Source organism: Triturus cristatus, chromosome 2_1 (assembly GCF_964204655.1).
Source record: "Triturus cristatus chromosome 2_1, aTriCri1.1, whole genome shotgun sequence".
Classification (NCBI taxonomy): domain Eukaryota; kingdom Metazoa; phylum Chordata; class Amphibia; order Caudata; family Salamandridae; genus Triturus; species Triturus cristatus.
This window is the reverse complement of record NC_140581.1, coordinates 84,966,609-85,543,324: the sequence shown is the minus strand read 5'-3', so window position 1 is coordinate 85,543,324 and position 576,716 is coordinate 84,966,609. Positions and strand designations below refer to the sequence as shown.

Below are 576,716 nucleotides of genomic sequence, written 5' to 3'. Positions count from 1 at the left end.
ATTGCATACGTACATGGGTACTGACTGGATTATTACAGTACTGCAAGGAGAGTTCATGGTGAATTTATAAGTGGTTGGGTTTTGGAGGAGTGATTGGATAAGTACATGATGCAGGATGGGTGATTGGATGAGTGCCTGGGTAGTGACAAAGGGATTTCTGGAGTGCCTCTGTACTACCTGGGTAATTGGAGGAGTGAATCAGTTGTGTGTAGGTGGTTAGAGGTCTGCATGGGAAGTGCTCAGGGGATTGTAGCAGTGCATGTGTTAGTGCCTGGGCCATTGCATAAGTACATGGCGCTGGCTGGGTGATTGGAGGAGTGCATGGGTAGTGACAGGGCAATAGCTTAACTGTATTGGTAGTGGTCAGGGGATTGTAGAAGTGCATGAGTTAGTGCCTGGGTCATTGCATGAGTGCATGGATAGTGGGATGATTAGAGTGCTGCAAAGATAGTGTATGGTGAATATATAAGTGCTTGGGTTTTGGCGGAGTGATTGGATATGTACATGGGTACTGAATGTCTGATGAGAGTACTGCAAGGAGAGGGCATGGTGAATTTGTAAGTGCTTGGGTTTTGGCAGAGTGATTGGATAAGTACATGATGCTGGATGGGTGATTGGAGGAGTGCATGGGTAGTGACAAGGAGATGGCTGGTCTGCATGATTAGTGCTCAGGTAATTGTAGCAGTGCATGGGTTAGTGCCTGGGTCATTGCATACGTACATGGGTACTGACTGGATGATTACAGTACTGCAAGGAGAGTTCATGGTGAATTTATAAGTGCTTGGGTTTTGGCGCAGTGATTGGATAAGTACATGATGGAGGATGGGTGATTGGAGGAGGGCCTGGGTAGTGACAGAGGGACTTTTGGAGTGCATGGGTACTACCTGGGTAATTGGAGGAGTGAATCAGTAGTGTGTAGGTGGTTAGAGGTCTGCATGGGAAGTGCTCAGGGGATTGTAGCAGTGCATGTGTTAGTGCCTGGGCCATTGCATAAGTACATGGCGCTGGCTGGGTGATTGAAGGAGTGCATGGGTAGTGACAAGGCAATAGCTTGACTGTATTGGTAGTGCTCAGGGGATTGAAGAAGTGCATGAGTTAGTGCCTGGGTCATTGCATGAGTGCATGGATAGTGGCAGGGTGATTAGAGTGCTGCAAAGATAGTGTATGGTGAATATATAAGTGCTTGGGTTTTCGCGGAGTGATTGGATATGTACATGGGTACTGAATGTCTGATGAGAGTACTGCAAGGAGAGAGCATGGTGAATTTGTAAGTTCTTGGGTTTTGGCAGAGTGTTGGATAAGTACATGGTGCTGACTGGGTGATTGGAGGAGTGCATACTCATTAACAAGGAGATGGGTAGACTGAATGGGTAGTGCTCAGGGAATTGTAGCAGTGCATGTGTCAGTGCATGGGTCATTGCATGAGTACATGGGTACTGACTGGATGATTAGAGTACTGCAGCAAGAGTGCATGGTGAGTTTATAAGTGCTTGGGTTTTGGTGGAGTGATTGGATAAGTACATGATGCTGGTTGGGTGATTGGAGGAGTGCATGGGTAGCGACAAGGAGATGGCTGGTCTGCATGATTAGTGCTCAGGTAATTGTAGCAGTGCATGTGTTAATGCCTGAGCCATTGCATAAGTACATGGGTACTGACTGGATGATTACAGTACTGCAAGGAAAGTGCATGATGAATTTATAAGTGCTTGTGTTTTGGCGCAGTGATTAGGTAAGGACATGGAACTGGCTGGGTGATAGGACTGGATGATTAGAGTACTGCAGCGAGAGTGCATGGTGAGTTTATAAGTGCTTGGGTTTTGGTGTAGTGATTGGATAAGTACATGATGCTGGATGGGTGATAGGAGGAGTGCATGGGTAGTGACAAGGAGATGGCTGGACTGCATCAGTAGTGCTCAGGGAATTGTAGCGGTGCATGTGTTAGTGCCTGGGTCATTGCATTCGTACATGGGTACTGAATGGATGATTAGAGTACTGCAAGGAGAGTGCATGGTGAATTTATAAGTGCTTGTGTTTTGGCGCAGTGATTAGATGAGTACATGGAAATGGCTGGGTGATTGGAGGAGTACATGGATAGTTGCAAGGAGATGGCTGGACTGCATCAGTAGTGCTCAGGGGATTGTAGCCGTGCATGTGTTAGTGTCTGGGTCATTGCATGAGTACATGGGTAGTGACTGGATGATTAGAGCACTGTAAGGAGAGTGCATGGTGAATATATGAATGCTTGTGTTTTGGCGCAGTGATTAGGTAAGCACATGGAACTGGTTGGGTGATTGGAGGAGTGCATGGGTAGTGACAAGGAGATGGTAGTGCTCAAGGGTCTGCAGCAGTGCATGTGTTAGTGGATGGGTCATTGTATGAGTACATGGGTACTGACTGGATGATTACAGAACTGCAAGGAGAGTGCATGGTGAGTATATAAGTGCTTGGGTTTTGGTGGAGTGATTGGATTAGTACATGATGCTGGATGGGTGATAAGAGGAGTGCATGGGTAGTGACAAGGAGATGGCTGGACTGCATCAGTAGTGCTCAGGGAATTGTAGCAGTGCATGTGTTAGTGCCTGGGTCATTGCATTCGTACATGGGTAGTGAATAGATGATTAGAGTACTGCAAGGAGAAGGCATGGTGAATTTATAAGTGCTTGGGTTTTGGTGGAGTGATTGGATAAGTACTTGATGCTGGATGGGTAATTGGAGGAGTGCATGGGTAGTGACAAGGCGATGGCTGGTCTGCATGATTAGTGCTCAGATAATTGTAGCAGTGCATGGGTTAGTGCCTGGGTCATTGCATACGTACATGGGTACTGACTGGATTATTACAGTACTGCAAGGAGAGTTCATGGTGAATTTATAAGTGGTTGGGTTTTGGAGGAGTGATTGGATAAGTACATGATGCAGGATGGGTGATTGGATGAGTGCCTGGGTAGTGACAAAGGGATTTCTGGAGTGCCTCGGTACTACCTGGGTAATTGGAGGAGTGAATCAGTTGTGTGTAGGTGGTTAGAGGTCTGCATGGGAAGTGCTCAGGGGATTGTAGCAGTGCATGTGTTAGTGCCTGGGCCATTGCATAAGTACATGGCGCTGGCTGGGTGATTGGAGGAGTGCATGGGTAGTGACAGGGCAATAGCTTAACTGTATTGGTAGTGGTCAGGGGATTGTAGAAGTGCATGAGTTAGTGCCTGGGTCATTGCATGAGTGCATGGATAGTGGGATGATTAGAGTGCTGCAAAGATAGTGTATGGTGAATATATAAGTGCTTGGGTTTTGGCGGAGTGATTGGATATGTACATGGGTACTGAATGTCTGATGAGAGTACTGCAAGGAGAGGGCATGGTGAATTTGTAAGTGCTTGGGTTTTGGCAGAGTGATTGGATAAGTACATGATGCTGGATGGGTGATTGGAGGAGTGCATGGGTAGTGACAAGGAGATGGCTGGTCTGCATGATTAGTGCTCAGGTAATTGTAGCAGTGCATGGGTTAGTGCCTGGGTCATTGCATACGTACATGGGTACTGACTGGATGATTACAGTACTGCAAGGAGAGTTCATGGTGAATTTATAAGTGCTTGGGTTTTGGCGCAGTGATTGGATAAGTACATGATGGAGGATGGGTGATTGGAGGAGGGCCTGGGTAGTGACAGAGGGACTTTTGGAGTGCATGGGTACTACCTGGGTAATTGGAGGAGTGAATCAGTAGTGTGTAGGTGGTTAGAGGTCTGCATGGGAAGTGCTCAGGGGATTGTAGCAGTGCATATGTTAGTGCCTGGGCCATTGCATAAGTACATGGCGCTGGCTGGGTGATTGAAGGAGTGCATGGGTAGTGACAAGGCAATAGCTTGACTGTATTGGTAGTGCTCAGGGGATTGAAGAAGTGCATGAGTTAGTGCCTGGGTCATTGCATGAGTGCATGGATAGTGGCAGGGTGATTAGAGTGCTGCAAAGATAGTGTATGGTGAATATATAAGTGCTTGGGTTTTCGCGGAGTGATTGGATATGTACATGGGTACTGAATGTCTGATGAGAGTACTGCAAGGAGAGAGCATGGTGAATTTGTAAGTTCTTGGGTTTTGGCAGAGTGTTGGATAAGTACATGGTGCTGACTGGGTGATTGGAGGAGTGCATACTCATTAACAAGGAGATGGGTAGACTGAATGGGTAGTGCTCAGGGAATTGTAGCAGTGCATGTGTCAGTGCATGGGTCATTGCATGAGTACATGGGTACTGACTGGATGATTAGAGTACTGCAGCAAGAGTGCATGGTGAGTTTATAAGTGCTTGGGTTTTGGTGGAGTGATTGGATAAGTACATGATGCTGGTTGGGTGATTGGAGGAGTGCATGGGTAGCGACAAGGAAATGGCTGGTCTGCATGATTAGTGCTCAGGTAATTGTAGCAGTGCATGTGTTAATGCCTGAGCCATTGCATAAGTACATGGGTACTGACTGGATGATTACAGTACTGCAAGGAAAGTGCATGATGAATTTATAAGTGCTTGTGTTTTGGCGCACTGATTAGGTAAGGACATGGAACTGGCTGGGTGATAGGACTGGATGATTAGAGTACTGCAGCGAGAGTGCATGGTGAGTTTATAAGTGCTTGGGTTTTGGTGTAGTGATTGGATAAGTACATGATGCTGGATGGGTGATAGGAGGAGTGCATGGGTAGTGACAAGGAGATGGCTGGACTGCATCAGTAGTGCTCAGGGAATTGTAGCGGTGCATGTGTTAGTGCCTGGGTCATTGCATTCGTACATGGGTACTGAATGGATGATTAGAGTACTGCAAGGAGAGTGCATGGTGAATTTATAAGTGCTTGTGTTTTGGCGCAGTGATTAGATGAGTACATGGAAATGGCTGGGTGATTGGAGGAGTACATGGATAGTTGCAAGGAGATGGCTGGACTGCATCAGTAGTGCTCAGGGGATTGTAGCCGTGCATGTGTTAGTGTCTGGGTCATTGCATGAGTACATGGGTAGTGACTGGATGATTAGAGCACTGTAAGGAGAGTGCATGGTGAATATATGAATGCTTGTGTTTTGGCGCAGTGATTAGGTAAGCACATGGAACTGGTTGGGTGATTGGAGGAGTGCATGGGTAGTGACAAGGAGATGGTAGTGCTCAAGGGTCTGCAGCAGTGCATGTGTTAGTGGATGGGTCATTGTATGAGTACATGGGTACTGACTGGATGATTACAGAACTGCAAGGAGAGTGCATGGTGAGTATATAAGTGCTTGGGTTTTGGTGGAGTGATTGGATTAGTACATGATGCTGGATGGGTGATAAGAGGAGTGCATGGGTAGTGACAAGGAGATGGCTGGACTGCATCAGTAGTGCTCAGGGAATTGTAGCAGTGCATGTGTTAGTGCCTGGGTCATTGCATTCGTACATGGGTAGTGAATAGATGATTAGAGTACTGCAAGGAGAAGGCATGGTGAATTTATAAGTGCTTGGGTTTTGGTGGAGTGATTGGATAAGTACTTGATGCTGGATGGGTAATTGGAGGAGTGCATGGGTAGTGACAAGGCGATGGCTGGTCTGCATGATTAGTGCTCAGATAATTGTAGCAGTGCATGGGTTAGTGCCTGGGTCATTGCATACGTACATGGGTACTGACTGGATTATTACAGTACTGCAAGGAGAGTTCATGGTGAATTTATAAGTGGTTGGGTTTTGGAGGAGTGATTGGATAAGTACATGATGCAGGATGGGTGATTGGATGAGTGCCTGGGTAGTGACAAAGGGATTTCTGGAGTGCCTCGGTACTACCTGGGTAATTGGAGGAGTGAATCAGTTGTGTGTAGGTGGTTAGAGGTCTGCATGGGAAGTGCTCAGGGGATTGTAGCAGTGCATGTGTTAGTGCCTGGGCCATTGCATAAGTACATGGCGCTGGCTGGGTGATTGGAGGAGTGCATGGGTAGTGACAGGGCAATAGCTTAACTGTATTGGTAGTGGTCAGGGGATTGTAGAAGTGCATGAGTTAGTGCCTGGGTCATTGCATGAGTGCATGGATAGTGGGATGATTAGAGTGCTGCAAAGATAGTGTATGGTGAATATATAAGTGCTTGGGTTTTGGCGGAGTGATTGGATATGTACATGGGTACTGAATGTCTGATGAGAGTACTGCAAGGAGAGGGCATGGTGAATTTGTAAGTGCTTGGGTTTTGGCAGAGTGATTGGATAAGTACATGGTGCTGACTGGGTGATTGGAGGAGTGCAAACTCATTAACAAGGAGATGGGTGGACTGAATGGGTAGTGCTCAGGGAATTGTAGCAGTGCACGGGTGATTGCATGAGTAGATGGGTACTGACTGGATGATTAGAGTACTGCAGCAAGAGTGCATGGTGAGTTTATAAGTGCTTGGGTTTTGGTGGAGTGATTGGATAAGTACATGATGCTGGTTGGGTGATTGGAGGTGTGCATGGGTAGCGACAAGGAAATGGCTGGTCTGCATGATTAGTGCTCAGGTAATTGTAGCAGTGCATGTGTTAATGCCTGACTCATTGCATAAGCACATGGGTACTGACTGGATCATTAAAGTACTGCAAGGAGAGTGCATAGTGAATTTATAAGTGCTTGTGTTTTGGCGAAGTGATTAGGTAAGGACATGGAACTGGCTGGGTGATAGGACTGGATGATTATAGTACTGCAGCGAGAGTGCATGGTGAGTTTATAAGTGCTTGGGTTTTGGTGGAGTGATTGGATAAGTACATGATGCTGGATGGGTGATAGGAGGAGTGCATGGGTAGTGACAAGGAGATGGCTGGACTTCATCAGTAGTGCTCAGGGAATTGTAGCAGTACATGTGTTAGTGCCTGGGTCATTGCATTCGTACATGGGTACTGAATGGATGATTAGAGTACTGCAAGGAGAAGGCATGGTGAATTTATAAGTGCTTGTGTTTTGGTGCAGTGATTAGATAAGTACATGGAAATGGCTGGGTGATTGGAGGAGTACATGGATAGTTGCAAGGAGATGGCTGGACTGCCTCAGTAGTGCTCAGGGGATTGTAGCGGTGCATGTGTTAGTGCCTGGGTCATTGCATTCGTACATGGGTACTGAATGGATGATTAGAGTCCTGCAAGTAGAGTGCATGGTGAATTTATAAGTGCTTGTGTTTTGGGGCAGTGATTAGATAAGTACACGGAAATGGCTGGGTGATTGGAGGAGTACATGGATAGTTGCAAGGAGATGGCTGGACTGCCTCAGTAGTGCTCAGGGGATTGTAGCGGTGCATGTGTTAGTGCCTGGGTCATTGCATTCGTACATGGGTACTGAATGGATGATTAGAGTCCTGCAAGTAGAGTGCATTGTGAATTTATAAGTGCTTGTGTTTTGGGGCAGTGATTAGATAAGTACACGGAAATGGCTGGGTGATTGGAGGAGTACATGGATAGTTGCAAGGAGATGGCTGGACTGCATCAGTAGTGCTCAGGGGATTGTAGCAGTGCATGTGTTAGTGTCTGGGTCATTGCATGAGTACATGGGTAGTGACTGGATGATTAGAGTACTGCAAGGAGAGTGCATGGTGAATATATGAATGCTTGTGTTTTGGCGCAGTGATTAGGTAAGCCCATGGAACTGGTTGGGTGATTGGAGGAGTGCATGGGTAGTGACAAGGAGATGGCTGGACTGAATCAGTAGTGCTCAGGGGATTGCAGCAGTGCATGTGTTAGTGGATGGGTAATTGTATGAGTACATGGGTACTGACTGGATGATTACAGAACTGCAAGGAGAGTGCATGGTGAGTTTATAAGTGCTTGTGTTTTGGCGAAGTGATTAGGTAAGGACATGGAACTGGCTGGGTGATAGGACTGGATGATTAGAGTACTGCAGCGAGAGTGTATGGTGAGTTTATAAGTGCTTGGGTTTTGGTGGAGTGATTGGATAAGTACATGATGCTGGATGGGTAATAGGAGGAGTGCATGGGTACTGACAAGGAGATGGCTGGACTGCGTCAGAAGTGCTCAGGGAATTGTAGCAGTGCATGTGTTAGTGCCTGGGTCATTGCATTCGTACATGGGTACTGAATGGATGATTAGAGTACTGCAAGGAGAAGGCATGGGGAATTTATAAGTGCTTGTGTTTTGGCGCAGTGATTAGATAAGTACATGGAAATGGCTGGGTGATTGTAGGAGTACATGGATAGTTGCAAGGAGATGGCTGGACTGCATCAGTAGTGCTCAGGGGATTGTAGCAGTGCATTTGTTAGTGTCTGGGTCATTGCATGAGTACATGGGTAGTGACTGGATGATTAGAGCACTGCAAGGAGAGTGCATGGTGAATATATGAATGCTTGTGTTTTGGCGCAGTGATTAGGTAAGCACATGGAACTGGTTGGGTGATTGGAGGAGTGTATGGGTAGTGACAAGGAGATGGCTGGACTGAATCAGTAGTGCTCGAGGGATTACAGCAGTGCATGTGTTAGTGCATGGGTCATTGTATGAGTACATGGGTACTGACTGGATGATTACAGAACTGCAAGGAGAGTGCATGGTGAGTTTATAAGTGCTTGGGTTTTGGTGGAGTGATTGGATAAGTACATGATGCTGGATGGGTGATTGGAGGAGTGCATTGGTAGTGACAAGGAGATGGCTGGTCTGCACGGTTAGTGCTCAGGGAATTGTAGCAGTGCATGTGTTAGTGCCTGGGTCATTGCATGAGTACATGGGTAGTGACTCGATGATTAGAGTACTGCAAGTAGAGTGCATGGTGAATTTATAAGTGCTTTTGTTTTGGCACAGTGATTAGATAAGGACATGGAACTGGCTGGGTGATTGGAGGAGTGCATGGGTAATGACAAAGAGGTGGCTGGACTGCATCAGTAGTGCTCAGGGGATTGTAGCAGTGCATGTATTAGTTCCTGGGTCATTGCATTCGTACATGGGTACTGAATGGATGATTATAGTACTGCAAGGAGAGTGCATGGTGAATTTATAAGTGCATGTGTTTTGACAGAGTGATTGGATAAGTGCAAGGTGCTGACTGGGTGATTGGAGGAGTACATGGGTAGTGACAAGGAGATGGCTGGACTGAATGGCTAGTGTTCAGGGAATTGTAGCAGAGCATGTGTTAGTGCATGGGTCATTGCATGAGTACATGGGTACTGACTGGATGATTAGAGGACTGCAAGGAGAGTGCATGGTGAGTTTATAAGTGCTTGGGTTTTGGTGGAGTGATTGGATAAGTACATGATGCTGGATGGGTGATAGGAGGAGTGCATGGGTAGTGACAAGGAGATGGCTGGACTGCATCAGTAGTGCTCAGGGAATTGTAGCAGTGCATGTGTTAGTGCCTGGGTCATTGCATTCGTACATGGGTACTGAATGGATGATTAGAGTACTGCAAGGAGAGTGAATGGTGAATTTATAAGTGCTTGTGTTTTGGCAGAATGATTGGATATGTACATGGTGCTGACTGGGTGATTGGAGGAGTGCATGGGTAGTGACAGGGCAATAGCTTAACTGTATTGGTAGTGGTCAGGGGATTGTAGAAGTGCATGAGTTAGTGCCTGGGTCATTGCATGAGTGCATGGATAGTGGGATGATTAGAGTGCTGCAAAGATAGTGTATGGTGAATATATAAGTGCTTGGGTTTTGGCGGAGTGATTGGATATGTACATGGGTACTGAATGTCTGATGAGAGTACTGCAAGGAGAGGGCATGGTGAATTTGTAAGTGCTTGGGTTTTGGCAGAGTGATTGGATAAGTACATGGTGCTGACTGGGTGATTGGAGGAGTGCATACTCATTAACAAGGAGATGGGTGGACTGAATGGGTAGTGCTCAGGGAATTGTAGCAGTGCACGGGTCATTGCATGAGTAGATGGGTACTGACTGGATGATTAGAGTACTGCAGCAAGAGTGCATGGTGAGTTTATAAGTGCTTGGGTTTTGGTGGAGTGATTGGATAAGTACATGATGCTGGTTGGGTGATTGGAGGTGTGCATGGGTAGCGACAAGGAAATGGCTGGTCTGCATGATTAGTGCTCAGGTAATTGTAGCAGTGCATGTGTTAATGCCTGACTCATTGCATAAGCACATGGGTACTGACTGGATCATTACAGTACTGCAAGGAGAGTGCATAGTGAATTTATAAGTGCTTGTGTTTTGGCGAAGTGATTAGGTAAGGACATGGAACTGGCTGGGTGATAGGACTGGATGATTATAGTACTGCAGCGAGAGTGCATGGTGAGTTTATAAGTGCTTGGGTTTTGGTGGAGTGATTGGATAAGTACATGATGCTGGATGGGTGATAGGAGGAGTGCATGGGTAGTGACAAGGAGATGGCTGGACTTCATCAGTAGTGCTCAGGGAATTGTAGCAGTACATGTGTTAGTGCCTGGGTCATTGCATTCGTACATGGGTACTGAATGGATGATTAGAGTACTGCAAGGAGAAGGCATGGTGAATTTATAAGTGCTTGTGTTTTGGTGCAGTGATTAGATAAGTACATGGAAATGGCTGGGTGATTGGAGGAGTACATGGATAGTTGCAAGGAGATGGCTGGACTGCCTCAGTAGTGCTCAGGGGATTGTAGCGGTGCATGTGTTAGTGCCTGGGTCATTGCATTCGTACATGGGTACTGAATGGATGATTAGAGTCCTGCAAGTAGAGTGCATGGTGAATTTATAAGTGCTTGTGTTTTGGGGCAGTGATTAGATAAGTACACGGAAATGGCTGGGTGATTGGAGGAGTACATGGATAGTTGCAAGGAGATGGCTGGACTGCCTCAGTAGTGCTCAGGGGATTGTAGCGGTGCATGTGTTAGTGCCTGGGTCATTGCATTCGTACATGGGTACTGAATGGATGATTAGAGTCCTGCAAGTAGAGTGCATTGTGAATTTATAAGTGCTTGTGTTTTGGGGCAGTGATTAGATAAGTACACGGAAATGGCTGGGTGATTGGAGGAGTACATGGATAGTTGCAAGGAGATGGCTGGACTGCATCAGTAGTGCTCAGGGGATTGTAGCAGTGCATGTGTTAGTGTCTGGGTCATTGCATGAGTACATGGGTAGTGACTGGATGATTAGAGTACTGCAAGGAGAGTGCATGGTGAATATATGAATGCTTGTGTTTTGGCGCAGTGATTAGGTAAGCCCATGGAACTGGTTGGGTGATTGGAGGAGTGCATGGGTAGTGACAAGGAGATGGCTGGACTGAATCAGTAGTGCTCAGGGGATTGCAGCAGTGCATGTGTTAGTGGATGGGTCATTGTATGAGTACATGGGTACTGACTGGATGATTAGAGTACTGCAAGGAGAGTGCATGGTGTATTTATAAGTGCTTGGTTTTTGGTGGAGTGATTGGATAAGTACATGATGCTGGATGGGTGATAGGAGGAGTGCATGGGTAGTGACAAGGAGATGGCTGGACTGCATCAGTAGTGCTCAGGGAATTGTAGCAGTGCATGTGTTAGTGCCTGGGTCGTTGCATTCGTACAAGGGTACTGAATGGATGATTAGAGTACTGTAAGGAGAGTGCATGGTGAATTTATAAGTGCTTGTGTTTTGGCGCAGTGATTAGATAAGTACATGGAAATGGCTGGGTGATTGGAGGAGTACATGGATATTTGCAAGGAGATGGCTGGACTGCATGATTAGTGCTCAGGTAATTGTAGCAGTGCATGTGTTAATGCCTGAGTCATTGCATAAGTACATGGGTACTGACTGGATGATTACAGTACTGCAAGGAGAGTGCATGGTGAATTTATAAGTGCTTGTGTTTTGGTGCAGTGATTAGGTAAGGACATGGAACTAGGTGGGTGATAGGACTGGATGATTAGAGTACTGCAGCGAGAGTGCATGGTGAGTTTATAAGTGCTTGGGTTTTGGTGGAGTGATTGGATAAGTACATGATGCTGGATGGGTGATAGGAGGAGTGCATGGGTAGTGACAAGGAGATGGCTGGACTGCATCAGTAGTGCTCAGGGAATTGTAGCAGTGCATGTGTTAGTGCCTGGGTCATTGCATTCTTACATGGGTACTGAATGGATGATTAGAGTACTGCAAGGAGAGTGCATGTTGAATTTATCAGTGCTTGTGTTTTGGCGCAGTGATTAGATAAGTACATGGAAATGGCTGGGTGATTGGAGGAGTACATGGATAGTTGCAAGGAGATGGCTGGACTGCATCAGTAGTGCTCAGGGGATTGTAGCAGTGCATGTGTTAGTGTCTGGGTCATTGCATGAGTACATGGGTAGTGACTGGATGATTAGAGCACTGCAAGGAGAGTGCATGGTGAATATATGAATGCTTGTGTTTTGGCGCAGTGATTAGGTAAGCACATGGAACTGGTTGGGTGATTGGAGGAGTGTATGGGTAGTGACAAGGAGATGGCTGGACTGAATCAGTAGTGCTCGAGGGATTACAGCAGTGCATGTGTTAGTGCATGGGTCATTGTATGAGTACATGGGTACTGACTGGATGATTACAGAACTGCAAGGAGAGTGCATGGTGAGTTTATAAGTGCTTGGGTTTTGGTGGAGTGATTGGATAAGTACATGATGCTGGATGGGTGATTGGAGGAGTGCATTGGTAGTGACAAGGAGATGGCTGGTCTGCATGGTTAGTGCTCAGGGAATTGTAGCAGTGCATGTGTTAGTGCCTGGGTCATTGCATGAGTACATGGGTAGTGACTCGATGATTAGAGTACTGCAAGTAGAGTGCATGGTGAATTTATAAGTGCTTTTGTTTTGGCACAGTGATTAGATAAGGACATGGAACTGGCTGGGTGATTGGAGGAGTGCATGGGTAATGACAAAGAGGTGGCTGGACTGCATCAGTAGTGCTCAGGGGATTGTAGCAGTGCATGTATTAGTTCCTGGGTCATTGCATTCGTACATGGGTACTGAATGGATGATTATAGTACTGCAAGGAGAGTGCATGGTGAATTTATAAGTGCATGTGTTTTGACAGAGTGATTGGATAAGTACATGGTGCTGACTGGGTGATTGGAGGAGTACATGGGTAGTGACAAGGAGATGGCTGGACTGAATGGCTAGTGTTCAGGGAATTGTAGCAGAGCATGTGTTAGTGCATGGGTCATTGCATGAGTACATGGGTACTGACTGGATGATTAGAGGACTGCAAGGAGAGTGCATGGTGAGTTTATAAGTGCTTGGGTTTTGGTGGAGTGATTGGATAAGTACATGATGCTGGATGGGTGATAGGAGGAGTGCATGGGTAGTGACAAGGAGATGGCTGGACTGCATCAGTAGTGCTCAGGGAATTGTAGCAGTGCATGTGTTAGTGCCTGGGTCATTGCATTCGTACATGGGTACTGAATGGATGATTAGAGTACTGCAAGGAGAGTGCATGGTGAATTTATAAGTGCTTGTGTTTTGGCAGAATGATTGGATATGTACATGGTGCTGACTGGGTGATTGGAGGAGTACATGGGTAGTGACAAGGAGATGGCTGGACTGAATGGCTAGTGTTCAGGGAATTGTAGCAGAGCATGTGTTAGTGCATGGGTCGTTGCATGAGTACATGGGTACTGATAGGATGATTAGAGTACTGCAAGGAGAGTGCATGGTGTATTTATAAGTGCTTGGGTTTTGGTGGAGTGATTGGATAAGTACATGATGCTGGATGGGTGATAGGAGGAGTGCATGGGTAGTGACAAGGAGATGGCTGGACTGCATCAGTAGTGCTCAGGGAATTGTAGCAGTGCATGTGTTAGTGCCTGGGTCGTTGCATTCGTACAAGGGTACTGAATGGATGATTAGAGTACTGTAAGGAGAGTGCATGGTGAATTTATAAGTGCTTGTGTTTTGGTGCAGTGATTAGATAAGTACATGGAAATGGCTGGGTGATTGGAGGAGTACATGGATATTTGCAAGGAGATGGCTGGACTGCATGATTAGTGCTCAGGTAATTGTAGCAGTGCATGTGTTAATGCCTGAGTCATTGCATAAGTACATGGGTACTGACTGGATGATTACAGTACTGCAAGGAGAGTGCATGGTGAATTTATAAGTGCTTGTGTTTTGGTGCAGTGATTAGGTAAGGACATGGAACTAGGTGGGTGATAGGACTGGATGATTAGAGTACTGCAGCGAGAGTGCATGGTGAGTTTATAAGTGCTTGGGTTTTGGTGGAGTGATTGGATAAGTACATGATGCTGGATGGGTGATAGGAGGAGTGCATGGGTAGTGACAAGGAGATGGCTGGACTGCATCAGTAGTGCTCAGGGAATTGTAGCGGTGCATGTGTTAGTGCCTGGGTCATTGCATTCGTACATGGGTACTGAATGGATGATTAGAGTCCTGCAAGTAGAGTGCATGGTGAATTTATAAGTGCTTGTGTTTTGGTGCAGTGATTAGATAAGTACATGGAAATGGCTGGGTGATTGGAGGAGTACATGGATAGTTGCAAGGAGATGGCTGGACTGCATCAGTAGTGCTCAGGGGATTGTAGCAGTGCATGTGTTAGTGTCTGGGTTATTGCACGAGTACATTGGTAGTGACCGGATGATTAGAGCACTGTAAGGAGAGTGCATGGTGAATATATGAATGCTTGTGTTTTGGCGCAGTGATTAGGTAAGCACATGGAACTGGTTGGGTGATTGGAGGAGTGCATGGGTAGTGACAAGGAGATGGCTGGACTGAATCAGTAGTGCTCAAGGGATTGCAGCAGTGCATGTGTTAGTGCATGGGTCATTGTATGAGTACATGGGTACTGACTGCATGATTACAGAACTGCAAGGAGAGTGCATGGTGAGTTTATAAGTGCTTGGGTTTTGGTGGAGTGATTGGATAAGTACATGATGCTGGATGGGTGATTGGAGGAGTGCATGGGTAGTGACAAGGCGATGGCTGGTCTGCATGATTATTGCTCAGATAATTGTAGCAGTGCATGGGTTAGTGCCTGGGTCATTGCATACGTACATGGGTACTGACTGGATTATTACAGTCCTGCAAGGAGAGTTCATGGTGAATTTATAAGTGCTTGGGTTTTGGAGGAGTGATTGGATAAGTACATGATGCAGGATGGGTGATTGGATGAGTGCCTGGGTAGTGACAAAGGGATTTCTGGAGTGCATGGGTACTACCTGGGTAATTGGAGGAGTGAATCAGTTGTGTGTAGGTGGTTAGAGGTCTGCATGGGAAGTGCTCAGGGGATTGTAGCAGTGCATGTGTTAGTGCCTGGGCCATTGCATAAGTACATGGCACTGGCTAGGTGATTGGAGGAGTGCATGGGTAGTGACAGGGCAATAGCTTGACTATATTGGTAGTGCTCAGGGGATTGTAGAAGTGCATGAGTTAGTGCCTGGGTCATTGCATGAGTGCATGGATAGTGGGATGATTAGAGTGCTGAAAAGATAGTGTATGGTGAATATATAAGTGCTTGGGTTTTGGCGGAGTGATTGGATATGTACATGGGTACTGAATTTTCTGATGAGAGTACTGCAAGGAGAGGGCATGGTGAATTTGTAAGTGCTTGGGTTTTGGCAGAGTGATTGGATAAGTACATGGTGCTGACTGGGTGATTGGAGGAGTGCATACTCATTAACAAGGAGATGGGTGGACTGAATGGGTAGTGCTGAGGGAATTGTAGCAGTGCATGTGTCAGTGCATAGGTCATTGCATGAGTACATGGGTACTGACTGGATGGTTAGAGTACTGCAGCAAGAGTGCATGGTGAGTTTATAAGTGCTTGGGTTTTGGTGGAGTGATTAGATAAGTATATGATGCTGGTTGGGTGATTGGAGGAGTGCATGGGTAGCGACAAGGAAATGGCTGGTCTGCATGATTAGTGCTCAGGTAATTGTAGCAGTGCATGTGTTAATGCCTGACTCATTGCATAAGCACATGGGTACTGACTGGATCATTACAGTACTGCAAGGAGAGTGCATAGTGAATTTATAAGTGCTTGTGTTTTGGCGAAGTGATTAGGTAAGGACATGGAACTGGCTGGGTGATAGGACTGGATGATTAGAGTACTGCAGCGAGAGTGCATGGTGAGTTAATAAGTGCTTGGGTTTTGGTGGAGTGATTGGATAAGTACATGATGCTGGAAGGGTGATAGGAGGAGTGCATGGGTAGTGACAAGGAGATGGCTGGACTGAATCAGTAGTGCTCAAGGGATTGCAGCAGTGCATGTGTTAGTGCATGGGTCATTGTATGAGTACATGGGTACTGACTGGATGATTACAGAACTGCAAGGAGAGTGCATGGTGAGTTTATAAGTGCTTGGGGTTTGGTGGAGTGATTGGATAAGTACATGATGCTGGATGGGTGATTGGAGGAGTGCATGGGTAGTGACAAGGAGATGGCTGGTCTGCATGATTAGTGCTCAGGGAATTGTATCAGTGCATGTGTTAGTGCCTGGGTCATTGCATGAGTACATGGGTAGTGACTCGATGATTAGAGTACTGCAAGTAGAGTGCATGGTGAATTTATAAGTGCTTTTGTTTTGGCACAGTGATTAGATAAGGACATATAATTGGCTGGGTGATTGGAGGAGTGCATGGGTAATGACAAAGAGTTGGCTGGACTGCATCAGTAGTGCTCAACGGATTGTAGCAGTGCATGTATTAGTTCTTGGGTCATTGCATTCGTACATGGGTACTGAATGGATGATTAGAGTACTGCAAGGAGAGTGCATGGTGAATTTATTAGTGCTTGTGTTTTGACAGAGTGATTGGATAAGTACATGGTGCTGACTGGGTGATTGGAGGAGTACATGGGTAGTGACAAGGAGATGGCTGGACTGAATGGCTAGTGTTCACGGAATTGTAGCAGAGCATGTGTTAGTGCATGGGTCATTGCATGTCATTGCATGAGTACATGGGTACTCACTGGATGATTAGAGTACTGCAAGGAGAGTGCATGGTGAGTTTATAAGTGCTTGGGTTTTGGTGGAGTGATTGGATAAGTACATGATGGAGGATGGGTGATTGGAGGAGTGCATGGGTAGTGACAAGGAGATGGCTGGACTGCATCAGTAGTGCTCAGGGAATTGTAGCAGTGCATGTGTTAGTGCCTAGGTCATTGCATTCGTACATGGGTACTGAATGGATGATTAGAGTACTGCAAGGAGAGTGCATGGTGAATTTATAAGTGCTTGTGTTTTGGCAGAGTGATTGGATATGTACATGGTGCTGACTGGGTGATTGGAGGAGTACATGGGGAGTGACAAGGAGATGGCTGGACTGAATGGCTAGTGTTCAGGGAATTGTAGCAGAGCATGTGTTTGTGCATGGGTCATTGCATGAGTACATGGGCACTGACAGGATGATTAGAGTACTGCAAGGAGAGTGCATGGTGTGTTTATAAGTGCTTGGGTTTTGGTGGAGTGATTGGATAAGTACATGATGCTGGATGGGTGATAGGAGGAGTGCATGGGTAGTGACAAGGAGATGGCTGGACTGCATCAGTAGTGCTCAGGGAATTGTAGCAGTGCATGTGTTAGTGCCTGGGTCATTGCATTCGTACAAGGGTACTGAATGGATGATTAGAGTACTGCAAGGAGAGTGCATGGTGAATTTATAAGTGCTTGTGTTTTGGCGCAGTGATTAGATAAGTACATGGAAATGGCTGGGTGATTGGAGGAGTACATGGATATTTGCAAGGAGATGGCTGGACTGCATCAGTTAGGCTCAGGGGATTGTAGCAGTGCATGTGTTAGTGTCTGGGTCATTGCACGAGTACATGGGTAGTGACTGGATGATTAGAGCACTGCAAGGAGAGTGCATGGTGAATATATGAATGCTTGTGTTTTGGCGCAGTGATTAGGCAAGCACATGGAACTGGTTGGGTGATTGGAGGAGTGCATGGGTAGTGACAAGGAGATGGCTGGACTGAATCAGTAGTGCTCAAGGGATTGCAGCAGTGCATGTGTTAGTGCATGGGTCATTGTATGAGTACATGGGTACTGACTGGATGATAACAGAACTGCAAGGAGAGTGCATGGTGAGTTTATAAGTGCTTGGGTTTTGGTGGAGTGATTGGATAAGTACATGATGCTGGATGGGTGATTGGAGGAGTGCATGGGTAGTGACAAGGAGATGGCTGGTCTGCATGATTAGTGCTCAGAGAACTGTAGCAGTGCATGTGTTAGTGCCTGGGTCATTGCAGGAGTACATGGGTAGTGACTCGATGATTAGAGTACTGTAAGTAGAGTGCATGGTGAATTTATAAGTGCTTTTGTTTTGGCACAGTGATTAGATAAGGACATGGAACTGGCTGGGTGATTGGAGGAGTGCATGGGTAATGACAAAGAGTTGGCTTGCCTGCATCAGTAGTGCTCAGGGGATTGTAGCAGTGCATGTATTAGTTCATGGGTCATTGCATTTGTGCATGGGTACTGAATGGATGATTAGAGTACTGCAAGGAGAGTGCATGGTGAATTTATAAGTGCTTGTGTTTTGGCAGAGTGATTGGATAAGTACATGGTGCTGAATGGGTGATTGGAGGAGTACATGGGTAGTGACAAGGAGATGGCTGACTGAATGGCTAGTGTTCAGGGAATTGTAGCAGAGCATGTGTTAGTGCATGGGTCATTGCATGAGTACATGGGTACTGACTGGATGATTAGAGTACTGCAAGTAGAGTGCATGGTGAGTTTATAAGTGCTTGGGTTTTGGTGGAGTGATTGGATAAGTACATGATGCTGGATGGGTGATTGGAGGCGTGCATGGGTAGTGCCAAGGAGATGGCTGGTCTGCATGATTAGTGCTCAGGTAATTGTAGCAGTGCATGGGTTAGTGCCAGGATCATTGCATAGGTATATGGGTACTGACTGGACGATTACAGTACTGCAAGTAGGGTGCATGGTGAATTTATAAGTGCTTGTGTTTTGACGCAGTGATTAGATAAGGACATGGAAATGGCTGGGTGATAGGAGGAGTGCATGGGTAGTGACAAGGAGATGGCTGGACTGCATCAGTAGTTCTCAGGGAATTGTATCAGTGCATGTGTTAGTGCCTGAGTCATTGCATGAGTACATGGTAGTGACTCGATGATTAGAATGCTGCAAGGACAGTGCATGGTGATTTTATAAATGCTTGGGTTTTGGCAGAGTAATTGGTTAAGTACGGGGAACAACCTTTACAACGCGGTTAGTACAACGCGTGCCGTTACATCGCATTCGTTACAACGGACGCGATGTAACCACGCTATGCCATTACAACGCAAGTCTTTACATCGACTTGCGCTAGATGGCGTGCTAACATTAGAAATAGTGTAGTTTACTATCCCAACACCTTCCCTACTGTTAAGTGGACTGGAGTTGGAATAGTAAATTACACTTTTCTAATGTTAGCACGCCATCTAGTGCAAGTCGAGGTAAAGACTTGCGTTGTAATGGCATAGCGTGGTTACATCCGTTCGTTGTAACGAATGCGATGTAACGGCACGCGTTGTAAACACTCGCGTTGTAACATCATACATCCGATAAGTACATGGTGCTGACTGGGTGATTGGAGGAGTGCATACGCAGTGACAAGGAGATGGCTGGACTGAATGGGTAGTGCTCAGGGAATTGCAGCAGTGCATGTGTTAGTGCCTGGGTCATTGCATAAGTACATGGGTACTGACTGGATGATTACAGTACTGCAAGGAGATTGCATGGTAAATTTATGAGTGCTTGTGTTTTGGGGCAGAGATTAGATGTGTACATGGAACTGACTGGGTGATTGGAGGAGTGAATGGGTAGTGACAAGGAGTTGGCTTGACTGCATCAGTAGTGCTCAGGGGATTGTAGCAGTGCATGTGTTAGTGTCTGGGTCATTGCATGAGTGCATGGGTAGTGACTGGATGATTAGAGCACTGCAAGGAGAGTGCATGGTGAATTTATAAATGCTTGTGTTTTGGCGCAGTGATTAGATAAGGACATGGAACTGGCTGGGGGATTGTAGGAGTGCATGGGTAGTGACAATGAGATGGCTGGACTGCAACAGGAGTGCTCAGGGGATTGTAGCAGTGCATGTGGTAGTGCCTGGGTCAATACATGAGTGCATGGGTATTGAGTGGATGATTAGAGTATTGCATGGAGAGTGCATGGTGAATTTATAAGTGCTTGTGTTTTCGCGCAGTGATTAGATAACGACATGGAACTGGCTGGGTGATTGGAGGAGAGCATGGGTAGTGACAAGGTGTATGCTGGACTGCATCAGTAGTGCTCATGGGATTGTAGCAGTGCATGTGTTAGTGCTTGGGCCATTGTATAAGTACCCGGTACTGACCTGATGATTAGAGTACTGCAAGGAGTGGACCGCGGTTCATTTCTTGAAGCCATTAGAAGCTTTAAACTTATGCAGTGAATACATTTGATTACAAATGGGATGGTTAGACACGTAAGTGGCTACATAATAAAGGAAAACTTATGTCAACATTCAACAAACATTCAGACTCTCTTTTTATCATGAACTGGCCATGCAATTGTACCTTGCCAGCTAAATTGTAGGGGCTACTGTGCAATTCAACTAGGGGACTGGATAAAAGTCCAGTAATGCAACAAGAGACAGCTGAGTAGGCAAGCAATCGAGCCTTTATTGAAAAAGTCCCAAATACTTCAGACCCTTACCATGGGAAGTAGTGGTTTGGGTTCCATAACGAGAGTTTAAAATCTCCTGTGACCAATTAGTACACTGAAAGAGGTCCTGACAGGATAGATGGCCCATTCCTCCCCAAAGTGGTACTTATTAGAGCTGAAGACAACTAAAGGCTGCGATCCGCCTCAAATTAACAATGTATGTCAGATTTGGAAATCGATAAGGATATTGTAAATTGTCATCAGGGTTGACTGGGCTGGGTTGGCAGATCATTGTAGGGGCCAGTTTTTTGGCTGTTTGTGGGCTTGTTTTATGGTCTTTTCGACTGTATTTTACTGTAGATTTCCCTGACATTAAAACAAACATTACCTGTAGCACGCTCATATCCATACTTTGCAAAACAGTTATACAGAGCACCTTTACAAGTTCAAAACTGCCCCAATTTGCAAACATGGGACTCTTTTTAGGTCGAGCCTAGACCGCGCCTGCACTGTCGCAAGACCAGTAGTAAATAGAATATCGAGGGTAATTTCTCCTTCCGCTTGCCATTGGTTAACTCTGGCATTGCTCTTCTTATCTCACTTACTGTTGGCTGTTGATCCGATACGTCACTTTTATTTTTGTAGGAAGCATCAGCGACCAACTACAGTTTCCCTACACTGCGAGTGTTTATAAATTATTTTGGGGACTACTTCTATTTAGGTTGAGCATCACACACACACATTGTATGTGTGGGTTTGCTGCTGGAACGCCCTGGTTTCACCAGTCGAAGTGGCTCAGGAGCAGCGCTTGCTGAGGAGCGGGTTCTCAGTGCCGGAGCAGCTCTTGCTGCGGATCGGGTTCTCAGCGTCGTGGCTAGCTTGTGAAGGTGGGGCTCAGGCTCCGAGCTCATTATGGCTGTCTGCTTGTTTTGAGATGTACACTTCCTGTTTCACGGACACTAGTCAGGGACTTTGGCTGAGCAGTTCTCAAGGTAATTGGGGGGGGTTTTGAGAGTGAGAAGGAAAAGCAGCATGCATATACTCAGTGCGCTCGATGTTTTAACCTAAGTGTATATATTTCACATTTAACTTTTCGCTTCCTAAAATATCAGTCAGCTAACTTACAAATAACATTTTCCCTTTTAACTTCAAATTCTTTCTCGTCAGCTTGCCCAAGTGTCGGCATGTCTGCCTGCATCAAGGGACTTTCAACTGGCGTTGTTTCGGTACGCAACTACTCTTTGTTTTTTCAGTGAGATTCCTGCAAATGCTTCTGCCGGTACATCGGCAGAGAAGATCTCACACTTATCGTGTCTTTTCGTGTGTGTTATTTATTCTGCAGACGCTCATTCCCGCTCCTTCCGTGTGCTGCCCTCAGACCCTGCTTGTTTCTCCCTCCATCGGGGTTCTCACATTCCAGTCAATGGCCAAAAGCATCTCCAGTGTTCTGTGTCCCTCCAGCAGTGGCTCACGGCCACCCCCGCAAAAGGTAAATGAAACGGAGCTAGAGGGAGTGTGCGATCAGTCACTATCCTGGGCTCCACTGTTTACCTCGCCGCAATGTAAGGCTGCCCGGGGGGGGGGTTGCGCAGCAGCCCGCCCCTTTGAGGGTGGCCGCCTTAGTGCCACAGGAAGGCACAGGGGTGGGAGGTCATGTCCCTGGGATGGACCAAGGGAGACCCCAGCAGATAGCTGCTTCCGGCGGGGAGGAGCCAGGGGGGGGTACATATTCTGTCTCCGCCCCCTCCTCGCCCTCTTGTCCGCTCGTTCGCCTTGCGCCAGACACGCCGTCTCGGGAGGTCGCCTATTGTCGCCCCCCCCCCTGGACACGATTTCAACTGGTTGGCTCGTTGTCGTTTTCTGTCGATCGTCGTTTTGCGGTGAGTTTTGCGTTCCTCGGTGACCTGATGTTGCCACTGGCCACGGCGTTCATATCTAGGCCCGGGTGCTTGGCCTCCAGTTTTGTATCAGCGGGGGGACAAATTGAGCGGGAGTCGGGGCCCGGAGACTGTCGGGTGCGCAGGCTCCTGGCATGGATCAGGACATGAACCGGTCAGAATGAGGCTGATGGGCAGAGAGAAAGAGCAGCTTTCCCGGGCAGCCCGGTTGGTGGTAACTAGCGCCGTTGCCTTGGGTTGCAGGCCCGGGCCTGTGTCCCTTCGTCGGCATTATAGAAGAATGTCGGATTTGAGCAGGTGAATCTTTGTACACTTAGTGCCAGAATCGGGCAATGGCAGTCGTGACTAGGTGAGCGGTGGATCCTTCGTGATCCCCCAGTATGTGCCTTCACATAAATGAAAAAGGAAAGCACATAAATTAATTCGTATGCCCAGCAGGTGGCAGGCAAATGCTACAGGTGAATTAAGTTGTTTCATGACAGCGGAGATACGTTTATAACGATCCCTGTTATACCAGTTTCTTGTGTGCTGATTTTCTTTGCTGTATACATTTCAATATGCTTCCTGGCCTACCATAGTACAGCTAGACACAGCAGGGAACGTTAAAGTGAGATGGATTTGTTGGCATGGAAGCACATAGAGCTTCACGAAGCAGCATCTCAGCTGAGGTTTTGCCGCAAATAGTGTCAAAGGAAGCTGTTCTTGGTGTATTTTAATTAAGGGATTTCGATTTGCGGGGTAGACGTCGCTGATTTTGGGCCCTAGGGGGCATATGTATGCCTCGGGTGGAGAGCCCTGTTGGCCTGATTGTTCATGCCCCTCGTGCCTCTGGTTGATCTGCATGTTTTCCTCAGGTGTGGGGGCAGATACTGGTGCTTGTTCAAACTCCTGGGGGCAGGTAGTTTACACAAACTCCTGGGAGCAGGTAGAGACAGTGGAAGTTTGATGGGCGGTGCAGCTCAGTCGGGGTCCCAGGCCGGGCAAAGGAGCGGGCGGAACTTCTCGTATCACCGACTCCCGAATGACCGGCAAGGGCGTAGCTACTGCTCCCCCTTTCGGTGCCTCTCGTTTTTGGGTATTAGACTCTGTAAAGCAGAGTTGGAGTGAAGTTGCCGGGGCCCTAGCTCCTTAAGCGCATTCTGAGCTGGTGGGGCGTTTGTGGTGCCATGGTCACCATCATCCATGCGGGCTTGGGCCGGCTCCACCCCCCCCCCCACCCACTCCCTGTTTACTGACTGGGGCCGGCATCGCTGTATGGGCGATAGGCAGACGTTTCCGCTACGCCTACGGGGTGCGAGATAACCGTGTCATGGGGGCCTCGCCTTGTAGCTCACAGGGGGAAGGGATCGGCGGTAAGGCACAACACTTTAGCTCTTTGTCCTCGGTGCCCCCTCACTCCTGTCATCAGCCACTGGTTTTGTATACGTGTCCCGGTTATTAGGCAGCATCCCCTGAACCTTTTAATGCGTCGATGTGGTGTACTCGGTGGGTGCGCGGCCAGGGCACAGCTCCTCTGATGGTTGCTGAGGTACCAATACTCAGGCAGAAGCCAACACATTATAGCGAGTGTTCCGCCAGGAGAGAAGCGCGCCCAGCGCTCTCGGTCGGGTATAAGCGGTACTTGAGGTCTGGTGGTACGCTGGTGTGGTAGGTTCTTCATAACAGTTGAGCGCTCCCGTGGCCTTAGGCAGCTACAAGGGCAATTTGCTTCCAAGCGCTCAAGACAGAGGCAGAGTGATGCGGGCCTTGAGCAGCTGCTCACATCGGATGGCGGACGCTCAGCATTGTTGATGTCGGCACGGGCGCAGGGCAGCGCATGTGGCCCTTTCGGTGCAGAACATCCCCTCCGGGTGGGGGCTTTGTTGCAAGCGTAGCGGCGCACTCTGCTTCAGCGCATGTGGCCCCTTTCGGTGTAGAACATCCTCTCCGGGTGGGGCATTGTTGCAAGCGTCGCGGCGCACTCTGCTTCAGCGCATGTGGCCCTTTCGGTGCAGAACATCCTCTCCAGGTGGGGCATTGTTGTAAGCGTCGCGGCGCACTCTGCTTCTTCGGCGGCTCCATGTGCGGGCTGTAAATTAAGGGGTATCATGTACTTTAATGAGGCTTGCGACACTGAAGCTGAGCATGCAACTGGTTCTCCCCCTTTGAGCTCTCGCAGGGCTAACCTGACTTCAGGTTAAGCGAGCGTTGTAAGGCCAGAGTTACTCTCTGGGATTGCCCTTCCCGGTTATACCTTAGGAGCCACAGGGTCGTGGTGTACCCGGAACTTGCAGTGGAAGCGTCACAAAATTATTACAAGCCATAGTTACTGCGTATGTAGCGAAGGCAGTTCCTTGCGCATCCTTGTTACATGTGTCCATTGAATTATTAGGCAATAGTGTTACTAGTCCCGTGGCGCTATATTGGTTTGGCTGCTACGCATTGGTGCACAGGTTTTGAAATTTGCATGATGTCGTTTGTGATTCATGCACACCAAGGTAAATTGTATAACAAGGAATGTGGTTCCAAGGTGCGTGCATGTCCTTGTGGCTTTGGCCTTAGTAACTGAGGGCCTTCAGCGGCGCTGTGGGGGCCTGCTTTCTTGTGAGGACGGTTTTGTATCACGGTGCTCTCCCGGTCAATCAAATCTCGGGGACTTATGGGCCTGGGGGCCTTAAGCAGGGGTTATGTTATCCTCGGCGGGAAGTTTGGAGATCTAGCGCAGACGCCACATCTTGCCTAGCAAGCGCGATTTTGGTGTGGGAAACCAGGGTTTGAGCGGCGTGTCGTGTCTTGTGATATTGGTGAATCCTTAATCTCCCCGTGCCTGAATATGTAATGTAGATGCTGTCCTCCAGGGCAGCCGCCGACTCTGGGGCAGGAAACCAGGTTTCGAGGTCGCGTCCTGGGATCATGGGCATGCTATGAGTATGTAATGTAAATACGGTGCTCAATGTGCAGCTGCTCACTTTGGTACAGGTAACATGAATGCCAACAGTGTGGAGCGTCCTGTGTTCCTTGGGCAAATTACGTTATCTCCCTGGGCCAGAATTTGTTATGTAAAGGTGGTACTCAATTTTCCACGGGATTTGCAGCTGTGCTTGATCTTGAGCGCCACCTGCGGCTTGATTCAAAACTTATTTAGGGAGTTTGTGTTGTAGTTGGATGGCGCATATGTTTTACGACCATAGACGATGGCATTGATCTGATTACTCACATTTAAGGGGATGTCCATGGTTCTTTGCGTGGCTATCTAATGTTGTCACTACACAAAGACACCCGTTGCTTAGGCCGCATGCTCTTATTGTTTGACTTTTGTCACACTGGAGCTTGCCTGGAGCCTTCGATAGCGGAGAATTTGGAGTAGAACTGGACAGACCACTGCCTCCAGGGGGCCTGTTCAGGTCACTTGATGGCATTGCTTCACTGTTCCAGAGCTAGCATTGCCGATAAAGTAGTAGCATGAGCTGTTCTACAGGGAAGGCAAGTCTCTATCAAGCACGAAGCCAACCTCATCCGGGATGGCTTAAAGCCAAGTAACTGGTATTCAATACAGCCAATTAGGATGTTAAAGTACAAAGGGGAGGATGATTGTTCTTGCAGGTCTCGTCGGCCGATGATTTTGGGACCGCGTTAGCGCGCTGTTTTACGCAGGCTCAGTGGTAATCCTTGGGCCTCTGGTGGAACACGCTACCACAAGACAAAGGGTCTAATGCGGCTATTGTCCCCAAGGTATCACATTCGCTGAATGTTCATGCACTGCCTCTAGCATGCATTTCACATGTTCTCCTCGGTAGAAGTTGACTTGCTCATACGCTTGTATCTGGATATCGATATGTCACTTATCTTCAATGTTGGGTTGCTCGCAATAAAGTGTCAGTCTTAGTACTTAAATACCCCATAGTTCATCCTTTGTCCCAACAGGGACAAAAGTTACGGGCAGGCTCTGTTTGCAAAGAATAGTTATTTTGTACCCGCATGGGTTTGGTTCGCAGTTCAGTGAGGTCAATTTCGTCTCCAACGTGGAGATGGTGCGCCGTATTTCGTTGTCAAAGGGCCCCTGTTTTCTGCATTTCGGCACCTGGGTCACGAGCATGTGACCTGTCAGGCGGTTGCGGAGGTTGATTAGTGCAATTGTCCCCAGTTGCGGTAGAGCTTGCTATCCATCGACGGGAGACATTTAAGGAATGTTCAACACGTTAGGCATTGTTCTGGGGTGGCCCCTTCAGCGGTGTCTTGGTGAGGGACTGTGGCATGCGCCGTGAGAAGTCTTTTTCGTATTTTGCATTGAGCGAAGATTTCGCTGCTTGGCTGACAAGGCCTTTGGCCACCAGGCGTTATGCAGGTGGCCCTTATCAATGTCTTATGGAGGTATGTCTTACTGATGACAAATGGTAAAATGGTTGTCGGTTTTGGCCGGGACTCAGCAAGTATGGTTTCATCTTTCACATAAAACTTGTGCATTATCGGCCTAGAAGCCAAGTATACTTCACAGGGATCTGGTCACACATAAGTGGGCCAAGATCACACAAAGCACAGGATGAGTGATTGGTGTCAGACAGATATGGCGAGTCATGAGATAGATCCCAGAGGTAGCGTATACATATCTCAGTCTAGATCAGTGATATTATCATGGTTTATCCTTGTCCCAATGTAGACGAAAGTTACGGACAGGCTCTGTTTTTGCATGGAATAATTAATTTGTTTTCGCATGTGCCTCTCGCGGTACGAGGTCAATTTGGTCTCCAACGCGGGGACTGTGCGCTACTATTCAGTTGCCAAAGGGCTCCCGCTTTCCGCTTCCGGGACCATGTTCACGTGCAGGCGACCTGCCTGGCGGCTGCAGAAGTTGATTAGGTGATGGTTCCATTTGCGGTACAGCTTGCTAATCATCAAAGGGAGACATTTAACGAATGTGCAACACGTTGGGGTGACAGTCCCACCAGTTCAGACTGGAAGCATTTTCAATATACTATGCAGGAAAGAGGTACCATGTACACTGGGTGGGTATTTCCCTGCAGCCAAGGGCCGGTATCAGGTAGCCTCAGTATGACATATCCACCCGTGCTTTAACCAGGGCAGCAGGCGGGTGGTGGTAGTTGCCAGCTAACAAGTGTGCTGTGGCGCGAAAAGTGTGGCAAACACCGCGTCAGTGCCAAATGACGACAGGGTATTTTCTACCTACGGCGAGTTGTTTGCTCCACGGCTGAAGCGGGCGCTGCTCATGCAGCTAGGAAATGATTAGCAGCAGGAAGGTATTAAACCATGGTGAGCAATTGGTTTTGGGTTCGTGCTCAACAGGAGCAAGGGATTTGCATTCTGTCCCATCAGGGTACGGGGACCGTCTATAGCACCAGGTACTGTAATGCTGCCATCTTCACCCTGGGCTGGGGGGTCAATGCCTTCCAACTTTACAGCCAGATTCTGAGCAGGCAAAGGCATACTTGCGATGGTGCAATGGGCACTCAGCAGTCGAGTTAGATGGGTCATCATACCCCGGTATGACGCAGTGATGAAACCTAGGTTGTGGCTACACACGACCAGGCACTCGAGGGCAGCTGTGGCGGGGGTGTGCCAGTGCCAAGAGGGTGCGGGTTGCCTGAGTAGGGCTGCTGGCCTTGGAGGGGCTTGGGTTTGGCCTCGGGGTACTAGGGCGGAGCCTGGTTGCTCACTTAGTAGCACGCCCTTGAGTTAGACGAAACAGGTACCTTTGATGCGAGCATCAGTCCCGGGTAACTTCTCCCGACCTCCAGCACTGGCTGGCAGCTATGCAGGTGGCCTTCCAACAGGGCCATGGTCCATATGATTAAGGAAAGCACCGGGGTAACACTTTGGGCTACAAATCTGCAGGAGAACAATTTGGCTTTCCCAGTATTCAAATAGAGAAGCATGTTACACGTTGTTCTCCTCTGTGGTCACTCTGTCCTGTCTCTCCCAGGTATAATAGCAGAATTTTGGGAGGGCAAGGCTTCACATTTGGCGGTGACTGATGGAATACGATGGGCGTACTCCAACGGAGTGAAAGAGGAAGGAAGGCAGGCTGGTCAACCCTCACCTCCTCCCGCATGGGCACTGCCAGGCAGGAGTGGGCGGAGCCTGGTTGCTCACTTAGTAGCCCGTCCTTGAGTTCGACGAAACAGGTACCATGGATGCGAGTATCGGTACCGGGTAACGTATCCTGCCCTTCAGCACTGGCTGGCAGCTATGCAGGTTGTGGAAGTGGCCTTCCTCGGGGGCGATATGGTCCACATGATTGAGGGAAACCCCGGGGTAATGCTTTTGGGCTACCAATTAGCAGGAGAACAGTTGGCTTACCCAGTATCCAAGATAGTGAAGAATTTACACGTTGGTCCTCCTTTGTGGTCACTCAGTCCTGTCTCTCCCTGGTATACTAGCAAAAGTTTGGGAGGGCAAGGCTTCTCATTTGGTGGTGACTGATGGAATGCGAGGGACATACTCCAACTGAGTGAAGGAGGAGGTAAGGCGGGCTTGTCAACTCTTACCCCTCCCGCATAGGCTCTGCCAGGCAGGAGTGTCTTGTCAAGGGGATTGTTCTTCAGCCATTCAAAGGCTACATTGGACCAACGCCTAGTTATAGGTTTACGGTCATTTCAGTCAAAATCCACGGGGGAGTTAGAAAGGATGAGGGCACCTGTCCTGAGGGGCATGCCGCCCGCCGGTTCGGTTGGGCGTAGATTGTCTTGGCTGGACCTGGGAGAAGCCCGGTATCAGTTGCTGTAGGTAAATAGGTCTACCTGGAGCCATGCGCAGTTGCGCAGAGCAAAGAGGTTGGGGCTTCATCAGGCATGGTCTTATACACGCAAAGTCCACAGGGTGCCGGGAGGGAGATGGGGTGCACCTCTCTAGTTTAGGCACGGTTCTTTTCCTACTGGACCTAGGGGAAGCTTTGGCTGCAGCAGGTTGTAAGGAAATAGGTCTACCTTGGTGGGGGGCCCTGGTAGTGACGGTGGCCACTCCCAAGGCTGTGGAGGAGTTACAGGGCGATCCAGGGTCTGCACATACCAAGGGGTATAGCATGCAGCAGCACCGTGTGGTGCTAAGCCAGGATACCCAGGGATGTTTAGCGTGTCCACTGGAAGACCGACGGCGCCCCGCTATCCGACAGGCGGTTGTGGGTCTGAGCAACCGGGGGCTGCCATGTATGCTCCGCCCACCCATCACGGGGGGGCGTGTGTAGCAAGTGGACTGGTGGTCCACAGGTGGGAGGGGGGGACCCTCCCAACATTAGGTATACACCAATTGGCGTTGCCATGGTGACTCTAGGCTTATCAGACGGGCAGGCGGCATAGGGGCTGGCCTGCCCTGGGATCGCCCGTAAGATAACCCACCATGTTTGCATATTGCTTATGCTAATAAACCTGCAGCAATATTTCTCCACTTACATTCAGTGTTGTGTGTTTTTATTTATGTACTTATGTGTGTTGTGATAACTGTTGCCGATATTGGCACTATGTAAGGCTGCCCGGGGGGGGGGTTGCGCAGCGGCCCGCCCCTTTGAGGGTGGCCGCCTTAGTGCCACAGGAAGGCACAGGGGTGGGAGGTCGTGTCCTTGGGATGGACCAAGGGAGACCCCAGCAGATAGCTGCTTCCGGCGGGGAGGAGCCAGGGGGGGTACATATTCTGTCTCCGCCCCCTCCTCGCCCTCTTGTCCGCTCGTTCGCCTTGCCCGCCCATCCGCTTACCCGGCGTCCGGAGGGACAATGGGGGGGCCAGGTTTTCTAACAATTCTCACTTTGTGTTGCAGGAGGAGTTACAGGGCGATCCAGGGTCTGCACATACCAAGGGGTATAGCATGCAGCAGCACCGTGTGGTGCTAAGCCAGGATACCCAGGGATGTTTAGCGTGTCCACTGGAAGACCGACGGCGCCCCGCTATCCGACAGGCGGTTGTGGGTCTGAGCAACCGGGGGCTGCCATGTATGCTCCGCCCACCCATCACGGGGGGGCGTGTGTAGCAAGTGGACTGGTGGTCCACAGGTGGGAGGGGGGGACCCTCCCAACATTAGGTATACACCAATTGGCGTTGCCATGGTGACTCTAGGCTTATCAGACGGGCAGGCGGCATAGGGGCTGGCCTGCCCTGGGATCGCCCGTAAGATAACCCACCATGTTTGCATATTGCTTATGCTAATAAACCTGCAGCAATATTTCTCCACTTACATTCAGTGTCGTGTGTTTTTATTTATGTACTTATGTGTGTTGTGATAACTGTTGCCGATATTGGCACTATTTAATTTCCTCTCAAGACACAGCCTCCCGAGGCTCCCCCTCCCATCCGCTTCATTGCCAGCAGTGACCGAGGAAGATTTTATGAGCTATGCAGACCCTCTGGGGGGAGAAGTGGAGGGGGAGTCACAGAAGCCAGAACTTCTTGGGAAAGTCCTCTAAGGACTTTACCTTCCGTCGCACTTGGGCTGTTAGTAAAGGGAGGGGTTAGGCGCCCACCCTGCACGAGCCCCCATCTCCTTTGATTCCTAATCTCCTGGCTTTGATTCCCCTCACTCAGTGACTGCAGGATCAATGACTTTTGAGCCTCTTCCACAGAGGAGGTGGCCAGCTACTAGGCCTGGGCGATAAATTTCATTCCGCTCGTGGAATTTGCGATACTTTGACATTTTCGTGTTCCGCGGAGAGCGCGAAAATGTCAACACATTCGAAATCTGCCGCAAAACGGAAATATTTTTCTTGTTCACGCTTTAAAAATGCAATTCTCGCGCGCGCGCGTGCGGTCACGACTTACTGGGTCCCTGCGTTCGCCGACGAGTTTTCCTATCCATTCGTGTGCGCCACGAGATGTTGGATTGTTGGTAGCCGGTCGCGCTATCCTGTGAGAGTTTGCGAACGCGAACACGTCATTCGACCCGGAACAGGAAATAAGCATCGCGAGCAAGATGGCCGCGCCCATTAGTGACCGCATGGGCAAGTTGGAGATATATTTCCCCGCGAGCACACAAAAACACATCGCGAATGGGCGGGAGAAGCAATCTCCGCATCTTCGCGAAAGTTCCGTGTGCTCGCTGAGATTTTGAGCAATTTCGGGATAATTTCCGAAAGTCAATTTCGCAAATTCCGCCCACCCCTACCAGCTACACTGAATGACGGACTATCCCCGCTATTGTCTCTCTCCCTGGCTGACTAATTGATGTCCACTTGTGACTGACTGCACCACAAAAGAAAACACAAGAAAGACTCGCTGTGACCCCAGGGGTGTGGGTGGCCGGTAACACGGATTCAAAAGTAGACAAGGTCAAACATACAGTGCAGACGTGGCGGAGGATTTACGGCTGCTTTATGGTGACGTGCTCTGCATCGTAATTGAGTTGCCCTTCCTCAACTTTCCTATCCAACAATGTGCATCTTTCCCGTCCACAACCCACTGGAGTGCTCCCACAGCATCGCTCAATACTTATAAGGTCCCAAAGGCGAGACCGATTGCATTGCAAATGCTTGTTTACCTTTCTAATTCTAATGGGAGCCTTTTTTATTTTGGTTCCCAGGCCCATTTTCTGTCCCAGTCCGACCATAGTTGTCATAGAAGTGGCAAAAGGTTTGTACTAGTTTATAAGGGTAGAAGAAGAGGGTAACTGTACCAGGAAACTACTTGAGATAATGAGAGATTTACTAAGAGATGGAGTCCTCACTGAGTTTTCGAAACTGATCATCCCTGCTGGAAGATTCAAGACATCTGTGAGAATGAAGTGACTGATGCTTTGGGGATGAAGAGAAATACGATTCCCGATCATTCACCCATTCCATTTCTGGTTCCTTCTCTAGTCGAGCTCCAACATTCTCTCCAAATAACTCGACATTCTGAGCACAGAGAGCATTATTAGAGCGATTAACACTGACTGCCATGATTATCTTAGAACAGATTTTGCTTTGGCGTTAACCCCAGCCATATCAAGACCAAGATTTCAATCCTCAGTTTTTAGCTAATTGTGTCTGCCGTCCCTTCCGCCGGACTGACACAGAAGGCGAGGGTATCTGGATCTTCTTTGCCAGAGAGCATATGACCTGCTCAGCTTTGGATCTGCTTTGCCAGAGAGCATATGACCTGCTCAGCTTTGGATCTGCTTTGCCAGAGAGCATTTGACCGGCTCAGCGTTGGATCTGCTTTGCCAGAGAGCATATGACCTGCTCAGCTTTGGATCTGCTTTGCCAGAGAGCATATGACCTGCTCAGCTCTGGATCTGCTTTGCCAGAGAGCATATGACCTGCTCAGCTTTGGATCTGCTTTGCCAGAGAGCATATGACCTGCTCAGCTCTGGATCTGCTTTGCCAGAGAGCATATGACCTGCTCAGCTCTGGATCTGCTTTGCCAGAGAGCATATGACCTGCTCAGCTTTGGATCTGCTTTGCCAGAGAGCATATGACCTGCTCAGCTATGGATCTGCTTTGCCAGAGAGCATATGACCTGCTCAGCTCTTCTGCTTTGCCAGAGAGCATTTGACCTGCTCAGCTTTGGATCTGCTTTGCCAGAGAGCATATGACCTGCTCAGCTCTGGATCTGCTTTGCCAGAGAGCATATGACCTGCTCAGCTTTGGATCTGCTTTGCCAGAGAGCATATGACCTGCTCAGCTTTGGATCTGCTTCATCAGGGAAATACACTGCAGCCCCACTTCTACAGGGGCGCAGTGGCACCAAGAGCCCTGGGACACCAATCACAGTCTGGGGTGCTACAGTGGAGGAGGTCAGGCCCTCAGCTTTCTCTCACTGAAGTGCACAATCCCCCCCATTCTGAAATGTAACTCTAGCTGTGCTCTTGCCCTCCCACAGGTGCTGATGAAGGAGGGCCACAAAGGAGTAAAGCCACCGCTCCTTCTTTCTGCACCACAAGTTTTAGATTTTAGTCTGGGGGCTCCATAGTTATCCTACATCACAATTTTAGGTATTGCGTACAAGACAGCTTTTAGCTGTATGTAAGCACAAGCCTATTGTCAACCACAGTCCTTTAAGTGGGATGAAAAAGGTGGAGGGGGGTCTCTAAATGGGGCATGGCCTAAGTAAGGGCCTGACTTAAAACATGTGAGCTACAATCCTGGGGTTTACACAGCATGCTGTCTGACCACTATTTGGGTGCCTATTTGTGAGTTGTCTGCAATTGCATCCAGACATACAACACAACAAACATGCTCCCAAAACACATCAGGCCTATTGGCTTTGTGAGTGCTTGTTAATAGTATGATATAAATGAGTAACATCAATGATTTTGGTGTCAATTATTAGAACATGGAATTACAAATGGCACATATGTGGCCATCACTCTGTGCACACTAGAGAGAGGCCACATTGCGCATGTTATCTGAACACTATTATGCCCCAATGACTCACACAGTCTCCAGTCTCAGCTCCAGATGTCTCAATTGTACTCCATTATGAACAGCCTCCCACTACCAGAACTCACCCAGGCACCCGAATGTTACTCAGCTCATATGTACTATACACGTATTAGACAACCCAATACATCAACCTTTTAGAAATGAGACTTGGAGGCTCTGCCAATACTTAGTAAAATCAATTCCTGTACAATATTGCACTACAGTAAAGAATGTGCACTCATATTAACACATTCAAAGCCTTCACTTAAGCAAAATATACAATGCATACACAGTAACAGATTGATAAAACCATTTGGCAAAGCCAGTGGGCCCCAAAATGCGAAATTTATTGGCTTTACCAATGTTTGTCACATAGACTGCTGAATCTGCTTCAATATCAAGTAACACTAATTTCATTTAACCTGACAGCAAACAAAGTTCTGCTATTTCAGCCCCAACAATATAGTTGTTTGTCTCTTAAAAAAAACAAAACCAGGAGCATAGTTAAACAAAGAATGTGGATGGTCAAGTCTGCAGTGCTAGTTATTTTACTCTGCTGTAACCACTGAGGTAACATCACACATCCGAGTTCTTTAATGTGAGCAGTTAAGTGATATTATTCTTATCACTCATAAAGGTAACATCTTTTGTCAAATAAAGATGTCCCATAAACTAATTTGAAGTAAATATTTTAACAAAATCTTCTTTCCCTCAAATATTTGCCAACAACCTTTTTTAAGAAATGAATGATAAAAATAACCGAAATGCCTCAACATTTAACTAAATAGAAATACAACATAACAAACTAAATCATAGTTAAATCAATAAAAAGCACTAGAATGCAAAAACAAATCGAAATCAATGCTAGGCGTGACCTCTGTAAAAGAGCAGAACATCCCATCAGTGATGAAACTCAAATGCAAGGGTTCCTTCATGCAACTCAGAGCTACCAAAGCCTAAATGTTGATTCACAATGCTTACTTCTGTCACACTTTGTTTTCTATCTACTCCTCCCAAGCACTGAACTTCCTTCATTGTCACTGTATGTTTGTGCTCATAGAGTAGTAGAGAGCTGGCATTTTGTATTCTAATATCTGATTTGTTGTCAAGCAGTATCGTTATTGTCTGTCTCTCTCCTTCACAAACAAATCTTTAGCAAATCTTCCTTTGTGTCCCATCCCCGCGACATCCAATGAATGTATTTTCGAGAGTAACATTTCAAGTTTAATATACCGAATTTATTGAATTCCACAAGGTGCTCCTTTGACTTACTCCAAATTCCCAAAACTTCGTTATGTAACATATCCAGGGCTTGATATAAGGGTTTTACTGTTCTACTCTTAAACACAAATGCAATTCTTTCACAAATGTATATATAGCTTCTGCTGTTGCTTCGTGGTTCCTCTACCCTCTACCTGGTATGACTGTTTGAGCGGGATATCATTTTAATACAGTCGGATGTATAGGTCACTTCCTGCAATTGAGTGTATATTCAGCAAGTACCCTTTAGTTTTGGTGAAAGGGGAGTATAGTTTAGCAACATGCCAGTGGCATTGAGCTGAAGACCAGCCTCTCGTGAGAGCTTACGAACATGGCTAATAGAGATGTTATAGGGACTTTGAATGTGGGATTAGGAATCAATTCAATCACTCTGCGCTGCAGCATTCTCAGGGTGTGGAGGGGTCAGTGACATATCCACATCTACAGTGAGAGAAATGACCATAGATTAAGTTGATGACTGACGAATGGGTTTTCCCCTGATGAAGAGTACTGGTAAACACACCCAAGCATGGAGTTGGACGCATGGAAGACTTGTCAAGAATTAACAACTATGTACCAGGACTGAAGTAACAAGTTTATTTTGTTTTCACGATGCATGCTAGGTAATGAATATGTATAGAAGTGGAGAAGCAAAGAGAAGTGTTATGTTATGTGTCAAAAAAAGATGGTGGTCCAGATGTGATGAGCTCGAGCTGAATGTACTGTGGTAGAAATATAGGAACAGCTGACGGCGTTTCCACATATCTGCTCAAGGCTGCACCAAGTACCTGACTGGCGTCTGGCACATCTGTCAAGACATGCTTCATCAACATTTAAATTCGGATTCCACTTAACACGCAGCATTAAAGCATGAACCCATAACACACCTTCAGCCTTAAAACCCCAAATATTCCAAATAAACCTCATAGACAAAATTACAAACCAGAATGCAGACTACTAGAAAAACTGAACAGAAAGAATAAAAGAAAAGGAATAACAAAATCAAGGCAAAACATAATCCCTCAAGTACTAGGGAGCATACATGTGTCTTTTAACTCTTTCGCACCCCAGCATGGAACCTGTCGTGCCATCCATTCCTGAGACAGAAGAATCCTCATATTCATTTCTTGAAGTGATCCCAGGAGACCAAATGTCTCCTACCTGTCCTGAGAGCGTGGGTTCCTCCAAAAATCTGTTTATATTGTAACTGTCAAAACTTCTATCAACCAAGCCTGTACCATCATAAACAATGCTCTTTTTAGGTCTCGCCTAGCATTGCAGCGCATGCGCTGCACGCTCGGCGAGACATATAGTTAGAGAGGAGATTTCAGAAGGGGGCTCGAAGCCCCGCCCCTCATTTTCATTGGATGGCGTCATCATTTATGGTAAATGATGGCCTCCGATTGAAAATGAGGCTTCTTTGCCACAACCCTTTCTCCTTTTCGTCTGGCCCATCCGGACTGGAACGTTTACTTCACGGCTGTCGTGAAGCAATTTCTTATCTAAAGGAGGCGTGTTATATAAACAAGCCATGAAGCAAAGGATCCAGTCTGGTTGGACTGTCCCAAAAGGAGACAGGACGGTAGCAAAGAAGCACTGATGGGAGAGTTGTTTTTAAACTGTATTTATTGTAAGTGACTTTCCGCTTCCTTGAGAGCAGGGTGAGGAGTGAAAGGATTTTCAACCAGATGGAAATGTCATAGTCGGAGTGGGGGTGTGTGTGGGGGGAGTGGATGTTCCACAGGGTTGAGACCGGGTGTCCATTCGTGCATGGTGAGGTGCTGTGAGACGGTGCCCCGTGGGGCCCCTCCGTGGGGCCACAGCTGCTCATAGAGCGTGAGTTTTTGTGGGTCTCCTGCACTCTTTCCCCTCCCACCTGCATGGGGGTCGAGACCCATGCACATCTGACCAGGTTGCCCCTCACCCGATCGGAATCTAAAGGCCCCCACAGTTGCTCCAACTAGACTTTCAGTGCTGAGAAGTATCCGAGAGCTGCAGGCAGCACTTCATGAACCTTCTATGAAAGCATTGCTTTCCCTGAGTATGCGCTGCCTCGGGTCCTTGATTGCTGCCGCCCACACGAGGACACTTTGTTTGTTTGGTTGGGAGACCTGTGGAGTATGTGCACCCCATCTCACTGCGACCTTTAACTTCTTGAAGCTGATTTGTGATAGGGTTTTTATTGTCTGTCGCTTCAAACTTCCTGCGGCTTCCGTCCTCGTGCGGCCCCACAGCATCCTCTGGATAATTGAGCCCGGAGATGTTAACCAGACAGATGGTGCATGGCTTCGCCCATCAGGGGCTCTGCTTGCTAGTAGTTGTGGGGGTGCATTATAACCTCTGCCCCCACCCCATGATGGCATAGGCTTTAGGTGGATGACGTGCCACCACTGAGGGTCCACCCGCCCCAGAAGCGCATCGCCCCCTTCGGGGTATCTTCGAAGGGTTGTGGGGGCTCAACCAAAAGTTCAGATGGGTCCTCATTGCTGGGGGCGCAGGGGCGAGCACTCTATTTTCCAATAATAATAATAATATAAAACACAAGTGCAGGACCCAAATTTTCCTTAGGTGCCGGTGAACTGCACACCTGACGCCAAGGCTGCCTAGTGTTGCCCACCTCATGCCTCGTACTTCACCCACCCGACACCTCTTGTCTCCTTATCTCATGAATACTAGGGTAGCATCTCTTGGTTCTGCCTCATACCTCTTTCTTGCACCCCCTACACTTTCTGTCTCCTTATCTCATGAATACCAGGGTAGCATCTCTTGATTCCATCTCATGCCTCTTTCTTCCACTACCCTACACTTCCTTTCTCCTCACCTCGTAAATACCAGGACTGCCAAGCCTTGATTCCGCCTCACACCTCTTTCTTGCACCCCCTACACTTTGTCTCCTTATCTCATGAATACCAGGGTAGCATCGCTTGATTCTGCCTCATACCTCTTTCTTCCACCACCCTACATTTCCTTTCTCCTCACCTCATGAATACCAGGACTGCCAAGCCTTGATTCCACCTCATGCCTCTTTCTTGCACGACCTACACTTCCTTTCTTCTCACCTCGTAAATACCAGGGCTGCCAAGCCTTGATTCCACCTCATACCTCTTTCTTCCACCACCCTACACTTCCCTTCTCCTCACCTCATAAATATCAAGGCTGCCAAGCCTTGATTCCGCCTCGTACCTCTTTCTTGCACCCCCTACACTTCCTTTCTCCTCACTGCATAAATACCATGGCTGCCAAGGCTTGATTCCACCTAATACCTTTTTCTTCCACCTCTGTACCCTTCCTTTCTCCTCACCTTGTAAATACCAAGGCTGCCAAGCCTGGATTCTGCCTCATACCTCTTTCTTCCACCACTGTACACTTCCTTTCCCCTCACCTTGTGGATACCAGGTCTGCCAAGCCTTGATTCCGCCTCATACCTCTTTCTTCTACCACTGACATTTCCTGGCTCTTTATCTCAGTCTTGCAGGTTCTTTTTTCATCCCTGCTTGTCTCCCTTGTTCGTGGTTTTCGTATCATTTTCTTTCTTCTGCTGTCTCGCTTTCTGCCTTCCTGTCTCTGGATTTCAGAGGGGCTCTATCCGGGGCACCTAGTGCCTCATCGCCGCCCTCACACCCCCCTCGGACTCCTTTCCCCACAGCCTGCTCCACCACCGTTATGGGGTAGCTCAGCTTCTGTATAAAGCTCTTGGCGAGTGAAGATCGTTTGTTTGTCATGTTTTGTCTGTTGCGGACTGAAGCCTCGTTGGGAACTGTCTGCCTTTGCTTTAGTAGAGTTGGCATGTCAGAACCCAGTTGTGAGTGGCTGTTGTTCTGGCGGCAAGGTTGGCCCTTTACTCTTTGCTTCTAGGCGCTACTAGTAATTTGCCCTCTGGGAGCTGGCAGAGGCTGGCATAGGGCACAGAATCACCACACCCCTTCTCCTCGCCAGCGAGATGAAATTCCATTTAACTGAGCAGTGGCTGCAGCTTTTATTTACAGCGCATAGATGCGTCAAAAGCTGTACAACGCAGCGCTGCTCTGGTGGCTTTGAAATTACTGCAAAAGGCATTGACCACTATACAAAAAAAACACAAGTCGGCACATCTATTGAAAAAAATTACTTTTTATTATAACAACTGTCGTGTGAGTTCCTGGAGGCGGTTCAGGGGATATTGTCCACTCTGCCCAACTTTTCATCGTGCGATTAGGGTTTGTGCAGCGCGCTTCTGCCGTTCCTAGGCACAGGGGCACTTTTAGGGTCTGAGTGCCAGGCAGCAGTGTAGCAAGGAAAATGCCTACCTATGACTACTGTTGGGGTAGTAAATATAGCAATTATCTGGGCTCCTGCTGCACCAGTGGTAGCCACGCCCCTGGTGCCAGACGTTGAGCATGGATGAGTTCAGTCAGTGGATGATAATTTGTCAGACACTTTGTTTAATAACAATAGTTCGTCAAGGGTAACATATACACCAAAACGTGTTGATCCAATGGGAATTTTCACTCAATACAAGGCACAAGATGGCTACCAACACTTCCTGTTTGAAGTGTTGGCAGCCAATTAGAGCCAAGCTCGTGCTTGTGTGGTTAGATCCCGCCCAGATATATAACGTTTTTATTTTTTTAACTTCTCAGGAACCACTGAACGGATTTACACCATTTAAAAAAAAGTCTCTTTCTGAACCAAGGCTACCATTTTGCAAAATTTGGTGTAATTCCGTTCAGCAGTTCGGGCTGTAGCTTTGTCTAAAGTTTCCTATGGAAATTAACATGGGAAAAACACGACGCACCTTTTTTCTCGGCCCCCGCTTGACGAATTACCCCAAAGCTTTCAAGACAGGAGCGGGACACTAGTTTTGAAAATTTCGCGAAGAGTCGTCAACCGGCGCCAAAGATATTGAGAAAATAAAAAACGCTTCCCCTATGGAAACTAGGTCCTAACTATAACTACCTACTGGCGACCAGTAGGTAATATATATAAATATATATATATATATATATATATATAAATATATATATATATATATATATATATCATATGCAAATTAAGGTGCAGCTGCTTGGGGAACCTAAATACTTTTGCAAAGTACTGGTGCTTTTTCCAGCTTTTGAATTGCACTAATAATCAGTACGTGCAATCCACTATTTTTCTCATTTGGGACATCACTTGACAAGTATCACAATCCATACTCTAATAAATGTTCTGTAATTGAACTTTTCGAATTTTCAAGTCGGAGAAGTGAATGTCATCAGTTTTAAAATAATCAGGACTCCAATGTACGTAATGCATTCACAGCGTTCTTCCCCAAAGTCCAGAGTACACATTTGTATCATTGATTATTCTGAAAAGAACAGTACCTTTCTGTGCCTCATGTGGAATAAATTCCTTGTAGGGCTCAATGGCAACGTTGAGTTCAGATCATCAAGCACTCATCATCATGCGTTTATTTCTTCCATCAGCATTTGTGTACCTGTTTTCCAGATGTTAGTCTTCCGCTCTCGATATACAAGTGTCAAGTACGCCTGCAAACCCTGGCTGTTTTCCCAAACTCTTAACAAAACAGTCAGTAGGCATATGTATATAAAACATTTGTAGCGTGAAAATCTAGTCATGGATGCCATTTTTCCCTGCATCGGTTGACTTAGAAGGGGGAATTCTACATACACATTCCTTATAGTCTGGAGGGGTAGAATTTATTAAATCCTTTTCAGCTTTAGTTGGATCCAGGCTAAGGTGCCCTATATGGAAGATATCCCCCTCCCCAATATGTGATTAGTATTGAGGACGGTTTTCTTCAACAACTTAAAAATAGGTCTTGGAATCCTATGCAGTGCATGTAAGGCCTATGGCAATTGAAAATAGTCTCCGGGCAAGTTAAAAAGTTAAGGGGCTAGGTTAATGAAACAGAGAGATCATGTTCAAATAATAATTTATCACTAGGAGCACTATTAAATAAATGTAAAGTTCCTTTAGGCTTGGAGTTATATAACAGTAGATTATCTAGTCCAATGTCTTTGTCTGTACAATGAAATCTAGCGGGGCTATTCAACAAGGTTATTTGTACTTGTGAGTAATTTACACATTTAATTTGCTCATACACTTTTGAGTAACTCTACCACTTTTAGCTATTCACAAAATCTGACTGTAAAGTTACTCAAAAGTGTAGACTTAAACTTACCCAAATGTATAACTATAAATTACCACTGCTGAAAAAAAAACCTGTAGTAAGTCCAGCACCACATGTGGCCAGAGAAATAATGGATCTAAGGACTTAAATTATTAATGCATAGTATATATATTACTTATTTTCTACATTAGTTGGAAAATTGCTTTTTAATTTAAACATTTTCGAAAAATAAGTTGTATTTAATTTAATGAATTTCAATTACTTAAAGATTTTATTCAGAATTAATTAAATAGTGCAGTAGCATGTTGTATTTTTTCTACATTTAAAATAAGTACATACATTTAATGAACGTGAATATTTAACATAAAACTATTTTTACAAACTTTTTCCTGGTGTTGAATGAATTATTCTAACTCTCGTTCAATAAACATTGAGGAAAGTGCATACATGGGGAAGGCCAGATTTACTAACCTAATTCCAGAACAACTCAACTTTCTTACATTATGGTGCTGGGGGCAGCATGAATATTCTAACTTCAGTCTAACAAACAAACATTGGGAAATGTCAATACAAACTATTAACATTAAATATATGAAAATAATTTAATTTGTTTTTAAACATAATTAATAATAATTAATAGCCAGTCAGTCAGTCAATCAAAGAAAGCTTTATTATTCAATATTTATTAATGTATATCTAAAATAAAAAATATCCAATGATCCACCCAATCCCCCCAAAAATCCAACAATAAAAAAAATATTTGAATTAATTAGTTTGTTTAAATACTTAAAAATACTTTTAACAACAACATTAATAATAAAATTAAACATAATGCAATACAATAAAACAACTTGATTAAAACAATACTATAGAAAAAACATTTTAAACTTTAATAATGTTTTAAAACAGTGAACCATAATAAGCTTACCTTCAATATTTTAGTCCTCAGTATTAATGTGGTCATTATATTTCAACGACAATATTGAGATCAAGTTTGTGATCAGATTATATTTTGAAGCCGGTATTTAGGTAGAATATTGATGGGAGGAAATTATGGATAGTAGCGTGCTTTAAAGAGGAAAAAATCAGATGAGGATTGTGATATCACTCTTCCACACCAAGGGATTGCCTTGCCGTGGGAAGGATTGTAAGAAGTCTGGAAGGTTGGGTCATTTTAGTGATGTGTGTTGAGGTAGTAAGAGATCAGTGGTTAGGCAAGAGAAGAGGTAGCAAAGGAGGAAGGTTAAAATAACATATGAACAAGAATGGATAACCTAGTGCTAATGGTGGAAACAGAGCATCTAGTGGATGCAAAAGTAGGGCGACAAGTCAAGTAAAGCACATTTGTGTTAAAGAGTGATTGGATGAGAAGGTGGATAATTTAATGATTGATTTGGAAACTGGAGTGCCCATCATATCTAGTGAGTTAATGAAGAAACTATGTGGGAAAAGGAACTTACAGTTGCGGAACATAATGTGGTTATGGGGCAGGAATACCATTGAGTTGATAGGATTCTTTGAGTAAAAACTAGAATTAAAAGAAAGAAGGGAAGGTATAGGAGACAAAGAATCTCAGATATCGTAGGCCTCATTCATTATGCAGAATGCAAGATGATCATAACACCGGAAATACATTTCAGGTATCATCAATGAGGGAAAAATAGGCAAGTGAATATAAAACATTGTTTGAAGGCAGGCTGGGAAAAATAAATGGGGTAGTGTATAAGATCAAAGTAAAGGAAGAAGACATTACCATTAAATATATGCTACATAATCTACTGGTGAAGAAGACGTGTGTGATCATCAAGTAAATGTCTGCCTTGTGGTGAGGGCATCAATGAGCCAGTTAATACCACTTGTGGTTATTAGCCATAATGTTATACAGAAAAGCTCTGCCTGTGTGTGGACTTCAGGAACCTGAATAAATCCATTTGGGATGAATCACATACATTACCACAGGACTGGTGCAGGAGAAAAAATGTTTTCCAAGGTTGCTTTGACATCAGCATACCATCAGGTGGAGCTGCCAAGTCATCAGTATATTTTACAGCTTTCAGTATTCCTCATGTTATGTTTCCATTTAAGATAATGCCACTTGTTTGGCAATGTGGCATCTGTATTCCAAAGGAAAATGGCTCATCCATTCAAAGGCATTTAAGGAAGACATTCTTTTGTGAGAAAAGGAGTAACAAGAGCAAAATGACACTGTTAAGGTAATTTTTTGATGTCTAGCAGAAGCTGGGGTGATTTTGAGAAAGGACAATTTGTGTTTGCACCAAAGGAATTGGAATATTTGGGACACAAGATCTCTAAAGAAGGGGTTAAACCAAAACTCAACTATCCAAAGAGCAATCACACTGCACAACAAAGAAGAGTTGTCATCATTCTTGGGTTTTCTCACTCTTTAGAAAATGTTATCATCTTGATTGCATTTTTTAGGTAAATGGTAAAAATGGGACATTCATCGATGGGCCGTTGTTCCTCTGTCATGGAGAGACTGCTCTGTAATGGAGGCTGGCAGATTTATGGCCACAATATATAGGATTTGGCATGACGCTGTTATCTACCATGATGGAGTGTGGTTCAGCAGCCAATCCTCAAACCACCGTTGTTGGCCCCCCCTCATCTACTCTTTACAGTATAGCTTTGTCAACATTGGCATTGCATGCACCCATCTCATATTCAGAGTTGCCTGCCATCAACAGTGGCTTGGAAAGAACCTTGAGATGGAAGATGTTAATATAGGACAGGGTTACTGACAGGGGACATGTTTATCAACAAACACCTGATCAAAATCAACCCATCAACATCGCCTATAACTCAAACTTCATATGCCATTTACTACTCACCACACAAAGCATCAGCAGCAGACCTACATACACTATTATTTTTGCACTGTTTGGAAGAAGACAATCAGGATTTTCTGAAAATGAGTTAACTGTTAGGTGATGAGATAATTAGGGTTGTGCCACAATTGTTTGGAGCCCTGGTCTAGAGAACTATGATGAGAACAATGATGAACCAGAGAAGGCAAAAGTGGGACAGAAAAGTGTATAAGGTGAATGCTGTTTCCAACACCAGCCACTCATAGAAGGGCATCTGTGAGTGATAGAATGACCTGTGTGGGAGAGTCCATTTCCTCACTTTCAGAACACCCCATTAAATTGGTAATTGCCCCCACAACGTCTTGTGGCACCGCACCACTAAATGTGGCAACCCCTGTCCTGGCTTATGTGCTAATAACAGCCATAACATCTCCTGTGCAGCCAGGACCCACTTCACCTGTGGCTAACCAGTCAAAGTCACGCTGCAATTTAGATAGAGGAAGGGCAGAACTGGCTGTAGGGAAGAAGGCTCAGGGAGCAGCCTACATTGTTAACACCTTGTATAGGAACCAGATGGGTGCAGCTATGTGGCAGGTGAAACATGTGGACCAGATTATAGAACTTTTAAGGGCCGATAACGATTTACTGATGTTCAAGAATGATTACCAGAGAGCCTGCATGGTTTAGTCACAACTGATTCAGTACTTAGTTGGTAAGGTACTAATGTTCAAATGTGATAGTTACAACTAGATATTCATAAGCGACACTGGTCGTCTCTTTCGTATTATCTTCACATTTGTGCTTGCCCCAGGTTTCACTTGTCATGACTGGTTTATGAGGAACCCCTTGGGAGAATCCTGAGTCTTGGTATTACTTGGTATTACTTGAAGAAAGTAGATTTACCCGTCACCTATGTGCAAACACACACTCATGTATCGGAGGTTGAGATAGAATGTGAGGCAACACTCTCCCCACCCATGTTTGTTAAGTTTGCGTGACTCCCATTGGGCTTTCAACCTTCCCCTGCTGAGTAATAGCACACCCTCACTAGCCTGAGGCCACAACACTGCCCTGGGGCTGTGGCATGTAAAGTAGTGAAATCCTTCTCCCTCGGGATAATGCAGGCTCCACTGTCATCTTCTCTCAGACCTTATGCCTCAGCTGTACTTCCTCCTGCATCATGCTCCTCCTCTCAGCCCCATGACTCTGCTCCCCTCCATCCTGCACCACGTTCCTTTTCCTGTCTCCAACACCTTCACTGTACTTCTTCTCACCTTGCTCCATCTCTTCCAGATGGCAAAGACCAATCTCCTCACTCTGGTCTGCCTCCGGTGTATTCTCACATCCTGCCTCACATCCATTACACCCTTTTTCTCCATTTGGACATGGCTGAGATCAATCATTTCCGGTGGGATGGGTGATTAGAACCCTAAACTGTGGTACCTTCTTTGGCCGCCATGTTGGGTGTATAACAGAGCTCCCGATTACAATACCTTCTCACCAGGAATAGCCAGTCGGTGACAGGTTGGAAACGAAAATAGTTGAAGACCTAAAAACCAACGTAATATCCTAGGATTACAATTCCTTTTTGAGCCAGAGATTCGGTAAAGGAGCATGAGCAATCCGTAAAAGGAAGGGTCGAACCAGGGGATAGTATTCAGGGATGTGGAATATTTTTAAAAATGTACTTGTCCAAGGGACAATATGAATCAGAAATCTACTTGCCCTGCAAAGAAACCAACTTGCCCAGCCTATTGCTTAATTCAATTAGATCAGCTTCCAAAAAAAGTGCCTATTATTTGTAGTGGAGACTATGGCACTATTAACTTTAAACTGTGACGCTTTTATCTTTTGATTGGATAAGACAGTATCTGTTATGAATTTACTTGATGTGTATGTACTGGAAAAAAGCTATATTACAATATACATTTTGCACTAGGTATTAGCAAATAAAAACAGTAACAAAAGACCCAAGCTGATCTCTACAAAACATCTGGGATCCAGCCCTAAGTCAGAGATGGACATAAAGGTAATTCTTCAGTATGCCTCAACCAGAGCTATTTTTTCTTCAGTAGAGCAAAGGATGTTTTTTCTAATTCATCATTGAAGGACAGGAGTCAGAAGTCCTTTCTTCTTAGGAGAAAGTTCTGCAGATTTCAGTCAAATTAACATCAAAGGATTATCTCACATGATGTGAAAGATTTTCATTTGGGTGACTGTGACATTGCAACACAATGGTAATAAAGAGAACTCTTGGGCCTGGGCACAAGGTTGAGTAAGCCACCATGGAGGGAGGCTCAGATTTAACCATAAGGTACGGCAGTCTTACCAGAAGTCCCAAAGACAGGCAGTGTACCATTAAACTTGGTGAGGATCTTCAACAAAGCCCGATTCGTATTACTGATTCACAAAAAGGATTTCCAAGTCTTCCCATAGGAAACAGCTGATTGAAAGTCTTGGAAGGCTTCAGTAGATTCCAGAACCATTTACCTTACCTCTGTTAGCTAAGTAAAATGTACACAATAACAGGTTGTGCAGCAATGAAAGTCTGAAATGACTAAACCCATGCATGTAGCTGGTATCAGGGCCAAGGATGTCAAAATCCTTCTCTTATGAATCTTGTCAGTCCTGGCAGGATTTTAATATCCCATTATACAAACTGCAAGGAATCTGGTCTATGAAAATGCATTGGTATGCTTGTGATGAACTGCTGAATAAATCCTGTTATAACTATGGACAACATATCGGAAGAAATGCCAGCGCTTTCAAAACAGCTGTGGTTGCAGTTGTGCGGTTTCGTCAGCAATAGTTACCACAGTGCAGTGGCATAATTAGACTTCTGCAGCAATTTTAACACAAAAATTCCACATGAGTGAAAGCTGCAAAATTAGTGTGGATGGACTACTCAATATCATTTTAGTAAGCTCCTAGCAGGAGTGGTCTGCATTTACCAAAACATTTATTCTCCAGTGAGGGCAGTCTGCCTGGTACGAAAATACAGATTACTTTCTCCAGGTCCACTGTAACCTCATCAGACGTAAGGCAGAGAACATTAGACATTTTTTCCTGATCTACTTTCAAAGGAAACAAACAGGGATCATGTCTGCAAGGTGATCTGACCCAAACACCACTTGCGTGCCTGCAGGTTAGCAAGAAATTGACCCAGAGTATGGGATTTCTAGTATCAGATACACTATGGTTTAGGCAGGAGCCCAGGAAGAAGCATGAAGAAGGTGGGTGGTCGGAGAAGTCTGCTCTAAGCAAAAAAAGATTAAATGATCCTGTGTCCTCAAAACATTCCTCAGCTGTTGAGTGGGGGGTGATTGAGAGGATGCTGTGGCATGTTGTGGCCCTGGATTTGGGGTTGGGAGAGGAGAGACCAGCCATACATGGGCTTGTGAATCGGTTTTACATTGAGCTTTGCATGTCAGGAGACCGGGTTACTCAGAGAGAATTTTGATACCTTATTGTATATACAAGACACCACTGGCAGCTTTACAAAGAATGGTGTGGTGGAGGGTAGGAAAATAATATGAGGAGAAGTAGAGATGGGGAGAGTGGGAGTTTTAGGGCATTTACAGGAAAATAAATGACCCAGGAAAGTATCTAGGTTGGAGGTAACGGTATTTGCCACATACAGTAGTCCTCATGTTTGTATAAGGAGATTACACCAGTTTCCAACATCCAAAAACTGACTGCATCCTCAGCTTTTCAAACTGTGGCAGTGTCTTCCTGAGGACAGTAGCTAAAGAACAAGTACAAGAGACCACAGATTTTGATGTAGAGCCTGTGCACTAAAGTAGGGAGGGTAAATACAAGTGATTGGGTACCCCCAGTACATCATATGATCCAGGCACGCCCTGACACTCAATCATGTGACACTCATGTCATTAAATGTATGACAAAACCAAAGACACTTTAAGACATTCACTTCACAATTAGTCAAGAGAGGCAGTTTTGAGGGGATCTATAGATCGGTAAGGGATTACATAGAGAACCCTGGGAAGCCAATCAGGACTGAGGGGTTACACAGGTGGAGGAGTGTGGCTCAATGGTTAGAGCGGCAGACCCTGAAGCAGAGTTCTGGCCAGAGACCAGGGTTCGATTCCCGCCTCGGCGGGGCTCGGGCTCAATTTCCTCAGACCAGTCTATTCTCGCCTCGGTGCCTATTCTAATCATGGGCCCCACGCTGCAACTCTGGGCAATAGCTTGCTTAGCCTCCACACCGGCCCCAACAGCGCTAAGGATGCCTGGCTTCACCCTGGGGGTGCCCAGGAGTGGACACTTCACAGGGAAATCCAGGATGGGTTCCACAGCGGTATGAGTATCAGCGCCAGGAAACCGCAAAAGGCGACACCGCAAGGTGGCCGTCTGGTGACAGTGCGCTCTATACGTACCTTGACATTTACATTTTACATTTACAAGCCAGGGATGGCTTGATGGAGTTACACCGGGAGCCTGTGGTAGAGTGATATTTATAAAGAGAGCCGGTAGTGGCCCAGGGATTCTCGGCTAGAAATGGCTTAAGTGTCCCTAGGAAGCCGTTGATGGCTTTATGGTTACATGGGGTGTTAGGCTGGTGGCTGGAGAAGAGTGAGGAATGATTGAGAGGTTAGCCATAGAGTTAGAGAAGGGAGGGGCGCTTAACAGGGAACTAATAAATAGCTGTAGGCTTTGGATAAGAAGAAAGAAAGAGAAGAGTTGGAAGTTGAAGTCCTGAAGGCATGGTGAAAGGGTTACACTAGGAACTAGAGATGGGAGAAAGGTTGGGGTTGATTGAGTGCAAGAGGCTGGAAAGAGTCAGATGTGGATAGAGATGGTTCAAGAATTTGCTATGGTGCATGGGAAGATAGGTGTGTTAGAAGTGGATAGATATAGTGGAGGTATCAGGCAGGGAACGGGCTAGTTTTGGTGCCTTTGATGTTTTTTTTACCAAAGCTGGTAGCCTCTTAAAGAACACTACGTAAATGCATCAATTTTGTTTTCTGTCTACTATCTTACTAAATTCGTGTACTGAGCATTGAAATTTATTTATTTATTTATTTTTATTTGCGTGTTTATACCGCGCTGGAATCGACTCCCAAAGGAGTATCTCCGCGCCCTTTAGCACCATCAATAATCAAACAAATACTAGCCGTGTACATTTATAACATTAAGATGGTATCTTATTCTTGAAAAAGAAAGGTTTTTAATTGTTTCCTAAAAGGAAGATGTTCTCTATACAATCTGATAGCTATGGGGAGGCTGTTCCACAACATGAGACCTTCCACAGATAAAGCTCTGGACCATTGTCTTGCTTTCCTAGCTCTGGGGACACATAGCAAAGCCCGATCACCAGATCTAAGGGAGCGTGTGGGAACATATGGAATGAACTTGTTGGCCAGGTAGGCCGGGCCTCTCCCAGTCAGGCATTTGTGTATGATACAACATATTTTAAACTTCACCCTCTGTTTCACTGGTAACCAGTGCAGTTTAACCAGCAGAGGTTTGGAGGGTGTTCGAGGGGGTGCATTTAGTGCAAGGCGGGCAGCAGTGTTCTGTACCACCTGCAGTCTTGAAATGACTCCTTCGTTTGCCGATAGTAACAGGCCGTTACAATAATCTAGTCTGCTCAACACTAACGCTTGCACCAAGGTCTTTCTTGTGGTGTCTGGAAGTAAAGGAAACACTTTACGAAGCAGCCCAATGATGTGAAAGCATGAGCCCACCACTTGATTACCATGTTGTTTTAAGGAAAGCTCCTGGTCCAGCCTAACACCCAAGTCCTTCACTACCAGTTTAGGCTCAGGGACTGGCCCAAGATCTTGGGGCCACCAGTCCGGGGTCCACAGGAGTTTAGCCTCGCCAAATAGCATCACCTCTGTTTTAGCAACATTACATTGCAAGTAGTTGGACACCATCCAATGTGCCACTGCTTTCATTCCCTGGGCAAAAGAGTTCCTAATCTCTGTAGTGAGAGTTTTAAATGGAAAGAGGAGTTGGGTATCATCCGCGTAAAACACCGGGATGAACCCATGGGATCTCATGATGTTAGCCAAGGGGGCCACATAGATGTTAAAAAGCATAGGGCTCAAACAAGAGCCCTGTGGCACCCCTTTAGAGATCCTCAGCTCCTCTGACCGAAATGTACCCAAGATGACACGTTGGGTACGATCTGTTAGAAAACTCCTCAGCCAGGCCAGCGCCTTGTCTCCAAGGCCAATGTTGACTAGCCTGGAGGTCAGAATGTTATGCGACACAGTGTCAAACGCCGCAGACAGATCCAACAGCACCAGTATAACGGAATAACCCCTATCCTGGAGCATATGTAGATTGTCTGTGACGGACAGCAAGGTGGTCTCAGTGCTGTGTCTAGGCCTAAACCCTGACTGGGAAGAGTCCAGCCCCCCTGCTTTTTCGATGTAAGTCGACAGGTGGCGGTTTACAAATTTCTCAATTAATTTGCCCAAAAAGGGAAGAAGAGAGATAGGTCTCAAATTAGACAATTCTGTCCAAGGGATGGCATTGTTTTTCCTCAGAGGTCTTACCAGCGCCCGTTTCCAGTCTAGGGGAACCTCCCCTGTACTCAGGGACAGATTAACTAATTGCAGAATTCTCTGGCCTAGATCGTTAGCCAGTATAGGCATAATACGTGCAGGGATGGTATCTAAGGGACAACCACTCTTTATTTGCCTAATTAATGAAATTACCTCCTCTATACATATGGGAGGGAATTCAGTGAGGCACAGGGTGGAGTGGGAATGGGCTCCAGCAGTCAGTGGAGGGATGTTTTCTATTAAGGCAGTTCTGTTGGAATGCATTATTTTGTCATAGATCCCATGTTGGTTCTTCCTTTATCAATCGTCTTCAAACCTTAAAATAAAAAAAAAACATACCCCCAAATGTATTTCTATATGTCTAACATTTGAATATTGCAGTTAAGATATACTATCCTTTTTAGGTCACACCTGACGTTAGCAGCGCGCATGCGCTCCTCTCGGATGCAAGGACTTCTTTTAATCAATACGATTCCAGAACCTCGCTTTCTGCTCCGCCTGTGTTTTGCATTGGTGGGCGTCATTTTGAATCACCAATTATGCAAAACTGGGTGTTATGATTGTCCAGGAGGCTTTTTAGTCCCTCCTTCTTACCACCCTGTCCACTTTTGGCCCCCTCCACCGGGACTGGATCTTTTACTTGCGGCGGGAGACAGTGTCTCTTAATTAGCTGCTAAGCATTTTTTTCTTTTCTTTGTGAGCCACTCTCACGGCAGGCACAACGTGTTTTTTTTTTATTAACGGAGCATTGCGCTTTAATGCACTTTAAATTTTAAATGCAGTACTGGGCTGTACAGAGCCCTCAATGTTGTGCGTGCCCGACATGAACGGATATCTGTTTGTTGTGTAGTGTGCAGTACTGGGCTGTACAGAGCCCTCATTGGTGTGCGTGCGCTACATGAACGGATATAATAGGCTCTTGCTCTACAAGGTCTGCTGGCTGTTTGTTTAGCAAATTCATGCAGCGCAAACTGAACTCAAGAGTAGTAGAGACCTTTACAAGACACCCAGTTACATTACACAAGAGCACATTCACACAGGAACACATTGCCTTTTAGAAGGCACGGGAGATTAACTAATTTGCCCAGAATCACACATTGGTAATCCAACGCCGTGACTCGAACAACACCAGCTTCCACCCGCGATCATCATGCGTGATTAATCAATTAATCGCACACGATCATCATGCATGATTAATCAATTAATCTCCCCATGGTCTCCGTTTACTAAAAACGGGGTGCTAAGGAACATTCACATAAGCTATAAGAAGGGACCACCCTGTTAAATCTGTTTCGTGTTCTATCTACTCGACGTTTTTTGTTTCTAATATTCGGCCTCTTTCTGCTCTCCCATGTGCCCCCTTCAAGATCCTCCTCTCCTTCCGCATTCTGCCAGCACCCTCCTATCCAATAGTCGTCCACCACCATGTCCACCACCACATGCACCACCATCTCCACCACCACGTCCACCACCACGTGCCCCACCACCACCATGTCCACCACGTCCACCACCACATCCACCACAACCACCACCACCATGTCCACCACCACATCCACCATGTCCATCACCACCACCACGTACATGTCCACCACGTCCACCACCACCACATCCACCACCACCACGTCCACCACCACCACCACATCCACGACAACATCCACCACCAACATTTCCACCACCACCACCATGTCCACCACCACCACGTCCACCACCACCACCACATCCACCACCACCATTTCCACCAACACCACCACCACATCCACATCCACCCCCAACACCACCACCATGTCCATCACCACCACGTCCACCACCACCACGTCCACCACCACGTCCACCACCACTACCATCACGTCCACCACCACATCCACCACCACCAAGTCTACCACCACTACGTTCAACACGTCCACCACCATGTCTACCACCAACACGTCCACCACCACCATGTCCACCACCACCACCACATCTACCACCACCAAATCCACCACCACCACCATGTCCACCACCACCACATCCATCACAACCACATCCACCACCACATCCACCACCCCGACCACCACCACCATGTTCACCACCACCACGTCCACCACCACCACCATGTCCACCACCACCACCACCACATCCAGCACCACCAACCACCACATCCACCACCATGTCCACCACCACATCCACCACCACATCCACCACCACCATGTCCACCACCACAAAGTCCACCACCACCATGCCCACCACCATGTCCCCCACCACCACATCCACCACCACCACGTCCACCACCACCACATCTACCACCACCACATCCACCATCACCAAGTCCACCACTACCATGTCCACCACTACCATGTCCACCACCACGTCCACCACCACGTCCACCACCATGTCCACCACCACCACGTCCACCACCACCACATCCACCACCACCACGTCCACCACCACCACGCCCACCACCACGGCCCCCTCCACCACATCAACCACCACCACGTCCACCACCACCACATCCACCACCACCACCACATCCACCACCACCACATCCACCATCACCAAGTCCACCACTATCACATCCACCACCACGTCCACCACCACGTCCACCACCACCACCACATCCACCACCACCATGTCTACCACCACCACCACAACCACGTCCACCACCACATCCACCACCACCAACACATCCACCACCACCAACACGTCCACCATATCCAACATGTCCACCACGTCCACCATCACCACCACCATATCCACCATCACCACCACCACATCCGCCACCACCACCACGTCCACCACCACCACCACCACGTCCACCACCCGTAACAGGTAAAGTGTCACTGGAGGGCAGGGGTAATAGGAGTGTCAACCCCAGCTGTACATGGGACATTTAAGGATGCACTGGGTGCGAGAAGATGGGAATAGGGGCTAGAACTTCATTAAGTTAAAGCCACTTGCTTTGCTAAGCAATACTATTAGCAAAGCAAATTGCTTTACCTTAATCAATGGCGAGACCTATTGCATTTTCAATGCTTGTTAAAAAAGCAGTCAAATACACGATTGCCAAACATTCCATTCTGGTTAGCCAGGCCTTAATAAAGTGTAAAAGTATTCACAGTGTGATTAACAGCAGTGGTGGGAGAGGGAGGTTTAAGGAATAAATGGAGTCCCTTCCCTTTTGACACCTACTAGGAGCCAATATATAAATGACCAAAGGTGTTAGTGATGGCTCGTTACAGAGTAGCTTACTGATACTCATTTTTTCAACATGAAACAAAGCACTTTTATCAGCATGTGCCTGGCGCCCCCCCCAGTTTGAAGACCTCTGTACTAGAGTTAAATTCTTTTAACAGGACCTTCTGCTTGTATTTACCTAATTTGTGTGCGATATGTTTTAAGCACAATAGCTTCAGTGCTGTCTGCCAGGGGGTTAAAGCCTGTGTGCTCTGTGGTGATTTTTTAACGTCAACCCCAGTGCAGGGTGTAGGTGTTAGCGCACATTAAAAGCAGCACTGGGAAGAGAAGCTAAGTCAAAGGACAGACTGTTAGACATACGGAAGTGTTCACAGCCTGACAGCAAGGCACTTCTAAGCCTTAGTGATGTGAAAGAACACCTAGGCCTCGTTAATATATATTCACTACAAGCAAGAGACTGAGTTGGACACTTCAGACCCATCATGCTCCCTCCACAACTAAAGCAAGTTCTCCAGTGGCGTTTTAAAGAAACTCCTTTTTATGTGCTGCGTTAACGCATTGTTGAGCATTTTACAGTGCTTTATCTGAGGTATGTCTGAGATATAATTAATGCCCAGGCGTTTTCCCTCTGATTGCACACAATAAATCATGTTTCTTAAGATGTATCCTAGTTGCCAAATTAGCAATAAAACGAGGGAACTAAATTTCTAATGCTGCCCACTTAACTACAATGTGTGATTTTGGGAAAATGTTCTATTCTACTGGGACTCTATTCCCTTACCTGTCATAACTGCTTGCACTTGGCTAGAGCCTAAAGGCTAATGCCTATGTGTTATGACAAACAGCTTGGAATTTACATAAGGGTTTGTAACTACTTGAGAACACAACACCACCATTTTTAAAACATTATTTAAATGGTTTTCTTACTGAGACCTAAAGTTTTCCAGCTTATGTCCTTGTGAGGATTGGGAGGTACCTATATTGACAGCAGCTATTTGTTGCTGTCCTGCCTCCGGAAAGGCATGCTCAGCACTGCAATGGAACTCCTACAACGCCCCTCAATGTGTTGAATACATGGCATTATTGGAAAACTGTCTACAAGCAAACCTTCAAAAGTATGCGCTGTCTTTTCATGTTTTCTTAAGCATATCTTTTGTTCATAGATGCTGCTAAAGTGAGAAATACAGCCGAACAAATAGTTTTCATAAAGCCCCTGATTTTCTGCTTATTACACTCACTGTACATAAAACGCAGGCAAGCAGGAAGCACAAGAGGGTAATGGGAAGTATAGCGTTTGCCTCCGACATCAGCTCAGATGTGACGGTCACAGAAAGTAAAAGATAACGGAAACGCCCACTATGAGGAGAGTTGTGTGAATTCCAAGAGGCCCAGGGAGCAAAATACCAGAGATATGCCCGACTGGCAAGCTTTGATGATTCTACAAGACACAGAGGGCGCAAGGGCAAGAGACAAGGCCCAAGGAAATGCATGAGGAGGAGCAAAGCTAAAGTAATCGAGCGGGAAACCGAGGGACAGAACTGAGAGGGCCTCCATTCCTCTCCTCCCCGCTCTCCAGTCTTTTACTTGGCAGTCCGATGAGAGCTGTGCTATCCTGCACCATGACGTGTGATTTAAAGTATGCAGTAAAAGCCGCTCAACTTTCATTTCAACAATCTCAATTTCACAAATAACAGCAGCCTCAAGCCCATCCAAAAAGTGACTAAAGTCAGTGGCTTTCAGCGAATAAGAGGCCTTTAGTTATTTTAGTTAATTAAAGCATCTTCTTCGGATTGCTTGATTACCTGTTAGCCGGTGGAAGTAGCAGTTCTGTCCCTATTTTAACTATTATCAAGTCTGTTTGTCCTTCGAACAAAACAGACATTTGAGCCTCTTGCCCTGGTAATAAATCTAGATGTCTCGGGCATCGGGCGATACAAATTCCTCATCCCTGAGTATTGTAAAGCCTCCACGGCCCATTGAATGGCCAAGTACCCTTTTTAATGGTAGCATATTGTGTTTCATGGGGCAACTGCTTAGGGCTAATATAAACCACAGGATGGAGGTCCCCAAAAGCATCAGGTCTGGACCAAACAACAATCCACACCCAGAGGCGTCAGTTTGCGTTACAAACTTTGTTGTGAAGTCAGGACAAAAAAAGGTCAGGATTGCAACATAAGGTTTCTTTCAAGTATGCCAAGCTGTACTCCTGGACTGATGTCCAGGCTTTCAAAGCAGGTGGCAGTTTATTTTGTAGAAGATCCAGAAGAGGACTAGCAATGTCAGAAAAGTGGGGTATAAACCTATGGTAGGACCCTACCAAATGCAGAAAGGCCCGGAGTTCTTTTTATATGTTAGGCCTGGGAATGGTTTCAATGGCTTCTACTTTGTCAACATGAGGGTGGGTTACTCTGTCTTTAATTTGCTATCCAAGCTACCAAAGGACTTTGTGGCTAATTTTTAGATTCATTCTTTGACTTGTGGCATTTAGTAGGTATCGAACTTAGATATACTGTTAAGTTGTCTAAAGTCAATACAAACTCAACGACCCATTAGGTTTTGGCACCAAAATAATAGGAGAATACCAGGCGCTAATTGACAGCTTTATGATCTTATCTTGCAACATAGCTGTTTATTTTTTCTCTATCGCTTCCCTTCTGGCTACAGGGATTCTATATGGACGAAGCTATACTATTTTGTTCTCTTCAGTAACAATATCATGATGGATATGAATGGTCTAACCAGGTTTCCCTTGGAACAAGTCTTCGTGCCTGTGAAGAAGAGTTCCCAATTGGTTCTCTTGTGTCTGTGTAAGTTGTGAACGCTTTTTGATACATTATACGCCTTGAACAGATGTAGTATGTGCAAACAAAATATGTAAAGGATGAGAGTCTGCAATTAAGAACACCAGGTCTGGTACGCCACACTATCGATAACTGGGAAAGTTATTTTTAGAACCGCAAAAGGGCCATAACAGGATCAGAATCTTGTCTCCTGGTTTAAACTCTCCTAACTTAGTTCCCTTGTCATATGTTGCCTTCTATTTAGTTTCAGTCCTCTCTAAATTCACTCTGACCTGTTCCCACAAAGACCCAATACTAGCATTCAATTGGGCTGCATATTCAAGATGTTTCCCCTCATCTTCCTACTGTTCAGCTGCCATATCAAAAGGGTTGAGAGTTGTCTGCCGAACATCAACTTGAATGGGGAAAACCCTGTTGAGCTTTGCACATGTGATCGAACAGCAAAAAGGACCAGGGGAAGTTTTCAATGACAGTTCTTTACAGTTTTTGACACCACCGTTCTCAATAAAGTTTTTATTGTTTGGTTATACCTTTCCATTTGTGGATGATAAACATAGGTGCAAATTTGTTGGAGTCCTAAAACCCCAGGACTTGGGACATCATCTTTTACATAATGGAGTTTCTCTGGGTAGTCGATATCTCTTTAGGGAACCCAACTCGGAGAAAAAAAATCAATCATGGCTTGAGCTACTGTTGTGGTGGTCATATCAGAAAGAGGTACTGAGTCCGGATACCTGGTAGCATAGTCTAGGACAACCAGAAAATGTTGATGACCTTTGGATGAGGGTATCAATGGGCCCACTAGGTCTATCCTCACTCCAGTAAAGGGTATATCAACCACAGGAAGGGATCTTGAAGGAGCTCTCAGTTCTCCTGAAGGATTCACTAGCTAACAACAATCACAGGATGCACAAAACTGTATGATATCTCCATAAACCCCTGGCCAATATAACTTACTCTGTTTTCTCTCTGCCAAAGTGACGCCCACCCATCTGGCTATGGGTAAGCCACAGCACCTGCTAATGGAACGGAAGAGGCACCACTAGCTATGTTTTCCTTTCATCTCCAATGTTGGTAACACAATACAATAACCCCTTATGAATGCAAAAATTAGGGCCTACGTGGTCCCTTCCTTCCGTTCTGGCTTGGTTCCAGGCCTGAGTGAGATTTGGATCTTCTCTGTGTGAAGCCCTGAAGCTAAGTTGGGGTTGCCCAACCTATTTTGCTGGGGAAGATATAGAAGGAACGTCACCATAACATATCGTTCTAAACTCTTATCTCTCATGTCATTTTTCAGACCTAGATTTATTTTGCTTTGGCCTACTTTCCTTTATCTCTACACCACAGAAAAGTGCCTCCCTCAACCAACTCCCTTCAGGTGTAACAACCTGGACTCCTATAAAAAATTAGTCAAATCAGGGGTGGCCAGTCCCTACAATAAGATCCTCAATCAATTTAGAAACAACTCCTGCATCTAGTTTTTTGGTTTTCCCAGCCCACGACACGGTTATCTGAATTGAAGGATACACTATTTTATCACCATGAACACACATGAAGACTACCTTTTTTTGTGTCTGTAGCCTCATTGGCTCATACTACTGTATGGCGACATCCAGAATCCACTAAGGCTTTTACTAGGTGACCATTTAGGAAGATATCTCTGAGACAGATACAGGTGGGAGATCCCATACAGAAAACGTGTCTCTTCAAGTATCCTACTTCCATCGGCATGGGTCGGGTATGTTTTTGCGGACAGTTCCGGGCTATGTGACCCTACTAACAGCAATGGAAACACTGTGGTCCCTATATGGCCTCCTTGCCTACAACTCTTGAGGAGGGAAACAAGATGGACTTGGATTCAGGTTTTGTTAAGTGGCTCAGGTTTTCCCCTTCAATTCCCTTGAGCTCCACTGGTTACTCTTCCTACCCCTGGTTTGAAACCTGGATAGTCGCACGCCAAATCAATTGCAGTTATGACCATAACATTAGGGGGTTGTTTAATCAAGGTGTGTGCAACTCCCTTATAGAGCCTCCAGGAATTGTTTCAGATATATACTCGCCACAACTTCCCCTTTCGCTAATGTTTCTGGTTTAATCATCTATTACCGTAGTCTTGTATTCTAAAATACAAGGCTCTTGGGGCTATCGTTGTGTCCCCATTTCTCTTTCCTAAATGTTTCCTGATAATACTCAGGGTCATATCCAAGCCTCTCAAGGATAGCCCTTTTTATCTCTTCGTAGGAGGTAACTCCTGCAGGATTAGCGGCCTGATAGGCCATTTGCAACTTGCCTGACAGAAGTGGTGCAATATATTGTCCTAATCTCTCTGGTGGCCAAGCAGTAATTGAGGCAACTGACTCAAAATATATGAAGAAAACAAATCTGTGTTTTCGCACATTTGGTACTTCTGAAGCACCATGCTAGGTACTGTGGGGTGAACCTTGGCATGGGCTGTGGTGTCAGTCAGTTTAAGGATTGCCACATCCTGACCTTGCTGATTACTGGTAATTAAATCCGTTTGTGTCGTGCGGGTCTTTTCTAAATGCTCCCTATCTTGATGTGCTACCTGATCTGTTGCTCTATTGTCAGATAAAGATGTTTGATCATCTCATTCATCATGATCTGTTGAGTCATGACTAACTCCTGCGCTGGAAAAAATACCACCTCTGACTCCACTATAGGGTTTAGTCACGACTCGTTCAACATTTAGTTGGTAAGGTAAGCCTTTATTAAAGTACTATTCAGCTGTTATAGTTGCAACTAGGAATTGATAATCCACACTGGTCGTCTCTTCCGTATCGCCTTCACACCTGTGCTTGCCCCTGGTTTCCCTTGCTGCCACTGGTTTATGAGGGGACCTGTAGTAAACTACTTCTGTACTATTCCCCATTGTACTGCTCTGTTGGAATGTACCATTACATCATAGAATGCCTGAGTGCCTCTCTGTGCTTAGATTGTCAGTTGGTCATCTCAGGCTGAGCTGCTAGGAGCCTGCTCCTGGTGGGGCTGTCTTTGTACCATCTATCTTCTCCTTCCCTCCTATTCTGGAACCAAGCTACAATAAAGGAGTATTCTACTTGTACAGCTGGACAATGTATCATCCTTTTACCACGGGGCCCTTGAGGGAACAGCAGTGAAAAAAAATCCTGAGTCTTAAAATACTTGAGGAAAGAAGTAATGTTACCCGTGCAAGAACACACATGTGTATCTGAGGCAGAGATACAAGGTGAGGGATCAATCTCCCCGCTGTCCCTTCCACCTGTGTTTGTTAAGTTTGTGTGCTTCCCAATAGGCTTTTACCTATGTTGCTTTCATCTCCCCCCCACAGAGAGTAATAGCAAACCCTGACTTGCCAGAGGCCTCGACCATTTCCTTGGATCATGGCAAGTATGGAAGAGAAGTCCTTCTCCCTAAAATCCTGCAGGCTCCATTGTCTTCTTCTCTCGGTCCTGAAGCCTTAGTTGTATTTCCTCCCGTGTCACCCTCCTCTTCTCAGTCCTGATGTCTCTGCTCCCCTCCGTCCTACGCCACATTCCTTTTCCCATATCAAAAGTTTCCACTGTGCTTCTTCCCGTCTCGCTCTTGCTTCATCTCTGTCTCCAGTGTCTCCTCACGTCCATTACAACCCTTTTCTCCTGTTAGACACGGCTGTGTCCAATCATCTCCAGTAGGATGGGTGATTAGAACGCTAACCTGTGGTTCCTGTTTACCTTCTTTGACCGCCATGTTGGAGGTATAACAGAGCTCCTGTCCTCAATTTACTTTCTGAGGTGGTGCTGGATTTTCTCAGAGCATTGTCGGCAGCTGTTTCTAATTTAGTGGCCGCTTTCCATGGTCAAGCACCATCTGCTAAATTGTTCCCAGAAACAGCTCAAACTGGCAGCTCCACTGAAAGAGGAACACTGTTGTGCATGGAGTCACTTCTCTAACCTTCTTTTGACACTCAGGCTGTTTTAAAGGTTAATGAATGTCATCTCAGTATGTAGAAGCTTAGCTAAACCATTTCCCCCAGTTTTGTGTGCAATCCTACATTTTGTAGCACACAAAAGCCCAGCAAGGGAGAAGGATATGTTAACAACATGTACAAACACTGGTCGAAATGTAAACCATGCAGAGAAGCCACAACATTAGGAAGTAGTCAAAATGAAGGATTATGAGGCATAATGAAAAATAAATAATGGCAATGAAATAAATATAGGGAAACTCCACAGTTTTAATAACATTGTCAGTGTTACATTTTGTTAAAAACTGCACCTCCTAGTACATTAGCAACACAAATGGTAGTCTTCATCCTCACTTTGGGCCTGTCCTCATGTTTTACACTAATACTATGCTTCTATGTAGTTATGAAATTTTATCGGAAAAAGTACGAAAATTGCTTTTACATGACTGATGCAGATGCCACGTATACATATGTGAAATATGTAAAAAAACAGTGCGAGCATACATTTAAAAAAAAAGTTTCCTGCTTCTCAGTCTTACCGGATGCTGGGACTGATCATTGGGCCCCTGCTGCGGTCCTGGATTTTCACTCGGCTTTGACTTATCGACTTACTGCACGCTCCTTTCTGCTGGTCTTCCCTTGCTCCTACACCCGCTTCTGTTCCAGTTAATGCAATGGCCCTGCTGAAGACTAGCACACAGAAGAGTGGGCATTCTCCTCCCCGCTCTACGATGGCAGCAACCGATACAGCCAGACCGGTCTTCTTGGTGGATGATGGCCAGCTCTCCAGTCTGAAGAACACAGCAACGAGAGGAGCCTCTTCCCAAGTTGGGGCGACCAATTTTGAAACTATTAGTCAGGTAAAGCTATCGAACTACTTAACCCAGGGGGGACTGCGGATCCACCACTAGAGGCTCAGATGGTAGATGCACTACTGGGGGCAATTCTCCCTGGTCAGGAAGGGATACCAGAACCAAACTGCAGCACTCTTCTTAAAACTTCATAGCACTCAGTCTCAGCTGCCAAGGCAGGCGACGAGCACTTTGTGCCACAAAAGGGAGCGCTATCTGATATGAACATTCAATCCACGCTGAATATGACTGGTGGGACCATCAACTCTCGCGTATGCTTGGCGAGAAAACCCACTACATACACTAATGATCAGCTTGTGATCCCTCAGCCATATCAAGGGCCATTAGATATATCTCAGGTAACATTGAGTTGACCGCTCTTGTGACTACTTCCACCTCTGCTGAGCCCCCACTTTCACTGACCCTTCAAGCATTACAAGCTCAAAGAGCAGAAGCGCAGGAACATTATGCGCAGGCTAGGGCGGACAGCCTTTCAATCCAGCAGTCTCTTGCAGAAGTAAAATGCAAGGTCGCATCACTTACATCAGACATCACAGAGCTTCAGCAGCGGGTAGTAGACACAGAAGAATATGCCTCCAGATCAGCTAAAACTACAGAAGCACACGAGGCCCAGCTCACGTTTTTGTGTGGAAAAGTTGAGGATTTGGAAAATCATCTAACGCCGTTACAACCTAAGGCTTTTTGGGGTTCCAGAGGGCAAGGAGGGAACTGACTCTTGTGTATTTGTGGTATAGCTGCTTCAAAAGACTTTTCCAAAACTGGCAGTCTGGGATTGGGACTGCCAAGTACAATGAGCTCATAGACTACCAGCAGTTTCAAACAAACCAGATAAGCGATACCCTCAGCCAATTCTCATCTTCTTTGGGAAATTCCTTTTGAGGCAGGCAATATCCATTAAAGCTTGACCTACCTCTCCCATACAAGTTGACTCTATTTTTGTCAGATCAGATCTTTGCAAGAATACTATAGGTAGGCGCTGGAACTTATTGACCCACTAAAAATGGCTGGGGCACATGTCTTTTTGCAGGAGCCTGCCCGCCTAAAGGTCATTAAAGATGGATACTCTCAGTTGTTCTATATGGAGTGGGAGGCTCAGCAGGCTTTTGCTTGGTGGCCGCAGGAGGCTCCTAAATAAATAAATTAATTGCCAATGCTCTTTATAAGGGCCTCAGTGGTCATCATTGGTCTTGGTAAAAGGCATCTTTGTATAGACTTGTAACTTTTCAAACTGCTCTTCTTTCTCTTATCTGCTCTTTTCTTCTAATGGTTTTCTTTTGTATTGGCAGCTTGAAATCTCGGGCATGAAATATGTATGCACTACTATTTAAGGGCCTAATGCTGATGATCATGACGTATTTCACTCTCTAATGTTAGAACTATTGGACTGGCAAGGGGTGCTAGTAATCATGGGGGATTTCAATTGTGTCATGAATTATTCTATTGACTCCACCGGCTGACGAACGACTTCAAAAATGTCGAAAGTACGGTAATCCAATCTTGAATTAGGTCTGTTACATAGCCTAAAAGATGCATGGAGAGTTTTATATCCAACTGTGCCGGGATATACAGATTACTCTATCCTTCATAAACAGTATTCCAGGATCGATATGGCCTGGGTTGATGACTGTATACTCCAGGCTGCTGTGATGGAAATCTGCCCTAAGATAACATCTGATCACAATCCCATGTTTTTATCCTTTCAATCACAGCCGGTAATTGAACCTAGATGCCCATTCTCATTTCTACACACTCAGAAATTACTGATGAAATTCATACAATTTAATACTAATACTACCCTCCCCCCCCCCAACCCCCCACCCGGGCATCACTTGGGATTTAATGAAGGTTTTTATAAGGAGCATTACTCAACAATTTATTCTGCAACAAATAGGGAAGCTTCTACTAGGGCTGCTTGTTCAGCTTTAACCAACTTAGAATGCTGTCGTGCTATAGCTATTAGACAAAATGGCCCAAATGAGGCGCAGTTATACATTTCTTTAATAGAAGCAATATCATCTCTAGGGGGGAATTTAAGGAAAAAGTAGCTGCTTGATATAATAGCATTTCTCTCTTCAGTATGAATGTGGGGAACAGGTTGAGAGGGTGTTGGCATATCAACTGACCAACAATAAATCTAAGTTAAGGCTATCAGAGGCACGGATAATACAGACTCATACTTGATACTTGAGCAATTTTCTCAATTTGATCAAAGTCTCTATGCACAAACAGACTCAATAGACACGGAAAATCTTTCTATATATCTGAAGAAGGCTGAGTTACCATCTCTACAAGAAGAAGAGTCTGTCCTTGTATGCCAAGATACCTACTGGATGACATTTTAGACTCTCTGACCTCTTTACCTTCTGGCAAGGCCATGGGTGATGACTCAATACCAATTGAGTTCTACAAGCTTTTTAAGGATATCATAGTACCAGTACTGGTCGAGGTTATACAAGAAATAGGTGTCGTTGGAATAGTACCCCCATCCTGGGACATAACAAATATTGTATTCTTCTTAAAAAAGGGCTAGCCACCCCAGTATTGCAGCTCGTTTAACCCAATATCTCTCATTAATACAGATGCTAAAATCTATGCAAAAGTCTTGGCTAATCGAATGGCTCCTTTGATGCCAGCACTAGTTTCTAGACAACAACATGGGTTTATTTTAGTAGGGATACTTCGGCCCATACTATCACTGCCATAATGGCTTTTGACTTAGCAAAGCAATCTGCTAGTAATTTGTGTATGATACTCCTAGATGCCGAAAAGGCCTTCGACCGAGTGGTCTGGAGGTGCTTCTGGCCAAATCTTTTATCATTTGGAAAGGGCAGACGATTCTGCACGCTGATACGTGCCTTATATCACAAGCTACAGGCTAGACTGCTTTATGATAGCTCCCAGTCTACACCATTTTGGATATATAGAGGCACTCATCAGGGATGCCCTCGTTCACCGCTATTATTTGCATTATATATTGAACCTTTTTGACGTGCATTACTTAATAACACAAATATACCACCTCTGCGATCAGGACTTTATGGAGATGACATTGCCATTTTTACACCTGATCCTGCCCCTTCTCTTGAATTTATCATACGCATAGCGAATACATTTGGCTCTTTTTCCGGAATGCAAGCTAAAGACACAAGTGCTCCTCAATTTTAAACCTGATAGGCCTATTTTTGGGGTATGCTCTACTGTCACCTATTTAGGGATTCGTATCTCATCTCAGATTGAACATATATCCAGACTAAACTATGATTTTTTGCTTCAAAATGTCATAAAAAATCGGAGAAGCTGGCATAAATTACCAATCAGTGTAATCGGTAGATGCAATATTATGAAAATGACAATACTACCAACATTTCTCTACCTATTCCATTCTATCACTCTACAAATTACTAACTCTTTTTTTTTTTTAAATGGAGGGTGCATTGTGTAGCTTTATATGGGGTGCAATAAAAAAAATTAAATTCCCATATAATCAAGGCGGTCTGCACCATCCTGACTTTAAATTATATTATTGGGATGCGTTTATGGGCCGATTGCATAGTTTTCTCTCAACTGAGGGCCAAGATTTCAGTCATCACTTTGTTCTCGGCCTAGACAGCAGATGGTTTCTTTATAGGATTAATTATCCGAATTACTACAAGAGAGTTTGGTTTAAGACTATTAGAGAATTAGTTACTATTTGGTGTGAAATCTTGGCCAAATACTCTGTGCCAACATTTCACTATAGATTTCTCCTTTGGTAAAATGCGTTCCTTCCAGAGATTTTCCATGATAGCATCTCAAAGACATGGGCAAAACATGGGGTTAACCGATTGGGACATCTTGCTGACTATAATGGCTTTTGAACATTTCAAAGTTTACAAGCTTCTTTTTCAAAAACCTGCAACGTAGGGATTTTTTTCTGAGAAAACAGGGGGTAAAGACTGTGGATACATCTGATATAGTGACATGTCTGCATGATATATCTTGGAAACATGAAATTCGTACAGCATATCAGTATTTTTACCAGTGCAGAGATGATCCATATCAGAAGCTTGCTTCAAAATGAAATAAAGTGTTGGGGGTAGATATCACCTGCATAGAGGTTAGTAATGCATTTTCAACCCTGGAGGAATCGTTTGCTCAATTAACTTACATTTACAACATTTTCGGACGATATGTATGTTATACTACAATTAGGAAAAAATTGCTAGTTGGAGACAGCAAGAGAGAAGACATGGGAGTAACAGGGTCAGCTGTCCAAAGTGTGGTCTGTTTGCCACAAATATTGTGCATTTGTTTGTCACCTGCCCTCTGCTGGAGACATTTTGGCAGTAAATTAGACATATCTCTAAGGTTCGTCTTGGATTGGACTTTTCTCTTACTCCACAGGAGATCATGCTGGGCCATAAGATAGAACTTGGGTCTTCACGGCGATCCCTCTTTTCTATCATTTTGGTTGCTGCACGGCTTGCCAAAGCAAAGGCATGGGTCTCTCTTCAACCCAGCAGGATTGCAGAATGATGGGCTATCGTGATGGAAATTCTTGAAAGAGAGAAGGCACTGACTAGAGTCAGAGGCGCACGCCCATTGGTGAAATTTAATTCTATCTGGGGTCGACTGACACAAGATCACGATAATACTGTTTGATTTCTCTTTGATTTTATCTTATTCATCTACTCACTCATATTTGTTTATTTTATTTGTAACTTTCAGCTTTTTGATATGAAATACCAGCCCTGTGTTGGAAATGCCACACTGTAATTCTTCTATGTTTCACAAATGTCTCCTTTGCATTCATAAAAATAATTCAATAAAAAAAAGAAAAAAGAAATGTTGCATATGACCTCATCAGGAGCATGTTCTAGACTTGAGGAAACAGAACATTCTTCAGTTATCTTAGATGTAACTTAGTTACAATGGCATCACTTCATGACTGAGAGGAAGTGTATCAATATTACTCTCAAACATGTCCTACCAATGTTTACAAAACTTGCACTGCAGTTTTCTTCATCACCAGTGTCTGTGTAAGTCTCACAAATAGCCACGGATGACTTGCTAGAGCTCCAGCAGATGACATGATTAAGCAAACATAATTATATGTTTGTGACTAACTCTTTCATTTCCAACTCAGGGGTCTCACACATAACAGTTACTATCAGTGTGTCATTGCAATCCAGTGTGTGATGCAGGGCTGCATCAGCATGAGGCATCCCTGGTGGACATGTAGCCATTCCTCAGACGTCCCTTTCTCCATTGGGCCATCGGAGAGGCTTGGCTTAGGCGGTGACGAAGTAGTCACCGCCAAAGCCAAACCGAAGATCAACCAGCAGTTAAATCGGACAGTTGAACTTCATGTTGGCAGTTGCAACAGAGTATACATATGGGCAACATACAGATCATGCCCTAAATGCTTTACTTTTTCCTAGAAAAAAATATCAAATTGTGCAACAGATACAAATTCACATATCATGCACAGCTTTATATGTTACATTTAGAATATATACTACTGTACTTTCATAAAAATTGTCTTTAAAGAAACTGATTTTAATATAATTGTCGTAAATAATCTGAAAGTTAGTGGATTAGTAGCATATATTCTAAAAGCTGGTATGCTCATTCTGGATTTTTTACATCAGGCGAAGAGGTTTTTTTAAGGAGATCACTCCTGAATTCATTGCCTTCCTCTTCTTCATTGTCATCCTTCTGATGCATCTTACCAACACTACCTTGTGTTTCCCACTGGTCATCATCATTAGGGAAGAAGGGGATGTTTCTCTGCAGAGCAATATTGTGAAGCATGCTCTATAATACAACAATCTTGCGGACCTTCCCAGGAGAGTTGATAAGTGCTCCTCCAGTCTTGTCCAGGCACTGTAATCAGGCCTTCAGGAGCCCTTAAGCCCTCTCTGTAGTATCCTTTGGCACATGGGCCTCACTGAAGCGGACCTCTTCTTGTATTGTTGGGTTTCTAAGTAGTATTGCAAGTCATGTGTCGCTTGGATAACTGTGTTCCCTGAAAAATAGACTCACAAAGGCAAACATAAGTGAAATAAGCACCTCGAGACCCTCACAGGTGATGCAGCTAGGCTCTAATAATCCTGATTAATTGATTGATTTAAATATTGTCTGGAAGCCCCCAACTTTACAAAATAGTACCACTACAACAGTAATTGTAAATGCAAGATCTTCCATCTGTTGGTATGGAGCTGCTTCTTAGCACTAGCAAATCATGGGTGGAGCCTAGAAATCTTGCATGCACTGGTGGTGCAGACAACTACTAGTCAAACCACCTGCACATTGATGGAGTGGAAATGCTTCCTATTGAGGTACACTTGCTCATGGTCATGAGGAGGCACCAATGCAATCTGGGTTTCATCTATGACACCAAAAACATGGCATGCATCCCAAACCACAGAACTCAGTCTTGCTATTGGGATTTTAGTATTATCTGTTGGATATTGGATGTAGTCATGCATAGCATTCACGACCTGGCTGAGGACAGCCGAAAACATTGTCTGCAACATCCCATTGGAGTCTCCAACTGTGTACTGGAAGGAGCCTGTATCACAGAAATGTAACACTACAATAATCTTTACAATACGTGGGATGGCAGTCTGAATTCTTAGGTCTAGAAACTGTTCTGAATGAAAAAGAAGTGTTACAAATTTGATAGTGTCACAGTTCAGCCTGTATTTTTCAATGATGGCCTTTTCCTGCATGGTTTCCAGATTAGGACATGATGTGTATACCCTTGCAATCTATTGATGCTGAATTTGCCTTTTCCAGTGAGCTTGTGGATGGAAATATCTGCAACATAGCAGAGCAATGTGTCAGTATTGTATGCTTACACATGTGTGAGACTCAAATGAATGAATGAATGAAATGAGTAAATGAATGAAAGTCTTTCATTCATTCATTCATTCATACGTGTGAGACTCATTTCACTATTTGTTTTTATCTTTTCCCATATTAACTGTAATGCCTATATTAAATGTTCACATTTTATATAAAAATGTTTGTACCTTATCTTCATTATTTTTGGTAGAAAATGTATACATATAACTAGATATTGCCAATAGTACTATTTTCTCAAGTGACAAAACATTTCAATCTAGAAATAAATAATTTCAGAGCCCATAACATTTTTTCCAGAAAATGTCCTAAAATATTTTATATCTTTAGACAATATTTTTAATTTATGTATATATGCTTTTACATTTTTCAAAATATTATTTGGTGAGAAGACTGTCAAGGTTGGCATACATTACACCGCAGATAATGTATTTCTATAGTTTGTATTGCAGATGTTCTAGTGCTTATTGTCCAAAGCAATGTCATAGATTACGGATGCTTTCATTGAAAATGCACAACCAATCTGCAATTTTGTCAGACGTACCCTGTGCTGGCAATATAGTTATATGGCGGCGGACCAAATATGGCAGATTCCTGATTTACCCCACATGGACTACAGACTACTGATGGCAGTCTGTATCTATCCTTTCCGATGTCCACCATACTGAATTGGTTAAAATTGTCCATGATTAATGTGATCAATATTAAAGTGTGTACGCGTACATTGACGTAATTTGCATCACGTTGGCATATGCATTTTTAAGGGCCATTTTGTCACTTGTCTCAAAGCTTTCACATGTAGCAGGCCTCACCTGTTGCTGCTCATTTTCCACTGCTGTGTCCCACAATGGCTGAAGAAGCAGGTGTCTCTGTACCCATCTTCATTGATTGTACTTGTAGATGGGCCCCTGACCAACTACAGCCAGCTGTATTGTCTAGCAGAAAGCCAGGTAGGCACCAGACATGAAATGCAATTGCATTAGAATGTAATTTTGTTTTCAAGGATTGTCAGTGACTTCACAAACTCTAAGTAATGTTTTAATACTCCCATCAGCCAAACTTCAATTTGGATTAAACCTATTATGTGGAAATGCGGCATTTAAACCAAAGTTAGTGTTAAACGAAACTTGATGTTGACTTTTTTCCATACAATATATATGCTAACTTGATCAGTCAAAAATTATATTTAGAAATGTGAGAAACATAACTCTTTGGGCAAGCACCCATCTTGTAGTAGTACAAGCAATGAATAACCAAATGTGCATTATTTATATTTTTCCAAATATATATCTAGAACATTATTAAGGTTATGTATTAACATTTTAGAAATCTATTAAATCAAGAAGTTGTTCTTAATGTCAAAGCTTGCTTAGCCATATAAACATTTACATGCTGAGACAAAAACGTTCACCTGCAATATACATTGTGTAAGTGAATCAGAGTATAATATTTTTAAGGGCATGAGGGCAAATCCAGTTGGTATGGGGAAGCTGTTCGGTCATCCTGACCAAGAACTAGAATAGTGACACAAATATGAGAATCCACAATGTAGCTAAGAATTTCATGTTTAGTGTTAATGGTGTTTTAATGACATATCTATTTTAGGACATGGCACTATTGGAGTCAAGCAGTAGGCTGGGTGTGAGAGTTAACTATCAAATTGTTACGTCTATGGTGAAAGTGCCTTGAAAGATAAAATCACACTGCATTGACTTAAGCAATGGCTTTACAGTTTTTCATTGGAAGACTGTGTACTCACTGGCATTTCGAAAAGAGTTAACCTAAACATAGAGCACAGAAGCCTTGAGTTACCTTTAAACAGAATGCCTCTCCTTCACATGCAGAAGCAGGGGATCTTTACGCGTCACAACATCTGCTGCAGGAAGCAATGGGAGGCCCCTCCCCATTGGATGCACCTCATGGCACTTTAAAGAACTGTGAGGTCTTCCGAGCAAATAAAAACAGGTTCAATGGTCGCTGAGCCACATGGTGCAGTGCATTCTTGCAGTAGCCTACCCTGACCTGGATGAGGATTTGAAGGCATAGAGAAGCAACAAGGAGGCATGTGTAATGACCTTAAAACTATACATGTTGTTCTTTTTAGTTTTATGGTTGAAATATAATGTCACAAATGTAAGGCCCTTGTTTACAGCCTGGGGTAGAGTTTTGTTGAAGGTGTAAACTCTATAATCCACATAAGCCCTCAACTCCCCATTCTTCTTGGATACAAAGAAGAGTGGAGAAGACACAGGTTATGTGGAGTGGCATATAAAACATATCTTTAGTAGTTCCTCCAGATATTTGCGTACATATTGAGTTTCAGGTTCTGTCAAAGGTTAAACTTTACTGCAGGGCAGCGCTGCTCCCTGGAGGAGATCTATGCGGCAATCAAAGGCTCTGTGTGGGAGACGTTGTGTGGCTTTCACGGGGTCAAAACATCTTAAAATGACTGGTATTCCTTGGGTAGTTTAAGGTCTTTGGTTCCTTTACCAAGGCACAATGCAGAGGTATTCCTACCTCTGGAGCCTCTTTGTAGCAGGGGTAGTAGTGCAGAATGCTGAGTCCAAGTTTATGGTGCGGTGTACCCAATAGATTTTTTGGGATTATGGTATTATGGCCAAGGTACTCCAAAAATTACCCAAAAGGTGGGAGTGTCTATTGGATCAAAGACAAGTCTTTCAGCATGCCCATTATTGCACAATAAGGTTAGAGCCTTTGTCTGAAAAAAAATTAGTCCAGAAGGCAACTCTGATCCATCTACTGCTCGCACAGGCTAAAGTTTTTCTTTGGGAACTTTTGTGAGCCTGAGCATGGCGGCTAGGGTCAGATCAAAGAAATTACCGGTGGCCCCCAAGTCAATAAGCATGGATATTATGTGCCTCCCAGGGATGAGGAATTTGTATTGCCCGACGCCCGAGACATCTAGATTTATTACCAGGGCAAGAGGTTCAAATGTCTGTTTTGTCCAAAGGACAAGCAGACTTGATAATAGTTAAAATAGGGACATAACTGCTACTTCCACCGGCTAACAGCTAATCAAGAAATCCGAAGCAGATGCCTTCATTAACTGCAATGACTAAAGGCCTGTTATCCGCCGAAAGCCACTGACTGCAGTCACTATTTGGATGGGCTCGAGGCTGCTGTTATTTGTGAAATTGAGATTGTTGAAATGAAAAGTTGAGCGGCTTTTACTGCATACTTTAAATCACACGTCATGGAGCCGGATAGCACAGCTCCCATCGGACTGCCAAGACTGGAGAGCAGGGTGGAGAGGAATGGAGGCCCTCTCAGTTCTGCCCCTCGGTTTTCCACTCGATTACTTTAGCTTTGCTCCTCCTCATGCATTTCCTTGGGCCTTGTCTCTTGCCCTTGCGCCCTCTGTGTCTTGTAGAATCATCAAAGCTTGCCAGTCAGGCATATCTCTGGTATTTTGCTCCCTGGGCCTCTTGGAATCCACACAACTCTGCTCATAGTGGGCATCTCTGTTATCTTTTACTTTTTGTGACCGTCACATCTCAGCTGATGTCGGAGGCAAACGCTATACTTCCCATTACCCTCTAGTGCTTCCTGCTTGCCTGTGTTTTATGTACAGTGAGTGTAATAAGTAGAAAATAAGGGGCTTTGTGAAAACTATTTGTTTGGCAGTACTTCTCACTTTAGCAGCATCTATGAACAAAAGGTATGCTAAAGAAAACATTAAAAGACAGCGCATACTTTTGAAGGTTTGCCTGTAGACAGTTTTCCGATAGTACATTTTCCATTAATGCCATGTATTCAACACATTGAGGGGCTTTGTAGGAGTTTCATTACAGTGCTGAGCATGCCTTTGCAGAGGCAGGACAGCAACAAATAGCTGCTGTCAATTTAGGCGCCTCCCAATCCTCACAAGGACTTAAGCTAGAAAACTTTAGGTCTCAGTAAGAAAACCATTTAAATAATGTTTTAAAAATGGTGGTGTTGTTTTCTCAAGTAGTTACATATTCTTATGTAAATGCCAAGCTGTTTGTCATAACACATAGGCATTAGCCTTTAGGCTCTAGCCAAGTGCAAGCAGTTTTGACATGTAAGGGAATAGAGTCCCAGTAGAATAGAACATTTGCCCAAGATCACACATTGTAGTTAAGTGGACAGCACTAGAAATGTAGTTCCCTCATTTGATCGCTAATCCGGCAACTAGGATACATCTTAAGAAACTTGATGTATTGTGTGCAATCAGAGGGCAAACGCCTAGGCATTAATTATATCTCATACATACCTCAAATGGAGCACTGTAAAATGCACAACAATGCGTTAACGTAGCACATAAAAGGAGTTTCTTTAAAATGGCACTGGAGAACTTGCTTTAGTTGTGGAGGGATCATGATGGGTCTGAAGTGTCCAACTCAGTCTCTTGCTTGTAGTGGATATATTAACGAGGCCTAGGTGTTCTTTCACATCACTAATGCTTAGAAGTGCCTTGCTGTCAGGCTGTGAACACTTCCGTATGTCTAACAGTCTGTCCTTTGACTTAGCTTCTCTTCCCAGTGCTTTTAATGTGCTCTAACACCAACACCCTGCACTGGGGTTGACCTTAAAAAATCACCACAGAGCACACAGGCTTTAACCCCCTGGCAGACAGCACTGAAGCTATTGTGCTTAAAACATATCACACACAAATTAGGTAAATACAAGCAGAAGGTCCTGTTAAAAGAATGTAACTCTAGTACAGAGGTCTTCAAACTGGCGGGCACCAGGCACATGCTGATAAAAGTGCTTTGTTTCATGTTGAAAAAATGAGTATCAGTAAGCTACTCTGTAACGAGCCATCACTAACACCTTTGGTCATTTATATATTGGCTCCTAGTAGGTGTCAAAAGGGAAGGGACTCCATATATTCCTTAAACCTCCCTCTCCCACCACTGCTGATAATCACACTGTGAATACTTTTACACTTTATTAAGGCCTGGCTAACCAGAATGGAATGTTTGGCAATCGTGTATTTGACTGCTTTTTTAACAAGCATTGAAAATGCAATAGGTCTCGCCATTGATTAAGTTAAAGCCATTTGCTTTGCTAATAGTATTGTATAGCAAAGCAAATGTCTTTAACTTAATGAAGTTCTAGACCCTATTCCTGTCTTCTCGCACCCAATGCATCCTTAAATGTCCCATGTACAGCCGGGGTTGACACTCCTATTACCCCTGCCCTCCAGTGACACTTTACCTGTTACGGGTGGTGGACCTAGTGGTGGTGGTGGACGTGGTGGTGGTGCGGGATGTGGTGGTGGTGATGGTGGACATGGTGGTGGTGATGGTGGACATGGTGGTGGTGGACACGTTGGATGTGTTGGTGGTGGTGGATGTGTTGGTGGTGGTGGATGTGGTGGTGGACGTGGTGGTGGTGGGCATGGTGGTGGTGGTGGATGTGGTGGTGGTGGACATGGTAGTTGTGGATGTGGTGGTGGTGGTGGACATGGTGGTGGATGTGGTGGTGGATGTGGTAGTGGTGGACTTGGTGATTGTGGATGTGGTGGTGGTGGATGTGGTGGTGGGCATGGTGGTGGTGGGCGTGGTGGTGGTGGATGTGGTGGTGGTGGACGTGGTGGTGGACATGGTGGTGGACGTGGTGGTGGTGCTGGACATGGTGGTGGTGGACGTGGTGGTGGTGGATGTGGTGGTGGTGGTGGACATGATGGTGGACGTGGTGGTGGTGCTGGATGTGGTGGAGGTGATGGACGTGGTGGTGGTGGTGGACGTGGTGGTGGACATGGTGGTGGTGGACGTGATGGTGGTGGTGGACGTGGTGTAGTGGACGTGGAGATGGTGGTAGAGGTGGTGGTGGACGTGGTGGTGGTGGACATGGTGGATGTGGTGGTGATGGACATGGTGGTGGTGGACATGGTGGACATGGTGGTGGTGGTGGTGGACGTGTTTTTGATGGACATGGTGGTGGATGTGTTGGTGGATGTGGTGGTTGTGGACATGGTGGTGGTGGACGTGGTGGTGGACGTGATGGTGGTGGTGGATGTGGTGGTGGTGGTGGAGGTGGTGGTGACGGATGTGGTGGTGGTAGACATGGTGGTGGACATGGTGGTGGTGGATGTGGAGGTGTTGGACGTGGATGTGGTGGTGGTGGTGTTGGTGGTGGTGGTGTTGGTGGATGTGGTGGTGGTGGTGTTGGTGGATGTGGTGATGGTGGTGGAGGTGGTGGTGGATGTGGTGGTGGTGGACATGGTAGACGTGGTGGTGGTGGTGGACGTGGTGGTGGTGGATGTGGTGGTGGTGGACATGGTGGTGGTGGACGTGTTGGTGGTGGACATGGTGTTGGATGTGTTGGACGTGGTGGTGGTGGTGGACATGGTGGTGGTCGTGGTGGTGGATGTGATGGTGGTGGTGGACGTGGTGGTGGGAGAGGTGGTGGTGGAGGTGGTGGTAGTGGTGGACGTGGTGGTGGTGGTGGTGGATGTGGTGGTGGTGGACATGGATGTGGTGGTGGTGTTGGTGGTGGTGGATGTGGTGGTGGTGTTGGTGGACATGGTGGTGGTGGACGTGGTGGTGGACGTGGTGGTGGTGGACGTGTTGGTGGTGGACGTGTTGGTGGTGGATGTGGTGGTGGACATGGTGGTGGATGTGGTGCTGGTGGATGTGGTGGACATGGATGTAGTGGTGGTGGACGTGGTAGTGGACATGGTGGATGTGGTGGTGCTGGTGGACATGGTGGTAGTGGTGGTGGACGTGGTGGTGGACGTGGTGGACATCGTGGTGGTGGTGGACGTGGTGGTTGACGTGGTGGTGGACGTGGTGGTGGAGGTGGTGGACATCGTGGTGGTGGTGGTGCACGTGGTGGTGGACATGGTGGTGGACGACTATTGGGTAGGAGGGTGCTGCCAGAATGCGGAAGGAGAAGAGGATCTTGAAGCGGGCACATGGGAGAGCAGAAAGAGGCCGAATATTAGAAACAAAAAACGTTGAGTAGATAGAACACGAAACAGATTTAACGGGGTGGTCCCTTCTTATAGCTTATGTGAATGTTCCTTAACACCCCGTTTTTAGTAAGCGGGGACCATGGGGAGATTAATTGATTAATCATGCATGATGATCGCGTGCGATTAATTGATTAATCACGCATGATGAAGTTCTAGACCCTATTCCTGTCTTCTCGCACCCAATGCATCCTTAAATGTCCCATGTACAGCCGGGGTTGACACTCCTATTACCCCTGCCCTCCAGTGACACTTTACCTGTTACGGGTGGTGGACCTAGTGGTGGTGGTGGACGTGGTGGTGGTGCGGGATGTGGTGGTGGTGATGGTGGACATGGTGGTGGTGATGGTGGACATGGTGGTGGTGGACAAGTTGGATGTGTTGGTGGTGGTGGATGTGTTGGTGGTGGTGGATGTGGTGGTGGACGTGGTGGTGGTGGGCATGGTGGTGGTGGTGGATGTGGTGGTGGTGGACATGGTAGTTGTGGATGTGGTGGTGGTGGTGGACATGGTGGTGGATGTGGTGGTGGATGTGGTAGTGGTGGACTTGGTGATTGTGGATGTGGTGGTGGTGGATGTGGTGGTGGTGGACATGGTGGTGGTGGATGTGGTGGTGGTGGACATGGTGGTGGGCATGGTGGTGGTGGGCGTGGTGGTGGTGGATGTGGTGGTGGTGGACATGGTGGTGGACATGGTGGTGGATGTGGTGGTGGTGCTGGACATGGTGGTGGTGGATGTGGTGGTGGTGGTGGACATGATGGTGGACGTGGTGGTGGTGCTGGATGTGGTGGAGGTGATGGACGTGGTGGTGGTGGTGGACGTGGTGGTGGACATGGTGGTGGTGGATGTGATGGTGGTGGTGGACGTGGTGTAGTGGACGTGGAGATGGTGGTAGAGGTGGTGGTGGACGTGGTGGTGGTGGACATGGTGGATGTGGTGGTGATGGACATGGTGGTGGTGGACATGGTGGACATGGTGGTGGTGGTGGTGGACGTGTTTTTGATGGACATGGTGGTGGATGTGTTGGTGGATGTGGTGGTTGTGGACATGGTGGTGGTGGACGTGGTGGTGGACGTGATGGTGGTGGTGGATGTGGTGGTGGCGGATGTGGTGGTGGTAGACATGGTGGTGGATGTGGTGGTGGTGGACGTGGAGGTGTTGGACGTGGATGTGGTGGTGGTGGTGTTGGTGGTGGTGGTGGTGGTGGTGTTGGTGGACGTGGTGGTGGTGGTGTTGGTGGATGTGGTGATGGTGGTGGAGGTGGTGGTGGATGTGGTGGTGGTGGACATGGTAGACGTGGTGGTGGTGGTGGACGTGGTGGTGGTGGACGTGGTGGTGGTGGACATGGTGGTGGTGGACGTGTTGGTGGTGGACATGGTGATGGATGTGTTGGACGTGGTGGTGGTGGTCGACATGGTGGTGGTCGTGGTGGTGGATGTGATGGTGGTGGTGGACGTGGTGGTGGTAGAGGTGGTGGTGGAGGTGGTGGTAGTGGTGGACGTGGTGGTGGTGGTGGTGGATGTGGTGGTGGTGGAAATGGATGTGGTGGTGGTGGTGGATGTGGTGGTGGTGTTGGTGGACATGGTGGTGGTGGACGTGGTGGTGGACGTGGTGGTGGTGGTGGTGGACGTGTTGGTGGTGGACGTGTTGGTGGTGGATGTGGTGGTGGACATGGTGGTGGATGTGGTGGTGGTGGATGTGGTGGACATGGATGTAGTGGTGGTGGACGTGGTAGTGGACATGGTGGATGTGGTGGTGCTGGTGGACATGGTGGTAGTGGTGGTGGACGTGGTGGTGGACATGGTGGACATCGTGGTGGTGGTGGACGTGGTGGTTGATGTGGTGGTGGACGTGGTGGTGGAGGTGGTGGACATCGTGGTGGTGGTGGTGCACGTGGTGGTGGACATGGTGGTGGACGACTATTGGGTAGGAGGGTGCTGCCAGAATGCGGAAGGAGAAGAGGATCTTGAAGCGGGCACATGGGAGAGCAGAAAGAGGCTGAAAATTAGAAACAAAAAACGTTGAGTAGATAGAACACGAAACAGATTTAACGGGGTGGTCCCTTCTTATAGCTTATGTGAATGTTCCTTAACACCCCGTTTTTAGTAAGCGGGGACCATGAGGAGATTAATTGATTAATCATGCATGATGATCGCGTGCGATTAATTGATTAATCACGCATGATGATTACGGGTGGAAGCTGGTGTTGTTCGAGTCACGGTGTTGGCTTACCAATGTGTGATTCTGGGCAAATTCGTTAATCTCCCGTGCCTTCTAAAAGGCAATGTGTTCCTGTGTGAATGTGCTCTTGTGTAATGTAACTGGGTGTCTTGTAGAGGTCTCTACTACTCTTGAGTTCAGTTTGCGCTGCATGAATTTGCTAAACAAACAACCAGCAGACCTTGTAGAGCAAGAGCCTATTATATCTGTTCATGTAGCGCACGCACAGCAATGAGGGCTCTGTACAGCCCAGTACTGCACACTACACAACAAACAAATATCCGTTCATGTCAGGCACGCACAGCATTGAGGGCCCTGTACAGCCCAGTACTGCATTTAAAATTTAAAGTGCATTAAAGCACAATACTCCGTCAATAAAAAAAAACAGGTTGTGCCTGCAGTGAGAGTGGCTCACAAAGAAAAGAAAAAAATGCTTAGCGGATAATTAAGAGACACAGTCTCCTGCCACAAGTAAAAGATCCAGTCCCGGTGGGTGGGGCCAAAAGTGGAAAGGTTGGTAACTATGAGGTACTAAAAAGCCTCCTGGACAATCGTAACACCCGGTTCTGCATAATTGGTGACGCAAAATGACGCACACCAATGCAAAACACAGGTGGAGCAGAAAGCGAGCTTCTGGAATGGTATTGATTCCAAGAAGTTCTCGCATGGCAAGAGGAGTGTATGCGCGCTGCTAACGCCAGGCGTGACCTAAAATGGATAGTATATCTTAACTGTAATATTCATATGTTAGACATACAGAAATATTTAAACATTGCAAATTTAGTAGAATAATTGCTAAAAACTCTTGGGGGTATATTTTTTTTTTGTTTAAAGTTTGAAGACAATTGATAAAGGAAGAACCAACATTTCAATGCTCAGTACAGGAATTTAGTAAGATAGTAGCCAGAAAGCAAAATGGATGCATTTACGTAGTGTTCTTTACAGAGCCTACCAGCTTTGGTAAAAAAAAACATCGAAGGCACCAAAACTAGCCGGTGCCCTGCCTGACACCTCCACTATATCTATCCACTTCTAACACACCTATCTTCTCATACACCATAGCAAATTCTTGAATCATCTCTATCCACATCTGACTTTTTCCTGTCTTTTGCACTCAATCAACCCAACCTTTCTCCCATCTCTAGTTCCTAGTGTAACCCTTTCACCATGCCTTCAGGACTTCAACTTCCAACTCTTCGCTTTCTTTTTTCTTATCCAAAGTCTACTGCTATTTATTAGTTCCCTGTTAAGCGCCCCTCCCTTCTCTAACTCTATGGCTAACCTCTCAATCATTCCTCACTCTTCTCCAGCCTAACATCCCATGTAACCACAAGGTTACACTGGACCTGGAGAAAGTTATCTGTATTTTCGTACCGGGCAGACTACCCTCACTGGAGAATAAAGGTTTTGGTAAATGCAGACCACTCCTGCTAGGAGCTTACTAAAAATGACATTGAGTAGCCCATGCACACTAATTTTGCAGCTCTCCCTCATGTGGAATTTTTTGTTAAAGTTGCTGCAGAAGTCTAATTATGCCACTGCACTGTGGTAACTATTGCTGGCGAAACCTCACAACTGCAGCCACAGCTGTTTTGAAAGCGCTGGCATTTCTTCCGATATGTTGTCCATAGTTATAACAGGATTTATTCAGCAGTTCATCACAAGCATACCAATGCATTTTCATAGACCTGATTCCTTGCAGTTTGTATAATGGGATATCAAAATCCTGCCAGGACTGACAAGATTCATAAGAGAAGGATTTTTACATCCTTGGCCCTGATACCAGCTACATGCATGGGTTTAGTCATTTCAGACATTCATTGCTGCACAACCTGTTATTGTGTACATTTTACTTAGCTAACAGAGGTAAGGTAAATGGTTCTGGAATCTACTGAAGCCTTCCAATCAGCTGTTTCCTATGGGAAGACTTGGAAATCCTTTTTGTGAATCAGTAATACGAATTGGGCTTTGTTGAAGATCCTCACCAAGTTTAATGGTACACTGCCTGTCTTTGGGACTGCTGCTAAGTCTGCCGTACCTTATGGATAAACGTGAGCCTCCCTCCTTGGCGGCTTGCTCAACCTTGGGCCCAGGCCCAAGAGTTCTCTTTATTACCATTGTGTTCTAATGTCACAGTCACCAAAATGAAAATCTTTTACATCATGTGAGATGATCCTTTGATTTTAATTTGACTGAAATCTGCAGAACTTTCTCCTAAGAAGAAAGGACTTCTGACTCCTGTCCTTCAACGATGAATTAGAAAAACCATCCTTTGCTCTACTGAAGAAAAAATAGCTCTGGTTGAGGCATACTGAAGAATGACATTTATGTCCATCTCTGACTTAGGGCTGGATCCCATATGTTTTGTAGAGATCAGCTTGGGTCTTTTGTTACTGTTTATTTGCCAATACCTAGTGCAAAATGTATATTGTAATATAGCTTTTTTTCCAGTACATACACATCAAGTGAATTTATAACAGATACTGTTTTATCCAATCAAAAGTTAAAAGCGTCCCAGTTTAAAGTTAATAGTGCCATAGCCTCCACTACAAATAATAGGCACTTTCTTTGGAAGCTGATCTAATTGAATTAAGCAACAGGCAGGGCAAGTTGGTTTCTTTGCAGGGCAAGTAGATTTCTGTAGCATGTTGTCCCTTGGACAAATACATTTTAAAAAATATTCCACATCCCTGGCCTCCTGAGAACTGTGGCACGTGCTGGTACCGCCCAAGACCTTTGACTTGCCAGGACTCACTTTTGACCTGTAGGCTGGCTCTCATCGTTGCTTTGTTCGGGTGGGAGGTTTGTTTGAGCCTTCATTTCACCACTGCTGAGTTGGCGAAGTGGCGAGCGCAAGGTAAGTGGTTTTATATTTTTTTTAATTCATTTTACCTATCCTGTCGCCTGTTGACTGTCTACAGTATTTGTTCTGCACTAACATAATGCAGAACTGGACACAGCTCACCATCTATTGACTTCAGAACTGAACACATTTCAGCTGTCTACAAAACTGAATACATGTGTGCCTTACCAGTGATTTGTACACCGTGGAGTGGTACAAATCTTCCTTTTCTGCTCGTTACATATCCCTTCTTCAGCCCAATATTCCTGTTGCTTTCCCCATGTCCTCACCATTTTATTTATAAATGTTGAATGTGTGTAATATGAGGGTCACATGTCAGGGTAGGCAAGGTTGCACTGCTGTTGTCTGACTTGTAACCAGAGTGGAACTAGATTAGTTGTCTGAAACTGGTGCCATAAGGTAGCCATCCAGTCACTGCCTCCAACCAAAAACTCCCTCTAAGAACCCCCTTTCACACCCTACTATCCAACACTCCACAGACAAGTGCAATGCTATCAACAGCTTCTTCAGTGAAGAATAACAGATGATCCAACAGTACCTAGTATGCTTCCCTTCTTACACTCACCCTTCTGCATTACATCCTGCAATGGTCTACCTTCAAACTCCTGACTCTCACACATTTCTTTGAGATACTCAGATCCCTCAACATGCCTCCTTTGAGTATGTCATCTCACCCATGTCCTTCATAAAAGTCCTCTGAGAAGTTCGCAGAACAAGCAGTTACAATGGATTTTCCTCTCCACCAACATATATATCGGGGCCTTAAGTTCATAGGTGGCTTGTTTGTCTTATGGCTGTAATTGTAACCCATTACAGTAACTGTTATGTACAGCATTGGTCCTTCACCATTGCTGACTGAGATGTACCCATTCAGTGTGAATGAGGGAATCTTTCACTGCTGGTGTTCTTTTTTTAACTCTTTTTATTAGCACATAAACAATGAGCAATACAAAACAGAGACGTTAATTTCATATTGCCATTCCCTTTGTTACACTGTTTTTTTTTTTTTTTTTTTTGTTTTTTTAAAAAACCTTTATTTGTGCATAGTAAAAGAACAAATACGGGCCTACAACCATCAGGCCGGCCACAATACGGTTGAGCACAGAGACAAACAGTACATCCCCTGTGCGTCAAGGTCAAGATTAGCAATGATTCAGGATTCATACACTGGAGGGATCCTTGACACCAGGGGAAGGAGAAGTGAAGGTTAATTTTAAGGTTTTCCAAAAAAAAAAAAAATTTATCGAGAAAGAAATCAGTAAAGGATAGAAACAAGGAGATTCGAGTCCGCGAGTCGGCTTCATACACTGGAGAGCAGCAGCATCATTAAAACAGCCATAGAAAATCTCATACAGTAAGGCGATGCAGTTAGATAACAGGATCATCACAGTAGTAAATACGCACCCCCTAAAAGCCGCCCCCACTCAATCCACCCCACACCCGGACCCCGAATCGAAACAAGTATAGCGCAGAGACATGAAAGAAAGAGGCCCATAGAACTAAAAAGAAACAGTAAATTACCCCCCCACCCTACACCAATGCGGAGGCTATGGCCTGCCCCCCCCCAAGCATAGTGCCTGTCGCCCAATGAACCCGAAATATAGACGAGAGAGAAAGTAGGAATAGAGTAAAGAAACTAAGAGAAGAAAGAAGAAAGGAGGCGGGGAGGAGCCCACGTATCCTCGGAGCGCCCGACACCACCGGCCAACCAAGCCTCCACACACTGAAACCCCACTACACCCAAAGGCGGTCGTGTGAGGATAGCATGTAACAACAAGGAAATGAAGGCAGACAGATCGCGACGAGTGCGCACAACATATGCAAACAATTCCAGTCCCAGTCCAGCCCGTCCGTGAAACTATGATGATAAAAAGTAATCTAGCCCTGGCCCGATCGCGGGCTTACGATTAGACCCGCCCCCTCGTGAATGCCCCGCATCCCGAACAGACAAAGACAATATGGCCGCTTGGAAGAAGATGGAGAAGTAGAGTCACAAAATGGCCGCCGATCATCTATTGAGGTCCCCTTGCACACCATATAAAATCCAGACCTGGCTTGTAAAGTACATGAGTTCCACATAAAAGGAGCCGTAGGCCACCGTGAACGGTTCCTCGAGGTCGTCAGGTGTAGTTCAGCTGGAAGGTCCTGCGGGCACGGTGAGGCAGGCAACAACAAAGCAGGCAGCAATGACCGGGGAAACAAAGTATCCGCCATTGAGCAGGAGAGCGATTGATCCTGAGCGCCGGGAAAGCCAAACGCAGACACCAGTGGAGCACCGCTACACCCAGTCGTTACTTCCCCGCAGGAGGACCACAGCACTGGCAGACTCACGTCTTGTTGATCACAAACGGGGCGCTCACGACCCGCAGCAGACAGTGTAGAGTCGAACCGCTCACTCAGCGTTTGCAAGCCGACACACAATTGCAGACGAAAGTCCCGCAGGGCAGCCAGAACGGAGCCGTATGTCAGCGGAAGCTGCGCCCCCACAGCGGCAGCAATCCGGGACGGCACTGGGGAGCTGGAGTCTGGTAGAGGGAGGGCGAAGCGGGCAGCGGGCGAGACCGGAGCATCACCCCCCAGCAGCGAGCAGGCAATCAGCGCCATGTTTTACCGCTGAACGGTACCGTGGCCAGGGGGGGGATCGTGACAAGGAGGCAATTCCCAACAGGTCTGCGCCGCAACAGGTGAAAGCCAACAGTCGCTTCCCCTCCCTCGGGCTCTCTTGCAGCCGACTAGACCATAGAAGAAGGGGGTCCGCAGCCTTCCACAGCGTGGTCCACAGAGCGGGGTAAGAGACCCGTCACGCCGGGGCTTACCCTCTAGCTCCAGCCCGTCAGGTGCAGGGTGCAGGAGGTGTCCGGGCGCCTCTCCCCCGGCTCCCCCGGCGACCGTCCGTGGCGTGAGGCGGGATCGGGACCTCGGGGCTCAGATTTGCACCAGCGGGTCCGGTGACTGCGACGCTTCCGGGGGGCCGGCCGAGGCCACAGTAGAGCAGGGGTCCAGTGCGGGGAACAAAGGCACCAAGAACTCCGGCATCCGGGCGGGCTAAGACTTCGGGAAAGCGGCGGCGCAGTCAGCGCGTCGTCGCACGCGTTGGACCTCGAAAATCGGCAAGGATAGGAATCAGGATGATAGTCCGAGGCCAAGGGCCGACGGAGCCGGGCGCTCAAGCGACTGCTCCGGTCGCCATCTTGGCTCCTCCTCCCTTTGTTACACTGTTGGTTGGAGTTCCGTTATACATTGATATTTCTTCTGACAAACATCCTGGGCTAGCTACTACAATTGGTGTGATCTCTCTAAAGGCCCCCGCTGCTGATGTTCTTAGTGCGGTGAGCTGCGTGTGACGTTAGCGCAACGCGGATGTGAATACTGCTTAGCGAAGACTGCTCGTGATTAGATTCACGGCGCTTGAAAAACGGGACACAGAGTTGTTTTTCAATAAAGGAGGACCGTGAAACAACAAGTCTTTTCAAAGTTCCTCCATGAAGTCCAATTTTTTCGCCATCAATCATAAGCAACTTAACTGCTGAACACCGGCCAATATGATATCTTTCCTACTAAATTTCAGATGACATAAGAGCTATTGTGGTCCTGAGGAGAACACTTTAAACAGAGGGTTCGAAACGCGTCGACCCTGCGTTCTGTTATACCTAACAAACTTGGCTAAAGTAATGATTGCTTTCGTGCACTAATTAATTGGCTTTTGATTTAATGAACCTTGGGTGGATTGTATTATGTGCACTTGAAAGACGTTTTCTGTCAAAAAATGTTTTCATTTGTTTGGGTGCAATTTCCTGGTTTTTCTCATTGATTGCTTAGTTTCTTTTTACCAGGTTGATAGATAGAAGTATGGTGATGATGTATGTATGATTGTGTTTGGGGTGAATCAGGTATGAAAGTGGCCTTTAGGAGTGTTTAACTGAGTATGTTTAGTCTGTTTTAGGATGATTGAATTTCATAAAATATGAATGTTTTTTATCATTATTATTGTCGCATCAAGTGTTCAATTTCTTTAATATATTTTTCATGAATTACAAAAAACAAAAGAAAGGGTTAAATAAAGCCAAATTAATTGAAAGAAACATAAGAGTGTCATAGATTTGACTTCTATGCACCATTTATGTGATTATTGTTGACACGTTATCAGTACTGGCACCTTTGTTGTTTTGTGATGTTCTTAGTGCGCCATTTCATATGGGATTCTCCCACTGCCCTGTCAAGCACCACGCATTGCAAATTGGTATCACGCATTTTAAGTGTTGGTGTCCGCATCACCGCAGGAAAAGGTCACACATAATTACCTAGCTCCTGCTATGCAGTCCATGATGACTCACAATTCCCTGTAGCTCGTGTTTGCTATGTTACCCCAGGCAAAATTAATTAGCCGAACCAGCATGTAAATTGCTTGTTTACTTAATTGCCTCTGGCTTTGCATTACAAAGCTGCACCTGAGCCCAGCCCTGAGCTCGTCACAGCATATGGGCATACATCCTGGACTGTCTCAGGCCTCCCGAGTGCCGTGATTAGTGGCTGTAAAGCATTGGGATTGATGGATGCCAAAGTGTTTGGACATTTGTTTTAAACTTCTCGCTGGGTTACACAACACACAAAGAAACAATCTGATGTCGGATCTGGTTACATTTTTGCATTGACCCAGGGGTCTTGGCTAAAGCGCTAATCGGTCTGACTGAGACAAATCTGGCCAGTTCTCCATCTCTTATCAAACGAGTCCTGATAATTATGCATTTTGCTTAACAGCAGGCACTTTAAACCTTGTGCTATTTTATGATCAGTCAAACATTTAACTAGACTGCACACAGATTTATCCAACAAGTGCAGTAACCACCAAGGCCTTCACAGTGAGAGGTCTCGTAGTTGGTGTGATATTTATTGCTCCTATTAAACTCTGAGTCAGAATTTATTGGATGCAATAACGAGTTTTGGTGAGCAACATGCACACTTTGGTGTTTACTGCACCAAAACCTGCATGTGCTGTGCAGGTAAACAACGGACATGTTTCCCCCCAATAAATAATGGCAGGTTTGACCTACTGTCACGGGGAACACGGGGAACAACCCCGCGTTGAGGGAGACTGGTGGGCACACCACGACATGACAAAGCCTGTGATTTGTACTCCCCAGGACGATCCGTGGGCTGCATCCGACACCGGACCTTCCCAGGAGGACGCCTGTTGCTTTAACTGGGAAACCCTCCCAGTTACTACCGCCCTCTGTGCTGACCTAGGCAGCCCGCAGCCAATAAATATCCTGGAGACAAGGTGCCGGGTGTGTGACGACACCGGAGGAAGTCGAGAGAGTGAGAGCCAAGGTGGAAGAGCGCGACGGCCAGACGACGGGAGAACGGAGGAACCAGCAAGGAGCAGAAACGATTCAGAGGAAGGAAAGCCGGAGCAAGGAGGTCTCCGCAACTACGCTCCGCCGAGCCACGCTCAAGGGAGAGTGTGGCTATCCCAGGTACGGGATCGTTTCTCGGGCTGGGTCGGGAGGCGGGAGAAGGGAGGGCGGCTCTAGACGCCACCACTCGCCGCCGTGTACATAGTGTGTAAATCCCCCCTCCTCACAAAACACCCCCCCCCACACGAGACGTGGACTGGGTCACTGTTGCACTGGTGTGTGTATTCCCTCACTTCCCCTCCTTCACGATTGTGCCCGAACGAGGCCTGAGACTAACGATAGTCTTCTCTTTTCCTTTTGGGCACCGGAGCTCCTCCAGCCAGCTGTAAACCCCGCCCCCCCCCCGACGAGCAAGACTTGGACCTCGGAGATCAGACGACCGTCCCGCCAGGAAACCGGACTTGCTTAACTCCTACATACCTACCCTGTATACGACAATAAAACTCATTCTATACAGCAGCCCACGTTCTAGCGTCCTCCTTCGAACCCGCTTACACCTACCGATAATTATCACAAAACCTATAATTGCAACGTAAGCGGTAACAGCTGTCAACACACATATCACCATTAACCAGGCTGCTTGTATGGAGGTCCCAAGTATGTTACTGATCTTCCATTCCAGGGATTTTGCAGCTGGTTCAAGGCCCTTTTAGAGTGTCTTGTGGCTAAAACTAGGTATTTTCTAATATTAATAAGCATTCTTTAAGAGCTCTGTGGCTTGGTTGTGATTGTGCAAAAGTGTCACTCAAAGTATAACATTTCTGGTACTATAATATCACTTACATATGCTAAAAGCATGCAAATGTCACACTTAACCATGCTTGGTGTTTGGCTGGAAACAGATCTAAAAAATAGTCTATAGGTACTATTATGACATTTTCTGCAGACTAAAAATGAAACATTACAATATATCAGTATACTACTCTCTGAAGTGTTGCAGCCGCAGAGAAATTATCCCTAGCTGGGTCTGGGTGCCCAAAGCAGCATGAGCGTGTGAGAACAGTTGCCCTCACTCACCCGAAGGTAACATGCTTCATCAGAGGTGGTGCTCCTTACCAGGCTGGTGCTTTGATGCCTGGCAGGCCTCGTGAGAGGGCGCTTTATCGGACAAATTTTAATTGGAGCCGTAGGTGCACCATGGAGTAAAAGGTGGACAACCCCATAAAAAAAGTTAGAAAATTGGTGAATGCTATGGAGTTAAATCAGCTACCAACCAGTTGTCACCAAACTACTTAATAAGGAATCACTGGGTGGTGTTGAATTAAAAAGGATGGCATGGAAACGTAGGATATGATCGTCCAGGTCCCTGCCAGTGAGCAGTGAATCGGTCATTCATTGATCAGCTCTTCCGCTATGGTCTGAAGCGGGCTATTGGCATTTCGTCAGGACCAGGTAACATGTTCTGTGACCTAATCTTCTCGTTAGAGTGAGAGGTACTAAAAGGTTTTATTCTCTATCCCCCTACTCAAGTTACAAAAGGTAAGGTGTCTTACCCTTAAATAGGAGGACGCCCTGTTATAGGCCACCCTCCTGAGATATCAGGACAGACCCCCCATGATTATGCTAGGGCCTTTTTGGACACAAGAAGTCACTCGTCTCCTCCGTGCATGCTCTTGTGCACCAACCCTCTGCCTTGACATCTGCAGGGACACTTTAAAGCTACACATACCTGTTAAGTGCCTCAAAGAGAAACTTGCGTTTTTGCAATCCATGCGATATCTGTGCAGCATCCGTTAATGGAGCATTGTAAATCTTTTTATGATTAAAAATGACTGAACATTTTCTTTCTCCTGTGATTTTTTCATCACACTTTTCCCACGCCTCTTGTTTCTGTTTTGCTCCCTTCTGGCCATCTCTTTCCTTCTCTCATCTGTCTTTGTTGCCTTCTCTCACTGTCTTTCCCTTCTGACTATTTCACTCCATTTAATTCCACTCTTCTGTTGTTCCTTTTACTTGTATCTTTTACATTCCTTTCATATTCTTGAGGTCCTCCTTTCCTTATTCAATTTAATTCCCATTTTCTGTATTTCTCTCACATCTCGGCAGTGGTATTGGCACAATTTTCAGAGTTGGGGTGCTGACATCACTGATGTCATTGGGATTATGAAAAATCCAAGCATCTCGCAAAGAACAAGTGGAGCAAGTGACCTATGTCCATTCAGCAGGAAAGTGGCATGGGTTCACTATGTATCTAGTGTTCCATTTTGAAGCACACTTGAGATATATTACTAAAGTATGACATGGTAGCACACTGTCATTTACAGACATCACAAAATCTATGGAAAGGGACACTAAATTTGCACAGGAATGCAGGTTTATTTATATACATATATGTATATAGCACACAAATGAAGAGTGAAAATTGGGTGTTGGCGATCATTTGTGAATCACAAAGCATAGTGTCTGTTTTTTTTTTATCCTATTAAAATCATTATTTCCAGCACACTTCAGCATTACAAAAAATGTGGTTTACTTGTGCTTTCCTAACTGATGATGAGTTCATGTGCATGTATTTAAATTTTGTTGTGTGTTAAAAAAAATCCATCCTTCAGCCTTTCTTTTCACACTCCTTGTACTCTAGGAAGATAATCACCTAGCAAACCTTAGAAAAACTTCTCAGTTTGCAGTCAAAGAAAGTAAGCACCTGATTTCTTTACCTCTGTCTTTGAAAACACACAAATGTGACAAGATAAAAACAAAATATAAATCATCCTTATTGCACATTCATCTTCTGAACTCCGGCATGGTTATTTTCGGGGTGCGTCAACACAACCTGCATCCCTACTTCAAGCACCTATGCCTCTTACTCTTCTTCTCCACGGTAAATACAGAGTAAACAGCAAGAGAGAATACTCACATTTTTTAGAAGCAACCAATGAAGACAACAGGATGACAGCCAATCCAAGCCTGTGCTGCTCCAAGATGCAACTGATGGCAAACATCTCTACCATACATGGTCCGACATAGCACGTCAGTGCAAATTGCCTTATCCATGACAGTTCCTAGAATCTTACACACGGTCACGCATGTTAGTGTTACAATTCATTGAAACAATTGAAATAAAGCAGCCTCCTACCTGTGGATACTTGTACAGCCCCAAGAGTTGAGCCATTGTGTTGGTGATTGGCAGGGATAAGTCACCGATTAAACCAGCCACAATGCAGTTGCTCTGACAGTTGTAATTTGGAAACATTTTTGTTTGCTGTGACAGGATGGTCAGAGTGCTCTGAAGAGCGTTAATGTCATTTGCACAAGACCCAAAAATATGATAACCCAAGGTGAGATTTGGTAAGAGTTCAGGGTTTTTGTTGATCAGCTCTACTGTATAGATGAACGCCAGGCTATGCAGAACATAGTCAAACACAGGCCTAAATAAGCAGGAAGCACATAAGAAAATGATAGATTTTTTTAATCAGCAAACCAATTTGAAGAAACAACCACAAAAATAAGTGCAATGGTACAAAGAAATAAAAGAAAAAATAAAAGTACATTACAGTTGATTGTACTGTTTGTGTGCCATTCCTAATTTGATCTTTTCATCAGTATTACCACCTCACCCCTTTTTCTCATCACAGTACTTATGATGGTGAGATTAAATCTGCAAACAACGTAGATTCTATCAGTGAGAAATACAAAGTAACATTAAGGATATTTAACATACTAGTTACTTCTTTCCATTTCATGCACCTCTCCTATGCCATCAATTCTCCTACAGGTCTACATCTAACTAACTATCCAATTGTTAACTGTCTGCTAGAGCAGATCAAAAACTTCACTGATCAGTTTTAGGTTAGTATTGTTAGGTCTAACATTTTACTCTTAGCAGCCTGTGAGTCTTCTGGCCATAGCATACTTACCTCCTTCTGCTCTTTCTGTTTTTAGAGGCTCCCTTAGGACCTCTTTGTATGATGCGTCCAGGGACCAGGGTAACCATTGTAGCGCTACCACTTAAGAAGTGGATATATTTCTGCATATGTGATCAGTAGAGTAGAAGGGAAAATCAAGAGCCCATCCATAGCTTTACATAGTAGTTGGGTGCATTCCATAATCTGATAGACTTTTAGACTGGCAGCGCTAAAGTTCCCTAAGAAGTCACAACAAATCCTACAGCAGTAGGAGCACTATAGATAAAGTCTCGACTAACCCAATAAGCAATCTTTGTCTGGATGTCACCTTGGTGTCCACTGACCCTTTTTATATAACACTGTCAAGTTCACAAGGACAGCCTTCAGTTTGCTTTTAAAGTAAACAATTTAAAAGCCCCAGTGAAATGACAATGGCTCAAGCAAAGTATTAGGCCATCTATATAAACAAGGTCTGCCCAAGGGGAGAAGGTTTGAGAAGAGGAGTCTTGATGTGCACCCTGAAGATGAGTGTGATGTCTGCCCTCAAGCATGTCCTTTCGATGTACACTGTGAGGTGGATGGATGTAACCAAATATTGTAAATGCTGCAGTTACTGTGGACAGAGTGTTAGTGTTTGCTATGTTTGGATGTTGTGCTCTAATAATAAACCTCTGCTGCTCCCTGCAACTGCGGAGTGATAAGCCTCCTTCCATTGGCATCGAGCCGTCTTTGAACCCCAACCACCACATACCCCTGGCCACCAATAGTGTTGCTGTAGTATTTTTTTATTTATTTATAAGGTTTCATATAGCACGAACATGACATGTGAGGGTATCTGAGTGATTTACAAATAATTGGAAATAAGGAAAACAGGAAAGCAAACAGCAACATAATCAAGAGAGGTATGAACTGAGTGAGTTCACGAGTTGTGAGGGTATCTGAGTGCTTTAGAAATACTAGGAAATAAGAAAAACAGGAAAGCAAACAGCAACATAAGCAGGAGAGGTATCAACTGTATGAGTTCACGAGCTGTGGGGGGTGACATCTCCTGGACAAATACAGCAAAATCCAGGAAAGCATACAACATAATCAGGAGAGACATCAGCTATGTAAGTTCACAAATTGTGTAAGATTCCATCACTAGTACGAGTCAAAGAAACTATAGATTTGGCCCAGCAGTCTAGTGGTAGTCACGAGTGTAGGTCTTGAGTCATATTGTATGACCTAGGCAGGAATTGGTTCATAAGTAGTAATTTAACTTCTTTTTTGAATGATGCAGTTGAGGGAATCAATCTGAATTAAGATGGAAGGGAGTTACAAATGTTCGGGGAAATACCCTAGAAGGCTCTGTTGCAAGTTTTCTTGTTATGGAATTTCTGTGTACGTGAAACTAGCTGCCACACCAGCGTGGGCAGAAGCTAGCCCCTCATGTGCTACTGTGATTAATTCTGGTCTGTGATCTGAACTTGGACTTACTATATCCCCCTCTCTGGGAAGATGAGCAAACAGAATGTTTTGCACACTCAGTAGTAGGAGTATTGTGCTGGATATGATTTTAGTAAGGGAGTGCCATAGCACGAAGCTGTGACAGCCATCATGATGTCTGCATTGTTTGTGAATGAGTTATTGCAGCTAGCACAGTAGTGCTGCCTTTACGGCTTTATCAGCCAATGAATTCCCTGCAATGTGTATTCCTACACTTTGGTGGCTCAGTGTGTGGATAACGAGCTGAGGGCAAACTTGCTTTAAGACTTGCCACCTTTTCCTAAAGCAACTTGTGCTTGACAGTATAACCATCAGAGTCTCAGAATCCATTCTGGCGCCAATAGTGTAAGTACTCATTGCAAGAAGAGACACAATATATGTATGTGCTATTTAATGCCACAGCCAACGGTGACCCTATCCTAGGGTTATGGAGTGAAGCAGAAGTTGGACCATTGTTTAGAAAGGTGATAAGTCTCTCCCTTGCAATTATAGGGCAATCAGTCTAATTGCCTCGATTCAGAAGGTTTTTAGTAGGGCACTCTTGCACAAAATTCAGACAAGGGCTAATGTAATCCTATCTCCATATCAAGCAGGTTTTAGAGGGAAAACAAGGACCGTTGATCAGGTGTTCCGCTTCTTTTTACTTTGTTGGAAAACAGTGATAATTGGGAAGGGTAGCTTGTACGTTGCTTTTATAGATCTTAAGATGACATGTGACCTTGTTCCTTGGCAGAATCTGTGGCAAACCCTTAGGGCAATAGATATGCTGGAGGAAATTGGAAATATGTTGATCCGTCTGAATGATGGAAACTTGCCAGGGTACTTTGGGGCTCTCAAGGCCAGCTCAGTGACTCAATCCTTGTTAACAGGGGCGTGCGCCAAGGTTGTGTCTGGGCTCGAATGCTTTTCTCCCTATTTATTAACAATTTAGTACAATTCCTCACAGCAAATCCGACTGATGCACCTATCCTGGGATGGGGGGGGGGTGATAATTAGTAACTCTCCTCTTTGCAGATGACTTATTACTGGAGTCTAAAACACTAGGTGGGTTACAGCGGCTTCTCAATAATTTTGTAGAATTCTGTGATGTCAAGGGTTTAGTTAGAAATACAACTTAAACCAAGTTAATGGCTCTGAACCCACAAAAATCTCGCCAGGGCTGTCCCTACCTTGGAGGCACGCTGCTTGGGAGAGTTTTTTTTTTTTTTTAAAGCTTTATTTAAATTTGAAAAAGCAAACAATACAAAGATATCGGCTGTGCGTTCAACAGATATCAAGTAAGTAGATACACCTTGACACTTCCGGTACTCAGATAAAAAAATACCACATCAGCAAGACATCAGACATCAGGACCCCATTTACCAATCCATCATCAGCATCTGTCCGACCTGAAACAGGAGAAGCTCGGACCAAGGATCTACCCCCAGGGTTCCAAAGCCACCCCCCTCCCCTGTTCACACCTCGGCCATGTGCAAAATCCGTGCAATCAACATCACCTGACCCCAAGCACCGAGGACCCCTGTGTCACATCCATCTCATGACCCCTCCACCTGCGTAACGCTGGTGCCGCATAGCTTACCTCACTCCCGTGGGAACTATTCCGGAACTCGAGGGTGGTGGGGGAGAGCCAGGCAAGCCTGCAATATATGTTCTATAAGGGCCCCAGATGTCCTTAGGTCGCGCCACTGTGGGGAGGAGACTAGAGTAGATCTCGGTAGTCGTGCTACAGAAAGCCATGGCAGTGAGCCATGTCCGGGCCGTGGGAGCCGTTTTACCCCCCCAGCGCCTGGCAATTTCTCGCTTGGCTAGTAGTAGACCCAGAGAGGCCAGTCTACGGACATTCTTAGGGAAATTTACCGTGTAACCCAACAATGCGACCTCAGGAGCGGGAACCAGTGTAAGCCCTAACATCTCTTCCAGGACCTCGTAAACCTGTGTCCAGAACGATTGCAGTCTCGGACACGTCCAGGACATGTGTGCAAAATCAGCATGTGGTGCAGAGCATTTCCAGCATGTGTGTGGCCGCGCGGGATCAATGGAATGGAGTCTATCAGGGGTCATATACCAACGGCAAAGGAATTTATAGTGAAGGAGCTTATGACGACTGTTCAGTGATACCGTGTTGGTGACTTTGCAGCATGCGGTCCATTGTTCGTCCGTGATAGGCCTGCCCAAGTCCGTCTCCCACTCCTCCCGCGCCCGGTCATCCGCACATGGGACCAGAGCTGCACATGCCTTGTACAGCTTAGAGACAATACGGGCCCCTGTATCTTTATCAATAAGGATGGTGAGGGGTTCAAAGGAAGCCGGCTCAAGGGGGAATCCCTTAATTTCCGCTCTCGCTGCGCAATAGAGCCGGCGAAGAACGAACCTGTCCATGAACGTAGCCTCACTGAATCGCGCCTCCTCTGATGCCGAGAATATGTGCCCTCCAGGGTATAAATCCCCAATCTTGGTGAGGTCAAATTTGGTTAAAGTTCGCTGCACAAGAGCCTCACCCGTGCCCGGGAGTAACCCAGGGTTGGGTATCGGGAGAGAAGAAGAATATAGCAGAGGGTGAGCTAAGTAGCGAGAAAGTCTGTTCCAGGCCCAGCTGGTAGTGGATACCGTTTGAATATCCACTGGGCTTCTGGGGACACCTTTGGGCAATACCGCAGACAAGCGCCCCGGGAGAACAAAGTCCGCCTCTGGGCGAAGGAACGGGATCCGAGCGTCAGGATGGTACCAGGCATAGGCATGTGCACATTGAGCGACAAGGTAGTATAAATACAGATCAGGTACTCCAAGGCCACCTCTATCCTGTGGGAGCGTAAGAGTCTTCCAGCGGATCCGGGGGTGCTTCCCGCCCCAGACCAGTCTAATCAGGAGGGACCGCAGGGTGGAAAAGAAGGCCCGGGTGAGAGGAACAGGGATGTTATTAAAAAGATACAAAAATTTGGGGAGCACTACCATTTTTAGAATGGCTATTCTAGCTGACATAGAGAGCGGGAGCCACAGCCACCCATCCACCTGCGTTTCCAGCTACGCAATCGCGCTGCCATAATTGAGGCGGATAATTTCGTCCGTGCTCAAATGTATTTGTATGCCCAAGTAACGTACCGAGTCAGAGCACCATTCCAACGGGAACTCACACTGACAGGGGGAGGTGCTGCTAGTCAATGGGAAGATGATGGACTTATGCCAGTTTATGCCCAGTCCCGAGTGGCTACTGAAACGAAGGATCTCACTGATCAAGGGGGCAAGGTTGGCCTGCGGCTCTCTAACATACAGTATAGTGTCATCTGCATAGAGAGAGGCAAGCAAGGGGCCCGTCCGGAACTGGAGACCCCTGTGGAGGTGCCGCTCCTGGAAATGCCGAATCAGGGGGTCCATAGCCAAAATGAACAAGAGCGGTGAAAGCGGACAACCCTGCCGTGTTCCGCGCGTTAGAGAGAATGGGCGAGATAGCGTGCCGTTGACACGCAAACGGGCCGTAGGGCGACTATAGAGGAGTCGAGTAGTAGCTAGGAAGTTCGCTGGCATGCCCATGCGTTCCATGACGGAAAGAAAGAAAGACCATTCTAAGGAGTCAAACGCTTTTTCGGTATCGAGGAGGATCGCCGCAGCAGGTGTGGTCGGGTTAATTCTGTGCAGAACAGTGAATAGCGTCCGCAAATTCAGTGACGTCGAGCGACGGGGGACAAAGCCAGATTGTGCAGGCGATATAATAAATTCCATCAATTGGGAAAGTCTGTTGGCCACTATTTTGGCCAAGATCTTATAGTCGGTGTTTAAGAGGGAGAGGGGCCTATACGACCCACACAACGACGGGTCCTTGTTTGGTTTCGGGAGCAGCACTATGACTGCCTCACAAAGAGTAGACGGGAGGGACCCTCGCTCCAAAGCCTCCGCGTAGACCTCTATGAGCTTGGGCGCCAGCAGATCAGAGAAGGCCTTGTAAAAATCCCCGGAGAGGCCATCGAGGCCCGGGGCTGAAGAGCCCCGAAGCACTTTAATTGCCCCCCGCACTTCTGCCACCGTTATGGGCTCCGCCATGAAGGCTGCTTGGTAGAGTTAGCGGCTTCGATTATCTAGGCCTAAGCTGTCGGACAACCTGTCATGAAAACCCTAGATTTCAAAGAGGGTTTTGAAACACAAGCAGCTTTTTGGGGTCTTGGGGAAAGCACATTGATTATCCCACACTAAGCAGACTGGGCCTGCCTTGCAAGTATATGGTGCCAAAGTGGTGCGTTATGTGATGTATGGAGCAGTACTGTGGGGCCGGGAGCATATAGAGGAGCTTAGTAGCTCAGACAACAACTTCCTTAGGAGCTTAGGAATATTACCCCAGAGTACCCCTTTGCATCCCCTTATGTTAGACATGGGTAATAATTCTTTCATCTTTGAAGCAAAACTCCGCCCCTTGCTGTTCTAGTTAAGGATTAAGCTAACCGCTGAACTATTGCCGTATGCCTGTGCCCTGGAGGATGTAAAATGCAGGGACACTGCTAATAAAATCAGCCTGCTAAGAGGAGTTAGGAACTTGCTCATAGCCATTGGGTTTTGCGATATTTGGGAAGCCAATGATCATCTTTGCTCCCCCGAAAATGTGAAGTAAAGGATGCCTACTGGGTGTGGGTAATCAGGGTAAAACTAGCAGTAGGGCATGAGGGAAGCTTACTCTAGCCTTTATAACCCATAAACTGGATCGTTCCCTGGAAGGCTATTTAGATCTCATAGAACATCCTAGGGGCAGGAAACTATATATACAGTTTAGGTTTGGCGCCTTGCCCCTGCCCGACGTCACTGGAAAATGGAACAGCGGCTCTGAGCCCACATACAGTTGCCCTGGTTGTAAGAACCATCAAGAGACTCTAGCCCATGTAATGTTTGCTTGTCCACTGTATGTGTCGCCAAGGAAAAACTGGCTTACCCTGATTTGCAAGCAGTTAGGAACTGACAAATACAAGACTGCATTGAGAATCCTGACGTCTGATGCCAGGCCATTGTTTGCGTGTGTCGTGGCACATTTTCTGGGACAAATGTGGGTAATTAGAAGTGGGGCCCAGAGGGTGAATGCTAATTGATTTTATATCATGATTTTAATTGGTCCCAAGACCTTTTGTATCCAAGGAAGATTACTTACACAGCTTTATTAAATGCATTCTGCCCGGGCACTATTTGTATATAATACTATTGACCACCAACAAGCAACACTGCTGGGTGGCATTGAGGAGTGATTGTTGATAGGGGTAAAACCAAATGTATTTATTGTAAATATCTTATTGCATGAATGTATGTTTTATGTATGGCCACTACTTTAACCAACACTGTTGGCCACCTTTTATTGATTTTATTAGGCTTGCGATCAATGTGTGTGTTTTACGGTACTATTTAATGTCGTAATTTGTACATTGTAGCGCAACTTTTATGACATGATGTCGAAATAAAGTAAATGCAAATACAATAATACAAACTGACCACTATCGGTGTGGGAAATTCATGATCCGTATTCTCTAGTGCCAGAATTAGAGCTTTCAGTTCAGCCAGCTGTGCAGTGCAATCACCTAGTGGCTGCATAAATGTTTTGAGAGGCTGGAAAATGTCATTCTTCATTTTACCCCTTACCGCAGCACAAGCGGCAGAGTATCAATGTTTTTTTCCAACTGCTGGCTGGGCAGAAGCATTAGCGTAGACTATAAAGTCGTACTGATCTTGAGGCATAATTTCATTGGGCACAGGGTATTCTTCTTGCGTTTGTAATGTGGAGTTGAAGACATTGTTTGCGTCACTTGCTGTTAGTTAAATGGTGCACTGTATCTATCCCGTGTTTGCGATGCTGACTTTTGTAACAGCCTCTAAGGCTGGGATGGAAGTCACAATAGTTATGTGTTTCCCCTGAGCCAATGATCTGCAGAGTCCCAAATATGGGTGGCACATTTAAGTGCAATACCAGCCACTTCTTCTTGAATTGAGGTTTTTATTGTGGAAGTTCTTACTTTTTTAATGGTGATGTCAGCAGAGCGTTGTGAGTCCTTTTGTGGTTTCATGTACTCCTCTGACCTGCGCTTTGATTGTCCTCCTCTCTCCAAATGTTTTTGGATGATTCCTGGAAGGAACAGAAAGGAAGTGTATCCGCATTTTGATCCCTATCAGACTGTTTTATAGTTTCACGCCTACACAAGTTATAGCACTTTTCAGAGGACTCCTGTGGAGGAGATCCACTCTGTGATTTATCTTTTTCCAGGGCAGGGGCTACCCCGTATTTATTTTGAAATGGTTTAGCACATCAGGCAAACCAGAAATGGATAGTGTACCATTTGGTCCCCCCAGCATGCTTCCTCCCAGGCTGACCGGGCTTCCCAGAATGTCTTCTTATGAAGGCTTCTTGGAGGACGCACCTATTAAAGCCTTTTTGGCATTGCTGCATATTTTTGTATACCATGGGTTACTTTCAACTTTTTGGTCTTTGGTGATGTTTTCTTTAGAGGGTGCCTGGTCAGGATCGATTTCAAGGCTAGTGCCAGTTTAGTATGTACATCTGTGGTGTGAGCCTGTAGAGAGACTTGGAGGAGTCTTCAGAGAACACCTCAGCAAAGGTTTTATCTATTTCTGTAAGGGTTCCTTGGTTATTTAGTGCAGCAGGCCCTTTAACGGACCTGCGGTTATTCAGAAGTGTTGGGGCTGAAGGTAGAGAAGGAACTATAGTAAGGGATTTAGTGCCATGGAACCGTAATTTAAGACACTAGGGGTAATGATCACTGTTCTCTCTGGAGGCTATGTTGAAATCATGCAGCATGCCACACGTAGATTATGATATAATCTATTTTTGATAAGACTGGCCCTTCCTATATGTGGGAGCTCCCTGTTTATCGGATGTAGACCTGCCATTGCAGGCTCTCAACCCATTTGCTAGAATAAAGCTTACAACCTGCAATGCTGGACTGAACTGGGAACTAGCTGCTTTGTATTAAGGGACAGAATGACCCAACTCTCATCTTCCTCTTCTAAAACCTTGTCATAGCTATATATGGGTTCGAAATTTATATTGAGGCCGCCCCCTATCACTAACTGGTCGTTTGGAACTATTAAGATCAATTGGAACGGGTAGTGATGGAAATTCGATCGCCCCTCTCTTGTAATGTGCAGCTGTGTCTGTAATCAAAACTGTACAACAAATTTTCTTTCAATATGGTGCTGTATGGTACAAATGCATCATACTACCCAGAATGCATAACACACTTTAGCCGAAGGCCTCAGTGTTAACATGAAAGACAGGTACCATAGCACTCTTTACCATAATGAACATGAAGTGCTTCCACCTTTTCTTAGTAATCAGTAAATTCAATAATTCAAAAACCAGAGCAAAGTGTTGTTTTTCATAGAAGATTGTATTTTCAATCGAGGAAAACAGCCAGTCAGGAAAAACAGACAACACGTGTTTCATCACACCAGTGACTGTTTCACGGCAAAAGCAGTGGTACAGTGCCGCTGGTCCTGTGTGGCGATCAAGTAGAAAGGTCACGATGAAATATAGGCTAATAAGATCAAGAGTTTCGAAGAGACCTTTGCAATATATGTGTAATTTATCCTCCCTTCTGGAGTAATATTCAGAGTATAAGGAAGCAACTTTAAAGCGTGGTGTCATGTATGTTAGACGAGAAGTCGCTGTAGGTGGGGGACATCAGTAACGTTCTATTGTGCTTTCTCTCTTCAAGAACGTTGAGAGTTTAAACGAGCCTTGACACCAAGAACGTCCTACTGTTATTCATCCTTTCAAAAACAGTGAGATTAAAGACGAGCCATGATAAGCCCCCTCGGGTGGCCAGCAGTCCAGAATGCCTGCAATACACGTTTTATAGGTATGTGCAACTCCCCTTGGGAAGAGTCATTTTTAAACCCAGAACATCCCGTCTACTTTGCTGCTGAGCCCCAGCCTCCTCCCACGAGGGTTCGAGGCTGCTATCCGCTCCGTGGCTCCCCGCTGTGTGACTGGTATCTTATCGTGCGCCCTCAAATGGTAATTGCTTTTTATCATGCTCCCTTGTAATTGCTTGCATTTTACCGTGCCCCCTCGTAGTTGTCCTGTATTTTTATCCGCTGCGTGACCAGTAGTTTTATCGTGTCCCCTCGTACTGTCACTGTATCTTATTGTGCCGCCTTGTAACTGCTTGTTATTTTATCGTGCCCCTTGTAACTGTCTTGTTTTTTTCTCATCTTGCCCCCATGTAATTATTTTGTAGATAATTATTCTGTGCCCCTTATCCCGCTTCCCTCTTCCAGCCGTTGCTGCCCCTACAGCCCCTCCCCCTGCCCACACACGTTCCCGCCTCCCAGCTGACCGTCCCTCCCCCTCCCCTACTTAATGGCGGCCGCTATGCGGTCGCGCGCAGCGGGCATGCCGCTGGTGCGCTAAAGGCACGCCTAAGACAACCTCATCTGCGCCCGTCCGCGACCCGAACGCGACCTGCGCCTGAAGCCCTGAATCTATGACCTTCTATTGCTATGACTAAGCTGCCCACCTCGCACTCAACACCGGAAGACTGAGAGACTGCCAACAGGCCTCACCTAACACAACTCAGGGCCAATTCTCCTCCCTCCACTGCCGCCAGACCCTCACCACCTCCCTGACCCCCAATACCACCAACGTCAGCACCGATGACACCCTAAGATGCATACTCCTCAACGTGTGCTCCGTACACAAACGCCATGGAAATCTGGAACCTACTCGCCTCTCTCTCGCCCGACATCGCATTCTTCACGGAGACCTGGACCAACACCTCCTCCGCCCCTTCATCATTATTGCCATCCCGGACAGATACAAGATCCAGAGAAAGGACCGCCCTAACCACCCGAGAGGAGGCATTGCCATCACCCACAAGAGCACCCTCCGCCTCACCACCTCCAGCGAAACCTTCTCCCCTGCCAAACACCTGCACTCCCAGATCCAGACCAGCCCCAACACCACACTCCGAGGAACCCTCGTCTACAGAACCCCCGTACCCACGGACACCCTTCGCCACCACCATCACCAACTTCATCGCACCCCAGTCCATCGCATTAATGAACTACATACTCATAGGAGACCTGAACTTCCACCTCGACAACCCCAACAACCCCAATTCCACCATCCTTTGTGACAACCTTGCTAACATCGGTCTTAAACAACTCGTCACCACGCCTACCCACAGAGCAGGACACACCCTCGACCCCATCTTCGCTGCAGGAAACAGCGTTCACTTCAGCCACACAACGCAACCACCATGGACCGACTACCACTGCGTACACTTCACTGTTGACAAACCGAAACTGGAGCAAGGTTACCGACGAGCAACTTAACTCCACCCTCACCCGAGACAACTGCACCTGGGCTTCTGGCGCAAACATCGCAGCCAGAGAACTCCACACTTGGATATCCAACTGCGCAGATGAGATCGCACCGCTACGCAACCCCGACTAACAACGCCCCAGGAAAGCCGCCTGGTTTACCGTCGATCTCCAAGAAGCCAGACGCACCTGCAGACGCCTGAAGAAGAAGTGGAGAAACACCAAGACAACTGAAAACTACTCCACCTACAAGAACGCCATGACGGACTACCACAACAAAATCAGAACCACCAAGAGGAACTTCATCCACAACAAAATCCTCACCAACTCGAAAGAACTCTTCAGTGTCATTCTGAAATTCACCAACCCACGAAGCGAAGCCACAGACATCACCCCATCCCAAGACCTCTGCGACAAGCTTGGAACCTACTTCCACCTCAAGATCAGAACCCTCTACGACAACTTCGTCGACCATCCACCAGACGCCACAGCCGGTCCCCTGCCCTCGAAGGCACCAGCCAGCCCACCATCTACAGCTGGACACCAATCACGACTGAATATACACTGCCTCAACCATGAAAGGCATCCACTCAGGGGCCCACACTGACACCTGCCCTCCTCACATCTACCACAGAGCCGCGACCGCCATCGCACCCAAACTCCAACACACCATCAATACCACCTTCAAAACAGGCACCTCCCCGACGACTGGAAGCACACTGAAGTCATGCCCCTGCTCAATAAGCCCACAGCTGACGCCACCGACCTCAAGAACTACCGGCCCATCTCGCTCCACCTTTTCGCAGCCAAAGTTGCAAAGAAAACAGTCAACAGGGAATTAACCGGTTCATCGAAGAGAACGCCGTCCTCGACCTGTCCCAATCCAGACTCCGAAGCAACAACAGAACCGAGACCGCCCTACTCGACGCCACAGATGACTTCTGCACCCTCCTGGACCAAGGCCACTCCGCAGCCCTCAGCCTACTCGACCTGTCAGCGGCCTTTGACACCGTCTCCCACCTTACACTAGTCGCCAGACTTCACGATGCCGGCATACAAGGAACTGCCCTGGACTGGATCCGATCTTTCCTCACTGGAAGAAGCCGAAGAATCAGACTGCCACCCTTCCTCTCCAATCCCACGAAAACCACTTGCGGAGTCCCACGGGGGTCATCTCTGAGCCCGACCCTCTTCAACATCTACATGGCCTCCCTCGCAGCCATCGTCTGACAACACAGTCTCAACATCATATCCTATGCCGACGACACCCAGCTCATCCTCTCCCTCACACGAGACCGCACTACCACCAAACTCAACTTCCAGAAAGGAATGCAAGATGTTGCAGTCTGGATAACCAACAGCTGCCTGAGCTCAACGCTGAGAAGACAGAAGGCCTCATCCTTGGAACCACCCCTTCAGCATGGGACAACACCTGGTGGCCAACCACCCTCGGAAGCCCACCTACCCCCTCAGACAATGCCCAAAAACCTCGGCATCGTACCCGACTCGTCACTCACCATAAACCGACAGATCAATGCTGTCACCTCCAGCTGCCTCAACACCCTCTGCATCCTTCGCAAGACCTTCAAATGGATCCCCCCCGGATTCAAGGAAGACAGTCACCCACGCACTCATCACCAGCAGACTGGACTACGGAAACGCCCTCTACACTGGCATCAACAAGTCCCTACTCCACAAAATCCAGACTATACAGAACACTACCGCCAGACTCGTCCTCGGCATCCCGCGACACGAACACATCAGCCAACACCTACGCAGACTCCACTGGCTCCCAGTGGAGAAAAGGGTTGCATTCAAAATCCTCAATCATGCCTACAAATGCATACATGACAATGGACCGAAATACCTCAATGACAGAATCAACTTCCACGTACCCAAAAGAAACCTCCGATCTGCCAACCTCGCACTGGCCTAAACCTCATGCATCCACAGGGCCAGAGCAGGCAGAAGATCCTTCTCTTACACTGCAACCAAGACCTGGAATGAGCTATCGGCAGACATCAAATGCGTCCCCTCCCTGAACACCTTTAGGAAGACTCTCAAGACCTGGCTCTTTGGCTAAACAGATCTGCAGACCCTCCCCCCCCCTTCAGCGCCTTGAGACCCTCACGGGTGAGTAGCACGCTTAGAATGCCCCTGATTGATTGATTGATATGTCCAAGTTCGAAATGCGGAGGTTTAAGTATATTTTTATCCAAATCAATAACCCCCCAGAGGCCCTTCCAAGGGTAGAAGGTAAGGCATTAGCATGATAGGTGGTATAACCTATTTTGTGGTAAGATTCTGTGACCCAGGTTTCTTGGAACATTCAGATATCAAAGTTTTCTAGGTATTGCATCCAGTCTGGGTCTATCAGATTGGGATTGATGCCTGCAATATTCCAAGAGATGATACTCAATGGGCCAACAGACATAATCGAAGCGCCAGAACAAGACAAATCCACTTGGGATGTGATTGGGGGGCAAGGAGGCATTGTGGAAGGATCCAGGTCACCTGGCCACAAAGATTGGCCAGGTCTTATCGACACTAGGTTGTCTGGAAAGATGACGCCATTCAGGTTATATCCCCTCTTTGTGGTTTTACAGGTGGAGGCTACTGGAGTGGGCAGGAATAATAAAAAATAATCAAGTGGGACAATTGATAAAGGAGCAGGGTAGCCCTTAAGTCTAGCCCTGCCACCCAAAATATTCAGACGGTTAGCAGGCTCTGGGTTCCTACAATTTACTACTATACCATCCCTTTCAATAAGTTTGCGAGAGGAGTCTACCCATTCCACTCCTCACCATGAGAATTTCTTCATATTCGTCGATGGAAAAAGCAATGCTTCTAGTAAGCCAGTGGCATACTTTGTTTTTTAGGACCCAAAATGAGTCCTCCCTATTATCTCTAGCTGGGAGCACCCCCACCAGTTCTGCGACATAAGGACAACAAGCCAGTGGGAGAGATAGAGTCTCCTGCAATAAAAAGGGCCAGGAAGGGAGGGCTGAGCTTGCGATATCCTGATTATTCGGCTGGTTTTTGTCACTACTGGTAACCAGTTGCTGGGTTATTTGTGGAATGATGCTATTGTTCCCCTTGCCACCTAATTTACCATGTGGTTTTTCAGAAGTGGTTTTCTTTGCCAATACAGATCTAGTATATTGAATTCAGGCTTGAGTTGGTTGCTAAATGGGTTAACTGTGTAAAGTCGGGGGTTCCCTCGCCATTCGGGCCTTCTGCCGGAAAGGGAGAGGGAGAAGGAAGAGAGGGAGGAAAAGCAGATAGAGAAGGTAAGGTGGAAGGTTCTGAACAGGTATGGCATCCCTAACCAATTTCTCGAGAACCACTAATCTAGCCAAAATAGATGCAGTAGCAGCAGTAAACACATCTTTAACTTGGCCCATTATCCCCCCAAGCACACGGTTATAGTCTTTAAGAGTCATGCCAGCTAGTTCGGGTGGGGGTGCTGGATTCTGCATCATGGAATTAGCCAAGCTCCTGTTAGATTTCTAACCCTGGTTGTTTTGGCTAGCTCGGACAGGGTAGGGACTTCCTTTCCTTTCCACTTAGCCTCTGGCTCACTCAGAGCTATACTAGCGGTGAGATCAGATGCATCCTCAGGCGATGCTGCAGAATCAGGGTCTGGGCCACACCCAACTGGGCAGAATTGTGCCCAAGACTACAGGATCAGTTTGATGAACTAACACCCTGAATGTCTCGATGTGTAGAATTTATGCAGTCAGTAATAAAACTGGGTTTTCCCCCATGTCCAAGGACAGTTGCCTTTCGGCCAGCTCTATCTATAAATAAAGGTTTCCCCCACAAAGCGGTACAGTTGTGGTCAAATCAAAATTCAATAGTCTCAGTCAGATTCAAAATACAGTTTTAGATAAAAACACTTGTTTTAAAAACCTTAAAAACAACAATCAAAATCACTTAATTTAATCCCCACAAGAAGTGCGTGGTAACAGCTGCGTGACCAAATGCGGTTGTGCAGCTTAAATAGCCCTCGCTGGGTTTGTTGTTATTGTTCACATACTAAACTGTGTTATACATCTATATAATCTAACTAGAGCTGTGTAAAGTGTATCCCACTGTGCTGCTGTTAGTGCTGCTTTTTATGGATATGGTGTGTAGCCGGCTAAGACTGGACATGTTGCCCTTTATTGCTGAGGGGATCCTGTCTGACGTTTGCTAGTGGATGTGGTACGGCGCCTTTGCATGTTCCTGAAATTCAAGTGCAATTTCTAAATCTTCCTAAGCTCTATAACTGTTAAGAATTGCTGCTTGAATATACATGTGAAAAGTTCCGGAGTTGGCATATAGTGCCAGAAATGTTACCCCTGAATAGAATACCTCTGTTTTATACGCTGTGTGGGCCTCTACTATAAACATCCCACCCAGCTAGAGCGAGCTCATGATATTGTAACATCTGTTTACTACATGTCTGCAGTTTTGTGGTATAACCACTGGTACTGGATTAGCCATTTTAATGAATAGAATTCAGTAAAGGAAAACTACAGAGGGGTAATCCTTTGAAAGGTTCAAGTTTGAACAACATACAGACAGAAATAGGGTACTTCTATTTTACCTGAGAAGGATTTGTCCCTAACACCACAGGCCTTTCTGTTAAGATAGTGACTAAGGTAGGCCTGGGGGGTGGACTTCGCTCTATTCGCTGAGTTTTCCGCACTCATCAGAACATGCGGAGTTCTGAAAAACTCTGCTCTTTGAAGCAGAGTTTTTTCCTCACTCACCAACATTTTGGCGAGCACAAGCATGGAAACTCCAACACTAGACCACATCCCATCAATGAGAAACCATCCGTTCGCATTGCGAAAGCTGCCGTTGGAGTAGCAAATCTACCCTGCTCCGTCGCTCTTACCTGTGCTGGCCGCGCCTACTCAGGAGACCCATTAAATAAGTACCTGACCTATAAAGTTGGTGGCACCATGTTGTATGGTTGATACTTAGTCAGTAAAACTGTGCATTTATGCAACATAAATGTCAAAAGTATGGGGAATATGTCCACTCATACCATCAAAACATGTTGACCTAGTTTTTGGCTAGCTCACAGTGTGCAGTCTGGACTCCTAAACCTCACAGGGTACATGATGGTGTATGCAACCTCAGAACATGACAACCCTAATTCCCCCACGCAAATTGAGGAAACAAATCGGCCCTTTTGTTGTTAACTCGGGCATGCCCAAAGGGAGACCCAAGGAAAACACAAATTGGTATTTTAAACATTTATTGAAGCGATTGGATTCTGGCATAAAATACTTGCGCTGTAATGCTTAGTAGAAGGGAACAAAGCATTGTAACCCGCATTACAAAAATGATTAATAATTCAACGATGATGATTATTGCAAAGATTATATGAATACATAACATTGTAATCTTATCTAGCACTTTCTTTCCTAGAAATCATAGTGTGAATACGGTTCTGCCAAATACCTTGGAGTGGTCTAATTTCCCATTTCGATACCCGTAAGAGAGTATTGGAAGTGAATCCTCAAGTATGTCCTCCCAGCTAAAAGCTCAACACAAAAAAATGCTAAAAGATGAAATGGTCACCACTATTATTTTTCAGTTTGGACCCAAAAAGAGAGGGGCATCAAAAGATATTTGAAAGGTTGTCTCACCCTTAAGGTATCAAGGCACACTTCATCATTTGACAACCTCTCACACTGGGGTAGGAACAGTGCCACCGTAGCAAACTCAACTGAGGAGGAATAATGCCCTGGGAGTTCTTATAAATCTAGTTTCCGTCTCAGGCAAAACTAATGAAAAAATCCTAGGGGTATACTCAAACGTTTCCTTTATTGATGAGTGCCTCTGGTGTCATTTGCAAACACTAGAAATTGTAGTTCAGTGAAACACAATGATTTACCTGGCCATCTTGAATCCATATGTTACCAACATGTGTCGACCTATAAAACAACCTAAAAAGGTTTAAGGTCTTCTTCAGGGGTCTCCCTAGCTGTGGCAGCCAATCATACCATGCAAAGACAAGGGAATTAAGAAAATCCTACCAGTCCCTCATTTTGATTGTTTTGAACGTAAAGCAACAACACAGAAAATAAGAGGGGCAAGCATAAGTATGAGTGACCCCATTCATTTTCTAACTTCTTCCACTACCAAATTAATAAAAGTGCCAATTATGTATCTAAAAAGGCTTTTGTGCACCAGGTGAAAATAAAATGCAGAAAGTTAATCCAATTAATACAACCATATTAGAAAAATAATTAGACAATCACAAGAAGCAGCATTTTTTGGAAAACACGCGTACTCTGCACTTACCCGAGTCATCTTAAACTACAGGCGTCTTGTCTGAGTATGGGGGTGTGTCTCCTTTGTAGTCACACAGTGATAAGTAAAATTATTCGCAAATGATAGAGAACAACCAATAACAGCACAGCATTCTTTTGGAGGAGCATGCACATTCAATGCCTGACCAGGATATAAATCCTATGCATTCTAGTCACTCTAATTTTGTTTATGCAGGGACCCTTATATGCGCTCTTAATTTAAATCGTGTTCTATGGACCAAACATAAGGGGAGGCCTGTTGAGTGTCCAAGAGTCCTACTCAATGGCGAGACAGGTAATGGGTACCTTTGTACAGCCACTAATAGCAAGGGTATACTCAAAACCCCATTGACAACTTAATTTCCTCCCAACAGTTGCTCGAAGCGAGTAGTGCACTTATAGAGATACCAGCCAATTCTTCCTCAGGGCACCATAATAGCTCCATATGCCGTTTTTATATACACTGGGCAATGAAGTTGTTAACAACATTACAAATACATACTCTGTAACATCACGCACACAAATCACATTATTTGTCCAACTGTTTAACATGGTGCAATGTGCTGTAAACCATGCTGTTTACAGAAATGCAACAATGGTGCATGCATACATTGAAACATAACTCAAGTAGACGAGATTGGTTATCCAGACTGTGTAATGTATCACACTCAAGTTACATGATTTTTCAACAGATCTCCAATTTTGCAATGTGCTGTGACCCGTACAGTTTTGTTTAGAACAAGCATAATACCCACTCAGCGTTGTGCCCACACAAAAATCGTGTCTAGATGCACCAGCAAACATGTGGGGACATTCACACATTAATCTTCGGAAAAAGCCCTGGGGGATGAAAAAAACCTATCTGTAGATGTGACCAAGATAAGTGGAGGCTGTGCCTAATCTGTGTAGTCGCTGGTTGCTAACTCCCCATTTACCTGTGTCCGTGTTTCATGCGGAAGCCAGTCCGGTGTAGCAAGGCCGCCGTTCCTCTCAGGATAGTGATGAGATCCACCTGGGCTAAAATTCAGGTACAGCGCGGCCACAACCATCCATGGAAATGCTCTTCTGCCGGACAAAGGCTTGGGGCAGTTTATATAATGAAAACTAGACCCATTCACACTGTGCCTGAGCTCTGATCTGGCTGTCATTGTGTTCCACTTCAGAGGTCTCCACGAACAGACAACAACATGCAAGGGCAGTTTGCTCAGTGTACTTGGCCCTTGGACAAAATGGATTATGGTACGATAATGTGCCTATGAAGAAATGTATTTGTGAGCACAACACTTTCTGAGTACACTATTGCATGCACGCAAAATGTGCTAAAAGTAATTGTCTTAAAATATGTTAACTTTAAATGTGAATATGTCAGTCAAATACTCTTTTTTCTGTTTTGCGAGACCTTTAGGGATATAAGGAAAAGACACTTGTTACCACTATTGAAAGAGGCTGGCTTCATACAGGTTAGGCCGGCACTGATCTATCTCCAGCACCTGGGGTCTACTCGTATCATGTTTTTTGTGGCTAGCTTTTTAGTGGCAGCCACTAGGATTAAAAAGCAAGCCCCCCTCAATGAAATGTTTTAAGTCTTAAGTAGATTTTAGTAACAATTAATTTGTTTTGTATTGTCTAGGGTTTGCTCTGATCCATGTAAAATTGAAATTGTGTGTTTTTTTATGATGTATGTCGTGACTATGTACTGTCTTTTTAATGTCTTTTATGATTTTAACGAATCGAATAAAGAGTATTTGATGTGAATATGTCAAAATTGGAGTGTTTGTGCACGGGCCCTATTATCCTTACGGCACGGTTCCAACCAGATTCTCTTACAAAAATCTCCCTGCTCGAGCACGGCCCTTGATTTGCTGCTGAGGCACAACTATCCAAGAAAATCACTTCATCATCCTTTGAGACGAGAGTCTTTGCCCTGATTCTCTTCCATCCCGGTGCCTGGCAGCATGCCCCTAACTCTCATAGCCTGGAAGCCATTGTAGGTTGGGAAGATTGGACTAATGTTCATGGCATCGCACTTCATCGTGCCACCATTTTGAATTGGTTGGACAGTCTGTTTTTCACATTTAGGGGCATATATATCAAGCCCTTTTCCCGTTCGCAAGCGGCCCGATTCTCAGAATCGGCCCGTTTGCGAACGGGAAAAAGCCTTTTGGGATGTATCATCCCAAAAGGCCCTCGCAATATAGGGAATCGCAAAATTTGCGATTCCTCATTTCGCGGATGCATTTAAGGAATCTCAATTTGTGATTCTTTAAATGCAATGCAGGAAGCACCCAAGTTGTGTGATTTTGGCTTAAGAAATCGCAAATTACCACCAACTTCAAGTTGGTGATATTTTGTGATTTCTTTGAAAAATGCACTTTTTGCATTTTTCAAAGTGCCATGTGGCGTACATACATGCCCTTATATTGATGGGGAAATAGGCACACCAACATTCTTATTAGGTTGTACAGTCCGTGCTAGTAGACGTTTGCCATTTGCAGGACATTCTTAGTAAGATTACATGTTGGAGTCTCTAGACTCCCCTGTGTGTCCAGTTTTCAGAAATGTCTGGGTTTCGTAGGTTTTTCTGGCTGGCAACTAAGCCCAGACACAAATACATAAGCTGCCCACATCCTTAAAACTTTGTTAAACGCATTGGAGCATTACTCGTGAAACAACTCGAAGAATTGTCATGGGTCATAATATTTTGCAGTACGGCGAAAACCGTTGACATGTCCAATAGATTTTAATTATTTTATGATTTTATTTATTTTTTATCTTTATTACATGATTAATAAAAATCTTTGCAGTGGAAAACTACATTCAAAAACACCTGTGCAACAACGCATAAAGCAGCTTAGTTCATTAAAGTGAGATTAATTTAAAACCATTTAAGATTTGCAATAGATTTTTACTATTATAGGAAAGCAAAAAGTATAAAATCACATATACTGTGAGAGGATTAAAATACAATGAAAGGACCTAAAATTTCTAATTAACAGTTGTTAGACTAAATCTATTTCCTACGCACTATACCCTAAAATTCATGACAGATCGAACAGTGAAGGGTAGTATAAATGAGAAGTTTTTTTTTTTGTTTTTTTTTAAATGGGACAATGCTTAACTGTTAAAGATTGTGCAACTGGTTCTACATTTTGAATCAAGTCTTCTATAATCGGTTCATCAGCTAGCAGTTTGATTTATCATGATTTTTGCTATACTCATAAAACGTACCATTCTACATGCTAACTGAATGTCTCTTCCTTCAAGACAGACGTTTAATGCATGTCTACGTGTTCAAATCCGTCTTTGGTTCCAGAGTGGTTTTAATAATAGTCTTCGCTCTTTGTCTAGACCCCTGCAGCCGCACAGTAAGTGCAGAACGTCCTCTTTAGGGTCGCCGCAAATTCTACAGTTCGTTGTTTATCTGGACGTTTCCATGGTGGGAGGTGTTGATTTACCGGTAAGACTCCCATCCTCAATTGCAGGTAAGATTCTTTCACAGGCCTTGAGAACCCTGTTACCAAGTAAGCTTGTGGCAAAGACCTTGTATAACGAACCACCCGTGAGCCCTACTGGTCAGTGTAGCTTTGTCTTCTTCCAGAGATAATATCTTTACTGTTTTATTTACAAGTTGCTTAAAAGTTTTGTGAGCCTCATTAATTTCCCTTCTTGTCTCAGAAGCTTCTTGTGGCGCTTATAAGATGTTGCAGGGCAACTGGGGTTCGGCTAATCAGTATTAAATCGTCCGCATACAATAAGTTCGACAGTGTTAGGCCCTCTAGATTGAGGGCATAATGGTTGCAGTTATCAAGCTCTACTGAGAGATCAGACTAGAAGAGATTAAACAGGATCGGGGCGAGAACGCAACCCTGCTTCAACCCCTTAGTGGTCGATATTTTCCTTGATAGCCAATTGCCTGTCCCCAGCTTTATTTGAATCCATGTCTCGGAGTGAAGTAGAATTAACTGATTCAAAAGTTTCGGATCACTTTCCCAGCCGGATATTTTGGCCCAGAGTTTCCCCCTGTCTATGCTGTTGAAGGCGGACGTACAGTCGATAAAACAAACGAATAATGGCTTTTTGATTTTTATTGTGGTGTCTATTAGAAGTGAAGGAGCGAGGATGTTTGTCATTGTCCCTGTGCATTTTTGGAAACCTGTCTGATTAATGGGATTTAAGCCTTTCATTGATGCCCATTTGGTAATTTCATCCAATATAAGACCCGCTAAGTATTTGGCATCTATATCAATTATTGCAACGAGCCTATAGTTCTTTGCTTGGCTCCTTCTGCCTTTTTTTATAAATCGGGGAAATGATTGATCCCTTCCAGGAATCGGGAATTTTTTCTACTTCCAAGATGTTTTTAAAGAGAGGCCGTAGCTGCTCTGCCCAGTCATTCGGACCCTGATTCTATAGAATGAGTGGTATACCATTGGGCCCAGGGTCTCCCTCTTTTCTGTCTTTCACAATTCTGTTCTTAATCTGTCTTATTGTGCATGGAAAGTAGATATCCTCAGCTGGATATTTTTGGGCTTGCAGACATCGTTGGGAAGCCATAACATCTTGGTTAATTTTGTTGGCTTATTTGTTAAAGTGATGCAACAAGTACTTTACCCAGGCTTCCTCTGTTATATAAAAGTTGATTTCATGAGCCATTGGGTTGTCTATATGATTCACTGTGTGCAGGGCCGGACTGGCAATGCCGGGCACCGGGCAATCCCCCGGTAGGCTGCCAGGGGTGGGGGCCGTTTTTTGGGCCGGGGGGCCGGTTTTGTTGCTGGGGCCGATTTTTTTGTACGTTCAGCACAGTAGTCACTTACTCACTGTGGCTGCGTCTCACTCGCTCCTCGATCCATGCGGGGCAAAAAAAGCACAACTATCATCAATCTCTGGATTCTCTTAATTTCTCCCTATCATCTGTTCTGTATAAATAATGCATTGGAGCAGAGCAGCAGCATTTACTATGGGGCGTGTCGCGCGCGCACAGCGCACGGATGTCTCCACCAACGCGTCTGCGCGGTCTCTTCAGGTCACGCACATTAGGGTGGGCGGCTGGTGGTGACATGCGCTTTAGGGCTCGCGCAATAAAAAGTGCGCGTGGCCCGCATTTCCACCAGAACTAAGCCAGAGACTGAGACGACGAATGGCCATCTCTCGGCACCCCATACTTTAATTATTTCTAGCTAATTTACTTATTTCTAGCCCCTGCTGTCTGCCGCCCGCCGCCGCAGGTGAGTCACTGACTGATGTCTTTTCCGACTGTTTTGTATTTTTGCAAATTGCATTGCAATCATATTATTCATCATGGCACCGCACTGTGGGTCGGGCCGGGGTGATTAAACAAAAGGTAAAGGCCACCTCCCCCCGCCCCCCAATGCCCAGGTCCAGGGCCTTGGCCTATATCTTTTGTTTAATCCCCGGCCTGGTTCTGCGCAGACAGGCAGCACAGCGCACTCTAGCGCCCTGACCCCCGAGTGTGGAATGTATTATTTGTGAGCCTGCTTGCTGTTGGTGATCAGGGGCCAGGCAAGGTGGTGGCTGGCTGCCTGGCTTGAGTACCATCTCGGCTCGGGTCGAGTCTGGCCGCAGTGCCTGGGCCTGGCCGGCCCTGACTTCCCGAGCCGAGCCCGAGACACACAGGGAGACGAGCACAGAATGATTAAGATAGAAGCCACTCAGAGAGTCCGGCTAAAACTGGTTGCCTAAGTTGCCCAGTTGTTCCCTTCTTCCAAGATGAGTGTTCTTCCGTGTGATCATCTAGTTTAATGTTATGTGGATTGCCTTAGGTACTTCGAAATGCAAACCCTGTAAAAACCGTGATTAAGTTAAGGAGGGAGAAAGCATGAGAGGATTGTAACTAAATCCAACGCATGTATGACCAGGACTTGTTTTCTTCCATTGCTTGCAGGCTTTAATTCAAAGTGATATGACGAATTGCTTCTCCTACAGTGCCATACATTCCTTTATCTGTACTATAGGAACTTGTCGATCTGACGGTGCAGCCAAACACGGAAGAGCATGATTTGGAGGCAGAATGCTAAACTGTCATGAGTCAGGGACCCCCCCCCCCCCCCCCCCCCCCCTGACATCAAACCGAAGATAAACACCGGCCTTCTACGAGTTCAAGGCGTGACATAAGTTACTTAACAAAAATGTACTTCTGGGCGGAAGTTCTCAGATCCCCATGCACTAGTAGACTCCTGCCCCTCTTTTGCTGGCCCTTTGGTTCCTCCTTCCACGGGCCTCCCGCCGCCCCAGCAGTGCAGCACTGACCTCAAAACCTGATGAGCACAGTCAGGTCAGATTCTGTGAAAAAATGGGTCTTCTTTTCGTCAGGTTGTTGTCTGTTCGTGTGTGTCCTGCTCTGAGCAGGGCCAGGCCAGCTGAAATGTTCCGAGCCAGCAGGCAGGAGGATACGTGTCATGTGCTCCCTTTGGTGGCGTTGATCTTAGGGACTCTTGGGGGCTGTAACTGGGGCGAAGGTTGGGGTCAGCAAGTCTGTTTAAAATATTAAAATATATTTTAGCAGACAACAGGGTTTTCTAGTGTTTTTTTTTTTTTTTTTCTACTTGAGTGAGTCCTTTTGTTTTGTTTCCCACTAGCCAATGGTGTTGCCACTAGCACTTGCCGCTTAGGCTAACGTGTACATTTCTAGGAGCCCTCGGCGCATTCCCTTGACGCTGGCTCAGTTGGTTTGTGACCCATATATTTTTTAATTGTCCGGATTTCAGTCCGGATTTCACAAGAAAGGAGTTTGCGCTGTTAAAATGCGCACTTGTGTGTTCAGCGGATGGTTCACTTCTAAAAGATGCAATCGGGCCACAGTGACGGTAGCTGCAGTGTGCAATCTGACAGAAGTTTTCGAAACAGACTTGCTGTTTTATAATACCCAATTCATACCAATATGATGTTTCTATTTCAATGTCTAAGGAACAGATTATCCAGCTGAATAGTATTCGTGTTTTTTGGCCTCAGAAAGCTGAAAAGGCTGGGTCTGCCTTGCATCGATTCCAATCTGTAACAAATTAGCTGCACAGAGTTCTCTACAGAAGGCGCAGTGTGAGGCAAATAACATCACCAATCCTCTGATGACATCACAGAGTTGATCTCTGATCCCAGTCCAAGCCCTTCAACAGCCTCCTACTTGCTCCTAAGGGCCCAGGGGCAGCAAGGGCAAGATGTGGAAGCTAGAACTGCTACCTCACACGGTGTGAGCGTGTGTCACACTATTGGCTCCCTTCACATGGTCACCCGGGGAAGAGCTGTTATCATAGTGCTAGACAAGGTGAGCTGGAAACCCTTGCACAGAGCAGCCTTCCAGCTCGTGTGTGGAGGCTCTGCATTGCTGACGTCTATAAAGGGGGTTGCAACCTCCCTAGGAAATTAGTGGTAGCCTCTGAAGCTTTTGCTAGAGTTTTAGGGGAGAGAGAGGTGTGGCTCTCAGGCTAGTCGCTAGCCAAACAAGCCTTGTTTATGTCCCCCCCTCCCCCTCTCTCTTATAGTGAAAGATTTTTTAAGTCGTCAGGTATGGGGCACTTCACACACTAATAGGCCCTTTAAAACCCTCCTTAGTTTCTATTTCTGCTCCTGCCTCCTTCATTAGCCCTGGTGCAGGGGTAGAAACCAACAAGGGCAGTGCCACCACGAGTACCCAAGGGCAAGCCAAGGGTGGGAGCTGCTACTCCCGGCCACCCCTAACTGAGTTTCATTCTTATCAGCCTCTCTGAGATAAGGTACCGTATTTATATTAATTCACCTAAAAACGTATGGTGGAGATCAACAAGCAATGACACCATTCAAATCACTGTGTTTGTGCTAAAATACCAAGCTCACAACAGCAAATCTCCCAGTGGCTGCTATGCAGCAAATGAACTTGAGTTCTGAAGTGTTTAATTACCAGCACTAAATTTAAGATTTAATAATACTGTGCTTTCAAAGTTAATTGGCAGAAATCTAAATTGACTTGAACCTTAAGCATATATTCTGCATGCGAATTTCATAAAGTTATTTGGTTGGCTCATCTGACAAAAATGAAATTGAAGATGTGAAAGGAGATGTATTATAAACAACAACAGTTAAGGCTCTCTGCTAAAATAAAGGCAGGAAGGCGTGGAATTGCAAGTGAACATTGTCAGGGCCTTTCTCGCACAGCCTTTGGGTACTAAGGCATTGCAGCACACAGAGCATAGAAGGGAAACAATTGGGAGCCAGACGAGGAACAAATTGTGCTGCAGTGATAAGGCACCGTGACTTAAGAATGATGGGTGGTTCTGGAGTACAATGGCACATGGATATGATTTTTAAAACATGGCATGTGGTTTAATAGACTTAATATTTAAACTGAGAATGTTGCCAATTTTGCACATATTCTTTCCAGCTGCCAATTCGTTGCTATCTCTGAATAATTGTAATACTGATCTGTTGAGAATGGAACCAGATTTAACATACCACACTAAATGCTCCCCACTGCGACCCCCCCCACACACAAGATCACTGAATTGTACTGATAAAGCAGGAGATAATTGTATATTATGGTTACAAGGCCAGTGTTGTGTCTAAAACCCAGTGACGCCATTAAATCCAGGAAATGCTGGGGAAGAGGAAAAGGAAAGGGTGGAATAATGGAAATTTGGGGGAGAAAGTAGGGGGAGATAACAAGAAAGACGTCCTGTTCACTCATAAGCTTGATAAAGGATCCATTTTGCCCTTTAGGAGCAGGTCCATGTACACCGTTGCACAGTAACCCAGGTCGTAGATATTTTGGGCAAGAGAGTTCTCAAAATGCATTTGTGAGAAAATTCACGCAGGGGCCCCACTGCTTCTCAAACTATTGCGGCTGGTGGTTTACTGTAGCTGGGATATTTTCCATGATCAGGTTGTGGTACAGGTTGAGAAGCCAGTCGATATCTTCCGGCATGTCGCCCATACTCCAATGACCTTCACTGTTTGCATGTGAATTACAGATGCGCATGTTGTAGGCGTTGAAACAGCTGGGAGGAAAAGGAGAAGCTACAGAAAAAGTCCCAGCGCCATTAGCACATGTAAAATGTTTTTTAGATACATATTGTTCATATTGACTGCTGAGACATGGTTAGATAAGTCCCTGTCGGCCTCAGATTCCTCCAAATTAAAATCCAGTTGGATCTGCTTTATTACATCAAAAAAGTCCATTTTTGTTGGCTCTTAGGGCTCAGTGCACTTTACCGCCCCTAACCAGTGCTAAAGTGCTTGCGCTCTTTTCTTTCAAACGTGGTAAAATTGGCTTACACCGAATTGGCAATTTTAATTTACTTGTAAGTCCCTAGAAATATGGTTCTACATGTAGCCAGGGACTGTACATTAAATGCTGCTAGTGGGCCTGCACACGTATTGTGCCAACACACTTAAGTAGGCTATTTAAAGATGTGTCATGTCAAGGCCAGGGCTTTTGTGTTCATTTTTCATGCTTTCTGGCCAGGGTGCCATTTGAGACATTTCCATGCCTTCTGGCAGCCTGGGTGCTTATGTGTGACATTTCCATGCTTTCTGGCCTGGGTGCTTAATTATGTGTGCTATTTCCATAGGTTTTGGCCTCAGTGACCTGGAGCTGGAGGCTCATGTGTGACATTTCCATGCTTACTGGCCTTGGTGGTTCTGTGTGACATTTGCATGCTTACTGGGTTAGTGTGACCAGGCCTGGGTCAGTGCCTAGGTGCTTATGCTTTAAAAGTTAATACAATCTAATATGTAATGAAAAATGTGTTGAAAAATGCTTTGTTTTGGCCTGTCTCCCAAATTTTCTTGGGGGGGATAAGTTCAATCCCTCAAACTCCCCCTAGTAGTGGTTGCTCACTGCGCTTGCTTGCTACACACCATGTGGGGGCTGGTTTCACTTTTACTTTGTTCTCTCTGATTCACTACTTTTGTCTATTTTTAGCGCGCTCTGAAAGAATGTTTATTGGTACATATGACTGGGTGGGTAACCTGGTGCTCTTTAAGGTCATCATCTACTATTTACTGTTCTTTGAAAGTTGATACAATTGAATATGTAATGAAAAATGTGCTGTAAAATTCACCATTTTGGTCTGTCGTTTTCCAAAATTTTCGTTGGGGGAGAACCCCCCCAAATCCCCCTAGTAGCTGTCGGGATCACTCGCTGTGCTAGCTCGCTACGCGCCGGATGGGGGCTGGTCTGGCAAAATTTGCCAGGGCTGCTTTCAGTTCCCAGTCCGGCCCTGACTGTGTGTCAAAATCTGGCACTGTTGTTAGCTTCAGCATCATATAATAATTTGGCCCAAATCTTCTCTGCATTTTCCTGTTTTGTTTGCCAAATGATTTTGTTCTTACTGCACTTTAGTTTCCTCAATTCTATATGTGTACCGATGTCGGGGGCCTTTTGAGGAAGTCTGCAAATAGTTCTGTTAATGTCCCTTTTTATTTGCCTTAATTTGCAAGTTTCGGTTGTTGAAAAATACATTCTTTGATTGTTTGTGTGCCCAATAGATAATTATAGATAATTCTTGTTGGTCCTTAAATCTGCTAGTTTCTTTTGTTGGTTTTGATTTAGAGTTGACTAGGCTGAACTTTTTCAAGAAATTCTCCCAGACATTTATGCCATTGCCGTTCTGCAATTTGTTTCCTTCCCAGCAAATTTTTGCCTTTGACAAAAGTTTTTCCGGATTACTCGTTTTGCATTTAATTCTCTTCCAGTTCGATGTTACTATTGAGATTTGAGCTTCGTTTGGGAAGGTGAATGCTATTGCCTGGGCCAAAAGGATAAGTTCATGTGGCAGATGATCACTGCAATCTAACGTTCCAATCTTAAAATCACTAACTGATTTAAAAAGTGATAGAGATAGGAAAGTGTAGCGTGTAGCCTATTGCTGTGCTTACCACAGTTATTGTAAGTTGCTGCTTGGGGGCGATCGCCAAGAAATCAACCGTTTAATGCTATCAAGCCCAAACTTGTTAAGTCCATCAATAAGTCTTTGGATACCTTGGTTTGTTTCCCCCACTTGCTTTCTTCCTGAGGTGGGACCAGTGCTTAATTTGTGCCGGTGCTTGCCGGTGCTTAGCATCAGCACTTAATTATCAGGGCCGGGGCTACACGCATTTAGTGCACGTCAGTAATGGATTTATAATTAGTGGCACAGAGTGTGTGCTGTGCTGTGCTGCTGCTCTACCGTAAGTGCTGCGTTGTTACGTGCTGGTTGTGCTTGTTGATAAGAGAGACTGGTGATGTTGAAGATCACTTCTACTTCTTTGTGACTCCGATTCTGCCTTCACGACGTTCAAGTTAGTTTAAAGTCCTTTTCACTTCTTCTACAAGAGTTAACTAGCAGCCGCGCCGGTGATCAGTGTTGCCTGCCCAGTGGGTGGGACACTGAGTTGGGCAGGGCTTTGTCTGGTCTTCTGCGGGGGTTGGGGCTGTGCGCGTCAGCAGGCAGCATGCGCAGATCTTTTTCAGATTGCATGCAAATGCGCACGCATTTGCTGCTTTTTGCCATGCTCCTGCATGCCATAACCGCACGGCCACACCTCACCACCGCACCGGCGAGTATCGTGGTTCAACGGCCGCCGCTCAAAGTAGCGCGACCTGGACAGTGACGACATTGGCCGCATTGAGGTGGACTCAGAGACTAGAGCTAAGCACCAGGTGAGGGCGGCAGGGCCTAATAGGCCTAATCATCTTGAGTTCAAAAAATAAAGCTGCGCAGCAGCATGAGCAGCACCAGGTGAGGCAGGGGCTGGCAGGCGCCGCGGCCTAATCAGTTAGTGTTATGAAGCTGCGCGGCAGCCTAATAATGGCCCGAGTCCCCCCCTCAGTGAGTCATGTCCCACCGTCCCACTCCCAGACTCCCACAGTCCCGCTCAGTTACTGTAACATTCCTCAATTCATACAAAGTACTATTGGCTGCCCTGTTATCGTGACAGGAAAAGCATGTGTTCAAACGGATTAAGGAGCGAGAATGGCACAGAAGAGATGTAGAAATGGACCGAGTGCCACGCGGGAGAATGGAGATATGCCTCCGCCTACTCTGCTATGCTAATAGCTGTGAATAAAATGTCCTGGAATGAGCAAGTTCAGTGGGATATGCATGAATGAGATCGCTGGAATGGAATGTGAAGCAGAATCCATGTTGTTTAAATGGTAAACCCCATTTCTGTAAAAAGATCCCATCTCGATTATCCAGTTTTTGTAGGCACAGCTAGTATGCAAAAATTCTTGCATGCACTTAACTTTAGGTCTTGCTTCTCCAGGTAGCAGTAAACAAAGGAGACCTGAGAATGTTGTTTTATGGTGTGTTCTGCAAGAGCTCTCTATCTCAGTATCATTATGTTGTTAATGACCCCCTGCTGGGTGTTTTTATATCTCATGCAAATATTCACCATCCCCAAGACCACTTGTATTCCACAAATAACTGACTGTCTGGACTTTTCTGCCAAGTTGAGCAAAATCAATGGGGCCATTTTGAATACCTAGATCAAAATTAAAAAACTGTTCAAAGCATACTAAAAAAAAAGTCATGAGTCCACCACGCTAGAGGCTTACATGAAGCGAAAGCTGGTAGCATCGATACCATGGACTGGCGGGGCACCGCGCATGTACATGGTGAGGTGCAGTATATTTCGATTCATACATAGGGTGCTGGAAGATGAGGCGAGAGGAGATGAACAAATCATGATAGTCAGTAAGGACATTGAAATGATAGCGAGTGCTGGGAGGCTGAAGCAGGTTCCTGGATGTGGTCACAGTTGCTTCGAGTACTCATTCTATGGCTCTTTGAATCGTGTTTTCTCTTTGATTGAAGTGATCACCAAATTGATAAGAGGGAACTATGCCTGGTTACATTTTTTGCTGGGAGGAGGTATCCATGAGGTCATATTGGCCCAAGTCTTTGGTTGTGGTTCCATCATTGTAGGTGTCGTATTAGAGGAACAGGTGCGTGAGACTCACATTCTAGCTTATCTCGTTGTGAATTGGTAATGCTTTGGAACTAACACCTGCATACCCATGGCACGCACCACTAGCGTAGAATCTGAGGGGGCAAGACGTGCATGCTCAAAGCAACCTGCCGATGTGCAAGCGCAAATTACCTCTATGGATTACACATACACAAAGTGCCCTCTTTTTCCCGATCTACACTAACCTTGGTGTAGATCTGGGAACAGGCGTTGTGAAACTGTCCCATATAAGACTGATTAATTGAAGAAGACATTGCAGATTCAATCGGAGATCTCAAGAAGATGAAGGTCAAGTGATGGTGCTCATTTTAACAGTATTTATTGTATCCTCTGCTTACCTAGGCAGTTTCGACTGTGGCAATAACAAATGAATGATGTTTAAGGGGGTGGAGTGGAGGATTGTGAATGTATAAGAGGTGTAGAAAGTTTAAGAATGTGATCTTATTGATCAGTTTGTGGTAGTTCTTATTTTTTTAGATGTGGTGGGTTAAAGATGTTTCACTTCTTCAAATGTAAAGGGGTGACCTTTTCCAAAGAGATGTGTGGTGACAATTATAGCATTCTAATTGAAGGATTATGAGATGTGGTTTCTGGCCTGGGCTGGGTGCCTTTGTGTGATGTTTCCATGCTTTCTGGCCTGGGCTGGGTGCCTTTGTGTGGCATTTCCATGCTTCCTTGTCTGAGTACAGTGTGAGATTTCCATGCTTTCTGGTCTGAGTACAGTGTGAGATTTCCATGCTTTCTGGTCTGAGTACAGTGTGAGATTTCCATGCTTTCTGGCCTAGGTGCTTGTGTGGCGTTTCCATGCTTTCTGGCCTGAGTGCTTATGTCAGGTCAAGAGATCATTTACGATTTACTATGTTTTGAAAGGTAACACAGCTAAATATGTAATGGCAAATGTGTTGTACACCATTTTAGTCTTTCTTTTTACAAAATGTTCTTGAGCGGAGAATTCGCCACCCCTCCCGCCCCCAACACCTCTAGCAGTCGTTAAGCTGGCTTGGTACGCACTGTATGGGGACTAGTCCAACAAAACTATTCTGAATGTCTAATAATTTCACATATAGCTACAGGGGAGTAAGTTATAGTAACAAGCCCAATTGGTAATCATCTTTTTTCAATTGTTTCTCTAAAAGCAATCACTTCAACAGAATACTCTACTATTTATGAACCCCAACCCCATTCGGCCACTGGAAATAACAGTGACTGACGCATTCAAGTGTATTGCATGATTTTATTCAGTTTATCTGTTTAGAGTGTTTTCACAAAATGTGGGATTAATTTGTCACCTAGGCTATGTAAAAATGTATCTTTGAACTCATAGACTGTTAAAAATGGCATACCCCAGTTTTGTCCTTTCCCCAAATCAGCACATAGAGCACTGAAATTGCCCCTTTTCAATGCTTTAGTGATTTTAGCTAATTAGTTCCAAAATTGTACTTTAAATGCACTTTTCATTTAATTTTTTTCAAAATTTTCAGAGGGCAGGAAACCACCTATCAAAACCTTATTATGAGGAAGGCTCCCTTGCTGAAATTCAGATCGGGTATTACATCTGACTTTTAGCAATGCCAGTTGAGGAAGTGGGGGGAGCCAGTGGAGGAAGTGGGTGGAGCCAGAGAAAAGAAGGGGTGGCCTCCGACAAACATTTGAGCACCTGCACTTCATATTTTACAAATTAAGCACTAGGTGGGACCCCCCATTCGAGCAGTTGATCCTCTGCTGACTGGACGTTATCGGCACTGCCTGAAAGAAACATATTGAAGTCTCCTGAGACAATGTAGTTCAATACCGCCTCTTCAGTAATGAGCCTTGTCAATTCTGACACCAGAGATTTTGCGCCAATTTATTTCCCACTTGAGTGTCTATAGGTGTTAACCAGTATTAGCTGTTTGTATTTTCTGTGGCCTGCTATCTCCATCTGTATTACATTAATTCCGTTGTTTGATATGTTTTTTATCATCAGTTCTTTGGCTGTCTTTATGGTTTGTGTTGAGGCGTACATGGTAAGGCCTCATTTCAGGTGACTAAACTTCGAGCTTCTGCTGGCTGGAAGGTGATACAACTTGTAGCCTTGTAGGTGGAATGGTTCTTCCAACCTGGTTTCTTGGAGTAAAATTAAGTCAAACTGCTATTGATGTGCTGGAAGTACATCAATAGATCTTTATTCATGGTTTTCGATCCTAGGCTGTTTATGTTCTAGGAGCAAAACTTTAGCTGTGGAACCTTCTTTTCTTGTTCCGTGGTCTGTCATGGGCCTATGGCTCCAGTATTAATAGCTTTTGCTACCCAGGTCCAGTCTTTTTCTGTATCGTGCTCACATTTGTCCCAGAGACTTGGGGTGTCACTGACCATGGCATCTACAGAAACACTTCGAGCCCCTTTTAGCATGGATTTTGTGTGCCCATCAGACCTTATTCTTCTTGACAAATTTTCATTGTGTTCTCGGTGATGTCGAAGTAATGTCTCTGGGTAGACAACATTGTGATGGAGTTTTATACGGATCCCCAATGCTTCTAATTGGTGATCCTCCTTTAAAATTTTCTCCACTATTTCCCCTGCGGTCCAAGTAGTTTTTGTTATTTCTTGTTCCGACAGCTGTTTAAATATTTCAAATTCTACGGATTCGAGGTCTTGACTGACTATGCCGGCTAGGTTAGTGATGGAGGTTAGCAATCGTAGAATGTTGCTTCTGTTTAAAATATCCCCCCGATTTGAACTCTGGAATACACAGAATTTTTTGGGAGTCATTCCGCCAGAAGATGTTTCGAGATGTTTAGATTTTTAACTCTGTTTCCCTCCTCTGCAATTTTTGGGGTGGTTGGGGATCATTACCTGCCTGGTTTACTATTTCCACTTTAAGGTTAATATCGGCTACTTCTGCCGGCGTTTTTAATACTTTTACAGCAGCAGGGTCCTGAGTTTTGTTCTTCCTTGTTTTTGCCTTTTCCATGCTATCTGCAGCTTGGACTGTTGTGCTTTTGATTGGTAAGGTTTTGTTTTCAGTCGATACTTTCTTTCCGGCATCTTCGTTAAAATCAGTTTTCTCCACTTTTTCCTTTTCCACATTGCTTGAGGCAGATTCTATCGGACGCTTGGCCTGTGGGGTATCACTTTCACGTGAAGTTGTCTTACTTTCAAACAAGGGTATCATTCCTGCGTCTTCGGATCCCCTTGGGCAAGGTTCATTAATGATCATCAGCTTCTCTTGCAGGGTTGGTAGGTCATTGATTTCTCTTTGTTCTGTTTGAATCCCCATTGGGATTTTACTCGCAGATTGGAAGACTTTTTGGAGGGGGTTTTATTCCTCCCTTTTCTCCTTAATTTGCGTCGTTGTTTCAATTATTGCCTTTTGTAAAATAGTGTGTCTCCTTCTTCTGGGTTACTTAACTTCTTAGCGGGGCTGCCCAGGTGCTGCTCTTCTTGTTGAGATTTATCAGGTAGCCCTATTTGGTCAGGCCCCATGGGTTTACACCCCTTGAAGCTGCCTTGATCCCAAGGTTTTTCTTGTTGTGCTGATCCATGAGTGACTCCTTGTCCAATTTTCGAATCTTTTCTTTCCTCAGAGGGCAATTCATTCACATTATTCGTTCCTTATTTAATTTAAAATGGTCCGATGCCGCTTCTGTTGTATTGTTATGAAGTTCCCTTTCTAATGTATTACCTTCTCTATTTCCATCTGCATTAAAGATACTACTATTCTTGGTGTTATCTGCTTTCTTTATATCTGTTAGGAGATCTCCATTTACTATCGGTAATGTGGCAAGTTTGTCGATAATTGCATAACAAGCACAGCTTGGAGATCTTATTGCTGTTTCGGATTGGACTCTCCTAATCAGATTATATATTGTTCCGAGAGTTTGTTGTCAATACTTGTAACATGCGTGGCTAAGCTATTGAGAAGAGTTAACTAAATATCCATCTTATCAGAGTGATATCCCAAAGCATTTTTTGAAAGTTGCGTGGTAATTAATAGGGATACCCATAGTTTGTTCTCTTCTGTTGGTAAATTCTCAGTCTCTTCCTTTGTTACATTCCCTGTGTCCTGCTGTGTCATGTCACCTTTTCCCAAGGTATATTTGGTGACCAGTTTTTCCCATTCTTCCGTTGTGAGAAAGGATATGTTACTTCCTGGGAGACTAGGAATCTCTTCTTATTCAACACCGAACTTCTCTGTTCTGCTGTCAGAAGTCATAGACATGAAAATTGACTGGTGTCTTTCCGAGGCTCGGGCAATAGGAACTTTGGTCGTTAGGTCTTTTTCCTGATCCCGGCAATGCTGTGTTCTCGTATCCGGCCTAGTGTGGTCAGGTGGTAGTTCGTCTGGACTATTTTGTGGTCCCTTGCTTTCCAGTTTTTGTTGATAATTCAACTATGGTGGGAGTATCCTCTTTCCTTTCTAAAAGTGTATCAAAGATGGGAACTAATGTTTTTACATCTTGGCTTGTCTCCTCTGCGTCTTTCATTACATGTTGAGGAGTTCGGATTTTAATGGTTGGTTCCAATGGAAATCTCGATCCCTCAGGGAAATTGGTAATGAATACGTTTCCTGAGGTTTGCCTAGCTTCCTTATTCCCTTTTTCAAAACTCTTGGCAGTAGGGTCGTCCTTACAATCGTTGCTGTCGTTGACTTGCTTTCGATCTTGATCTTGATCTTGGTTGGGGTTTCCTCCTTCGCCTCCGTCAATTTTTAATTCCAGATACTGCTGCCTTCCATTATCGTTTCACTGTGTGAGCTTGGTTGATAGACCTGTTGTGGCTGTTCTCCCTATTCCTTTTTGAGCAGATTTTCCTGGGTATAGTGGGGAGGGGAGTCCCCTTTGTGTTTTTTTGGCGAAATTTAGCACTGCCCCGCGTCTTTTACAAAAGAGAATTTTGAATACATTTTGGGTTGGTAGCAAATGTTTGGTGCTTTTGCAAGTGGTGACGCTGCTCCTTCTATTTCACTGTCTAATTCCACCAACATGTCATGATCCATGTTGGTCATCGAATCTGTTGCAGCCATATTTTCCTGGCCGCTAGTGGGTACGTTGGTGGGTACTTTCGATCTTGTTTTTCTTTTTCCGACTATTGATAATACTTGTAATGCTCCAGCTTTCTTTCCTTGACCTCATATCTGTCTAGCTATAAATGTATCTGTATTTTAGTGATGTTGCATCTGGATCAAACTATTTTAGAGTTTTACGTTTTTTGGTAGGAGACTTTTGATGTCTCAGCAAAGTTAGGGCAAAGTTAGGGTTTAGCTGGTCAGTAACACCCAACTTGACTTAAATTGGAAAGCAAATAGTGGTTTTAGTTCAACCCGCAAGCTGATGTGATCTTTAGCTGTCAAGAGCACAAGGGTCAAAAGGAAGGCACCTTTATCCTGTGTGTCCTGGGAATAGTGCTCTATTTTCGGGGGGGTCGTGGGTCGAAGGACGGGGTTAATGACCAAAGTCTTAGTCAAAGTCGAATCAAAATCGAGTTCTGGCCAAGTCCGAAGTTGAAGTGTAACAGTGTAGCAGTGTAACAGCCCCTGTAAGGTGCACAGCGAGCATGGGCAGGCAACTCAAGAGTTCTTTTATTTGCCAACCATGAACTACCCTCCTGCCCACCCTGAACAAACTTCTCTTGAGCTTCTCTTGAGCGAGCAGGGCTCACAGATAGTCCACAAGCCGCACCCGACCTAGTCGGACTACCTCCATGGGCTCCCTGGGCTCACACTCCGCAACCACCCCTAATGGTGGACGCGCTCGCTAGACACCACTTTGTGTGGTTGTCGCCAGTTAATGTTATTTGGCGGCACTGGGCAATGCTGGACGGATGCTTCTTGGAGGACAGGTCGAGTCAGAGTCGAGTCAGATTTTGGAAGGCGAAGACCGGGTTTTGCTCCATGCAGCCGGCCGGCGTTGCTACCAGCTATGACTTGGTGTAGCTCACCGCCTTCACCACCTCACTTCACCGCTCACCTCACTGCTCCGCCTGCTCCTCACATCCCCGGCACGGCTCCCAGGATGGCACACCCTGATGCGTCTACGCTTGGGCTCGAACTCGGCTTTGTGCACCGTGCACAGCGTGGCCCGATCAGCCTGCCGGCCCGCTCCGCTTCAATCTGCTCCCTTGCTGTCTGGTTTGCCTAACTTCCTGTAAACACCTGACTTCCGCCACTTTGGGTTTCCGCTACCTCTTCTTGCCGTTTTCCCTCAAGACCTCATGTCAGAGGTTCCCCACAATTCGATCGCCTTATGATGTAAACTATTTGTTTATTTTGGAAAATTCTGAGCAATCATCAAAAAATGCCACTTCATGAATTCCAAATTTTTCCTACTTGAATATTTCATACTATTTCACCACAAACCGCAAGGAGGTAGAAACAACAAAAAATTGGAAAAACCAACCCACACTTCGCAAAATGCATACACTGTGGTAAAAAATGATTTTTGTATTACTCTCCCTGCTCCTGAAAGCTAGGAATAGCATGATCTTACCCAATAAATGTTGTGTACTTTTGCCATTTTCTCTGTTTCCTTCAGCAAAATCTCCAAATCCTGGTGACCTTTAGAATCACCAACTTGTGGTGAAAAAAGGACAACCATTTGGCTTTGATAGCTTTTGTAGGAATGGCGTTATGAAGGCTTAAGTGTAAAGTACTGAGCACATTAAAAAAACTGTTTTAGTTTTGCACAAAAGTTTGGTTTTGAGCAAATACTTTTTGCACTATTTTATTCTGCACAAGCAACAGAAATGATGGCCTGTTTTTTCTGTCCTAAAAAGCCTATGGCTTCTCCCAGTGGCTAATTTGTAGAGAAAGAAGTGCCCGGGCTCTTCTCAGGAAGCAGGCTTGACCAGCCCATTTCTACTTTTGGTCTGCCTAACACAGAACCAACTAGTAACCGTGAATCCCTACAAGGGGGGAGAGGATGTGGCGTAATGGCCAGAGATGCTGACTTTGGAGCTGAGCTACCAGGTTTGAGTCACGGCGTGGGCTCAACATCCTGTGATTCTGTGTGAATCACTTAATCTCCCTATGCCTACCAACAATTAATGTGTCATTAACTGGTGCCTAAGCGCCGGTGTTGATGATTAAATGCCGGTGCTGAACACTGCCTTGCCGTTTATATACAAGATCATGCATCACTCCTTTAAACCTGCTACTGTGTATAGCACTCTTTTGAACGTCATTCAGTACCAGTGACAATTCTACCACAAAGGGATTGACATATAATGGGGTTCAGCATTTCCTTATTAGCAATGCTGAGATCCTGGGACACATTCTTGATTAACCCTTGGAAGATCAAATGGGCGGTCCATAGATGGGATGGTGTAGATCCTTTGGGGTGCTGGGACATTTACCTAGAGAAGTTTGAAGTGAAGATAAACGATCACCCCTCCTTGAGAATGCAGTGGATGGCCCTGCACGGGTTTCAATTTATGAAGCCCCTGCCCAATAGCGGCCAGCATGACTCGCCGGTGGTGAGGTGAGCGCTGCCACGGGTGCGAGGTAGTTTTAGACAAAAGAAACCAAAAAAATGACAAACTTACCTTACCGCCGTTGCCACCGGCGCATCTCGGCCCCTTGTTCCTGCTCTCTCCTCGTGCTGTAGGACAGGAAGCCAGGAACAACAGCAAGGCTCCCCTGACCAATCACAACGCTGCAGTGCAGCGTTGTGATTGGTTTTGAGCGTCCAGGTGGGACGCTCCACCAGGGAATGGGAGCCTGGGCTTGTTCTCCATGCAGGCTGTAATGCAGCCAGCATGAAGAAGGGGTAAAGTGCGCATGACTGGTTTGGGTGGACCAGTGGGAAAACCACTCCTCTCCTACCCAGTTCCGCATGAACAGAGCAGCCCGCAAATTTAAGCAAACGAAGGAAACATAAAATGATAATAACTATGTTATCATCATTTTATGTTTTCTTTCCTCACAATGCTCAAAGCAGTGAGGCAACGCTCCACTGCCATAGCGGAGGAGCCGCCCCTGCTGCTGGTGTAATGGAACTTGAGGGCCCCCCCTTACAAAGTATAGGGAGGGGCTCCCCCCCCCGGACACACTGAGAAGCTCTCAGTCCAGGGTACTGTGCTGGAGAGGTCCCCTGGAGCTCAGCTTCCCCTGCACAGTGAGGGCTGCAGGGGCCTTAGTAACGCCACTGGCCCCTGCCCTCACCCACCCGCTCTTGATATTTTAGACTGTGCGGGGACCTGGTGCCCACGGGAACTGAACTGCCCTGCGAAGATGTTTGTGGGGTCACTATGAGATATCCCAGCCCTTGGTGGGGTATACCTGTGTCACATGGGAGACACAGATTTGTTAGGATAGGCTGAGTTGGGGTGCACTTGTACACACCACACACACACATGCAGTTTGGGGATGGTGGTCTTGCTTTAGTATTTTTGTCTTGTATTGTTCACATTGTAGTGTATCAGCACTTGGTACAAGTGCTTGGTTTTTGGTATACAGATGTTTTGACTGTGTGTTGTCGGCGAGTGCTGCCTAGTCTACTGGTCGGACACTTCCATCCTCCCAGGATATAGAGCTTTGAAGTGAGGATGAGCATCCTAGTGCGTGATAGCAACTAACATTCATTCTGAACCAATATGATTGGACAGTGTCTGACTTCCTTCCTCCGCTGTGAAGTCTAGTTACTGTCTACCAGCTTTGGTCCTGTTCCATATGTCTTGAAAACAGAAATGCAATAAAGATATTCACAAAAAAAGCTTGGAAGATCAAGCAATCATTCCTGGTGCCAGGGATACATTTGAAAATACTTACGTGACACACGTCCAGGGACGGTTGAGCCTTGTGAAGTCACAAGTATATTCTACAGCAAATATAGAGGCCTGCATGATGCCTCCAAGTATGATGTCCCCAGCTTTATACATGCCTCTCTCTTTGGCGTGCCCCAGGGCACACCTGGATGTTGTCCGTGAATCCTCACAAGAAGCGCATTGAAGCGCCACCAAGAATAGAGACAAACTCAAACACATGATGCTTCACTGGAGAGAGGTTGTGTTCCTTACACAGCTTGCAGGGCCTCTGCAAAGGGCTGGAATGCAATGCTTCCTTCAGCGCTTGTCCTGTCTGGCCTTACTCAGGGTCTCCCAGCTGCCCACAAGTTGTCAACCTGAATATATGAAAGCAAATGTCAGATGTGGACCATAGGATAAGGACTACTCTCTTGCTGCAGTTAAAGGGGGTCCTCTGAACACCACAAGATTTTTTTTATTTACTTCCTTATTGATATATTTGCTGATTTATATCGTGGGAGCCATCACCACAGGTGCTAAGGGAGCTTTTCAAAATAAATAATGTACAGGAACAATACAAAATGACGTGTTATATAGAGGCGTAAAGGCAACCAGAACAAGCATTGGCATAGCCAATAGGTCTCGCTTTTGGGACTTTATAAGTATTTAGTTATGCAGCACAATATCCTTGGTTAAACAACAACTGTTGCATGGGAAAACACTTATAAGGTCCCAAAGGCGAGACCTATTGGCTTTGCCAATGCTTAGGAAAGGAGAGCTGAGGAGGCTGCGTGGGCTGGACAAAGGTACAGAGGAGAGGTGAAGATTGACGCCCATACATGAACAGCTTCATAAAAGTAGGTAGAGACCCGTATCAGAGTGGGGGTGTTTGAGGGAGAGATGAAGGGGTAGATTTGTGAGGGAATGGGGCAGTTCTGGATGAGAGCGCTCTTTCACTCTTCCAGGTTATTAGGATTGCAAGGAATGTGCAGAGCAGAGTGCAGCTGCGGGGTTACGTGGGGGACATAAGAGCAGTGCTTAAAGAGTACTAAAGAAATGGAATTCGGGACACGCGCTTTAGATTAAAACAGCTGAAGCTAAAGCGTGGGTGCTGCAATTGCTTGAAAAGTAAAGAAAAATAAATTGTGCATTTTGTTTCTATTTCTTTACTTTTGAAGCAGACGAGACACCCGCGCTTTAGCTTTGGATGTTTAAAGCTAAAGAACGTGTGCCGCAACTGAAACTAAAGTAAACAAATAGGAAAAAAATGGCAACCGCACACTTTTTCTATTTGTTTACTTTTGTTACAATGATATTTTTGTCTATTCCTTTACTTTTGAAGCAATAGCGGCACCCGCGCTTTAGCTTAAGATGCTTAAACTAAAGCACGGGTGCCGCTATTGTAAACATTAGTAAATAAACAGACAAAAAAATGCATGTGCCTGCTTCGGTGATCGCAAGATCGCAATTAACAGCAAATAAAAGCGTGGCCGCCATTGAGGCATGCCGCGCTGGTTCAATTTTTTTTAAAAAGTTGTCGAAGAGCCTATCCTGCTTACAACAGTAGGCACGAGAAAGGCAAATAAAAGAAAGGCGCGGCCATGTCACGCTGGCTCAATTAACAAGCAAGAAGTGGGTTAAGGGAGGGGGTGGCAAATGGTGAGCACTTTTGCGGCCGCTTTGATGTTCTCAGTGGCCGCGCGGCTCACTGAGAACATCAAAGCGGCCGCGAAAGTGATCAGGCAGGGTGACAAAAGGTGCGCGCACCCGGCGCACATGCACTGTATTTGGAGGCCTGAATAGCCACTAGTCTGCACTTCCAAATCCCGCTTACTAAAGCTCTCGCCAGAGCAGCGCCAAAGCGCTGGCTCAGGCGAGACCTAAAAAGGAATGCTTATTGCAGATGCAATTTAATATTGCCGAAAAAGAGCAAGGATATGCCTAAAGAATGATCAAGACCCCGATTTTCTTTATTTTTTATTGGCCGGTCAATTGAAAGAAAAAAGAATGGAAGTCTGCTAAAATGTTTTTGTGGAAGGCTAGAAGCAAAACGTGTTGCCCTCTATAAATATAAATATCAACATAAGAACAGTGGAATTTGTGGCATCAGCGCTGCACGTGAGAGGGGGAGCGAGAAGCACAAGAAGGAGTTCAACAATGAGCTCGGGGTAGGGGTAGAATTATAGTCAGTCAGTGGGTAGCCATATGGAAGAGAGCAAAAACAGAGCACGTGCATTGGGTATTTGGCAGGGAAGAAGGAGCGAAACACACAGAGGCTGGAAAACACATATACTCTGATGGAGGGTTAACCAAAAAGAAAGCAGTAGCACCCGAAAAGTGAGCAGTGGAAGGGCACAAGAGAGTCAGGCAACAGAATGGTAAAGAGGCTATGCTGCAGGGGACGGACAAACATGAGGTAAACAAGGAAAGCCATTGTATAAGAAGTAAGCAAATTAGAGTGATAATAAAGCCAACCGATGGTAAGCAATGGGAGGGATGTAAGCGCTTTAACGAACTGGTAAACCCAGAATAGTTCTTTTGCAACCAGACAGCTTGCGCTCTCTGGTAGACTCTACCTAAAAATGTGCTCTCTTTTTTTTTATAGTATTTTTATTATTTTCAATGGCAGAGGCAAACAGAGTACAAGGATGGAAAAAAAAAAAAAAAATGAAAGAAATACATTTTAAACAATGACAATCCATAGCACAATTATTAATACATTAGATTAAATCCAATTTTCAATAGGCGACCAAAGTTTCCTAGCAAATGTCTTCTTTCTGTGTCCTTTCAAATTATACACAGCTTTATCCATTCTGTAAACATTTAACAATTTTCCCAGCCATTGTTCGAATGATGGTGGATCAGAATCTAGCCATCTTGAAGTAATACATAAACGATAGACAGACATTCCAATGAAAAGAAAATGTTCCTGATCAACGGTTAAGCTCTCAGATGAAGTATATAAACCAAGAATAATCACAGATGGACATAGTTTAATACTAACATTGAGCAAATTGGTCAAAAACTGTTCTATCCTGTTTATGAATACAGTTAATTCAGCGCAGCTAAAAAACATATGACAAGAATCAGCTGCTAAAGTTCCACAGCGGCTACAATTAATACCTTTCGTAGCTTTCCATTTAGCCAACTTTGCCGGTGTATAATAGAGATCTAGAGATGCCATGTAATGTTGACTTTTAAGAGAGCTGTTAATTAATGTTTTATTGCTAATCTCAAATGCCCTTACAAGATCAATTCCGTCTGTGCAAAGTATTTTTTCCCATTTCTGGGTTTGGAAATCAAGATCATCGTGCAACATGTTGACCATTGATTGGTAGATTGTGCCGATAGGGCTATTTCTCCTGACATTTTCCATGACTATATTAGTCTCCATTACATTAGTATGTAAGAGGTGTTTTTTTTCCAAGAAACTGCGAATTTGTAAATATTTAAAGAATTCGTTTCTGAGTAAGCCGAATATATTTTGGAGATTAGAAAAAGACATTAAAGCCCCATTTTGGTACAGTTGCCCGATTGAATGAATCTGTCCCAAACGGAATCGGTTCATAGGAATGTCTTGAGAAATGCCAGATAAAGAAAGATTACAGCAAATTGGTGTATAGAAATTATATTTTAAAGTTAACCCTAAAGTTTTGTTAATTTGTCTCCACACCAAAAAAGCAGAGAGAAGAACCTTAAATCTTGTTTTTTTGTAATAGCTTGGCTCCATGAATATCAATAAGCATTGGCGCACATGAGCACCCATAAGCATCTCAAAAATAGATGGTGACATAAAAGTTTCGTTAATGTGATCATGAAATAATAAAACCTTTATATTTTTGAGAGTTATAGCCCAGTAGTACATTCTAAAGTTCGGGAATCCTAACCCACCGCGTTCTGGCGGTAGAGTGCACCATTTTAGGGATCTTCTTGAACGACGATAGCCCCATAAAAACCTGGACAGCATCCTATCTATTTTATTAAAAAGAGACATAGAGAAAAATAATGGAATAGTGCGAAAAAAGTAGAGAAATTTTGGAAAAATCAACATCTTGATAACATTAGTCCGTCCAATTAAAGATAAATGTAAATTATTTATCCTTTCTAAAGTTCTATTGGTGGATGTGAGTAAAGGATCCAGATTTAATCCAATAATGTCATCTATTTTAGATGATATGGTTACACCAAGGTATGTGGCAGTATCATTTAAAACAATATCAGTGGGCAGACTGGTTTTAGAATGTATAATTTGGGTTTTTGAAATATTTAGTTTGTATCCAGATAATTTGCCAAATTCACTGGCAATTTCTATTATTTTGAGTAAGGCAGAGGAGGAATCGGAAGTGACAATGGCCACGTCGTCTGCATATGCTAAGACCTTATGGTCTACCTCATGGAGCCGTACAGGTGGAATACCGGGCTCTGTAATTAATCTGTTCAAATAGGGTTCCAGATAGAGTGCAAATAAAAGTGGAGAGCAGGGGCACCCTTGTCTGGTCCCCCTAGTAATTGAAAATGGGCTAGATATATCCGTGCCTAATCTTATTACACCCTTTGCATTAGAATAAAGTGACTGAATAGCTTTAATGAATTGTGGTGGAAAACACTTCCATTTTAGTACGGACCAAAGGAACCCCCAGTCTACTCTGTCAAACGCTTTTTCAGCATCAAGTAAGATAACTCCGACTGGGGATTCCTTTGCTTGGGCCCAATCCAACATTGTAATAACACGTTTAACGTGATCTGTGGTGTCCCTGTGTTTGATAAACCCATGCTGGATATTAGAAACCAGGTCCGGCATAACTTCGTTTAGTCTATTTGCAAGAATTTTGGAAAAAATTTTGCTATCAGCTGTAATCAGGGAGATAGGACGATACGAGCCTAATTCCTTTGGGTCCTTATTCTTTTTGACAAACACAACTATAGTAGCTGTAGACCAAGAATCCGGAGCTTTCTCTTGGAAAGCTGCATTAAAAATTTTAAGCAGCTCTGGTTTTAACAAAAGTCTAAATGTCCGATAAAACTCCAGAGGAATCTGATCGGGCCCCATAGCTTTACCAGCTGCAAGACTCATAATGGCTCTTTCAATCTCCTCCCAACTTATTGGTCTAGAAAATAAATCTATATCTTCTGTACACAGAGAAAGCTGGTTGATGTTTTGTAAATACTCTTTGGGATCAAGGGTCTTGTCGATTTCATTGTTAAAGTCGTTATACAGCGTCTTGTAGAAGCCCTGAAATGCCTCTAATATTCCCTCCCTGCTTTCGTGAAGGGCCCCATTTGTATCTTTGACACAATGTATTTCATTAAAAGAAGATTTTTGTCGTAAACGCTGAGCTAAAATTTTACCCGTGCGTTCGCTATGTTCATAGCGTTCAGTTTTATATTGTTTAAATTTTGCAGCTACTTCTTCAGCAATATGTGTGCGAAGACCTGAGCGTTCAATAATTAAGCGTGTTTGTACATCCTCTATATTAGCATTATTTTTGCATGCGACAGATAATTCCATCTCCACCCGCCTTATCTTATTTAGCCTGTCCCTAAAAACTACTTGATTTTTTTTCCTCTTATAATTTGCAAAACTGATTGTCTCGCCGCGTATAATGGATTTAAAAGAGTCCCAAACTATTTGCGGAGAGGCAGTATCGTTATTTATCAAAAAATAATCTTTAATGATATTAGCCATAAATTGAAGGTATTCTTCGTCTAGTAATAAATTTCTTTGGAATGACCAGGATCTGATAGAATTTGGACGGTCGGTGGGAAATTGCATCTCTGCAATTATAGGATTATGATCTGAGATAACTTGTGGTAGTATCTCGATGCGAATTTTCTCCAGAAAAAATGATGATACAAAAAAATAATCTAAACGAACAAATTTTTGATGAGGAGTAGAGAAAAAAGTATATCCGGGGTCATTGTGATGAAATTTATTCCAAACATCAGTTAATCCATTGGTTAGAACCAGGTCTCTAAGTGCTTTGTAAGTTTTGACCTTTCTGCCCATATATCTCTTCTCTGATTTAATATCCCAGTCGGCTGACATGTGTATATTTAAGTCTCCACAAACTATGGTCGGTTGTGCCCAAGTGGATAGTTCTGCGTTCATAGTATTGAATAATTCAGCATCATCCAAATTGGGACCATAGATACAACATAAAGTAAATTTGCAACTACCAATTTTAAGCTCAGCCACTCCCCATCTACCCCATTTATCAGAAAGAGTTTTTACACATTTCCCTATTCCCTTTCGCATGCAAATTGCAACACCTCTTTTGATACCCATTTGCTTAGACATAATCAAGACTTCTAGTCCCAGATTATTCAAGAGACAGCGTTTATCCCATGAAATATGAGTTTCCTGTAAACATAGGAAGTCGATATTCAACCCTTGAAGCATTGTTCGAAGCATGGCAATCTTCTTTAGATCATTAAGACCATTAATATTAATGGAACATATTTTCACCTTTTTATACATTTCCAAAATAAAGAAAACAGATTGTTGATCGTCATCAAACGTATTTGTTCTTCAATGTTGCCATTTAAATGTCTTATAGTCATCCCTGTATTGAACACCTCTGCCTTACACCCCCACCACCAACCCTTACCCTTACCCACCCCAACCCCTGATCCCAGAACCCCTCCCCCCACCCTCCCCAAAGTATGAGGCACAGGAACTATCAGTTCCTGAAATGAATGGATGCCGTGTCCCCGACCCGTGGCGTCCCTAAGAAAAGAAAAGAAAAAAAAAAGCAAAAAGAAGGAGGACAAGTATAAAGATGGAGAAGCGTAAAGAGCCTGCAGTCAAGTAATTATTATACAGTGCAATGCTATTATTACCCCCCCAATTCTGTATCTATCATACTACATATCCAAAAATCGTTTTATTTGTTCAGAGAGATTCCAGATACTCCTTAGCTTTGATTGTAGAAATAAAATATTTTGTCTGCCCCTTATATATAGTCTTTAATTTTGCAGGGCCTTGAAGAAATACTGCCACTTCTTTCTTCTGAAAGTCAGGAATTAGTTGCTTCAATTGCCATCGTTGAGCCACAGTAGCTTGACAATAGTCTGGTCGAACAAAGAACTGAAACCCTGGACCATCCGCTTTCTTGTCAGGTCTAGCATTTGCAAATATTACTTCACGAGCAAGGAAGTTATTAAATGACACCAAAATGGCCCTAGGAAAATTTTCTTGACCTTGTCCTTGGCGTGGTTTCCTTATTGTAAAAGGAAATCTGTGTGCTCGTTGTATCTCCCGGGCCCAGTCCCAATCAGTGAAGTCAGGAAAAGCATCTTTTAATAGGTTAATAATAAACTTCCTCGGGTCCCCTCCTTCTTTATTTTCAGGGATCCCCAGAAAACGCAAATTGTTTCTACGGGCCTGATTTTCCAAACTGGCTAATTTATCGGATAAGTCATCCTTTTGAGCTCTGAAATCTCCTGCTTCCTGTCTTTGAGCCATACATTCTTCTTCTAATACAGATATCCTGGCCTCAGCCTCAGTGACCCTGTCAGCAGTCTCTGAGCATAGTTTAATTGCACGTCGTACTGCATTTTTGACTTTAGCACATGTCATTTGCGTGCGTTGGTTCTCGGCCTTGCTCTCTGCTCTATGACACATCATAGTATCAAAAATTGTTTTCAGCGTGATCTCTTCGTTATTTGCATGCTGTAGCCCAGAATCGGATGTAGCGGTATGGCTAGGCCCTGGAATATTATCAGTAGCAGAGGCGGTAATTATCAAGTTGGGAGATAAGGAATTAGAAGTCGCCTCTTGACTTGTTGTACGAGAAGATCCCTTCTTCCTCAGCTTCTTTTTTATAATGGTTCCCACATTAGTGTTGTCAGGACTCATACTAATCTCACCCTCAGAAGATAAGCTTTCTCCACTAAAGTCTGCCCAATCTTTATTAGGACCAGTTGCTTCGTCGGATGAGAATTCTGATAATGAATAGAAATTTTCAGGGAGCTCTTGATTATATTGGTGCCCACTGGTTTCTTTTACAGTTGATGCTTCATTAGGTAATAATACCAATGATGAAAGAGAGCATGCACTATCGGTGATAACTCGATCCGAAACTGCAAGTCCCATAACCCCCTTCTTCAACGAGTCGGTCGGAATTGGAACGGATGTCAGCATAGAGGGATTATTATAATCATTCTGATTATCACCAATAGTGGGTACCTGATTGGCAGACTGACCTATAGTTATATCAGTGCTTTGGTTATCTTTATCGTTTATTTTCTTTTTTGCGGCATGCTTTACGAATAGGTCTGGCACAGTTTGTAAATTAGAGCTTTTTATGCCGATTGTTTCATTGGTTTTAACAGCAGCCCCCTTATTAGAATTCTTACCCTGTTTGATGGAGAATTTGCCAGGGAGCAATGACGTCGCCTCTGCCATTTCAGTTTCCTCGTTTTCTTGCTCCATGTTACCCGAGTCGAGTCCAAGACCAGTGTTTCTATTACTACGTGTGGCTATGGAAGATGGAGGTGGAGGTGGCGTCTTCTTCTTCTTTCGTGAACCACCTCTGCCAGGGAAAACACTACTCTGTGGCCAACACAAGCAGAGTATACCACGCCACAGCGGAGTCCGCCGATTAAGTTCAAAAAAATTTAGAAACATTCGTGAGCTCAGCTGGGGACTAGATATTTTGTAACAGGATATAATCACTGTGTACTGAAGTGCAACAATGATTCTCCGTTTTGGTGCTGAAAAGTTTGTCTCGCCAGGTCTGTGTCTTTTGAGGCATACACACGCCGAGTTCCGAGCTCCAAGCTCCAAGCTCCAGGCTCCGGATCCCAATAGTCTCAAAGACGGAGGCACTTCTCTCTCCGCTACTAAATCTGCTAGAACGCGGCCAACGCCTCTCTGCCTCCTTACCGGCGCGTTACTCCGGATTCGAGCCTGCGGTCAGACAGAGAAAAGTACCTCGGGTTCCGCACAACGCTGCCGGGCTCCGTCTCCTGCCTCTCTGCTCTCTCCTAGGGGCCAGCCCGGGCGGCTTCCGCGGCCGCGGTAGTAACGGCGGCTTAGCCGATGCTGAGCAGCGTGATCGCTGACCTCGGAACACAGGTGAAGCGAGCTCGTAATTACCAGCACGAGAACCACATAGCCGGTTCTCAATCAACTGAGCGCATAGGATTTCTGGGTTTCTCCTTCTCTAGCTGTAAAGCAGTAGGACGCCAGGAGCCAGGGAGCTAGCTGCCTACACAGCCTTCCCCACGGCAGCCATCTTGCCTCTGTGCTCTCAATGGGAAATCTAATATGACTATAAACATACAGACACCAAGACCTTGACCAACCTCTGGTAATTCGCCTGTTGCTTTTTCTCTAGACCTGCACAGCAACCAGACATCCGTTCCCCTTATGTCCTTGCGCTTTCAGTACTGTTACGGTGAAGCTCGTCAAGCACGGTAGAAGGATGATACTTTAAAAACAGAAGTGGTTCATGCCTGCCCCTAGGACCAGATGCTGCCAAACAAATGCATGCTGCTCGACTTGAATTTTAAAGAGATGTGCCTGCTTTGTTTTGCTACTTGCGGTAAAATAAACCTTTTAGGAGGAGCAAATAAAGCGGACAACAACTTACACGTGAAAAATGTGAAAAGCAAATACAGTTAAAATGAATTACGCTTGCTAGTCCCCACGTACTTGGTGAAGCCGATGACGTCAAACTAAAGAATAAATAACTTCATAATGCCCTGCACCCTCTTCTTCTCGAGAAACAGGCTTTCATTAATGACGAGGTGGAAACCCTGTAACATTGCGAAGTACAACAACAAGATGGCAAGGAAAAAGGGCAAGTACAGGCTGTGAAGGAAAACTATGATGCAAACAAACCAAGCATTGGCATAGCCAATAGGTCTCGCCTTTGGGACCTTATAAGTGTTTAACCATGCAACAGTTGCATAACTAAATACTTATAAGGTCCCAAAAGCGAGATCTATTGGTCATGCAAAGCGAAAGTGAAAGTAATTGCGGTAAAGCGTGCGCGCTCGCGCACATGCACTGTAGCTCTAGGCTGGCCTGGTAGCACTTTTTGGAGCCCTCTCAATAAGTCTCGCCAGACCAGCGCATGCGCTGGGTTAGGCGAGACCTAAAAACTAAGAATGGTCTAGGTATTTACAGTAATGACATCATAGTAAATCAAGTTTAGCATCATGAGAAGTCCAAGGAAACGAGCACAGTTTACGATGGAAGTGGCATCGGAACAGTGGGTGTCTCAAGTCATTTTAAGTCTTTCTAAGGAGGGGCTTGTTCGTACCCCTGGTGTGATGAACTCCCAAGTCTAGGTGGCGCTCGCAGGGAAGGATTGTGGAAGAGCTCCTTGTGTTTTTAAGACTGCCCCCTCCAGGGGAAGACTGATAGGGAGCTTGAGGTTCCAGAACAGAGAGCTCTGTGCACACAGCCGGGAAGTTAGTGATCGTGCACTTCGTTTTTTGGCCAGGAGATGTGTGGAAATGTGGATTTTCCTGATCAGTTATGTCCCCTATCTTGGACCCCAACGGTTCTATGTGCATGTCACAAGTACATGTATGTTCCCTCCAGTTCCAGTTTTGATGACGCAAACACATGTGCGCCCACCATCAACATGTCCTCTGTCAGATCCGCCATCAATGGGCTGGATATTCGATTCCTAAGTATGAAAGGCCACCGACTTTATATGGCTAAGTTACTCCATTTTTACAGTTCAGGCAGAGTAGGCCCGATTCTGTCCTCAAAGCCTTTCCCTGCTCTCTGTCTCTGACAGCACCAGTTTGAGCCCGCATCTGTATCCATGAACTTTGTCCTACTTCCTGTGCAGCTAACGGTGCCTGCCTCGGCCAGTTTCGCCTGCCTGCCAAGAAGCTGTATTTCACCTTCGAATTATCTACTTTGCTCTTCAGCCGATGCATTCCTGTCTAGTAGTTTGGGTAAACATTTCCTTTAGCTCTCAAGCGAAGGGCTCGGCCTTTCCGTCCTCATGCAAGTAATTCATAGCCCTGTTGCCATGGAAAGTTTTCTGCCCCTCGCATCTCATATAGACACTTAGACGCTTGAACACGCACTCACAGTCAGTATAGAATAGATTCTGTCCGAGAGTCCTTCCTTGTGGATAACATAGTTCTTTAAACATAGGATGTTAGATATGATTTGGGATTAGGTTGACTTGACCCCCCAGACTTTTTGTCTCCACATGTAGAGCTAAATGTCAAGCCCCCTTCACCCCCTAGTTGCACGTCAATTACACGTCATGCTGCTGCGCGCGCATCTATGTCAAGTATTATCTTATAGATCCACCTATGTATGATAATCATAGCCAATCATGTTTCTTTTTGCTCCTTATTACGCCCAGTTTCGGTTACGTATTTACTGTATCTTTCCTCTTATCAATTGTTACGCCTCCTATATTGGTTTCATTGTAAATGTATGTCCTATAAAAGCAATTTCCTGTCAATAAAGTATCGTACTTCACTTCCTGAACCCCCGTGGTGACGGAACCTGAAGGCCGCGACTCGAGTCGGCCATTTTTGGAATAAAGCCCATTCAGAAACCTCTTATACCACGGATTCTGCCTCTTATTATTCTGAGCTATTTTATTTTAGATTCCGTATGAAATTCAGTCCAGGTAAAAGAATATTTACCACATAATGGCGCCCGAACAGGGACACTTTCTCATCTCACGCGCCGGCGGTGCGTTGCAGGCCCGGTCTCCTGCCACAGCTGGACGGACCATAACGCGTACCAGCAGGATTTTCCTGTAGCTCCCTCCGGTCAAGCGGGGGCGACTGAGGCTGCGATCAACCCAGACGAGGCGGTGAGAAGTGCGAAGTATCCCGACCAGAGCCTAGCTGAGAGAGCAAGATCCGAGGTATACAGAGGCCCACCAGGTTTTCGAAGTCCCGATGTCCAGAGGGTCCGATGTCCGTAGTCATCGAGTCCAGTCCATTCTCCGAGGCCTTCCGTTTCAAGGAGCTACCCGGTGAGTACCATCGCCGGGGAGGCGTGTTGACGCGCACATAGGTTGTGCCGGTCAAGACGGATTTGGGTACACAAATCCGGTCTGCACTGTTTAGCAGTGTATATGTACTGTTTAGCAGTATATCAAGTATTCCGAAGTATCTAGCTGTTGTCGAGAATTCTGCTTGGTGATTAGTTATGCAGACTGTCATCATTGTTGGTCATTTTTTAATAATGTTTTATGTTCAATATTTAATGTGTTAAAATGTCCTGCATATTGTGGTATGAGTGATTGTTCATTATTGTGTTTTTTCGTATTAAGTGTGTTCAAGACCAGGTATCAGATCAGTTGTCAATATGCCGCTCTTTTCGAAGTTAAGACAGATTACTACTAGAAAAGGGGTGCTTGAAGAAGCAGTTCCTATTCCTCCTAGGGACACTCCAGGGCATTTTATGTATCACAAGCATGGCTTAGATGCCATATTATTTCTTGATTTATGGGTAGATTATACCAAGGGATTGCCAGAAAGTCAAAGGTGGCCCGCAGCGGGAACCTGGGATGCAGAGTGCATCATGAAAGTCGAGGAAGAGTTATGGAAAAGAAAAGTCAGACAGTCACAGAAAGACGCTGTTGAGTTATGGCGTAAAGAATCTCATAGACGTACAGAAAAAGCACGTAGACAAGAAGAGAGGAGTAAAGAAAGTTCAAATAAAGTTCAAGAAAATCTATTAATTGAGGAAGGTATCCGAGTGAAATCAGAACAAGTAGATAGACAAAGAAATGCCCTTATGAATGGTATGTATCCCCTTCTAGCCGAAGGACTACCTAAGGCTGCTCCAGAGATGCCAAAAGACTTGCCACCCCCATTATTTCCAATTAAGGTACATCCTAAAGGGCATCCCAGAACCGCAGAAGATGTTTTTCTTTCTTCATATCTAGATGACGCAGCTCCCGAGTATGCTAACCCCGCACCACATAGACCGTCTGGCGGAGGGGTTCAACGTCAGGATCAGGTATCTGTCCCCGTGCAACAGCAAGTCCCGACACAAGCTTCGGCAAGCACATCTGTTTCCGCATCTGTCTCCGCAATCGATTCTACAGTGGTGTCCACATCTATAGTTGCTGTGTCACGTTCGACGAATCCATTCACACCCGACGCCCCAGATGGGGCCACGGGAGGTGCTAGCAATACTTCTACGCCACCTAGAATAAATAAACTTGTTTTTCAAGAGTCAGCGCATTCACGTACACCCAAATTCGTAAGTGAACGTGCGCTTAAGGAACTTCTTATAGATTGTAGATATGACCCGGTGGTCGGTAAAGAGGACGAAATGGTCCTGGCATCATTACGCATCAGACGAGCCGCAGGGTATTTAGCGAAGTTACCAGGAATGACTACGCATCTAGATAAGATATATCATTTTGTTCAAACAGGGCGAGATCCAGAATGTATTAATAGAGCTATGGAATTCCAGAAAGTAGAGATACAGGGGGAACTGTTACGTTTCCTCATAAACTGTGTGATCAGAAATCAAGACCGACCGGGGGTAGACCCGAATGCAATGCTTATTCTTACAAGATGGAGCCAGAATATATCAGAAGGGAGACACGATAAGCAAAACTGTATAATAGCCATGTGCCGAAAAATCCGTAAAGAAATAGAACGTATTCATGAAGAAAGATTGGAAACAGACGAGTTCGGGCAAGATGAAGTGTCCGAATCAGGGGATTCCGTAAGACAGTCAGAGACCATAGCCTATGTAGGTAGAGGAAGATCCTGTAATAATACTAGATGCTTTTCTGATCCCATACACTCTGCATGTCCAAATAATAGCAGAACGTATCCGACGCCTATAATAAATCTGAAGTCTCCTGAACATTTGTTTCAAGCCGCAGATAAAATACTCCGAGAACGAAGGGGTTACCACCTCCTCGATTCCATGGATGAGCAAAAATTAGCCAGATCAGCCGTCCACTGGATTGACAGTCCTGAAAAATACGGTGATGAGACCGTAGCACACACGTTTTTTAACCTCAGTCCAGATGAACAACGTTTAGCTGGAATCTATATGATTCAGCAACTCCTTATATTATATAAGAGCCAACATGCTGATCCTGGTCCTTTACCTGATATATTAACGGAACTACTCGCGAACAGATGGAGAGGTTCTAGTAACAAGTTAATTAAAGAAATATTAGTGTCACGTAAACAATACGTCCTTTTTGTAAGTCCGGATTCTTTCTCGCTGCCCAGCAAGGAAAGAACGCCGTATTATATGGATAAACAAAATCCCTTACGAGAAGTGCACCCAATAAAAGGCGAAGACAATCAGTTTCACCGTGTATTTGTATACACACCCATAACAAAAATTGAATTGTTAGAAATGAAGAAAGTAGTACCCAGTCATGACAAAGACCCAGCGGGTTTTCACCGAGAAATTAAGGACATGTTACTGATGGGAGAGTATACCTATCCTGATATTATGACGATATTAAAGGTACTAATGCCTGCTGGCATTTATGAAAAACTGAAAGAAAAAGAGTGGGAAGTGGGAGACCAAAAGATAGATTGGACAGCATTAGAAGCAGAAGAAAGGGCCCGAACTGCAGGTTCAGGGCTCGGGGATAAAGTTAAAGCATTACCTGGTTTACTAGTACAAGTACTGCCACGTTTATTAACTACGAAAAAGGAAGATTGGGGTGCAATCTCAGCCTGTAAACAAAAGCATGATGAAGACACAAGTGATTATTATGCCCGATTTGAAAAATGTTTTGGTATAAATAGTGGTATAAAAGCAAGTAGTGAGTCGTATCCACATTTATTTGTGACAAAATTAGTAGAAAATGCAATGCCTCCAGTGAAGAATAGAATATTGAAATTCGAGAGTACCTGGCAAAGTAACACTCCGTCACAAATGCTACAAATGTTACAGTATCATCACAATAGAATTAGAGATGAACAAGAACACGAACAAAGACGTATGAAGGATACAAAAATGAAAATGCTAGTTTCTCAGACAGTACCAGCGGATGGTCACAAAAAGGGTGTGACGCATTCCGGAGGATCAGCAGTTCCTGTAAAAGGAACGTGCAATTACTGTAAACAACTAGGCCATTATGTACACGATTGTCAAGTCCTGAAGCGTAATATAGCTATAGGTATTGCAAAAGAAAGACCACGACCATTGAGACAGGATCAGAATGAACAAGGAGCTACGCAGCATGGACAGTCCATGCCAGCTCAGCAACAGTCTATGCCAGCCTCACAACAACCCATACAGTTTGTGCCAGCTGCACCACCGTTGCCTGCTACTGCCACACAAACCACAACACGACAAATGTATCAGACTGCACAGTATGAATATCCTGAGTATCAGCGTTACGCATGAACTAGCCTAGAGAGGGAAGTTGACTTACCCCTTATTGAGATTCCTGTAGATCAAGAAGGACCTTATGTACATAGTGAATTATTAGGTCAAGACAGGAAATTCTTACTCGATACAGGGGCAAGTCGAACAACAATAAAGCGTAGTGAAGTTCCAGGGGCACCCCTCTCAGGCTCTCAAAATGTTTCCCTTGGTTTTTCAGGAAAGCCTATTGTTAATGAGGTATCACAGCCACTTCCACTTACGATTGGTCCCTTGACACGAACTACTGATTTATTACTTACCAAATCCTGTCCAGAAAACTTGTTAGGTATCAAGACATTAAAAGCCCTAGGGGCTATTATCTGTTGTTCTCCGGAAGGAGTAAGATTGTTTTTACGTGATTTTAAAGGTCATTATGTATCCAGAGACATGGATCGCCGATTACAGACTTTACCAGCACATCTATGGGCACAAGGCCCTACTGATGTTGGTTGCATGAACATTACACCATATCGAGTCACATTGAAAGCAGGAGTGGTACTACCACGAATGCGACAATACAAGTTACCGCAAGATGCTGTAGTGGCTTTGCTGAAAATCATTGATGAGCTAATTGCCGAAGGAGTAGTTGTAGAAACAGACTCCAATGTATGTAATTCACCGATAATTCCGATTCTTAAACGAACTGATCCTACTGCTCCGCCAGTATATCGATTGGTTATTGATTTGCGTGAACTAAACAAGTGCATTGTGCCACAATTTCCTGTGGTCCCCGATATCTCATCATTATTGACAGCAATTGATTCCGAAGCAACATTCTTTACTGTAATTGATCTCAAGAATGCCTTTTTCAGCGTCCCCATAGATCCGGAAAGCCAATATTTGTTCGGATTCAGTTTAAATGGGCGCAGTTTTAAATTCTCACGCGCTCCCCAAGGATTCACAGAAAGCCCCAGCATCTACAGCCAAGCACTGAAACGAGAACTTGACAGTATCCACATGCCAGTCAATACTGCACTGCTTCAATACGTCGATGATCTGCTGATCACCGCCCGAAGCGAACCCGAATGTGAAAAGGCTTCTCTGACAGTTTTACATTTTCTAGCCGACAAGGGGCACAAGGTGTCTCCTTCTAAGCTGCAATTCTGTGTCCAGCGAGTTATTTATCTTGGTCACTCGCTGTCCAAGGAGGGAAGGCAGCTTACACCAGATCGCATCCAGTTAATTGCTAACATGTCAATACCCCAGACACAAAAGGAGGTGCGGGCTTTCATAGGCCTCACTTCATATTGTAGGCAGTGGATCCCTCAATATGCATTCCTAGCAAAACCACTCATTCAGTTGACAACACAGGAGGCAGCCACATCGACTGTCCTCCCTTGGACTCAGGAACATACACAAGCTTTCGAAAGCTTAAAGAAAGCTTTATGTCAAGCACCTGTTTTAGCGACACCATGTTACAGCAAACATTTTACACTTTTTGTTACAGAACGCGAAGGTACTGCCTTGTCAGTACTCACTCAGGAACAAGCAGGATCACGCAAGCCATGTGCTTATTTTTCCAGTACATTAGATCCCGTAGCTCAGGCTTTGCCTGCGTGCCTGAAATCAGTGGCAGCAACAGCTTTAGCAATCAGACAAAGCGATGCCATAGTGTTAGGACATCCATTGACAGTACAAGTACCACATGCAGTAGAAGTTCTTGTGAACCGAACGCAAACACAACACTTGACCATAGCAAGACTTACCGGTTATGAACTGACATTGTTTCAGCCACACATAGAGATCCGACGTTGTAATACATTGAATCCTGCTACACTCTTACCTGTAATTGGAACAGACCCACTAGCTCATGATTGTGTTGAAGTTATTGAAATAAAGACGAAACCTAGACAAGACTTAACAGACGTTCCATTGTTAGATCCAGACCTGACTTTGTATGTAGATGGATCATGCATGAGAACAAGTACAGGAGATTTAGTGGCCGCGTATGCAGTTACAACAGACACTGAAGTTATTGAAACAAACTGTATAGATACTTTGTCAGCCCAAGCAGCAGAACTTATTGCTCTAACACAAGCCTGTATTCAAGCCACAAATAAGAAAGTTAACATATACACTGATTCACGTTATGCATTTGGAGTCGTACATGACTTCGGGGTGCTTTGGCGAGAGAGGGGTTATTTAACTTCTCATGGGACCCATATTCAGCATGGGTCTCTCATTCATGCTTTGTTAGACGCAATCCATCTGCCCACTGCTATATCGATTATGAAATGTAAAGCACACACGAAGGTTACTGATATCATTTCTCAAGGCAATGATTTAGCTGACAGAACAGCTAAACAGACTGCTCAGACTCGCACATCCGACATGACAAAGCCAATAGTTCAGACACCAACACAGTGTATGACAATTAAGGATCCCGCACTTGACATAATTGACATACAGTCACATGCCACAGCAGAAGAAATAAAGAAATGGACTGAACTAGGAGGGATCCAGACAGATCAGGGATGGATGACGAAGGAGAAATCTGTATGGTTTCTTCCTGACTCTATGGTCCAAGCCATTATAGCTACAATTCACAGTCCGGCGCATTTAGGAGAGAAAGCTATGCTAGATAGCATTCAACACATTTGGTTCAATAAACATTTACGAGCAGCAGCTAAACAAAAAGTCCGTACCTGTATGATATGTTGTCAGTTCAACCCAGGAAAAAGTGTTCCCGTAGAGCAGGGTGGATTTCAGACTCCTGATCATCCTTTTGAAGTCCTCCAGATGGATTATATCCAGATGGAACGATGTCGAGGATTCAAATATGTTCTTGTAGTTGTCTGCGCTCTCTCCCGATGGACTGAGGCGTACCCAGTATCAGATTACACTGCCCCGACCACTGCCAAGCAGCTAGTTCGAGAATTCTTCCCACGGTACGGTTTACCACGTGTTGTATATTCAGATAACGGCCAGCCTTTCTCATCCGAATTAATGAAACATGTCTCACTTTTGTTGGGATATCAGTGGAAGTTCCATTGTGTCCGACACCCCGAGGCAGCAGGTCTCGTGGAACGACATAATCAAATTTTGAAAATCAGATTGTCTAAAATATGTAAGGAGAAAGGTGTTGACTGGATAGTAGCCTTACCAGTTGCACTATTTTACATAAGAATGGTAGCACACTCTCGAACAGGGCTATCCCCGTATGAGGTGATCTTCGGCAGACCACCAAATATGTGGGGGACGCCTATACCACGTAAAATAACTGATGTTGATTGTAATATGCTGACAGATTACTTGGCTTCCTTGATGTCTGCACTACAATCTTGTCGTTCACAGGTAGCTGCAGCCTTTCCTGACAACACTGAGGTGAAACCCCATGACGTAATCCCGGGTGATTATGTCTTCGTGAGGAACTTTGACAGAAAGACTCAACTGGAGCCCAGGTGGAAGACACCCAAGCTAGTCCTGTTGACCACAAGAACAGCCGTGAAGATCGAGGGCCGCAAGGGCTGGATTCATTCAAGCCACATCAAGAAATTTCATGGACTATCCTCGGATATAGACACTGTGCCCTGCACTCCCTCACAGACTGATTCAAAACTTCCCTTTGTTGAACCGAATGACTCTAAGAACTACAAATTAAAGCTTAGGCCCAAACAGTCGAGCAATTTGATTGTTTAAGTCCTCTCCAAGGTGAAGCGGTTGAATTGTCTCTGACATGTATCCCTTGGACCTGAGTAGAGAAAATACCCGGAAAATGTTGAAACGACAGGCGTATTGTAAATCACTGCGTAGCTACTGTATGGGGACATTATTAATTCTGTTTTTATTGAGTCTTTTAATAATTATTACGAGTATGTTGTTGCACATATATTACCCTATTTCTAGACATGTTTATAATGTTACTACTGAACATTCTTTTAGTGACTTACCTCCGCATGAATTATCTTATAGACTTGCGCTGCGCAATAACACTTTCATTAGTATGTTACATCATTCCCATCAGAGTAGTAATGCCACCAATTGTTGGGTGTGTGGCCGACTCCCTCCCTATCAGAATAACAAAGGAGTTCTGCCTTTCTTCCCCCACCCATTCACACATAATGGCTCCTGTGGAGCATGGTTTAGTTTACTAAATTCCATAGACTCAGACACAGCAGTTTATCAACAACATTGGATATGGGGAAATCTGAATCTAGTTTTATTCAAAGTCTGTTACCCAGATAAGGAGGGTCACCCCAGTAGAACAGGAACTGATCTAGAAAATGAAGTGTATGGATTAGGTAATTTTACACCTAATCTTATGATTCTGAATGTCAAATCCGAAGTTGAACTAATTCTGCCCACTATGTCAGTATTTCCAGTTAAGGGTGAATTATGTGTAAGAAAAGTTGGTTCCATACATATGGGCCATAGCAAATGCGTTACTACAGTAGAATATAGTGATCAGGGTAAATCTTCATTTAGAGCTTCTCGCCATTCCTACTTTATATGTGGTCAGACCGCATATATGCGTCTGCCTCTAGATTGGGACGGTACCTGTTACATAGCATTCCTTTTGCCACCTGTTTTCCTAGCTCCTCCTGATTATTATCGAAATGTTCATTTAGTACACAATAGAGAGCGAAGAGATCTCCCAGTTGTCGATTATACTGAGACGGCATGGGACAAGTATGTAGATTTCAATAAAGGTATCTTTCCCTATATAGGTACCATATCAAATAGTAAGCTGATACGTAGACTAACCAAGACTCTTGAAGCTGTAGTGAATGAGACTATAGCCGCCCTAGGCAATCTGACAGAGGAGCAATCGGTGATGAGAATTGTTGTTCTTCAGAATCGTCTTGTCCTTGACGTCATCCTGGCCGATAGGGGCGGAGCTTGTAGGGTCATCGGATCCAGCTGCTGCATATTCATACCAGAAAATTCGCCATCTGTATATAAAGCTATAACACGCCTTCATAAGATTGTGAGCCAGATACACGAGAATCCAGGCACTTGGACGTGGTCCGGGTGGTTTTGGAGTGTGATATCAGCCTGGGGATGGAGTGTTCTGTCCTTCCTAGGTATTGGCCTTCTTATACTATTCAGTTGCTGCTTATGCCTGCAATGTGGACCAGCGATTTGTGGTCTGTGTGCCACATCGTGTATTCCATATCAAGGTTTTCGTTCAAAATCCCGGAAGAAGAAAGAAGAAGAAATGATGCTCCATGAGCAAATCGATGGATTAATGAAGATCGATATCTCTTGAAGGGCAAGTAGGGGACAAGGAGGGAATGTGGAAATGTGGATTTTCCTGATCAGTTATGTCCCCTATCTTGGACCCCAACGGTTCTATGTGCATGTCACAAGTACATGTATGTTCCCTCCAGTTCCAGTTTTGATGACGCAAACACATGTGCGCCCACCATCAACATGTCCTCTGTCAGATCCGCCATCAATGGGCTGGATATTCGATTCCTAAGTATGAAAGGCCACCGACTTTATATGGCTAAGTTACTCCATTTTTACAGTTCAGGCAGAGTAGGCCCGATTCTGTCCTCAAAGCCTTTCCCTGCTCTCTGTCTCTGACAGCACCAGTTTGAGCCCGCATCTGTATCCATGAACTTTGTCCTACTTCCTGTGCAGCTAACGGTGCCTGCCTCGGCCAGTTTCGCCTGCCTGCCAAGAAGCTGTATTTCACCTTCGAATTATCTACTTTGCTCTTCAGCCGATGCATTCCTGTCTAGTAGTTTGGGTAAACATTTCCTTTAGCTCTCAAGCGAAGGGCTCGGCCTTTCCGTCCTCATGCAAGTAATTCATAGCCCTGTTGCCATGGAAAGTTTTCTGCCCCTCGCATCTCATATAGACACTTAGACGCTTGAACACGCACTCACAGTCAGTATAGAATAGATTCTGTCCGAGAGTCCTTCCTTGTGGATAACATAGTTCTTTAAACATAGGATGTTAGATATGATTTGGGATTAGGTTGACTTGACCCCCCAGACTTTTTGTCTCCACATGTAGAGCTAAATGTCAAGCCCCCTTCACCCCCTAGTTGCACGTCAATTACACGTCATGCTGCTGCGCGCGCATCTATGTCAAGTATTATCTTATAGATCCACCTATGTATGATAATCATAGCCAATCATGTTTCTTTTTGCTCCTTATTACGCCCAGTTTCGGTTACGTATTTACTGTATCTTTCCTCTTATCAATTGTTACGCCTCCTATATTGGTTTCATTGTAAATGTATGTCCTATAAAAGCAATTTCCTGTCAATAAAGTATCGTACTTCACTTCCTGAACCCCCGTGGTGACGGAACCTGAAGGCCGCGACTCGAGTCGGCCATTTTTGGAATAAAGCCCATTCAGAAACCTCTTATACCACGGATTCTGCCTCTTATTATTCTGAGCTATTTTATTTTAGATTCCGTATGAAATTCAGTCCAGGTAAAAGAATATTTACCACAGATGGAGTAAAATTTTATACAGACAGTATTCTCAGAGGACGAGTTAGGCCCTTACCTGCAGAAGTCCAACGTGTGGATTGAGCCTGTCTGTCTCCTAGGAGATTCTGAACAAGAGAAGAAGCTCCCCAGTCCCAGCCCCCAGGCCAGCAGACCTAGGGCTGGTGATTGGCTATTCAGCTCCCAGGCAACTCTGAGCCCTCCCCTCACACCTGCCCAGGCCCCTTGAGGCTTTGCTGGGTGCACCCCGAATCATTCTCCTCCATCTTGCGAGTTGCAGACTACCTGTGCCCCAGATTGCAATGAGCAGAGTCCAGGAAGTGGTAAGGAGGCAGACTAGTGCTGTCTCTTTCCTAAAAGAGTTACAAAACGATTTTCCCTATCTGTGATTACTGTCTTTGCCTGTGGTTGTAACAGTTTAAAATTGTAGTTTTAACATGCCTGTGATTGCATATTTAATTACCTGTTTCGTGTTCAAACTTGTGGTTTTACCTCCCCATGATTGCCTCCATTTTCCGTGTTGAATTGTGGGATTTGCAGTCTGTCGTTTTTCCCTCTCATTTCCGGTGACTATCAGTTTTCCCTCCAAATTTCCCCTTGTCTCTGTGCTAAGACCTGTATGTTAAACACTGCACCCCCAGCCACCATTTTGTGTTAACAAGTCAGTGAAACCAGGCCATCCCCCCCCCCCCCCCCCAGCAACAGGGATATTCTACATCGGCGTGTGCTCTTAGTCAGCAGTGATCTTCTGTGTTCTGTTTAAACTGTATTTAATAGGGACTGTGCACTTAGTTTTTTGGCCAGGAGAGGGAGTAACGTTTTATACAAACACTATTTTCAGAGGACAAGTTAGGCCCTTACCTGCAGAAGTCCAAAGTGTAGACTGAGCCTGTCGGTCTCCAAGGAGATTCTGAACATGAGAAACAGCTCCCAACTCCCTGGCCAGCAAACCTTGTCTGATGTTGCTAGGACCTTCTATAGTCTGCTAGTGATAGGTATATGTATACACTGATTGGTGGTGTTATCTGATGTTTCTATTGGATTAGGGTTAGTGTCCTCATTGGTTGTGTATTTGAGGGTTCTGATTGGTTTCTGGGTCTGTGATTCAATCAATGTAGGGTTGGGACTGCGGCTAGGGTTAGGATTTCTATTGGAAGTAGGGACTAGGGCTTCCTGTGTTATTGGTTGTTGGGACTAGGGTGAGACTAGGGTTAGGCCTTTAATTTGAAGTAGCGATTTGGGATTCCGGTGTGATTGGTTGCTGGACTAGGTGTGGTACTAAGAGTAGGGTTAGGCTTTCTATTGGAAATAGGGACTCGGGCTTCCTGTGCCATTGCTTGCTTGGACTTGGGTTGGGACTACTGGTAGGGCTAGGGCCTCTATTGGATGTAGAGATCAGGGTTTTTGAAAGTTATTGGGGGATTGGACTAGGGCTGGGATTGGCTGTAAGGTCCTGGTCTCCTATTGTTTCTAGATTTTAGGGCTAGTGTTGTGATTGGATAGGGTTATGGGCTAGGGTTCCCATTGGCTGAAGGGGTCACCTGATTAATAGGGCTATAAAAAACCGAGGCTTAGGGCGTCTCAGCCCGGGCATTGAGGCTAAGGGTGGAGAGGACAAGGGTGAGTGCCTGTTCAAGACCGGTCGGGATCTGAGCCAAAAATGCTGCCCATTCTCCCACTCATAAATACCCACCCTATGTATGTGTCCCTCTGTATATAGAAAGAATTTCACAAAAAATACCGCAATGGGAAAATGTTAGAAAAATGTTGGGAAAAGAAAACTTGAAAAAATATATATCCAAAAACTATCAGATAGTACCTGTGAACAGTGTAGAGTTTAAAGACGAGAACCCTCACTCACCGGAATGGTGACATGCTTCATCACTGGGTCCCCTCTTGTACACAGTGTCCGCAAGGTACTCTGTGTAAGCTACAACTCTCCCACAGGAGAGGAGCACGAGGTGTTCTATACTCCAATGTGAGTGTGTGAATAAGGGGCAGAGTGCAAAAATAATAGCTAATGTGAATTTAAAATCATCTTAATGTGGAGAAAAATTATTTATTGGCTCTCCCTAATGGATGGTTTAAAATAAGTAGTGTGACGATAAGAATACAACATTTCTTATCTGACTAGGTCAGGTCAACATGTTTCTGCCTATTGAAACAAATTCATGGCATTCTTTAGGACCATTGTCTTGTCGCTCTGCTTAAAATATGTAACAGAAAACCATACTCAGAATCTGTAGGTCTCCTAAATGACCAGCATCATTGGGTCTTCATTCTGTAATGCATGAATATAACAATCTTCAATGTCTCACAATGTCTTTCCCAACATCTATCACCAAGTGTATATACTTTTAGTGCCAAAAAAACAACCAAGTGGCACACAAGTGAATATAAAATGAAGAATATTATCCTCACCATTAAGCAGTAAATTACCTGCCAATACCCTTCAATGGTCTTTGCGAACGGGTGTCTAAAATATGTAAAAAGAGGCAAGTACACACAAATAAGCATATCATATAGAGTTACAAAGGACACTCATCGTGTTCATAGGGATATGCTCAAACCACCTTTTAAAGCATTCTCATATAAATTCACAATGTTTCATCGCCCATATAGATATTGTGACAAGTGGAATTAATCGATGGTTCAACACACTCATCGGTCATAACTGTTTAAGGCTATCCTAGCCCGCATGAATACTGCCTCTCAAAGCAGTTCAAAACATACATATCTGTTAGCAATAAGGGCGCTAGAAACGAGTGTTTACTGCCACAGCGCACTCTTTTATCATGGCCACTCGCTGTCAGATATGCAAGTATAATCTCAAATAACGAATAAACAAGCGGGTCACAAAGAAAAAGGCGGGTCACCAAAAAGAACCAGCACGAAGGAAACCAGCTTACCTACTCACTCCGTACGTATCTCCCGAATGGAGCAGACGCTAATCAATCGGGCGTTTCTTTAAATTCCCATTGACTTCGCTCTGTGCACGAACGTGCCCCGGAAGTGGAAGAAAAACTTCCGGTTCGCGGTAAACTAAAAAGGTTCCGAGTTGGAATCCTAAATAGAAGGGGCACCACCATTGTTGATTATTTGTAAAATATAACTTTATTTAACCCCTTGGCTGCGGCAGGAATTCCGCCGCAGCGCTGGGGGTGGGTTTGGGGGCAGTGCGGTGGCGCTGTGCTCATGACGGAGCCCCTCCATCATGAGTCACGGTTGAGCTGTGCTCATGACGGAGTGGTTCCGTCATGACTCCACCCACTGCGCTAATCGCCCGCACAGGCGGGGAATTAGCGCCGCGTGGGCGGAGCGGCCGCCAACGGCCGCAGCATGACGGAACCACTCCGTCATGAGCACACGCCGCCCGTGGCTCATGACGGCGGGGTTCCGTCATGAGCACGGAAAGGGTTTAACTAGTAGGCCCATAAATAGTGAACAAGGAGCTGCAGCTGTAAAAACAGATATATAACTCGCTAATATCTGTTCGTCCCACCAGTAAAATGAATTCTGGGACATCTAGTTTGTATGTCTAACAGCTATATCGTTGTAACCCGGGTGACCAGATGCACAAAGTATAACCTGTATAAAGGGATCACGGGTCTCTTGAAACTTGTTTCAAAGCATACGTGTAACTAAGCGTGTTGGGCATCACAACATAGTATTGTATGAACTTTAAAAATCTGAAAACCTAGATAACTAAAGAAAAGGGGGGGGGCCCATTATCTCCCAGGTGTAAATCTTCACGATCAAGACAGCAATGAACCTGGTCCAAAACGCTAAAAGCTTGGAAATTGCTTATAACGTGTAGAAATGGTGTGGAGATGATATCTTAAGACTCCCTCTGTATATAAGCATTCATTTTCACTATAGATTTATACCTATCTTTGTGTATTGCTTTGTATAAACATGTAGGTTAATTGTGTTGTTATATAGAACAAAACAAAAAAAACAACAACAAAAAAGTCATCTTTGGTCTACATGTACTTGCTTCCATTGTGCATCTATGTACCTCCATGTACTTGGATCTGTGTGTCTGTTACTTTTCTCCTGAAAAAGCATATCCAATGCACTACCTTATTTCTCATCCTGTACCTCTGTCAATATGTTTAATCTGCATAAACCTACCTCCTTTATGCATCTATATACTTTCAATGTACTTATGGATCTATAGATTTATCACTTTCTTCTAATTTAGCATTTCCAATGCACTACCCTATTTCTCAGCCTATACCTCTCTCAATATATCTTCTAGCCCAACTTTCTGACTCATCTCAAACTTCTTTCTACTACTCTTTCCAATGCACTAACCTATCTCTCACCCTATACATCTATCTAATTTCCTCTACACCCACTCTCCCATTTATCCCTTACACCATACCACTACTATGTTCACCAAAATAACCCTTTCTTGACTCTCTCCTACTCTACCCCTCCTTGCCTCATCTGACACCGCTTTTACTATACCGTTCCCCCAAAACAAACCTATCAAAACTCTTCCCTCTGACTCTTCCCCTCCAAAAACCCTTTGTACTCATCCAAAAGCCTCCTCCTACTGCTATGACCTAAAAAAAAACCCCACAAAAACCTTCATTCTTCTATCCCTCCACTATCCTTTTCAATCAAAATAACAGACTAATGTTCACTTCTCTAATTCCATATTCCACTATACTAATTCACAACTAATCCTTTATGGGTTCCAGAGTAGCGTGCTACTCACCAACAAATCATTTCAACATCTTATCAGGGTTACAAACGCTATATAAATGCGAACCTTTTTCCCTTTTTTACCCCTCCACAACCCTTCACAATGCAAATAACTGACTAACATATCCACCACTCAAACTACTTTATATTTCACTATACTAATTTTCAACACTAATCCTTTATGGGTTCCGGAGTAGCCTGCTACTCGCCAGAGAAGCGCTTGAACACCCCATAAGGGGTAACAGGCGCCATATGAATGCAAACCTTTCTTTCTCTTCTATCCCTCCGCTATCCTTCTCACTCCAAATAACTGACTAATATCCACCACTCAAATTACTTTCATAATTCACCATACTAATTCACCACTAATCGTTTATGGGTTTCCGGAGTAGCATGCTACTCACCAAAAAAAGCGCTTCAACACCCCATCAGGGGTAAGAAGCGGTATACCTTTTGTTCCTCTTCTATCCTTCTGCTATCCTTCCGAATCCAAACAACTGAGTAACATTTCCACCACTTAACATTTACTTGCATGTTTCACTATACTAATTCAACACTAATCCTCTATGGGTCCCAGAGCAGCGTGCTACGTGCCGAAAAGCACTTCGACGCCTCCTCAGGAGTAGTAAGCGCTGTACAAATGCAATTACAATACAATACAATACAATAACTTCTAGCTTCAGTGTGCGGCCTCTGTAGTGAGGACAGTGCAGAGGATGTGCGGTCAGAACATTCTGTTCATGAGTCGAGCATTGCTGCAGAATAAGGTGCTATCTACCGTTCCCTTTTTCCATCTCACTCTTTCACTCTTTCCTACATGATAACACATTTTATCTCTCTTACTCTCCCTCTATGATTTGCTCTCTGACTCTCCCTTTTCATTCTTTCTCTAGCACGTTTTCTTTCTATCCTTTCTCCTCTTTTTATTATCTTTTTTATCTCTTTCAGTTTTTTTCTTTCTTGTGTTCTGTTTCTCTTTTCATCTCAATTTATCTCTCTTTTGCCACCTCCCTCTCTCTCTCACTCTGAGTCTCTCTCTTTGTGGTGCACTCCATTTCCCTCTCACATGCCATACGAGATTGAGATCAAAGATAGCTGGCACATTCATCAGAGCTCCCATGAAAAGATTCCTTGCTTTTTTTATATGATAACGTGCATTTAAAATTATCTAACTGAAAATTGTGGGTGACAGTAACTTCAATCAGGTAAAAATATTTTGGTAGTTAACAATAGAGTGAAAAGTGAGGCTACATTGAAGGTATACCTCCCCAAATGCATGCATGCACTAAACACACAGGGGCCGATTCACAGAACTAATCTGAGATAAAATCCTAAACTTACTACTTTTGGTATTCACAGAAAGCATTTAGTAGTAGTAAAGTTAGGACTCCTAACTTTACTATAACTAAACTGAGACAACATCCTAACTTTACTGCTTTTGGTATTTACAGAAGGCATTTAGTAGTAAAGTTAGGATTCCTAACTTTACTACAACTAAATGCCTTCTCTAAATACCAAAAGTAGTAAGTTTAGGATTTTATCTCAGATTAGTTCTGTGAATTGGCCCCACACACTTTTTGTGGTGGGAGTAGTTACTGAACACTTCAAAGTCCAACACTTTACCTACTGTTGTTCAGACTGGAGTGGGAATAATACATCTGTTGCCTCCAAAATTGTGACCCTCATACGGAAGCGGGACTTGTAAGTCTTACCCTTCCAAAGTACAATATTTTCTATATAGTTGCTTAGATTACAGTGGAACTAGTGGATCCGGACCCTCCAAAGTCCAACAGTTTCCTTTGCTTATGTTGTATAGTTGCTTAGATTAGAGTGGAACTAGTGGATCCGGACCCTCCAAAGTCCAACAGTTTCCTTTGCTTATGTTGAAGTGGGAATAATAAAGTTGACACTTCCAAAATCCAACACTTGCCCTACTGTTGCTAAGATTAGAGTAAGAATAGTGAATCTAGCCTCTCCAAAGTCTAACATTTTCCCTGTTATTGCTGAGTTAGGAGAAGTTTTTTTTTTTTAAAAAGGTGTATGCTTTTAAAAATATTTTTAAAAACTATTTATAAAGGTACATATTTTGTAATTCTTTTATAATTTAATTTTCTTGGAATATTTTTTTCTGTTTTATTTTTGATATAGTTTTCTACATGTTTGAAATGTATTGTTATTCATTTTTTTAAATATATTTTGTCAAAGATATTTTTTGCTATGCAGCACACTATCACCCCTGTTGCTGAGCAGATGTGAGTCCAGCCAAACCTAGGGCCTAGTGGGACTAATCAAAAAGCCATGTCTTCCGCTTCTTGTGGAATTCAAGAAGGAAGGAGAAGGCTCTTATGTGTAGTGACAGGCCGTTCCACGCTCTGGGAGCGATGTAGGCGAAGGCTCAAATGCCGGATCTGATTTTCCATATGCGTGGGATGTGTGCAAATAGGTGTCCAGACGAGCGGAGGTGTCTGAAAAGTTTGTGAAAGCAGATGCAATTGTTGAGGTTTGTTGAGCCAGTGTTATTTAGCACATTTAAAGTGTGGGTGAGGAGTTTGAATTGTGTATGTTTGTGTGTGGGAAGCCAGTGGAGCTCCTTCAGGTGTGGTGTGAAGTTTGTGCGATGTGAGAGGTTGACAGTGATGATAGCCACTGAGTTCTGAATAGTCTGCAGCCTTCTGGTGAAATATTTGTTGATCCCACCTTAGAGGGTAATCCCATAGTCCAGCTTGCATGTGACCAGGGCATGCGTGATGGTTTTCTGGATGCTCCCTGGGAGCTGTTACACCTGTCATCCTTAGGGTGGTGTTCTCCCAAACCTTCTGCCTACTTCCCTCCTAATTTTGCTGAATTCCTTTTTATTGGCCCTAGTACTGTTTGCACTTTACCACTGTTCACAAGTGCTAAAGTGCTTGTGCTTACTCCATAAAACACAGTAAAATTTACTTACACCTGCTTGGCATATTTAAATTATTTATAAGTACCTAGAAAAGAGGTATACCATATACCCAATGCCAGTACACTAAATGCTACAAGTGGGCCTGCAGCACATTTTATGCTATTATGCCACCCACTTAAGAAGCCCCTTAAAACATGTCACAGGTCTTCCATTGGAGCCTGTATGCAGTTTTAAACTGTCAATTCGACTTAGCAAAGTAAACCCTTTGCCAAGCCTAAAACTTCATTTTTAATACATATAAAGCACCCCTAGGTTAGGCCCTAAACGGTATAGGGCAGGGTGCAGTGTATTTAAAAAGCTGGACGTGTACTTTTAACTTTTACAAGTCCTGGGAGTAAAAACCCTTAAATGGGGTTTTCACTACTGCAGTGCCTGCCTGTCCCAAAGGATAACAGTGGGTTAACTTATTGCATTTATTAAGTGATAACTTTCAATTTAAAATCTTGTGAAATGGGAGAGTCCTAATTCTAAAAATGACACTTTTAGAAAGTTAGCAAGACGTGATGCCTGCAGCCTGTTGCTTGGGCCATTTGACCAGGTGTAGTTGGCCTTTGTGCATTCCTTCCAGACAACAACACAATAGAGAGCCAGCAACTTGTAGCAGAATGGGGGGAAGACCAGTGGACAGCCCCACCTGCACTTCAAGACAGTACTCATCTCACACACAAAGAATCACAGATGTCAAAATGGGACTGAACCAAATTTGCACATTGGAAATTCTGCACACCACTAAGGAGTTCCTTATTGCTTCAACATATTTGTTCCCTATTGCATCTCAGGTGGAATCCACCAAAGGCCTAAGAGAAGGAAAGCCTCATAGGAAGACCTTCATTCATTCCAGATTATTTACTCCGTGCTCAGCATCAAATGACTGGAAAAGGGTAAACTTGTGTATAAGTTCTTTAAAAACGGCACTATAAATGGCGCCATGATACCTGGGCGGATTTTAAATGACAAAGGAGTATTTAGCTTAATTTCAGGAATTTTGCTTTAAGCTTATGTGAATGTCCTGAAATGACACCATTAAGCCTCTTCTCGTAATGATGTGCCATTTATGGTAACAATTTACAGCAATGCACCATTTGGTGGAAATATTTACAGCGAACGGGAGTGTGCTCAATATAGCTCAAAATGGAGGATTTGCATTTTGCATAACTACACAAAATATTTCTTAATTTTGCCAAAATTTCACATAATTACACAAATGCAAAATACACTAATTGTGCACACTCGTAGGCAACCTTTTGAATAATATAAATATTTAATCCCGGGAGGAAATGTGACTCCCATCCCTTTTAGAGTCGTTTGCGATCACATCCTTTGCTTACTCTCTGAGGTCCTTTGAGATGTGAATTCACTGATATGTCTTTTTATTTTCTGTTTATTCGCTTAGGACGCTGCCTTGTGCCCTCGAAACACATTGACCATCAGAGAAGATCAAACTTTGCTTCAGGGAGACACCTAGGGGTAGATTTACATGCCCCTTGCGCCACTTTTGCGTCATTTTTAACATGGGAATAGTGACGCAAAAGTGGCGCAAGGGACTTGTAAATCTGCCCCCTAGAATCTTTCTGCTTCACTACACCGCCCTTCTGAGCACCTTGGAAAAGCTATTCTTATTGATTTTCTCTCTTCGAGTAACTCATAAATTCCTTGTCATTTTTTCACTGATTTGTTATTGCTGTGTCCAGCAGGCGGATGGGCCGTCATCATAGACGCGCCACCAGGACTTTGTGAAGCAGGGGACCCAGTGGGAATATAGCAATAAATCCCAAGTCATAACCAGCTTGGTTGAGGCCACTGGATAAAAATAATGTCAAATCTCTGTTCGCAAAAAAGAACTCGGCAGCATATGAACAGAAACTGTGATTAGCAGTATACTGCTTACCTTTCAGAGACCACAACCTAAAGCAGGTTCCTCGAGGGTGGAGTAATCAGTTCTCAAATATCAAATAGTTCTATTTTTTTGTCTTTCAGAGACTCTGAATTATAGTGTTGGACACAACTGTGTAAGTTTCAGCACAAAAGCTGTTTTTATAGAGAAACGCATTGCTTATGATGATGGGTCGCAGTTTAATAATTACACACAGTTGTAGCTACAAAATCTGTTTTGGAAAGACATAGTGTGATAATGTGTTTATGCTGCAAGTGTCAGCCAGGAGCTGTCCCCTAGAGTGTAACATGAACAGACAGGCCTGTGAGACCTTAGCTCAGGGAGAGTTCCTTTTTTAAACCTAGCATTAACTTATTTTTTAAATGCCTTCTGAAATAACATTTACATTGCAGCAGAAAACAAGGCTGTTAGTCCGTCCCCAGACCGTGCCTGAAAGAGATCTTTGTCATCAGGTGACTCCAGGCTGAGATTGAAACACACATGATTTAAAAATATGTGATTGAAAGTTATATCTTTTCCAGTTGTTCATTTTCTATGCTTTGGCAAAACCTTTCGACAAAAGAATCACATTTGACATATTATCACGTAATGTGAGTGAAAACAGAACACAGTTACATTTTCAGCCCTGCTCGTAGGATGGAATAAATAAAACTAAGTGGTATGAGATTATTCTCAGAGGACAATAAATCCTGCGTTTGCATATGGTCAGCATATTAATGATATTTTCATTATGTGTTTGTACTTATATAGCACACTGCTACCCCATTTCAGGGTTTCCCAGCGCTGTACTCATACCGCTACTAGGGAACCCTTCCTGGTTTTTCCCTGTGAAATGTCCACTCCTGGGCATCCCCAGGCTGAAGCCAGGCATCCCAGCGCTGTTGGGGACATTGTGGAGATTAAGCAAGCTATTGCCCAGAGTTGCAGCGTGGGACCCATGATTAGAATAGGCACCGAGGTAAGAATCAGGTTCGAGGAATTATGAGCCCAAGACCCGCCAATGCGGGAATTGAACCCTGGTCCCGGGTCAGACCTCTGCATCAGGGTCTGCCGCTCTAACCATTGAGCCACACTTCTCCACGTATGTTGCAGAATTCACGAGTGTCCAGTGTTGCTCCGGGTGGGCCAAGCCCCTTCCAGATTTTCAGAATAACCACTGACTTTGAAAAATGATTTCCCTTCATGTTCCTTTTGGAATTCGACCTTCCTAAATCTAAATGAAACATGGTGTTGTACATATTAATACTGAAAAACCCAAAGAATATTACAAATGCCACCATTTAAACATGAACATTTTGAAATTAACCCATCTAATATTTTTTCAAATAGTTTCTATTATGCAACGAATAATCACAACACAGTGTAGTGAGAGCCCAACCATTGTGTCAACAACCACAACCCGACCCCACCATGACAATCAATGACTTTCTTTAGGCTCACAAAAAACATGAGTGCTGTGCAAAGGACTGGCTGTCCCATGGCAGGCATTATATGTTTGAACAACTTTATTAAATCTATTGGTTACAGCAGCAGAATATGGTGCATTAAGATTGATAGCACCTTACACTAGGACAATGGGAAAACATGGTCCCCTGCAACCCATGTTAGCAGTACACATAGGAGACATATGAAATAATAGATATTTTTTAGTTAACGTATTTGTATTGAGAGAACATGAATAAGCAATAGGTAACAGTTGATTTACAGGCCAAATTATGTAAAAGAGATTATGAGATGTATCATTTCTAAACAAAGATCATTTTTATAATGCATCTTTTAGGAAACAAGAGAAAGAGAAAAGGAAAGAAAGAAAAAAAAAAAAGAGAAAGAAGTATAATCCAACATTTAGTGCTATTTCCTGCAAATTGCGCCCTTGTGTCCAATATGGGACCGAGATTGCACTATGTGCTAAGAAAATAGCACTAAATGCTACAGGACATGAGTAGCAGTAGCCTGCAGCTACTCGCTCTCTCTAAGATCTTTGTTCCTGTGCTGCTACAGTAGGATTTTACCCCACATTACTCTTAATTATGCATGCTGGCATGATTGTGTAAAGTTGGAAATTTCGCATCACAAGAGTAATGAGTAATTACTGAAATTACTCCGATTACTCCGATGCATTTAATATTTCGCCCTGGCCTACTAAGAACAAAAGACTATAGTTGTGGTGGAGCAGGTAAAACAAAATGTTGTATACCTTCTCTAATTTGCATGAAATTAATTATGTAATCATTCTAATTTTAATTCCAAGAACTTGTTTGCTGTGAAAATTCACTAACCAACCTTTGCACCTTGATAAACGCGAGATACGAGTGGGACTAAAATGCTAATTGCATTGCAGAACAATTAATTAATTCATTATGGCACGCAAACTAATCATAGATTATGGTGAAATATAAAATTGCATGATTTATGTTGCTTTGTGATTGTTTGTGCTTTTAAAAATTATCAAATGGTAAGTAATATTGCTTTGAATGTGGCTACAGCTAGGGAAATACTAATATATATTGGGATTAGTGTGGGTTTAAACATTACAATCTCCATTTCTATATTTTCATTACTGTTATGTCTGCTTTTGCTTAAGTTGGCATTTAGGCCTACTAGACCGCAGTACCCAAGATGGCATTCTCTGAAGCAGATGCCACCATGTGAGCGCGATGATTTCTGCACATGTCCGGATGGCTCTGGAGATCACCAAACGACCCAAACTTTTGACACCGTGTTCCCTGTCAAGGATAGGGACTTTGTCAAAAATTTTTAGAACAGGGTATTCAATAATTAGGAAGTAGTGGCGCTCTGCAGATAAACGTTGGTACAGTAAGCTACAATATCTGTATGGTGCAAAACAGGGAGGGGAGACCCCTAAACCCCTCAAATTGTAAAGGCCAAATAAAATTGACCTAAAGCTGAGCAAAAGACCAGTCCTGTGCACACATACAATTCATATAATCAAAAATTGATATAGGTAAGTACAATGCAACAAAGAAAACATCCATATATGAATTGGAAATTCCGTTTAATAAGCATATCCAGCCGACACGTGTTTCATCGTGGGACGTGTAAACCACGACTCTTCAGGGCTGAAGCTAATGCCAAACTAACAGTAGATGCCCGCTACCGGTGATAATTCCAACCCGGTAGGGTAAACAAAGGGTCAGTCGATCTGCGCAGATTAGTAACGTCTCTTCAAATTAAAGCAACAAGGATCAAAGATGACTTCATACCGCCAGTCACGTAAAATTCAGATATACATAAAAAGTATCTTTAAGGAGTAATTCCCGCTCGTAAGAGTCAGGTAACGTGTTCGTTATGACAAGTCTGAGCCAACCATTATAAATGGAGCGAAGTATCAAAGCGTCCTGGCGGCATTTATTCCGTATGTCAGTGTATGCACTGACATACGGAATAAATGCCACGTTACCTGACTCTTACGAGCGGGAATTACTCCTTAAAGATACTTTTTATGTATATCTGAATTTTACGTGACTGGCGGTATGAAGTCATCTTTGATCCTTGTTGCTTTAATTTGAAGAGACGTTACTAATCTGCGCAGATCGACTGACCCTTTGTTTACCCTACCGGGTTGGAATTATCACCGGTAGCGGGCATCTACTGTTAGTTTGGCATTAGCTTCAGCCCTGAAGAGTCGTGGTTTACATGTCCCACGATGAAACACGTGTCGGCTGGATATGCTTATTAAACGGAATTTCCAATTCATATATGGATGTTTTCTTTGTTGCATTGTACTTACCTATATCAATTTTTGATTATATGAATTGTATGTGTGCACAGGACTGGTCTTTTGCAAGGATAGGGACTTGTTTGCCTGCCAATCGATGACGGTATAGGAACAGCAGAAAGGACGATACAGAACCTGTGGAAAGATGACTTCTTTTCCTCTAACTGTTACATTCGTTGCTCTCCCCTGGGAGCTAAATGAAATGTATTAATTTGCGCCTTCCTATGCCAAGCCTTCATAAAGAACCAGTTTTGCCCTGGGAAACTTTTAGAAACTTACATATAACCCCGAACTGTCCAATCACAACATTTTCTCTGCCCCTAAAATGATGTATGTTAATATGAAGTAAGAGGGAAAAAGGGTATATAAAGCTCTCATCTGCCATTGGGGGTTGGTCATCGGGTTTGATCTTTCATGGCGTTGGGTCTGCATTGAGCTGGTGGCGATTTAATAGTTTGCCTTGGGTTTATTTGGCTCTTGGGAGAGAAGTTTGCAGTACATCCTATAGATCGTCTGACGGTGTGATCCTTTGCTGTGGGTCAGACAGCTTGTCCTGGGAATTGTACCAGGGAATGCGGATAACTCTCTGTTTGATCGGAAAGTCATCGACGCTTGCTAATTGGTAATTAATTAACTGTGTTTTCTAAATTCATGTTTATTTACCAAATGTTAGATTTCTCTTTTAATAAAACTAACATTTCCATTATGAGCTGTAGTGAATAAAGGCTAACGCAAAGAAATTTATTATTAGATAAAGAAAATTTGAAATAATAAGAAATGAGTTTGTGGTTCTTTAATTAATTACAGAAAATACCAAATGTTTCCTAGGCTTTAATTGTGTTTTAGCTGGTTCTAATTCACCATCAACCAGTCCAACTAATTGGTCCATCAACCAAGTGGTGGAGTGCCTTGATGTTAAGATCAGGATTCTGAAGAGGTATATGTATAAAATGTATATAATGTAAAGCAAAATTAATCCTGATAGGTTATAAGGTACCCACATGTCCAGCGCTTTTCTCCTGTGTACAGATTCAAGTGAGATTTATTGAGTGACGAGTGCGTGTTGGTGTTATGGGCCCCACCAATGAATGAGTGTATGGATGAGTTGTTGTGATTACCAATTTGTGACATAGGGAGAATATGTAAATCTTGTCCATGGCGCTGCATCAGATTTCTTGGTAGCAAATTGATTGTTTTATTGTATTGGTTTGGTGATTATTGATATATGTTTAACACTTTATGTTGAGTATTGTTTATGTTAAGTGTAGTCGGAAATTTGAAGCTGCCGGGAAGTAGGGAGTGGATTTATGTGGCAAGAGAAGTCACATGGAATTGAATATTGTCTGGTTTCAAAAATCGTAATAACACGGAATTGTGTTATGTTAGAGAAATTTCTGTATGAATGTGTGTGAGTGGTATAGTAATAGGTTCTCTTGTGAAACTCTGGCCTTAATTCTCAGGAGCATTGTAGTCTCCATATGTGTTTTATCCCCAGAGAAGCAGGTTTGCCTTTTGCTTGATCGAAGGGTAAGGTAGAGGGAAGTGCTACTTTATCGGCAAAACGGAAAATTCTGTGGTAGGGTAGAGGTAAGCCCTGCCTACTGGAAAGACAGAATTCTTGTGTAAATGAACAAATCTATCTCTTTGATTTAGCGAAGCAGGCAATGGAGATGTTTAATGCTGTAACTAATAGATTTTGATGAAAGAAAACGTTAGAAAAGTTTGCCGACATTTATTGTAAAGGATGGGTCAGCAAGAGCAGGAGTAGCGAGAAAGGCTGACGTCAGAAAGAACGCGCTGGTTTTGGTCAGCTGTAGAAAGACGAAGCTTTCACTGATTGGTGCGTTAGTGTGAGACGCGCTGGGAGTGGAGAATAACCAGAGTGACGTAGACGCCCAGGATTGGTGCGTTAGTGTGAGTCGCGCTGAGATTTGTCAGAATGCGGAGAAGCCGTGAAAAAGTGGTTTACAAAGCTTAGTTGATTAAAAACTTTTGAAAGTAAAAATGATGTACTACGATCCACCTGAGAAAGAGAAAAAAATCATGGTTTGGGAAACTCAAAGACCTATTTAAAAAGGATAGGCCGATTGTGATTAGGGAAGGGCAGATACTTCCTCCACTGAAAACGCCTGCATCTTTTATGGTAGCAAAATATGATTATCATACATGTATTTAGTTTGAGAATTGGGCAAAGTATACCAAAGATGATGGAGTGTTAGCGTTTCTGGAAAGTGGTTAATTTAGTTTGGCAGTACTACGAAATTTAAGAGATAGAATGAGGTTGGATCCGAAACCCAAACCTACCCAATTTGAGGCTTTGACTGAATGGGAAGAAGAGATGTATGAGAGAGAAAGGCATCGGAGTGGGAGAAGGTATAATTATATATTTGGTAGACATTGTGGTCAAGAAAGTCATGATGACAGGATGAGAAGATGGCGAAATGCGAGCATGACTGATGGTATGTTTCCTCTGAGAAATGCTGGAGAGATGAGTGGCAGAAAATGCACAGAAAAAAGAAACAACACTGGGTCAGAAGGTTACAGATATCGAGTGAGTAAATCTGAGGATGAAGTGTTGGAGGACAGTGCATGCGTAATACGAAAGGTTATTATTGGCTTTGAAACAATACAGTGGAGACGAGAAATTAAGTAAAAAGAATTTGAGTCATTTTGTGTACATATTTGTTTATGGTTTAAGGCCTGAAGTTAGTGAAATGATTAAACAGCATACAGTAGATTGGCAAAACAAAAAGATAGATGAAGTGTTATGACATGCAAAATATTTTTGTGATGAAATTGAAGCCAAATAACGTAAATTGAATGAAAAGGCAATGTGGGCACAGGTTAAGGCAGCGCAGCAACAAGAAGCCCAGTTAATCGAGCAAGTTAATGGAATGGGGCAAGCAAAACAAAAGCCTAATATTGGAAAAGGAAAAGGACAGATTAGCATAGAGGAAGCTAAAAAGAAATGGCCATGTCATAATTGCAGAAAATTAGGGGCATTGTAAATCAGAGTGTAACTTGCCACCGAAAGCTAATGGTGATAATTCATCATTAAATCCAGAGGTGCAGAATGAGGTGAGTTGCCAACCACTGCGACAGCAGCAGGTTGTTACCCAACAGTGTCAGGTGCCAAACCCACCTTTCCCACAGAACGTAAATCCTCAAAGATACAGTAATGAGACAGGATTTTACAACGAAGAACAGGTAACAAAGCTACCGCGCGCTGGTGCCATTTCGCAAGTATTGGCTGCAACGCAATGAGAGTGAGTCAGAAGAGAATTATTGACGGTGCCTAGGCGAGGAAGAGGAGTGCGTACTTGGCGCAACTCTAGAGGTAGACCAGACAGGGCCCTTTGTGGATGGAAAGGTGAATGAAGAAAACATTACTTTCCTAGTGGACACTGGTGCTACTCGTCCAATGTTAGATCAGCTGAAGTGAAAAATCTTCCTCTCTCGGGTGAAACAATCCAAGTAGTTGGAGTTTCAAACAAACAGATATCAGCTTATCTTACTGATCCTGTAAAGGTTAGAATAGGGAAATTCACTGACATGCATCGTTTTGTTGTATGCGACACTAGTCCTGTAAACCTGTTAGGGAGGGATTTACTGTGCAAGATGAATTGCAACATCTTTTGTAAACCTGATGGTATAGCCTTTGAAACTCCCGCCAAAGACGTATTGTATAGAATGACAATGGAAAATTCAGAACCTGAAATTACTGAAGCCTTTGTTGTATTTGATCCGGAAGGATTGCCTTAAGAGTTGAAAGAAACAGTGAGAACTACGTGCAATTCACGTAGCGCGTAGTTGCACAAACTACACAAACTACGTGAGCGTAGCGTAGTCCTACACCCAGGGTTAAAAATAATTAAAGGAATGAGAGCCCCAATGACACAGAGGGAAGTCAGAATGTTTCTTGGAATGGCGGGATACTGTCGTCAGTGGATCAGCAATTTCTCGCTGATTGCAAAACCTCTAGTATGGTTGACAAACAGTGATGTGAAAGATCCACTTGAGCTAAACAAAGAAGAGATGAAATCTTTTAAACAATTGGGAGACAGCTTGTGTGAAGCACCGGCTCTTGGAATGCCTGATTATGAAAAAGAATGTGAACTTTATTGCAGCAAGAGAGATGGATGTGCTCTTTCTGTATTAGTGCAGAGACATGGACGATTGAGAAGACCGATTGCTTATTTTTCAGCTGTACTAGATCCAGTAGCTGTAGCATTGCCCGGATGTTTGAAAGTCGTGGCTGCCACCTGTAAGAGCTTGGAACAAAGTGAATGAATTGTAATGGGATACCCTGTGAGAGTGTTTGTTCCCCATGATGTGGTGATCCTTTTGACAAGAAGTAAAACACAGTTCATGACGCATAGTCGTCTAACTAAGTATGAAAAGGTGATTTTGGGTGCTACAAATGTGAGTCTTGTAAGATACACTAATGTGAACCCATCGACATTGCTACCTGATGCAGTGAATGCAGAGTTGAAAGATGATGTTGATCATGATTGTTTGGAAGTGCTTGATTTTTGCACCAAACCGCGTCCGGACATAAAAGATGTGCCCTTGAAGGAGAGTGACTATGTGATGTTTGTGGATGGGTCATGCCTAAGAACCGGAGAAGGGATTTTGAGTGCTGCATATGCTGTGTGTACTGTAGCAACTGTATTGGAAGCATCTTGTTTTAAAGGAGTACGATCTGCTCAAGTTGCAGAATTGTTTGCACTGAGTAGAGCATGCAAGTTGGGAAAGAATTTGCGAGTCACTGTGATTACTGACAGTCAGTATGGGTTTGTAGTGGTGCGTGAGTTTGGGCAAATTTGGTCCCAAAGAGGTTTCTTGATGTCGAGTGGAACTCCAATCAGAAATGCAGAAATAGTTGGAAAATTACTTGAGGCGATACAGCTGCCTAAACAGATCGCTGTTATAAAAAATAGTGCACACAGAAAGGGAACTGACTACGTGTCAGCAGGCAATGAATTTGCCAATGATCTAGCGCAGTACTGTGCATGAAACCAAACTTCACTAAATCGTAACAGGGAGAAGGAAATGGATTTATGTCCCTTGCTTTTTACTAACACCATAAGTACATGGGATGAAGTGAGACAGTTACAGGAAGAGGCAGGGGAAGAGGAGAAGAAACAGTGGATAAAATCAGGATGTGCAACACGAGAAGTAGACAGAGTTTGGGTTTACCGCGATGGAAGACCAGTGATGCCTAATAGCATGATCTCTACCATGGCACGCATGTACCATGGGCAGGATCACATAGGCAGGGATGCCATGATTAGCCTTTTTAAACAGACCTGGTATAATGCAAAGTTTCAGCTTATAGCTGAGAGCCTTTGTCAGAGATGTCTCATATGCCAGCAATTAAATCCAGAAAGGAAAACTGTGGTGAGCTTGGGAACCATAGGACGGGAGGGAGGTCTTTTCACTCGAATGCAGCTTGATTTCATTGAAATGCCCTCATGCAACAGGCTAAGATATGTACTGGTGATTGTCTGTCTGTTTTCAGTTGGGTTGAGGCTTACCCGACTAGAAGGAATGATGGAGTTACTGTAGCAAAATTCCTACTGAGAGAGTTAATTTCTAGGTTTGGTTTCCCAGCAACATTGAAACAGATAGAGGAACACATTTCCAGAATGAGGTTATAAAATTGATTTGTGAAGCATTGAATGTACAACAGAAACTGCATTGTGCCTACCAACCAGAGGCTTCTGGAGTGGTGGAGCAAATAAATGGCACCATAAAGAACAGATTGGGAAAAATGTGTTTGGCCACAGGTCTAAAATGGCCAGATGTCTTGCCTCTAGTTCTAATGACAATTAGATTAATTCCTGATAGGAAAACTGGTCTGAGTCCCCATGAAATTATCATGAGTTGAGCGATGAGACATGTTTTTATTCCTGTCAACAAACTGCTGCCTACATCTGATGACTTCGTCTTGGATTATTGCAAAGGATTGGCAGATATGGTACATTCATGGTGTTTCATCAGGTTGGACCAGATGCAACCACTGTTGAAAGGAAGCCAGCTCATGACTTGAGTCCTGGAGATTGGGTCCGCACAAAAGTACACAGAAGAAGAAATTGTCTGGTTCCACGCTGGGGAAGACCACGGCAAGTGATTCTGACAACAACAACTGCTGTGAAGTGAGTGGGAGTGAAGAACTGGATTCATGCCGGTCACACTCTTCGAGTCCCAAATCCGGAAGATCAATCTGAAGAGGAACAACGAGAAGTATCAGATACCAGTTCCGAATCGGAATCAGAAGAAACAAGAACAAGACAAAACCCAGAAGCACGAGAAAAGGGTTTAAGTCAAATTGTTGGACAAGAAAATATACCACTAAGAAGACCCCTTGAAATTTCTGATACCAGTTCTGAATCTGAGACAGAACCAGTGGAAATACAAGAACGAATAAATGACGATACGGGAAAAACTGAACAAGTAATCTTTGGAAAAGAAATCCCGAGTACAAGCATAAGAGAAATTCACCCCCAAAATCATAGAGATAGAAGGTGAGGAATTAGATACAGAGAGTGAGGGTGAAGTAATTGCGGAAGAACTCCGAGGAGGTGTAGGGACACAAGACACACAGGTAGAAAAAGGGACAGATAGTCAGCAGGAAGATTGTGTGGAAGAAACACGAGGAGGGATAGATACAGACAGTGAACCTGAAATATTGAGGATAAAATCCAAAGAAACTGAAATCCAGATGGAGACAGAATCAGAAGAAAGTGAAACAGAGAGTAAAGGTGGAAGAATTTTTCAGGAAAAGAGCTTGGAAAACAGAGCGAGAAAGGAAAGGACCTAAATTGAAAAGGCCGTTGAAAGAAGATATTTGGCCCAACAAAATCAAGAGGTTGAGATACCGACTAACCAGAATAAAGTCTGATAATGCTGAACAAGTGAATGAGGTGTCTAGTCAGGAGAAACCAAAGGACACAGATCAGAAGCACTTGCAAAGTACAAAGAGGATAAAGAAACCAAACCCAAAGTACAAGTCACCGGAATGGACATATGTGGCACTTCCTGATATATAAGAGGAAGCTGGTAGCCAAGAAAGTTTAAGAGTGACTGGACAAGAGGTGGACAAAGGAGAAGAAGATTCAGAAATCCTGAGAGTTATCTTGTCTGACACCACAGAAGAAACAGATGATCAGGAAATTCTGAACAAAGACTGTAAACCTAAAGACAAAGACGATTCATACATGGATTGAGTGGCAAAGGAAATCGAAAAGGAATTAAAACCCGGACAAGACTCGTGACCAAAAAAGAACCAAGTAGGCAACCAAAGCCTTAGGTTTAGACAAAGGTAAATTGTTGAAGAAAAGAGGCTAAGTCAAAAGACACTGATCATTACCAAAATGGCGAACAATGAAAATAGAAATCCAACATGTGAATTTCTCCGAAGATGGTGTAAAATGTGTTTTTGTTGTGCAGGATTACTTATCCTTGTCTGGATAATATTAGCAATAACAATTTCATTTAGAGTGACATTCGAAAATATAAATGAACACACAGTAAATGGAATTAATAATGAAAAGGCTGATGAAAGTCATATTACAAAACTGGTAGATAGAACAGAATTTCCCAAGGATAAGTCCATAAACAAGTTTCTAACAATGTTTTTTCAAAGTTGTTGTACAAATATATAAAAACAATGGAGGTTAGAGACTGCTACGTCTGCATGCAGTTACCTGCATCTGTATCAGTAGGTGTTATTTATCATCACCTTCCTTTGACATATGGGATAACTTGTAGTGTTTTAGCTAGTCTGTTTTATAAAACAGGAAAATTAGAATACTATTACACTGATATAGATATTATTTTCTCACAAATTCCTGTAGTTCCTGAATTAAATAGGGTGAAGCCTAGTAAAACTCTTGGTGAATTTTTCCTAGAGAAAAGAGAATTAACTTTAGAAGAAGTGTTTAAGAATAACCTTACTTGTAGTTTAAGAAAAGAAGAGAAAACTTTCCTGAATATGGTAGAGGAGAGGAGAATTAAAATGCAAAAGAAGGTGACTGGGGAAAAGGTGGAAACAACATTTTGGGATATTGGGAAAGAAAATCATTTAAAGGGATAAACAAACCCAGCAATGGCCTTAGATTTGCCCCAGAAAGGGAAATTATGCATAAGTAGAGATAATACTGTATATGATAATTATTTTGTAGGAGCAAGTGAGTGCCATGATTTATACAGAATCATAGGGGGATGGGGATTTAAAGGAGGAAAAGATCCAGTATTCCCTGGAATATATTATATCTGTGGGAACAGAGCTTATTATAGGTTACCAGACCATTGGTACGGGACATGTTACTTGGGCCTGGTCTTTCCAAAAATATTTCATGTGGAAAGGGGAGATGACGGATTGCATGAAATAGGTAGACAGCTAACGTGAAGAAGGAGGGTGAGTTGGTCAGAAATTATAGGTGATATCTTTGGAGCACTGATACCAGCAGTTGGAATATCGCTGAATGCACATAAAATTAGAAAATTGTCTACAGTTGTGGATCGTTTATCAACAAGCACAGCTGGAGGGTTCTTAATGGTAAATAGCAAAATGGTTTCCATGAGAGCTATGGTAATGCAAAATCCACTTGCCCTTGACATTTTATTGGCAAAAGAGGGAGGAGTCTGTGGAATGCTGAAAGTATAACATTGCTGTACTTATATTCCTGACAAAAGTTAGAACCTAAAGAAATATATTAAGAATATAACTGATTTGCATGAAGAAATTGTTCCAATAGAGGTTAAAGGTGTATGGGAGAAACTTGGTAAGGGTTTTTCCACTATTAAGAATCTATTAACAAGGGGGCGTGGCCAAGCTGCAGGCTGAGATGGCCGCGCGGCGTTGAAGCTCCGCCGCCAGCCCAGCACTAGCCTCTCTGTTCCCGACACCCTGATGCGGGCGCTGGCTGTCCGACCCCGGCGTTGAATCCCCGGGGGCCCCGGAGTGCTCCGATACGCAAGTCTGGCCCGGCCGGCGCCCGGGATGACCAGTAGACGACGACGAGGGCTCCTGGCCTGGAGGCCCAAGATGGCGGCTTGAGTCGGCGGCCGGGATCAGGAGTTCGGAGGTGGCGGCTGGCTGGAGGGCAGGTACCCGGGGGGGGAACTGTGGGGGGAGTGTTGAGCGCCGGGGTTCGGGCCGGTGGGGGCCTGCCCTGCTACGCGCGTCGCTGCGAGCCGGGGGCCGGCCGAGCGCTGGGGTCTGTGCTCGGCGCCGCGGTCGTGCCCTTTCCCTGGTTGCCCTCCCGGGGGCCCCGGGCATCTCTTGTCGGGGGGCCTTGGGGGGAGCGGCCGGGTGGCTTGTTGGTGGCGTGGGTGGGGTGGGGTGGGCCCCGCGCCGGGCCGGGTGCCCGGCTTCTCTCTGCCCCTTGCCTCGGGCCCTCGCCTGTTTGATCCTGCTCTCGGTGACCGGTGAGGCCTGCCCTCCAATTCCCCCGCGCCGGACTGCCCGGCCACATCGGCCGCTGCCCTTCTGGACGGCCCCTGCCTGCTCTGGGCCCTGCGCTACGGGAGGACGCGCCCTGGGCCTGGGGGCGAGGGCCTTGCCCTGCGGCTGGACATCACTTCGTGGGCCCCCCTTGGGCTGCTTTAACTCGGCTGGATCCCGCGAAGGTGGCTGCGTCGCCCGTGGCGCGGGCTGGATGGAGTGCTGACCGACCTGTCCTTTAGAGCCGCCTCTTTGTCGTCCCCGGCCTCCTTCCTACCGCGACGCGGTCCTACCGGGAGAGGGCATGGGTCGCAAGGACCCAAAGCAGAAAACGCTGCCCTTCGAAAAGTTGCCCGAACAACCGGCGGACCATCGCCCAGAAATGCAGGCCCCTGCTGAGGGCCCGCCTGGTGCCTCGGCGGCCCGGGCCTCGTTCCCAGACTGGCTGCAGGAGATGCGTGCTGGGTTCCGGGCCCTAGATGGGCGCTTTGATACCCTGGATCAAAAGCTGGAAACAATGGGGGCTAAAATTCAGGCCCATGACAAGCGCTTGGTGGAGGCCGAGGCCCGGATCTCCGCGGTGGAGGATGGCGCAGGGCACGAAGCTAAACGCCTAGATCGGCTGGAGCGAATCTTAAAGGAGGTAGCCATCAAGAACGAGGACTTAGAAGCGCGCAGTCGGCGCAATAACGTGCGCATTACTGGGGTTCCGGAGTCCACGGCTACGGGCAGACTGGATGTGTTTGTGGAACAGCTCATGTCGGACATTTTTGGGAGAGAAGCCTTCACGCCTGGCTTTGTGGTTGAGAGGGCGCATCGTTCCCTGGGTCCGCGGCCTAACCCGGGGCTCCCGCCGCGCCCGCTGGTGGCCCGTATTATGAACTTCCGAGATCGCGACACGGCCCTGCGGCTGGCTAGGGAGAAGGGTGAGATTACTTGGCAGGGTTCGAGACTTTCATTCTACCCGGATTTCACGGCCATGGTCCAGGAGGCGCGACGCAAATACGTGGGGGCTAAGGCGGCGCTCCGCAACCTAGGCCTCAAATATGGTATGCTCTACCCTGCCCGGCTGCGGGTGGACATTGAGGGCAGAGTTCGGATCTTCGACAATCCTACAGCGGTGCAGGAGTTCTGCCGGACATATAAGCGGGGTGGGGACCCACCGGGGGACGATGATGATCGACGGTCTCCCCCGCGTAGTGGGCTGGCGACCAGTCAGGACCTGTTTTCTGGCTCTGGGGTCGGCTGAGTCGGTGCCTGCGGCCTAACTTTGGACCTGTTTCAATGATTACTACAGGGAACTTTGGAACACTTGGTTATACAACTGACTTGCAGTGCTGGGTGGGTGGCGGGTCGTTGCCATACCCCTTTGGTTGACACCGCTGGGAATGCTGTTGGCTCTAATGCTATTTTTTTTTTGCTTAGTCGCTTTCACTTGGTGTTGTTATTTGGAGCTCTGTTTTTCTTCCACAGGATGGGGTTTGCCTCACGTTTGGGTGATATGGCTGGGTGGGGGGAGGGGGGATGGGCTTGGTTGGTTTGAGTTATTTGACATGGCTGGTATTGAGTTAATTAGGCAGATGCGCGGCGACGCGATGGCTTCCATGCCCACATGGCTGATTGCATGGCACCGATGGCTCACATGGGCCTGAATGAGTCCCCCCTAGGCCTATCCCTCATGTCTTGGAACGTTAGGGGGCTGAACAACCAGCGCAAATGTAAACAGATACTACATTATCTCAATCGACATGGAGTTGATATAGCTTTCATTCAAGAAGCGCATTTCCACTCCTCGGTCGACTCACGCTTTGCGGCTTCGTGGGGTGCTCATAGGTACTTCTCCAACTTTAGTAATTACGCCAGGGGCGCAGCTGTACTGATCCATAAGAGAGTCCCGTTTCACTGCCATTCTTTCCTTGGGGATGGGGAGGGGCGCTACTGTATAGTACAGGGGGTGTTGATGGGTCATGCGGTTGTTCTGGTCTGTGTGTATGCTCCCAACACTGATTCCCCGGAATTTTTTCAGCAGCTTGCTTCCCACCTTGCTACTTTGGCGCCTGCAGGCCTCATAATTGGGGGCGACTTCAATTTATTGATGGACGAGTGCTTGGACAGTACTTCGGGGTCTGCTCACACCAAGCCTAGAGCGCGGCGCGCACTACTTGACCTTTGCCACCAGTTCTCTTTGACGGACATTTGGCGCAGGCGCAACCCGCACAGCACTACTTACACCCACTTCTCAGGTCAACATAACACTTGGACCAGGATTGACTACTGGCTCCTGTCCCCGGGCCTGGCCCCCTGGTTCCGAACGATGCAGACTTTTCCCAGAACATACTCGGATCACTCCCCGGTGTCCCTGTGCTTAGACGTCCCGCAGTCGGAGTGTTTTGAGCGGCAATGGCGATTCCCTGGGAGGGCGCTTCTGGACGACGTATTTGTTCATGAAATTTATGAGGCGATCGAGGACTATTTCACGCTTAACACCGGATCAGTGGGCTCATGGGCCGTGCTTTGGGAGGGGTTCAAGGCCTACATTCGGGGGATTTGTATAGCTAAACATGCCGGAGTCCTGAAGGCGCTGCGCGTTACGATTAAGCAATTGGAGACACAGTTGGAGGCGATTGACGCCGCGGCGCGGCGTGCGCCTGCTGGCGACGTGTCTGCTGAGCGGCTCCGCCTCCTTGCTGACTTTCGGGACGCGGCGGACAGAGAGATTTTGTACCTTGGGAAGTACCAGACGGCGCGTAGATACGGGGAGGGGGATAGGCCGGATCGCACACTGGCGCAGGCTCTGCGACCGCCGTACAGTAAATCTCTGATAGTTGAGGTGCGGGGCGCAGATGGTTCGCTCCGCACGGGGCCCGCCGAGATAAGGGACGAATTCCTGGCCTACTACTCTGACCTATACAAGACTAAGTTGGACGACTCCTCGACTTCACGTGAGGCATATTTGTCCGAAATCGCGCTCGTATTCCTCGATAAGGGGATGCAGGAGTTTATGGCCGAGCCCATAACGGTGGCGGAGGTCCGGGGGGCGATCAAAGTGCTTCGTGGTTCCACCGCCCCCGGCCTCGATGGCTTCTCGGGGGATTTTTACAAGGCCTTTTCGGAACTCCTGGCGCCACGGCTTATCGAGGTATACGCAGAGGCGCTGGAACGTGGGTCCCTCCCGGCGACCCTCAGCGAAGCGGTTATAGTTCTGCTCCCTAAACCAAACAAGGACCCGCAGCTATGTGGGTCGTATAGGCCCCTCTCTCTGTTGAACCTTGATTACAAGATCCTGGCCAAAATTGTGGCCAACAGACTGTCTCAATTGATGGAATTCATCATATCGCCCGTGCAATCGGGCTTTGTCCCGCGTCGTTCTACGTCTTTCAATCTGCGGACGCTGTTCACGGTACTCCACAGAATCAATCCGGCCACGCCGGCCGCGGCAATCCTTCTAGACACTGAAAAGGCCTTCGATTCGCTAGAATGGCCTTTCTTTCTGGCTGTCATGCAACGCATGGGCATGCCGGAGAACTTCCTCGCCACCACGCGGCTTTTATATAGCTGCCCCACAGCCCGCTTGCGCATCAACGGCATGCTGTCTCGCCCCTTCTCTCTTACGAGAGGCACACGGCAGGGATGCCCGCTTTCTCCGTTATTGTTTATCTTGGCCATGGACCCCTTAATTCTGCATTTTCAGGAGAGGCATCTGCATAGGGGCCTCCAGTTTCGGACTGGTCCCTTATTAGCTTCCCTCTATGCGGACGACACAATACTGTATGTCAGAGAGCCTCAGGTTAACCTGGCTCCCCTGATACGGGAGATTCTACGCTTCGGTGCCCACTCGGGATTGGGCATCAACTGGCACAAATCCATAATCTTTCCGTTGACTAGTGGCACGGCCACGTGGCAGTTTGAGTTCCCGTTGGAGTGGTGCGCCGACTCGGTGCGATACTTGGGCGTGCAGATTCATCTCAACACGGACGAAATTATACGCCTCAATTATGGCCGCGCGATTACCAGGCTGGAGACGCAGGTGGGGAGGTGGCTGCGGCTTCCTCTCTCCATGTCGGCCAGAATCGCCATTATAAAAATGATCGTACTACCCAGGTTTTTGTACCTTTTTAATAATATTCCGATTCCTCTTACTAGGGCTTTCTTCTCCACTCTGCGGGCCCATTTGATTCGGCTGGTTTGGGGTGGGAAACACCCCCGAAGCAGCTGGAGGACTCTTACGCTCCCCCATGATAGGGGCGGCTTCGGCGTCCCGGATATGTATCTCTACTATTTGGTCGCCCAGTGTGCGCACGCTTATGCCTGGTATCATCCCGATGCGCGGATCCCGTTTCTTCGGCCGGAGGCGGATTTCGTTCTCCCGGGTCGCCTGTCGGCGGTGTTGCCCGGGGAGGTTCCCCGGAGCCCAGTGGATATCCAAACGGTGTCCACCACCAGCTGGGCCTGGGGTCGCCTGGCTCGTTATTTGGCCCGGCCTCTTCTTTATTCTTCCTCGCTCCCGCTCCCTAACCCTGGGTTGTTGCCCGGTACGGGTGAGCGCATTGTTCAACGTACTCTCACTAAGTTCAATCTTGTTAAGATCGGAGATCTATATCCTGGAGGGCATATATTTTCGTCGTCGGAGGAGGAGCGCTTCGGCGAGGCCACGTTCATGGACAAGTTTGTCCTGCGTCGGCTTTATTGTGCGGCGCGGGCGAGCATCACGGGATTCCCTCTCGAACCGGAGTCCTTTGAGCCTCTCACCCTCCTTATTGATAAGGACACTGGCGCGCACATGGTTTCCTCACTGTATAAGTCGTGCGCGGCTCTGGTTCCTTTTGTAGATGACCGTCTGCGGGCGGCCTGGGAGACGGACTTGGGTAGGCCCATCACGGATGAGCAATGGACGGTCTGTTGCAAGGTTACTAATACGGTCTCGCTCAACAGTCGCCATAAGCTCCTCCATTACAAATTCCTTCGCCGTTACTATGTGACCCCTGATAGACTCCACGCCATTGATCCCACACGGCCTCACGCTTGCTGGAAATGCGCTGCACCACACGCTGATTTCGCTCATCTGTCATGGACATGCCCCAAGCTGCAATCATACTGGACACAAGTGCATGAGATCCTGGGCGCTATGCTGGGGCTTGCGTTGGTCCCCACTCCTGAGGTGGCGTTACTAGGCTACACGGTAAACTTCCCTAAGTCTGTCCGACGGCTTGCCTCTTTGGGCCTCCTGCTTGCTAAGCGTGAGGTGGCGAAGCGATGGGGCGCTAGAGCGACTCCCACGGCGAGTGCGTGGCTTACTTCCATGGCTTTCTGCAGTACCAATAGCGAGATCTACTCCAGTCTCCTTCCCACGGTGGCGCGTCCCAAAGATATCTGGGGTCCGTATAAGTCATATATAGCTACCCTTCCGAGCTCTTCCCCGCCACACACCAGTTCCGGCATCGTACCTACGGGAGTGGGGTAGTTTGCACAGCACCGAGGATGAGCCTATAGAGGGGTGATGTATGCAAACAAGACACATTGGATCCTCCTTGTTGTTCGCTTGGGCAGCTGTTCTCCTCGAGCACGACCTGGTGGAGGGGTGCGGGGCGACCGCGGGAGTCGTCATGGCGACTGGTGTGCAGGCCTGGGATGTGGGGATGGTGTGTTGGTACTGGGGCAGAGGGGTGGGGTGACCTGACTGCGGGGGGTCTCTGCACGGATGCCTTTATCACCTGCTATTATTGATGTTTGTGCCATGAATGTCGTAGTGTATCTTTGCACCGATTCTTTATTGACCATACAGCCATTGTCTTTGTATTATTTTGTTTTTTTGAAATTAAATAAAGCTTTAAAAAAAAAAAAGAATCTATTAACAAAACTAGGTAGCTCCTTTGTGGGAAACATGCTGATACCTTTGACTTTTGTGATTGTTTTAGTGTTAATATTAATATTAGGATGTATATGCATGAAAAGAAGAAAATCATAAAAAGAGAAAACAAGAAAAAGAAAGAGAAGGAAATAAGAGAAAGAGAGATAGAAGAAATAGAATTGGAAGAGTTGCAAGATAATGTGTACAAGAAAACAAAAGAGAACAGTATGGAGAACACTATGATTTACAACTAACAAATCTAAGTTGAACTGAATAAAACCATTTCCGTAGATACATTTAATGGATTTAGTGAGTAGTGGTGATGTTTAAAATCACCAAAGGGGGATTGATGGAGCAGGTAAAACAACATTTTCTATACCTCCTCTAATTTGCATGTAATTAATTATGTAATCATTCTAATTTTAATTCTAATAACTTGTTTGCAGTGAAAGTTTACTAACCAACCTTTGCACCTTGATAAACGCGAGATACACGTGGGACTAAAATGCTAATTGCATGGCAGAACAATTAATTAATTAATTATGGTACGCAAACTAATCATAGATTGTGGTGGAATAGAAAATTGCATGATTTATGTTGCTTTGTGATTGTTTGTGCTTTTAAAAATTATCAAATGGTAAGTATTATTGCTTTAAATGTGGCTACAGCTAGAGAAATACTAATACACATTGGGATTAGTGTGGGTTTAAACATTAGAATCTCCATTTCTATATTTTAATTACTGTTATGTCTGTTTTTGCTTAAGTTGGCATTCGGGCCTACTAGGCCGCAGTACCAAAGATGGCGTTCTCTGAAGCAGATGTCTCCATGTGAGCGCGATGATTTCTGCGCATGTACGGATGGCTCTGGAGATCACCAAACGACCCAAATTTATGACATCGTGTTCCCTGTCAAGGATAGGGACTTGTTTGCCTGCCAATCGATGACGGTGTGGGAACAGCGGAAAGGACAATACAGAACCTGTGGAAAGATGACTTCTTTTCCTCGAACTGTTACATTCGCTGCTTTCGCCTGGGAGCTAAATGAAACTTATTCATTTGCGCCTTCCTATACCAAGTCTTCATGAAGAACCAGTTTTGCCCTGGGAAACTTTTAGAAACTTACAGATAACCCCGAACTGTCCAATCAGAACATTTTCTCTACCCCTAAAATGTTACATGTTAATATGAAGTAAGAGGGGAAAACGGGTATATAAAGCTCTCATCCTCCATTGGGGGGTGGTCATCGGGTTTGATCTTTCATGGCGTTGGGTCTGCATTGAGCTGGTGGCGATTTAATGGTTTGCCTTGGGTTTATTTGGCTCTTGGGAGAGAAGTTTGCAGTACATCCTATATTTCGTCTAACGGTTTGATCCTTTGCTGTGGGTCAGACAGTCTTTCCTGGGAATTGTACCAGAGAATGCGGATAACTCTCTGTTTGATCGGAAAGTCATCAACGCTTGCTAATTGGTAATTAATTAACTGTGTTTTCTAAATTCATGTTTATTTACCAAATGTTAGATTTCTCTTTTAATAAAACTAAATTTTCCATTATGAGCTGTAGTGAATAAAGGCTAACGCAAACAAATTTATTATTAGATAAAGAAAATTTGAAATAATAAGAAATCAGTTTGTGGTTCTTTAATTAATTACAGAAAATGCCAAATGTTTCCAAGGCTTTAATTGTGTTTTAGCTGGTTCTAATTCACCATCAATCAGTCCAACTAATTGGTCCATCGACTAAGTGGTGGAGTGCCTTGATGTTAAGGTCAGGATTCTGAAGAGGTATATGTATAAAATGTAAATAATGTAAAGCAAAATTAATCCTGATAGGTAATAAAGTACCCAGATGTCCAGCGCTTTGCTCCTGTGTACAGATTTGAGTGAGATTTATTGAGTGATGAGTGCCTGTTGGTATTATGGGCCCCACCAATGAATGAGTGTATGGATGAGTTGTTGTGATTACCAATCTGTGACATAGGGAGAATATGTAAATCTTGTCCACGGCGCTGCATCAGTTGCAACATCGAAAGACATCTATCTGACCCCTTTGGCAGCATTCATCAAGTCTTTTGGGGCCAAGATGATCTCATATGCTGATGACGCTAAGCTGTTGTTTTCTTTCAAGAAAGGTGAGCCTATTATCCATGACACCATTAAACCCTATCAGCTGTGTTCTACTGGATGAGAATTAACAACTTAAATGAGAAACACATCAATAAGCACTTATCTGCTTTTCTTGAGTCCTCCTGTGCTCTTGATGTTTCTCAGTCAGGCTTTCGTGCTAAACATAGCACAGAAACTGCCTTAGTGGAGGTAACAGATAATATCAGAATGGCTCTGGACCGAGGTCAAGCGGCACTTTTGGTGCTGCTTGACCTCTCAGCAGCATTCGATACCATCTCTCACCAAGTTCTTCTGTACAGACTACAAGAGCTTTGTATTAACGGTTCTGCTCTGAGTTGGTTATTAGATTTCTTGTCCAACCGTACTCAGGCGGTGTCATTGGGTTCTTTTTCTTCTGCTTCCTCACAGGTTACCAGGGGTGTCCCCCAGGGCTCATGTCTGAGCCCAACTTTGTTTAACATCTATGTGACACCCCTGGCTAAACTGATGAGGGATCTGGGATTTACCCCTATCTCTTATGCAGACGATACTCAACTCCTCCTTACCTTCGACAAAACGCGAACAGACATTCAAACCATCTTTTCTCAGGGCATGACGGCAATTGCCTCCTGGATGAAAACCAACTATCTCCAGTTAAACTCGGAGAAATCTGAGATTTTGCTGTTCGGAGGTGCGGACATCTGTTGGTCACCCAGTTGGTGGCCGGAGGAGTTGGGTAAAGCCCCTGCTCCTAAAGAGGTAGCTAAAAATTGGGGCATTAAGCTCGATAAGAAACTTACTTTTCAGACCCGTGTAAACACTATTGCTGGCTCATGTTCTCATATTTTAAGTTTACTTAGAAGAGTTTTTCAATGCTTCCTCTTTCCACCAGGAAGACTTTAATTCAGGCATTGCTCATGAGCAAGATTGATTATTGCAATGCTCTTCTTCTTTCTGCTCAGGCAGCTTCATTGGATAAATTGCAGGTTATCCAAAATACGGCTGCCCGTTTGGTAACTGATTCTCCGGCCAGGACCCCTTCATTGCCTTTGCTGCATGAATTGCATTGGTTGCCAATCAAAAAAAGAGTGCAATTTAAAACAGGCTGCATGATTTTCAAGGCTCTAAATGAGCTTCGCCCCCTGTATCCAGCTAGGAAACTGAAAGCATATACTCCTATATCCTCACTTAGGTCAGGATCAAAAAAACTTCTCTCTGTTCCAAGAATAAACAAAACCCGTTCTGGTGGCAGGGCCTTTTCCTATCTGGCCCCTTTGTTTTGGAACAGCCTTCCCCAATATCTTCGTATAGAAATGTCTCTTTTTCAATTTAGAAAGCTGATGAAAACGCATCTTTTCTAGTGTCGAGATGGTCTGCTGTTGCAAGTGCAGAGATACCCCTTGGGGTGATTCAGCGCTATATAAAATTATAAAATAAATAAATGCAACACTGACAAGATAGAGTTTCTTAGTTTTGGCTTTAATTTTATCCTTAACCTGCAAACTCATTGGCCAGATGGGGCCTTCCCACCCCACTTACTAGCTGAAGTAGTAAAAAACTTGGGAGTCAAGTCCGACAAACAGCTGACACTACAAAACCAGATTCACACAGTAGTCAGCACATGTTTTGGCCTAGTGCGAACTGCCAAAACATTTCAACAGATCTTCTTTCAGGAAAACAGTGATCCTTGACTGTATTGTATCCAAGCTGGATTAAGCCAATGCTTTGTATGCAGGTCTTACACAACATTTGTTGAGGAAACTGCCAATGGTCCAGAATACCATGACCTGTCTGGTTCTCAACCTACCTCGATGAGCTTTGGTCTCGGTACTCCTGAAGAACCTGCACTGGCTTCCTGTTGATAAAAGGATCCTGCTCAAGACTCATGCATAGAGCCTTGAACCACTCTGGCCACCCACAAGTACCTTTCTTCTACGGTCCACTACTACACCCTTCTTTGACCTCTTCACTCGTCCCATTGCCATGAGTTCCTAGACTCAGGCTGACAAAAGCAGGAGACAGATCCTTCTCTCTTCTAGGGCCACAAGCCCAGAATATACTTTCCATTGGACTACGCCAAATTGAAAGTGAGAGGCCTTTCAGACAACAGCTCAAGACATGGAATGTTACCCTCTAGTTCCATCAGCCTCTGTTCTCTTACTTTCTGTTCTAGCACTGGGACACTTTTTGGAGTAGCCGTGCTTTCTAGAAATCTTGCAAGAACGTAGATAAATTAAAATTTCCGAGCAGCTGTCCGAAATTGAGATACCAATTGAAACAGCATATGTGCTTTGCTATGGTGCGTATATCTGTATCAGGACCAATAGAGAGGAGCATCAGATTTGTTCATTTTGCAAATCCGAACAGGTGTAATAACAGCTCTATTAGGTGATGTCGGCTGGATTAAAAGCCTATCCATAAGTGCAGCCTTTGGCATAGAATCACTCCGTATAAGGGTTAAAATTGGGTTCACAGAAGGAATCAATATATCTGGAGATTGTGGTACTGTCAGATGTAACCAGTTATAGTAGTTCTCACGAAGGTTGGTAACATGCAATGTCTTTGAAGATGTTCAAATAATAGAAAGGCATTGTTATTCCACAATTGAGATAACCACATACTCCCCCTATGTAATGTCTATGGCAAAAATATTTGTTTTGAAATTTCAAATGGCTATATGCTAAACAAAAAAGTCCATAAAATATTGCTTAGATGTTAATTTTTGTGACAGATTTAGTGTATACTGGAGAGTAGGATATTTAGACATTAGATCTGTGGATAATGTCCTAAATGCAAAATCATTAAAAACGTTCACTTTAAATGAATCCAAAGTGCCGCAGAGTTATCATCCAAATTATGTGACAATAAACAAGGGTGTTGAATAACAAAAGAAAAGAAAAATTATTTAGCTTTCAGTTAGGGAATCTAAAACTGCCTTCAGATCTTGGTCTCTTTAATCAATATTCTATGATATCGAGGATTTTATTGTTCCAAATGAATTTAGAACAAATATTATCTGTAAGAAGTTGGGTGTTTAGCTTGAGGGTGGCGGAAGCCCCACTCAGGCAACAACCACAATGATTGTCAGGGTGAACCACAAAAGTCACTAAATTAACCTGTTTGTAACCCTATGGTATTTTGGCCCAACGCAGTCAAGCTTAACTTAGAGGCAATGTCTAAAGTATTTATGCATCACACAGACAGTAATAAAGTGAAAACAAAAATAAGTAAAACCCCAAACCAATTTAGAGAAATAGAATACATTTCCATAAATGCAAAGATACCATAATGACAAAATTCCAATCAATAGAACTGTAGATATTCATTTTCAAAGTTTTAAGTAGATATACCGCCTAAAGGCACTTGCAGTCATCTGGTCGTGCAAGACCCGGAGAAAGTCACAAGTTCAGGCTAGCCACAAAGGAGCACAGGTTGGATACAGGTACAATGTTAGGCCTGCTGAAAAAAAATTCCTTCTCATAGTCAGGTATGAAGAGTCCAGTTTGCGGTGGAGGAGCCGAAGAGAAGCAGGGATAGCATCACAGATGGTTGTCGTTGTAGTGTGAAGAGCAGGGTGGGCTTTGCAGGCTGTCTTAGCTGGAGCATCGCATTGGCGGTCACCGCAGGCTGTCGTTGCTGTAGTGCAAAGTGCAGATCTCATGTTGCCGATTGTCATTGAAAGATGCTGTAACACAAAGACAATATTTCGCTCCTATGCCACTGCACCTGCTGCATGAATTCAAATCATGAACCTGTTGTCTAGAAGGTAACTGCACTTGCCTCTGACTGTTTAGCAGTAAAATATAGCAATATTAGATGTTTAGTGGGGTGGCTAGAGCTTTTGGTCCTGTTGTCACTGCACCTGCTGCACCATTGAAATTATGACCCTAATGCCAGCTAGACAACTGCACTTGTGACTGTCTTGTTTAGTAGTCAAATATAGCAATAGTATGTGTTTACAGGAGTTCTGTTTGGGCCCGGTGCTACTGCACCTGGTGCACCATTCAATTCAAGACCCTGTTGTCTGCAAGTTAACTGCACTTGTGGTTGCCTATTTAGTAGTAAAATATAGCATTGCTCTTGTATATTAACTTTATTTTTATTGTGCAGTGTTTAATACAACATTTAGAATTTGATCATAATGACCAAATAGATCAAGTTGAAAAAATCAACCCGATAATGCCTACAAAGTGCAAAGAAAGGTACTGACGCATGAATAGGAAATGCCACAAACGTTCTAAGGCTAAAACATCTACTTTGCACAAATAAGTAATAATAAACAAGCATTCCAGCATACTGTTAGAAGCTGTCTGCCTTTTCCATAGGAAGAGATCTTATCTTGACAGTGAATTGAGCTTAAACAGTGTGAACAGATTTAGTAGAAGCACTGTAAATGTATGCAGCCAAGGAAAGTAAAAAAAAAAAAGAGTTCCACACAAAAACTAATGCACACAATAATTTGGGGTGAGAACTGATACCAGCCCCCTTTTCAGATATATTAAATACAAGTGATTTCACAAGGCGGGCGAAAGCTAAAAATGAATTAAAAAAGGAAAAAAACATTGCAATATCCCTGATGCCTGAGCATACTTTACCCATTGCCACCGAGTCATCTACTGCATGAGGATGATTCAGATGATGGGGTGATGGGCACTTTGGCCCGGCATGTAGTCCTTCAGAACTCTGTGTTAAACACCAGAATAGGAAGAAGACAAAGAATATTTGGAGTAAGAATATCACCACTCTCAAGTGGAAGCAGAATCAGATACATCCAAAATGTAGGTGAATATGAACACCAGGGCCAATATTAGGAAGAAATGATGCAGGTGGCAGGAGCTTCAGCAAAAGACTTAAGGCTCATGCTTGCATTTTATTATAAAATGTTCCCAGAACCTTTGAAAACCACATCATCTAAGCAACCATCATTTACCCCACTATTGCCTAGTGTGCAAACAACTACTCCTCAAGCGTAAAGTCATCTTCCCTCTGTACCTTCTCCCCGCTATGCACCAAGGCAGAAAAAGACAATTCTGCCAGTTGACCATGGCATTTCCACTGAGGAAGAACAAGATAGAGGTGGTGTACCGGAAGACAAGGATATGGATCCAGAATGAGGTGCCTACTTAATCACCCTCCCATACCCACGAGCGCTGCAGCCTCTGGATTCGCCGCCTGATGATATCGGCAGATTTCATGACCTGTTAGAATTAGCATCAAAAGATTTGACCCTCCAATAGCAATGAAACCATCAGACTGTTTTATCAAAGAGCCATCTCTAAAATTAGTCAAAGCAGCTGCATTATGAATTTCATCTGGAATGAAGGAATTAAAACAATGAAGAATCCAGCAACAGTGTCAGCGACCATACCTCAATTAGAACAGAAATATAAATCACTTGAAAATTCACCTGCTTGTTTAACTGGACAATCAAACCCTGTTCAGTACTAACACAAGCTGCTCAGCGCCACTCAAGGAGTCCATCCACTCCAATCTACACTCACCCTGATAGAGAAGGACAGCTCTTATATAGTATAGGGAAACGATTTCCAACTATGTCAGCAACCACAGTGAGAGCCATCAGTTCCTTAGCAATACTTGGTCACTGTGACAAGCAGATGTGGTCAGATTTAGCACAATATATTGGCTTTTTACCAGAAGATGCAAAATTAAAGGCATAGAAGATCCTTCAGGAAGGAAAAAAAAACATCTTCGGAAGTAACTGGTTTTGCGATGGACATTGCGTCCACTGGATTCAGACAGTTGGCTGGAGCGGCCGTTCTCCGGAGACAAGGCTGGCTAAAAGCCACTTCGCTCAGGCCTGAAGTCCAGTGAGAATTCCAGACATGGTTTATGATGGTGAGGCATTGCAGTCAATCAAGACAGACAATACACTGTATTGTGTCAAATGCTGGTGCCAATATCTCCAGCGCCAGTGCTGATGCTATTGGCAAAATTTGTTGTATAGAATATGACTAATAATAGATGGATTTTGTGTAATATTTTGCGAAATTGATGAATACTGACCAGTAAGCATTGTTGACCGTCTGTAGATAAATTGCAAGGATGTTCCGCACTATAGCTCTGTCATTATACTTTTTTTCATGGTCTGTATGATTAACTGTTAGGTTGTGGTATGGATGGTGTATGTGATATGTGAGTGATCATATTATGTTTATTGCGAAGGGTATCAGGTTGAAAATTGCTTGAAAATTGTATGAATATAAGACACACTTTAAGTATGATTATTTAGTACTCATATGATATATTCGTTATGAAAAGAGAAACGCAGAGAGAGAAAAAAAGTTTTTAAAGAAAAATAAAATTTGCAATAAAAATTGTAATGATTTGGAATATTTTCTGTGGCCTGTATACACTGATTATTTATAGAGCGTTGTTTAGAGGTGGGTTTTCCTTTTCGTATGTTTTGAATTATTTCTCAGTCCCGCTTCGATATCCTTTCTTTTTGGAGAACCCCTTGAATCTAGGATTTCTTCCTTAAGTCTCCTGTGAAACAAGGTTCACAGTGTTTGCTCTAACCAAGTTGATTCTGTCACCAGGTAAGTATAGAAGGTCACATAGGATAATGCATCCTGTGTTCTTTGTTGTATTTTGAAAACGGCTTCTTCTGTGGAACTTTCAAGATTCAAGGGGAAAGTGGGAGATTTTGAAAAAAATTTCATCATGGGAATGCATTTTTCCCGTTGACTTAAATGAAAGAAGACGTAATTTTAAGGAGGAGAAAGCTAAAATGAAGACATTTTTGGCTTAAAAAATGTAGAGTAGTCTGACTGAATCGGGTATGTTGACATGTATGTATATCACTTATGAATTAAATATGCATATTACACACATCCCCCATTGATAAGATACTTTTTTCTTGTGCATAGAAAAACAGAATGTAAGTTATAATATCATTTCAGTGTGTTGGGACGGAAATGTCCTCTGCAGGTAATAGACCTGTTCCCCTGTCGATTGCTGACTAGACGGTCGTCTGGATCCCTAATGCTGATTTTTGGTGTCATATGCAAATACAAATTATGTGTGTGTGCCATGACATGGGCCTGTCTCGCAGATTGCGGTCTCGTTGGACCGGGATGAGTGCCCAAAGCGCTACCCTCATAGTGTTGGAAGGTTACCCCTTGAACCTGGAGCTAAGGAGCATAAGCGCGGTGACGGCAGCACACTGTGTAGTGATCAGTAGTAGTGAACAGGTGCATTTCATTTTGAGTCACGGGAATGAGGCTTTCAGACCCACTCACGTTTTTAAAAGTTTCACTTCTGGGTGCTTAACTCGCCCTTGGTCTACATCAGTTGGATATTGAGTGCTGCGTAGCGCAGGAGTGGGCAAATCTGTGCTGAATGTATGTGAGCCTGAGAAGGGTACAGTACAGGGGTAGAGCAGTGCTATGCTGTGCATGCATGGTGAGTGCATGTACTGAGTGTATGTAAACCTGCATGGGATACATTAAATGAGAGATGTAGTGCTGTGCATTGCGTGTGCAGTAAAATAATTGTTGGGGTATGTGTGCTTGCGAGATGTACAATACACAAAGAGTGAAGGATTGTACAATGCGTGCGTAGTGAATGTGTGTACTGGTAGTGTATGAGATTTGCAAGTAGCACAACACAGAAATGTTCATGCTGAATGCATGTGTGTCTGTGAGGAACAGTGCATGGAGGTACAGTACTGAATAATGTATGTACTTTGTCCATACGCTGAACGCAAGTGTATCTGGAATGGTACATTACCTGGAGGACCCTGGGCTTCATTTTGAGGAGCCCAGGCATGCCTGGTAAAGTCATGAGGAGTAGAAAACTCCACAAAGACATATTTGTGTATGGCTGCATTGCTGTGAGCTGGGTGGGACACACTGGAGCAGAGAGAGAGAGAGAGAGACTCCCCCTGTATGCTTGAAAGGTTGCTCTTTCATTCAGTGAGAGATCACAAGGAAGGGGCTGGACACATCTCAGGAAGGAGATGAAGCTGATAAGGGAATTATAAAGAAAATACGCTGTGGAACAAATAATAATCTTTTCATGGACATTTTTCTAGCTGACGTCTAGGTTTGAACTCTAGTTACTCCAATGGCCTATGTTGTGGGCCTATCAGCTTCCGTGTCTCTACTGCTGTGACAGTCAAGCTTTCAAGGGGAAGTGAGAAAAAGCAACGGTGCACTTCAAAAGAAGCAGAAGCCCAACATGAAACTTCAAAGAGATAGACCCTAAATGGCAATTGGTGTCTGGAAATGGACTCTAAGAAGGGGAGTTTGAGACCCCAACAATTGTCATTTGCATAGGCAGCTAGACGGGGTGTGTGAGGAGGAGAAGCTCTGACCAGGACTGGGGGCCAAGGTCCGCTAATCTCCCTGCTGGGTGAGGGGACATCACCCAGGAAAACCAAGAGCACCTGCTCTGGTGCCTGGAGCACCTGCCTGCTTGACAAGAACAGGGTGAACTGAGGTGGAGAGAGCAGTGTTGCAGGGAGTGAGGTCCAGAAGGGAGCCCCCGCAAGATAACTCTCAGCGTGAGGAGTGAAGAGATGGCTGTTTCACTCTACCCTGCTGTGTCAGATGAAGTATTTATGTAGGGAGAGAGAGTGGAGGATTCCCAGGAGTAGAAACAGAGAGGTCTATGCTAATTTAATTAGAGACCAGTTTGAAATACTGGGTGAAAGGGATGAGGCTGTAGTTGACCCTGGGTAGGGAACTATGGTAGGAAAACTCCAAGAAAATCACCACATATAGGGCCAGATTTTGAAAGCAAATTTGCATTGTGCAATGTAGCACACAAAACCCCCTAGCAAAATAAGGAATCTCAAAATTTGAGATTCCCTATTTTGCGATTGCATTTAAGGAATCGCAAATTGTTGCAATTCCTTAAATGCAATGTAAGAAGCACAAAAGAAAGTGTGAATTGGCCTTAAGTAATCGCAAATTACCACCAACTTCAAGTTGGTGGTAATTTGCAATTTCCTTTAAAAAAGCACTTTTTTGCTTTTTTAAAAGTGTCATGTGGCACACATTCATGCCCTTAGGGCATGTATGTGCGCCCCATGTGAAAACATGCACATTTCAGGGGTGCAACAGAGTGTTCCTCTGGAACCCTTGCACCCTTGAAACTACGCACGCAATTTGCGAGTACCTATTGGGTACTCGCAAATTGTGTGTGCAATTCACAATCATTCCAATGGGCCTCTTGACCCATAGGAATGAATGGGAAGGTATTCCTTGATTGCGAATCGCAATTTTCAATTTGCAATTAAGGATTATTAAGGAATCGCAAAACATATTGCGATTCCTACCTACATGGCATTTTGCGAGTCCTTAATAGTGATTCCCTAAAATTCGCTATTAAGGACTCGCAAAAGTGCTTCTACCTACATCTGGCCCTTAGCCTCTAAAATACCTCACGTCTGTACACCACTTCGAATTTCTAGGGTATACTGTCACCACTTGAACTTCGGTGGGATGAGTCTAGCATAGACTCTGAGTTTGCAGTTGGCTGAGGAAGATGAGAAAGTCAAAGAGTTCATGAGAGAGAAGCTAAGACTCACTGGGAACAAGAGGAGAGGAGGTGGGAGAAACAGGAGGAATTGGCTCAGGAAATAAGATTGCAATAGAAGGACGAGAAACAGAGAGAAAGGGATGAAAAACAGAGAGAGTGTGAGGTAAAAGAAGGAAAAGGAGAGAGAGTTGAAAAGGGAAAGGATAGTCATTGAGAGGGAGAAATGTAAGATGGCAGTAATGACAACTCCATCTGGGATAAGTGACTCTACCTCCAGTTCTGTCCAGATTCAAGCAAAGGTTCCAAAAGATCTTGTGCATGTGGAAGGTCAGGCTATTTTCAAATGGTTTGTGAGCCTTGAGTTACCTGTAAGGCGCAGCAGGCCTTAACTGAGTTGTCTAAGGCAGCTGCCTCAGTGATGCGTCTGCTATTAGCCAACTCAATACCTGCAGAGATCCTGAGACTGGAAGAGAGTGGATGGTGTTCTGTTTGAGACTTGGATTCCTGGTGTATTGTGAGATTAGGATTAGTGGGTAAAATGGATGGAGGACAAGGATTTTCAGTCCCTTAACCAGTTGATGGTGACAGAGCAACTCAAGGACAAGCGCTCTTCCCCACTTAGGTAATACCTGTCTGATTTGACAGGGCCGGATCCAACAAAAAATGCTGTGTTAGCTGGTACGTGGTTAACAGTGCTCACCAGGGGCTAGGGTAGCACAGTTCCTCAGCTAAGGGGGAAGGAAAACTCTCAGCAGACTGGTTCCAAACCGGAGGGTAAGACAAAAAGCAGTTCTCATGGGACTTGAGGAGGTCCCAGGAATGGCAATGGAGGATCAGCAAAAAGGAAGGCAAAAAGCCCTTCGAAGTCCAAGGTGGTGACTAGATGTAAGTGTCACAAGATGGGGCACTATAAAAGAGATTGTCATGAGAAAGAACCTGACCCATCACCACATGTGACAGCAAGCATGTTACACCTTTTTGAAGGTACCAGTGAGGGACTGTTTGTGCTCAACTTAGTAGCTATGAACATTTAGGGACCCAGATTCTCTAAAGCTCATTCATTGCAAAACAATGGGATTTGTGCAGTAAGTTAGTATCAATGGGAGGAAAGTACCACCACTGAGGGTACTGGATCCTTCTCCCTATGGTTGAGAAGAAGTACCTTAACCCTGAGGAAATACACTCTGGAACCTAGGTTACAAGTTTGGTAGCCAGTAGAGAGGGCAAAGGAGCATTCACGAGACAGATTTGGAGGCTAATTGGTCGAGGGGGTTAAACCTTACTCAAGAAGCAACCACAATCCTTGTCAGGATAAGGCACAAGCCAAATCTAAATTAACCTGTGCCCAATCCTCTGGTAGCTTGGCACAGAGCAGTCAGGCTTAACTTAGAGGCAAGGTGTAACACTTTAAACAGTAATAATGTGAAGAGACCACACAGAAAGGAACCCACACCAGCTTAGAACAATAGAGAGGTGTTTAATAAATACAACAAGAACAACACAACAGAAATCCAATCAGTAGAACAGGAGGTAGGCAATTTTTAAGATGTTAGTGAAATTACTGCTAAAAAGCACAAAGCATCAACAGTGGATATCTGGTTGATCCGGACCAGGACAAAGTCACAAGTTCATGCCAACAGCAATGGAGCATGGGTGGCTGCAGGGGCCCAGTTAGGCCGGCTGAACAAGGCTACCACAAATCCATAGCTGATGGATTCCCTGAGGATAAAAAGGATTCTGCTAAGGTCTTTGCACCCTCAATGGAGCTTCGATTGAGAGGATCACACCAGCACCCCCCTTCCCTCCGCTACGGGGAAGACCAACTATGAGTTGGCCGAGAGGGACCATCTGTGATCAGTGGAATGAACCAGTAGCAGTGCTCGACTGAGAGAGACTGTGCCTCCATGGGTTGTCATGTGCACCCCAAGCTTCCGGACTCCACCACCCAGGATCCAAACTCGTGAGCACCCATAGAGATGGCACTTGTTGCACCCGTGAAACACTGGCATACCACCGAAGCAGGTAAGACTGGAAATTGACCTTTGTGGGACTTACTGCTAACAATGCTGCAACACCATAGACACTTTTGACAAATTCCTAAAGCTCAACGGGAGAACTCCTAAGTATGGTCTATATGTTTGCATTCCCTGAATGCAGTCACCAGTAAATGGAGAATACCCCTGAACTCAAAACAGGAAATAGAGTGGGACAGTGATTTACCTGACAACTACTAGAGCCTTAACCTCAAGGGAGATTGTGTTATTGCTTCTGAATGTCATATACCGTTGCATGTTTAAAGTTAGAAATAAAATACATATTTTTACTATATAAAAGCAAGTATTGAAATGGGCATTGATTTATTGTTCATACTGTTTGCACTTGAATTATAAGTCTTGTTCACTGATCTGTATCTACATGCCCCCACCCCCTAAAGAAGCCTTGACTGCTCAACCACAGCTACCACCGAAAGACAAGTGCAGAAGGGGTACGAGGCCCAGTTGCTCAGGATCCATAGTACCTTGGGCCCAAGAACATCGGGAGGAAAAGGCTTCAACCACCACAGTTTGACCCAGTAGCCCTTGTGTGCCCCTTGGCCCTCTGAGAGGGGTTCTGATAATCAGAATCTCAAAACTCCAGAAGGGAAAAATGAGCAAGACAATAATATTAACCTTCAGATGGCAGAGTGTCACGACCACCCATAGTGCAAGTAGTAAAGGAACAAATATTCCCCTAAAACGTTGTGGTTACCACCTGTGTAACCACACTGTACACAACTGGAGATCTATGGTTTGGACCTGGCACCATGCTAAGTGGTGATGGTCCAATATGTAATTTCTAGAATAGGGCTGACCAGCAGGAACACCTAGGTAGCAAAGACTATGGGAATGTGGTGCCAGGTCTGTTGAGAAAGGGTTTCGTATCCAGAACATTGTAAAAACTTCTAGAACATTGTGGAAACATCCAGAACATTATCACGTGGTGTCATGTTTGTTGGAATAGTGTTTCCTATCCATGACATTGTGGACATTCCCAGAACTTTGTGAGAACTGGAAACTTCTGGGACATTGTGTAAATCTCAAGAAATTCTTATGCAAGGTCACAAAAGAGTGTGAAATCTCAGTGGCCGCTTGGAAGGCAAGCTCTTTAAACCACAACTTTTGTGCCAATTCTGAGTTCCAGAGGTTTCATGGACTTGTTTGAATACTTACCAACCAAACAACGAAAATTCAACCAGCATCCTACTATATCTCCGCAGCTTCCCACATCATCATATGTTGATCCAGGTCAAAAGACCAGATGAGTAAAAAAACTTTCTAATTTAGAACAGATAACAGCAATAACATAGTGCATGTTTATCCAAGTTACCTTGCATTTATTGAACATTGAGACTTGATGTATTGTGAGAATGAAAATTGAACATTGGGACTTTGATACTTGGTTTAACCGCTTCCATGCCGAGGAATGTAACGGTTACGTCCTCTGGACACCAGTCAGAAACCCCTCTGCTTTTGTTTTTTTCAGGCTCAGGAGCCAGGGAAGAGTTTCCCCCACCCTCCCAAGGCATTTATGTTCAGTGTATTGAATGTCTTTACATTGCAAATGAAAGTAAAATGAGCCTTTTGGCTCATTTCACTTTCACTGCCTATGTGCTCTCCCATGTGTCAGAAATGTCTGGGGTTGGTAGGTTTCCCTAGATGGCCGCCAAGTCCAGGACCACAAATGCAGGTGCCCCCAATCTATCACAAAACAACCAGTTTTTGCTGCAAGGAGGTCACCTGCGTTTTTGGTCCTGGACTTGGGCGCCATCTATGGAAACCTACCAAACCTAGACATTGCTGAAAACTAGACAATCGGGGGAGTCCAGGGAGTTATGGCTTGCATGAGTCCTCCAATGTTTTCCTACCCACAGTCCTCTGCAAACCTCAAATTTAGCTGAAATAATCACGTTTTCCTCTCATTTCTGTGTGGGAAAGTTGTGGGATCACCAGTCCCGAACAAATTTTCAACCATCCAGCAATCCCCCAGGTCTCCCGATAAAAATGCTACCTCACTTATGTGGGCGGGCCAATTGCCTGTGACTTGCGACAGGGAAGGGTACAAAACGTATTGTGGGGATGTCAAATTATCTATCACAAAATGTTATGTTATGTTATGTTAAAAAGATTTATAGAGAGCACAAATACCCGGAGGTGTCTTGGCGCTAGAAAAAGCCAGCCGCAAACTCACCCCTAATACTAAAAGAGCCAGGTTTTAAGTTGCTTTCTAAAAACCGTCAAGGAACTAGCATTCCTGAGTTGAAAGGGAAGAGAGTTGCACAATTTCGATGCACCATAGTAGAAACTGTGGCCTCCCCAGTGTGCCGTATGAATTCTTGGCACCAACAGCAGTCGTGTCCCTAAAGACCGAAGATGTCTAGTTGGTTGGTACCATGTAAAAAGATCCTGCAGAAAGGATGGACCTAGGTGATGCAGAGCTTTGAATACGATACATAGAATCTTAAATTCAATACGCCGAGATACTGGAAGCCAATGAAGATTACGAATTTCATTGGAGACTGAGCAGTGTCTGGGGATGTCAGATAGAAGGCGGGCTGCCGAATTCTGAATCATCTGGAGTTTTCTCAGACACTGCTTCTGGGCGTTGAGGTATAAGCCATTGCAGTAGTCTAACTTAGATTGAATAAGGGAAGAAACTACTGTTTTCCTGGTGTTGTCAGGAATGTAAGGGAAAATTTTCCTTATTTTCTTTATAAGAAAGTAGGAGGCAGAAACCACGGCGTTCGTATGATGGCAGAGAGTCAGTTTGTTATCCATTAACACAGCCATATTCTTTGCTTTGACCACTGGCATTGGTGGAGGGCCCAACTCTACTGGCCACCACAGATCGTTCCAGGGAGGCTGTATACTGCCAAAGATCAAGACTTCAGTTTTATTGGAATTGAGTTTTAGGCAGTGTGCCGTCATCCATTTGTTAATGGCACTCATACAGCATCTGAACTGCGAGGCCGGGGAATGTTGAGGTTTATGTGCCGCTACCACAATCTGGGTATCGTCGGCATACGCGGTCAAGTTGAACCCAAATTCCTGGATGAGAGGGGCCAATTCAGAGACATAGATATTGAACAATGAGGGGCTTAATGAACTGCCCTGAGGGACACCACATGGAAGAGTGTAGGGATCAGAATTAAAGCCATCAATAGATACGGTGGATCTTCGATCAGTGAGAAAGGAGGCTAAAAGTGCCCGTGCCGTCTCTCCTATTCCCAATCTCTCCAAACAATTTTGCAAGAGGAAGTGATCCACCGTATCGAAAGCAGCGGATAGTTCAAGGAGCACGAGAGCCGCCGCGCCTCCTCCGTCCATAACTGCTCTGATCTCTTCAGAAACTTTGATCAATGCAGTCTCCGTGCTATGATCTTTGCGAAAGCCGAACTGGGTATGATCCAGCAAGCTATTTGCATTAATGAATTGTGACAGTTGATTGTTCATAATGACCTGGTTTTGCAAGGGGGCACCTGTGCTTTTGGTCCCGGGCTCATCTGCCATCCAAAAAGATTCCTTATGAACAAGTTCTTACCTTAATAGGGTGTTGGATCATCTTCTCTAATGCATTGGACTTACACATTTAAGCCCTGGGCTGGATGGTTTTCTTTTTTTTAAATCTTTTTCTCTCCAATCATATGCTCTCCTCCTATTTCGCTACGTTCCAGGTATTATCTTATTCTTTGTTGACCCCTTGTATTTGTAACCGTTCTTGTTCTGTGAGTCCTATTTGATATGTGTTCTGTTTGGTATTTCTATTTGACACATGTACTGCAACTGTTACCGTCTTTTGCCTCAATTGTAAAGCGTTCTTATATCCCTCGGGATCATGTTCGCACTATATAAAACCTTATAAATAAATAAATAAATTCCAAACCCACACAATTCTGATAACTAGACACCCGGGGAAGTTCAAGGATGTGTGGCTTGTAAGGATCCTCCATTATTTTTTTACCTAGAATCTCTGTGCAGACCTCAACTTTACCTACAAAATCAAATTCTTCTCACATTTCTGTGTGGGATCACTGTGCCGGCACAAATTTCCTACCATCAAGCGTTCCCCATCAGTCTGTGTGTTTTTTTTTACAAAGTTTGAGGTGTGCAAGGGAATCTGGGTAACAGAACCTGGTAAGAGCCACACAATCACCACATCCTGGAGTGTCTAGTTTAAAAAAATATACAGGTTTGCTAGGTTTTCCTAGGTGCCAGCTGGGCTAGGGCCCAAAATCCACAGCTAGGCACTTTCGAAAAAAAGGGTCAATTTTCACTGTAAAAATATGGTGTGTCCAGTTTGCGTTTTGGACCTTTTCCTGGCATGGTCACTAGGCCTACCAACACAAGTGAGGTACCATTTTTATCGGAAGACTGTGGGGAATGATGGGTGGGTGGAAGCTTGTGGCTCCCACAGATTCCAGAACTTTTTATCACAGAAATGTGAGGAAAATTTGTTTTTTTGACAAAGTTTGAGTATTGCAAGGGATTCTGGGTAACACAAGTTACCCCATCCAGGATTCCACTGGGTGTCTAGGTTTCAAAACTGTACATGTTTGCTAGGTTTCTCTAATTGCCGGCTGACCTAGGGCCCAAAACCCACAGTTAGGCACATTACAAAAAATTGTAAATTTTCTGTATTAAAATGTGATGTGTCAATGTTGCGTTTTGGGCTATTTCCTGTCGCAGGCACTAGGCCTACCCACACAAGTGAGGTGCCATTTTTATTGGAAGACTTGAGGAAATGCTGGGTAGGTGGAATTTTGTGGTTCCCCACAGATTCCAGAACTTCCCATCACGGAAATGTGAGGACAATGTGTTCTGTTGACAACATTTGAGGTTTGCAAGGGATTCTGGGTAACAGAACCTGGTGAGAGCCACATAAGTTACCCCATCCTGGATTCCACTGGATGTCTAGGTTTCACACTGTACAGGTTTGCTAGGTTTCCCTAGGTGCTGGCTGAGCTAGGCTAAAAATCCACAGCTAGGCACATTACAAAAAAAGGGTCAGTTTTCTTTAGAAAAATGTGATTGTTCACATTAGGTTTTGGGCCGTTTCCTGTTGTGGGAACTAGGCCTATCCACACAAGTGAGGTACCATTTTTATCAGAAGACTTGGGGGAATGTGGGGATGTGGGTGGGTGGAGGTTTGTGGCACTCTACAGATTCCAAACCTTTCCATCACAGAAATGTGAGGAAAATGTGTTTTTTTTAATTAAAGTTTGAGGTTTGTAAGATTTCTGCGTAACATAATCTGGAGAGAGCCACACCAGTCACCTCCTCCTGGATTCCCTTGGTTGTCTTGTTTTAAAAAATGTAAAGGTTTGCTAGGTTTCACTAGTTGCCGGGTGAGCTAGGGTCCAATATCCGCAGCTAGACACAGTGCAAAAAAGGGTCAGTTTTCACCGGAAAAATGAGATGTGTACATGTTGCGTTTTGGGCTGGTTCTTGTCGCGGTCACTAGGCCTACGCACACAAGTGAGGTACAATTTTTATAGGGAGACCTAGCGAAACGCAGAATCATAGAACAATTGTTATTATCAATTCACTTTCTATGCATTTCTGCCTCCCAAATGTAAGACATTGTGTAAAAAAGAAGTCATTTTGAAAAACGCCCTCTAATTCACATTCTAGTATGGGTGCTGTTGGACTTGGCCCTTTTGCTGGGTCATCCCTGAACTTTTTGCCTTCCTCCTGTATTTTTTCTGACCTGGTGTTGGCTGTTTTATGACTCTGGGCACTTTACCACTGCTGATCAGTGCTAAAGTGCATATGCTCTCCCTATTGTAAATTGATGTATGGATTAGTGATTCCATGATTGGCTGGTTTGGTTTACTTGTCAGACCCTAGTACAGTGCACTGAGTGTGCCCAGGGCTGGTAAACCAAATGCTGCTTGTGGGCTTGCAGCACTGGCTGTGCCACCCACAGAAACAGCCTGTAAAAATGTGTCTCAGGTCTGACATTGCAGAATCTGTGTGCAGTCTGGTACTGCCATGCTGACTGGGCAAGTGCACCCACTTTCCAGTCCCTAAACCTTCCCTTTTCTTCATATCAGACACCCCTATGGTAGGTATAAGGTAGGACATGCCCTGGTGTGTGTGGCATGTCCTAATAGTGAATTACACCCATTTGTTTTTCACTATTGCAAGGCTACCTGTTCCCTATAGGCCAGAATGGGCAGTTTGATTATTACATCTTATAATCCTAACTGGCTCAGGGAACTTGGTAGAAATTCGAGTTTAGTATGCCTGAACTCAGAATGATAATACACCTTTTAGTGAAGTTGGTTTTAACATTCTGAGTTTGAAAATACCCCTTTTAGAAAGTAGGTATTTTCTTGTCTAACCATCCAAGCCTGCCTCTGCTAGGTTGTGTATTCCTTGTCTGTAGTTTGAGTGACAGGGGCTGGGGGATTCCAGGAGACAGGGTGAGTCAGCACAGGGCTGAATAGAGAGATCTGCATGTAGATGAGTGGGAGGAGTTGCACCTGGGACCTGAATAGGGCTGTGCCTTTCCTCCACAATGCTGGCTCCACCTCCTTTGGTGCCTCTGATGTCTCTGCTCTGCACTGTGAAAGGAAAGAAGGAGTCTTGTCAACAAAGTGCTCCAGGGCTGACCAGAACTGGTTTGGACTAGGCAAAGGCCTCTCTGCCTTCAGAGAACAAAGAGAAACTGAGTATAAATATTGGGACCCAAACCCAAGAATTTTAGATCACTTTGGGAAACAAGAAGGCACCTCTGCTGAGGAGAGGAACCAGAGAGACTGAGGAGAGACTATCCCCAAGCTTGAGAGATTGGCCTGCAGTGGTTGCCTGACTCCCAAAGAGAGGAGAAAGGAACTTTGTGTGTACTTTATTCAACTTGTGAAGGATCTCCAAGGGCTTGAGAAAAGAGCTTGCCTCCTGCTGAAGTCTCAGGGACAACAGACTTCACCAACCAGCTCCCCAAGAGTCTTTTGGAATTGCCTGCTGCTGTGCAAGGCTTTCTGAGGGACTGCGTGTCGCAAGGAGCTGGAAGTGCGACTCACAATCAAGAATAGTGTCACCGCACTGCCATGGTCGCTTCACAACACGAGAGCGCCTTGCATCATCGGAGAAGAGGATCGACGTCACAGTAGACGCCGCTACATCACAGGGAAGCGTGTCGCTGAGCCTGTCGCGGCTCGCATCGTTGCCGAAGCGTCTCACATTGCCAGAGAAGAGGACCGATGTCGCATCAGACGCCAACGCATCACCGGGAAGCGTGTTTCCGGGCATGTCGCGGCTCGCATCATTGTCGAAGCATCTGGCATCGCCGGAGAAGAGGATCGACGTCGCATCAGACGCCGCCTCATCACCGGGAAGCGTGTCGCAGGGCCTGTCACGGCTTGCATCGTTGCCGAAGTGTCTCGCATCGCCAGAGAAGAGGATCAACGTCGCATCAGATGCCGCCGCATCACCGAGAAGCATTTCACAGGGCCTGTCGCGGTCCGCATTGTGTCGCATCAAGAAGAAGACGCCATCTTTGTCGCATTGTACCGGATTTTCATCGCATCACAGCATTGCGTGTCGCATCGCCATGAAAGCGCAGTAAGAAACTGACACATCACCTCCCCTCACAGAGAAGAATCGACGCATCCCCTACGCAGCAGTAGGGACCCAACGCATCACCGTTCTTGCATGTAAGGAACCGACGCATCACCTTCCCTGCAACACATTCGTTGTATAGCGTTACGCATCCTACGGTACATTGAACTCAAAGTGTCGCATTTTATCATCTAAAGAGAACTAAGCTAATTCTACCATTTTAAGTACAGTATTGTGGATTTTTGTCGTTTTTGGTCTTGTGTTAAGTCTATATAAGGAATACTTATTTTTAATATACAACTTGTGTGGTGTCCATCTGTAGTGTTGTTACTGGGTTACTGTATGTGTTCACAAATGCTTTACACACTGCCTCTAAGATAAGCCAGTTTGCTCGTGCCAAGCTACCAAGGGGGGTGAGCAGGGGTTATTTTAGGAGTGTACCCCCTTACCCTGACTAGATGCAAGGGTCCCTATTTGTCAAAGGTACCTACCTCTGCCAACTAGAGACCTCCAAATCTAACAGGTGTCCACAACTTCTGAGATGTGCAAATAACCACTGCTTCTAAACTCCATAGGTTGTTCCCAATTCAGAAATACATAGGTTTCCTTGATACCTATTTGTTCACTCTTTATATATTGCCAAATTAATTGTGGTATACCCTGTACACCATGAAAAACCATAGCAAGGCACAGCTCAGTTATTAGCTCTGCGTACCTCGGATTCTTGGTTAACCTTGAAGTTCTATAAACCCCCGCAACCAGAAGGGTCCAGTGGACGTAACAGTATATTGCCAAAAATATGTCTTACTTAGAAGAAGTTACAGGTGAAAATGTACGCACAAATGGCTGTTTTCTTTTTCCAACTCAATTATAATACTTGTTTAGTTCAATTATGACTTTCTATAGGTAAACCTTGAAGGATCTACACAAATGACCGCTTTCTGAATTCAGGATTGTGTCTTATTTTCAGATATGTATAGCTTTCTGAGATCCATTATTGGTTTCACAACCATTTCTACCACTAACTGGAAGGAAGTTGAAAGCACAAACAATAGAAAAAATAGGCTAAGTCCCACTAAAATGGCAAAACTGTGTGGAAAATGTTGGTTTTCTGACAAAAGTTTGCCTGTTCCTGAAATCTGGAAAGATGGTGATTTTAGCACTGCAAACCCTTCATTGATACCATTTACCAGAAAAAAACAGACACCTTCTTCTATAGCACTTTTTCCCTTTTTTCCCCAAAAACCCAAAATGCAGCTGTATTTTGACATTTCTCTGTATCCCCCCTTGTCTGATCTCCATGAAACTTGATTTCCTACATTGGACCTGACTTAACAAATCAACAGAAAGAAAGAAATATGTACATTCCTGCCAACGTTTGTGCAGAATGTTCAAAGGGCACCAACGTTATAGAAAAATTACCACTTTTTCACTTTAACCATGCCTCGCCTAACAAATCTGCACAAAACTTACCATGTCATGCAGATCTATGAAGCCGGAAAAAGTTATTAGCAAATCAAAGATTTTTGCCCTATTCTAATTTTGCCCCCTTATCAGATCTCAGTCATGAAATAGTTACAACATTATCGCAAGATAACCTTTTTTCTGCACTACTCCAATAACTGTATTCCTTTTATGGCTTTTGATCAAACTTAAAATATCAAGAGTAAAGTAAACATGCTAGGTGTCATCCAGGTGCATAAAACCATGTAAAGTTATTAACTATTCAATTATTTTTTTAATCCCCATTTTATTTAAATGCCCCCTTCTCAGATCGGTGTGAAACTTTAGATTCCTATACTGTGCTTATCTGGCTAATAGCCTGACAAGTGTATTGCAAATTAATTAGACAACATTAAAGTTATTAGAACACAAAAACATTTTTGCCCACTGTTACAACAATCAGCCTTGGTGTTGTCTACCTCCAGTCCTGTTTTGCTAAATTTGTTTTTGTTGGTATTAAGACCCAGTGCACTTTACCACTGCTGACTCATGCTCAAGTGCTTGTGCTCACTCCCTAAAACATGGTAAAATAGTCTTATACCTGATTGGCATATCTAATTTATATTCAAATACATAGTAAAGATGTATACCATATTCCCAGGGCTGGTAAATTATATGACACTTGTGGGTCTGCATCACTTATTGTGCAACCCATTTAGGTAGCCCTTTAAAACATGTCTCAGGCCTACCATTGCAGGCGGTTTTAAACTGCCAATACAACTCAGTAAAATAAACCTTTTGCCTAGCCTTAAACTCCCTTTTTAATACATATAAGTAACCCCTTGGGTAGACCCTGACAAGCCCCTAGGAAAGGGTGCATTGTATTTTAAAAGTTGAGCATTTACTTTTAAGTTTTACATGTTTTGGTAGTAAAAAAACTCACAAATTCGTTTTTCACTACTGTGAGGCTTATCTGTTCCATTGGAAAAACATTGGTTTACCTTAGTACATTTAATAAGTGATAACATTTGTTTGGGAACAGGTTGAAATATCATGCTTGGTGTCTAAAGAACTGTAATTTAAAATTATCTTTAATGATAGTCATGTTTGGTGTCTAAAGGATTGTAATTTAAAATTCTTTTTAATGGTTAAGTTGGATTTTAAGTCACAATTCTGAAAATGCCACTTTTAAAATATTGCCATTTTCTTGTCCTAACCATTTGGTCATATGCAGGGTCACATGACTAGATGTAGTTGGCAGTTGACATTTATGTATTCCTCCCATACAGTGACTCACAGAGGGACTGGGTGTTGGCAGGAAGGGTCATCTATATAGGATGGGAGGGGCGGAGCTGTGCACAGCCCCTATTACATTTCAAAGGAGCTACACACACAAAAAGCACTTCACACTCGACTATTGTGACCCTAAGTCCCTGTGGAAATTGGAAAGGGGGAAGAAAATTCCAGAACCATCTGTGAAGGGTGGGGACTCCAGATGTTTTTTTCCATTTCAAAGCTGACTCCAGGTAAAAAAATTAGGACCCTCAGACCCACTCTTCGGTGCACTTCTGGAACTGTGGAGGACTCTCAGAGGACTGTCCTGCTGACTGAGGCCTCCAGTGTACTTCAGAGGACTGTCCTGCTGTTCCAAGTGGACTGCCCTTCTGCTTGATACCTGGTCTTCTGCTTGAACCCAGGACCACCAGAGCGTCTCCAAGGGATAGTTTGCTGGCCTCCTGTTCAGAGCAGCGGGGAAACAAAGTGAAGCTTTCAAAGTGCACCTTGACCAAGCCTGAAGTGAGTGATGACTATTCAAGTGGAGACCCCCAGTCCTGGACCCTTGGAGGTGGTGCTAAATGTTTGTGTAACATGAGAACGTGCACAACTCAACCACAATTATGTTTTGGGGTTCACAAGAAAGGTTTTTATTTAATAATATATTCTGAATAGTTCCAATAATCAGGATAGTTACAATAATCAGGATACCTCCAATAATCAGGTTAGCTCCAATAAAGTCAACTGACGACTTGTGGTTTTCTTACAAATTCCCAATGAGTTCCTCCACTTTCATTTCTTCTCACGGTTGCGCTGCACCCTCAGGGATAAACGAAAATATAAGTCCTTTTAGTCTTCAGGCTCCCCAGTTATCTATAATTTCCCATCACCAAGTCACCAGGTGCTCTTCTTGTTTTATATGTTTCCTCATCTGTGAACTTTTGAACTCCCAAAGTATACTTGGGAGGTGGGCAATAAAAACGGGAATTTATAGCACAGCCAAACAAACAAAGAAACAGAATTCACACCAAATAAAATCAAAAAAGAAATTTTCAGGTGAAAGATGTCACCAATATGTAAATAAAGTGTTGCCAATAATTGTACTTTGCTTAGCTCGTATAGTCTAGTGAAATATGCACGTGCCGTCTCCCACCAAGTATAAGCACCAGTGTCCCGACGCCCACTAGCCTGAGGCCGCTGCTCTGAATAGGGGCCGTGGCGGTCTGGTTCTTAACGCCTTTCCCCGGGGCAGCCGGTCTCACATCTTTCTCCTTCTGCATTGGTCGCGTAGTCCCTGGTGTGGAGTCCCATTGGCATCGGACTTGCTCATTACAGGAAGCTGTTCCTGGAATTCCCCAACTCTGGTCTGCAGGGTTTCCTTCCAATTGGTCTCACTGAAGTCCTTCAGGGCATCACGCTACTTTGCCGCGCTTCTGCTCCATTCATAATGCCAGCTCTCTCAGCACGATGATCTGTTTTTCTCCTCTTTGTGAGCAGCCCTGGCTCTGCCTTTATGAAGCTGATTGGTCATTGAGTTCTCAGCCAATAGAATGGAGACTGAGCCTTTCTCGGTGACTGTGGGGTCCCAGCAGCCACACATAGTGTCTGTCTCTACGGGCATTTCACTACAGTGTCCAACCAGACAAAATCCCAAACTTAGGATTTTATTTGCAATAGGTGATCTGAGAACTGAGAGGAGAACGGGACCTACCTGCTTACCAATCCACCAAAAGTGCATTGCCTGTCAGCCTGACTTTGCAGTGGCTTCAACTAAGTTCTTCCCCACATAGCAAATCCTGTTCAGCGGCCCATCTCTCTGCAAGGGTATCTGGTCTCCAGGAGCTCTTATTGGATATAGCCTGCAGCTTTGACCTGCTGGAGATTTTCGATTTCCAAAAAAGAAACTATGAGTCATATGTACACATTTTAGGAATAGCGATTTTCCTCAAATCGAAATTAGGAAATTGCTATTTCTAATGTATGAAACACTTTAAGTTTCATTTTGGCATTCCTAATGGGGTCACAAATAGAGCAACTTCATCAATTTTAATGTGGTAAGGCGCAATTTGTGAACTCATTAGGAAATGCAGCCATCACAAGAATGGTGCCCTGCTTGGGTCAGCAGACCACCATGTCTGTGATTGCTAAACACAAATTGCGATTCAGTAACATGTTACTAAATCTCAATCTGTGCTCTGTACATATGGAAAAGCATTTTTGTGCAAAACGCTTCTGCGAATTGGGCCATTTCAGACCGAAAAATGGTTTTATATATGCCCCTAAGTCCAAACATAGAAATCCTCAATGTGATTTCGTCCAGCAGCTCCCCGACGACAATGACTTCTCGGACACCACTGTCTTGCCCTGCTGAACTTTACTTTCTCAGACAAATTTCTTTGAAATTTCTTCTATGTCTGAGGGTAAGCAGAGACTGGACTCCATCTACCTCCTACCTGAAACGCCCTTCATTGTGGTTGGCCATAACTTTCGACTTTGCACCAGTCTCACACGACTAAAAGTTTTCTCCAGTCTCACACGACTAAAATCCACGGTTGTCAGTTTGATCTTTTAGGCACTAGATTGCCCTAAAAAGTATACAAATTCATTACTCCAGTTCTAAGAATTAGATTTTTGTTGTTTTGGTGTCAAGTAATTTATAAGATTTTATTCTATTATCTACTGTTTAAGTGGTAGTAGTGGGGTAGTGGTAATTTACCACACATATTACTTTAGCACACATGCATGCGTGGTAAAGGCATGCATTGTAAAGGAATGTGTGGTGAAGGTGTATTCGTTGTTGGGACCGCGTTGTAGAGGCATGCCTGGTTCAGCCAATCACGCTTCTGTCACACAACCGATTTACATTGCTTATTGGATGAAAGTCTTCCTTTAGCGTCAATAGCATATTAAACCAGCAGGTATATATAATGTCAATGTAGGAAATGAGGTTACTGGTTGAGGGGGGTAAACTGTACTTAAGCAGAAACCACAATCCTTGTCAGAGTGATGTCACCAGCAAACTCAAAATTAACCTGTGCTCAACCATCTGGTAGCTTGGTACAAAGCAGGCTACTTTATCTAGAGGCAATTGTATTTGTGCAACACTACAAACAGTAATAAAGTGAAAACACCACGCAAAAAGGATCCAGATTAGGATAATAGAGTAGTTTTAAATTAACTAAACAAGATCAAAATGGCATAAATCCAATCAGTAGAATTGGAAATATGCAATGTTAAAGATTTTAGTGAAAAAAGCACCAAAAAGCAGAAAGCGCCAACTGTAAATATCTGGTTGTGCCAGACTGAGACAACGCCACAATTTCAGGCTGATCACCATGGAGCCTAGGCCAGCTACAGGGACCCATTTGGACCCCCTGAACAAGAGTACCTTAAATCCTGGCTGCGGAGCATTGCGAGAGTCCACTTTGAAGATGTGTCACACAGCCAAAGCAAAGAGTTGATTCTAAGGGGCTGCAATGCGAGTCAAGGTGTTGTCATCGAGGCTGCCATCGATGAGAAATGTGGGTCCTGTCAAGTGTGCACAACACAGTGGCTGTTCCAATGAAGTTGTGGACTGCGAGGGCAATGCAGAATACTTGCGACAGGATGATCCATGAACCAGAGGCGATGTCTTGGTTCTGCTCAGGGTTGCACTGTGCAGCAGAGGAGATCTGCCAGTTCTGATGGATCCACAGATGGGCTGGAAGTGCCCTTCAGGCCCACTTCAAAGGGTCCAGGACTGGGGTGGTACCATTTAGCAAGGTAGGACTCACAGATGGCAGAGTCCAGGTGCTGAGTTTAAGTTTGTTGGAGTCTACTGTCCCTGAGGCTACAGTGAGGAGGCCAGCCTACTTGGAGTCACTATGGGGTCCTGGGCTTAACAGATGCAGGTCCTGTCCATCGCACCCATGCAAGAGGGTAACATGCTGCAGGTCGGCAAAGCAGGTCGGCAAAGCAGGGCATCAATCCTTCAGAGCAGCGGTAAAACAGAGGGGCAGTCCTTTCAGCAGGACAGTAGTCCTTCTTCCAGGCAAAGTATCGACAGGCCCAGAAGTGCTCTGCAGAGTTGGGGTCTGAGGTCTAATATTTATACACAGTTCTGCTTTTGAGATGGGAGAAGTTTGCAGAGGTTTCCTTTGGAAGTGCACAGGTGTCCTGCCTTCCTTACCCTGACTCCAGACTAACTACAGGGGCTATGTAGGCCTTTGTGCAGAGGCAGGACCCTGCCTACTCAAGTGTAAGAGGGGCACCGCCCAACTCCTCCCATCCTGCCAGTGATGACCCATCCAGTGACACCTAAGTTCTCTATTCTGTGTGGCTGTCTAGACGGAATACACCAAGCCCAACTGCTAACTACACCCGGCCATGAGACCCAGAGACAGACTGCAGGCACCAAATGGTTAAAGCAGGAAGATGCCAACTTTCGAAATGTAGCATTTTCAAAATCGTAATGTAAAATCCGACTTCACCATAAGAGAGTATTTTTCATTACATTTCCAAAGACACCAAACATGAATTGGTTACCTATTCCCATTTGGAAGTTACAGCTTATTAAATAAAGTAAGGTAACTCCAGTGTTATCCTATGGGAGAGGTTTGGGTCTGGCAAAAGATTTATTTTTACAGGCAAAATGGCAGTTTAGAACTGCACCCAAAGGTAGCAATGGCAGGCCTGAGACATGTTTGAAAGGGTTACTTAATTGGGTAACACAATCAGTGCTGCAGGCCTCATAGTAGCATTTAATTTACAGGCCTGGTGTACAAGGAGTAGCAATTTACTAGGGGCTTATAAGTAAGTTAAACATGTCAATTTGGTGTAAACCAATGTCACCATGTTTTAAGGAGTGAGTACATGCACTTTAGCGCTGGTCCTAAGGCCAGCAGAAATAGTAGGGGTGAAGGCAAAAGGTTTGGGGGAAGACCACCCTAAAGCTGACAGGTGTAATAGTCAAGATACACACTCATTAAAAGAGAGCATCTTTGAAAGAGCAATTAGATATGCTTACAGAACCAGGAGTGATTGAAAGCAGTCGTTCAAAATCGGTGGCCTCCGTAATCACAGAAGCTGCTCTGCGTAAACTTAAGAGACCTGAATTGAAATATTTAGATTTAGATTAGATTTCAAAGAATTACATCGGATTGGCCTTAGGTGCTACACCATTATATATTGCAGAATGTTCTCCAATGCCACCGAATGAGTTTAGGGTGTGGTGAAGCATGACACTGCTTTGAGGGAAGTGCTTAGAGGACTTGGTGATGCAGGTATAAATTTAAAGAAGAACAAATATTCAATTGGTCTAGAGTCCATTACATATCTGGGATAAACGTTTTCAAAGCAAGAAAGACTTAGTGGAAGTTGTGAAGAGTACTCCAGAACCTATGGTTAAAGATGAGCTAAATGTATTTTTAAAATTAGAAGAATATGATTAGAAGTTTGTTAAACGTTTTTCTCTGCATGGCAAGAACCATAGCGATGCACGAATAGGAAAGATGTGCACTTTTCAGTCCAGAGACTGTCAATAAGGTTTACAAATATTGATATTGATGGAAGGCATTTTCAGGTCACCTGCATTAAGAACGCTTGCTGTAACAAGGCAGATGATTATCACCACAGATGCTGGTTCAAAAGGTTTAGGTACAGCCTTAACGCAAGTGCAGGAAGCAAATGGAAATACTGTAGCTGTTGTTTCAAGAGCTTTGAAGGGACCAGAGAGAAACTGCCTCTAGCTTGCTTTATCCTAGAAAAGTATTTCAAGTTATGATTAAAGGCATATCGTTTGTGCTAGTAACTGACCACAAACCATTCGTATTTGCTTCCACCTCTACAGGATCAGATCGAACAACACTGCATGTAGCCAAGTGGCTCCCCGGACTTGAATGATTACATTTTAAAATGGAGTACTTATCTGAGGAACAGAATTGACAAAACCCAGGAGGAGCAGAGAGGGATCAATTGTCTAGCACGCGTCCTCTCTACATAATATGAATCAAAAACAAAAAAGTGTACCATTCTAAAGCAAACGTGGCAGACCAGCCTATATTTAGGTACTGGACCCTTCCTGGTCATCATGGGTAGCTTCCTTTAGGAGTGCAAGCGCTCACTCACCAATGGTGGCATGCTTCATCGTGGGACTGTGCTCCTCATTCGGCTAGTATTGCGATGACCAACGGGTAGACTTAGATTGGTAGTTAACTATTGCTAAAATTGACTAGGGATCTCCTATACATCAATTTTATTCCTGGGGTCCCTGTCAAAGATTAAAAACACAAGGTGCCAGCCTCATGAAAAATCATGTTTCCTAGATTGCTAAATCCAATGGTCGGCATGATTCACACCTAATCTGATAGTAAGTGGATCAAAGGCGTTTCATCAGGACCTGCTTAACCTAATGTACCCCAGTAGGCATCAGAGGGTCTGCAAGCGAGCTTGTCTTACCTAATAAGAAAACTATAGTAATTAGTGTGTGAACTTAGACCCCAAAGTTGGATGTGTGCCTCATTGCATCGCGATGATGACCCTGATCAAATGATTCCAGGGTTCCTTAGGAATGGCAGGAAATTAGTCTGCCCAATGGTAATTTGACCAATCGGCAGTCGATGTCTTTTATGCCATCCGTCTCCACCTAGCAATAATTAGCTATCAATTCACACTTAACCTGAAAGACACAAGTCATCACAATTGGGTCACCATTTAAAGGCAAGATTCTAAAAGATCTCTGGCAAAGTGCCTCCTCGAGAGGCCCGTTGTACATTGCATGATGAATCGTGCCACCCTTGGTGGGTGAGAGCTTGTGTTTCTAAAGGGAGCCACCCTCGATAACCAAGACGGATCCAGTAGCTTAATATAGGCTGGTGTCCCAAGTTTGTTTTGGAGCGGAAAACCTTTTTGTTTTTGACTATCCCACTTTCCTTTGGATACCGATTCTGAAGAAGAAACTACAAAACAAGGTGCAGAGGTTTTGGACAGAGAAGAATATGGTAAGAGGGAAAATGTCTTAAACACAATTAAAGCACTCATATCACAGTGTTGGCTTGAGGAGGTCACAGAGGACATGAGAATCTACAGGGAAGTCAAGAATGAGCTGAGTCTTCATAATGAATGGGAATTTATTTTAGGGGAAGAAATGAATTCCCTCTCAAAGTCCACATAAAAAGAGTGTGAACTTTGTTGATGAAGGTCACCCGGGAAGACGCTGACCCAAGAGTAGAGTGTGATTTCACTATTGGCGGAGATGAATGTACACTGGGTGGAAAGCAAAGTGAATCAGTTGTTCTGCATGTGATAAAAACTGAGCAGTGATTATCGTCCCCTTTATCACTTTTATGGCCTGTAGCAAACCTTGGAGTAAACTTGTGTTGAACACTACTAGACAAGTATGCTCTAGTGGTGTTAGACTACCCCTCCAGGCAGATAGTAGTGAAAACAATGATTCACTAATGTGCTGTTTGATTTCTTAAGAGATAAGGTAATGGAGGAGGAACACCTTAGACCTTTGTACTAGATAATGTTCGGTTTTGAACTTTTTTTGCAAGAGATGTCAGTGAAACACTAAATGCAAACAGATCAGTGGAGAGAATAAATGTGATGATGAAGGGGAGTTTTCAAATAGCTTGTGGGAAGGATGTGCTGATATATTAATGTTATGTCGCACAAGGCTAGGCAACTGACATCAAAATGTCTCTACTGGAATGAGCTGATGTTCAAGTACTTGTGTGCGGCAAGGGAACCTATAATGCAGAGAGAGGTGGAGAACCCATAGGGAGGGGTATGATTGCCCAAGTGGATGTCAAATTTGCATTAAAATACTGGGCTGCATTAAAAGGATGGGATATACTGTGCTTTTTCCAAATTCTCATTCATTTTAAGTATTGTGGATGTTGGTATAAATTTGTATTTTCTTTTACATTAATCTGTGCACAGTGTTTTGTTGTTTTCCAGAAAGGCGTGCTGTAATAGCCTATCCCGTGCTATATGTGTTCTTTTGGTATGTGCATTTCAGTGCACTAATCCCTCACCGGCCTACTCCCCCCCAGGCCTTTCTTCTCCTTCAAGTTCCTTCATTCTCCTGTGCAGTGTTGCCATGTTCCTCAAGCTGAGCCTTTACACAACTCTCAATGGATTCCGAGGCAGCAAAGAGGCATGGTGCTGACACCTCGTCTTCCACATAAGTCATTCTTTCTATACATATTCACGTGGGTATTAGCTTATTTAAAAAAAAGTCACCTTTGATGTCCTGGCGAGTCCATTATTAAACAGAGCAAGTACAGTCTTTACCAATCCCTTCTTGCTGAAACAAGAATCTAGATTGTCTCATATTCTGACCCCATTAGTCTTTGTGTGTGTGAGAGGACACTTCTGGAGGGAGGAATGTGTAGTGGGTTAATCCAACATGTGCAGGATGTACAGGTAGACGCAGTAGACGTGGCCAGGTAGGAGTAGACGAGGTTTATTGAGATCTTAGGTGTAGAAGTAGTAAACCCAGAACAGGCCCCAGATCAGGCTCCACAATAGGCCCCACCAGGAGCAGCATCCTAGCTGCTCAGCCCATCTTCCCAACTGTCTCAGACCCACACAGGCATCCAAGCAATCCACCCACACTAACATTCTACGCGGAACACTGACACTGGCTGAGCAGCTAGGTACAGAATGAAGGGAACATATTAACATGACCTCAGGGTACTACACATCCTCTCCCTTTACACTGAAAATTAATAAAACTTAAACTAAACCCAAACTAATAAGCAAACAAATAAATACAGAAAAGTACAAAAGAATAAAGAGTCCATAAACCCAGGGATGCATGAAGGAATACATCACGAGAGGGAAAACAGACACACTAAGGAGAACAGAAAGATGCAAGCATAGATCAACACACTAACACCATCCCCTTCCCTTAATACTGAATAAAGAAAAATTTAAGAAGTGAAATAAGAGCTCACATACAACAAGTGAATACGATACCCAGAGTAAAATCCTACGGGTAGCATGCCTATGGGTAGAACAACACCCAAGGAAGTACTTCTCACGTGAGAAGACTGTGGCGACAAACCAATACGCCAACCCTCATGTGAGGGACACTATGGGACTAAAACCCACGTGAAAAAAAACTTTGTTTGGGACTGACACCCAAATGTACATAATACGTCACATGGGACTAAAACCCACTGACTTGTGCAGCATGTAAAACCGACATGCTGCACAGTGTGGCATCAAAAGATGGCTACCCACACCCAAGACAGCGAATACGTAAATGAAGGGACTAATACCCAACACAAACGTAACAAAGGTGGGACTGACACCCCCTTTAAACTTAGTAAAGCGGACTGACACCCCTTACTAATAACATAGGTGGGACTCTGACCCCCTATAACAGAGTAAATAGGACTGACACCCAAACTCAAAATAACAAAGGTGGGACTAAAACCCCCTTAACCCCTTGTGTGCCCATGACGAGCTGGACTCGTCATGGGCCGCGGTTGCGCTGTGCCCATGACGAGTCCAGCTCGTCATAAACCCCGCCCGCTAATGTAACGGCCGGCACAGGGCGGGGAAAGGGCGTGGCACACAAGGGGTTAAAAAAAATGGGGCTAAAACCCATTCCATATAAATTACTGTAAATGTGGGGTGATGGGACTAAAAACCCACTCCCATCCCTGAGCAGGGATAAAACTATCAGGAAATGGGACTATAACCCACTCCTATCCCTTAGACAGGGATAACACAATTTCAAACAAGGGGACATGGGACTAAAAACCCACTCCCATCCCAGTACAGGGATACAATATTTGAAACGAGAAACTGCGTAAATAAGAGACATGGGACTAGTACCCACTCCCATGCCAACAAAACAAGAACATGTATAAAGTGAATCAACAACGTTGGCATACAGCAATTACAATACACGGTAGAAAGAAATCCCACTCATCTGTGAAATAGAACATTTTTGCGTTAAATTAATTCTCTTGTGAAATAAAACATTTTTGTGTTGAATCTTTAAAACATGTACCACAAATTCATATTTAACCTCTTCAGTGCCCATGACGAGATAGTCTCGTCATGGAGCACGGTTGCGCTGTGCCCATGACGAGACTATCTTGTCATGAACCCCACCCACTAGTGCAACGCCCGGCACAGGAGGGGGAAAGGGCGTGGCACTGAAGGGGTTAAAAAAAAACAATGGTGTGCCTGTCACCGCAAAGATGAATGACAGGCGTTCCAAACAGGAGGACTGGAGACTCTCCAAAAGATAAGCCAGCAAAACTTCGTGACAAAGAACTGTACCAACTAAAAGCAGGGTCTCCGACCAAACTTCCAGCAAAGACAAATGTCTTCGGAATGATCAAAATGAAAGAAAACTCAAACCGCAGTCCCAACTTAAACACAGTCAAGTAGACCATTCCTGCCAGAACGACGATTGGGCGCAAGAATCAAAGGCATAGTCTGGTGACGAAAAGAAGAACTTACTGCCCAAGAATCATAGGCATAGTCCTGTGACGAAAAAAAAAACGTACTGCCCAAACATCGACACTGAAGAGGCAAACACTTGTGGGGCAGTACGACCAAACAGTAGAGACTGAAGAGTGAACCGCATGCGATGAGGTCCGCACGTCACAAGGCTGCTGTGGACTTTCATTTCGATGAAAACTTTATTCAGATAACAAAACGTGGTTGGCAACTTGTGCATTACTGAGGATATCAGAAAATCAGTACAAGTGGATCCGCCAACTCCAAAATGGCGGCAGACAGAGGAGACGCACGCCGAGTGGCTCATGGCGCACTCCTGCTGCAAAAACGTCATGGGCAACATTGCAGATCCTGGCACGTCACGAAGGTTTCTCGAGCGGCTCCACGCGACACCAAAGACACGGTAAGGTGCGCGAGCCGTGTTTGAAAGTACAACTGTCATCCTTAACAGCCCTTGTAATAGAAACTACGGCATACATTTAAAACGGTTGATGTCTTTACATTAATAAAAATGCACACCGCGATTTTGTAACTCAGTCCAGCTTTAACGCAATGAAAATGCCCAAAGTCAAAATAGGCACAAATTAAAAAAATCACACCAACTCCAGAACGAAAATTGCGCTAAGATGAACTTGCATACCAAAGTACTTCACGCAAGAGCACGAGCAAAATCAGACATTGAATACCTTGGCACTGGAAGCACTGTAGAAGTTTGTAGGGGCACATAGGCGCTGGTTGAGACAAATCTACTTCTGCTTAACACAAGCAGCTTTGATGTTGAATTACCAGGAAACGTAGATGCAGAGATGACAACACAGCACGCCTGGGCAGGGCTGTACGGTGTAGTGGACACTGGTGGGGCAGACTGGCATGCTTGACATATTTCTTAGACATCAGCTGCATCGCTAAACAGGTTTCTTTTCTTTTCTTTAAATTTCTTGATGCTTGTTTCTTTTTTTTTCATCTTAATTTTCGTGGGTTCTCTCCTACACGTAATCTTGCTCCACTCCTCATTCTTAGTTGTCATCAGGTTACTTTTTGCGTGAGATGAGCTCCAGATCGTTGCCATAAATGTAGTGGGTTAACCCCACATGTGCAAGATGTACAGGTAGACGCTGTAGACGTGGCCAGGTAGGAGTAGATGAAGTTTATTGAGATCTTAGGTGTAGAAGTAGTAAACCCAGAATAGGCCCCAGATCAGGCTCCACAATAGGCCCCAGCATAGACCCCACCAGGAGCAGCATCCTAGCTGCTCAGCCCATCTTCCCAACTGTCTCAGACCCACACAGGCATCCCAGCATTCCACCCACACTAACATTCTACGCGGAACACTGACACTGGCTGAGCAGCTAGGTACAGAATGAAGGGAACATATTAACATGACCTGAGGATACTACAGAATGTTGTTTAGTTTCTAACTAAATGCGAACTTCAGTTGCCAAAGAGCTTTAGCCTCTCACTCACATATTTTTCTTTTTAAACTCTACTTTTGTTATTCAATGAGTTTTCACTTCTTCCCGTATTGGTGACACAACTTCAACATACATATATTTTTTGAGCAAAAAGTAACTCCTATTTTCTTACGACGGGCAAGTTGGAGTAACTTTTCTTTACCAATTTTACATAACTGAAAGTTGTAAAAAAACAGATGGTGAGATGTCATCCAAAAAAACTGCAGACCATAAATTTTGCTGCAGAACTCCCCCACCAAAAAGTAATTATAAAAAAAAAATTGCTCTCAAAGGTGGGAGAGTTCTCCGACAAAATGTATTCTGCCCTTTTTTTGGGTGACGTTCTCAGCATCTATTTTTTACACTTTGTTAACTTTCCGGTATGTAAATAAAACTCAATGGAGCGTTGTTGTACTTGTAGGAAATATAGGCAATGGAAAGTGGAAAACCCTCCCCTCGTACACCCCTTAGTGGTCAATATAGTTGCAGACTGCAGAGTCTGAGAGACTTGTGGCGCAGAGTGGCTGACTCCGGAGTGCGTGGTTCACGGTTCGTTCCTCAGCAGCAGCTCAGCTCAGCATCATGTGACTCTGGGCGGTAGCTCACTCAGTCTCCCTGACGGCTGCCAGCACCTTGTAACCCTTAGTGCGCGCTTTACAAATACAAACTATTAATATATTCTCTGCATGGATAGTTCTCTCACAGGAGTTGTAAGAAGGTGACGAACTTTGCAACTTTGAGAAGTTCCGGAGGTATAGTAACTTTGCACACATCTAACATGTCGCGTTCCTTTAGAGCTGCAAGGCCTGCATTCAGCTTTACGCAAAATGTACAAAGCCAGGCCTACTGCATAGAGCTTAATGGGACACTGACTCTGACTACATGACAGGACTTGAAGAAGGACCCCGTACCCCAATAATACTCTGACAATAGATGTTTTAAGACCCAACAAAACCCCAATGAGAGACGTTTCTGATAGTTAACCATTCTTTCATAAAAAAGTTCCATATCCTGAAATGTGCTGCTCATTGCAACATTGCTTATGTTTCATGCCAAGCTGAAAGGCTTTTGCCTAGAAAAACTTTCTCTAAAACAGTCTAAAATAGTCTAATTTGTCAAGTAGTTGCTGGTTTCTCTTCCTCTTGTCCTTCCTGTTTCTTCTTCCTATCTATACCACAGTGACGTGCAGTGCCTGCATCTTGCAGTCTGTAAATGCTGCTTTAAAGAAGCCCCTTGTTGTAGCAGAGCTTCCCACCTCCCATCTCTATGCCTGGAATGGTCATGCAGTCCAGTGAGTTTCACTTAATCCAGGGACTAGAAGTCCTGGGTTGATAAATAATTAAACACGACTATAAATTCCAGGATGCAACAAAAATGTCCTGGACTGGATCAGCTATTCATGCATTTAACTGGGCCACTTGAAAGCTTTGGACTCAAGGTAAATTGATTAATGTTTCATATTACAAATATGATGCCCATATGAATTAATTGTGTGGTTCAGCTGGGCACATTTTGTAGTTTGGATGGCTGAATTATGGAGATTTTCTTTCCGAATTGGGAAGGCTGGGTCTTTCAATTATTAGTGTTAGCTATATATGGTGGTTAAGGGTTAAATTCACAAAAAAGTAGGAAGTAGATCATATTTCTCAATTTCTTGAACATCACAACAAATTTCAAAGGGGAGAAGTTGAAAAAAGTCACAGCTTCGCATGTTTACTAATATACATGAGCAATTACGCAATTGTAAAGTGCTTTAGATGCATCTCTCGATACAGAAACATAACGCAGAGTGCATATGCACTTGCATTTTTTTGTTGGCTACCAATTTTGGAGTTGTTCACCTCTTTGTACATCATGAATACCCTTGTCTTCACTCAGGGCCTCCTCTAGCCTGTGGCAGGCAGTAGGGTCTACCTATGGTGGGCAGTAGCCCACCACCCTAGCAGGACTCTACATCATGAATACCCTTGTCTTCACTCGGGGCCTCCTCTAGCCTGTGGCAGGCAGTAGGGTCTACCTATGGTGGGCAGTAGCCCACCACCCTGGCAGGACTCTGCATCATGAATACCCTTGTCTTCACTCAGGGCCTCCTCTAGCCTATGGCAGGCAGTAGGGTCTACCTATAGTGGGCAGTAGCCCACCATCCTGGCAGGACTCTAAATCATGAATACCCTTGTCTTCACTCAGGGCCTCCTCTAGCCTATGGCAGGCAGCAGGGTCTACATATGGTGGGCAGTAGCCCACCACCCTGGCATGACTCTACACCATGAATACCCTTGTCTTCACTCAGGGCCTCCTCTAGCCTGTGGCAGGCAGTAGGGTCTACCTATGGTGGGCAGTAGCCCACCACCCTAGCAGGACTCTACATCATGAATACCCTTGTCTTCACTCAGGGCCTCCTCTAGCCTGTGGCAGGCAGTAGGGTCTACCTATGGTGGGCAGTAGCCCACCACCCTAGCAGGACTCTGCATCATGAATACCCTTGTCTTCACTCAGGGCCTCCTCTAGCCTATGGCAGGCAGTAGGGTCTACCTATAGTGGGCAGTAGCCCACCATCCTGGCAGGACTCTACATCATGAATACCCTTGTCTTCACTCAGGGCCTCCTCTAGCCTGTGGTAGGCAGTAGGGTCTACCTATGGTGGGCAGTAGCCCACCACCTTGGCTGGAATCTACATCATGAATACCCTTGTCTTCACTCAGGGCCTCCTCTAGCCTGTGGCAGGCAGTAGGGACTACCTATGGTGGCCAGTAGCCCACCACCCTAGCAGGACTCTACATCATGAATACCCTTGTCTTCACTCAGGGCCTCCTCTAGCCTATGGCAGGCAGCAGGGTCTACCTATGGTGGGCAGTAGCCCACCACCCTGGCATGACTCTACACCATGAATACCCTTGTCTTCACTCAGGGCCTCCTCTAGCCTGTGGCAGGCAGTAGGGTCTACCTATGGTGGGCAGTAGCCCACCACCCTAGCAGGACTCTACATCATGAATACCCTTGTCTTCACTCAGGGCCTCCTCTAGCCTGTGGCAGGCAGTAGGGTCTACCTATGGTGGGCAGTAGCCCACCACCCTAGCAGGACTCTGCATCATGAATACCCTTGTCTTCACTCAGGGCCTCCTCTAGCCTATGGCAGGCAGTAGGGTCTACCTATAGTGAGCAGTAGCCCACCATCCTGGCAGGACTCTACATCATGAATACCCTTGTCTTCACTCAGGGCCTCCTCTAGCCTATGGCAGGCAGCAGGGTCTACCTATGGTGGGCAGTAGCCCACCACCCTGGCATGACTCTACATCATGAATACCCTTGTCTTCACTCAGGGCCTCCTCTAGCCTGTGGCAGGCAGTAGGGTCTACCTATAATGGGCAGTAGCCCACCACCTTAGCAGGACTCTACATCATGAATACCCTTGTCTTCACTCAGGGCCTCCTCTAGCTTGTGGCAGGCAGTAGGGTCTACCTATGGTGGGCAGTAGCCCACCACCCTGGCAGGACTCTGCATCATGAATACCCTTGTCTTCACTCAGGGCCTCCTCTAGCCTATGGCAGGCAGTAGGGTCTACCTGTGGTGGGCAGTAGCCCACCATCCTGGCAGGACTACTGCCACCATATTTAGAGACCTCGGCCGGCCCTGCAGAGACCTCTGGTACTTCAGATGAGCTCCCGTGATCACGGTCCTTGGAACATTTAGAGAGCCATCACCATTTTTCAGGCAGCTGACCATCAAACTTTTTTGTTTTCCAAAAACAAATTCCGTAAGAGGGATTTTATGGTGAAAAACAAAACATAAATGCCAGTATCTCCCAGGAACACTTCTCCCAGTTGAGGACCTCTGGGATTTTCCTGGTGTACGCTAACTGAAAACAAAAAACCTCAGACCATCCACTCTAAATAGGACAGACAGTGAGATGCCCCTACATCTGAGGTCTCAACTCCACCAGGCCGTCAGTGGAGGGTTTCCGCTGGCAGAGGGAGTAGGACCAACACTGCCGGAAGCATGCTGCTCCTCCTTACTCAACGTAGAGTGGTCAGACCGTCACTTTGGTACTCTGCGTGCTCCACCAGATTTGTGATGGAAGCATCCATTGTGGAGGTTGAATTGGAACACTCTGCTGAATCGCACAAGAAGGGGCGGGGGAATGCTTCATCTGGTGTAATGTTAAAGGGAATGTTATTTATGAAATGCAAATGCTAATGGGAAATTCGTTGGGCACTCATTTTTGACTAGTAGGTACAGTACCCATAATGCCAGTCACACGAAAGCAGGCAGAGATTTGCATTTGTTCCTGCAGTACCTCTCTATTCATATTTTCTACAAAACGTGGACATTTCATATCCATTCACCCAGGAAGAGACGTTTATATAAGAGGGACCCAGATATGTTCTGTTGGACCTCTGACTCACAGAAGGAAGGTATTGTGAACCCTAACAAAGAGGACATCACACTCTGCTCAAAAGGCCTGTTTTTGTTCAGATTTAAACTGAGTGACAGAATTGCCACCCAACTTAGTACTCCAACCTGTCCCTTTCTAAAAATGTACCTTTGAAGGCAACCACAGCCTGGAGTTCAACATCTACTCCACAATGTTAGGAAGAACCGTTCAGCAGCACAGAAACCTTTATGACACAAGTAGGGAGTACAGGGACTGGCAGAGGAGTAAATGTATTCCATCTTGCCATATTAAGGAAGGGATCCACTTACATAACCTCATGACCTATAACTTACAGAAACATCAGTGGTCAATACCCTCATCAGGCAGAAGAAGTGTGGTCCTCAAAGCACTTGATCAGCCACATTTGCGGTCTGAAAATGTTTCCAAGGTTTTTCTCAATGTTAACAATGATTATAAATGCTCTCTAAATACTACATTCACAGGGTATCATAACTTCCTCTGATGTCACCTATCAAATGCAAACATATACATTGTAGTAAAATTAGCTTCCCTATTCTATTGATAACACATTCATATGAAAGATAAAGTCAGCTTAATAATTGATACATTCACCGATAAATCTTTGATACAATAGAAGTGGGGTAAAGAAAAGAGAGAAAAAGAGATGATAGTAAATAAATACATGCTAAATAATTAGGAGAATTTTTGTTTTAATTTCTAAGCATACACATAACCAAAAGTATTCCATACAGCTTTATATAATGTTTGCATCTTGTTTTAAGTACACTGTATGCTTATCTCATGACAGAATCAATAATTAATCAACTCGTTCCTCAGCAGAAGATGTCTTCCAATATCTTAATACAAGTTTTTTAGCCACCTCGAGAACCCAATAAATCAGATTTTGTGATCTCGACTTACCATATTTGATGGTAAAAGGTGATCTGCTCAACACAGCATCTGCAATTAGGTCTATTCTATTCTATCTATAAAATTCTGTCAGAGGTTCGCCTAATTCTGCCATACAATGCAACACAGAAGATGATCTGCGATGTCCCCAAAAGACTTGTCACTCAGCCCCACGCTCTTCAATGTCTACATGGTCCAGCTCGCCGGCATTTTCCGAGGCCGCGGACGCAACATCATCTTGTATGACGATGGCAATCAGCTCATCCTCTCCCCTTTCAGCATCCAAACAAAGTTCATTGACTGCATGTCAGAAGTCGCTTACTGGAAGCCAACCACCTGCTTGAAGCTCAACGAATGGCTGGCCACTGTCCAAGTAGGGACCCTTCTTCCTAAGTCAGAGTAAGAGGGCTAGACCCTTTGATAACCCCTGCTCAACCCTGTGGTAACGTAGCTCGAGCAGCTAGGATTATCTCAGAGGCAGTGTGTGAAGCATTTATGACCATACACAGTAACACAGTGAAGAACACTACAAAGGGACACCACACAAGTAATTATAGAAAAATAAGTATCTTATATATAGACTTATCACAAGACCAATAACGGTAAAAAGCCGCAATACTGCAAAATAGGATTATTCTTGAAATGCTGCAAAAATAGTTCAAAGTGTGCAAAGAGGAGTTCAGTTCAAAGCAGTTGTCTCTGCGACCCTTTTACGTACACAGTACCTGGATTCTGTAGAAAAACAACCAAAATGTTGCAAACAAGCCGTAGCGATGATTTTCCTCACGCGAGACCAGCGATGCGTTGAATCCTTGCAGCAAGGGAGGATGATGCGCTGATCTGCAGATGCGTGCGGGACAAAGAGACAAACTTCTTCACGCTAAGCCAGCGATGCGTTGAAATCCTTGCCGCAAGGGAGGATGATGCGCCGAGCCTGTTGCGTGTGCGACCTTGTTGCGATGAGAAGAAATGGCGCTCTGCGAGGGAGCGACGATCCGGGAGTGATGCGATAAAAATGGCAGACGCATGGCGCTTGCACTGCGATGTCATGATGCGATGATCTCAATGCAATGATCCTTGGTTAGCGAGCACTCGACAGCCCGCAAACGTGCGATGCGATGATCTTTGGGTATTAGCGAGCGCTGTGTGGCCCGCAAGCGTGCGATGCAATGATCCTTGGTTTGCGAGCGCTCGGCGGCAGCAGCACGATGATTTTTTGCACGCTCTTCAGCTGCGGCGGCTTGCAAACGGGCTATAGCAACGATTTTCAGCACTCTCTTCGCCGTAGTAGAACTAGAGGCCCTGGAAATCACAGGAGGCTCACCTGCAGATAGAAATTCTTGCTGGGAGGAATCAGGAGGCTGGTGGTGGAGTCTGATGTGCCTGAGACTCCAGCAGGAGGCTAGCTCTCTTCTAGCCCTTGGGTGATTGCTTTAGCAAGTTGAGATAAAAGTTCTCTTCAAAGTCCTTTTCTTCTTCTTCCAAGTCCAGTGAAAACTACTACATGCCAATCCAAGAAACAGCACACAAGCACAAGGACAGTCACCTCCTGCAGATTCCTAGAGTTACACGGACAGAGGTCCCCCTTGTTGTCCAGGAGCAATACAAATTGTAGGGGTTTCAGCACAGATATTTATACCCCCAAAGTCTTTGTTCTCAGAAGCTACAAGTCACTAAACCCAGCCAGGACCAGTTCTGGTCAGTCCTGGAGCACTTTGTTTACCAGGCTGCATCCTTCCTTTCAGAAATAAGGGGCCTGCCATCAGACGGACAGTAGGAGGTGGAGCCAGCATTCACCTTGCCAGGCACAGCCCTATTCAGGTCCAGGAGCTACCCCTCCCCATACTCCAATGCAGATCTCTCTATCCAGGTCTGACTCAGCCTGCCCTGTCCCTCCAAAACCAGACAGCCAATACACATAACAGCAGAGCACACTGGAAGGCTTAGGCAAGAAAATACCTACTTTCTAAAAGTTGTATTTTCAAACACAGAATAAAAACATAAACTTCACTAAAAGATGTATTTTAATATTCTGAGCTCAGGCATACTAAATTCGTTTTTCTACCATGTTCCTTGGGTCAGTAGGACTATAGAATGTAATAGTCAAACTGCCCATTCTGGCCTATGGAGAACAGGTAGCCTAACAGTAGTGAAAAAGGAAATTGGGTATAATTCACTACCAGGACATGCTACACACACCAAGGCATGTCCTACCTTACACATACAATGCACCCTACGATAGGGGTGACTTACATGATGCCAAGGGAAGGTTCAGGGGCTGGGAAGTGGGTGCACTTCACAGCCAAGATGGCAGTTCTGGACTTCACAAAGACTCTGCAGTGGCAGGTCTGAGACACACTTTACAAGCTGCTTCTGTGGGTGGGCAAGCCAGCGCTGCAGCCCACCAGCAGCATTCGGTTTACCAGCCCTGGGCACACACAGGCCACGCTACTAGGGACTAACAGGTAAACCAAATAAGCCAATCAGGGATATACCAATTCACAGTCACCAAGGGAGAGCATATGCACTTTAGCAGTGATCAGCAGTGGTAAAGTGCTCAGAGTCATAAAATCAACAACAACAGGTCAGAAAAAATACAAGAGTCAGGCAAAAAGTTTAGGGATGACCCTGCAAGAAGGGTCATTTCCAACAGTACTCTCAAGAAAGACACCTCATTCTGGTTGTCTGTCTGGTGGTCTTTAGAATTAGGACCCACGCCTAGCCTGTCAAGCCAAACTAGCAACCTAGAAACTGTGATTGGCAATCGAAGCTCGATAACCAACCAGGGTAACTTGAGTGCCTCCTCCTGTTTCCAAACCTTCAAGCTCCTCTGGAAATTCTTCAGATGGTTTCTGCTCAACACCCGTCACACCATCCCCCAAGCTCTGAAAACACCCCTTACATCAGCCACACCACACGACTCACCAAGCAACTTCAGGTTATCCAGAATGAAGTGGCCAGACTCACACTCAAACTCCAACCCTGTACCTACATATCCACTCACCTCAAAGACCGCTATTGACGCCTCATTCACAAAAGCAACCTTTTCAAATCACTCACACACACTTAAAACACTGCATCTATGTATCCATACAGTAATATGTATTGGCCGGTACGACCTCTCAAATAAATAAATATTATAAAAAAAAAAAAAAACACTGCCCAGCCAAGCATCTGAATGCCTGAACAGCCACAAAGCTTACACGCCCCTACCAGATGTCTTCACTCTGCAGCCTGCTGCTAGCCCATGTCCTATGCATCCAAAGAACCAGAGCCCGCAACCGCACTTTTTTGTACCTAGAACCTAAAGCCTGGAAAGACCTCTCCCTTCACATTAGGGCTGTCAGATCAGCCCTGGCAATGAAAAAAAAAACAGAAATCCGGGCTCTTCCAATATTTCCAGGCAGGGCATCACTCTGCAGCTCTTTATTCTGACACGCTGTTCCATCTACCCAGCTACCCTCTGTACATTGACAGCAAGGGCGTGCTCATAATGTTCTTTGGGAATGCACAGATACCTGAGGAGTCAAGAGCAGAAAACACCCAGTTTCCACCCACCGTTCGGATATATTAGCATGCCTATCAGTGACCTGCATTCACCTGCTCACTCATTCTGTATGCTGTGGTAAATATTTCATTACCGGTACTATTTTTTATGCGGTAAAGTCTATCAAGAATAACTCAGTAAATATAAGAGGCAGAATCCGTGGTATTAGAGGTTTTAAAAGGCTTTATTCCTATACAGAGGAATACAATTCGAATTGTAGGCATTCTATTCCATCACCACGAAAGTTCAGGAAGGAAGGGCATATATTATTGACAGATAAGCAGTTTTATAGAAAATACATTACAATGAAACAGATGCAGGAGGCGTAACAACTGATAAAAGGTGCATACGTAGCTAATAGAGGGCGTAATTTAATAAACGTCATCATACATGATGTCACAAGTGGGTGGATCCATAAAAGAATCCTGCAATGTCAGCAGAAATAGTTGGCAGAGATGCGCGCGCAGCCGCATGACGTGTGATTGACGTGCAACTAGAGGGTGAAGGGGACTTGACATTTAGCTCTACATGTGGAGACAGAAGTCTGGGGTTATGTCAACCTAATCCCAAATCATATCTAATATCCTATGTTTAAAGAACTGTGTTATCCAAAAAGAGAGGTCTCTTAGGATAGAATCTTATTCTATACTGACTATACTGACTGTTAGTGCGTGTACAAGCGTCTAAGTGTCTACACTAGATGCGAGGGGGTAGGAATATTCCATGGTGACGGGGCTATGAGTTACTTGCATGAGGGCAGCGAGGCCTGGCCCTATGCACGGTAGCTGAAGGAATGTTTACCTAAACTGCTAGACAGGAATGCATCAGATGTGGGGCGGAGGAGATAATCTTGAAGGTGAAATACAGTTTTTGGCAGGCGACGGGCTGGATCAGGCACCGTTAGCCGCGCAGGGAGTAAGACAAAGTTCATGGTCACAGACGCAGGCTCAGACTGGAGCTTTCAGAGGCAGAAGGCAGGAAAAGGCTTGATGACAGAATTCGGGCCTACTCGCCTGAATCTGTAAAATGTGGAAAGTGAACCACATAAAGTCGGTGGCCTTTCATACTTAGGAAAGGAATATCTGACCCATTCATGGTGGATCTGAAAGAGGACATGTTGACGGTGGACGCACATATATTTGCGTCTTCAAAACTGGAACAGGAGGGAACATACATGTACTTATAGCATGTACATGGAGCCGTTGGGGTCTACGATAGGGGACATAACTGATCACAAAATCCATATTTCCTCAATGCAGGGACCCCCTGCACACTCTTAGCAACAAGTAATGTCAGAGCCTCTGTTCTGGAAGGACTAATAGCTTAGTGGCTAAATAAACAACCATTGCAATAGAAGCCTGTAGTCACCTTGCTTGTCCATGGCTCAACCTCTTATCTATCAAAGGTGGAAGCGCGTCAGATTAGAATGGGCAGCATTAAAAGCATTAGTGAAAGGAGAATAGGCGGCATTAAAGGGACGCCTCATAGCTGTGCCCTGCCATCTGCCATAGGTTTCAGTGTGACACCTTAAGAGTTATGAACACCATCTACCCACCAGGCTCAGTTTCCTGTTTTCCCTGTCATGGAAATTAACCGTTTCTTCACATGTGCCCATGCTGTGATTACTTCTCTGTCCTGTGTGTCGGTTACGCCACATGTGGCGTTTCTGTCTGCTGTGGGCATACATTGGGTAATGCTAGCGTTCATGGTGGTCTCAGCTGTGTTAGCTGGTGTTAGAAACTTGCAATAATTTTGTACACAAGTCCATGTCTAACTGAACTTTTCTCCTAACTGTGCTTGCATGATGGGATTTTGTTCTACAAGGTCTTGCAGAGGTTTTGCCGCAGTTCATAACTTGTCGGTGCAGACTATTGACAAATCTGGTGCAATGCCCAATGCTCCATTTTCCAGAGGAAAGCCCAGTTAGCACATGGACTTTTCTCGTGATGGGAAGATTCTGCCCTGTGTTCAGAAAGCTCTAGGAACAAGGAATGTGATGAGCAGTGGGGGTAAATGCAGCAACACACAGTATGACATGTGGCGTCTCATTATTGGTTGGGAGTTGGCTTTGTCATTTCCTGGAGAGTTTGGTTTCATGTACTGGAGTGTGCATGACGTCTTGCAGAATGTAGGCATGTTGGTAGTGCAGAAGACTATGGATTATAATTGCTTACTAGTTCATCGCACTCAAAGGGTCTTTGTCACCAATGGCTGTTGGGTGTGGCAGGAGAAACTCTTTGTAGTTTAGGAGTGAGTACAGTGGCGGCTGGGGACATTTGTGAGTGGTGTGGCAGAAAGAACTAACATGAATTTCACCAGGACAATAAACTGAGGATAGTTTGGGAGTTGGGATTGAACGTTGACCTACACATACAGGAAGCATCAACGATAATAGGGATAGCTGCAGCTGGTCATCTGATAAAAACTGCTCAGTAAAGGGTTCTAATAATACAAATTCCCAGAGAGGGCAGGTGAGTGTCTGTAAAAGAGTTATAGCTGGGGCTGAGTTTTACACAGCATCCTCAGACTCACCAAACCTCGGCCACCGCCCACTCATCCCAAGCTACCCCAGAAGCCACCATCACCTAAACCATCCAGACGCTTCCATTAAGAGCACCCTCAAAACCCTCAGCCCATGAGCCCACTCAAGAACCCCAAAATCCATCAAACCTCCACAGTAATATTCTCAAAGTTGTTTGTGGGAGATGGCTCCTCTTTAAAAAAAGTATTCACACCTTATCCACTAATGGAGAGGGCAGGTAAAAAGGGAAATCATCCAGTTTGGGCCGACTTGTTCCTGAGACGGCAACTCCCATCACAGCTATCGCTGCGGATACCTTTCTTTTAGTAGGAATGAATGATTATGAATGACCATATTTGTGAAGCGGACGGCTACTCAGAGAACGTCCCAACGCCAAGTAAATACAGGTCAGAGACACAGAGTTATACGCTGTACAAATAGGTTTTTAGCAGCTTACGAAAGGAAGTTTCATTCAGCATATTTCTAAGTTGGAATGGAAGCTGATTCCAAATGTAGGTGACATGGACAGCGAAGGGACATCCTCCACGCCTTTGCCTTTTAAAATAGAAGACCACTATCAGCCGCAGGCACAGAGCCCTGGAAGGACAGTAGTTTCCAATCCTGCCATTGAGATGATTGGGCCCCTTTCCACGGAGGGCCCGGAATGCCAACACTAGAGCCTTGAATGCAATTCTCTTATCAACTGGAAGCCAATAAAGCTGGTTTGGTTCAGTCCATGCCATAAATTAGCAGTTTCGCATTGAGTTGACAAAACTGCATTTATTTTTTGGTGTGGATTAAATTAAACATCATTGATACATCCCTGAAGTGCTGTCATTTGTCAATCTACTTCAGTACAAGGACGGATTTGTTTTTTAAAGATCTAAAATACCTAAGGAAATACAGCAATTACTTAGCAAAAGAAAAATATGAGTGACTTGATTATACCCTAAAAGTCACACAATTGAATTTTTGGGTTTCACCCCTCTCCAGCCAGGATAGCTTGATTCCAGTGGCACAGTGAGCCTGGGACCCACGTCTGGGCATACCCAGCGCACTGAGGGCGAGGAAGCAAAAGACACACAATGCCACTGGAATCAAGCTATCCTGGCTGAAGAGGGGTGAAACCCCAAAACCGATCCTAGGATGCTTGTTTCCAGTCCAGGGAGGACGTGGCTTGGCAGTTCGGGCTGGACTGTTCCCATGAGGCACAGGGTCAAGACTGATTTGCATATGGCTAGGTTCAAACTGGAACGGCATGGTGAGCAAAAAAACTATGGATTTAGGCCCGGATCTCTGTACTGGGGTGAATGTATGACAGTGCTCTGCATTCTGTCCATCAACTGTTGTTTTTGCACTTGATTATACCCTGCCACGGTCTCCATTCAAACACAAGATCAGCAATGCGTTTCACTAACTCTCTCCATTGAAGAACCAGTTACAGAATCTGGGAATTAAGAAGATGGCGGGGCAACATTTGAGGGAGGATTCAAAATCATCCCATGACCTGCTGCTCCACAATACACCACTGACAGGGGATTATTGGATCCAACAGATTTTTTGTCTTGGGAGATACCAGTTGTATGTGTGGCATCTTTTTGGTCCACTGCCTGTTGCTGTTGTCTTACATTGAGTCTTTTCTGACCCCATGCAGCAATGCCCATGTGATGCATAAAGTGCAGTTTGCTGAAGCATTCACGCCACTGTCTAGATGAGATGCAGAGTGTCTCTTCTGCCTAACGCCTCTCAGTGGGGGCAAGGTAGAGTAAAGTGCAGTTTGCTGAAGCATTCACGTCCCTGTCTAGATGAGATGCGGAGTGTCTCTTCTGCGTAACGCCTCTCAGTGGGGGCCAGGTAGAGTAAAGTGCAGTTTGCTGAAGCATTCACGCCACTGTCTAGATGAGATGCAGAGTGTCTCTTCTGCCTAACGCCTCGCAGTGTCGGCCAGGTAGAGTAAAGTGCAGTTTGCTGAAGCATTCACGTCCCTGTCTAGATGAGATGCAGAGTGTCTCTTCTACCTAACGCCTCTTAGTGGGGGCCAGGTAGAGTAAAGTGCAGTTTGCTGAAGCATTCACGCCACTGTCTAGATGAGATGCAGAGTGTCTCTTCTGCCTAACGCCTCTCAGTGGGGGCAAGGTAGAGTAAAGTGCAGTTTGCTGAAGCATTCACGTCCCTGTCTAGATAAGATGCAGAGTTTCTCTTCTGCCTAACGCCTCGCAGTGGCGGCCAGGTAGAGTAAAGTGCAGTTTGCTGAAGCATTCAGGTCCCTGTCTAGATGAGATGCAGAGTGTCTCCTCTACATAACGCCTCGCAGTGGCGGCCAGGTAGAGTAAATCGCAGTTTGCTGAAGCATTCACGCCACTGTCTAGATGAGATGCAGAGTGTCTCCTCTACATAACGCCTCACAGTGGCAGCCAGGTAGAGTAAAGTGCAGTTTGCTGAAGCATTCACGTCCCTGTCTAGATGAGATGCAGAGTGTCTCCTCTACATAACGCCTCGCAGTGGCGGCCAGGTAGAGTAAAGTGCAGTTTGCTGAAGCATTCACGCCACTGTCTAGATGAGATGCAGAGTGTCTCTTCTGCCTAACGCCTCGCAGTGGCGGCCAGGTAGAGTAAAGTGCAGTTTGCTGAAGCATTCACGCCACTGTCTAGATGAGATGCAGAGTGTCTCTTCTGCCTAACGCCTCGCAGTGGCGGCCAGGTAGAGTAAAGCGCAGTTTGCTGAAGCATTCACGTCCCTGTGTAGATGAGATGCAGAGTGTCTCCTCTACATAACGCCTCGCAGTGGCGGCCAGGTAGAGTAAAGTGCAGTTTGCTGAAGCATTCACGCCACTGTCTAGATGTGATGCAGAGTGTCTCCTCTACATAACACCTCGCAGTGGCGGCCAGGTAGAGTAAAGTGCAGTTTGCTGAAACATTCACGTCCCTGTCTAGATGAGATGCAGAGTGTCTCTTCTACCTAACGCCTCTCAGTGGGGGCAAGGTAGAGTAAAGTGCAGTTTGCTGAAGCATTCACGTCCCTGTCTAGATGAGATGCAGAGTGTCTCTTCTGCGTAACGCCTCTCAGTGGGGGCCAGGTAGAGTAAAGTGCAGTTTGCTGAAGCATTCACGCCACTGTCTAGATGAGATGCAGAGTGTCTCTTCTGCCTAACGCCTCTCAGTGGGGGCAAGGTAGAGTAAAGTGCAGTTTGCTGAAGCATTCACGTCCCTGTCTAGATGAGATGCAGAGTGTCTCTTCTGCCTAACGCCTCGCAGTGGCGGCCAGGTAGAGTAAAGTGCAGTTTGCTGAAGCATTCACGCCGCTTTCTAGATGAGATGCAGAGTGTCTCTTCTGCCTAACGCCTCGCAGTGGCGGCCAGGTAGAGTAAAGTGCAGTTTGCTGAAGCATTCACGTCCCTGTCTAGATGAGATGCAGAGTGTCTCTTCTACCTAACGCCTCTCAGTGGGGGCCAAGTAGAGTAAAGCGCAGTTTGCTGAAGCATTCACGCCACTGTCTAGATGAGATGCAGAGTGTCTCTTCTGCCTAACGCCTCGCAGTGGCGGCCAGGTAGAGTAAAGCGCAGTTTGCTGAAGCATTCACGTCCCTGTCTAGATGAGATGCAGAGTGTCTCCTCTACATAAGGCCTCGCAGTGGCAGCCAGGTAAAGTGCAGTTTGCTGAAGCATTCACGCCACTGTCTAGATGAGATGCAGAGTGTCTCTTCTGCCTAACGCCTCGCAGTGGCGGCCAGGTAGAGTAAAGCGCAGTTTGCTGAAGCATTCACGTCCCTGTCTAGATGAGATGCAGAGTGTCTCCTCTACATAACGCCTCGCAGTGGCGGCCAGGTAGAGTAAAGTGCAGTTTGCTGAAGCATTCACGCCGCTTTCTAGATGAGATGCAGAGTGTCTCTTCTGCCTAACGCCTCGCAGTGGCGGCCAGGTAGAGTAAAGTGCAGTTTGCTGAAGCATTCACGTCCCTGTCTAGATGAGATGCAGAGTGTCTCTTCTACCTAACGCCTCTCAGTGGGGGCCAAGTAGAGTAAAGCGCAGTTTGCTGAAGCATTCACGCCACTGTCTAGATGAGATGCAGAGTCTCTCTTCTGCCTAACGCCTCGCAGTGGCGGCCAGGTAGAGTAAAGCGCAGTTTGCTGAAGCATTCACGTCCCTGTCTAGATGAGATGCAGAGTGTCTCCTCTACATAAGGCCTCGCAGTGGCGGCCAGGTAAAGTGCAGTTTGCTGAAGCATTCACGCCACTGTCTAGATGAGATGCAGAGTGTCTCTTCTGCTTAACGCCTCGCAGTGGCGGCCAGGTAGAGTAAAGCGCAGTTTGCTGAAGCATTCACGTCCCTGTCTAGATGAGATGCAGAGTGTCTCTTCTGCCTAACGCCTCTCAGTGGGGGCCAGGTAGAGTAAAGTGCAGTTTGCTGAAGCATTCACGCCACTGTCTAGATGAGATGCAGAGTGTCTCTTCTGCCTAACGCCTCGCAGTGGCGACCAGGTTGAGTAAAGCGCAGTTTGCTGAAGCATTCACGTCCCTGTCTAGATGAGATGCAGAGTGTCTCTTCTGCCTAACGCCTCTCAGTGGGGGCCAGGTAGAGTAAAGTGCAGTTTGCTGAAGCATTCACGCCACTGTCTAGATGAGATGCAGAGTGTCTCTTCTACCTAACGCCTCTTAGTGGGGGCCAGGTAGAGTAAAGTGCAGTTTGCTGAAGCATTCACGCCACTGTCTAGATGAGATGCAGAGTGTCTCTTCTGCCTAACGCCTCTCAGTGGGGGCAAGGTAGAGTAAAGTGCAGTTTGCTGAAGCATTCACGTCCCTGTCTAGATAAGATGCAGAGTTTCTCTTCTGCCTAACGCCTCGCAGTGGCGGCCAGGTAGAGTAAAGTGCAGTTTGCTGAAGCATTCAGGTCCCTGTCTAGATGAGATGCAGAGTGTCTCCTCTACATAACGCCTCGCAGTGGCGGCCAGGTAGAGTAAATCGCAGTTTGCTGAAGCATTCACGCCACTGTCTAGATGAGATGCAGAGTGTCTCTTCTGCCTAACGCCTCTCAGTGGGGGCCAGGTAGAGTAAAGTGCAGTTTGCTGAAGCATTCACGCCACTGTCTAGATGAGATGCAGAGTGTCTCTTCTGCCTAACGCCTCTCAGTGGGGGCCAGGTAGAGTAAAGCGCAGTTTGCTGAAGCATTCACGCCACTATCTAGATGAGATGCAGAGTGTCTCTTCTGCCTAACGCCTCGCAGTGGCGGCCAGGTAGAGTAAAGTGCAGTTTGCAGAAGCATTCACGCCACTGTCTAGATGAGATGCAGAGTGTCTCTTCTACCTAACGCCTCTTAGTGGGGGCCAGGTAGAGTAAAGTGCAGTTTGCTGAAGCATTCACGCCACTGTCTAGATGAGATGCAGAGTGTCTCTTCTGCCTAACGCCTCTCAGTGGGGGCAAGGTAGAGTAAAGTGCAGTTTGCTGAAGCATTCACGTCCCTGTCTAGATAAGATGCAGAGTTTCTCTTCTGCCTAACGCCTCGCAGTGGCGGCCAGGTAGAGTAAAGTGCAGTTTGCTGAAGCATTCAGGTCCCTGTCTAGATGAGATGCAGAGTGTCTCCTCTACATAACGCCTCGCAGTGGCGGCCAGGTAGAGTAAATCGCAGTTTGCTGAAGCATTCACGCCACTGTCTAGATGAGATGCAGAGTGTCTCCTCTACATAACGCCTCACAGTGGCAGCTAGGTAGAGTAAAGTGCAGTTTGCTGAAGCATTCACGTCCCTGTCTAGATGAGATGCAGAGTGTCTCCTCTACATAACGCCTCGCAGTGGCGGCCAGGTAGAGTAAAGTGCAGTTTGCTGAAGCATTCACGCCACTGTCTAGATGAGATGCAGAGTGTCTCTTCTGCCTAACGCCTCGCAGTGGCGGCCGGGTAGAGTAAAGTGCAGTTTGCTGAAGCATTCACGCCACTGTCTAGATGAGATGCAGAGTGTCTCTTCTGCCTAACGCCTCGCAGTGGCGGCCAGGTAGAGTAAAGCGCAGTTTGCTGAAGCATTCACGTCCCTGTGTAGATGAGATGCAGAGTGTCTCCTCGACATAACGCCTCGCAGTGGCGGCCAGGTAGAGTAAAGTGCAGTTTGCTGAAGCGTTCACGCCACTGTCTAGATGTGATGCAGAGTGTCTCCTCTACATAACGCCTCGCAGTGGCGGCCAGGTAGAGTAAAGTGCAGTTTGCTGAAACATTCACGTCCCTGTCTAGATGAGATGCAGAGTGTCTCTTCTACCTAACGCCTCTCAGTGGGGGCAAAGTAGAGTAAAGTGCAGTTTGCTGAAGCATTCACGTCCCTGTCTAGATGAGATGCAGAGTGTCTCTTCTGCGTAACGCCTCTCAGTGGGGGCCAGGTAGAGTAAAGTGCAGTTTGCTGAAGCATTCACGCCACTGTCTAGATGAGATGCAGAGTGTCTCTTCTGCCTAACGCCTCTCAGTGGGGGCAAGGTAGAGTAAAGTGCAGTTTGCTGAAGCATTCACGTCCCTGTCTAGATGAGATGCAGAGTGTCTCTTCTGCCTAACGCCTCTCAATGGGGGCAAGGTAGAGTAAAGTGCAGTTTGCTGAAGCATTCACGTCCCTGTCTAGATGAGATGCAGAGTGTCTCTTCTGCCTAACGCCTCGCAGTGGCGGCCAGCTAGAGTAAAGTGCAGTTTGCTGAAGCATTCACGCCGCTTTCTAGATGAGATGCAGAGTGTCTCTTCTGCCTAACGCCTCGCAGTGGCGGCCAGGTAGAGTAAAGTGCAGTTTGCTGAAGCATTCACGTCCCTGTCTAGATGAGATGCAGAGTGTCTCTTCTACCTAACGCCTCTCAGTGGGGGCCAAGTAGAGTAAAGCGCAGTTTGCTGAAGCATTCACGCCACTGTCTAGATGAGATGCAGAGTGTCTCTTCTGCCTAACGCCTCGCAGTGGCGGCCAGGTAGAGTAAAGCGCAGTTTGCTGAAGCATTCACGTCCCTGTCTAGATGAGATGCAGAGTGTCTCCCCTACATAAGGCCTCGCAGTGGCGGCCAGGTAAAGTGCAGTTTGCTGAAGCATTCACGCCACTGTCTAGATGAGATGCAGAGTGTCTCTTCTGCCTAACGCCTCGCAGTGGCGGCCAGGTAGAGTAAAGCGCAGTTTGCTGAAGCATTCACGTCCCTGTCTAGATGAGATGCAGAGTGTCTCCTCTACATAACGCCTCGCAGTGGCGGCCAGGTAGAGTAAAGTGCAGTTTGCTGAAGCATTCACGCCGCTTTCTAGATGAGATGCAGAGTATCTCTTCTGCCTAACACCTCGCAGTGGCGGCCAGGTAGAGTAAAGTGCAGTTTGCTGAAGCATTCACGTCCCTGTCTAGATGAGATGCAGAGTGTCTCTTCTACCTAACGCCTCTCAGTGGGGGCCAAGTAGAGTAAAGCGCAGTTTGCTGATGCATTCACGGCACTGTCTAGATGAGATGCAGAGTCTCTCTTCTGCCTAACGCCTCGCAGTGGCGGCCAGGTAGAGTAAAGCGCAGTTTGCTGAAGCATTCACGTCCCTGTCTAGATGAGATGCAGAGTGTCTCCTCTACATAAGGCCTCGCAGTGGCGGCCAGGTAAAGTGCAGTTTGCTGAAGCATTCACGCCACTGTCTAGATGAGATGCAGAGTGTCTCTTCTGCCTAACGCCTCGCAGTGGCGGCCAGGTAGAGTAAAGCGCAGTTTGCTGAAGCATTCACGTCCCTGTCTAGATGAGATGCAGAGTGTCTCTTCTGCCTAACGCCTCTCAGTGGGGGCCAGGTAGAGTAAAGTGCAGTTTGCTGAAGCATTCACGCCACTGTCTAGATGAGATGCAGAGTGTCTCTTCTGCCTAACGCCTCGCAGTGGCGGCCAGGTAGAGTAAAGCGCAGTTTGCTGAAGCATTCACGTCCCTGTCTAGATGAGATGCAGAGTGTCTCTTCTGCCTAACGCCTCTCAGTGGGGGCCAGGTAGAGTAAAGTGCAGTTTGCTGAAGCATTCACGCCACTGTCTAGATGAGATGCAGAGTGTCTCTTCTGCCTAACGCCTCGCAGTGGGGGCCAGGTAGAGTAAAGTGCAGTTTGCTGAAGCATTCACGCCACTGTCTAGATGAGATGCAGAGTGTCTCTTCTGCCTAACGCCTCGCAGTGGCGGCCAGGTAGAGTAAAGCGCAGTTTGCTGAAGCATTCACGTCCCTGTCTAGATGAGATGCAGAGTGTCTCCTCTACATAACGCCTCGCAGTGGCGGCCAGGTAGAGTAAAGTGCAGTTGGCTGAAGCATTCACGCACTGTCTAGATGAGATGCAGAGTGTCTCCTCTACATAACGCCTCGCGGTGGCGGCCAGGTAGAGTAAAGTGCAGTTTGCTAAAGCATTCACGTCCCTGTCTAGATGAGATGCAGAGTGTCTCCTCTACCTAACGCCTCGCAGTGGCGGCCAGGTAGAGTAAAGTGCAGTTTGCTGAAGCATTCACGCCACTGTCTAGATGAGATGCAGAGTGTCTCTTCTGCCTAACGCCTCGCAGTGGCGGCCAGGTAGAGTAAAGTGCAGTTTGCTGAAGCATTCACGCCACTGTCTAGATGAGATGCAGAGTGTCTCCTCTACCTAACGCCTCGCAGTGACGGCCAGGTAGAGTAGAGTGCAGTTTGTGGATGGCCCAAGCAGCGATCCGAAGGGAAAGAAGAGGGTGCAGTTTGCAACCTTCGAAATTGTTCGTGTGAGTTTCGCGTGCAGCTTTAAGGTGGTTTGTGGAGGGCCCCATGCGGCGATGCCCAGAGGCAGTAGAGGATGCCGTTGGCTGGCGCGTCTATGAATGTTGTCGGGTGGGGTGACGTGAACTTTCTAGATCAGTGGTTCTTAACCATTTTGCTTTCTGTAGACCCCCACAGATAATTATTACTGGAATCTGGGGGCCCCACTAAATCGGTGTTGGAATCCGGGGACCCCTACTGAGCCATTACAGGTACCCGGGGCAGCCTAAGCAATGTTGATGCAAAACAATACACAAAAATACTGACACAGGCATTCATCAAACACACAAAGGATGAGACATTTGATTTGATTAACAAAGATAACATTTTTTTTTTAGCTTTAATGGTCAGGTTGGAGCTTTTATAAATCTATTTAGGGCTGCCTTTCTTCCATATTATATTCAGTTTGGTTAACTTGCACTGTCCCCACAAATCAATCTCAGGAGACCTACTAGTTTCTAGAGTCCAATCTTAAATTCTTTCACATAACAATTTCAAATTTCCAATGTTGCTTCTTTATTCATATACACTTTATTAATCTGTTAATATTATCTACTTTTCTGAGAAGGGGTTCCTAGACCACCGGTTAAGAACCACCTTTCTTGATAGCATGCGGCGGCCGACAGAGTGAAGTACACTTTGTGGAAGGTCCCTCATAATAAAATGTCCCTCATTAGGCATTGGACCGTCACTCCTAGACACACTGAAACCACAGAAGAGTTTCACATTCTGAAAACATGGCAGCTATGTTCTCTGCTTACACACCCGGGCGGTGTTGTGCACATTTTGGGGCAGATTTACAAGCCCCTTGCGCCACTTTTGGGCCACTTTTCCCATGTTAAAAGTGACGCAAACGTGGCGCAAGGGCCTTGTAAATCTGCCCCTTTGTCCTCAGTTTCACTGCTCACACTTGTCATTCACGTCCCTCCTCAGTGAGACGCAATTCTTTGGTGGTGGTACCCAGAGAGGAAGTTCACTTTGTAGATCTCGGTCTCTCATGTGATGCGATTTCACAACTTGTCCGCCCGGCAGGCGACGCCTGGACGTGTTGGACCCACCGTGTGTGGTTTGCACCGTCGATTGACAGACACGTGATCTAAGACACACTGAGGGTCACTGCAGAGACGTGTTAGCAAAGGCGAGGCCCAGACAGCGAGGATCCTCGTCTACAAAGGTTACGTTAATCCTTCTGTTCTTCTACGCCAGCTTCCCATAGCGCTGCGGGTGCATTGAGGAAGCGCTCGTCTGTAAACGCTGCACGTGAAGCCAGCGTTGTCCGTTTCCGGTGATCTCGTGCGGAGAGCGGAGGGCACTGAGGTCCGGAGGGAACTGATGAGAGTGCATGAGCGATGGCCGCGGCGCTCACTCCTTCGCTGCTGCTGCTTCTCGTGCACTCCCTCGCTGCGGATCAGCAGCTCCAGGGGCCGGGCCCTGCAGACAGCGGGGGCCCAGGTAAGACAGCGGCGTGGGAGGTACAACTGGGACCCGTGTGTGCAACGAGCAACGAAAAACATACAACTGTACATATGGAATCACACAACACTTGTTACCACTGATCGAAACTGTTTGCTTTAGTCAGCTTTATTGACCCCCCCATTCCTGTATCTCAAGAGACATTTTTTGGTCTCCGACTCACTGACCACTCAGTTTTGTATCTCCAGTTGCTTTTTGTTCCGAATACTTTTAAACCAAGCATTGGTAAATGCACTAGGTTTAGCCTTTGTGATTAATAAATTGCTGCTTTTGTTGCAAGTTTTAGCTTACTGAGTAGTTGTACAATTTGTTATAGAAAGTCTGTTAAAGTGTTGTGACTTGTTTATGTACAAAATATTGTGCTCTTACTAGTGACATAGTGCAGGAAAGTAATAGCAAATTTTTGAAAAAGGGAAATAATATAATTAATTGATGTAATACCAAAATTATGTGTTTGGAAGAGTTCTGACAACTTTTGGGCCCGGTTCCACTGCACCTGCTGAACTATTCAAATCATGCCTCTAAATTAACTGCACTTTTTTTTTTAGCAGAGTTTTATATAGCGCGAACTTGACCAAATCCAATCAGGTATCAGAGTGCTTTACATAGCACCAGTTACGTTACATGAGGACACACATTCATGTAGGCACGGGGAGATGAAGTGATTTGCCCAGAATCACAGGATGTTTAGCGTTGTTACTGAGACTCGAACCCAGTCCCCCCAGGTCCGAGGTCGAGCGCCCTAACCGTTAGGCCAGCTCCTCTCCGCTAAACAGGCGCTTGCCACTGCCTGTTTAGTGGTAAAATATAGCAATATTTGGTGTTTAGAAGAGTTAGGGCAACTTTTGGCCCCGGTGCCACTGCACCTTCTGCACCATTCAAATCATGACTCTATTGCCTGTATCACAACTGCACTTGCGGCTGCCTGTTTAATAGTAAAATATTTCAATATTTGATGTTTGGCGGGGTTCCTAGAGCTTTGGGCCCCGGTGTCACTGCACCTGCTGCACCATTGAAATCATGATTGTAGTGCCTGCAAGGTAACTACACTTATGACTGCCTTTTTAGTGGTAAAAGTATAGCACAATTGGGTGTTTAGAGGAGTTCTGACAACTTTTGGCCCTGGTGCCACTGCACCTGCAGCATCATTGAAATCATGGCCCTAGTGCTGCTAGATAACTGCACTTGTGACTGCCTGTATAGTAGTAAAGTTTAGCAATATTCTGCATTTAGTAGGGGGTCCCTAAAGCGTATTGCCCCGGGGCAACTGCACCTGCTGCACCATTCAAATCAAGCCCCCTTTCACTGCAATTGTGTCTGGCTGTGTAGTAGTAACATATAGCAACACTAGGTGTTTCTAAGAGGCCATGACAAATGTTGTGCCCGGTGCCACAGCACCTGTTGCACCATTCAAATCATGAACCTGTTGTCTGCACGTTAACGGCACCTGTGACTGCCTCTTTAGTAGTATTAGGTGTTTAGTGGGTGCCTAGAGCTTCTGGTGCCGGTGTTACTGCACCTGCTGCACCATTCAAATCATGACCCATGCTCCAACTACCACTAGTGCAGGGAGGAAGTCTTTTTTAATTTCATTTCTCAGAGATGTCCTGGCAAAAGATGAACCTAGGCAAATAGAGCATGGGACCGCCCCTTTTCAAATAAAATCATTCCTAGCTAGTAGACCAGCAACACAAACAAGAATCATTTCAGTGTGGCCTTTCAAAGAGAATGTAAAATATGCCCCCACTGACCCACTGTCGCCAATGGTATTTATTTCACAGGACATTTCGTCTTTCCAGATGTAGTATTTTTGAGAGAAGCATTTATAGGGATAACGTTTTCAAGAGAAATGCCAAAATAGAGGATTTTTGCTTTGAATGAGTTCCCAGTGCTTCTAAACTGGTTTCTTAAGGAACTTGAAATGTATTTCTTAAGTAAGGCGATTTGCGGAGGATTTTTCCTTTTTGGTGTCTCTGACAAGGAGGTGTGAACAACCACAAACCAGACTGCTCTCAGCTTCAAAACAAAATACTGACAAGCTAATTCATTCAGAAAAGCAACCGGCAAATAAAAATATGAGGGCTGTGGAAAGCAGAAAAGAAATAGCTCTAAGTGCCCTCTGTTGACAAGAACCCCCATCACCCTCAGCCCCGCACACATACACTCAAAACAAGTCTAGATCAGCCGTGGCCCGTGCAGGGAAGAGAGGTGGGGCCCAGTGGGGGGGGGGGGGGGGGCGAGAGGGGGGTCGAATGATAGATTAAGGCTCTGTTCCAGCTGTCTGCTGCGGAGACATTTCTTTTAAAAATACCTAACTCCATTGAGTCAGAGGTGGTGGTAGTAATAAAAGTTACATTAATAGTATTTTTAAAGGCCATGGCAATGCCTCCTCCTGGTTTTAATTTTCTGTCAAGTTTAATTAATTTATAAGTATCAGGAATAGCCGGGGTGATGGCTGGAAGAGCAGAAGAATTCAGCCATATTTCCATCAGGAAACAGATATCCGGTGCATGAGAGGTGATTAAATCCCATATCTCGGTCGCGTGGTTAGCTAGCGATCTCACATTACAAAGGAGGCTTTTGCTATCCTTAATAAGTCTGGGGTCGTTTCAATCCCAATAAGGATTCCCTAGATCAATTGTGTTTGGAGATGGCAGTTGTAGCATGCCATCGGGCCCTCCAGGATATGGGGAAAGCTACTGGTGCATAGCAGTTGTTGAGGGGTGCTAACTTTATTCGGTGTCCTCAATTGATGAACAGTAGTCGATGAGTTGTAGTGTCGGTGGAATCTGTTACATCTTTCTCCAGGAGTACCAGGGGTCCTGGCAACATCCAGGCGCGGAAAGGATTGCCTTTGGCGCGCCCGCGTCTGGCCTGGCAACGGCTTTTATAGCCTTATGCAGCAGAGCGCTCACTGCAGCCTCACCGGAAGTGGGTCACTATGCTTTCTTTGTCCACACAAACAGCTCCTGAAGCTGCAGCGGACCAGAGAGCAAAGACTCCGCGACTAAAGGCGTCAAGGAGCGGTAAGGGCAGGAATTAAAACGAAAGTGTCTGAGCACTTGTAGCAATGAGACCGTGCGTTAAAAGATGGCTTCCACTAATGCCTGATACTCAATCAATATACAAGAGGCGTCACATAAAAAAACAGATTAAAAACCTGCCTGAACAATAACATCAGTAAAAGCGTATGATCTGCCATATCCCGCTGGACTCCTACTGCAAGCCATTGAAGGTGACCCGTGGGCCTCAGCCTCCAGGAGTGTGGCTGTGGTGCTAGGTGGTGCCTCTTGGATACTCGTCAGGGCGTGTGGAGATGCCGCGATGCTGCTGACTCTCTCTGGGTACCGGAGATGCTGTTCTTATGGAGTCGAGGGGTTCTTGGAGGGTGTGTGGTAGATGGTTGGAAGGTTTTCTTCATCATCGCCATCATTGGTGATGTCTGGGATAATGTACTGACCAGAAGATAAGGTTTTATCCTCTGCATGGAAAGGGCAGACACTATTGTTGCTGTCTGTTACATGATGACATGTTGCTAAGCATTTAAAAATCAAAGTGCGTGATGCTTTCCATTCTCCTGTGTTACATGGCACACCTGCTACACACAGCTGTCAGTGGCGGTGCGTCCATTGGGGGCGTTGGGGCGTAGCCCCCCCCGCCCAGCTCCCGCCCGTAGCTCCCTCGGCATTTCTAAACTTGTCTTAAGTAAACACTTGACGCCGAGGGAGAACCAACTGACAATCATGTCAGTCAGCATGACGTCGGACCGCCCACCCCTTTCAGAGTCTGAAGGGGGTGGGCGGTCCGGCGTCATGTTGACTGACATGCTTGTCAGACCAGGGAGGGACAACAGGCAGCAGCACAAGTGCGCATGAGTGGGGAAGGTGAGCGAATTTTCACCCATGCCCAGTCATGCGCACTTGTATTTGCACTGGCTTATGCATGCCCATTAGGAGCCCCTCGGTCTCCTAATGGGCAGGCGGCGGGCGTAGCGTAAGCTGTGCCGTCAGCCAATCCTGGCGCTGCTGGCAGCGCCAGGATTGGCTGAGAGGGGTTGGCAGGCCCCTCCAGTGCCGTTCGTGAAGGCGCCAAGGGGAGCAGAGGTCTGAGAGGTGGCGTGGACCGGCTGTAAGGTAAGTTTAGTTTTTTGTTTAATACTTAATTTCCCCCGTGCGCAACCCCCCCCCCCCACGAGCCACGCGGCGACTGTAAGGGTGTGTGTTATAACTTATTAGTTGTTATTGTAATTGAACATGCTTACATCAGATATGAGAGTTCTGATTGTGAGTTACCGTCTGTTTTGAGTGGTGGGTTGCTTCCCTGTCTAAAAAAAGAATAAGAGAAATAAGGTTTGTCTTTAGCTGAATTGAGTCCTTAATCATGGGCTCGTAATCTCCCACTTTAACACTATGCAGCAAGCCTGCTCTCGATTTTGCATATTACTTTTTGTGTTGGTTGAAATATCTGTTCTGCTGTTGTTGAGCTCATGGGCTGAAAGGTAGCCGTTTGTAGAGGTTGAAAGACGCCTTTTTGCAGTGTCCATGATATTCTGTGGTGTGCGTTATTGATGGGTTGAGGTTATTTTATGTTCTGTTACATTGTAGTAAGAAGGAAGTATGGTGTATCTTTTTCCTGGGCTGATGGGTCATAACTTCAAAACTACCTGGTTATTTTACATTATATAGGAATTAATGTTTCACCCTGGTCTGTGATGTTGTCGAGTCATTCTGTTGCTGTGTTGCGTTGAACAGAGGCGTTTTGCTTCACCCACTGCACAACATACTTCAACCATTACATTTTACTTTCTGTGTTTTAGGATATATTCGTGAAAGAAATCGTAGACAGGTTATTCTGGGTCTCACAATGCCGTTGCACAAATAACCCTACAGTTTTCCTCCCCGTTATTTCAGAAATTCCCCTACACATGTTGGCACCAAGAAAACCCTGCGCCCATTGCTCCTAGTGGTGAAGTGAAACTACAAGAAACAGGGGGAGTGTCAATGCTGGTCTGGACTTACCCTGGTATTAAACATACCTCTTAAGATGTATGCTCTGGAAACACACACTAAAGAATGTTTGCTAGAAGGAATACAACTGAAATAAAGAAATCACACAGACGTACTGGCTCATTCATAGGTCATTACTTTTGATAGTCGAGCTCCCAATGTGTCACTCTGTAAAGAACCATGGCAAGCAAAGATAGACGGTTTCATTTTTATTTTTACATATTTCCCATTTGAGTTAATCATTAGTTTACGCAGAAAAGGCTTCTGTAACAGGTTTTGGGTTAACGTACTATCTGTTTTAATGTTTGGTGCTTTTCACCTATTCGTTGATGCTTACAGATAAAATGAGCACCACCAAGTGGGGTGATAGCAAAATGTATGAGCCTGAGGCAAATGTGTGCTTTATTAAAACATCTAGTGTCATTAGTCAAACACTTCGTTTTATGGATAAAGCACTAAGTGAAGTGGCCAGTAGAAGCAACATGTTTCACTTGCTGATATTTTGTTCCTACTGCTATGGTCTTAGCACTAGAAGTCGAGGGTAAAAAATATTTTAATATTTTATGAGCTTCTGGTATACTGACTATGACTTGGACAATGCTTCTTTCGCTTGGATACTAGTATATGCCAGGTTCCTTCCTTTGTTGTCACTTACTATCTTTAGAACTGAAGCAGAATTTAAATAGATGCTGAACAACTGGAGACAGGACAGCACAGTCATGGAGTTTCCTTCCTAAGAGCTGTCATATCACCGGTGTCTGGTGGTTCTGCTGTTGTTTGCAGTTGTCTTTTAATCATTGATAGGTCGATTAGTGTTATTGCTGTGGCCAACGTTCTTGTCGAAGCATTTGGCTGGTGTTCTGGTTTCTTGCCTTCCCATTTCCTGGCATGATGTGAGTACATTAACTCTCCATCAGCACAAAACATTTTTGCTCCCTCTGTCTCTTTGTCATGTTCTTCATTATGTTGAGTCTCAAGATGTGCCTGTGTATGTCTGTAAGTGTGTGTTATGGTATGTATGTCTGTATGTGCGACTGTGTGTGTGTATTTGTGCTTTATTGTACGTGATTCTTTTTTTGTTTTAACAATGTGCTTAATGCATGTGTGGATGGTCTAAGTATGTTCCTAATTTTGTCTGAAAATGTAATGAAGAAACAGGATGGGGAACTCATTTTCTGGGGATGACTCTCTTTGTTAAGTGGGGAAACTGAGATTATAATGTTAATGCATTTTAGTTTCAGCAGGACTTCACCTAAGAACATACCCTCTGCAGTGGGCTCTGTGTGTTTGCAGCTCTAGTCTCTGTGCTTCTCAAATTTGCTTGAAAATGCACCCTTTACCCACTTTTTTTTCAAAATTTTCTCGGGGGGGAAAACACCCCCGAACCCCCTCTAAGGTGGTCGTGCTCGCTCGCTGCGCTCGCTCGCCACGGTGCACTCCGACAGAAAGTTTACGCCCCACCACTTTCAAATGTCACCATCCGCCATTGACAGCTGTGTATGGCCGTTTACACTGTCCATGAATGTTACATGTCAGGATTTCAGGATTTTGACATTAGCTCTGTGTGCCAACACCAAGAGGCAAATTTACAAGGCCCTATCGCCACAGGAATGTCACTTTCTCTGAGGATCCTGTAGCAATGGGGGCTTTGCCTTATTTTCAATGCACCATTAAGTCACGCCACCTTATAAATAAGGCCCCCTTTCACGCTACACTTAGCGTGAAAGGGGTGGACAATGGGTGTTGCGTTGGACGTTCCGCTGCAACCCCCATTGATTTTGCTACTGCTCCCTATTTACAAGGGTGGCGTAAATAGGAGTCTGTGGTAAAATTGAGACCAGGGAAAACCTGCTCTTAACATTGCAAAACAAGGAGATACGCTTGAATTATCATCGTTTTTAGGTCTCGCCTGACCAGCGCTTTAGCGCTGGCTCTGGCGAGACTTATAGTAAGCGCGTTTTGGAAGTGCAAACGAGTGCTTTCAGGCCTCCAACTACAGTGCATGTGCCCCGGGCGCGCGCACCATTTGGCAGCCTGAAAGCACTCGTTTTCTTTCACTTTCGGGGCCCCTTTGATGTCCCGCACCACTGTGCCCGCCCCCACTCCCCCTCCCACTCCCTCCTCGTCAACTTCAGTGCGCGCTTGTCTTTCCGCCCCCACTCCCCCTCCCACTCCCTCCTCGTCAACTTATAGCAGGGTTTTGCATTTTATAACTAGTCATGTAATACCTGATTTAAATCATAAAATAAAGTACATGAAACATTTTTAATACGTTTTAACGAGGTACTGTTAAACTCTATCGAGCATCTCAATAGTGGGTTACTTTTTTCAAAATATAAATGCATTTTAACGGCGTGTGCGTCGCGCAGGCCCCATGTATCTAAAGCATGTAATGGGGAGTTGGAGGTTGGAGTCTGGAGTCTGTCCCTCACGCGAACGTCCCCATGACGTCAGCTTCTTTAGTGGTTCTTACACACCTCTGTAGCCTAGTTGCTGGGTTCTGTGTCCCTTGACCCTTCTTTTGACCTTTCTCTGCAGGAGTGGAGCCTGGCCAGGCGTGCATTATGGCACCTTATTCTAACAGTTTGCCCCCCTCTGCGAGCACACGCCTCACTGTGTGATCACATTTTCCAGTCAGGTCGCCTGCTGCGCCCTTCAGTGTAGAACGCAATCCCGCCATCGTCACCGCCCCTCCCCCCCCCCCTCCGAGTCAGAAATACTTCCCAAAGACAACAAGCATTTGCAATGCATTAGGTCTCGCATTTACGCGAGTTCGTGCTATTGACATTGCAAATAACAATGCCTATTGGCATTGTCATTTACAATGCCAATAGATTTAACTCGTGTAACTGCGAGACCTATTGCATTGCAAATGCTTGTTACTGTTTCTATGTGTGTTCAAATGTCATTGTTAGTATACATGAAGAGCCTTGCGTCACTGATATGTCACTTTCAATAAGGCAAAAAGTGACATACCGACAGGGCAAAGTGCTTGTGAATGTGCCCCAGAGTACCTCTGTGGCTACCGTTTGTCCTGCACACAGTGGGGGATAGGGCAGAGGCATAGGTGCGTGGACTATGCAACATGACATATTTCCCCCCTTGGTGCTACTTACCCGTTTGTTGATATAGTTGGTCATAGTCAGCACTGTCCAGTCCCTCTACTCCAACCACCGACTCCTCACAGATGACTGCGGACACCTGTTACGCAAAGGGATTCAGCTCCTCCTTCGGCCGGCAGTGTTGCTTGTCAATTGCTGGACAGTTTTCACTTTGTCTTTCGCTTGGCATCATGCAGCACTTTTTGCAGTCTGCCACAGTCCTCTTGACTTCTGCGACAGAGTTCACCTTGTTGACTTTACACTGCCATATAGCAATTTTGATCCCCAATGACACCTTGAGCTGGTGTTGATGCTACGTCACCTCTGCAATCAGGATCTCATCATCCTCCTGACTGAATCTGCATTTCCTCTTCCCCATAGACTCAGGCTGGTCATCCTGGCTGTGGGGGGGTGGGTGGGGGGGATAGTGTCCTGTGCTGAACTTGGTCCTGGCTGCTCCATTCTGCATTTCTTTTTTTCTGTTAGCGGCATATTTGTAAGCTTTTTTGCTGCTAAACTCTGAAAAGTGACGTTTGGCTGACTAGCATGAACTTCCTTGCCGTTAATTGGCTGGCTGTCCCTTTTTTCATGCAACGTGTATTTTGTTTACATCTTGACGCCAGCGTTAGTGTAATTTTCCTGGCCACAGGCTGATCCGAATGCCACGTAGCGACGTATTATAAATACTTTACAAACATGGAGTTAGGATTTGTTTGCGGTAAAAAGTGGCAGCGGTAAAAAAATTGTCGCTAACCAGCTTGAATACTGTTTAGTGACAATCCTTGTAAATATACCCCCAAGTGAGAGTGCAGACTCTGATGTGTACTTGGATGCCCTGGAGAATTTAGACCGTTACTAACAACCACAGTTTGCATGGCCGTAGATAGGTAACATTTCTTTCGCCTGAAATTATCTAAGACAGAGATAGTTAAGTATTACATGGCTTTTTTTTTTTTTTTTACTTTTCTTTATTGATTTTAATTACATATTACAATTAAGATTAGTATCAGTAGACAATAAGTACAGGGCAATTTGGCAATCACAGTAGCACAGCACGTTAACAGAGGTACATCATAATTTATAAAGACACTCGGGAGAGAAAAAAGGATTAAAGGCCGATGAAACATACACCCCCCTCTGTGATGAAAAGGCGTTCATAGCTGGGAAGAAACAAGGGGCAGCTGGCGACCACACATAATCATGTTATTACATTAAAGATGAGTACTGACAGTAACTCCTTCTGGGTCACCAGTTTCTTTAGCTATCAAGTACTGTTGAAATGGGCCCCAGTAAGAATGAGGCTTGGATTAGGGGGGAAGAAGTTCGCCATATGAGTCCGATTGGGTATTGCAGTAGATAATACCACTCATCCATTCCTCAATTGTAGGGATCGGAGCTCTACCCCAACGCCTGGCAATCCGTCTCTTTGCCATAAGTAGCGCCATTGTCACCAACCATCTGAAAGTTTTATCAATAGGTTTGGCGTAGCCTTGGAGTGCAATGAGCGGGTCGGGGAATAGTGTGAGGCAGTGATATCATTGATTATCTGAAATATTTTCCCCCAAAACTCCAATATGCGAGGGCAATACCAGGCTAAGTGGCTAAAGTCTGCAACCGGCTCCGGACATCGAGAACAGGTAGCGAACTCACGCAAACCATATCTGTGCAGACGTTCTGGAGTGTAGTATGTTCTATTAATGTATTTAAAACGTATTAGGCGATGCCTACCATTCATTGAGATCTTCTTAGTCATCTCGCAGCAGTATTGCCATTTTTTGTCCTCAAGAACCTGGCCCAAGTCCCTCTGCCAGTCATGCCTGGGCTTGGAGGACTGTACCCATCTGTTTGCTTGTACTTTGTTATATATTCTAAAAATCAACTTTGGGGTTTAAGGAGTCTTGATGACGTAAGAGAGAACAGGGACTTAGGGGGGCTCCTGTAGGTTATTCCCCAAGGGAGATTTGAGGGCATGCCAAAGTCTTCGATACTGGAACCGCGCCAACGGTGTAGAGCAGGGACCATCCGCTGTCAGCTGTTCCCAGTTGCGGAGTTCCCCCTCCTCAAAGAGGTCACCTATAACAGTGACGCTAGCTTCGCTCATGGCCAGGGAGACCCCCGCTATCAATGCTGGGAGGAAGCCAAGTGCACCAGTTCAAAGGGGTCAAGTGGGAGTCCAAAATAGCGCCAGCATGTCTTTTTAGTAGGTTGTGCAAAGCATGAACAGTGAATCTAATGAAATCAAGGATACTGTGCCTACGTGTTGGATTCCTGAATAGCGCCTGTGGGAGAGTATCAGAACCAGCAGCTATTCTTTCTATGTGTATGTGTGGGGGAGTAATGGGGCAATGCAACCAAGTAGAGACATGAGAACACTGCGCACCTCTATAGCATAGGTCTAGATCCAGAGCATTGAGACCGCCCAGTGAATATGTAAGAGTGAGAACGCCCCATTTTACACAGGGCTGCTTGCCAGCCCAGGCCAGCTGTATCATGAGGGACCTTAATTTAGCGAACATATGTTGTGGGAGGATGTATGTCGTTACAACGCACACTTTTACAACGCATGCACTTACAACGCATTTTTTACAACGCAACATCCACTACAACGCATTTCATTACATAGCATGACACTACAACGCATTTTTAAAAACTACCTTTACAACGCATTCCATTACATCGCATACTACCTTTACAACGCATACCATTACAACGCATAATATTAAATTGCATTTAAGGTAAGTGTTGGATAGTATAGGGGTAAAAATTGCTATTCTAACTCCAGGGGGTGCAACAGTAGGGTAAGTGTTGGATAGTATAGGGGTTAAAATTACTATTCTAACTCCAGGGGGTGCAACAGTAGGGTAAGTGTTGGATAGTATAGGGGTAAAAATTACTATTCTAACTCCAGGGGGTGCAACAGTAGGGTAAGTGTTGGATAGTATAGGGGTAAAAATTACTATTCTAACTCCAGGGGCTGCAACAGTAGGGTAAGTGTTGGATAGTATAGGGGTAAAAATTACTATTCTAACTCCAGGGGGTGCAACAGTAGGGTAAGTGTTGGATAGTGTAGTGTAATATTATGCATTGTAATGGTATGCGTTGTAAAGGTAGTATGCGATGTAATGGAATGCGTTGTAAAGGTAGTTTTTAAAAATGTGTTGTAGTGTCATGCTATGTAATGGAATGCGTTGTAGTGGATGTTGCGTTGTAAAAAATGAGTTGTAAGTAAATGTGTAGTGCGTTGTAACAGTTGCGTTGTAAATGTTGTTCCCCGTTGTGGGAGGACCATGGGTATGTTCTGAAACAGGAACAATAGTCTGGGTAGGACAACTATCTTCATCAATGAAACACAACCTAGTAGTGAAAGTGGTAAACACGTCCATTTAGTCACATCCTCTTTCAGTCTATCCAATACTTTCCCATAATTATCGACCAACACTACTTCTGGGCCAGTGTGTATCTGGAACCCCAGATAGCAAACAGACTCTGATGTCCACTTCAAGGAGAATAGAACCGTAGGAGGGGAAGTGGATGTGGTCAAGAGAAATATTAAGGACTTGTTCTAGTTGATGTTAAGCCCGGACTGCTGTCCAAAGTGAACCACTTAGTTATACGGGAGTGGGGTGAGTAGAGGGGTCCCCAACATAAAGTAATAGATCATCAGCCTATGCAAAGACTATCAGCTGATAACCTGGGGACCATATCCCCCTATGACTGTGGTATTCCCTAAGAGCGCACAGTAGTGGTTCGGACACCAAAGCGTACAAGAGAGGGGATAAGGGGCAACCTTGACAAGCGCCCTTAGTGATAGGTATTAAAGCATTCACTAGATCTCCCAGCCTAACTCTTGCACACAGAGCTTTGTAAAGGACCTTAACCAGTTGTAAATACACTTCGCCCACACCCACCCGCCTGAGAACCTTTTCCATTAAAAGCCACTCTACAGAATCAAAGGCTTTTTCGGCATCCAGGAACACCGCAGCTGCATTTATTTTTGATTTGATATGCTGTATAGCAGCAAAAACCGTACGAATGTTAGACACCCACTAGGTACAGAAGCAGTGCGGAAATACGATTGGCCAATATCTTGCCGAATAATTTTGTGTCTATGTTTAACAGGGACAAGGGCCTATATGATGAGCTGGGGGTTTTGCCCGGTTTGAGGAGGGTAACGATTAATGTCTCACGCAGAGAGGGGGGCATAAGTTTACTCTCCGCCATCTCTTCGAATAGGGTAACCAGGTGATGAATTAAAAGGTCTTGGAACGCTTTATAAAAGGCGCCTCCAATACCAATCAGCTCAATCCAACATCACATTAAACGTAGTGTAGATGACGCCCCCACACCTCCCCATAGGAAACAATAATTATTCACCAACCTCTCCACCCTGACCCCAAAGAAGGGCACACCACTGTTTACAAACAGTGTAGAAACATATTAGGGGAGAGTTACTGTTCTTCCAAATTAGGAATATCGTTATCCAACAAGTGGCGAGTACTTGGAGAACCTCCACCTCGAATGTCCCTCTCCCTACATTTCAAGAAATGTTGAACCTGTTTGGAATTATTAAATATGTGAAATTTCCCATCAGTGCGCACCCTAAGTTTGGCTGGATAAATCATATTATATTCCAAATTCAAGTCGCGTAGCTTACGTTAACCGGGACAAATTGACGCCGTGCGTCCTGAACAGCCTGTGTAAAATCTGGTTAAACTGATTTTTTTGTGCCCTCGTATCTCAAAGATTGTAGTTCCCTGGCTTTCTTTAAAGTGGCGTCCCTGTCTCTATAATTAAGGACCCGGGCAATAATAGGGTGAGGAGCAGCCCCCAGGACCGTCCTAGGAGCAAGAGACCTATGGGCATGCTCAATGATGAACATATTGGAAAAGGTATCTTTGCCCAGGAGTGTGACTAGCAATTGTTCCAGGAATTGTTCCATATTAGGAATGTTGGTAGATTCATCAATACCAACTATGCACAGATTGTTCCTTCTAGAACGCGCTTCCAAGTCCTCTGCTTTAGACCGTACAGAGTGCAGTAGCTTTTCCAGCTTTGAGGTGGAGTTCAGGGTAAAATTAAGTGTGTCCTCAGCGTCCGACACCCTCTGCTAAACAGTGTCCAATCTAGCAGCCGGTTTGTCCAGCCTCTCCGACATCCTGTCCATCCTGAAGGAACGAACGTCTATTTTACCGTCTATTTTTGTTGAGCTGAGTTGCATGGCCTGGAGAATCTGCTTTAGGTCTGAGTCGGCGGCAGTATCACCCATTTCCGATCCAGACTCAGATGCATTTTTCTCAGTGTCTTGATGTGATTTCTCGATGCGGCCTATGGTCGCATCACGAGACCTCCACGTCTATTAATGGGTGATGTTAAGGGATCGTGTCCAACAACCGCGATCCAGCAAGTGATCAAGTAACCAAGGGATGTAGGCCTCAGCGATGTGAGCAAAGATGCAGTTAATGGACAACTCCGTTGGATCACCAGGACCTGAGAATCAAGATCAGTGCGCACTACCAATCATGCTGAGCCCCCTACCGTAGAGGCCTGGGGGAAGAAGGGCATGCCCGCAGATGACATTCAAACTGTGGAGACAGCGGAAGCCACCAGCAGCCAGGCCCCAATATAGTGTGTGCTAGCCCAACCAATAACTCCAATGGGGCCACAGTGGCTGTGCGGTGGAAGAAAAAGAAAACTGTGCCACACCCGGTACACCAGGCGATAGGAAAAAGGGGTACCACCAGGCCGCACCAGGAGACGCGAATCAGGCAGAGGCCATAACCTGGAGGGGGTCGTTGTCCACTGGCCCAACACCATCACAGCCCCAGCACCAGGGGTCTGCTCTACGACACAAGTGCAGATCTCAATCCAGCGTAGAAAAACAAAATCACCACACGGTAGCACCAGGACAGCTCCCCAGCAGCACGCTGAGGCAGGTGGAAGAAGTGAGTGGGCCGACCGCAACAGTTCTCCCAGCAGGAGGGCAGGAATGGAGGCCTGCGCATTCGCAGCTCAGCGTGGTGCACAAGTCTGATTTTGGGGGTCAGTGCCGATACCAGGGCTGGGAGCAGGTGGAAGCAGGATGTTTACATTACCCTTCTGTTTATCCCATCTATTTACAAGAAGTGCCTATACATTACCAGGTCTTTTGCTGTGTATTTAGTGACTGAGTGGAGGGTGACCTGGTAGTTTTTCCCTCTTTGACTCCTTTTTGATTATAAATGCTGAACGGCGGCTCAGCCGTGAGAGTTTTTTGAACCATATAGAGTTTTTTTACACAATGAGTGTTTTATAAAGGAACCAATACCCCCATTGTGCCAGAATAGAGACAGGCATACTTTGTTTTATAAATCCTCAGTTTGCTTCACCTTCTCTCTGTTGAAACAGTGGCCTAGTTAAATCTTTTGTTCCACAAAATCTCTTGTCCTCTGAGATGGATAGAAACTGTTTAGCCTCTATAGACGATCAGATCGCCGCGATCCTTTCTGGCCCCTCACTTTTTCCTGACTCGGGTCTCTCCAACACTGGTTCTCTACGAGAAGAATGGGAGAAATTGAGCTTCATTAAAAAGAAGCAGGTGAGAGTAGCTTTGCACGGGGCGTTAATGACTGAATATTATCGAGCTGGTGCGGCCCCGTCTAGTTTACTGGTTAGGATTGAACCTAGGATCTTCCTGGAGGACAAACAGTTCAGGGTTGACTGGAGCTTCATTGCGAATAAATGCACTAGAGACTGGTTGATCTTGATTATTCAGACAGCCAAGACTAAGTGAGGAACTCCTAAAAGAAATTCTGGAACTAGAAGAGAGTATAAAAGCAGATTCCAGTATTCTGGATGCTAAAGAACAGCTTCAAAGGATACAAGAAGATCTGAGTGACTATAAAAATTATATGGTTAATCAAAAGATTAAGGGACTAAAGAGAAACCTTGAAAGATACTCACACGAGTGGGCATACCCCTATACTGAAGACAAATATTATCAGCAAAGCAGTGAACAGGTACCCCAGAATAGGTATCCGAGAGGTGGAAGGGTACAAGCAAGACGTACTCCCCAAAACTGGACTTTTGATAATACCTCTAGTGAGGAGGAAGAGGGGGCACGGGCCTCCGAACAAGGGAGGGTAAGATTTAATCCCCAGGTGCAATGAAATCAGGATTTGGGCAGTCTACTGCGGTCTTTTTTAGCACAAACCCAGAGAGGAAACAGAGGGGGTGGCTCGAGGGGTCGAGGTCGAGGACGTCAAAACCAACCCCAGACATGGCAGTCATTCTCCCCCTGTGTAACCAGGAGCAGGGGCAGGATGCCAACTTGACCAACATTGTAGTCAATTTATCAACACATCAATTAACGGATGATGAACTAAGAGTGCTTAATAAAGGCTTGGGATTTGTTCCTACTCCCCGACATGACTCATTTAAATGTAGATTGGAGTTGCATGAAGCAATGAGGAAGATTAAACTTAAAAAGTTTTTTGCACAAAAAGACCTGGATCCCCCGTCGGTCTTCTCTACTAATTTGCACCGGCCCCCTCGTTTTTGCCCTCCTAGTCATGCAGTAGGTCCTGAAGTCATTGTTTTCGAAAGGAAGGTCCTGGATGACATCAAACTGCTCGAAAAAACAGAACAGAGAAATGTATTCAGTAACGTGAGTAAGAAAGACTGGCAAGCTATGAAAACCTTGCAAGATAATTCTTCTCTGGCAATTAAATCAGCTGATAAGGGTGGGACAATTGTCCTTATGAATACCTTGGACTATGAAAAGGAGGTTCTGAGGCTCCTTGATGATAGAAAGAACTACCAACCATTAGTAAGGGACCCCACGTCTGAATTACTGGGGATTACAACTACCATGGTAGGGCAAGCTAGAGAAAAGAGTTGGATTACAAGCAAGGAGGCTGACTTTTTAATCAACACAAAACCTAGGATTCCGGCATTTTACATCTTGCCAAAAATCCACAAGCCTCAACGCCCACCCCCAGGGCGCCCCATAGTCTCGGGGATTTCCTCAGTGCTTGAACCTTTGTCCCAATTTGCAGACTTCTTTTTGAGGGAATCTGTACTGAAACAGTTGTCCTATGTCCAGGACACTACTGATGTCCTTAATATCATCCAAGATTTACAGTTTGATGCGTCACAACAGATACTTGTGACGATCGACATTGAATCTCTATACACAAGTATCCCCCAAGACGCTACGCTGGTGGCAGCAGCACGCGCTCTTGGGGGACAGGATTGGTTTTATGACACACCCCAATCCTTTGTAATGCAATGCATGGAGATTGCGCTAACCCGCAATTATTTTCCTTACAAAAAAGATCTGTTCCTACAGACATCCGGTACATCAATGGGTGCAACTTTTGCACCGAGTCTGGCCTGCATCTATGTGGGCCAGTTCGAAGAACATCATCTTTATCATCCATCTAATCCCTTCCAGAGGCATATTAGCCTCTGGAAGCGGTACATTGATGATGTACTGTGTGTATGGACAGGTACGTGGAGCCATCTCTATGAATTTTTGGATTGGCTGAACAACTGTGATGCATGTTTGAAATTTACGTGGAATATGAGCACCGAAAAGGTAACTTACTTGGATTTGGACATCATGGTGACCGGGAACAAGTTAACCTCCTGCGTTCATTTGAAACCCACAAATAAAAACTCTCTCTTACATTATCGATAATTTCATCCTAGAGCATTGAGGGACAACCTCCCGGTAGGACAATTTTTACGTTATCGTAGAAATTGTTCTTCGACCGCTGACTTTCTGGAACAATCTGAGGGTCTTGCTGAGAAATTGATCCAACGGGCCTATCCAAGAAAAATCGTTAAGAGAGCCCGCAAGAGGGCTCACAACACCCCTCGGGAGGTTTTGTTGGAGAAGAGCTCAAAAGAGGTAGCTGACTGTCTACCTATAGTCCTGACCTTTGACCCTCTAGCTACGAAGATCCGCCAGGCTATTAGAAAACACTGGGCGTTGCTTTCTACCAGCGAATATAGAATGCCTGAACCACATTTTGCCTTTAAAAGAGCTCAGAACTTCAAGGATAGACTCGTTCACACGAGGCCCCCGTTACAAGTAACAAACACCAACATTCCTCCTGGGCATTACCCTTGCGGTGGATGCTCAGTATGTGAATTGACTGAGAGGACAACAAGTGTGCAGCTGCAGAATGGACGTACGTGGTATTTGAACAAGTTCAGCAACTGCAACTCAGTTAACATTATCTATAGATTGACCTGCCCCTGTGGGCTTCACTACATTGGCCTCACCACGAGAAAAATTAAAGTGAGGATACAAGAGCATCTCAGCACCCTCAAGAATGGTAAATTGACTACAAGGTTGGTTCAACATCATAAGGATAGCCAACATAATTGCAAAGCAGTGAAATGGGTGGTATTAGAGAAAGTTCTGGGCGAGGCGAGTCAGATTGAGAGCATACTCGCGTCGAAAGAGGCGCGCTGGATTTATTCTGAGAGGGCAGACCAGATCGGATTAAACGATCAGATCGAATGGAATAAGATCTCGAGGTAGCAAAAATATCTGATGAAGCTGTTCTTGACTTTCTTGATATATATATCATGATAGTTGGGTGATCTTTGAGTATCCCCTTCTACTACTCCCTGACCTGCAGAATATAGTTCTGACACCTTTTGACTTTCGAATTACCTTCTGGCACCTGAGATGGAGTCACTATGTATATTGCCATAATCATTTCAATGAACCACTCTACTGGTAAACGTTGAATGTAGTGTAAGACACTTGAAACTAACAATTATTCCTGAAATGATTTGGGTCTTTTGGTAATACATTGTTAATGATGACTAATGTTGAGCGTGGGGTAACGCTAAGACACCCTGGGACCCCACATGCTGAGCGTTTTTCACTTAAATAACCCCCATGGTTTTGCCACTCCAAAATGGCCGTTCCATTAGTCCAGTTTCCAGTGCCGCACCAGTGACCCGGTTACCTGGGATGTAATAACTATATATAGTGCCACAATCATTGTTACTGATGATTAACGTGGATTGTGGAGTAACACTAAGACATCCGAGGTCCCTACATGCTGAGCGTCTGCACTTAAAACCCTCATGTTTTTGCCACTCCAAAATGGCTGCCCTATTTGTTCAGCTTCCAGCGTTGCATTGGTGACCGGTTTTTCATTTCCGAGACTCGACCGGAAATATATCACTTTCAACTCTGGTTTAAATTTCGGCCGCATATCCAGTCCCGTTGTTCCTGGAATGAGTAACGGGACACTTTAGAAACCTTACGGTAAGAGGTAGACTGTTGTGAATGTAGTTAGTTATAGGATGGGTCTTCTTGGGCTACGACGACTCCCCTTGGTAACTGGGCAACAGCGAAACCTTTTTGGGATTGTTTGGCATTTTTGTTCGGGTGGCAAAGAAATATTGTGAAATGGGACCGAGTAATGTATGTGCATTACGTTGTTCTTCGGAGCCCCCTTTGTTTACGCTAATGATTATAGACGCCGAGTGTTAATATCGCCAACTAATTGATACCACCGAGATGGTGAAGTAGATGGGGGTTGTCAGTGAATGATGGACAACGTTTTTTAACGGGTATGAACGGTTGTTGTCTACAAAGGCTACATTGAGTACTTGATTTTATATGTGTTTCTTCAGATGAAGGTGTAAACAACGAAGGTGTTTTTACCTGGGACAACAAAGTGCGAGTTGCATTGATTCCCTAAGCTAATTGAGAGCCGGTATGCGGGCCCGTGGCTCCTATTAGGTAACTTGCAGTGATGATTGTACAGTTGTCGCTCAGGATATAGGCCTTGAAAATTAAAGTGGGGTGTATTTGGTTTCCTTGTTACACTCATCAACCATGTGTGTTCATTGTGTCTTCTGCATGTGTGCAGGTTTTTTCTTCTTTTTCAAATAGAAAAATCCAGGGAAGCGAGTGCAGACCCTTGACGCCCTGATGAATTTGCCGCAAAGATAAGTAGGCAATGAAACATGTTGGCCATTCCTTAATGTGGTTATATAACATGACCGTGTTTTTAACCTTGGGATGACTCACGGAATGGAATAAACTAATTGGAATATAGACGTGAGCCAGACCTAATTTTACCTATAAAGATTTCACGGATCTTTCTTTTTCCTTCTTTTGGTTTTGGGGTGCCTTAAAAAACTTCCCTGCTTCCCTCTTTTTCCTTGTTTTGTAATTGGGACACGTTATCATTTATACATGAGAAAGATATCGATGATGAGAAAATCGTGAGCAAACTGGTGAGAACCTACCAGCAGCTCCCCTGGTGTTGCGCATGTGAGATACTTTCTCATTTTTTCACAACTTTTTCAAAACTTCCTCACATTTTTTGTGGTTCAACACGTTGCACATGGTTGTTTTTGGTGTTCATTTTTTGGAATTTTTTAAAAAAATACTAAGTTTGTTGGCACGAGGGATGGAATGATAGTTCATGACGGGAACTACTGCTGTAGGAGTAATAGTTGTTTACATTACCCTTCTGTTTATCCCATCTATTTACAAGAAGTGCCTATACATTACCAGGTCTTTTGCTGTGTATTTAGTGACTGAGTGGAGGGTGACCTGGTAGTTTTTTCCTCTTTGACTCCTTTTTGATTATGGAAGCAGGATGCCACAATCGATCACAGGGGCAGCCGTGTTAGGTGTAAGCCGCCCCCGTCACTCACTACTTCCGCCGCAAGTCCAACGGCGCACCGGGACGCACAGGATATTCACGGCTGTCTCGCCTCACTCGGACGGCCACAACCAGGATCTGGCTGGGCAGGGCCCCAAGCAGAGCAGCAGCAGCCTCACCAGCACTACAGAGCCGCCGTCGGGTGCAGAGGAGGCCTGGAGCTCCAAGGGAGCGGCAGGATCGTGTCCGGGCCCAGCGGCCACAGCACAGGCTCCCAGGTAGGCCGTGCGACCCAGACGTCAGGGAGCAAACAGGCCACAGCACCCCAATCAGGTGAATACGCCTTGCCGCACGGCCCAGGGGCAGATTTTCTTCCATTCTTTTTGGGCTCCCCCGGGCACCGAATTGTTCCACAGGTCTCAGCTACAGCAGGGGGACGATGTGTGGCAAATTGGAGGGCAGGATCGTGTCGGATTGTAGTCGGCTCATGGAGCTATCCAAAAGCACGGCCATCTTGCAGCCAGGCAAGATCCGCCACCCAAAGTATTACATGGCTACATTCCCAGAAATGTGTTTGGTTCTTTGCATGATGAACTCGTGAGGAACCAAATTATTATGCATTCCTAACCGATAATACCAGTGTACAGGAATAATTGTGGGTGTGTGGTGATGCCCCTCTAAATAAAATGTTAGCTATTGTAAAGGAAACAAATTGTCAAAGAGATGTGCTAAGGCTGCGTTGAAAAATGGAGAGGATGTGGAGTCTGGTTGCAAAATTACAAATACAAATGGAGTAGAGAAAAATAATTGGAAGCAGTATGGGACGAGTTCTGTTGTAAAACAAAATGAAAAGGCTAAGTGTGACAAACATCTCACCTGTTTTAGATGTGGCAACAGGAGACATTTAGCCAAAGACAAAACTTTCCTTCCAGTGAGATCCAAATGTTCACACTGCGGGATTTTCGGTCATTTCGCTATAGTCTGTAGGAAGAGGAGTGACCCTGTGGAGTGTGTGACAATGTGGATGCAAATACAGTGGTATCCTTCTTGGAGAAAATATTTTGGAGGGAGGGGATTCCCAAGTCTTTTTTAAGAGACAATGGACCACAATTTACTGCTGACAAGTTGGTGAAATTCTTGTCTAGGATTGGTATTAGAGGGAAGTGCACCGTGATTTATCATCCTGTGGGAAATGGAGCTGTTGAATGGTTCAATAGAGTGATTATGGCTGGCATCAATGCTGGTCTTGACTCGGAGAAGGAGTTTGGGAGCATGGTGTGGGCCTAGAGAATCACTCCTATCTTAATAGGATACAGTCCTGTCAGGATTTTAAAAGGTAGAGAACCGTTTACCAAGGACTACATCGCTTTGATAAATATTAAGTTATATAGCAAATATTCACCCTCTGTGGTCAAAAGGAACTTGTTAAGACTGTAAGAAGTGTATAAAGAATATTACAACTAGAAGCATAGTGTGAAACATGTGTACTTGATGCCAGGTGACTAGGTAAGAGTCAAACTGGGGTTTAGGACCAAAAATGGTTGAAAAGTTCTTTTTCCTTTTTTAAGGGAAGGACCTTTACTCAAGGTAGACACTGTTAAATGATGGAAAGATTTGCCATTTTGGGAGGATGTCAAGATGTAATAAAGTTTTGACTTGAAAAGATGAGAAGAAAATACTTTTGCATTGTATTTTTTAACTTTAGTTAATGAATAGCACGTTAAAAAGGGGGATAATAGATATTGTCATATGTCTTATTATATTGTCAGATTGCACATAGAAGGCCATAAATCTCTAATACTGGCGGCGGCAGCATTAGATGATCCAGAAGCACACTCGATGGCGGAGTCCTTTGACTCTTCAGAGGACTCTAGGATACACTCAGACTCCGACAATAGTCTGGCCCGCTATCCATTGATCACTCCGCAGACTGTAAATGACTTCTTAGGTTGAAATAACGGTTTGTATGGTGTCCAGGATAGAACTGTATTGGCTCGAATTGATGTGTGTGGAGCAATGTAGTCGGGCCCTACCATATAGCATGCATTGTACCAGTAATGCTTAGACACATGCTATGTACGGGCCCACGCTCGTTTGGTTGTGATGATTATTTTGGTATATTTCACCATATATCTGCTTCCGCCTATGGTTCCCACCCTCCTCAGTGCAGCTGCTATATTGCACCAAATGTTAGACTTCTTAATTGTTCTTAGTGTTATTGTTTGGTCCTCTACTGTTCTGAGGGGGAAACATGTATTGGGATAAGATATAGTGTTGGTGTTGGGTAGGCTCACTTCATGCCACTGCAGTTTTAGCTACGCTGGGGCGCACATGCACAATAAACTTATAACACCTCACAACTCCTCATGGATCACACTGGGAGGTACAAGATTTTAACCTGGAACGTCAGGGGGATGGGGTCGATACACAAGAGGCATATGATATATGCTCAACTGACAAGGAGGAAGGCTCACATCGCACTGTTACAGGAAACACACCTAACTCGCTCCGAAACCGACAAGTTAAGGAAAAAATGGAGGGGACAGCTACCCTGCACTTCTTATTCTGCATTTGCTAGGGGACGAGCCATATGGGTGAGGAACAGCACCCCTCTAGTGGTCCTAAAGCAGAGAGTTGATATTGCTCTGTGGCACCCTAGATGGAGAACATTTAGTACTCAGTAGCATATATGCGCCCAACACGGACCAGGATAAGTTTTGAGGAGCACTAAATACGGTCTTGGCAGACTGGGAGGGGTATCCCTGGATAGTTGGTGGAGATTACAATGCAGTACTGAATATAGATCTAGACCACTCCCATCCTCCTATACTGGGGACCAGCAGCAGGAAACAAGCAGAAGCACTGGAGAATTGAGTGGCTGGGTGACGCCTGGCGTATACGCAACCTGACAAATCGGGAGTATTCATTTTGCTCACCTCCACATATGCTTCATACACGCATTGATAGGATATTCTTTGCCATGCCGTTAATTTCCAAAATCACCCTCACTAATTACCTGGGGAAAATGCTGTCAGATCATAACCCCTTGGAAGTGGAGCTCGAGTGGGGAAAATTTCTACGCTTGTGCCGATGAGGGGGCTGCAGTCTGTAGCCCTTGAAGATTCAGTGTTCCATGACACCCTCTCTACAGCCATATCCCATTATTTTATAGAAAATACTGATGCTGCAGGATCCCCACAGGTAGAATGGGAGGCTTTCAAGATGGTTATTCGGGGGTGGCCATAAGTACTAGGGTAGGAGCCCGTGCTAGCAGAGAGCTGCAGGAAGTTGAGGCAAAATGAGGTGGGCTTGAACGGGAGGCATTGCAAGATGACACAAAAAAGCGGCATTACAGGAAGCAAATATAAAATATGCAGAACTCTTAGAACAGTTGCATACAATTGATTACAGTATGTATACACAGAAACAGCAGGCTGAAGCAGATAGGGCTGGCCCGCTACTAGCTAGAATCATACGGGATATACCGACTAACACCCCGACACATGAGGTTTATATACTAGGCGGTGGTACGGCAAACACACAGCTAGGAATTAAGATGGCATTTCGTCAATATTATGGGCAACTGTACGCCGCACCAGTAGAAATACTGTAAGAGGAACTTCTTGACTTCCTTAAGGGTCTGCAGGTCCCCCAGCTTTCAGATGCCCAGAAAAAAGAGCTAGCAAAGCCCATAACAAGATCTGAAATCTGTTCGGCAATAAAAGATTTCCCTCGTAACAAGAACCCAGGACTTGATGGCCTACCTGTGGAGGTCTACTAGACATTCTCAACACAGTTAGTCCCTGTGACAGTCTACGACCATCCGACGGTGGCGGCGCCCAACTCAAGATGGCCGCCGCCGACAGAACCGGAACTACAACCAGCGGTCTAGCGGACGACGGGGGCGGAGCGGAGGTGTACACAAAAACGGAGGACAGCGAGGGGAAGGAGCGCGAGAGTTGGAGAGAGACGACGCCAGCCGGTGAAGAGTGGAGAGCGTTCGAGAGTAAGGAGGAGGACAACGAGACCGTCGCCTGGTACAGCGAGAAGTATCGACCTCCGGATCGGGAGGACGCCGACAGTGAGAAGTATCGACCTCCGGATCGGGAGGACGCCGACAGCGAGAAGTATCGACCTCCGGATCGGGAGGACGCCGACAACGAGAGGATCAGCTCAAGGAGCAACGCGCTCGGGACCCCTGCTCTCCAGGACGTGAAGGAGACCGGGTCTCCCTACACCACGGCCCATGGGGGTCGTGGGAGCAGGCAAGTGACGGGCGTATGCTCATCTGTGTTACAGGGGCTGTGGGCACGCGTGAGGGGTGCACCTAGCTAAATCACCGATACTCCCACACGATAGACACATCACGAGTACGAGGGCTTGGTGACGGTGTGCACTTTTCCCCTTCCCTTGTTGTTTTCAATCTGGTCACCATCCTAAAGCCATTTCTATTTTCCTTTTTCCATTTTGGGTCCTCGAGAACCGACCGGAGACTCCCCGATCCGTGACGACAGCGTTTCAAGAGGCGATTTGGGCTCCCTTACCTGACCTTCCACCCGGATACTGTTCCCTTCTTATGGCATGTGTGACTCTATAACAACGTTGCCAATAAAAGAAAAGAATAACCCTTCCCACAGCAGTACACGTTATTGACCAGGTTCATAAACAGGGAGGAAAGGAAGGGGGTTCGAAATAGGGGATCCAGGACAAGTGGTGTCAGAAGTGGGATTGCTATCTGTCTGGGAAAAGACAGAACCCCGAAAATGGAGGCCATCATCACCCAGTTAGCCGAAGGGCAACGACATTTGCAGCTTGTCTTTGAGGAGCAAACAAAACAGGCACAAACCGAGAGGGAGGCTCTACAGACAGCCCTAAAAGACCAAGCTGCCCTGTTAACAACAAATCAGCAGGTACAGGACACGGCCGTAATGCGCCTTACGGATGCCATTGCAAGCGCCCGGGTACACCCCAATGTCCCAGGCTCCGTACTTCAAAAGTTCCAACAAGGAGATGACCCGGACTACTTTTTCGTTAATTTCGAAAGGGTTGCGTCCACGGCGGCGTGGCCACCCGAACGCTGGGGACAATATATCGCGCCTCTGTTATCCGGCGAATTACAGGCCGCGTACCAAGCAGCCAATCCAGCCGGGCTTACCAGTTATGTTGATGTAAAAAGGGCTATCCTCGAACGACTGGGCTGCGACCAGGAGTATTACAGGGCTCGGTTTCGAAAGGCGAAATGGGCCGTGGGCGACAATCCGAGAGCTCTATATTATCGTATCAGGGATCTGGGTAATAGATGGTTACAACCCACCACATCATCCCCGGAGGAAATCACCGAGAGGATCTACCTGGAACAATATTTGGACGCCCTTCCCTACAATACCAGAGCCTGGATCAGACAACATCCTAATCTCTCGGTGGCCCTAGCAGTTGATCTGGCTTGTGCATATCATCGCTCACCTGAGTTTAAAAGCCCTTCCAATAGGTTACCGATAGGAGCCCCAAAAGCACCAAACAAATCAACCCCAGCATTTCCCGAGCCCCGTAGCCTATCGTTTAGCAGGCCCCAACCTAAACCAACGCCCCCCGGCTCAAATCCACCCGGACCCCAATGCTTTCACTGCGCTGAATGGGGACACATAGCAAGAAACTGTCCTTCCCGTCCTGTCCCTCCTGAGCCCATGGAGGTTGGGTATACTCGGGGTAGGGTTCTGGTAACCGGACAAACCCCTGAAAAGTATAGGAAGAAAATACACTTGAACGGGAAACCCGTGTTGGTGTTCCTAGATACAGGGTGTCATCATACCGTGGTCGATAGGACCCTTGTCAGGGACTCCCAAGTCAGGGATAACAAAGTCATACAGGTAACCTGCGTTCATGGTGAAAAGAAACTGTACCCCCTGGCCGAAGTTCTATTAGATATAGAGGGGGAGTCCCTTTTAAGGAAGGTGGGGGTGGTGTCTAACCTTCCGGAAGCAGTCCTGTTGGGAACAGATCTGCCTAGATTCCATGAATACCTCCAGGCCAGCTCCACGTCCCCAACCACAGTAACCTGGTTGGCTGATGCACCATACCACAATACAGAAATACACTCCACGTCCCCTAGAATTCCCAAGACACGCAGAGAGAAAAGAGGCGAAAGAGCCCGGTATGTGCAGACCAAACATGTATTATCCCCACGTATTTTTGCCTCCTCAGAAACACCTCAAGGATCCGAACGGAGTTTCAGAACAGCCCAGAGAGAGGACCCCACGCTCCAAAACGCCTGGGAACAGGTCCAAGAAGACCAGCCAGATAAGGTAGGCCCATTCTTTTGGGTAAACTAGGGACTCTTGTACCGGGTCTCTTATGAACGGGGTAACCGAAAGGAACAACTACTGGTTCCTCGTTCCTTCAGGGAGCAGGTGTTGTGTCTAGCACATGGTCAAGCGGGAGGTGGACATTATGGCAAAGAACACACTCTACGGTATATGTTACCTAGGTTCTATTGGCCCAGGGTGTATCAAGAGGTAGCCCGTTACTGTGCTGCCTGTCCCAGGTGTCAGTTAATCAATACTCCTGTCATACCCAAAGCGCCACTTCAGCCTCTCCCAATCATAGACGTCCCCTTCAAAAGGGTGGGGATGGATTTGGTCGGACCTCTGATTCCATCAGCCCGAGGACATCAATATATATTAGTCCTCGTAGATTACGCGACTCGTTACCCCGAGGCTATTCCTCTCTCGTCCACAACAACCACAGCAGTTAGCCATGCCATGGTGTCATTTTTTTCCCGAGTAGGGTTTCCTCTTGAACTTTTAACGGATCAAGGGACCCCCTTTATGTCACGCTTAATGAAGCAAGTATGCTCCATAGTAAAAGTGAAACAGATACGCACTTCAGTGTACCATCCCCAAACGGATGGTCTGGTGGAGCGATACAACCGAACTATTAAGACCATCCTACGGAAAAGTATCGACAGGGCCGGTAGGGATTGGGACCGTCAACTGCCTTTGGTCCTCTTTGCCATCAGGTCACACGAACAAAGTTCAACCGGGTTTTCCCCGTTCGAACTCCTGTTCGGACGACGCCCCAGAACTCTCCTGGATATGGCGGTAGAACAGTGGACCGCCGAGGAAGATGAAGGGAAATCCCTACTTCAATACTCGTCCTCCCTAAAAGAGACATTGTCGGCACTATGGGAGGAGGTACACACCAACCTCGAAAAAGCCCAAACAAGACAACAGCAACAGTATAACCGCCAGGCTAAACTCAGGGAATTCCAGCACGGGGATCGAATATTGATCCTGCTGCCAACGACCGAAAAAAAATTGCTCGCCACGTGGCAAGGCCCCTACACGATTCTCCAAAAAGTAACTCCTGTCACATACAAAGTAGACGTACCACATAAACGGGGTGTTGGGCAAATATATCATGTCAATCTTCTCAAAGCATGGGAGGAACCAAGAGAAGAAGCCACAACCGCAGACGCCCCTGTCCATCACATAGCCGTGGACAAACCCCTTGAGGTTACCTTCCCTCCTCAAAAACAGAAGGAAGACCCTCCCATACAGCTAGGCCCCCAAGTCACAAAGAGACAAAGACAGCAAATCACGTCCCTGTGTGCCAAATATTCCTCTGTCGTATCAAAATCTCCCGGGAGAACTACGTTAGTCGAACATGACATAATTACCAAAACCTCCCAACCGGTCAAGCTAAAACCATATCGTATCCCGGAAGCTAGGAGACAGGCGGTAAATCAGGAAGTACAGGACATGCTGAAGGCCGACATAATCGAACCCTCACACAGCGAGTGGTCTTCACCTATTGTACTAGTGCCAAAACCAGACGGAAGCATTCGCTTCTGCATTGACTTCCGCAGGGTAAACGCCGTGTCCCAGTTCGACGCCTACCCCATGCCGAGAGTAGATGAATTAATAGAGAGGTTAGGAGAGGCCCGAGTGATGTCCACCATAGACCTAACGAAAGGTTATTGGCAGATCCCATTGACTCCTGCAGCAAAAGAAAAGACTGCTTTTTCAACGCCCTCTGGCCTTTACCAATTTAAGGTACTCCCCTTTGGTCTCCACGGGGCCCCTGCTACTTTTCAGCGCCTGATGGACACCATACTGGCACAGCATCACCAGTTCGCTGTAGCTTATCTGGACGACATCGTCATATATAGCCCTGATTGGGACACCCACCTACGACACCTAGAGGCTGTCCTAAAAACATTAGAACAAGCCGGTCTTACCCTCAACCCACAGAAAACAACCTTCGGCACCAACCACATCGAATACCTGGGATATGATATACAGGAAGGGTGTATTAGACCTCAAGTAAACAAAATAGAAGCCATCTCCAACATAACCCGACCAAACTGTAGAAAAAGCATCCGTTCCTTCCTGGGGTTGGTGGGCTACTACAGGAGGTTCATACCCCACTTTTCGGAAACTGCCAGTCCTCTCACGGACCTGTTGACAAAAGCCCACGCAGGAAAGCGTTTACCGTGGGGTGATGCCCAAGAACAGAGTTTTCAGAGACTAAAGAGAGCCCTCTGTACAGCCCCTGTCCTCGTCTGCCCAGACTTTCAGAAAACATTTGTTCTCCAAACCGATGCCTCGGGAAGAGGCCTTGGGGCGGTCTTGTCCCAACCTGACGACGCAGGAGACTTACGGCCCTTGTTATACCTCAGCAGGAAGTTGTTTCCTCGGGAACTCAAATATGCCACGATTGAAAAAGAGTGCCTCGCTTTGAAATGGGCTATGGAATCACTTCAATACTACCTCTTGGGACGTTCTTTTCTGTTGTTGACCGACCATGCTCCTCTCACCTGGTTAGCCCTCCATAAAGACTCAAACCCCAAAGTTTTACGTTGGTTTCTCTCATTGCAGCCCTTCACCTTCGAAGCCATACATCTACCGGGGAGTCTCCAGACGAACGCAGATTACCTCTCCCGGTATCCTGTCCTTGAATGGCCCGATCGTCCATTCCCGAGGGGAGGGCAGTGTGACAGTCTACGACCATCCGACGGTGGCGGCGCCCAACTCAAGATGGCCGCCGCCGACAGAACCGGAACTACAACCAGCGGTCTAGCGGACGACGGGGGCGGAGCGGAGGTGTACACAAAAACGGAGGACAGCGAGGGGAAGGAGCGCGAGAGTTGGAGAGAGACGACGCCAGCCGGTGAAGAGTGGAGAGCGTTCGAGAGTAAGGAGGAGGACAACGAGACCGTCGCCTGGTACAGCGAGAAGTATCGACCTCCGGATCGGGAGGACGCCGACAGTGAGAAGTATCGACCTCCGGATCGGGAGGACGCCGACAGCGAGAAGTATCGACCTCCGGATCGGGAGGACGCCGACAACGAGAGGATCAGCTCAAGGAGCAACGCGCTCGGGACCCCTGCTCTCCAGGACGTGAAGGAGACCGGGTCTCCCTACACCACGGCCCATGGGGGTCGTGGGAGCAGGCAAGTGACGGGCGTATGCTCATCTGTGTTACAGGGGCTGTGGGCACGCGTGAGGGGTGCACCTAGCTAAATCACCGATACTCCCACACGATAGACACATCACGAGTACGAGGGCTTGGTGACGGTGTGCACTTTTCCCCTTCCCTTGTTGTTTTCAATCTGGTCACCATCCTAAAGCCATTTCTATTTTCCTTTTTCCATTTTGGGTCCTCGAGAACCGACCGGAGACTCCCCGATCCGTGACGACAGCGTTTCAAGAGGCGATTTGGGCTCCCTTACCTGACCTTCCACCCGGATACTGTTCCCTTCTTATGGCATGTGTGACTCTATAACAACGTTGCCAATAAAAGAAAAGAATAACCCTTCCCACAGCAGTACACGTTATTGACCAGGTTCATAAACAGGGAGGAAAGGAAGGGGGTTCGGAATAGGGGATCCAGGACAGTCCCACACCTAGAAAAGTTATATAGTGCTGAGCTAGAGACAGAATCACTACCAACCACTACATGACAGGCTTTAGTTGCATCTCTATTAAAACCAGGTAGAGACCCCAGCGAATTGTCAAGTTACCGCCCCCTTTCTCTTCTGAATACGGATTATAAAATCTTCAGCAAAATTCTGGCCCGAAGGTTAGAACCATATCTCGCACAATTGATACACATAAATCAATGTGGCTTTGTACCGGGTAGGAGTACATCACTAAATATCAGGCGACTACATCAGATACTCACCTTGACGCCAGCGGACGATACAGAGGCAGGTTGTATCTCGCTGGTTATGAGACAGGCATTCGACACACTACACTGGTGCTATATGTTAAGAGCTTTATCACTATTTGGGATACCGGATGAATATGTAAACTGGGTCAGGCTACTATGTACGGACCTAAAGGCCCGGGCCAGAACAGGAGCCCATATCTCACCGCCCTATCCTATAGCTAGAGGCACACATAAGGGATGCCCTCTTTCACCCCTTCTATTTGTATTGGCGCTAGAACCATTAGCTATTAAGATACGTACGATGGCGATAGGAATAGGCACCACATTAGAAACAATGACTCACACTATCTCCGCGTATGCGGATGACATCATACTTTCAGGTCCTAATGAGCCTCTCTCCACTGTGTTCGGACAATTCCAGACACTTTCTGGCCTGTCGATCAATGAATCCAAATCATATGCTTATTACTTCAAGGACTCGGCCCGCACTGAACCTGTTTATTTTGGACAGTGGACGTGTCCTGTGGCACCTACCACATTTAAATATCTCGGCATTCAAATATATATGGCACCACAGGATATGTTAGATGGTAACTTGGCATGCACGATCAAGGTACTTAAATCCCAGATAAAGTTTTAGACCTCACTGCCATTCTCTGTAGCAGTCATACTGCCCAGACTATTGTGCTATTTTGCCAATTTGCCAATATTGATCCCGGCGCACATATTTAAAACACTAAATACAAGGCGTTCTGAATTAATCTGGAGCACAGGGCGTAAAAGGGTGGGACTTCAGACATTACAGCTAGATACAGGCCGAGGGGGCCTGGGAGCTCCTGATTTCCGGGCGTACTGCTATGCTAGCCAACTCCAGTGGCTCTCCTACTGGACAACGAGCCGTAAGATATAGGGATGTCCAAGAAGGATTGGGAAAAGGGATTGCTCCATTCTCTACTGCTGCCGGGGAGGTGGTCTATCTCGATGGCACCACCACTTCTGAAAGTGGCTATCACATACTGGAAAAGGGCTATGAGGTACACTGGGGAACTGATTCCATATGCCTCTAATATCCCGATGCTGGGGATTCCTATGCCGACTAGAGTAGTATCAACAAGATGTTTGAGTAAGTGGGCAGATGAGGGAGTGAACACAGTTGGGATGCTGTTTGCAGACCATACACTCATGGACCATGACACATTTGTGATAGAGCAAGGCGTACCCAACACATTATACATCCTCCATGCCAGTATCACCAGATTTTTAAGAAATATCTGGTCGCCTGACGGTACTGAGCCCAAGACACATGAACTAGTACACATGCTGTACTTAATGGGTAATGTGGGACATCTGTCCAGATGGATATACAGAAGTATCCATACCCATGCATCTATATCACTATCAGATCTACGGGATAAATGGGCCAGAGACATTGGACATGAATTATCAGACAAGGAATGGGGCAGAGTGCTTGAACACCCCAAGAAATGGTCCTAGCACCCTTCGTTTAAGATGATACGACTCATGCTGGTGCATAGAGCATGCCTGACGCCCTACAAATTGAGCAAAATGCTTCCTGGTGCAACAAATATGCGTCCTAGATGCCACACGCAGTCGGCTGACCTAATGCACATGATTTGGGCATGTCCACGCCTAATCCACTTTTGGGAGACTGTACATAAACTAATTAATGAATCATTACCCGAAGCTGGGGGAGACTCAGTAGAGCGCTGCATCCTGGGTCTAGGCAAAATGCGCAAAACACAAGGAACGCATACTAGATTCGCCAATCTGGCACTAATATTGGCAAAACGCTCAATCACAATGAGATGGAAATCTGCAAAGCCTCCATCGGCACTGACCTGGCATGAAGAGGTAGTTTGATGGGGCAGGGCTGAAAGCATGGCAATTTGGAGAGGTTTGAGGAAGAATCCGAGTTCCTTAGAGTGGGATGCTCTACTTGAATCATTTGTCTGTGTGGCACTTTCTCTGTATTGAATAATGTATAGTATATATGTTATTAAATGTGTCGAGTACTCGACAGCCACAGACCCCGCATGAACCCTACAGAGTCATAATGTGTGGAGTTGTAAACTGAACATTTAACATACTGGGAAAGTTATATGCAACCTGATATCCATAAGACGTGATACTACAGAAGTGAGCCAGGATAGGGAGGGGAGGGAGAGATAGTTAGTTGTTGTGAGGAGGTAGGAGGGTGTTTGTTGATTGGTCAATATTCTATGATTGTTTGCACAGCATTATAATTTTGACATAATATGTAGATGTACATGAAGGATGCTAATACTGTGTGTTGGACAATATATATATGTACAGTGACCTGTTTCTCAAAATCAATAAAATATGTTTAAAAACAAAAAACTCATATTGCACATGGAATTTTGTGTTTATCCTTAGTTGTTGTTAGGTCATTATTAAATGCTCTTGTTTGTTAAGTTCTAATTTGAATTGTAAGAAGGGAGAATGTGTGATATACCGGCTTGCTGGTCGCCATAGCTGTAGTTATGTAGAGGGCTAGGTAATATAGCATGTGCCCCCAGCTTGATTTCTTATGAAGGCACTTTTTACCTGTCACTTAGTGGTTTCGTCCTTACAAATACGTATTCAATCGACAACAAATGTGCTGTGTCGTCTTCACATCCAGTGTCTTTTGAAATTTGGGGCTGCACTAAATTGGAGGTCTGCCGAGAGAGCACTCCCTCTGTGCTTGCCACCGCACGTGACTGCTCTCTGGGTTGGTCTGCCCTGCTACTGTAGTTCCACTTCACAGACTTTGCCTGCGAAGGTATATCAGACTGCCATGAAAATGATCCTCAGAATCGCTGGAAGATGAATCATCGGATATAACACTGCCAACTTAAAAATCACTTCCAGATTCTGCTCCATGTTCTTCTAGCTCATTCAGTCATTGCTAATTTAAAAGTAAGTGACAAGGCCCCCGGCTCGGATGGCCTGCCGGCCGCTTTCTATAAAGCCTATGCCCCTCTTTTGATCCCTCATCTTGCCTCAATGTATAAAGAGTCTTTTGAAACAGGTCAGTTCCCCCCATCGCTGCGTGAGGCATTATTAACTTAACTCCTGAAACCGGACAAACCGCCTGAACTACGTGACTCCTATCGTCCCCTATCCCTTATCAACACAGACAATAACATTTTTGCCAAACTACTCGCTTCCCGTCTCCTTCCCCTCATGCCGCTAATCGCCCGCCCAGACCAGTCCGGTTTCATTCCTGGTCGCGCGACCTCCCACAACCTTCGGACCATTTTCTCCGTTCTTCATCAAATTAATCCCGCGCTCCCAGCAGTTCCAGCCCTGCTCGATGCCACCAAGGCTTTTGATACCTTGGAATGGCCCTTCCTGTTCTATCTCCTTCCCCGGTTTGGTTTTAGCCAGGTCTTCTTACGTAAAGTGCAACTCCTTTACACTCTCCCCACTGCCCGTCTCCGGATAAATGGAGGAATCTCAGCGCCCATTCCCATCAGGTGTGGCACTCGGCAGGGCTGTCCGCTTTCCACCATGCTATTCGCTGTGGCAATGGAACAAATGGGACATTGGTTTTGCAGCTCATTCTCTGTTGGTCTCCATGTATGCAGATGACGTTACCCTTTATGTCCGTAATCCCCATGAGAACCTCAGCCCGTTGGTCCGTGAGGTGATACGCTTTGGTGGCTACTCCGGAATTCAACTGGAATAAGTCGGTACTATTCCCCCTCACAGATGCTACTGCGCCCTTCGTCCCCGATTATCCCTTTGTGTGGGCCTCAGAGCCCACTAGATATTTGGGCATCTGGCTGAGCAGGGACATTGATGAACTTTGGAAAGTTAACTTTGGCTGTGCAGTGGACTGGTTCGAGTCCAAAATCCCTCTTTGGATCCGGTTGCCACTTTCTCTGGCCGGGCGCATTGCCATTGCCAAAATGATGGTACTCCTGAAGTTTTTATACCTATTTGTTAACATCCCCATCCCTCTCACCTCTCACTTCTTTCTCATAATTCGCTCTCTGCTAATCACTCTAATTTGGGCCGGTCGGCAACCCCGGATTGCCTACAGCATACTCACTCTCCCGATGTCACGTGGCGGGCTTGGCGCACCAGATTTCAAGCTTTATTCGCTCAGCGCTCAGGCCAGTTTTCTCAATTTCTGGCTTCACCCCACCCCGTTTCAACCCCATGTTGCCCCATGTTGCGGTAGAAGCTGATCTCGCTGCCCCGTGGCCACTCACGACCGCCCTATTTGCCCCTGCGAAATTCCTTCACAAAGAAATTGACAAGGCTGAGAACCTGTGCTGTGCCTGGGATGAACTCCGCAAATTTTCTGGCTCGGATATGCTTTCCGCGAACAACATGCCGATCGCTCATCACCCCGCTTTTCCTCCTCTTCAGTCTTCTGGGATGATCAAATGCGCTGCGCGTCTGGGACGTTCCACAGTGTCAGACCATTATCCTGGGGAAACTTTTTTCTCGCTTGCCGCCGATTCTGGCCCCATGGACACTCTGTTATATTATCAACTTAGGGCTATTTGCAGGCATCTTCACCCCACATACCCTCAGCCCCCCCTCGATGGCCACTCTAGATCATCTATATGCATCTTCCTCTCCTAAAACGTTGGTCACTAAAATCTATGCTTAGACACTCACAGTGTCTGCCATTTCCACTGACCGAGCGCACGTCGCGTGGGGTGACGACCTGGGAACCGATATTTCTCAAGCCGACTGGCTGTACTGTTGTAATCAGATCAAACGTCTCTCTCCAAACTATCGTTTGCGCCTTATTCACTTCAAGTACATACATCGGTTATATCGGACCCCTGACCAACTCCATAAGCTGGGACTTATTGCTAGTGATAGGTGCCTGCGCTGCTCCGCGCCCGTGGCTGACTTTTCTCACCTCGCCTGGCTGTGCCCCCGGGTCTCCGTATACTGGCACGAGGTCTGCGCTGCCATCTCTGAAATCACTTCGTCACTGATCCAACCTGACCCTCTGGTATGCCTCCTAGGCTTCGTCAAATTCTGCCCTGATGCCACCCGTCGATTGACTGCCATGCTGCTTGTCCTTGCAGGGTGTAGGGTTTCCATGTGCTGGGGTCGCATATGATTGCCCTTTGGCTTGAGGATGCCTCACGCTGCCAAACCCTCCTATCCGAGTTCTGGGATCTTCAACCAGCCAGATCGCGCCCACTTGACATCTGGGGTCCACTTGTGTCCTATCTCTCAACTCACGATCTACAGCGCCGTGTGACCTCTCCCATGCTCCCTGCCAGCGCCCTGCTCGTGGTGGCCGCCGGTGAAGGTTCATGAGCTGTTATTGTCCCTGGATTTCGCCCCTGGTGTCGCACTGTTAAGAGTGCCTCTGCTATGCTGTATTGTCTTATTGTGCTTACTCCTTTACTGCTGTGGAATCTTGTAACTGTACTGTGAATCCCTCCGCCAGACAGCGGGCTATAATAAATCTACCATTGGGGTCGATCTCTTCTTCATGCAAGGATAAACCAGATCTAGGATTGACCCAAGTGAGGACCCCCCTAGCATGTGAAGTGAAACCACTGTAGAAAAAAGGCCCTGCAAGCGCCGATTTGAAAGCATCTTATTCGGTGGGGCCAGGTGGGTTTCTTGTATCATTGCTATATCTACGTGGTGTCCTTTAAGCATGGCGACAACCTTTCTTAGCTTACGGTAATCATTAAGGCCCCGGACATTCCATGTCCAGAATTTAAGTGCCTTGGTCGTCATATGTGGTATTCGAATACAATTAGCATTACATGTTCAATCCGAGTATCATATCTCATTGCAAAGAGCGTAAATAAGATCAAAATGCGGTGATTTGCCTGTAATACACTGATGAACCTCAAACCCTCCCGTTCACCGCCCAGGCTATGCTGACCCAAACTAGGCATAGTCGAACCCTCAGCCCCCCACCACCCATAAATACAAAAAGAAACAACAAAATATACATTCCATAATGAAATCAAACCCAGATGTCGATGGTGAGTTACACACCCGGGCAGATGTTGCTATAACACATCAAGTGATAGGAACTAGAGCCTGTACAACAATGTGCGCCTCCAATACTGATCAGCTCAATCAAACATCAGGGGAGAGTTACTATTCTTCCGAATTAGGAATATCATCAGCCAACAAGTGGTGAGTACTTGGAGAACCCCCACCTTGAATGTTCCTCTCCCTACTTTTCAAGAAATGTTGAACCTGTTTGGAATCATTAAATATGTGAAATTTCCCATCAGCGCGCACCCTAAGTTTGGCTGGATAAATCATATTATATTCCAGATTCAACTCTCGTAGTTTACGTTAACCGGGACAAATTGACGCAGTGCGTCCTGAACAGCCTGTGTAAAATCTGGTTAACTGATATTTCTGTGCCCTCGTATCTCAAAGATTGTAGTTCACTGGCTTTCTTTAAAGTGGCGTCCCTGTCTCTATAATTAAGGACCCGGGCAATAATACGGTGAGGAGCAGCCCCCAGGACCATCCTAGGAGCAAGAGACCTATGGACACGCTCAATGATGAACATATTGGAAAAGGTGAGCAGCCAAAATATCGCAAATAAAATATCGAGATACACTAATATCGAGTTTTAAATATCGAAGGGACACAATATCGATGTCAAGAATATCGATGGACAGAATATCGACCCTAAGGTAAGTAATATCGATTTTTTTTATATCGATGTAAGTAATATCGAAGTTAGTAATATCGATATCAAATATATCGATGTTACTAATATCGATGTCACTAATATCGATATTTATAATATTGCTATGTATTTTATTATGTATTTAATATGTATGTGTTAATTATTTTTTGTTAAGTGTTCTATTGGTTTTAAAATATATGTATACAATTTTTATATGTTAATAATGTTTTTTTTTAAGTTAATTTTGTGTTTTAGTACCGTAGCGGGTTGTGGGTTTATAGGGGAATAGGGTGGGAAGTAATTTAAATACATGAATTTAATTATAAATTTTTGGGAATTATAAATTAGTTTTAAATAATTTTTGTGTTTAAATTCTGTAGTGGGTTGTGGGTTTATAGGGGAACAGGGTGGGAAGTAATTTAATTATATAAAATTAATTATAAAATTTTAGGAATTAAAAATTAATTTTAAATAATTTTTGCGTTTAAATTCTGTAGCGGGTTGTGGGTTTATAGGGGATTAGGGTGGGAAGTAATTTAATTATATGAAATTAATTATACATTTTTAGGAATGATATATTTATTTTAAATAAATTTTGCGTTTAAATTCTGTAGCGGGTTGTGGGTTTATAGGGGAATAGGGTTGGAAGTAATTTAATTGTAATTAAGTAATATTTTTATGTATTTATTGGTATTGATAATTATATTATTGTTAATTAAGTATTAATTGGTAATAAATATTTATCAATTGGTAATTCGTTTTTATTAATTGATTAATTGATAATTATGTTAACTGTTTTATTTTATTATTTGAGTGTTTTGTGCGTTTATAGGGGAATAGTGTTGGAAGTAATTGAAATCTAATTAAGTAATTATTAAATTTGTCGTTGGGTATCGATAATTAATTAATTGGAGATTAATTATTAATTGGAAAATATTTTAAATTATAATATTTTGGTTATGAAAAATAATTTATTGTTGATTAATAATCAATTGCTAATTAAATATGTTTAAATATTATTTATTGATATTTCTAATTAATATAGTAATAAGTAATTATTAATTGGTAATTAATGTATAATAATTATGATTTTTATGATTTTGGTTATAGAAAATATGTAATTGTTTAATTTTTTTAATTGTTAACTAATGTTTGATAAATATTCTTTTGTATAAAATATGTAATTGTTCAATAATTTTTAATTGGTAATTAATAATCATTAATTATTATTTATTGGTATTTATTATTAATTTATTGCTAATTAATTATTTATTGGTAGTTATGTTTTTAATAAATATTGGTATTTGTAAGTAATTTTGAGTTATTTAATAATTACATTCTTAATTATTTTAAAGAATTATTTTATTGATAAGTATGGTATTTTTAACTTCTAAGCTATCCAACACTTTCCCTACTGTTGCACTCTCTGGAGTTAGAATAGTAATTTTTACCCCTACGCAATCCAACACTTTCCCTACTGTTGCACTCTCTGGAGTTGGAGTAGTAATTTTTACCCCTACGCTAACCAACACTTTCCCTACTGTTGCACTCTCTGGAGTTGGAATAGTAATTTTTAGCCCTACGCTATCCAACACTTTCCCTACTGTTGCACTCTCTGGAGTTGGAATAGTAATTTTTACCCCTACGCTATCCAACACTTTCCCTACTGTTGCACTCTCTGGAGCTGGAATAGTAATTTTTACCCCTACTCTATCCAACACTTTCCCTACTGTTGCACTCTCTGGAGTTGGAATAGTATTTTTTACCCCTACGCTATCCAACACTTTCCCTACTGTTGCACTCCCTGGAGTTGGAATAGTAATTTTTACTCTTACGTTATCCAACACTTTCCCTACTGTTGCACTGTATGGAGTGGGAATTGTAATTTTTACCCCTACGCCATCCAACATTTTCCCTACGGTTGCACTGTCTGGAGTGGGAATACTAGTTTTTACCTCTCCGCTATCCAACACTTTCCCCACTGTTGCACTCTCTGGAGTTGGAATAGTAATTTTTAACTCTACGCTATCCAACATTTTCCCTACTGTTGCACTCTCTGGAGTGGGAATAGTAATTTTTACCCTGACGCTATCCAACACTTTCCATACTGTTGCACTCTCTGGAGTGGGAATAGTAATTTTTACCCCTACGCTATCCAACACTTTCCCTACTGTTGCACTGTTTGGAGTTGGAATAGTTAATTTTACCCCTACGCTATCCAACACTTTCCTTACTGTTGCAGTCCCTGGAGTCGGAATAGTAATTTATATCTCTACGTTATCCAACACTTTCTCTACTGTTACACTATCTGGAGTGGATATAGTAATTTTTTGACATTCGCTATCCAACATTTTCCTTTCTGTTGTTTTTTTTAAAGCTGGAGTAGTAGTTTTATTCTATCTGCTATTTAGGGGACGATTCCGATCCTGGAAAAATTTTCTCCGTACGAATCGTATCCGGATTTTTCTCCGTCCGAATCGTACAAGTACCGTACAAACTGGCAAGTACGATTCGCATGGGAAAAAATACATACGAATCGCATTGGCAAAATTCCCCCACACGTCCTCGGGTCTGAAAAAGTGTCCGACACGTCCCCGGACGATTTTACGTACAAATCAGAAAAATGAAGTCCGAGCGCGCAAGTACGATCCATCCCGTCCGTCCGATTGTACAACCGTATAGAAAAAATACCGCACGGAGCGAACCTCAATAGCAACCAGGGAGACATGTGCCCGCATACGCGCCGTCCCCCCAGCCCCCCGTATGTATGCGCCATCCCCCAGCCCCCTGTGTGTACGTGCCGTCCCCCCTCAGCCCCCCGTATGTACGCACCGTCCCCCTAGCCCCCCCGCTGATGGACGCGCCGTACCCCCAGCCCCCCCCGTGGATGGACGCGTGTACCCCCAGCCCCCCTCCGTGTATGTGTAGTGCAGACCCCCACCCCACCCCCCGAATGTACGGAGCGTACCCCCACCCCCGTATGTACGGTGCGGACCCCCACCCCACCCCCCCGAATGTATGGAGCGTACCCCCACCCCCGTATGTACAGTGCGGACCGGGGTGGGGGTACGCTCCGTACATTCGGGGCATGGGGTGGGGGTCCGCACCATACATACGGGGGTGGGGGTATGCTCCGTACATTCGGGGGGTGGGATGGGGGTCCGCACCGTACATACGGGGGTGGGGGTACGCTCCGTACATTCGGGGGTGGGGTGGGGTCCGCACCGTACATACCTGGGGTGGGGGTACGCTCCATACATTCGGGGGGTGGGATGGGGGTCCGCACCGTACATACGGGGGTGGGGGTATGCTCCGTACATTCGGGGGTGGGGTGGGGTCCGCACCGTACATACGGGGATGGGGGTACGCTCCGTACATTCGGGGGGTGGGGTGGAGGTCCGCACCGTACATTCGGGGGGTGGGGGTCCGCACCGTACATACGGGGGTGGGGGTACGCTCCGTACATTTGGGGGGTGGGGCGGGGGTCCGCACCGTACATACGGGGGTGGGGGTACGCTCCGTACATTCAGGGGGTGGGGTGGGGGTCCGCACCGTACATACGGGGGTGGGGGTCCGCTCAGTACATTCGGGGGGTGGGATGGGGGTCCGCACCGTACATACAGGGGTGGGGGTATGCTCCGTACATTCGGGGGTGGGGTGGGGGTCCGCACCATACATACGGGGGTGGGGTGGGGGTCCGCACCGTACATTCGGGGCATGGGGTGGGGGTCCGCACCGTACATACGGGGGTGGGGGTATGCTCCGTACATTCGGGGGGTGGGATGGGGGTCCGCACCGTACATATGGGGGTGGGGGTATGCTCCATACATTCGGGGGTGGGGTGGGGTCCGCACCGTACATACGGGGATGGGGGTACGCTCCGTACATTCGGGGGGTGGGGTGGAGGTCCGCACCGTACATTCGGGGGGTGGGGGTCCGCACCATACATACGGGGGTGGGGGTACGCTCCGTACATTTGGGGGGTGGGGCGGGGGTCCGCACCGTACATACGGGGGTGGGGTACGCTCCGTACATTCAGGGGGTGGGGTGGGGGTCCGCACCGTACATACGGGGGTGGGGGTCCGCTCAGTACATTCGGGGGGTGGGATGGGGGTCCGCACCGTACATACAGGGGTGGGGGTATGCTCCGTACATTCGGGGGTGGGGTGGGGGTCCGCACCATACATACGGGGGTGGGGGTATGCTCCATACATTCAGGGGGGTGGGGTGGGGGTCCGCACCGTACATTCGGGTGTGGGGTGGGGGTCCACACCGTACATACGGGGGTGGGGGTACGCTCCGTACATTCGGGGGGTGGGGTGGGGGTCCGCACCGTACATTCGGGGGTGGGGTGGGGGTCTGCACCGTACATACGGGGGTGGGGGTATGCTCCGTAAATTCGGGGGTGGGGTGGGGGTCCGCACCGTACATTCGGGGGTGGGGTGGGGGTCCGCACCGTACATACGGGGGTGGGGTGGGGGTCCGCACCGTACATTCGGGGGTGGGGTGGGGTCCGCACCGTTCATACAGGGGTGGGGTGGGGGTCCGCACCGTACATACGGGGGTGGGGCTACGCTCCGTACATTCGGGGGGTGGGGTGGGGGTACGCTCCATACATACACGGAGGGGGGCTGGGGGTACGGTGCGTCCATCCGCGGGGGGGATTGGGGGGGACGGCGCATACATACGGGGGGCTGGGGGGGGGTACGGCGCGTACCGGGCCCCCAATTCCGCTCGCATCGCGGCGTACTTCGCTTTTCTGGCACTTTTTGGGTGCCATAGAAATATTGCCGTCCGGACTGCTGTCGGTTCGAATCGTACTTCCTGGTTCGTGAAACGCAGCCTGAATGCGTCCCGACGTCACGTCGGCGCTTTCCCGGATCACATTTGTATGTATATTTTCGTCGGTCGGTGTTTTTTACGATTCGTACGAAAATAGTCTTTCCGTGCGAATCGTACTTGCATGTTTGTAATGTTTTTTTCCCGGGTACGAGTCGGACAGAGAAAACGCTCCAACCGACGGTTCATACCCGGTTTTTCCAGGATCGGAATCGGGCCCTTAATATTTTTTTTATTATTTTAGCTCATGTAGTATATAATTAATTTTAACAATATTTAAATTAAATGTAATTATTTAATTTGTTATACATAATTATTTAATTGTTATTTATGTTATTGTTTTATGTGTGTAATGTTTTTGCAATTTTTTATATTTTTATATAATTTATAATTTATTAAAATAATTATTAAAACATTATTAAGTATATATATTATATATTATATGTATATGTTTAATTAATTTTTTATTAAATTATATTTATTAATTATTAATTTTTAACATTATGAAATATATTTAATTATGTTTATTTTATTTATAAGTATTAATATGTTTATTTTACATATATTATTAAAATTTTAAAAAACGATATTTAATACTAACAATATTTTTGACATCGATATTTAATTATCAATATTTTTGTACTCACCATGTTGTAGATAGGATGTCGATATTCTTGTCATCGATATTTTTTTAGGTCGATATTGTGACCTTCGATATTTAGTCAGTGATCCATTGGAAAAGGTATGTTTGCCCAGGAGTGTGACCAGCAATTGTTCCATGAAGTGTTCCATATTAGGAATGTTGGTAGATTCAGCAATACCAACTATGCACAGATTGTTCCTTCTTGAACGCGCTTCCAAGTCCTCTGCTTTAGACTGTACAGAGTGCAGTAGCTTTTCCAGCTTCGAGGTGGAGTTCAGGGTGGAATTAAGTGTGTCCTCAGCGTCTGACACCCTCTGCTAAACAGTGTCCAATCTAGCAGCCGGTTTGTCAAGCCTCTCTGACATCCTGTCCATCCTGAAGGAAAGAACGTCTATCTTACCGTCTATTTTTGTTATGCTGAGTTGCATGGCCTTGAGAATCTGCTTTAGGTCTGAGTCAGCGGCAGTATCACCCATTTCTGATCCAGACTCAGATGCATTTTTCTCAGTGTCTTGATGTCTTGAGGTTTTAAGTGGTTCAAATTGCAACTTGGATTGCGATTTCTTCGTGCGGCCCATGCTCGCCTCACGAGACCTCCACGTCTATTAATGGGTGATGTTAAGGGATCGTGTCCAACAACCGCGACCCAGGAAGTGATCAAGTAACCAAGGGATGTAGGCCTCAACGACGTGAGCAAAGAGGCATTTAATGGACAACTCCGTTGGATCACCAGGCCCGGAGAATCAAGATCAGTGCGCACTACCATTCATGTAGAGACCCCTACCGCAGAGGCCTGGGGGAAGAAGGGCATGCCCGCAGATGACATCCAAACTGTGGAGACAGCGGGAGCAACCAGCAGCCAGGCCCTAATATAGTGCGTGCTAGCCCAACCAATAACACCAGTGGGGCCACAGTGGCTGTGCGGTGGAAGAAAAAGAAAAACTGTGCCACCCCCGGTACACCAGGCGATAGGAAAAAGGGGTACCACCAGGCTGCACCAGGAGACGCGAATCAGGCAAAGGCCATGACCAGGAGGGGGTCGTTGTCCACTGGCCTAACACCATCACAGCCCCAGCACCAGGGGTCTGCTCTACGGCACAAGTGCAGATCTCAATCCAGCGTAGAAAAACAAAATCACCACATGGTAGCACCAGGACAGCTCCCCAGCAGCACGCTGAGGCAGGTAGAAGAAGTGAGTGGGGCGACCGCAACAGTTCTCCCAGCAGGAGGGCAGGAATGGAGGCCTGCGCATTCGCGGCTCAGCGTGGCGCACAAGTCTGATTTTGGGGGTCAGTGCCGATACCAGGGCCGGGAGCGGGTGGAAGCAGGATGCCACAATCGATCACAGGGGCAGCCGTGGTAGGTGTAATCTGCCCCTGTCACTCACTACTGCCGCCGCAAGTCCAACGGTGCACCGGGACACACAGGATATTCACGGCTGTCTCGCCTCACTCGGACGGCCACAACCAGGATCCGGCTGGGCGGGTCCCCAAGCAAAGCAGCAGCAGCCTCACCAGCACTACAGAGCCACTGTCGGGCGCAGAGGAGGCCGGGAGCTCCAAGGGAGCGGCAGGATCGTGTCCAGGCCCAGTGGCCACAGCACAGGCTCCCAGGTAGGCCGTGCGACCCAGACATCAGGAAGCAAACAGGGCACAGCACCCCGATCAGGTGAATACGCCTTGCCGCACGGCCCAGGGCAGATTTTCTTCCTTTCTTTTTGGGCTCCCCCGGGCACCGAGTTGTTCCACAGGTCTCAGCTACAGCAGTTGGATGTTGTGGGGCAAATTGGAGGGCAGGATCGTGTCGGATTGTAGTCGGCTCATGGAGCTAACCGAAAGCACGGCCATCTTTCAGCCAGGCAAGCTCCTCCACCCCAAGTATTACATGGCTACATTCCCAAAAATGTGTTTGGTTCTTTGCATGATGAACTCGTGAGGAACCAAATTATTATGCATTCCTAACCTATAATACCAGTGTACAGGAATACTTGTGGGTGTGTGGTGATGCCCCTCTAATCAAAATGTTAGCTATTGTAAAAAAAAAGCAAATTGTCAAAGAGATGTGCTAAGGCTGCGTTGAAAAATGGAGAGGATGTGGAGTCTGGTTGCAAAATTACAAATACAAATGGAGTCGAGAAAAATAATTGGAAGCAGTATGGGACGAGTTCTGTTGTAAAACAAAATGAAAAGGCTAAGTGTGACAAACGTCTCACCTGTTTTAGATGTGGTAACAGGAGACATTTAGCCAAAGACAAAACTTTCCTTCCAGTGAGATCCAAATGTTCACACTGCGGGATTTTCGGTCATTTCGCTATAGTCTGTAGGCAGAGGAGTGACCCTGTGGAGTGTGTGACAATGTGGATGCAAATACAGTGGTATCCTTCTTGGAGAAAATATTTTGGAGGGAGGGGATTCCCAAGTCTTTTTTAAGAGACAATGGACCACAATTTACTGCTGACAAGTTGGTGAAATTCTTGTCTAGGATTGGTATTAGAGGGAAGTGCACCGTGATTTATCTTCCTGTGGGAAATGGAGCTGTTGAACGGTTCAATAGAGTGATTATGGCTGCCATTAATGCTGGTCTTGACTCGGAGAAGGAGTTTGGGAGCATGGTGTGGGCCTAGAGAATCACTCCTATCTTAATAGAATACATTCCCGTCAGGATGTTAAAAGGTAGAGAACTGTTTACCAAGGACTACATCGCTTTGATAAATATTAAGTTATATAGCAAATATTCACCCTCTGTGGTCAAAAGTAACTTGTTAAGAGTGTAAGAAGTGTATAAAGAATATTACAACTAGAAGCATAGTGTGAAACATGTGTACTTGATGCCAGGTGACTAGGTAAGAGTCAAACTGGGGTTTAGGACCAAAAATGGTTGAAAAGTTCTCTGTGCCTCTTCAAGTGAAGGACCTTTACTCAAGGTCGACACTGTTAAATGATGGAAAGATTTGCCATTTTGGGAGGATGTCAAGATGTAATAAAGTTTTGACTTGGAAAGATGAGAAGAAAATACTTTTCCATTGTATTTTTTAACTTTAGTTAATGAATAGCACGTTAAAAAGGGGATAATAGATATTGTCACATGTCTTATTATAATGTCAGATTGCACATAGAAGGCAAGAAATCTCTAATACTAGCGGCGGCAGCATTAGATGATCCAGAAGCACACTCGATGGCGGAGTCCTTTGACTCTTCAGAGGACTCTACGATACACTCATACTCCGACAACAGTCTGGCCCTCTATCCATTGATCACTCCGCAGACTGTAAATGAGTTCTTAGGTTGAAATAACGGTTTGTATGGTGTCCACGATAGAACTGTATTGGCTCGAATTGATGTGTGTGGAGCAATGTAGTCGGGCCCTTCCATATAGCATGCATTGTACCAGTAATGCTTAGACACATGTTATTTACGGGTCCATGCTCGTTTGGTTGTGATGATTATTTTGGTATATTTCACCATATATCTGCTTCCGCCTATGGTTCCCACCCTCCTCAGTGCAGCTGCTATATTGCACCAAATGTTAGACTTCTTAATTGTTCTTAGTGTTATTGTTTGGTCCTCTACTGTTCTGAGGGGGAAACATGTATTGGGATAAGATATAGTGTTGGTGTTGGGTAGGCTCACTTCATGCCACTGCAGTTTTAGCTACGCTGGGGCGCACATGCATAATAAACGTATAACACCTCACGACTCCTCATGGCTCACACTGGGAGGTACAAGATTTTAACCTGGAACGTCAGGGGGATGGGGTCGATACACAAGAGGCAGATGATATATGCTCAACTGACAAGGAGAAAGGCTCACATCGCACTGTTACAGGAAACACACCTAACTCGCTCCGAAACCGACAAGTTAAGGAAAAAATGGAGGGGACAGCTACCCTGCACTTCTTATTCTGCATTTGCTAGGGGACGAGCCATATGGGTGAGGAACAGCACCCCTCTAGTGGTCCTAGAGCAGAGAGTTGATATTGCTCTGTGGCACCCTAGGTGGGGAACATTTAGTACTCAGTAGCATATATGCTCCCAACACGGACCAGGATAAGTTTTGAGGAGCACTAAATACGGTCTTGGCAGACTGGGAGGGGTATCCCTGCATAGTTGGTGGGGATTACAATGCAGTACTGAATATAGATCTAGACCACTCCCATCCTCCTATATTGGGGACTAGCAGCAGGAAACAAGCAGAAGCACTGGAGAATTGAGTGGCTGGGTGGTCGCTGGTGAACGCCTGGCGTATACGCAACCTGACAAATCTGGAGTATTCATTTTGCTCACCTCCACATATGCTTCATACACGCATTGATAGGATATTCTTTGCCATGCCGTTAATTGCCAAAATCACCCACACTAATTACCTGGGGAAAACGCTGTCAGATCATAAGCCTTTGGAAGTGGAGTTCGAGTGGGGAAAAATTCCTACGCTTGTGCCGATGAGGAGGCTGCAGTCTGTAGCCCTTGAAGATTCAGTGTTCCGTGACACCCTCTCTACAGCCATATCCCATTATTTTATAGAAAATACTGATGCTGCAGGATCCCCACAGGTAGAATGGGAGGCTTTCAAGATGGTTATTCGGGGGTGGCCATAAGTACTAGGGTAGGAGCCCGTGCTAGCAGAGAGCTGCAGGAAGTTGAGGCAAAATGAGGTGGGCTTGAACGGGAGGCATTGCAAGATGACACAAAAAAGCGGCATTACAGGAAGCGAATATAAAATATGCAGAACTCTTAGAACAGTTGCATACAATTGATTACAGTACGTATACACAGAAACAGCAGGCTGAAGCAGATAGGGCTGGCCCGCTACTAGCTAGAATCATACGGGATATACCGACTAACACCCCGACACATGAGGTTTATATACTAGGCGGTGGTACGGCAAACACACAGCTAGGAATTAAGATGGCATTTAGTCAATATTATGGGCAACTGTACGCCGCACCAGTAGAAATACTGTAAGAGGAACTTCTTGACTTCCTTAAGGGTCTGCAGGTCCCCCAGCTTTCAGATGCCCAGAAAAAAGAGCTAGCAAAGCCCATAACAAGATCTGAAATCTGTTCGGCAATAAAAGATTTCCCTCGTAACAAGAACCCAGGACTTGATGGCCTACCTGTGGAGTTCTACTAGACATTCTCAACACAGTTAGTCCCACACCTAGAAAAGTTATATAGTGCTGAGCTAGAGACAGAATCACTACCAACCACTACATGACAGGCTTTAGTTGCATCTCTATTAAAACCAGGTAGAGACCCCAGCGAATTGTCAAGTTACCGCCCCCTTTCTCTTCTGAATACGGATTATAAAATCTTCAGCAAAATTCTGGCCCGAAGGTTAGAACCATATCTCGCACAATTGATACACATAAATCAATGTGGCTTTGTACCGGGTAGGAGTACATCACTAAATATCAGGCGACTACATCAGATACTCACCTTGACGCCAGCGGACGATACAGAGGCAGGTTGTATCTCGCTGGATATGAGACAGGCATTCGACACACTACACTGGTGCTATATGTTAAGAGCTTCACCACTATTTGGGATACCGGATGAATATGTAAACTGGGTCAGGCTACTATGTACGGACCTAAAGGCCCGGGCCAGAACAGGAGCCCATATCTCACCGCCCTATCCTATAGCTAGAGGCACACATAAGGGATGCCCTCTTTCACCCCTTCTATTTGTATTGGCGCTAGAACCATTAGCTATTAAGATACGTACGATGGCGATAGGAATAGGCACCACATTAGAAAGAATGACTCACACTATCTCCGCGTATGCGGATGACATCATACTTTCAGGTCCTAATGAGCCTCTCTCCACTGTGTTCGGACAATTCCAGACACTTTCTGGCCTGTCGATCAATGAATCCAAATCATATGCTTATTACTTCAAGGACTCGGCCCGCACTGAACCTGTTTATTTTGGACAGTGGACGTGTCCTGTGGCACCTACCACATTTAAATATCTCGGCATTCAAATATATATGGCACCACAGGATATGTTAGATGGTAACTTGGCATGCACGATCAAGGTACTTAAATCCCAGATAAAGTTATAGACCTCACTGCCATTCTCTGTAGCAGTCATACTGCCCAGACTATTGTACTATTTTGCCAATTTGCCAATATTGATCCCGGCGCACATATTTAAAACACTAAATACAATGCTTTCTGAATTAATCTGGAGCACAGGGCGTAAAAGGGTGGGACTTCAGACATTACAGCTAGATACAGGCCGAGGGGGCCTGGGAGCTCCTGATTTCCGGGCGTACTGCTATGCTAGCCAACTCCAGTGGCTCTCCTACTGGACAACGAGCCGTAAGATATAGGGATGTCCAAGAAGGATTGGGAAAAGGGATTGCTCCATTCTCTACTGCTGCCGGGGAGGTGGTCTATCTCGATGGCACCACCACTTCTGAAAGTGGCTATCACATACTGGAAAAGGGCTATGAGGTACACTGGGGAACTGATTCCATACGCCTCTAATATCCCGATGCTGGGGATTCCTATGCCGACTAGAGTAGTATCAACAAGATGTTTGAGTAAGTGGGCAGATGAGGGAGTGAACACAGTTGGGATGCTGTTTGCAGACCATACACTCATGGACCATGACACATTTGTGAGAGAGCAAGCCGTACCCAACACATTATACATCCTCCATGCCAGTATCACCAGATTTTTAAGAAGTATCTGGTCGCCTGATGGTACTAAGCCCAAGACACATGAACTAGTACACATGCTGTACTTAATGGGTAATGTGGGACATCTGTCCAGATGGATATATAGAATGATCCATACCCATGCAGCTATATCACTATCAGATTTACGGGATAAATGGGCCAGAGACATTGGACATGAATTATCAGACAAGGAATGGGGCAGAGTGCTGGAACACCCCAAGAAATGGTCCTAGCACCCTACGTTTAAGATGATACGACTCATGCTGGTACATAGAGCATGCCTGACACCCTACAAATTGAGCAAAATGCTTCCTGATGCAACGAATATGTGTCCTAGATGCCACACGCAGTCGGCTGACCTAATGCACATGATTTGGGCATGTCCACGCCTAATCCCCTTTTGGGAGACTGTACATAAACTAATTAATGAATCATCACCCGAAGCTGGGGGAGACTCAGTAGAGCGCTGCACCCTGGGTCTAGGCAAAATGCGCAAAACACAAGGAACGCATATTAGATTCGCCAATCTGGCACTAATATTGGCAAAACGCTCAAGCACAATGAAATGGAAATCTGCAAAGCCTCCATTAGCACTGACCTGGCATGAAGAGGTAGTTTGATGCGGCAGGGCTGAAAGCATGGCAATTTGGAGAAGTTTGAGGAAGAATCTGATTTCCTTAGAGTGGGATGCTCTACTTGAATCATTTGTCTGTGCGGCACTTTCTCTGTATTGAATAATGTATAGTATATATGTTATTAAATGTGTCGAGTACTCGACAGCCACAGACCCCGCATGAACCCTACAGAGTCATAATGTGTGGAGTTGTAAACTGAACATTTAACATACTGGGAAAGTTATATGCAACCTTATATCCATAAGACGTGATACTACAGAAGTGAGCCAGGATAGGGAGGGGAGGGAGAGATAGTTAGTTGTTGTGAGGAGGTAGGAGGGTGTTTGTTGATTGGTCAATATTCTATGATTGTTTGCACAGCATTATAATTTTGACATAATATGTAGATGTACATGAAGGATGCTAATACTGTGTGTTGGACAATATATATATGTACAGTGACCTGTTTCTCAAAATCAATAAAATATGTTTAAAAACAAAAAACTCATATTGCACATGGAATTTTGTGTTTATCCTTAGTTGTTGTTAGGTCATTATTAAATGCTCTTGTTTGTTAAGTTCTAATTTGAATTGTAAGAAGGGAGAATGTGTGATATACCGGCTTGCTGGTCGCCATAGCTGTAGTTATGTAGAGGGCTAGGTAATATAGCATGTGCCCCCAGCTTGATTTCTTATGAAGGCACTTTTTACCTGTCACTTAGTGGTTTCGTCCTTACAAATACGTATTCAATCGACAACAAATGTGCTGTGTCGTCTTCACATCCAGTGTCTTTTGAAATTTGGGGCTGCACTAAATTGGAGGTCTGCCGAGAGAGCACTCCCTCTGTGCTTGCCACCGCACGTGACTGCTCTCTGGGTTGGTCTGCCCTGCTACTGTAGTTCCACTTCACAGACTTTGCCTGCGAAGGTATATCAGACTGCCATGAAAATGATCCTCAGAATCGCTGGAAGATGAATCATCGGATATAACACTGCCAACTTAAAAATCACTTCCAGATTCTGCTCCATGTTCTTCTAGCTCATTCAGTCATTGCTAATTTAAAAGTAAGTGACAAGGCCCCCGGCTCGGATGGCCTGCCGGCCGCTTTCTATAAAGCCTATGCCCCTCTTTTGATCCCTCATCTTGCCTCAATGTATAAAGAGTCTTTTGAAACAGGTCAGTTCCCCCCATCGCTGCGTGAGGCATTATTAACTTAACTCCTGAAACCGGACAAACCGCCTGAACTACGTGACTCCTATCGTCCCCTATCCCTTATCAACACAGACAATAACATTTTTGCCAAACTACTCGCTTCCCGTCTCCTTCCCCTCATGCCGCTAATCGCCCGCCCAGACCAGTCCGGTTTCATTCCTGGTCGCGCGACCTCCCACAACTTTCGGACCATTTTCTCCGTTCTTCATCAAATTAATCCCGCGCTCCCAGCAGTTCCAGCCCTGCTCGATGCCACCAAGGCTTTTGATACCTTGGAATGGCCCTTCCTGTTCTAGCTCCTTCCCCGGTTTGGTTTTAGCCAGGTCTTCTTACGTAAAGTGCAACTCCTTTACACTCTCCCCACTGCCCGTCTCCGGATAAATGGAGGAATCTCAGCGCCCATTCCCATCAGGTGTGGCACTCGGCAGGGCTGTCCGCTTTCCACCATGCTATTCGCTGTGGCAATGGAACAAATGGGACATTGGTTTTGCAGCTCATTCTCTGTTGGTCTCCATGTATGCAGATGACGTTACCCTTTATGTCCGTAATCCCCATGAGAACCTCAGCCCGTTGGTCCGTGAGGTGATACGCTTTGGTGGCTACTCCGGAATTCAACTGGAATAAGTCGGTACTATTCCCCCTCACAGATGCTACTGCGCCCTTCGTCCCCGATTATCCCTTTGTGTGGGCCTCAGAGCCCACTAGATATTTGGGCATCTGGCTGAGCAGGGACATTGATGAACTTTGGAAAGTTAACTTTGGCTGTGCAGTGGACTGGTTCGAGTCCAAAATCCCTCTTTGGATCCGGTTGCCACTTTCTCTGGCCGGGCGCATTGCCATTGCCAAAATGATGGTACTCCTGAAGTTTTTATACCTATTTGTTAACATCCCCATCCCTCTCACCTCTCACTTCTTTCTCATAATTCGCTCTCTGCTAATCACTCTAATTTGGGCCGGTCGGCAACCCCGGATTGCCTACAGCATACTCACTCTCCCGATGTCACGTGGCGGGCTTGGCGCACCAGATTTCAAGCTTTATTCGCTCAGCGCTCAGGCCAGTTTTCTCAATTTCTGGCTTCACCCCACCCCGTTTCAACCTCATGTTGCCCCATGTTGCGGTAGAAGCTGATCTCGCTGCCCCGTGGCCACTCACGACCGCCCTATTTGCCCCTGCGAAATTCCTTCACAAAGAAATTGACAAGGCTGAGAACCTGTGCTGTGCCTGGGATGAACTCCGCAAATTTTCTGGCTCGGATATGCTTTCCGCGAACAACATGCCGATCGCTCATCACCCCGCTTTTCCTCCTCTTCAGTCTTCTGGGATGATCAAATGCGCTGCGCGTCTGGGACGTTCCACAGTGTCAGACCATTATCCTGGGGAAACTTTTTTCTCGCTTGCCGCCGATTCTGGCCCCATGGACACTCTGTTATATTATCAACTTAGGGCTATTTGCAGGCATCTTCACCCCACATACCCTCAGCCCCCCCTCGATGGCCACTCTAGATCATCTATATGCATCTTCCTCTCCTAAAACGTTGGTCACTAAAATCTATGCTTAGACACTCACAGTGTCTGCCATTTCCACTGACCGAGCGCACGTCGCGTGGGGTGACGACCTGGGAACCGATATTTCTCAAGCCGACTGGCTGTACTGTTGTAATCAGATCAAACGTCTCTCTCCAAACTATCGTTTGCGCCTTATTCACTTCAAGTACATACATCGGTTATATCGGACCCCTGACCAACTCCATAAGCTGGGACTTATTGCTAGTGATAGGTGCCTGCGCTGCTCCGCGCCCGTGGCTGACTTTTCTCACCTCGCCTGGCTGTGCCCCCGGGTCTCCGTATACTGGCACGAGGTCTGCGCTGCCATCTCTGAAATCACTTCGTCACTGATCCAACCTGACCCTCTGGTATGCCTCCTAGGCTTCGTCAAATTCTGCCCTGATGCCACCCGTCGATTGACTGCCATGCTGCTTGTCCTTGCAGGGTGTAGGGTTTCCATGTGCTGGGGTCGCATATGATTGCCCTTTGGCTTGAGGATGCCTCACGCTGCCAAACCCTCCTATCCGTGTTCTGGGATCTTCAACCAGCCAGATCGCGCCCACTTGACATCTGGGGTCCACTTGTGTCCTATCTCTCAACTCACGATCTACAGCGCCGTGTGACCTCTCCCATGCTCCCTGCCAGCGCCCTGCTCGTGGTGGCCGCCGGTGAAGGTTCATGAGCTGTTATTGTCCCTGGATTTCGCCCCTGGTGTCGCACTGTTAAGAGTGCCTCTGCTATGCTGTATTGTCTTATTGTGCTTACTCCTTTACTGCTGTGGAATCTTGTAACTGTACTGTGAATCCCTCCGCCAGACAGCGGGCTATAATAAATCTACCATTGGGGTCGATCTCTTCTTCATGCAAGGATAAACCAGATCTAGGATTGACCCAAGTGAGGACCCCCCTAGCATGTGAAGTGAAACCACTGTAGAAAAAAGGCCCTGCAAGCGCCGATTTGAAAGCATCTTATTCGGTGGGGCCAGGTGGGTTTCTTGTATCATTGCTATATCTACGTGGTGTCCTTTAAGCATGGCGACAACCTTTCTTAGCTTACGGTAATCATTAAGGCCCCGGACATTCCATGTCCAGAATTTAAGTGCCTTGGTCGTCATATGTGGTATTCGAATACAATTAGCATTACATGTTCAATCCGAGTATCATATCTCATTGCAAAGAGCGTAAATAAGATCAAAATGCGGTGATTTGCCTGTAATACACTGATGAACCTCAAACCCTCCCGTTCACCGCCCAGGCTATGCTGACCCAAACTAGGCATAGTCGAACCCTCAGCCCCCCACCACCCATAAATACAAAAAGAAACAGCAAAATATACATTCCATAATGAAATCAAACCCAGATGTCGATGGTGAGTTACACACCCGGGCAGATGTTGCTATAACACATCAAGTGATAGGAACTAGAGCCTGTACAACAATGTGCGCCTCCAATACTGATCAGCTCAATCAAACATCAGGGGAGAGTTACTATTCTTCCGAATTAGGAATATCATCAGCCAACAAGTGGTGAGTACTTGGAGAACCCCCACCTTGAATGTTCCTCTCCCTACTTTTCAAGAAATGTTGAACCTGTTTGGAATCATTAAATATGTGAAATTTCCCATCAGCGCGCACCCTAAGTTTGGCTGGATAAATCATATTATATTCCAGATTCAACTCTCGTAGTTTACGTTAACCGGGACAAATTGACGCAGTGCGTCCTGAACAGCCTGTGTAAAATCTGGTTAACTGATATTTCTGTGCCCTCGTATCTCAAAGATTGTAGTTCACTGGCTTTCTTTAAAGTGGCGTCCCTGTCTCTATAATTAAGGACCCGGGCAATAATACGGTGAGGAGCAGCCCCCAGGACCATCCTAGGAGCAAGAGACCTATGGACACGCTCAATGATGAACATATTGGAAAAGGTGAGCAGCCAAAATATCGCAAATAAAATATCGAGATACACTAATATCGAGTTTTAAATATCGAAGGGACACAATATCGATGTCAAGAATATCGATGGACAGAATATCGACCCTAAGGTAAGTAATATCGATTTTTTTTATATCGATGTAAGTAATATCGAAGTTAGTAATATCGATATCAAATATATCGATGTTACTAATATCGATGTCACTAATATCGATATTTATAATATTGCTATGTATTTTATTATGTATTTAATATGTATGTGTTAATTATTTTTTGTTAAGTGTTCTATTGGTTTTAAAATATATGTATACAATTTTTATATGTTAATAATGTTTTTTTTTAAGTTAATTTTGTGTTTTAGTACCGTAGCGGGTTGTGGGTTTATAGGGGAATAGGGTGGGAAGTAATTTAAATATATGAATTTAATTATAAATTTTTGGGAATTATAAATTAGTTTTAAATAATTTTTGCGTTTAAATTCTGTAGCGGGTTGTGGGTTTATAGGGGATTAGGGTGGGAAGTAATTTAATTATATGAAATTAATTATACATTTTTAGGAATGATATATTTATTTTAAATAAATTTTGCGTTTAAATTCTGTAGCGGGTTGTGGGTTTATAGGGGAATAGGGTTGGAAGTAATTTAATTGTAATTAAGTAATATTTTTATGTATTTATTTATATTGATAATTATATTATTGTTAATTAAGTATTAATTGGTAATAAATTTTTATCAATTGGTAATTAGTTTTTATTAATTGATTAATTGATAATTATGTTAACTGTTTTATTTTATTATTTGAGTGTTTTGTGCGTTTATAGGGGAATAGTGTTGGAAGTAATTGAAATCTAATTAAGTAATTATTAAATTTGTCGTTGGTTATCGATAATTAATTAATTGGAGATTAATTATTAATTGGAAAATATTTTAAATTATAATATTTTGGCTATGAAAAATAATTTATTGTTGATTAATAATCAATTGCTAATTAAATATGTTTAAATATTATTTATTGATATTTCTAATTAATATAGTAATAAGTAATTAATAATTGGTAATTAATGTATAATAATTATGATTTATATGATTTTGGTTATAGAAAATATGTAATTGTTTAATTTTTTTAATTGTTAACTAATGTTTGATAAATATTCTTTTGTATAAAATATGTAATTGTTCAATAATTTTGAATTGGTAATTAATAATCATTAATTATTATTTATTGGTATTTATTAATAATTTATTGCTAATTAATTATTTATTGGTAGTTATGTTTTTAATAAATATTGGTATTTGTAAGTAATTTTGAGTTATTTAATAATTACATTCTTAATTATTTTAAAGAATTATTTTATTTATAAGTATGGTATTTTTAACTTCTAAGCTATCCAACACTTTCCCTACTGTTGCACTCTCTGGAGTTAGAATAGTAATTTTTACCCCTACGCAATCCAACACTTTCCCTACTGTTGCACTCTCTGGAGTTGGAGTAGTAATTTTTACCCCTACGCTAACCAACACTTTCCCTACTGTTGCACTCTCTGGAGTTGGAATAGTAATTTTTAGCCCTACGCTATCCAACACTTTCCCTACTGTTGCACTCTCTGGAGTTGGAATAGTAATTTTTACCCCTACGCTATCCAACACTTTCCCTACTGTTGCACTCTCTGGAGCTGGAATAGTAATTTTTACCCCTACTCTATCCAACACTTTCCCTACTGTTGCACTCTCTGGAGTTGGAATAGTATTTTTTACCCCTACGCTATCCAACACTTTCCCTACTGTTGCACTCCCTGGAGTTGGAATAGTAATTTTTACTCTTACGTTATCCAACACTTTCCCTACTGTTGCACTGTATGGAGTGGGAATTGTAATTTTTACCCCTACGCCATCCAACATTTTCCCTACGGTTGCACTGTCTGGAGTGGAAATACTAGTTTTTACCTCTCCGCTATCCAACACTTTCCCCACTGTTGCACTCTCTGGAGTTGGAATAGTAATTTTTAACTCTACGCTATCCAACATTTTCCCTACTGTTGCACTCTCTGGAGTGGGAATAGTAATTTTTACCCTGACGCTATCCAACACTTTCCATACTGTTGCACTCTCTGGAGTTGGAATAGTAATTTTTACCCCTACGCTATCCAACACTTTCCCTACTGTTGCACTGTTTGGAGTTGGAATAGTTAATTTTACCCCTACGCTATCCAACACTTTCCTTACTGTTGCAGTCCCTGGAGTCGGAATAGTAATTTATATCTCTACGTTATCCAACACTTTCTCTACTGTTACACTATCTGGAGTGGATATAGTAATTTTTTGACATTCGCTATCCAACATTTTCCTTTCTGTTGTTTTTTTTAAAGCTGGAGTAGTAGTTTTATTCTATCTGCTATTTAGGGGCCGATTCCGATCCTGGAAAATTTTTCTCCGTACGAATCGTATCCGGATTTTTCTCCGTCCGAATTGTACAAGTACCGTACAAACTGGCAAGTACGATTCGCATGGGAAAAAATACATACGAATCGCATTGGCAAAATTCCCCCACACGTCCTCGGGTCTGAAAAAGTGTCCGACACGTCCCCGGACGATTTTACGTACAAATCAGAAAAATGAAGTCCGAGCGCGCAAGTACGATCCATCCCGTCCGTCCGATTGTACAACCGTATAGAAAAAATACCGCACGGAGCGAACCTCAATAGCAACCAGGGAGACATGTGCCCGCATACGCGCCGTCCCCCCAGCCCCCCGTATGTATGCGCCATCCCCCAGCCCCCTGTGTGTACGTGCCGTCCCCCCTCAGCCCCCCGTATGTACGCACCGTCCCCCTAGCCCCCCCGCTGATGGACGCGCCGTACCCCCAGCCCCCCCCCGTGGATGGACGCGTGTACCCCCAGCCCCCCTCCGTGTATGTCTAGTGCAGACCCCCACCCCACCCCCCGAATGTACGGAGCGTACCCCCACCCCCGTATGTACGGTGCGGACCCCCACCCCACCCCCCGAATGTATGGAGCGTACCCCCACCCCCGTATGTACAGTGCGGACCGGGGTTAGGGGTACGCTCCGTACATTCGGGGCATGGGGTGGGGGTCCGCACCATACATACGGGGGTGGGGGTACGCTCCGTACATTCGGGGGGTGGGATGGGGGTCCGCACCGTACATACGGGGGTGGGGGTACGCTCCGTACATTCGGGGGTGGGGTGGGGTCCGCACCGTACATACCTGGGGTGGGGGTACGCTCCGTACATTCGGGGGGTGGGATGGGGGTCCGCACCGTACATACGGGGGTGGGGGTATGCTCCGTACATTCGGGGGTGGGGTGGGGTCCGCACCGTACATACGGGGATGGGGGTACGCTCCGTACATTCGGGGGGTGGGGTGGAGGTCCGCACCGTACATTCGGGGGGTGGGGGTCCGCACCGTACATACGGGGGTGGGGGTACGCTCCGTACATTTGGGGGGTGGGGCGGGGGTCCGCACCGTACATACGGGGGTGGGGGTACGCTCCGTACATTCAGGGGGTGGGGTGGGGGTCCGCACCGTACATACGGGGGTGGGGATCCGCTCAGTACATTCGGGGGGTGGGATGGGGGTCCGCACCGTACATACAGGGGTGGGGGTATGCTCCGTACATTCGGGGATGGGGTGGGGGTCCGCACCATACATACGGGGGTGGGGTGGGGGTCCGCACCGTACATTCGGGGCATGGGGTGGGGGTCCGCACCGTACATACGGGGGTGGGGGTATGCTCCGTACATTCGGGGGGTGGGATGGGGTTCCGCACTGTACATACGGGGGTGGGGGTACGCTCCGTACATTCGGGGGTGGGGAGGGGTCCGCACCGTACATACGGGGATGGGGGTACGCTCCGTACATTCGGGGGGTGGGGTGGAGGTCCGCACCGTACATTCGGGGGGTGGGGGTCCGCACCGTACATACAGGGGTGGGGGTACGCTCCGTACATTTGGGGGGTGGGGCGGGGGTCCGCACCGTACATACGGGGGTGGGGGTACGCTCCGTACATTCAGGGGGTGGGGTGGGGGTCCGCACCGTACATACGGGGGTGGGGGTCCGCTCAGTACATTCGGGGGGTGGGATGGGGGTCCGCACCGTACATACAGGGGTGGGGGTATGCTCCGTACATTCGGGGGTGGGGTGGGGGTCCGCACCATACATACGGGGGTGGGGGTATGCTCCATACATTCGGGGGGTGGGGTGGGGGTCCGCACCGTACATTCGGGTGTGGGGTGGGGGTCCACACCGTACATACGGGGGTGGGGGTACGCTCCGTACATTCGGGGGGTGGGGTGGGGGTCCGCACCGTACATTCGGGGGTGGGGTGGGGGTCCGCACCGTACATACGGGGGTGGGGGTATGCTCCGTAAATTCGGGGGTGGGGTGGGGGTCCGCACCGTACATTCGGGGGTGGGGTGGGGGTCCGCACCGTACATACGGGGGTGGGGTGGGGGTCCGCACCGTACATTCGGGGGTGGGGTGGGGTCCGCACCATTCATACAGGGGTGGGGTGGGGGTCCGCACCGTACATACAGGAGTGGGGGTACGCTCCGTACATTCGGGGGGTGGGGTGGGGGTACGCTCCATACATACACGGAGGGGGGCTAGGGGTACGGTGCGTCCATCCGCAGGGGGGATTGGGGGGGACGGCGCATACATACGGGGGGCTGGGGGGGGGGGGTACGGCGCGTACCGGGCCCCCAATTCCGCTCGCATCGCGGCGTACTTCGCTTTTCTGGCACTTTTTGGGTGCCATAGAAATATTGCCGTCCGGACTGCTGTCGGTTCGAATCGTACTTCCTGGTTCGTGAAACGCAGCCTGAATGCGTCCCGACGTCACGTCGGCGCTTTCCCGGATCACATTTGTATGTATATTTTCGTCGGTCGGTGTTTTTTACGATTCGTACGAAAATAGTCTTTCCGTGCGAATCGTACTTGCATGTTTGTAATGTTTTTTTCCCGGGTACGAGTCGGACGGAGAAAACGCTCCAACCGACGGTTCATACCCGGTTTTTCCAGGATCGGAATCGGGCCCTTAATATTTTTTTTATTATTTTAGCTCATGTAGTATATAATTAATTTTAACAATATTTAAATTAAATGTAATTATTTAATTTGTTATACATAATTATTTAATTGTTATTTATGTTATTGTTTTATGTGTGTAATGTTTTTGCAATTTTTTATATTTTTATATAATTTATAATTTATTAAAATAATTATTAAAACATTATTAAGTATATATATTATATATTATATGTATATGTTTAATTAATTTTTTATTAAATTATATTTATTAATTATTAATTTTTAACATTATGAAATATATTTAATTATGTTTATTTTATTTATAAGTATTAATATGTTTATTTTACATATATTATTAAAATTTTAAAAAACGATATTTAATACTAACGATATTTTTGACATCGATATTTAATTATCAATATTTTTGTACTCACCATGTTGTAGATAGGATGTCGATATTCTTGTCATCGATATTTTTTTAGGTCGATATTGTGACCTTCGATATTTAGTCAGTGATCCATTGGAAAAGGTATGTTTGCCCAGGAGTGTGACCAGCAATTGTTCCATGAAGTGTTCCATATTAGGAATGTTGGTAGATTCAGCAATACCAACTATGCACAGATTGTTCCTTCTTGAACGCGCTTCCAAGTCCTCTGCTTTAGACTGTACAGAGTGCAGTAGCTTTTCCAGCTTCGAGGTGGAGTTCAGGGTGGAATTAAGTGTGTCCTCAGCGTCTGACACCCTCTGCTAAACAGTGTCCAATCTAGCAGCCGGTTTGTCAAGCCTCTCTGACATCCTGTCCATCCTGAAGGAAAGAACGTCTATCTTACCGTCTATTTTTGTTATGCTGAGTTGCATGGCCTTGAGAATCTGCTTTAGGTCTGAGTCAGCGGCAGTATCACCCATTTCTGATCCAGACTCAGATGCATTTTTCTCAGTGTCTTGATGTCTTGAGGTTTTAAGTGGTTCAAATTGCAACTTGGATTGCGATTTCTTCGTGCGGCCCATGCTCGCCTCACGAGACCTCCACGTCTATTAATGGGTGATGTTAAGGGATCGTGTCCAACAACCGCGACCCAGGAAGTGATCAAGTAACCAAGGGATGTAGGCCTCAACGACGTGAGCAAAGAGGCATTTAATGGACAACTCCGTTGGATCACCAGGCCCGGAGAATCAAGATCAGTGCGCACTACCATTCATGTAGAGCCCCCTACCGCAGAGGCCTGGGGGAAGAAGGGCATGCCCGCAGATGACATCCAAACTGTGGAGACAGCGGGAGCAACCAGCAGCCAGGCCCTAATATAGTGCGTGCTAGCCCAACCAATAACACCAGTGGGGCCACAGTGGCTGTGCGGTGGAAGAAAAAGAAAAACTGTGCCACCCCCGGTACACCAGGCGATAGGAAAAAGGGGTACCACCAGGCTGCACCAGGAGACGCGAATCAGGCAAAGGCCATGACCAGGAGGGGGTCGTTGTCCACTGGCCTAACACCATCACAGCCCCAGCACCAGGGGTCTGCTCTACGGCACAAGTGCAGATCTCAATCCAGCGTAGAAAAACAAAATCACCACATGGTAGCACCAGGACAGCTCCCCAGCAGCACGCTGAGGCAGGTAGAAGAAGTGAGTGGGGCGACCGCAACAGTTCTCCCAGCAGGAGGGCAGGAATGGAGGCCTGCGCATTCGCGGCTCAGCGTGGCGCACAAGTCTGATTTTGGGGGTCAGTGCCGATACCAGGGCCGGGAGCGGGTGGAAGCAGGATGCCACAATCGATCACAGGGGCAGCCGTGGTAGGTGTAATCTGCCACTGTCACTCACTACTGCCGCCGCAAGTCCAACGGTGCACCGGGACACACAGGATATTCACGGCTGTCTCGCCTCACTCGGACGGCCACAACCAGGATCCGGCTGGGCGGGTCCCCAAGCAAAGCAGCAGCAGCCTCACCAGCACTACAGAGCCACTGTCGGGCGCAGAGGAGGCCGGGAGCTCCAAGGGAGCGGCAGGATCGTGTCCAGGCCCAGCGGCCACAGCACAGGCTCCCAGGTAGGCCGTGCGACCCAGACATCAGGAAGCAAACAGGCCACAGCACCCCGATCAGGTGAATACGCCTTGCCGCACGGCCCAGGGCAGATTTTCTTCCTTTCTTTTTGGGCTCCCCCGGGCACCGAGTTGTTCCACAGGTCTCAGCTACAGCAGTTGGATGTTGTGGGGCAAATTGGAGGGCAGGATCGTGTCGGATTGTAGTCGGCTCATGGAGCTAACCGAAAGCACGGCCATCTTTCAGCCAGGCAAGCTCCTCCACCCCAAGTATTACATGGCTACATTCCCAAAAATGTGTTTGGTTCTTTGCATGATGAACTCGTGAGGAACCAAATTATTATGCATTCCTAACCTATAATACCAGTGTACAGGAATACTTGTGGGTGTGTGGTGATGCCCCTCTAATCAAAATGTTAGCTATTGTAAAAAAAAAGCAAATTGTCAAAGAGATGTGCTAAGGCTGCGTTGAAAAATGGAGAGGATGTGGAGTCTGGTTGCAAAATTACAAATACAAATGGAGTCGAGAAAAATAATTGGAAGCAGTATGGGACGAGTTCTGTTGTAAAACAAAATGAAAAGGCTAAGTGTGACAAACGTCTCACCTGTTTTAGATGTGGTAACAGGAGACATTTAGCCAAAGACAAAACTTTCCTTCCAGTGAGATCCAAATGTTCACACTGCGGGATTTTCGGTCATTTCGCTATAGTCTGTAGGCAGAGGAGTGACCCTGTGGAGTGTGTGACAATGTGGATGCAAATACAGTGGTATCCTTCTTGGAGAAAATATTTTGGAGGGAGGGGATTCCCAAGTCTTTTTTAAGAGACAATGGACCACAATTTACTGCTGACAAGTTGGTGAAATTCTTGTCTAGGATTGGTATTAGAGGGAAGTGCACCGTGATTTATCTTCCTGTGGGAAATGGAGCTGTTGAACGGTTCAATAGAGTGATTATGGCTGCCATTAATGCTGGTCTTGACTCGGAGAAGGAGTTTGGGAGCATGGTGTGGGCCTAGAGAATCACTCCTATCTTAATAGAATACATTCCCGTCAGGATGTTAAAAGGTAGAGAACTGTTTACCAAGGACTACATCGCTTTGATAAATATTAAGTTATATAGCAAATATTCACCCTCTGTGGTCAAAAGTAACTTGTTAAGAGTGTAAGAAGTGTATAAAGAATATTACAACTAGAAGCATAGTGTGAAACATGTGTACTTGATGCCCGGTGACTAGGTAAGAGTCAAACTGGGGTTTAGGACCAAAAATGGTTGAAAAGTTCTCTGTGCCTCTTCAAGTGAAGGACCTTTACTCAAGGTCGACACTGTTAAATGATGGAAAGATTTGCCATTTTGGGTGGATGTCAAGATGTAATAAAGTTTTGACTTGGAAAGATGAGAAGAAAATACTTTTCCATTGTATTTTTTAACTTTAGTTAATGAATAGCACGTTAAAAAGGGGATAATAGATATTGTCACATGTCTTATTATAATGTCAGATTGCACATAGAAGGCAAGAAATCTCTAATACTAGCGGCGGCAGCATTAGATGATCCAGAAGCACACTCGATGGCGGAGTCCTTTGACTCTTCAGAGGACTCTACGATACACTCAGACTCCGACAACAGTCTGGCCCTCTATCCATTGATCACTCCGCAGACTGTAAATGAGTTCTTAGGTTGAAATAACGGTTTGTATGGTGTCCACGATAGAACTGTATTGGCTCGAATTGATGTGTGTGGAGCAATGTAGTCGGGCCCTTCCATATAGCATGCATTGTACCAGTAATGCTTAGACACATGTTATTTACGGGCCCATGCTCGTTTGGTTGTGATGATTATTTTGGTATATTTCACCATATATCTGCTTCCGCCTATGGTTCCCACCCTCCTCAGTGCAGCTGCTATATTGCACCAAATGTTAGACTTCTTAATTGTTCTTAGTGTTATTGTTTGGTCCTCTACTGTTCTGAGGGGGAAACATGTATTGGGATAAGATATAGTGCTGGTGTTGGGTAGGCTCACTTCATGCCACTGCAGTTTTTGCTACGCTGGGGCGCACATGCACAATAAACTTATAACACCTCACGACTCCTCATGGCTCACACTGGGAGGTACAAGATTTTAACCTGGAACGTCAGGGGGATGGGGTCGATACACAAGAGGCAGATGATATATGCTCAACTGACAAGGAGAAAGGCTCACATCGCACTGTTACAGGAAACGCACCTAACTCGCTCCGAAACCGACAAGTTAAGGAAAAAATGGAGGGGACATCTATACTGCACTTCTTATTCTGCATTTGCTAGGGGACGAGCCATATGGGTGAGGAACAGCACCCCGGTATTGGTCCTAGAGCAGAGATTTGATATTGCTCTGTGGCACCCTAGGTGGGGAACATTTAGTACTCAGTAGCATATATGCTCCCAACACGGACCAGGATAAGTTTTGAGGAGCACTAAATACGGTCTTGGCAGACTGGGAGGGGTATCCCTGCATAGTTGGTGGGGATTACAATGCAGTACTGAATATAGATCTAGACCACTCCCATCCTCCTATATTGGGGACTAGCAGCAGGAAACAAGCAGAAGCACTGGAGAATTGAGTGGCTGGGTGGTCGCTGGTGAACGCCTGGCGTATACGCAACCTGACAAATCTGGAGTATTCATTTTGCTCACCTCCACATATGCTTCATACACGCATTGATAGGATATTCTTTGCCATGCCGTTAATTGCCAAAATCACCCACACTAATTACCTGGGGAAAACGCTGTCAGATCATAAGCCTTTGGAAGTGGAGTTCGAGTGGGGAAAAATTCCTACGCTTGTGCCGATGAGGAGGCTGCAGTCTGTAGCCCTTGAAGATTCAGTGTTCCGTGACACCCTCTCTACAGCCATATCCCATTATTTTATAGAAAATACTGATGCTGCAGGATCCCCACAGGTAGAATGGGAGGCTTTCAAGATGGTTATTCGGGGGTGGCCATAAGTACTAGGGTAGGAGCCCGTGCTAGCAGAGAGCTGCAGGAAGTTGAGGCAAAATGAGGTGGGCTTGAACGGGAGGCATTGCAAGATGACACAAAAAAGCGGCATTACAGGAAGCGAATATAAAATATGTGGAGTTCTACTAGACATTCTCAACACAGTTAGTCCCACACCTAGAAAAGTTATATAGTGCTGAGCTAGAGACAGAATCACTACCAACCACTACATGACAGGCTTTAGTTGCATCTCTATTAAAACCAGGTAGAGACCCCAGCGAATTGTCAAGTTACCGCCCCCTTTCTCTTCTGAATACGGATTATAAAATCTTCAGCAAAATTCTGGCCCGAAGGTTAGAACCATATCTCGCACAATTGATACACATAAATCAATGTGGCTTTGTACCGGGTAGGAGTACATCACTAAATATCAGGCGACTACATCAGATACTCACCTTGACGGCAGCGGACGATACAGAGGCAGGTTGTATCTCGCTGGATATGAGACAGGCATTCGACACACTACACTGGTGCTATATGTTAAGAGCTTCACCACTATTTGGGATACCGGATGAATATGTAAACTGGGTCAGGCTACTATGTACGGACCTAAAGGCCCGGGCCAGAACAGGAGCCCATATCTCACCGCCCTATCCTATAGCTAGAGGCACACATAAGGGATGCCCTCTTTCACCCCTTCTATTTGTATTGGCGCTAGAACCATTAGCTATTAAGATACGTACGATGGCGATAGGAATAGGCACCACATTAGAAACAATGACTCACACTATCTCCGCGTATGCGGATGACATCATACTTTCAGGTCCTAATGAGCCTCTCTCCACTGTGTTCGGACAATTCCAGACACTTTCTGGCCTGTCGATCTGTGGTAAATAAAAATTCCTTTACCGGGACTGAATTTGATACAGAAACATTATAAAATAGCTCAGTAAGATGAGAGGCAGAATCCGTGATATTAGAGGTTCGGAATGGGCTTTATTCCAGTGATCGATTATAATCGGATGCTCCAGGTTCCATCACCACGGGGGTTCAGGAAGTGAAGTACATACTTTATTGACAAGAAGTAACTTTTATAGTACATACATTACAATGAAGCGGATACAGTAGGCGTAACAATTGATAAGGAAATTGACGTTTTGTCTGCGTAACCGAAAATGGGTGTAATAAAGAGTAAAAAGGAACATAATTGGTTATGATGTCATACATAGGTGGATCTATAAGATAATACTTGGCCTAGATGCGCGCGCAGCAGCATGACGTGTAATTGACGTGTAACTAGGGGGTGAAGGGGACTTGACATTTAGCTCTACATGTGGAGACAAAAAGTCTGGGGGGTCAGGTCAACCTAATCCCAAATCATATCTAACATCCTGTGTTTAAAGAACTATGTTATCCAAGAAAGAAGGACTCTCAGACAGAATCTATTCTATACTGACTGTGTGTGCGTGTACAAGCGTCTAAGTGTCTACACTGAATGCGAGGGGGTAGGAATATTCCATGGTAACTGGGCTATGAATTACTTGCATGAGGACAGAGAAGCCGGGCCTTTTGCTCGGTAACTGGAAGAATGTTTACTTAAACTACTAGGCAGGAATGCATCGGCTGAGGGGGAAGCAGATAATTCGAAGGTGAAATACAGTTCTTGGCAGAGAATAGGCTGATGTCAGGCTTTGTGAGCCGCGCAGAGAATGAGACAGAGTTCATGGTCATAGATGCAGGCTCAGACTGGAGCTTTCAGAGGCAGAAGGCAAGAGGAGTTTTGATGACAGAATCAGGGCCTACTTGCCTGGACTGTAAAATGGCATAAGTGAACCATATAAAGCCGGTGGCCTTTCATATTTAGGAATGGAATATCCGGCCTGTTCATGGCGGATCTGACAGAGGACATGTTGACGGTGGACGCACATGTATTTGCGTCTTCATAACTGGAACTGGAGGGAACATACATGTACTTGTGACATGCACATAGAACCGTTGGGGTCCAAGATAGGGGACATAACTGACCAGAAAAATCCATATTTCCACATTCCCTCCTTGTCCCCTACTTGCCCTTCAAGAGATATCAATCTTCATCAATCCATTGATCTGTTCATATAGCATCATTTGTTCTTCTTTCTTCTTCCGTGACGAATGAAATCTTGGTGGTGGAATACACGATGTGGCACACAGACCACAGATCGCTGGTCCACATTGTAGACATAGACAGCAACTGAATAGTATGAGAAGGCCAATACCTAGGAAGGATAAAACTCTCCATCCCCAGGCTGATATCACATTCCAAAACCAACTGGACCAAGTCCAAGTGCCTGGGTTCTGGTGTATCTGGCTTACAATCTTATGAAGGCGAGTGATGGCTTTATATACAGATGGCGAATTTTCTGGTATGAATACGCAGCAGCTTGATCCGATGACCCTACAAGCTCCGCCCCTATCAGCCAGGATGACGTCAAGGACAAGACGATTTTGAAGCACAACAATCCGCATAGCAGACTGCTCTTCTGTTAGATTGCCTAAGGCGGAAATAGTTTCATTCACTACTGCATCAAGGGTTCTAGTTAATCTACGTATCAGCTTACTATTGGTAACAGTACCTATATAGGGAAAGATGCCTTTATTAAAATCTACATACTTGTCCCATGCTGTCTCAGTGTAATCGACAATGGGGAGATCTCTCCGCTCTCTGTTGTGTACTAAATGAATATTTCTGTAATAATCAGGAGGAGCTAGGAAAACAGGTGGCAAAAGGAATGCAATGTAGCAGGTACCATCCCAATCTAGAGGTAAACGCATATATGCAGTCTGACCACATACAAAGTAGGAATGGCGAGAAGCTCTAAATGAAGATTTGCCTTGATCACTGAATTCTACTATAGTAGTGCATTTACTATGGCCCATATGTATGGAACCAACCTTTCTTACACACAATTCACCCTTCGCTGGGAATACTGACATGGTGGGTAAGACTAGTTCAATTTCGGATACGACATTTAGAATCATGAGATTAGGTGTAAAATTACCTAATCCATATACTTCATTTTCTAGATCAGTTCCTGTTCTTTTGGGGCGACCCTCCTTGTCAGGGTAGCAGACCTTGAGTAAAACTAGGTTCAGGTTTCCCCATACCCAATGATCTTGGTAAACTGCTGTGTCTGAGTCTATGGAATTGATTAAACTGAACCATGCTCCACAGGAGCCATTATGTGTAAATGGATGTGGAAAGAAAGGTAGGACTCCTTCATAATTCTGATAGGGAGGGAGTCGGCCACACACCCAACAATTGGTGGCATTACTAGTCTGATGGGAATGATGTAGCATACTAATGAAAGTGTTATTGCGCAGCGCAAGTCTATAAGACAATTCATGCGGAGGTAAGTCACTAAAAGAATGTTCAGCAGCAACATTATAAACATGTCTAGAAATAGGGTAATATATGTGCAACAACATACTTGTAATAATTATTAAAAGACTCAATAAAAACAAAATTAATAATGTCACTATGCAGTGGCTACGCAGTGATTTACAATACGCCTGTCGTTTCAACATTTTCCGGGTATTTTCTCTACTCAGGTCCAAGGGATACATGTCAGAGACAATTCAACCGCTTCACCTTGGAGAGGACTTAAACAATCAAATTGCTCGACTTGTTGGGCCTAAGCTTTAGTTTGTAAAGTTCAGTTTCAGTCTTTTCAACCAAAGGAAGTTTTGAATCAGTCTGTGAGGGAGTGCAGGGCACAATGTCTATATCCGAGGATAGTCCATGAAATTTCTTGATATGACTTGAATGAATCCAGCCCTTGCGGCCCTCGATCTTCACGGCTGTTCTTGTGGTCAGCAGGACCAACTTGGGTGCTTTCCACCTGGGCTCCAGCTGAGTCTTTCGGTCGAAATTCCTCACAAAGACAAGATCACCCGGAACAACGTCATGGGGTTTCACCTCAGTGTTGTCGGGAAAGGCTGCAGCTACCTGTGAACGACAAGATTGTAGTGCAGACATCAAGGAAGCCAAATAATCTGTCAGCATGTTACAGTCAATATCAGTTATTTTGCGTGGTACAGGCGTCCCCCACATATTCGGTGGTCTGCCGAAGATCACCTCATACGGGGATAGCCCTGTTCGAGAGTGTGCTACCATTCTCATGTAAAAGAGTGCAACTGGTAACGCTACTACCCAGTCGACACCTTTCTCTCTGCATATTTTGGACATTCTGATTTTCAGTATCTGGGTATGTCTTTCTACGAGACCTGCTGCCTCGGGGTGTCGGACACAGTGGAATTTCCACTGATATCCTAACAGAAGTGAAACGTGTTTCATTAATTCGGATGAGAACGGCTGGCCGTTATCTGAGTGAACAACACGTGGTAAACCGTATCGTGGGAAGAATTCTCGAACCAACTGTTTGGCAGTAGTCGGGGCAGTGTAATCTGAAACCGGGTACGCCTCCGTCCAACGGGACAGAGCGCAAACAACTACGAGAACATATTTGAATCCTCGACATCGTTCCATCTGGATATAGTCCATCTGGAGTACTTCAAAAGGATGATTAGGAGTATGAAATCCACCCTGTTCTACGGGAACGCTTTTTCCTGGGTTGAACTGACAACAGATCATACAGGTACGGACCTTTTGTTTGGCTGCTGCTCGTAAATGTTTATTGAACCAAATGTGTTGAATGCTGTCTAGCATAGCTTTTTCTCCTAGATGTGCTGGACTATGTATAGTGTTAATTATAACTTGGACCATTGAATCAGGAAGGAACCATACAGACTTTTCCTTCATCATCCATCCTTGGTCCGTTTGGATCCCTCCTAATTCAGTCCATTTCTTTATTTCGTCTGGTGTAGCATGTGTCTGTATGTCAATTACGTCAAGAGTAGGATCTTTAACTGTCATACAATGTGTCGGTGTCGGGACTATTGTCTTTGTCATGTCGGGGGTTTGAGTTTGAGCAGTCTGTTTAGCTGTTCTGTCGGCTAGATCATTGCCTTGGGAAATGATATCAGTAACCTTCGTATGAGCCTTACATTTCATAATTGATATTGCAGTGGGTAGATGTATTGCATTTAATAAGGCATGAATGAGGGGTCCGTGCTGAATGTGGGCACCGTGAGAAGTTAAATAACCTCTCTCTCGCCACAGCACGCCGAAGTCATGTACAACTCCGAATGCATAACGTGAATCAGTGTATATGTTGACTTTTTTATTTGTGGCTTGAATACAAGCTTGTGTCAGAGCGATGAGCTCTGCGGCTTGAGCTGACAAGGTGTTTATACGATTAGTTTCAATGACTTCAGTATCTGTTGTGACTGCGTAAGCGGCCACTAACTCTCCTGTACTTGTTCTCATACATGAACCATCTACATACAATGTTAGGTCTGGATCTGGCAATGGAACATCTGTCAAGTCTTGTCTGGGTTTCGTCGTGATTGTAATAACTTCAATACAGTCATGGGCTAGTGGATCTGTTCCGGTTACTGGCAAAAGTGTGGCAGGATTCAATGTGTTACAGCGTCTGATTTCTATATGTGGCTGAAACAATGTAAGTTCATATCCTGTAAGTCGCGCTATAGTCAAGTGTTGTGTTTGCGTTCTATTTACAAGAACCTCTACTGCGTGTGGTACTTGAACTGTCAATGGATGTCCTAACACTATGGCATCGCTTTGTCTGATTGCTAAAGCTGTTGCTGCTACTGATTTCAGGCACGCAGGCAAAGCCTGAGCTACGGGATCTAATGTACTAGAAAAATAAGCACATGGTTTGTGTGCTCCTGCTTGTTCCTGTGTGAGTACTGACAAGGCAGTACCTTCGCGTTCTGTAACAAAGAGTGTAAACTGTTTTCTGTAACATGGCGTTGCTAAAACAGGTGCTTGACATAAAGCTTTCTTTAGGCTTTCAAAAGCTTGTGTATGCTCTTGAGTCCAAGGGAGAACAGTCGATGTGGCTGCCTCCTGTGTGGTTAACTGAATGAGTGGTTTTGCTAGAAATGCATATTGAGGGATCCACTGCCTACAATATGAAGTGAGGCCTATGAAAGCTCGTACTTCCTTTTGTGTCTTGGGTATTGGCATGTTAGCTATTAACTGAATGCGGTCGGGTGTAAGCTGCCTTCCCTCCTTGGACAGCGAGTGTCCAAGATAAACAACTCGCTGGACACAGAATTGCAGCTTAGAAGGGGACACCTTGTGACCCCTTTCGGCTAGAAATTGTAAAACTGTCAGTGATGCTTTCTCACATTCCGGTTCGCTTCTCGCGGTGATCAGCAGATCATCGACATATTGAAGCAGAGCAGTGTTAACTGGCATGTGGATACTGTCCAGTTCTCGTTTCAGTGCTTGGCTATAGATGCTGGGGCTTTCTGTAAATCCTTGAGGTGCGCGTGAGAATTTAAAGCTGCGCCCATTTAAACTAAATCCGAACAAATATTGGCTTTCCGGATCTATTGGGACGCTGAAAAAGGCATTCTTGAGATCAATTACAGTAAAGAATGTTGCTTCAGAATCAATAGCTGTCAGTAATGATGAGATATCTGGGACCACAGGAAATTGTGGCACAATGCATTTGTTTAACTCGCGCAGGTCAATAACCAGTCGATATACTGGCGGGGCTATGGGATCTGTTCGTTTAAGAACCGGAATTATCGGTGAATTACATACATTGGAGTCTGTTTCTACAACTACTCCTTGGGCAATAAGCTCGTCAATGATTTGTAGTAAAGCCACTACAGCATCTGGTGGTAACTTGTATTGTCGCATTCGTGGTAGCACCACTCCTGCCTTTAGTGTGACTCGATATGGTGTAACATTCATGCAACCAACATCAGTAGGGCCTTGTGCCCATAGATGTGTAGGTAAAGTCTGCAGTCGGGGATCCATGTCTCTAGACACATAGTGACCTTTAAAATCACGTAAAAACAACCTTACTCCTTCCGGAGAACAACATATTATGGCTCCTAGAGCTTTCAGGGTCTTTATTCCTAACAAGTTTTCTGGACATGATTTAGTAAGCAATAAATCTGTAGTTCGGGTCAGAGGTCCTATCGTAAGTGGAAGAGGCTGTGATACTTCATTAACAATAGGTTTTCCTGAAAAACCAAGGGAAATATTCTGAGAGCCTGAGAGGGGTGCCCCTGGAACTTCACTACGTTTTATAGTTGTTCGACTTGCCCCTGTATCGAGTAAAAATTTTCTATCTTGACCTAATAATTCACTATGTACATAGGGTCCTTCTTGATCTACTGGAATCTCGATAAGGGGTAAGTCAACTTCCCTCTCTAGGCTAGTTCATGCGTAACGCTGATACTCAGGATATTCATACTGTGCGGTCTGATACATTTGTCGTGTTGTTGTCTGTGTGGCAGCAGCAGGCAACGGTGGTGCAGCTGGCACAAACTGTATTGGCTGTTGTGCGGCTGGCATGGCCTGGGCATGCTGCATAGCTCCTTGTTCATTCTGATCTTGTCTGAGTGGCCGTGATCTTTCTTGTGTTTTACCTATGGCGATATTATGTTTTAAAACTGGACAATCGTGTACGTAATGACCTGGCTTCTTACAATAATTGCATGTCCCTTTTACAGGTCCTGCTGAATCGGAATGTGTCATACCCTTTTTATGTCCTTCAGCTGGAACAGTCTGGGAAACTAGCATTTTCATTTTCGTGTCTTTCATGCGTCTGTGTTCATGTTCTTGTTCCTCTCTAATTCTATTGTGATGGTACTGTAACATTTGTAACATTTGTGATGGAGTGTTACCTTGCCAGGTACTCTCGAATTTTAATACTCTATTCTTTACTGGGGGCAGGGCATTTTCTACTAATTTTGTTACAAACAGATGTGGGTACGATTCGCTACTTGCTTTTATGCCACTATTTATACCAAAACATTTTTCAAATCGGGCATAGTAATCACTAGTGTCTTCATCTTGCTTCTGCTTACAGGCTGAAATTGTACCCCAATCTTCCTTTTTCGTAGTCAATAGACGTGGCAGTACCTGTACTAGTAAACCTGGTAATGCTTTAGTTTTATTACCAAGTCCTGCTCCTGCAGTTCGGGCCTTTTCTTCCGCTTCTAACACTGACCATTCTATCTTTTGGTCTCCTACCTCCCACTCTTTTTCCTTGAGTTTCTCATAAATGCCAGCAGGCATCAACACCTTTAATATTGTCATAATGTCGGGATAGGTATACTCTCCCATGAGTAACATGTCTTTAATTTCTCGGTGAAAACCCGCTGGATCTTTGTCATGACTGGGTACCACTTTCTTCATTTGCAACAATTCTATTTTTGATATGGGCGTATATACAAATACGCGCCTAAACTCGTTGTCCTCGCCTTTTATTGGGTGCACTTCTCGTAAGGGATTCTGTCTATCCATGTGATACGTGGTTCTTTCCTTGACGGGCAATGAAACATGCTCTGAGCATACAAAAAGAATATACTGCTTTCTAGATTCTAGAATTTCTTTAATTAATTTAGTACCTGGACCTCTCCATTTATTCATAAGCAATTCAGTCAGTATGTCAGGTAAGGGACCAGGGTCCGAATGCTGACTCCGATATAGTATAATGAGTTGTTGAATCATATAAATCCCAGCTAACCTCTGTTCATCTGGGGTGAGATTCAAAAATGTGCGTACTACTGTATCATCACTATATTTTCCGGGACTGTCCACCCAATGGACAGCTGCCCTGGCTAAATCTTGTTCATCCATAGAATCGAGAAAATGATAACCCCTTCGTTCTCGGAGTAGCTTGTCGGCGGTTTGGAACGAATGCTCGTTAGACCTTATATTAATTATAGGTATTTGGAAATTCCTGTTATTATCTGGACATATCGGACGTATTGAGTCAGTATGACATCTAGTCTGATTCCTATTACAAGGTCTTCCTCTACCTACATAGGCTATGGTGTCCGACTGTCCTGCGGGCAGTCCTGACCCTTCTTCCTCGCTTTGTTCGAACTCGTCTGCCTCTAATCTCTCTTCGTGTAGGCGTTCTATTTCTTTACGGATCTTTCGGCACATGGCTATTATACAATTTTGCTTATCGTGTCTCCCTTCTGATATATTCTGGCTCCACCTTGTAAGAATTTGCATTACTTCCGGGTCTACCCCTGGTCGGTCTACATTTCTGATCACACAGTTTATGAGGAAACGTAACAGTTCCCCCTGTATCTCTACTTTCTGGTATTCCATAGCTCTGTAAATACATTCTGGATCTCGCCCTGTTTGGACAAAATGGTATATATTATCTAGATGCGCAGTCATTCCTGGTAACTTCGCTAAATACACTGCGGCTCGTCTGATACGCAATGATGCCAGGATCATTTCGTCCTCTATACCGGGCACCGGGTCATATCTACAATCTACAAGAAGTTCTTTAAGTGCACGGGCACTTACGAATTTGGGTGTACGTGAATGCGCTGACTCTTGAAAAGTAAGTTTATTTATTCTAGGTGGCGTAGAAAAAATATTGGTAGCACCTCCCGTGGCCCCATCTGGGGCGTCGGGTGTGAAAGGATTCGTTGAACGTGACACAGCAACTATAGGTGTGGACACAGCTATAGAAGTACCTGTAGGGATAGATGCAGAAACAGATGTGCTTGCCGGAACTTGTGACTCGATTTGTTGCTGTAGGGATACGGGTGCTGGATCTTGGCGTGAGACCTCCCTGGTATGCGGTCTATGTGGGACGGAATTTGCATACTCGGGAGCTGCGTCATCTAAATATGAGGAAAGAAAAACATCTTCTGCGGTTCTAGGATGTCCCTTAGGATGTACCTTGATTGGGAATAATGGGGGTGGCAAGTCTTTCGGTATCTCTGGAGTAGCCTTAGGTAATCCTTCGGCCAGAAGGGATACATACCATTCATAAGGGCATTTCTCTGTCTGTCTACTTGTTCTGATTTCACTCGGATACCTTCCTCAATTAATAGATTTTCTCGATCTTTGTTTGAACTCTCTTTACTTTTCTCTTCCTGTCTACGTGCTTTTTCTGTACGTCTATGGGATTCTTTACGCCATAACTCGACGGCGTCTTTCTGTGACTGTCTGACTTTCCTTTTCCATAATTCTTCCTCGACTTTCATGATGCACTCTGCATCCCAGGTCCCCGCTGCGGGCCACCTCTGACTTTCTGGTAATCCCTTGGTGTAGTCTACCCATAAATCAAGAAATAATATAGCGTCTAAGCCATGTTTGTGATACATGAAGTGCCCTGGAGTGTCCCTAGGAGGAATAGGGACGGCTTCTTCGAGTACCCCTTTTCTAGTAGTGATCTGTCTTAATTTCGAAAAGAGCGGCATATTGACAACTGATCTGACACTTAATCTTGAACACACTTAATACGAAAGTACAATAATGAACAACCATTCATACCACAATATGCAGGACGTTTAACACATTAAACATTAAACATTAAACATTTTTTTTAACCTTTAAAATAAACAACAATGATGATCGTCTGCATAACTAATCACCAAGCATAACTCTTGACACTAACTAGATACTTCGGAATACTTGATATACTGCTAAACAGTACAGATACACTGCTAAAACAGTGCAGACCGGATTTGTGTACCCAAACCCGTCTTGACCGGCACAACCTATGTGCACGTCAGAAATGCCTCCCCAGTAATGGTACTCACCGGGTAGCTTCGGAAACGGAAGGCCTCGGTAACTTGAACTTGAACCGGACTGGACTCGACTCGTCGGACACTGGGCTTGACTTCGAACTGGTGGGTCTCTGTATACCTCGGATCTTGCTCTCTCAGCTAGGCTCTGGTCGGGATACTTCGCACTTCTCACCGCCTCGTCTGGGTGTTGATCGCAGTCTCAGTCGCCCCCGCTTGACCGGAGGGAGATACAGGAAATCCTGCTGGTACGCGTAATTGTCCGTCCAGCTGTGGCAGGAGACCGGGCCTGCAACTCACCGCCGGCGCGTGAGATGAGAAAGTGTCCCTGTTCGGGCGCCATCATGTGGTAAATAAAAATTCCTTTACCGGGACTGAATTTGATACAGAAACATTATAAAATAGCTCAGTAAGATGAGAGGCAGAATCCGTGATATTAGAGGTTCGGAATGGGCTTTATTCCAGTGATCGATTATAATCGGATGCTCCAGGTTCCATCACCACGGGGGTTCAGGAAGTGAAGTACATACTTTATTGACAAGAAGTAACTTTTATAGTACATACATTACAATGAAGCGGATACAGTAGGCGTAACAATTGATAAGGAAATTGACGTTTTGTCTGCGTAACCGAAAATGGGTGTAATAAAGAGTAAAAAGGAACATAATTGGTTATGATGTCATACATAGGTGGATCTATAAGATAATACTTGGCCTAGATGCGCGCGCAGCAGCATGACGTGTAATTGACGTGTAACTAGGGGGTGAAGGGGACTTGACATTTAGCTCTACATGTGGAGACAAAAAGTCTGGGGGGTCAGGTCAACCTAATCCCAAATCATATCTAACATCCTGTGTTTAAAGAACTATGTTATCCAAGAAAGAAGGACTCTCAGACAGAATCTATTCTATACTGACTGTGTGTGCGTGTACAAGCGTCTAAGTGTCTACACTGAATGCGAGGGGGTAGGAATATTCCATGGTAACTGGGCTATGAATTACTTGCATGAGGACAGAGAAGCCGGGCCTTTTGCTCGGTAACTGGAAGAATGTTTACTTAAACTACTAGGCAGGAATGCATCGGCTGAGGGGGAAGCAGATAATTCGAAGGTGAAATACAGTTCTTGGCAGAGAATAGGCTGATGTCAGGCTTTGTGAGCCGCGCAGAGAATGAGACAGAGTTCATGGTCATAGATGCAGGCTCAGACTGGAGCTTTCAGAGGCAGAAGGCAAGAGGAGTTTTGATGACAGAATCAGGGCCTACTTGCCTGGACTGTAAAATGGCATAAGTGAACCATATAAAGCCGGTGGCCTTTCATATTTAGGAATGGAATATCCGGCCTGTTCATGGCGGATCTGACAGAGGACATGTTGACGGTGGACGCACATGTATTTGCGTCTTCATAACTGGAACTGGAGGGAACATACATGTACTTGTGACATGCACATAGAACCGTTGGGGTCCAAGATAGGGGACATAACTGACCAGAAAAATCCATATTTCCACAGATCAATGAATCCAAATCATATGCTTATTACTTCAAGGACTCGGCCCGCACTGAACCTGTTTATTTTGGACAGTGGACGTGTCCTGTGGCACCTACCACATTTAAATATCTCGGCATTCAAATATATATGGCACCACAGGATATGTTAGATGGTAACTTGGCATGCACGATCAAGGTACTTAAATCCCAGATAAAGTTTTAGACCTCACTGCCATTCTCTGTAGCAGTCATACTGCCCAGACTATTGTACTATTTTGCCAATTTGCCAATATTGATCCCGGCGCACATATTTAAAACACTAAATACAATGCTTTCTGAATTAATCTGGAGCACAGGGCGTAAAAGGGTGGGACTTCAGACATTACAGCTAGATACAGGCCGAGGGGGCCTGGGAGCTCCTGATTTCCGGGCGTACTGCTATGCTAGCCAACTCCAGTGGCTCTCCTACTGGACAACGAGCCGTAAGATATAGGGATGTCCAAGAAGGATTGGGAAAAGGGATTGCTCCATTCTCTACTGCTGCCGGGGAGGTGGTCTATCTCGATGGCACCACCACTTCTGAAAGTGGCTATCACATACTGGAAAAGGGCTATGAGGTACACTGGGGAACTGATTCCATATGCCTCTAATATCCCGATGCTGGGGATTCCTATGCCGACTAGAGTAGTATCAACAAGATGTTTGAGTAAGTGGGCAGATGAGGGAGTGAACACAGTTGGGATGCTGTTTGCAGACCATACACTCATGGACCATGACACATTTGTGATAGAGCAAGGCGTACCCACACATTATACATCCTCCATGCCAGTATCACCAGATTTTTAAGAAATATCTGGTCGCCTGACGGTACTGAGCCCAAGACACATGAACTAGTACACATGCTGTACTTAATGGGTAATGTGGGACATCTGTCCAGATGGATATACAGAAGTATCCATACCCATGCATCTATATCACTATCAGATCTACGGGATAAATGGGCCAGAGACATTGGACATGAATTATCAGACAAGGAATGGGGCAGAGTGCTTGAACACCCCAAGAAATGGTCCTAGCACCCTTCGTTTAAGATGATACGACTCATGCTGGTGCATAGAGCATGCCTGACGCCCTACAAATTGAGCAAAATGCTTCCTGGTGCAACAAATATGCGTCCTAGATGCCACACGCAGTCGGCTGACCTAATGCACATGATTTGGGCATGTCCACGCCTAATCCACTTTTGGGAGACTGTACATAAACTAATTAATGAATCATTACCCGAAGCTGGGGGAGACTCAGTAGAGCGCTGCATCCTGGGTCTAGGCAAAATGCGCAAAACACAAGGAACGCATACTAGATTCGCCAATCTGGCACTAATATTGGCAAAACGCTCAATCACAATGAGATGGAAATCTGCAAAGCCTCCATCGGCACTGACCTGGCATGAAGAGGTAGTTTGATGCGGCAGGGCTGAAAGCATGGCAATTTGGAGAAGTTTGAGGAAGAATCTGATTTCCTTAGAGTGGGATGCTCTACTTGAATCATTTGTCTGTGTGGCACTTTCTCTGTATTGAATAATGTATAGTATATATGTTATTAAATGTGTCGAGTACTCGACAGCCACAGACCCCGCATGAACCCTACAGAGTCATAATGTGTGGAGTTGTAAACTGAACATTTAACATACTGGGAAAGTTATGTGCAACCTGATATCCATAAGACGTGATACTACAGAAGTGAGCCAGGATAGGGAGGGGAGGGAGAGATAGTTAGTTGTTGTGAGGAGGTAGGAGGGTGTTTGTTGATTGGTCAATATTCTATGATTGTTTGCACAGCATTATAATTTTGACATAATATGTAGATGTACATGAAGGATGCTAATACTGTGTGTTGGACAATATATATATGTACAGTGACCTGTTTCTCAAAATCAATAAAATATGTTTAAAAACAAAAAACTCATATTGCACATGGAATTTTGTGTTTATCCTTAGTTGTTGTTAGGTCATTATTAAATGCTCTTGTTTGTTAAGTTCTAATTTGAATTGTAAGAAGGGAGAATGTGTGATATACCGGCTTGCTGGTCGCCATAGCTGTAGTTATGTAGAGGGCTAGGTAATATAGCATGTGCCCCCAGCTTGATTTCTTATGAAGGCACTTTTTACCTGTCACTTAGTGGTTTCGTCCTTACAAATACGTATTCAATCGACAACAAATGTGCTGTGTCGTCTTCACATCCAGTGTCTTTTGAAATTTGGGGCTGCACTAAATTGGAGGTCTGCCGAGAGAGCACTCCCTCTGTGCTTGCCACCGCACGTGACTGCTCTCTGGGTTGGTCTGCCCTGCTACTGTAGTTCCACTTCACAGACTTTGCCTGCGAAGGTATATCAGACTGCCATGAAAATGATCCTCAGAATCGCTGGAAGATGAGTCATCGGATGGAACACCGCCAACATAAAAATCACTTCCAGATTCTGCTCCATGTTCCTCTTGCTCATTCAATCATTGCTAATATAAAAGTAATTTCCTGAAGCCAACCATCTACCTTTGATCTTAAGAAGTCCACATTCACATAGCCGCCCCTGAAACTTTGTTCGTAGGTGTGCTCCTTGTGAAGACTCACAATGCTATTGCCAGGGTCATTAGAATTATGTGGCAGGAGAGCTCCAAATTATGTGACTGGGTTGACTAAATTATGCAGCATGAAAGGCAAATTATGTGGCTGAATGTGGCACATTTTTTTCAAAGTATTACTTTAGTATGTTGTTATTTGTAAACATGATCCTACTATCTGGGCAATGATTTCACTTCATTAGTACTTGTATAGTAACCAAATAAATAAATATCAACCACCGCAAAGGGCCTTCCACTGTTTGCAAACACATATCCACATTTTTAGTAACTTTAATCCATTTGAGCTAGAAACATTTTTTTTAATAATAATATGCAGATTATTCAGCAGATGATAGATGTTGTGGCAAATCCAACAATTTCTTTTTACAAATGTGTTTTCCACTGGGGATTTCTTAAAAATAAATATTTACGTGGCCCCCAAAGACAGTCAACCCATATGCTAAGTGAGCCGACCCCTTGGTATATGTCTTCTTTTTGTTTGTGTGTGGGGGTTTTCTTGCTAGCTAAGGGGATTACAAGCCTAAAACCCCTGCTCAACCCTTTGGTAGCTTGGCACGAGCATTCAGGCTTATCTTAGAGGCAATTTGTAAAGCATTTGCACATAACAAACAGTAATACAGGGAAAACACTACAAAAGGACACCACACCAGTTTTAGAAAAATATAGAATATTTATTGTGTAAAACAAGACCAAAACAATAAAAATCCAGCATTAAGTTATCAAAATACAAATAATGCAAAAATTGGCTTTATATACAGTTCCTTGAAGTTGATAGTTCCGTATGAGGCTTTCACGGTGTCATGAACAAACAAAGCCAACAGTTACATCCGGTCGCGGCGTCCCGGGCCAACTATGGTGTCGGGAATACCCATAAAACAGCACCTTTGGAGATGCAGGGCATCAGACCTTATGGTGAGCTCCGGAGGAGCGGCGTCAGTAGGCGTTGGTTCCATTAAATTGGTGCAGGGGTTGTCTGACCCTTGATGTCACATGTGTTGCAGGTCGAACTCCATGAGTCTGTAGTCAGGATCACCGGTGTTGGCAGGCGTCAGGGCTGCGGTGTGAAGCGGAGCGGTGCGACGTGTGGTGCCCTCAGGTGACAGTGAAGGCAGCAAGCTCGCTGACGGTCATCCAGAGGTGTAAGTGAGACCAGGGCTGCGGCAGTTAGTGCGGCAGTGCACTTTGCTGTGCTGACAGGACACGGTGCAGGCAGCTTTGTTGCTGAAGCACTGTCATCGGTAGACCCAAGGATGCTGTGCGAGACAGGGCAATGCAGTGTGCGGAGCCCACAGGTCGCAGTGCAGGCCGTGTCATCGGTTGATGAACTAGAGTAGATGGCTCTGATGTCGGTGGTCCAAGGCTGTGGTGTGCTCCGGGATGGTGCGTTGTGTAATTTACGAGCAATGCCCTCAAACCACTGTGCAGGCAGCGGCATCCATGTCTTAGAGCTGTGGTGTCAGTGATACCAGGGCTGCAGTGCAAAGCGGGATGGTGCTCCGTGTTCTCCATGAGCGGTGTCCACAGGTCATGGTGCAGGAAATGGTGTCAGTGACAGCATTGCGGCAGCATCGGGGATACTTGAGCGGCAGTTTTAAGCGAGGCAGTGCGCAGTGCGGTGCCAACAGGTCAAGGTGCAAGCAGCAGCTTGGTGGCGGCGTCGGACGGCATTGCTGTTGAGACAGGGGTTGTGGTGCGAAGTGCAGCAGTGCCCTCTGTGGTGCCTTCAGATCACAGAGCTGGCAGCAGCGTCGTTGACGGCGTCAGGTTACCTTTCTCCTCTGTTGCAGCTGAAACCTCTAGTTCCAGAAACCGGTACCCAGAAGGTGTTTAAGTCTTTGATTTCCCTGAGATTTCCAACAGGAGGCAATCTCTACATCAAGCCCTTGGAGATACTTAGCATGCAGAAAGAACAGTCCAGTCCTTTCCCTGCCCAATTCAGAGGCAGCAACTGTAGGCAAACCCAACAAAGTAACAAAGAGCAAAGGGGCAGTTCTCCTCCTGGAAGCTCTACCAGCTGTTCTTCCTAGCAGGTTCCTTAGTCCAGCAGTAATCTAAAGCTCTGGGGTCAGGGACCCCATATTTATTTCATATTTTGGTACAAAGTTCCTCTGGCTCAGGCCAGGTTCACTACAGGTGGTGGAGACAGCTTTGTGGAAGGCAGCCACAGTCCATTCAGTTGCAAATGACAACTCCTCCCACTACTCTAAATGCAGCCAAGTCTATTCAGCCTAACTATGAGTCACCCAGGAAAGGCAGGACACCCCTCAACCCTCATTGTGTCTGTCTTATGTGAACGCACATCCACAGCTGGCAGAGGCACACGGCTCGTTAAGCAAGAAAATGACCACTCTCTAAAAGTGGCATTTTCAAACACACAATAAAAAATCATCTTCACTGAAAGATGTATTTTTAAATTCTGAGTTCTGGAAGCCATTTCTCTATCTTGTCCCAATGGAAAGTTGCACTTGTAACCTGCTACAAGGCAGCTCCCATATTACCCTTTAGGGCAGACAGCCTTTCAATAGTAAAAATCAAATACACAGTCTTTTACTATCGGGACATGTAAATGTAAAGCACACCAGTACATGGCCTACCTTTCAATTACACTGCGCTCTGCTCATGGGGGTACAATGGGCCTAACTGAGGGGTGAATTACATTTATGAAAAGGGAAGGTTTGGGCATGGGAAGTGGGTGCACTTGCCAGGTCGACATGGTAGTAAGAACTGTGTACAGACACTATAGAGGTAGGTTTGAGAAATCTTTGAAAGGCTACTTGTGTGTGTGGCATAACCAGTGCTGCAGGCCCACTAGTAGCATTTGATATACAGGCCCAGGGCACACATGTGCACATTACTAGGGACTTAGTAGTAAATCAAATAAGCCAATCATAGAAATACCAATCATAACACAACTTACATAGAGAGCATATGCATTTTTGCAATGAATAGCAGTCGTAAAGTGCCCAGAGTCCTAAAACCAATGAAAAATAGGTCATAAACACGAACTCAAAAAGCAAAACGTCTGGGTAAACCCTCTGAAAAAAGCCAAGTCTAACAGTGTGGTTTCCTGTTGGGGCAGTGATGCCCCCCCCCCCCCCCCCCCAGAAAAAAAACGAATTTCTTCATTTAAAATAAATGAATCAATTTTCCAAATTCAATCACGCTCTCCAGGGAAAAAAACGCTTTCATATTTTTTTATTGCATGCACCCCCCAGTGAGTCAGCCTGTTCAACACCTGGGCAGACCCCCAAACACAGGTTCCAGGTGGCCTGGTGGATTTCCTGGTGGTGGATCACGGTGCAATCACGATCCATACAGAGGCAACCATTTCACAAAAGCATTGTTGGAAAGGAAAGACTCTCCTCTTTGCAATGAGGCTTCCATGAAACTAGGGTAGGCATTGTTGGCCATTTGCCACTGCTCAAGTAGATTTTCTACTCAAGCGACAGCTTTCTGGCTGCGGGCAGTCGCGAACGCCTATGTTGGAGAAATCTCCCAGGGTGCACGCCTATCAGTCGCGACTCCTCGAGGGAGTGCTGTGGGGCGGGGAAGGGCAGGGTGGAGGGTAGTAAACTCTGGCATACCGGAGTTAAGTGCCTAAATAAATGAAACAAATTACATTGTACGCGCTGTAACGCCATTTGCGTTGCAGGGCGTGCAATGTAATTCATTTGATTTATTTATTTATGAACTTAACTCCGGTCTGCCGTATGCCGGAGTTTACTACCCCCGCCCCATTGCCCCGCAGCACTCCCTCGAGGAGCCACGACTGACGCCTAGCAACTGAAAATCGCACTAGGGGACACAAAATCTCGCTTGTGCTCACCAACTTACCATTTGAGAGCCATGCGTGACAAAGAACTTCACTTTACAAGCATCATTTTCACAGCTGAGCGGAATATATCACCCATCCCTAGTCACAATTAAGAAAAGGATGCTATTAGAAAGCTGCCATTTTCTTATCCTAACCATTTGGTGCCTGCAAGCTGTGTCCTGGGTCACATGACTGTGAACAGTTGACCTTTGTGTATTCCTCCAAGACAGAGAGACAAAGGCGAACTCCTGACATGATAGAAGGGGCAGAGTTGTTCCCTGTGCCACTTACGTTTTAAAGGAGTTGCGTCAGCACACTCACAATGGACTTCATACTAGTCTTTTGTCACCCCAGATCCATTGGGCGAGGAGGAAAAAATTTCAGAACAATCTATGTGTAAAAAACTTCCGAACTTTCTTCCTCCTTATATCTGGCATACGGTATGAAAAAAAAAAACCCTTAGATCATAAAAAAAATAGGACCCTCAGACCCACTTTTCAGTTCACTGCTGGACCTAAGGAGGGCACTCACACGTCCTGACCTGCACTTCAGAGGACTGTCGTGATGCATGAAGCCTGCTTTGTAGTCCAAAGGACTGCCCTGTTGTTGGAAGCCTACCTTGAACCCTCAGAAGACTGCCCTGCTGCTGAACGACTGCCTTGCTGCTTGAACACTACCAGAGTGACTCCAAGGGCAAGTTGGCTGTTTGAGATACAGGGACACAGACAGTTTCAGCTACTTGAACCCGGCAGCTGGACCTTGCCTGAAGTGAGCCCAGCTGTCCTAGTGGTGCCCACCAAGTTCTCGACCCGCGGAAGTGGTGTTGAAACCCAAACAACATAAATCTAAAACTGTTCAGCGACTCCAAGCAGAGGGAGTAGATTTTGTTGACTACGAGTCTGCAGCTCCTCGCAGAAGGGGTGGATCATTTTGGCTATGATTCTGCAGCTTTGTCCCGCTGTAGACAATCAACTTCCAAAAAAGAGACTAAGGGCTTCTATACGAGTTTGGTGGTCCATAGGAATGCCAAACCCACGGTGCCATTGCGGCTACCACCGCCCCAGTGGTCGGACTGCCGTATTACAACTTTGTCGGTTGACCGCCATGAAATCGCTGCAGCCGCCAGGGTTCCGCGATCCCTCGGCGGTGGCATGGCAGACTGGGGCAGAATTATGCTGGTGGTGCCACTGCAGCATCGCCAAGTATATTACAACTTTCCTGACCCCGCCATGAAAAGTGTGGAAAATAAGGAGGCCCCCTGGTGCCAATGTGCAGGGTGGTGCATGCAGGGGGGCACAAGGGGTGCCCCTGTGTGCTTGCACCCCTGTTCCTGCACGGGAGGGATAGCACAGTCCATGCTGTGCAGGAACTTGCTTTGGTGCTCCCTCTGAACTGCACAATTAAGGCAGACAGAGTGCAAGTCAGATACAGAAACCAGGTTCATTCCAATCTGAAGTTTATTTTCTTACTTAGTCTCTGAAATGGAAGTCAAAAATCCTCAGCGGGGCAATGCAGCAGGTTGTGGCTGAGAAGGGCTCTAGGATTCCACATAGCAGTTGGACAAGGTCCCAGTGAAACAGCTGATGGGAAAGTTCAGAGTGAGAGGAATTAAACACTTGTGCCCAGGAAGGTCCCAAGAAGGGCCCTCGCCAGCTGGATACTTTTGGCACCTTCCTCGGGGAAGATTTCTACGCTTGGACATCATCATTTCTTTGTAGCTTGGATATCAACTTTGTAACATCCTACTAAAGCAGATTTGATGCTGTTGAAAAGCTCTAAGCAACCTAAAACTTTGGCCCAACAGCAATGTACCTTTGTCATATTGACTTGCCATGTTTGTCCCGGTTCTCTGAAAGTTTTTGGAACCAAAAGGTTTCTAACTCCCAGGTTTTTCAGGATATCAGAAGCAGTACACTTTGACACAGCCAATGGTCCCAGGAACTCAGGAACAGATTTTAGGGGTTAAGACGTACTCCAGCTGAAGCCACCAGTAGGTGGAGTTAGAACTGGTAAGCTGGGCTCTTCGGGTAAAGGGGCTTCTTGCAGCTTTTTGTAGCCCTGTAGCCTAACATGAGGTGGGTCAACTCATCCTTGGAATCCACTTCTTTGTCCTGGGTACAAGTGGGGGAAGGTCCAGCACTTTATGTCACCTCACAATTCTCAACAGCAGGTACTGTCCTCTGTCTTCCAGAGGTCCAGTGGTGTTTTGAAGAGGATACCCTTGCTACCACATTTATACCTGGCAGTAGCTTGTGGACAGAGTTGACTCCTGGACCCTCCATGATCAATAGGGAAAACATGTCCAGGGAATTTTGCAGCAGTTCATGTTTGCCCTCCCATTCCCACACGCACCTCTCTACCTAAATTCAGCTTAGCAGAACTCACATCTCTCTGTGAAGTGACTGTTTCCCCATGCCAGAGGTGTAATCATGGAAACAAGCTCCTCTGCGGTCATTTCAAACCAGTTCTGGGGCAGCTTTTTTCCCATTGGGATTTGTGTCTGTTTGACTGGGGAACAAAGAAGGGACTTACACTCGTGTCAACTCACATTGGAATCTTAGGGTAGAACTATTTGAAATGCATCAAGTTCCTAGGCACAGCCCAGGTGGCCATCCTGCCAAAGGAGCAGAAACACCTCCCCACAACCCAATCCCTTTGTCCTGCTCTCTGAGCAATTTTCACATCTAATCAAGGTGGATATTCCGTTGTCAGATGACTGTTAGAGCTCAAGCAAAAGGGTCTCCAGAGGCTTTAGGCAAGGAAAAGGTAACTTTCTGAAAGTATCTCTTCTCTAACAATATCACAAATTCAAATTTACTATTACGTTGGTTTTAAAATACCTTTCCTATAAAGCAGGCAGCCTTTCTACAGTGAAAATAGCTTTTGGGGATTTTTCAATGTAAGGAAATGTGTAAAGTTACATTTCTACATGTCCTTCTTTTAAATATCACGCCCTCTGCCTTTTGGCTTCTAAAGCCTACATTATTGTGACTTAATATTTAAAAGAAAGGTTTTGATTTGTCAAAAGGTTTTATTGTGACAGGCCAAATTGTTATTTAAAACTGCCACAGCCAAGCCACAATCGTAGTCATGTTTGCACTGTCACTGAAGTGGATGGTACAATGGGTGCTGCAGTCGACTAATGGCATTTAATTTACAGGCCCTGGGAAAATAACTAGAGACTTATAGCTAAGTTAAATATACCAGTTTTGGAGTACAGCCAATTTTAATATGTCTTAGGCGTCATAGTACATAAAACCAACAGCATCAGTCCACAAAAATTGGGGTAATGATGCAAAAAGAGACAATTTTCTACAGTGAGTCATTGTGGTCCCTTTAGTGGGTGCAGCATGCAAACCACTGCTATTAGGAAATGCGTAAGTGTTGCACCCTTGCTGGTTTATGGGTGAAGACCCTTGCCATGATCTGCTGTGGATTGAACTACACTGATAGGATGTGTGGGAATATCAGATTAGTGTTGTTATTTCCAGATGGAATTCTCCAACTATTTATAATCTGAGGGGGGTGGAGAAACCCTGAAAGTCCCTTCAATATGTGTAAGGAGGATGCGTGAAAATGAATGAAAACCTGGATATCTTGTAACTGAAAAGTGCTTTGTGTCTGGTGAGAGCAGGCTGCTTTTGACTTTAAGCCTAGAAGGGATCAAGTACAGAGAAACTACCGTCTACTGTTACTCTGTAGAGAACATCTCTCCGCAATCCATGTAAAAAGGAGTGCTCTTCTCGCGACAATCTGAAAAATCTGCCCTGTTATGCTTCTCATGGGCTCTAATGATTTTTATTTTTCAGAACGATGCAAAAGCCCAGTCACAATATGGTCATCACTAACCGTATCTCCCTCCAAACTTTGGTATGACCGTGGAGAGAGGTTGCAAGTGATGTGCTCTGAGGGGTACCAGCCTTCAACATCTGTAATAGAGTGCAGACAAAAGGGTCAGAGTTCTGCCAGTGAATGGAATGTGACGGTCACCTGCATCCGTAAGTGGGCCTTAAATTTATGTACACATTATTGTATTTTTAAAAAAAATTTAAATCTCTTTTTATTAGCATTGCTCCAAAACCATGGTTTACATGAATCACTTGTGTTTATACATGGTGAGGTTTAGATATTACAGCAGTAGTGTTTACAAGAGATAGGAGACTGTACATCGTTAATGGCTTTCCGGGAGTAATTTCATAGCACAACATATTATCCAAGAAGTGTCTTAGCCCGGTTCCTCCCATCCATCCACTACTCCGGCCCATTGCAGTTGTTGCGCATCACTCTCCCACCGGCGTCGCTCTGTATTGCCCCCATGGTGCCCATACATTCTCCCATTTTTTAACACAACCCCTACTCTTATACACTGTTTCTTCAGCCCGCTGGCACCAGTCAAGATCCCGTTTCCACTCCTCTAATGACGGAGGCTAAGATGCCCCCACCCTCTGGCAATGTTCCTTTTGGAGATCCAAGCTGCGAGTGCCAACCATATTCCTAAGTATCTGGGCCATACAGAGTCCCCTTTAATCATCAAAAGAAGCCACTTTGCGTCCATTGGAACCGTCACTCATGCCACCATAGACATAACGTCTCTGACTTTCCACCAGTATCTGGTCATTTCTGGATATTCCCATAGAATATGTAGGAAAGTTCCCTCTTTCTGGCAACCCCTGACGCATAATGCTGTTGGAGCACTGCCCCAGGTATATAGGTGTGTACGGGGGTAATAGGTACGATGTAGTATCTTAAGCTTTACTAGTCTAAATCTGGAGCGAGTCGTGAACTCTCTTGGGCTCTGTATTGCCTCCTGCCATTCCTCATCATCTATGCTCCCCAGGTCGCTAACCCACATCTCGCGCAGGGTCAGCAGGGAGTCTGGTATGTTGTGTATCAGCTTGCGGTATATCGTAGATGTAATTTTCTCAGGAATGGGAACGAGTAACAACCTATCCTCTAATGGGGAGTGATCCAGTACATGGGTACCACGTTGGATGTGGGTCCGTAGTGCATGCATTAGTCTCAGGTAATGGTATCTCTGTGTCGGATTTAAATTATATTCCTGCTGTAGCTCCTCAAAAGCGAGGGTAGTGTCCCTCTTCAATATGTCACCCAGGTACTCAATGCCTATCAATGTCCGCCCTCTGACGCCAGTTAGGGCAGCCACGTCTCTTAGTGGATCACCTACCCATAATGGGGTTCAACTGGTTAGTTATCCCAGTCCAACTGAAATTATTGATTTTTTGATATAGTCACATAAATATATCTATATATATGTACATATATAATTAGGCTATCTGGTTTTAGGTTTAACCCTATAATAACTGATAAAACCCCACCAAAAGGAAAATAGCCATCACCGGTGTAAACATATAAACACTGAAAAACACCTTTGCAACCACAAACTAAGTGCCATTCAAAGAAAGGAAAAGATGAGTGAAAGAGTCATTTTTATTTTGTCCTGAAGGGGCCAATACAATGTAACTTTGTTATACAAGGTAGTATCAAAAACTGGGCTAACATTATTCTGCTTGAGTTTTGTTGTTTAGGGATGTCACTAAACCATTGTCTCTTCTTCCTTCAGCTTTTATTAGTTTTGTGGTCTTTGATCTAAAGATGCAGTGTGTAGAAGCATGTTTTAGGTCTTATTTAGATATTTTATAAGCTGTAGAGAATCGGGAAATATCAAAGTCATATTTGAAATTTTGGCTACATTAGATTTCACTGATAGGTAAAATGGCTGGTTTAATAAGAATCTTCCCTAATATGTAGCATCACATTTAGCCACATACAGAGAATGGGTGAAATCCTTTGATACATCAGACCCCTTTTCTAGTGAGTCAGTATTTATTGTAAGTGAATTGCCAAACACCCCAGTCTTTAAACATTCAACGCAAGATGTAATGACAGGTATGTGTGGAAAGAATGTTGTCCCCAAGCATCTGAGATAGTAGAAGTAACTTTTATAGTACATACATTACAATGAAGCGGATACAGTAGGCGTAACAATTGATAAGGAAATTGACGTTTTGTCTGCGTAACCGAAAATGGGTGTAATAAAGAGTAAAAAGGAACATAATTGGTTATGATGTCATACATAGGTGGATCTATAAGATAATACTTGGCCTAGATGCGCGCGCAGCAGCATGACGTGTAATTGACGTGTAACTAGGGGGTGAAGGGGACTTGACATTTAGCTCTACATGTGGAGACAAAAAGTCTGGGGGGTCAGGTCAACCTAATCCCAAATCATATCTAACATCCTGTGTTTAAAGAACTATGTTATCCAAGAAAGAAGGACTCTCAGACAGAATCTATTCTATACTGACTGTGTGTGCGTGTACAAGCGTCTAAGTGTCTACACTGAATGCGAGGGGGTAGGAATATTCCATGGTAACTGGGCTATGAATTACTTGCATGAGGACAGAGAAGCCGGGCCTTTTGCTCGGTAACTGGAAGAATGTTTACTTAAACTACTAGGCAGGAATGCATCGGCTGAGGGGGAAGCAGATAATTCGAAGGTGAAATACAGTTCTTGGCAGAGAATAGGCTGATGTCAGGCTTTGTGAGCCGCGCAGAGAATGAGACAGAGTTCATGGTCATAGATGCAGGCTCAGACTGGAGCTTTCAGAGGCAGAAGGCAAGAGGAGTTTTGATGACAGAATCAGGGCCTACTTGCCTGGACTGTAAAATGGCATAAGTGAACCATATAAAGCCGGTGGCCTTTCATATTTAGGAATGGAATATCCGGCCTGTTCATGGCGGATCTGACAGAGGACATGTTGACGGTGGACGCACATGTATTTGCGTCTTCATAACTGGAACTGGAGGGAACATACATGTACTTGTGACATGCACATAGAACCGTTGGGGTCCAAGATAGGGGACATAACTGACCAGAAAAATCCATATTTCCACAGATCAATGAATCCAAATCATATGCTTATTACTTCAAGGACTCGGCCCGCACTGAACCTGTTTATTTTGGACAGTGGACGTGTCCTGTGGCACCTACCACATTTAAATATCTCGGCATTCAAATATATATGGCACCACAGGATATGTTAGATGGTAACTTGGCATGCACGATCAAGGTACTTAAATCCCAGATAAAGTTTTAGACCTCACTGCCATTCTCTGTAGCAGTCATACTGCCCAGACTATTGTACTATTTTGCCAATTTGCCAATATTGATCCCGGCGCACATATTTAAAACACTAAATACAATGCTTTCTGAATTAATCTGGAGCACAGGGCGTAAAAGGGTGGGACTTCAGACATTACAGCTAGATACAGGCCGAGGGGGCCTGGGAGCTCCTGATTTCCGGGCGTACTGCTATGCTAGCCAACTCCAGTGGCTCTCCTACTGGACAACGAGCCGTAAGATATAGGGATGTCCAAGAAGGATTGGGAAAAGGGATTGCTCCATTCTCTACTGCTGCCGGGGAGGTGGTCTATCTCGATGGCACCACCACTTCTGAAAGTGGCTATCACATACTGGAAAAGGGCTATGAGGTACACTGGGGAACTGATTCCATATGCCTCTAATATCCCGATGCTGGGGATTCCTATGCCGACTAGAGTAGTATCAACAAGATGTTTGAGTAAGTGGGCAGATGAGGGAGTGAACACAGTTGGGATGCTGTTTGCAGACCATACACTCATGGACCATGACACATTTGTGATAGAGCAAGGCGTACCCACACATTATACATCCTCCATGCCAGTATCACCAGATTTTTAAGAAATATCTGGTCGCCTGACGGTACTGAGCCCAAGACACATGAACTAGTACACATGCTGTACTTAATGGGTAATGTGGGACATCTGTCCAGATGGATATACAGAAGTATCCATACCCATGCATCTATATCACTATCAGATCTACGGGATAAATGGGCCAGAGACATTGGACATGAATTATCAGACAAGGAATGGGGCAGAGTGCTTGAACACCCCAAGAAATGGTCCTAGCACCCTTCGTTTAAGATGATACGACTCATGCTGGTGCATAGAGCATGCCTGACGCCCTACAAATTGAGCAAAATGCTTCCTGGTGCAACAAATATGCGTCCTAGATGCCACACGCAGTCGGCTGACCTAATGCACATGATTTGGGCATGTCCACGCCTAATCCACTTTTGGGAGACTGTACATAAACTAATTAATGAATCATTACCCGAAGCTGGGGGAGACTCAGTAGAGCGCTGCATCCTGGGTCTAGGCAAAATGCGCAAAACACAAGGAACGCATACTAGATTCGCCAATCTGGCACTAATATTGGCAAAACGCTCAATCACAATGAGATGGAAATCTGCAAAGCCTCCATCGGCACTGACCTGGCATGAAGAGGTAGTTTGATGCGGCAGGGCTGAAAGCATGGCAATTTGGAGAAGTTTGAGGAAGAATCTGATTTCCTTAGAGTGGGATGCTCTACTTGAATCATTTGTCTGTGTGGCACTTTCTCTGTATTGAATAATGTATAGTATATATGTTATTAAATGTGTCGAGTACTCGACAGCCACAGACCCCGCATGAACCCTACAGAGTCATAATGTGTGGAGTTGTAAACTGAACATTTAACATACTGGGAAAGTTATGTGCAACCTGATATCCATAAGACGTGATACTACAGAAGTGAGCCAGGATAGGGAGGGGAGGGAGAGATAGTTAGTTGTTGTGAGGAGGTAGGAGGGTGTTTGTTGATTGGTCAATATTCTATGATTGTTTGCACAGCATTATAATTTTGACATAATATGTAGATGTACATGAAGGATGCTAATACTGTGTGTTGGACAATATATATATGTACAGTGACCTGTTTCTCAAAATCAATAAAATATGTTTAAAAACAAAAAACTCATATTGCACATGGAATTTTGTGTTTATCCTTAGTTGTTGTTAGGTCATTATTAAATGCTCTTGTTTGTTAAGTTCTAATTTGAATTGTAAGAAGGGAGAATGTGTGATATACCGGCTTGCTGGTCGCCATAGCTGTAGTTATGTAGAGGGCTAGGTAATATAGCATGTGCCCCCAGCTTGATTTCTTATGAAGGCACTTTTTACCTGTCACTTAGTGGTTTCGTCCTTACAAATACGTATTCAATCGACAACAAATGTGCTGTGTCGTCTTCACATCCAGTGTCTTTTGAAATTTGGGGCTGCACTAAATTGGAGGTCTGCCGAGAGAGCACTCCCTCTGTGCTTGCCACCGCACGTGACTGCTCTCTGGGTTGGTCTGCCCTGCTACTGTAGTTCCACTTCACAGACTTTGCCTGCGAAGGTATATCAGACTGCCATGAAAATGATCCTCAGAATCGCTGGAAGATGAGTCATCGGATGGAACACCGCCAACATAAAAATCACTTCCAGATTCTGCTCCATGTTCCTCTTGCTCATTCAATCATTGCTAATATAAAAGTAATTTCCTGAAGCCAACCATCTACCTTTGATCTTAAGAAGTCCACATTCACATAGCCGCCCCTGAAACTTTGTTCGTAGGTGTGCTCCTTGTGAAGACTCACAATGCTATTGCCAGGGTCATTAGAATTATGTGGCAGGAGAGCTCCAAATTATGTGACTGGGTTGACTAAATTATGCAGCATGAAAGGCAAATTATGTGGCTGAATGTGGCACATTTTTTTCAAAGTATTACTTTAGTATGTTGTTATTTGTAAACATGATCCTACTATCTGGGCAATGATTTCACTTCATTAGTACTTGTATAGTAACCAAATAAATAAATATCAACCACCGCAAAGGGCCTTCCACTGTTTGCAAACACATATCCACATTTTTAGTAACTTTAATCCATTTGAGCTAGAAACATTTTTTTTAATAATAATATGCAGATTATTCAGCAGATGATAGATGTTGTGGCAAATCCAACAATTTCTTTTTACAAATGTGTTTTCCACTGGGGATTTCTTAAAAATAAATATTTACGTGGCCCCCAAAGACAGTCAACCCATATGCTAAGTGAGCCGACCCCTTGGTATATGTCTTCTTTTTGTTTGTGTGTGGGGGTTTTCTTGCTAGCTAAGGGGATTACAAGCCTAAAACCCCTGCTCAACCCTTTGGTAGCTTGGCACGAGCATTCAGGCTTATCTTAGAGGCAATTTGTAAAGCATTTGCACATAACAAACAGTAATACAGGGAAAACACTACAAAAGGACACCACACCAGTTTTAGAAAAATATAGAATATTTATTGTGTAAAACAAGACCAAAACAATAAAAATCCAGCATTAAGTTATCAAAATACAAATAATGCAAAAATTGGCTTTATATACAGTTCCTTGAAGTTGATAGTTCCGTATGAGGCTTTCACGGTGTCATGAACAAACAAAGCCAACAGTTACATCCGGTCGCGGCGTCCCGGGCCAACTATGGTGTCGGGAATACCCATAAAACAGCACCTTTGGAGATGCAGGGCATCAGACCTTATGGTGAGCTCCGGAGGAGCGGCGTCAGTAGGCGTTGGTTCCATTAAATTGGTGCAGGGGTTGTCTGACCCTTGATGTCACATGTGTTGCAGGTCGAACTCCATGAGTCTGTAGTCAGGATCACCGGTGTTGGCAGGCGTCAGGGCTGCGGTGTGAAGCGGAGCGGTGCGACGTGTGGTGCCCTCAGGTGACAGTGAAGGCAGCAAGCTCGCTGACGGTCATCCAGAGGTGTAAGTGAGACCAGGGCTGCGGCAGTTAGTGCGGCAGTGCACTTTGCTGTGCTGACAGGACACGGTGCAGGCAGCTTTGTTGCTGAAGCACTGTCATCGGTAGACCCAAGGATGCTGTGCGAGACAGGGCAATGCAGTGTGCGGAGCCCACAGGTCGCAGTGCAGGCCGTGTCATCGGTTGATGAACTAGAGTAGATGGCTCTGATGTCGGTGGTCCAAGGCTGTGGTGTGCTCCGGGATGGTGCGTTGTGTAATTTACGAGCAATGCCCTCAAACCACTGTGCAGGCAGCGGCATCCATGTCTTAGAGCTGTGGTGTCAGTGATACCAGGGCTGCAGTGCAAAGCGGGATGGTGCTCCGTGTTCTCCATGAGCGGTGTCCACAGGTCATGGTGCAGGAAATGGTGTCAGTGACAGCATTGCGGCAGCATCGGGGATACTTGAGCAGCAGTTTTAAGCGAGGCAGTGCGCAGTGCGGTGCCAACAGGTCAAGGTGCAAGCAGCAGCTTGGTGGCGGCGTCGGACGGCATTGCTGTTGAGACAGGGGTTGTGGTGCGAAGTGCAGCAGTGCCCTCTGTGGTGCCTTCAGATCACAGAGCTGGCAGCAGCGTCGTTGACGGCGTCAGGTTACCTTTCTCCTCTGTTGCAGCTGAAACCTCTAGTTCCAGAAACCGGTACCCAGAAGGTGTTTAAGTCTTTGATTTCCCTGAGATTTCCAACAGGAGGCAATCTCTACATCAAGCCCTTGGAGATACTTAGCATGCAGAAAGAACAGTCCAGTCCTTTCCCTGCCCAATTCAGAGGCAGCAACTGTAGGCAAACCCAACAAAGTAACAAAGAGCAAAGGGGCAGTTCTCCTCCTGGAAGCTCTACCAGCTGTTCTTCCTAGCAGGTTCCTTAGTCCAGCAGTAATCTAAAGCTCTGGGGTCAGGGACCCCATATTTATTTCATATTTTGGTACAAAGTTCCTCTGGCTCAGGCCAGGTTCACTACAGGTGGTGGAGACAGCTTTGTGGAAGGCAGCCACAGTCCATTCAGTTGCAAATGACAACTCCTCCCACTACTCTAAATGCAGCCAAGTCTATTCAGCCTAACTATGAGTCACCCAGGAAAGGCAGGACACCCCTCAACCCTCATTGTGTCTGTCTTATGTGAACGCACATCCACAGCTGGCAGAGGCACACGGCTCGTTAAGCAAGAAAATGACCACTCTCTAAAAGTGGCATTTTCAAACACACAATAAAAAATCATCTTCACTGAAAGATGTATTTTTAAATTCTGAGTTCTGGAAGCCATTTCTCTATCTTGTCCCAATGGAAAGTTGCACTTGTAACCTGCTACAAGGCAGCTCCCATATTACCCTTTAGGGCAGACAGCCTTTCAATAGTAAAAATCAAATACACAGTCTTTTACTATCGGGACATGTAAATGTAAAGCACACCAGTACATGGCCTACCTTTCAATTACACTGCGCTCTGCTCATGGGGGTACAATGGGCCTAACTGAGGGGTGAATTACATTTATGAAAAGGGAAGGTTTGGGCATGGGAAGTGGGTGCACTTGCCAGGTCGACATGGTAGTAAGAACTGTGTACAGACACTATAGAGGTAGGTTTGAGAAATCTTTGAAAGGCTACTTGTGTGTGTGGCATAACCAGTGCTGCAGGCCCACTTGTAGCATTTGATATACAGGCCCAGGGCACACATGTGCACATTACTAGGGACTTAGTAGTAAATCAAATAAGCCAATCATAGAAATACCAATCATAACACAACTTACATAGAGAGCATATGCATTTTTGCAATGAATAGCAGTCGTAAAGTGCCCAGAGTCCTAAAACCAATGAAAAATAGGTCATAAACACGAACTCAAAAAGCAAAACGTCTGGGTAAACCCTCTGAAAAAAGCCAAGTCTAACAGTGTGGTTTCCTGTTGGGGCAGTGATGCCCCCCCCCCCCCCCCAGAAAAAAAACGAATTTCTTCATTTAAAATAAATGAATCAATTTTCCAAATTCAATCACGCTCTCCAGGGAAAAAAACGCTTTCATATTTTTTTATTGCATGCACCCCCCAGTGAGTCAGCCTGTTCAACACCTGGGCAGACCCCCAAACACAGGTTCCAGGTGGCCTGGTGGATTTCCTGGTGGTGGATCACGGTGCAATCACGATCCATACAGAGGCAACCATTTCACAAAAGCATTGTTGGAAAGGAAAGACTCTCCTCTTTGCAATGAGGCTTCCATGAAACTAGGGTAGGCATTGTTGGCCATTTGCCACTGCTCAAGTAGATTTTCTACTCAAGCGACAGCTTTCTGGCTGCGGGCAGTCGCGAACGCCTATGTTGGAGAAATCTCCCAGGGTGCACGCCTATCAGTCGCGACTCCTCGAGGGAGTGCTGTGGGGCGGGGAAGGGCAGGGTGGAGGGTAGTAAACTCTGGCATACCGGAGTTAAGTGCCTAAATAAATGAAACAAATTACATTGTACGCGCTGTAACGCCATTTGCGTTGCAGGGCGTGCAATGTAATTCATTTGATTTATTTATTTATGAACTTAACTCCGGTCTGCCGTATGCCGGAGTTTACTACCCCCGCCCCATTGCCCCGCAGCACTCCCTCGAGGAGCCACGACTGACGCCTAGCAACTGAAAATCGCACTAGGGGACACAAAATCTCGCTTGTGCTCACCAACTTACCATTTGAGAGCCATGCGTGACAAAGAACTTCACTTTACAAGCATCATTTTCACAGCTGAGCGGAATATATCACCCATCCCTAGTCACAATTAAGAAAAGGATGCTATTAGAAAGCTGCCATTTTCTTATCCTAACCATTTGGTGCCTGCAAGCTGTGTCCTGGGTCACATGACTGTGAACAGTTGACCTTTGTGTATTCCTCCAAGACAGAGAGACAAAGGCGAACTCCTGACATGATAGAAGGGGCAGAGTTGTTCCCTGTGCCACTTACGTTTTAAAGGAGTTGCGTCAGCACACTCACAATGGACTTCATACTAGTCTTTTGTCACCCCAGATCCATTGGGCGAGGAGGAAAAAATTTCAGAACAATCTATGTGTAAAAAACTTCCGAACTTTCTTCCTCCTTATATCTGGCATACGGTATGAAAAAAAAAAACCCTTAGATCATAAAAAAAATAGGACCCTCAGACCCACTTTTCAGTTCACTGCTGGACCTAAGGAGGGCACTCACACGTCCTGACCTGCACTTCAGAGGACTGTCGTGATGCATGAAGCCTGCTTTGTAGTCCAAAGGACTGCCCTGTTGTTGGAAGCCTACCTTGAACCCTCAGAAGACTGCCCTGCTGCTGAACGACTGCCTTGCTGCTTGAACACTACCAGAGTGACTCCAAGGGCAAGTTGGCTGTTTGAGATACAGGGACACAGACAGTTTCAGCTACTTGAACCCGGCAGCTGGACCTTGCCTGAAGTGAGCCCAGCTGTCCTAGTGGTGCCCACCAAGTTCTCGACCCGCGGAAGTGGTGTTGAAACCCAAACAACATAAATCTAAAACTGTTCAGCGACTCCAAGCAGAGGGAGTAGATTTTGTTGACTACGAGTCTGCAGCTCCTCGCAGAAGGGGTGGATCATTTTGGCTATGATTCTGCAGCTTTGTCCCGCTGTAGACAATCAACTTCCAAAAAAGAGACTAAGGGCTTCTATACGAGTTTGGTGGTCCATAGGAATGCCAAACCCACGGTGCCATTGCGGCTACCACCGCCCCAGTGGTCGGACTGCCGTATTACAACTTTGTCGGTTGACCGCCATGAAATCGCTGCAGCCGCCAGGGTTCCGCGATCCCTCGGCGGTGGCATGGCAGACTGGGGCAGAATTATGCTGGTGGTGCCACTGCAGCATCGCCAAGTATATTACAACTTTCCTGACCCCGCCATGAAAAGTGTGGAAAATAAGGAGGCCCCCTGGTGCCAATGTGCAGGGTGGTGCATGCAGGGGGGCACAAGGGGTGCCCCTGTGTGCTTGCACCCCTGTTCCTGCACGGGAGGGATAGCACAGTCCATGCTGTGCAGGAACTTGCTTTGGTGCTCCCTCTGAACTGCACAATTAAGGCAGACAGAGTGCAAGTCAGATACAGAAACCAGGTTCATTCCAATCTGAAGTTTATTTTCTTACTTAGTCTCTGAAATGGAAGTCAAAAATCCTCAGCGGGGCAATGCAGCAGGCTGTGGCTGAGAAGGGCTCTAGGATTCCACATAGCAGTTGGACAAGGTCCCAGTGAAACAGCTGATGGGAAAGTTCAGAGTGAGAGGAATTAAACACTTGTGCCCAGGAAGGTCCCAAGAAGGGCCCTCGCCAGCTGGATACTTTTGGCACCTTCCTCGGGGAAGATTTCTACGCTTGGACATCATCATTTCTTTGTAGCTTGGATATCAACTTTGTAACATCCTACTAAAGCAGATTTGATGCTGTTGAAAAGCTCTAAGCAACCTAAAACTTTGGCCCAACAGCAATGTACCTTTGTCATATTGACTTGCCATGTTTGTCCCGGTTCTCTGAAAGTTTTTGGAACCAAAAGGTTTCTAACTCCCAGGTTTTTCAGGATATCAGAAGCAGTACACTTTGACACAGCCAATGGTCCCAGGAACTCAGGAACAGATTTTAGGGGTTAAGACGTACTCCAGCTGAAGCCACCAGTAGGTGGAGTTAGAACTGGTAAGCTGGGCTCTTCGGGTAAAGGGGCTTCTTGCAGCTTTTTGTAGCCCTGTAGCCTAACATGAGGTGGGTCAACTCATCCTTGGAATCCACTTCTTTGTCCTGGGTACAAGTGGGGGAAGGTCCAGCACTTTATGTCACCTCACAATTCTCAACAGCAGGTACTGTCCTCTGTCTTCCAGAGGTCCAGTGGTGTTTTGAAGAGGATACCCTTGCTACCACATTTATACCTGGCAGTAGCTTGTGGACAGAGTTGACTCCTGGACCCTCCATGATCAATAGGGAAAACATGTCCAGGGAATTTTGCAGCAGTTCATGTTTGCCCTCCCATTCCCACACGCACCTCTCTACCTAAATTCAGCTTAGCAGAACTCACATCTCTCTGTGAAGTGACTGTTTCCCCATGCCAGAGGTGTAATCATGGAAACAAGCTCCTCTGCGGTCATTTCAAACCAGTTCTGGGGCAGCTTTTTTCCCATTGGGATTTGTGTCTGTTTGACTGGGGAACAAAGAAGGGACTTACACTCGTGTCAACTCACATTGGAATCTTAGGGTAGAACTATTTGAAATGCATCAAGTTCCTAGGCACAGCCCAGGTGGCCATCCTGCCAAAGGAGCAGAAACACCTCCCCACAACCCAATCCCTTTGTCCTGCTCTCTGAGCAATTTTCACATCTAATCAAGGTGGATATTCCGTTGTCAGATGACTGTTAGAGCTCAAGCAAAAGGGTCTCGAGGCTTTAGGCAAGGAAAAGGTAACTTTCTGAAAGTATCTCTTCTCTAACAATATCACAAATTCAAATTTACTATTACGTTGGTTTTAAAATACCTTTCCTATAAAGCAGGCAGCCTTTCTACAGTGAAAATAGCTTTTGGGGATTTTTCAATGTAAGGAAATGTGTAAAGTTACATTTCTACATGTCCTTCTTTTAAATATCACGCCCTCTGCCTTTTGGCTTCTAAAGCCTACATTATTGTGACTTAATATTTAAAAGAAAGGTTTTGATTTGTCAAAAGGTTTTATTGTGACAGGCCAAATTGTTATTTAAAACTGCCACAGCCAAGCCACAATCGTAGTCATGTTTGCACTGTCACTGAAGTGGATGGTACAATGGGTGCTGCAGTCGACTAATGGCATTTAATTTACAGGCCCTGGGAAAATAACTAGAGACTTATAGCTAAGTTAAATATACCAGTTTTGGAGTACAGCCAATTTTAATATGTCTTAGGCGTCATAGTACATAAAACCAACAGCATCAGTCCACAAAAATTGGGGTAATGATGCAAAAAGAGACAATTTTCTACAGTGAGTCATTGTGGTCCCTTTAGTGGGTGCAGCATGCAAACCACTGCTATTAGGAAATGCGTAAGTGTTGCACCCTTGCTGGTTTATGGGTGAAGACCCTTGCCATGATCTGCTGTGGATTGAACTACACTGATAGGATGTGTGGGAATATCAGATTAGTGTTGTTATTTCCAGATGGAATTCTCCAACTATTTATAATCTGAGGGGGGTGGAGAAACTCTGAAAGTCCCTTCAATATGTGTAAGGAGGATGCGTGAAAATGAATGAAAACCTGGATATCTTGTAACTGAAAAGTGCTTTGTGTCTGGTGAGAGCAGGCTGCTTTTGACTTTAAGCCTAGAAGGGATCAAGTACAGAGAAACTACCGTCTACTGTTACTCTGTAGAGAACATCTCTCCGCAATCCATGTAAAAAGGAGTGCTCTTCTCGCGACAATCTGAAAAATCTGCCCTGTTATGCTTCTCATGGTGTAACGCCCTGAACGTCTCAGGATCGTTTAACAGACACGACAATGAGGACGCAACCACTTGTGAAGGGTTAGTTCTTTTAATGAAGGCAAATAACATACAAAGAACAAACAAAAGTTATAGTCACTGGAATCCTCCAGGCTAAGTACGTTACCAGCCCACAGCACGGATGGTCCTAACCGTCCTCTGCATATACGCCGATCCCGGCGTATGCCAACAGAGGGCAGAAATGAAATGGCCGACAATGCCAATCGGTAGGCTGTGAGGGGCACGGAGAGTGTTGGGGAGAATCGAGGAGTCAGGGAAACACCCAGCCGGGGTCTCTACCTGAAGGGAGCAGCCGCTCAACCTCTTCCTCAGACTGCACCGGGACGCGGAGTCACCTCCTGGTGATGCGTCACCGATACCCCAATCACAAGCAAGACGACTGAACCGAGAGCAGCCGCTCGATCGATCCTGTGGACTTCCGAGTCTGTAACGCGGCAAACACCTCCTGGTGTGCGTTACAGCTGGCAGTCCCTGTGTCTCTGGTCGGGCTGGGAGTTACGACTCCAACCAGCAAAAGCGCCACTGCGCTTGGACTCAGCCGAGTCAAAAAGCGAAGCTCAATGGTTGACCGGTAGAGCTTCCGGGTCCTTCACAGGTGACGATGGGGCAAGACACGGCCCAGGGAGTAACGACTCGACCTACCTCCGTTCTTGCCTTACTGGAGCACCACTCCGGAACACTGCTCTTCACGAAGCAGGTACGTCGGTGTAAACACAATATCCGACAGCCTTGTACCTCCCGGTTCCTCCCTTTATAGGGCGTGTTTTCCTTGAGTTATGTAACAGCTCTCCTGTTTACATAAGGGCGTGTTTCCCTTGAGTTATGTAACAGCTCTCCTGTTTACATAAGGGCGTGTTTCCCTTGAGTTATGTAACAGCTCTCCTGTTTACATAACCTCTCAACCGCTAAGCGTCCTGGGAGATGTAGTCCGTTTTCGCTGGTTACCGTTTTCCTCCCCTCGTATGACAGGAATTCTTGACACATGGGCTCTAATGTTTTTTTATTTTTCAGAACGATGCAAAAGCCCAGTCACAATATGGTCATCACTAACCGTATCTCCCTCCAAACTTTGGTATGACCGTGGAGAGAGGTTGCAAGTGATGTGCTCTGAGGGGTACCAGCCTTCAACATCTGTAATAGAGTGCAGACAAAAGGGTCAGAGTTCTGCCAGTGAATGGAATGTGACGGTCACCTGCATCCGTAAGTGGGCCTTAAATTTATGTACACATTATTGTATTTTTAAAAAAAATTTAAATCTCTTTTTATTAGCATTGCTCCAAAACCATGGTTTACATGAATCACTTGTGTTTATACATGGTGAGGTTTAGATATTACAGCAGTAGTGTTTACAAGAGATAGGAGACTGTACATCGTTAATGGCTTTCCGGGAGTAATTTCATAGCACAACATATTATCCAAGAAGTGTCTTAGCCCGGTTCCTCCCATCCATCCACTACTCCGGCCCATTGCAGTTGTTGCGCATCACTCTCCCACCGGCGTCGCTCTGTATTGCCCCCATGGTGCCCATACATTCTCCCATTTTTTAACACAAGCCCTACTCTTATACACTGTTTCTTCAGCCCGCTGGCACCAGTCAAGATCCCGTTTCCACTCCTCTAATGACGGAGGCTAAGATGCCCCCACCCTCTGGCAATGTTCCTTTTGGAGATCCAAGCTGCGAGTGCCAACCATATTCCTAAGTATCTGGGCCATACAGAGTCCCCTTTAATCATCAAAAGAAGCCACTTTGCGTCCATTGGAACCGTCACTCATGCCACCATAGACATAACGTCTCTGACTTTCCACCAGTATCTGGTCATTTCTGGATATTCCCATAGAATATGTAGGAAAGTTCCCTCTTTCTGGCAACCCCTGACGCATAATGCTGTTGGAGCACTGCCCCAGGTATATAGGTGTGTACGGGGGTAATAGGTACGATGTAGTATCTTAAGCTTTACTAGTCTAAATCTGGAGCGAGTCGTGAACTCTCTTGGGCTCTGTATTGCCTCCTGCCATTCCTCATCATCTATGCTCCCCAGGTCGCTAACCCACATCTCGCGCAGGGTCAGCAGGGTGTCTGGTATGTTGTGTATCAGCTTGCGGTATATCGTAGATGTAATTTTCTCAGGAATGGGAACGAGTAACAACCTATCCTCTAATGGGGAGTGATCCAGTACATGGGTACCACGTTGGATGTGGGTCCGTAGTGCATGCATTAGTCTCAGGTAATGGTATCTCTGTGTCGGATTTAAATTATATTCCTGCTGTAGCTCCTCAAAAGCGAGGGTAGTGTCCCTCTTCAATATGTCACCCAGGTACTCAATGCCTATCAATGTCCGCCCTCTGACGCCAGTTAGGGCAGCCACGTCTCTTAGTGGATCACCTACCCATAATGGGGTTCAACTGGTTAGTTATCCCAGTCCAACTGAAATTATTGATTTTTTGATATAGTCACATAAATATATCTATATATATGTACATATATAATTAGGCTATCTGGTTTTAGGTTTAACCCTATAATAACTGATAAAACCCCACCAAAAGGAAAATAGCCATCACCGGTGTAAACATATAAACACTGAAAAACACCTTTGCAACCACAAACTAAGTGCCATTCAAAGAAAGGAAAAGATGAGTGAAAGAGTCATTTTTATTTTGTCCTGAAGGGGCCAATACAATGTAACTTTGTTATACAAGGTAGTATCAAAAACTGGGCTAACATTATTCTGCTTGAGTTTTGTTGTTTAGGGATGTCACTAAACCATTGTCTCTTCTTCCTTCAGCTTTTATTAGTTTTGTGGTCTTTGATCTAAAGATGCAGTGTGTAGAAGCATGTTTTAGGTCTTATTTAGATATTTTATAAGCTGTAGAGAATCGGGAAATATCAAAGTCATATTTGAAATTTTGGCTACATTAGATTTCACTGATAGGTAAAATGGCTGGTTTAATAAGAATCTTCCCTAATATGTAGCATCACATTTAGCCACATACAGAGAATGGGTGAAATCCTTTGATACATCAGACCCCTTTTCTAGTGAGTCAGTATTTATTGTAAGTGAATTGCCAAACACCCCAGTCTTTAAACATTCAACGCAAGATGTAATGACAGGTATGTGTGGAAAGAATGTTGTCCCCAAGCATCTGAGATAGTGGTGAAAACATGACACCAGGCATTTGGTAAACATGGAACACAGTGTCACTTGGAATTCTGCTTGTGAGAAAGTGCCATCTTTCTGGCATGGTATGCCCCCACTTTTTGCTAAATTGCTGAATGTACTTTGACTGAGTGTGCCCTGGACTCCTGCCAATCAGGTGCCCAGGGCCTATGTTCCTTCCCTAAAACCTAAACCCCAAATTGGCAAACCCTGGCCACATGTCAGGCCCTGGTAAATGGAACCCAAGTACCCAGGGCCTTGTGACCAGGGAAGGCCTCTAAGGGCTGCAGCACTTATTGTGCCACCCTTAGAGGCCCTGTACCCTAACACAACCACACTGCCCTTGCAGGTTTAGTGTCTGGGTACAAGGCAAAATCAAGAGTCGACATGGCACACATCCCTGTGTGCCATGGCCGCAACCTACACTGCCCTGGCATACATCAGCCTCCCCTCCAGCTGGGTGCCCTATGCTAGTGGTGTGGGCACAGGAGCATGAGCCCTGTGCCCTGTGCCCCTACAGTACCCAGGTCCATTCCTGGGCACTGTAAGTGCAGTGCTGCCATTTAAGAGTATATGGTGCTGAGAGCTCATCAAACACGGACTCCACGGCACCATAATGGCAACACTGAAGACTGAGAAGTTTGGTATCAACCTTCTCAGCACATTAAACCTGCACTGATGCCAGTGTGGGATTTAATGTACAAAGCACTACAGAGGGCATCTTAGAGATGCCCCCTGAAACCTAACCTACAATCCACGTCTGGTCTGGGAGGCTGCCTAGGCTGCCACACAGCAGACATGTTGCTGGACCCCTGGGTGGAGAGCCCCCGCTCTCCTGGGCCTGCAACAATGCACATCCTGGGCGAGGTGCTAGGTCTCCTCCCCCAGGATGGGCAGGGGGAAGCTTCAAATGCATGCCGCCTTTGTGAGCTTCTCCAGGCCACTTGCTGTACCCAGCAAGCTGGCCCCCACCGGTTCTGTCCCCCACTCTGGTGGGAAGACTGGCCGGAAACCCCAAGTAAGGACAGGGGATGTGCCAGCCTGCCAACCCCACCCCTCAGGTGGGGGAGGCGAGGTGAAGCACATCTCCGGGCGCTCACCATCTTGAAGATGGGAAGCCCTGCCCAATCAGGACTATGCTACTGCCCCCCTCCCACAGGAGAGTGGCAGGATAGGGGGTGTACCCACCCCAGGGCAGGGACCCATTGGTCCCTGCCCTTTAACTACCTGTAATGCCCCTAAATCTAGTTTTTAGGGGCACCCTGAACCTTCCTTCTTTAGATTCCAAATTCCGAAAAAGCAAAGAAGAGAAAGAAGAAAGAAGACCTGTCGTGCAGCTGCTAAGAGGAGGAAGACACCAACTGCTTTGGCCCAAGCCCTACCGACCTGTCAACCCTCGAACCTGCTCCTACTAAATCCCGGCGCCTCTTGTGGCCAGCAACCTCACAAACCCTGGAGGATCTGGCTACCTTGTGACTCTGAGCATCTGGGACTCCCATGAGCAGTGGCTCTGCTCAAAGCAAGCTTCTAACCCCTGGCACCAGCCCGGAACCGCAAACCCTGCACACTCTGCAACCGCCAAGCCTGGCCTGTGCCGGAGTGGACAAAGACCCTGAGGACGTCCCCCCGGCGACTGTGACCCTGAATCCGGCACTCAAGGACTCACCTCGCCGCTCCTGATGATGCCTGCAGCCTCAGAACCAGGGACCCCCCCAACGGAGATCAACAGAGGGTAAGATTTCCTGACACCAAAAGGCACCCCGTGCACCCGGTGCCCTGCGGCCCCCTGTGCCTGACTCCTGGGTACCTACCTATCCTCCAACTACCCAACTTACCTCTCGAAGTGGTGGTGGCACCTGAAGAATCTTCGTCTCCAAGCTTGCAGCCTTTGTTCATCCTGGTGCTTTCCCATTGAAACCCATTGAGCGCCCGACGGCTCAAAAGCACCCTGCACCCAGCTGCCCGAGTGGCCCTGGCAGTGTAACCTCTACTCCTATCTACTTCCCCATTTGCCCTGAGCAAGTGACCAGGAGCCCAGCTCCCACAGCCGCGTGGCCTGCTAGTCAGCAGCCACCAACCAAGGCCCCCCTGCCTCCCGTAGGATAACATTGGGCCTAACTCACTCTGCACCCGGCCGCCCCAGTGCCGCTGAGGGTGTAACAACTGTACCAACCTGACCCTGGGAGACCCCTGAGTCTGTGCCCAGAACCATAACTCTGCCAGTCGAGCACTTACCCAAAATGCTGATAACCCAATTTTCTTCCATAGGGTAACATTGACTGGTTTCTTCTGAAAATTTCTTCCAAGTGTGGAGTTTCTAAAAATTAAAATATTCACCTAAAATCACCCGAGTAACGAAAACAGAAATACTCACCTGCTATTAGGAGAGATCCCAGTGCTGGATCTTGGTGCCCAGCACTGACCCTGAAAAGTTCTCACAACCGTACTTACCACTAACCCAATTTTCTTCCGTAGGAAATCATTGACTGTTTTTCTGTGAAGTTTCTTCTGTCGACTGCAAATATTCTTTAAAAATCGTACAAACTGTGAAAACGAAATTACTTACCTGTTTTAGATAGAGGTCCCAGTACTGAGCCTAGGAGCCCAGCCCTGGATTACAAAAGTAACGAGAACATACTTTAACTGTAACTTGAATTTTCTCCCATAGGGAATCATTGACTGTTTTTCTATGAAATTTCTTCTAAGTGTCAACTTTTAAAATAGCAAATTATTGTCTTAAAATCACAACAGTAACTAAAACGAACTTACTCACTTGTTTCCAAGACCTGTCCCACTTGCAAAAGTGTTTAACTAAAGCCTCTCATTCTGAGAAAGTATATTTCGATACCTATTGTTGGTTCTAAAATAAAACAACCATATATTTTTTATACAAACCATTGGCCTAGAGTTCAGTTCTTGAGTGTGTGAGACCATTTGCTGACTGAGTGTGTACAACAAATGCTTTACACTGTCCTCTGATATTGACTTACTGCTCGACCAAGCTACCACTTTAGAGAGTAAGGTTATATCTAACTTTAACCTCTGCCAAACCTCTGGGGACTGTGGACTCTGTACACACTGTACCTATTTGTGAACAGTATATACAGAGCCACTTTCTGCTAAAAAGTTCCTACCAAGTTCAATAAAGATTGGAGTGATATTGTTTGTAGTTGCAGTAATTCAGCTACGTATATGAAAAAGTTGTATGATGGCAAAATCGATCCCTGAGCTGAAGTGCTTCCCTGTAAGAGATCCTTGTCACTTGCTAGATGGTATGCTGAAAGCATCTTTACAATCTTCAGAATTAATGAAGATTGCTATTGACTTTGTAGTCCATTCTGGTGCAGTAAAAATGTATATGGTGCTCATACACCCTGTGCACATGCTACCTATACACATGCACTATCAGTGCAGTAAGCATACAATAATTCAAATTAAATTACATTTCCATAAACACCGGAAAAACACTGTTTCTGTTGTTTTTAATGGCGTGAAAATGTGTAACCACTGATAACCACTGTTTTTTTAAGGCATTGAAAAAACTGAAAAAACCCCACCAGAATTTACCAAAAATAGAAACTGAAAACAGGAAAGCCTATATATAATGTATGTATATGTGTGTGTGTGTATATGTATATATATATGTAGAGAGAGAGAGAGAGAGAGAGAGAGAGAGAGAGAGAGACCAACAACATTAGGAATAGTGATTTAAGCCATGTCAAGAGTAATTATACTGATCGGGTTTCCAGCTCGTCTTTGGAGGCTCTGAAAAGCTGATTTCCATCATGAGTTTTGAAAGCCCCCTAGGACATCAGCAGCAGCCTCATCAAGACTCTTGTGTTTTTCTGGTCGAGTAGAAGCTGGTGGAGGTGGGCTGGAGAAGTGTCTCTTAAGAAATTCTTGGACTGAATTCCCAGCCCCTTAAAGTCCACACCTTCTCCTCTAATGCATGAACTTTTTTTTTAAGTTGGCAGGTCTGCACTGTGAAGCTCTGGTGTCAATCTCTTAAACATAGCTCTTTTATGCTACTACCATGCTGAAGCATGAATGCAAATTGGTGATGGAAATTGCGACCCCTATGTAACCAATTGTGACCCCAGCCACTTTCCTTGCGATCCCTGGCTCCCTTATCAGAACACAGCAGGTTTGGTTCATATGGCCAATTGTAAAAATGATGGCACGGGCAAACCCTTGGTGGTGGGAAAGCTGGGTTATTTCATACAACATGTGAACCAGTGTCAGCTTGCTTGTAGGTATATACAGGTGTGGCCATGCAGGGCGGCATTTTGCTGCCGTAGTGGAGCATGCTGCAGCTCTGTGCACAGTCATGTACTTCCAATCCACACAGGCCTTCCTTGCACCAGGCATATCATCAGAGAAACTGGCAGTGCCAGCCTGTGAGCAGTGTCCTACAGTGTCTGTACCCAGCCCCTGCAGTCCTTATTACCCTTGCAGAGAAGCTCTTAATAAGCAGGTACAGCATTGGGCTGCCAGTGGATTTTATGGGCGGGCTGGGCGGGCGGACAAATGTCTAGAAGCAATCACTGAATAACTCTAGTTTTCACAGTAGACAACAACTCAGTCTTAGATTGTAAAATATTTCTACCTTATGCAAGTTAGTAAAGAGCCTTTTTTCCTGTTCGTCATAGGGTCTTGCTCGCACATCCTCCCTAAGATAGGGTTCCACTGTAGTCTCTCTGTTGACCATTGAACCACACGTTTGCATGTTCTGCTTATTTTAAAGCCCCCTCTCTACCAAACCTGCCATTAGTAGGAGTTTAAAAGCAAGTCTGCACAGTAGCCATGTGTCCCAGGAAGCCCTTGCATTAGGATCCTTATTTAGTAAATTGCTGCCACCATTGATGGGCGCTAGGCCCATCTCTGCTCTCTCTCTTTCTAGAGCCAGCAACCTGGTCTCCAGATCCTGACTGTTGGTCAGCCTTACTCCTCATTGAGGCTGTCCTCTTTTAAAAAAAGAAAATGTTTTATTGTTTTTTAAATATGCCATTGGCAACGAAAACATGGCGACATAGTACAACGTCCCTCCGCCACCCTGAGCCTTAATAATAGAACAAGTGAAAGTGCTAAAAAAACAAATAATCTCAGTTAGCACTTTAGCCGAGTTATTATGTCGGGTCACAAAGAACTTGAGAATCTCCAGCTATTATAAATATGTTTTGATCTTTAGGTGAAAAAAAAAACCTGCATCAAGTGCACTGCAATAGAACATTGAATTTCATCATTTATCGTAGAATGAATCCCTGGGAGGTAAAGTGACCTGTGCAAAAGTGCATCATGTAAGTATACAAAAAGTTAATACACCAAGAAGGGCTGTCCCCCCTAACTTAAACTATAACACTGACAAATTAGTTAAATGTTAAATGCTAAATGTTAATAAACTCATTCTTTAACACTTGCTATCATACGTACATAAGGTGCTATTTTGCAATATTCTTGATTATCGCTCTTTGGATAGAAAAAGTGTTCCGTGCAAAAAAGTGAAAAGTGCAATGTGCATGAGGAATGCTGGTTGAAGAAAAGAGAAAAAGGGCCATCTACATTGTCGCATAAATGGCTAACATACCAAACCAATCCTATCACAATGGTGTCAGTACCATGGGAAGGTTAGCACACTCATATTTGAATTGCCCATGTCCAAAACGTCAGGGAAGTTTTTCCCTCTTTCCCTAACTTTGTTGAGGATTTGTTTGGTGGAGCCAACAAGATAGGGGCTCCCAGATAACTAACCCTTTATTTTTGGCCTGGTTGCCCTTTTTAGAGTAGATAGCTTTTTCAAGGGTGCATATTGAGTATAATCGGGCCAACCACTATGAGAATAAAGAAGGGTTAGGATTTATCCAAGCAGAGGTTATACATAGCCTATATTTAGCAATAACGATAAATATGAGGACCCCAACACTCTTTCTATCAACAGTTAATAACATGTTTAGAGATAAAACCTGTTCAAGAAAGCCTTGTTTCTCAATTAATTAATAGCGGCCCAAGCTGAGCGCAAGTGGCAAACATGTGAACTGAATCTGCACTATATTCAGCATATCGCGGACAATACGTACCTTTACCAGTCCCCCACTTTGTGATTCTGCTTGGTGTAAGATACAAGAAGAAAGAAGTTTTATAAAATTGTGCCTACAAGTTGGCTGATAGTAAATCGCTTTGGGCAAATTTAAGGGCTAGGCTAAAAACATTATGGGTAATACCAATTTTTGTTGCCATTTCCTTGAAATGTTTTCCAAGTCATCAGGCATTAGGCTGTTTCGGGAATCATATATTAATCCAACTGGGGGGGGGTGGGTTTGCGTAGTTTCTGAATTAGTTCACATTTAGTGAATCTTGTGGGCCCACCGGCCTTGTGTGATTAAAAGGTCCTAATAGCGTGATATTTAAAAGCCTCACTATAGTTCAGATTGAATTGGGTTTTAAGTTCCTTGAAAGCCAGGACCCCTTCGGTTGAATACAGTACCCCCAGTTTGTCTATACCTGAATTAAACCATTTTTGAAAGTATGATCCCCCAAAAATATCTGGTAGATTAGCATTCTTATTAGTAGGGGTATAGTAGTTCAATCTACCAATTCCTAAGAGTTTGCGCACAGTGGTAAAAGCCTTGAACGTTCCCAATAGGGTCTTGAACTTTACCTTCTTGTAGTACCCAAATCTGAGTTGGCGCCACAAGCACCCCCAAGCATCTGGCCCGAGTAAGAGTTCGAAAGGTGACAGGAGTCCAGTTGTCAGTGTTAAAGGTTGATCTTGAATCAATATTGGGCATGTCTGTAAGACAGTAGCTCAGTAGTATAGCCTTAGATTTGGAAGTGCCCAGCCCCCTCTTTTCTGGGGCTAGGAAAAAAAACGTAAACGCTCTCCTTGGCTGAGAATATGCCCATATATACTGAGAGAATAGTCGATCAAATTTCAGCGACATTGCATTAGTGAATTTCAGAGGGATAGTTCTAAAAAAATACAAAATCTTTGGCCAAAAAATGATTTTAAGGACGTTGCATCAGCCCACCATAGACAGATGTAAATTATTGAGGCGGCTCAAAGCCCTCTTTGTCTCTATAGCAAGGGGGTCCAAGTTTTCGGGATAACGCACAAGAGAAACATCCAGGAGACCCCATGAAATGCTTTTTCAGCTTTAAGAACTATTAAGGCCTTCGGGTCTCCTGTGGTCTGTGCTGCGTCGAACAGAGAACAGTCTTCTGGATATGATCTGTTGTACCTTTTTTGGGGATATACCCGTGCAGCCATCTGGACACAAGATTTTGGATTTTAGCTGAGAGTCGAGACGCAAATATTTTGGAGTCGATTTTGGAGTCTCCATTGATTAGTGTAATTGGGCGATGTCTTTTTTAGGAAAGATGATAATCTTAGCTGTTGCCCTCGATAGAGGTGGGTTTGCGCCATTAAAGATTTGGGTCACCAGAGGTTTAAAAATATCTTTGATTTGGGAAGAGTAGACTTTATAAAATTCGACTGGTATGCAATCAGTACCTGCCACCTTGCCATCTGGAAGGTTTGCCATAGCCATGGCAATTTCATCCCAAGAGGGAGGCTCCTCCAGCTGATCCTGATCTTCCTTGTCCAGACGTGACAAACAGATAGAATCGAGAAAGTTGTTGATCTCTGACTGTCTATTGTCTTGAGAGCCAATACCCTCTTCTGAGTATAGGCCTTGATAGAATTCATAAAAGGCTATTCGGATTTCATCCGGGTCATTAGTGATAGCTCCTGTACGAGTCCTAATGGAGTGTATCCCATTGATAGTAAGCTGATGCCTGGTTCTAATAGCCAACTGATGGCCAATCTGCTCACTTCATTCATAACTTTTACGCGAGCGGCAGCCCACCTGGCAGCAGCTTTCCCAGCCAATATGGAGCCAATGTCTGCTTTTATGGCTGCTGTTACAAATTGTGCAGATTCTACTTCTACCCCAGCCTGGACAGCACAAATAAGATTTTCCTCAGGCTTTGCTAGCTTCTTCTGGAGTTCTGTAATCTGGGCTTTCTCCTGTTTGTTCTTTCTTAGTGGGAATTGCACAGTCTCCCCTCGAATGCAAGTTTGTAGAGTATCCCACACAACCATAATTGGGGCAGAGCCAATGTTTAGTATCTAGGAAGTCCTGAATCCAACTTTTCATGTGATTTTGATATCCTACATCATATAGTAGTGCTCTCTCAAAGCTCCAAGACTTCTTTACATGTAGCCAGGCCTTGAATATTAAAAATTAGAGGATTGTGGACCGATAAAAATCGAGGAATAATGTCAATACTGCTTTTCTGAATCAAAGAAGGTGAGACCAAAAAATAATCTAATCTTGCAAAAGAATGATGAGGTGCAGAGTAAAAAGTATATCCTTGTAGATTCGGTTTTAGGTGGGACCAGGCATCCACAAGCCCATGTATGTGTAGTAAGTTTCTTAAAGCTTGTAGAACCTTTGGTTTTCGGCCTGTATACCCCCATAGATCGTTCGTAGCCCAATTGGTGGGTAAATTGATATTAAGGTCCTTGCATATAATAACTGGGAGAGACCAGTGGGCCAACTCCCTGGAAACCTAGATGATCATGTCGGGCCGTCCACTATACTCCCATATATAGAGCATAGGTTAAAAGAGTATGCTGGAGTTAATAGAGATTCTGCTAGAACCCATCTCCATTGAGGATCGGATTTGGTTTGAGTGGGTTGTAATAAGCGCTTGTGTTGTGCTAAAATGGTGACCCCCCTCGTACGTGCGCCCTGTGTTGTTCCCCCAATTAAACTGTATCCCATTGATTTTAAGAGATGTGTTTGAGAGCCCTCTGTATGAGTTTCCTGGAGGCAGACTATGTCAGCCCCCAGCAAACGCAATCCTTGGGAGACCTTCTGTCTCTTTCGGACATTGTTCAAACCACAGATGTTCAATGAAACTATTTTAAAATGTGTGGCATTTGTCATTACAAAGTGTTACATTGTTCCTGAGCTGGTTGCATGCATAAAGGAAAAAGTCTCATACAAAGATAAAGTAACCCATCCCAAATTGTGACACATTCAGTTGCTTCAAAAGAGAAATTCAAGTTCAAATTCATAATCAAATTGACACATAAACAAAAAACATATAAAGCTCTTAGCGGGCTGCCACCCCTTTCCCACTTGGCCTACCTCGGCCCGGCCCCAACCCCCTGGCCCACCCCCCACTCGCCCCCAAAAACAAGCAATTAGGTAACACCTGAATGATGGATGCCTATAGTAAAACCCCGCCACCCGCCCCACCGTGTTATCAAACAGTGTTTAGAGACTTATTAAGCCAAACGGACAAATGAAGAAAAAGGAAGAAATGCTTGCCTAGAGCAGCCTAAGGAAAAAAGAGGGGAGAGAGGTGGAACAGCCCTTGTCTTAATTTTTTAGCCTTGAACCCTGATTTGACCTCGGCTCAAAGTTCCCAGAGATGCCCGTACTTCTTTTCTTCCACCTCGACCTGTTAAAGAAAAGCCTGTCCAATACCTTCCCCGTACCTGTCCTCTACCCCTTCAGGAAAGTATAAAAAAGAAGAGAAGGGTTTCTAGCATCTAGATTTTTAGACTTATTATGCATTATAGTCATTAGCTTTGTCCCTTTCTAGCCCTAATTTCAGAGAGGTTTTCTTGGGCTTTTATCTCGGACAAAAAATTATGTGATGGAACCATTCATGATGATTTTCAGTTTGGCGGGGTTCCTGAAAAATACTTGTGCTCCTAGTTGCTGAAAGGGGGTAAATAACTAGCGTGGCAAAAATCATGTTTTGCGAAAAAGGACACCCCCTCGAAGCACTTCTGGGGGTTTTGCTGGGCCTGTTCGAAAACCATCTGTCTGAGTAGAAAGCCATCACAGGGTGAGCAAGATGGTGTCTGTGTAATTCCCGGCCTCACCGCCGCCCCCGCCGCGAGTGAACTCGGCCATCTGCTATGCAGTCTGACTCAAGGACTGTGCTCTGCTGGACTCTGTGTGCATTTGACAGAAGCCGCAGCTGCTGCTGGTCTTTGCCAAGGTCGAGTGCTGGCACTCGGAGCTACAGCATACAAACCATCGGTGCTTCGATATTTGCCTCGGAACACTTTCCGCCCCGATTAGCTGCTCATCTATTGTTCTTGGCGTTTTCCGTGGAGTCATTGCGGGCTCGAAAGGAGGTTTCACGACGAGGTGGGAAGAGCATGGCAACCCACGGTGTTAGGGGGTCAAAAGCCAAGATTGACTCTGGCGGTAATACAGGACCTTCCATCACAGCACCCCCAATCTCTGAGATGGACTTGATGCCTAAAGGTAAACGGAGGCTGAGAGCAACAAAAGAGCCACAAATAAACTTACCTTCGGGGCTCCCAACCCTCAGTTGCTAAAATGTTCCCCTCAGTGGCCTCTAAAGGAGTAAAGACTGTTAGTAACTCCGAGGGAGGTTATGGTAATGGCCATGCAGATTCTGACATCAGCAATCAGGGGTAACCCAATACACAACAGTCTTCCTCGCAGCAATTGGAAAATCCTGGCCAGGAACAGGCATTGGAACCCCACCGGCTAGAGACCATACCGATCAGCACGGTCTGCCCTATTGGAGATCCTGAAACCGTAGCTCTCCCTCTGATAGTTTCTAGCGAGAACAACCAGGCCCCGGATGGGTCCCCACTCAAGAAAAAAGAGCAAGGAACCTGTGATCTCGTTTCCATTATTCAAAGCACTGCCAGTCCCCAATGGTCCCAAGACGCGACGTCCCCTGAATTAGCCGGCGAACATTTTTACTCTCTGTCTGACGGGTCAAATTCAATGGCTAAAGGAAATTCTCCTATGTCCAGTGATGGGGACCTTTCTGACACTAACTGTAGCAACCTCTCCAAAGAAACCAGCACGGTCCAACGCCCAAAAATTGCATCTGGCAAGCAAAGGGGGAAACGATCAGAAAAATACAGCCAGCTAAAGTGAGATTATTCGGATTCACAACTCACGTTCCCTACGGCAAATAATCTGCCAAGATTTCAGGAGCAGGGAGCACCAGAGCTACCCCAGATCAACCAGAGGAACCCTCTTGACAGCCATTTTATCATCAATCAAACAATTTGAGGAAGAAGCACGCATCAATAGCAGACAAGCTAAGGGTGCTGCGAAGAAAACTGCAAGGGAGACTTAGGAAATTGAACAAAATCTGCTCAGACACTGGGGAATGGGTTACCATGATTGAGGGCCGCACCGAAAGTTTGGAAACGGAAGTCACCACCCTGAAAGATCAGTGCTCCACCCAAGGCGCCTGCATGACAGATGTCATGTGGAAAATGGAGGATAAGGAGAATAGACAACGCCGAAACAACCTCCGCCTACTAAGGATTCCCGAAGAGGTGGAGGGTGAAGATCCTCGGCGCTACATTGTGAAACGCATGAAGAGGGCCTTTCCAGAACACACAGAATGGAACTGGGAGTATGAGTATGAGATCGAATGGGCCCACCGCTTCCCTTTCACCATGAAGAAACAGTATGCCAACGCGGGAGAGAAACTCCGATCCGTCTTGGTGTTTTTCTGAAACTTTCTACTCTGACAGAGGCTGTCCTCAATGTCCTCAGTAGTACCTGTGTGGGATCTAGGTACTGAAGTGGGGGAGGTTGATCTACCTGGTCATTCTCTCACTCTTCTTCCTCATCAGACTGGTCTTCACCATTTTCAGATGAGTGGTCCTTGGCATACCCAGCCAACAGCTCCTGGAGCTTTTGTTTGGTGGGATGGGGATCCATGTCAAAGACAAGTGAAGGTAAGGGGTGAGTTCGAGCTCCTCAACCAAGTCCTCTGTGTCATTGTGGTTATTTTCACTAACAGCTGTGTTCTTGTTTTGAGACATTGTTAAAAAAAATTCTAACTCCTCATTCCCTAGCTACAGTGACTTTTTATTTTTCTAAAATTCTTCTGGCCCTTAATCAAGGACCCTGCAAGACTTTTAGTAATTTTGCAAAAAATTACCAATTTGAAAAAATCAGAATTATAAAGACAATTTAAGAGTTCTGTCATGTGATCAGGTGGTATCCAAGTAGTCCAACAAATGCAAAGTTGTATATCCCACTGCTGATCCACCAATGTAGGAAGCTTGCTCTGTATATTCTATACCAAAGTGAGGTATAGTGTGCACAGAGTCCACTGGTTCCTCAAAGGTAGGCAGAGGTAAAGTTAGATAGCACCTCACTCTCTCTATTTGTGGTAGTGTGGTTGAGCAGTAAGGCAGTATCAGAGGACAGTGTTAAGCATTTGTTGTACACACTCAGTCAGCAAATTAATTCACACACTCAAAGACTGAACTTCAGACTAATTGTTTTTGTATAAAAATATTCTTTTAGGTATTTTATTTCCTAGAACCAAGCAAGCCTGGCACAGGTAAGTTGATAAATACTTTGCAGTAAATATACAGTTTGAAATGCAATTGTAAATGTACATCGAAATGGCTACAGTTTGAATTACTGGTAATGCAATACTGTGAAATGCTGTACATATACTTTGCATCGACTTTGCAATGAAAATTACAGGTAAGTTACTTTTACGTTACTTTTGAGATTACTTTTTAGATTACTTTTTCTACTCAGTGTAATATGCCTAGATATCACACTAGGACATTTCCTAGAGAAAAGGTAAGTGAAACCGGTTGTGCACAATTGTTATTTTTCAGGTTTCCATACAAATCAACTCCACACTTAGAACATTTTTTAGAGAAAAACAGTCAATGGATTCCTAAGAAGAGAAATGATGTTAACGGTTACCAGGTAAGTAATCGGTCTTTGGAGTTGAGCTTCTGGGGTTAGAACAAGGGTTCCCCCAGGGTCAAGGATGCACTCTCGTTACACCCTCAGCGGTACTAGGGCCGCCAGGTGCAGAGTGCTGAGGCCCAATGTTATCCAATGTAGGATAGGGAGCCTCTAGTGGGTGGCTGCTGGAAAGCAGGCCACTGGGTTGTGGGAGCAAAGCCCCTGGACTTTTGCTCAGGGCAAATGGGGAAACAAAGTAGCACCAAAGGTGCACCCTCAGCGGCACTAGGGCGGCCAGGTGCAGTATGCTGTTTCGACGTCGGGCCCCCTATTGGTTTCAATGGGGAACCTCCGGTTTGCAAAGGCACTGCAGGCTCGGGGACGAAGGTCTTCTGGGTGCGATCACCACTTCCAGAGGTAAGTTGGGAAGTTAGGGGTTGGTTAGGCACTGTCGGTTTGGGCACACAAGGCGTGGGGTGCAGGGGTGCCTTTTGGGGTCAGATCTTCTTACCAGCTCCTGGTCGCGGTTGGGGGACCTTCTGGAGTTAGGCTGCAGGCATCGGCTGGAGGCTTGAGGTAGGTCAGGAATCACTGGATCTCGGGTCAGGATCGCCAGGGGGACCTCCTAGTGGTGTTTGCCCACTCGAGCTCAGCCGTGGACGGCGGGTGCAGAGTGGGGCGGATCCGCGGTGTCCGGCCAGAGCCAGAGGTTGCAGATGAACAAATCCAGTGTTCACAGGAAACAGAGTCTTTGTAGTTGAAGGCAGGCAGGTCCTCCGGGGTTTTTGAGGTTGCTGGCTTCAGGACACACTGGGATTTCACAGGAGCATGTTTGAGGGGGAGACAGGCCGGTAGGGCTGGGGCCAAGTCAGTGGGCGTCTTCCTTGTGTTAGCTGCTGCACGGTTGTTCGGTCCTTCTTCTTCTTCTTCTTGCAGGTTCTTTTCTGAGGAAACAAGGTTTAGGGGTGCCCCTAAATACTAGATTTACAGGTAGGTAAAAAGGCAGGGACCAATGGGTCCCTTCCCTGGGGTGGGTACACCGCCTATTATGCCACCCTCCAGTGGGAGGGGGGAATTAGCTTGTCCCTGGTTGGCTGAGTCCCACCATTTGCAAGATGGCGGGGACTGAGAGTTGTGCTTCACCTCGCCTCCCCCACCTGAGGGATGGAGTTGGCAGAGGTGGGCACACCTCTCTTCCTCACTTGTTTTTCCCACCGGTTCTCCCATGCAAAGTGGGCGTTACAACCAGTGGGGACCAGTTGCTGAAAACAGCAAGTGGCCTGGGGAAGTTCACAAACGCAGCAAGCCTTTGAAGCTTCCCCTTCGTGAACTGCCCATATTGGGGGAGGAGGCTGGGCACCTCGTCTCAGAATATCCATTGTTTCAGGCCCCAGAGAGCAGCAGGCTCTCGACCCAGGGGTCCAGAAACATGTCTGGTGGTGTTAACTGAAAGCAGCCACTCAGCCTGGACACTAATGGTAAGTTCGTTTTCAGGTGGCATCTCTAAGATGCCCTCTGTGTGCATTTTTCATTAAATCCCACATTGGCATCAGTGTGGGTTTAATGTGCTGAGAAGTTCGATACCAAACTTCTAAGTGTAGCCATTATGGTTCTGTGGAGTTGGTTACGACAAATTCCGAGCACCATATACTCTTAATGGCAGCACTGCACTTACAAAGTCTAAGAATAGACTTAGACAGTGTAGGGGGACAGGGCTCATGCACCTGTACCCTCACCAGTGGTATAGTGCACCCAGCTAGAGGGGTGACTGATCTATGCCAGGGCAGTGGGTTGTAGGCATGGCATACAGAGGTGTGTGCCATGTCAACTCTTCACTTTGTTCTGCACCAAAACACGCAGCCTGCAAAGGCAGTGTGTGTGTGTGTAGAGGTACAGGTCCTCTAAGGGTTGCACAATAAGTGATGCAGCCCTTAGAGGATCTTCCCTGGTCACAGTGCCCTGGGTACCTGTGGTACCATTTACCAGAGGCTGAACTGTGGTCAGGTATGCCAATAGGGTTTGTTTTGGGGAAAGAACACAGGCCCTGGGAACCTGATTGGCAGGGACCCAGGGCACATCAAGTGAAAGTGCATCAGCAGTCTAGCAAAAAGTGGGGGGAGTTACTGCAACAGAAACCCACTTTCCTACAGCAATCAATGACAGATACATCTGGACTCCTGACGTATCTGTCAGCACTAAAGGCATGCATTGCTACAGTTGTGTCACAAGCATGACACAACACCAGCATTGCATGGGGCCAGCCTATACTTGTGGCACTGCGTCACCCTTACGACTGCCATGAGGCATGCATAAGGTACTGACGCAGTGGCTTCCTACAAATGTTGCAGTGAAATCTGATGGATTCCACTGCACCACTCCTATGAGCCTTTGTTGCGTGGGAACGCCCACCCTGCATACATCATTCCTGGTGCAGGTATAATGTGGCACAGGGCTTCATAAGGTCAGGCATAGGCCTAGATGCGTCACTTTGCAAATACGGCGCAATGGGGTGCAAGAATCACGCTGCACGTACGTCAAGGAAATGACACACTGGCGGGGTGAAATTGTCAGAAGGGGCTCTTGAATAAGCCCCCCTGTCTTTTTCCCCTACGCTGGTGCACAATGGCTTCCATGCGCCAACACAGGCACCCTTGTGCCATGGTGAAAGGGTGACTGTGTTGCGGAGTTCATTGATGTTGTAGCTCCATCACTTCTCCAGACATCTGCAGGTGCATCTGGACTAATGGAGGGTGGGAATGAACCAGTTGGCCTTCTTGGAGTGTTGTTTGCCTGGTCTTTTCTTGAGGGGTGCTAAGGTGTTGGCTCAGTTGGAGATCCATCGGTGGAGGGTGTCTTCTGCGGTGTTGTCGTCTGTGTGCATTGTCTGAGTTGTGGTGCTGAGGGAGTTGACGAGAAGATCTTCAGTAGCCTTGATCTAGCCGTGAGGGGGGCGATGATGGCGGTGGTCTATGGTGGGCATGGTGAAGACGTGATGTATACAATGATGGTTGGTCCAGGAAATTCCAATGGTGTGGCTGTAGTTGAAGTTCCTGCTGGCAGAGAAGATGTGCTTGAGCGTGTGTCCGGTTATGTGGGTTGGTGAGGTGACTAGCTACTTGAGTTCGATGCCGGCGAGGTTACCCAGAAGGGGGGTGGTGTTCTGGTAAGTGGGGTTGTCCAGGTGAAACTTGAGGTCTCGAAGTAGGATGTAGTCGGTGGATGGGAGAGCCTGGGGTGCAATGAGGTCTACAAGGCATCGGTGAATGGTGATCCTTAGCCCCGTGGGCCTGTAAATGAGGGTGCTCCAGAGGATGTGGTTGGGGTTGGTCCAGATCAGGAAGTGGAGGTGTTTCATGGTCACCGTTGGGTCATTAGAGTGTGTGGTCAGTCGGAGTGTGCTGTTGTAGACTATGGCAATGCGTCCTCCTGGACTGTCGGGTGATTTAGTGGCTGTCAGGGATGGCGATGACGAGGTCCGGTCCGGAGCAGAGGTTGGTCCAGATTTCCGTGAAGAAGGCGATGTCTGAAGAGGTGGCGTCAAGGAGGTCTCAGATGTCTATGGTGTATTAGTGGAGGGACAACACGCTGAGGAGGATGGAGTTGAGCCGGTCGGGTGCGCTGTTGGTCTGCTGGGTGTGCAGTGTGCTGATGTGGCAGAAGATGCGTTTAGAGTTTCCACAGGTGCGGGGTGCAAGGGTATTCTTCAGTGATGCTAGATGGCAGGCGGCGTGGTGTTCATGGTTGAGGGCAAGGAGAATACTGGTGTCCTAGCGGTGGAGTGTCTAAGAGGCAGGGTCACTGTCGCAGGGCACGCTAAAGGGCCGGACGTACACAGACAGGCTTGGCTTTGGCTTCCCTTCGGCGCACGGCTGAACAGCGTTCACCATCTAGTGCTGCAGGGGGACTAGACAGCTGTGAGGTGGGAAACACAGGAAAGGAGACTGGAGAGGGCATGGACGCGGGGAATGCAGTGGCAACAAGGGAGAGGATAGTGAAAAAAGAACTGCAAAAAAGTACAGCAGTCGCCGCCCAGTCCGCTGGGGAAGCTCCCGATGAAGCTGTGGCAACAGGGCCCCCTTAGTCGCAAAGTTGCAGCGCTCCCGCCACACAAGTGTGGTACAGCTCAGCTGCCTCACCCTCCACAGTGTCCGGCCAGCACAACATCCTAAGGTATGTGATGCAGAGAGGCGAGGCACACCCTTGTTAATCTCCTCCATGCACCCCGTGGTATTGATGAATCGTAGTATGCGATGCAGACCTCCCTACGTGGGAGCGCAGGAGCGCTTCTACCATTTGCAGCTTTAAGTGGCGGAAGGCGGTCTTCTCATAAAGGTCAGCAACGTGTCTCCATGCGACCTGCCAGATGTCACCACCAGGTAAGTGTGATCGCTGCACCTCAATGTCTACCCAGTGACTCCACAGCGCCTCCGCATCCCACTCTGGGTCCCAGACGCATGCCCAGCGAGGTCTCCAGGCCCTGGGGACTGTCTGTGCTTTCAAGGTTTCGGATGCCATGTTGTTGCAAGAAGTGCGCAATGAAAAGTGATGCATCCTTGGTTTGGTACAGCGATGCGCCTCTTTTCATAGATGTTGGCCTGAATTTCCTCTTCCAATAGGACCCTGGCTGGTCATCCTGGCTGTTGGGGGGCTTGTGTGGATAATGATCTGTGTTGCACTTAGCCCTGGCTGCTCCATTCTGCATTCCAGTGGTTTTATTTCCTATTTTTAATTAGAGGTGGACTTATCGGTTATTTTTGCCTCTAGAGGCAAAAAAAGTCAAGTTGGGCTGACTTCCGTGAGTTTTTTGCTGCTAATGGGCCTTTCGTCGGTTTTTACCCGCTAACGTCAGAATTTGTATCGCATTCACGCTAGTGTTACCGGCAGTTTTAACCGCAGCTACCTGAAACTATTGCCATGTAGCGACGTATTGTAAATATAGCGCTAACAGGGGGATCGTTTTTGGTGATAGGCTGTGTTAAGAAACTGTTGCTAACTAGCGTTAGCAGCAGTCCTTTTACCTATTCCCCTTGGTGTCTAAGGTCCAGTATTTATACACACTTGTACCTTTGACGTCGGGAGAAGCTTCTAGAGGCATGCCTTTGGAGTGCACAGATGTCCTACCTTCCCGGCCCTGACTCTTGACTAACTACAAGTGGTATGCAGTCTTTTGTATGGAGATGGGACACAGCCTACTCAAGTATTAGTGGGCCTGGGCCCAGCTCCTCCCTTCCTTCCTGCTGGTGATGGCTCATCCAGTCACATCTAAGTTACCCATTGTGTGTGGCTGTGTAGAAGGAATAAACAAAGCCTGACTGTCACCCACACTCAGTCATGTGACCCAAAGACAGGCTGCAGGCCCCAAACGGCTAAGAAAAGAAAATAGCAACTTTCTATAAGTGCCATTTTCAAAATTGTTATTTAAAATCGGACTTCACCATAAGTTAGGATTTGAAATTACGGTTTAAGAGTAACCAAACACGAAGGGGCTACATATTCCCATTTGGAAATTGCACCTACAAAATTTAATAGGGTAACTCCAATGTTATCCTATGGAACACGTAGGCTTTGCAGTCGTGAAAAACGGCTGTCGGAGTTTTTCACTACCAGGACATGTACAACTTAAATGTGCATTTGCAACTTTTTAAATACACTGCACCTTGCCCTCTGGGCTGTTCAGGGCCTACCCTTGAAGTGGCTTATATGTATAAAAAAGGCAAGGATAGGCCTGTCAAAAGCTTTACTTTGGCAGGTCGAAATGAAAGTCTAAAACTGCACACACAGGCTGCAGTAGGCAGGCCTGAGACATGTTTAAAATGGCTATTTACACAGGTGGCACAACCAGTGCTGTGGGCCCAATAGTAGTATTTAATTTACAGGCCCTAGACACAGGTGGTGCCACCTTACTAGGGAGTTTCAAGTAAATTACATATGCCAATTGGCTATAAGAGACTTCTACTATATTTTAAGGAGAGAGCACAAGCACTTTAGCACTGGTTAGCCATGTTAAAGTGCACAGAGTCTTATGGCAACAAAAAACAATTCAGCAAAAATAGGAGGAGTGAATGTAAAAAATCTGGGGATGACCCTGCAGAAAGGGCCAAGTCCAAAACCAACTCATTGCCGAGATCAGGTTTAGGGTATCTTATACGTTTAAATGTGTTTTATTGTTGCAATAATAAGTATATAGAGCATGGTAGGCATCAGCCGGTGCTGTGTCAAAATTCGGCCACCACAGGCAGTTATGGCAACATTACTGAAGTGAACGAGAACTATCCCTCAAACCCCCTACCCCACCCATTCCACCCCCTGGGTGCCAGTGCCAACTACTATGTCCAAGTGAATCAGATAGCATGTGTCCCCTCTGGGACGGGGCTCGAGAGAGTTACGCTATCCGCTCGGTCTGCGTAACAACTTCTGGTATTTAGGGCATGTTAGGCCTGTAAATTCCTGTGACAAGAGTACAATATATGGACGCCACGTCTCCCTATATGCGTCACCTTGTTGCATCAGTGTCAGTGAAAGCTTCTCTATCCCCAACAAATGCCAAATATGGTGTAATCAATTCAGTCTAGATGGAACCCTGTCTGTGCCCCAGTAAGCCAGGATAGATTATTGGGCTGCCCCTAGGGCCAAAGCTATATGTCTGCCCCTTATGGATTTGATTGGGTAGGTCTGTGGATTGGGAAGGCCCAACACTATGTATGAAGGGAATTGGGGTAGTTGGGTGTTAAAGTGCATATCAATATCTGACAATGTTTCATCCCAGAATTGTTAGTTTGGGGCATTCCCACAGAATGTGAACCAGTGTCCCAGGGGGGACACGGTGTCTCCAGCACCTATCTCCTCTGTCTGGGTTCGCTCTGTGTAGGCGGACCGGGGTTAAATACCAAAAAGTAGCAATTTTTGTTGCTGTTTCTATGGTGGAGGAGTTAGACGCTGTATGTCTGGCCCGATAGTATATGTCCCTCCATTCTCCGGGGGACAGTTGCTGTCCCAGTTCTCTCTCCCATCGTGTTTGTGCAGGGTTTTCTGAGTCAGACACCCCACCCATCAGCATTGAGTACATTTCAGAGACATATCATTTATCGTAATCTACAGTTGACCCTGACGGAGACTCTCAGAGCCCCATCTCTGCTCAGAACCCATGAGCTGAACCGCTCTCCTAGGCCGAAGTGCTTCAGTACCGCTGATAGATAGGTCCAGTGGACGCAGTCAAACTCTTTCTCAGCATCAATGGAAATTAGCATAGCCTCGCGCTGAGAGCGAGTCGGCTTATTGATTAGGTTTAGGATCCGCTTAGTGTTGTCCGAGCACTGCCTGTTATGAATAAAACCTGCCTGATCCGGGTCAATCAGTCCCGGCATGAGGGGAGCAAGGTGAGCCACCAATATCTCTGTGAGTAACTTTGCATTTATGTTTAAGAGCGAAATAGGTCGGTAGAACCTGCACCGTCTCTTATTTTTTCCTGGTTTCGGTATGACTACTACGGAGGCCGCCATTATAGAGGGGGGGAGTGTCTCTGAGCCTGTGATCGAGTTTAAGACCCTAATGAGGAGAGGGGCCACAAAATGGCAGACGACTTTATAGAAAGTGGCCGGAAAGCCATCTGGGACCGGCGACATAGGCTTCAACTTGGAAATTGCAGCTATGACCTCTTCTATTCTGATCGGGTTCGCTAGGCTTGCCACCTGTTCCATTGTCAGGCGCGTTACCTCAGCTCCTTGTAGGTATTTCGAGATGTCTTGGGGAGGGAGGTCTTGTGCTGAGGATAGTTCCTTGTAGAAGGCAGCGAATCTAGCCGCCGCTGCCTCGTCTCCCTCAATCACTGTCCCCTTTTCCGATAGCAAAGCTTCAACTACATTGGCCTGATGCTGCCCTATGAGTTTGTACTCTAACATTCTCCCGCATTTGTTACCCCCAGTAAAAGGCATGTTTGAGGCAGAGTATTGAGGATTCTGCACTGTCTAGATCAAGCCCTGCCAGTTATTTTCTAGTAGCCTCTAGCTTTCGCCAGACCCTAGGTGCCACGGTATGATCGTGAATGTGTTTGAGTTCCCGAACCCTACTATTTCAGTTGTGAACATTTCTCTCACCGGGCGTTGTTATCAGTTGCTGAAATGGTGATAAACTCCCGCCTGATTACCGCTTTCATTGCATCCCACTTTACCCGGGAAGAAGCGGAAGAATGCCACCCAAGCGGTATTATGTGATAGTGAGGAAAAGAACTGCTGTGGGAAGGAGACAGACATCCACTTGGGAGTGTTCCAGATACAATAAGATAGCCCTCTTTTGACTGCGTTGTTAAGGCATTTAACATCGAGTGTCATCACCCTCAGCCCTTTTGCTAAAAATGACAAAGAGTGTCGAGCTTATTGTTCATCTGCTTTTAAGCATCTGCCCCTTTGCACTCCCACTTGGACATTATGTTGCTTCCTCCGAACAATGTGTGGAAATAAACATGAGCCTCGGCTTTGTGACTGGCACCCTATAACAAACTCCAAACGTAAACAGTGAATATCAAAAGTCCCTGGAGCCAACCAGTGTTTGAGGCTTTGTGCGGGATGGTGGACAAGTCTATGACATCACCCCAGCCCCCCATATCCCAGCCGCCTGCCCCCTCAACAGCAACCCCAACCAACTCACAACCTCACAGGCGGGGTCATTCGATGCTGCATGCTCCGCTAGTTTGTCCAAAACGGCCTTTCTTTCTGACGCCATAGTCGCTGGGTCTGACCCAGCACCTCCCCAGCCAGGAGGGACCCGATGCCATCTCAGGCGGCCCTCCACCCCAGATCCTCTGGACTGCATCTTTGGTCGGACTTCCTCCTGGAGCTCTATCTGCAGTAGTTCACATGCTGCCGTGAAGGAGCGGAATTAATAGATCTGGTCCTGCCGTCAAAAAATCAACCTGAAGGAGTGACCAGAGGAGTAGGCCATTTTCTTTTCATGCAGGAAGGTCGTGACTGGGCATAATTCTCGCCTCTTCTGTAGGATGGAGGCTGCCATGTCCTGGTATAAGTGAAAAGTCCGACCTCGGAAGGTGATGGTCAGCGGCGTCCGAGCCTCCCTCAGTATCCGCTCTTTAAGGGAAAAACTGTGGACACAGGTCAAGATGTCCAGAGGGCACGATGGGCCGGGCCCCAGTGGCCCACCCTGTGGGTGCGGTCCAGGCAGATCTCTGATGCCGGTGTGTCTACCAAGATCTGGGTAAACAGAGCTTCCACATAAGCCTCAATGTCTTCGGTCCCACATAATTGAATATTGTTTCGCCTGGAGAGATTTTGTAAGTCCTCCGCATGTGCCTGTAGATCTAGTTGTTCATCCGATAAGTGGATGACTTCTTGCTGCAAGTGTTCCATTTCCTCGTCCTGTGAGGATTCCTGGCCCTCTAGTGCATCCACTTTGTCTCCGATGTCTGTCACCTCCTCCCGGACCGCTTGCAGCTCGCTCGTGAGGTCTCTTTTGAGCGGCAAGCTGAAGCGTGCTTACTTAGATAGCCAGCAACCATATTTTAAAGATAGCATTTTAACTTGCGTGACAAATTTGAAATTTGTCTTAAACTGTGTTTGTCTGTCAGGGCAATTGCAACTGCTTTTTAGGTCTCGTCTGAGACAGCGCTTTAGCGCTGTTCTGGCGAGACTTATAGTAAGCACTTTTGGAAGTGCAAACAGTGCTTTCCAGGCCTCCAAATACAGTGCATGTGCCCTGGGCGCGCGCACCATTTGGCAGCCTGAAAAGCACTGCCTGATCACTTGCTTTGATGTCCTCAGTGAGCCGCGGGGCCACTGAGGACATCAAAGTGCACACCATTTGCCACCCCTTGTTTTTTCCTTTGATCCCTATCTTTCCCTTCCTCAATCTCACCCTCTCCCTGCCTTTTACAACTGCGGCCCGCACCACTGCGCCCGCCCCCACTCCCCCCTCCCACTCCCTCCTCGTCAGCTTCAGTGCCATTTTGCATTTAATAAACCTTTACCGTGTCGGAATGCCAACCTGTGCTTTATCAGAGGAGTTTGGTGTAGCTCCTACAAATTATGGTTACATTGATGTTTCTCTATGTGTATCTTACTGCTGGTATACAGATTCGTTATCTTTTTTTAAATGTCCTTCTATGAAGCATACAATGCAAAATCTAAGAACAAGCATTTGCAATGCAATAGGTCTCGCATTTATACGAGTTTGAGCTATTGGCATTGTAAATGACAATGCCTTTTATTTATGTTTTAAAAACCCACACATAAATAAAAGGCATTGCCATTTACAGTGCCAATAGCTCAAACTCTTAACAACTGCGAGACCTATTGCATTGCAAATGCTTTTTTTTTTTGTGGGAGGGCACTTGTTGTATAACTCCTTGTCTACAGTGCTTGAAAGTTTAAATCCGTGGAAGTGGCTTTGCTTAAGGTAATGTGTCGTTCTGTGTTACTTTGCGCTGCAGTACAATCCACCCAGTTATGCGTGTGCAGCATTGCCAATCAATTAATGCATTATTGCAATCTCGTCATGTGTTGTGTGTTAAAGGTGCGTGAGGCACAGTCTGCGAACATTTCTCACATTGTATCCAAATGTATACTACCAACGTAACTTACCAGATGTGTTCTTTTGTTCTTCTTTCCCCCTTGTATCGATTTCCTCCTTGTGAAAGCTCTTCTCTGGCAATCTGTTTAGTGTAAAGGATAAACAAAGCATTATTAATGGTTGCGTAGTGTTAGTATTAGAATGCAATCGAACGAGGTGTATTGCCAGCTGTGAAAACAAGTGAGTCCTGCGAAGGAAGTCGGAGGTGAGCGGTGGGGGAACATTTTAAGACTAGAACAGCCCCGTTTTAATATTTGGAAACCGGCGAGTGGTGTGGGGGATGTGTAAGTAATGAAATCTATCGCGTTTGGAGGGATTTTCCACCATTGTAAATGGCAAGAAACCAAATGAATGCACACTAGTAATGCCTTTTCGTGTCCCTTTCCAAGTGATTGCGTTGCAAGTTGAAAAACGTCCAGAGTGCGGGCAAGATATTGTGTAGCGTAGAATTATATGAGGTAAGGGAGGTGTGGACGGAGGTGCACTGACGGAGCGTGTGAGGTAACAATGATAGATTAGCAAGACCAGATGTTGAAGGAGGTGCACTGACGGAGCGTGTGTGGTAACAGTGATACATTAGCACAATCAGATCTGGAAGGAGGTGCACTGATGTAGTGTGTGTGCTAACAGTGATAGATAATCAAGAACAGTTGTCTAAGGAGGTGCATTGATGTAGCGCGTGTGTGGTAACAATGCTAGATAAGCAAGAACAGATGTTGGAGGAGGTGCACAGTTGGAGCGTGTGAGGTAATGCCGCTATATTTGCATGAACAGATTTGGAATGAGGTGCCCTGACGGAGCGTGTGATGTAACAGCGATAGTTTCCCAAAAACTGACCTGGAAGGAGGTGCACTTACGGATCGTGTGTGTTATTATTGATAGATTTGGCTGAACCGATCTTGAAGGAGGTGCACTGATGGATTGTGTGCGGTACCAGTGATCGATTTTCCCGAACCGATGAGGAAGGAGGTGCATTGACGGCGCGTGTGTGGTAAGACTCATAGATGACCAAGAACTAATGTGGAAGGAGGTGCACTGCTGGAGCCTGTGTGGCCACATTTATCGCTTCGTACGAACCGATCTTGAATGAGGTGCACTGACGGATCGTGTTTTGTAACACTGTTAGATTTTTACGAACAGAACTGGACTGAGGTGCACTGGCGGAGCGTGTGTGCTAACCCTGATACCTCCGTACAACCAGTTCTTGAAGGAGGTGCAGTTACGGAGCGTGTGTGGTAACACTGCTAGCTGTCTATGAACTGATTTTGAAGGAGGTGCACTGACCGAGCGTGTGAGTTAACACTGATAGTACGAACTGATTTTGAAGGCGGTGCACTGACGGTGCGTGTGTTGTAACACTGATAGCTTGTTACGAACCGAACTGGAATGAGGTGCACTGATGGAGCGTGTCTGTTAACACTGATAGCTTCGTAGGAACAGATCTTGAAGGAGGTGCACTGACGGAGCGTGTCTGTTAACAGTGATAGCTTCGTAGCAACAGATCTGGAAGGAGGTGCACTGACGGAGCGTGTCTGTTAACACTGATCGCTTCGTAGGAACAGATCTGACAGGAGGTGCACTGCCGGAGCGTGTCTGTTAACACTGATCGCTTCGTAGGAACAGATCTGACAGGAGGTGCACTGCCGGAGCGTGTGTGCTAACACTGATAGCTCCATACGAACAGATGTGGAAGGAGGTGCACTGACGGAGCGTGTGTGTTATCACTGATAGCTCCGTACGAACAGCTCTGGAAGGAGGTGCACTGACGGAGCGTGTGTGGTAAGACTGATAGATTTGAAAGAGCAGATCTTGAAAGCTTCTGTTGCTTTGCAATGCCAATAGCGTGAACTGCTGTAAAATCGTGAGCTATTGCATCTCAAGCAAACGAGGTGTCTGTGCGGCTGTGAAAAGAAGGCGGGGCTGCGAAGGAACACGGAGGGGCGCGCTGGGGGAACCTTGTAAGACTAGAACATGCCTTTTCTCTGCTTGCGAACCCGGCTAGTGATGTGTGGGAGGTGTAAATAATGAAAGCGATCTCACTTGCAGGGAGTTCCCCGCACTGTAAATGGAAACCAACGAACTGAAAGTACACTGGTAATGTTTGCTTGTGTGCCTGCGAAAATGATAGCGCTGTAAGTTTGAAATCGACCAGAGTGCGGCCCAGCTCTTGCGGAGCTCCGAATTGAATGAGGTAAGTGATGTCTGGACGGAGGCGCACTGATGGTGCGTGTGTGTTAACAGTGATCGATTAGGAAGAACAGAATCTGACCGTGGTTTACTGATGGATGGTGTGTGGTAACAGTGATAGATGACTAAGAACAGATTAGGAAGGAGGTGCACTGGTGCTAACAGTGCTAGATTTGCCTGAACAGATGTTTGAAGGAGGTGCACTGACGGAGCGTGTGTGGTACCACTGATAGCTCCGTACGAACAGATGTGGAAGGAGGTGCACTGACGGAGCGTGTGTGTTAACACTGATAGCTCAGTACGAACAGATGTGGAAGGAGGTGCACTGAAGGAGCGTGTGTGGTAACACTGATAGCTCCGTACGAACAGATGTGGAAGGAGGTGCACTGACGGATCGTGTGTGTTAACACTGAACGCTCCGTACGAACAGATGTGGAAGGAGGTGCACTGACGGAGCGTGTGTGTTAACACTGATCGCTCCGTACGAACAGATGTGGAAGGAGGTGCACTGAAGGAGCGTGTGTGGTAACACTGATAGCTCCGTACGAACAGATCTGGAAGGAGGGGCACTGGCGGAGCGTGTGCGGTAACAGTGAATGATTTGCAAGAACAGATGTGGAAGGAGGTGCACTGGCGGAGCGTGTGTGGTAACACTGATCGATCCGTACGAACAGAACAGATCTGGAAGGAGGTGCACTGACGGAGTGTGTGTGGTAACCCTGATAGATTTTCACGAACAGCTGTGTAACGCGTATCTCCTTTTTAAATCCCCATAGTTTGAACGCATGTTAAAGCCTGAGCTCTTGCCTTTGAATCAAACGAGGTGTCTGTGCGGCTGTGAAAAGAAGGCGGGGCTGCGAAGGAAGACGGAGGGGCGCGCTGGGGGAACCTTGCAACACGAGAACATCCCCGTGTTCAGCCTTCGAAACTGGCCAGTGCTGTGGGGGAGGTGTAAATACTGAAACCGAGCGCGTTTTGAGGGACTTCCCATCACTGTACATGGAAATCTGGGAAAACAAAATGAAAGCACCCTACTAAATCCTGCGTGTGTTCCTGAGAAATAGCTTTCGCTCTAACTTGAAACCCGACCAGACTGCGCCCCAGCTCCTGCGCCTTTAATTAGATGAGGTAAGGGAGTTTTTTTTTGTGCGGTGGGCAAGCACGGCGGAAGACTAATTTCCGATTTGTGTGTACTTTTTTCCGCACCAAGTCCTTTACGACGCGTGGCCTCGCCTTCAACAGTGCATCAATTTTTTTATTTTGTGGGAGGGCACTTGTTGTATAACTCCTTGCCTACAGTGCTTGAAAGTTTAAATCCGTGGAAGTGGCTTAGCTTAAGGTAATGTGTCGTTCTGTGTAACTTTGCGCTGCAGTACAATCCACCCAGTTATGCGTGTGCAGCATTGCCGATCAATTAATGCATTATTGCAATCTCGTCATGCGTTGTGTGTGAAAGGTGCGTGAGGCACAGTCTGCGAACATTTCTCACATTGTATCCAAATGTATACTACCAACGTAACTTACCAGATGTGTTCTTTTGTTCTTCTTTCCCCCTTGTATCGATTTCCTCCTTGTGAAAGCTCTTCTCTGGCAATCTGTTTAGTGTAAAGGATAAACAAAGCATTATTAATGGTTGCGTAGTGTTAGTATTGCGTATGTCTAGAAGCTACCTCCGGTGATACTAAATGTCATTATTACGCTTACTTAAGTACCCGTACATACTGCCTAAGTAAATAGTTGCATTGTCCCTGCGAATAACTACCGTGTACTACAATTTGTCCGAGTCGGCCTACAAAGTATGGTGTTTCTTATGAAGATACCGTGAGTAAAGTATCCCTGCTTGTGTGGCTGGCAACTGCATGACTAGACGAAGAGGGAGTGGGAGGGGGGAGTGGAGTCGGGCACGCAGGCTGCCAAATGGATCTGGAAGGAGGTGCACGGGGGATGTTTGGCAGGGCTTGGAGAAGGGTTTCCATCACGGCGAAAGTGAAAGCAAACAAGTGGTTGCAGGACTCCAAATGGTGCGCGCGCCCGGACGGGTCACATGCACTGTAGTTGGAGGCCTGCAAAGCCACTGTTTGCACTTCCAAAACGCGCTTACTATAAGTCTCGCCAGAGCCAGCGCTAAAGCGCTGGTCAGGCGAGACCTAAAAATGGCTGCCTTTAAGGAACGAGATGCCCAGAAGTCCTCTTTAGGTTACGGGCGAAAAGACAGTCTCACGCGGAATTTGAGGTGGGCCCTGTAAGCTCTCTGCTGCCACCATGTGGCTTGAAACATCTCACCTTCTTTACTGTCCACCACAAGAACTCAAGCCCTAGAGCCCTGCACACTTACATCCCAGGACTACACACCACCTCCGCACACCATCTTATGTAAAGTGGCTTCCCTATGAGGGCAAGAAAATGCTCCTGCAGCAAGATACTGACTGAGCTCTGGACCTATAGTGGCACCGTATACGCCTGCTCCTTGTCTAACCCACATACTGTTGATAAAACACTTCGTTATTTGTGTTGACTCGTTATTATGAGCACTGTTATTGCTTTTGGTGTTGTGCTGAGGTCAGGTTGTGTTTTATCTCACTACTCCAGAAGGCTTGCCTGGACCCGCCCATCTCCCTCTGCCTTTTCACTTCACTGTCTCTGAAGGGCCAGCTGGGGGATCCTCTCCTTCAGTCATTCACACGTCAGGGCGGGAAGCACTGAACAAAGTTCCCCAGAAGCACTTAGACCCTTTAATAAAATGTTCAGATTAATTTTAAAAGACAAAACACAGTTTCAGCATGACATCACACTCTGTTCTTACGTTCCTACACGTCGTGTATAATGAAACGATTGATCTGACACATGGTGTTAGTTTCCAAATGAAATATATTTAGTTAAATTACTGAGTCCATGGTCACCAAAATGTGTTGGTTTGTTTACAGATCCCGTTTTTTGTTTGTGTTTTTTGACCGTTTTTTTTTCTGCTTCTGAGCAATAGTCCATCCTTCTGAATCATTCGGCAAATGGCTGTGCAGTCTGAGCGCCAGTATCTTGTAGTGTCTCTCTTGGCTGTCATCATGCCTCTTGCTGTTAGTGTGCAGGCGTGCGTAAAACCCCTTTGTGTCGTCCTTGATTACAATTGCTATTTTTGGAGTGAACGTTGATTGGAAACCCAGATTTTTTCCCCAAGTGTGTTGTGTGTGCGTGACCAAAATTTATTAATAGGGTAGTCCCAAATGTAATATTTCCCCTTTACTTCTGAGGCACTGAGGGTCGTGGCTTCCATTCATTTTCGAAAGCCTTTTGGGGTGGAATAAATTAGATGAAATTATTTAAATTGAATGAGGTGAAGGCGCAAAGAAATCCTGGCTAGCGATTCTGCTGCTATTTTAGCTTCCGTCCACTCTTCATTGTCCAGCCTTTGCACATCTCCCTCACATTTGGTTCGCAGGTCGGCTAACAGGTTCAGGATTTTTAATTCTAGTGACCTATAGACATACTAGAAAATCCCCTTTCTTTCTAGTTACTCCATTGTGACTTTTGGTTGCAGTGGACCGAGCTCTGGTGTAATTGCTGGTCTAGTAAAGTGAGTCTCTGGAGCATTCCTTGGCTATAGGTATCACAAGAACTGGTATTCGTGTGTATGTTGCTCGTAGCATTTTTTTATGGTTTCCTTTACCATAGATCACCCAGCCTTGTGATTCCAGTCATGTCCTATGCCTTGAAACGAATTAGTTGTGTAACTTAGCTAACCAGTTCCTGTGCCATTGTGTAATTTGATGGGTGGGTTTCTCCTTCCATTTGATCCATTCCATTCCATTGCATGTCGTCAGGAATGTATTGGAGTTCTAGGAACCCTGGGTAGTGCCTCTGACGGGGCCATTCTGTATAACCAGTCCACTAAGCCCAGACTTTCTAGCATGCCGAATTTCACCTCTGTCCCCAAATATCCTGTCATTGATGGGATCATTTAAGTTGCCCAGTAGCATCTCTTAATTCCTGCTACTCCAGGCCCCACCCATCGTAGGGTGGCTTTTTAGGTCTCGCCTTGCTATCGCGTAAGCGATCGCAAAGCAAGACTATTGTAAGGGGGCATTTCAAAGTGCTCCCAAAAGCGGATTGCATGGCTAGCACGCGCACAATCACGCGCATCGTGCCGCCATGCAATCCGTTTGGCATCGCACTTCAAAGGGTCCGCTCCCCCGCCTGGAAAGCGCTCCCCCGCCAAGCGCGCGCGCCACGCTCTGCCGGGCTTGTCTTGTTATCATTGTAAAATGGAGTCCATAGTTTCAGGAAGCAGCTTTAATTAACCAGCAGGATTGTACTAGATTGTTCTGCTAGTCTACGTATTTTAATGTCCAAAATCCCATGTTTCGCAACTAGATCCAAAAGGGAGATTTGTAACTGGTCACTTAAATTTTTCTCCTGGCTTGCCTCAGCTCTAGTTGTCCGAATCACTAAGATTTGTAAACACGTTATAAAAACATAAATGGTGCATGTTTCAGGTTCCCTCTATTGCCCTTACCTCGCAGCTGTGTGTGTTGTGTAACTCCAAACCGGATGTGACTGAAGTCTGAAAGGAAGCTTTGGAAGTGCGCTGCCGGAATTACTTTAAAGCCACATCATACCGGAAGCTGCAGAGTGTAAAGGAAGGCACGAGAATGGAAACCCTTTCAGTTTACCAGCAGACCTGGCCTATCCCGGCCCTGCCAGAACAGCCGAGAAAGGCCAACAGGCAGGAAAGCACGTTCAAAACTCAAGCATAATAAGGGACCCACAGTCATGAGTCAGGCAGCCTGGCTGTCCGCGTTTTTATTCTCTCATAAATAAACTCTGCTGGCTGTGTGAGAGTATTTCGAAAGCGAAATCTTTCCCTGACTGAAAACAACCGCCAATAGCGTTGCTCGCCGTGCTGTTCGTGAAAGGGAAGGTGTGACACAAATTAAATCATTCACCCTCTGCCTCTGGCCCCGGGTTTCGAGTACATTTATTTGATTGATAGCTCTCCAGTGCACAACTACTAATATTTTGCACCATTCAATTTTTTAAATGTCAAATGTTCCTAACAAGGTAAAAACATTCTGCTTGAGTTTTGAGGAAAGTTCTTGCACGAGATAAAGACAAAATTCAGTGGCGCTTTCTTAATTTTCTACAGTTAAGTGCAATGTGCATCATCCGAGACAATTTGAAAGAAAACAATATGTCTAATTTTGCATTTTATTTTATCACTGATACATCAAACATTTCAAACATTAAAATGCTGTTGAGTCTTTCTTTAAAAGCTCTTTTGCAATGTGCTCTTGGTTTTCAGAGACCCCCTAGAAGTGGTCAGAACGCCTCAGGCCTTCTTGCCAGAGCTCGTCTCCCTAGTCCTCAGTTTAGTTCCTATAATTTGATGGTCAGTGTCTAAGTATTTGGTGCCTTCTGCTAAAAGTCCAAAAGAAATATGTCGGAAATATATTGGATAAGTATTACAGCTTTTGCGTGTTGCGCGCATCCAGTACCACCACCTCCTGTTTCAAAATGTCTTCTTGCAGCTATTATACTAGAGTGATACTCTTTCCCTCCCTGAGTCCAATCAAGGCTGGGCTGCCCACACGGGAGACAGGGTAGATCCGGATACGTTGGAGGACAGTGGTCTGCTCTCAGGATTGGGTTTACTGTAGGGGATTCAGTCAGGCAGACCCAAGGGTGACTTCAGTACAGCAGCACACATCTTTTAGGCTCATATGTACCACTAAAATTAAATTGGGTAACACTTGCAACGTACAGAAGCAGCAAAATTGCGGTCATAAGAGCCATATAAAAGCAAATTTTAATTATTTGCTGCAACGAAGAAAGATATTGTACCAAATTCTGTACTGGCATATTTCTTGAGTATCTCATCAGAACTGCCCAAAAATGTATTGGTTTACCACCAATATCTTATGAATAATGTGCTGTAAAATCAATTAGTAGGTACTTAAAAACAAGCATTTGCAATGCAATAGGTCTCGCATTTGTGAGAGTTTAAGCTATTGGCATTGTAAATAACAATGCATTTTATTTATGTTTTAAAAATCAACAAGTAAATAAAAGGCATTGTCATTTACAATGCCAATAGCTCAAACTCTAGTAAATGCGAGACCTATTGCATTGAAAATGCTTGTTTACCTTGTACAGCACTCACACTTTTTCACAGCCAATTGTTGTGGAGGGATGTGGCCCCTCCCCCCCAGCTTCCTCACTTCCGGGGGCTGAAATCTTACTTAATCAGCATGCCAGAGTGGACGCGCGCAGCTGGCGCACCGCTGGCACACCTGCGAGGCAAGCCCATCTGGGCCCATCCGCGTCCGTTCAGGGCCAGGCGCCAGTACCCCTGTATCTTCTAACCCAAAACAATTACACTATAAGGCAGAGGAGCTGCTTCAACTAAATGGACTCATCATGGGAAATTCTTCCAGATAGTAGTTCAACGAAATGTCCGCACTGTTCTTTTAAATTGTCAACAGATCCACATTCAAATTTACTCACACCTAACTCCTATAAAATTTTTCTGCTAAACTGCAGGACATTACCCAAGCACGTGGTGGAAAACTCCATCCTTTTGGAAGAAGAAAGGCCAGAGGTTCTGTTCCTGACTGAAACCTGGCTAAATCCTGGGTCGGAGCCTTATCTCGTCCAGGCTCTTCCGCTGGGCTATACCATTCAGAGGCTTGACCGCACCTCAGTGAAAAGCAGCGGGATCGCCATTATTTATAAAAAAACACCTAACCTGTCGCATTTCTGGAAGTCCAATACCAGATTGCGAGAATCTCGCCTTTTCTATAGGTTTTACACCCTCACTTACCCTGTCTGGTATTCTAATATACCGGCCCCCAGGGCCATTGGGACACTTTGGTAATTCCCTGCCCAATCTAGCGGCCAAATCGGCCAATGTTTCAGCTAATTTTACTCTATTAGGAGATTTCAACCCACATTTCGATAATCTCTCACAGGTGGCCGCAGTAGAGATTACAAAGGATTTATCTGCCTATCAGCTTCACCAAAAAGTGGCCAACCCTGCTCACACGAAAGGGCACCTACTAGATCCTATCTTCTCCAATTTGGAGGATTTAGTAGGAGGAAATCTGATCTCAGTACCATGGTCTGATCCCTTTCTTATACCACTTCTCTGGACCCCCAATTCTACTGTGTCCCATGCTAAACCGATCAGCACAAGACTACGTCCCTGGTCCAAACTATCAATGGAACAAAGGACTTTGGAGCTAGAAAAAACAAAACCAGTGCCCAATTCTGATGTTATCACTGCTAATGAAAATGTTAATAAATGGATTCAAGATTCCCTAGATCTGCTTCTTCCCATAAAATCAACCCAGGTGAAAAAAGGTAGTAATAGAATGGCATGGTATTCCGCAAAACGCCGGGAACTAAAACAAACCTTTAAGAAGCTAGAAAGAACCTGGAGGAAGGATTTGTCTCCAGACAACAAACTGAAATATAGCGAGGCTAATAAATCATACAAAGCCAAAATTAAATTAGCCCAGGCGGCCTTTTACGAAGAATAAATTTAATCGGCAGACAACTCTGCGTATGAGATCTTTCGTATTGCTAACACACTTCTCAGAGTTTCCCCTCCTCTGGTGACCTTCGATACTTCAGGCTCACGCTGCAACAAACTTGCAAAATGTTTCCTCAATAAAATTCAAACTATATACACTTCATTCCCCCAGACAGAGAGCCAAATTCAGGATTCTAGTCATTATAGTATAGATTCCAATATGGAAACTATTCCTCTGATGGGTAGTGAGACGCTTGATTGCATCTTTTCTCAGGTGAAGAGCGGATCACTCAAAGATCCAGCACCTTTAAAAATTCTGCAACAAGTGGCTCGAACAGTCTCCCCTATTATTTTGGAGCCGATCAACGCTTCTTTTGTCTCTGGAGTGGTCCCCCCATCCTGGAAGGAAGCGATGGTGAGGGCACTCCTCAAAAAACCCAGCCTGGACCCTGACTCCCTGGGAAATTACCGTCCCATTTCACTTCTCCCAGGGATCCGCAAAATAGCTGAAAAACATGTAAACTCAGTGCTGTCAACCTTTTTGGAGACCCATAAACTTCTTCACCTGTCTCAAATGGGGTTTCCCCATTGCAAGGTACAGAATCGACCCTGCTTTCAGTTCTTGAAGGGTCAAAAAAAATCTTGGACTCCGGAGGCATCACTGTGGTCATTCTCCTAGACCTCAGTGCAGCCTATGACATGGTTAACCATCATCTCCTGGTCCAATGACTTAGAAGATCGGGGGTGAGCAGGGTTGCTCTGGCTTGGTTGTAATCTTTCCTGAGTGATAGACTCTTTCAGGTTTTCAATGCTGGTGTGGCCTCTAAACAGGTGCCTCTCTGCTGCGGGGTTCCTCAGGGGTCATCCCTGAGTCCCACATTGTTCAACATGTATGTGAGCCCTTTAGCGAAACTGGTGTTGCATTTTGGGGTACACATAGCGACCTATGCAGATGACACCCAACTTGTGATGGGACTCAACCACGCCGACAACTCATCCCCCAACATTCGGCAGTGCTTGGAAGAGACTACTAATTGGATGGATGACTCCTTTCTGAAATTGAATGAGGAAAAAACTGAGCTGATTATCCTGGGGAATCGGTCACCTATTGACTTCAGTACTATGTGGCCGAATACATTAAGTTCTCTTCAACTCCCAAGCCCAAGATAAAGAGCCTGGGTATCTGGCTAGACCAAGATTTGACCTTCAAGGCTCAGGCACACAATGTGGTGGCCTCGTGCTATGGCATCCTGAGGATGCTTCGCAAAGTCCTCCCTCTCCTCCCTTTTCAGGCTAGGAAACATATGGTTCAGGCGCTTATTCTGTCGCATCTGGGTTATGGTAATGCCCTTTATTTAGGTGCCCCATGTGCAACCTTCTCCAAACTCCAGACAGTACAGAATTGGGCAGCCAGAACTCTTTTGAACATTCCAAAATTCCAATCAGTAAAACCAGCTCTGAAATCCCTTCATTGGCTTCCGATCAGGGAGAGAGTTAATTTCAAGGCGATGTGCATTGCACGCACACAAGTCGTTGGCCGGAAAGGGCCCAGCCATTAACCATTCAATTATTCGCCCCGATCGTGCCAACAGACGCCTTCGCTCAGATGACCTGCAGCTGGTCACTGTTCCTAGGATTAGGAAAGCCAGAAGTGGAGGGCGTATGTTCTCTTACAATGCATCAAAGCTCTGGAATTTTCTTTCTCTTTACCTACGAAAAAAACCTAACCATCTTGTCTTTCGTAAACTGTTAAAGACCTGGCTATTCTCTTAGTCTGGTGGCCATGCATGATATTCCCGCTGTCAGCGCTGGGATGCCCCCAGGTAGCCATGCGCTTTACAAATGTATTTTTCATTTCATTTCATTTAATTTCATTTCTTTTTACCACCAAGAGGTCGTCTCTGGGACCTCAAGATCGTCCCTAGGTGGCAAGGCTACTCTGCTCGTGCCTCCCCTTCCTGTGAGTCTGTCAACTTCATAAGCATGTTTTTGATGGAGCCACCCTTCTTTGTTCTTGCACATGCCATCTGCTCGACTCTGCTGGGGTCTCAGGAGAAGAAATGCCATTTTCTTTGTGTTGGGCCAGCTCCGCCACTACCTCTCAATTGTCCGCCGCTACTTTGACAGCCCTCTAACTGAGCTTGAGCCTTGTCAAATCTGCCACCACTCTCACTCCCCTGGTCTGGTCACTGGGGGCGCCTCCCACCCCCACAGCTGATCCAAAGAGTAGAGAGCTGAGACGCTCCCAGCAACCCTGCCTGGAATCTTCCCTGTGCAATTTGTTGGTGGCTCCTACTGCCACGAGCCTGTCGCCAGGGATCCGGAATTTAAGGGATCTATCCCAGGCCACCAAACGAGGGGGAGGGGTGCCCCAAAGTCTTCCATGCCCTGGAATCCAGCTGAGGTCTTCCTCCAGTAGCCTCTCCCTGCCCATTCGCAGGTTTCTGACCGGTCCTGTAGTCTAAAGGTTGTTAATGTCTTACCAGTGCTGGTGTTCTCTGGACTCTAGTGTAGCCCGGGAGACACTGTGTGAGCCACTAGGCCTCTGCTCCAGGCTGCCCACAGCGCCCCACCAGGCTGTCTCCGGGTCGCGTCGCTGTCTGTGCTCCTGGCTCTGGTAGCACTGTGGCTGCAAACCAGCAGACTTCTCAGTATGGCCACGGCACAGCACCCCTGCTGGGCCGCACCATGAACCTCTTTGAGCGCTGTTCCTTGCGAGAGGAATGATCCACCCTGTCTTTCCCCGGGGTCGTATTGCTCTCTTCCGGCCTCCAGCGGGAGGCTGTCAGCTGGCCCCCCTTCCCAGTGTGGCGTGAGCGCTATCCACTCCCATCACTCCCTTCAGATACAGGGGTAGTGCGCAGGGAAATTGGTCACCAATCTGGGGGCCCCAATCTGTGTAAGTCCCAGGGAGTCCCGCTATGTGATGGATTAGGTCTCAGTTCCCTGTGTCTGAGTGGTTCTCTAGGCTCCTCTCTGATCTTCCGCCTCAGTATTGAAAATGGCCGGCTGGGCCATAGTACAGGCCACTTTCTGGTGAGGCCTGCTCACTGTCTCTGGGCATCGCAGCCGTGGCTTCTTCCAGCTCTCGGTCTGGCCCATCTGTGCTGGCTATTCAGCGTTCGGAGGCCAGGGCACAGGCTAAAGTCCACCATCCCTGGGCCCGCAGCGCTGTCAGGCCAGGGGGGCAGCTCCGCACACTCCTACCTCAATCTCCTTCTTGTCTTTCGGCCTCAGATGTCTTATTTGGGTTGGTCTTGCTGCTGTGGGGGAACTCCTCGCTTCCCCCTACCTTCTGCTTTCATTATGCAAAAGCTTTTAATATCTTTACCGGGGTCTGCGGGGAGACCGAGAAATAAATCTCACACCACCGCCATCTTGGCCCATCAGCTTAAGGTAACTTTTAATAGGAAGGTGACTTTAAAAAGTCGCCCCTTTGGTGCCCAAACGTCCGGTAGCCTTTCCTGACTATATGCAGCAGCTGTCACCCTTGACAACATTTTGCCCGCCTTTTAGGAAGTGTGAAGTGCTTCCGGAACGGACACAATGAAAAGTGCTGGTGGGAGGAGTTGTGATCTCTTCCTGTAGGATGACTACATGCTATTGCATCAGATGGCCCAACTGAGTGAATGCAAAGGACTTTCACCTGCCCGTTCCATTGTGTAGGCAGACAGTTTGGAATCTCCTCCACAGAAGAAATTTCTGTTGCAGAACTGGCTTTCCAGGAAGAGTGGCTCATTATGCTGAGTACAGCCCAGGCGTGTGCTCATGGCTCCCCACAGGGTAAGAAGGCTTGCACCATCTTGGATTTGGCTAGATAAGGATATCTTGGAATTGTTTGGTGACCAAACTCCCAAGAAGTGATGTAAATTAGAAGAGTTGCGAGGAGCGCTAGGTGGCGCTAGCCAAGATGGCCGCAACGGTGTGAGGCTCATGGCTGCCGGACCCCTCGTAGTCGACCCACATCCGCAGATGCTGTCCTAGGTCGGACCTGACGACCGGCGAGTGTGGGGAAACCGATGCCCAGCCCTCGGAGCGAGTTTGGCCTGCTTCGGCACCTTTGAGGCTGAGTTAGGCGGCCCGTGGGCCGCGCCGGCGCATGGGCTGAGTCCATCCGGGTTCTATGTGCGGCTCCATCCGCTAAGGGAGGCCCCGGCGCACCACGAGGGGTGAAGGCCATACGCTCACCATCGGCTGCCGCGGGAGCAGAGGGCGGAAGGTCTGCCCGTGCAGCTAACTACTGGCGCTTGCCTGGTGGCGGAGAGACTCTGTTCGGCGGGTAGATCGGCCCGCTTTAGCCTCGGCGGCCCGGGGCTGCCTGAGGGCCTGTGTCGCTGCCTGTCCCCACTCTATCCGGACGCTTGGCCCGGCGCTGCCTCCTGGAGGATGGGTCACCCTGGCCGCCCCGCCGTGCTCTCCTGGTGAGTCCCTGGCTGGCTGAATCTGGAGGTGGAGTAGGCGCGGGACTCCCGACGGCTGCCCCGAGATCGGAGGAGCTGTGGTCCGGGCCCTCGTTGGACCTGCTTCCGAGGTGAGCTGGGGAAGGCGAAGGTTGAGGGGCGCTGCCCGGGTGTGGTGAAGCCCTCGTCGGCGGGCGGATCGGCCCGCGCGGAGCGGATCCGGCGGCGGAGAAGGAACTGCCGCTGCCTGCATGGGAAGACTCCTCCTGCCCCCCCCCCCCCGCTGCTCTCCCCTGGCGGACCCCCTGGTGAGGTGCGGGCGGTTGCCGCGATTGGGACAGAACCGTGCTCTTGGCGTTGACCTGTGCGGACTGCTGTGGTGGCACCCCTGAGGACCTGAACCCCTAATCTGGGCACATTGCCGGCGGAGAGGGGTCCCCCCGCCGTGCCTTCTCCGGCGCCGCGTCTTGCCCCCGGAGCTGGGGGAGGGGCTGGGCTGTCGGCCCTGGAACCTCCTGATGTCTTGATCGAACCGGCGTCCCGGTGGCCCCCCCACAGTTCATCGTTGGGCACCAGTGCGGGTAGACGTTCTGGCCTGAGGCTCCCGCTGTGGCGACAACGGCCTGGTCCGGATCCAGCGGAGTGGCCGGGCGGCACCCTTCCCCTTTCTTTCTCATCGATCTCCCCCCTCTTTGGCCTGGTGCGGGGGGCTGCCACGTTTGTTGAGCGGGAGCCGTCTGCTGGCCCTCCGGGCCTACTCTCAGGCCCGGCCTGTGCTCCCTCGGTCCACCATGGGCAAGGAGAGGGGCCCCAAGCTGCCGGGCACGTCCCACCAGACGAGGATTGATCATTTCGCCAGCTCGGACCCTCCGGGCGGGGGGGGGGCTCCGGCTCCGAACAAGGACCTGGCCGTCATCCTTCAGGCCATTGATGCCTCCCGCACCTCCCTGGAGGGGATGGTTGGGGAGGTGAAGGTTGATGTTGCGCTTTTGCCGCAGGATCTCCGCAATGCCACAGCCCGCATTATGGAGGCGGAATCCCGGATCTCCACGGCGGAGGACGACATTCACTTACTGCAGGATCAGGTCAGGGAGCTCACGACCCACTCCAAGGAACTGCACAGGCGGGCAGAGGATGCCGAAAATCGCGCCCGTCGTAACAACCTTCGCCTGGTGGGCTTTCCGGAGGGAGTGGAGTCTGGCCGTGCCGACGATTTCCTTGAGCAGTGGTTCAAGTCGTGGATGCCGGAGACCGGGTTGTCGACCTGGTTCGTGGTGGAGAGGGCGCACCGGTCGCTGGCGGCCAAACCTCCCGTGGGGGCTCCCCCGCGCCCGTTTATCCTGCGGATCCTCAATTTTAGGGACAGAGACGCTATCCTGCGGGAGGCGCGAGTGTGTGGTCCTTTGTCTTTCAACAACCACACCATTATGGTCTTTCCGGACCACACCCGGGAGGTCCAGGAGCAGTGCCGCTCCTACGTGGAGGTGAAGAAAAAGCTGCGCTCCCTGGGTCTTCAGTACCAGCTCCAATTCCCGGCCCGCCTTCGTGTTGTCTTCCAGGACAAGACACTGTTCTTTGATACCCCTCCGACAGCCTGGACTTGGCTCACTGAGGAAAGGCCTCTGCGCCAACCCGCGGGGGTGTCATCCACTGCGGGGCCCCGGGGCCGAGAAGTACCTGGAACCCGGCGACCACGGCGCAGGAAGCGCACGCAGTCCCGGCTGCGCCGAGGAGTGGCGATGGTCCGGATCCGGTCTGCCAACGCTTCTGAGAGACGTGTGAGGGACTCCTCAGCCTCCTGTGGCGCATCGTCTCATGCGGCTGGGGGACCCCGGCGCTGCTTGTCACCCAGGCCGGGGGGATCTCCTGCCCCTCTCACCGTACAGTCTGACTTGTCTGACCTCTCCCGTAGTACCGCCCTGTAACTTGTTGTCTGCCCTGGGTATCCACGGGGGGGGGGCGATGGCCCTGCTCGAGGGCGGGGAGGAGGGGACTCTGCACTCTTAAGCTTTCCTAGGACGTATCACTGAAATCCGTACTTCCGGAGGGGTCCACTACGCTCTTTACACCCGAGCATCTAGGCTTGGGGTCTTGTAACTGTTGGGTTTGTTCGGGCAACAGATGCTTCCGTTTTCGAAGTGTAGGGTGGGGGGTGGGGGTCTGGGGTTGGGGGCCTGTTGGTTGTTTCTTTTTGGGGGAATGTTTTGTTTGGGTTGGATTTGTTTTTCTTTGAGCGTCTTCTACTACACCACACTCAGTGCATCGCCGTGCCTCTCCGCACACTCACCCGCGCGGGCCCCACTGCCGCTCGCCCTCATGCGCGGTCCAATGACCTTCCCTGGTGTGGGACCCGTGGTCCTGGCTTCTATGGCCACCTCCTCATTAGCGTGCTCTGCTCCTACCACTCCCATGGTTGATCTCACCTCCAAAGCTCATGTGCGCATTCTGTCATGGAACGTGAATGGCTTATTGGATAGACTCAAGCGCACTGCAGTCCTTAAGTATGCCCAGCACCCTGAGGTCGACGTCCTCCTTCTCCAGGAGACCCACCTGCTGGGTGAGAGTTGTCCCTTCTTGGCCAGATACGGGTACGACCGGGTGTGGCACTCGGGATTCTCTCGCGGATCTCGGGGAGTCGCCATCCTGCTGCGCCGTTCCGTCCCCTTTGTCTTTACCCGGGTGATCTGCGACCCCCAGGGGATGGGGATCGCTGTCAGCGGTACGCTGGAGGGTCGGCCACTCAATTTTCTGTCACTCTACGCGCCGCCCACCGGGTTGTCCCAGGCACTATCCCATGCCACGTCCCTGTTGGCTGCTCTCCCACCGGGTACAGTTGTTTTGGGTGGGGATTTTAACGCTGTCTCTGCCCCGCAATTGGACTCCTCAGGTCTGGTATCGACGCCCTGCGCTGCGCGGGCTAGGCAGCTGGTGGGGTGGGCAGAGGCTCAGGGCTTATGTGACGTTTGGCGTATCTGGCACCCGCACGCACGGCAATACACCCACACCTCGGCCGCCCACCACACTCACGCACGGATCGACGCAATCTTTGTCCCTTCCACCGAATGTGCGGGCATCCAAGATGTCCGCATCCTTCCCAGAGGGTTATCCGATCACTCCCCTGTCCTCCTGGGTCTGGGTCCCCCGCCCCGAGGGGCCCGTCAGATGTGGCGTTTCAACGCCTGGTTTCTCCGGGATAAGAGGCTCTGCAGGGGGGTGGGATCCGCGTTGGCGCAGTACTTTGGCAACAACGATGGGTCGGTCTCCTCGGCGGGGATCCTCTGGGAGGCGGGTAAGGCCACCATCAGGGGGGCCGCCAAGGCGCTGGTGGTGCGGCACCGTCAGACGCAGCTCCAGCAACTCACTGCCTGCGAGGCCCGGGCGTTACGTCTGGAACAATCGCTATCCGCGGATGGAGATCCGGCTGTGGATAGACAGCTGCGGCTTTTGCTGGGGAGGAGATTCGCCAGCGGTCGCTGGATGCGGCTAAGCTCCTCTGGCAGTCCTCGGTGGCGAGGGTCTACGGGTGGGGTGATAAGAATGGTGCTCTGCTACACCGGCTGGTTACCTACCCGGGGGCGTCGCGCATTATCCCGGCAGTCACCGATTCGGAGGGCCAGCTTCAGTCCTCCTCCGTGGCCATGGCAAACACCTTTGCTCAATACTACGCACAGTTGTACCGAGCCCGGGCGGCGGAATTATCCCTAGCTTCGCTGCTTGCAGCTCATAATTTAAAGCTTCCTTGTCTTCGGTCCAGTGACTGGGAGAGTCTGGAGGAGCCCATCTCTCTAGAGGAGATTGGGGAGGCGATGGGGCGCACATCCGCGGGGAAGACCCCGGGACCGGACGGATTCCCTCAGGAATTTTATGCCGCCTACAAAGACCTTCTGACCCCTCGGTTGAGTGCCCTGTATGCTGAGGTGGTTAAACGCGGCTCCTTCCGTCCAGAGGCCGACATGGCCACGATTGTGGTTTTGCCCAAGTCCACGCCACCCTCTTGTGATAGGTCGGCTTACCGGCCGATCTCCCTCATTAATACGGATATCAAAATCTACGCGGCGGTCCTGGCACAGAGGCTTCGGCCCTTCCTGTCAAGCCTGGTGCACCCGGACCAATGTGGCTTCATGCCGGATCGGGGTACTCGCCACTGCCTCCGTCGACTTTATGTGGCCCTGGCTCACCGCCACTGCATATCCCCATATCTCACGCTCCTACTCGCCGACTTCGAGAAGGCTTTTGACTCGGTTGGGTGGCCCTATCTATTTGAGGTCCTGACCCATATGGGTTTCGGCCCCAAGTTTGTCGGAATGGTGCGGGTCCTTTACGCGCGCGCTCGTGCCAGAGTGCTAGTTAATGGGGCGTTGTCGCGGCCGTTTCGGATCGGCCGGGGGACACGGCAGGGGTGCCCACTGTCGCCCCTCCTCTTTGCCCTTGCTATGGAACCCCTTGCCGCCCTGGTCCGCGTGGACCCTCTTCTTCGGGGCTGGGAGTGGCCGGATCTTGCGCCCGACAGAATAGCCCTTTATGCGGACGACGTTTTGTTGTACCTTAGCGATCCGGCACGATCTGGTCCCCGTGCACTCCATCTCCTGGGCCTTTTTGGCCGTGCGTCTGGCCTCTATTTAAACCCGCACAAATCGGTCCTAGTGCCTCTGCACCCCTCCCGGGAATGCTTTGACTGGCAGGACAGGATTCCCCTCCGCCGGCTGTCTTTCAAATACCTGGGTATTTGGGTTTCCCTTCTCCCAGAGCTGAGTTGGGCCCTTAACGTGGCCCCCCTGGTCAAGAAGGCCAAGGCGGATCTGGCGCGCTGGCACTCGCTCCCGCTCAACCCGCTGGGGAGGGTGGCACTCTACAAAATGATGATTCTCCCCCGGTTCCTTTATGTACTACAAAACACCCCCGTGTCCTTTCCGAGGCCTTGGTTCCGCGAGATGGACGGGTTGGCGACTCGCTTTCTCTGGGGTGGTGGGAGACCACGGCTGGCCCTGTCTACGTGTCGCCTACCCACCTTCGATGGAGGGCTCGGTATGACCAATCTCTACCTCTACTATTTGGCCACTCGCCTCCTCGTCATTCATGATTGGTTCGGAGGAGGATGGTCCGACCCGGCCTACAGGGTGGAGCTAGCTGACTTGGGTTTCCCCTGCATTTTGGATCGCCTGTATGGTGCTCCCATCCCCGCTTCCAGCCCCGGAATCACTAGAGCGATCTTCTTGGCCTGGCGAGCGGCGCTTCGTCACACCCGGTGGACCGGGCGGCTGACTCGCGCCACTCCCCTTTGGCATGGGGCGTGGTTACGGGACGTTGCTGCCCTGGAGGGTTTTAGATCATGGGACCTGCTCGGCATCTCCCAGATGGGAGACGTCTGGTGGGGGGGGGGGGGGCGCATGTGCTCATACGCGGAGCTGCAGGCGCGCTTCTCCCTTCACTCATCACAATTTTAGAAGTACCTCCAACTGCGCCACGCCATACGCACCTATACTCCTCTGGATGTTCGGTTGCCAGACCATAGTCCCCCGGAGGCTCAGGTCTTGCTGGGTAACCTAGGGAGGGGGGGTATTTCCCGTATACACCGTTCTCTTATTAACAATACCCCCGCGGTTCAAGACGGCTTGAGGGGAAGATGGGAGGGGTGGGTGGGACCCCTGGACGAGGTGGACTGGCGGGACGCCCTTATGGCCCCCCGGCTGGTGACGGCCTCCGCCAAGCTACGGCTGATTCAAATATACTATCTCCACACGGCATACCTCACACCGGCGCGTCTACGCCGTGCGGGCCTCTCAGCTGATGCATCTTGCCCCCGCTGTGGTTTTGATCCGGCCGACTTCATCCATTTGGTGTGGTCCTGTCCGGATCTTGGGGATTACTGGAGGGGCATAGAAGCTGATCTCACAGAGGTGTTGGGCTGGGAAGTGCCACACAATCCTAGACACGCCCTGCTGGGCATCACTGACGGTCTACAGGGCACCCGTGCAGAGAAGCTGTTCCTTATGACAGCGTTCATGGTGGCAAAACGGGATATTGCAGCGGCATGGAAACAACCACAACCGCCTACCTTGGCCAAATGGAGTGCTGGTGTGGACTGGTGTGCGGCCCAGGAACGGACTCTCTACCAGGCGAGGGGCTGCCCCAAGAAATATCGTAGAGTATGGGGGAAATGGTTGGGCAATGTATTCTGATTGGGTGTTTTGGGGGGTAGGGGCGGGGGGTGGAGCTTTGGGTGGGGACGGGGGGGCGTGATCTCACTCCGTGCGCTTGTACAGTGGTGGTTTGTCAGGCTCAACGTTTCTTATTGTGTTTTTACAAACCTAATAAAACTTGTTTATCAAAAAAATTAGAAGAGTTGCCTAGTCGGATAAATCAAAGGTACAAAGGGAAAGCATTAAGGAGTACCATAACAGTCTACAATTAAGAACCACAACACAATTGGAATCCAACATCAATTTATTCCGAGTGTATTTTTATCTTAATATAGCCTGGCCCCCCACCTGTTGTGTCTTATCCAAGTAACTAACCCTTTGGTCAAGAGCTGTCAAAACCGCTTACCACAATTTATTGCATTTCCCAAGAGTGAACTTCAATGATTTATTTACCTTTAAAAATGCATATCTGTGGATTCCCTCAATATATTTTTGCCTTTTTGGTGTCTATTTTCATAAATTGATGCTGGATTTTTATTGTCTTTTGGTTCTTACTTGGTGATTGTTTTGGCACTTCTTAATGCTTTACCTTTGTTCTTTTGATTAAGCATGACTGCTCTGTGCCAGAGCTCCCCAGGACTGAGCTAAGCGTTTTATTAAAGGAACCTACCTGGCCCTGACAAGGATTGTGACATTATTACATTGTGAGATCTCACCGTCTTACCATATAATACCCCACTTTCCTATGCCTGATACCATTATTTTTGTGATTTGTGATTTTTTTTTCGATTGAGGGGGTCAATTTGGGACCCACCACATGGGCTTGGGGGGCAGGTTGTGTCATCCTTCCACTATGCTCTTTTTCATTTTCCCAACAGTGTCCTCAGTGCTCAGAACGCAGCAGATTTGTGAATCCAGTTGGATTTGAAAATATACAATGCACAAAGGAAGAAAAAGATCCCTAGTCCAATGGGGTGATGTAGCAAATCCCCCATTATTTGTGCAAATCTGCAGAGGACTTGTGATTTAAAGCTCCAGAAACCTCTAAAATTTAACCTGTTTGTGCCCAAAAAGAGCACCTTTTTAAATGCTAACTTCACAAACGCACTGAACAAATTTACACCAAACCATCAAATGCTGAATCCTTGAATGAAGTTCTACCTTTGTGCAATATTTGGTGTAAATGTGTGCAGCCATTTTTTCTGAATTTAAGAGCAAATAATCCATAAAAAATTCAAATTAGAATGAGCACTTTTCGGTGCATCATTATTTCTTGATCCCCCCTCTGCAGATCTGCAAGAGACTTGTTTTTGTTGGAAAGCATAATCCAGAGTTATTAAAAAGAAATTCCTTTCTGATGGAAACTTTGACCTAATCATAACTATATATGATAAGAAATATAGTGGCTCTGAAGAACACCTATTTCCTTAATCACCAAAGGGGTGGGACTTCGTAATTTGAGAGTCACTTCCAGGTCATCACCAGACGAGTATATTTAACGAACAAGGCTCTGTACTTGGAAGCATCTCAGTTGGTGCATTGGCTCTCCGTAATACTATATAGTTTGTTCACCTTGCCTTGCATCCTAACACTTTTGTTATGCTCCTTCCTGATTCCCTGTTGGTCCAGTCTTTGCCTCATGTGCTCTTGGCTTTGCCTCTACTGTTTGTCACTATTTGGTTATCTTCTTGTTGCTGCTGCTGTGCTGCGGTGCAAGACTCCCAGCTCCCCGGCCTGCTAGGAAACAGTGCTGGTATCCTGATCAATGTCTACTCATAACACCGTTCCTCACATCCTAGAAAAGGGTAAAATTATCACAAATATTCTTAAAGAAGGTCTGGTATCACATTGCTCTAATGCTCTAATGCTCTGATACTTACCCTATTTTTGCAGGATCACACTCCTTCGTCATACCTCTAATGCAGGTGATCTACAAGTGTAGAAGCCATCACTAGTCTGGTCCAGGTTTTACCTCATTCTGCAACAGCAAGTGCTCCTGTGATTGACTGGACTAACTATATAGGTGAAGGGAGTCATTACAACAGGAGATGTTGCCAGGCATAAAGCTATATCTGTGGTGGGGTCATATATGGCCTGCAGGAATAACCCCAATGGAGTGTTCTAACTGTTCTTCTACACCATTGTCCTGTCTTCCACAGGCTCTATCTTTGCCCTTGTCTATATCTGGTAAATCTGTAGTTTATTTGGGGCATAAGTATATGCTGCCTTGTTTTGCATGTTCTTATGCGAGTCACTACATAAACCTTCCTTGCTCACTTTTGAACCACAATCCTGAAGCCGTGCTACCTGGGCCTTCCCAGTATCCTAATGCTAAGCTGTGTTATAGCTAAGAAGATATTGATAGCTTTTGAATAATGTGTGCATTGGGGTTCTATCACCAGCCTCTGAAATTGAAATGTCTATCTCTCTATGCTTTCTATGGAAAGCCTATAGTGTAATGAGTCTTACTCCTGGGATTGGTGATTTAGTTGCTGGTCTCTCATTCCCCCATCACTTAAAACCTCTTATCAGAATTCCTGAGGCTTATTGTAAGACGCATAGTTCAGATCATGGATAAGCACCCTTATACTTCTTGAAACAGAGGATCTCCACCCCTACCCAACTGTGGTTGTTCATGCCTTCTTTGGGTATCTCTCCCCAAAACGGAGTGATTGATTCTGATACAAGATTATGCTATTTCGGTGACATTGGTGGTGGGCCAAGAGGCCTCTGAATTTGAGCTTAGCTAAGATGTGCTCTTAGCCACACGGTGGAGCCAATGGACTCCTGCCCAGGTAAGAAGAGAGATGAGAGGATACTAACCAGACAGTGGAAGTCACTTGAAAGAGAATCAAGGAAAAATTCAGTAGTTCTGAGAAGTTGGCATAAGCAAATAACTTTGGCTAACCCACCTATATTGTTTCTACCTTACAGGTTTGGCTTATCCCACCTAACCAAGTAGAAGAGAGTCTAGAACCGGGGTAATGTACTGTGCTTTGTAGCCATGATTACCTTGCATGTGTACTACCCGACTGATTTCTCACCCTTCACCACACTAAACTAACCTCCACCAGCACTGTATGGCAGTAAATAGCCCATAATACCACTGAACAATACTAAACCAATCCCATCAACCAACAAATCCAACTTGTCATAGAGGAATAATAATAGGGCGGGAAGTTTAGGAAGAAGAATATTGGGAGATGTCAGAGGGATAACAGTCACCCAAAACACATATCACAGCATGGATGGTTCCACTGGGACTTTTATTAAATGGCAGAGGGATATAGGGGCCCACAGGAACAACAGATATGTTTCCAGGTAAAATATTCTTATGAAAATTTGGAAAGATTTGAATACTCTAACTGAGCTAAAAAGTGTAACTAATCCCATATCTAAAGAAAGGATCAAGCCACTCCACTACTAAGCAGCTCAGCCAAAGAATAATTACATGGATTAGTAGCTATTTAGAATACCCCTCCACCACCAGAACAAGCAGCCACCAATTCATAGGAAAGGTAGTCGCTAGCTCATGCAGTATGGGGTCTGGTAGGATGGTCTAAACCTTGACCACTGACTCGTGTTAGGTGGTGAGTCATTAGACCAACACCCGCAATGTGATGTACCGGCATAGACAACTCAATGAATGAATCAATGCAATTAATTTATAGAGCGCTGCACCTAACCCAATAGGGAAAAGAATGACTGGGAGACTGACTTTGGCAAAGAGGTACTGCAAGCAAAAATTCAGGTTTTATGTCTTTGAAGGAGGGAGTGTAGAAAGGTTTGAGTTTCTAAGTCCAGTGACAGTGAGTTCCACAAGATGGGACAAAGAAAAAAAGCCAAAGCAAGGTGTCATAAAGTCTGAGAGCGCAAAATGGAATGACAAGAGTCAAGATTGAAAAAAACTAGGACCCTTGCAGTAAAAGGCTTGATTTCAAAGGCAAAGGGCCTGATTATTTTGTGTGGGAATTATATTTCGTGGGACGGGATATCCGTCACCGTTGTAACGGAGTAACCCTACCGCTGAGATCTAAATCAGACCCAAAGTGCCCTGAACTAGATACCTAATTGTTTAGGTAACCTGTGCAGTAAACATATAAAGATATAAAGAAGTGTTACAAACAGTGGGGAGCCGGGGTAGAGCATATGGCACATGGCACAGATTACTGATTTATTCACAGACTCTGGAAGTAGAGGGTGTAATTTACGCTGTTGACCTAAATAGAAAAACAGGAAGACCATGCTGGGTTACTCTGACTGATAAAGCAAAGTGGCCATTTTCACCTCCATATTATTGGCCACACCCTTTGGAATAGGGGGACGGCCTAAGGTATCCCCAAAAAGGAGTACCTTGGTTTTGTCCCTTTTAAGTTTGAGAGAGTAACTCTGCATTCAGTCTGCAACAGCAGACATTAAACTCAAGAAATGATCCTTTGGGGAAGCTTGGCCATTGGCGAAGATGTAGCAATTTGGGTGTCATCAGAATAAGACTTTAGTGCAAATCAGTTTGATGATGGAAGTCATTTGGATGTTAAGAAGTGAAGGGATTCATATGTAGATGATAGACCTTGCATCCTTGGTGTGGTTTTCCCCTCTACCTTTTTGCCTTTGGACCTCCTGTTTTGCTGACTTCTGTTTTGCTAGCTTTAGGACTCTGTACACTTTACCACTGCTAAAGTGCTTGTGCTCCTTTCTTAAAACATAATGGAATTGGCTTAAACCCAATTGGCATATTTTCATTACTTATAAATCCCTAGTAAAGTGGCGAACTTGTGCCCAGGACCTGTAAATTATATTCTAATAGTAGGCCTTTGGCAACCACTTGAGTAGCCCTGCCAAACATGTCTCAGGCCTGCCATTACAAGAGCGTGTGTGTGCAGTTTTAACTGCCATTTAAACCTTTTGCCAGCCACAAACCTTTCTTTTTAATACATATAAGTCACCACTAGGGTAGGCTCTGGACAGCCCAGAGGACAGGGTTCAATTTATTTAAAGATTAGTGTAAGGAAATGGCTCTTTTTGTATGTTTTCTCGACTGATACTGCTGGTTTTCAACTCTAACAGTGCACCCCTGGGCTAGCAGCTTTGATTGTGCAACACTGGAGGTCCCCAAAGTAAAACATTTCCCCAGTCCTTCACTGCAGACTAGAAGAGCAGTCCTACACTGCCACTTTGGTGTCTTTAAAACTCCTCTGCCTTCCCCGGTACACATGGAGTCTGCTCCACAAGACAGTTTTCTGCCCTCCTGGATAGACGTGCCTATGACTCTCAGGAAGGAGAACAATGATGGATTGCAGTCCATGGAGATGTCACCTCTTTCCTGCAGGAAGCCACTTAGGCTAACAGCTAAGCAGCCACCTTTGAAGAGCAGATATGGGACACCAGGGAGGAAGGACGCCCTATGGTTGAGGTAGACAGGCTGGCACGGGGAGCAAAGTAGAGAAACCTGTTTCCAAGCTAGTTTCCCCAGGTGCGTGTAGATCTGAGATAGCCACACCCCGGGGTGGGAAAGGGAGGTCTGAAGACAGGGAAAGGGGTCTAGCCATCTTGGGAGTGGGCAGAGTGGTGCATCCTGGGATAGGCAGATGCCACACTCCACTAGAAGTAGTCACCAGGTGGAAGGGAACCTGGCAGCCCATTGGTTTCCTTTTTTTTTTTAATATCTTTATTTCCATTGTAAATTCTGGCAGGGTTACAATTTATATACATACATGACGAGGCTGGATATTATACAGAGTACTATAATCAGGCTCTACCAATTTAGATTTGAGACATATTAATACATTAGTGGTAAATCCATACAATGTTTCATGATGAAAGGTAATCTGACAAAACACCCCAAGTTAATACTCCAATATGTTTTTTTCTAATCCCCTTCAATGATATAGACTCCATTCTAATTCATAAATGCTGTACAATTTGTTTCTCCAGAATTCAAATTTCGGAGTGTCAGGGGAAAGCCAATCAGTTGCAATACATAAGCGGATCACAGTCATAGCTAAAAAAATAAAGTATTTATGCTCCCTTGAGCCAGGAGAACCATTTAAATTTGGTTCCACTCCCAATAGCAGCAGCACCGAAGATATCCTAAACGGATAATTTAATACCACTGACATAAATTTTTCAATATTAGTCAAAAAAGGTAATAATTTATTGCATTGAAAAAATATATGTAGCATATCAGCATCTGAATCCCCGCATCTAAAACATTTCCCGTCATATTTACTACCCCAGCTTGCCATCCTTTTAGGGGTATAATATAATCGAAAAACTGTTTTATACACTTGAGCCTTCAAGTTTGCAGCTAAGCATATCTCCTTAGAAATGGATAAAGTATCCTGAATATCCACTTCCGGGACTTCAAGCAGGTTTTGCCAATAAGTATTATATTTTTTTATATCATCCTCTCTGGCCTGCATCAAAATCAAATAAAGTGAGCCAATCCTTGATCTCCTCCGAATTCCCTCCACCAAATTATTAGGCAAGGGCTCAAATTGTTTTTTTTTTTTTAAACAAAAATTTCTAACTTGGAGATATTTAAAAAAGGAGTTTTGAGGTAAATGATATTTAGCTACTAATTCTATAAATGTAGCAAATATACCGCTTCCATTATATAAGTCTCCAATTCTAAATAAGCCCTTTCTAATCCAATTCTTAGCAACATTATCCCAAAATACGGAAGGAAGAATTTTATCCGCAGTGAAAGGGGTATAAAAGGTGATTTTGCCAAAATGTATTAAATGCCTAACACTCCTCCAAACTTGATAAGCAGAAATCAAAACCTTAAATCGAGTATGCTTGTAATAATTACCCTCCAGTTCTTTTAATAAACATCCTTTTGCTTGCTCACCCAATAACAGAAAAAATATCGAAGGAGCTTCCGCTTCATCCTCCGTAGATTCACCTGTCAACAAATATCTCATTCTTTGTAAAAAACATACATAGTAATAAAGTAAAAAATCCGGTAGCCCACGTCCACCCCTTTCTTCAGGTAACGTCAGCCATTTCATAGCTCGACGTACTTTTCCTGGGGCCCAGAAAAATTCTCCACAAACAATCTGAAATTGTGATATATTTTTGGAAGAAAACTGAAGTGGAATACTCCGAAATAAATACAATATTTTGGGAAGAACCTTCATCTTAATAATATTTCCTTTACCAATTATTGATATTTGAAGTCGTCTCCATCTAGCCAGCGACTGCTTAATTTGTAATATTGTTTCTTGCCAATTAATATCTACGATCTCTTGCATGTGGGGTGTAATTTTTATACCTAAATATGTAACTACATTAGTAACTCGTGGATCCTTAAACTGAATATTTTGTGTACATAATATTTGAGTTTTTTCCGAATTTAATTTATACCCTGACTTTCCACCAAAATCTCTAGCTAAATGTTCAATCTCGGTAATGGCCTCTTCTGGGTGAGTTGTTACTACTGCGATGTCATCCGCATACGCAAAAACTGAATAAGCTATCTCCTTAACTATAAATGGTTTAATATGGGACGATTTCTGAAGACTAATGATGAAAGGATTTATAAACAACGCAAACAACAGAGGAGAACACGGACATCCTTGCCGTGTCCCTCTTGTAATAATAATCTTTTCAGATTTTAGACCCATTGCGGTTATCCTAGCATTTGGTGTTTTATATAGAGCTTGAATTGAAGTTAAAATACCTTTTCCAAAACCCATCCTTGACATAATTAACCATAAATATGACCACTCCACCCGGTCAAACGCTTTCTCAGCGTCAAGTAATATTAACGCTAAGTCCCTGTTCTCCCCCTCCGCAATATCAATTAAAGTGATGACCCTGTTTATATGAGTTACTGTGCCTCTTTTCGGGATAAAACCATGTTGGTTTATTGATACTAGCGGGGTTATAATCTTAGATATACGATTTGCAATCATCTTCGAGTAGATCTTGCTGTCACAGTTGAGCAACGATATTGGTCGATACGACCCAGGTAGCTCTGGTGGTTTTCCTTTCTTACTAAATACCACAATTAAGGCCTCATTCCATGTATTTGGAGCTGTTCCTTTTTGCGCCATTCTAAAGATATCCAACATAACTGTCTTTAATGAATTAAAAAAACATTTATATACTTCTCCGGGGATAAAATCAGGACCTGCCGCTTTTCCAGAAGGTGTACCTTTGACAGCTTCCTCTAATTCTTCCATAGAGAATGGGGTATCCAAAAATAGCGAGTCAGTATTACTTAACTTGTTAAATATCCCCTCTTCCCAATCATGATTTTCAACCAAATTGGGTTGATGAGTATATAAGTCAGTATAAAATTGTTGGAATATATTTAATATTTCCCCCGGTTCTTCATACATCACCCCTTTCTGATCTTGTATTTTAGGGATATAACGCGAGGTGGAATTCATTTTTAGGCGCAAAGCCAAAGACCGGCCGATGGTTTCTCCGTATTCATAAATATGACGTTTATGAACTAAATATTTTTTTGCAATCTCTTGAGTCCAAATTTCGGTTATACTCATGCGACACCGTGCAATTTTAGCCTCTGCCTCAAGTATACTAGATAGATTATTCTCCTTCCCTATTTCATTAATTAGCTCCATCTCCGCAGTCCTTAATTTATTATATTGTTCTAGCATATCAGATCGTATTTTATTTTGATTATATAACCCATAGCTTATCGTCTCCCCTCTGAAGCAAGCCTTGAAAGTATCCCATACACTTAAAATGTTAGCGGACCCAATATTAATATTAAAGAAGTCTAATATCTAATTATTCATATAAGTTTTATATTGTTCATCCAAACACAGTTTCCTGTCATATGAAAAATTTCTTACTCTATATATCTCTTCCGAGATTGAGACCTCAATTAATATCGGGGAGTGATCAGAAGTGACTCTGGGAAATATCTGAATCTTAGTCCCGCTATGAATAGATGTAGACATAAAAAAGTAATCCAAGCGGACAAATTTCTTATGAGGAGCAGAATAGTGAGTATAGCCTGGGGACATCTGGTGTTTTTTACTCCATATATCCAGCAATCCATGATCGATAACCAAGTCATATAAGGCTTTAAAAACTCGTGGCTTACGACCTCTATAATTATCTAAACCAGCAGCGAGTTCGACATTACTTAAATTGATATTAATGTCGCCACAAATAATTAAGGGAGATCGCCATTTTGCTAGTTCTATATTCAATTTTTCCAAAACCTCAGCTTCATCAGTATTAGATCCATAAACTGAACATAAAATGAAAAATCCATTTCCCATTTTTAGTTCTGAGATCGCCCATCTGCCCCATTTATCCGTCAAGCTACGAATTGCCTCACAGTAGCCTGGTTTTGATAGGATCATTACACCTCTGGTATTATTAGTTTGTTGTGTCGCAGAAATTAAAACATATCCTAAATCAGTAACAAGTTTCCTATTATTCCATGCTTGATGAGTTTCTTGCAAACACAAAATGTCAGGTTGAATAAAGCGAATTTCAGCTGCAATTCTCCTTCTTTTATTAAATTGATTAAGCCCAGATACATTAAATGAGCATATTTTAGTATTACGCGCCATACAGGGTAACTTGTAAAATGCTCAAATCATAACCACTCATAATAAGTAAAGAGTTTGTTATACTACATAAGCTAATGTTCCAGCCACTATATAATTCCTCTTGACCGTCGCCATCATAATTTACCATGGTTTTTCCCCTTTTAACCCTTACTACGCCTAGAGCCCACCACCTTCTCCTTCCCTCCCCAAACCCCTCCTCTACCCCTCCCTCAATTAACAACCCCAACCTACCCCCCCTTAATGAGGCTTCAGGACTGATGGTCCTATCGATGGTTCCGAGCTAATTACCCCCCCTACCTTCACCAAAGGAAAAAAAACAAGGATTATCCAAATTACATATCAGGATACATAACTCAGAAAAGTTATAAATCAGTAATGCCTTAATTAGTACTGCTAGCTCTAGTGACTCCAAAAAAGAATACACAAAGAAATTTCCTGATTTTCAAAAAATCTAAGAAAGAAAAAATTAAGAATCCTTCAAAGAGTGTAAATATTCTTTGGCTGTCTCAACATTTGTAAAGAAGCGAGTTTTTTCCTTATAAACCACCTTAAGTTTTGCTGGGTTCATAATATAGGCTTGAGCGCCCTTTTTTTTATATAAATGGACCAGCTGTCGCAATTGCCATCGATTATCCATTGTATATTTGGAGTAATCAGGTGTGGCAAAAAAAGAAAAACCCTCCGCCATAGATTTCCTATTAGGTTGAGTACTCATGTATACATCTTCTCTAGCGCGAAAGCTGTTAAAAGCTACAATGAAAGGTCTTGGTTTAGTCTTAGTAGGATTCTGATCAGGTCCAAGATGAAAAGGAAACCTATGAGCTCGATCAATTTCATGCTCCCAGTTCCATTTATTCAAAGTCGGAAAAGCCAGTTGAAAAAGTTCCACTATATATTTGCGCGGATCTTGGCCTTCTTTCCCTTCAGGAATCTGCATTAATCGTAAATTGTTGCGACGAGCACGGTTTTCAAAATCAGCCATTTTCCATAATAAATCCTCCTTATTGGCACTTAAGGTTTCTGTTATCGCTTTTTGCTTAACCAGCTCGTCCTCGATGTTGGAAATTCTAGTCTCCACCTCTGTGAATCTCTCCCCGAAATCTGCCTGTGCCTTAGCTAACTTCCGAATTGAGCCCTGTAACTTCCGGCATGAATTTTGAATTTTATGGCTCTCTAATGCAGTTTTATCCATATGACTAAGGATCGTCTGATATATTGTAGTTAGCGTAATCTTATGTGACACATCTTCCGCGCCGTTTGGTACATGCACATCACTCAAACTCCTAACGGTTACAGGACTCTCTTCCTCCATAAAGTCAGTTGGCTCATTCTCATCATAGTCGCTCTCTGCCTCCTCTAAGCTGAGCTGTTTAGAGTATTGTGTGACTAAATCCTCACACGAAGAAGCTGAGTTTTCTGAAACAGAAAAAAAATCCACAGATTCAGCCTCTGCAGCCGCCACAGACATTGAGCTACCAGGCACTAAAGGGGAAGATTTCTCCGTTATAGTAACACCAGCCAAATTCAACGTGGAGCCTTCTTTCTCTACAGTATTACGCAGTGCTGCTGAATTCACATCATCACTATAAATCCTTGTGTCAGACTGTTTAACATTCTGCTGCTGCGGGTCTGCCATTAAATCTTCCCGGTGAGATTCTTGCTGAGTTTTTAAAGCTTTCGAAGCCTGACCCCTTTGTTTTTGCTCAGAGGCCGTGAATAATGCAGTAATCGTCTGCTTCGCTTTAACCGGAGTCCCCTTTACATTCTTCTTAGTACCATTTATAACTTTCTCACCTTGATCGATATGAGTAGTTGGCACCTCGCAGTCTGTAACAGCCTCCTGTCCACGCTGCTTTCGAGTAGTTTTAGGAGCCATCGTACGTCTCAGCAGGTTCTCTAGCCGGGCGCTGTCGAAATCCTGCTGCTGCTTGCTTCGTAACAGCCCAGCTACACCTGTGTTAGTAACCGCCCACCAGGCTCGACGAAGTTTCAGCAGCGCTCTAACTGCCTCCAACATGCGGGTATTTTTTCCTTTCCTCTTCACCGTAATCACTAAGATTCGGCGTCCTAGGCAGGTTTTTCCGAAAAGCCTCGCTTCTTATTTACTCATATAGAAGCTCCAAGCTTCAAAAAGAACAGCCAGCTGCTAAGCGGAATCATCCGCTAGTGCAATCCTTTGATGTCAGCGAGGGAGGCTTCAGCTCACACGTCCAGCACAATCGGCGGCCCGTTCGCCATCTTGCCTCTCGGAATTCCCTCTCTTGCCTCTCGGAATTCCCTCTCTTGCCTCTCGGAATTCCCTCCAGCCCATTGGTTTCCAACCACATCTTGACCTGCGGGCACTTTCTGACCATAAAGGGCGCACCCCTGGCAAGAAGACCTCAGATCTGAGCTGACTTGGAAGAAGGACAGAAGGAGGACTACCCTGTTGCACTGAGAGACCAGCAAAGAGAAGCTGTACAGCTAGAGACTTCACCTGCTGCACCTGGTGGCTAGTGAAGAGAGGGACTGAGCCCGCTGTGTCCTCCTCAAAGAGAAGCCCAGTCAAGCTAAGAGACTGCACGGACCAGCCGACTAGTCTCCTGTTCGCAGCACAGGAACACAGCAGGTGAAGAAGCCTGCTGGGGCAAGTTGGAAGCCCAAAGTCTTCAAGTCACCACCACCACCATACAGCACCAAGGACCAATAATATTAATAATATCACTTATAAAGTGCCTGGTTACACCAACTGGTGTGTCCCCGCGCTGAGACCAAGGCTCGACGTACAGAGTTGCACCTAAGTTTGCTGCACCTGGGAGTGCTATCAGACAGTTGCTGAGACCCTCATAAGGCAAGTTATTGACTCAGGAAGGATTAGCTTGTGACCGCGACAACCAGTGACTGTTAGTCCAGTGGCAACTGGACTTTGGTCAGACTGGAGAAGATTTTGTGGGATGTAAACCCTACAAAGACATGTCTGAATACTGGGGTAATGCGAGGAGAGCACTTTCTAGTACTTGAGATGCAGGCGCACGCCCACAGGCTATCGGGTGGCACCACATGCAGGGTTGTAGAATATGGAGCATACTGTCGCAGTAGTCGACAGGCAGGGCCGAGCTCTCGCATGTGCACGCAGGCTAGTGGTATGCGGGGTGACATACTGGTGGACTGTGATTCCTTTTGCTGCGAGCATGGGTAAAACGGACACTGACTTAAACGTATTAACTTGGAATGTGCGAGGTTTGGGGGACCCCAGAAAAAAGAGGCAGATATTATCTTATCTAGATCGACATAATATCCACATAGCTTTCCTTCAAGAGACGCATACGCGACCGCAGGCTAACCACACATTTGCTTGTCGCTGGGCGGCTTGCACTTTGTTCTCTTCCTACTCCTCATACTCTAGGGGTACAGCAATACTGGTGAAAAGAGGGGTGCCCTGGATTATGGAGGGAACGTATAGTGATGATCATGGGAGACACTGCCTATTGTGGGGGAGATTGGGTGGGGTAGCGGTTGCCCTGATTTGCTGTTATGGCCCCAATGTAGATGATCCGCAGTACTTTGTGGACCTAAATGCGATCATCGTGGGCTTAAGCCCTAGGCGCCTTGTCTGGGGAGGGGACTGCAACACCACGCTGGATCCGCAAAAAGACAGATCGCACCCGGCCCGCACCACTACACCAAAGCACGCACACTGTTTTCTGAAATACTGGCTGAACATACAATGATAGACACGTGGAGAAGCCTTCATCCTGATGCTCGAGAGGGCACACATTTCACGGCACAGGCCGGATCCTGGGCCCGGCTGGACTATGTCTTCATCTCGCCCCCCTTCTATACAGCTCTGACTAAAGCGGAGCATCTCCCTAGAACCTTGTCGGATCATTCGCCAGTCCGCGTCACACTGCGAGCGGCTGACCTGGGCCCCCCAATGACAGCCTGGCGTATGCAACCACGGATGCTGCTTGATGCGGTGTTTCAGGAAGAACTGCGGGAAGAATGTCTAGATTTTTTTAAACGTAATAAAGACTCGGTACAGTCAGTGGAAACTATATGGGATGCGTTTAAAGTGACCCTAAGGGGTATCTGCATCGCCAAAGGTTCTGGTGTACTAAAAAGTATACTATCACGCTTGAACACGCTGGAAACGGAGCTTAAGACATTGGAGAGGTCACTGGCTGACATGCCTGATGACTCTACACTTGCACTTCTACGCGAAAAACTGACAGACTACTCGAATGAGGCCACTAGGGAACTGAAGTTTAGAGGTAAACATTGGGTTGCCAGACGATATGGGGAGGGTGAGCGGCCGGGGAAAGCTCTTGCGGCGACGATCCGATTGACGCGGCCTCCCACCACCGTTTTCGAAATCAAGGATGCGGAGGGGAGAGTCTATAACGACACCAAAAATATCCTTAATGCGTTTGTGGAGCATTATCATCAGCTCTACAAGTCAACTCGCACGGGGGATCTGCAGATACAGGAGTACCTAGAGGATGTCTCCCTGGGGTGGCTTAGTGATGCCCAGAGGGAGTTCCTGAGCACCCCCTTTACATTGGATGAAGTGCGTGAGGCCATCATGCACATGCGATCGGGCAAGGCGACTGGTCTAGACGGGATCCCAATAGAATTCTACAAGACTTACATAGAGTTTATGGCTCCCGTCTTGCGCGAGGTATACGAGGACGCCCTGGAGACAGGCCACTTGCCCCCATCGATGCGCATGGCCCTCATTACGTCCTTACTTAAACCCGGGAAGCCCGCAAATGACTGTGACTCCTATAGGCCCCTCTCATTGCTCAATTGTGATGTGAAAATACTGGCGAAATTAATCGCTACTCGTATCAATCTGCTCCTCCCTAACCTGGTTTTGCCTGATCAGGCAGGTTTCGTGCCAGGCAGGGCGACTTCCCATAACCTGCGCACTTTTTTCTCGATCCTTAATTCCGTACACGAGGACCTCCCTATGGCTGCTGTTTTTTTGGATGCCTCGAAGGCTTTTGACTCCCTGGAATGGGATTATGTTTTTAAAATACTGGAACGTATGGGGTTCCCACTCATCTTCATCTCGTGGATAAGACTCTTGTATTCGGCGCCCAAGGCCACGGTGTTGATCAATGGTACTCTTTCTGCGGCATTCCCCATCTCCAGAGGAACTCGTCAGGGTTGTCCCTTATCGCCCCTTCTATTCGCCATAGCTATGGAGCCGCTTGCAGCAAAACTTAGGCAACACCATAAAGACAAGGCATTGAGATGCTTTCAAAGGCAGATATTGATCTCAATGTACGCGGACGATATTACTCTGTATATACGAGACCCCAGCATTAATCTAAATCCGATTCTGAGAGAGTTCATCCGATTTGGCAAGCTATCGGGGATTCTGATTAATTGGAACAAGTCGCGGATTTTCCCTCTTACTGAAGCTACTGAGCGTTTCGAGCTGGACTACCCCCTCGCCTGGAGTGAGGGAGACTTTAAATACCTGGGTATTCACATTGAAAAGGGCAAAGATGAGTTAATGAGAGCCAACTACGGAACAACGATGACTCGCATCTCTGACTGCATTACTAGATGGATAACGCTCCCCCTCTCGATGGCGGGACGAGCATCATTGATAAAAATGGTAATCCTACCTCAGTTGCTTTATCTATTTTTAAATATACCCTTTTATCCGGGCAGTTATTTTTTTTCGGTACCTTCGTACGGAGCTCCTCAGACTGGTTTGGGGAGGAAAATCGCCTAGAATCAAGTGGGAGGTCCTTACTCGGCCCTATATTCAGGGCGGGTTTGGGGTACCTAATTTTGAGCTAGATTTCCAAGCAGCGCAGGCCCACTACGCCTATTTCTGGATTCACCAGCCGAGATATATGCCCCAACTTGCTGCTGAGCATTGGCTTTCGCACCCGGTACCCATAGAGGGTGCATTGTATAGCCCGCTACGGGGGGAGGATGCGCTGGCTGCGACGGTGGCAAGTACAGTGACGGCCTGGAATAAAATAATTGCTAAACTAAAGGCCCCTATGTTATATGCACCGCTTCTGCCCCTTATTTATCATCCCAGCATGCCCCTGTTGCAGGAAGGGGGGTTCCGGAGGTGGGCTGGCTCTCTCAATGTTAGGACGTGGGGAGACCTATACCATAATGGTACATTCCGCACGCTGGAGCATCTATGCGGTGACACCCAACCTTCTCCTCTGGAGGTTTTTTTATACATCAGACTTCGGCAGGGGATTAAGGCCTTAACGATTGACTTCCCGAATGAACCCCAAGCTGTGGCTCCTCTACAGCGCATCCTTCTTGATGAGGCCCCCGCTAAGTTGGTCTCTAAGATCTATAGCTCGGTACATACCCTTGTCATTGCCCCGCAGCTGGAGGTTCGGGAGAAGTGGGACCAGGAGTTGCAGGCTCCCTTAACAGACAAGCAATGGGAGTTCTGCCTGCAGCAGACAGATCGCATTTCTGCGAGTAGTCGCCTCAGAATAATTCACTTTAAATATATCCACAGAGTGTACTACACCCCTGCTCGTCTTTATAGATATCGCCTTCGTGAAGATGACAGATGCGATAGATGTCGCGCCCCTATGGCGGATTTTCTTCATTTGGCGTGGGCGTGTCAGGCAGTGAACCAATATTGGAGCGAGGTATTTGAGGCCCTCTCCCTAATGATTAATTCGGAGATTGTACCCTCGCCTGTTCTGGCGCTCCTAGGGTATGTGGAGCCGATACAAGCTGCGTACCGTAAATTCGTGGCGCTCGCCTTCCTACTTGCCAAACAGAGAGTTGCATGTAGATGGGGCAGGGGAAGGGCCCCCAAGTTTAAGGAATGGCTGCAGGATCTCACTTACTGTCAGGAACAACTTAACACATACTCTGAACTCTTACCACCTACATCGAGACCTGCAGATATATGGGCTCCGCTGCACTGTTACTTATTGAGGGCGGGACATGCTGATGAGGCTGGGTCGCCTAACTAATTACCTGATGTGAGGTTCGCTGATGGCTGGACTTTGAGGGGGTGGGTACCCCCCCCCTATCACGCACAATGAGGCACTCTGAGTGCTTCATGCCTTGGGACGGTACTGTGATTCTCCCTTTTATTACATGGGGTAGGAAACTGTTGGAGGGTGGTGGGGTGGGGATGGCCTTGAGAATGTCGCGAGATATCAATGCGGAGTTGCTTTATTGATGGGGTCTGTATTATCGTTGCCTGCCTATTATTACGTCCCATGTACTTTGTATCGCTCTTGGTTGTACACTGAACCCAATGTCTAATATATATGAGGTGCTGTATGTTCATGTGTTAAATATTGAAAATACAGTTTTTAAAAAAAAAAAAAAAATGTAAACCCTACAAAGAGGATCCTCCCACCATCTTCGTTGACCGAGGAATCCCTGCAGGACGATTCAAAATCGACTGTTGTGTCTCATTCCGCCTACACTGTTTGTGCTGCCTGGTAACGTCCCCAGGCATCCCCAAATCTAGTCCACCCTCTTCTTCGCGTTATCTTGACCCCTCCGCCCCCACGTCTCCATACTCCTTCTCCTAATGTACTGTGCTCCAAGGCCCCACACTGCCATTGACCTTTTAATTTTGGCCTTTGTTAGAAATTGGGTTTCTGGTTGGCAGAGGTATGTACCCTGTCTAAACAGAAACCACAATCCTAGTCAGAGTAAGTCAGATACACACCATAAATTATCCTGTGCTCAACCCTGGTAAGTTGGCATAGAGCAGTAAGGCTTAACTTAAGAGGCAATCTGTAAAGTATTTGAGCAACACTTCAAACAGTAAAAACAGTGTAAACATCACACAAAAATATACCACACCCAGATGGAACAACAGCTTATATTTTTATGAACAAAACACGACCAAAATGACAACCATCCAATAAGTATAACCAGAGTTATGAATTTTTATAGAATAAATGAAAATGTAGTGCTCAAAAGCTTAAAGCACCAACCAGGAATATCTGGTTGCGCTTGACTGGGGTAAATCCAAAGGTTCAGACTAATCGTGATAAATCGTGGGTCGGATACATGGGCCGGCCTTGGCCAGCTGAAAAGTGCTTTGTTGTATTGTCGAAGGAGTCGAAATGCGAGCAGATAAAAGGGGTGATGTTTCATTGTCAAGCTTCCAGCTGAAGGCGATGTGCCGGTCCCGAGCTGCACAATGTCATGGATGTATCGGAAAAGCAGAAGATGCGTCATGCTGACGATGAAGTGATGTCCTTAGTTCCCGCGATGCGTTGTTGAGGGGAATGTGTTGGTTTTTAGCAGCTCAACAACGGCGATGCCTGGACTCTGGCAGTTGCAGCACTCTATACCCACTTCCAATGCCCCAGGACTGGATTGGTACCACTTAGAAGGATAAGACTTGCATCAAGCAAAGTCGAGATGCTGTTGAAGGTGAAAATAAGTCCTCAATTATGTCCCTGAGACTTTAGAGCAGGAGGCAAGCCAACATTCGCTTAGAGTCACTCTGGGTTCAAGTGAGATGGATTCAGTCCTTTCCTCAGTAGGGCAGCAGAGCAGACCAGAAAAGCAGTTCTTCCAGAGCAGCAGCCCAGCAGAGTGGCAGATCTTGTAGCAGCACAGCAGTCCTTCCTCCTGGCAGAATTCATCACAGGTCCACTAGTGTCTGACTTGGTGGGGTCAGAGACCCAGTACTGAAGTGGATGTGACTTCAAAAAGGGAGTTTGAAGTGCACAGAGCTCCTCTCTTCTCAATCCTGTCTTTGGACTCACTACAGGGGGGGGGGTATGCAACCCTTTATGTGGAGACAGGACACTGCCCATTCAGATGTGTCAACTCCTTCTTACCATTCTGCCTAGGATGACCCATCAGAATGCAGATGGCCACTCAGTCACACCTAGCCTTCCTTTGTGTGTGGCTGTCTAGAGGAAATGCACAATGTTCAGCTGTCACCCACCCCAGATGTGTATTGGAGATAGGCTGCAGGCACACAGAGCTTTAAGAGCAGAGAAATGCCATCTTTCTGTGGGTGGCATTTCTAAAATAGTAAGGTTAAATCCAACTTTGCCAACAGAGAGTATTCATCATTACCATTCCAATTCTATTAAACATAACAGAGCTACTCCTTCTCAATCAGGAACTACATCTTAAAAGTGTAAGAAGGAATTTGCAATGTTGACCTATGAGAGGGATAGGCTCACAGTAGTAAAACATTAATTTAGGTGTTTTTTACTACCAGGACATGTAAAACTTAAAGGTACATGTCCTACCTTTTACTTGCACAGCACCCTGCCCTATGGCCTACCTATGCTCTACCTTAGCGCTGACGTATATGTAATAAAGTGGGAGTTTTCAAAGATTAGCAAGGGGTTTTGAATGCCAAGTTGGCATGGCAATGTAGACTTCCCACACAGGCTCTGCAGTGGTAGGCATGAGACATGTTTAAAGGGCTACTTATGCAGGTGCACACTCAGTGCTGCAGGCCCACTGGTAGAATGTAAATTACATGCCGTGGCATAGGTAGTACACTCTACTAGGGACTTACAAATAGATAAAATATACCAATTTTGGATGAGTCAATGAAGTCATGTTTATGGGAGAAGCACTTGTACTTTAGCACTGGTTAGCAGTGGAAAATGTTCAGAGTCCTTAAGCCAACAAAAACAAGGTGAGAAAAAGAGTAGGAAGGCAAAATGTTTGGTGTGACCCTTCAGAAAGGGCCATTTTCCAACAGCCTCCTTCCTACAATCATTGCCCTTTTCATTTTGGCCTCCTTCCTACAGCCCCTGTAAACCCTGCCTACTCACATGGCCTTAGAGAATTGGCTACCTTCAAGGGAGCGATCTTGTATGAAAGTTGTGCCCTTGCATTTGTCAACTGCTTCGCTTTCAAACTTTCCATGATGAGAGTCTGTTTGTCCAGAGGTCCTGTTTGTTTTTTCAAAGCTTGACACAACTTACCTGATTCTGTGGCATGGATTCAATTGTGGCATTTACCTTCCATCCTGACATCTTGAGCCGATGTTTTTTGCTCAAGGCGATCAAGTAAATAAAATAAAAGAGACAGCCATTACTTGCATGGTAAGGCAAGGAAAACATCTTTACCCCGCAGTCAGAACCACAACCTGCCATTACAATGCAGTCACTACTCTGACTGCAACGTTACCGCACATTCTTTTTCCACTCAAATCTTTGCAACAACTTGCTTTAGGGGGCGCGTTGTTGGACTGGTGTTGGATTTTAAGTCCAACACCTTCCCTACGGATACAATGACTGGAGATGGAATAGTAATTTTTACTATTCCAAAGGCAGGCGTCCCACTAAGGCAAGTCATTAAAACAACTTGTGTGATAAAATAATGCGTGGTAACGTTGCAGTCGGTGTAGTGACTGCATTGTAAAGGCATGAGGGGTTCCGTCATATATCTATAAGGCAAATTATTGCGCGCGTGTGCTAGCAAGGAAAAAGAACACAGAAACTGAAAAATGGCTTGTTGGACAATGGTGTTATGAGTCATTTTTTAGGTTTTTGGGTTAGAGCAGCAGCAAAAGATATTCATAGGAAAAAGGCCACAGCAAATAAGCCAGAAGAGAAGAACTAAGAGGACCCTGACGGCAAGACATCCCTCTGAACTTTAAGAACTGGCAAGACACGGTGAAGTGCCCATAAAAGAGGTAACTGATTAAAAGGGAACACACACTTGTAAGGTATTGGTTAACTAACCCTGAGACTAATTCAATCCTTGTGTCTTTAGGGAATAACAAACCACACACCATCATTTGCGGGTCACTTAATGACACACCACTATCGAAGAAATCATTACACTCCATCCCTCATAGAGGCAATGTACACAACCAGCAAGAAGGGATCGGGTGGAACCTGGTGGGACTGGGTGATAGTTAGGGAGTATCCTCTACTTCCTATTAACAGAAATGATCCTCAGCTCCACTAATGGTGTGGCAATGGAGATCAGCGTCCAATGAAGTCAGGCGTTACCAGCCCAATTCATAGAAGAAGCTGAATGACTCTTCTTTTTATCTTTCCCAACCTCTTTCCTTTGGAGACTGCTCCCTGTACGCAGTTGTCGGTGCAGTGTGCCTGGTGCCAAACTTCAGGGATATCGGCTTTGTTCAGGATAGTGTGTTCCTGGTCCTGTAATTGACTGCATCGCATCCACAGCCCCCTTAGAGTATCTTCAGAATCTTTCATCCCTTGCATCAGGCTTTCAGGCATCAGGAATTCATTGCAATGCAGATAAAGTGCCAGGAACTGCTGAAAGACTGATTCTTCTGTGAAGGTTTCTATCCTTCAGGACCTTGCTGGACTCTCTGACTAGCTCACTGTTAGAGTTGGTCACCCCCAAGTACTTCTAATCGACCGCATTGACACCTACCTACATTTTATTTGAAAACGTTTCTAAGTGTGCAATTCGTTGACTTTGCCAAGGCTTGTTCGGAGTTGAGTGAAATTGTTTTGATTTATTATTGCTTGTAAAACCTATATCTATAGAACCCTTTGGTGCATATTTTTCTTTCTAGTGTATAAATTCTTTAAAAATACAATCTACTTTTATTAATTCGTGTCAGATTTTTGAGTGCTGCGTCGATTTCTTCTTCACTTGTTTTGGTGCTGTTTAAATTATTTACACTTGTTCCCCTCTGTGAGCCTTGCTGCTTAGGGCCACAGCTACCCAGGGTTACGCTGAGGGTTTTACATACAAAACCTACTGGACCTAAAGGGGTTGGTTAGTGAATTACACGGTGAGGTTGAATAACCACAACATATAATACACCCCTATTTCCTCACAAATATGATATGCACAAGTTTTACATGTCCTGGTAGTGAAAAACTTTTAATTCATGTTTTTACTACTGCAAGGCCTACCTTACCCAAAAGATAACATTGGAGTTAACTTATTTCATTTAATAAGCTGTAACTTCCAAATGGGAAGAGGTAACTAGTTCATGTTTGGTGTCTATGAGATTGTAATGAAAAATCCTCTCTTAAGGTAAAGTCATATTTTAAATTACAGTTTTGAAAATGCCACTTTTAGAAAGCTGGCATTTGGCTGCCTTAGCCATTTGGTATCTGTAGCCTGTCTCTGCGTCAAATGACTGGGTGTAGTTGACTGTTGGGCTTTTTGTATTGCTATCAAAAGAGCCACACAAAATAGAGAGAATAGTTGTGCTTGGATGGGCCATCATTGGAAGGATGGGAGGAGTTGGGCACAGCCCTACTTACTCCTGAATAGGTTGTGTCACAAAGGGCTGCATACTTCCTGTAGTTATGATGAGAACCGATGCATCACCTCTGCTGTATGGATCTGCCCATTGCATAGACCTCCATTGCTTCACCACCTGCAGTCTCAACCAAACCGCTGCTTTGCGACGCATCCTCGGCTCAGGCACTCGCATCACTCTTTAACTGCAGCCTCGACGATGGACTCCGCATCGCAGCTCTGCAGTTCCTTAGAACCAATGCACCGCCCGACTGCACGATGCATCCTCAACGCCTGATTTCACATCGCAAGCCCTCATTGACGGACTCCTCAACGATGAAGCAAGATCACAAATCACAATCACAGCCTTGCTGCTCCTCAGAAACGGCGCATAGATTCATCTACATGATGCATCTTTGACTCGAACACTCAATCAATCAATCAAAATCAGCTTTATTCGACTATTACAAAATAGTCATAAAAGCACATTAAAATACAAACATCAACTGATTTCTGTATACATAAAAATTAATTGAGATTAATACATATAAAATGAATCACATCATGATTGAATTTCTGCATCTTAAAACATTCTTTAAAAATGATAAGACTAGAACAACCATATGAGTTTCCGATAATGATTGTAACATCAAGTAGGCAGCATGGCATTGTCTTAAACCACTAATTCTTAAAATCTGCAAAATCCACCGCTTCCTATGCAGGGAGTAAAATTTACAAAGAAACAAGATGTGTATGTTCGATTGAGCAGACAGATCATCACAAGGGCAGTTGCACAACATTCTTGCCCAATCATTTTGGACCGGAAAAGTTACTAATCTATGAAAAATTCCTAGTCTCAAGCGTGTCAGTAGAAATCTATTGTGTTACCCTATTGTCAATCCTAAATAGCTGAATTCTAGCAGTGGACACAATAAGCTGGTGGGCTTGTACAGTTATTTTCTTCATTTCTTCATTTCTTCTTTTATCCTCAAGGTAATTCAAACAACTGACTTTAAGATCTTTCCTCTGTACATCACAAAGGCTTGTTGGATCCAAAAAATATTCGGGGTGACCAAGACTGCGCACAACATTTTTAATATACGTGAGCCATTTAATGTGAGCAGCTCCCTCAAGACTACCACAGTCCCTTAATATCTGTCTATTCAGCCTCAACTGTTCCGATGTCCGGGTCTTATGCCACAGAAGTACAGGTTGAATTTTACAAATATCTGTGACATAGCTCAAGCCCAGTTCGGTATGACAAATATATGTGGAGATACTATCAGGGGCAAACAATAAAAATCTTAAAAACCCATTCTCAATTATTTGTAATGGATTAACATCCTCAACAGAAGTACTCTTGTTCAGCTGGCCTAACTGGGTACCTGTAGAAGGCACACGCTCCATCGCAGTTTGCACTGTTTTCACTGACATCCTTAAAATTGCATATCTCCGATTTTACTAATTGGATTTTTGTCATTTCAGTCTTGTATTATTTACAAGAAATTGCTCTATGTTTCTAATCTGGTGTGGTAAGCTTTTTGAGTGGTGTTTTCACTTTATTACTGTTATAAGTGTTTCACAAATACTTTACATATTGCCTCTAAGTTAAGCCTGACTGTTCTGTGTCAAGCTACCCGGGGGTTGAGCACAGGTTAATTTGGAGTTTACTTGTGCTTTACCCTAACAAGGATTGTGGTGGCTGCTTGACCATGACTTGCACCCCAGACAACTGACAACCCAATTTCTTACTGTGGTCCTGAGGGATTCTGCACTGTTGAAGGTTTGCACTACATCTAAAAGGCTTAAGATACACTGCCTAGAACTAGCTGCTAATAAAGAAGGGATCCATTGTACAGCAAGGCGCCTGATACCCATACTCTGCAGCCGGTTCATGAAGACAGCTTGGAAAATAGTGTTAAAAGCAGTGCTGAGATCTAATAGTATGCAAACAGTGCTGCACTTTTTGTCCACCATTGAGGTAATCTGTGCCATGAAGTGAACAAAAACCTGCATTTTGGGAATCCAGAAGTTTGGGAGCTTCTAAATAAGATTAAAGCCAGTTGTTCACACATTATTTTTTCTAATATTCTGGAGGGATAAGGACGAAGGGAAATTGGGTGGGGTTATTTAGAACTTTAAAATATATACTTTATTTTAACAATGGACCCAAAGGTGCTTCTCTCAAGTCCTGAGGCACTGAACCTGTGGGCAGAAAGTCATTACACAACTGAGGGCCTGATTACGATGTCAGGCAGAAGCTCTTCTGACCGACAAGTCTCAGATTTGGTCCCGACTGACTTGCGATTGGCCGACTGATTACGATGCTTCTGAACACTGTTCGGAAGGTCTCCCATTGACCCCAATGGAAGCCTGTGTTCCTAGCGAGAACAAAATGGGTGGCTGCGGAAAACCTTGCACCCTGTCGCAGGCACTCATGGTGCCTGGCACACTATGCATGGTTTTACTGGGGGGTCCCTTGGGTTCTCCCACAGATTCCAACCGGAGATCTCAGTATAAAGGGGGGCCTGCTAGGAGCTCCCAAAGTCAGTCTCCGACAGCCTTTTTGTGTCAGACAGGCCGACTCATAAAGGCTGTCAGAATCCGATATTGTACTCACTTGGTCAGAAACGTTCATAGAGCTCTTCGAATTGGCTCCGACCGACTCGGATACTCTGAGTGCCGATCGGAGCCGATTCGGAATGGTTTGCCTTCCGACCATGCACATTGTAATCGCTCAGTCGGAATTGTTTCCGACCAAGTCGGGCAGATGGGTTCCGACACGGTCTAGGATAATCCGACTGTCGGTTGGAGGCTTTCCGCCCGACAAGGCATTCAGGCCCGTGTTAAGTGGAGGGCAAATGTATAACAGGCCAGGTTAAGAATGAAAACTGGACATGGGTCATCAGGAGAACCTGATTTAACAGAGCCTGAGGAAGTATCGGACGGAAGCTGGTTAAAGGGCGCCTCTCAGAACTGAGAAAGCAAAACAGGCTCCCAGGGCCTGTATGAAGAATCATGAGGACAAGCCAATACTGATGCAAAGAGGCTTAGAAAATAGTTTGCAATGCCCTATTCCATCTGCAAAGAATATCCTACATTCCTTCCTCACCACACTTACTCATAGGGCTATGGTATGTATAAAGTACAACTCCCCCTGGTGCTCCTACCCAGTGGGCAAAGCCAACACTCCAGGAAGCTGGAAAAAAATGCTTAGAGGCCAGGTCATTGGTGAATTTGTGCTATGCAAAAATCATGTAACATACCGCTGTGCTTAATTTGTACCCACTGTCCCTGCCAGCACTGCCAAATGCTGTTGCAAGTCACCTAAAACTGTCAATATGGCCTAGACCTGCCTCTTTTATGTTTTACCCAAAGATATTGAATACTTGTTGATGTGTTGTGCTCAACAATATACAGACAGCACCACCATGTAGTACACTGTGATAAATATGAGTGCAGTTGGTTACAAATAAGAACCAGTGCTAAGTACCGGCAAACACCGGCATAAATTAAGCACTGATAACATAATATAGAAAAGCAATGATAACCATTATATCTTAATTTTTTAAATTATAGTTCTTTATTAATTTTTATTGTGTTATAAAATGCAAGGCAAAGAAATATATAAACGACATAAGCAACAAAAGCGCTGAAGATGTAGGCTTATTGATCAGCAAAAACAGCTCTTAGTTGGGCATTGTCCAGGGTTAGATGAGTCTTTGGGAATTCAGATAAAAGAGAAGAGTTGTCTCAGATGTTTGAGAGAGACACAGGGTTTCCGATATGGTTTTTCTAATATCAGGTTTAAGAATGCAGTACACAGAGCATTATGGGCCTCATTTACAAGTCCCTTGTGCCGCCACTGTGTCACTTTTTTTGATGCCGCGGCAGCACAATCAGTGCGCCACACTGCGCCATATCTACAAACGGACGTATTCGGTCCAATGTATCAGTTTGTAGGGCCCTGTATCACATTATATCTGCAACAGGTATAATGTATGCAGGGTTGGCATTCCCAGGCAAATTAGTCATGTAGAACTGGTGCAGTGAAATTTACAACACTTCACTGCGTCACTCCACGACTTCACTGCGTCAAAATCCTTACGCCTGCACAGATGGAAGGAATGACACAGGGGTTTTACAGTTGATGGAGTTGAGTCCGTTTTACGACCAATTCCAGCAAAGTGTCACTTTTGTGCCAACAGATGTTCCTGAATTTCTGACGCATCTGTTAATCCTTGTGCCTTGAAGCCCTGTATTGTAAATGCAGCGCATCGATGGTGTCGCAAGGGCACTTGGCACATGGAAACTGACACATCGATACATCATTTTCTTATAAATGAGGACCTACGGGCCTTATTTATGAAAAGTGACACATCGCTGCGTGAAAACAGCGATGCATCACTTCTCCTTGCGCCCTCCTTGCGACATGCTGGATGCGTCATATTTACAGTATGATGCATCATGTCGCAAGGAGTTACAGATACGTCAGTATTTCTGACGTATCTGTAGGTGCAAAAATGACGCATTGCTGGAGTGTGTCACGAAAGTGACGCAACTCCATCAATGGGTCATTTGAAACAAGTCCCATTTCAAATGTTCCTGCATCAGTCTTACGCCTGCTGTGAGGCAGGCGTAAGATATTGACGCATTTGAGTCCTAGAAGTGATGCAGTGAAATCTCATACATTTCACTGCGTCACTTCTACGAGGCTTACTTGCGTCAGAACGCCCCCCCTGCATACATTATACCTGGCGCAAGTATAATGTGGTTCAGGGGTTTACAAAGTGACGCATCTACCTGGATGCATCACTTTGTAAATATGACGCAACATGGCGCATTTTTTACCCTTCTGGTGCGTCACAAAAAGTGACGCAGCGGTGGCGCAAATGTGACGCAAGGGCTCATAAATAAGCCTCAATATGTCCAAAGCAAGGGCTACTCTAGGAGATATACTAAATCCCTTACATTACATTCTCACACATTTTGTTCCTACATTACGTTTTCACACATTTTGTTGTTGGTGTGTGCCATTTTAATGCACAGTTCCCCAGCCTCAGCCCTCTCTTGCACACAGTAACCCAATCCTTTGGGTTTATAGTTGTCCTCCCCTTTGAGTGGATTTTGACTCTTTCTTTGGCCAGTGCTATCCAAAGTTATGTAGTTTGTTTTGGTGGGGTCATAAGTAGTTGTGGTGAGGCTGGGTGGGTGTGTGTGTTCTCATCTATGACCTGATTACCAGTTGCACGGCGACTGGTGGGGTGCAAACATTTTACACGTACTTAGGGTTACCGTGCAATGATAACCCACCAGAATAAGGAGTACCTGTGCGGACACGAGATTACTGTGCAGTAGTCTGCATGGTATTCATTGAAGCTACCGCAGACATTTGCCATCTGCTCTGAGCAGGTGCTAAATGTATGTGGGTACTTAAAAGTAGGGCAGGGTGGAGGCAAAGGGTTACCACCTTCTGGACTCTTCCCAATCAGAGTTCAAAATAAACCACAGGACTGAGACGTCCCTCATTGCTGAAGTGAGCACTTGCTTTTCTTCTCAAAGAGGATACCGTGTTATGTGGGGTGCCTGAGAGAGTTAATAGTAGTAACTTTATTATATAGGAAAAATAAATATTTCTTATCAATAGTAGATCACAATAAATACATAAAATCAATTCTACAACAAATGACCAGTCGGTGTGTAAGTAAAAACATTTAGATCCTGAAATTATGCGATAATGATAGGTTAAATATCAAAACTTAATCAATTAGCCAATAAAACCATGATCAGTCATTCAAAAACAATATTTAGTGGCATGATCAATCCTTCTTTTGTTGGCTCTGAAGAATGCCTCCTTTAGGTATTTTCTCCTTGCATCTAAAAGGGATGGACACAAACAAATTCAGTGCTCAATCGTGTCATTCTTGTAACCACACAAAAACAGTGTTTGACTGATGAAAACTGAAAATACCTTGCACCCTCAAACTGGAATATTGGGATATAAAACAGACTGAACCATAAATGCTTTTATTTACAGGCAGGCTCAAGCGACAAAGTCAAATAATATTGCTTGGGCTTACAAAAAATGTCCCGAATGTGATCTTCGTGCTCAGAGGTCTGGAGAAGACAATCGTTGAACTTACTGATGCTTCTCAGACCTGTCTTTGAGATTTGATCGAGGGATGCGTGCCAAGTTATTGAATGACAACAGATTATCACAGTGGTTATTCTTTCTTCCTTTTCAAGGCTTGGGTCCATAAAAGAGCCATAGACTGAGTCCATTGCATGAATATCAGCCTGTTGATAAAATAGTTTTTGGCCGTCGAGCAATGACAAACAAAGTTTAAAAGCTAAAGAAGGAAGACTGAGCTTCCTGTGCAGAGTAGATGAATCTAAACTGAATAGTGCTCTAATCGCAGTCATATATATTTTGTTTAAATTGTCAATTGCATCTTTTAATTCAAAAATAATGGAGGCTAGAGAAGGGTGGGAACAGGTTTGATCTTTGTGATGTTCAACATTTGGCGAATCGCCCTCCCTCCGTTACATTGCCGATTCGTTTAATCACGTTCACCAGTTTGCAATGTGATCAGTCCACACAAGCTTCTTCTCCACAGTCAGCCCAAGATAATCTTTACTGCTTACATGATTGGTGCAACCACCTTTCGTCTCCCACTCAGTTTTTATATTTTTCATTGATTTTGGTCTTTCGAATTACATGATTTTTGTCATTTGCCATATTATACTCTTGAAATGGTATTTGGTCATCATATGGTAAATATGAAATTGGCTTAAATCCGAATTTGGGGGCAAAGCCATCAGGGCTGTCATGATGGAAAGACAAAGCCGATATGTAAAGGGAGAAAAGCCAAAGGTGCTACAATGCAGCCGTGCTCAAGACCTTTGGAAGTACTCAGTCTAGGAGAAAGGTTATTCTCTGTCAGTTTTACTTAGAGCCATGATTCTCAATAGAATGACACCAGAAAATACAGAAAAGTATCGTTGATCAACCATTTCTTTGGTTTCATCCAGAGTTTGCTGCAAGTTACACTGTCAAATGCTGAGGTATAGTCAATAAAGCAGACATATAGTGACTATTCATTTCAGAGCCACAATGTTGTCAAGGGTAGACAAGCCCGGCCTGAGTCCGGTTTGGTTAAATGGAAGAAGGTTGGAGTCAGAAGCCCAATCAAGCTTTTTATTCAGCAAAAATTTGCATAACAACTTCCCTTCAGCACCTGGGAGTGCAATAACATTATAGTTCTTAGGGTCATCACTGAGTCCTTTTTTATACAGATGATGTATTATGGACCGTCTCCAAGAAGGTGGAATTTGGCCAGATTGAAGAATCTCCGAAAATAAATTCAATAAAAGTTGCCTCCAAATATCTGTATTCTAAGTTTAAGATGTTAATTGGAATTTTGTTCGGACCTGCAGTTCTAGAGGATTTAGCTCATAAAATAGATTTAATTCTTCATAAACTTCTGATCCTGGTTTACATAGATTGAAAGAGAAGCCTTATCAACGGTACTAGATCCTTACAGTTCCTTGATGTTTATAAGCCATTTGTTGAATGGGGCATAAAAATCAGAGGCTGCCTAATGTGAGCCGGTGCCCTCCTACTACGAAACACAATGTTTTAGTGTCTTTTGTCCTTGAGGCTAAAAATAGCTTTGCATATTGAGATTTTCTCCGAAAATCTTTCATTTCATGATGTAGAGCTTTTTCTCCTCCTTGATCAGTTTGTCCCATTCTTTGAAGGGATATTTTCATCTGGTTCCGGTGATTTGTATTTAATACACCAATGATGATCATCTCTGACTTGGACATCTGTGGAGATGAAATTGAATACTGAGCTCAAGGGTTGTTTGCAGTTCTTGCACGAGCCTGAATCCGGATAGGAATGTGAGTTATTTAAATTGAACCATCAAGTGATAACACTTTGACATTTTAATGAGAGAATTTTGGAGTTGAAGATACTGTTCCTATTTATTATTATTTTTGTTAATTTTGAATAATCATTATTGCTCTCATTGGTCTTCTGTTAAAGCTGATGGTTCAACATGAGATTAATGATTTGGGGAGTGTGATCACTCTATCTCCTGGAAGTGGTTTAAAATTGCTAATATTAAAAAAAACCTGTGATAAATGAAGAAGGGAGTGATCTATTATGGTTTTTGAATTTACTGTAGCAAATATCCGTTGTGCCGGTTCATCCCCTTGACATTGACCATTCAACGTGCCATAATCTAGTTCTAAAAATGATTCAGACGATTGACTGAATGTTAAATGCCTCTTTTTCAACCATTCAGCTATTGCATGTGCACCCACATTGTAATCTATATCAGGATGATAATTGAGAGGAGAGTTTGGCCTGAAAAGATAAAAGGTGGATTCGGTCAAGATAAGGTTCCAACAGTCTGACATGTTTGTGCGTTAGAAATTCTGTGGTGAGTTTCCCCTGGTCAGACATGGTGGAGTCTTGTTGTGCAACCCAACCCCAGTTATATTATCTCTTTACTGTTTTTTTGGGGGATAGGGATGAGTCTGATTTTGCCCACGCTTCTCAGATCAAATTTAGATGCATTTTTGGTCTCAGATGGCAATGCACCTTTAGTGGGTGGTGGTATTGAAACGTTTTTGTTGAAATTTGATTTTCCTTAGTATTTGTGGATATTTTGGGGATATTGGTGTTTTGAGAATAACATCGCATGTAGCTAGATCTGATTTCTTTGACTAAATAAAAAAAAACAATTGCTTCCAATTTTCATGTGGCTTGTGTGATTATTAAGTAGTGTATTCCAGGACAAATTTTACATTCAGAGGATCACCAGATCTTATTTGGTTGGTGTCTTGGAATTGAGACAAACTTTTCAATATATTCCGATTATTAGAGGTATCCTGCTGACCTTCTAGTCTGGGACAAATTCTAGGATGTAGCTATCTCCTTTTTGCTTTTCTGAAAGTTAGGCTGGTAAATAGTCCCAAGAAAGTTTTGTGAGCATTTTTGTTGAAGAAATATTTGCCACATTGTTCATTAGTTCTAGTGAAGGTTCTGCGTTAAAATGATCCCCTAGATTGTTCCTTCTTGACTTTTCTCCTATCTTATTTCCTTGGGAAGTTGATGGAGCTACTGATTTTGTTCCAGTTTTTAGTTTCCACCTGCACAGTGCTTGCGCTGTGCTTGAGAAATCTATTGTTTTTTAATATAAACTTAAAAGGGACTTACATCCCGCCTCCTCTCTCCTGGCTTCTTATTGGTTCCTGTGTGTGCCACTTACCTTCCCTCCATTTCTAATGGCTGTAGCATATTTTCCTGCATTTACCAATGCTTGTTTCTCCTCTGCTTCTCTTATCAGTTTCCCACTTCCGAAATACTGTTAACATCCGCTTTGGTGGAACTATCTTTTTATAAAGTTTTGCCTTTTACTATTTCTGCATATGTATATAACAATTTATCAACTCGCGAGATTAAGTGATTTGTATAGAATCACAGGATATTGTGGGGCCCTGCAGAGACTCTAACCGGTATACCCAGCTCTCAACTAAGCAGCTCTGGCTGCTGCACCACATCCTCCCCACTCCTGTCAGGGAGCTCTTTCCTTCTCCCAGACGATGATTGATTAAAACAGCTATTTATTCATTACATAGGCGAAACCTATGCATTACCAAAGCTTGTTTAATAGAGGTTTTGACTCTTCTTGGTGTTATTAGAAAGAGATTATCCAAAAAGGTAAAGCCCGCTGCAAGAATTTTGGCTAAATTTACCTCCTGTGTACATTGAGGATCTGAACTTCTGTTAATTGTCCAAAGAGCTTGTTATCAGGAGAAGTTCCTTATCTTTGTTTGAACTCCTGGACTGAGTTATGTAGATCAATCTACCTCTTGAGTCTAAGTGTCTCCAAAAATTGCCCCAGCAAAACTTCTGACCTGGAGGTTGGATCAGTTGTTTCATACCTCTTTTCTTCAGAAGAGAGTTTGGTGCAGAAAAGTGGGAACAAGCTGCTGTTTTTGTCCCATTGGCCATGCTGTATTTTGAAACGATCGAGGCATTTGCGGGATTATCTTTCTCATTTATGTTTCTCAGCTTCTTAAGACATTTTTTACTTGTTTATCAGATTGATCTTGTAGAAATGAAGATGCCCTTCTTAGGAGAAGGCTCGGCCACTGAAGTAAGATCTGTGGAAGGCTCATTTAAAAAAATGTATAATATGGTTTCAAGTTGTTATCTGATTCTAAGCCAAGGCTGGAAACCATTCTGATACCATTGGTGGATGCTGGTGGATCACTGGATGGTGTAGGAAGGTTGTGAGCAATAATATATTCGGATTGGACAGCAGATGATTGACTTAATTTGAACAGTGACAGTTGAAGCAGATCTTAGATACCTTTCTATATTGCAGATTTATTGCTGCATTGTAAGAAGGAGATTATTGGCCTACAGAAACAATGCCAAGTCTTTTCACAATCCTTTAGCAAAGCCATTTGATCACCAGTATGGAAGATTGGGCCCCCAACGTATCTGCCATTTTTACAAGGTTGAGGTTACGGCCCCCATGGCTGTAACGCTGGGTGAACCGGTGACGTGAGTAATTCATCAGAACCTGAAGCGGAGTGGATTGCATCATAGAGAGGTAAAGTTGATAAATTAGCATTTGATGGAGCATAACTCGAGCTAGGCAACTCGTCCAATGATACAGAGGAATCCAATGAGTTAGTCATAGTTATGAAATGATAAATACTCAGTCAGATGCTAGTCCATCCCTGCCTCTTCAAGTGAAGGATCCAGACCATACAATGTATCAGTCAGAGTTCATTTTTAATGATTGCACATCTTCTGGGATAGAAATGATTAAGATGATTTTTGTTTCTTGTACCGGTACAAGTCGTTCAAAGAGTCAGGAGTTGGATTTAGCGTGACTAAAGTGAGTGAAGTGGCATACTCACTCATCAAAATAGTTGGATGATCCTGAGTGGGAGTCAAACTCTTCACTCTGCTTATGACTGTCACCCTTCCCATCTCTGTCACACCCTCAGTGCCTGTCACTTCCCAAGTCCATTGCCCACGCAATCCATGTCTCTCGGCCTCAGTCACACCCACAGACCCTTTCAGACTCCCAGTCTTTGTCACACTCCTTGCCCTCTAAGCCTCCTCATTACAGATACCCTCCCCATCCATGCCATTGTCCTCATCCATGAGACAGTCCTGTCCCCACCACTCATGAAAAGAATCAGGAGTCTGAGAAAATGGTGCCAGTTCTGCCCAAATTGTTGGCATCCACTGAATGACTGTTCCCAGCCCTGTCATAATGCTTGCCCTTGTATAATTCCTGTAATTCTTGGCCTATTGTTATCATCCATGAGACTTTGGTGCCCAACCTTGATATCATGCCATAATGGTGATAATTCCTGACATTCTGTGGACATCTACATGTTAATGTTAATGTTAAGGGGAATTTATTAAGCGCGCTGACACCATGAGTTTCCTGGCGCTGATAGACTACCAAGGTTGTGCAGAGGAGACTTAACGGGGATGTGAAAAAAGCAGTGTTTTCAGAGATTTCCTAAAAGACAGAAGAGAAGGCTCAGTCTTGAGGGAGAGTGGAAGGGAATTCCACAGCTTAGGTGCCAAGTGGATAAAGCTGCGAACGCTTAGTCTAGAGAGTCTGAAGCGAGGAATAACCAGAAGCTGGAGATTGGAGGACCTCAAAGTACGGGAAGGACAGTAAGGGGTAACCAAGGACTTCACAAAAACCGGGGAGGAGCCGGTACGGGCTTTAAAAACCAGGCAGCAGACCTTAAAGGCTATTCTTTCACTGATAGGCAGCCAGTGTAATTGGTGGAGCAGAGGTCTAGCCGACTGCCATCTTGAAATTTTGAAGGCAAGTCTTGCGGCCTGGTTTTGAATAATCTGTAGCCTGGAAAGCAGGGATTTTGGGAGGCCAAAGTAAAGGGAATTGGAGAAGTCCAGACGGGACATCACCAATGCTATTATGACCTGTAACAAGGCTTCCGGGGTCAAAAGGTGGGCGACTTTCCGTATTCTGTAGAGCTGGAACATACAGACGGAAGTTACAGCACTCACCTGAGCCTTGAGATTGAGCTCAGAGTCAATAATGACCCCGAGACTCTTTACACAATCAGCTGGAAGAGGCGGAAGACTGAGCTCAAAGGGCCAGAACTGAGGACCCCAGTGGGAAACGCTCCTCCCGGGAAGGAGGAGCTCAGTTTTCCCAGGATTGAGCTTCAGTTGGTTTTGATTCATCCAGTGCTGGATGTGTGTCATGACCGCCTGGAAGTTGGTGATGGCGTCAGGGGAGGTGAGGGGGAAAATAATTTGTAAGTCGTCTGCATAATTGAACACGGTGACGTCCCACCTGCCCAAGGAGTGGATAAGGGGTTGGAGATATAAATTAAAGAGAAGGGGAGACAGAGATGATCCCTGGGGAACGCCGCACAGCGACGGGGCACTAGTAGCTCTGAAGGGGCCCAGTTTGACAGCTTGAGATCTTCCCTCAAGGAAAGACCTGACCCAAGTCAGGGCGAGCCCACGAATTCCAGCTGACTCGACACGGTGGAGTAAGATGCATGATCCACCATGTCGAAAGCTGCCGACAAATCCAGTAGGACCAGTGCCTGGGAGAGACCTCTGTCAGCATTACTTCTGAGGTTATCCAGCACAGCGAGAATGACAGCCTCGGTAGAGTGGGCTGGTCTAAAGCCCGCTTGATTTATTTCCAAGAAATGGGATTCCTCAATGAATTGCGAGAGGCAAGCAGTGACATGTGCCTCTAAGATTTTAGACAGGTAAGGCAGAAGGGAGATGGGCCGATAGTTTGCGAGGACCGCAGGGTCCGCGCCAGGCTTTTTCAGCAAAGGCACCAGGATAGCTTCCTTGAATGACCTTGGAACTATTCCGGAGCTAAGAGAGGCGTTAAGTAGGGATAAAACATTGTGCGGGAAAGTGTGACAGATCTCACGGAACACTGAGGGAGGGCAGCAATCTTTGGGGGAGCCAGATTTTACACGCGTAGCCAATTTGGCCAGAGAGTCGGAAACAAGTCAGAGTAGAGGTATTAATAGAAGGGGCTGCGGCAATAGCTGAGAAGGGAGAATAAGGAATAGAATTTTTGATTGCCAAGATTTTATCGATAAAGAAGGAGTTCAGGGCATTGCATGACTCGGCAGAGGGGGCCTGGTTGGGGAGTGTCCTATCGTCTGATGTTAATTCAGCAAGAACCTTGAATATCTCTTTGGATTTGTTAGGGGCAGTTAGTATTCTCTTAGAGACAAAGGCGGCCTTAGTGGTGGTGATGGCTTTTTTATATTCCTTACGTGCAAGCACGTACGCCTCCCTATCGGTGCTAAGGTAATTGCGTCTCCACCTGCGCTCTGCTTGACGTAGCTCAAGATGTTGAGATTTCAGGGCTGAAGTAAACCATTTATGAGATTTACTATGTCGGGAGTGAGGGAACCGAGAGAAGGGGGCAAGTTGGTCGCTAGCCATTGTGAGCCAGTCGGTGATATTTGCATCCAGAACTTCGACCCCTAAGCTGTTACTAGGAGGGGGTTGAGTCTCTGCGAGAAGGGAGAGGAAGGCAGGAAGATCGAGAGCATTCCATTTCCTAGCGGCCCCACCCTCCAAAGGCGGCAGTCTAACCAGGCCCTTCACAGAGATGGAGGTCTCAATCAACGAGTGATCTGACCAGACACATGGGGAAATGATCGGGCAAGAGAGTGATACCCCCAGCGTCCAGATGTGATCCAGAATGTGACCCCCGATGTGAGTGGGAGTGGTAACATGCTGGGTCAAATTTAAGCTGAGGAGTGCCTCGGTCAATTCGGTAGCATGGGGGCCAGCGTCAGCCTGTTTGTACCAATAATTAAAGTCGCCGAACATGGCAATACGAGCAGAGGCAGTCATCAGGGCGGCAAGCTGATCGCTGAGAGCAGCAGGGAACAAGGGCATAGGGGTGGGAGGACGATACAGAACAATGAGAGTCAGGGCTCCAGCTTCAGAAGCTAGGCTGATGACAAGGTTCTCAACCTCCGGAAGACAGAGCGAAGAAGACGCAATGAATTTGAGATCTTTACGTATGATTGCCGCCACACCTCCGCCGCGGCGAGCTGTAGGCCGATTGGCATTCAGCATGTAGTAGCTGGGAGGCAAGGCTGCCAGGATATCAGGGAGGGAGGAATCAGACAGCCAAGTCTCGGTAAGCAGCAAGACATCAGGGTTCTCAGCCGTCAAAAGAAAAAATATATCGGAGTGATGTTGAGGGAGGGAGCGTGTGTTAAGATAGAGTATGTGAATACAGGACTCAGGCTGAGACGGGGTAGACAGAACCTGATGTGTAAGTCGGGGTGCAGATGTATCAGCCGAGATGCCAAGAGACACTAGGCGATCCCAAATTGTGGTAGAAAGTGCACAGGGTGGATGCTGCAGCGCTCTAAGTGTGGCAGCTGAATGGATGATGCGAGGAGCAGCATTCCAGGGCCCAGGGCCCGTCAGGCCGCGGACGGGCGCAGACTGGCTTAACTCAGGCGCAACTCCGGCGCGCCTATGTCGCACCCGCTGCGCTCGTCCGCTGCGCTTCCGGTAAGGGGAGGCCATTTTGTAGGGCTGAGGGCGTTAGGGGCCGAGCGCTAGTCCACTCGCCTCGGCTCCACTACAGGCTCCTCACCCAAGATGGCGGCCAAAGTCGGGTCCCGGGCAGCGCTACAATCGCCTGCCACGAGACAGATCAAGGGCGAATACACAAATAAAGCCCAGGTAAGAATACATACAGTCAACCTGCACAACAAAAAAGGGGGTTAACATACAAAGTGCAAATGCAATCTAAAATACACAGTTCGATTTTTTAAAATAGCCGTGTGGCTTCTGAGCGTAGTCACGGGGCCCGGTAGAGCCTCTAGCGACCGTAAGCGTCTATCAAATGGCCGAAGTACAATGGTGTCCAAGCTTGGTAGAATAACAAACACTCCTGGCATAATGGTGATATTACTTGGCACATTGTTGTTATTCATAAAACTTTGGTACCACCCCTGATTAAAGGTTGCTTATAGCGTAAGAAGAGCTGGTAATATATGGGGCATCCATGGCATGTTGGTGTCCACACCCACCTGCTATAATGCTGATCTTTACATAATACCTGTAAATCATTGCATAATTGGTATAATAGACATTCATTCCATCTGATGGGATACATATCCATGTAATGTAAAACTTATTGCTTTGTTAAACAATGATATTTGGTGATCAAGTCTGTGTTTACTAGAAAAGTAAAAAGTTAGGGGCCTATTTTCAAGCCCCTTGCAGCGACAGTGCGTCACTTTTAATATCGGAAAGAGTGACGTACATGCGGCACAAGGGACTTGTAAATAAGCCCCATAGTATTTTAAAACAAAATAGGGTTTTTACACCAAAATAGCATGCTTTTTGAAAATTCAAGTATATTTATCCCAAATAAAAAAGTGATATCTAGGTGTGGGCAAACTATTTCTTTTCATGCTGTGTTCAAGAAAATGACTGCTATATGTTTTCTCTTTGTGCTATCTGATTTATTCCTTGACCGTCGTCTATATTTGTTTTGAGTTGAATGATATGACTACATCTCTTTGAGTTCCAGGCCTATGTGATTTATAGTGAACCTCTGGTGTAGGCTGCTCCAGATCTGCTAATCTCTAGTGTCTACAGCCTCACAGTGTGAGATCTCTAAGTTTTTTTTTTTTTCCACACTGCCTTACCACATATATTTTCAGTGAAAGGGTATGAGTGGCAGTCTACTTGGAAGGTGGATGTAAAATAAAACACAGCACTTGGGATAGCCGACGACTGAGTCTAATGTGTTTCATGTAAACTCGCCAGCTAGCAATCAGCGATAATGCAAGGCAATGCCATTTTTAATGGACCAGTGCATAGCCCTTGATCAGCTGGGGCGTGCAATGTTACAATCCATAGCATTTTCATTCTTATTTTGCACAGTTTCTCTAAAGCCAAGTGAATAGGAGTGGGAACAAGCGACAAATTGAAGTTTGTAGAGGGAAGGCATGTGAGATGTCCTTGACAAAGAGATTGAGGTAACACTAACAGGAGCTCACTCTTACATTCGAATTTGAGCCAATTTCAAAACTAGGTTATGCTTGGCTAGCACAGATCAGTAAAATGTGCATAGTACAACATAGAAGTACACAAAAAGAGCACATTTAAAATGTGTGTAATTGAGCAACCATACTAAAGTTTTAGTGATCTGTATATATAGTAGGTATAGGTATAGAAATGACCTTTCAGTTGTTTAATTTGCAGTGAGCAGAGTCCACGAAGTGGTAAGAAGGCAGACTAGTGCTGTCTCTTTCCTAAAAAAGCTAAAAAACTATTTTCCCTACCTGTGATTGTATCATCTTTTCTTTCTTTTTTATTTGTCTTTAACTGTCTTTGCCTGTGGTTGTTACAGTTTAAAATTGTAGTTTTTAAACTGCCCATGATTGCATATTTTATCACCTGCTTTTGTGTTTAAACTTGTGTTTTTTTCCTGCCCGTGACTGCTTCCATTTAACCTGTTAAATTGTGGGATTTGCAGCCAAAACTCTGTAGTTTTTCCCTCTCATTCTCCATGACTATTAGTTTTTCCCTCCAAATTTCTCCTTTGCTCTGTGCTAAGACCTGCATATTAAGCAGTGCACTCACAGCCACCATTTTGTGTTAACAAGTCAGTGAAACCAGCCTCCCCTCCCCCCAGCAACAGAGATATTCTACATCAGAGGGTGCTCTGAGACAGCAGTAATCTCCTGTGAGCTGTTTAAACTGTGTTTAATAGGGACTGTGCATTTTTGTTTGGGCCAGGAGAGGGAGTAAAGTTTTATACAAACAGTATTGTTATAGGACAAGTTTGTTAGGCCCTTACCTGCAGAAGTCCAAAGTGTGGATTGTGCCTGTCTGTCTCCTAGGACTTTTCTGAATAGAGCAGCTCCCCAGAACCAGCCCTACCCCCCAGGCCAGCAGACCTAGGACTGCTGATTGGTTTCCCCTGCTCCAAGCAAATCTTAGCCCTCCTCTCACACCTGCCCAGGACCCTAAATGCTTTGCTGGGTGCACCCCAAATCATTCTCCTCTATCTTGTGAGTTGCAGCCTACCTGTGCCACAGATTGCAGTGAGCAGAATCCAGGAAGTGGTAAGGAGGCAGACTGGTGCTGTCTCTTTCCTAAAAAACGATTTTCCCTACCTGTGATTGCATCATCTTTTCTTTCTTTTTTTATTTTTATTTATCTGTCCTTGCCTGTGGTTGTTACAGTTTCAAATTGTAGCTTTTAACCTGCCCGTGATTGCATAATTTATCACCTGTTTTTGTGTTTAAACTTGTGGTTTTTCCTGCCCACGACTGCTTCCATTTAACCTGTTAAATTGTGGGATTTGCAGTCCGAACTTCTGTAGTTTTTCCCTCTCATTCCCCGTGACTATCAGTTTTCCCTCCAAATTTCTCCTTTGCTCTTTACTAAGACCTGTATGTTAAGCAGTGCACCCCCAGCCACCATTTTGTGTTAACAAGTCAGTGAAACCAGCCCCGCCCCCCCCCCCAAACCCTCAGCAACAGGGATATTCTACATAAGAGGGTGCTCTGAGACAGCAGTAATCTGCTGTGAGCTGTTTAAACTGTGTTTAATGGGGACTGTGCACTTCGTTTTTTGGCCAGGAGAGGGAGTAAAGCTTTATACAAATAGTGTTGTTGGAGGACAAGTTTGTCAGGGCCATACCTGCAGAAGTCCAAAGGGTGGATTGAGCCTGTCTGTCTCCTAGGAGATTTCTGACTAGAGGAGCAGCTTCCAACTCCCTGGCCAGCAAACCTTGTCTGAGGTAGCTGGGACCTTATATAGTCTGCTATTGTTTGGCACATGTGGACACTGATTGGTGGTTGTATCTGGTGTTTCTATTGGATTGGGGTTAGTGTCCTCATTGGTTGGGTATTTGAGGGTTCTGATAGGTTTCTGGGTCTGTGACTGTGTAGGGTTGGGACTCAGGCTAGGGTTAGGATTTCTATTGGAAGTGAGGACTAGGGCTTCCTGTGTTATTGGTTGTTGGGACTAGGGTGGGACTAGGGCTAGGGTTCGGCCTTTAATTGGCAGTAGCGATTAGGGCTTCTGATGTGATTGGTTGCTGGACTAGGTGTGGGACTAAGAGTAGGGTTAGGCTTTCTATTGGAAGTAGGGACTAGGGCATCCTGTGCCAGAAAGACATGGAGATCAGGGTTTATTTAACTGATTGGGTGCTTGGATTAGGGCTAAGATTGGCTGTAAGGTCCTGGTATCCTATTGGTTCTAGATTTTAGCACTTTTGTTGTGATTGGATAGTGTTAGAGCTAGGGTTCCCATTAGCTGAAGGAGTCACCTGACTACTAGGGCTATAAAAGGCCAAGGCTTAAGACGTCTCAGCCCGGGCGTCGAGGCTAAAGGCATATTTCACGATAATAATTCACCACTAATTCTTTATAGGTTTCCGGAGTAGTTTGCTTCAACACCCCATCAGGAGTGACAAGTGCTATATAAATACAAACCTTTTTTCCTCTTCTATACTTCTGCTATCCTTCCAAATTCAAATACCTGACTAACATATTCACCACTTAAAATTTACTTGCATGTTTCACTATACTAATTCAACACTAACCCTCTATGGGTCCCGGAGTAGCATGCTACTCGCCACAAAAGCGGTCTGACGCCTCGTCAGGGGTAGTAAGCGCTATACAAATTACAATACAATACAATACAATAAAGTACAACACACTATAAGGCACACGTGAGCTTTAGTGTTTTCAAGGTTAAAATATATAATATACATTAAGGCACAGATATAGGTAAATTCACTTTCTCAGTGGAGTAACTGCACTGTGGAATTGAAAGAAGATGCTGCATACATTTACTAATAGTCCTTGCAATCTTGCATATACCCATTTTTTAAACCACTTTTCAGGGTCATTTTACTGAACTTGTGCTGAAGATACAAGCCCCTTGCGCCGTCGGTATGTCACTTTTTCCCATATTAAAAGTGATGCACCGGAGAAGCAAATGGTTTGTAAACGGGCCCCACAGTTTGCTAATTTATTTAACTTGTCTTGCAGATAGTAAATCTCACACACACATACACTCCTGGTGCATACAACCAGTGCCCTGGAATATGTCATGGACGCCTCTTCACTACCTACGGCTTTTCAGCACATCTAGGAACAAAAGATGCTCTAAAGTTGATTATTTGGCCCCATGTATGCATTTTATTTTCCTGAGAAAGTCCCCTCACCTCCCCTTCTGAATACCTCTGGCATCCCTGGGCTTGCTTACTGTATTCTGCTTGGCTGACTGTTTACCCCTCACACCTGTGATTTCTTTCCAGCCGCCAGTGTGCCCTTCCTATCTTCCTCCCACTCCTGCTTTGAAAGTTCAGCAGCTGTACTTAAACCACGGTGCCCTTCAAGGAGCATTGCCCCTCTCCATAGCCCCCAAACATCCGCCACTCTGTGCCAATCCAATAAACCATGCTCTCTTGCGTATCTCATGGATGCTTAGGTTTCTTTTTATATTTCAGAAAGATGCAAACATCCAAACACGGGCTGGTCTGTGCTAATCCTGGCTCCCGCCAAAGAATGGTATGATCGTGGGGAAAGGGTGCAAGTCACGTGCGCCGCGGGATATAAACCCTCAACGTCTACATTCGAGTGCAGACAAAGGTTTTGGGGCTCCGCAAGTGAATGGGATGTGACGCCCTCCTGCATCCGTGAGTGTGCCTTACCTTTCAGGTGTCACTAATTCTCTGATCAAGTCACTGTGAGCATTTGTCTGACCTGGAAACAGGCACTGTAGCCAGAACCAGGTGAGTGTGGATAGCGTTATTCGGACTTGCACACCCTCATGGACAAGGGCTGGACCCAGGCCAAATACACATGAACAATATCACACTCGCAGGGACCTTTTTACTAAAATATTTTGCAGATGTGACGTCCTCCATTTCAAAGGAACTGCAGACCCCACTGCATCATGCACAGAAGTGGAGGCCAAAGCAATCTCGAATGTTTCTGAAGAAAGCCCAGCAAGATTAAGAACTTTAACATAACTCAAATTACATTTATTTACAAACTACCATGCTAATGAAGAGAAAAAAATAAAATTGCTGTGTGAGGGAAGCGTGAAGTCCTATTTATAAAGTAACACTAGAAAGCTTAGAACATAAAATCCTACACGCCCAAAAATATATTGGGGCATATTTTCAAGCGGCAGCGATAATTATCGCTTTCCGCTCTTAGCGTGAGGATTTTTATCGCTGGCTATCGCTGGAAATTATCGCCAAGCTGGCGCTGTATCAACAATGCATAGCGCAATGGTGATAATTATTCCAGTGATTGCTGTGTTTTCCATGGAACATCGCTGGTTTTCCAGTGATGTTCCATGGGAAACGGCGATATCCTTGGTGATAGGGCCTGTGGTCTTAGCCACACAATCCACCCCCCATGTTAGGTATAGCTTAGTCAGGAATTTAACAGACGTTAAATTCCTGCGTTGAGGCATACTTAACGCAATTTCAAATATCGCTAACCCTCGTTGTTAATATGACGTAGCTGGGTTAGCGATATTTTCCCATGGTGTTTTGTCAGGCACGCCTCCTTTCCATCTCATTAGCGATGTGATGGGAGGCGTGCTGACAAGGGGCGCTAATGCAAGGAAACACGCGCTAGTGTGTCCTTGTTGATAATGCGATAATATTATCGCCCCTTTTCGCCCGAAAACGGGCTCTAAAGCGACGATAATATTAACGCCGCCCCTTGTTGATATGCCCCATTATGTTTTGTTTTTACAATCGTCATGATGGATAGGTTGCGCCCATTGAAAGACTTGCACCCTAGGTGGTGGGGGTGAAACAGAACCTCCAGGAAATATGGGGCATATTTACAAGGCGGCGATTGAAAATTATCGCCACTTTTGCGGGCGCTTTCGGCCGAAAAGCAGCGATAATTTTATCGCTTAATTAGCAAGGTCACGCTAACGCGTGAAACCTTGCATTAGCGCACCTATTCTTAACGCCCAGCTTTGCATCTCTAACGAGATGCAAAGTGGGCGTTCCTGACCTGACATGACAGGAGAAATGTCGCTAAGCGACATTTCTTCTTATATCTTCTTATCTTCTTATATCAAGCCCCACGCTATGAAGCATAGCGGCAGAAAAAGTAGCGATAACCCCTGTTATCGCTACCTTCCTTACGCCTGCTTCAGGACTGACTTAGCCATGATATCCTATGGAAGGTGGATATCATGGCTAAGTTTGTGAGTCCCTATCAACAAGCTAACGCCACATTTCGTGAGATTATCGCTGGGTTTCCAGCGATAATCTCACGTTAGGCAGTTAGCGCTAGGATTTTTATCGCTTTTGAGAAAAGCGTTGCTAATAGCACGCTATCTCAGCGATAAAAATCCACGCTAGCCGGCGATAATTATACTAGCGCTAAGTGCGCTTAGCAAAAATTATCGCCGGTTGTTACTGATATACCCCTATGTACTCTATTCTGGTGTTGAAGGCAAGTGAGTGCTATGCCTCACCACCAAAAAACAATGTCAGACGTAAGGACAAACTGAAGGTACATGAAGTAGCCACCACCTGCAAGGGAGGACAACCCGTTCACAGTAAAGATCAGAAGAAGAAACTAGCAGAACAAGGTGCGTGGGGGAAATCAATTTGAGAAAAATAAGAATGAATAAATAAACTATTTGAAATTACTGCCACCCCCTATGAGGAGGCGAAGGTTAATGCAATGGTGTCTTCAGCTATTTAAAAGCCCGTCATTGAGACCCATGTCTTAGGTTCCTTGCATGCTCAATACTCTGTTTGCCACGCTTTGTAAATGTTGCGATCACAACGGTGGCTCGTGCAGAAAGGCATGGGGGTATATTATCAAGGGCATTCTCGTCGCTTTAGCGTCACTTTTTGCCGCTAAAGCGGCGATATTCTTATCGCCCTATTAACAAGGCGGCGCTATCATGCTTCAGTGCATGTTAGCAGCCCATTTCGGAACGCATCTCATGACAGCGATAAATATCGCTAATGAGATGTAAAGTAGGCGTTCCCTCCTAAGTCAACATGTAAAATTTTTGCAAAACCAACATCGCTGTATCAACAACGCTGCCCCTGGACAGCGAAGCGATAACAAAACGTGCGCTAGGCCCCCATTATCGCATGATTACAACGCCAGACAAAAACCTGACTTACCATTTATGCCTATGGGAGGTGGATTGTAAGGCTGAGTCCACACTCCCCTATTACCAAGCTTGGCATTAGTGCTGTGAAATCATCGCAGGATTTCACACGCTAATGCTCATTATCGCAGTCTATCGCAGGATTTCACATCGCCTGTCAGCTAAGCGTTGCTAATACGCCGCTGACACGGCGATGAAATCCAGCGATAATTTAAATCGCGCTAAGCGCGTTTAGCGATAATTATCGCTTGTCCTTGGTAGTATGCCCCCTAGTGTCTACGCCATATGAAGTGAATCTGAGGTGCGCTGTATGGGTTGGGGCCACCAGCAGTGACTGTGCTCATAGAAGGCTGTAAGAAGTTAGTGGGACCTCGGTCTCAAGTTTAGCAAATGAGGAGCAGCTCTGTCCAGCAAGGGGCAGAAGGTGTTTGAAATTGCCGGCCAGATGAGGCCGAAGTTAGAGGGCATTGATGGAGGTCTGTGTCTGGGCAGCTGAAAAAGACTGGACAACAGTATATTAGGTAGAAGCAGGGTTGAACCTTGCAACCACCAGTGGAAGAAAGAAGCCTTAGTTGTGTGGTGGGACATTCCAGCAGGTCTCAGTTGAGGTTGCAGCGGACCGGCGTGGGTGGATGGCAGACAGTGTTATTGGGAATCGGTGGACTCTGGGTCCCCACAATGGAGGGTGCGCAGGTTCCTGAAGAAATGCACTGCTCAGAAGAACATGTCCTTGAATGAGCACCTCTGGTGAGTTGTGCTGATGGACAGGGTGGGTCCTAGTCCGGATTTGCCGATACCACAGCAGCAACGGCTTTCCCCGGGGTCCTCATTTCAGGTGTATAAAGTGAAAAGAAAGTAATACCTTAGTAGCATTGTCCTTGTCAAATCTCCTCTGCAAAGGACTGTCAACAGGGCTCACAAGTCCCTGGAAAAGGCTGGCCTTTCAGAATATCAACTCTAGGAATACCGTGCTACAAGAATGCTTTGTAGCAAAATGTTTGACAACCAAAAAATTGTGGAATATATGAGAAACTATAAATTAATTATTCTTAACTCCTCATCTATGTAACTTCTGTGTGTGTGTGTCTGTGTGTGTGTGTGTGTCTGTGTGTGTGTGTGTGTGTATTTTGTATGAAATTAGGTTTGTTAGATGCAAATGCAGCGTTCCTACCAGTTGTACTATGAGGGAAACGTATGAATGCCACTTATAAGGAAATGCAGTACATTTCAGGATATTTGAGAAACACATCAAATCGTTATACCTTGTGGCTTTATAGTGCTATTTTATCTAGTGAGTAAATTACAGTGCTGCTGCCTATTATTATTGTTTAATAGCATCTCACTGCAGTCTGTGCACGGTGGAGCCCTCTTCCACTCAGGATCACATGAGCCAACCTTCCTTAAGCTCCTCATAGACTTCTAATGTTACTTTTATTTTTCAGAAAGATGCCAAAAGCCAATAACTGGAGGGTCAGCTCTTCGCTTCTCCCCCTCAAAAGAATGGTACGATCGTGGAGAATGGGCGTATGTGACATGCGTTGAGGGGTACCAAACATTAACACCATCGATACTGTGCAGAGAAAAAGATGTGAGTTCTCTAAGTGAATGGAACGAGACGCCCACCTGCATTGGTAAGTGCACCGCACCTTTCTATTTTGTCTTGTTCTTCCAGACACAGATATTAGAGTCAAATGCCGGAATTAATGCTGCTCTGAACACTGGTATTATATTCTGACCAAAGTGTTATCAGTCTTAGCACACATTTGTTAGACTGTCACACTTGCCTTATTGTTAGACGGCGCCTCTGAGGACAACACACCGAAACTGCAAGTTGTGCAAAAGTCTGCAAGTGGAGCAGTTTTCGTCTTGCCTTGCCTGCATCAGTGTGGAGAGCTCATCTGGACATCCCTTCAATTTCTGCCTCAGCTCCTCGCCGGACCCGCTGCGCGGGTCCCGCTTCGTTGTTTCTGGTTACCTGACTGGTGGTGAGCCTGCCTCCTGCTCTTGAGCCGCCCCAACTGATTTAGACTGCCGTTGTCTGTGTGTGCGTGTGGACGGGACCACAGGGCTGCGAGCTGACCCGCAGGGACTCAGTGTACCAGGAGTCCCTGCGTGAGGCCGAGACCCGCAACACCTGGGTCGCTCTCCCTGCTTGCCCCGCCCCCGCCACACCATTGTCCTCATTACTGGCCTTTCTCCCCGCTGCGCGGGAGCGCGCAGGAGCGCCCGGGGCTAAGCCCGGGCAAAGGGCGGGCCGTCTAAGGCTGTCCAAGGACGTACAGGGACGGGCCGGGCCCTTTCTCTTACATTGCGGACTTGAGGACTTACAGCACGTCTTAATGATCTATCTGAGCAGATTTTCTTAAGTAGTTATTTTGTGGAATTTAATATTTATTCCTTTTTTGTTTCCTTAGTATTTTAAACTGTATATTCTTTGAATAATGCCGCCATTAACTAGGAAGGGTAGGCAGGTCACAGTAAAGTCAGGCAGTGGTAAAGTCACCGGAACTTTAGATGATTTTATTATCCGGGCTACGGGGATACTGGAGAAAGAAATCGCCCTTACAGAAAAACGTTTGTCTTTGGATCTTGTCACGGGCAAACGCTCATCCTTGGGACGGATTGGCTCTGTGGTTACTCCGGAAAAAAGCAAAACTAATGATCTGGAAGCTAGCCCCAATCTAGTAGTAATCCCAGACTCCCAAGAAATATCTAGGGGGATGTTGTAGTGGATTGTCCATTAGAAGATCACACTGCATCGGATATTAGCGGGGACGGTAAGCTGTGCACTAACTCGAGTTTGTTGGAGCCTGCCCCCTTACAACGTCAAGCTCTGGACCATGTCAAAGCAGTTATACAAACCAGAAAACGTAAAAGAGGGAGGGGTCAGATGAAGGGAAAGGGAATACGGTCGGGGAATCCCGGTTATCCGCCTATTTGCTGTAAAAATCGCAATAATGATGAACTGTTTGGACACATTGAAACTTTGTTAAAAAGCCTCTTGATGCCCCTCATAGAGAGAACACAAATTGTCAATCTAAAATTAGATCAATTAGAGCTCTTATTATCAGTTAATACACACTCACTGGATACTTTGGTTAAAAATAGTAAATCTCCTGAGTCCCCGGAGATTTGCATTGCTACAAAGAAGGGTTCTCAAAAAACCTCTACCCAAAACTCAAGCAAATCATCCCAATCCTCCATATCTGGTGATACTCAGCGAATCCCCGCTCAGACAACTTTAACTAAACCCACACTGGTGGTTGATGCGGCCTCTCAGCTAATGTCTGAGATAGCCGTAGCAACAACACCGATCCCAACTACATCTATGCCGGTGGTAGCACTGGGAGCTAAACCAACTTTATCAAGTGGAATATTAGTCTCGGGTAAAAAAGCTCCTCTAAGTAAACCAATTTGTGTAAACATACCCCCCGATTCTGCCCCTTTTATGGTAATCCTGACAGGGGTCCCGGTGGTTGCACCGAATAAACACGAATCAAGTCAGGACTTATTAAACAAAGTTATATTCTGGCTTAATAATAATAGACCACTTCCCCCAGCCTCTGCCACAAAAATATTAGGTGTACGAAGGGTTCCTTGGGTTGGACCAAGCAAGAAGGATTTAGAGGGGGACTGTATTCTTATCAATTTTAGGGATAGGTGGGTTAAAGACCTAATTTGCGATAAAGCAAGGTTTGCTAGAATGGGGGACATCCAATGTATAGGCCTTGAATACTTTTATCCCAACCTATATCATGTTTCACCAAGTAATTGTTACTCTGGGCCAGGATTGCAGGGAAATGGTCACTCTGGGCCAAGACTGCAGGGAAATAGTCACCCTGGATGGATACAGAACAAAACTATATTTCGACCCCCCCCCAAACCATCCTGGTATGAGGTACCAGGGTGATGGATGCCCTATGGGGCCTATAAGTTTTAGTAACACTATGCAACTACCTTATGATCAACCAGAAATGATAGTTCAGGGGGAGGAATATCTAGGGTGGATGCCAAATAGCAACATTCCCCTAAGAAACCGTTTTGACCCATTGGTGGGAATGGAGGGTCTAGATTGACCATCAGACAAAAAAAAGGAAAATGTATCACCTATATCAGACTTGGCTATAGGGGAAAACGAGGGGGTAAGCCAGAAGGATAATTCGGTGGTGGATGTCACCGATCTCAATGTAGGGTCTAATATACTTTTGGATACACAGGTGATCAGTATCTCAGGCCGTGAGCCAAATCTATTGATTATTGAGCACGACCAGACAAGCTTAAAAGAGCCTGTGGACGATAACCAAGGGGAACCTACGTTGTGTCTAATGTCATGGAATATTGCCGGTCTTGCGGGTAGACTAGAGGAGGAAGGTTGGTTGGACTATGTGGGTAGCCAGGACATTCTGTGCTTCCAGGAGACATGGAGCAGAACGGGTGAGGAAATTGATGGTTTTCAATCTTTTAACGTCCTGGCGGTACCATCACCAGCGGGGAGGGCTAGGGGCGGGATAATGACAGCACTCTCTATCAAACTTAAGAACTTGATAATTTTAAAGATAGCGGACACTCCCTGGTTCCAACTGCTAGTGCTTGAAAATCTGTTCCCCGAGCCCTTGTTGTTAATCAACTGGTACCATAATGTTTTTGACAGGAATGATGTAACCACAATTCAGAGTTTGGAGGACGCAATAAGCAAGGCTCGTAGTGAACGACCTCCATTATTCGTTGTTTGGGTTGGTGATTTTAATTCTTCATTGTGCAAATTTGGTGGTTCAAATGTGTGTGGTCTTGAGGATTTAAATAAACAACCTTTGATGCATTTTAAACACACGCCCCAGGGGGATGCCTTAAATAATATTATTGTTCTAAATGTTTATGTATGGTAGAGCCCTGGGCAGCCCCAGACATTTCGCCAATACCAACCTTTCATGGATCAAGAGGTGCAACAAGCACTATTGATTTTATTTTTGTGTCCAGTAACTTCCTGCTTTATGTCAATAGACTTGAGATAATAGCTAATGCTGCAAGCGACCATAACCCCTTAAAGCTATCTCTGCGTATCCCTACTAGTGGGAAACACTCGGTCTGGGATCAGCCTATAAAATATAATAAGAATCAGGGCGTTACCATGAAGTGGGGTAAAATAGATGCTGTAGGTCTAGAGGCGAAGATTTTTAATGACTGTAAGACTGAAATCGACTTATGTCAAATGTCAATATTAGACCCAGAAAAGGTTATTGGGAGCTTTGAAAAATTATGTGGGCATGTGGCTGAGTATCTTACAAAACCAGCAGGGAAAAAGAATATAAAGTGTTTCAGATGGTTCGACTCCGCATGCTCCGCCTCACATAAATCCCTAAAAGCGGCCCTTATGCAAAAACCAAGGAATAAAGACTTGGTAAGATCAACTAGGAAAGCCTATAAAGAGGCTATTATAAAGAGGAAGCAGGAGTTAAAAAATTGTGCCTGGGAAGATTTAGAAAAGGCTTCTGAGCTAAGAGATAGTAGGCTCTTTTGGGACGTAGTAAATCGTCCCCTGTTTAAAAGTGATACCAAGGAAAGCATAGTGATGCAGGTCACTGGTGAATCCTGGGAAGTTCACTTTGGTAACATTTTTAATCCCAAGGCATTATCACCCTCGGATTTGTTGGATGACCCAGGAATTTTGGTAGTACCATCTACAGCTTCGCTTCTTAGCTCCTCGCTTACACTGGAGGAGGTTGAAGAAGCTCTGAGGAAAGGTACATCATTAAAAGCTCCGGGCCCTGATGCTGTTCCTTTGGACTTATTCAAGCACAATATGGAAGTATGGGCCCCGTTGCTGTTAAATGTCTTCAGGGCTGTGGTTGTTGGTAGTATTCCTGTATCATGGAAGAAGGCAGTGGTGGTGCCGATTTTTAAGAAGGGCGATAGGTGTGACCCCCGATGCTATCGACCTATATCGTTGATTGATGCATCATGTAAGTTATTGGGAAGGGTCATTTTGGCCAGACTGGAAACGTGGGCTGATTCTGTTGGTTTAATTGTGAACTCCCAGTATGGATTTAGAAGTGGGAAGGGGACGGTCGAACAGTGTTTAAATTTGGCGCTGATTATTACAAAGTACATGAAGGCAAGGAATTCTGCAATTTACCTTGCCTTCATGGACTTGTCTAGCGCGTTTGACACTGTTTGCAGAAGTAAGCTATGGCAGATGATGGATAGTATGGGCTTTGAAGAACCGTTGGTTACGCTGCTCCGCAGATTGCATGCTGCAACATCCGTGGCCATAAGGTTTGGACCTGGGGGTGAAATAACAAAACCGATTCCCTCAACTGAGGGGGTCCGTCAAGGGTGCATTTTGGCACCTTTATTATTCTTGGTGTATACAAATGGATTGGAGAAGCATTTGCTGGACCATTGTTGTGATTTTCCAAAGGTAAATGGTAGGAGTATTCCCATATTGTCATATGCAGATGACACTGTTTTAATGACCCTCACTGGAAATAGCATGCAGACATGCTTAGATGCTTTTAACACCTTCATGTTGGACCTTGACCTAAAGGTAAATTTTGCAAAATCCTTTGCTATGGTCTGTGGCCCAAAAGGGTCAAAATCTAGGAAATTTGTGGTGAATAACTTCACCATTGAAAAGGTGGATAACTTTAACTACCTGGGAAATCTCTTCAACAACAAATTAAGTTGGGCCCCATTAATGAAGACTCGAGTCCAGAGTACTACTCGCTCTATAGAAGGTCTTTTCCGTTTTTGTGGCAAGTTGGGTCAAAAACCTGTTGCGCATCTCAAAACCCTATATACATCTAAATGTCTATCTGTGGCCACTTATGGGGCAGGAGTATGGGGGACTGAGAATCCTTCAGTCATACAGGTGATGGAAAACAAATTTTTAAAACGGGTATTACTGATTCCATCGGGTTCATCAAATACCTTCTGCCACAACGAAATGGGAATGACCAAAGTGACTGATATTATCCGCCTGTCGCCTTTATTACTATGGTGCAAAATATGGTTATCGGACGACCTCCAACTTTCTAGAGAAATTCTTTTAGATTGTATGAGCCTGGATAATGTAAAACAGATTCCCTGGCTGTCATATGTTAGTGACATGTTGCATAAGATAGGTTTGGGCCATGTTTATGAAAATCCTGAAAATATTCAGGGAAACATAAAAACCCAAATTAAAGCATGTTATTGGAAATTTTTAGATACATCTAGTTTGGGAGGCCCAACAAGTCATGCATCTAAGGTTCGGCATCAGTTTTATTTAACTTTTTCGACTAATGTCCAATGGCGGTTTTATCTTACAAAGCTTAGACTAAATACACTCCATTTCCTTTTTGCTTTCCCTAAACAAGGGGGTTGGTGTGAGAGGCTACCCCCCTGTCCTTGTAACAATAGAGTCAGTCAAAGTACTATACACGTTGTCCTTTTTTGTTCTTTATACCAGGAACCTAGGATTAGATTCATTAAACCTATCCTGAAGGGGCGGCAACCATGTACCTATAATGAAGGCTATGACTACTTGTTGTCACTATCTTCTGTTGAAGTTTGTTGTGCTATGTTGAACTTCATACGAGTGTCGCTCCGGATTAGGAAACGTTATGGATAATCTAGCTTAGATCTGTAATCTCCCATTGGATTTTTTGTACTTATGCTGTATGACGGTCTCTCAACTAAAATTTTGTTTCATTGATGGCTCATTTTAACCATGTATTTTATGCTTTTAATTTTGTGCTTTTATGATTCTCTGTATGAATCGAATAAAGATATTGAACGAACGAACGACTATCCAGGTCTCCCAAACTTTGAACGAGACATTGGTCTCTAATGGCAATGAAAATCTTTTTTCTCTAGTATCGGATCTTTCATAGATGCTTGAATCATTCCCCGTCGTCGAAGTGGGAGTACCACTGCACCATATTAAAGCGGTATGTATCACTATCGTAGGCTATAATGGAAATTAACAATCACTTCAATAGCCTATCTAAGTCCTTTTTAAAAGAGGACGAAAGTTTAACTATAACCAGTCAGGCAACAGCAACGTGTAGTATACTCCCAAGAGAGTCCCTCAGATTTTCGACTGCACATCGTGTGATGGGAGTCTCCCTGAGCTCTGCTCAGTTTATTCTTCAAACAAACACATTTCAAGAAGATTCTTCTCAGGTCAGATATATATTTCTCATATTATATCAGCCTCGGATTACTGTGTCGGAGCATTCAAAGAGAGGTTTATTCAAGCAATGCTGCACCTGTGGTAAGAAAAGATTCCAATCTGATGATGCCCATAATCAGTGCATGTATTGTCTGTATCCTGAGCACACAGTCAAAGACTGTAATTTGCTGCACTTTCTCCCAGAAAACCCTGAAGGACCGGGATGGAAGACTACTGTTGTGGTTCCAGCGACTTAAGACAAAAGATCGCCCTGTCTCTGAGGAAGAGAGTAATGACTCCAAGGTCTGAAAAATCTCATGAAAGAGATAGAGCCTATGAAAAGAAGCCTTCCGAGCCACCTAAAGAGGCCCTTAGAAAATCTCACCATGAGACACCTAAACATCTTTAAAAAACTGAGCAGAAGTTACCAAAGAAACCTTCTTCAAAGGTTCCTTCAGAACCCTCAACACCATCTGTAAGAGAAGTTTGTCTCAAAAATTCTTCAATATCTCTTCTGTCAGTGATAGGAGGATTTTCTGTGGAAAAAAATAAAATTTCTTCTATTCCATCACTGTCGACGACGGCACCGTCATCAATGACATCAACGACCTTAATGTCCACATTCTCTTCAGCGGCGTCACCGATGATAATATCGCTATCTCCGGCAGTGTCAAATACCATAGTTACCTACAGCTACTGTCGAAGATAACATTGTCGAAGAAGACGGCCTCAGGGTCTCCGACTCCATCTGCGAAACACTCATCAAAGCCCTGTCGACAACGATCTCATCAATGAAGATATCAATGACAGCGGATCCGTCAAAAATAGCACTGTCAGCGGAAGCATTGTCGTCCAGAACACTGTCGACAACAACATCGTCGTCGAGAACACCGTTGAAGGCAATTTTGTCAAAAAAGTCAACTGTAATAGCGGAAAAAGCTAAGAAAACTTTGTCAACGAAGGAACTACTGTCGATGGATGCACAAATTTCATCATCCCCAAAGGCACCTAACACCTTTGATTCCTGTGTCAGATATGTCGCGGTCTGGAATAACTAACCCTGATGTGATCCTTCCAATTCACACCTCTCCAAGTAAAGTGTCACCATTTCTACCTGCCCATTTACTGGATGAAGAAACTGAAGATGAGGGCCTCTTTGGAGCTGCTCATAGCCCTTCAGAATTGCAGGTTAAATGTCAGGGGTATGATAACGATGAAGACCAGTACAGTCTAGAAGAAACCTATACACAGCAGTGCTCTGCATATAAATGTGACACTGTCAACAGAATCATTCCATCCAAATGCCACTGGAATTAGTTACCAACCTCCAGAACATGCTTCAAGATTCTTACAAGCTGTTCCCTGAAACCGTGACATCTGAGCCTACACCACTATTACAAGCACCAATGAGGTCTCCACAACTGCAAATACCCCCACCTCATCCATGCACATTGCAGATATCATTTACTCCTCTGTCATCTCTACCATTGGCGGACCAGCCAGCAAATGATCCTGACACTTCAGAAGGGGATCAAGAGGAAAGAGAAATAAGGGATCAGCCTCAACTGCTACTGAGTGAGATAACTACTTAATACCGACACCATTTCCTCCAGTAGAGTCGCCGCCGGAAGATATAGGTGGCTTCTATAATATCATGATGAGGGCAACAAAGTGGTTTCAGTTACCTGTGATCACTAAACAGACATACTGTTTCTTTATGATTTTAAAGAACCTATAAAAAAGTCGGCAGCCTTGCCCAGATTAGACAAAAAGTATAAGGCATCAGATAATGCGCCAGCATGTCTATTGCGTCACCTCAAACTAGAATCAGTCATCAGCCAGGCAGCCCAAAGGCGCTTGAAGAACCTTTCCACCCTTATCACAACACCCCCAGATAGGGATGGGTGCCGCCTTGACAATATTGGCAAACGATTCTCTAGTATGGCAGTGTGAGCAGGCAATTCCCTGGCAATACTAGTAATATTTGACCAGCAGATGTGGTCTGATATGGCACAATATCTGCATAAATAATAGACTGTGCCATTGACTTCTCCTCAACAGCCTTCTGGCAATTAGCAGGCTAGCAGTGCTTAGAAGGCACGGCTGGCTGAAAGCGACATTATTCAGACCAGAAGTCCAAAGTAAAATCTTGGATATCCCGTACAATGGAGAGGCATTGTTCCGAAAACATATTGATGAAGTTCGACAAGCTAATAAGGCCGATACCGACACTGCCAAATTCCCGGAAACTTCACAAATGAAGATGTATCCCTTTAGAGGTGCTAGGGACAGAAGTTCTTTCTAATATAGAGGAGGATTCCAAGCTTATCGGCAGCAATATCAGCATTATCAAGGACAATATCGCCCCAATATACAGAACAGTACAGACAACCTCCTTTGGCGGCATACAAACAGCCAAGAAGAGGAAAGCAGCCCACCAGAGGATGAGACACTGCTAGAAAGCAATGATCTTACACCCCCCAACTTTCACAGAACATCTTGGGGGTCGTATTTCCCACTATCTCCACCAATGGTGCTTCATAACAACCGAAAAATGTGTCCTGGACATCATAGCTCGGGGGCATACCATCAAATTAACCAACATACCACCAAATATCCCACCCAAAGGAGCACCACCTCCCCATCTAAAACAACTACTGGTAAAAATATCTATCATGTTGGAAAAAGCTGCAATAGAGAGGTCCGAATGTCTCAGGAGGGAATTGGGTTCTACACCCATTTCTTCTTCATCAGGAAAAAAACGTCAGGGTCCTTGCGCCCTATCTCATATTGTCAGACGCTGAAAATATACTTGAAAAAACAGTCATTTCATATGGTCTCCCTGCAGGGCATTTTACGCCTTCTCAATCATGACGACCACATGTCAGCTCTCAACCTTCTAGATGCATTCTTCCATTTCCCGATTCACCCCAATTATTGAAAGTATTTACAATTCCAGGTAGCTGGCACTCACTACCAGTTCATGGTTCTCCCTTACGGACTAAAGCCTGCCCCAAGTGTATTCACCAAATTTATGGCAACCTGTGACCAGCCCACCTGAAACAAAAAGTATTCTCATACTTGGACGATTGGTTAATAAAGGCACCAACCCCTCAACAAGCCACAGTGGATACGAAACTATGCCTCTCAGTATTAAAAAAACTGGGTCTTACAACAAATTTGCAAAGTAATCTCTCAATCCAAGGTCGACACTGAGGGGCATATTCTCAAGGAGTCATCGCCGAGTTATCGGCACTTTATCGCAGCCAAAGTCACTATAAATGTATCACCCCATTCACAAGCTGGTGCTAACAGCCCATAGCACCAGTTTACCTGCGATAGCAGCCACAAAAAACATCGCCACAGATGACCCCTGATACTATCGCTAATGAGATGCAGAGTAGTCGTTCCTGAGCAAAAAGCCGCATCAACACCCCTTCGCAACATTCTCAACGATCTGCTGCGTTAGCAGCAGCAAATTAACACCTTCTCCGACCTGGTGCAAAGTCGGACGATAGCCTGCACCACAAAATGGAGCCCAGCCCAGAGCCACACCTGAAGGGCAACAGATGCCATGGAGCCATTGATCATGCAGCTCGGAGCCCCAACAGAGCCACAACACTCACTGCCACCACTCCCAGGACCCCCCTTCCCGGGCACCCGCCCCAGGCCAAAGACATGCCACATCAACTACAAAGAATCATGTACCAAATAATCCGCGAGAGAAATATGGACAGAGAGGGGGAGAGAGAGACACAGATAACAGAAGAGATGGACAAGGAGAGAGAGTGACGACAATGCGCACCCAGGCCACACTGCTCACCTGCTGCCACCGGTGTGTCTCCAACCACGTGCCGGTAAGTAGTGCAGTTCACCAGGTCACACATCTGAAACAGATCCGTCATCGGAAACAGAGTCCAGATACATGAATGGCAAAGTACATACAATTGCACAAGACATCATCGCCTGACCGCCCCTGCGCGCCCAGGTAGATGCACCCCAGCCCCTCCCACTGGCCAGCGGTGCAAGCCCGATCCGGCACACCCAGGCAGATGCACCCCAGCCCCTCCAGCCGCCCAGTGGTGCATGCCCACCCCTGCGCACCCAGGCCTCACGGCTCACCTTCTGCCCTTGGCATGTAGAAATGAGGGCTCACCACATGCCCCTGCAAGCCACATGCCCGGGGCCCGCGGACATGGCACCCTCCACATTATGCAGCCCCACTCCGCAGGCCACCAGGTCTCACATTTGATTCTGGGTCTTGATTTCGCCATGGCAGAGGACATACCAGAGCACCCGGTATCATCGCAGGCTGCACACCCGCTCAGCCCTTGAGGTGCCACTAACTCTGTGATCCGGGATGCAACGCTACGTGGCGGTAGGCCCGCGCTGCCCGCTGGCTCTGGCCTACACTGCGGTCCAGTAGGGCACACAAATCCTGAGCAGTCCGGACCGCCGGGACGGGGCATCATCGCAGGCTGCACACCCGATCAGCACTTAAGGTGCTGTGCCCCTACCTCAGTGCATCCAAAGTCACCGTCCCGTGGCGGTGTGCCTGTGCTGGCCGCAATGTATCCGGTGCCACCAAGTCTGTGCCCCAAAGTCATGGACCCTGTATGATTGGGTATCGTGTTGCGGAGGCCATCATGACACCTCAGGGTCCTGGGGAATGTGATGTCGCAGGGCCCGAGGCCCTCATGCCTACAGTAACACCACACGGATGCACCCAGATAGAGAGTGGAAATGGCGTCGAGCACGTGCCCTTTTATTGCCAGAGTCACATGTCAACTTTGATCCTAAAGGGACTTTGATACCATTGTTATAACCCCACCAGGTGTGCCCGGGACTGTGCTTCTATGTCCAGTGTGGGTTCCTTGACTCACACACTTATAGGGGTTATTGGGTAACTCCCCGACCTGGCAGCACCGTGCATACTCTGTACACAATCCACACAACGTGTACTAGTCTGAGCGCCAATCTTCCTGATTATACTAAAAACCCTACCCCTAGACTTCACTCTATTGAGGGATCATGATAAAAAAACTGGCTTCAGTCAAGTTGGATGGGGCACGTTATGCACACTATTATTGCTGCTCAATAGTTCCGTTTTTGAAGGATTTAATTTGGGACACTGTCATGAGGACATGGGTCAGAGTACCTTTTTCACCTGCTGAAGCAATTTTTGAATATCTCGACTGCTGAAGTTGAAAAATGATCTGTGTGTCATTGGCACACATGCAAAGATGAGCACCCACAGTATTGAAGGTTTCTGAAAGCAGGGCAAGATATATGTCGAGGAATAAGGAGGATCATATAGAGCCCTGCGGTGCCCGACAAGAAGCCAAATTAGGCTTAAATTTCAAAGGTGGAAACAAAATGGTCTGAGTATGAAATTACTCAAACCAACTAAGTGATTGAGGGGCTGAGCATAAGTTCATTACTCTGGGGTGCAAGAAGGTATGCTCGATTTTATCGAATCCCTCTTATAGATTGAGTGCAACTAGTGCATCCATTTCGCCTTCATCCACGTTGATTTAAAGTAATCCAGAACTAATGTTATGACTAACTCATTGCTGTGGCCGGCTCTGATGCTGGAGTGCAAAGGATGGTGAAGACTATTGGATTCACTGAATGCGTGGAATTTATTGAACACTGTTTTTTCAAGAACATTTGCAAGTAATTGTTGAAGGGAGGTGGGGTGACCGTTGTTACAATATGTAGAGGAAAGTGTTTTTTTTAAAACTAGTTTCATTATGGTTGCCTTGCAGTATTCTGTTACCCTGCCCTGACTGAGCAGAAGATTAAGGGCCTAATTATGACTCCAGCATTCCGATGGACTATCATAGCCAATGGTGGCGGTCCGAGCCCCGCCGCATCAGCTGTCCGACTGTCTTATTACAAGTTGGGCGGGCGGTCCGCCATGGGACTGCAGCAGCTGCCAGGAATGAGAGATCCCTGGTGGTGTTGTGGTGGTCTTGAGGCCGCAATTTGCTTGGGGGTGCCGCTGCGGCAGAGCCAAGCATATTATGTTACCTCTCTACAACAATTTTCATGGCGGTGAGCCCTCCATGAAAACTGTGGCAGAAAGGATACAAATGGGGGTCCAGAGGACCCCCTGTTGCCTCAGGGCCATGGAGTGCATGCCGGGGGTACATGTTGTGTCCCCCTGTGTGCATGCACCCCAGTTCCTGCACGGGATGGACTGCAACAGTCCCTGCCATCTAGGAACTGCCTTCGACGCTCCTGTTATAGTGCCTTTTTAATAGGCACCACCCTGGAAACGCCAAAGGAGAGCCCGCTAGACCCGGAGAAAACTCCTAATCTGGCAGGTGGTCTGACCACAGGTTTGGTGGTCCTGGAGTGGGCCGCTGGTGTGGCAGCTCGCTCCAGGACCACCGACTCGTAATCAGGCCCAAAACAATAGAGTAACATTTTACTCAGGTACGGGCAAGTTGCTTCATAATGCAGGCAGGGACTAGCTACTGAAGGGATCCAGAGGGTTTAAAACTGGTTTCAGCCTGCCGGACTTCAAACATTTAGATTTCCATGAAAGAAAAACTGCAGGGGCGACAGTATTAGGTGTGCCATTGCATTGCTGATGGTGTTTCCATGTGAGGGACGGAGTCTTTCTCTATCATCTCCCTGATATCACACATTTTTCAATGAAAAAATCTAAGAGGGAATCACAAGGATGTTGCAAGTTTAGGATTGAGTCTTTTGAGCTCATAGGGCTGCCATCAATCATTTTATAAAGTTCTTTGCGGTAGTGGAAGCTTACAGAATTTGTAATGTATGACATTTTTCCTTGGCTAGTCCAATCTCCTGTTCATAAAATGCTAGTGCAACTGTGTACTGTTGTCATAAGTCAGGAGAGTAACCAATCCGCTGCTGGCTTTCGTCTCTTCTAGCACAGGGGTTCAAAAATTGTAATTTAGGGCTCAAGTTTGGCAGACAGATTACTCGGTCACAAATGGGACAGATATCCTGTTCACCTAATTTCAAGTGCCATTGTATCTAATGAACTTCAATCTCCAAACACATTTATAGTCGCAATCTTCTCTGTTACTTATGTCGTTCTTCATCTATATCCAGCACGTGTTTTGACAATTAATGACTTCCTCAGGGCACATTTGTTTTCAAATATAATTAGGTGGATAAGGATTACAGTTCAAGTTGTCCTCAAGGTACCAATCCAAATGTCACTTTCTGTAGTTCTAACTCGGTTTAAGTTGGTCCTTCGACCAAGTAAGAGTCAGTCCATCTATTCGCAGAGTGTGTCTGATATGCTGGTTATGGCTGAGGTATCTTCAATCGCCTGTTCGGTGTTTCTGCATCTTATTGTACATTCGGAAAGAGTAACAGCGAATGGATTCAATGGGTGACTTGATGGAACTCATACCCTCTAGAAGCACCAGAAACGTTCATGATTACAACATAATTACTGAACAAAATAAGGAAAGTGAGTGCTTCTGTATTTTTACAGCCATCATCATTGCTGAACATTATATAAAGCAGTTGTAATTTTGGCAGACAAGATATGCAGCCTGCTTGTGATAGAGTGTCCCCATTGCCAAACACGGAACCAGGCCCTTAGTTGTATTTTTATTTTTTCAGATGTATTGGAGCAGTTTTATCAACAACTTGAGTAAGGGTGGAATTGGAACTTGCCAAGAGTGTATTAACATCCACAGGTTTTGGATGTGACAGACGGAAGTCTGAAGTATGATCCATGGACAACTTAAATCTTTCCATGGAAAAGTATTTCCATTTTCTGTTGTTGTAAATGGTTGGCTGAACTGGGATGCAATACTGCTGGGGAGTCTGGGTGGCAAAAGGGACTCCCAGGTGGTGTGTCCATGATGGACCGGAGATGCAGTATGCATGGGAAGAAGGGAAAATGAAGATATTTGGACGGGAGATGCAGTATGTATCTGAAGACGTGAAGATGGCAGTAGGGTGATGATCCCTACAATGTGTAGATACCTGATTGAGCAATAGGAGGTTATAACCATCTAGTTCTTTATAAAGTTCTGTTTGCTAGTTTCAGAGAATTCCAGTCAGAAGTGAACATTCCCTATGGGGCAACTGTTTTCCAGGACAGAATTGCCTCTTCCATCTCATAAAGGGAACGGTATCTTGTGAGGGACACTAGACTTAAAGCACATTAAGCTAGTTCGAGAACACCAGGCCCTATTTTACCGGCTAGTAATTCTGGCAGGTAAATTCGCATGAGGCTCTGGCTGCAACAGCAATCAAGGCTCAGCCCCCCCACCCCAATCTCTGAAAAAGGGCTTTATTAGGATGGCAGTCGGACCGCCACCAACAGGCCGTCATTGGTAGTGCGACTGATATTCAGTAGTACAGTTCGACCGCCGCATTATAACATAACGTGTATTTGTAAAGCGCACGTTCACCACTGCGGGTATCTTGCCGCTGAATAAAATTTTATCGACCTCAGATGGATGAAAGGCTGAGAGGACCTGCCGGGATTTGAATCTGTGACCATGAGATCGAACACAGGCCCCTGCAGTAGACGCATTAGTCCACTGAGCCACCAGGCGGTTGTTTGGACCGCATCGGTCAGAGGGATCAACCAATCAACCAATGCTTCCGACAGATTGTAACCCCCACAGTAGAGGCAGTGCCTTCGCCGGCACTGCCATAGGGATTATGTTGTCCCTTTCTGACCGCCATGGAAAGGCTGTCGGAACGGCACTTCAGGGGTCCCTAGCAGGGCTCCCGTACCTGTACTGTCCCCACAAACATCCATACCCGATGTTTCAGGCGTCTGGCACACGGTGCATGGATATTTAAAACCATCCCTTTTTCCATCGTGGCTTGTGCTTTGGCCCTTTTTAGGCTGCAGAACAAGCCGAAATGGAAAATGCCATGATTCTGACCGCCTACACAGCAGTCACATCATAATCTGGTGGGTGGGACCGACGACTACTCCACTACTCGTCGGTCAGTCCCAAAGCTGCTGCGATGGTGGTCGGACACTCATGCAACCGCCATCGTAATCGGGCCCAAAGTTTAGTTTTGCTCTGCAGAGAAACCACGGCTCCCATTTGACACCTGCTGAGAGCACGTGCTAACTGGGGGCGTTGAATTCCGCAGAATAGGCCATCAGGCTTGGAATACCGCCCGGTAACTCCAAGTCTGCAGATTCACTCATAAAAGAAGGATGCCAGCCGGTAACTCTAATTCTGGCATCTGTGAATCTCCACATGGATTCAGCAGAACTCTTAATCAAGGCCTTAAACTGCGCACAAAAAAGAAGCGTTTCCTGGTGTGTCTCGTAAATGATGATGTCATCAGCAGAGGACTGTGTGTCCCAGACCTATAAGGGCGGTTTTATGGATTTTCCAAAGGTTGATTCCTTATTCCCGAAACATCCATGGGGACGGGTCATTTTCTGCTGTTTCCTTTGATACCAGCACGTTTCATGTGTGATTCTTCTGATGGTGTGCATTGCAAACCCGTGAATGTTCTGTTTCCCACAGAAATAAAGCGCACGCGCCTGGGCGTGTCTTCCAGCAGCGTCACGCTGACACTGACTTGCGGAAACGACGACTGTCGAAGTTTTTGGGAAACTTCAGCAACATGGTATCAGAATTCCTGCTGTGCCAACAGATGCCCCCCGCATGTTTTATACCAAGAATGTGCCATTGAAGCCCAAGACAGCAGGACCAAAGAGACAGCGGTGACATGCGCAGGCCTGCTCCCCTTCACCGAGTATATCGTGGCTGTCTATGGAGTAAGAAAGCAGCTCTCTCCTGACCGACACTATCTCCTCTATAATGTGACGGTCACAACCAACGAGACAGGTGAACAGTGCTCTGTGTGCAGAAATGACTGCTATGAACTAGGAAAGGATGCGGGGATATCTGCACCGGCAGTGCTGATTAATGTGGGATTTAAAGTCCAATGAAAAGACACATGTTCAAGCAGGGAGAGAGAGACACACAGAGAGAACGAGAGAGAGAGAGAAAAGGAGCGAGAGGGAGCGAGAGAGAGAGAGAGAGAAAGAGGGAGCGAGAGGGAGAGAGAGGAAGAGAGAGGAAGAGGGAGAGACAGGAAGAGAGAGAGAGAAAGAGACAAAAAGAGAGAGAGAGAAAGAGACGAAGAGAGAGAGAGAGAGAAAGGGAGCGAGAGAGAGAGGAAGAGTGAAAGAGAGAGAGAGAGAGAGAGAGAAAGAGAGAAAGAGAGAGACAGAAAGAGACAAAAAGAGAGAAAGAGACGAAGAGAGAGAGAGAGGGAGCGAGAGAGAGAGAAAGGAAGAGTGAAAGAGAGAGAGAGAGAGACAAAGCGAGAGAGATAGAGAGAGAGGGAGCAAGAGAGAGGAAGAAAGAAATACAGAGAGCGAGGGAATGAGAGGGAGAGAGAGGGAGACAGAGAGACAGACAGAGAGAGAGACAGAGAGAGCGAGACAGAGAGAGAGACAGAGAAAGAGAGACCGAGAGAGACAGAGAGGGAGAGAGAGAGACAGACAGAGAGAGAGAGAGAGGGAGCGAGAGAGGGAGAGAGGGGAATAAATAAAGACAGAGAGAAAGAGAGAGTGAGAGAGAAGTAGAGACAAAGAGAGAGAGGAAGAGAGAAAGACACAGATAGAGATAGAGAGAGAGAGAGGGAGAGAGAGAGAGAGAATGAGAGAGAGGGAGAGAGAGACAGAGAGAGAGAGAGTTAGAGAGGGAGAGAGAGAGAGAGAGAGGAAGAGAAAGAGAGAGAGAGAGAGAGAGAGAGAGAATGATAGGGGGAGAGAGAGATTCAGTTACTATTCTATTTATCATTTTTGCTACCGTAAAACCACATTTCTGTGATTGCATCCTCTTATCACCCATCCTGTTTCAACTCGACACACTGATGCACTTCTCGACTCTTCCTACAGCACTTATGCCTTTGACGTCACTGTTTCTTACATTGAGAAGGAGTACGTCGCTGCCACGCTGCTGTCCTGGCTGAAGCAGTGACGTAGGGTAGGTCAGGAGTTGAGGAGGAAGGAAGCCTCTTTACGTAAACTGGAAAGAACAAGGGTCTCCGGGATGCAAGAACAATATTGAGGTCACATAGCGGTGAGAGGAGAACGGGGTGAAGGAAGGGAACCCAGCTCAGTTTTACTGTCAGGGAAACAACCTGCAAAGAGCTCAGTCTCCCCCCTCCGCATGCCCAGGGTGCCAGTCTGGCTGGAGTCTGAGCCACGACCTGGCTATGGCTGGCCCACCTCTGAGAGCCTGAGAGGGGCTTGGAGTGTGAACCCTGCTCAAACTGTGGGCTGCTTGAGCCTGGCAGGGGTAGATGGGATCTGGACGTTTAAAGGTATGTGACTTCTGACAGGTCTGATTATCTTCCACTTGCCTCCTCTTTCAAGGGGTGCGTGTGTTCTGCAGTACACAGAACCCCGGCCTGTAAAAGAGAAAGACATACACAAACAAATAAATGACGAACAAAAGGATGCATGCCCACTGCTTATGTCACCAATTCCCATTCTTGACCTTTTGGCATCCTTTTACTCAGTTGACAGAATCTCTCCCTGGGACATGCCACCTGTTGCATCACTGGACGTTCTCCTATTACCCCTCTTTGATGTACTGGCACACAGCATCCCGCTGCCACGGTGGCTGAGCTCGCTAGTCCGTGTTAAAGAGTCATCTATATGGCTCTCTCATAAACCTTCATTCATCACACCACCAGGCATGGATGCCATAACACAATAAAGGCACCTTTGTGGTCAACACACATGAAAACACTTCCCATACAGGCTAAAAACTAAAACTCCCTTCTGACCACACATGCTACATGGTGCAGCTTGCCACTCATGTGGGGAGCTCTTAAGATGCTTTTCTCCTTCTAGCTGTGGTTGATCATGTTACAGTCTTCTTCTTACTGGCCCTGCCAGCAAGTTTCAATACTATTGACCAGAGTGTTTTGTCGTACAGACCGGAAGCTGTCAGCATTTCACATGTGGGTAGTAGTGCTTCAACCATGTTCCTTTATGGACCTGTCCTCAAGTTTCAGTACTATTGGCTAGAGTATGTTGTTGTTGTTGTTGTAGATCTGAAGCTCCCATCATTCCAGCTGTGAGTGGTAACACTGCAGCCTCTTTCTGACTGGACATGTCCACATGTTTCATTTCTACTGGCCAGAGGCTTTTGTTGGCTAGATCGGAAGCCGTCATCATTCCAGCTGCGGGTGATAATCCGCCAGCTTTGTTCCAACTGGACCTGTCCACAAGTTTCAGTCCTATTCACCAAGGCGCTTTGTTGTGAAACTCGAAAGGTGTCATCATTCCAGCCGCGGATGGTAATGCTGCAGCTTTGCTCATTGTGAACCTGTCTCCAAGTTTCAGTGGTATTGACTAGAGTGTTTTGTTGGATAGATTGGAGGATAGGAGTAGAAGGCGTTAACCCACCGGGAAACGTCCCCCGATTGCACAGCCAAATTCCTGAAGGAGGTTCATCCAATGTTACACAGCAAATAGATGGTGGGTTGGAATTATGTAGTATTTAATTTACAAGATAGTTGGGGTTAAATTCAAATTCCTTTAGAGAATTATATCATCATTGATATGAATGAGTCAAGTCATCTGGACCCAATGCATTTCGGGCGAACCCTTCGTCAGGGGAATTACATCGTCATGAAGACGAGAAAGGTGTTTCGCGTGTAGAAGATTCCATAGAACCACGGTTTACGCTTTTGGTGTGCATTTAACTCCACTTCATCATAGATTGTAAGATGTCATCTTTCCAGCTGTAAGTACATATGTTAGAAACAAAGTAACTCACCCTAAGTTGTTCCTGCTAGCACTGTGAGAATGGATAGAGCGCTCTAAGCTAAAACTAAACCCACCTAGGACCAGGATTTTTTTTTTTATCAATTTTGAAGAACCTAGAGACCTGAATTTTGGCCTTTAGAGCTAGTGCTGCATCCCATACACCTGTGCTGAATCCTGGCAGTATCATTGATGGTCTCTAGGTTTGCTTTTCACCATCCTCTCAGTTTTAGAGTATGCCCCAACCTGCATTCCCGGACCGTGAGATGCCTTTGTGTACTTGATTATTGCTATGCGGTTTATCTTGGCCTTCCTAGGTTTGCTGTTACTTGTTTACAAAGAATTGAAAGCTCTACTGCTCATCCATGATCAAATTCTGCATTTAAATTACTCTGGGGTTGCACAGCTTCATCGCTGAGTCTCATTCTGTTTCAGACCTCGTGTCTGGTCTGCAGAGCTTACAGGTTACAGACCTGGAGTTCCATCAAGCCAATCCCCTTCTTAATATACCCAGGGGTCCCTCCTTTCAATTGACGCATTTCTTCTAAAGGGTCAACAGATCATCCGGCCTGGCAAAAGGCGAAGCAAATGTTCTTTTTTGGCTGCAAATCATATGAACTCCTTTTGGCAAGCAAGCAATTGAAGACCACTATCGGTTCAGCAGAGACCTCAAAAAAGGTTATTTCCTTCCAAATAAATGCTTGTCTTCTGCTCCCCCTTTGACAGTCTCCTCGCCATGAAGTCCTTAGTGTACTGTGCTTCTAGAGAGACTATTTGTGAGAAGTTATTATTATTATTATTATTATTATTATTTATTTTTGTAAAGCGCGATAGTCACCCGGAGGTATCCCAGCGCTGAAGAACCCTGAATTCACCAGGTCAAACGGAGCCAGAAACTAAGAAGGGCAAGGAACGAAGGCGGAAACTGAAGCAACAGGAGGGGAAGGGGGGGTACAGGATTAGGGAAAAAGATGAGTTTTTAACAGTTTCCTGAAGCGCAGGTATTGGGGTTCAAAACGTAGGTTACGGGGGAGTGCGTTCCAAAGGCGGGAGGCTTGAACCGAGAAGCGTCTTCCTCCTGCTCGAGTTTTTCTGAATCTAGGGATGTTCGTGAAGTTTTCTGCATTGGAGCGGAGGGGCCTAGAGTTCCTATAGGGAGTGACCATTTTACTGAGAACAGGAGGGCCTTGGTTCTGTAGTGTTTTATGAACGAGACATAAGGCTTTAAACTTGACTCTCTCCCTTATGGGGAGCCAATGGAGGAGTTTAAGGGCGGGCTTGGCAGATGATCTGGCCGGGGCGTTGGTGATGATCCGGGCGGCCGCATTCTGAATCATCTGTAGTTTAGTAAGGGTAGCTTCAGGAGCACCCAGATAAATCACATTGCTATAGTCCAGTCTCGATATTATGAGACCTTGGACTAAAAGTTTTTGGGATTTAGGGGGGAGAAGGGGCAGGACTTTCCTCAGAGATTTTAAGAGGCCGAAGCAGGTCCCCGCCACCTTCTTGGCTTGTGAGATGAAGGAGAGATCGGAATCGATCCACACCCCCAGGCTTTTAACCTCTTTCTTAGGGTCAGGGGGCGGGCCCAGACAGACTGGCCAACAGTCCAGAGGAAGTGAGGCTCCTTTCGGGCCCAGTATAAGGACCTCGGTTTTTGTCCCGTTAAGTTTGAGGGCTGATATGCTGTCCACTAATTAAAGTGGGCACCTTGTACCAGTCCAAACAAACCCCTTATGGTGATAGGTTAAATACAACCTTTATTGAAAGCTATCCTAGTGGTAGTTATGGAGAGCAGCCTTCAGGCTACATCTTGAAGGAATGTAAAGCAGCTTGTTTACCAGTCTATAATCTCTTGAATGACCAAATGAAAGGACAACCACACCAGGTATATATTTAAAATATATGTATTTAAGATAAAACACACCCCTCTAGTCTCTTTATGAGGCTGGTGTTCAAAGTACTTAAGTTACAAGTCAGTATTCAACAGTAAAAGCACAAATACACGTTTGGGCCCTAGTGGCGTACTAAACCATATACCAAGAAAGTGGTATAAGAACCACAACTGAACTAGACACAAGGCCTAGAGCCTGTAGAAGTGCTTGGACCACAAGGAACCACCCAAGATAGTGACACAGGGGACCCACGGGGGACGCGTGCGTGCAATGTGAGAACACAGCCGCGAATCACAGTGAACTTCTATGGGGAAAGTCGTGGTTGGAAATTAAAAGTTTAATGACACTTAGAGGACGACTACAAGCAAACCCTTTTGGTCTTAGAGGTGCTCAGGGGCCAACACCCAAGCAGAAGAGAAGTTGCCTTCGTGGGGACATACTAGCCAACGGACTAGTGGTGGCAAAGGAGCCTCGAGCGGTCGCACTGGAAACTGGCCCATGGGTCACTCGTGGAGTGGAGGCCAGCAATCTTCAGTACAGGAGGTGTTCAAGGCTGGGGCTACTCGGAGCCCAAAGCACAACTTCGAGGAAGACCAGGAAGATGATGGAGCTGCAAAAGTGCATGGTGTCCAGGGGTCATGGTTCCACGTCACCCACGATAGCCACGGGCCTCAGCTTTGCTGTGGATTCAGGGGAGCCTCGGGGAAGTCTGGAAATCCACCTCTGGGGATACAGAGACTTCGGCGTCCGGTGGGAGCTTCAGAATTGCAGACCGGACAGTTGCTTCTTTGGTGCCTGCCAAGCAGGGGAGTCACTCCTTGACCCCAAGGGAGATTTCTTCAGTCTTCTAGTTGAAATAGAACGTCAAAGGTCCAGGATATATGTTGCAGAGTTTCGTCCAGGGTAATCTAAAGTCGCAAGGACTGGGTTCCCATACTCATACAAAGTTTGGGGGTTGGACATATTCTAGGGATCCACCTATGGGAGGGTTTCAAAAGAGGGGTAGTTACACCCATTTCCTTCGTCCAGTTTCACGCCAGAGCAGGGGCAGGTAGCCCCTGCAACCGGTTTGAACTGGACTATGCACAGGGACACCAGTGTGCCCCCAGTGCAGGATTTCAAAGCACCAGAGAGTGCTCCCGCCCAGCCCCAATACACATCTGCCTGTCTGGGGAGGTGGTTACACCTCCCTGGGATAGGAAACCTATTGTCCAGGCCTCCCCTGCCGGAGTTTCGGTCAGCAGCAGGAGGCCAGACCAGTGTCTGTGGCTGAGGCATCCATTTTGTGATGCCAGGGCTGTAGAAAGTCCTACCGGGTTAGACCAGTGTGAACATATCTCTCCCTCTAGAAGGGTGGAATGCTACCCCCACCTCCAGAACTGGCGGGGGGGTAGTATTCCAAAGTGTTTGACACCAAACACGACATGTTTCCGTGCAGCCATCCCAAAGTTAGCATTTACCGTAAGGTTATAATGCACTTAAGAGTATATGGTCAGGCTGCACCACAAACCGCATCAGAGGAGGTACGCCGAACGCTGCAGAGGGGCTCTGCTCATGCAGGGGCACCCTCTCACATAAAAACCAAGCACTCTGCCTTCAGGATTCTTAAGGCCTGCCATAGGAGTGACTTGTAGGTTTTATATGTGTGTGCAATGGTAGTGATATAGGTAGCCTATACCACTGTAAGGGGTGCCAGCACCACCTTACCCAGGCTGCAGTAGCAGACCTGTGGTGTCATGTTTGAGTGCTTCCCAGGGGTGGCATAATACATGCTTCAGCCCCTGGTAGGCCTCTGAGGTACCTATGCCCTAGGTACATAGTATACCATATACTAGGGGGGATATAAGGCACTCCAGAATCCAATTAGTACCTAATGTACATGGAAACCATTTTAGAGAGGAAGCAGCTAGGCTGGGGTCCTGATTAGTAGGGCCACAGCCAGACTAAGGTCGAAAAACAGTGAAACACCAGCAAAAGGTGGGGGTACCCATGTGAAGCAGATCCTACTCTCCTACACTGGGAAGGGGGGTGTAGCCAATAGCATGATGGGAGTTTCAGTCACAGACAATCCTCACCCACCTACATGGCCCAGCAAGTTCATACTGAACCATGCTCACCTCACAGGGAGTGGAAATGGACTGACAAGATGTCTCACACTGGGCTCTGTTGTAGGGAGCACAAGGCCCTGCTGGGAACTGGGCACCAACAAACACCGGGACTGCACTGTCAGCCATCTTGCCATTGCTGTCAAACTCTCTCACAGGGAAGTAGAGTCAAAAGGAAGGAAGTATGGGCATGCTGGGAAGGGGGGTGTAGCCAAAAGCATGATGGGAGTTGCAGTCACAGACAATCCTCACCCACCTACATGGCCCCGCAAGCTCACACTGAACCATGCTCACTTCACAGGGAGTGCAAATGGACTGACAAGATGTCTGACACTGGGCTCTGTTGTGGGGAGCACAAGGCCCTGCTGGGAACTGGGCACCAACAAACAATAGGACAACACTGACTGACATCCTGAAAGTTAACCTGCACCCACTGCAATGGTGGCACGCTTCATGATGGGATAACTGGCCTTGGGGGAGAAGGAGGTCCTGACTTAAAAACAAATACCACAGATGCTGGCCATACACACACCTTCTCTGCTAAAACACATTGCACACGTGGTACCAGTCACTCACAAAGTAAACGCCCGGGCAAGATGGCTGACACATGGGCCTGATAAATGATGTTGCTGCAAATCACACATATGCACTGGCCAACCCAAACACGTCTGCACTCACAGCCATTGCAACCGTATGTTCAAACTCACTGTCAGGGTATGCAGTGTCCAGGGGTGCCCCCTGGCCTGGCTGTGAAGGTGTGTCTTGCAGATGACAAGTGTGGAGATCCATATTAAGGGTCAGATTTACAAGCCTCTTGCGGCTCATTTACGCCGCCGTTGCGTCACTTTTGTGACGCAGCGGTGGCGCAAATCCCGCACCATGGTGCGGGGTACTTACAACGTGACGCATCTGGGAGATGCGTCACGTTGTAAAGCCCTGCGCCACATGTAGGCGTTCCTGCGCAGGGGAGGGTGTTCCGGCGCAGGAACGCCTCCTAAAAGTGGCTGAGTGAAATCTACAAGATTTCACTCAGTGACTTTGAGGCACATGATGCGTCAAAACCCTGCGCCTGCTTGAAGCAGGCGTAGGGATTGACGCAGCATTAGCAAGATAGGGCCCCCCAGAGCATTGCTAGAGCTGTGTCGCGCTTGCGACGCAACTTCAGCAATGCGCCACTTTTACGGCACAGATGCGTCACGCATCTGTGGCGTTTTTGCCCCATGGTGCGGCACATTGTAAATGCGGCGCATCCATGGTGGCGGAACTGTGGCGCACAATAACTGGCGCATCCCTGCTGATATGCAGGGATGCGCCAGTTATTGTAAATATGCCCCATAGTACATAGCACAAAACACACATGAACTCACATATATATAATTGACATGGGACACCTGACACTGAATGGAATGGACACACCAATATAGTTGACACTCTAGCATGGTCTCATTCACACTAGGTGCTGTTCTGAGCTGCATTCCACTCCTACATCGTTCTGCAACATATGTATCCTTCACACAACACACCACTCACTGTCATAGACACTGTAGACACAAGGTCTAACCTGGACTGCATTGGAGGAGACATGCTACTCACAGCAGCAAAACCGCAATACACACACCACTGGCTATCACTGTCATGAGCATGGAAAAGCCAGAGAGCTGCCGTGCTCAATCCATATCACCATGGAGAACATTGACAAGATAAATCACTCCAGCACGTACAAAACTCAGCACCAGCCTCATTATCTACAGTGACATCATCACTTGTATGAAATGAGATGGGAACTAGGAACACAGAACAAAAAAACAGATTCTCCCAAGAGATCACAGGCATACCGGACTGTGACCATGTTGTACCAACACACCAATGTGACGCACAAAGACTAGCAAAAACTGCTACCACACATGCCCCAATCTTGCAATATATCCTAAGTGGAATTGCACGTATGTCCTCGTTAAAGGTCAAATGTGTACAGGGATGACACACCTGTGTCAGCCATGCGATTGCCCTTGAGTAGCAATGGCCTTGTACAGTCAAATCTATCCATGAGCTGGTCATGCACACACTTCGACATGCACATTGAAATGCTTCATGTTGGCTGGACAATGTGCTACAACAATATCAATCTCTGTCCGTGACAACTTTGGACAATGCAGTGTACAGGCACGCATCCTGACGTACAGTAGCAAATGTCATGTATTTGAACCATTGATGCCTGCAGAAAATAACTTACATTGAGTGTCTCTTCCAAACACAGGTGGTGCTGGGGACACAGCAGCAAACGAAGAGGAGTCCCTGTCCCAGACTCCGGTGGACCCTGATCTCTCTGGTGTGGTTCAGTCTCTGTCCTCTTCGGATGACGAAGAACAACCTGGCACCTCCGGTGTGAGTCATCATGCAGCACCAGCAGTACAAACATCTGCACCCATGCCTCCAACATCTGGCAACAGACAGAGCACCCCCGCCAACAGGGACAGACCAAGGACACAGAATTCCGACAGCACAGGGACACAGGCCACCCAGGAAGCTACGGACAACACCACCAGTAACAACACCCAAGGTAGCCCAGGGTCACCTGTGCGTGCCACCACAGTTCATGCCCATGTGGCTAGGGGTGGTGGGAGGGGTGGTAGGCAGAGGTCACGGCTTGCAGAGGGGTCTGGACTGCATGATGACCCCCCAACTGGCAAGAATCATAGATGCGTACCAGGACAGCACCGGAGGATTCGGCCAGGTAGTGGGGATCGTCTAGGACATTCAACAGGAGCAGACTGCCCATCATGCTCGCATGGAGTCCAAGTGGGATGAACTTACTGTGGTGCATAGGGACATACTGACATGTTTCCGCCAGATAAGCACCAACAAGTCCACACCTCCCTGTGTGCCCACAATAACTGTTGCCGCTAGATCTGCAAATGCCACAGGGAGGGAGGATGACTCTAGTGGAGAGTCCTCTGCACCGCAGACGCCTGCACCTGAGGATCCCCCCGGAAGAAGAAGAGGGTCGTCCGATGAAGGACAAGTGAGACGCAGATGGCCATGCATATCCCCCAAGGACACAAAATCTGTTCTGGAAAATGTTCTTTGTGTGCAAACCGTTCACCTTGTCGTAGATAACCCAACTCACCAACATTGCAAACCCAATGTACAGCACCCACCATCCTGTGCACTATCCTCACACATGTTTGTAAATAAACTCACTATTACACTATACTTGCCTCTGTTGGGATTCCAACTTGGTATGTGTCATGGAGATGATGATCTCCTAAAGAACACAGTGCATGCTAAGTCCTACAGCAATGTGACCACCGTTATGTGAGTCATGGTGATGTGATACATGTGAGGGAGACACACAACTAGGGCACCACAACACATACTCACCATAGCCATGTAACTCATTGCCTAAAATGATGTTGACCAGAAATACAGTGGAATGCACAGACACCACACCTATCCACAGTCAGTGGTAACAAGCCCACAGGTGAGGTATGCAAATGTCAGTCAGATGTGGGAATACAGACAACGCACATAACAAAGTGAAGCACAGGTTCATTACACATCAGTTGTTTATTCCACAACAGTTGCAAGGTAATTCTATGTGACAGTGGACACACGGTCACCAAGTGTCGAAGAATTGAAGTCCAGGGGTGTGGTGTAAATCACTTGATGGGAATGGACAACTTCCACCCTGGGATTGGATTCTGGGTGTTCGGGGTCAAAGTTGACCAAACAACAGGCAAAGTACCCTGGGAAGGACAGACATAATACACAGTCAAAAGCACAGCAGAACAGGATTGAAATGCAATACACATGCACAAAACATGTCACAAGATACCTACACAGAAACAAGTTAGCATGTCGACACTATTGTGGAGTACAGACTACCTGAAAGGACACATCACTGCACGCATCCAGTCAAGTAGCACACAGACACACTCAAACAGCAACAGAGCAGTACCAACACATTTCAGGCTAACTCAACACATTGACATAACAACGCTGTAAACTCATATTCAGGTGATGAAGTTGTTGATGAGCTGTGTGCGGACGTCACCCTCATCATCATCATCACTGGCATCGTGGCCCAGGCCAGGATCCTCCACAGGTGTCAGATGTAGGTCATTGTCATCCTGGATAAGAGGCAACTTCTTCCGCACTGCCATGTTGTGTAGCACGTCAGCATACTACAATGAAAAGTTTGCACACCTTTGCAGGGTCATATGGGAGGGTCCCTCCGGTCTTGTCCAGGCAGCGGAAGTGGCTTTTCAGGAGACCAAATGGGCCTCATTGTAGCGCATCTCTGCTGGTGTCACAGGGTTCCTGAGGGGTGTCAGCAACCACGGAATGTTGGGGTATCCGGAGTCACCTACATACAAACAATTGCACGTTAGCTGAGTTTTGAAAGAGGGTGGAATACAACATTGCCAAACATATACAATGGTAAACAGTCAGTACACACCGACAAGCCAGGCACGCTGGTTTGGCATCTGTGACATCATCGTTGCAATGCAACTACTCCTCATGATGTAGGCATCGTGCGCAGAACCGGGGAAACGTGCACACACATGTGTGATACACATGTCTGCTAGACATACCACCAGATCTTTGATGGAGTGGTAATGTGTCCTGTTCCGGTATGTCTGCTCATGTGCCCGTGGTGGTACCAGGGCCACATGTGTACCATCAATAGATCCGATGACGTTCGACATCCTCCCCAGTGTATAAAAAGCAGCCTTTATGTCAGTGAGTTGACCTGGGCTAGGAAACTTGATGAACAGGTCAAGGAAATGCAACATCCCCTCCAAGACATCGCGAAGCACACGACTGAACATAGTTTGCGACATACCACCAGCACTAGCCACAGTGTACTAGAAGGTACCGGTAGCAAAGAAGTGCAGGGCTGCCATCGCCTTCACCTATGGGGTCGGTGCTGTAGGGTATGACCGGCCAGGTAGCAGATGTGGCACCAACTGCTCTGCCAACTCCTCAATCAGTGGCCTGGTGAAGCGGTACCGTCGGATGCAGTCGCGTTCCAGCGTGGTTACAAGGTCTGGGAACGGTCTATGGACAGCTGGTGCCCTGCAGTACAGAGATGAACAAAGGAAGATTGCCCATTGATCCACCCATGTGGCTATGACCAAGCAAAATATCACATGATTCATCATGACAATACACAATGAACTGAGGTGTGTGCTGTTGGGTATGGACACATATGTCACCTACATGCCCATCATCTCACATCTCAAGTCAACATGTCTACATAAGTTCCATGTAGTGCAATGGCAAATCATTAGGCTGTGTCACAGTACCTATGTACTGCTGTCACGTTCCAAACACACACCACAGTGACAAGTGAGGACTGATGTCTCCCAGGCATCACAGCTCTTTGACAGGCAGATACCCAGGGTCCCTGTATTGCCACATGGACACTGGCATGACATGGCGTATCATGTACACACCACAAAACAACCATTAGTCCCACAGGTAGTGGCCCCTGTTGTCTCTGCAGGCCATACATGGACGTCTCCGAGACACACACACAACATCAATGTTGATGCACAAACCACATGGATGTGGAGACTGTCTCCCATTGGGCACATGGAATCAGACACATCTGAGACACAACATGCACACAGACTGTGGGTGTACATCAGAATTGTGGCTATGGGTCTCACTGTGAAGTACACACCATCCCACCCAGGACTCAGGGTGTATGTGACTTGTCATACACATATCCAACCTGCAACTGTGTCCATGACTCATGCCCATAAATGTACAGTTGCACATCACAGTGGTAATGTACACAACACGCAAAGGATTCTGTCCCCATGAACCCATGCACAGCCTGGGAGTGGCTGCACCAAAGTGCCACACAACAAACCAAATGTTGCCCCCTACACACACAGGTAATGCAGCCTTACATGCCAGGGGATACAGTATGGCACATGCTGTGGTGTGGTAGGTGTGCACCTGAGTTCCTGGCACGTAATTGTGTGTGGAATCCGGTAACAAGTCACACCAATGTCAACCGACGCGGGTGACTTCTACAGAGACGCATCGCACAGTTGTGGACCGAGCCGTGCGCACACCTTGGCCAGTGACTGCAATGTTAACCGACGCAGGTGACTTTTATGCATACGCATCGCACAGTTGTGGACTGAGCCGTGCGCACGCCTTGGCCAGTGAATGCAATGTTAACCGACGCTGTGACTTTTATGCATACACATCGCACACTTGTGGACCGAGCCGTGCTCACACCTTGGCCAGTGACTGCAATGTTAACTGACGTGGGTGACTTCTACAGAGACGCATCGCACAGTTGTGGACCGAGCCGTGCGCACACCTTGGCCAGTGACTGCAATGTTAACTGATGCGGGTGACTTTTATGCATACGCATCGCACAGTTGTTAACCGAGCCGTGCGCACGCCTTGTCCAGTGACTGCAATGTTAACCGACGTGGGTGACTTTTATGCATACGCATCGCACAGTTGTGGACCGAGCCATGCGCACGCCTTGGCCAGTGACTGCAATGGTAACCGACGCGGGTGACTTTTATGCATACGCATCGTGCAGGCATGGACCGAGCCGTGCGCATGCATCGCCCATTGAATTGTATGGAGACGGGTGCGTGTGGATTTTCAAACTATGCCTTGTACAGTTAGTTGACTGAGTCGTGCGCACTCCTTGGCTATGGACTGTCATGGAGACTGACGCGGATTCAAAACTTGTACGAGTCGTGTGCTGGAAATTCAGATGGCTACCTACAACAATGTTGCAATTCCTAGGGTGTCATGAAGGTGATATTTTGAAAGATGCGGAAGACATGTACAAGTCGTACAATTCCATGGATTGGCCAGATTCACAGGATGCAACCGTGTTGGACCTATCAATTAGGACACATGGCACAGATTCTGCCTCTGAAGCACAGATATAAGGCTGGCTGGCCCCCAGAGAGCTCACTTGCCTGCACTACACGCTACAGGACCATATCTCTGCTACCACTGCTGCTGTCTCTGCATCCTCTGGCTACTGCTATGGCACGTACTCTGGAGAGAGCCCCAGCCTTCATAGAGGAGGAGAACCAGGCCCTGCTGGACGGGCTCCTTCCACAGTACTGCAAGCTGTATGGGAAACCAGGGGAGCAGGTGAGTGTGCAGTCCCCTGCCTTCTTAATTGTGCTTGTTGTCTGACTAGCAGTACTAGCAGTGTGTACACCAGTGGCAAGCGTACTCACTGAGTACTTTCAATCCCCAAAGTGTGTAGGTACATGTGATGAACAGGTGTTCTGCAGCAAAACTGCATTTGTGCAAGCTTTAACTTCCCAGGCAATGTTACCATGTCAGACATGCAGGACAATTGTCCATTTCCATGGGTGCACTATCTGTGTACCTCATTTACCTTTGTGATGACTACATTTATATCCAACTGTGTGCAGCACAAATATGTGGCATGTGTGGTAATGGCCTTTTCACTTTGTCAGCCTCACAGGTTGATGCTCACCAGAAGCACGAGATCTGTCTGACTATCGTCTGGGCAGTTAGATCAGTGGGGGTCTACAAGCGCTGGATCCGCAACTGCCAGAAGAGGTGGCAGGACCTTCGGTTCTGGACCCGGAGGATCGCAAGGGTCCAGCTGAAGCTGTCGCCTCCTTGCAGGAGGGGCGGACACCGGACCCTGACCCCCACATGCTCAGGATTCTGGCAGTGGTCTTCCCAGACCTGGATGGGTAGCTGAGGGCCAGACAGCAGCAATGAGGGGGTAAGTCCATGCCTAATCTGTGAACTATGTCTGACATGCTATTTGCAGTCTTCTGGCCTGGATACACTTCCAAATTACATCGGTCTTGTAGTCCAGGACTCATGTCCCTCAATTGTGTAATGCACCCTCCTCATCTGATCCACAGGTGTGGCCCCCTACAGTCTGTGACTTGTTTCACTTGGGCACTGTGTCCCTGCAGTCAGCTATGCTTAAGGTTCTGGACAGCATCTGTTACCGGGACTCTGTTGTGTGCTTCGTGGGTGAGTCAATTGTTTACACAATGCCTGAGATCTGACATGTGATCTGTGTGTGCCTTTGATATGTGTTCCAATTGCTGGTCTGACTCGCCCCAGTGCCTGGGGTATTTAAAACACACCCATGCAGCAGGTGACTCTAATTTTGGGGCCTCAGGAGTGTATCAAGTGTGTCACACTTGCTTAGCCACCTGCCTACTGTCCAGGGCTATACACTGTTTCACGTAGACCTGGGCAGTCATGCCTACTTCAGGGCATTAAAACACTCTGTACTCCCACTCCCGTGTATCAACTTACAGATTGTGCTTAGTGAAATGTGCCCTCGGGTGTCTGCCTCTGTGTCATTGTGGTGTGGCTTCCTTTTTCGGACAACTGGGGTGTTCATGAGTTTGAGGGTCAGCAGGACATCTGAGATGTGACTATCGGAGACGAGACCTGTGTGACAGTGCACAATTGTGTATGCAACTGTGAAGTTCAGGCAGCTGTGTTTCAATCACAGCAGACTGTGAGGTGCTCATGTTCAGGGAGTTGTGTTTGCAGTCACTCATATGTCTGATTTGTATGATGTGGGGTCATCAGAGTCCGGAATATGTTGTTTGCAGGGGATGGACAAGTGCACTTGTCAGCTGCAGAGTTTGCTTTACCCGTGACCTATGATTGTGACACAGTGCCGACTGTTGTTGTCTGGATGCCCTGCCCGTATGACAGGAGACAGTGATGACTGACTTTCCAGGCATGCCTGTGCCATGGCATTGAACTTGCTATGAGGGATCCTGCAGTGGAGTCAAATGTTCTCCATACACACCATTGTGGCATTGACTATCAGGACATGAGAACATCATTGTGTGTGGTGCTGGTATGCATTACAAGCATGTGAAATGAGACTCTGGCCATCCCTTCTTCCTGACACCTGTACTGAGTCAGTGGCAAGAGTTGTGATATGTGTATAGTGACAAACTTCTACATGTTCACTTGCAAGTCCAACAACTGTGTAGGTGGTGCATGTCTGCACATTGGGGTATTAGCATCCAACATGCAACAGACATATGGGTGCAAGTCCAGGAGGGATATGAGTGCCATGGTTGATGGTCAGACTGACAATTGGCTTATTCAAAACAGTGTGAGCACTTTGAGCAGTGTTCAGCTGATGATGCCAGGGCTTGCCCTGTGATGTGCTGGACTCACTGTGGTGTGTGCGGTCAGTGCAGGTGACTAATGTTGGTCTGGTTTTCCTAATTCTATCCAGATATATCCACGGCCACAGGAGGGGACAGGGTCACGGACCAGGAGGAGCCACAGAGCCAGACTGGGACAGCAAACGAGGAGTTGGAGGGGCCCAGTGGCACAGAGGGTGAGTGGAGCCACACCGAGGAGTCCACAGCACCATCCACCTCAGCTGAGGACCACATTAGCTCGGAGGATGACTCCCTTGTGGAGGCGGGTGTCAGCAGCCACCAAACCCCAGCTAGTGAGGCTGTCCTCGCCACCACCAACACCACCACCATCACCACCCTCCCATCGGCTCCCATCCCAGAGATCCGTGGAGGCTCCCGTGTTTGGGAGCATGTCTCCTTTGTGCCAGGCACTGCACCCCCTGCCCCTGTGTCCCCTGCTGATCTGAGTGTGGAGTATGTGGACTTGCTTCAACAGATCCATGTAGGGCAGACATCAATGCTGAGTGTCCTCCATGCACACACCAGTCTGTTGACACAACTGGTGTCGTTCATGGAGGGCATGTCAACGGGCATGTCTGCCCTACAGAGGACCAATCAGTCCATGGCCTCCTCCCTGGTGGCAGCAGTGTCCCTCCTCCAACAGTCCTTCACTCCTCCTACCTCTGCCCCATCCATGATTCCTAGCACCCTACCTGTCCCAAGCACACACACACCAGCACATTCCCTCAAACCCACAGACACGAGCAGCACACAAACACCCAAACCAATGTCTAAACGTGCACGCAAGCAACCTCAGGGGACTGATACCACACTGATAGGGGATGGTTTGCAAACACACACACAGGCATCCACAACCACTCCGCAGTCCTCTGATACCTCTCCCTCCAAGACCCCTTCCCTTGTCTCACCTGCAACCCCATCTCCCAAGAAGCTCTTCCTCTGTGACCTTGGCCTCTTCCCCACCGATCCAGCAGATCCAGTGTACAAGGGGAAGAGGAAGTCTCCACACACAGAGGGTAGTGCCCCTCACACCCGGACACCCGCCCCCAGGCGCAGGCAGACTGAGGCCCCCACCTGCAAGTTCCCCTGGACCAGGAAGAGCAAAACCCCACCCCTGCCCCGCAGCTCCATGACACAGTCTCCGTCCTCCATCCCCTAGGCCACCACTTCACAGGTTGCCCCGCCACACCCTGCCCCTGGTTCCCCCACCCAAAGATACACCATCCCCAAAATGCTCAGGCCTTCCCCCCTAACACTTGCTCTTCCACCCCCACCCCACCCCCCGGTCAGCCTGTTTGTGCCACTGGTGTGGGGACCGTGACCCCCCTCAGTCCTGCCGACCTCACCTGAACCCCATTCCACTCCCATGGAGTTAGGCACTGCAGTGGAGTCCACGACCACTGCGTCTGACTTGGGCACTGCAGTGGGGACCCAGTCCACCCCATCTGACCTGCCCACTGTAGTTGTGCCGGCACCCACCCCATCTGACGTGTGCCCCACAGTTGTGACTGCACCCACTATGTAAGACACCTCCACTGCAGTTGCCAGTGACTCTCCTGCACCCCTTCACTGCCTCCTTCTGCTGAGCCCTGATCCTGTACCTGCGGTGCCTGGCCTGCCCCCATGTATACCCCTCCGAGTGGATGTCCCCTGTCCTTAGCAGTGCAGGCAAGCAACATGTGACAGTTGTCACTCACACCCTATTTGGACTTTCGCTATGGACTGGCCATTGGCCTTTATTTTTTATGGACTTTGCATTTGATTTTCCAATTTGCTGAATATAGCATTTGTTGTTATCCTTGTGAATTTGATTTAGCTGTACCTTATGTTGATGATGTTAACTATGACCTTGCTGTTATAATGCTGGATTTTCAATGTTGAATTATGAGGTGTTGATGTGATGTACTCCATGTGGTCCATGAGATATGTATCCTATTCTGGTCGCTATCCATGTCATCCTTTGTAGCAAACTGGGTGTGTCATGATTAACAATTTTTGCACAGGGATGTAAACATTTCATTTGCATGGTCATATCTGTGGCTTGCACCCATGCACATATGATGTGCTTTCCATTGTCCAATTTGTCTATTTCCCTGACTGTCGGGCTATCTCCACTGGACATGCAGGTGTGGGCATCATTGGTGTAGGAGCAACTGTGTCATCTGTGCAACTTGCTAGACATAAGTATTGAGTATGTGCAGATGACTTAAGGGACACTCCTGTACCCAGGCTGATGTGACCAGAGCCTTCATTGGGTAGTAACTGATGGCTGCCTGACCAAGTGTTCTGCTGACATGACTGAGACCTGTTAGAACTATGTCTGGCACAGCTGAGCTTCCACAGGAGTTGAGTCCCCTCAAGTAAGTGTGTTGTTCCGTGACATTGCCTGGGCCCATGGTGTGTGTTCTGTGAGCATGTGTGTGTGTGTCCCCATGCCTGTTTCTACACAGGCTGTGTTCCCTTAATAAGTTCCTGTTTGTGATGCTTCCTGAGTTGTCCTGTGTTCATCCCACATCTTTGTCCTGGGCTACCAGAAATGTGGGTGCATGACAAACTACTGTTCATTGGGACTTGTCAGTTCTGAGTGCTGATAATGTGGTCAGACGCAGATGGGACACAGTCAGGGGTCCCCATGGTACTTGTTTGTTCGCAATATCATGTAGTTGTCCCTAGGTGGTACCTTTCAGTGATTGAGTCATGTGTATGTGTGTGTGACTGCTCCCACTCGTCAGGTTCAAAGGTGCAATGTTGCCAGGTGTCAGCATGTGTGCCTTGTGGTTCTACTTGGCTTCTGCATTGTCCTGGGACTGCGGCAGGGATTCCGAAGGTTACGGGAGCTTTGACATCATGGCCCTGTACCGCATACTGTGCAGTATGTCTGTCATTCACCAGGGTTGTAGACTGTCCTTGTGTGATGAGTCTGTGCACCTTAGATCCTCCCAACATTACTGTGTTTGTCATGGGTGCATGTGCAATGCCACCAGTCCATGTGGGCTTCACTGATGCACATTGGTGCAGTGCAGGGTGTGTGGTGTTGAGGGTGGACAGATGTGAATGTTTGCATGGCTCGGCCCCTACCTCCCTTTTGTCCCTGGATGACGGGCCATGCTGAGTGATTTGTGTTTGTGTAGGTGTGATGTATGTTTGTGGCACAGGACACATGTCTGAGTTGTGAGAAGGTGGCCTGATATATGCTGTCCACTAGTTCTAGTCCTTGTATCAGTCAAAACAACCGCTTATGGTGATAGGATAAAGACAACCTTTATTGAAAGCTATCCTATTGCTAGCTATGGAGAGCAGCCTTCAGGCTAAGTCTTGAAGGAATGTAAAGCAGCTTGTTTTACGAGTCTATAATCTCTTGAACGATCAAATGAAAAGACAACCACACCAGGTATATATTTAAGATATATGTATTTAAGATAAAACACACCCCTCTAGTCTCTTTATAAGACTGGAGTTCGAAGTACTTAAGTTACAAGATAGCAATCATCAGTATTAGCACAAATACACGTTTGGGACCGAGGGGCGTACCAAACCATATACCAAAAAAGTGGTATAAGAACCACGACTGGGATAGACACTAGGCCTATAGCCTCTAGAATCGCTGGGACCCCAAGGAACTACCCAAGGTAGTGACACAGGGGACCCACGGGGACTGTATGCAGTGTGTAAACACAACCGCGGGTTCCCGTTATCTTCTACGGGCAATGTCGCGGTTGGAAATGTGAAGATTAGGGACACATCTAATCGAGTCAGGACCAGACCCTTTTGGACTTAGGTAGTTCTAGGGCTAGCACCCACGAGAGCACCGGATTACTCGAGTTACCTCACCTAGAGAAGCCGGGTGCATAGGTGTCTTTTGGTGTCGGGTTGCGTCGTTCAATGGGAGCCTGCAAAGAACTGCTGCTGCCGTGAAGAGGAGAAATGTCCGTAGAGATCCAAGCCTGGATCTAGGATGTGAGGAACCTGAAAGCAGAGGGGACAGAGTCTGGGTCACTTGCCAGTGACCTAGGGCAGGATGGACCAATGCCCACAGATGTCGGGTGCTTCAGGTGAGTTGATGGGTGTCTTGACTCTTCAGCCATGAGGTCCAGTAGGCATCGATGAAGTCCACAAGCCAGATTCGAGCTGTCCCACAAAGTCTGTCGAGTGCTGCAGTGTCGGCGACCAGATTGGACCCAACAAGCCTTGGCAACGGTAAGTCACTGGAAATCAGAGAAAGGACTGCGGTGCAGACCAGCAAGGTCTGATGGACTCACCCAGCAAGGGTAAGTAAGGGCATGTCTGGAGCAACCAGGAAAGCCCAAGCAGAAAAGGAGTTGCCTTTGTGGGGTCCTGCTAGCCAACGGGCTAGTGATCGCAAAGGAGCCTTAAGTGGAACCCTATTGCCCAGGCCTCCCCTGCCAGAGTTTCGGTCAGCAGCAGGAGGCCAGACCCGTGTCTGTGGCAGAGGCATCCATTTTGTGATGCCAGGGCTCAGGAAAGTCCTACCGGGTTTAGCCAGTGAGAAAATGTCTCTCCCTCTAGAAGCGTGGAATGCTACCCCCGCCACCAGACTTGGTGGGGGGTAGTATTCCAAAGCATTTGACACCAAACACGACATGTTTTGATGCAGCCATTCCAAAGTTAGCATTTACCGCGAGGTTATAATGCACTTAAGAGCATATGGTATGGCTGTATCACAGAACAGCCATAAGGAAGTATTTCTGAAAGCTGTAGAGGGGATCAGCTCATGCTTGGGCACTCTCTCACATAAAACCAAGCGCTCTGCTTTCAGGATTGTCAAGGCCTGCCATAGGAGAGGCTTATAGGTTTATATGTGTCTGTATAGGGTAGTGATATAGGTAGCCTATTCCACAGTAAGGGGTGCAAGCACACCCTTACCCAGGCTTCAGTAACAGACCTGTGGTGTCATTTTGGAGTGCTTCCCAGGGGTGTCATAATATATGCTGCAGCCCCTGGCAGGCCTCTGAGTTACCTATGCCCTACGTACACAGTATACCATATACTAGGGGCTTATAAGGTACTCCAGAATCCAATTAGATATGTACCTAATGTACATGGAAACCATTTGAGAGAGGAAGCAGCTTGGCTGTGGTCCTGATTAGCAGGGCCACAGCCAGACTAAGGTCGAAAAACAGTGAAACACCAGCAAAAAGTGGGGGTACCCATGTGAAGCATATCCTACTCTCCTACTTGAGTTTCACAGTTTTAACGACATCTACCTTTGTCATCACAGTGGACGTATCATGCAGGCCTGTGTCACCCCAATGTGTGGTCCCTGGGGGTAGTGCTGTTGTGGGTCTGTCTCTAACTGTTTTAGTTGCTGTTCATTCCAGCTTGTGTCACATGTGTCTGTTGGGATCCCTCTCATCTTACAATGCTTGATTGCCCACTAAGGGGTGCCCAATTAATGGGTTACTTTTTTATGGCACTGTGTCCACATCTGTGTCATTGTGGTTCAGCCCCCCTCATGTGTTGTGTAGTTGTCTGGGGATACTGAGACACACACAAACACATGTTGTGTCAGATGTGCAATGTGAGGTTGCCTGTTTGTGTTTGTGCATCTGCACCAGTGGATTGGTATTGCTGTTGTGGGCCATTGACTGGATGTTGTTTGGGTGATTTTTCCTGCTGTCCCTGTGAGTCATATCTCATCATTCTGCACATTCATCCTGGTTGTTAGGTCCCATTGCTGCCATGGAATGGGAGTTTGTGACCTGACACCCACAGTCTACACAGGATGTATTGATTTGTGTGTCTATTTTCGAGATGTGTGTATGCATTTTGATGGTCACTTCTGCTTTTGTGTCATTGTACACTGTTAGAGTCGGGGATCTCTGGTTGGCGCAAGGTTGCCCTTGTGTCAAGCAGGAACCCTCTCCTCCACGTCAGGGCGCAGGATAACCCCTCGCGAATGACCCTTGCTCACCCTCTAGGTGCGTGGCGTGAGCAGCCAAGGCGATTCCTCAGGCGTTGTTGGTTAAGCACTTACAATCGTACACACAGTAAATACATTAATCCCCCCCAGAAACGGACACCAGACTTGGATATATATAAAAATACGATTCTTTATGTAAAAATAAGGTATATATATCTCAACAGACTTATCACAAGACCAATAACGTTCTCGCTAGGCCACCAGGTTATAAAGCAGGCAAATGTTCGTTGTTCGTAGTTTCAAATGGATACTTTGTAGTCTCTTGCAAATGTTACTTGTGGTTCCAGTACTCACAGAGATCGGCTCCTGCGAACGGGGAAATAAGGCGTTGCGGGCCCCGAGCCCGATACTGGAACTTCTTTCGTGATGTGGAGAGTCGGCACAGGTCGGTGCGACTCTCAGCTTGGGAAGTGTTCTTGGGTCCTCAATCAGCAGGTGTGGGCAAGTAGGCAGGCGCGGCCAGCGACCCTTTAGCACGGCGGTGCAGGAGGGTCTCCACAGCGGGGGCGGCGCAGCCTGAGATGTCCGGGGACAGCGAAGCGGGGTCGCAGGGCACGGTCAGTGCAGCTGGATGACCCGGCGTAGATCACAGTCGTCGGACGGCTTCCGGCGGGAGGGGTGATAGCGCGGTCAGCGCGCTCCAGTAGCAGGCGGTGACAGGGATGCAGGCGGCCTGGCCCGGGGACAGAGAGCGGCTCGGGACGGAGCGGGGCTCTCACGGGTTTGAGGCAGGCGAGCTTCTGAGTGTCACGGCCCTAGGAGGGGCGATGAGGGGCGCAGTCTCTTTCCAGCGGGATGCACACACGGCTCGAATTGGAGGACGAGCAAAAGCACAGAGAACCCACTGTTCCTGGGGTTCAGTTCAGGGGGCAAGCTCAGATCAAGCCCTTGGAGAATGTTCAAGCACAAAGTAGCAAAGTCTTTTCAGTAAGTCTCTTCCTCTCCTTTCTCAGCAAGGCAAGCAGCAGGCCAGCTCCTCCAGCGTCTTCTTCTCCTTCTAGTCGGGCAGAGGTTCTTTGTGGTAAAACAGGATTCTGATTTCTTAGGAGCCAGGCTCCTACTTTTATACCTTGATTCTTTTGTTCTTTAGCGCCAGGGGGCCTAGGCCTGGCTCAGTCCAGTTCTGGAGCACTGTGTTATGGTGACTCTGCTCTTTCCTTTCAGCAGCAGGGCAGAGACGTCAGCCGCCCCACAGGGGGTGGCACCGGCTTTGTGGTGGCAGAGCACAGGTCTATTCAAGAGTCAAGGTGTACTCCTCCCACCCATCCAGGTGTAATCTCTCTACCCACCACCTGGCAGCCAACCTGTCTCTGGGGATCCCCCCACCCTGCTCCTACTGTTGCTAAGCAGAACACACACACACACAGCAGAGGCGGACTGAGATGGTCAGGTCAGTAAATACTAACTTTCTAAAAGTAGTATTTACAAACCCAGGATATTAAAATAAACTTGACTACAAGAAGTATTTTATTATTCTGAGTTCAGGCATACCAAACTTGACACTCTACCATGCTCTCTGAGTCCACTGGGGTCACAGCGTTGGCGTGATCCCAGCAGCCCATTCTGGCCTATGGAGAGCAGGTAGCCTTCAATAGTGAAGAACGGAAAGGGCTGTAATTCACTACTAAGACATGCCACACACACCAGGGCATGTCTTACCTTATGCCTACAATGCACCCTGCCCTTGGGCCTACCAGAGGGGTGGCTAATATGTAGGTAAGGGAAGGTTTAGGGACTGGCAAGTGGGGGCACTTGCGCAGTCAGCGCGACGGTCCCGGACCGCGCACAGGGTCTGCGGTGGCAGACCCTAGACACATTTTACACGGCCGCTTCTGTGGGTGGCGCAACCAGCGCTGCAAGCCCACCAGCGGCATTGGCATTCACGAGCCCTGGCACCCCTGGTGCACTTTACTGGGGACTGACAGTGAATCCAATAAACCAATCATGGACATCAATTACAGGTACACTTTACCTAAGGAGCACTTGCACTGCGGCACGGATTAGCCGTGGCGCAGTGCCCTGAGCGGAAAACACCAGCAAAACAATCGAGGCACACCATCAAAAAAGTGGAAGGGAAACTCACGCCAAGGTGCCAGGTCTAACACGTGTCCCCTCCAGCTGAAATGTGGGGAGAACTACCCTTGCCCAGGGGGTTCCTCGTCACTAAGGCGGAAATACCTGGACAGACCGTCAGCGTTGGCGTGATCTGTACCAGGACGGTGTTCCACCGTAAAGTCCATAACCTGTAGGGAGATGGACCACCTCAACAGCTTCGGGTTTTCACCCCTCATTTGCATCAACCATCTGAGGGGCCTGTGGTCCGTCTGAACCCGGAAGTGAGACCCAAACAAGTAGGGTCTTAGCTTCTTCAGCGCCCAGACCACAGCAAATGCTTCTCGCTCAATTGCACTCCACCTACTTTCCCGTGGAAGTAACCTCCTACTGATGAAGGCTACGGGTTGGTCCCAGCCCTCCTCAGTCATCTGTGAAAGAACAGCCCCTACACCATGCTCTGAAGCGTCTGTCTGCACTAGGAATTCCTTGGAGAAGTCAGGGGCCAAGAGCACGGGCGCCGTGCACATGGCAGTCTTCAGGGTGTCGAAAGCTTTCTGACAGGTGTCAGTCCAAATCACGTTCCTGGGCTGCTTCTTGGAAGTCAGCTCTGTCAAGGGGGCAACAATCGTTCCATAGCCCTTGACAAACCTCCTGTAGTACCCAGTGAGCCCCAGGAAGGCCCTCACTGCGGTCTGCGTCTTGGGGGGTTCCCAAGCCAGGATGGTCTCAATTTTGGGTTGCAAGGGTGCCACCTTGCCACTCCCCACTTGGTGTCCCAAGTACACCACGGAACCCTGCCCGATCTGGCACTTGCTTGCCTTGATCGTGAGGCCTGCTCGGCGCAGAGCCATCAACACTTCCCAGAGGTGGCGCAGGTGTTCGGGCCAGGTGGCACTGAACACTGCGATGTCATCCAGGTAGGCGGCACTGAACGCATCCAGCCCAACCAGTACCTGGTTGACCAACCTCTGGAAGGTGGCAGGGGCATTCTTCATTCCAAATGGCATGACTCGGAACTGGAAGTGCCCATCTGGTGTAGAGAATGCGGACCTCTCTTTGGCCCCATCGGTCAAGGCGATCTGCCAGTACCCAGACGTTAAATCAAACGTGCTGAGGAACCGGGCAGCCCCCAGCCGATCAATGAGCTCATCAGCTCTGGGGATGGGGTGCGCGTCAGTCTTCGTTACTGAATTGAGTCCTCTGTAGTCCACACAGAACCGGAGTTCAGGTGTGGCTCCCGGCGCAGCAGCTTTGGGGACCAAGACCACGGGGCTGGACCAAGGACTGCTGGAGGACTCAACCACCCCTAGCGCAAGCATTTTGGAGACCTCCTCCTGGCTGGCTTCCAGATTTGCCTCAGCAAGTTGCCTGAAACGCCGAGTCTGGTTTCGGAAGGCCAGCATGTAACTATATACATTCTGGGGAGGTTTCCTGGGAGATTGCTCCCAGCCTTCCTTTACCAAACTCAGAGGTCCTCTTACCGGGTGACCATACAGAAGCTCAAAGGGGCTGAACCCTAGAGACTTCTGCGGCACCTCTCGGTAAGCGAAGAGCAGGCATGGCAAGAGGACGTCCCACTTACGCCTCATTGGACCGTCCAGGCCCATGATCATGCCTTTGAGGGTTCGGTTGAATCTCTCAACCAACCCATTTCCTTGGGGGTGGTAAGGAGTGGTGAACTTGTAAGTTACCCCACACTCCTTCCACAGGGATTTCATATATGTGGATATGAAATTGGTCCCCCTGTCGCTCACCACCTCTAGAGGGAATCCCACTCGGGAGAAAATTCCCATCAGTGCCCGTCCCACCACGGGGGCCGTCACTGTCCTCAGAGGGATGGCTTCAGGGTACCGGGTGGCATGGTCCACCAAGACCAGGATGAACCTGTTGCCCAGGGCTGTCTTGGGGTCCAGAGGCCCCACATTATCAATACCCACTCGTTGGAATGGCGTACCGACCACAGGGAAAGGTTGCAGAGGAGCCTTGTGCTTCCCTCCGCTCTTACCACTTGCCTGGCAAGTCTGACAGGTTCGGCAGTAGGAATCTGAATTCTTGTGCATTTGGGGCCAGTAAAAGTGGGTGACAAGCCTGTCATAGGTCTTGTCCATCCCCAAATGTCCTGCTAACGGCACATCGTGAGCCAGCCCCAGTAGGAAGGTTCTGAACTTCTGGGGTACCACCAGCACACGGGCTGACCCAGGTTCAGCAGCCTTAGGCTCGGAATACAGGAGGTCACTCTCCCAGTACACGTAGTGTGTTTTGGCCTGAACACCGTTGGCCTGGTCTGCAGCCTGCTGCCGCATACCCACGAGAGAAGGGCATTCTTTCTGCTCCCTGCAGAATTCCTCCCTGGAGGGACCTCCTTCTTGCTGCCAATGGGTCAGCTCAGGCAAGTCTCCCAGTTCGGCGATCTGTTCCCCGGTAGGCTCCAGAGCATCCCCCTCCGGGTCTGCTTCCTCCTGGGCCGTGGGAACTTCGGGGGCCGGCTTCCCGCGCCTCCTGCGCCTTCTCCCTAAGGCCGGTTCCTGGACCTCTCCCTCAGGCTCCAGGACCCTCTCAACACCCCTACTGGCTGCCATGGACCGGGTGGTCACGCACGCCCAGTCGGGTAGACCCACCATCCTCAGATGCGTGGTCTTCTCCACCTTTTCCCAAGGGGAGCTCTCCAGGTCGTTCCCTAGCAGACAGTCTACAGGCATGTCAGTTCTCACAGCGACTTGTAGAGTACCAGAGACCTCCCCCCACTCAAAGGGAACTTGAGCCATTGGACAACGACTCTCTATGTTGTCAGCATTGACAACCCTACAGTAGGCATGGGGTACAATCTGCTCTTGAGACACCAGGTGTTGCCTCACCGAGGTCACGCTGGCTCCTGTATCTCTAAGAGCCTCAACCTTCTTTCCATTGATGGTCACCACCTGCCCATATTTCTTAGTGTTAGAGGGCAGGTAGGTTACAGGGACCATCTCACTGTCTCCTAGCGAGACTAGGGTCATCTGCCCGGGACCCCCACCCTCCTGGACTGCTACTTCCTCCCCAAAGTTAACACTAGCTACTTGCCGGGGGGGAGCACCAGTGGGTGCGGTCTTACCAAACAGGCGACACTTAGGATCAGAGGCAATGTGACCCGGGTCACCACACTTATAACAATTGAAGGGCCCTTTTGGAACAGGTCTACCTGTCGGGGCCCCGTTCTGCTGCGGGGGTGGGGGAGGCTGAGAACCCTTCTGCTGGTTCCCTTGGGAATTACTTTGGGGGCCTTTTTGGAACCCCTTCTGTTTACCCTTGTCCCCCCCACTCTTCTGCTGGGGACCCTGCCCACCTTTGGCGGAGTCTCCCACTTGACCCTTGTGGACCCTGGTGCTGAGCCAGCGGTCCGCCTCCTCAGCAAGCTTCCTCGGGTTGGACAGCTTGCTATCAATCAGGTGCTGGCGTAGCTCAGGAAAACATTGACTGGACAAGTGCTCCCATGCAATTAAATCAAGCAGCCCTTGATAATCATTCACTTTGCTACCCTTCACCCAACCATCCAGCGCTCTGCAGAAAAAGGTCACATATTCCACATACGTACTCTCAGGGATCTTCTTGGTCTCCCTGAACCTCTGTCTATATAGCTCAGGAGTTAACCCATACCTGGTCATTAAAGCTTCCTTCATATGGGGGTATGAGGTCTGGACTTCTAAGGGCAAATCTAACAGTGTGTCCCGCCCTTCCGCAAGGAACCTTCCCCACAACCCCGCTCCCCAGTCTTTCTCAGGGACCCGGTGTGAGGACATGGCCACCTCGTAGGCTCTAAACCACTGCCCTATGTCATCCTTTCTAAAATACTCCTTTACTACATCTTTGGGGATGTACACCTTGGACTCTACCTGCGCTGGTGGAGTGCTGCCACCAGAAGGAGCAGTGTCCAAACTTTTCGCCTTCAGCTCCAACTCCTTCAATCTGATATCATGATCCATTTGGCGTTGTTGTGCCTCCAGGGCCAACTTCTGCTTTTCCATTTCCATTTGTCCTGCCAACTTTGCCATCTCCATTGCATGCGCCCTGTCTGCTGCCCTGTCTGCCAGCTCCTCTGGCGACCGGACTCTGCTGGGCTCCTCAAGGTTGTCGGGTGGAACGATGTCCCCCGCATTCCGTGGGTCTCGTGACTCCTTCCAGGCTCTCAACGCCTTGGTGTACTGGGTCTTCCTCTTGAATCCAGCATGGGGGACTCTGAATTTTACACTGTAGCCTTTCAATTGCTCCATCGTGTAGCCTCCCAGTCTCTCCCAATCCACCTCATCTATTCCAGAAATCACAGAGAGTGCTCTTCCAGCGGAGAGTGAGCTAGGCATGGTTGCAGTAATGGCAGATGTCTCAACAAAGTTCCAAAAATGAAAACCTGTGGCTGCGTTATTTGGTCTGCTCTCACTATCTGGTGATTAATAATTCACTGTATGCAAATTACAAGTGCAAATCCGAAATCCCACCCGCTGCCAACAATGTTAGAGTCGGGGATCTCTGGTTGGCGCAAGGTTGCCCTTGTGTCAAGCAGGAACCCTCTCCTCCACGTCAGGGCGCAGGATAACCCCTCGCGAATGACCCTTGCTCACCCTCTAGGTGCGTGGCGTGAGCAGCCAAGGCGATTCCTCAGGCGTTGTTGGTTAAGCACTTACAATCGTACACACAGTAAATACATTAATCCCCCCCAGAAACGGACACCAGACTTGGATATATATAAAAATACGATTCTTTATGTAAAAATAAGGTATATATATCTCAACAGACTTATCACAAGACCAATAACGTTCTCGCTAGGCCACCAGGTTATAAAGCAGGCAAATGTTCGTTGTTCGTAGTTTCAAATGGATACTTTGTAGTCTCTTGCAAATGTTACTTGTGGTTCCAGTACTCACAGAGATCGGCTCCTGCGAACGGGGAAATAAGGTGTTGCGGGCCCCGAGCCCGATACTGGAACTTCTTTCGTGATGTGGAGAGTCGGCACAGGTCGGTGCGACTCTCAGCTTGGGAAGTGTTCTTGGGTCCTCAATCAGCAGGTGTGGGCAAGTAGGCAGGCGCGGCCAGCGACCCTTTAGCACGGCGGTGCAGGAGGGTCTCCACAGCGGGGGCGGCGCGGCCTGAGATGTCCGGGGACAGCGAAGCGGGGTCGCAGGGCACGGTCAGTGCAGCTGGATGACCCGGCGTAGATCACAGTCGTCGGACGGCTTCCGGCGGGAGGGGTGATAGCGCGGTCAGCGCGCTCCAGTAGCAGGCGGTGACAGGGATGCAGGCGGCCTGGCCCGGGGACAGAGAGCGGCTCGGGACGGAGCGGGGCTCTCACGGGTTTGAGGCAGGCGAGCTTCTGAGTGTCACGGCCCTAGGAGGGGCGATGAGGGGCGCAGTCTCTTTCCAGCGGGATGCACACACGGCTCGAATTGGAGGACGAGCAAAAGCACAGAGAACCCACTGTTCCTGGGGTTCAGTTCAGGGGGCAAGCTCAGATCAAGCCCTTGGAGAATGTTCAAGCACAAAGTAGCAAAGTCTTTTCAGTAAGTCTCTTCCTCTCCTTTCTCAGCAAGGCAAGCAGCAGGCCAGCTCCTCCAGCGTCTTCTTCTCCTTCTAGTCGGGCAGAGGTTCTTTGTGGTAAAACAGGATTCTGATTTCTTAGGAGCCAGGCTCCTACTTTTATACCTTGATTCTTTTGTTCTTTAGCGCCAGGGGGCCTAGGCCTGGCTCAGTCCAGTTCTGGAGCACTGTGTTATGGTGACTCTGCTCTTTCCTTTCAGCAGCAGGGCAGAGACGTCAGCCGCCCCACAGGGGGTGGCGCCGGCTTTGTGGTGGCAGAGCACAGGTCTATTCAAGAGTCAAGGTGTACTCCTCCCACCCATCCAGGTGTAATCTCTCTACCCACCACCTGGCAGCCAACCTGTCTCTGGGGATCCCCCCACCCTGCTCCTACTGTTGCTAAGCAGAACACACACACACACAGCAGAGGCGGACTGAGATGGTCAGGTCAGTAAATACTAACTTTCTAAAAGTAGTATTTACAAACCCAGGATATTAAAATAAACTTGACTACAAGAAGTATTTTATTATTCTGAGTTCAGGCATACCAAACTTGACACTCTACCATGCTCTCTGAGTCCACTGGGGTCACAGCGTTGGCGTGATCCCAGCAGCCCATTCTGGCCTATGGAGAGCAGGTAGCCTTCAATAGTGAAGAACGGAAAGGGCTGTAATTCACTACTAAGACATGCCACACACACCAGGGCATGTCTTACCTTATGCCTACAATGCACCCTGCCCTTGGGCCTACCAGAGGGGTGGCTAATATGTAGGTAAGGGAAGGTTTAGGGACTGGCAAGTGGGGGCACTTGCGCAGTCAGCGCGACGGTCCCGGACCGCGCACAGGGTCTGCGGTGGCAGACCCTAGACACATTTTACACGGCCGCTTCTGTGGGTGGCGCAACCAGCGCTGCAAGCCCACCAGCGGCATTGGCATTCACGAGCCCTGGCACCCCTGGTGCACTTTACTGGGGACTGACAGTGAATCCAATAAACCAATCATGGACATCAATTACAGGTACACTTTACCTAAGGAGCACTTGCACTGCGGCACGGATTAGCCGTGGCGCAGTGCCCTGAGCGGACAACACCAGCAAAACAATCGAGGCACACCATCAAAAAAGTGGAAGGGAAACTCACGCCAAGGTGCCAGGTCTAACATACACTGTATGCAATGTCAGCCCCCATGGGTGGTGCTTGTCTGCACATGGCCAAGAGTATGTTTGATTTTCACAGCACTGTTAGCCTCACCACATCTCTGTGGGTATGGGACACAACCACTACTTTGCCACAAAAGTGTTTCATGTGTTGGGACCAGGAATCACACATGCTGTTTGGCATTAGCAGCTTTTACCATGATGACACTTACCTTTTGGTCACTGTGATGATGGGGGGTTTAGACCCCATTACCACAATGCTCAACATTTGCTGCAGTTTGGAACCCCACACTTAACTTTTGTTCTACACAGTGATGGGGGGTTTAGACCCCATTACCACAATGCTCAAAATTTGCTGCAGTTTGGAACCCCACACTTAACGTTTGTTTGACACAGTGATGGGGGGTTTAGACCCCATTACCACGATGCTCAACATTTGCTGCAGTTTGGAACCCCACACTGAACTTTTGTTCTACACAGTGAGGAGGGGTTAGTGTACATTGACACAGTGCTATTGTGATGCTTGCCTTGTGTAGGCCACACACACGCCAGTTTTTGGTCACACATGTGATGGGAGTTACATTGTATGTTCGAAGTCATATTCACTGTTGTGGGCATTTGTCACAGACTACACACTCTTGTCATGATGTTAGGGGGATGTATTTTGCTGACATACCTAATGTTGGTGTATGATGGATGTGTGACGCATTACCCATCCTATGATTGGGGGTGTTGATATTGATAGTCACACAGCACCCTTTGAGTGGGGGTGGCAGTAGTGATAGGCAACATACCCCCTATGAGTGGGGGTGGCAGTAGTGATAGGCACCATACCCCATGAGTGGGGGTGGCAGTAGTGATAGGCAACATACCCCCTATGAGTGGGGATGGCAGTAGTGATAGGCACCATACCCCATATGAGTGGGGGTGGCAGTAGTGATAGGCAACATACCCCCTATGAGTGGGGGTGGCAGTAGTGATAGGCAACATACCCCTATGAGTGGGGGTGGCAGTAGTGATAGGCAACATACCCCCTATGAGTGAGGGTGGCAGTAGTGATAGGCAACATACCCCCTATGAGTGGGGGTGGCAGTAGTGATGAGCAACATACCCCCTATGAGTGGGGCTGGTAGTGGTGATAGCCATGCATCCCGTATGGTGGCCTGTTGCTAGTGGACAGGATATGGACCCCCTGGGTGTGTGTGACATTTGGTGGGTATGTGTTGTTTGTTGTGTGGTGGGTGTCTACCTTACTGTCTGCGCCGTCCGTGTCTGTTCCTGATCCGGTCATAGATGTACAGTACTGGTATGACCTGCGCGATGGGATTCATGATGTGTTCGTCTCGTACACGCTGCTTGTTGTTCTGTCTCGTACCCGTTGCTAGCTGGTCCGTCTCGTAGCCGTGGATTGTGTTCTGGTGCGAAGCGTACCTGATATGCTGCTTTACCGGATGCTGTGATGTGCTGTACGTGGCGACCCGTTCGGCGCGTAGGAAGTACGCATCGTACTTGACCGCCAAGTAAATGCAGTGAAAATTGTTCCGTGCGACTCGATTGGGCGTTTATGGATCCGGCTCGTACGGAAATTGTGGATGGAGTTGGAGCGTACGTGTCGGTCGGGAATTTGGCACATTTCCGTATTGTACTTCTTCGCCCGGACGGTCCGGCTCCTGGGACGATTCGGTCGTAAGGTAAAGCTACGGACAGCTCTCGGTGAGCTGTCCAACCGAGATCGTAATCGACCCCTAAGTAAGAAAGCAGAAGCTTTACTCATGTAACAAACAGGATTGTCTTTCTAAAAATGAGAAAGGGAAGGGTACACCACCATATTTCACTGGGTTTTCACTAAACTATGAAATATAGTATTGAGGGGGCAAAAACCTCCTTCTATGAGAAAAAATCTATTACACATGGACAAACATACAGGTGTTTTGCAGATTGCCACCGAAGATTTTCCATTGAATGCTTTACTATCAGTGCAAACCACTCAACTAACAAAGGTGGCATTTCAGTTGACCTTGTTTTTGGATTTGTTCGCCAGCACACTTGTGAAAAGATATGTAAAACATAGACAAAATCCAATGATGTTTAAATCTATGATGTGTAGTTGTGCACATTTATTATGACTATAGTTTTAGTACATATTAGTTTACTGCACTTCACGTCAACGTGATATTACAATTAAATTGCTGAAATTTACTAGAATTACCTATTCATTGTACTTCCAATAGGATTTTGATCTATTTGTTTACAGTACCGGATGCTCCTGAAATTGAATGGTTTAATGCAACAACCAAAACGATCAAGTGGAAGGATCTGTCAGAATGTAGCGGGACAATCCAAGAATATCAGGTATTGCTAATGTATTAAATAAAGGCATAATTGGAAGATTAGTAAACCTATAAATGTTCTGTGTCATGTCAACTGAATTCATTAGGTCGTTTTTTTCCCACCGTGAATAGAATTATTAGTAAAATCTTGAATAAAATAGCATAGCATTGTACGCAATCCTATCACTTGGAATCGATTGTGCCGCGACTGTGTAGTTATAGTTAGGCCAGAGCTTTCGTAGGAAAAGCATTTTTTGTTTTCCTAATAAATTTGGCACTGTTTGAGAAATCTGCATGAAATGTTACAAATAGCACAGTCATCCTCTTTGGCTCCATCCTGGAAAGTTTTCCACTAACCTGTCAAGTAGCGGCCAAAACAAATAGGGTGCCCAAAAGAGGGATTTCCAATGTTAATTCCCATAAGAAACTTTATTTTAGCCATTAGGTTTAAATCTGTTCAGCTGTTATTGAGTAATTAATGTTTAAAGAGGGGCTCTGGTTGGGCACGAAAATGTTAAAACCCTCAGAAAAAGTTAGGTATAGTGGGACGGTTTGCCCCTTGGGAGTCCTGCATTATTCCTGTGGTACAAAAAATAAAAGAAAAAAACAAAGGTGATTCTCCAAGACAGCCTTTTTCTCCTGTTGGTCATTCTGGTACTACAATACCATTGCTGGTGACTGATCTGATTGGCTGCCCCCAACATTGAAGAATAGGTTGCAACCGCTATTACTCTTTTCATGAGTCCTGGAAATTTTAAAAAAATGCACGCCACATAGGGATTCATGTTGGGCACTCCCTGACCTACAGGGCCATGGGGAAGGGAGTCCAAAGGAACCCTCCCTCAAGTTAAATAAAAAGTATATATATCATTTTGAGTCAGCAGTAACATGGTACTAGCACCCAGTGCCGTAGTACACAGCAAGGACACCCCTGTGGTACCGAGGTACCAAAAAAACATAAAAACAAATTACAGGGGTCTGTTCATAGACCCTAACATCATAACTAGAACACCATGCACTGCCTATGATCTCACATATCACTTATGGCCTTTACTGAATCACTCTCTTAAAAAATTCACATGACCCACAATTTTAGGATCTAGTGCCCTTGGGGGAATCTAGAGGAGGCTCACAAATTAGTATGCAGGGTATTTAACCGTTCAGAGAGTAGTAGATGATCTTCCCAACCAATATTTCCTGTTTGGAACTTGTTGCTCATTTTGTGAGCCTTGAGGTCTTCACCTTTTTTTCATGTCGCAATTACATTGGCAATGTTTTGGGGGGAATTAGGATCCTGGTATTTCAGATTCCCGTTCCTACGGATCTTTGAAGCTAGAGTTGTTTTGTATTTAGATCCATCTTTCATTCCCAAAGTTAAATCAAATTTTTACTTCAAACAACAAATTATTTTACTGTATTCTACCCTCAGCCACTGACAAATGTGGAATGTAGTCTCCATTGTCTTGATGTCAATGGAACCCTTTTGACATATCTAGAAAGGACAGCAGAGGTGAAGGCTCCAGATACTAATAGTTTATTTGAGAATTCTGAGTCTCTCAGAAGAGGTTACAAACCTTCAATACAGACCTTGAGTAGATGGATGAGGTCGACAGTTGGACTAGTCTATAGGGAATGAGGTGAAGCATCTCCTTTCTGGGGTACAGGGCGATCAACAGGAGGAAAGGCAACAAGTCATGTATAGGGCGCATCCTTAGCGGATATCTGCAGGGCGGCCGATAAATAATATAGAGTGTTATAGTAGACAGAGATTCTAAGTGTTCTTGGTTCAAAAGGCTTATCCTCTGTGCTGTAAATAGAGAAGGACATATTATTCAATTAAACCTTTTGGTTATGATTTCCTTTGTCCTGGTCATTTTATGGCTTTCGATATCTCGCAAAGTAATTCATCATGGCACAGGAACCAGGAGGAGGACAGTTACATAATCAGGGAGAAAAGGAACTCAGGAGAAAGAACTAGGGGAAGGAATAACAGGGGAGAGAGCTAGGAATACAGACACGGTGTGCGCATGAGACCCGTGCAATCATGATTCAATTACTTTCTGGTAATTGCATATCTCCAAGGGCTTCTTTTGCCTGGATTAATTCCTTAGTGAGTGGCGGTGAGTCTCATACACGCATGCCCAAAATAGCCGAACTACTTAAATACCAACCATCCTCCCCAAATCATGTTTCATTGGCTCAAGATCCTACTCATCGCAGTTGACACGGTCAGAACAACGTCAGAGAGTGTGTGTAATTATTCTAGGCAAAAGGAGCACTCAGAGTGAAGCAACTACTGTAAGTACCCGCTGCCGTAGATGATAAGGATATTGTAAGACACCCTCGGCCTCGTTCCGCTATATGGTCACGGAACTCCTCAGTGAGTTGCAATAACCTTATAATGTATGGCAGGTGCTACTTTATCCCATAAAATACCCCCACCAGTTTAACTATGGCTTAATGTATGCCCCCTACAATTCGCTTCTAAGGACACTAAAGAGAGTTATTCTAGACAATGGCTACAATAAAAAACGCATAGGGAAACTAGTGTAGATGTCTGTGATAGTCCACACAGGGATGGGTAATTGCTGATTTGCGTAATACATTTTAAATACTTGTGACTGAACCTTTTCAATTTACTGCATGGATTGAAATATATTAAATCTCCACACAACCAGTGCTTAATTTGAACTGGTGGTTTCTGGTGCTCAGCACCCTCACTTAATTGTCAACACCGCACTTAGCCAGTCTGCTACATGATGGCGCTGCTCATCTCATTTAGAGATGAGCGGAACAACAGTTGTTTATGAACACAATATACATAAAAAATGACTACTACCTGCCTCCACAGCCATTCCTTTATCTTTGGGACCTCGAATAATCTGAACTGTAGCACTTGCTGGCGAGAGAGATGGCTAGAAGTTGTTTTGGCAGCGATGACAGGGGTGATGGGTGGTGCAAGCTGCAGTGGCCTCCTGGTCAGGGTTATTTTACAAATTAAGCACTGAACACAACACCTCCCCTTGGTTTATTGTATATGCAGAGCACACCATGCCTGCATTTAACTAGTTTTAAAAATGCTCTTACTGTCCCCTTACAGCAGACTGTTAACAAACTAAAATCACCGGGCAAAGGCACAACTGTGCTTGTCCTTGAGAAAGATGGCTGGTGTTGTAGGAGGCCCTTTTGGGGGAGGGGGTCCACTTCCCTAGCGCTCACCTACCACAATCACTCATATGCAATCACCCCTTCACTTCCTTCACCACTGATTCAACATTCTATCTATATTTTGTCCCTCCATTGCCTCCAAGCAGTCCTGATTGTGTTTCTGGAGTTGCACACATCCTCTTCCTGGAGTTGCTGCCTTACTTGTCTTATATGGGCATGAGTGGTATTTTAATTCCAGGATGGTACAACAATTAGGAAAATCAGTTTGGTATTTTTTCCCCTTATTAGTTCAGACTTTAAACAGGTAATGTAAGAAGGCCATATTCAAATGAATAACGATGATTCCCTATAACATTGTAGACAGATGGCTATATTTGTATGTTGGAATTAAAGGTAGCCACCTTACCTCTGCCCCAAAAAGTTCTGTGCAGTCAGCCTCTTCCCCTCTCAGACAAGCAGTGCTCTATGAAAGACGTTTTCTGTGTGGGGGCGGGTGGGGGGGGGGGGTATCTGCTCTTGTAGGGGGGGGGGGGGGGGGTATCTGCTCTTGTAAGGGCCCTGGCAGGCTCAGTGTGAAAGAGAGTCAGTCTGTGTCAACTCGGAGCTGCTCAAAGCAGGCTGCAAACTGCATCTGCTTTACAAGAGACACACCCTGGACAAACAAGGCGAGGGCACCCCTTCATATATGGAAGAGTGGGGCCTCCCCTGCATTTCGGGGGCAGCGGGGTGTCCGTTGCACCACTGTCTTTATCACACATACACAGACGTGAGCAACAAGGCATGCATTGCTAAAGCCAATAGGTCTCGCCTTTGAGACTATTCACTTTTTGAATGTTTTTCAGCCGTGATGTACAGCCTCTCCCCCAATGCTGCGAAGAGTGGCTACATAAGAAAAAAAAAACATGACGTAGCTGGCTACATCATTTATAGGCAAACATTTCTGAGAGGTGCTAATCTTCCGCAGTGTGATGTTTCTTACTATAGTAATAGAATCCACACTGCCCAGGAATATTTGCATCAGTGAAGCACATTTATTGCAGTGCACTTCTATAATGTAAGTATTCAGCCAATGCTCACTCTTCAATACTTGCAAGAATGTGACAGCCATGCAGGGAAAATTTACTTCATGAAGACGTAAGTAGTAAGGAGCTTGGATACTAAACTGTGAATGTAAAAAAAATTATAAATAAATGTTATTGTTAGAAAAAAATCTCGCAAAGAAAAGTGTGCATAGCTCGTAAACATTTTAACAATTAATGGATAATTTTAATTGTTTAAAATATTTTACATTGCATTTCTGACCTGGCACTGAGCACTTGCGCAAGTAGGATGTGGAAAAATGCAAACAAAACTGACCCCAGCCATCAAAGCTGGTAAAGAAAGAGAGGTTGCAAAAGAATGCGACTCTCGGGTAGTGCTAGGCTAAGGCAAGTGCAGCTCGCAGCCCCCACAGGAACACACGCAATTGCAACAAATGGACAGGAAAGCTGGAGCCCATTAGCGGGAACATTTTATTTTACGTGGGTTTCCAAAATCATTGCATCTAAATTGGTTGACACTCTCTTCGTCCACTGAAATGTTACTAGTGATGGCGCAAACACTTGACTCATTTGCAGTCAGTCCATAAGAATGCCCCTTGCGCGTGCATGCCTGCCCCTTGCGCGTGCATGCCTGCCTGACTACCATGTAGTATGTGACACTTCATGGGTAATCACCAATTTGATGCCTGCAATCTTGTTTGGCTTCAGTTTTTATGCTCTGACTTGCCTGCGCAGTTGTTGATAGACAATTATGTGAGCATCACTAGAGATAGGCTTTGTCTATGACCACATGTTGAGAGCCAGGGGTACATGTTTTTGATTGGACAGTTGTGTGCTTCCACAAAAAAGTGCCTGCCCTCCACTGCAGCTGTGATCATTTCTTTAATCCTGCTGGCTGAGGTTGGACTTTAAGGGGCACTCATTGCCATTCAGTAAAAGTGTCTTAGATTACTGGATAATTTATTCTGTGTGTCTTACTCTGGCAGCAGCACAGATGAGAGGAGGACAGTCATTAATCTACATGGATTTGTAGGTCTGGCTTGACAGTGCAACCGTCACCTAACTTTTCAACCTCCACTAATATTATTCAGCAGTTCTGTGCTGCCACAAAAAATGCATATTTATTTCTGTGCTATTTACTTGTACTGGCTCACATTACTATACAACATTCCTTTAAAGCCAGACCTATTGACATTGCTGATGCTAGTCTTTGCTGTGTAATCCGATCACGGAATAAATACAACCATTTGATTCTCAGGACTCTGCTAATTACAACTGCTGTCCAGCAGATGGCGGAAGAAGGCTGTTCTATATGACATCTCACTTTGTCCTGGTTAATGAAAGGCAGCAAGAGGAAGTTCCAAAGTTCTAGCAATTATATCAATATGTTCATATTTTGAAAGGCATGCATGGTGTAGCAGTTTAGTTGTTATCCCACACAACTGCCTCCCTTGCCCGGAAGAGCATCTTTACATTATATACTCTCTGGCCTGGCGTGGCCAGAGACCTTAAATAAACGGGCGGAAGTCGCACGGGACTTCCAGCCCATACCCTAATACTGGTGTGCGTGTCTCCTTATTATCTCTCCTGCCCACAGGCCGCAGTCAGGCGTTAATAATACAAAGGACGACACACTGGTGACGAGGGTGAGCACCTTGACCATCGTGTGCCGCCTACCATCGTAAGCTGCCGACCGGCATCATCATCTGGGCGCAGGTTCCTCATGCGGTGAGGAAGGCCTGCCGCGTCTGATCTCTGCGGCGCTGCCCAGATTATCACCTGCTGCCGATCGGGTGTAGCCTGCTGGTGTCCCTGGAGCACCCTACTGCTCGCGCACGAGCGCTGCTTCAGCATCGCGCATACGCGCGCACCGGCCTGCCCGACAGTCTGGCCCTCTCGCTCTGCAGCACGAAGAGCTTGCCACCTGCTGGCTGAAAGAGGTACTGCATGCAGTTTCCCAGTTATTACTAATGTGACTATGCACGTTTGGCCTGCAGCGTTGGGACTAGGATTTCTTTGCCCAATCATCCCTGCACAACCCGTTACCAGGCTGCATGAAGGGACTGTATCCTGGACAACCCTAGGGGAAAGTACTCACCCTTTCATACTCCCAGGCCTGTGAGGGGGACAACATCCCAATTTGCTGCAGCACTCCAGCGCCGTCCCAGTTTACATGAAGGAGGGGCCCCTGAGGAGACCTGCTCAGCCCCACATGCCACACCTAGCATTACAGGAGAAGTGATCAACCCCGGCGAAAGGTCGTGTTGCGCCCACACTACCGAGGCATCACCATGTCAGGTCCCGCGGCCCAACAAAATGCATCTCCTGCACAGCCAATAGCACAGAACATGTCGCAACACGCACAAATCACAGCGCTGCCCCTGTTCAGTGAGCTCATCGATCCTGCGACAGCGTCTCCGAGGTGGACAATTTGGATTAGAAGGCTCAACAACTACTTTACCGGCACTCGTGAGATGGACAGCGCAGTGAAAAGGTCGCTGTTGCTTCATTTTGGCAGGGAAGAAATATAGAAACTATTTGCACACCTTCCAGACACCGGCCCTTCCACTGATTACGACGCAGCTGTCAGGGTGTTAAACGCCCATTTTGACCCACAACTGAACCTGGATTACAAGCGTTTCAAACTGCGTCAAGCGCGTCAGAGAGAGGGTGAGACCATGGACGCTTTTCACGCTCGACTGCGAGAATTGGCCAGTACCTGCACAGACGACGATCAAAACAAGGAAGTAAGAGCCCAAGCAATCCAAGGGTGCCGCAACAAACATCTTCGGAACCTCATACTGCAACAACCAGGAATCACCCTGGAAGACATTCTTATCCTAGCAAGGTCACATGAACTGTCTGATGCCAGAGCTACTGTAATGGACGCCGCGCTTGCCCAGCAAGCAGAAAATCCAGTTACAATAAAGACTGAACGAGCAGATGCATTACGAACCCCAGCCAGCGGCACCCGAGGACGATAGGTGAACACAAACCCGCGAGGGTCACGCTGTGGCTACTGCGGTAACGAGGAACATCCAATGAGGAATGCCCTGCTCAAGGTCGGACATGCTCTAAATGCGGTATCCCCTATCACTATGCAAGCGTCTGCAGAGGAGGAGCCCGAAGCAGAGGAGCTCAAGGAAGACGTCCGCAGTCCAAGTCAGTAAGACATCTTTCGCTCGAGGAGGCGGACAAGCCTAAAGGGCCGAATGTTCCAGCTAATCGGAGGCCATACCTAGAAGACTCATCCACAGAGGACGAGGCGGAAGCCTACATGATATCCTTTGCAAGTGACCTGAAAAGAAGACGGAGGCCCCAACCGATGTGCGCCATCAAAATTGCAGGAACCCCAGTAACGGTTGTAATTGACACAGGGGCATCCGTAAACGTAATGGGTTGCCAGCAGTATAAACAACTAAAGCCGAGACCGGCATTAATCCCATTGAATGTAAAAATCCTGACGTATGGAAGTCAGAAGCCACTACCCCTCAAAGGGAAGATGATGGTGCAAATCAAGTCGGACACTCACAAGGTCACCACGACGTTCCACGTCATAGACCGAGAATCAGACATCTTAGTGAGCAGTCACACAGCAGAAGATCTGGGGCTGGTGACATTTGCCAACGCGGTCAAGACCCTACAGGCCGACGATATACTCGAGCTATTCCCACAACTCTTCAAAGGCCTTGGATGTATGAAACGAGACCCCGTGAAATTGCCCATTGACAAAGCAGTAAAACCAGTTGCCCTGCAACACCGTCGTATACCTTTTCATCTCAGTCCACTCGTCGAGCAAGAGCTGTGGAACCTAGAGCAGCAGGGAGTGATCGAAAAGGTCACGGGACCGACGCCATGGGTGTCGCCTATGGTCATAGCCGAGAAACCGAAACAGCCAGGAAAGATACGTCTCTGCATTGACATGCGCATGCCAAATCAAGCAATAAGGCTGGAGAGACACCTTACCCCAATGGTTGATGGCATACTAGCTGATCTAAAAGGGCCCGATGGTTTTTCTAAACTCTACCTCAACGCAGGATACCACCAGCTGAAGCCGGCGGAGGAAAGTAGTTATATTACAACCTTCTCGACTCACCTGGGGCTACGCCGCCATAAAAGACTAAATTTTGGCAAATCTTCGGCAGTAGAAATCTTTCAAAACGCCGTCCGGGAGATGCTATTGGGGCTCCAGGGAGTCCTCAACGTCAGTGACGATATACTTATTCACTCAGCAACACTTGAGGAACACCATCGTCATCTCAGAGCCACTCTACAACGTTTAGTTGACCATGGTGTAACACTCCACCGGGACAAATGTCAATTCTTCCCAAAGTCCATTGAATTATTTGGCTACATATTCAGCAAAGAAGGAGTACAGGTAGACCCCAGGAAGTCGCAAGCCATTCAGCAAGCACCAGCATCCAACACATCATCAGAAGTCCAGAGCTTTCTGGGCATGGCCACATACTGTGGACGGTTCATACTGAGCCTGGCTACGGTAGCCGAACCGTTAAGAGCCATCACCAAGAATTACGCAGTGTAGCAATGGGGGAGAGAAGAGGAAGAAGCATTCCAAAAGGTCAAGTTGACCCTGTTGAGCAAAACCACCATGGCCTACTTTGACACTACACGACGCACGGAAGTAGTAGTGGACGCCAGCCCCGTGGGGTTAGGGGCATTCCTCGCTCAAGAAGTAGAGCCAGGGAAGTGGGTTTCTTTAGCCTTCGCAAGCAAAGCGCTAACACCAACCGAAGCTCGTTCCTCCCAAATTGAACGAGAGGCACTAGCCATCAAGTGGGCTTGTAACCATTTTCATCTATACATCTGCGGACATCCTTTCAAAGTTAGATTTGTGGAGTGGTGCACCGCTCGTTATTGAAACAAGTGGTAGTTAATTAGTCTATTAATCTTGTGACGTTAAAAGTCTTGAATAATTCTTTATTTTAAAAAATTCCAGCCAACGCGTTTCGTTCATGAGAATGAACTTCTTCAGGGCATGCGTATACAATCCTGGTTGAGGAAAACGATAGTATAGGGTGGTAGTCCGGGCTGCTCTTGCTTTTTACAATTTTGAAGTCCTCCCTATTTGAGTTATCTGCTGCAGTGGCAGCTGATAAAGAAAGGGGGTGGCTGGGCAGGGTATGAGTATAAAAAGAAAAATTAGCTTATTTCTCCTCGGTGCCGTCTTCCTTTGCCGTCTGTCCTTGCTTCTCCTAACCGAAGCACACAGGTTTCCCTAATCCAATCACTACGCTGATATCTCCATGACAGTAGCGTCGTGATTGGTCTGAGCACTGTGACTCAGCGCTCAGACGGGGACTGCGAGCCTGTGCATGATCTTCACCCAGGCTGTGCACTGCAGCTCGGTGGAGCACATTCAATGGTAATAACATTCTGTTATTATTTGATTTTTCCTTTTTTGCTCTGCTGAAAAATAGTGGGGCGATGCTCCTAAGCCTTAGCGGAGGAGCTGCCGCTGGTCTGCTGCTGTAATTTTCTCCATCGTGTGGTGTTAATTCTGCAAGATACGCTCAATGTTCTTTTTTTTTTAACCATTCAGCTGAAATAGCTTTGATGGTCAATCAATCAATCAGTTTTCTTGTCACCCGTTAGGGTCTCAAGGAGATGTTCCTGTTCTTAGATTTCATTTAGATGGATTATAATCTGCTCTTGTAGATTTCATGAGTGTCAGGCTTGAGTTTGGATTTGCGGTGACATAAGTGCCAATTAGAAGGTCATAGTGGGAACTAGTCTTCAAAATGAGTGATGTAAAAAACAATTATGAATCCGTAGGTGCCAATTGAAACACTAAATGTGTAATTAATAGAATGTATGTTATGTGTTTTGTGTACTTGTCTAGTGCACTATGACCCGAGGGTATCCTGGCGCAGACACAGTAGCAATCTGGGCCTAGCTGAAGACTGGCCTAGTTGAAGGGCTATGTCATCATCTTCTTGTGGAATTCAAAAATTAACGAGGCGGCAATATTTTCGAGTTATCCTTAAAATGTTTTCTGAAGGCTATTTGTGCATAATTTGTGTGTTGCATCTTTGGGCTGGTTTTAGGCTAAAACTGGTCTTCGTTGGACTGAAATTTGGTAAGTCATATAAATGTCACAAGGCATTCCCAGCAGAGGCTTGGGAACCTGTGGCTGGTGCTGTTTTCCAGGTCGACTATGGGGAAGGTTTGTGTTTTGTGAAAATAGTGTTTAAAGCACTTTCAAAGACAGGTCTGTATCTCTGCATGTCCTTTTGCACACACTTTTTGTGGTTCAGTCGCGATGCGTTTGTCATTTAAACAATGGTGATATTACTTCTTGAGGGCCTGTTACTGCCCACCTACATGTGAAGTACTTGTTAACTTCTAAAGTAATGAGTAGATTGGGATGGGAATGGTTTGTCACAATTGCATGAAGTAAATCTGCTACTTATGGATACTGGTCCTTAACATCAGTGAAATGAGCATTATGCTAATAAGGGAAACGAGCCCACAATCCCACTGCTAAGCAGGCTCGGGAAGGAGGCTCAGGGCCTCATAAGGAGTAGCAGGGAAACCTGTGTGTGGGAAGGGACACTCTCCTCTTCCAGTCAACTCTGTACCCCCGCACAAAGCAACAATCACTGCAGATTATTGACTCCAGAAAGGGGGTGAGATGTGGACCCAGGAGTACCAGATCCCTCTCCATTGCGCATTCCCAATTCCAGGCCTTCACTGCTTCCATTTATCACCTGCTTTGAGAAGGTGGAGAGGGCAGTGGAAGGCGTGCTGCGTGTCGGTTGCCAGAGGCCAGAGGGCAGTGAAAGGAGGGCACAACTTGGCACAGCTATGCTTGGGGAGCTTTCTCCATGGTGTGGAGGAGTGCAAGGGCTGGGCTGCCTCCAGCCCCTGTCAGAGTCTCCCATGTTTCACAAGGTGGGGATTTGCACCTTCTGAAAGTGCGTCCGAAGTTTCCAGACCTGGAATAAAGAAGGGACCGATTTAGACCCTGGTGGTCATTTCCTTTGCCTCCCTGGTCAGTCTAACGGCCAACACATTAAGAGATCACTGCCTGTCCAGCAGTGACCTTCGTGCCTTCACAGGAGCTGCCACCATGGTGGTTTCTGTGAAGGCACAGAAAGTTAGGAGTACTGTCACCATCTTTTAGGTGGCTGTGCACTAGTGCTTAATTTGTTTAAAAATAAATAAGTGCCAGGGCCCTCGTGGGGAGGCCAATGCAGCATGCACCACCCATTGCCTCTGCGGCCACTGCCAATGACAGCACTAACACACTACTAATCGTCACACTCTTAAAAATGTGACAATTCCAGCCCCCCAAAGCTATAAAAACGGCCTGGGTGGAAGGTATTAGTCATTTATATCTTGTATTGAATGAATAAACTTCTATTGTGTTCATCTCTAAATTTGACTGACAGCGCCACTGTGTGGTAAACTGTCATAAGTGCTGGTGTTGACAATTAAGTGCCAGTGCCAAGCCCTGGAACCACCGGCTCAAATTAAGCACTGCTGTGCACCAAAGTTTTTGTTTTTCAGAAACAAACCACCAGAGCGGGAGTTTGGTTCTAAAAACAAAAAATTACTGGCGCAACACCCTGGAGTGTTTTTCCAAGGGTGTTTGGGATAAAAAAAAAAGTTTCTGATCTTTGCAAACAAATAAAAATGGACATGAGACCTTTCAATCTAATTATGTCTGGCAGTCTGATGGCCTTTATTCAACAGCCTGACTCCCCTGGGTCATCAGAGGAGGTTTACCAATGGCACAGACTACATGGACACCGCCGTCAGAATACTACTATGCATGTGACTCAAAATACAGCTGTCGGCTAAAGGGTATTGGAGACAGAGTACTCTGTTTGTGACAAAGTACCCCATCTGCTGAATTCTAAATCAATCCCCAAGTCTATATACAGAGAGTAGCCTGTACCACCCGGAGCAGTATTCTTACCGGCACTCTTACTCCAGTTAGCTAATAAGAGGCCTAAATGTCAGCGGCGGCTCCTCTGCAATGGCGGAGGAGCGTCGCCCACTGCTTTAGCTCAGAACCAGCAAATGAAAAATAAAACGACTGTGAGCCAGCGCTGTAGGAAGGGGGGGTACGAGTCATTGCAAAGGGGGAGAAGAGTGCAATGTGACTTCCTCAGTGCGCATATGTGTTTTGGCCAGCTGTCTCAGGCCGACCAAAACACACATGCGCACTTAGGTTTCTCCAGCCCGATTGTATTGAGCAGCCGGGCTGGAGAAATCCCACAGACCTCCTGAGTGGAGCGTCTTTGCAACCTGCTTTTGCCAATCGCCGCACTGCTCTCCTATGAGAGAAGTGCAGGGATTGGATGGGAGCCTGTCCCAGAGACTGAAAGGAAGCGCAATGTGACACAGGAGTCGAGGCGGCCGTCGGCTTCAGGTAAGTAGGTAAGTTCTTTTTTAAAATTAATATTTTATTATTAATCCCCCCTCCCTGCGCGTGATGCGGCCCCCTCCCATGTTCCATCCACCACCCACCACCCTTTGTATGTGACTGTCGCCACTGCCAAATGTGTAAGTTTTACAGTAGTGTAAATAAAAAAATATTGACTCTAAACATATTTCTTTTTCAGCTGAACATCACAGCCTGGAGTGACTACAATAAAACTTTCCTGGAGACAGAATTTGTGACAGTGAATTCCTCGGTCACTGAGTACACAGTGGAGAGATATGATACAAACTACAAAGCAAGGATCCGGGGATTGACATCTGCGGGACTGGGAAAGGCGTTAACATGGACATTTACGACAAAAATATCAGGTAACAGCTGTTCCAGTGTATATGATACCCCGAGATATTAAATCACATGGAGTGGCATCTGTCGGACAGTAAGGGGCAGATTTATGTTAGACTTGCGCCACTTTTACGCCGCCGTTGCGTCACTTTTGTGCCATGTTGCGCCTTATTTACAACGTGACGCATCTAGGGAGATGCGTCACGTTGTAAAGCCCTGCGCTACTTTAAACCTGCGTCAGGTTTAATGTATGCAGGGTGGGCGTTCCATCGGAAAAAGCCTCGGAAAAGTGACGAAGTGAAATCTACAAGATTTCACTCAGTCACTTTTCCGACGCTGCTGCGTCAAAACCTTGCGCCTGCTTGAAGCAGGCATAAGGCATGACGCAGCATGTTAGGTATGGGCAGCCCCTAAACATTGCTGGAGTTGCGTCGTGCTTGCGACGCGACTCCAGCAATGCGCCGCCCTTCCGCCATCAGATGCGTCACGCATCTGTTTATCCTTGTGCCACGATGCGCTGCATTGTAAATGCGGCGCATCTGTGGTGGCGCAAGGGTAAACTTGCGTGACGCATCTTTCCTGGCGCATCCCTGCTGATTTGCAGGGATGCGCCAGGAAACATAAATCTGCCCCTAAATATTTACTGTGTGTAGCATTAGAAGATAGGTTTTCATTCTAGCCCCCCTACTAGCCTATGTGATAGTTCTGCGGTTGTCTTGTCTGCGGTACCCTGGGGTGGATTAGCAAGGGGGTTAGATACACATCAAGTTAGGCATACAATAACTTAGGAACCACAAGCCCATATATTTTCCAAAGTTTGCTGTTACCCTGTTTTGCTCTTAGTTGACTGTTTTTCTCTTCTGCCTTCAACAAGTGAGCGTACTAACCAAGACAGGGGCCTCAGTTATGGTATGCATTGTGCATTGTATTTCAGAACCACAGATTTCAGTGATTTTTCATTTTGTTGTTGTTCACTGAACCATAACTAACCTTTAACTATGTTTGTTAGTGGATTTATGGTTGATAATGCTATACTACACCAGGAGGTCTGAGACTTCCCTTGTTGGCCAATGCTAGCCGTTCCCAGCCTTAAGTCGAGCACAGCAGGGTTGCTCAAGAGCCTTGTGCGCTTTGCGCAACTCCTGTGGCTGGCAAACTGATGCAGATTACTGCTTTTGCCGGGAGCAGTGGAGTTTGACTGCAAACCAAAACCCATACCCAACTCCTAGGGCGAGCAAACCTGAGCAGTGTCTTTAATTTTGGATAGGAAAGATTAGCTGCAGAGCCTGGCAGCAGGGCATGCCCTGGTCCCAACCCCTGTGACAACTGGCCCTGGCAACTCTATCTATTTTTGTTAGTTTGTTTTTTAATGAAAAACTTATTTATTTATATAGTTTTTATTTTTGGGGGTTTGCAGACCCCTGAAACTAGGTTCATGGTCTTTCAAAAGGCCATTTACAGGCCCAAACCACCCGTGAACAAAGGCATGGCACAGGGATATTTCTTAAATCATTTAAGGAATTTGGGTCCTCGAACTCTGCTCAAACCGCAGGACAGGATATGACATACCGGCCAGAGCTGCCTTCTTTGGAACTGGGGAAACTGGTTTGAATCTCGGCATCGGGTCGACATCCTGTGATTCAGGGCAAATCACTATTTCTCCTTGTACCCACAAAGTAATAATGACTATGGGCGCGATTCACAGAACTAATCTGAGACAAAATCCTAAAATTGCTACTTTTGGTATTCACAGAATGCACTTACTACTTTTGGTTAAACTTACTACTTTTGGTATTCACAGAAGGTATTTAGTAGTAGTAAACTAACTTTACTACTACTAAATGCCTTCTGGGAATACCAAAAAGTAGTAAATTTAGGATTTTGGCTCAGATTAGTTCTGTGAATCGGGCCCTATGTCTTTGTTTACCATAATTGGTGCTCATGTAAAGTGGTCCAATTACTTCGGGTTAAGATTGTGCTGCATAAAACTGCAAAAAAAAAGAAAAAAGTAAGAGAAAATCATCAAAGTTAACGCTGCCTAGTGTCCCTGAAGGTCTATGGGGCATAATTATAGAATAGTGGCGCAGTGCAGCTCAGCAAGTCACTTTGCTGAGCTGGACTGCATCACTGGGAAAGGGCAGGCATGTTCCCCCTGCGCTGGCGCCGTTTCGGCAACTTAGCACCAATGCAGGCACCCTTGCACCATGGTGCAAAGGTGCCTCTGTTGTAGGCAGGATTGTTTTTGCTCTGGAAGGTGCTCCTTCCTGCACAAAAGCAATCCTGAGAGGATTTCTCCTCTTTCTATGTGTGCTGCACAATGCAGCACATATAGGAAGAGGAAGTCACAAGGAGAAACAGAGATATTTCTCCTGGTTACGCCTCTCCTTTGGCAGGCGTATCTTTCTGGTGCAGTCCCAAGTTTACCAGGTTTGGTAAATCTGGGAATGCGTCATAAACCATGGGAGCTGCGTGGGAACATCCACGTAGCGCCCATGGAACGCCTCCCTTGCACAGAGTTCTGCAATACGTTGCATTACTCTATACTTTTGAAGCCATTCAAAGGCAAGCAAAGTGTCTTTGAGTAGCTCCAAAATATGACTTAGAGGTTTAAGTCATGCATGTGCCACGGTGGGTGGTGCAAGCATGATGCAAATCTCTCATAAACATGCCCCTTAGTTTAGCAAGGAATGCATGCCTTCCTAGGCTACCATAGAAAATCAGAAATGGTTTTATCTAATGCTCTAAAGAAGTCATTAGAGAGGCTTATAGATAGCATAAAATGTTAGCTCTAGGGGAAATGATAATTTTTATAACTACTGCCTTTCCCATGAGGTAAAATATTTGGGTGACCAAAAATCTAAGAGTTATTTATATTTTTTTAGCATTGTTTTTTCTATGTAAGTAGGTTGCTGTTTCTTCTATTGGGGATCGGTTGAGTGGCCATTTGCCCTGCTTGGAAATGCACCAGTTTAGTGGGACGAACTTGTATTTTTTTAAGGATGATCTCTAACTGGCTTTCATTTGTGTAAACCGCTCAGCGGTTAATTAATCTTTGTAACCCTACTCTGGTGTTACTAAGAAGGTGCAGGTCATCCGGGTAGAAGATATTGTATATAGGCAGACCACCGATGCTCGGGTAGGGACCACCAGCTCGTCAGGGGCTGGAGAGAGGTCTGAGATGTACAGATCGAAAAGGAGCGGCGCAAGCACGCACCCTTGTTCCAAGCCAATCATTGTGCCCACCTCCCGTGACAGGTGGATCCTGTCCCCGACCTTGATTTTGCGCAAGTATTTGTATAAAGGAGCCTAATTCCCTCTATAGGTTGTGCGGAATCCCCCAGCGCTGTAGCTTTTTCCGCAGCTCATCCCATGGTACACGATCAAACGCCAATTTAAAGTCAACCAAACACATTTACAGGGGCGTGCGAGTGTCAGTAGCTGTTCTCATGACTGTTGTAAAATGGCCCACTCTGAAGGGTTACCACAAACATTCTGCCTTCCTCGACCTCATCCTCTTTCCTGACCTCGTTTTTGCTGGCTTTAGGACTCTGCACACTTTATCACTGCTAACCAGTGCTAAAGTGCATGTACTCTCTCCCTAAAATATGGTATCATTAGCTCCCACCCAATTGGCATATTTAATTTACTTATAAGTCCATTGTAAAGTGCACTACATGTGCCCAGGGCCTGTAAATTAAATGCTACAAGTTGGCCTTCAGCATTGCTTATGCCACCCACTTAAGTAGCCCTTTAACCATGTCTCAGGCCTGCCACTGTACGGCCTGTGTGTGCAGTTTACTGCCACTTTGACTTGGCGTTTAAAACTACTTGCCAAACCTAAACTTCCCTCATATTACACATGTCACCCCTAGGTAGCCCATAGGGCAGGGTGCTGTGTAAGTAAAAGGTAGGACATGTACTTGTAAGTTTTACAGGTCCTGGTAGTGACAAGCAGCTAAATTCATTTTTCACTACTGTGAGGCCTACTCCTCTCATATGCGAACATTAGGAAGTCCCTAAAATACTTTAAGCATTAATTCCTAAGTAGAAAAGAGTAGCTTTTTTATGTTTCATTTCTTTGGAATGGTAATGATAAATCATCTTTACTTGTGAAATATTAATAATAAATAATGACACCTGCTGTCCCAGTGCAACTGGTGGTGCAGCTCCTTCAATGGTCATTGGCCCCTGCAGTGCTGACCTTAACCTCAGGAGCTTTACTCCCACACCCAGGTAGCCTGCTCATAAGCAGTCCCTAACCGAAGGCCCCTTTAGCCCCACTGGCTAACAATGGGCCCCTGCACTCTACACTCGGCCACCCTAGTGCCGCTGGTGGAGTAACTCAAGTGCCTATCTAGACCTTGGAGAACCTTGGTCCTATCCTCCAAAACTCCCACTTGTTAGACGTTTATTTGTCTGAAAACCGATAACCATTTGTTCCCATAGAAACTCATGTTTTTAGACTCTGGGCCTAAAATGTTCTAAGTGTTGTACTGTTGTTTTGTACTGGAAAACAGAAACCCTAACTCAAAGGCAAGAAAAGTCTCACTTACCTTGAGTTGTTAGATCCCTAGGTGTGGTCGCTAGTCATACCACCCCCAGTACTCTAAAATTAGCTAAATAGTATACTACTAGTAATTACTGTGTAATTCAAACAAATGTATGACATTTCTATGCATACTTATACAACGCGTGCCATTACAACGCGGGTATTACTACGTTAGTACGCTTACAACGACCTACCATTACAATGCATTCTTTTACCACGAATATGCCTTTACCATGCATGACAAATACAGCGTAAAGGCATGCATGGTAAAGACATACACTTGGTAAAAGTGTGCAAAGTAAGCAACACTAGCCTGCCCTACCCTAAACCCTAAATCACTACCCCTACACAACCCCTCCCAACACCCAATCCTTTCCTTTCCCTACCCTAAACCACTACCCCTGCACGACCCCCGACCCCCATTCCTTTCCCTACCCTAAACCATGGAACACTACCCCTGCACGACCCTCCCCCAGTCGTCTCCCTACCCTAAACCCTATAATACTACCCCTGCACGACCTTCCCCCCGACCCTCAGTCCTCTCCCCACCCTAAAACACTACCCTGCATGACCCATCCAAACCCAGGCCTTTCCTTACCCTAAAACACTACCCCTGCACGACACTCCCCCTCAACCCACGGTCCTCTCCCTACCCTAAAACACTACCCTGCATGAACCCCCAAACCCCAGTCCTCTCCCTACCATAAACCTTAAAACACTACCCCTGCAGGACTCCCTGACCCCCACTCCTTCCCTACCCTAAAACACTTCCCATGCATGACCCCTGACCCCAATCGTTTCTCTGCCCTAAACCACTACCCTTACACGACCTCTGACCTCCTTTTACCTTAAAATAGTAACCCCCACCTCAGACCCAATCCCCCTTACCTCTCTCTACTCGTGGTTCCTCTCTCTCATCATGGTTCCTTAGTTCCCTCTAGTCACCTGAGGGGCGGTGCACATAGTTGTAAGGAAGCGGAAAAGACTCTGTTTCCTCACAACAACGTGAATCGCCTATATTTTTTTACAAAGTATTTGCTCTTACCATTTATACCTTTTCAACGAAATTCATTGTAAATGCATGCGTGGTAATAGCACATGCATTGTAAAGAAATGCGTAGTAAAGACTACACGTTGTTACAAAGCATGCATGGTAACGCTTGCTCTGTAATGGCATGCGGGGTGACAGTTGCGATGTAATTGCTGTTACCCAGGGGGATGGGTTGGGGGGTTGGTAGTGGGTTTTAATAATAATCACGTTTTTTGGTAGGGAAAATTGGGAAAAAACTAAAAAAAAGCGCAATCTCAATCTCAAGTGACATAATAGCCTCTAGTAGCAGCATTGGTAGTTGGTGTAGAGTGGGAAGGCAAGACAGTGATGGAGGATAGACCCACAAGGGGAGGGAAATTCCATCTTAACCTATTAACTTGGAATGTGAATGGGTTGAGGGTGAAAGGGAGACAACGCCTGATTTTGCAAAATCTAAAAAATAGTACAGCTAGTATCTTAATGTTACAGGAGACGCATCTATCACAGTCAGAATGTTTAACACTATTTGGAAAATTAAGATGGGTCGATAAGATCATTGCGACAGATCAGCAATGCTCTTCAAAAGGGGCTGCTGTAATATTTAAAAACAACTCAGGAGTAGAAGTAGTCAAGGCTCGAGTGGATAAGGAAGGGCGCTGGGGCATAGTAGCAATCAAATGCCAGGGGGCTAAATATACAATAGTCAGCTATTATGGGCCTAATAATGATGATGATATCACCCCCCTGAACAACCTATGTTTTGCATTAGCAGATTTTGATTCAGCTTTGATTTTGGGGGGAGACTTTAATGTACTTTTGAATAATAAACTTGACAGGTCCACCCCCAGAAACCAGGTAGCATTGCCGCGGGTTAAAACCCACCTTTGGCCATGCTGAAAAATCTTAACCTTATTGATATATGGCAGGAAAAAATGGGTGAGAAGAGAGAATACTCCTTCTATAGCAAGAAGAACTCCCACTATTCAAGAATAGATTACATGTTCATGGAGCATTCTGATCTGGACAAAATTCGCACAATGGAATATCTCCCCATACATCTATCCAAGCACGGCGCTATACTTCTGAAATTGGAACTCCCTACAGAAGTACTTCTGACAAGGTGGACCTTAAATAGAAGATTCCTTTTACAGCCCTCAACTCCAGGCTTTTTAAAGTTAGAATCTGCCCGGTTTTTCCAGGAGAATTTAGGGTCAACTAGTATACATGTGGTGTGGGATACTTTCAAGGCCTGCCTGAGGGGAATATTAAAAGGAGCGGTAGTGGGCTGGGATAGGGCGGAGAAAAAAGAACTAGCCGACCTAGAAATAGACTTAGCGGGGGCAGAGACCGATTTAAAAGCTAGTGGTTCTCCCGGAGCAGATAATATAAATTAAGAAAGTTGAAGAATTGCAGTTGAGGTTTAAACTGAGGTCTGAGGAAATCCTACGTCAAAAGTGGGAGACTAGTAAAATGAGTGACTTCGAACAGGGGGAGAATTGTGGTAAACTCCTGGCAATGAAAGGTAGGGTTTGATAGAGCCAATAACTATATCACTAAAATTAAAATGGGTTCTCAAATCCTGGAAGATAAGGGTAGTATAGCATCCGCTTTCACGCAATTTTTTCAGGAACTTTATGAGGATCATCTCCAGGTGTCAGAAGACCACATGGATAGGTGGGTTAGAGACAAATACCCCCCTACATTAGCCGTGGGTAGTCATGGAATCCTTACGTCAGCAATAACAAGACTAGAGATTTCAACTATCTTAGATGCTGGGAGGAAGGTGAAGGCAGCAGGCCCGGATGCAATTCCGATTAAGGTCTATATGATTTTGAGAGAGGAGATCATGCCGGTATGGTTGGAATTGTTTAATAGCATTCCATACGGTACTTCCCCTTTGCCTGATTCCTGGAGCAATGCAGTTATTGCACTGATTTTAAAGCAAGGGAAGAACCTAGCCCAGTGCCAGCCATATCAACCAATTTCTTTGCTAAACGTGGACTATAACGTTTTTGCTGGGATTCTAAATGCTCGGCTTAGTAAAGTTGTTGGGTCGATAATCCATCAGGACCAAAAGGGCTTCTTGCGTGGCCGCCAGATGTGAGATTTAACACAGACTTTAATAGGGTCCATTGACCTTGCCTCGACACAGGGCCTTCCTCTCTCAATCATCACTGTCGACACAGCCAAGGCCTTCGACCGGGTGAACTGGTTATTCTTGGATAGGGTGTTGAAGGTCTTTGGCTTCCCCGACAGTTTTAGGCTAGTACTGAAAGAAATATATAAATCCCCACGGGCTCAGATTCTGGTCAATCGAACTCTCTCCCCGTAGTCAAGATTGGGCGTGGAACTAGGCAGGGCTGTCCCCTTTGCCCCATTTTATTCGATCTATATATAGAACCACTAGCCCAGAGTATAAGGCTAAACAAGAAGATTGTTCCCTTTGAGATAAATGGGCATATACGAAAGTTAGCATTGTATGCTGATGATTTGATCCTTTTATCATCCAATGTTAGCATTACACTCCCGAAGCTTGAGGTCGAAGCCCAAACCTTTGGAAATTTGTCAGGTTATGAGATAAATAATGAGAAAACCGAGATCATGGCCTGGAATATAAATGACGTGAAGGGGAGTTTTGCTAAAGAACTTAGATATTTAGGAGTTATAATTATTCAAACTGCTTTTTAAAGTGATACCTACCTGTAATAATTGCAAATACATCCTCAATTGCATTTCTGTGTAAAGGTTTATAATTGAAAGTATATTGTACACACCAAGTCCTGCTTGGTTCTAGAAATAATATACAAGTATACCTTTTTTTATACTTACCCAATTGGTCTGGAATTAGTCTTTGAGTGTGTGCTATCGTTCTTGATTGAATGAATACAATAAATGCTTAACACCCCCTCTGGATAAGCCTAACTGCTAGCCCACACTACCACAAAGACAGCTGTTAGTACATATCTAATTTAGCCTCTGCTATACCACTGGGGACTCCCTGGACTCTATGCCCACTATACCTTACTTTGGTATGGTATATACAGAGCCAGCTTCCTACACGGAATGTCTCACCTGTGTTGTTACATCTGTTAGAGAGCAAAACGTCAATCTGGGTATCGTCAGCAAAGGATACCAGTGAAAACCCAAAAGATTTGATCACGCTGGCCAGAGGTGTAACATGAATTTTAAACATTGTAGGGCTCAGTGATGAGCCCTAATGGACACCACAGGGCAAGGAGAAAGGCTCTGATATAAATTCATTAAGGGCATTGCTTGAACACGATCTTCAAGGAAGGAGCAAAGCAAGGCCGAGGAAGCATCTTTGATCCCGCTGCTCTGGAGACGGTCAATCAACAAATCGCCTGTGTCAAATGCTGCAGACAAATCAAGTAGGATAAGGGCTGCTCTGCCTCCCTTATCTAATGTTGTCCTAATTTCCTCTGTAGCCACAATTAGCACTAATTCGGTGCTGTGGCCACTTCTAAATATAAAATGTGTAGCATCTAAACGATGGTTGTTTTCAATGAAGAAGGCCAGTTATTAGTTCATTGGGCCATGGTGCAAGAGTGGTACTGCGTTGTAGTGGTGATTCTTTTTGTGCAGGAAGGTGTTCCTCCCTGCACATAAACAATCATGAGAGGTGTTTTCCTCTTTCTATGTGTATCACATAGAAAAAGGAAAAACGAGGAGAAGAAAAGGCCTCTTCTTCGCTGTGCCTCCCTTTTGCCTCCCCTGGTGAGGCGTAGGAATCTGGCGCATTCCCAGGTTTACAAAACCTTGTAAATCTTGGAGTGTGTCAGGTTTTATGGATGTTGCGTGGGAACACCCACAACAACAGCCAGAAGTGAAGCACTGGCGACGCAATGGGTTTGGAAATAAGCCCCTAAGGCAACTAAAATGGGACAAAGGAAACACATAAAATGATTAAAAAGGGTCTAAGCTCTCTGCAATATGACACCCATGCGAGTAGGAGCCAGACACCTCTTAAAAGCGGCACAAGCATGCATACAAGGAAAGAAAAAGTGGGCTACACCAACCTTGTTTACAGACTGCGTGGACGCTCTGTGTAGTTCTGTAAATAGCCTGGGCATGTCCAGGGGCATGTCCTAGGTACGGCGCTCTGCAGCGTGACATCAGCAAAAGCAGGTGGGGGAAATTAGGAACAAACTAGGGTGCAGTAACCCCTTTCTCTGACCAGAGGCTCCTCTGTAGTGTAGTTCCTTAATACCCTTCATGCAGGACCTGCGCTGTTTACGGATAACATAAACTGTGGGTCTGGTGGCAGACTGACTCTGTACATCCACGCCGAGTATGTTTGCCTATTTTTGCATTAGCTGCTCGCAGTGCCACTAGAATCTCCTTTTATCAGAGAGATTAGTTTTTGGCAAACTCAGAACACAACAAACCCTGATTCCTCAGACTCGTGGAAACACTATACTACTTTTCACCCAGTCAATCGTGCTTGCTTGTTTTCTCTCAGAGAGATACACAGAAGGAACAGTCTGGCGTGTTTACGATAAGAATTTATTGTACCGTTGTTCTTCTCATGTAACAAATATGTCCTGCTATAACTGTAATACAGTAGTAGAGATATAGAATCAGCAGTACAGTGAATAAAAAGGAATAGTACAGCTCTACCATTTTTCAATAGTCATGAACATATACATGAATATAAAATGCATTTATGGACTTGAGTTGGACACCCCGCAAGGGATAGTCAGACCACTGTCAGCAGTAGCGATGGCATGTCGGAGCAGCAGCATCTCTGGTCAGTGTGTCGGCCTTGAAGTCTTGGATCCCTCCTGCTTACTGATAGCAAGAGGTGCTGTATTTATACAGTCTGTGTACGTGTGTTAGCCATTGTTCAGTATGAGGATAACTTTGGGGATTAAACCTTTGTGCGTAGGTAGGAGAGGTGAAGTATGCCCCCTGGAGAGTGTTCTCATAAATTATTCATATGTGTGAAGGATGACATCTTAGCAATATCAATCGGGCAAAACCAACCCTCGGCATGGAACTAGGTGAAAGGTTTAGTCCTTAAAAGGCGTCAGTCCTTATAAGGCATTCAATCCCTATAAGGCATTCTGTCCTTATTTGGAGTTATGTCTTTAAACGGCTCGTTCATATGAAATGAAGGGAGATGATATAGAGAAAGAGTACGATGTTTTCTAAACATATCTTAGGGTACCGATATGAAATATACCACCCACTCCACCTTATACTTAACAATAATAATACACATTTTGAGATACACATTTATAACGGTGTCAGTGCATAATATTATCATTAAGTCATTTAAAATGTTTCTTAAAACGTTTAAAAAACCATTTAAAAACAGTTCAAAAAACGAGGAAAAATGTTCTCTGTTAAAGTTTGACTTTTGTAGTAAAGTTCCACAAATCACAGTTCTAAATGAGTTTTATCACACAAGTTGAACTACTGCAAGCGTACTTAGAAGGCCATGCTTTCTTAAAGTGTCAATTTGAAAAGTTATTTTGAAAAAGGGGAAAGAAAATTTCTGAACTCGTTCCCAGCACATGGTGAGCCAGATTTTGATTAGAAGTCCTGGCTGGGAGACATAACATTATCGCTGCCTGCTACAGCAGGGGACAAACCCTGCAATACCTCGTATAGCACGTCAAGTGTGCATAGATGAAACTCCTCGCTGCCAACAACTGTTGTGGAGGCAGCCGGAGCTGAATTCGATACCTCGATGCCAGTGCTGGAGCTGAAATTCAATTCAGTCGTGAAAGGCACCTGCGGTTCCTCAAGGAAGGCATGCGTTAAGATGGGAATACTCTGGGGACAGTAGTGCATGGGACCACATGGGTTCTAGCCTGGAGTCTAAGTCCACTGGCGTCTCCGTGTCAGGTGTCAGACAGATGTCCAACTCGCATTCTCCTCTGCAGAACAGGCATCGGAAGAAAGGTACAATGCAGTCATCAAAGACTGGTCTGAAGGATAAGAACCAAGAAGCACTCAGTTCTCGTAGGCGAGGTGCACCCAGATGCTGTACCATGCACTCACGGTAATATCTCTCCAGTAGAGCTTTTGCAATCTTGCTGGCGGATGGTCCGTCCATTGCGCAGCAGGTAGACGAAAATCAGGATTCCAGCTACAGCGAGCAGGATCAGAGGTAGACCCCCAAAAATGCTTCCAAATACAGAGCGTATAAAGTTAGGAATAACTCAGAGGATCGTTTGGAAAGTGCTAAGGAATCCTGACCCTATGGTCTTAAATAGGTGTATAATGCCACTCGTACCTGACATGTTAAAGATACGTCCCAACATTTCTATGAAATGTAGGAGGCAGTTGGTACGAATAAGCGCTTGTATCTCTGTCGAGGTCGTTGCAACTTGGAGTTCAAAGGTTTCTTGAGTGGAGGTTAACGGCACGGTCTGCTGTAAAAGCATGGCTTTCATTTTGCTTAAAGCATCAAACTGTATAATGGAAACATTCAGTGAAGGCCATAACGACGCCTCCCTGACTGTTTTTGTCGGAGGAAACAATACTTGCATACAGCAAGTAACCCTGGTGTTCAGGGCGACCAAATATTCAATGCCTGGGAGCATCCCACAACAACCTTGATTGCTTCGCATCCACTAACTCCCATTCGAAAGTAGCTCAAACGCTGACGTGATCACTGCAGCTGGAGTCCCTTTCATGTGGCAAGACAGATTCGCAATTGAACCATTACAAGCTCCGTGCAGAATAATATCTTGGCACATGAGAGAAACGCTTAAAGCATTCTTGCAGTTAGTACCACTAAGAAACACTTCTCGATCCCCACTCCGGCATCGAAATTTATATGGTAAATACCAGGATTTCTTAATGTATTCTTTACCCACTTTTTCATATCTGCCTACCTGCCTTTGCTCAAGGCAATAGTGAAACTGAAAGGTCATGACCGGGAGAGTGATTTAGCCATGAAGTAGCCATTCTGTTGATGGTAATTCAGCTACTGTGAATGGTAACCTGTCCAGTTTTTCAATTTGCAGCATTGTATATGTAGCTCCCCTTTGTGCCATTTCTATCTGTGCATCAGTAAGATTGTATTCTGAAAACAGAGACGTACTGTTTATAAAACGACAAGGCACAATTCCTGCACGCAAAGATTGCAGCATCCAGCTCAATAACAAATTAGAACATAACTGTGATTGGCCGTGTTGTAATATGGCTAAATCCTGTTCCAGTATGTCAATAGCAGAAGATACAATGTTGCCCAAATAATATATTCTGGAGGTCAAAGTTGTTAACCCATTATCAACCACAGCGAAAGCTTTTTCTAAGTTTATACAATCTATTTCCCGTATTCTCTCTGTGGCTTCTTGATGGGAAATCTTCCAGATTTCATTATAGGCAGCATAAATGCCTGCATATATGAAAAGTTTTTGACGTTGTTTCCTAGGTCCAAGTAAAAAGTCCCTAAGATTCATGTCTTGTGAGAGTAAAGATAAGTGTTGTTTCACTTCTGCAAGTGTTGAGGTTTCTAGCCAATCTAGGCACAACTCCCCAACACAGTAGGATGTCACTACCCCTGGATGTTCTCTCTGTACATAACCTGGGTCTGGCCTATGCATGCTGAGTCCCTCGTGATGTTCAGGAACTGTTTATGACGTGTTTGTGTCTAAGGGCCAAACCACCCACTCCTTCCAATTTGGGTCTGATCTATTGTACTTTAGCATGTCATCAACTGTTGTTTTGGAAATTGAACTGGACAGATTGGGTGCCGCTCGCTGCCCGCACATGAGAGCAGCCCAACAACTGAACTCCATTATCCTTGATCACTGACACATGGCGCAGAAGAAACCCTGTAACTAGGGAGGGAACCTGTATGTCCTCGCACCACAGTACCTAGTCCAGACTGGATTACTGGCTGATCAATGATGACATTGTATCCTGGACCACAGATGTGCTGCACCTGCCTCGCACGGTATCATACCATGCCCCAGTTGTACAGTGTTGGTCGATTCCACAGTCCCTACTCTGTGTATTCAGCTGGCGCCTCCCACCACATGCCCTCCTAGATGCAGCTTTTAAAGTAGAAATTAGAATTGAGATCACCCAGTATTTTTCTGCAAATGAAGGGTCGGTTAACTCACCCTCCATCCTATGGGAAGCCTTTAAGGCAGTTATCAGAGGGTCATGCATTTCTGAACAAGCATGGGTTTTAAAGTCAATAAGAACAACACTATCCAAACTTGAGACAGATATTAGATCCCTGGAATTATTGTTCTACCAATGGAAGTGCCTGTGCAACTGGCTTCCTTGAGGGAGAAGTTATCAGAATTCGGGGAGGAGGCTGAGAGAAAAACCCACGTTCTAGGGAAAAATGCGAGAGCGCGTAGCTATGGTGAAGGCGATAGACCGGGGAGAACTTTCACTAACATACTCAAAAAATATTCATCCCGAGCTTTATAGCTGAGTTACTTGATGATAACTCACATCCCATTACGGGGCAACAAGCCACGCACAATCACCTCACAAGATTCTATTCCTCTTTATATACGGCCATGCAAGGCGGCCCACACCGGGAGACAGAGCGCCCGGGCTCGATGGACTGAAAACCTCATTCTATAAAACCTATGCGATAGAGCTGGCGCCCCGCTTGTTGGAAGTATATCAAGAATCACTTGAGCAGGGGTTGCTGCTGCCAACTATGCGTGAGGCGGTGATCATCTCCCTTCTAAAACTAGATAAGCAAGCAAATCACTGCGATTCATATCGGCCTCTCTCCTTAAACAATGTTGATGTGAAGATTCTTGTCAAGCTGATTGCAAACAGATTGCAGCCGCTCTTACCACATATAGCCAGACCGGACCAGTCTGGATTCATACTGGGCAGGTCAACAGCCCACAATTTGCGTACCTTTTTTGCTGCAGTCCATCAGATCGACCCCAAACTACCAGCCATTGCAACATTTCTAGATGCCACCAAGGCATTTGATTCTCTAGAGTGGCCCTATTTATTCACTATCTTGCCTAGACTGGGACTCAGCCCAAATTTGATCAAACTAGTTAGCCTGCTCTACACTAAACCTAGTGCCTGATTAAGAGCAAATAGAATCTTATCCGAACCATTCACTAAATCACACGGCACGAGACAAGGCTGCCCACTGTTGCCACTGCTTTTTGCGGTGGCGATGGAACCACTAACAGCTAGGATAGTTCAACACCATTCCGCTAGCAGGCTGGGATTCACAGATAGAAGCCTAATAATCTCAATGTATGTGGATGACATCACCCTGTATATTAGTAAAGCAGATGAAAATTTGAACCTGCATGAATTTTGGGAAACTACTGGACTGACTGGTGTGCAAATCTAAATTCTGGTCAGCTCTGCCACTGTCTTTGGCTGGCAGAATAGCCACAACCAAAATGTTAGTCCTCCCCAAATGTTTATATTTATTTGTTAATATACCTATCCCCCTAACCTAGGCCTTTTTAAAAACTCTTCGTTCTCTCCTGATAGCTCTGGTGTGGGCCGGTAAGGTGCCACGTGTAAGTTGGGAACAGTTGGCGCTTCCTCTAATGCAGGGTGGACTGGGAGCCCCTGATCTTGAGCTTTGTGCATTGTGTGCACAAGCTCAATTTCTTCATTTCTAGATACACCCATTCCATTTCAGCCACACGTGGCTATCGAAAAAGACGTGGCAGATCCCATTCCTCTGCATACCGCCATATATAAAACATACCATAGAACATTGGGTGAGGTAAATACTGTTGAGACTCTTTGTTGGGCTTGGAAGGCTTTAGGAAATGTGTAGGCACCAGGCGCTTAGCTAGGGGGGGGGGGCGGTGGGGGCGGACCGCCCCAGGCGGCACTATATTTAGGGCGGCCGCTCGGCGCTGGTGGCCCGTTGCGGCTGCGGCGGCATTTATAATTTATTTAGGGACACAGTGTCACTAAATAAATTATAAAGTCCGCCGCGGCTGCAACGGCGCGCGCGGCCGGGCGGCCCAGTTTAAAAGAGTGCACTGTGCAAGCAGCGCGCTGGGCACTGCGCGCACCTGACCTACCTGGTTGTAGTGCTGAGTGCGCCAGTGCGTCAGCGCCTGCTGCTACAATCATTGCCACCATGACGTTGATCATCCCAGCCCGCTCCAGGGCCGTCAATCTTGGAGAGCGCGCGCCAGCGCTACCAATGACGGCCCTGGACTGCATTTTTGCCCGGCCCTCGCGATGAGAGCGTAGCGGTGACGCGTCACGCGCTTCACCACCACGCACTCTCGCGAGGACCCAATTGTGACCTGGGGCAGTCTGCTGCGTGGATATAATTCGTTTTCTATGCAGCGCAGGAGAAAAGAAGTTTGTTTCCTAATCACCTTTCCTGACCCCTGCAGCTGCTTATCACATCAGGCTGTGACACAAAGTTTGACTAATGGAGTAGTAGGTAAGACAATGAGTGACTATTTATTTTTATTTTAAAAATATGCACAGGCCCAGCAGGACACGTACTTTGTGTGCGCTTCATTTAAACAGTTTTTATCATTATCATGGCTGATGCAGAACAACAATAAGACAATAACAAATGTCCCAATAACGCTGGTGATTAATGATCCGCTGGAGAGCAATAATTTGTCTGTTAGTAGTTTTTAAATGCAGATGAACTGTATTTTGTGTGGAAGCTCAGTGGGTTACTGCCTTTGTCACAGATATCCCCCTGTTACTTGCAGTTCAGAAGTTACGATCCTAACATAGGACAGTGACCATTGAACTGTCACCAAAGAGCTGCATACAAATATGAATGGTATAGTTTTTTTGTTTTGTGATATAGTTAGAACTTCCTCAGTCTTTCATCATTCTAATGTTGCTAAAATGAGTATGTTTGGGCAGAGATACATTTTTATCAGTAAAGCTGACCCCCATGGAATACTCTTTTAAATCCTAAGGTTGTGTTTCCCCAGACCAAACCCTCTCAAAATATACTGCCCACCAGTATGGATGACATGTGATTCCTACACCTTGTAATCCTCATTAGCTTATGTGACATTCCCTGTAGACTGATTTACATACTTGTATGATTCATTGTCTCTGTATAATGTGTTCGTGGTGTAAAGTGCTGACACACTACACTGATATGAGTAGCGCTAAACAACAAATGCATATGAGAGAGGGGCTACGGAGCGATGAGGGGCACTGGTGGAGGGTGGCAGTGAGGGAATCTGAGGAGGAGGTAGTTGGAGGGGCTGTGGAGCGATGAGGGGCACTGGTGGAGGGTGACTTCAGGGCTCGAGTCGGTGTACCAGGCGGGTGGACGGCGTCCCCTCACTTATTTTAACGGGAGCTCGATTACTGGAGCAAATGGAGCCACACATTTACTCTTTGGCCTCTCTGGGGCGAGATCGGAGCTCATTCAGAACGCTGCTCACGCGCTGGCTTCTCTGATGCAATGGCATCTAAGGGGTGAGCGAGGGGAGGCAATGAGTCTGATGGTGCAAGCCACCTTTCGTGACATCACTTGCTGTTGTGACGTCAGCGTCCCCCCACTTCTTTTTTTAGGACTTGTGCCCTGGGTGACAGTGAGGGAATCCGAGGAAGAGGTCATGGTGTGGAGGGGGAGCTAGGGTGAGATGAGGAGCACTGGTGGAGGGTGGTAGTGAGGGAGTCTGAGGAGGAGGTCATGAGGGGGAGAGGCTACAGAGAGATAAGGGGCACTGGTGGATGGTGGCAGTGAGGGAGTCCAAGGAGGAGGTCATGAGGGGGAGGGGCTATGGGGAGATGAGGGGCACTTGTGGCGTAAGGCAGTGAGGGAATCTGAGGAGGAGGTCACTAGGGGGGCCATGGAGCGATGAGGGACACTGGTGGAGGGTGACTGCAGGGTTTGAGTCGGGGTACCAGGCGGGTGGACGGCGTCCCCTCACTTATTTTAACGGGAGCTCGATTACTGGAGCAAATGGAGCCACACATTGACTCCTTGGACTCTCTGGGGCGAGATCGGAGCTCATTCAGAACGCTGCTCACGCGCTGGCTTCTCTGATGCAATGGCATCTAAGGGGTGAGCGAGGGGAGGCAATGAGTCTGATGGTGCAAGCCACCTTTCGTGACATCACTTGCTGTTGTGACGTCAGCGTCCCCCCACTTCTTTTTTAGGACTTGTGCCCTGGGTGACCATGAGGGAATCCGAGGAAGAGGTCATGGTGTGGAGGGGGAGCTAGGGTGAGATGAGGAGCACTGGTGGAGGGTGGTAGTGAGGGAGTCCAAGGAGGAGGTCATGAGGGGCAGGGGCTATGGGGAGATGAGGGGCACTTGTGGCGTGAGGCAGTGAGGGAATCTGAGGAGGAGGTCACTAGGGGGGCCATGGAGCGATGAGGGGCACTGTTGGAAGGTGGTAGTAAAGGTATTTACGGAGAAAGAGGTAATTAGTGTGGCGCCAAAAAAGACTTTTGCATCAGCGCTAAAACTGGCCCTGTCATGGCCTTTCTGTTTTTGTTTATTTAATTAGCAGTCGGGTCATAAGGGCTACTGTGGAACATACTTTAAAGTGCATGCTAATTATATTTACTGCTATATTCAATGTTTTAAGTTTGAAGGTGATTTTACTAATGTTTTTACCGGGAAAAAGCAAAGTGGAGCCCGATGGTGCCTGATATGGGGCTGGGGCCCAAGGTCAGCTGTGAGATAAGGTGCACTGGAGAGAGGAGTAGTGGATAATCAAGCCTGTAAGGGAGAGCGTTGCAGAGTCCGGGGTCAGGTGGAGGTAGTAATGAAGAGGGATTCTCCCTGAAGGCTCGCACAGAGGGAGCCTGTAAGGGAGTGCGTTGCAGAGTCCGGGGTCAGGTGGAGGTAGTAATGAAGAGGGATCCTCCATGAAGGCTCGAACAGATGGAGCCTGAGTAGTATCACTTGCCTGATACTCCCACCTCAGAAACCTCCTCTTCCCATCAAAGGAACATTACATGGAATGTGATAATATTTAGAAAGAGATTTGGAAAAGAGTGAGTTTTACTGTTCCTTATAAGACTAAGAAGAGATAAAGGAGGGCCCTGAAGCAGGCCTGCCCAGACATATATATGCGACAAATCGAGCCCGCAGTGGCCCACCCAAATGCACCCTTGGCCCACCCAAATAAAAATTCCTGGAGCCGGGCCTGATGTGTGGCAAGAATATTTGTGCATGTTTGTTGTGTGGCATTGCTCTGTGGTGGTGACTGTTTTTAAGCTGCCTCATCTGGAGGCATCAGACTGGGCCTCAGTGGGTTTATCCTGCTGGCTACGATGCATGCTAGTATTTTACAATGAACATTTATGTGCGATGGGGATAGTGATATGTATGGTAAGGGTTGAATGGTCACACAGTGTTAAAGATCCTCAACCCTTTACGTTCAAAGAATGGGTGAGCACAGCTCTAAACGGTTTGAAGCTGAAAGCATGGCTCTCCACAGAGAAGAGGCATGGGGCTTCAGAAAGCATTCCATAAGCGATCAATGACTGGGTGTATAATAATGTTAACAGACAAATCTTGTAGTTCCAGCATCTGAGCAGTACTTCCAAACTAAAGACCCATTACACACATTAAAATCCCACTCCACATTGAGGAAGAATGTAACAGCTTGGACCCAGGGGCTTAGTTGATCCTCGACCATTTACATTCAAACAATGGATGTCTGAAGCTGATAGCATGGCACTCCACAGAGCAGCCCTGCCCTGGCACTGCCTCCCAGCCCGTGTCTCTCTCGGCAGTGGCTCCCTTCCCGTGCCCTGGGTAGTCTTGGGGGTAGGTTACAGGCTCAGCCCAAAGGACAGGCGGCTCTCAGCTTCCCACCATTGGCTGCACTTCCAGCCCATTAGGAAAATGAAGCCCTCTCTCCGATTGCCCGAGCGGCTAATGCCGTTTTCTGGAAACCCTCCTCATTCTCTTTATCACTCCCTGGCCTCTCTCCCTCACACATTCCCCATTCTCTTCATCACTCCCTGGCCTCTCTCCCTCACACTGGCCCTCCTCATTCTCTTCCTGTCTCACCTGTTGGTCGCCCCCCTAAGTATGTGCATCTACAGTCCCTCTACCAATTTGCCTGCCTCTACTCCTTCATTACCTACCGCTGCTCTCTGACACAAGCCTGACCATGTTATTGCACGTTCTTTTTTCTTCCTGCATCGCGTCCTCTTCCATGAGGTCCCCTTCCTGTCCGGAGTGTGTCTTGCTGTGCAGTGCCCTCCCAGGTTCTTTCGTACCCTCTGTCCCCAGACATGAACCAACCCCTGCCATAGAGACCCTGGCTCTGGCTGCCACCACTGTGGAGTGCTGCTGGAGGCTGAGTGAGGTAAGAGCTAAACGTTTTCAGAGGGGATATTTAGTGAGTGGCAAAGTGGCAGCATAGCTGCCAAGGTTTCAGATGTGTGACATTTTCTCATAACTTCAGTGTAATTATGATTGACATTTCAACGATTATGAGCATAGCTGCCAAGGTTTCAAATTGCTATGTGTGACATTTTCATAATTAAATTGTAATTATGAGTGACATTTCAATGACTATGAGTGACACTTTTTTGCGAGCAAAATTCAAGCAATGAAGACGAGGGAAACATATATATATATAGATATATATCAGTAATTACACCCATTTGAGCAATGAGAAACTCTAAGAAGACTAAAACTGGTGCAAATGTCTGCGACGGCGGACTCATAATTGCAATAAAATTATGAAAATATCACACCTAGCAATCTGAAACGTTGGCAGCTATGCACTTTGAGGCTGCTCTTTACCAACTGACATTGGAACTACTCAAAACAACAATGTACAGTAGAACTCTTCTTACTGTGTATCATCTGTGACTTGTCCATGCACATCAAGGGTTGAATCTCTTTGGCAGTACCCCCATATAAGTCATGTAGATTGCACAATTTTCTTCTCTAATGTATAATTCAGATGTAGCTTACTCAAATTATTTTAACTTATGTTGGTATAGATTTTAATGGGCACAACTAACAGGGGGTCACAGTAGTGTAGCACAATACAGCCCATCCCATAATCTCCATGATTATCTCATGTACATCCAGGGTTCGATTCCCTGGCTTTACATCCCTTAATTTTCAGTTTGATTGTTATTGTCTTCTTTAATTTAGCCATAATGTGTGGTATTAGTTTGGCAATATATTTAAATAGACACACCTAACAGCATCTCATGTAAGTTTAGCATAATGCAGCCTACCTGGTATGCTCAAGACTCACCTATGTACATCTACTTCCTTTAATCTAGATGTATTTCACTTAAATTTTAGCAGCTGACAATCACACTTAACATGCTTGATGTCGTCTTTGTCTTGTATCTATTTATTTGCCCTGCACATTTCTTTATTTCGAAACATTGATCATTCTTGGCCGACATCACTGTGGTAGAACATGCTTCACCGCCTACGAACCAATAATGCCCAGGGCTTGATTCTCAGGTAGCATCTTTCAACATTCCATTGCATTGTTTGCTTTCTTTTATTGTAATTAATTTTCTAATTACATTTGTGACGGTTAACACTTAACGTTGCGCCGAATCTCTGTATTTCCACCAGATGATTTTACATTACATATAGATTATGCAGCAACAGTGTTTTGTGCAAGTGTGTTAATGCGTCTCACATGAGTGTTGCAAACAATCATCTAACTGGCCTCCTCCAGGCGACTATCTTATCTTATGCTGCGTGCAGTCTATTTTATACTGTGTGTAATACAATATTTAAATTAATTGCATACATACTCTGCTTTCTGTCACAGGCCATGCCCTCATAGCAGCATAAATACAAGTCACTATTCTGTGCGCCAACAAGGATTCAAATCAGTGACCCTCCGGCTACAGACTTAGACATCTGAAGTGATCAAATCAACCAACTGAGTTTTCTGGCAGCGCAAAACATTCCCCGATGAGCTAAGGTTAGGGAGCCTTTTAGCCATTTGAAGGTCCTTATTTTCATTTCTTTACAGTCTCCTGCTGAACTTCCATCTATCGTACCCTAACCCAACCCTCTTTCACTTCTATACAGTTTCTCCTCTCAACAATTCATTGTCTTTCTTTGACCTGCACCTCTTACCTACTGTTCCATTTTCCTTTTCACATAATCCCAAGCCTCTGTTTTTATCTTATATTCCCCACTCTTTCCCTCACATCTATCTTTTTGAGTTTCCTTTCACCTTAAAATCTTCCCCTTTGCACCAGTTTCCCATTCCGGTGTGTCCTATACCTCACTCTTTCATTCTCTCAGAGAATTTCACTCCGTTACAGCTCAGATGCTCGCCTACCTATCTTCTACCGTCACCTTCATGCTTCACAGTGCTCTACTCCATTCAACATGAAGTTAAACTCTTAATCTCTTCTTGCCTATATCTCAAATGCATCTTTATGAGTCTAATTTTCTCACTTCCATCATGGGGGGACCATGATTTATGGTCATTTAATGTCCGCTGTAGATGAAGGTTACATGAACAGTGTCATGTATGTGCATGTTTGCATTGTGTTGAGGGGATTACCAGGTAATTGTTCACGCAGCTCTCTGATGGATGTCACATGCGGTTTTTCTGAGACCCCAGATAGATCATGCAGTCTGTGTGTTCTCTTTTGTACTGCCAGTCACCGGTGTATTCAACTGTGTAGCCTTGGACCGTGTCATGTATGTGCATGTAACTTGCATGATCAAGGTAACTATTAGCGGCGATACTACGTGTCTCTCGGACCTCTTTGAAGTGCATAGCCCCCCCCCCCCAGGGGGGGGCGGCAATCTGAGGGATAGCCCCGGGCACCACAAGCTCTAGCTACGCCTGTGGTAGGCACTCAATTACTGTACGGTCCGTCCACCCCCCTTGCACATCATCCACTACTCCTTATTTTTCACGATTAGGGCACCATAATGCGCACCCGCATCATGGGCCTTTCCAAATTAGCCGATCTATACCCACAAGATGCGTTCCTGGAGGCGCCGCAAAATCAAGATGGCACTCAAATACCCGTGCTTGAATCACTACTATACTACCAGCCGAGAGCTGCTTGCAGAATGTAGCACCCTTCGTTTCCACTGCCTCCCGCGACTACGCTTCCACTGGAACTCCTACTAACCAACCAATCTCCTAATAAAACTGATCACCAGACTATAAAACCTTACACAGTCAAGCGCCTCATTGGCTACCCAGAAGGCTCTAGCCCAGTGGAGAGACGATCTGGATGAGCTGCCCACAGATGAGCAATGGACATTTTGCTGCTCCCAGCCATGATACCTATACCCAAATTATAACTGAGACTCATAGACTTTAGGTTCTTGCATAAAGTGCATCATAACCCATTGCAATTACACAAATTAGGGCTACGCCAAAACTCAAAGTGTTAGAAGTGCAAACAGGATAATGCAACATTCCACATTTTGGGAGGCTGGTGTACGGCACCATAAAGGAAGTCACTGAGATAACGCTAGATACCTTGAAAGCATCCCGCCCATGAAACGCCGCATAACGGCCATGATGCTACTTCTCGCAAAACGTAGGCTGGCTTTACACTGGGGCGCCACTCACACCCCCTGGGATAAGTCTTGGGTGAAAGATATCGCTTATTGTCAGGAACAACTAGCCGCATTCTGGGACCTAATGCCCATGGCTTCACGTCCGAAAGATATCTGGGAACCTTTCACGACCTGGCTTAAAGAAAAAAACGAGAGTATCACATATGCTCTAGTGCAGGACACAGATATCTAATTACCAACATTACCCTAATTGATGACTTGGTCTCACAACACCCTGTGTACTCTGTTCTTCAGTGCAGCTGCTGTTAAATACTGTATGCCTTAGGTATTCATTTTGGATTAAGATACTGCCAGGTGTTCCACATGTATTGTAAATGTGCCCGCAAGTGCTTTAGAATTTATTAGCTAACTGCTATTCAAAATATTTGTGTACTTGGAAACTTGGACAGCAAAGTGTGCATAACACAGGATAATTAACCGATCAAAAAGATGTACTGCTATCTGGATTTGTATGTCTTTACCATTAAGTTCTGCAAGTTGTAATTCTACAAGGGAACTACATGGTTTGATATTGTGTTAGACGGACCGGGAGGGTCGGCCGAGGACAAGGGGAGAGGTCTCCGGGGAGAGCCGTCTCCAGCGATCGTACAGACGAGTAGCTTCCCCCCCACAGATATACACCACACAAGGATAGGATTTAACGTTCTTTATAAGCGATTTCTTAAGGTCCGATGGAATGGTACAAGGAGGTCTGGACTCAGGGGTCCCCTCGATTCTAGTCTCTTGGTTTGGGAAAGGGGGTAGCGGGACAGTCTGGTTACCAATCTGGTAGCTGAGATGGTATGATGGATAGCTCACAATCCTCGAGCTCGATGTTCTAGCTTTGGACGGGCCGCGGCAGCGCCAGCAGGTCCCGGTGAAGATGGTCGTTACACGGTCCGCGGCAGCGCCAGCAGGTCCCGATGAAGGTAGTCGTTACACGGTCCGCGGCAGCGCCAGCAGGTCCCGATGAAGGTGGTCGTTACAACGGTCCGCGGCAGCGCCAGCAGGTCCCGAGGAGGATGGAGGATGCAGAAGGCCGCGGCAGCGCCAGCAGGCAGGACGATAGTTCACAAGGCAGGGCTACGGCAGCGCCGGTAGTCCGTCAAGGCTGAGTTCTTCTCGGTGTCTCTCGACTCCAGGATACAACTGCCTTCCTGCTCTGGAGCTGCCCTAGTTATAGGTCTGGCGCCCTTTGATGTCCGGACCCTCGCGCTTGGAGGTCGGAAGGTCCGGGATGAGGGAGTCCAGACACCCAGCAGGGGGGTGGAGCCAGCGCCCGGGGGAGCTGGGGGGCGATCGGCACCTGGCGGGGGAGAGCCATCAACATTTCTTTCTCCCCTTGACCTGCCAAGTGGTCCGTTCACCTCCTGGGTGGATGGTGGTGCCGGGATGTCGGGGCCGGGCCAGGCCCAGGGTTAGGGTCGAGCTGAGGCCACGCGGCCTCGTGGTGCAGTGTCCAAGATGGCGGCTGGTCCGGCCGGGGGAGCCGGTTGTGGTTCGGCCCCATGATACATGGATGTCCGGGGGCAGGAGTTCCGTCGGGAGACGGGGTGCGGGTTGCTCTTGTGGGTAACACCTGGGGGTCCGGGGCTTGGGCCCTGTCATGCGGGGAGGGAGCAAGCCCTTCATGTGGCCTGTCCAACATGCGTCCCCCGCAGCTGAAGGCGGGGAGAGTCACCCATCCTCTTGGGGACTCTCCTCGTCGAGGCGGAAAAAGCGTGACAGGCCATCTGCGTTGGCGTGGTCTTGGCCCGGTCGATGTTCCACAGTGAAGTCCATCCCCTGCAGGGAGATGGACCAGCGCAATAGTTTTGGGTTTTCCCCCCGCATCTGCATTAGCCACTGCAGGGGTCGATGATCGGTTTGTACCCGGAAGTGGGTACCGAAGAGATAGGGCCGGAGCTTTTTGAGGGCCCACACCACTGCGAAGGCCTCCCTCTCGATTGTGCTCCAGCGCTGTTCTCGGGCCAGGAGGCGTCTGCTGATGAAGGCCACCGGCTGGTCAAGACCCTCGGGGTTCAGCTGGGAGAGAACCGCCCCGATGCCGTGGTCGGAGGCGTCCGTTTGCACAATGAATTCCCGACTGTAATCGGGGGCCTGGAGCACAGGGGCAGTGCACAGGGCGGCTTTCAGCTTCTCGAAGGCCGCTTGACAGTCGGGGGTCCAGTTAATCTTCTTCGGGTGGTTTTTGGACGTGAGACCCGTGAGGGGCCCCACAATGCTGCCATAGTCCCTCACGAACCGCCGGTAGTAGCCGGTGAGTCCCAAGAAGGCTCGGACCTCGGTCTGCGTGACTGGGGGCTGCCAGGACTGGATGGCAGCGATCTTGAGTTGCAGAGGGGCCACCAGACCGCTTCCCACCTGGTGTCCGAGGTAGGTCACGGATCCCTGACCAATTTGGCACTTGCCGGCCTTGATTGTGAGGCCGGCCCGCTGGAGGGCCTGCAGGACCTCTCGGAGGTGGTGGAGGTGGTCGGACCAGTGGCGGCTGTACACAGCGATATCGTCCAGGTAGGTGGCGCTGAACTCTTCGAGCCCCGCCAAGACCTGGTTCACTAGTCGCTGAAAAGTAGCTGGGGCATTCTTCATGCCGAAGGGCATGACCTTGAAGTGGTAGTGGCCATCGGGGGTAGAAAAGGCGGACCGTTCTTGGGCTCGGGGTGTGAGACCGATCTGCCAGTAGCCCGCTGTCAGGTCGAAGATGCTGAGGTAGCGGGCAGCCCCCATGCGGTCGATCAATTCATCCGCTCGGGGGATGGGATGAGCGTCGGTCCTGGTGACAGCATTCAAGCCCCGATAGTCGACGCAGAATCGGAGTTCAGGAGTGGTGCCGGGGGCAGCAGCTTTGGGGACCAGCACGACCGGGCTGGCCCAGGGGCTGTCCGAGGGCTCGATGACCCCGAGCGTGAGCATCTTGGACACTTCCTCTTGGATGCAGGCCCGCACCCGATTTGGTACGCGGTATGCCCGGTGTCTGATAGGGGGACTGTCCCCAGTGTCCACGTCGTGCAAGCACCAGGGGGTGACCCCTGGGGTGAGGGAAAACAAAGTAGCAAACTGCAGCAGGAGGTCCCGGCAGCCTTGGCGCTGCTCTGGGGTGAGGGCCTCGGAGAGCCGGACCCCGTCCACGGAACCATCTTTCTCCTGAGTCTTCAGGAGATCAGGGAGAGGCTCGGAGTCTTCTTCCGCCCCACTGTCTGTAGCCATCAGGAGGCTGAGTTCCGAGCGCACAAAGTGGGGTTTGAGTCTGTTGGTGTGGAGGACCCGGAGGGGGTTCCGGGGAGACTCCATATCGATGAGATAGGTGACGGGGCTCTTGCGTTCAACCACTTTGAAGGGCCCCGTCCACTTGTCCTGCAAGGCACATGGTTCGGTGGGGGACATCACCCACACTTGTTGACCAGGTTCGAATTCGACGGAGGAGGCATTTTGATCGTACCATTTTTTCATGTCCTCCTGACTGGCCTCAAGATTCGCTTTTGCCATTTCCCTGAATCGCCGGGTCTGATTGCGTAGTGCCAGGAGGTACTTGAAGACGTCTGGAGGGGTCTTTAGGGGGGCCATCTCCCAACCTTCTTTGACTAGGCTGAGGGGCCCTCGCACAGGGTGCCCGTACAAGAGTTCGAAAGGGCTAAAACCGAGGGACTTCTGGGGAACTTCTCGATAGGCGAAGAGGAGGCACGGAAGTAGTACATCCCACTGGCGACGGAGGGGCTCTTCCAATCCCCCAATCATTCCCTTGAGCGTGCGGTTGAATCGCTCAACTAGTCCGTTTCCTTGAGGATGATAGGGGGTCGTGAATCGGTAGGTGACCCCGCACTGTTGCCAGAGGGACTTCATATATTTCGAAATAAAGTTTGTGCCTCGGTCGCTGACGACTTCTCGGGGGAAGCCCACCCGGGAGAAGATCCTCATTAAAGCCCGGCCGACCACCGGAGCTGTTACAGTTCGCAGGGGCACAGCCTCGGGGTAGCGGGTGGCGTGGTCCACCAGTACCAGGATGAACCGATGTCCTTGTGCTGTGCTGGGGTCCAGGGGCCCCACAATGTCTATTCCCACCCTCTCGAACATGGTGGTGACAACTGGGAAGGGTTGCAGAGGTGCTTTGAGCTTGCGGCCGCTCTTCCCGCTGGCCTGGCACGTGGGGCAGGACCGGCAGTGGTTGAGGACGTCGTTTCGCATCCTCGGACAGAAAAAGTGGGTCACCAGGCGACTGTAGGTTTTTTCCTGGCCCAGGTGTCCAGCCAGAGGGACATCGTGGGCCAAATTTAACAGGAAGTCTCTGAAACGGAGGGGCACCACCAGCACTCGACTGGCCCCTAACTCCGCGATTCTCTGTTCACTGTATAACAGGTCGTTATCCCAATAGACCCAATGGGCTCCGGTGGTGTCCCCTGCGCTCTGGGCGATGGCTTGCTGGCGGAGTCCCTCGAGGGAGGGACAGGTCTTCTGCTCTTGGCGGAACTGTTCCTGGGTGGGCCCCCCTTCTTGACGCCACTGAGCCAGGTCGGGAAGGTCCTGGGGCTGGGCGACCCCTTCGGGGGTTTGCTCTGGGGGGTCGGTATAGTCGGTGTCCTCTACTGGAGCGATCGGGGGAGGAGGTGCAGGCCATTCTGGTTCTTCGGGTCGGGGGATGGCAATGGCGGCCATGGACTGGGTGGTTACGCACGCCCAGTCCTGGAGGCCCAGCATCCCTAGGTGCTCTCTTCTTTCGACGGCGGCCCACGGGGAACTCTCAAGATCATTCCCCAGGAGACAGTCCACGGGGGCATCATCCCGGACCGTCACCTTCAACATGCCGGAGACCCCTCCCCATTCGAAGGGGACGCAGGCCATCCGACATAGACTCTCTGAGTTGTCGGCTGAGCGGACGGGGCAGAGAATGTTCGGCAGGATCTGCTCTGGTTTTACCAGGTGACAGCGGACGGCCGTCACACTGGCCTCTGTGTCACGTAGGGCTTCGGCCCGGCGCCCATTAATGTTCACCCACTGGCTATATTTTCTGGTGTTGGCGGGTAGGGGGGCCCGCGGGACCATGTCTTTTCCCCCTAGGCACGCTAGAACCATGGCGGCCGGTTCCCACTCTTGTTGTGCCTGCTCGTATTCTTCTTGTTCTTCGGAGATTTGTTCTCCCCCCAGGGCGGCGGCAGCTACCTGGCGGGGTTTTGGAGTTTGGTTCTGTGGACTGTTCGGGTCATTGGCGTAGTGGCCGACTCGCTGGCATCGGTGACACGTGACGTTGGCTCGGAACCCCGGGCGCATCGGGGGGTTCCCCCGGCTGGCCGGGGGCGGGGTGCTGGCAGCGGGAGCGGCCGGGACGGTGTCTCTCCCTCGCCCCTGGCCTCCTCCTCCTCCTCGGGGACGGTGCTGACCTTGGTTGTTCCGGTTCTGCTCGTGTGGCCCTCTCCGGCCCACTCGGGTGCTTTCCCACCGGTCAGCTTCGGCGGCGAGTTGCCGTGGGTCAGTCAATTTACTGTCGAGGAGGTGCTGCCTGAGCTCGACGAAGCAGTTGTTAGAGAGGTGCTCCCACACCATGAGGTTAAAAAGTTGCTCGTAGGTCGTTACGTGGCTTCCCTTGATCCAACCCTCGAAGGCTCGGCTGAAATAGTTGACATATTCCACCCAAGTTGTACCTGGGATCCGGGTGCAGTCCCGAAACCTCTGGCGGTACATTTCGGGTGTGAGCCCATATCGGGTGAGGAGGGCAGCCTTCATGTGGTCATAGGATGACATCTGATGGTCTGGGAGCTGTAGCAGGGCATCGCGGCCTTCGTTGACGAACCTCCCCCATAGGCCGGCTCCCCAGTCACTTCGATCGATCCGGTGGGAGGTCATGGCGATCTCGTAGGCCTTGAACCACTGTTGTATGTCGTCCTCTCGGACATACTCTCGGACGACATCCTTGGGGATGTGGACTTTCTTTTCTGTCGCTCCCGGGGTGCGCGGTCGCTCGGGCACCTCCGGTTCTTTGTTCTGCTTCCGTAGTTCTATTTCTGCCAGTTTGCGCTCGTGTTCGTATGCTAATCTTTTTTCTTCGAGCTCTCTCTGCCTCTGTTTTTCTTCCCGTTCTTCTCGGAGCCGCAGATGTTCTAGGTTCAGTTTTTGCTCGGCTAATTTTAGTTCACCGTCCATTTTGAGCCGTGCCATTTCTAACTCATGTAGTCTGTTTTTTTCTCTTTCTTGGATCTCTTCCTGTGAGAGGCCCGTTCCTCGCTCCTCAGGAGCCGTGGCGTTCCTCTCTGATGCTGCACCGTTTCGGTCTGGGGATCTGGCGACCCCGGTTTCTGCCCACGACTCAATGGCGTGCTTAAAATCGTCTTTGGTACTCAGGCCGGTGGTAGCAATGCCTAGTTCCATGCAGAATTGTTTCAATTCACGATGGCTGTACTCTTCCAATTTATCCATCTGGAATTTCTCGGTGGATCCGCTCTCTTTGGTTGACATTGTGGTTTTGTCGTGGGGTGAGCTACTCTCTGTACGATTACGCGTTGATTCGGATCGCGCCGCTGGCCACCAATGTTAGACGGACCGGGAGGGTCGGCCGAGGACAAGGGGAGAGGTCTCCGGGGAGAGCCGTCTCCAGCGATCGTACAGACGAGTAGCTTCCCCCCCACAGATATACACCACACAAGGATAGGATTTAACGTTCTTTATAAGCGATTTCTTAAGGTCCGATGGAATGGTACAAGGAGGTCTGGACTCAGGGGTCCCCTCGATTCTAGTCTCTTGGTTTGGGAAAGGGGGTAGCGGGACAGTCTGGTTACCAATCTGGTAGCTGAGATGGTATGATGGATAGCTCACAATCCTCGAGCTCGATGTTCTAGCTTTGGACGGGCCGCGGCAGCGCCAGCAGGTCCCGGTGAAGATGGTCGTTACACGGTCCGCGGCAGCGCCAGCAGGTCCCGATGAAGGTGGTCGTTACACGGTCCGCGGCAGCGCCAGCAGGTCCCGATGAAGGTGGTCGTTACAACGGTACGCGGCAGCGCCAGCAGGTCCCGACGAGGATGGAGGATGCAGAAGGCCGCGGCAGCGCCAGCAGGCAGGACGATAGTTCACAAGGCAGGGCTACGGCAGCGCCGGTAGTCCGTCAAGGCTGAGTTCTTCTCGGTGTCTCTCGACTCCAGGATACAACTGCCTTCCTGCTCTGGAGCTGCCCTAGTTATAGGTCTGGCACCCTTTGATGTCCGGACCCTCGCGCTTGGAGGTCGGAAGGTCCGGGATGAGGGAGTCCAGACACCCAGCAGGGGGGTGGAGCCAGCGCCCGGGGGAGCTGGGGGGCGATCGGCACCTGGCGGGGGAGAGCCATCGACATTTCTTTCTCCCCTTGACCTGCCAAGTGGTCCGTTCACCTCCTGGGTGGATGGTGGTGCCGGGATGTCGGGGCCGGGCCAGGCCCAGGGTTAGGGTCGAGCTGAGGCCACGCGGCCTCGTGGTGCAGTGTCCAAGATGGCGGCTGGTCCGGCCGGGGGAGCCGGTAGTGGTTCGGCCCCATGATACATTGATGTCCGGGGGCAGGAGTTCCGTCGGGAGACGGGGTGCGGGTTGCTCTTGTGGGTAACACCTGGGGGTCCGGGGCTTGGGCCCTGTCATGCGGGGAGGGAGCAAGCCCTTCATGTGGCCTGTCCAACATATTGCATTACCGTTTGTAACATACTTATGTCTGAACAAAACTTTAATAAACAAAATTAAAAAAAGAAAAAGTCCATGACTAAACCATATAAAGTACAGTTTGCCATGGAATAGTCCAGGTATGAAACCTTTTTGTCTAAAAACCTTGTCCATAATGGTGAAATATCACCCAGAGGCAACCATTCAAGACTATCAAGCCCTCCAGCTCACAGGCTCTCAGCAGTTTTTTCCCCATCTTATCCTGACGCCTGTACCATGGTCCAGCTGGGCCCCAGTTTAAGCAACATGATCCTCATCCATGGGCTGGTATAGGTTTGTGCTAAAATTCCCAGTAATTGGCTGTCAGGCATGCATTTTTCAGTTTCTGTAACTGGCAGATTGGTTTGTGCACTATTGCAATTTTTCATTTGGGCTGAATAAAAATATTTACAAAAACCAAAGTGTTTTCCAGCTGCTGTGGCCAGCCGCCCAAGCACTGAGCCAATAACCAGGGTTCTTGTATGTCCAACACTGTGATCTTTGTAGATAGCTTGGAACTAACATAACAACAAAGGGGTATCCTTGGTTTTTGACAGCAGTCCTTCTAGGTTCAAGGAATATATAGTTAGGATTCTGCGTTCCTTAGCGTAAACACTCGGTTGCATCGCTATTCAGTCCTAGGGTTTGACCACTGACAAGGCAGATGGAAGCTGGCTCCAGCTTGCCATATCATTTTGCCTAGTTATAGTTCTTCTCTGTATGGCAGGCAAATGCTCCAATTTTGTGTGAATTGTAAGACCGGGGAGCCAAGAGGGAGTGAGATGTCCCATGGACTTCTCAATCTTGATTTTATGGGGCTTTTCCCCTTGGTAGTGAGGTCCTGCTGTAGGAGCAGGGGGTGATAGCTGTCCTCCTGGAGGGTTACTATTTTTATGCCCGAGCTTTTTGACAGCTCTTTGTTCTCTAATATTTTTGTTGGAAGGCTCCTTACATTAAATGTAACCAGGGTGGGTTCTGATGCCTTCTTTCCTCTGAATGGAAGGGATTTGGTAGAGAAGACGTCATCTGACACTACCTCCTCCATGCCCGGCAGTGACTCCTCAGTCTGAGGACATTTGTGCTGTTTAAGAAATCCTGGGGTCTTGTGGGTTTAAATTCTGGGATCCACCAAAGCCTGGTTTCCTGCCCGCTCTGTTCTGGGAGCTCCTTACTCAAGCCTTTCATCTCTCCCTGATGATCAGCACTTCTTTTTCCTTGACTGGTTATAAGCTGTGTGGCAGGAGCAGGGATTTCTTCAGTAGACTTTGTGTCCATATGGATACTTCCCAGGCTGCATGTTAGCTTTTTACCCCAGATAGTTTAATTTGGTACCTAGGCCTAGGTGGCTTTCCTGGCGGCATACCATGCCTACAGATACAATCATCACTATGGGCCTGAAACTGTCTTGTTTCCTTGTTCACTGAGGTATGCCTCGTTGCTTCATTAGATTTTATTGACAGGAGGCCTCCCTCTTCGTGCAAGGGTGAAGCTGTGCCACTCGCTTGAGCAATGCCAGCCAACTCAGGGTTATATGTCAGCATGTCAGTGCTTTCAACGTGGCCTTCTTCTTCTATGGGAGACACAGTTAAGTGAGTACTTGGGTGCCCAGGACCCCTGGGCTGGATCATGTTTCTACCCTTTCTGGCATTCTTTCTTTTCTGCTTTGTGAGGCGGGGATGGGGGAGGCCTGTATAGTGGCTGGTTCCAGTCCATCCTTCCTTAACTCTGTATTGGGTTCCTGGAGTTAACTAACCCCACGGCTCAAATTATCTCCATGTGGGGTTCACCTCAATATCTCCTTGGCACAAGATGGAATAGGCTGAGACTCCTGGGGGGTGAGGTTGTTTGAAGCATTGCTTTGTGATAAGATGGCTGGCTGCCCAGTATTTAAAGTGTGAGAGTTACTTCTTCCTCCAGGATTTCTTCAAGGACTGCTGGTAGCTATGCCAGTTTGTCGGTTACTTCTATGCATGAGCATATGGTAAACTTTGTATCATTCTTTGCTTGCACTCGTTTTTCATCAATTTCAGACACAAAAACTGCCAAGGAATTAAGTAGGTCTAATTGTATGTCCATTTTATTGGCATGATGGTTGAGAGCCATTATAGTTGCTTGCATTGAGTGTAAGATGTTTGAGTCTTTTGGATCTGATACAATAATGTTTGGTTCCTCTCCTCCAACCACATCCCAGGGTTGCACGGCCGGGAGTACTATTTTCCTACAGCCCTGCTCCTGTGTTGGTCTATAAAATCTATGAAATCCCTGAGGAGGGGATAGGCAGTTGACGGTAGCCACCTTGAGTGATGGAAACAAACAGTATACTGAAGATCCCCAATAGAAGAGACAACCACCTATGTCTACTCGGGGGGTCAAGCTCGACTCGAGGTCCACTTACGTGCCACAAAAGGAAGTTATTAGAGGGAAAGCAGTGGCCCTAAACTTCGCCTTTTTGACCCATGCAAAATCCATTTGGGGACACAATCTTAAACCCCTAGTCACAGTAATTAAGTTGAAACTGATCCCAACGCTGTCATACTGAGGTGAACTAATTTTGGGTCTAGATGCTAGCCTACTGAACAAACTTATACTACAGACCTGTTAGAAATGGGGGTCTCTAGTTGTCAGTGGCCTGCAACCTGTCGAACCCTTATAAGTCAGGGTAAGCAGATTGCACAGCTAAGATAACCCCTGCTCATGCCCTTGGTAGCTTGGCACAAGAACTCAGGCTTATCTCAGAGGCAATGTGTAAAGCATTTGCACATAAACACACAGTAACACAGTGAAAACACTACAAATGGACACCACACCAGTTTAGAAAAAAAAATGTTATCTAAGCAAATCAAGACCAAAATGACAGAAATCAATGTACGCAAGCAGAAATATAAATTTTAAAAGGTTTAAATAGTTCAGTTCATAGAAATCTATGTATGCGTCACTTTTTAGCACAAAGTACCTGGGAAAAGACAAAAACAGGCCCAGGGGAAATAAGGCGCAAGAAGTCAAAGCAATGTGTTGAATCCTTACTTCCAGGGAAGGTCATGTGTCGATTCCTTACTGCCAGAGGATGTGATGTGTCAATTCTTTGCTGCGGTGCAAAGGAGGTGATGGGTCGATTCCTTGCTGCCAGGGGAGGTGAGGCACTGATTTCTTACTGCGATAGGTGTTTCATCGGTTTCTGGACACGTGGCCTCGGTTCCTTACTGCTGAGCAACGTCGATGGAGAACTTGGCATGCAGGTGCGATGCGTGGGAAATTCGGGTGCGCTGCTTTTGATGTGGCAGTGACGATACAGGCGCTGCCTTGATTTTCCCAGCCATGAGCAGGTGATGCATCGATTTCTTCAGACGCACAGCAGTGCCTGCATCGGAGTCGGAGCGGGTGTCTTGGAAGGCGGAGACACGTTACACACAGGTGCTGTATCAATTCTTCAGCTGCACCATGGCAATACGTGAGCTTCTTAGCCACACAGCTTTGCAGGAAAAACAGGTGCTGAAGGAGGATGCTTCTATTTTCTTCTCTTCTTTGCAGCAAAAGCTACCTCAAGGGCCCAACATTTGAATTGGCAACACTTGACAGATCAGAACTCCCAGCAGAGGAGTTCAGGGTCTGCAGGAAAATTCTTTGATGACCTTGAGACTTCTTAACTGAAGCAAGCACACACAACCTTGTAGAAACCTTGGCAAGCAGGATACAAGAAAGCAAAGTCCAGTCCTTTCACCGTCCAAGATAGAAGCAGCAAACAGCCTGCTAGCACAACACAGCAACAAGCAGTGTGGCAGTTCCCCTCCTACAGGTTCTCTAGCTCTTCTTCTTGGCAGAATCTCCTCTTAGTCCAAAACAGTTCTAAAAATGTTGGGTACAGCTCCAGTACCTATACAAGCTTCTGCCTTTAAAGTAGGCAAACTTCAAAGGATAGTCTTTCTATTGCACAGGTCCATGCCTAGCCCTGTCCTGGCTCCCGATACACTACAGGGGGGTGGAGACAGTTTTGTGTGAGGAATGGAACAGCCCTATTCAGGTGTCAGTGACAACTCCTCCCACCCCTCTAGCTCAGGAAGACCCAATAGCCTGGTGATGGGCCACCAGGATAAGCAGGGCACACCTCAGCTAACTTTGTGAGACTGTCTAGAGTGAATGCACAAACAGCACAACTGTGAGTCTAAACCAGACATGGATTCCACAGGCAGAGACACAGAATGGTAAAGCACGAAAGTGCATACTTTCTAAAAATTGCATTTTCAAACACACGATTTAAAAACCAACTCCACAGAAAGATGTATTTTTCAATTGTGAGTTCAGGGAGCCCGAACTCCAAATCTCCATCTCTTCCCAATTGGAAGTTACCCTTATAAAATGTTACAAGGAAGCTCCAATGATATCCTTTGGAAGAGATAATCCTTGCAATAGTGAAAATTAAAATTATCAGTATTTGACTATCAAGACACGTACAACACACCATTACATGTCCTACCATTCACATACACTGACCCCCTACCCATGGGTTGACCTCGGGCTTACCTTAGGGGTGCCTTACATGTAATAAAAGAGAAGGTTTGGGCCTGGCAAATGGGTGCACCTGCCAGGTTGACATGACAGTTTAAGACTGCACTCACAGACACTGTAGGGGCAGGCCTGAGACATGGTTGCAGGGCTACTCAAGTGGGGGACCCAATCAGTGCTCCAGGCCCATTAGTACCATTTGATTTACTGGCCCTGGGCACACAGTCCACTTTTCTAGGTACTTACTAATAAATCAGATATGCCAGTGATGGATAACCAATCACAATCATAATTTACACAGGGAGCACTTGCACTTTAGTACTGATCAGCAGTGGTAAAGGGCCCAGACTTCAAAAACAAGCATAAACTAAATGCAGCACACAGTCAAAAACCGGCGGTCAGAAGCAAAAAAGGCAGGGGAAAACACACCAAAGTTGCCAGGTTTAACAAGACCTATAAGCAAATTTTCCAGCTGCTGAGGTCCGAATCGCCCGCACATGTCAGACTGGAGCTTTTACTGATAAGGCAGTCCTACATTATCCTTTTGTCCAAAATCAACTTACAAAGAGGGAAACCTGGCTACAAAAGGTATTTACAGGAGAGTATTGAGACGCTCGGCGTCAGTGAACTATGGCAGTCAGACACAAGTGAGAAGGTCTTTAAGAGAATTGTGAATAAAAGCATCTGGCTGAAAAGTTGGTGGTAAGACAAAATAACTCTAGCCAAGCGCGCGCATGGATGGCTGGTTTCTAAACTCATAGGAGGAACAACAGGTTCAGTCCTTCTTTGAGGCCACCTACTCTGTGAATGTTAAAGAAAGATAATGACAATGAAACTGGGGGTGCTCCCCACCCTAAACTTTAAGCCCAAGGGGCAGGAGGAAGGGCAACGGGAGGATCTGAGGTGTTGTTTATGCCATCAGACAAAGTAAACATTGCTGCACATCCTCTGTCCCTGCAAAACTATGTTGCAGAATAAATTTAAAGCCCTAGGAACAATAACTTGCAGATCAGCCGCTATAAAGTTGTTAAATCCTCGACACATTAAGTTGAACATTCGGTTGGTGCAGTATATTGGTATTTTTAAAAGACTGGTTTAGGCCAAAGACTCTGCTAAGTAGGGCTCTAGTGCCTTATGCCCCAGGAAAGTGTAAATGGAAGGCTGTGGGTGTGCATAGATGGTGCCCTGCAGATGGGCTGTTAGAGAGCTTAATAGGTATAATGTCATACCCCCTATCACACCAAGCCCTAGGTGGGCTGCTAGGGGCCACATTAGGTGTGTAGCAAGAACAACAATGCTCTTATTCCCTATCTTGTCAAGATTAGGCCCTGTAGTCACAAGCCTGTTGTATACTATGCTCTTTACTGCCCTAAGTACATTGGCCACCAGCTGATGGCAATAAGGCTGGCCTTTTTTATTAAAATGTCTTAATTGTGTGTACGGCAGCCTTTTTTTTGTTTAAGATCTTGTCGGGTATTCCTCAAATTTGTGGTTAAACCCTTGATGATAGAGCCCAGGTCAGAAAGGGAAGTAGCTGCTATTGTCACTCTGACACTTTAGTACCCATCACACACCTTATCTTGCACTATGCACTTTGTAAAAACAATAGTTAGGTGCTCAACTTTATCTTAATCAAATAGTTATGTCAGATATACAACTTGTTTCTTTGGTCTTTATATTTATGGTTTTTATTAACTAATACACTACATTTTTTATTTATATTGTAATTCGCGAGCGAACAAGATCTGCCTCAAATCAAACTCCCAGGGCCATGTTTTTTGCTGCATGAGATGCGTATAGCAGAGTCTCACAAGTTATTGTTCAGAAGTGCACCTGTCTCTTCTTTATTCAAAGCGTAGCCTAAGATCATTACCTCATTTTCAGTATATATATTTATATATATATACATTTCTTTATTCGGATGCAAAGCAACCATATAAGATACAATACGTCATGTAATAAATAAGCACACAGTTCATCTAAAAACAGGAATACAGTAACATTTTAAAAACAGTACGCATAAATAACACCCACGTCACTTAATCAATCCACTCTAGATGATCTGGATTTAACAGCGGACCGCAAGAAACTTAACACTGCTCAGAGAGTCAAAGGATTAGGTAGCAGCTGTAAATGCAAAAGGGCCACTTTAGCATGCCTGAACTTCAAACAATTGGGCCGGGGCCTAAGAAAACATTTTCCGGGACGTTAAAAATATTTACACAATAGGATAAAATGTAATGTCTCCTTAGGAGATCGAAGATCCCAGCCACAGGGACATCGGTGATCTGGTGAGGGGAAATAACCCACCGGGGATGCTAAAATGTGGTGAAGTTGATTAGATCTAAAACTCGTGATTAAACATCTGTTGTGAGCACTAGTTAAGGCCAGGAGGTACGGTTCCATACCCAATACTGATTTTAACATTACAAATGCCATGACTGAAGGTTTGCTGAGCTCCAGATTTTCACGGTTCGAGCTTAACAATTTGTAATGTCAATCATTTATAATATCAACGTCCCCCTTATTTAAAGTGTCATGTACAAAGAAAATATCTGGCCTACCTATCGTCTGAAAGGACTTCCTTATATGATGTATCCAAGGTATTCTATTACCGTGGTCCAATTTCAAGCAGTCCGATACAATCATATGATTTAAATGCTTGTGCTCGGAGGTCCAAATCTTTACCCAGCACAGTAGGGGTTTGGTTGCCACTTGGTCTGCCAGAAAACCCACCCCTAGCTCTCCGTGTACAGTCCAAACTGTACTGGGACTCATAAAATCCGTCGCAGAAATTTATTTTCTGCCGCTTGTAGCCTATGTGTGGGCACGTAACCCCAAATTACACTCCCATATATTACTTTTGAGATGCCCTTGGATTTGTAAAGTTTAAGGATCACTTCCGGTGCCCCTGAGCCTAATCTATTCACAAAACTAGAAAGTGCTCCCAAGGATTTATTCAGCTCATTCAGCTTCCCTTCTAAGAGGGCTTCCCACTTGAGCTTATCATCGAATAACACTCCGAGATAGGGGGAAGGACGGTACCCTACCAAGAGTATGGTTCCCGCCTTTAAAGCTTTTTGGACGGATCCCGGTGGGCCCACCACCAGTACATACGACTTGGTAAAGTTCACTGACAGATCCATCCCATCCATAAATGCCACAAAACCGTCTATTAGGACCTGCAGGCCCCAGCACGTACGGGCCACGAGCACCGCGTCGTCCGCATAGAGTAGGCATGGCAAAACTCTTGTGCCTGCGCTAGGGGAATCTGACTGAAGATCCGGGAGTTCCGCCTCGAGGCATTAATATAAAGCGAGAATAAAAAAAGGGGCTAAGATGCACCTTTGATGCACCCCCGTGTACAATTAAAATGTTTGGTAAGGGCACCCTCATGTGAGACTCTCACTGCTGCCCATGTATTGGCATGGAGTGATTTAAGAAGGTGTACAATACGGGGATCTACTCCCAAAGAGGTTAACCCGGTCGAATGCGGACGTAAGGTCCATAAAGGCCAAATACATGGCACCCGGTTGGGCCACAGTATACTTTGAGATTAGAAGATACAGGTTAAGACATTGGTCTGAGGTTGATAGACCCACCCGAAAGCCATATTGGACTTCCGATAAGATATGATTATCTATGGCCCACGTAGACAATCTAGAAAGAAGAACCCGGCCCAGAACCTTGAGTGCAACGTCAGTAAGGGAAATTGGACATTTTCAGACAACATAGTATGTGGGCCATATCCTTATGTAACTCAGATATGAATGGAACAGTGTGTATGTCATTGTCCATAGATTGGGTGTAGAGAACTATTTGAATGAAATACTTTCTCAAGGAAGCACTTTTCAGCACTGAATACAAGAAGGCCCAAGAAACCTTATCTGTTCATCGAGTGACACAGGCTAAACTCAACCAAATGTTCATGACGCAATGAATTACAGTTAAAACATATTTTATAATAGAAATGTGCTTTTAAATATTTGTGAAACTGTAGCAAAAAACATTAGTGAAGCACACACAGGTGATTATAATTAGGTACAGTGTAATAATACATACAAAACTCCGAGCATGAAATGGCAAGATTTATTTCTTAACAGCAGAGAAAGAGAGAGCTACAGAGATTTTTTTCTTAGCAGAGAAAGTAGACACTGCTGAGAAGTGTTCCTCCAGTGGTGCTCGTCCACATCAACCGAATCTACATTTAAAAGAAAGCATTCTATATGACATTCTAGGTATTTGTGAAGTCATGCATGTACACAGATTACTACATTACATCTTACCTTAGCAAAATAAAAACAAAACAAACAGAGGAAACAGAGCAATAAAACGTACACATTACCTACATTAATGTACCTGCGACATTATAAGACAGAAAATTCTCTAATAACTATTAAAAATAAATAACTTAATCTAAATCTATGGGTAAAATGAAGAACATTATCTAAATCTCCACTGAAGACATTTCACCCATGTACTCCTGCAAACAGGAACAGTAACATAACCATGGTGAAATTTAGAATCCAACAGATCATCTTTTCCCTCAAAAGTACAACTTCTCACCACTCTTTCCATGCTCTACCAGTCCCTACAATTGACTATTATCACATTACTATACACTCTGTCAATGACAACTGGATCTCCAAACTTCTCACCTTTCTTTACAAAACATCTTTTCTTGACTTGAACTACATCCCCAACCTTGAAAATATTAGCCTTTACATTCTTTCTCTTGTCAAAATGAAACTTTTGTTTGTTTTGAGCTTTGAAAACATTATTAATAACCTTGTCATCCAAACTTTCACCCATCTATCCATCAAACTTGGATTCACTTTAGTGGCAGGTTTACAACCTATCAGTAATTCAAATGATAACGGTAGGAGTAGAATGCGGACTGGTTCAATCAAACCACAACATAGAATGCACAGCATTACGTATCACACACTTATTTCAAACCCCCCCCATTGCACATATTGGACAAAAATATTATCCATGCGCTCTACCAAACCATTGGTTTAAGGATGATGAAGAGAACTTTTCAAGTGTTTCATGTCACGGAAGGCTTTGAACTTCATCATTAATAAACTGCAGTCCATTATCTGAAAGCAAGAACTGAAGAAACCCCTCATGCAAGAAAATATCCTTAAAATAATCTGCCACACTGTTCAAATTGGGCTCAGCAATAAACCTGATCTCAGGCCACCTGGAGTAAAAATCAAACAATACTAAAGCAAAATGTGAATGTGCAGGTATAGTATTGAAGGGTCCCACCAAATCTATACCAACTTTCTCCCAAGTATGTGATGGGCATTTAATGGGATGCCGTGGTGAGCAATGGACCTTAAGATTCTTCTGCAAAGAAGCACAAATCAAACACTGACTAATCAAATTATCTACTTCTCTGTCCATAAAGGCACCACTGAGATTGCCTAAATTGGCGCTTAGTGAATGTGTGATCCAAATGCCCCTCATGAGCAGTCTTAATGAGTCTACATCTTAGACCAACTGTAGTATCCCATCTTCCACAGATAATTCTGAGTTAATTTTCCTAAATGGCTGACACTCACTCTGAACTCTCTTCTCTATTGGCCAACCTTCAGGAACATAATTCAAAACATATTTCATAACTTCATCAACACCACCATCTTTCCTTCATTCTTCCTCAGAAATCGCAGTCAACTCTTCAAGATCAATGGACGTAATGAAACAGCTTTCATGGTCCTCTTCACAAACATCATCCTCAATAGACACCATTGAAGGAGATCTTGACAAATAATCCGCCGTCACATTCTTCATCCTCTGAGTGTGAGCAACTTCAAAATGATACTGGAGAAAGTTAGTGGAGAACCTCTGCAATCCTAGGTGTCTGATCCTTGATTTTCTCTTCATTCAAGATTGCCAACAATGGTTTGTGGTCAGAAATGTTGTTCAACACACATAAGGATTTTATCTTTGAACAGCCCACCAACAAACCAATAGTTCCTTCCAAATGGTGATAATATGAATCCCGCTATCCCTAAGCACTCTTTATGCATACCCAACTGTGAATTCATCACTACTACTCCCTTGTGTAAGCACTGCCCCCAAAGCAGCTTGCTGGCATCAACTGTAACTCAACACTGAAGTTTAGGAACAAAGGGTTGCAAGGTCTTAGTAATGGCAAGCTGTTTTTAACCACTCAATACTGTTTTCACACTCACCCTCCCAAACAAACGGCAAAGTTTTCTTGAGACGAACAGACAAAGATTTGGCATGAGTAGCATAATCTGGAATGAACCTAGCAAATCATTTGCATGAACCCAGAAATGACTTAAGACCAGGTTTATCACTTGAAGCTGGAGCATTGATCATAGCCTCAACCAAATCTGGTCTGCGTTCAATTCCTTCTCCAGATACTGCATGCCCCAAATATTCCGCTCACACTTTACACAATTCACATTTCTTTTTCTTTCACATGTCGCACGAATGCCGCTGGTAAGCAGAACTATGTGTTAGGACGACAGAATGTCAGAATGTATGGACTGGGTCTCTCTATGTCATCAGTGCCTGTTGGCCCACTCCTGGCTAGCTCACAGAGCCTTGCCTGAGCTCCTAACCTTCCCAAAATAACAGGTGATTTTGGCAGCCTCAAGCATGACCCTCTAGTGCCCCAGGTAACTGTGGAAACAACTCTTACCTTTCATAACTCACTCACTCATGCATGCCCTTGGTAACCAGAAGAAAGACAAGTAGAAAGTTTACAATACATTTATTGAAACCATTGTAGTCTATTATGAAGCAAATGTGCGGCAATCTTTAGGCAGATATAACTAATCAAAGTAATTAGCATTTCTAGCAGGGTGTAAAGAATGAACATCGCAATCAGGGCAAATTATACATATGTCTAGGGTTACTCATACTATGTAAGCACAGGGATATGTTTGCGATCTTTGGGATTTGCCTAGGACCTCATACCTGATGCATGCAGTTAGGTGGTCCGCACTATGAGTGTAAACTTAAGTTTTGGCAGTGCTGCATGCCAGGCACTGATGTAATTCCAGAACAGTCTCTGCCGGAATTCTTCTCTCTGCCCCCAAAGGACGGGAAACAGTTTATATGATAAACTATTGTGTTATTCTGGACATGCAGGTGTGCAACATGTCTAGATGTTAGCAGCTGTAGGAGCAAAGAAAACAGTAAACTATGTTATTGTGTATTCCCAGCAGCCTGGTACATAATATGTAGATGAAATCCTAAGAACAGTCCCTGAATAACAAACAACATGTGCAGTGTGTTCTCAGAAATACTGGCATAAAAATAAGTGTGTTATATGTGGCTATGCAGAGCTAGTATAGGCAGCCTAAAACGCAAAAGTAAGGGAGAACCAAAGTGGGTCCAGAAGGGAAATCACTGACAACATGATTCCCTTCTTCCGCACTATGGAAAACACCTGATCTAAAATCTTGTCATGTTCTTCCATAGTAGATGAAAAATCAGGACAGCATCCTGGAAGGCTGCAAAACAGTTAAAGTCCCTAAATTGATGGAACACGGTCATTTGTAAGACTGCTGTGCAGAGGATAAACCAAACAACATTCTGCATTATTGAAAAATACCCACAGGAGAAATTAATGCAGTGAAATGTCTAGATTCTGGTTCTAATAGGACCTGATGATAAGCAGAAGTTAAGTTGAGTTTGTAAATTCATTTAGAACCACCAAACAAAGCCAAAAAATCAGATATCTTCTTCAGAGAGTGTGAATCAACCCACATTGCCTTATTCAGGCTTCTAAGATCGACACACACCCTAAGCTTACCATTCCACTTACGAGCCAATACCAACAACTGTAAGCAAAGTGATGATTCAGTGGGTTCAATAATTCCTTTAGAACACAATAAGCATAGTTCATTGTCTAAATCTTCTCTCACACAAAAGGGCACATTGTGTAACTTGTGTTTGAAAAAAATGTCTCCCTCTTAAACTCTAATCTGGTGCTGGAACCCTCTAAAGGTTCCACGTTTGTCAGAAAAAATGTTGGATAATTCTTATAATCCTCCCCCTTAAAATCATCAAATACCAATGAAACCTAATCTTTGGTTCATAGCCTCAAAACCGTGTCGAAAAAGACTCTGATGAAAGCACCCTGTTGTACACAGCCCTTTCATAACAGCAAACTTTGCCAAAAATGTTTCAACGTCTGAAAATCAACACATCTTGGAAAAAAAAAACTTTTCTCCTCTTCTTTCGTAGAAAACCGGGGCACGATCAGGAGGCTCTAACTCCCTAACTAGCCACATTTCATTGAACAGTTCTTGGGTAATCATGGTTAGTCTGGCTCCTGTTCCACCAACAACTTCGAAAATCTGTCTCCAACCTGAAACTCAATATAGGGATCAACACACTCACTAAGGTCACCCGACACCACTACACCATCTCCTGGAGTTCTTCTTGCATGCTAGTCAAATTATTGTTCCCTATTTTGGAAGCACCATAACCAGATTAATGATCATTTCATGTTGTTTTCCTTACACCTGACATGCTTTCGCTAAGTAACCAACCTTATTACAACTCCTGCATGTCACAACCTTGGCTGGGCACACTTTACTCCCTTTGAGGTAAGCCGGATTCCCACATCTGAAACACATATTGATCATGTTGAAAAACAATTTAGAGGTCATTTGACCCTCTTTAGGTGCTTTCACCAATTTCTCATACTTAAGATCTTATATAGATCGTACAATATTAATCGCATCAAGATGTTTGTCCTCCAACTCTTTCAATGAAATTTGTGCAGACTGAATTCTTTTGGCAGTTCTCATAGTTTCTTTCAGTAAGGAATTACCCATAATTTGTAGCTTTTGCTTAATTTTTTTGTTCGCACAATGCCAAATAAATTGATCTCGTACCAATCTCGTCAGTAAGATTGTCAAAGGACAATCTGTAATTAGATTTAGAATCACAGAGATATTTGTTTACATTCTTACTAGTAATTTGCGTTCTTTAAAAGAATTTGTGTCGTAAAACAACCAGAGTCAGCTGCACATCAGATCTCACTTTACGTTTCTTTACCACCTCCATGTACTCAACTAACTGTTCCCTTCCACCTGAACAATCTCAGGTAAATGCTTGAAGACAGATTTTCCTTCAAAACTGAGAATGGTACAAAAAAGTACTTCCTATCTGGACTGTACCTAGAAACACCAATTGCCCCCATATACATCTGAGATGCCTCAGACCAAACTTTCCAAGGTATTAATGGATTACCTGATGTTTCCAAAAATGGACGTGGTGGACTAATTGATTACATTCTAGGAAACCAAAATGCACTAAACACATAACTGTGATAGCACAAAACTTACGTCTAATGACACCAAGGGGCATATTCACAAGAAACTATTGCTAGTCAACGGCACTTTATCGCAGCCAAAGTTGCGATTAATCCATTGCCCCATTCACAAGCTGGTGTTAACTGCCCACAGCACGAGTTTACCCGCGATAGCAGATGCAAAAAACATCGCCACAGAGGATCCGCGCAACTATCGCTAATGAGATACAGAGTGGGCTTTCCAGTGCCAAAATCCATGACAACATCACACCACAACATTCTCAATGACCAGTCACATCGGTGATAAAAACACAAAACAGGCGATATGGTGCGTTAGCACCAGGAAATCTACACCTGCTCTGACCTAGTGTAAAGTCAGACGGCAGTCTACACCACAAAAGGGAGACCAGCCCAGGGCCACACTCGATGGAGCCACCCATCATGCAGCCCGGACACCCAAGAAGGCCACAACACCCACTGACACCATCCCCAGGACCATCCCTCCCTGGCCCCACCCCGACTAAAGACATGCCTCATCAGCTACACCGAAACATGCAGAAAATAATCTGCCTGACGTCGCACAATCACAACTGGTGACATGCATGTGTCGACACAGAAAAGAGCAGCACAAATTCACTTTCAAAAAAACAAATTAAACTTTATTAAAATGAACACTGAAATGAAATGAAGACACATCGCCGCTCCCCTCGGGACAATCCGTCGGTTCCAGCCTGCAAGACAAAAATCCTGATGAGAAGGTGTGTCCTCCGCAATTCAAAGGACAGAGAGAGAGCGAAGGGGAGAGAGCGGAAGAAAGGGAGAGGGAGAAGAAGAGAAAAAGAGAGGGGGAGAGACAGAGAGAAGAAGAGAGGGGAGAGAGAGAGAAGAAGAGAGTGGGAGAGAAAGAAGAAGAGAGAAGAAGAGAGGGGGAGAGAGAGAAGAAGAGATGGGGAGAGAGAGAGAGAGACAGTGCCTCCCATGTGCACCCAGGCCACACTGCTCACCTGCTGCCACCGGTGTGTCTCCAACCACGTGCAGGTATGTATCGCAGTTCACCAGGTCACACATCTGAGTCAGAGCCGCCTGGTGAAACAGAGTCCAGATACATGACTGGCACAGTACACACACCTGAACAAGACAACACCTCCTGTCCGCCCATGCACACCCAGGCAGAGGCACCCCAACCCCTCCCGCCACCTATCGGAGCATGCCTGCCCATGCACACCCAGGCCTCACTGCTCACCTTCCGCCACCGGCGCGTAGACAGGAGGTCCCACCACGTGCCGCTGCAAGCCACAAGCCTGTAACCCACGGACATGGCACACTCCACACCATGCAGCCACGCTCCGCATGCCAACAGGTCTCACGTTTGGTGCTGGGTCTTGATTACTCCATGGCAGAGGACATACCAGTGCACCCGGCACCATCGTAGGCTGCACACCCGCTCTGCCCAATGGGTGCCACTAACTCTGGGATCCCGGAAGCGATGCCACGTGGCGGTAAGCCCTCGCTGCCCGCTGGCTCTGGCCTACACTGCGGTCCAGCAGGGCACACAAAACCTGAGCTGTCCGGAGCGCCGGGACAGGGCATCATCGCAGGCTGCACACCCGCTCAGCAGTTTAAGGTGCCACTGACTCAGTGCACCCAAAGTCACCGTCCCGTGGCGGGGTGCCTGTGCCGGCTGCAATGCTCCGAGTGCCACTAACCCTGTGCAACCTCAGTCAGCGCCATGTGGCGGTAGGCCCGTGTCATGCGCCAGGCCTCAGATGCCACCAACCCTGTGCGCAACAACTCATGGGCGCTTTATGAATGAGAAGCGTGGAGCGGCCGTCATCCAGTCACAGCCGGAAGAGGGGAATGTGATGTAGTCAACCCCTTATGTTGGCGGAGTCACATGGCCAGTGACGCCTGTGCCAGATGGGTGTGGTGTGTGTGCAAACCTGCCCTCAGTGAGTGGCTGTGACGTGCTGACGACTAGACCAGTGACCTGCACACCACCAGCGAGTATGCCTGCGACGGGTAGCAATGATGGCCCCCCCTCGGTGTGCCATCGTAGTGGTCTGGTCTGCCGTACGCCAGACCAGCGCAGGGCTTGCCACAATGACTCATGGGCTCGGGGCGTGGTCCAGTCCATGTCCGGACAAGAAAGTGACTGATGCGTGTGCCCCTGTTGTAGTGTTCACGGGACCAGGTACACAAAATGCAATGTCGCACCCTCTGACTCGCATCCCACAGGATGAACATCATTGACTCAAGGGAAGGCACTGTCCCCACATTCATCCACACATCCATACCTTAATGATGTAAGACATGACACAGCAGTTCATCACTGGATGTTTATTTGCACATCCAGTGCTGTTATGCAGCTGGAGCAGTACAGGAAAATGGCAAGCACACTACACAATATGGGCCCATGGGGGGCCAGCCAGAGTCCATCCAGGGATGACATGTACTGCGGAAGAGGAAGTGTACATTCCGCAGTCTGTCCACCGTGTCATTGGTCGTCAAACAGGATGTAGCAGTCCATGTCGCTGTCCAAGGTGAGTGCATCGGAGTTTATCGGGGGTCAGTGGAAGGTCATGAGGCCATGTGCGGCCCCAAGCAGAAACAGGCCATGTGGCAGAAATGAATGCTAGTGCCTCCTGATCACAAACCCATCCCCGTCCTCATCCCCAGATGTATGCCCATCCCCCCCTGTGGGTGTTGCAGTCCCGGCTGCGGCACTGTGTGCCACTGACACATCAGGGGCCTGGGTGAATACGTCAGCTGCACTGTGTGGCACTGACACACCAGGGGGTGGGGATGTGGATGGTGTGGGGGCAGCAGCATTCATCTGCGCCACACCTTGTGGTGGCAATGCCATGATGGAGGTCTGCAGGGCATAATAGATCCCAGCCACATTCCGATGATGTGCAGCTGTGGCTGCCATCCTTTCCACCTCCATAGGCACCATGTCCTCCATGAGCCTCCGCATGTGTGCCAGCTCACGGCTGGTATCGCTGGAGCCACTCTGAGCGGACAGCTGTTCTACTCTCTGCGTCATGACTCCAGCGATGTCAGTCAGGGCTCGTTGGAGACCATGGGGTGGACATAGGCACCCAGGGATGGCGTCCTGTTTGGCAGCCATGAGTTCGAACCCCACCCACACCTGCTCAGACGTCTCCCTCTGGCCCTCCAGCACACGGCGTTGGAAGGCCATTTGTTGTTCCTGGGGGACTTGGGAGGGTGCCGGGCTGTGGGTGCCTCCTGCTGGGTGGTTTGGGTGGTGGGTGGGGTCTCCACAATGTAGCTGGGCTGCCCTGATCCTAGAGGTGAGTCGCAGATGAGGTCAATGATGTCTAGGAGGGCTTGTGCATCGATGCTGGTGTTGTCCTCCTCGTCATCATTGAAGAGTGGCTGGGACTGCTCTGTAGGAGGTGTTGACGGTGCCCCTGCGATGTGAAGGGGAGATGGTGTAGTACAATGTGTCCACATGTATGTAGCCGCATGGTACAAGTTGACATTCTGACAGCATGGCATTGTACATTGTGACAGTCTGTGGGTCTGGGCGGGGTGCCAGGGTCATAGTGGGTGTGTACTGTGCCCTGCTTGATTGTGCATGCGTGCCATCGTGGCCATCTCCACCCGTCCCCAAGTACCTAGTGGTCACTCACCCTGTTGTGGTGGTGTTTTGTCCTGTCGAGCAGTGTACGGTCCCCCGACTCCGGCCACAGTATCCACACTGATGACTGTCAACACCAGCTCCTCCATGTCATCCAGCATGAGCTGTGGCCCCCACCTCCAGTCTGCATTGCTGCCTTCTGGTTGGCAGAGAGTTTCTCCTTGGTCTTCTGCTTGATGTCAGTCCATCGCCTCTTGACCTCGTCCATTGTCCGCTTGTGCTCCCCGACGGCATTCACCTTGTCAACGATGTCCCGCCATATTCCAATTTTAGTGCACAATGACACGTTGAAGGTGACGGAGAGTTGTTGGTGGTGTTCCATCACCTCCGTGACTATGATCCTGTTCGCCTGCAGACTGAACTTCGTCTTCCTCATCTTCTTGTCCTTGCCCTTCCCTGTCCCCGATGTCCCGGGCTGGTCGTCCGGGGTGCTTGTGGGGTTGCACTCGTCCTCTGAGCCTGCTCCGGATGCCTCCATGGTGCTTGTGTGTAGGTCAGTTTGGGTGTGGGTGTTTTTTCTACTTTTATGGTGATTTTTTCTGCCTGCCAGGTGTGTGTTGCAGGCCTGGCGCTGCTTATCGCTGATTTCCTCATTGCGCTTTGGCCCATCGCGTGTTTTTTGGTGGTTTGGTTTGTTTCTTATCTCCGTTGTTGTGGCTGTATCGCAGACATTGTCCGCGGTGTCAGCGGGCTATCGCATGGTACCGCCTTGTTGTGAATTCCACATTGACACAGGGTTATTTTCCCGCGATGGGCTGCGTTATTGGAAGTTGTGTTACGCTAGTCTTTTGGTAGCTATCACACATTCTTGTGAATATTCCCCCACGGGTTTTTAATGGAATCAACAAAGGTCCGAGTGTGTGTTTCACTGTTGAAGAACTTCACCACAAATCAACACATTATACAATGAATTTGTAGAAATTCACCTGCTTAGCGTGCGTATCACTGCTGATTAAGGTGGATACTCTGTAGCAACCACTGTGCAAATAGTGGATATACTTAAGTATCTTCAAACAATTTTCCTCTTCTAGAAGAGTGCTTATCACTAAAGGGACAATGGAAATATTCACAGCCATGCAACAATAAGTTAGAATGTACCTTGACTTAAAGTTGATGCCACAAAGGAGAGAAACCAAATTTTATGACGAACTGAAACTCCTGATTGGAATCAACAAAATCAAATGCCAGTACCCAAATTCAAAATGACTCTCCGGGGCTTGTTCTACGCCGACCCAATCCAAATTGGCTGCCTCCAGTAAGTGACGTGTCCAGGCGTGACACAATAACTGGCCCAATCCAAAATGACCACTTTCTTTACCTGACACAGCAGCCCACATAGCTGGCAGTGTCAATGGTAACCCACTCCCGCTTTGATGAGCACCTGTTCCCAAGACGAGAGCTAAGGAATGCCCCTGCATGGCAAAAGCACTGTCTCCGACACTAATGAAGAAAAACAAATATAACTAAAAGCGGAGCACTGCCTTCTAAACAGTGTCAGCACACAACAGCATAGAACAGTACCTCTGATTCCAAGTCTGTGGCAAGATACAACCGTCCTCAAACCCTCCATGGATTCTGTTTCAACAGCTCCTCACTTGTCTCCAACAAAAGTGTGTAATACACACAAAACTCCGAGCCTTGAAGGTCAAGATTTATTTCATAACAGCAGAGAAAGTAGGAGCTGCTGAGAAGTTTTCTTCAGTGGCGCTCATCCACAACAACTGAAACTACATTCAAAAGGTAACATTCTATATAATATTCTAAGTATTTGTAATTTTATGCATGTACCCAGGTTACTACACACAGATTATGTAAAAGCTGCCAACAACCACAGGCTGGGGCACAATAGAGACCCCTGCCGCCCAGCGGGCCCCCAAACTCTCAGGGACCCCCAACGCTTCATCAACCCCCAACGCTTGAGTATATACTCCCATTCATCCAGGGCCAATGAATATCTGTCACATATGGGAGATTTGGGGACCCTTCATCACTTTGTGCAGGGGAGGATCATTTTGTGTTGTGTCACTGCCCATAGGAGGCACAATTTTCCTTTGGATCCTGATTATGGAGCAAGCACAGATAGCTGAATACCATGCATGAGGTTGAAATCCTCATTCAACAGGCCATCACACAGGTGTGGTCGGAAGAAAGGGCACATCTTCAAAGGACCAGAGCAAACCCAAGGCATAGTAGGCTGCCTAGAATTTCAAGAACATGCTTAATGCATCTTTTCAATTAGAATGAAACTCATTTTTTAAAAGCAGGCCAGGCTGACTTAGGCACAATTGCCCATCTCCTCAACAGTATTAGCAAAGCATTGGAATTTACGTACCCTCTCATAAAAATTCTCAATGTGCTACATTTGTTTGCAACAGGAGGAGAAGAAAGCCAAGTAGCCATCTTAATGGAACCTTATGACCTACATTTTGTAGCATCCTGAGGCAGGGGATTCATGCATGTTACAAATGTCAGCCTTAAGGGTGGTCCTCCCCCAATCTTTTTTTTTTTTTTGCCTCCACGTTTTGCTGAATCTTTTTGTTTGCCTTAATACTCTGAGCACTTTACCACTGCTAAAGTGCACATGCTTCTTCCCTAAACATGTGTGTAATTGGTGTATAACTGAGCGACCTATTTAATTTACTTATAAGTCCCATTTAATGTGGTAAACCATATATCGAGGTCCTGTAAGTTAAATGCTACTAGTGGGCTGCAGCACTGATTTTGCCACCCACAGAAGTAGCCTTTCAAACCTGTCTAAGGCCTGTCACTGCTGAGCCTGTGTGTGCAGTTTAATGCTGCTTCGACTTGGCATTTAAAACTACTTGCCAAGCTTTAAACTCCCCTTTTATAACATATAGGTCACCACTAAGATAGGCCCTAGGTACTTTTAGGGGCAGGTTGCTATGTAAGTAAAACGTAGGACATGTACTTTTATGTTTTGCATGTCCTAGCAGTGACAAACAGCCTATTTTGGATTTCACTACTGTGAGTCCTACTTCTCTCATAGGTTAGCATAGGGAATTCTTTAATAGACTTTTTGGCTGCTCGTCCTGATCAGAGAGGAGTCACTTTTTCATGTTTCATGCCTTTGGAATGGTAATGATAAATACTCCTTACTGGTGAAGTTAGACTTAACATTACTATTTTAGAAATGCTACTTTTAAAAAGTGGACATTTCTCTGCACACTTACTTCTCAGTGTGCCTGCCAGCCTGTCTCCAGTACACATCTGGGGAGGGTGACAGCTACACTTTGTGCATTCCTTCTAGACAGCCACAACACAGGACAGATAGGTGTGTCTGAGTACCTATCTACATATATCTGCATGGGTCCTGTTTACCAATGCATGTATTGATACGATGTTTTCTTTAATCAGACCCAGACTTGTTAGTCTGTATATGTCCCAATGTTTCGCTTTGACACTGTTCACCTCAGGGGTTAATTGTATTTAATTATTGATAAGCACATGAACATCAAATCAGCAATTATGTGTCCTTCTCCCCCCTGGTTTACTATAATTTTGACTTTAGCTGAAATTGTCGTGAGAAAGCAACTCCCGTTGTCTTTCTTCTAATACATCTTAGACTGCAGGCATCTAGCGTCTGCGCCGCGTCTAGCGTCACGCGGAGCGTCTGCCTATTTACATGCACAAACGGTGCAGTTCTCTGTGACTTCCGAAGAATTACGAGGCGAGTCGGTGTTGCCGCGTCCTACGGTAAGGGTTAAACAAAAAACCCCCGCCCCCACTCCCCTGCTACTGTATGCTCAGTTGCCGAGACTGTTTCCATCTGTCCGGCTGCTCGCTATTTCGGGCTATTTTTAAATCAATTAATTTCCCGTTTTACTCTGTTTATTGCTTTAATCCCTTCTGGCCTCCGCTGGCTCTGTGTAACATCCCACAGTGGGGTTTGTGATTTAGCCTACCCGACTTTACCCATTCAACTTGCTGGCCACATACCTTATGTTAACTTTTTCCATTTCTGCTGAACCCCTTTTCGTTAGGGGCCGATCAACAGCATACTCTGTAAAGCAATGTCGTTTGATGACATGGCGTGGTTTCTTTGCTCTTTTAGCTGTACTCCCCTTAGGCTGGGGTTTTTTAAGACTTTAGTTCTATTACTCCTCTATTTTTACCTTTAGAGACTGGATTTTCCTGCGATTAATTCCACTGTCGCCTTTGAGTATGTACCATGGCGTCTGATTCGGGAGATATTGCATTCCCCGATTTTTTCAAGACTGGCAATTAAGTAAGTTCTCTTCCTTGAATTAATTTTTGAATCCTATATGTGCTCTCTGGATCTCCACTCAGACACCTTACAATTTCCTTTTAGGTGTCACTCACTCTACCCCCTCTCCGGAGCTTTCCAGCCCTTGCGTCATTTGACGCCAAGAAGTTACCGATCACTTGTTCATCCTTGTCTTGGGTAAATATGGTTACTTGTCCCATTTGGAGTCCCCTTGATTCAATCCAGTTTGGGATTTCGAATTTTTTCATTAATTTATATATATATGTTTTTTAGGTGCCACTCCCCTTGTCACATTGTCTCTGTCCTGAAGAAGACCCCGTTAGTAAGGAGCTGACTTACCTACCTATGTCCAGGGGTCGAAACGTCGACAATACTTCATTGCCAGTACTGCCAACAGTGTAATGTACACTGTGCTTTTGCTTGTACATGGTTTTTGTAAATAATTTTGCTATTCATTCCAATGAATTTGATCTGGATGTTTTGGCTTGAAATTGTTTTGCCTTGCAATTAAATTGTGACGTGTTTATAATTTATATGTCACTTACCCCCCATTCCTCACTCAAATCACCAACCACCTCTTTCCCTTCCTTGGCACCCCGCACTATTTGATCTAAGTCTACTGTATTTATTAGTAAATGTGTACCTTCCCAAAGTGTGATTAAATAACACTTTGGTAAGTTTTCTTTGCATTCTTCTTGCATTTTTTTGCGATTGATCTTGTGTTAGTTCTTTTTTATAACAAATAGTTTGTATATCCTGGGACCCTCTCCCTTATACTGGGTCCTGGAGACGGCATACACTTCCACAAGGTCAGCTCGAACTTTGGCTTTGCCCTTATCCAGTGCTACCTAAAGTAACCTTTTTACCGCTATTTGCTTCTAAGCACTTTAATGCATTTATTTCTTTAAAATTCAATATCTCAACTTCCATAAATTGGATTTTTGTTGTCTTGGTCTTGTAATATTTATAATATAAGAATCTACTATTATAAACCTGTTTGGAGTCTTTTTCTGGTGTGTTCATTGTGTTATTGTGGGTTTTGCACAAATACTTTACACATTGCCACTTTAGATAAGCCTGACAGCTCTATGCCAAGTTACCAGAGGATGAGCACAGGTTATCTTTCAGTGTGTATCTAGCTTACCCTGACTAGGACAATGGCTTCTCCTTAGGTGCATACCTTCGCCAACCAGATACCCAATTTATAACATTGGTGATCAGTTGTGAGCATAGGACTTGTGTGTTGTGCAATACCATTTAGGAACTGACTGTTCACTACAACTCTATACTTAGACCATTTTATATTTCTTTTCTTCTATTCTTCCTGATTGGCATTTTGATTTTTCTTGTTAAATTATGTCTCAATATATACCAGCAAAAAACACCTGCCCCTGACGTTTAAGAGTTTGATCTGGCCAGGTTAGAGTCTTTGACTGTGTCTCAGATGAACATTTTGTGCAAAGATTTTCAGGTCTACATGCAAGATCTGTCAGATAATCAAGTGGAATACCACTAACCTGGATCATGTACCCAGCGGGGACGATGAGTGAAGCTAGTTTCCCCGATTATCCTTCATGCTATCTCACAGGTGCATATATATATATATAGCTACCTTGAAAAGGCAAATAAACAGCTGCCAAAACAAACTGGAAGACCTCGTTTGCAACATCTTCTCTAGTGCAGGAAAGTGTTTTCTGTAGAGAAAAGGGACAGATCAACACATTCAGATAGAAACAACAATTATTCAGAATAACTACTTAAATAGTTGTCAACACACTCAAGACACTCAAGACTCACTTCCTACACCTGGCAATAGTGCTGACTATGGCAACTCTTGAAATATATTATGCTTAACACATAGTCTTGTCTCCTAAGGGCAATAAAAGGGATAGAGAACTTCTTCTATAGATACTCCATTGGTAAAGAATGCAAAACGACAGTCACTTTACCTATCAGGAATACTATGGAAATTCTAGTTCTGCAATGAAATACCAAAGCGAAGTAAGTATACAAAAATAGAAATAAAGAAAAAATATGTACTTAGCTCTGTTGCGCATAGGTTCTTGATGCACTTGGCGAAAAGGGAGCTTGAGTCACTCAGGTATTGGATAACTCCTCCAAGTCCTGTGAGCCTGTAATATAGAAACGTGAGGCAGTCATGGAGCAGCTGCTCCGGAGGATTTCATAATGTCCGTGAATTCCAAAACTGCTACAAATGAAACAAAAACACCCAGACCGGGCGTGTTGAAATGATGTTCCGACTGAACGCGAGAAACAAAGTGTCCAGTCACCCCCACTGAACGCGCTCCAGCACGCTGTGAGGAATTGGCTCTCTTCACTCCAGCTCGGGAAGCAACAAAATCGGCTTAAGCACATGGAACCCGCAGAGTGCTGATCCGAGGTAACAGCTGATAAAGGAGACCAAAGGAAACAGGACTCTTTAGCACACCTGCCATGAGTGCACGATACCAAGAAATACAGGTGTGCAAGGACTTTCGCTTGTCCTCCTAGAATCCTAAGTTGAACTAAACGTACAAGGATTTGCCAATCACTCGTTACTTCCTGGGAGGGGTTTTTATAGTTGACACACAGGTGGTTTTAATTGTGAAGGTGGAGCTGCAGAAAGCCTTGAAGGCCTAAGCAGAGTACCAGGTTGCAGAGGATGACAATCTAGATGAGGAGCAGGAAATTCCTGAGGACGAGGATCAGCTGGTTCTGGAGTAGATGATTTTTCAGGGCCGTACAACTTAATTTTAAAGGAGAATATGCTTGATCTTTGTTTTACAGAGCTGATCAACACCTAGGGGATAGTAAGCTTACTGATCACAGGAAGCTTGCTAAAGAGACAGACATCTGGGGCAGCACCAGAGTGTCCAGAAAAGCATCTGTGGGGGCTTCTAAAAAGGGTGGCCAAAGCTCCCACCAGACAAAATAGGTTGAAGGGGGATGAAAAGAAGGAGTTCTTGGCCCCCAAAACAACTCATGGGCCAAAGGGTCTAGTTCTCAATACCAATATGGCCACCAGAAGAAACCATGACAAAATTCAGCAGCCCAAGCCTTTTAAGGGCTATGAGAGCTATGAGTATGGACACTATAAATGGGACCCTAAGTGTCCAAAAAGAGCACGACTTCCTACTGGAGGAAAAGTTCCAGGGATGGTGAGTGTAGTGCTGGGGGAGGAATTTGTCCCAGGTAATGGGGGGAGTAGTGAGGTTACCCTAGTGTCCTTGGGTGACAGTGAGATGATTCCTAAGATCCATGTGCCCTCTATTACTACAAAGTATAGGCAATGGGTCACTAACACTGGGCAAGGTGGAGGCTCTGAGGGATACCCAAGCCAGTATGACTATGGTAAAGAGTCAGCTGGTTTCCCAGGGCAGGTAATTCCAAATGCATTCCAAAAGATTGTAGTGGCAGACAACAGAGAGGGTCACTGTCCTGTGGCTCTGGTTCTATTTCAGTGGGCCATTCCATGCCAGTGGACTGTTTATTGGTAATGACCTTGAGCACATTACCTGGACGGAAGTACAGCTCAAGGCTCATGTGGAAATGTTTGCATTACCTGATTGGATCTGTGCTACAACAAGGTCCATCGCTGTCTGGAATGGGAGTCAAAAAGGTCTGGAGCCTGGAAAAACCAGCTAGCTGCTTAAATTAGGAAAGGCAAGGGGTGTGGGAAACCCGCCCTTGGGTGTGATCCCAGTGAGGTGGATGGGGCATCTGTGGTGGTCACCCTGGAGCCCACTGGGGGAGGGGGCGCTGCTCCCCTTGGTGACTTGCCTGTCATTGCTGGATGGCATCTAGAAGGAGGACCCAGCAAGGATGAGTTCTGTAGGGCACAGAGAGAGTGTCCAACCCTGGAGAAACTGAGGCAACAGGATGAAGCCCAAGCAGCAGGTGATGCCTCTGGTAGTCACCATATTTACTGGGAGGACAGCCTCCTTTACAGTGAGCCTAAGGTTCCTGTGCATGGCCCTGGTGGTCCCCCAATGCTGCAGGGTCTTCCTTTGCAAGGTTCCCACACTTTTATTGGCACAGTATCAAGACTTCCTCAGATATGTTCTGAAAGACTTGGGTGACGTCTGCTTCTACTTCAAGTGATCTCCAAGGTCCTGTTGCTTGAGACTCATGGAAATGAAAGTCTCTACCCCTGCCCCAGTGCCTGGCACACTGGAAGTGGTCCAGATACGTGCAACAGAGATTTTGATGCATCTCTTGTCTGTATGTAGCAGAACCGGCGCATCGACTTGGTTGCTCGAGTTAAATTGGCATATTGGAACCAGTGCTTTGCCTCCTGAGATCGACACATCGGACAGAGTATCGCTGCTGTGGCAGCTTGGTGAAATCGAGGCATCCCCTCAACTGCCTGGCAGAATCCGGCGCATCGCTCAGCGTCTCTCTACTCCGGCACCCATGTTCATGATTGACAAGTCACCTTCACAGCTTGGAGAAGATTACCACATCTCGCTGTTTGCAACCAGGAAAGGTACTTTGTTCAACGGGCCCTGCGCGGGTCCTGTAGCCAGCCTGCGCCTCCATGAGGTCGGCCCGAAATTTTACTTTGCACTTGTCCTACATGACCTAAAGTAAACTTTTTAGCGCTACTTGTTTCTAAGCGCTTTATTGCATTTATTCCTTTAAAATTCAATATCTCAACTTCAGTGGATGTGTGTTGTTTTGGTCTTGTTTTGTTTATTATATGATAATCTATTTATATAAGCCTGGTTGGAGTCTTTTTGTGGTGTATTCATTGTGTTACTGTGAGTGTCTGTTGCACAAAAACTTTATAATAATGAAGCGTCAGAATAGGATTGCCTGGCGTCCCTCAAGTGCACTCAAATTAAATCCGTAAGGAGTTAGAAAGTTATCATATGTGGGTTTGATACATTCTTCCAAAGATGAACTCCATAGTATGACTGATAAGTAACGAAAATCATTTATTCAAAATAACTTCAATACAATTTCCATCCTTGGTGCAATGATAAATTAAATGTTCAAAGCAACATTGTAATCCTGATACATTTCGAGTCTTGACGACTCTTCGTCAGGGGATGAATGTCCTAAAAATGAATGTAAGCATCAATAATCAAGACACACGATATAGCCATTGCAACAAGAGATAAATTGTTAAGTGCGGCTGTAAATTAGTGCACGCCCAAAAGAAACACGGAAAAATGCATAAACCGTATGATGAAGACGAAGTGGTGAGACACACAAAGATCTAGTAAAGCCAATAAGTGGCTAAGTGCACCATAAGTGAGAAAAAAGTGAAAGAAAGGTGTCACGTATAAAAATTACGGTGAAAACAAGAAGTAACAAAAAGTGCACAATGTAAGATTAACCTGTAAGAAATAGATTGAGCCAAGAGTATGCCAGTGTGTCAAAGAAACGCGTGAGGAAAACTAAGAGAGCATAAAGAAAAAACGCGAAGAGCTGGATTTACCTTAGAACGAAAACAGCAACATTACCAAACAAAACGTAGTCTTTTCAAAGGTCTGGTCTGTCGGGGCAAAAAAAACAAAAAATCAAAACCATGCGGGAATACAGATAAAAGTAGATGCGCGGGGAACAGAAAAGAAAATGCGAAAGTACCTTCGGTCGAGTGTAATGCAGTCTTCCGATACATCAAGTGGAATAGCAAGAGTAAAAGGACTACTGATCTCCGGGTAAAAATACGTAAACGAAGGCACAAGAGTAGAAAGAGGACTACCGGTTAGAAAGTGTCAGAGGACTAAAGTTCGTCATGAAAGAACCGAATAGAGAAGCGTCATGGAAAATAGCAAGTGTAAAAGGACTAACAAGTGTAAAAAACTAATGTATACCAAAATAGAACGAACGTGAGTGGTGAAAAGAGTCAAAGGACTAAAGTTCGCTAAAGTGGAACAAAGTAAGAAGAAACGGCAAACCAGGCATATTAAATGAAAGGTGGCGGAAAAAAGAATATATAAACAGAGATGATCAAGAACGGGTTAGGGAAAAAATAAAACTGAATGTAAAAATAAAACTGTAAAAATAAATAAATAATAATAAACCAGTAAAGCGTGTGCTGGCCGATAGAGTCAGAATGTGAAGTGGAAAAAGAATAGCCAAAGAAGTAAGGGGGTCAAGACAAGATATAAATATAAATACAAAAATAATGCCAAAATAACAGGAGTGTGCAGAAATAATTAGTGATGAAAAAAATCAATGTAAACTTTACACATTACCTCTTTAGTTAAGCCTGGCTGCTCTGTACCAAGCTAAGAGAGGGTGAGCACATGTTATCTTTTAACATTTATCTAGTTTACCCTGACTAGGATTATGGCTTCTGCTTGGGCAGGGTGCATAACTTTACTTAACAGAAAACAATTTCTAACAGTGCATTGCTAAGTGTCATGCCATATCTGTTTGCAGTATAACTGCTACCAGATTTACAGATACTTCACAATTAATTCAACTATTGATTCTGAAATTATGAGTTTTTATCACATTAGGCTGTATTGGATTATTCATGTGTAAAAATTGCATTGGTTGAAATTGAAACTGACTTTTGACCTGAACCTGTTGTAAAAAATATTATTCAGGATGTAAACATAGAAAGCATAAAAATATAATATACACAATAGATTATGTATGTAAAACCTGTTGTGAGGCTGTTTCGATCAGTGGTGAAGTGATGGAAGATAACCGTATTAATGCTTTTTTTTATGACTTTTGGAAAGTTAAAAAACTAAAACAAAAAATAAATAATATAGCTTTCGAAACTTGAAATATTATTTTTAATGATAGTACAAAGGTCTTAAAAGTAAACTTTTATGTACTTTAAAGGTGTACAATTTTTACAGTTGTCAATATAAATGTGACACAAATTTGAATACTAAGGACACATTAACATGTTATAATAAAGTTCCTAAAATTGTAATTGTTAATATTTGGAAATAAGTTTTAAACAAATATTATTACCATCCCTAGCTCTAAGTGAGACCACAGGCCAACAATAAAGTATATTTCACATTACTTATGGTACATGATACACAATAATGTTTTATAAATATTTTTGTCTTTATCCATGGCTTATATATATAGAAACATTATGTTAAACTTGTTTTACTAAAATAATCAAACATAAACATCTTCTTTCTTTATAAAGGAAAAATATTGCTTCTAAGCAGGTGTCACAGCAGCTTTAAACCTTTAATTAATATTGTGTTGCACATAGGCTGACGCCTTGATGTTATCGGTGTTGCTGGATTTAAAATATTAGAGTTAACAAATCATATCATATGATTAGATAGTGCTTTGATCAGAGTCACTTCTCCACGTGAGGAGCAGGGGATAGGCCTCTGTTGCCATGAGGTCAGACCACCAAAGCAACTGTATCAAAGAAAAGTTGTACTGTGTGTGTGTGGGGGTGTGTGTACGTGTGTGTGTGTGTGTGGTGTGTGTGCATGTGTGCATGTGTGCAATATTAGTAAATGTTAGGCCTGGGCGGTAAATTCCGTTCCGCTCGCGGAATTTGCGGAATTTATGTAATTTCGCGTTCCGCGGAGAACGCAAAATTGCCCAAAATTCTGCTTTCCGCAGCTTCGCGGAATTTTTGCATGTTCGCGATCTCAAACTGCGTGTTTGCGAGATATTTCCCCCCGAGCACGCAAACAGCGGTCGCGAACAGGAAAAAAGCATCGCGAACAAGCAATTCCGCGTGTTCGCGGAATTTCTGCGTGTTCGCGGAGATTTTAAACCATTTCGCGGAGATTTGCGTAACGCGACTTCGCAAATTCCGCCCACCCCTAGTAAATGTGTCATGGTGCAAACATTTTATATTGTTGACACTGTAGTTTTATTTCTGTGTTTGATATTTAGGTCCATCCGATGAAGATCAACAACCTGTGGCACAAGAAGAATCCTTTGAGCCGTCACTGTCCTCCATGGATGAAGTATCAGTCTCCCCTATGGATGAATCTGGCACCACACTTGCAATTCTGGCAAAGGAAGAGAAAGTGAGAGGGTGTCCTGACCATGTCAAGGCATTTCAAGACATTCAGGAGTCTATACACACAATTCAAGAAAGACTTGAAAAGAAGATGGACTCATTGGTGGGCGTCATGAATGTCCTTAATCAAAACGTTATTCAAGTCATTGGCTCTCAGCAAAAACTCACCAGAGACCTAAGTACAGCCTTAAGTCGTTTCACTGATGTTTTGAAGGACTCTCAGCTTATCTCTTCAAACTCAGGTCTGTTCTCCAAAAAGGCAACCAGATCTCTGACTACCGCTTCAAAAAACACTGTGGAGCAGGAGGGTGGATCTGAAGATGTACAATAGTCACGCTGCAGTGTCTTAAAAAAGACATTGATGAGGCTGTTCAGTGCTAAAACCTCCTTAGTTCTATGTTTCTGCAGGTCACCTTTCCTTAACCTAAAACAGTCCAGAAATATCATTAATAACATTGAACAACTAACTAACAGAACTAACTTAAGACAAAATCCTAAACTTACTACCATTTTCGTATTCACAGAAGGCACTTACTCATTTTGGTATTCACAGAAGACACTTACTCACTTCGGTATTCACAGAAGTTAGGAGTCCTAACCTTAGGACTCCTAAATGCCTTCTGTGAATACCGAAAGTCTAAAATTAGGATTTTTCTCAGTTTAGGAGTCCTAAAGTTAGGACTCCTAACTTTACTACTACTAAACTGAGAAAAAGCATAATTTTAAGGCTTTCGGTATTAACAGAAGGCATTTAGGAGTTCTAAAGTTAGGAGTCCTAACTTTACTGCTACTAAATTGAGAAAAATCCTAATTGTAAGACTTTCGGTATTCACAGAATGCATTTAGGAGTCCTAAAGTTAGGAGTCCTAACTATACTACTACTAAACTGAGAAAAGTCCTAATTTTTAGACTTTCGGTATTCACAGAAGGCATTTAGGAGTCCTAAGGTTAGGACTCCTAACTTCTGTGAATACCGAAATGAGTAAGTGCCTTCTGTGAATACCAAAATGGTAGTAAGTTTAGGATTTTGTCTTAAGTTAGTTCTGTGAATCGGGCCCTGAGGGTTTAAAGATTTTTTATTTATATGCAGCCTTGTAAAAATTTGTAATGTTTTGTCATATGTTTACTTAGAAATGTCACCTTATGCTTGGATAAGATGAGCTTCCATTTATCCACATATTTGGTTTGTCAAGTATTTAAAAAAAAAGTAATTTTTAAACATTATTTTAAATAACTTACAATATTGAAAGTCATAACATTCCTTACTTCCAACCAATGTAAACTGTTGTCAGTCTTTGTCCTAAATCAACTGCTGTATTTAATAAATAAATAATATAAAATGTGCATTATACTAAATAATATGATTCTAAATCAGTCTAAAACACATGTTAATGAGCACACACACTTTGTTTAATATTGTTGCAGTTACCAGGTACCAAATGTGCAGTATGCGTGGGTAATTAATTCACAATTTCATTCCCTCATGCTTTTTTTCTCTCGTACATCCAGATTTATCTTGGTTCTTTTCATAGTGGGAACACACTAGGATCCTCCCTCTGGGCGGATTGTCCTCCTGCAGAGCGATGGAAAATTCCAATTAACCATCACTCTTTTTTGAGTGCTCTCTGTATCGGTTCATGTTTTGGTCTGTAATAATCACAGCAAAATAAAGATTCATATTTCGTTATCTGCCCTTTTTCATAATTAAAGCAGTAATTATGAACAGGCAAATGCTGGACTAACCTTTAAACTTTTACAGCTTCATGCATCTTAGCACTGTTCTACCATTATACCCCAAAATATACCATATAACATAACTGAACAGTAATTAATCTCATGTCCATTAATGAAAGTATTTTGAAAGATAGTTTCAGATGTGCCTGTCTTCATCCTCCTCATTTCCATGTTTGCATGTCCAGCCTCCATCCACAAGAACGCACACAACACACTTACATTGTTAGGGTAGAAATTTATCCACCTTCAATCTTGTGCGGATCAAAATAGGACATAAAATGTAAGTCTATATGGATTTATTACCTAGACTCACAAATCTTTTTGGCATACACCTATCCCATCATCAATAGTCCTACTTATGTACAACCTGGGTTTCCCGGACCTTCAGCAATGCCACACCAGATCACATAGTTCTGTGCAGGTATATTTTGGATCCCTACCGACTCCCGCTGGTGGGCTTTTGGGCCCCAAGGTGCAGAGAGGCATTCCACCTGGGATATCGCCAGTGGATTTGCTTTTTATTCCAGCTGGTCCTTCTAAGTAAATCTTGCCTCCTGCTCCTGTTCTAACACCACCCTAGTGCCTGAAAACCATGTCAGGCCCAGGTACGTTGATGCAGATGTTGACCTCACCACCCGAAGAGGTGGCCCCAATGATCCTCCCTGACAGCAATCCGAGGCTCCCATTACTATGTTCAAATTACCGCAATGCAGACAAAGTTCTTTGCACTCTTTTTGCACTCTCTTTTTGGGACTGACTACGATAATAATTATGACCCAGCTGATTAGTTTGCTCAGCACTATCAGGATGAGAACTTGTATGAGGGCACTAATGGGCTACATCTCCCCAGAAACAGCTCTTTTCTCTCCTCCTGGACCAGCCTCAGAATAATCTACCTCCTCTGCTATGGTCATGCGTAGGGCAGCTGAAGTTTTTTTACCTCGAGATCCCACCCTGGAGGTGAAAACTAATGTGATTACTGATGTTCTGCAGCCGGGCCTTCCTATGAGCCCCTTCTGCCTTTCAATGAGGTTCTGATGGACATCCTTTTGGGAACTTGGGCCAAGCCTTGTTCTGGTCCATCAGTTAGTAGACAAATAACCAAGCATTGTTTCCCTGTTCCAGGGGTCCCAGCTTTCCTATCACAACATCCTTCACAAAAAGGTTTTCTGGTGTAGGCTTCCACCAGCCTTTCCAATCCAAACACTTTTCCTACCACTCCTTCTGATAGTTAGTTGCAGCAAGTGGAAACATTCGGAAGACCTTCGCCCTGTACGTTCTTAGGTGATTCAAGATGGTTGTGATGTGGCCAAGTTCAAAAGTGGTTGTGTCTTGGACGTCACCTACTCCATCCAACAGGCATATGTGGATGGAATTGACTGGATTCCTTGACGATGTCCAGTCCTCGCTGATGGACATTCCCTTTAATCAAACTCGCCTGTTCGTGAACAAGGCTGACTCCGCCCTCAAAAGTTTCAAAGAGACTAAGGCCAAAGCTCTCTCTCTGGGCCTTTCTGCCCCACCAACCGCAACAATTCAGTTGCCCCTTTTGTGGTTTTGGCAGAGTCAATTTCGTGGGTGAGGCCGAGATCCCAATCGCCCTCGCAGCCAAGGTCAGCATGCCTCCCAGTCCGCCACTCACAACACCCACCCTCCACAGCCCCACCTGCCAGACCTCTTTAGTTTACCCTTACAAGGGCCACAGGCACCACTGGGAGGCACAATCCACTGATTCTATCCCGGTTGGCAAGTAATCATGTCTTAGAAATTGTTCTCAAAGGATGCACCTTACTTTTCTTTTTTCCCGCCACACATTCCACCACCTGTCATTGACCCAACAACTGACAGAGGGCCATTTCTCTATTGTACGGCAATGCAAGCCTTTTTGGCCAAAGATGCTGTCGAGAGGGAGCCAGTGCCAGAAGTAAGCCATGGTTGTTATACCCGCTACTTTCTTGTGCCCCAAAAAGATGGATACATGCAACTTATTTTAGTTCTGCACCCTCTCAATGCCTTCCTCCAATAGGAGAAGTTCAAAATTCTCACCTTGGCGTGTGCCTTGCCTGCTCTTGGCACTGCTGTCTCTATGGTGGGGTTGAAATCGCAAGCCACCTATTTCCATGTCCCCGTTGTGCTTTCGCTCCAGTGCTATGTGCAATTCTTGGTGGGACAGGGTCACTTTCAATGCTGTACTTCCTTTTTATCTCACCAGTGCCCCTCGGGTGTTTAAACATGTTATAGCGGTGGTAGCAGCACACCTTTGGAGGTCAGCGGTGTCATTCTTCCCCTAACACAATGAGTGTCTGTTGAAGGCCGGCATTCCCCATTTAGTCTTCAGCCACCTCCAGACGACAGCGAACCTCCAGTACTTATATGGGTTCAATATAAACGTGCCCCAAAGTCACACCTGACTCCTTAAATGCTTCCTTTCATCTGCTCTTTTTGGACACGGTTCAATTTTGTGCCATTTCCCTGGGTAAGAGAGTCCAGGACATTCAGTATGATCCCAATCTTTCCGCCTCAGTCCTGGATTTCAATGAGGCTGACTGCTGGAACTGATGGCCTCCTGCATCTTGCTAGTCAAGCATGCCAGGTGGCATATGCAGGATCGGAAGCCTCGGTCTTAAGGGGAGTTCTCTGACCACATCCAGATTTCAAATGAGACTGCAAAAGATCTGCAGTGGTACTTACTGGACCATGTTTAGGTCAGCAGCAGACCCCTCTCATTTTCCCACCAAGAGCTGACAGGGTTGACGATGCATGACTTCTGGCGCAGCCATCTGGAAAAGGTGGCTATTAGAGGTCCATATCAACCTTCTGGAGCTCAGGGCCATACTCGTGGCATTAGAAGCCTGACTTCCATTCATCAAAGGGAGAATGGTACAGATGCTCACAGACAACACCATTGTTATGTGGTACTGCAAAAAACAAGACAGGTGGGATCACGGACCCTGTGCCTGGAAGCCTTGCACCTATGGAAATGGCTGGACCTCCAAGGCATCTTCCTGGTGGTGAACCACCTGGCACGCTAATTGAATGCCAGGGCAAAGGAACGAGTAGCAGTTACACCCGGAGGTGGTGCAAGGTCTTTTCCACGAATGGGGAGACCCTTGGCTCGATCTGTTTGTTACCACCGAAAAAGCGCAATGCCGGCACTTCTGCACATTGGTGTTTCTAAGGGGTCTCTCTCTTGGTGGAACCTTCTAACTCAAGTGGAACTAGGGACTCCTGTTTGCCTTTCTGAAGATACCACTCCTGCCTGAGCTCTCAAGAAGATCAGTACAGACCAGGCCCAAGTCATTCTAGTGGCTCTGAACTGTGCTCAGAGAGTGTGGTAACCTGAACTTCTGGGCTTGAGCGTATGTTCTCTGATCAGGCTGCCCCTTTGAGAAGACCTGCTGTTGCAGCAACAGGGCAGAAACCGGGCCTTCAAAATCTCCACCTTCATGCATGGTGATTGAGCGGCGACAGTTGAACACCTTCATCCTTCCTCCCGAGGTGGTTGATTTCATTTTGGTAGCCAAGCATCAATTGACAAAACCTGTATACACCTTTATTGGGACAGGTTTGTGGTTTGGTGTTTCACACATCAGATAGATCCCCTCCAGGCCAAGTTATCAAATGTTTTGCTCTTTGTCTTGTCTCTTGTCCAGAAAGGCTTTGATTTGGCCACAATTAAAAGTTATCTTTCAGCCCTTTCAGCCTTCCTACGGTTGCCAGATCAGCCCTTCTTCTTTAAGTACCTGTTGTGATGCAGTTTATGAAAGACCTACAACATATGTTTCCCCTTCTCCTTTTGTCATGGTCCAATGGGACCTTAACTTGGTCCTGACGTACCTAATGTGCACTCTGTTTTAGCCACTTCACAGTTGTTGTTTACCATTTCTCACTATTAAGACTGTATTCCTCATCGCCATCACCTCAGCATGGCATGTGAGTGAGGTTAAGGCTCTTCATGTCACTTTACCATACACTTGGGTCTGTGCACTAGGGCGTCTTTACTGCCGAAAGTTATGACTCAGTTCTATGTGGGCAGAACATCACCTTGCTGGTGTTTTATAATCTGCCACACTTCTTCAAGGAGAAGGAGTGACTCCATCACTTGGACCATAAGAGAGCCCTGAGCTTCTTAATAGAGAGCACCAATTGAACCCTGAGTGGACGACCAGCTCTTTTTGGAGTTTGCTGGAGCATCTGATGGTAGAAGAAGTTTGCATTAAGATCCGCTACGTATTGGTCAAAAAAGCATTCTACCACTTCTTTAACACACAGAATCCCTTTCCTAGACATATGCTAAACAGCTACGTGGGCGCTTTTCATATATTGAGAAAGCACTATTGCCTGGACAGTCAAGTTTACCCGGAAGGGCACTTTGCTTGCTTGCTTTCTGGTTTGTCTTACCCTTTGCTGACCCGTCTCCAATAGGTACTGATTTGGTATCTATGCAATAAGGTAAGGAATTTGTGTCCAGAAGTCTCTTACAGAAGAACAAGTTAGGCAAATACTCTATCTAAAGGGAGGTTCTTCACTGACCTTCCCATTGTCATCATTTTGTGATTTGACTCTACCGAATAATAAGTTCCCAGTTCTTGAAACCTGCACACTGCTCTTGAACAATTAGCTCTTGGCGCTCTCTAACAACCTCAAAAGCAACTGTGTGGAGCCTATCTAGGCAGCGCACATTATTACCAAAGCAGAATGGTGCCAGTGTGGAGCACTGTGGTGCCACCTTCTGGTGTGAAGAGGTACTGCTCAAATGTTTACAGATCCAGTTTTACCCTAGGGGAATATTCTGAAGGTTAGGAATCTGTGGCTAGATAGAGTTTCAACCAAAATTAGCATTACAGAAGATAAGTAACTCGTTCATCAGAATTCACGGTTCGGGGTTGACCTGGACCTGGGTGAGATTTCAGGCTGACTAGGATCAGTCGACCTGGTCAAAGTTTTTATCTTCTGACTAAGGACCTGAGTTAGATCTTTGCATTGTGATTGAGTGACCCGTCCGCCGAGCTTTAAATAAGGCCCTTTGTTTTTTTTTATAGGAATTGAAATTCTCTAGTGCGGAAAATTTAAAGGCTGTATCTGGCAATGTCTTCTCAAATTCAGATAGCCTCATAGCAGGATATTCAAATTTTGCGTTGTTGAACTCGTCACATGGCAAGATACTTTTTGTGCTTCTGCCTGGTCCAGATTACAATCTTGGGATTCTTTTTTCAGAGATCAAAAATGTCCAATGGCACAAGCCTGGAAGCTGAGGCCATACAGGTTTTACCCTAGCTGGATACATTTGCAGTGGCGGTATGCTGAAGTCTGTATTCAATTGACAAAAAAGCTCTCAGCAGGACCAACCTGATTTTCTTGCCTCAAGGTTATGCCTTTTCACATTGGTACAGTTCAATATCCTTCACTGTACCTATCTTAGCCCTAAGCAAGATTTATCCCAGAAGGAATGCCTCCTGCCCAAATGCAGCACAGACGGGGCCTTCTTACTTCATTTATCATGGGAGTGCTCCCTGCTTCAACCATATTGGAAAATATTGTTTACTACGCAGGGTGGTCATGGAGATATCACTAGAGCCCGGTCCCATACAGAGTACATTGGGAGTGATCCCTAAAAGAAAAGGGAGGAAGATGCATCTTGAATTTCTGAGATTGATGCTGGTGTTAGCACATAAGCGTGTGGCAATGGGATGGATGAGTACCAGAGTTCCCAAGCTTTCCCAGTGGCACAGAGATGTAACAGTGTTGGTGACAGCTAAAGAAAAGTACATAAAATTAGTCAGAAGGGAAGAAAAAGTGGAAGAAGTTCTACAAACAAGAGGGGAGCTTTTAGATAGGTTGGTGAAGGGTGAGAACCCGAAACAAGAGGGGAGCTTTTAGATAGGTTGGTGAAGGGTGAGAACCCGAAGGTGCGATTATTTATGGGGGGGGGGTGGACTTGAAAAGTAAATGATCAATGCAACTCACATGGAGAGAGGTTCCCTACCGCTCCCTATGTAACTATTATCTATTATTTGATTTTGCAGTTCCCTACCGGCTCCCCATGTAACTAATATCTATTATACGATTTCGCAGTGGGAGGGATGGCTACAAAATGCGGCTCAGCCAACGCTTGACGAAGTCGAAAGTACTTTAAATCAAACTGTGCAGAATAAGGCCCCTGGCCCTGATGGCATCCCAGCAGATTTGTTTTGAGCTAACCCTGCATTATGGTTCCCTCTGTTGACTAAGCTGTAAAGCATCCCAGAATCCACCTGAATCGTGGAGATCTGTGATAATAGTCCCCATTTTTAAGAAAGGGGTCATGTCTGACCCAAAAATGTTATCGGCCCATTTCATTATTTGATTGTAACTGCAAATTGATGGGCAAAGTCATACTAGAGCGGTTGGAGGCCTGGGTAATCGACAGCAGAACATTTTCAGACATACAATATGGTTTTAGGAGGGGCCTGGGAACGGTTGAATAAGGTCTTAATCCGCTCCTGGTCATAAGCAAGTACACAATAGCTAAGTCCGGATCCCTTTAACTCGGGTTCATGGACCTTACGTCTGCTTTTGACAGGGTGCAGAGAGGGAGATTGTGGGAAAAGATGTTGAACGATCTATTGTCCATTTTCTAGCCACAATGCAGCAAGATGTGACGGGTAGGGTCAGATATGGAGTGGGAGGCGAACTCTCAGCCCCAATAAAAATTAATCGTAGGGTTCGCCAAAGTTGCGTCCTTGCACCTTTTTTATTCTGCTTGTATATCAATGACTTAGAAAGGCACATTAATCATGGGAACGTGTATGCCCCTAAGATAGGCACCAGAAATCTCCCTGCATTGCTTTACGCAAATGACTGTGCTCTGATGTCTAGAACCATTGTGGGTTTGCAGAAACTTTTGACCAGGTTTAATGATTTTATGAACGAACTTGGCCTAAAGATCAATGTAGGGAACTCTTACACTAGGGTAGTGGGCAAATCCTCACCATTTTAAAATCTTGTTTTATAAAAAATGAAAAGCTGTCTTATGTCCCCACTTTCTCCTATTTGGGAATCCCATTTGATCAAAAAGCCACCTGGCACCACCTAGTTGATAGAAGGATTAGTAGTTTTAACCGAAACCTGGAGGCAGTTTTTAGATTCACAAAAAAGTTAGGCTCTTGCCGATTAATGCAATCATTAACATCTACAAGGCTCTTTCCTGATCAGTTATTCTGTACGGGGCTGGAGTATGGGGCTTTTGCAACTCAGTGGGACTACAAAGAGTCGAGAATATTTTTAGGAGACGTTTGTTGACAGTCCCCAATAGTCTCCCTGCCACTGTTTGTCATAGCGTGCTTGACTTGATTTGTTTGTCCTTTTGCATTCAATTAGCACTGATCCTACTTTGGCGCTCGATTTGGGCAAAGGAAGAACCAGCCTTAAATCGTGTAATTGTTCTAGACTGTTTCAAATCGGATTACATGACAAAGATACCTTGGCTCAGATATATAAAAAATCAGTTAGAGTCTCTGGGGCTGGCGGACTGTTTTCACAATCCAGCTAGCATTGCCAAGATCCCAAAAATAAAACTGAAAAAGGACTTCCTAACTTGCTTATATTCAACTAGAGGGAATTTAGAGATGGCAAAAAGAGTGTTTGAGAACACTCGTTTCTCGTTTGCTCTCTAGGCATTGAGCCTTATCTTTCTTTTTATTTCAGTCATACCAAATTGTTCTACCTCATTCGATTCAGGTTTGGCATTTCGCATCTCTTGGTTTCATATCCCGTAAAGTTTATTGCAATGCCAAACTAGATCCGTGCCCTTGTGATTCTAAGTCCACTCAGTGCACATTTCATTTTATGTTTTTCTGTCAACTTTATATCAAGCCAAGGCGTGAGTTTATTATACCTCTCCTAAAGTTTTTAAACATTATAAAGTGTCAGGCAGCATTATATCATCTCCAAATTTTAAAAGATGAATTTACTTGTTTGATGATTTATAGATACATTTCTGGATCTGTTCAACTACGTGACACTGTTGGAAAGTGATTTTATCTGTTTTAATGAATTATCTCCGTATCCTATTGCTTACGTCATGTTAACATAATTATGGACACTTGTAAGCAATGGATGTCTTGTGGTTACTGTTGTTATATATTAATGCAAAAACCTAATAAAGAAATGATTAAAAAAAGGTTATGTATAGAGAGAATAGCCTTGGTTGGTTGGTCCCAGTCCTCCGGAGGGCAGGAAGTTCTAACTTTTTTCATCTCCCTGAAGTAGCTCCTCTTGGTATCTTCTTAGGCTCCCAAGACCTCAAAGACAGTAGTCCAGCAGTGGCCACCAACACCCAGGGTCCACTTGCCACTACTCAGTTGGTCATTCTAGGAAAAACGTTTCTTGCAGATTTTAATGTCCCTGCAGCCACACAGGAGGTCAGCCAATTGTCCCTTGAAGTCCACCTCCTAGCCCTGTGTACTTTATACATTCCATTACAGGCCCTGTCCTTCATGTCTCCATGCAGGTCACAGATGGCTGGTGTCATCCTCTTGTGATCACAGGTCCAGATGTGTTGCTGAATAGCTGAGGGAAAGATGCAACAATTCAGTACCCTGTGGATGGGGTGACTCCAGGATACTCCATAACCAGTTAGAAATAAACTTCTGTAACTTGAATACAAAATACCTTAAAAAACAAAAGACAAGAGGTGTTTGTCAAAACAGGAACATTTTGTTTAATCAAACGTAGCGGCCAGGAGAACAGTTTAGGCACAGAGTCTGAGAACTGTCTCCATTTACAGTCAGTCGCCTTCTTTTATATGTTTCATCGTAGGTGATAAAAGGTTTTGCCGATCCATATATGGTGAGGAATGTTGGTTACTACTTTTGGAGTCATAAATAATTGTCTCATGGCTAATGCAGGTCGTCTCAACCTTGCCTGTACACAAAGTTGCCATTGGGTAACGCATCCAGATGCCTGTGCTGTGACCTGATTGGCTATATGTTCCTAACTCATGGAGCATCTTTCTTTATGGTGTTTAAGCAGCATGTGTACCCCTTTCACCCATGTGTGCTTTATTGTGGCCAATCCCCCTTGACCATTGAAATGTCGCTGCACCCATCTGTGGGGATTGATCTGAGGTCTCCTGTTTGTGGGTTTATCTGCTAGCTGTGTTCCATCCCATCTGTGACCTATCAATCACTAGCCCCAGGCCTAGGTTTAAGTGCTTGCCTGATCATGTATTTGCGAGTCGTGGTTGATGTGAAGTTCACAACAGGCGATTTAATAAGGACATTATTATGCTCTCATAAAAGAATGTATTGTTCTTCATATAAACACTGGCTTTTTACATACCTTGCTATTTACCTGCATTCTTCCTAGAATGAGGACTGCGGGTTTACAGCAGGTGATCCCTAATTGTCCAGCCGGTAACCCCTCCGCCCATGTGTGCTTTATTGGGGCCAATCTCCCTTGACCATTGAAATGTCGCTGCACCTATCTGTGGGATTGATCTGAGGTTTCCTGTTTGTGCGTTTGTCTGCAAGCTACATGCCATCCCACTTGTGACCTATCAATCAGTACCCCTGGCCTAGATCTCAGAGCTTGCCCGACTATGTATTTGCGAGTCATGGCTGATGTGGCGTTCACAATGGGCAATTTCATTAATAAGGATGCAATTTTGATGCAAAAAAAGAATGTACTGTTTTCTATATTAACAATGGCTTTTTCCATAGTAACATCCCGGCCCCTTTTGGTTGATTCTTCAACTACACTATCTAACTCATACCTTTTAACATTTACTTTATTTGGGGTCTGTTGTTCCTTATGCTCGCTTTCGACAAACACTACCTTCCTATGTACCTGCATTCTTCCTAGTTTGAGGACTAGGTTTTTACAGCAGGTGATCCCTAATTGTACAGCCCTGAAACACAAGGATAACTGGCACCAGTGATGTACACAATCCGGAGATCCATCGTGGGCACCAGGAAAAACAATTTGAAAATCTCTCTTGCTCAGGGGCACCTCCCTCCTCACGCATGTCTCTTTGTAAATTGTGCAATACTTGGATGGCAAGTGTCGATGTACCAATGTCCATGTCATTCCCTGGGATGAAGGTACAGCAAGCCACACCGATCTTGGCACACACCATCCTCCATCCATTAAGTCCAATATCTATGCTGCATCACCAGTTCTTCCTTGATTGGATTGAGGCCAAGCTCAGTGCCTTTCATCATTTTAAGCATCTCCCACCTGGTGATTTGGAGCCAACGGGCATTTGCTTTTGTCTGTAAGGAAAAGAAGGGTATAGACCCTCCCACGATACTTGAGCGCCTTTGAACAGTCTGAATTGTTCCGGAATGTCTTTGAACTGAGCCTAGCCAAAATAGTCTGCAGTTAATGAGCTTGATGCAGCACGTTTATTGTCTTCCTTAACAGCTGCTGGTACAAGTCCAAAAGCTCTTCGACAGGAATGACCAGGGTCGGGGTCTGTATAGTTACCAGGAAACAGAGTCCACGCCATCCGGGAGTGAGTTGAGCATAGGCAAACTCACTGCATTGCCAGTAGTAATTCATCAGCGTGGAGGTGCCCCATTCGTATATCTGTAATGTGTAATATCACTTCGCAGTTTGCTTTCGTGCCCAGCGGAAGTGTTCCTTTACCTCTGAAACATAAGGAATACAGTGTTAGCTTCCGTACAATCAGGGGTTGCCCTTTCCCCTCTGGCCAGGTGTATCCACCCATCTAAGTGTCCCAGATTTCCTGACATTCAACCATCCCCCATGCAAACCATTTCTCTCCACACCACCAAGCTGAATGGCTTACATTGGAATTCCATGTCGGGAGACCACTTTTTGTTTTACAAAACCACCCCGGTTATACTAGGAGGAGCTCTTGGCAACAGATGGACATTGGAGCAGAGTTTTGCTACCTCCAACAATTATTTCTCCATGAGTCTCAAGGCCATGTGACATCTTATCCTAGTTTGCCCTTCCTACACATCCTATCCAGCTCAATTTGGATATCTGTGGGTTCTGTCAGGATGTATAAAGCTGTTGGGTTGGATTCATATCAGGTCAAATAGTATTACCCTTTATGGTTCTACCTTGGTGTGTTGACTTTTTGGCCCCTATACTACTTAGATATTGGTGTATAAGCATTTTGCTTTCTCAGGGGCTACCTCTCGGGACCAGTTAAGTCTGTCTGCACCCATGCATGCAGAATTATTGAACAGATATAACAAGACCTGGCTGATGCTTGGGAACCAACTGTAGTCATGTGTTAGAACCAAAAGGGTGCCGTGTTGTACATGTGGGATGCTGGCATTCTGCTGAGTGTAATTGTAGGTGACAAGGGAGATATCCATGCATAAGCACTGTGGTAGATTTTAAGTAGACTCCTTTTTACTCACCAGTTCCTCTGTAGGGTATAAGTATGGCATTACCCATACCAGACAGATCGTACATAGCAATGCAATCATACATAACTTTAGATTCGACATTGCAGGTCTTGGTATGGGTCCCCTGGGAGGCGTCTGTAGTTCTCTGGCGGCAGTGTTTTCCTTCTCAGTTCAAACTAAATGTTTGTGGTCTGAGTTCATGGAGGGTTCGTAGTAGAAGGTTTCAACCGCACATCAGAGAGGTGAACCCACACATGTTTTTCCTTCACCTTGAGGGCCTTGGGTGTTGCAAAGATCACCCGGTAGGGCCCGTTAAACTTAGCTTGTTTCCACTTCCTTACAAAGTTTTGAATGTAAACATCTTGTCTGTGCTGGGTATTTGATATGACAGCTTGGTCTTTGCGCACTTGGAGGTTCTGTGGTTGACCTGTTTGGAGAAAAACTTAGCAGGTTTGGTTAGTTCTGAAAGATATACATGCAGTTCATCTAACAATGTCTGGGAGCTAGCCGTGGAACTTTACCTGCTCCTATTTTTTGAGATGGGTGTTACCATCAGTCTACCAGTCGTGATCTGGTGTGGTGTGAGATGTGATCACTGCTAGGCACTTTTCTGAGTGCAAAGAAAGCTAGAGATAGACATTGGAGCCACTTCTTTTTCAGACTGGTGCAATTTTTTTTTTTTTTTTTTAACAGGCCATTGAATCTTTCTACGAATCCGTTACTTTGGGAGTTATATGCTGATGCTAATTTATTATTTATTTCCAGCAGGGTACAGATGTTGTCAAACATTGTTGACAAAATGTTTTGCATTGTCGGACCGGATAACGTCTGGAATCCCCCACCAGGGTATTACCTTCCTGACCAGGAACGTTGCTGCTGCCTTGCCGGGCCAGCTTCGATCCATCTAGAGTATGGGCAGATGACTACAGTCAAATATCTGTGATTAGCACATTGATCAATCATGTTGATAAAGTCGATGTGAAATGCCTTGAAGGGTCCGGTTGGTCTAGGGATGGACAATGCCATGACCTTGAGTGTTGTTTCCCTTGTAAGACGAACCGCAAAAAGTCACTAAATTAACTTGTGCTTAACCCTGGGTAACTTATAATGCAAAGCAGTCAGACTTAACTCAGAGGCAATGTGTAAAATATTTATGTAGCACACAAACATAAACGAAGTGAAACACAACACAAGAAGAGTCCCACTCCAATTTAGAAAAATAGAGTACATTTAAATAAATTATTTGACACCAAAACAACAAACACCCAATAGGTAGAACCGGAGTTATGAATTTTTAAAGATTTTAGTAAACATAGTACAAAGAAGCATAAAGTGGCAACTACGGATATTTGGTTGCACTGGACTGGGTCATTAGAGATTAATACATGTAATAAGAATTCTCAATTTTATCCTTCGGCGGGGTAAGCCTCACAATAGTGAAAAACACATTTTGGGGTTTTTCACTACCAGGATATGTGAAACATATTTAAAACGTATTTGTTCAACCTTTTAATTACAAAGCACCCTTCACTATGGGCTGCCTAGGGCCTCCCCTAGGGGCACCTCACATGTAAAAAAGAGGAGTTTAAGGCCTGGTAAGGGGGTTTAAATGTCAAGTTGACTTGGCAGCCTAACACTGCATTCAGGCTGCAATGGCAGGTCTGGGACATGCTTTAAGTGCAACTTAAGTGGGTGGCAAAATAAGTGCTTCAGACCCACTAGTAGCATTTAATTTACAGGCCCTGGGTTATTGGTATACCACTCTACAAGGAACTTACAAGTAAATTAAATATGTCAATTGGATGTAAGCCATTGTGACCATATTTTAAGGGAGTCAGCATAAGCACTTTTGCTATAGAAGTAGCTTGAGACTATAGAAGTAACCTGAATTTTAATGCCCTGCCTAATAATAATTGTATCCAACTTTACTTGTTTTATTGAATCTGATCTCTTTGTGCTCTGTTTTGGCATTGCATTTTGCACTTTACTTTGGGGATTTTATGTTTAAAATTTCTGGTTCACGTCATAGTCTTTTGTTGTTTCTCGTGGAGGGGGACCAATCAGGTAGTAGGGGGAGGAGTCTGCAAAAGCTCCAAGCCCTTTAAACGGCAGTGAGAACGCAGACGTGCTCGCTGTAGTGCTTGGCCTAATAATCGTTGTACCCGACTTTACTTGTTTTATTGAATCTGATCTCTTGCTCCTCTGTTTTTAGCATTGCATTTTACACTTTACTTCAGGGATTTTATGTTTAAAATGTTCTGATTCACAACATAGTCTTTTGTTGGTTCTCACGCCCCAGTAGTGTTGGCAGTGGAGTAGCAACTAGTGTTAAGAAAAACTAAAAGTTTGCTTTTTGTGAGTGTTTTACTATTCCAATGATAGACAGTCTTGTATTAAGACTGGACTCTCCAATCCATCCCTTAACTAGTACCCTGATTTATAGACCTCCAGAGTGCATGCCATGTTTTCCGCCAGCCATAGCAAATCACATCTCTTCCTTAGTTATTGATCATGCAAAAATTCTAATACTAAGAGACTTTAATCATTGGGAAAATGACGATTTGGTTTGCCAACATTCTGTGTACTTCACAGAATTGTTAAGCAGTCTAAATCTTAACACAGCACGTGCGCTCACCAACCCACATGGAGAGCCATATCCTGGATCAGGCATGACCCTCTAATCTATCAGTCTCCAACATGGAGATTCTCCCTTGTGTTTGGTTGGACCACTCCATAATCAAGTTTGTACTTTCAGATGTGGCCTTTCCAAAACCTTGCCTTGGTGCTAATTGACTCTCCAGATACTGGGCTAGTATCAACATGGATAACTTTTGCTGTGTTCTGGCGACGTCACTGCGAGACACTGACCTCCCTAATGTTGATAGATTTGAGGGAGAGATTGCTAGGTGGTTAACACAGGCTAGTGATATTCACGCCTGCTTCGTTAAATTAAACCATCTCTGCGCTATAATGTGTCAAACTGGTTTTCTGATGACTTAAAAGCAGGTAAATTAGAATTGAGCTAAGCTGAACAAAAGTAGCGGAAGAACTATTCCCCAAATTACAAGGAGACATTTACGCTCCAACTAAAACATTATAAAAGACTTATTATTCAGGCTAAAGCTGCTTTTTTCTCAGGAAGGGTTATTAATTCTACAAACAAGTCTAAGGAAATCTCCAGAATTGTGAATGAACTATCCAATGTGGATAGAGTGACTATCACTGTCACACAGACTCAGAGTCTTTGTCAAGCTCTTATTCCCTTTTGGTGGATAAGATTTCGACCAACAAAGCAAGCATTCCTGCGAGACATCCTAAATGAGGGGTAACAGTGGAAGACCATTGTAGTAAGCAACCAGGATACAGTTGATGTCTTGAGTAGTTTATTTTTTGGTTACATGGAAGAGGAGAAGGCTTGGAAGCAGCCAACTCCAACGGACACCAACTCAAGAGTGCCACACTAACATTCTGCAGTAACTAAGCAGCAGTAGAACATTCCAACAAGGTACATAATACTTTAACATACATAAATGTAAAGGATTAGTAAATTAGAATATACGTAATCTGATTTAACAGATTACTACATTACCTCCCCTTCTTCTAACACAAAAATAAAACAAAAAAACACCGGAAATAATAATAATAATAATAGTAAGACAAAATTACTGTTAAAACAAGTAATATAGCAATGAAGAAAATGAAAGTTTATTCCCTATACCTAGCAGGTTGAACCACTTACGTGAGCTCCTCCTGACACCACCTGGTACAGAATCTGTGCCATGAGAAGGATTAGCACTATGCTTGGACGGAAATGGTTTAGCTGAGCAATTGACTTTAGCAACCTTACATAAGTTCCACCAAAATCCTCCTTCAACTTGAATGGCATTGCCCATAATCTTAATTACTTTAACAGGAGGTCCAAATTTGCTTTCACCTTTGTTACTATGAACGGACTTCCTGATTCTAACAGTATCACCCACTTTGAGGATAGAAGTCTTCGACCCTTGTTAGTGTCAAAACATATTTTTTGTTTAGCTTGGGTGACAGAAGCATTATCTTTTACTATAGACATCAATTTCCGCACATCTGATTCTACATCAATCCACTTGGACATCCACCCTGGACGAAAAGACGTAAAGGGCTTCCTTCCTCTCATTAACTCGAAAGGAGACACTTTGGTGGATGAGTGTGCGGTGGTCCTATAAAACCATATCATGCTTTCAAGAGATTTGAGAACGTCCTGGTTGTTGGCTTTAGCCCATTTCACACAGTCCCCCACCACTCAATTCATCCTTTCAACGAGTCCATTCCCTTGAGGATGATAAAGGGAACTTTTTAAATGTTTTACACCAGAAACAGACAAGAAAGATTCGAAATCCTTCCCAACAAATTATTTCCCATTATCTGAAACAAGTATTTCAGGAGATCCCTCTCTAGACCAAGCCTCCCTCAAAAAATTAATGATGCTCTTCGTGTCAGCTTCTCTAACCAGTTTGTACTCGGGCCACTTGGAAGCATAATCAACCAAAACCAAGATAAATCTTGAATTTCCGTTGAGTGTCGAATAAGGTCCCATGACGTCAACTCCCAGTTTGACCCAAGGATGGTCTGGGCATTCTACAGGCATAAGAGGAGGAACTGAAGTTTTAAGAGACTTGTCTGATTAAACTGCAAATACATTCCAACACAAACTCATCAATCTCCGAATCCATTCCTGGCCACCAATATGTGTCGCAAATGCGGCGTTTGGTGAAAGAGGAACCTAAATGCCCCTCATGAGCTCTAACTATGATCCCTCTCCTAAATGAATGTGGAGGAATAAGTTTGTCATTCCGCAACAAAATACCATCTTCCAAAGAAATTTCATCCTCAATCTTAGAGAAAGGTTGTAATGCAGGAGGCAAGACCTTTTCTCTAGGCCACCCACTCCTAACAAGATTACACACATCTTGGAGAACAGTCATCAGAGAATGCAACTCTCCATTCATCTTCGGAACAAAATCTCAGTTCAGGAATGTCAACACCTGCCACAAGACAATCTTCACAATCCTCTTCAATAAGGTCAGAAAAAGAAACATCATCCTCTTGAACACTTGTGGGAGGAAAACGAGAAAGAAAGTCTGCCCTCCCATTCATACCCCCCGAGATGTGTCTGATATCAAATTGATACTGTAACAACTTGTTAACCATTCTCATAATTCTGGGAGTGCAACACTTGCTTAAACTACCGCCCAAGATATTGACAAGGGGCTTGTGGTCAGTCTGAGGCAGAAAACGCTTTCCCCACACATATGGGCGAAACTTTTCAATAGCCCATGAGCAGGCCAACAGCTCCTTCTCAATGACTAAGTATTGCAATTCAGGTAACCTCAGGACTCTGGATGCAAACCCAATTGTTTTCTCAACTCCATCCTCAACTTGTGTCAGGGTAGCACCCAACCCTACCCGACTGGCATCGACTCTTAGACAACATGGTAAACTTGGGTCAAAAGGCTTGAGTACAGCACTGTTGCTTAGGAGATTTTTGACTTTTTCAAACGCAGACACACATTCATTGCTCCAAACAAATCTAGTGCCTTTTTTGAAGAGATTACTAATGGGACGGACTATTGTAGCATAGTGGGGAATAAACCTTGAGTAATATTCACAAAGGCCTAAGAGAGATTTGACACCAGTTTTGTCTGTGGGAGTGTAAGCATTGGTAATTGCCTCCAGAAGACCAGGTCTGGGTTTAACGCCATTGTGACTGAGAACGTGACCTAAGTACTCTACTTCAGACAAAAGAATTTGCATTTTTCAAGTTTTAAGACAACACTATGTTGCTGGAATAAGCCCAACACTTTGTGCAAAATGAGGTCATGTGAAGGAGCATCGTTAGCGAATATCAATACATCGTCTTGAAAAACGAAGACTCCGTCAACCCCTTTAAGTATGTTAGACATAACCCTCTGAAATATCGACGCAGCCGATGCTAACCCAAAGGGCATGCGTCGGTATTGAAATGTGCCTAGAGGGGACACAAACGCTGTGAGATGACGAGAATTAGGGTGCAACTCAACTTGGTGATATGCGCAGGCCAGGTCAAGCTTGGTGAAGAATTTGGCACCTTTAGTGGAAGCAAACAGGTCATTAATTTTTGGAAGAGGATGTAAGTCAACCCAGATTTCCTTATTAAGTGATCTTAAGTCAACACACACCCTGAGTTGACCACACCTCTTCCTAGCGACAACCAAAGGCGAAAGCCAAAGGGAGGACTCTGTTGGCTCAAACACACCCTTCTGACATAACTGTACTAATTCCTTCTCTAAATCATCCCTAACACTATAGGGTACTTCCCTGAGTTTGTGTTTCACTGGTAAGGACTCCTCTTTGACTATGATTCTGTGTTTAAAACCTTGAATTTTCCCTAAGTCAGAGCTGAAAACCGAAGGGAATTTGTCTTTAAGTGATTGTACTTCATCAGAACACCCAACCACAAGGACCTGTTCTTTGGTTCCAGGTTTAAGGATCACTCCAAACAATCCTTGGTGAAACCACCCTAGGATGTTTAACCCCTTAACAGCAGCATAGATTTTCCCTTTTATTCTCCTTCCTTTAAAGCACATCTCTTCATCCAAGAAACCCAAGAGGTCAATTTTACGACCTTCGTACGACACGGGTGCTCGATCAGGAGGAAGGAGAGGTTGAGTACCTTCCCAAGTTTCATCAAAAAGTTTCTTAGTGATCATGTTTATCTTAGCACCAGAATCCACTAAGAGTTTGATACATCTGGTACCAACAGAAATATCAACGATAGGGATAACACAGGATTTGGGATTACCTTCAATGACATCACAAATGGTGTGATCCGAAGCAACAGAAACTATCTCAGAGTCAGAGGAAGACTCAGACTCAACTATGCATACAGTAGATTTCTTTAGACTTTTTTGTCCTTTTAGCTTAAGACAAACTTTTGCGAAGTGACCTACTTTTTTGCAATAGTTGCAAGTGACATTGGAAGCAGGACACCATGATCCTTTAGAATGAGGTGGGTTCCCACATCTTATACACATACGTAGGCTCTGCATTGCTTGAAGTGTTAGATTTAGAGGACTTACTGACATTACCAGCACTGTTTTTAAAAGTTTTTTTGACGGATTTGCCAGATGCATTGAGGTTAATGGCATTAACAGGTTCCACTACTTTATCCTCCAATTCTTTCAAAGAAACCATAGAAATTTCTATACTTTTAGCTAATTTGATAGTTTCATCAAGAGACAGATCACCCATGGTAAGTAATTCTTGTCTAATATTTTTGTCTCTACAATGGCACACAAATTGGTCCCTGATGAGTTGGCCAGTAAAGTTCTCAAATGTACAGTCTGCTGCTAATCTATGCAACACAGAAATGTAAGAATCCACATCTTCTCCTTCTGATTGTTTTCTCTTAAAAAAGTATGTCTGAGAACCATGAGACTTGGTTGTTTATCGAAGCGAAGTTTGAGTTTAAGTACAGTATCTCTGTATTCATCATTTGGTATGGCGACATCTTGTGGTAGGTCAGGCAAATGTTTAAACACAGATCTTCCTTCAAAAACTAGAGAGTGTAGCAACAAGTATTTCTTTCTGTCTGCGCTAAATCTAGATGCACCTATGGCACCTAAATAAGTTTCAAAATCGTCATGCCAAACTTCCCATCTGATAGGTGGTTCTCCAGGAGAGTCTAAAAATGCAGGAGGTGGATTGACAGACTGAAGAGTACACATGGTAAGGATAACAAGCTATCAAGAAAATGTAGGAGTGTATCGAAATTGAAGTGGTCAGATAAATTAAAATAGAGAAATAAAAATGATGGTCTCACATTGACTCATTCTTGACCGAAAATTTAGTAGTGAGGTGTGTACATCACCGTGATATACACCAGTATGAAAATAATGAGGTGTGTGTGTCACCGTAGAATGCACACTTAAACAATGAGCTTGTTGATAATAATAAGGTGTGTACATCACCGTGATATACACAAGTGCGAGAAGAAGGTGTGTGTGTCACCGTAGGATGCACACTGAGCACTGAAATGTTGTGCAAGAATTAAACAAGATTCACAAGTAAGTAAACAACCAAAATCAATGAAGAAAATAAGCTGTGCACATCAGCGTTAATTTCATAGACTGTGCGCAGATAAATTCAAGCAAGCTGAATTGTACATATGGTAATGCTTTAAAGCGATAGAGATTTTACTGTAGTAAAAGAGCTGTGAGCATCAGCGTTGCAGCCTTTCTATCTGTGCGCATTGTCCGTGGTGGTGAGATTGCTAGGTAACGTAGGACGCTGGATTAATGGGATCCGAGGCAGCAGGAAGAACAAAAGCGGCAGTCATGCGCAAAGGAATTGTGACGCATAGGCGCTGTTACGTGCTGACGTTCATCTCGCAGCAACGATGAAGAGAGAGAGTTTTCATGAAATGGTGGCTGACATGTGCGAACGCGATGTCCTCACACGTCAAAGAAGATGTCCGGTAAGAATGTTGAGGGCGAGGCACTTTTTGAATATTGCGAAGATGATGGCCAGAATTGATTAAGACAACGAGACAAAGTTCACATGACACAAAGCAGAAATGGACGCTGGGGAGCGCAAAAGCTGGGCCTGCAGTAATAGGGAAAACACTAAAACGCTCATTTCTGATAAAGTTATGGGGAGCGAGGCAGGATACTATCGTAAAGTTAATTGTGTTCAAATGCGCCTGAGTCAATAAAAAAAAGTCTTAATAGTGGGTAGTAGAGATGAAATAAAAACACCCTACCGTGATGGCTGTAGGATGTCTTGCTTGATAATCAATTCACTGGTGTTGAGCTCTCTCTTGTGGATTCGTAGAGTGAAGCTGGAATTGTAGGTCATGAAGGTCAGAGGTGTTTGAAGCTTCACAAATCTTGAGAAGTAGAAAGTAGCCTGTCATGAGTTGATCCGCTTCTTTCAATTCTTGGAAATATTAGAGATGAGGACATACTTGAAGCCTTGGATTTTGATTGTATAAAAATCTTAGATAGAAGAGAACATGCACGCTGGGTAGTCCATGTAACCAGGATCATTGCCAATCAAATGTAGTAAGCAACCAGGATACAGTTGATGTCTTGAGTAGTTTATTTGTTGGTTACATGAAAGAGGAGAAGGCTTGGAAGCAGCCAACTCCAACGGACACCAACTCAAGAGTGCCACACTAACATTCTGCAGTAACTAAGCAGCAGTAGAACATTCCAACAAGGTACATAATACATTAACATACATAAATGTGAAGAATTAGTAAATTAGAATATACGTAATCTGATTTAACAGATTACTACAACCATAATCTCATGATAATGTCTGAACTGCCTGCTATCAGTAAATATAGTATTCTGGGATTATTAAATAAAGTGAAATCAACATCACCCAAAGACCATTGTCCTTCACAGGTGCTAAGGACTTTGTTCACCCGTTTTCCTGAATTAGCTCTAACTTTTTTAAATCAGTCTTTGAGCAGTGGAACTGTTCCCATTGCCTTCAAGAAAGCCACAGTAGTACCTCTGTTGCTCTGTTGAAGAAGGTTGGGGATGATCCTTTTGTATTAAAAAATTATCGCCCTTTACCACTCCTTCCCTACTTGGGAAAAGTACATGAGGCACATGTAGCAGGATGTATCTACTCTTTTTTAGAAGACACCAACTTCCTTAATTCTCATCAAGCCAGTTTCCGGCCAGCTCTTTCCATGGAGTAGGTTATCTTATCAGTAGTGGATGACTTGCAGAGGGTTGCTGATAACGGGACTATCCTGGCTCTGGTACTGATAGATCTTTTGGTGGCCTTTGATATGTTCGACCACATGATTCTGGTGGACCGTGTCAGGGCCGCAGACTTGGAAGATACCGCTCCGGAGTGGGTTATCTCATTCGTCATGGATCGGCAGCAGTCAGTTATGCTCTCTTCATTTCGCTCTCCTATGGTCAAGTTAGCCTGTGGAGTTCCGCCCTTTAGTTTGTGCTTTGAATGAAATGCATGTCAAAGTGTATAATTATGCAATGACATGCAACCGATCTTTACCACTGAGGATTCACCGGACTCGAAATCTTCCTTCCAGTATACAATGGTCTTCAACCAGGTTGAATAATAACCAACTTAAATTGAATTCAGAGAAGACTGAAATTGTTATCATTGGTAAATAACCCAACCTGTGGAATGCTGCTTTCCGGCCTGTCTCAAAGGGCACTCCTCCCAGGCTCAAAAGTTCAGTCAAAAGTCTTGGAGTTGTGATTGATTCCAAATTGACAATGAAATCCCAGGTAGGGGCTATAGTCTCTGCCTGTTATTTCCAACTCCGGAAAAATTTTAAAATTGGTACATTTCTTTCGTTTGAGCCTTTAAAACAAGTCATCAGTGCATTGGTCATCTCAAGAGCTGATTGTGCTAATTCACTCTACTTGAGCCTTCCTTAGGGCATAGTTTGTAGGCTTCAATTAGTTCAAAATCAGGCTGCGAGGCTCTTGTATCTTTTACCGCACATTACGCTCCTGCTGCGGGAGTTGCACTGGCTCTAAATTGAGAAACGCTCAGTCTTCAAGGCCTGCTGCGTTGTTTTAAAATCCTTACAGGGTTGTAGCCCACCCTTTATTTCAACCCACTTCCACAAATATATACCTGGTCAGAATCTAAGATATTCCCATTCAATTCTTCTGTCTACTCCTTCCTGTAAGAAGACGACGTTGGGGGTTCCAGTTTCACAGCACTTACTCCTTTTATCTGGAATACTCTACCTTCCAATATGAGGTCTGCTTCTTGCTTTTCCGAATTTAGGAAACTCTTTTAGTGGATGTGTGCTCTATAAGTACCATAACATAACTTAACATAACACTTTAGCACAGGTAAGCGCCTAATATATGTGTGTGGGTGGCCCTATTGCATGGCACAAAAATGCACTGAACCATTGAGTATGCAAACACCACATTCATAGTACATTGACTTCCTATGTTAATCGTTTTTATCCAATCCTGGGGCATGGCATAGGTAAGCCTGGGTGGAGTTCACGTAGCAGCACTACGTGGAACTCTGCAAAGTGGCAAAAAAACTCCACCGCGCTACGGGGAGTTCCGCGAGCGGGTAGGGTTGCTTGCCCTGCCCGTTCACTATTTTTTTGCTCTGTGTCACTATTTGTTAGCCTATGTGTGTCTGCTTTGCTGCAAGCCTTTGCATGTATGTGCGTGTGTGTGTGTTTGTGTATGGAGCTGCATGTTTTGCTGAGAGTTTGTATATGTTGATTGGTTTATTTGTTCACTCTGCTTTAAGTGTGTGTTTTTGAGGGGTATGAGTAGCCTCTTCTTGGCAATATATTTTGTCATCTTTTTAGTTTGTTTTAACAAGTCACTTTACGTTTTTTAAAGGTGTGGCATAATAGTGGGCTGAAAAGCATACACGTTTTTGTGTTCCATTTTCACACACCACCGGTTACGTAGCGTCCAATTGTTTGTGCCTGTAGGAGTGTGTCATGATGCCTGGCTACTGGCAGACACCCCCTTGAATCCCACCCACCTTTGAGGGATTACTTGACTGATCCTGAGGGCCGCTCTGTCCTTTGGCAGAGTATGAAAGAATGTGGGGCTTGCAGACAGCGCTAGTAGAGCAACGGGGCACCCCTGAACCATGAACTGTGCTACCACCACCCCACACTGGCACAGGGCACCCCAATTGTCCATTTATCATCTGAACACGATTATCTGTTATCAGCCGCATCCCTAAATTGAAGAGAAAGGCTGCCAGCCTGCGGGAGGAGGGAGGGAGGGGGCCTGCCCTGGTCAGCAAGGCGGCAAGCCATGACTTCTTGAAATGTAATGAGTGTGCTTTTTGTTCACATTATATGCACATGTTCTGGGGCAGGCCAGAGGGACAATAGAAACATTTAGTGGAAAGCTAATAATGGATGCCTTCAGCATTCTCCTGCCTGCGGGGTGCCCTCAATGCTTCCCTGAGTGCCCAATGGGGAGGGTAGCGTGCTCCTCCCAGGGGGACTATGCATTTAGTTTCCAAACAAAAAAGTTGAATAAAAGCACCAGGGTCCTGGGCTTCACTTTAAGGAAGCGTCTCCAATGGGACATGATTCTTGCAGTTTCAACTAAAACTCAAGCGCTGGAAGCTCGCCGGATATGACATATTACCTTGAAATATAGCCACAACTAGAGAGAGGCAGCACTTCTTGGATAAACATATCTCACTCTACTGTGAGCCATGTTTTTATACTGAGCATTTGATGCCTAATAACACTGTATTCAAATTCTTTGAGTTACAGTTCCACGCAGATGTACAGTATGTTACAGTCCTTTATTGCAGAACGTTTCTTTTCTTCTCTACCTTGCACTGGGTGTTTGATGTTGGCTTAATTACCAGTAGAATTTCTCACAAATAAGTGCCAGCCGCATTTCAAACTGAGTTAGTAAATTTAACAAGCATTTACAATGCAATGGTCTCGGCATTGTTAAAGTTAGAGCTATTGGCATTGCTCATGACATTCTTTTTAGGGCCCGCTGGCGTTGCAGCGCGAAGCGCTGCCGCCAACAAGACTATTGTTGCCGTGTTTACTCCCAAGGGAGACAGACCTGGCAACGAGCCGATTCTGGTCTGGGCACGAGCCGATTCTGGTCTGTGAACGCGCTTCACAGTGGAACAGCTTGTGCGCGTTTATTCCAGTTG

General features: G+C 45.8%; 2 protein-coding genes across 4 annotated transcripts; both read left to right on the top strand.

Annotated features, from left to right (window-relative positions):
* Window positions 1-235,538: 235,538 nt before the first annotated feature.
* On the top strand, window positions 235,539-552,700 carry LOC146863797 (uncharacterized). 3 transcript variants are annotated; one of them, XM_085628095.1, is made up of 7 exons: window positions 235,539-235,889; window positions 423,781-423,969; window positions 427,880-428,068; window positions 444,093-444,416; window positions 477,498-477,595; window positions 490,373-490,559; window positions 550,797-552,700. In XM_085628095.1, the coding sequence occupies exons 1-7, from the start codon at window positions 235,787-235,789 to the stop codon at window positions 551,255-551,257; spliced, it is 1,551 nt and encodes a 516-aa protein (XP_085484221.1). In that variant the 5' UTR covers window positions 235,539-235,786; the 3' UTR covers window positions 551,258-552,700. The 3 variants fall into 3 exon arrangements, with proteins under 3 accessions (XP_085484221.1, XP_085484231.1, XP_085484227.1); XM_085628101.1 differs by lacking the exons at window positions 235,539-235,889; window positions 423,781-423,969 and adding an exon at window positions 336,777-336,962 and having other exon boundaries at window positions 550,797-551,478; XM_085628105.1 differs by lacking the exons at window positions 477,498-477,595; window positions 490,373-490,559; window positions 550,797-552,700 and adding an exon at window positions 453,616-454,402.
* On the top strand, window positions 260,405-261,970 carry LOC146863798 (uncharacterized). Its single transcript, XM_085640869.1, has one exon. It carries the CDS (start codon window positions 260,405-260,407, stop codon window positions 261,968-261,970), a length of 1,566 nt encoding a protein of 521 aa, XP_085496995.1.
* Window positions 552,701-576,716: the final 24,016 nt, after the last annotated feature.

Bases quoted from the DNA above. Each gene is read 5' to 3' on its own strand.
- LOC146863798 (XM_085640869.1), top strand. From the start codon at position 260,405: ATGGAGGCCATCATCACCCAGTTAGCCGAAGGGCAACGACATTTGCAG.
- LOC146863797 (XM_085628095.1), top strand. From the start codon at position 235,787: ATGGCCGCGGCGCTCACTCCTTCGCTGCTGCTGCTTCTCGTGCACTCC. The intron at 235,890-423,780 runs GTAAGACAGCGG...TTTATATTTCAG, and splicing joins TGCAGACAGCGGGGGCCCAG to AAAGATGCAAACATCCAAAC. The intron at 477,596-490,372 runs GTATTGCTAATG...TTTCTTTTTCAG, and splicing joins GGACAATCCAAGAATATCAG to CTGAACATCACAGCCTGGAG.